The 487,587-nt window shown below is 34.0% G+C and overlaps 2 protein-coding genes, 2 long non-coding RNA genes and 1 pseudogene across 8 annotated transcripts; 3 read left to right on the forward strand and 2 right to left on the reverse strand.

Moving 5' to 3' along the window:
- Positions 1-3,787: 3,787 nt before the first annotated feature.
- LOC141455397 (limbic system-associated membrane protein-like) lies at positions 3,788-486,486 on the forward strand. Of its 5 annotated transcripts, XM_074130441.1 has the most exons (12): positions 3,788-3,997; positions 5,179-5,450; positions 470,697-470,873; positions 471,847-472,211; positions 473,702-473,840; positions 473,957-474,054; positions 475,072-475,246; positions 476,019-476,149; positions 476,607-476,784; positions 478,099-478,134; positions 482,135-482,245; positions 483,470-486,486. In XM_074130441.1, exons 3-11 carry the CDS (start codon positions 470,744-470,746, stop codon positions 482,233-482,235), a joined length of 1,353 nt encoding a protein of 450 aa, XP_073986542.1. In that variant the 5' UTR covers positions 3,788-3,997; positions 5,179-5,450; positions 470,697-470,743; the 3' UTR covers positions 482,236-482,245; positions 483,470-486,486. The 5 variants fall into 5 exon arrangements, with proteins under 5 accessions (XP_073986542.1, XP_073986540.1, XP_073986538.1 ...); XM_074130437.1 differs by lacking the exons at positions 3,788-3,997; positions 5,179-5,450 and adding an exon at positions 14,458-14,730; XM_074130440.1 differs by lacking the exons at positions 3,788-3,997; positions 5,179-5,450 and adding an exon at positions 120,426-120,453.
- Positions 314,775-331,052, reverse strand: LOC141455381 (glucose dehydrogenase [FAD, quinone]-like; annotated as a pseudogene).
- Positions 357,597-359,371, forward strand: LOC141455769 (uncharacterized). The gene has a single exon (XM_074131130.1). The coding sequence runs from the start codon at positions 357,994-357,996 to the stop codon at positions 359,296-359,298; it is 1,305 nt and encodes a 434-aa protein (XP_073987231.1). The 5' UTR covers positions 357,597-357,993; the 3' UTR covers positions 359,299-359,371.
- On the forward strand, positions 392,494-397,566 carry LOC141455670 (uncharacterized). Its single transcript, XR_012459391.1, has 2 exons — positions 392,494-397,071; positions 397,161-397,566. It is a non-coding gene; the product is annotated as an uncharacterized lncRNA (long non-coding RNA).
- LOC141455407 (uncharacterized) lies at positions 473,957-482,028 on the reverse strand. The gene is made up of 2 exons (XR_012459255.1): positions 481,877-482,028; positions 473,957-474,916 (listed from the first exon to the last, which is right to left on the reverse strand). It is a non-coding gene; the product is annotated as an uncharacterized lncRNA (long non-coding RNA).
- Positions 486,487-487,587: the final 1,101 nt, after the last annotated feature.

Genomic DNA, 487,587 nt, shown 5'->3' on the forward strand with positions numbered 1-487,587 from the left:
AACGATTTCTGTCTCTTTAATCAAAGAAAAGAGCTAAGTCTTGTTGAATGTTTCAATTAAATTTTTACTACAAGGGCATGCATGAAAGTGCAATAAAATGAATTGGTTGATATGAATTTGAAAACAAAAATGGTATCAAATTGTGTCATAGAAGTGGATGAAAGGGTTGTATATGTTTTTTCACTTCCCAGTTTTAAGAACTAACTTTTCCAAGGTAATAATGAAAACAAATTAGATTAATATTGTTAATTTAGAAATATTTAATACGCCCAACAGGGTACATGAAGTAAAATGAATATTATTTAAATTGAGATTTTTCATGAATTGATGACTAACTTAGGATGAATTTTAAAATCTAACTGGATCGATAATAAATTATGAATTAAGGCCGCTTTGCGGATTTTTTAAAACTCTTCTATAAATTAACTTCTATAAATTATGATGTATATTTTACATTCAGAATAATTATGATGAAATATTCTTTCATGAGTATATTAGCTGAAGTAAATTTTTTTCAAATAACTTAATTGAAATTTACAAATGAAATGCTCCTGAAACAATTAAATCTGGTAACTAATACAACTTGTGGGGAGAATAATTAAAAGTTCTTATATTTAATACAATACAAGGGGTCACAATTAGTTACAATGCTTCCCATTAGAATGCGCTAATATGCTTTTCTGTAAATCGTTTGAATTAAGGTTAGTGGCGGACATATGTATAAACTAGCTTCCCCTAGCTCTCACTAGATAGCTCTAGCATTCATTTTTATTAGAATTACATCCAATTCCCGAGGGCTTTATTAGTGACTTGAACCATTTAGGGTTGTATTCAGATTGATTCAATTTATTCTATATTCAAATGTTATTAGTTTAAAATCACACGTCAGATTTTTCTTCAGGGCCTTGAATTCTATAGCAAAATAATAAATCCTAAAAAAATATACTATTACCGTATCCTACTAAGCTATGAGTTTCCTGAAAAGAAATAATTATTAGAGATTTCTCAATGTAACGATGTTAACAAGACATATAATTAATCACAATATATATTTATTAGAAAATTATTATTAACAAAGAATATATATTCAGATTTTTCGCAGAAGGCTACTTTTATTATATCCTCGAACCAAAATATTTTTTACGCGATTCTTGAAGTCAATGCTTTCTGTCTAGTGATTTGTTTGCAAAAAAGTTTATCTATCTCAACAAAATCAAAGGAGGGATTGATAGAGAATGAAATTTTATTGGCAACTACTCTGAGATCATAAAGTTCCTATGGCATCAAATCAGAAAAAAAAACAAACAAAACAAAAACAGCACGACCAATATATATCTTAACTACCACGTTGTGTTATCCTGATGTGGCTGTGCAGATGAAATGGAATCAATTTTTTTTACAAATAAATCATCAAAACATATTTTCTCCAGCATTTTTCTTTACTTTTGAAATGTGAGAAAAGAATAAACAAATGATTCTTTAGGTGTGACGCAGGGCAGTAGATCCCCTTCGTTGATTTGGTTTACCCTTCTGATTATCATTCCTCATAACAACCTTACATCCTATAATATGCATGCTCTTTACGAAGAGAATTCAAAGAGCTTTATTTTAAATATTTCTTAGGATTGAAACCCATCCATCATATATCAAAAGCTTCTAATGCAAATGACACAAATATTGTTCAGTCTAAATACCCAAGAATTTTGTGAGGCCTCTTTTGTCTTCCAGTTGCTAACTCATCTACACTTTCTACGAATTTAGTTCTTATTCTACCGGCTGTTGATTCATAAACTCTCTTAGCAGAATACTATTTTCGTTATCTAAAACTCAGCAGATAATTTAATAAAAAATTAAAGCGTAGACAAAGTACAACTCTATATCAATGTACTGTGACTTAATAAAATCTAAATATTGTTTCCATAACTATTCTGGAATGACCGCCGAATGGGTCTCTATTGGATTAACTACAAGAATGGCCAATTTACTTCTTTCTGCGAGAGGACTAATCCTTGTTTAGATATCTATACATGCTTGCTTAAAAAAATTGATAAATCACGTAGGTAGGTTATGGGAAACTTGGGAATAAGACTACACAAGGCATTCACCAAAAGGAGATTAGATTGGAAGAGATGATAGCAGCTGGCTTCGGATAGGAATCTTCGGAAGGCACCTCATATTGCATAGGACTCTAAAATCTCTCTCTCTTTTCTAAAAGAGAAAGAGTATGATAAGAAAAGGGCTAGCAAGAATTTCAACATACATTCTAGTTAGCAAAAATTTAAGAAAAAACTATTTAAAAAGTGTAGAATTTTCTATATTTATATTTTGCACTCATTTCTCAGTTTCGTAGAGAATATTTTTAGTAATAGAGCAAGATTGTCAAAATTTGATAAACCTTGCCGTTAATTTCTTTTTATGCTAACCATGTCATCTGGTTACTTTTGATATTTTATTTCTTAATGTGATTAGTCTCTTCTAGTGGGCAAAAGTGCAGGGAAATTATTGTTAAGATTATTAATGACACTGTCATCAGTAGATTCTTGTTTACTGTTCAATAGTTTTTCTTTCTTATAAATAATTAATTTTTTCTACAAGTGAAGAATAAATAACTTAGTCCCAACCTCGCCTAGCTTGCAGTGTACAGTTTTTTTTTTGTAATCTGTTTGATTTCGGAGATGTGGGGGATTGGCCCACAGTCCCCTAGTGCAGAGGTCGCCAAAGTTTTGCTCAGTGGGCCGGATAACTGACAAAATGACAAGCGCGAGCCAGAACGAAAGCTTTGAGAAAAAGACGAAAAACCAAGTTCAGCATTCCGTGTTAAACATGGATGGTGAGATCCAACATATTTATTTACTAAGAAAAGTTATCTCCTAGTATTCTCAACTTTAAATTAAAACTGTATCACAAGTACTCGTATTCCATTCATTTTATCAAGCAAATTCAAGTACCGCCGACGGATCTGATAAACTAGCGACCCCTAACCTAGTGTTATGGAGGGATTGCCTCCTTTAGGCCTCTATACTTGCCCTGAGCAACTTCACCTTTGTATGCGGTTAAACTCCTACTCCCTGAGACGGTCTGATGGCCTGACCCATTCAGGGTGGTGCATTGTTGACTGTTTAGATTACGCAGGGGTACCACGAGCAGGCGATCAACTTCACCCCCCCCCCCCAATAATAAATCAACAAAATATTGTTACAATGTTTTTTGGTAGTCCCTTCTTCTTAAAACAATGACTCACCGAGAGAAAGTAAGTCTCTTTTTCTCCAGACTCTGAAATTTATTTAGTAATCTTGATTTAAATATAAGGGTATATCAATTAAAAATTATTTGACTGATTTTATTTATTAATGTTACTTAATTAATAATAATTTAAAACAATTAATACACTACAATAATAAATGCAGCGCCATGTGATTTTGCACTGCAGAGTAGGTGAGTAGAATCACCATTAGTGGCGCCATTACTGGTTAAATCTTGACTCAAAAACAAATAAATAAATATAACTTTAAAATTGAAACTTTTATTAAAATATATTAAATACTTTAAATTACTTTTAAATTTATTTTTTTAAACTAATTTTATTATAACAAATTTAAATAATACGAAAAGTAAATAAAAAAAAAGAAGAAAGATAACGCCCTTATACAATTTTGTGATTTAAAAAACTTTCTATTTACTTTCAGTAATTATGTAATATTTCAATTGAAAATTTACAATAAAATTAAATAAATAATTTTGTTTTTTTAAATAAAATACTTCGTTCCTCTTCTGGCCTTTCCAGGAAGGCCAGTCTAAGTCGGGTCCCGCGTTCAACCATGAATTGGTGCTTAAAGTACTTTAATTTTTTTTAAAGAAATGTAAGAAATTTAAACTAGTTATATGCCAAAGATTACTTACCAATTGCCGGGGATTGTAACTAACCAAGTAACTATGTGTGTATTTTGTCTTGATGAATAAAAAGTTTCGGGACATGGTTTCAGTTCATAACTATAAGGTGAGAACTTGGTTTGAGATATGTTAAATCTATAAAATGATTAATTTAACTTATAATTATTCTTGATTAATTCTTCATTGCTTAATAACGAAACTGAAACAGATTTGAATAGATTTTTATAATGATTTTGTGCCTAAAAAGAAAAAAATAGTTTGGAGCAGGCAGCTAGGAAATTTTTCATAATTGGTGTTCATTGCATTTTTATTTTTTTTAAGTACACTTATTTATTGTTTGTTTGTATAATAATAGGTATTTAAAAAGATTATCATTCATTTCAATTCTATTAATTAAACAAATAGACATCACACTTTAATTACGTCATTTCTGCTATTTGGGTAAATTTATACAGACCAATTTCTGAAATATTTTTAAAATAAGAGTGTACCTATTGCTACATTAGAGTACTATTCAGTAATACATACATGTCTCATGGTTTAACAACATTTAACAGCTACGCATGAGAATCACAAAATCATATAAACTCATTGATTAATCTGGTGAAATCTTCACTTTTTATTTAAATCAAAATTAATGTATTTACAAGACCCACTATTACTTATGTTCGGAAACAATGAAATACTGCAATATCTAAGATGAGGGAACTTTGTCTCCCAATTTTAGTCTTAATATTTTTTGTTCAATGCAAAGCTTTCGACCTGGTAACTAGGTCATCTTCAGGGTTATGAATATATTTTTTACTGAAACAGATTACAATATATGTACATAGACTTGATGATATAAACAATAGTTTCCATAATTACTTACCTTTAACTTATTACAATTTTGTATTCAAAATTGTGGGTGTTCATTTTGAAGGGTGGTGCGTCTTCTGTCCTGACTTTATTGAGTACTAAATGATCTGTTTTAAAAACTTTAATGGTACTGAATGCCATGGCTTTAGTGTAACGTTCTTATTCATTTGTAACGTTCTGGTATTTTGAATTTCTCAACTTTTTAATAGCACTTAGTATGCAATTGTTAACAACGTAAATGCTTGAATGTTCCAACAGAAAATCATTTGAGACAAATTACTTACTACTGAAGGATTATATTGCAAATTTCAGTTAAATTTTTGCAGAAGTATCTTATTAAAGCTGTAATGAAAATTCAGAGCGTTTTTTATTTTTGTTCATTATGAAGTTTTCTTTTTCTCTAAAGAAAATTTTTTTCTTAAATTACAGGTGTGCAAGTGCTGTTCGTGAGTGACTTTCTGTGCTTGTGAAAGTGTATTTTTCTTAAGCTCATTGGAGACGCCGATCCATTTCTCCAAGAGCATCAAGTAAGCAAATTTTTCACATTCAAGAAGTACATTTTCAAGGTAATTCTTAATAGTAAAACGTATAACTTTTAAGTACAGATGTGAGTGATAAAAAGTGTTGTGTCCTGTGTTATTTTGGTTCATATTCTTCTAAAATAAGTTGGCGTGTACAGTCACCACCTCCAGAACCTTAAGGTAATTCAATTTATTCTTGATTTCTAGGATTGAAATTATGCAAAATCACTATTTACCTTATAGAAGGCATTAGAATTTCATGTTGATCGTATATTTTTCTTTAAAGTCAACATCTAACGGGTCCTTTTCCTTCGAATGTTGTAAAGGTATAAAAGTAAAAAAAAAAAACGAAAGTTTTGACAAACTTTACTAATATGTAAGCACTTTCCATATTTTTACTGCCTGCAAACAGCGCATGTTAACCATGTTAAGCACTTGATAAGAGTTATCTAAAATGAAATTATTTATAATCTGAAAACTGTATTTCAAAATGAAGAATCACAAGTTCACATTATTTCCACAACTTTACAGAATAGTGAGAGCACTGAGTTATGTTTGGTATGTGCAGATGAACTAGCCACATGCATGCTTATTACATCATTTTACGTATTTGTAAAAAAACTGAGAGATTTCCACTTTTTACGCGGATTTTAAATTCAATTATTAATCAATAGTCACTGGCAGTAATTTATTTATTGTACAGAAGCAACTTATTTTGGAAGTAGTACAATATTTTTTACCGCTTATAAATAATAGATATTTAATTGTTTGAAAATGTGGTTAGGTCCACAGTGCTGGATTATATCCCCGATTATATCCAAATTGACACCAATTTTGGACTTAATAAGAGATCAATAAATTAGGTTTAAAGCACTTAATCTTCATTATGTAATCGTCTCACACTAGATAACAATAAATAACTACAAGAAGGGCAGACTATAAAATGATAACTGGTTGGAAGGTTACATTGTGTGTATGTACATATACATACATGATATTAAAAATGTTACAGAATCTCTTCTTTTTTTTGTAAAAATATTGAAACGAATGAATACAACCTAGTATATGTATTAAAGGATCTGTATGTTTTGTACATGGTTAATGTTTTACAGTTGTTAAGTGGGAGTTGTATTTTAAACGAGGGGCGCGCAAATTTAAGCAACAAATTACCAAGTTCATTTATACTGGGAAATAATTATTGTTAAATTAAATATTGATGAAACCATTATTCCAATCACCGTCAAATAATGAATGAGTCTTAAAAGAAAGCTTTAAATAGTAGAGAACATGCAATATGCTCGCATTTTCATGCTTTATTCTTACTTATGAAATCAGGAGAATCCTTATCAAGCCATGTGTACAAATTTTAAAATTTAGTACACACTCAATGGTATAACTGGGAAAAAGACCTGAGACTAAGTGAGTTTATCCTTCAGAATGACCTCTAAACCAATAAATAATTAAAAAATACTTATTTAATTTTTTTTTTAATTGCCGAATGTTAGAATAAATTTAATTTGTCGATCCTAAATGCAGTCTTGAGGTCTAGTTTCTTGAAAAAGTTACGTAAGTCTCCTTTCCGATTTTACTAAAAGAAGTGAATATGTTGGATTGATTATTGTATCGGTCTTGGTCCTGGTAGTTTGTACACAGTGATTTATTTATATTGTTGGTATTTTGGTACAGTTATTTTGAGGCTATTGAGCGAATAATGTTGAATTCTCGTTTATAGTTAGGCGGTGCAAGTGATATGGTTTTTTTAATTTGATTGACATGTGTCTGAAAGCGACTAATTTATTTTAGGGTAGGTTGTTGGAAACTGTTGCGTTAGTAGCACCAAAATGAACGTGGTATTTGTATATTATTCCTCATAATTTTGGGAGAGCTGTGAATTTAAGTTTTCCTCTAAATCGCTATTTCATATTTTCACGTTCGTTACGTTTGACCAAATATCAGTAGAAAATATTTGACCGGTCGTTTGAAAAGTCCGTGCAAAAATAAAAACTACTTAATTTTTTGGGGTAAACCTTTTTTATTTTTCAACATAGTCTCCTTTTAGGCTTATACACTTCGTCCAACGCTGCTCTAGTTTGTTGATCCCTTCTGAATAATAGGATTTGTCCAAGTCTGAAAAATAGCCATTCGTTTCTGATATCACCTCCTCGTTTGAATAAAATCATTTTCCCGCCATCCATTTCTTCATATTGGGGAACAAATAGTAGTCCGAGGGAGCCAAGTCTGGAGAATAGGGGGGATGTGAAACGAGTTGGAACCCTATTTCCATTAATTTTGCGACCACAACTGCTGAGGTGTGAGCTGGTGCGTTGTCGTGATGGAAAAGGACTTTTTTGTGGGCCAATCGTGGGCGTTTTTCTTGCAGCTCGGTTTTCAAACGGTCCAATAACGATGAATAATATGCACCTGTAATAGTTTTACCCTTTTCCAGATAGTCGATGAGGATTATTCCTTGCGAATCCCAAAAGACAGTCGCCATAATCTTTCCGGCCGATGGAACGGTCTTCGCCTTTTTTGGCGCAGATTCCCTCTTGGTAACCCATTGTTTAGATTGTTCTTTGGTCTCAGGAGTGTAGTGATGTATCCATGTTTCATCCACAGTGACGAAACGACGCTTAAAGTCCTGCGGATTCTTCTGGAACAGCTGCAAACCGTCCTTGTAACACTTCACACGATTTCGTTTTTGGTCAAGCGTGAGCAATCGCGGCACCCATCTTGCGGATAGCTTTGTCATGTCCAAATGGCCACTCCGAAAATTTTGAAACCACTTATAAACTGTTCTAATCGAAGGTGCAGAGTCACCATAATGTTTATCAAGCTTCTCTTTAGTCTCCTGAGGCGTTTTGCCCTTCATAAAGTAGTGTTTAATCAACACAAGAAATTCTTTTTCGTCCATTTTTTGAAAATCACTCGACTTCCTCGATTCAAACGAATGCCAAACACAAAGAAATAGACCGATCTGGCTGAAACTTGGTGTGTGTTCTTCCAAGAGATGCTACTAACTAAACATATCCTCGATACGCGCCAGTAGTGCTATCTCTCTGAATTTGCACGGACTTTTCAAACGACCCTCGTACTTACTATCTCATCCTCAAATCCTACCTAAAAGATCGATATACCAAGTTGAAAAGTCAACTGTGGAGCAGCAGACTCTGATATCCGTCTGGCTCGAGCTGGTGTTCCTCAGGGCAGTGCCCTAGGGCCTCTTCTTTACTCCTTATATACAGGAGACATACTTCAACATCAAAATACCATTCTTTCTACCTTTGCTGACGATACTGCAATCTTATCTCCTTATTCCGATCCTCTTATCGCTACACGAACTCTACTAACACACATCAACCACTTACAGGACTGGCTTTTCAAATGGAGAATCAAAACCAACGTTACGAAGTCAAAGTTTATAGTATTTACTCTCAGACGGAAAATCCTACCTCCTGTCATCTTGAACCAAACTCCTATACCAACTGTGGACAAAGTGCGCTACCTTGGACTGCACCTAGACAAACGGTTGACATGGAATCCCCATACTAGACTGAAAAGACAAGAAACTAACCAACGCTACAAACTTCTCGCCAGACTACTTGACAAACGTTTGAAAGTTAACCTACATAACAAAAGACTCTAATATCTACTGTTATTGCGACCTATTTGGTCATATGGCATCGAAATATGGGGATCGACTAAGCGTTCCAACTCACTACGCCTCCAGGCATTACAGTCAAAAATACTTCGAAAACTTCTTAACGCTGCGTTCTATGTATCTAACCTCACTATCCATAATGACCTCCAAATCCCTTTCATTACAGATCTTGCTAACACTCGTTTTCTCAAATTTCATTCCACTCTACAGCAGCTCATCCTAACCCTCTCATAGAACACCTATCTTCCTCCACATTACCAGGTAATCCTCTAAGGAGATTGAAGAGAAGATGGCCTCGTGATCTTCTTTTATCGTGAGAGCAGAGCACGTTACTGGAGTGGCACCACTGGGTGCCTTCTCCACTCAAGATTTTCTTTTATTTCTTTTTTTTTTTAACCATATTTGCTTGCTGCAACAACTGTTGCAGTGGTAAATTACAATAAAAGATTAAAAAAAAAGAAAAAGTTGTTTGCAATTTTTCCGAAAATGGTACCCTAAAATAATTAAAACTTTTCTGGAAAATTCGATTTAAGGGTATTTAAGGTGAGAGGTTGGTTAGATTCCCTCTAAAGAACGATTTTGTTTGTAAGGCACGGTTCTATCTTTTGTGTATCGATATGGGAGCGGGTTAAATGTTTTGTTAAAATCGATATCCAAGAAATTCCTCAACAGGAAGTAACGGAAGTAATATAATGGATAATTCACCTTCTCGAAAATGGCTCTCAGCATTTTCTTTGTATTGTACATTTTCATTTGTAGACTTCTCGAAGTAAACTATGGTTCTTTTATAAAGTTGTCCAGATTTAATATAGGTCAAATATTCCGAGTTGGAAGAATATTAATTTGTTTAAACCTGAGTATAAGATATACCGTGAGAGTGTCTATATCCTTACTCTCTGATCATCACAGTCCATGAAGGGCCTGAGCCTCATCCACCACAGTTTTCCAACCATCACGGTCCCTAGCCCGCCGTTCTTCAACTAAGCAAGCCGATGCCAACAGTCCCGCTACTGCATTCGGCTACTGCCGAAACCCACTGTACCTGCTGTATTACCCAACTCATTAATTTGGGCGTTTGCTAGCGGAGTAACACTAGGCGTTACACATCTATCGGATTTTGCCCATATAGAAGAATGGCCTGTGTTAATTAGTGGAAAAATGATAGCTACTTATTCAGTATCTAAAAATGGAGATGCATTTTTGTCATGACTTATTCTAATTACATATTGACCAATATAAGAAAATAAGTCCATTGTCACGTATCACGTACGAATCGTGGACAGTTGCAGTTAATATTTATTTTAAACTATGAGTGAGAGGCAGTGTCATAGGAAATGCCGTATCTAAAATGGAATTCATTACTACCTCATCTTGCATAAAGAGTCTTATCTTTCTATGCAAAACAGTTTTTATATTCTTTATGTTAATTATATCACCTAAGAACAATTTAATAGAGAAGACCTTATTTCCTTTTGTTGAATCATTGATGTTGTAATCTTTCTTTGTGGGGTGATATTAATATCCCTAGAAGTATAATTCATTTCTTTCATTTTTGGAAATTTAAAACTTTATTTTGTTTAACAGGAGATACATCAGTTCGAAATATGAAGGAAATGTAAAGCTCCTAAACTTTAACACCTTGAATCTCCTTTAAATGTACAGTTAGGAAGTGGGAATTGTGCACAATTGAAGAGGTAGATGAGTACTATAATTGTCCATATTTTTGGAAAGTTTAAACACGTAACTTCATGTTTATTAAATTTTATTTTCAAAAAAATCGAAAAATGAATTTTTCAAATTTCTCATTTTTTTTTGTGACGGGTGTGATAATTTTTTGTTTTGTTTCTGATGTTCCAAAAATATTTGTTATTCATTTTACATTGCGTGTCAATCAGGTCTATTTGAAGTGAAACTAATTTTATAGTATTTCTATGAATATCGCGGGCCACATGCGGTTACATGAATCTGAAACTTTTACGGGAAATATTTTTTCTGGTACTTCGATTAAGAGTATTGCGATGTGAGCGAGATGGTAGAGAAGGCCTCTACAAATAAGATGGAAGAATAGATGAAGATAATAATTAAATAATACTCAAACAATTGGAAGCAATGTTTTGAAGAATGTTTGTGAGTGGAATGATGAGACTAATATTAAGAGATAGTCGTGTGAGTTTAAGGGAGTCCATTGTATTTCTTAATTATTTGATTCAAGTACTCTTACTGTCAGAACATTGTAACTGGGAACCAGTGGAAGTAGTTAGTGTAACAGATCGCAATATGTTGTCGTAACATAGATTAACCAAAAGAATTATAAAAACGAATCTTTCTGCCAATGCTATATCCGCAGTTTTACCCATCAAAAAGCAGCTGACAATGTCTGAAATTCATTTATTCTTCTATTTTTTTATTTCCTCGTAGTACTGGCAGGGCCGGATTTAGGTGAAAAGAGGCCCTAGGCTATTCCCACTTATGAGGCCCTTTCACCTACCAATTTTAAGTTTGTAAATTACATGAGAGATAATAAAATACATCACTACTGTGATATACTCGTACAGGGTGTTCATTTTAAGACGGCTCAAATGCATTTCATACTTGAACGGTTGTTCTGAGCGAAAAATGGTAGAGGAAAAATTTGTTGCCCGTCACCTCTAGTTTCAGAATATGTGACTTGGTTTTAGATTTCTGCCCGCATACGCGACTGACGCGCGACCAAAAGTGAGGGTTCGCAGTTGACCCCCATTTTCATATACTCAGATTTAAAGAGTATAATAAAGTATGATAGAAACCGGAAACCGCAATTCGATATCTTCAAAATTAAAGGTGCTAGGCCATTTCAAAATCTGGTATTTATTAATCATATTTCAATTTTTTAACTTGTTATCAAAGAGAAAGAAGAGCGCGCGATAGGTCATTTTTATGTATTTTTTCATCCCCTTTCTACTGAAAATATTGCTAATATTTCTACTGAAAATTATTTCCCGATATTAAGAAAAGTACTAGTTTTATTGCCATGGCAATATTTTTAGTACAAAGGGGATGAAAAAATACATAAAAATGACTTATCGCGTGCTCTTCTTTCTCTTTGATAACATGTTAAAAAATTGAAATATGATTAATAAATGCCAGATTTTGAAATGGCCTAGTACCTTTAATTTTGAAGATATCGAATTGCGGTTTCCGGTTTCTTTCATAACTTATTATACTCTTTAAAACGGTGTATATGAAAATGGGGGTCAACTGCAAACCCTCACTTTTGGTCGCGCGTCAGTCGCGTATGCGGGCAGAAATCTAAAATCAAGTCACATATTCTGAAACTAGAGGTGATGGGCAACAAATTATTCCTCTACCATTTTTCGCTCAGATTAACCGTTTAAGCATGAAATGCATTTGAGCCGTCTTAAAATGAACACCCTGTATATCAATACGTTAAATGAAACATGTTGTTATTGGTACTGTTTTTAGAATAGTGTAATTTTAATTTTGCTAACAATTTGAATGTAGGCCCCTCTTGATCTTGAGGCCCTAGGCTGAAGCCTAGTTAGCCTATAGGAAAATCCGGCCCTGAGTACTGGTAAAATTCATTTCTACCAAAAGTTTAATTATTAGTTAGAATTTAACAAGACGCCATTTCTTGTAAATGAAGATACGTAGTTTGGGGAACATTAAAAACTAGGCGTGAAACTCTAATCTACCTTCTATTTGTAAATGAATGATATTTTTTATTTAGTGCAATTCTTTACACGTAAAAGGATTCTGCGCTTATAGTATCTATTTAGAAAATTCATATCGACTTGTTTTCCGTCGGCCCGGGACTAAAGCTTAGAAATATGTGGTGCTTTTGGGTATGGCCTCGGTATTATTTAGGTTGCGATAACAGAAATTAAACAGTGTTACTGCCTTTTGTAGGGGAAGCAGGATAATCGGTCACGTTTTAAGTTTTGAGCAAACCATGTTGGACTTCCAAATTTGTGGGAGAAGACTCAATGGCCGCACCCAGAAGTATAGTGTGAAACACTTATATTGGAATACCGGAAATAAGAGAGCGTTCTGTTGTCAGGTACCTGACACAATTTGGTGACAAAAAAAAATTAAAAGTTGTAGATCAAGGGTTACCGAAGCACTTAGTGGGCCCCAGATTGCCTCCAAAAGGTATGAGGCAGGAAAACATGAAGTTGGGTTTAATTAAGAGTTTTGGTTTGTAGGGTTTACTGGGCACGCTATCTTACGCTACTCGTTTCGTACGAAATAAGAAGTGCTAAATATGGATATGCAATGATATAGTATGAGAAACGGTTTTTCAGTATTAGTTCAGTATGTCCGTATTGTGAATACTGTTCGAAAGAGGTTGTACCCAATGATACCTTACCTCTTGGGCTAGACCCTCGGGTTTAATTGAAAGGAAAGAGTAAAGGGAGAATCATAATATCCGCATTATGTACAGGTGCTCTCCCATTAGGCAGAATTAATACTCATTATGTATAATCAAGTATAATCAAAATCTTGAGTATAATCAAGGGGATGGATTATCTGAATTCCTGCATAGATCCCGGGTACAAATGTCACATGCCTAACCTTCTAGTTTTCTCTTCCTAGGAGCTTCGTATAGCCAAGTGCATTGAATTCACTAATGTTCCAGGTACCAATGGCCTATACTATTGACCCGCTTTAAATAAATAAAAAAAATAAAAAAGTATTTTAATATAAAACGTATTAAGTAAATTCTTAAGCCGTGTGGAACGAGAAATCACTGTCCGGTGACCAGCAGTGCACTGAAACAACCTCTGGGCGCCAATAAAGTTAGATGTTGATGCTCCTTAAATTTAAAAAATGAAAATAATAATACTAAATAAAATAATAGAAAGGAGAGAGATTAACAGTAGAGATCAGTTATTAGCCCTAGATTTTCTGTTTGGTAATATTCAGTGTTCTTTGTAACGAGAGAACATTAATGGAAGGCCGGCATTGCGCTAAAATACACTCCGGTCGCCAGTGACCTCAGATACTGTCGCACCTTAATTTAATTAAAACTGTTCAGTAGTTAATCGTCAAAAAGTTCACGAAAAAGAGTAACCCAACTTCGACAATTTTTTTCTCTTTTTCTATAAAACATAAAATTCCCAAATTTTCTTTATAATATAGTACAAATCCTCCTTTATGACTGTAATTGTTTTGCAAGAAACCGGAATTCTGCAAAATAATCATAATAGGAAATTTTAGTTTTAATATTGTCCTCTAGAATCCGCACTTTATGACTCAAAAAACCTGAAACTTGTTCCCAATTCCCTAAAAAAACAAAATTTTGCAACTTGAATGCGACCGAAGTAATATAACATATAAGCGGCTGCGAAAAATACAAAAAAATAAAAATAAATTAATAACACAAAAAAAAATCTTTATAAAAAAAAACATGATAAATACGATGATGTGGGTAATAAGTTTTCTTAAAACGGAAATAATTATGGGATATTTAGCTAGCTGAGCGCAATGGGTTATACATGGTTGGTAGGTTGGTAGACCTGTTCCTACTTTGAGCGCTCATTTCAGTTCTAACACTGAAGGTAGTTTTACAGCAGTGCTGCCTGACTGTTCTGTCTTCGTTGTAGACAAAACGTTACGCGTAAATGTATTATTTTCTTTCGTTTAAGATTTTGATTTTGTAAACGAAATTTATTTTTACGCGAGTGTTAAATTAATTAATTAATTATTTTTTTTAAATATTTGAAGTTATATTTCTCTACATAAAAATGAAACAAAGTGTCCTTTTGATATTCCTGCTTTGCTTAGAAAGTTTCTGTGAAAAAGGTACGTTTGAATTTTAAATTTTTTGAACAAGTTTATTCTCAGCTCTTCCCTTTTGATTAGTTTTTAAAATTTTATTCAACTGAAATAAGAAATTTTATCAAAATAGTATTACTTACAGCGAACAATTTCATATAATAAATCTAAATTTAGGAAATTCAACCGACGACTATTTGTGAATTAATTTTTGTTATTAAATGTAGGGATATTCCTAAATTAAACCATGATCTTCTTAATAATAATAATATTAATTTAAAGACAATGCCAGATTCCATGCTTTTTGAAAAGTTTAAGTATTTCCGTTGTAAGAGAAACTTTCTCTTTTAACATTTATTCTACGAAACGTTCAACTTTTTTGTCTACAAATTTCATTAAAAAATTGATTTCGGTTAACCAAAGCTTCTTTTTTTTTATTCTTTCTTTAAAATATCCAAGCTTAAAATATTTTAAAAAAATTGATGTTTTTGTAAAGTTTATGAATGAATCTTTAACATAAATATCATTACTGAAACGTAAAATTGGTAAAACATGAATTTTTTTTAATAGAGTAGCGGTTGATTTATAAAAATAGTAAATTCGACTGTTTTATGAGCTCTTTTTTAAAAAAAATTGAAGTTTGAAGGAAGGAACACACAACCGGAAATCAGTTAGGGTATTTGGAAATGTACTTATAAAATTAACCACTTTTAGAATCTTCAGAGTATTTTTGGGCCCTTTTTATTGGACTACTTTAGAATCCCCATTGTATTTCAATACTTTAATATTCTAGTAGCGATAACTGTGACTGTTGAATGAGATTGTCGGACGTATTACTGTAGGCCCATTCTTTATCTCTAGCTAGTGTCGTCATTTTTGGCCATATCTCATTAAGGTTGGTCCTATTACGAAAAACCTTAGAGGTGGCTATGTAGGCTCTTTTTTCTTTTCTTTTTTTATAGAATACTTCGCGTAAATAAATATTTGGTTAAGATAGAGAGTACAGCTGGCTTGTAAGTAGATACTTTGTTAGAGAAGAGGAGGTCTGTGTATGGGAGCAAAAAACTTTGAACTGTTGTCGGTCTGAAAAAGCACAGTGAAACTCTTTCAAAAAATTAGGTTCACTTCATTAATTTTCTCGTGCCGTCAAGTTTGACAAATAAAAAAAAGGGTTGTTCGAGTTATTTTAGAGTGTGTTTTGCAAGACCTTACGGTTTTCTAGCCCTTCCATGGTAACAGCATCGTTGGTCCCTTGCTATTCTGGGTGCACTACCTGGTGAGATACCTATGTACCTTCTCTTCTCGACTCTCATCTCAGTAATGTTACTCTTCTAATACACTCACCACCAGCAGTTCCTAAATTAAAAAAACCTATTTCGAACTCCTTTTTATTTCTCTCGTACTCTTAACTAGAAAGATTACTTACTCATGTAGATTTTCGATTTTGAATTATCAGTAATATCCATCTTAGATCATGAGATTATTTTTTTAACACATCACGTATCCACCGTAATTCAGAAACGAAAAATCGCAGATAATTGAAATTGGATTTTTCGCTGATAGAAAAGAATGTACCACAATAAAGGCATTGGTTAAAATCGATCTTCTAAAGTGCTAAAATAATGTAAATAAAGTAACCAAAAATACTACTTAAAATACTAAAAGTACTGCGTGTACTAAGTAAATTTTTTAGTTTATATCTGTGGAATTAGAGAATCTTTTAGACAGGTTCGCGAGAAACTTCTAAACCAGTTTTGGAAATCCACTTCCGTTTCGCCATAACTTTGAATTATATCAGTTTTTTCTCATATTTTTGATATCAATTCTGCATTTATTATTATTATTTTTTAATTGCATTAATTTTTTTTTTAAACAATAAAGTTACTCGTTCTTTCCTGTTATTGCTAAACCGTAATTCTTTAAGGACAAAATTAATCTAAGAGAGAAGAGGAATTATTGACAACATCAGTCTTATTTTTTTAGTAAATATCTTAAGCAAGCTTCTTCTGGGCTTACTTATTGATTACTTACTTAGCAAGTACCCTATTAACCTCAAAGTTTAACTGTTTTTTTAAATAGTTGTGACTGTTATGGTAATTATCACTTTTGGCCGCTGGACAGCGTTCTATCGTTACAGACAATACTGAAAATTACCGGACAGTGAGCTGTGAGAAGCTCTTAAGAACAGAAAATCTAGCCGGTAGTAGGATTTGAACCTGCGATCTCCATCTGAGCTAATCACTTTCTCTGTTAAATTCTTTTCCTTCTGCAGTCTTTCTATGTGCACAGCTTGAAATTACTTTTGAAGGTATCATTCCTTTCACTGCTTATTTTAATATAAACATTACAACGATTTAAAGAGCTTTGTTTTCGCTAGCAACCAATGGTATTCTTACCTAAATTATTTAAAACTAAACTTTTAATAAAAATTTTATGTTAAAAATTGAAAGTCATGCATAGTAATGAGGAGGCAGATGTTTTCCACAATGAATTCGTTGTAAAAGGTTTTAACTTTATACGATTTTTAGTGCCGCAAAGTCTGCTTTACACATCGCTGTTTGTCCAAAAATGTTTCGGCAATAACTGGAAAGCGAATATCTGTTCGATCGCAACATAACAAGGGAAACTACAGTTAAAGTAGTTTAGTACAGTTATTGTACATGGAGCTTTCATTTTTTAAAATAGTATAATATATTCTAAGATCTAGACCTAGACAAACAAAATATTTAAATAGGGTGGAAACATCCCTGCAGGGATATTTTCAGTTTGGCCCCTTCCTCCTCTCACCCTACGTTGAGCTAGCCCCCTCTTATTACTTCTATTCCACAAATACTTCACACCCTTGTGCGTTGCTTTATTGCATGTAACACGGGTCTTTTGAATTCGAGAAGAAATAAGTTCCCACCTGCATGCATTTAGTAGAACGTCCTGTGTCCTTATTGTGGTTGCAAGGTATCTTGGGTTGTTTAAACAATTGCATAATTCAAATTCAGTTATACAGTAAGGTGAACATTGTACTATTTACTATTGTTAAACGATGTTACCTAGTGACCTACTTTTTTGTTTGAAGACGTTGGAAATGATTTTCTAGCTAATATTTATGCTTACATCTCATATTTTAAGGGTAAACTCTCTTGTTTTTAACGTTTTTGCTGAATCTTCGCAATTCCCTTATAATTGCGATCATTAATTAATATTCTCATGTAAGACCCATTGAAGATTCACAGAAAACTTCATCGCTCCATTTTTATGGGTTCCTAAGCTTATTTTTCTGCATAAAGCTCCCTAACATCGTTAATAAAAAAGTATTCAAGCCAATTGCAAGAGCGTGAATTCCAACATTGTTCAGATAGAATTGTGACTAAAAGAAAGACTACTGTAACAGATTTTTTTTTTTGGCTTTTACTCTGTAAATTATAAAAGTGTAATAACAATTTAGAAACGAAACTTTTTAAATTGAACCGAAATTTAAAAACACTTCTCATAACTAAATTATTTTGACCTAAAACATTCATTGTTAAATAATAAATGTTGTGGATTATTGTTAAGCCTTCAAGTAGAAGTCGCCACATTTTTATGATCATAGATCCCTATATAATTTTTCGAAATCTCCATCGACCAACCCCATAAAAGTAATTTTCAGTTAATTAAAATAAAACTATCTATTAGGCACTGTGTTTGTACATTTGTTTTATGATTTTAAACATTTATTAAAGTAATTTTACATTGTGTAACAATTAGTTTTATAAAAAATATCTTAATATTGAGATTTAAATACCTCATTATTTATTAAAATAATAAGTAATTATAAATAAGTAAAAATAATAAGTAAAGTAACTGCAGTATTGCTTCTTAATTAATGAGATGGGTGTGCCTGATGTTTCTTTGCAAAGTTCGCTATATTGGGTTCGAAATTTTTTTTACTTCGACCTCCTGGCTTAGATCGACCCCTACTTTTGCTAAATAGACCCCTGGGGGATCTATATAGACTACTTTGGCGACCAATGCCTTAAAGCAACGTCATCGACTGAATTGAGAAATCGTAAAAAAAAGATCCATTCCTTAGGAATTTTTTCTTTAAGGTCACTCCAAAATTTACATACTCGTAGTTAAGTATAGAAGTTTAAGTTTCCACCAAGTCTATTTCTCGAGTAAAATTTTATTCTGCCTAATTAATTAAGGAAAAATAATTAAACAAAACTATAAATAATTTACCAACATTTTATAGAAATAAATATAAAGAAGTTATTTAAATAAAACCTTCGGTTATAACCCTTCAAGTTGGGCGTTTTATAGGAAAGACGTAGAAATAGAAAAATGTGAAGAATGCAATAAGTCGCACCATTTAATTCCCGCATTCTTAAACGAACGTCATTAATTCCCTCGGAATTTTTATGCATATCCCAACCTTCGTAGAAACTTTTTTAATTAGTTTTTTTGTTTAAATAATCTTTTTTTTTTTCTCTTAATTTGAAAACTATTTGTACTTCAAGGTACAAGATAATTAACAAAAAGCAACTTATGTTACTTGAACTTCGGTTAAATCTAGGATCGTGGTCATAACTTTAATAATTCTTAAATCTAAAACTTCAATTTAAATGATTCTATTCCGATTACCTCTTCATTTTGATTTAATATATTATTGGATAAATTACCGTAGAATGTATTTATTGTTAAAGCAGAGCCAGTAGTGGCGCGAAGAACGAGTGCAGTAAACTTCGCTCCGCTATAGTCATTCTACTCGGGAAAGTGTCACAAATAAAAGTGAAAGGATAACGGTTAATATTTAGAAAATCTCACAGAAAATACAAAAATAAACTAACAAAAAACTGTCTAAAAATATAGTTTTAATGACTTAAGATATTCTCGCCCAACTTTGCCTTTCCATTATTGTTGCAAATATTGTTTTATAGAATTTGAATACATTTTTAGTCATTGTTAAGGTTGTATTGTATAATCGATAAAATCAATCGTGATACTGAAAATACAATTGAAATAAAATAAGTACTTAATAATGAACGAGAAAACGAATGAACTAGTAATTATACTGCGAATATAGCTGCATTTACTGTTTGGACATTAGGATTTAATTTATTTTTTATAAAATTGACACTGAAAAAACTAAATTAAATCCAATGAGCGATTTCGCACTTTTTTTTTCTCGCGATTTCATTGAAAAGATCATTTAAGATTTTTTTAAAAATGTTGAACATTAATTCTTGCCCGATGGACCATTATTTTTTATTTGAAATTTAATTGGCGGATGATGAAATGATGATGAATTCTAAAAGGAATTAAAACTTTAGTTTTCCTATATTTTTCTTTTTTCAATCAGTCATTAACACTGCATTGCCAATGCTCAAACTTAGTCAGTTATTGCCAATGTGAAGTCATATTGACTCCATAATTTATTTTTATCTTTTTTTATATTGATTTCAATTTTAATAATAAAATTTGCAATAAAGGATGAGAAAGAATAGGAATTAAGGACGAAAAAACAAATTTTGACCACAAATCGGCTTTAACATTTCACGCAGAAGGAATTAACTTCAACTTAGGATCGCAGTAATTTCAGTATTTTCTAGAATCCTGATTGGCTGCCCTCTGATCAGGGACATTTTCATTTTTTTAATCACATTCACTATTTTTTCAATTACTGTGCGCTGTTGATACGGATCGGAAATTACCTAATTCGCTACAAGTTTTTGGTACAATTCGGACAGTAAATCAATTCTAGGAAAAGGCTTTATTTTTGCGCCTTGATACTTTCTATGAAAATTATGTAAATTTATACAAATAAGCATTTAGGCAATAATCTGGAGTCAGGATAATAACAGAAAATCTACTTATATTGCCAATCAGGAGTCGAAATGACTCCTGATATATTTACGTGTAATGCCAATCTGGAGTCAAAATGACTCTTATGATTCAAGTAAACTAATCTGCAAAAAAGAAACTAAGAATTCCACGGTCTTCAGCTCGTGACTATCAAATGGTGAGAGAGTGGGGGATAGCATAGCAAAGAGTATTTCGGGATAGCTATGAGATGTGGGGAAACAGAGACCATTCCTATTTTTTTTGGAGTCAAATTGACTCCGGATTGGCAATGCAGTGTTAAGGTACACTCAACATTAGCTCATTGGCACCCGGCGCTTTTCTCAGTGCTGGCTCTCGTTACAGACTGCAAATACTGTTCATTGAACTCTTACTTCACTATTAAGTTCTCATATTAACCGTTAATTAAAATAAAATGCCAAGATCAGAAATTGAACCCTGGTACTATAATATAGTACCACTATTATTAGGTCGCCGAAGAGATTAAATTTTTGAGTAATGATTAATGGATACCTAACGGAGTCGCCTCTTCAGTTTTATTGTCACTTTCTCCCATCAGTGATGACAGAATTATCTGTTAAAGAGACTTTCAGATAATTCATCTCACACAAATTAGATTCTATAAAAAAAAAAAAAAAAAATCCAGAAAGCAACTTTTATAAATTCATAATGAATTTTTCGTATTTTATATAAAATTCCTGGATAAGAAAGTTTAAAATGCTAAAAGTACGCTTATACCTTATATTAAAGCAAAAATTTATTCTTTAAGTTAACAAAAATCCTTTTAAATTAATAAGACAAAGTTTAGGAAATTCTTTTCCACCTCCTTTGTGAAGTTTTAGCCGTCATACTTTCCACTTTTAACAGGACTTTGCCGCAGATAGATGTTTTCTGTTTTCGTATTCTTCAAAAAAATGTTTTAATATTTTAACTTTCTTCTAAGTTCAGTTTAATATTTATTTTTCTTGTTGAATATTTTCATTTTGTGGATTACAATTTTTGATTTTCTATCTATAAAGTTTTTAATAGAAGCTCTTTACAAATTAGATCACTAAGCAGTTAAATGTTTTCGCCATTACTGACAAACCATTTTATGCTTCTTAAATTATTGATAGTTACATCTCTAGTTTTTAATTTCTTGAAAAATAACGAAGTGAAAGATTCTCTTAATTCTAAATTAATTAATTGGTTTTGTGTGTACTTAAGATTTTGACATCTAATGAGATCATCAAAATTTGAGAACAACGCTTGGGTAATTGTTGAATAATTTTTTGTTGGTTTATTTGTAGAATGGGAAGGGAATTAGACGAAATTTGCATTGAAATAATTGCAGGATTTTAAAATTCATTTACCGGAGCAAGTGAACGAACATTGAAGAGTGCTCGTAATTAAACTGCTGACAGGGTTTTATATCTTTTCATGCAACTCTCTGATTACGTTAAGGCAATAAAAGTGTAAGAAATCAATTAACTAATTAATTTAAAACAAAATAAAGAAATTTATCATTAATAAACAAATTGATAATAACGGAAGGATGGGCGCCAATAACCACAGACGTTGATGCGCCTAAAATAATTAAAAATAAATAAATAAATGAAATAAAATAACAGAAGAGATTAGCTCAGTATTCGCGCGCTGGATTTCCAGTGAACGAATCCCGGATTCAAATCCAGTTTCTGGTCCTTAGATATATTTTTTTTTTAATTCTTAAGAGCTTCTTACAGCTCACTCACTTTACAATGATAGACAGTGTTGTCTGTAACGAGAGAACATTGTCTGGAGGCCAGTAGTGCACTAAAGAAAGGTAATGACCTTAGAAAGTGTCGCGTTTAAATAAAAAAAGTAGCAAAAATAATGACTGATTATAAATAATAATGAAATTTCTTTGAGCAAGATTTCAGTTTCATTTCATTAGAGATCTTGTGATCAGCGTCTTAATCTTTGATGTAATTTACTCAACATTCATTCGAGTAATTTTTTTACATTCCCAACATTGCGCGAAATCTAATGTTTGTTTAGCGTGCATGGAGTAGGAATGGCATTGGAATACAAAAATAGATCTCTTCAAGCTTTATTCACGTGCCTACAGAGTCTTGCTGTTCCTGACAAACACTAATATTCCACCTACAGCACTCGTATAATGCTTGCTTGGTATCTCTTCAGCTGGTCTGACCACTTTCACTTCCTGTTTTAAAGTGGTAGGTCTTCAAATTGCCACCAGATTTAGTTGTCACCAAAAAAATCCTGTTTGTTGATTATTTGTGTTAGAAAACTTATGATTTTAACTAAAATATCTTGCAAGATGTAGAAGTACCAGGTGTTTACGTCAAAATGTCCACCTCTCTAAACTTTCTTATTTTCTGGAATTTTGAGGTTTTGTTGGTATTTTGGTTTTAAGATCATTTAAAAAAAAAATAAATAAAAGATAGGTACGTGTGTTGCAGCTTAGAATGATTAGCCTTATATCTGTTAGTTTTTTTTGCGATATCCATTGATTTCTAGCGAACTTTTAGAAGGAAAAAACTGTATTTTTTTGGTTTGCATTTGCGGATAATGGATTAGGTCGGTCCATTGATAGTGGGCTCAACAAAAATAATCAAAAGTTGTCTACTATTTCTGTGAACTATTTTGATTAAATAAAATTTTTTTTACAATTTATATATTTGCCCGCTTTGAAATACTCTTTTTTTGGGAATCGTAAAGCGCGCCGTTTTTCTGTTAAAAATCGATTTCGAAAATTAGGCATGTTGAAAATATAATATGAAAATTACGTTCGCTCTGAGGATTACCGACATTAATTGGAAGGTTTAAAATTTAATTAGAGAAAATACTAAAAAAGTATTTTGTTTTTCTATTTTAGAGGTCTAAGGAAGACATTCTACATTTGAACAATTTCATTCTGACAGAACTTGTTCATAGAAATCAAGGTTCTTGTTCGTAATTTTCTTTTATTATCCGTATAGAGTCTATGAGGTTAAATTGAGATCCTTCTAATTTGAGGGTCAGCCCCAAAGCCTATTTCTGGCATAATCATGTTGAGTCACTAACTAAGCTCCTATTGTTGCTCATGTATTGTGCAGGCCCCTTTAGGATCTGCACCAGTAATCCATTTCTAGGCTAAAAACCCTGTATCTACTTCTTTTTTTTTTTGTTGTACATCATCTGTAACAAAAACGAAAATTATTATTTTTAAAAAAGTTGTAAAATAGCCTAAGAAAGCCTTTTACTAGTTTTTGCAAAAGCCACTGTTCATATTGATGAAAGAAACTTGACGCAATTATTACCGTTGGTAACACCAGTTTCTCACTCTGTTAATGTTCCTTTCCTTGGAAATGCCATTCATTAAGTATTGATAATGAGCCATAAATATCTCTCCCTTAATGTCAGCAGTAATTACTACGTAGTACTGTTTACGAGAACTCAAGGTAAATGTCTGGTCTAGAGAGCAGTTAGATTCTTTTATAAATTTTTTATTACTTCTGAGAAGATAACATACACGGCCGTGTTCATACATTTTTAATCTACTATTTCAATTCCCTCCTTGCGTTAGAAGCCATTTGGATCAAGCAATCGATGCTCTAAATAAGAGAAATTCCTTTTCTTTTTCTTTTAACGTTTCATAAAACTTTTATTTTTTAAGATGAATATGGGAACAATTATCAATTCGCGCACTTCAATGAGGCTGCAGACGTTAGTTAATAAAATATATTTGTTCGACTAAAGAAAGAAGAGAATTAACTGATTCACTTTGTGAAGCTATATTAAAGTATAACTGATATAATCGAACATAGTGACATGACACTTTGACATGGTTCCGTTACACTTACAGAGAACTCTTTAAAAATATGATTTTTTCCTGGAAAATGTCTAAAAGAAAAGAAGAAAGCTTCCATATGTACCATGATGCACGAATTTTAAAGAAATTCATTCAAGCCATATTTGTCCAAGTTTGACCCTTCTATGGGGTTTTCGTTTTTGAGATACCCAGTTCACGATGTGTTCACATTCCGTTGCTTACCCACAAGTAATGTGTTAAAAACAATTCTTCGCGATCAGTGATCCGCAAATCTTATTAATTCTTTTTATTAGCAGTAAGAGATGTGAATTAGTTGTTTTCATTAACTTCATTATTAGAAATAGAACAATATGTGGATGGTAAAACTACATTACATCCAAGTGACTCTTGCAGACCATTTTTTGGCACTTATAAGACTCGAAAGTCGATCAAGAAATTTTACTGAAGGTCTTTTTGACAGATAATTAGTAATATATATATTTTTTCATTTAATTACCATTCACAATCTATAGAAAATATAATCAGTGAATCTGATTACTAAGCAGTTTTCTCGGCTAGATTAACTGGTGCAGAGAAGCTGCCCATTGGCAACACTCTCGCTGCAGTTTGTCACTTAAAACAGTTGTAAGTGGTCACGAGGCCATCACCTCCTCAATAGACTGGGCAGAATTTTCCTTTACCTTTAACGATCCATTTGCAACTGCGTAATACATAGAAGCAACAAGCAAATATGACGAACAGCTTAGATATGACATAGAAACAAAAATAAAATGAAGTAAAAAGTAAAGTGAACACAAAATAAAATGATAAATAAGTAAATAAGGTTAATCACTGGAAGAGCATGAACGAAGGCCATCAAACGATGACCATCATAAGTCGGTTAAAGTAAAATACCGAATGAATTGAATACGAAGGATGCTTTTTTATCTCTCGACCAGGTTTATCGACGCCTCAGAGGCAGAATTAGTAGCGATTTTTTTTTTGAGATTGGGACATGTAAGATTGCTGATCAATCTAACAAGAAAAGTGGGGAGCAACCCACTGTTGGAGTTTAGGAGTTCGGAGGGAGTAGCGTCTGAGACAGAAAAGATCAGAAAGCAGTTGGTCGCTGTAAAAGCATTGCTTTCATTTAATCTTACCCACACATTAATCTCAAGAGACATTGTGTATAAACAAAGGGCACATTAAGCAATGGGGCGTACTATGCGGTTCTGCAGATTCTGTTGGGGAGTTAATCAAATTGAATGAGAGACAAAATCTCAAAGCGTCTCCTTTATTATCTTCGACGCATCACTTTGTCACCAGTTGTCCTCATTCTGCATCCCTTACGAGTAGTCAATTTGTATGTTGAAAAGATTTACTTGGAATACTACCTCTTTAACTCACCAGGCGCGTCCGACACCTTAAACACTAACACTGCACGTCTCTTCTCCTTGGACAGAAAAAGTTTTTTTTATTTTTTTATATAATTTTATTAACGCTCGACTGAGCAGAAGGCACTGAACTATGGTTACCAACAGAAACCTCAAAACCTCCAAGGAACAATCCCTGCAACTTCAAATGCTTCGCACGTAGTTAGTGTTCCTTTCTAGTTTTGTTATCACGTAGACATTAAAATCTCCTAATGTTAGCAAAAGTCGCCCAACACTATTAACGCAGTTAAGCGAGGAATTTAGTTTTAAAAATCCCCCCCCCCCCACACTGTGCAGAATTAAAATCAGACAATGACGTGTATACACGTCGAATGCAGGGCAAACAACCAAAAGTTTACAACGTCGTAATAGTCATTGCAAGCACTTTTTCTGCAATTTCTGGGGCTTGAGATTACAGAGTATTCTGTGTGCATTTCAAAATCTTGCACCGCTTCACGTATGCATTGCCTAGTTAACTAGGGAAGCAAGAGCTTTTACAAGGAAGAAAAGAGCTTTGAATTCTGTGCAAAATGAAATCATGCTCGTACTGGGGCTGAACCTCTAACTAAGGTAAAAACGGCATTGCACAAGGGTTGAGAGCTTCTATTTGTGTGCGTAATTCCCAATCTCTAATGCGGAGACCAAACATGTACCAACCACTTATCATTTGGCTGACTCCCACCACCTCCCTCTGTGTAAAATACTTTGCATTGTCTTTCCTTTTATATTTTTAAGTCAAGCCGTTAGCATCTACTAAACCATTGGGTTTTTACTGCCCAATAAAGCAATAGAGGCGTTCATGTTTTGCACTAACGCTCCTGTCGACATCGTCAAATAGGTCTCAATTCAGTTTACCTTTGCTACCTCTTACTACAGTGCAATAGAAAGATCTAAGTAGAAGTCAAATTCTCTATATTAAGAACTCTCTGATTTTTCTGGTAGAAGAATTCTCTGATAACGAATGGAAATCTGAAACCGATCAGAAATAGACAAAACATGCGTTTTACGTTGGATATAATCGACAATTAGAGGGTCTGATATGTTCACGTACACCAGGGGTGCCAAACTCGCGGCCCAGTCAATATATCCGACTCAAAGTAAAAATAAAATAGAAATGTGAATTAGAAACGAAACCAGCATGTAAAATTATAATATACTTTATTTATAAACTATACGGATCATTTTAAATTGTACGCGCGAAAATGTAAAATTCTAATTGACTGAAATGGAGTCCGTTTCACACTAAGCTATCAACGGCAAACTGCTACGCATCAGCTGATACACCTAACCTAATAAGACGTAATTATACATATGTACGTTTAAATTAAAAATAATTGTTTCTATAACGTTGATTTATTTTTTTTTTTTTTTGCGGCCCACGTTAGATTTGTTTATTTGGCCCAAGTTAGCTTTTGAGTTTGACACCCCTGACGTACACCTTTATATTGATGTCCTTAATGGACGGAAACTTGAAACTCTGTGGTATTCATTTATACTTCTTGGGAAGCAAAAACTAGGCGCCACGGTAGCCGAGCGGTTAGAGGCGAGGCCTGCAAAGCTAATATGTATCGTGGTACTGGGTTCGATTCCCGGTCTAGGCCTTGGATTTTATTTGATGGTTAACAAAAAGAAATTTACAATAAAGTATGTTTGCTAGTCACCTCCGTCCACGACTCCTAATTTGGTAGTTGGACGTTAAGCACCGCCTGAAAAAATAGGCGATTACTTTACTACTTACTACTTACTAATCAACGATTAGTAAGAAATTTCTCCTCATCTTTGACGTCCCATTTTATTCCTTCTTTCAGGAAACTTTCAGACAAGCCTCTTTTGCAACATCGTTAACAACAAGATTAAGTATTATTATTAAATATGCTGTGGATATTCCATTTTTACTTCGATGCTTGTCCCATATCGTTGCGCTGACTCTACAAAATCTTCTGAGATGAAGACGTTTCCTTAAATACCAAAGGCAGCAGCCCTCTCAATAGCAGATCGTCTGCAAACGTTTAAATCTTTTTTATCGCTTTGTCACACAAAATAATTCTGGGCAATTTCTAGTTTCTTAAAATTTTTTTTTAAATAATTATAACAAAAGTTGGATACAAAAAATTATGATCTTCGAGAACACGTGTACGGTTTTACTTTTTATAAAACGTAAACATAACGACGATCTAACCTTGACCTTTAAAAAATATTGTATCATCATTTACTGTTAATTAATTAAATTAATTAGTATGATAAAACGTTCAATTTAGTTTGGAATGTTATAGGTGTCTGTCAGTTGATAATTACATTTTTAATTCTTTTAAGAAAGCACGTGTTTATTGACTTTTTAACCGATACGACCAAACAATGTTCAAGTAAATAATTGATGGGGAGATATGTGTTTGTGTTTGGATGACAGCATCACGCCTTCTCTGTAGACTTCCAGTTTTACGTCTTCCTGCCTCACCTGGGGCTACATTTTAATAGCCTCTCGATTCTTTACTTAACGGAATATTGACTAGCCACTTTACTTGAATATCTTTTGTTTGCAAAAAAGGTTTTCGTCTAAACAAACAAATTAGCGGCGTGTAATATTTGAACTCTGATAACTGGATATTGTTTATATTTAAAGAATTTAATTAAAAAATATTAAGTAGCATTTTGCATTCTCGGATATTTAGATATTAAAACGTTTCAGGTGATAATTGTAGTCGTACACATCTCGATATACCATCAAGCCGGTTATCTATTATATATGATCAAGCCATACTCCGAAGAGTTCCCTAGAGTAGCTCTAATTATCGCCAAAGAGGATGTAGCAATTAGCCTATATTCTATATATTCAGTATTGCAAGATATCTCGTACTGGATGCAATAAATAAACTTTAATTAGACGAAATATTTAGATTTAAAGATGAGATTTTCTATAACTGAAAATAACAATTATTATTGAAAAGCACAATAAATTAATGCAAATCCTTGTACAGCGACTAATGGTCCAACCTAATTCTACATTTGGGATAACCGTCCAACTACCAATTAGGTGTCGTGGAAGGAGGCGGAGGCTCATACTTTACTATAAACAATTTTTTCTAACAAATAAAAAGTAGTCATACGCTGGATTCGAACTGGGAATCTCCCACTTACAAAGCCACGCTCTTGACCATTAGACTGATAATATATCTACCAAAACTAGAAGAATAAACTAAATAAAAACAAAAAACTAACCAGGGCAATCAATTTAAACCTATTTAATTAATAATAGTTTATTTTTCAATTGAATTTTAGTTTATTCTACTTCCCTAGATAATGTCTGCTGTATAGAGTCTAGACTTTTTCCGACACGGTTAAAAAAAACAAAAAAAAACATGTCATTTATATTCTTTCAGATCTAATAAAAGATTTGGTTTCTTTATAAAGATGTTCTTTACGTCGAAGAAGACTGGTGTCTTCACATGTGTCTACATCTATGTATTTTATTAGTTGTGTTCTTTTAAGAGATCTCTTTAACACTATCTTTTTATTTGTATTTTTTACTTTCACAAACTATTCAGACACTAAGAGGAATTTACATAAAATATTTGTGACAAAAACTATGTGGAATTCCCTATTTTTTAAAACAAATCTTACACTATTATTAAAGAAAACTGGGAGTAAAATATCTCGGTTTATTTCAATAAAATATTAAGTCCCAGTCAAATGATGACGGTACCTGAGATTAACGACAGAAACTTTGTTGCTTGTTAACAGCATTGAACCATTGAACCGACCCTTAAGTGGAGCGGAACAATTTATTTACACTTCAGTTATTCTTTGATAACCGAACGGGCAGCTTCTGTACATTAAAAAAGTAAACACCTCATACTTAGTGTGTTTGCATTGCAAATAAATTGTAGCTAAGATTTATGATTGGTTTTATATTTGTCAGTTAGCGTGCGCTCCTCAAGTTGTTCTTCGTAGATTTGTGTCTCTATCGAGTTGGAGGGGGAATAAACACTCAGATACCACCGAACTACTACTCCAAAATGAATTCTGAATTGGCTCATACACATCTTTTCTCGTAAAATCAAAAAAAGATAATAAAGTTTCTATAAGAACTGTTTGCAAACATAATTTTTGTATAACACTAATTTTTATTTCATTTGGCTTTACAGTACTACCAACCTCTTCATGTTCACTTCATGTTCTTTGCTTTCATTGTTGGCAATACTTTATTTCTACTTACTCGTACTTACTATCTTCTTTACTTCCACTTCGTGTTCTTTGCTTTCATTATTGGCAATACTTTACTTCTACTTACTTACTGCCTTCTTTACTTCCACTTCGTGTTCTTTGCTTTCATTGTTGGCAATACTTTACTTCTACTTACTTACTGCCTTCTTTACTTCCACTTCGTGTTCTTTGCTTTCATTGTTGGCAATACTTTACCTCTACTTACTACTACCTTCTTTACTTCCACTTCATGTTCTTTGCTTTCATTGTTGGCAATACTTTATTTCTACTTACTCGTACTTACTATCTTCTTTACTTCCACTTCGTGTTCTTTGCTTTCATTATTGGCAATACTTTACTTCTACTTACTTACTGCCTTCTTTACTTCCACTTCGTGTTCTTTGCTTTCATTGTTGGCAATACTTTACCTCTACTTACTACTACCTTCTTTACTTCCACTTCATGTTCTTTGCTTTCATTGTTGGCAATACTTTATTTCTACTTACTCGTACTTACTATCTTCTTTACTTCCACTTCGTGTTCTTTGCTTTCATTATTGGCAATACTTTACTTCTACTTACTTACTGCCTTCTTTTCTTCCACTTCGTGTTCTTTGCTTTCATTGTTGGCAATACTTTACCTCTACTTACTACTACCTTCTTTACTTCCACTTCATGTTCTTTGCTTTCATTATTGGCAATACTTTACTTCTACTTACTTACTGCCTTCTTTACTTCCACTTCGTGTTCTTTGCTTTCATTGTTGGCAATACTTTACCTCTACTTACTACTACCTTCTTTACTTCCACTTCATGTTCTTTGCTTTCATTGTTGGCAATACTTTATTTCTACTTACTCGTACTTACTATCTTCTTTACTTCCACTTCGTGTTCTTTGCTTTCATTATTGGCAATACTTTACTTCTACTTACTTACTGCCTTCTTTACTTCCACTTCGTGTTCTTTGCTTTCATTGTTGGCAATACTTTACCTCTACTTACTACTACCTTCTTTACTTCCACTTCATGTTCTTTGCTTTCATTGTTGGCAATACTTTATTTCTACTTACTCGTACTTACTATCTTCTTTACTTCCACTTCGTGTTCTTTGCTTTCATTATTGGCAATACTTTACTTCTACTTACTTACTGCCTTCTTTACTTCCACTTCGTGTTCTTTGCTTTCATTGTTGGCAATACTTTACCTCTACTTACTACTACCTTCTTTACTTCCACTTCATGTTCTTTGCTTTCATTGTTGGCAATACTTTACTTCTACTTACTTACTGCCTTCTTTACTTCCACTTCGTGTTCTTTGCTTTCATTGTTGGCAATACTTTACTTCTACTTACTACTATCTTCTGTACTTCTACTTCGAGTTCTTTGCTTTCATTGTTGGCAATACTTTACTTCTACTTACTACTATCTTCTGTACTTCTTCACTTCTTGTACAATATTTTAGTTTTCATAGCAAGTTTTTTCTTCTTCTTTTTTTTTTTTTTGAAAATGACTTTTGTTATTAAATCAGTTTGACTGTTGCTGAAAATAAAATGAAAATCTATACGCGAAACCTAGTTCTGTCCATTATAATTCTATCTTATCGCAAATAATAAGGGGCGTGAGATAATATACGATCCATTTTCCAATATACAATTATTACCATCATTATTAAAAATCACGCCAACCATGTTTTGCCGTGAGTTTAGCTAGTTTTAAACTTCTATTCACCTCTTTTTAAACTAGCATATAGTTAGTTGTTCAAAATCAGTTTTGGAACTACTATAGTTTGTAATAATGATTATAAGAGAGAGTGAAGTACTCGTTAAGGTGAACTGGATATCTTCTCGCCAACTAGAAGGTAAAATTCGTCCAGGTAAAAATTGAGGTATGAATGCTAGGTGGACTTGGTGGGGCTGCAATTTGTCACGGATCTCTCATTCCATTCACCCCGAGTGAAAATAGTCCTCCGTTACAGTCCCCATTCTCCAACTTAGGAAATATAAGAGATGAATGAGTTGGCTTTTCAGATGCATATTTCAGACTGTAATATCACTAATGGAAAACTGAAATGGAGGTGCAACTATTTTCTTTTTTCTGTTGATGCTACGGGTTTTAATTTTTTTGAGGTTCTCTGTGTCAAAAAAGTGTAATTTTTTTTTTTTAATCGGCTGTCGTAAAAAAAAATCGAGAAAGTCGCAAAAAGTTGCAGATAATTATTTGCTTCAAAAGAACTAACAGAAGTTGCTATAATAAGGTTTTGTTAAAATCAGCTATTCAGAAGTACCACTTTACTGAATGAATTTTTAAAGTTTTTTAAAAAAATTTTCTATCCGAGTATCTCTCTTGCAATGAACCGTAAGCACTTTGCTCTCAAGCATTGCAAAAGTAAAGAGAAGGAAAGCGTTAAGAGATCTTGGAAAATTTCGGTTAGAATTGCATCAAACTATACATACATTCATATCTAATCACCTTCATTTGATACATTTTCTAATAAAAGTAATTTTAATAAAAGTTGATGCAATAAAATTTGCTAGATTCTTGGTAAATCCTATAACTTTGCTTTCTAACTTTGTAGGGCCCTGACCCTACTAGAATATAGTGTGTTTCTACAGTCCAGACCTTTTTTTATAGCCACGCTAGATGCAACTTTAACCCACTTCCATCTAATTTATTGAAGGAAACTAAAGAATATATTTGTCAATTATTATAGCAAACAAGATAAAGTGGTATGCTTGTTTTACTTCAGGTTTTTTCCTTCTATTTTGAAAAGCTTTCAAGTTAATAAGTTTTAGTTTATCTTTAAGTGTCTAATGTAACTTATGCTCAGTCTATACCATATGTAGAGAAGTATTTTTAAAAAAATCTTTATTATTTGAGTTTCTCCATTTTCTGAAAATCGCTAAACAACTTATTAAAGAAAATCTGAGGGTAATATTCTAGATTTAAAAGATTCCTAATTTTCGAGATATTCAGTTTCAAGTAAATTGCTGTAATTTGAGCAGATTTAAAATCTATCTTCAAAAATTTTGTCTTGATCAGTGTTAACACTTGTAACAGCTTTCCTTATAAGAAAGAAAACCTTAAATTAACATTCTCCATTTATCTACAGCACTGGATAATTGTACAAGGAATAAATCTAAGAGATCTTCTTTAACTAATTAATACCAGCAAGCCAGAATAAAGACTAGAAAGAAATATCGGTTCATAAAAATGAAAGTACGATGGATTAAAGCTGGTGTAATGAGGGAAAACAGTCTAGAAAAGGCTCTCAAGCAACAAAGAATAATTAAAAGAGTTCTCAAGAGAAGGCTGCTCTAATTAAAAAAAAAAAAAAAAATATCAGTTGAAAAGCTCGAGTAACTTTCCTCCGCTGCAGTTCTCTTCGAAAACTTTGTTGTACCAACTTTTCTACGGAAAAGAAAAATAAAGGAAATCACACAAAATGTTAGCAGTCTTATTAAACTCAATGAAGTAGAAGTTTATGATGGCCAAGCTCCTCTAAAAACCCTTGGAATAAATTTCAGAGGAGAAAGTTGAAAAACAAAACTTTAGAGATTCAATAATTTTTTTAGTTGAATTACTAAGTTTAAATAAGGAACCATTAGATGCGTTTTTGTCTTCTTCTTTTTTATTGGAATTTACAACTGCAACGGTTGTTGCAACAAGCAACTGTGGTACCTGATAAAAAAAAAATAAAAGAAAATTATGAGTGGAGAAGGCACCCAGTGATGTCACTGCAGTAACGTGCTTTGCTATACTGCTCTCACAATTAGAGTAGATCACGAAGCCATCTTCTCTTCAATCTCCTTAGAGGATTACCTGGTAATGTGGAGGAAGATAGGTGTTCTATGAGAGGGTTAGAATGAGCTGCTGTAGAGGAATGAAATTTGAGAAAACGAGTGTTAGCAAGATCTGTAATGAAAGGGATTTTTAGGTCATTATGGATAGTGAGGTTAGATTCTTAGAACGGAGCGTTTTCGTAGTATTTTTGACTGTAATGTCTGGAGGCGTAGTGAGTTGGAACGCTTAGTCGATCCCCATACTTCGATGCCGTATGACCAAATAGGTCGCAGTAACAGTAGGTATAAGAGTCTTTTGTTATGTAGATTAAGTTTCGAATGTTTGTCAAGAAGTCTGGCCAGAATTTTTGTAGCGCTGGTTAGTTTCTTGTTTTTTCAGTCTAGTATGGGGATTCCATGTCAACCGTTTGTCTAGGTGCAGTCCAAGGTAGCGTACTTTGTCCACAGTTGGTATAGGAGTTTGGTTCAAGATGATGGGAGATAGGATTTTCCGTCTAAGAGTAAATGCTATAAATTTTGATTTCGTAACGTTGGTTTTGATTCTCCATTTGAAAAGTCAGTCCGTTTTTTACAACTTTTTTTTTTATAAATAATGAAACAAAAATTTAATCTTAAGGGTCTGCAGTTTCGGTCAATTAATTTGAATTCCGAAAATTGCCCACTCAAAAAAGCCCTAGTTAAGCAATCTGCTTTAATCTAAATTGTTGATGGCTGGACACTAATCAAAACTTACGAGTAATTCGTCATCATCTTTTTCAGATAATAATAATAGAGCGACTCTTCGCTCAACTTTAATGACAACTTTTTACACTTCACTAATGAATATTGTATGTTATTTGAAGCGCTTTGCTATTGGTATTCTTAACAAGAATTTATTTTAGCCCTTTCACGAACTATTGAAGCATGGTGAAGCGTCATTTCCCAATCATTTAGGTTTTGTTCATGTCCAATTGTCGTACTATTTGAAGTTTTGCTTATTTGGTATTTGCTATGACAGCTGTAATGACCTTTTGTATTAGAATGTTGTATTATGACCAGGTGATCAGTATTAACCTCTCTACAATACCCACCCTAATCATTTGTATCCCAGCTCGTTTGTATTTTTATTTTTTTAAAGGCACAGCCTGAACATAACTAAGGACCGAAAATTGTAAAACTTCAATGGGATTGTATCTATTCAATCTCACTTTATGGAGGGTTGACTTTTCTAGTTTGCACTTACTTTTGCTCCTGAAATTTTGGATTTCGAAGCCAATTTTTTGATGTTTTGGTTGACTAAGTCGAATGACTCAGAAAGCATTAACTAACTTAGAGATCTGAAATCAATATTCATGAATTTATTTAGAATTTTTAGTTTTCCAAATACTCTCTGTCAACTCTCATAATTTCTTGCGTAAAAGCGACTGATTCCTCATATTGCTCTTAAGTACATGGTGGTTGGAGCGATTGACCTATTACCGTGGATTTAGTGGCGTCAGATAATTGACACCAATCATGCTGCATTGATCTTATCTCTTGCACGAACCTTACTGAGATTTTTCATTGTTTTGTTCACTCTCACGTGAACTACTAGTTCTTGCAATTTAATTGGCTTGGAAGGATGATATTGATTTTTACATCCTATATAGGATACGAAAAAAATGGTTCTAAAACAACCATTCTGAAGCTTTTTAAAATGCGAAACTTTAACTTGATTGTGCGCTAAATATTAATGATTTCATCAATCATAAATAGGCCCCCAACATTTAACGTGAGAAAAACAAACAGCTGCAAGGATTTAGAATGAAAAAGAAAGAAGCTATTGGGTAAAACCTAGAGGAGGGGAAAACTCCTTCTAGGGCCCCTTGTTCGCCGTCAATAGGCCAGTCTTTGTCTCATTAAACTCAACTCAATCAGACTCTTATTCAGAAAAAAACCCATTCAGTTACCCAAAATTAGCTCAATGAGCAACACAACTTCTAGAATGAACAACCAACCTTCAAGTTGTATCTTCAGACATTTGCCATCATCGCCACAGCTCCGTTGTTGCTCATTATTCTCGCAGATTACCATTAATTAGTACTAAACCAATTATAATAATTCATTCTATTTATTCACCTAATTAGCTCGGTTTATTGTAGTGTTATGAATTTGGTATAGGGTCGTGTAAATTGGGTTATTTATTTAGTTTACCTTAGCTTTACTTTCTCTTCTCTTTGGATCTACTATCTCTCTTACCCTCTTACTCCGTTTATATTTTTGCACACATATTCTCACCCTCTTCACCCCCATTTCATCAAGTTTGTAGTCACAAAATGGTGTTAGAAGTGATAGGCCCAAATAGCTTTATCAAATCTGAGTAGATTGTATATCTAAACAAGACTAAATATAGAATCCTACAGTTTATAAATACGTACATTCTATATCTTCTCTAAAAGATTGATAAAAAGAGTTGATCAAACATTGCCTCCAGGCAGCTGATCTGACAAATATTTCTTTCACAATATTTCTTAAATTATCACTTTGAATATTGCAATTTTAACAGATTTCTGTGTTTCATATTAACTAGATTTGATAATGCAAATATTTTATAAATTTTCATTTTTACTTTCCCTGTATCCAAGTAAGAATTTTGCCATTTTTTTTTTAATTCGAGTTTTACCGGAAGTATCCGTTTTTAGAAAATGGATAGTATTCTGTGTGTGTGTGTGTGTGTGTCTGTGTAAGGACAAATTACGTCAAAAACAGGAAGTTGAACATTTTAGATCGAACCTTTCAGAAGACCAAACCATAACTTTGCTCATTAAAACTTCTTCATCAGTAGTACCTCTGTATTGAGCGTATTTTTCGAGATTATTTCGAAATTGGCTCCGATTTTTCTTTAAAAAAAGTTATAATTATTGCACACTTGCTTTTCTATAACTTTTAATTCGATTAAAAGCACTTCTAGGAGTATGCTGTGTAAAAACTGTTTCTGTGAAATGGTCCGCCTTGCTTCTTATATGGGTAGCTTAGCTGATAGAGGCGAGACCTGTAAAGCTAAGATGTATTGTGGTACTGGGTTCGATTCCCTGGTTTTAGGCCTTAGATTTTATTTAATGGTTAATAAAAGAAATTTACAGTAAAGTATGTTTGCTAGTCGCCTGCGTCCACGACACCAATTTGGTAGTTGGACGTAAAGCTCGCCTGAAAAAATAGGCATTACTTTACTTCCTTTACTATATAAAATTAAAGAGAAATTATGAAGTGTTGAAATTTCGAGTTAGAATAAAACCCTCTGACGGAAGTAAAATTTTGCATAATGTATTTTTTACTTAATTTGAATTTTTTTTCGAAAAATACTTCCTATGATGGTCTTCCAACTTCTTGGTACGTTGTATACCCATTTCATTATTATAATTTTTTTAAAAATATTAGTTTTAAGCATAGATTTGCAAAGTAATGTTCGTAAGGATTACAATTTGTTTACCAAACTCGGGATGGAAATATATATATTTATAGTGATTTAAGGCGCGTCAATATCTGTGGTTATTGTCCGGACAGTGTTCTCTCGTTACAGACAACACTGTCCATCTGATAGCTGCAAGAAGTTTCTAGAAAGAGAAAATCTAAGGGCCAGCAGCTGGATTCGAACCAGGAATCTTCGCGTGCTAATCTAATACGTTAACCTCATAGCTAATCCCTTTCCTTTCTTACTTTAGTAAAAAATCTTACTTTAGTTTTTGTAGTAAGATAAAGTCATGTGAGTGTCTGACCAGATTTTTTTTTTATAATCATAAGAAAAGAAAATCTAGAGTTATATACGAGTAATTTTAGATCGTCATACTTAATTTTTAGATTAGAACACTGCTGATATTGGTGAAAGATGTAGAGCGGCCATGATGGATCACACATCACTCTTGATTAACCCAAGAATTAGTTGCCAGTTACGATTAATTTGTTGGAAGAGCAGAAGGCGCCCTTGCTACGGGTCTCCCTAGGAGACGCAGACACTGTTTCCCTTCTCTCCTCCCGCAGCCTGTTTACAGACTCTAAAACAAGTTCATAACAAGAGGGATGTTATTAGTGCTTCGTCAAGATATAGGAGGCAGTGGTGGACAAAGGTCTCTCCTCCTTCCACGGTTCACGGACCATTGACTATATGCCTGACCCGTCTTTGTTCTTCCAACTGTATACTTACAGTTTCTGTGAACATGGCCGATATTCCTCCCTCCCACTTTATCGAAACTGGAACTGAGGAGGTCATCAAAGAGGAGAACTTAGTTTTAGTTGGTTAGATGTCGCTTTAACTATAAAGGATGGTTACAAACTTTCAACATCTTCAAAACTCCTTTTTACTTTGAACACTAAAATTTCTTATTCACGGTTATGTAAATCTTATTTTTTTTAAAGTATTTTTATTTAATTTAATTTTTTCACGTCTTTTCCTGATGTTCACTGTGATGACTTTAATAGACATAATTTCTCAATTTTTGAATAGTTTTTGTGTTTGGTAATTTTAGGCGCGTCTACTATATCTGAGGTTAAGCCCAGAGCTTTTTACAATGCTCTACCGGCAAACTAAAAGTGTTATTTATTCTCTTAGATATACTTTTTGCTAATTCAAGTGTATTTATTTTGCCTTCATAAAAATAAATATCATTAAATTGAACAATCCGGCCGAAGGAACGGTCTTCGCCTTTTTTGGCGCAGATTCCCCCTTGGTAACCCATTGTTCAGCTTTCAGATTTTAAAGTTTCTATTGCGAAAATTCTCTTATTAGCATATTAAGGTTTCAAATTCATTAGCTTAGTGGTTAACACGGAGATCCCGGGATCGAATCCAGCTACTGGTTTTTAGAATTTCCCTTCCTAGGAGCTTCTGGTGTTGTATGTAACGAGAGAGCACTGTTCTCCGGCCGCCATTGGTCCAAAAAATTAGCAAATATTTGTAGCCACTTAACTGAATCAATTCATTTTTTTTTTAACATAATGATTTACCAAGATATTATTTAAAATTGATGCAGTTATTGCTCATAGTTAGTTTTATTCCTATTATTGGTAACATTTTTTTGTAAAACTTGGTTTAAGGGTTACTTACGGACGAGAGGATCTTATAAAGTGCAATTTCACTGTAATTAATGAATTTACCATCTATTAAATGATAACGATAAATCAGATTTACAAATTTGAAGAATAATACCTCACCAGAAATGCCATTTCACTAAATAATTGTTAGTCAACTATTGTATAAGTTTCAAGAAAGGGTTAATTACAAACTATTGTAAGAAAAAGACTTATAAGAGAAGGTTCATACTAGATTTAGATTTTGTATTGTCGGTCTAGAGTCTAGAGTGTTGTACTGCTTTGAAGGAAGTTTTTATTAGATATTAATCATAATTTTGCTGATAAAAATGAGATAAAATCTTTGAAAAAAAAGCCATTAACTCTAATTTAGACAAGTGTGGAAAAATAAATTTTATTCTGAACAACCTTGTTCGCACATATAATTTGAATAAACATCTTTCAAGGGTATATTTAACATAATTTAACTTGCTGAACAGAATCTTAATAAAACTGGACTTGTTGAGTGCGTTTATGTTTTCTAACATATTCTCAACAGTTACACAATGGTAAACATGCGTATCTTCTGTAAGCACAGTATTATAGAAAATATGAAAGAAAGTAGTTTAGAACTAATTTTAATGTTATAATAATTGTGGCTAATTGTGGCTATTGAATTTGAATTGAACACATTGTTAGACTTTACGAGGGTCGTTTGAAAAGTCCGTGCAAAAATAAAAACTATTTAATTTTTTGGGGTAAACCTTTTTTATTTTTCAACATAGTCTCCTTTTAGGCTTATACACTTCGTCCAACGCTACTCTAGTTTGTTGATCCCTTCCGAATAATAGGATTTGTCCAAGTCTGAAAAATAGCCATTCGTTTCTGCAATCACCTCCTCGTTTGAATAAAATCTTTTTCCCGCCAGCCATTTCTTCATATTGGGGAACAAATAGTAGTCCGAGGGAGCCAAGTCTGGAGAATAGGGGGGATGTGAAACGAGTTGGAACCCTATTTCCATTAATTTTGCGACCACAACTGTTGAGGTGTGAGCTGGTGCGTTGTCGTGATGGAAAAGGACTTTTTTGTGGGCCAATCGTGGGCGTTTTTCTTGCAGCTCGGTTTTCAAACGGTCCAATAACGATGAATAATATGCACCTGTAATAGTTTTACCCTATTCCAGATAGTCGATGAGGATTATTCCTTTCGAATCCCAAAAGACAGTCGCCATAATCTTTCCGGCCGAAGGAACGGTCTTCGCCTTTTTTGGCGCAGATTCCCCCTTGGTAACCCATTGTTTAGCTTGTTCTTTGGTCTCAGGAGTGTAGTGATGTATCCATGTTTCATCCACAGTGACGAAACGACGCTTAAAGTCCTGCGGATTCTTCTGGAACAGCTGCAAACCGTCCTTGCAACACTTCACACGATTTCGTTTTCGGTCAAGCGTGAGCAATCGCGGCACCCATCTTGCGGATAGCTTTGTCATGTCCAAATGTTGATGCAAAATATTATGTACCCGTTCATTCGAGATGCCCACAGCACTAGCAATCTCACGCACCTTCACTCTTCTGTCATCTATCACCATATCATGGATTTTATCAATGATTTCTGGAGTAGTAACCTCAACAGGGCGTCCAGTACGTTCAGCGTCACTTGTGCCCATATGGCCACTCCGAAATTTTTGAAACCACTTATAAACTGTTCTAATCGAAGGTGAGAGTCACCATAATGTTTATCAAGCTTCTCTTTAGTCTCCTGAGGCGTTTTGCCTTTCATAAAGTAGTGTTTAATCAACACACGAAATTCTTTTTCGTCCATTTTTTGAAAATCACTCGACTTCCTCGATTCAAACGAATGCCAAACACAAAGAAATAGACCGATCTGGCTGAAACTTGGTGTGTGTTCTTCCAAGAGATGCTACTAACTAAACATAACCTCGATACGCGCCAGTGGTGCTATCTCTCTGACTTTGCACGGACTTTTCAAACGACCCTCGTACATAGACGAAGGGCTTATTTCTCCTCATACTCCGAGTCCAGAACTGAACTGTCGCTTCCGATAGTTTTGAAAGCAAATCGAAACATTTCCGGGACAACAAAATACTTAAAAATATAGGTTAGGTCCGCTATGCTGGATAATATTGTTGATTTTATACGTCATCGCACTCATGTTCCTTATATTCTCGACTGAATAATAAATACCAGGCTAGTTTTCGGATTTTTATCCATTATAATAGAGTTTGATTAATGAGTTTGTTGTAGAGAATTTGACTCTGACTGAAATTCTGTCTCACAACACCCTTTCTGACTGAGTTGGGGGGAGGTTACTGCTTTGAGAAGAATTGAGATTAAAGGCAAATCTTTGTTTACCAGAAGATTCAGCCTCTGTGGCAACAGTGGCTTTTGGAATCTCTTTGACAGTCTTTTCTTTGTGAATAGCAAAATGATGGATGACTTGGCCGTGAAAAGTTTTCTGGCCGAACGAACCAATATTATACATGTTTCCAGAGATCTTTCCTACTTCCCCTGACGAAAGATAATACGGTAGGGATGCCCATAGGTATGCGTTTAGTCACCCACCTCTGTTCTTTTTTCTTTGTTTTGCTTCAAAGGCAGGTTAAAATTTTAAAACCTTTTTTTACCATTGAAGAACTAGGCTGATGTTCACCTTTAAGTGAAAACCCTTTTTTTCTTTTTGAAGATTTTTTTTTGGTTTTTTAAATTAACTAGCAGAAATTTTTGTCTTGGTCTGTTTGTTCTTCTGATTTAACTACCAGAGACTTTGAGCAGAAAACTTTCCTCTAGGAGCAAAAAATTTTATTATTTTTCTTTTAATCAATATCAATTTTTTTCCTTCATTGAAAACATTCGCCTTTTATCTTTCCGCGAATAAACTGCGCTAACTGCAAAAAATGAGACAGTAGCTGATTGGTTATAAAGGTTTTTCTTTCCTTCTATCCCTCTCTGAATGTCACAATAGTCCTTGTTCTTCTTGTTTGGCACTACAGCATCAATAATCTTGCGCCATTCGTCTCTCTTTTGGGCCACTCTTCTACATCTTCTCATGCCCAAATCTCCTAAATCCTGCTCAACACTGTCCAGCCATCTCACCCTCCTTCTCCTAGCCCTTCCTGGATGTCCAAGAAAGAGTTTCTTGGCTATTCTTTCCTCCCCCATTCTTTCCAAGTGAGCTAACCATCTAATTCTTCCTTGTTTAATAAGGCCAATTAAGTCCTGACAGCATAAAGATCTCTGACTTCCCTGATGGTCCTTAACCTCCATTTGTTCCCTTCCAGAATGGGGCCTCATGTTTTTCTTAAAATTTTCTTCTCCCAGACATTAAGAAAACGTTTATCCTCTTTAGTAAGAGTCCACGTTTCGCTCCCGTACATCACTATAGGTCGCAAAACTGTCTTGTAAGCATGCAATTTGGCTTCTCTCGATTGGGTTCTAAAGCGCAAAACTTTCTGTACGGCCCAGAAGCTCCTATTGCCTGCCTTAATTTTCGCTTATATTTCCTTGCTATCATTATTAGCCCGTAACGAGCGTCCCTAAGTATTTGAAACTGTCCACACGTTCGTATTCATGTGAACTGAAACTCACTTGACCCACTACGCTGTCTCCAGTACTGTGCCCCGTTCGCAGCTAAGCATAGTTTTTTCTTTATTGTCTTCCGGTCCCTGCTTATTTACTGCTCTCTCAAACTCCTCAATAGTTACCGCCAGTGCAGATTTACTTCGTACCGTGACGACAATGTCATCAGCGTATGCCAAGTGTTGGCTCAACCTATTGTCAAAATACGTGTAGTGCCACCGATAAAACTTGAGAGTTTTTTGTTTTTTTATAAATAATACTTGGCCTCATGAGGTTCTTGAATGGTACTTGCCCTAATGACCTAACATGGCAAGGAAGGAAAAGGTTAAGTGCACTTCGCCTCCTGCTTCATCGATCTTGGATGTAGCAGAGTGTGGGACATTTTTGTCCTCCTCTTATCTTTCAAGAATTTGTTCTTGTAGATCAGAAAAAACCCAAAGTATCTTGGGTCCTTGTTCTACAATAAATTTCATATATTTCTAAAGATGCTTGACTAATACTCCATTCTGGGAGCTACTTACTGCATATTAAATACCAGGTAACTTCCTGGATGGATGGTTCTCTCGCACGACCTTCTTGTTTAAAGAAATGTATTATTTTTTTTAGTTTCCCTTTCTTCTTTCTAATTTTTGCACTAATTTTTCGTCCTGCACTTTCTCGAGTACTTCTAATAATTTTATTTTTACTAGAGCATGTTAAACACAGGCTCTTGTTAGCGTAAATATATTTATAATTTTCTGTTCCTCACTTCTTTCTTTAATCTAGAAGACATTGAGTTGCTAAATGTTTGTTGGCTGCATATATTAGTAATTTTATTATGTATAAAAATGGTTTGATGACACTTTCACTTTTGAAGGTGATGACTAATAGCGTCCAGCGCTGTTAGGGTTTGTGCTCAATCACTATTAGCTGGCTAAGTGATATTAACATATGTTTACTTCCGTTTATCATAAATTCCAAACGGCAACCATGTGTAGATAGATAGATATAAGAATAGAGAAAGGCAAACTAATGTTGACATCGTAGCCATCCTTTTCCAGAAAAGCGTAAATTGTAAAATCAATTTATCCAATGTTTGTTAAATGGCTGATAAATATTTTATTTAAATGGAATTCAGTAATGCGGTTTGATTTAGTTATTCGTGGATTTTTTTTGAAATAGTTTTTTTGTTATCGATAGATAGATTTTAAATGTACTGCAATGAATTTATTGCTAAAATCTTTTCTTTTGAACTAAGGTGCGGTAAAATCGCTAGTCGCCGGTAAAGAATTTAGAGAAAGTAAAATTAATTTGAATCTCAAAAATGATTTATTATTTTAATTTCAGGCTTTATTTTAGTTTTATTTTTTGGCGCATCAACTAGGCTACTAGCGCCGCCCTGTATCTAAACTCAATGTAGCTGGGATGGCGTCTACCTAGTTTCATTATTATTAGTTTGTTCGATCTTTTTAGTGATTTGGCTTATAGTTGAAACCATGGTTTAACTCTAAAAGTCTTAAATAGGGCGTAGAATAAATCTGATAACTTTGGCGTTTGCTTATAACGGTTATCCGTTATTTGAATTCTGAATGTTCGGTTATACTTCGAGGCGAAAGCAATATTATTATTTTTAAAAAATTTATATTTAGTGGAAAATAAATGGGTTAAAGCAAATTTGAAGAAGTTTAAATCAGGAGATATACATACATTTCAATCTTCAGTTCTGAAAATATTTTAGATAATCTTTTCAGAAACTGGCAGAATTAGTTAGTAATATTATAACTGAAATCTAAATTTAAAGAGTTCCATGTAAGTGATCTGTCTGGGTACCTTACAAGAGCGGACTTAGAGCTGCTCCCAGATGGAAAGGACATGATTAGCTCAGTGATACTGCATGAAGCGCATCCCCAATTAAAAAAGTTCATTTCAACTAACTAAAAACTTTAAACGTCTTCCACATCTATCTGTCAGTCGAATTCAGTTATAGCGGACCTCTGACATGTTGCAGAATTAAATTAATTTAAGCGAAAAGACATTTCTGAAAGGAAAAATGAGGTTTCATATTTACTGTATCTTAGCCCTTTCGAGAAGAAGTATCAGCAATCGCGTGCGTATGTTCAATTTCATGTTTTCACAAGCTGTGAACCTCTGATTATGAAAATGTGTTACTTTAGGAATGTATTGTGAGCTCAAAAATCAATAACAAATAACGCCAAGTTGTGGAAATTTAATATTTGGTTAGGTCCACAAACAAAGGTAGTTAGACAATAAAGCTTTTGTGCGAAATCGATCCATATGGCACTTGAGTGGATTCAGTTTTCGGTTGTTTTGTTCGAGAATGCTTCTAAGTCTCAATAATGTAACTTAATGTAGTGATCAAGTTGTTCTATAACTTCTGTTTGTAATATTTGTCTGTAAAAATTCGATTCTGGGCGCTTTTTAGGGAGGAGGTGTTGTTGGGCTTCAATTTAAAATGCTATTTCAGAGTAACTTAAGGTCCTTAACACTTCTATTAAACGTTAAGGAGCAGTTAATGTGTAACCAAAAAATCCACATTTGAAGAAAATCGGCCAGAAGTTCCTTATTTCTGAAAATATTTGTATTTTTTATTCATTATTCTTCTTCTTAAACGGCGCTACAACTCATGAAGAGTCTTGGCCTCCTCAAGACGTGCCCACCAGGTGTCTCTTTCCTGCGCAGCCGCCCTCCAGTTTCGGAATCCAAGCATTGCCAAAGCATCTCTTGCCACACAATCCTGCCATCGCGTCCTTGGTCTGGCTACCCTCCTGGGACTTTGTTCGCTGCACTCCATAATTTTTTGGGCATTTCTTCATCCCCCATCCTTGTCCATGTGCCCTGCCCACCGCAGTCTGCCGAGTTAATTTTGGCGATATCCTGTTCCTTGAACAAAGCATATACTTCCCGGGTATCCTGATTCTCCAACTCTGTCCATCACGTACAGAGCCACAAATTCTACGGAACACCTTCCGCTCAAATACCGCCAAGGACCACTCATGTCCATGCTTCGGAGCCGTATGTAAGCACTGCCCTTGTAAGCAAGGACCCTCTGCACATTTGAATTTTCGTGCTGTATAATCATTATTACTGCTTCCATTACAGTTAAAATGTATAATGTTGAAGTGAATTATCTGTTCAGAGCGAATTCTAAGTTTTTAGGAAATTTTATTACGTAATTAGCAGTAAGAGCAAGAGTCGTGAGAGTGCTTGCAATCGACTTTTCACTTAACCTGTAAGGAAAACCGCGTCCAGTTTTACATCGGTTTTACAAATGACTGATTTTGTGCAGCTGATAGTGCAGGAGTTAAAAATAGACCAGTAAAGGTCTTAGATTAGCTAGTTCCTTTAAATAGAATCGTAACAAATTTTAGAATAGATATTTTAAATTTAGCAGGACGTAAACTCTCTTATTCTAATAGATCAATCTCTATGCATGGGAGTAGAAAATAGAAAGCAAATTTAGTGCATATAGTAGTTTTCTCCTAATGTCTCCTAATTTTATTCTTCTTTCTAATCGCCTATTTTTTCAGGCGGGGCTTAACGTCCAACTACCAATTAGGTGTCGTGGACGGAGACGACTAGCAAACATACTTTACTGTAAATTTCTTTTATTAACCATTAAATAAATTCCAAGGCCTAAGACCGGGGAATCGAACCCTACCACAATGCATATTAGCTTCGCAGGTCTCATCTCTAATCGCTCGGCTACCTAATTTCCTTCCTAATTTTATTGTTTGATTTTATTTATTTGTTTGTTTATGGCGCGTCAACGTGTGGGTTATTGGCGCCCAGATCTTTTTTTTAGTGCACTGAATAGTCTGTCGTTACAGGCAAACCTGTCCATCATCGGACAGGCAGAGTGTCCAAGCAAAAGAAAGTCTAAGAGCCGAGAGCTGGATTCGAACCCGGTGGAATTTTAATACACTAACTTCTTAGTTAATTTCTTCTCTACCTAATGACTTTTCATTTTTGGTTTAGCGCACCACCTTCTAAGTTATTTGCGTCTCTTACTACTGCAGCTAATGCAAAAGCTTGCAGTAGCGTTCGCCTTACATGTTGCTGACATACCAGATGGCATTGTTTAAAAATTGGTATACTTTTATACTTTGTAAACAATTTTCAACGAAATATAGATAAAGGAACAAAGAATAATTTTTTTTATGAATAAGGTATTATTCAAAAAAAAATAGATGCATATATTTTACCTAGACAGGCCATTTCCTTATCCGCCCACACCCTGGCGTCAGTAATGGTCTATCAGCGGAAGTGTCACAACATTAGTCGCACACGATTCGTAGATATCTTCTGGCAAATATGCGCCATTTTTCAAGGACTGTCAGTTTTAGTTCTATTGCTGCTATTTGCGTATCCAGTGAATTCCTAATTTTACGGAAGAAAGAAATAACCGTAAATATTTCTATTTCTACTGTCGCTTGTCTGTTTGGAAGACAGGACACGGGCCGGTGAGACTTTGTACAATCCTCAGGACCCCCATAATACGTGCTCTCATTACCATAAACTCCATTGTTCTCGCTGCTAAAAAGGACCAGTTCTTCACTGATCTCAACTTTGAATTCGATTTCTTATCTAGTTAGTTAATCTGCGACGTGATATTGGCCGAATGTCCCACGGTCCCTTCTCAATATTTCAGAGGTGCCTTCGTCTACTCCTTCTTTGACTTCATTCGGCTGCTTAATTTATAATCAGTTGTTTATAAAGGTTTTTTTAAATATGTGTGTTGTTTGATGGTGCAATATGAATCCGGTAACTAAAGTGGTTACTGTTATATAAATCGATTCATACTAATGCTAATGAGTGTTATTCATCAGGATATGACGCAGTTTGTTTTCATAGAGAGAGTAAAGACACGCTTTCATGTTTATTCATAATGTAGTTCTATTGAGCGCTTTTTTATTTTTTATTTTTGGTTTTGCGACTTAATTGATTTTTCCAGCATGATTCTTCAGAAATTCTTTTCGGATACTTTCGGAAATCCGTTACTTTAACCTTCTTTTATATTTCTGTCTAGTTATTGCAATTATTCCAAATTTGCTTGGTTAAGAATAAATATCAGTTTTGAAGTACCTGGGTTCCAAAATAAATTTTGATTTTAAAAAATGATGTGTTTTTGTCAGCGTTTTCTCGAAATATCACAAAAACAATAAATCTCAGAAAGATGAAACTTTAATTTTGATTTGGTTAGACCAGTGTACATGACTGTAACTTAGCAATCAAAATACCTAAATCGGAGTACCGCTTACAGAATTTTTTTTTTGAGATTTGTTCGACATTGGCTTAACGTTTTCCTTTAAACTTCTTACATCGTGGTCAATCTGCGCATTTAGCTGAAACTTTTTAGATTAAGGGCACATTTGGGCTGGTGGTTAGGCCTCTCTCTAAATTACCAGTTTGTCTTTGAGTTCAGACTTCGAAGAAGGTTCCAAACCGAAAGTACCATGTTTTGTATGGATTTTTAATTTTTTTTAAAGATATTCCAGAAATTAAATTAAATAATTGTCTCCATACCTTGTTGTGTGGATTACCTTCACATTAATGTGCATGTTTTATGCCATTAATTCTTCAAGATAATGTTTACCGCATTTCTAGAGGAATAGATGGAAATTTCGACTAATGGACCAATCTTTCTGGTCTAAGGCAGGCGAAGACTGGTGCATGCCTTCAGCCTGAATAAAGCGAATACCCGCAAACTGTTTTCTCAGAGCGTAATCCAAAGTTGGGTCCAGAACGCGATGGTATTTGCAGATTCTGTGGGGAAATAGAGCAAATTTCAATTTACTTTCTAACTGATTGCGATTCAGTTGTTCAAGGAAGATTCAGACACCTGGGTAAATTACTAAGTGCTGGTGGAGGAAATATACTTCTTAAAATCCTCTGAGATGCTAGGTTTTATTCATCATCTGGGATTGGAGAATGTTCAATAGGGAGTCGTCTGGCCCCTATAGGCCAATAGATCCTTCAGATCGCAGTTAACAGTGTACACTTTATAACTGTAATCTTTCGCTTTTCTTGGATGGATCTTATTTTGTATGTTAACAGTTTTATTTTATTTTTTTTAAATGAATTTAATTTTTAGAGCTAGAATATTAAAAGTTTGTGGTAATTATTATTTTTTATTAAGGGTTTTCCACAACTCGTGGTTCCCTTCAGCCATGTGTAAATGCTTTCATCCAAGTAGCACGATCTTCTTTCTGATCCTCCGTCAGACCATATCGTGCCATCATCTCTTTCACCTGGTCCCTCCACACACTTCTGGGTCTTCCTCTCTTCCTTCGACCATCCACCTAGCTGACCATCCATTCGAAGTGAATAGGTGCTCCTTCGTATCAAAATGTATACTCAGTCCCCATTTAGCATAACTCCCCCTCAACTTCCTCAGCATATAGCACGCATCATCTACATCTTACGCAATAATGATCTGGTCGTCCTCGAAGAGAAGGTTAAAAATGTACAGATTATCTGTAATCTTCATTTCCATTCTTCTTCTCCGCTTATTCCATCCTCTGAGAGTAACGTCGAAATATATTTTAAGAAGGGTGACATATAGCATCCTTGGATTAGTCCCTTAGATGTTGTGAATGGCTGGGAGTGGTTTGAGGCAATTTTGACTTGGTGTCTGAAATTGTCGTATATCTCTTTGACCACCTTTATGGTAATTATATGGATTAAAAAGACAAACAAACAAAGCACAATTTATGAATGACTTTCAAACATTATTCAGCAAGTTTGAATTTGTTTTTAAATTCCATTTTGATTTATAATTTATAATTTTTTGTTTTGTTTTGTTTCAGGTGAGTTTGGTGATGACTTTTGGTGACTTAGCAGCCAATATCTGTAAGGTACTTTGAGATTATAAACTCATACAACTTTCTCTTTCTCTAACTCATAAATTTTCTTCGAGCGAACATTTGAGACATTTTTAATTCTTACTACCATTACACAGTTTGTAAAAAAGCATACATTACCTTGAAATGTAGGTAATATTACCAGAACTGTATCCTAACATCTTGAAAACTGCCCAAAGAATGATTTTTTATTCTACAAAAATTTGAAAATATAAAATAGTCCAATTGTAACAATCTTTTTCTCTTACATTAGAGTGAGAGAGAAAAGGATTCAGAATAATAATATAATTAATTTAAAAAAACAAAGTAGTAATTTTATGACAATTATAATATTGTAATGTATGCTAATACAAAACGAAGTTTATTATGATTTTGTTTTTGTGCTTTTGATAAACACTTTTGAGATAATATTTCTTTAAGTACGCAGTTCTTTTCTCCTTTTATTTCGCCGCCTCTAAATATTTAAACACCCTTCTAGGGGGCGCGCTACTAGTTTAGAATGCAAGCAGTAATATTTTATTGTTGATTCAAACTGAACATGATCAACACAAATTAACAAAACTCTTAATCATTATGTGCCCATAGGCATCGCATATAAATTGCATATAAAATTGTCAAAGTAAGAGGGTCGTTTGAAAAGTCCGTGCAAAAATAAAAACTACTTAATTTTTTGGGGTAAACCTTTTTTATTTTTCAACATAGTCTCCTTTTAGGCTTATACACTTCGTCCAACGCTGCTCTAGTTTGTTGATCCCTTCCGAATAATAGGATTTGTCCAAGTCTGAAAAATAGCCATTCGTTTCTGCAATCACCTCCTCGTTTGAATAAAATCTTTTTCCCGCCAGCTATTTCTTCATATTGGGGAACAAATAGTAGTCCGAGGGAGCCAAGTCTGGAGAATAGGGGGGATGTGAAACGAGTTGGAACCCTATTTCCATTAATTTTGCGACCACAACTGCTGAGGTGTGAGCTGGTGTGTTGTCGTGATGGAAAAGGACTTTTTTGTGGGCCAATCGTGGGCGTTTTTCTTGCAGCTCGGTTTTCAAACGGTCCAATAACGATGAATAATATGCACCTGTAATAGTTTTACCCTTTTCCAGATAGTCGATGAGGATTATTCCTTGCGAATCCCAAAAGACAGTCGCCATAATCTTTCCGGCCGAAGGAACGGTCTTCGCCTTTTTTGGCGCAGATTCCCCCTTGGTAACCCATTGTTTAGATTGTTCTTTGGTCACAGGAGTGTAGTGATGTATCCATGTTTCATCCACAGTGACAAAACGACGCTTAAAGTCCTGCGGATTCTTCTGGAACAGCTGCAAACCGTCCTTGGAACACTTCACACGATTTCGTTTTTGGTCAAGCGTGAGCATTCGCGGCACCCATCTTGCGGATAGCTTTGTCATGTCCAAATGTTGATGCAAAATATTATGTACCCGTTCATTCTAGATGCCCACAGCACTAGCAATCTCACGCACCTTCACTCTTCTGTCATCCATCACCATATCATGGATTTTATCAATGATTTCTGGAGTAGTAACCTCAACAGGGCGACCAGAACGTTCAGCGTCACTTGTGCCCATATGGCCACTCCGAAAATTTTCAAACCACTTATAAACTGTTCTAATCGAAGGTGCAGAGTCACCATAATGTTTATCAAGCTTCTCTTTAGTCTCCTGAGGCGTTTTGCCTTTCATAAAGTAGTGTTTAATCAACACACGAAATTCTTTTTCGTCCATTTTTTGAAAATCACTCGACTTCCTCGATTCAAACGAATGCCAAACACAAAGAAATAGACCGATCTGGCTGAATCTTGGTGTGTGTTCTTCCAAGAGATGCTACTAACTAAACATAACCTCGATACGCGCCAGTGGTGCTATCTCTCTGACTTTGCACGGACTTTTCAAACGACCCTCGTACTCTTAAACAGCCGCCGCCTACTATTTCCGTCTAGAATTACAAGTCATCATGATTTTTAATCAAATGCTGGTTTAATTCTCGAAAATTAGAAAGGATACATTAGTTGTCGCCTTTTTGTTTTATTCGTATTAAATAGGATGGAAAAGAAATTAACAGACTTTACAGGACATTGCCAATCCTATTTAGTTAGGAAACTCAATTAATAATAAACTAGAAGTGTGTCCTGCTGTGGATCCTTTGCAACCTGTTTCTGCGAGCGCTGCTGGTAACTGGTGTTGGATTTAATTTGCTACAATTTCAAACTCTTCATGCTGCTCTTTCCTTCAGGTCAACTTATAATTGTTTTATATAGTAACAACAAAATCTCCCACATCGTAAAATGAATTTTAATTAAAAATTAAAAAGTTTCCTCACAACTTTATTATTTTGAAATCATAGTTTTTTGTTGTTTTTTTTAAACCTGAAGTGTTCGATTATTTATCATAATTTCGGTCCTAAAACTGGCAAAATATGTTGAGCCTAGATTATTCAGAAGTTACTCCGAATTTGAACATTTTTAAGAATTCTGCTTTTTCTCTTCTGCTTTTTTTGGGCATAATTTGTCCATCCTGACTCTACAGTATTATCAAACGATCCAAACTGTGGGAATTGATTCTTGGCTTAAAAAGAATATAGAAATTTGTGGAAATGACTTGAGACTGCGAGATAAATTCGCCATTTTACCTAATTGTTCATAGAATATTTTTAATTTTTGTATAAAAATTGATCTACATGTTTGGGGTCACTTTAAAAAAAGAAGTTAGAAGTCCTATTTTGTTATCTGGTTTAGTTGCCACCTTCGGATACGACCAGAACGCTCTTGGTCACAAATTATCTACCAAAAGTGCCACTTTACCTGAATCGAGTTTTCAGTTTTTTTTTTGAGATTTTGCTTGGCTACTTAACTTTCTGTATTGATTGGTTGAATGGAAGTAGTTTTTTTCTATTTTTTACCAATTTTTTTTTTTTTTTTTTTTGAAAATTGAACCATTAAAGTGAATATCGAAGTTAACCATATTCTTAAACACGTTTTTAAGAAAATTTAATGCGTTAAATGTTCATTTAATTCATGTATGATCATAAATAAAGATTCTAGTGTTCCTAGATTGAAATTGACCAACTCTCTATTACTAAAGCATTTTAGTAGTTTGTAAACAATTCTTGAACATCCTTGATTTTGAAATTCTTCTCCATACTCCAACAGCTTTAACTGTTAGTCATCATTATGTCTGTCCTTTATTAATGCCTCAGTAGTCAGCAACCTTGCGTTAAAGGCCTGCTATACAAGATAAGCCTCGTATGTATTTTAATTTTTTTTGTTTTTAGCGTCATCAAATACATTACCTTCTACTAATTTCATCCATTTTTTTTTTAGTGATTTGTGTTTTTGTTTTAGTGTTTTTTGCCTAAGAAATGTAGGAATTCCTTCTTTGTGGATATAATATGGTTCGGAGCCATGGTCGATTGTAGAACTCGTGTTTGCAGTAAGGTTTCTGCCGGTGTCCTGACTGCTCAACAATGCAAGAAGAGTGCTTTAATGAGTTAATGGAGTGCTTCATTTTGATTTTTATCGTAGGTTTTTCGACAATGAGGTATCCCTCGCCCAAACGTTTGTTCTATCTATTGTCTAGCCTAGTGGTTTCGTGATAATAAAATTTCAGACTGGGCCATTCATCCCTCCGTGCCCTAATCTTATGGATTGGGCTGCCATCTCAGAGACTTAGTACATGTTTTTTTTTCCATCTGGAGGAATCACTTTATTAGCTTAGGCTCCGAAACTTGCACTGAAATAATTCGCATGCTACACCTTTTACTGGGCATATTGATGACATTTTCATTTTCATCATTAGTGGTCGATTCTTCAACGCCATCATCAGTTTCAGATGCTTCACTTTGAATGTAAACCGTTTCATCTTCAGATGATAGTTCAGAACTTATTGCATTTGATTCTGTATCAGAGCACTCTTCTAGAGAGGCCAGAATTCACCTATGTTCGTTAGTTTTCTCATAAATAAATCACTTTTATTCGACTTTTCTTTTATGAATTTAGGGCGCAAATGATATAACATAAACAATTGTAGATACCTTGGTAGAACAAAAATCACTGCATAGAGATAAGAATAACAACTACTTTTGGCCTACAGAGCAACTGAAACTTATGTAGTGCAAGTTGAAATCTACAATTTATCATGTACCTCTATGTTATGATGTAACGGGTATTGAAAAATAACGGGTATTGAAATGAAAAATATTATTTCAATACAGGGCCGGACTGGTCATATAAGAAATTTACTGAATTCAATAATAAAAGTAATTTAATTATGTCAAATTTCCTAAGCAGTCAAAATGAATGCTTTTGGACAATCTAGGTATAACACAACATATATCAGAAATAAAGAGAGGGGGGGAGGTAAATGCAACTTTTAATAAATGCATTTATATCATCTATAAAAAGTCAGAAAATTCTAAGAAATTTTATCATTTCAAATATATATATTTTTTAAACTGAAATTAAAAAGCAGTCAAAATGACTTCTTTGGGCAATCTAGTGTTAAAGGCATAAGAGAAAGAAACCTCCAGATTTTCGAAATAAAGATTCTGCGTCAAATTTATGGCCCAGTAGGTGTTGGGGAGAAATGGAGACGACTCTATTGAACTATGAGTTATATGAGCTAAAATGTAATAATAAAATTTGGTACCCTGAGAAGATGTCGATAGTTCGGGCATGTGGTAGGGGCCCAAAATATGTCCAAAGCGCTGTTACACAGAAAAAGATGTATGGGGTAGACCAAAGTTGCCATGGCTTCATAGTGTTATACAAGATACCGCAATCTGTAGAGTAGTCGTAATAAACGAAAATTGTAGGCTCAGACTAACTGATGACGTCAAGACTCAGAACTAAGTTTGGAAAGCCATGATGAGATGATTGATCATAATTCGCTTCCAAAATGGACAAAGCCGAAGCTCTCTCAACACTCATACTTCACGCATTCATCTTAGATGAAAATGAATTAAGACTGAAATAGCACTATAAAAATAGACAAACTGCAAGCTAATCTATTTTAGAATTCTTCCTCTGTAAGATATCCTCTCTCTTCTAACCTTAACTGAACCAATGAGAATAAATTGCTAGTTTCTTGGATAAAACGAATGGGCGTGATTATGGAAATGACCGTAACTTTTAGTGAATCGTGAATGGTTAAATACAAAGTCCAGGCTAGAAACTGTTTATAAATCGATAAAAACAATAAGATAAACTGCCTGGCTAATCGTTAGTCCAATTGATGGGTAGAAAACATCACGCCACAGGAAGTGTTATCCTATCTCCGTTATTAAAGCCTTTGTTTGGCGCTTATTTTATCTGAGAGGGCAGAAAATACGGAACAGTTGTTTACTGGTTAGGGCAGGAAGGGTTTTCATTTTGGCGCGGATCTAACATGATGTAAATAATGATTTCCTCAGCAATCATTATCACGTAATCATGTTAACAGTGTGAAACAATCAAATAGGCATTAATTCGTTGTGGCCAATTACGATATTTCTCTACCAATACCATTTCCCTTCTAAAACCTCTTCGGTTTTATACAGCTCTTCTGATACCCCTATTCACTGCACTTATCTCTAGGCAATTAGCACTCTCTCTCCAATTCTCTCTGTCTATCTCTCTCTCTATGCCAAGCAAATTACTAATTAAACAAGCCAGAAGGGCTTCTATTGTTCCATGTTCAAGCCAGCCGCGCCCTCTTCCAAAACAATTACACCCTAATGATCCTCAAATTATTAGAGCAATAAACTACCGGAAAAAATTATTTCATACTCATTATTGTCCCAGGTTATAGAGATGAGTATCTGTTCGAGTGGAACACACTGGACATTTCAATATGTCCGTACTTTTTACTATGTTAACGCTCTACCATAATTTGTCTGACAAGTTCTCGAGTAAGGTTAATCGTAATTTTTTTATTGCTGCATCAGAAGTAATAAAAATTGTTGTAGTGATAATTAAAGAAGTACTTTCTGAATTTATAGTTAAAGAACATATTTAATTACTTTTCTCTTTCTTTTTGCAAAATAATGGAAATTTACAACTTTAGGTGCGATTTCTCTGCAACAAGTTTAATGTAGTAACTGACACAATAATACAGAGAAGTTACCACCTAATAGTTTTAATTATTTAAGATAGGAAGTACGCTGTTATTTCATTGCTTTAATTTTTGTAAGAGTCCTTATTTCATCGAAGACTTCCGGTAAACAAATGGTTGTGTACCATTCAAAATTGACCGTTCTACGTTCCTCTAAAGGCACTGTTGCCACATGACCAGTTTTTCCGAAAAAAACAGGCGACCATTTGTTTGAAGTGTTTCGAGCGCGAACAACTTTTGTTCATCTTGAAACACCCATACAGTCGACTGCTGTTTAGTTTCCGGCTCATACGCATATATCCATGATTCGTTACCTGTTACAATCTTATACAAGTCTTTTGAAGCACCGCCATTGAATTTCTTAAGCATTTGTTTACACCAATCGACACGAGCATCTTTTTGTCAGATTATGTGGGATCCAACGAGAACAAACCTTTTTCACGGCTAAATGATTATGCAATATTTTATATATACTGGTAGAACTAATGCCTATCTCAATCTCACAGTATGTCACATGACGATCTTGCATTATTAGTTTTTGCTCAGCATCAATGTTTTCTGACACAACTTCTGATTTTGGACGACTTTCGTCGGTGAGCGAACGACGACCACGATTGAATTCGTTATACCAGCGTTTCATAGTGGCAAAGGATGGGGCTTTATCGCCAAAAGTGGAAGTAAGTTGATCGATGCACTCCTGTCTTGATAATCCACGTCGAAAGTCGTAATAAATCATTGCACGAAAATTTTCACGAGTTAATTCCATTTTTTCGTTGAGACACAATTTTCAAGTGACTGTAAACAACACAAATCGCGCTCGAATAACAAAACGTTCTGAAGAAGGTTATGGTCAAAAATGTCAAACTTTCAAGTGGAAACGTCAGATAGCACCTGACCACACTCAGTGTTGCCAAGGCTCAAAATATAAGTAGTGCCCCTCATATATGAATTAATAAAGAATTTAAATAAATTAAATTCTTTATATTCACTCCAAAGTTATTGAAATTTGAGTTTTTTATTTTCTCAAAAAGTAATTTTTCTAATTTTCGGCAAAAAATCCACTAACCACTTGTTTACTACCTCAGTTAGAGATCACGGTTTTCAAATTTCATTCTCATTTCATTATTTACCCATTAATACTTTGAAGTTCTGTAACATTACAGGTTACATTATAATCTAGTTGTGTTGCTAATCACTTTTTTAATGATTCATAAAGATAAGATTAGGTTAAAAAAGGGGGAACCTATGCCCCACGGCACCGCAGCCTCAAGAGACTTATTGTGCCTTCCATTTTTCTGGATGATTCGCCAAAGTTTATTTTCATTATTTCCTAAATACGAGTATCTCTCACTTCTCAGTCCTAAACATTCTAACCAGCTTTTCCACCATGTTTAGAAGTAAATTACATTACTTTGTAAAGAAAATTTTTTTGCTGCGCTAAATATTTTAACGCCATTAAAAATTTAACTTAAGCAGTGAAATCTCTGAGCAGTCAAACAGACAAAAATGTTGTGTAAGAAATATTTAAAGTTTGTCTTTGTTCGAATAACCAGTTGGCTCTTCCATTTGATTCCTTTCACTCAGTTTAAATGTTTATTTATGCTGCTTTTTTTTCCTCCATGAGATATGTAACAATTTGTTTGTGTCTGTCAGAATAGTATTTATTCTCAGGTTATCACCCAGAAAACTTGGATAAAACATAGAAAAGGGAATTGAATTTTTCTGTTTGATTTAATGTGTTCCAACTTAGAGTAACGTTTTATATTTACTATTTTCATTGAAAATCTATCGTTTCTATGAAATGATATTTTTCTTAATAGCTAAAAAAAAAAAAGAAAAGTAAAAATTTGCTATAAATACTGTAACAGATTTTGTTTTTTCTCAGTTTGCGTAATTAACTTCTTTTAAAAATTTGCACTTAATGTAGCTAAAACAATAAGTAAGTGAACAGTTGAAAAGTAGACTCTGTTAGACGTGAATAGCAGCAGAGAAACTAGCCATTGGTTGCTCTCTCGAAGTGAAAACCCATTTTGTAGGAGATCTCGAACGCTGCGCTTCATTCTGCGTGTAGGATTGCCAGGATTGGTATGAGAGGCGAGAGGACTGTACGCAAGAATTACAACAAATGAGAGAGTCTAGTGTGGTACTTCTGACATTTTTTCTTGGCCAGCTGCTTTGACGAAGGGAATATCAAGATCAGGGTGTAGTGTCAGATTTTTGACGTAGTGGCACCAACTATTAGTCCGTTGTATTACATTACTGTATTGTCCGTAGGTTTTGTCTGTTTAGCTGAGCCTCACAGAACTAGTCCGTAGTTCAACATAGGTTTGATTACCGAGTTGTATATTGAGACTACTTAGTTCTCCATAGTTTAGATTTTCTTCCAAGCAGTCGATAAAAAAGTTTGGCAAGATGATTTTTGATGGATTGTATTTCAAGTCTAGTGTTTGTGGGTTCTACGTTAGTGATCTGTATGAACGTCCCAAATTAGCGTACCAGCTGCGAGAAAGAAGAGATAAGTGACAGTATCTCGACAATCGTAGTGAGTAATCACATAAGACATTTCTCTTTGGATTTTAGTAATAGCACATGTATTCATAATTTAATTTAATGATTTAAGGCGCGTCAACATCTAAGGTTATTGGCGCCCAGAGCTTTTTTCAGTGCCCTGTCGGCCTCCGGGCAGTGTTCTCTCGTTTCAGACAACACTGTCCATCAACTGACAGTGAGTTGTAATAAGCTCCTAGGAAGAGAAAATCTAAGGGTCAGCAGCTGGATTCGAACCCGGGACCTCCGCTTGGGAATCCAATACGCTATTTTTTGTGGCAATATCGTTGATTACGGTTTAATTCCGAACCGGATTTCACTAACTAATAATTGCCAACAATAATTTTATTCTGAGCAGAGTTTAAATTAGATTGTACCCCATTTTCTGCTTAACACATTTCTGAAAGGTGTACTTGCTAAGCATGAAAAATGGAAGATTAATATGGCTTTGTAGGAGAGGACAATGGACCTTATGGAATATTAATTCCAATTGATTTATTGTCCATTATTTTTCCGGATATTTAAAAAAGGAGAGAAGACATTAAACAATGTGAAAGATCGTCTGATCGGAACATCAATAAATCTGGCCACCATTCCAGATTCACATTATTTGTTCACATCAATTCGACATGGATTTATGGCAGTAATTTGATTTCAAATCCCTATCCCCCCCTCTTTGCAATTCCAATCCCCAGATTGCCCCCTCCATTCTCTGAGAGGCTCCCTCGCGATTTATGACTACATTAAAATGCTACTAGCGGCTCTTCTTCTTGTTGTTATTATTGTATTTGCTATTTTAAATATTGTATAACCCTTTATTTTCTATTTTTCTTCTTCTTTATGGTAGAGAGAAAACAATTTCATTCTGACAAAACCTATTAACTTTAGTTTGAATACGGTGCAATGGCTGTAAAGTGTGCGAGTTATTGGAGGGTCTTCACAACCCGCATCCCTTATAATCGCCTTTACTATTACCACATTGTAGTTATTATTTATTGGCCGCTATTATATACGGAAAGCAAATGGGTTGCATTATGTGTGAAATATATCTAGATATTATTCAATTTTATACAGATATAAATATACAGAAACATACTTTATTGTGTGGCTTTAGAGTCTAGACAATTGTTTTAGAATTAAACTGTAAAATTCGGCCATTTTCCTTCGCCATTTAGTCCATCATCTCTGACTACGAAAAAAAGGTAGGCGACCTTTTTCATGTCCAGCGAGTGAATTTCTTATCTCAGGATTTCTTTGATGTTTTGATGAGGGTAGCATACAAAATTATTTGGAGACTAAATAGTATGATATTGGCTGCACAAAGTAATTACTTTAAAAAACCAATTGAATATAAATGCAAGGCTTTTTTTTACACATAAATATGTGAGGCGTGGAGAAGCTGCCCCAATCACAGCCCTTCCGTTGATATGTATCCCGTGCCATCCTTCTCATCCCCGCAAGAGATTCTCCTCTAGCTCGGCCGAGACTTTCAGTATTACTAGGTCTGCCTCTTGCTCTCTTGCCAATAGGTCCGGCATCCTGCATTAGCTTGGCCTTCCTTCCATCCTCCATTCTCAGAACTTGGCCAAACCATTCCAACTGTCGGACCTCCAAAATTTGCCGCGATGGTTGTACTTTCAAATCTTCTCTTATCCGCGCATTCCTGATGCAATCTCTCCTAGTTTTACCCAGGATTTTAGCAGCCGATAACTTACAGGCATCCCTATCCAGTACCGTCCAGCTTTCAGAGCCATAGAGGAGCACAGGCAGAAATACCGTTTTATATAGCACCAATTTAGCATCAAGACTCAACTTCTGCTTTCCAATCAGTGTGGTACTTATTTGGTAGAATACGCCGTTAGCTTTATTTATCCTGTTTAATACCTCCTGATCAATTCTGCCATCCCGACTGATCACTGACTCTAGAACCTAAAATTCCTTGCGTTTAATATTAAGATTCTTCTTAGAAAGTACCGCTTTGCTTAATCCATTTTTTTTTTAGTATTTAAGATTGTCCCCAAAAACGGCTTAAACAACATTCTTGAATCTACCACATTATGAAGATCTGTAACTTCTTTCAAAACCTTTTTCCAGGGTAATCCAATAAGAGCAGTTCTGGAAGTGGGCTTGCATTTAGAATACCATTTCTGAATATAGATCTGTCTTGCCACCAATACAGTTAAAAACCATATGTGCAAATTTCCAAATCTGAAGAAAATAAACTGACTGTCAGTATCAATTAACTGAATAGTTTTTTTTAAAATATTTTGGGATTCAAAAACTCAAAAACAGGTTCTACGGGTAGATTCCTTGCTAAAGTGCCATTTTCTTGAGATCTACGTTCCTGCTAAGGATAAGGGGAGCTAAGTGTATTGCTCAAATCAATTTTCAAGCAAATTCTTCAAGCGGAAGCTCCTCCTTTTTTTAATGAATACTCAATTACTCGAATATGGCTCCAAGGCTCTTTGTAAACTTCCTACATTTATATTACATACACACAGATTTTTAACTTTTATTATTTTTCTTGAAAAATTCTTTCCGAGTTTTTATAAAGTTATTTTAAAAGTTTAATAATAAGTAGAAGCAAGCTAGAAATATCTTTTATTTAAAAGAAAATTAAAACTTTAAAAAACCCAAACATTTTCAGGTCAGTGAAAAGAAAGATTTCGTTCAATTATGGTAGTTGAACTGCAGAATGTTTTACCTGTTCGTCAGACATTTATTAGAAATGAAAAGGGTCAGTTTGTATAAGATGATCAAGCGTTCTTTAAGTTGTTAGCAACTAGCCAAACTACATTACCCCCCAACTAACCAATTTTTTGGGGTTATAATTTTTCTTAGAATTTTAGAACTTAAAAATATTTTAAATATTGTTCAGGTATAAGAAGTTAAAGGACACAGAGCTGGTTTCCAAATCTTCTTTGTCCCAGTTTTAAGATCAAATAAGTCTTAACTAAATCCAAGTTTAATCCTTCAATTTCAATTTTATATATTTTAGGGTTAAAGGTTATAAAATATACAGAAAGATATTCTCGTCTACAAATTTTAAATTAAAAACTTGCTCACCATTTTGACGTATCTTAAACGTTCTAATATTTCTATTCAATATTTTTAAAAATTCAAAATATTCTCAGACTCAAGTATCATACATTTTGTAGTCTTTAAACTTCTTTAGCAGACTACTTCTTTAGTAGTAAAGAAATGTATTATTATTATTATTTTTTATTTTTTTTTTAAAGATTATATCCAGATGATTTTGTTGGTGTATAGAAATAGTTTTGTTCTTTTACTGCCTTCTGTGTATCACAATCCTTACAAATTACAGCCAAATTTCCATGTTAGGTGTACAAACTTAGGTGAACCAAGTGTTACTAAACAACTGTAAGGTTCTTGATGTTTAAAAAGTATCTAATTCATGATAATAACTGCAACATCAGCTTGTAGGATAGAGCCTGTATTAATTATAATATAAATTTATTTAAAATATTTATTTATTTAAAGCCTGTCAACATCTGGGGTCATTGGCGCCTGGAGATTTTTTCAATTCACTTCCGGTCTACTAAGTTCTCTCCTTGCTTATAGTGTTCTATCGTTAAAGACAATACCTTCCATCTCCGTACACTGAAATCTAAGGGCCAGCAGCTGGATTCGAACCCGGGATCTCCGTGGCGGAGCCCAGTGTAGAGCTAATCCCTTCACTCATTTGTTTAAATCAACATCAATATAGAAGCAACTAGCTCTGAAAATGGATGGCGCTGTAGCGTCGGGCTTTAAATTTCTGGGTTTGGTTCATCCCAAGGCGCGAGTTCTGCTCCCCAAAATTGGCCCACTTGGCACTCACTTCTTCGTGAGTTACGGCTTCCGGTGAAATTTCAAAGTAGGAATACAGCTTTTGATAAATATTTGGATCCAGTAAATATTATCAAAGTAAAATGCAAATAAGAATTTTTTTGGTCTGAGTCTTTTATCAAATTTGCGAGAAGAACTTTAAAAATTCATGTAATTCGTAAAAAACTTCTAGAAATATTGCAAGAGTAACTCAAAATGAAAAGCACTCATGTAATGTACATGACCGTTAATGGAGTAAAAGGGAAACCACATTAGGGTTTAACCGTTGAAAACCCAGTTAACCTCACGTATAACAAAACACACAAGAAGAGCAAACGTGAGCAAGTGTGTAGTGTGCAAACTGGCGAAGAGAGTCACAACGTTGTAAGAGAATTAGACCACAAAGTCGTGCATAATATAAGTCTGGATGTACACAAGTACATCCGGTAGATACACTAGAGGAACTTGTTTAGTTGGCCGTGATGTTTGTAGGATAAACAAGGATCGAGAAGAGATTAAGTACGTGTAAAGTCAGTATTAAATTTTAATCCATAGAAAGAAGAATTCAAGTTATTCTTTTTCAAGAAATATTTGTACTTCTTGTCCTACTTAAAGTACACCACTAAGAAACTACATCGCTACGAACAGAACATTCTGTGCGTGAGACTGTTTTCTGCTTGTATTCTATCGATGGATTGTTTGTAATTTATTGAACTTAAGATTGAATAGAATATTTCCCTTAACTTTATAAAATGCTTTAAATTCGCTCGTTCTTAAAACGAAATCATCAAAACCAATTACTACTGTAATAGAACATCGTTCTGGTGAACTTTGAATTATTTCTTCTTGAAATTCTATCTATCTATTATTGTACTTATTTTTCTTCAGTAAAAAACAAATAGCTTAAGCTTTGCGGCCTTCTTTTTGACCTCTCGTCAGCTTTAACTCAGTGGCACTCTCATTGCGAACATAGTACCGTACTTTGGAATGTGTACTGATAAGTGACTAACATGGAACCCACAATTTAGACTAAAACGCATGAACGAGACTAACAGAACTACTGACTATTAGCTAACTCTATACTCAGACGAATTTGAACTTGACGTGGAGAGATGGGTTCAGTCTAACGTTCTAATATTCAGAACGCGAAATATTCTAAGCGTTCCAATTTGAAATTGCCGTCAGCTAGCAGACAATGTGTCTCACTGTTCTTCCCACAAAGAAGACATCTCCCAGATAGCCATAGCAGCAAAACAACTCTATCTTCTCTGAGGCTAGAAACATAGTCGAGCGGCGAGCAAAGCGGCGAAATCAAACACAAGTTAACATATGGGACCGCGCATAGTGGGGAGCAAAGCGAAGATAGAGCAACTCTATCTAGGCTTACCATGATTACGAAGAGCCAAACCGGGACGCAGAGGAGGAAGAGGCTCATTTTCGTTTTGCTTTTCGCTTAATTTGTGTTTTTCATATTTGAAATGCAATCAAAATTATTAAGAACTGAAAACATATTAATAAATGGGCGCGGGGGAACGATCGGCCGCGGTGACGGTGTTGTTCAAGTTTGACCGGGACACCGGGACAGGGATCTCAAACCGGGACCTTCCCGGTCAAACCGGAACGTATGGTAAGCCTAACTATAGAGAGTGTTTGTTTTCGCCGCTTTGCTCTTCGCTATCATCGCCGCTTTGCTCGCCGCTCCACTATGTTTCCAGCCTTACAAAACCCGCATCTAGTACTCTTTCAAGTAACCATCCACGACCACTGAGACGCTGTTCAGCTTCGCTTCCTTCTTCTAAGTCTAACCACAGAGACTGGTATGGAACGAGGCAGTGTTACCTTTCCTCTCTCCTACTGATATCCACGCCACAATGAACTTCATCGTATTTAATGATCTCATCGAATTTTAGTATTAGAGATTTTCAAATAAACTTAACAAAAAAGTAATGCTTCGCCTACGGTGACCATATCGTCAGTATTTTACTTTCTTTTTTTCAAATAATTAAATTGTAACACAAAAGAGTAATAGAATTGGTAAAATGACCGCAGATGTTGATGCGTCTTGAATTAAAAAAAATAAATTAATTAAAATCATGGTCTCTTAATTACAATAAGAGTGACAATTTTAAATTTTAGGCCATTATTTTACGAATGCCTAAAACACCCAGAGCCGCCCCTTCAATCTACCACCTAAAATACATTTCTGAGTAGTATTTAAAATTTTGTCGATGTCGCTCCATACGCGATTTTTTTTAAAAGTACAAAATGTTTACTCCACTAGCACAAACCTATGTTTTGTTCAGGATATTTTTATGGAAATATCGTTCTCAAGGGGGCAGGATTTCTTGTAATTGGTTGGATTTATGTTTCAATGGCCTTCCTACAAATAAATAAATAAATAAAAATAAATTAAATAAAGCGCCTCATCTACGCATTCTATAAACAAAACAAGAAACGCTCCGGAAATCGAAGTGAGATTAAAAGCCACGCTAAAGTTAGTACAGTGTATGGAGCACTTTCACCAATTAAAACAGAAGTTTTATCTGAAGAATTAGATAGCTGGAAGTATATTTAAATAAACAAATATTAACTTAACCAATTAGTGTTGTGTTCAGATAAGTTACGACTTTGTTAAAAGTACTTTACGATTTTGACCTCCATTTTTTTAAAATTGTGAGACTATTTCTTTCTTCTCTGTAACTTCACAACTTCCCGTAAATTATGTCAGTTTACGATGAAACTTTTTATTTATTCAAATTATAAACTAAATGCTGAATCATTTCTTTGGGAGTTGATTCTTATTAATTGAATCACTTTGAAGAACGGTTTGGCCCAAACTGTTCATGGAGTGGTAGCATCACATTTCATCCTACTATTTATTAAATTAATTTGGACATTAATGGATGTTATCACAATTATTTGAGTGACCTAAGGGATGCATTCTACAAACTACTAATCGACAGCATCCTTTTAGGAATATTAACCTAAGATTTTCGGGATAATATTGTTTGACTAAGGTAACATTTTTTTCCAAATTCATCTACAAGTATTTCTCTAAGATAATAGCGAATTCTTATTTCTCTTAAACAGAAAATTTGAATAAAAAAATATTTTTCAACTTTTATTACAACAATGAGTACTTACATATTGGAAATTGTGAAATCTCGCGTACATTCACCCACTCTCAGCCATAAGGCAACAAACTTTTGAATTCTTGCCGTCCTAACACCGCCGTCTCACCAATCTGCGTCTTTCATAAAATTTCCTCGCATGTTGGTTTTGCTTGTCGAAGTTTTCTCGTGCCGTCGCTAGATGTCGAACCAACTTTATGTGATTAATATTACTCAAACTGCCTTTCGAGAAAAGGAAAGTTTTTTAAAAGTTTAAAACTTATTTTAATATTACTCATTTTGAATTGTATTGATAATTTTTTGTACTTTTTTAACGATTTTTTACGTAATTGTGAGGAATTTTAATTCAGCATTATTGGCATAGGAATACATATAATGTTGTGCACAATAATCAGATAATGGCAGGAAATAGGTGATGATAATTTTCCGCTCTGTCTCACATAGAAGGGGTACTTTAATCTAAGATTATATTTGCATTAGCGTGGTGTCATTAAAATTACGCAACTATGTATTATCTGATATTATTAATAAGGTTATAATAGCAGATCAAATTGTTTCTCGCTTCTTAGTGAGGTTGAACTTACTAACGACGTCTTACAATAGATAACAATTTCTCAGAAACGTGTTATATATTGCGAAAAAATGAGTTGTATTTGGCTCAAATTATAATTATTTTTAATTCGTTATGTTTTAAGTTTTTCAACCCATATATCTAAGTACTACTGGAAAGAAATGCTAATTTTTTAAGTTGCAGTTATTGTTTGAACATCAGGCATTCTTCTCGGCGTGTTGGTATTTTTCAATAAATAAAATTATAAAAATGAAAACCAAGTAATTTTGCTAAATAGACAATTTCTAGCGAATAATGAGCTATATACTGCTCATAGGCGAATTTCGGACAGGAATTCCGAAGTCAAATAAGAAATCTGGAAGAAATTTCTCTTCTAGGTGTGAACCAATCATTAAGAATATATAAAATTTTCAAATATTTATTTATAGTAAAAAGTAAAGTAAAGTAATCGCCTATTTTTTTCAGGCGGGGCCTAACGTCCAACTACCATTTACTAGGCGTCGTGGACGGAGGCGAATAGCAAACGTACTTTACTGTAAATCTCTTTTATTAACCATTAAATAAAATCCAAGGCCCAAGACTGGGAATCGAACCCAGTACCACCAATACATATTAGCTTCGCAGGTCTTGCCTCTAACCGCTCGGCTACCCCTACCCTGGCGCTCATAAAAGTTTTCAAGTAGCAATCGCAGTGACAATATCGTAACCAATGAAGGCCTCCTGCTTAGTTGAAATATTTATTTATATAAATAAATACATTTAAAATATTTATTTATACGTAAAGAGTTATTTCATTTTGGAACTATCTGAACCAGTAAATCTGCTAGAAATTATAAAATTTCTTCATGAACATTTAAAATTTTACTCATCATTGAAAAGCCATCAAGTTGAATAAATTGCAAAGTTTAAAAAGGTTAAATTTCAACAAAAGTTATTAATTATTTGTTTATTTAAATTTTTAACAGCTTTTCGTAAAAAATAAGAGTTGGCAAATCAAATTTAATTAAAAAAAAAAAAAACTCGCAAAATGTTATATGTCCCCCCCCCATTGTTGGTTGGTGGCTAGCGTGAAATGAAGGTTTGTCGTTTGTAATTGTATTTGTTGCTCGCTTTCCATTTAATAATGGAAAATGAAATTTATTTTTACTCCAAATCACTTTAATCAACAATTGAATAATATTTTATTAAATGTTTTGTTATCAACAATTTTTGAACTTTTTTAAAGTTGGTATTTGGTTTAGTGGCGCAATTTAACAAATTTATGACACCAAAAACTTTCAGTGGCTATCAAGTTGTGCTTGGTATTTATTTTTGGAATAATCTGCTATGAAATACTTCCTCTTGCTGCAATATTTTATGAGTGGAAGTCTCTCTCTCGGACTTCTTCTCAAAGAAATTGGCAGAGGTTCACAGTTGGCTTTTTTCAACTAGAAGGTTTAGATGGTACTTACTGTAATCCAGTTGATAGAAATGCCATTCGGCTCTTGAAAACCAAGTTATAGATTTTTTTGTTGTCCAGAAACCATTTTAAATTATATTTTTGGTGAACTGTTCCAAATAAAAACGATAAGCATTATGGTGCAACTATCAGTTAGCAACCAAATTAATATCAAATTGATGCAACCAATACCGGAAAAATTCCTTAAATCTTTCCAGAAAATCCATTTCGAGTAAACAGATTTCCCTTTAAATTAGATTTATTGAACAATCTTTGGTTTTTCTTAAGGATATAAGTGGTGAGATAAATTGTTCTGAACGTGAGCATTTCTACAAAATTCAGGGAAAAAACAAATTTCTTGAAAATGCAAATGAAAATTTTGGGAAAATTAGAAAAGGAGTTTTTAGCAACTCATTAGAGGCGTTTTGGAGAAAACAGCACAGAGCGGAAAATCGCATCAGTGACGCATTTTTCGTTCATGGATTTCAACCAAAATCTTTTGTGTCTTAAGCGATATTTGTTTTGAAGATGGAATACTAAGCTTAAGCTTTCCAAGACTTTTTCCCTCTCCATCCACTTACTCACCCACTCCCTCGTCCCTTTCTCTCTCACACATACAGACACAAACCTTGTACTTGCACTTGCAATTTAGGCGCAAAACACATTTATTTAATTTTTACACAAGACTTCAAAAAAGAATTTTTACATAAAAGCTCTTCGTTTGCTAAACCGCAATTACTGTGAATAAGTCATGTTACTATAATAAAAAACAGAAATTAGTGAATCCGATATTTACTATTATTAGATATCTTGTTATGTTTGGTTTTATTAGGTACTCCTTATTCACAACAAGCTGGTTTCAAAAAAATAAATGTTTTCTTCTATGTCAGTTTTAAACATAAATCAATCCTAGGGAGACTGTTTCGGAAGTAAAAGAAGCTATAGAAATTGTTTTGGAATCCCCACAAGAATTTTATTCTTTCGATCGTAAAATTTTAATGAAATTTATGTAATACAGTCGAACCTCGCTTAACGAGCATAATTCGTTCCAGAACCTTACTCGTTACGCGAAATACTCGTTAAGCGAAACAATTTTTTTATATAAATTAAAATAAAAGGGGATAATTGCTAGATCAGCCACACTTACACCATTTTCTCGTTTCTCAATGATTTTACGTTTCAATTCTAACGTTATTTCAATTATTTTCGAAGCCATTTTGTTAGAGGGATAACAAAATAAACACAATAATATTTAAACACAAATGTCACTATATGGATTTCCCCTATACACCACTCATTCGGTGAAGTTCGGTTTCGACTGTATCAATGCATTAGATACGTGGAGAATATGAAACGCATATGCGTAAACAGGAAAGACTAATCGAAGAATGCGCAGTTTTCGATGTGTCAGCGAAAACTGCGCAGTCAGCGAAATGTCATTAGAAAACTATCGTTATGCGAAACATCGCTCGCTATAAGAATCAATTTGTTTTACTCGTTATGCGAATTACTCGTTAAGAGAGGTGCTCGTTATGCGAGGTTCCACTGTATTTAGAAGGTCTGGAAAATCCTGGAATATATTGCCCGGAATTAAGCAAATTGTCAGCCATTTTAAAGATACGAGCTACAGATTTAGAAAAAAACCGTTCGGAAGCTAGCATTTTTCCGATTTACATATTGATCTAGTAGATTAAAATGTACTTCTTAGGGTGCGTTCCACTAAGCGACCACAACGACCAAAACATACCTTCAGGCGTTCCACTTGGCGACCGCGGTCGTTGTGGTCATGGCGAAAACGTCACTAATGACGTCACTATTTTCGCTCACGCGAAGCCCACAACGCCCCATCTATAGAGCTGGGTCGAAGTGGGCGTTCAGAAATATGGCGCAATTTTTAAAACAAAATATGGTGACCGAAAAAATTATCTCATGTAAATGAAAGTGTTATTTCATGTAAATAATAGAATGTGTTTCTCTAAAGTCTACAAAAAATAAATAAATAAATAATTACTTATCCCTTTACACACTAAATCACTGAGTAACACAAAATCATTTACCTGAAATAACTTTTAAATTCTTCATCTGAATAAAGATCAATTACACCAATAGCTAATAATACGTGGCCTAAGTTTTCGCTTTTCATCATTGCGATTTTGTAAAATTGCATTCCACTCTTCATCGGAACTAGATAAAGAACTTTCTAAAGCATTATTAATAAATATCCAACTGTTGCCACAAAAGACATTTTAATTTTATTTAAACGTAAATTTTATAAATACTCCACTAAAATGTAATATAAAAAATTGAATTATATATATATTTTTAATATGTCAACTTTACCAATAATTAATAAAGTTTATCATAACTGCCTATAAACGGGGTTAAAATTATAAAAACAACCTCTTCAAGCTTCTAACTTATTTTCGAGGCCGCCATTTGTAATGTTTACATGAACGGTTAAAACGCCCACAGTCCATTCCACTTGGATTTTCGATCGCAACGCTAGCAAGCAAGTGGAACGGGCAAAACCGCGGTCGTGAGCGTGGTCGTTGTGATCGCTTAGTGGAACGCACCCTTAATGTGTTGAGTGTTGGGCAATTACCTTGAGGATTCGCTCATATCTACCCAGATACTTACCGAGAATGATTCAAAACCCGGAAGGCTGATATTACAAGAAAAGGAACTGGCAAGGATTAGAATGGCCGGTACTTGGGAGTTGTAAATCCCCCTTTGATGTTAAAGCCAAGAAGTTAGGAGTTAGTTTCACCAAAATCTGGCATTGAACTCTCGTACATCTAGCACAGAACGGAGGTCCTACCGATAGTTGAACAGGAAGGAACAATGGATGAACACGGTATATTACTCAAAAAAAAATGTCAGGCCACTTTACCTAAACCACTGAGTGACTCCCTAACTTAGTAAAGTCAGCGTTATTAATTATTAAATACAATACTCTTTGTTTAGCCATTGTTAGGTGGCTCCATGGAGAGGTTTAATATTACACTCTGGGTTTAACAGTTTTCTGCGCCATGATAGAATATATGTGGTAGATTGCATTTGAACGTAAGGTTTACTGTAATTTGTTTTCATATTTTCTTTTTTTAAAGTTCTCTAATTTATTTTATATAAAGTAATAGCTACTTGTATATTTTCTGAAATGAATTTATGGCAGTTCTACAGTTTTAAGATTGTCAGAATTTGGGTCTTAATTTGATCAAATTCCAATTGCTGCAGAGTAACCAAGATGTGCGTAGAAAAGGACCGCTCAGAAATTTAAATCATCTCTTTCTTGTGTCTCAATGGCCAATCGTTTTGCCTTATAACCTGTGGCTAGCCTTACCAAGTTTCCCGAGATATCCAATATTGGATCAGCCAGATGATCTTCCAGAACCTCATTCGTACTTGATCATTACTCTTCTCCAGTATGGTGTTGAATACATCGTTTCAAAGTCTTTTAAGACCTGTACCGTCCGAACAACCATTTTCACCTTATTTACAAATTTTGAAGTTGTGTTGTGTGAAATGTATGAGAGAGAATTCAATGCCAGATTTTAGCGAGACTAACTAATTGTAACCAAGAAATTGAAACCACTTGTACCTAAACGTTTGCCCCAAGAGATAGAGATAACTATTACTTTATTGTTAATTCTACCAAGGAGCCGTCCAATGTTCTAGATAAACAACCTCGATTAACCGGGCTGACCTCCGGCTATACCCACCCCGGAAAACTAAAATCCCGGTTAAACCGAATACACAGTATTACATAGTAATACATTACTGTTTCGTCCTAGAGATCAACTCCTATCTTAGACGGCAATCCTTTTATTTTTTCTTACATACATATTTATTTTTTTGTCATCCCATGGTCTTTTGTAAGATCTATTGTAAGACCTTGGTAAATCCCAAGAAATTCAGTACTAATTGCACCATATTTTGGGTTTTCACATACGTACATATACATAATGACCCTTCAAGAAAATCAGGTATAAAAGAGTTGCTGCCACGCCTACAATTTTGTTACAACGGAAGACAAAAAATTTTCCTGTAGCCACCAAAAATTAACTTTTGTTTCGGCGCCGCCAGGTGTTCTTATGATGACTCAACATGATCCCCGGTTAATCCGAATCCCGGTTAACCGAGGGCCGGTTAATCGAGGTTGTACTGTATTGATAAAAGCGTTAGGATTATTGATGGATTAAAATATTTATATATTGAAGAGAAAAAGATTAAAACCAAATATTGTAATGTACACTTTATTTGTTTTATATTAAGATTTGGGAACAGTTCCAAGTGAAATCAATTTTATTCTTGTTTTCATAAGAACAGAAGACAAACTTACAGACACGCCTTACTGTTGAGAAACTGTTAAAAAAATGTTTTAGAAGTTTTAAATGTTTTCAAAGCTATTCTAGCGAGCTCAGCGTAAATATATTATTCTTTTCTAATAATAAAAATTAGTTGGCTCTAAAGTATTTTCTCTCTGCCTATTTTATTTTTTAATACTTTTTATGGTTAACATTGCCGTTAATATTATTCTGACGTTTCAGCATTAAGCCTTGGCTTTTAAGTTCTCTTTAATTCAATCTTAAGCAAGAGAAGGCATTGTTTTTGCGCATATTTTTAGATTTTATGTTTTTAACGGAAAAAATGCGTTTTTAATTGACCCCATAGTCTGAAAGTTTTACCAATTGGTCGGCGAGTTTGTGTTTGTGAGTGAGTCTGTATCACCCATAATTCAAAAGAAAAAAAAATATATCTCATAAAGTTCAAAGATATCAAAGAAGTTGAAAGAAAGTTAAGAAATATTAAAGAAATTCGATATTTTGGTTATTTGCCAATAGAGGTCGCCATAATGAGGGTTTGGTCTAAATTTAATCGAAATACAACCGGAAATACCTATTTTACTAATTATAGTTTTCAGTTTTTTAAATTTTTTTTCCAATTTGACGCCCACGATTTTAGTTAGCTTGGTGATCTAGGAACTAGTTGCATTAAATGTAGATCTATAACTGCTTTTCATACCTTTCTCTAGGAAAATACGATTAAGAACACTTTTTTGAGGAGGCATTGCCACACATTCCTCAAATGTGACAATACTGTTAACCAGTTAAGCGTGGAATTTAGTTTTTTAAAAAAAACCCACAGTGTGCGGAATTAAAATCAGACAATGACGTGAATGCACGTCGAACGCAGGGCAAAACAACCAAAAGTTTACAACGTCGTAATAGTCACTGCTCGCGACTTTTTCTGCAATTTCTGGGGCTTGAGATTAAAGAGCATTCTGTGCTCTTTCAAAATCTTGCACCGCTTCACGCATGCATTGCTCCAGTTAACTAGGGACGCAAGAGCTTTTGCAAGGAAGAAAAGAGCTTTGAATTCTGTGCAAAATGAAATCTTGCTTGTACTGAGGTCTGAACCACTATCTAAGGTAAAAACGGCATTGCACAAGGGTTGAGAGCTTCTATTTGGTGTGCGTAATTCCCAATCTCTAATGCGGAGACCAAACATGTACCAACCACTTATCATTTGGGCTGACTCCCACCACCTCCCTCTGTATAAAATACTTTGCAGTTCTATTGGTAAGATAGAGGAAACATTCCATCAAATAATATTCTTATTGTATTTTATTAAAATTTCGAGTTTTTATCGTTAATGGCAATTTTATATTTTTCACAACGAGTATACACGTCGAACGCACCGTAATAGAGATTTGGTTTGACACATCAAACACACTTAACAGGTTAATTGCATTGTCTCCTTTTATATTTTTAAGTCAAGCCGTTAGCATCTACTAAACCATTCGTTTTTCACTGCCCAATAAAGTAATAGAGACGTTCATGTTTTGTACTAACGCTCCTGTCGACAACGTCAAATAGGTCTCAATTTAGTTTACCTTTGCTTCCTCTTACCACAGTGCAATAGAAAGATAAGTGGAAGTCAAATTCTCTACATTAAGAACTCTGATTTTTCTGGTAGAAGAATTCTCTGATAACGAATGTAAATCTGAAACCGGTCAGAAATAGACAGAACAAGCGTTTTACGATGGATATAATTGACGATTGTCTAGCAGCACACTGGACCCAGCTATATTAGTAATTATTTATTGCCATCGACTATTATATTGTAAGTGACAATCTAAGGTTTCTCTGGAGATAGAATAGAATTCATTCCGAAGACATGTCCTAGTGATTGGAGCGGCAAATTTAATATTAACATATGCAGATCTTGTTTGATTGTTACAATCTTCTGATTGGTTTCAGAGAGAGATTATGCGTCAAAATGACTTTTTGTTTTACATAAATCTCATCCTAACCAACTTTCCACTATTCTATGCAAATCTACAACCCTGCTGGGAACGATTGGGATCTTTAAATAATTTATTGTATAAAGTGGACAAACGTTAATTCTATTACATTGTCTAGTTATAATCTCCTGCTTTGAACATTTTTTTATTTTTTAGATTTTTTTTTTTCTAAATGTGTTTATTGTTCGGAATATTGTTTATTGTGTAAATCAAGTTGTAGAATGAGGAGGGGGTGTTAAAGAATGGTGAATGGATATAAGGAGATGAAGTTGTTTGAATATGATCTGTGAGTGAATGGGTTTGACTGAGTGACAGCGTGAGTGAATATGTTGGTATTCTCTGAGCGATAAAGGAGTTATGGTAAAGAATCCTTAAGGAGGCACCAGAAGGAGCAGGGCTAAAGACGAAGAAGAAGTGCCAGAGGAACAAACCTTCTAGTGGTTTCACATCACGTAATTTTCCTTAAATAGAATCTGAATGACTGAATACCCCTCCTCCTCCTTCTCTACACCCTTTATCCAACACTCTTTCAATAGCCCACGTGACCTAAGGAACGATGGTTCTAACACATGCATACCACTGAGAGAGCGCTATCTAGCTGTTCGCTTGACCTCTTCACCGGTTTAATTAACATTTCTAAATGATGATCTAGCCTTTTAAGAACATCTTGTTTATGTGTAAACAATAAAATTTTATCGATTTAAAAATTATTAATTTACGCCTAAATATGAACCTTTTCTATGGAGGGAGAAGCAAAAGAAATTTTGAACCTCACCAAATAAAATTAAACAACTGCAAATATTTGGTTATTTTAGAGGAATCTTGAGTTATAAATACAAAATCTTTACTCCCAGGTTTCGAACTATATTTAGAACATCTTCAGGCTTAGATATTGGATTATTTACTGAATATTCATGTTATGCTAGAATTATTGCCCTCTAAACAAAAATAGAATAGATTTTGATTTTTTGCCCTTACCAGTTTATAAATATAATCTGATAATTCATCATTACAAACCGGACTGTAATTATGAACTTACAAATTAATTTTTAAAAAATAAAATAATAATTTAATAATGAAAATCTTAATTTCACTCCAGACTGATAATTTTTTTTTAATTTTTAAAGTAAAGGTGAATTTTAACTTTGGACATGACAAAGCTATCCGCAAGATGGGTGCCGCGATTGCTCACGCTTGACCAAAAACGAAATCGTGTGAAGTGTTGCAAGGACGGTTTGCAGCTGTTCCAGAAGAATCCGCAGGACTTTAAGCGTCGTTTCGTCACTGTGGATGAAACATGGATACATCACTACACTCCTGAGACCAAAGAACAATCTAAACAATGGGTTACCAAGGGGGAATCTGCGCCAAAAAAGGCGAAGACCGTTCCTTCGGCCGGAAAGATTATGGCGACTGTCTTTTGGGATTCGCAAGGAATAATCCTCATCGACTATCTGGAAAAGGGTAAAACTATTACAGGTGCATATTATTCATCGTTATTGGACCGTTTGAAAACCGAGTTGCAAGAAAAACGCCCACGATTGGCCCACAAAAAAGTCCTTTTCCATCACGACAACGCACCAGCTCACACCTCAGCAGTTGTGGTCGCAAAATTAATGGAAATATGGTTCCAACTCGTTTCACATCCCCCCTATTCTCCAGACTTGGCTCTCTCGGACTACTATTTGTTCCCCAATATGAAGAAATGGCTGGCGGGAAAAAATATTTTATTCAAACGAGGAGGTGATTGCAGAAACGAATGGCTATTTTTCAGACTTGGACAAATCCTATTATTCGGAAGGGATCAACAAACTAGAGCAGCGTTGGACGAAGTGTATAAGCCTAAAAGGAGACTATGTTGAAAAATAAAAAAGGTTTACCTCAAAAAATTAAGTAGTTTTTATTTTTGCACGGACTTTTCAAACGACCCTCGTATTATTAGAAGGGAGTTATTATTTTCTTTGAAAACTAGTTACTTTAAATGTATACTTTCGGAAATCTGGACAAAAGTAGTGGAAAAAAGATAATCGTTCTGATTACAGTGAAGAAGTGTCCGCATACACCCAATATTGTAGTTAGGAAGTCAGTTTAAGAAAGTGTTTTGAAAAATAGCAAATTCACAGAGGTGCTGCTATGTACGCAATACAGACAAGTATTGCTGACTAGTCTACCTCTTTTGCCGAGTCGTCACTAAAACGTTTCTTTACATAATAAAGGATTATTTAATGTGACCCAAATAATAGAAAATCTAAATAATAATAATGTTTTATTTTAAGTAAATACATTTTCATTTAAAATAATCAACATTGTACGGCGTGGATATTCCGTCAGCCGGAGGGTTATCGCAGAATAAACACTTCAGTAACACACAGTACACAACAAGAAAAAAATACAAGAAAAAGTTACTGGTCATTCGTTAAATTTATTTAGTTTTCATTTATCGATTACAATATATTTAAATTGGATTTGCAAACAGCAAATCATGCAGCATGTATTTTATTCGCAAACTATAGTTTGAACAAAAAACATTATCCAGCAATGAACGGAACAGTCCATATTTCCACCAAGAGCATCTATATCGACATATTGGCCTTTAAAAAGAATACATCAATGACAATGAACTTCCCACGCAGCTACTTTCTAAACGTTTCCGTTCCTCAGGTCTTGTAATTTTCAACTCTTTCAATTGATAGTAACATTTACATTTGTAATTGAATAAATTATTTGTTATTTATTTCAATAACTGTAGCTATTCTTTTTAAAATAATATATAATATATCCTTTCTGATGATTCAGTTTTTTTATTTTTTATCCAAATTATAATTGAAAACAACCTTGTTAAGCTATAAATCTAATACTGAAGTAATAACTCCTAAATCTAAAATCTTCTGTAGCTTACAGCTGCAATAAGATTGTAAACTCTTTGTAAAAACATAGAACTATCGATCCTTGAATTAGTTACATGGTTACAATAAACGTTGATGAGTCATATTTAATAATTAGAAATTATTTAATGACAGTATATTCATTAAGTGGGAATGACATAAAGGCTGATTGACGTTTAAATATTTACTGATTTCATACATTATCTGAAGATATTGTTAATTTCTGTTTCGGTATTTGGGGTGTTAATCTGTATTTCCATTAATTCTCCAAGATAATAGTGTTTGATCATTAATACTAGATATTTTTAGAGAGAAATCACAAAAACTTGTCTATCGATTTATTATAAATAAGCCATAACTCGTGGGAATTTTTTTTTTAAATAAGTGAAGTAGCTGACACCAAATTTCCTAAAGAAATTTATTTTTTTAATTTTATTCAGTTTGAGAAATGTTGTTCGACTGGGGGAATGTTTAGTGTTCAGCCAATATAAATACTTCTATCCGAGTAGATAAGCTCAGCTTTACTCGAGCACTCCATTTTAGCATACACTCAATATTCCATTATAAATAAATCTTTAACCAAATACTAAATATTTTACCTACAATTTTGTAGAAACAATGATATCCTTTAGTAACTTTTATAACCCCTAATTATTTAGCCAATTCTTCTTTTAAAGTTCGTGAGTTGGGTAATTTATTTAAATGCATATTTTAAATACTCGATTAACAATAATTGTAGATTTCATTAATAAAAAAATTGCAATATAGCATTGTTAAATTTTCTTGACTTCTCAAAAATGATTTGATTCAGTTGGACATTCATATTTTGTAATCAAATGGTACTGTCATGAAACGCTACAAGAACATCATTAAAATGAATCATTAGTAGAATGAACTGTCGCAAAACGAGGCCCATTTTGAGAGCGCAGAAACTCTGTTCAAACCTATTTTATTTCTTTATTATTGCCCTAAAATACCTGTCGATGAGATTGTCTTGTGATAAGCCCATACTCCTCAGATTATTCCATTCAAACCTGCGGCCAGTCACACTGAAAAGCCAACAAACCCACTTAAAAGTTTTATCTCACGTTGCTGAAGAAGTTTTTACTTGAAATTGATCTAAAAAAATTGAATAGTCTTCTAATAAAATGATATTCTTAGAATAATAGGAAAGAAATAACTACATGAACGTATATAATATTTTAAAAAAGAGATAATGGTGAATTGTTTGAATCAATTGTCTTTAATGGATAAATGTTATCGTTAAAAGTTTTTTAATAAATCTTCAAATTTCTTATCTTTACAAAAAATGATATCTGTCGTATTTTATATATACGAGGTGTGTTCAAAAAGTAACGGGAATTTTTAAATTTCGCGGGTTTGGAGAGTCTGATTGTAAAATTTTTTTTTTTATTATGTTGGTACACATGCCCCTGAAGTAAGATAAAATTTTCAGTAATATTCATTGTTTACTTCTTAAGTGGCAGCCGTTAAGGTTAGACGTGTTTTTCGAGCTTGGCGATTTTTGTTTGTTAAAAAAAATGGATCAAAGAATTTGTATTAAATTTTGCGTAAAAAATGAAATAAAGTGTAATAAAGTGTGTGAAATGTTAATAAAGGCATATGGTGAGTCTGCTATGAGTAAAACAAGGATTTACGAGTGGTATAAGCGTTTCCAAGATGGCCGCGAAAACGTTGAAGATGACGAACGACCTGGACGTCCAAGCACATCAACAACCGATGAAAACGTGAAAAAAGTGAAAGAAATGGTTATGAACGATCGCCGAATCACAATCAGAGAAGTCGCTGATGATGTTGCCATATCAATTGGCTCATGCCATGAAATTTTTTCGGATGTTTTGGGTATGAAACGTGTGGCAGCAAAATTTGTTCCAAAATTGTTGAATTTCGAACAAAAACAGCGGAGAATGGAAGTTGCTCAAGAGTCACTCAATGAAGTCGACAACGATGCGGATCTACTGAAACGTGTTATAACAGGTGACGAAACATGGGTTTACGGATATGATGTCGAAACTAAGGCTCAATCGTCCCAGTGGAGGCATTCTGGATCGCCAAGACCGAAAAAGGCTCGACAAGTGCGGTCGAATGTGAAGGTTATGCTCACTGTGTTCTTCGATTTTAATGGCATAGTGCATCATGAATTCTTGCCACAAGGTCAAACAATCAATAAGGAGTACTACCTACAAGTTCAACGCCGTTTGCGTGAAGCAATCCAAAAAAAACGCCCGGATTTGTGGCAAAACAATTCATGGATTTTGCACCACGATAATGCACCTGCTCACACTTCATTGCTTGTTCGTGAATTTTTGGCCAAAAACAAAACTTTAACGATGCCCCAGCCTCCATATTCGCCAGACATGGCTCCATGTGACTTTTTTCTATTTCCAAACATAAAGAAAACATTAAAAGGCCGTCGTTTTACAAGCATAGTTGACATTAAAAGCGAATCGCTGAAAGAGCTGAAAGCTATCACAAAGATCGAGTTTCAGAAGTGTTTCGAGGATTGGAAAAAGCGCTGGCACAAGTGTATTGTATGCGAAGGGGACTACTTTGAAGGCGACAATATTAATGTAGATGAATAAATAAATATTTTTTTCAAAAAACGAAAATTCCCGTTACTTTTTGAACACACCTCGTATATATTGCACATATTTTTCTTTATTTATTAAAATTCCAACGTTTCAAGTGTACTATTATATTTAAAGGCTCTATTAACTAAGGGCGCATTCTCAATAATGAAGACTCAATAATGAACGTTTTCTTAGAATCCAAAATAGTGAAATTTTTTTTTAGATTCATCTAATATGCTATTTATTATTTATGTTTTTTTTCTCTCTCTACGTTTATAGTTTCAAAAAACCATTACACTTAAGGCGCCACGGTAGCCGAGCGGGTTAAGAGGCGAGACCTGCAAAGCTAATATGCATTGTGGTACTGGGTTCGATTCCCGGTCTTGGCCTTGGATTTTATTTAATGGTTAAATGAGAAATAGTAAAGTACGTTTGCTATTCGCCTCCGTCCACGACACCTATTAAATGGTAGTTGGACGTTGAGCCCCGCCTGAAAAAATAGGCGATTTCTTTACCTTACTTTTACTCTTTAAAACCATTACACTTAAAGGGAAGTCTAACTCTTTCTCATAACTACCGAAAAAACTAATTTTCTCAATAATAATAATTATAACAAAATTAGATCTAAGAGTATTTTCTCATAACTACCGAAAAAACTAATTTTCCCAATAATAATAATTATAATAAATTAGATCTAAGAGTATTTTATATACCTTCGATGTTCTGAGAAAGTTGAGGAGCCATCTTAGTACAATAATACATTAATAATCCATTCAGGAAGTGCTACTTGGACGAAGAAGTTTTCTTCAACTAGGACTTAAGTGATAGGTCAGTACGATACCTCACACTTGAGCGGCAAAAATGTACTCTAAACGGAAAGTATACCAACTCTTTCTCCCAGAACAACATCCCTTTGACACGAAATTCGGAGTGAAAGTGTTAAATATGCAAGTTAAGATCTAAAACTGTGCGCGATGAGTTCAAATTAGATGTGGGATAGGGTAAAGGAAGGGCTTTTAAAGGAGGAATCACATACCTTTAGTGCACCCTAACAGGTAGATAGATATCACATCGCGTCTGAATTCCATTCACTCTTCTATTTTGCTGGTTATATTAACCTTACACGTATTATAGAGTAAATTAATGAACGTGTTGTCAGATTGCCTAAAGATTTCATCTGAAAGGTGGAAACCGTTCACTATATTTGAAGAAAATAAACTCTCTTTTACTTAGATCTGTATGGGGTTGATAAAAAATTCTATACAGATTGCTCTGGAAAAGTTAAAGAGCACAATTACAAGTTATATTTGGTGGCTCTCTGACTGCAATACTCTTCGTTGTTCGGCTCGAACAGAATGATTCGCGTTGTGAACATGCAGTACAGTGGGGATGGTCCAAAAAACCAAGAGCCAAGATTGTCCTGACAACGAAAAGGGCTAATCGCCTGACATGTGATGCGAGTAGACCACTTTCTATTCACGGATGCCGCTAAAAATGATTAAAAGTTCAACAAAAATAGATACTAGACCAGAGAAAGGGAATCCCCCTTCCTAAAAAAAGGTTTGCCGAAAAGTGCTAATTTTGCTTTTGGGCTCACTTTGCTTCAAGCTTGTAAGATTGCTGGCAGGTTATTTGTTACAGCACCTGTACAGAATTGGATTGGTGAATCCTATAATTGTACTTTCTGCTAGATCAGGGCAACAATGACTGCTGCACATCTTGACAGCTGCCTGACCTGACAGATGTTTTAGACAATGTCGAATGGACTTATGGCCCAAACTTTCAGACTAGACTGCATTGTCTCGGGGTAACCAACGCATAGGAGTAGGGAAGAAAATGTTCTTCTCAATCAAAAGTATGGTAAATGAATAGGAAGTTAAGTTCTCACTCACTGAATCTGGGTGTTGACCATACAACCGTAGCGACTGGACGAGGGAATGAAAACACTTCTCTCAATACTGCAATATAAACTATTTTCTGTAATAGTTGCAAACTGTAAATATTTACGATAGTCGTAGAGGCTGTCCGATGAAGGTTAGCAATATTAATGAATTTATCGTAGAATATTGGGTTAGCTTTAGAAGTATGTATACTTTCACTTATAAAAAAAAATTATTATTTTTATATCGATGTTTAGGCGTTATCGACTAATTAAAGACTGCTAGACCAACGATCTAATCTTTCACTTAATAACAAACGTCTGATTTACACTTCTATACTAAAACCAACCTGGACGTACGGTATTGAACTGTGGGGTTCAACGAAAAGCTCCAATCTTCAAAGAATTCAGTCACATAAATCGAAAATTCTCTGCACTGTTGTGCATTTTAAGTTTTCAAATCAGTAATGGGCTCATTATTTAGCGATTGCGTAAAAAATGTATTTCGGCAGAGCAAAATACAAATATCGAAAACGTTGCTGTTACAGCTGAATGCAGTTATAGCACTCTGCATTGAAGTGGAGTTAACTTAAAATAATTGTACTTGTACTACGTCTGTATATCCTGCATTGATCATTCCAGCAAAGAGAGCAATCGTCTCTTACATATTTCTCTTAAAATACATACATGTTGTAAATTACATTGGAACCACCTAGTGTTCTCTCAAGTTATCTGTGCAGTTATCTGATTGGATTCGTTGTTTTGCATTTGCCGAGATTTTATGTTTTGTTAACACACACGGATTCGCGTTTATCTTCCAAAAACCATTTGGTTTTAGTTCCCAAAGAAATCATTTTACAAAATATACTCGTAACACTTAATCCATTTCATGTTTCATGTTTTAACCATATAACAATCTTTATTCCATCTATAATGTGTTATATGTATATATGACTGAGGTAAATAGTGGGTCGGCTCCCGCTGGGAAGCGCACACTACAATATGTGGAGATAATGAGTCATAAACCTAATTCGGATCCCTCACGCCATATGCCGGTCGATGGCTCTAACTCCTATAGTCTATCTATCTCTGTTTCCATATGGTCACCAGCATTATAGCTAGAAATCTAGCCTTCATGTTCACTCCCTTTAAATATTTGACTATTAAAAGATTAACCCGTTGATAAGTTCCTTTCTCATTTAGGTAATTAAAAGAAAACTAAAACATAAAACTAGAATTTGTTGTTTTCTTTTTCTACGTTTTTTCTCGATAGTTCTTCATTGTGTATTTTAATTAAAAATGAAGTGTATCTGTGAAGTATTGTATTTCAACATTCAAAGATAACTTTATTAATCTGAAAGTTAATTACATTCTTTTATTTTATTAACGTACACTCAAAAATTTTTAAAATATAGCATCATAAACAACTTATTCATTATAAGTTTAATTACCATCAACAAAATTCTTACCATCTTAGCGTAATGTTTTTTCTAAGTTTTGATTTTAACTATAAAAGACTAGTTTATTATTATTGTTATTTTGAACATAATTTATAATTCGCAGTATTTTGACAAATTTGAGGCCTCTGTCGCGGTAAAATAAAAATAATAATATTTTCTTAACGGAAGTGATTAGCTAATCTGAATACTGGATTCCAACGCGGAGTTCCTGGATTATATTTTCTCTTCCTAGGAGCTTCTTACAGCTCACTATCCGGTAATGGACAGTGTTACCTATAATTGAGAACACTGTCTGGAGACCTGCAGTGCACTGAATAAAGCTCCGGGTTGCAATTGCCCTCGGATATTAAAGCGCCTGAAATAAAATTTAAAAAAAAAGTATCATTGAAGTAGCAAAGAAAATTGATATTTTGACTAAAGGAGGATGAAAATGTTTATGTACTTAAGGCGCGTCAACATCTGAGGTTATTGGCGCCCTACAACGATTAGTTATTATTTTTTTGTGCTAATTAATTTTTTTTTTTACAAGTTATTACAATGGCAGTTATTCAGTTAAGTAATTAATTTGTGCATTATTCTCCGGCGGGGCTCCTGTCCTCTTCAACAGCAATCCTCTTTCTAGTACAGATCTGGTGCGCTACCTTGGGCTCTTTATAGACAAAAGACTCACGTGGAACCCTCACACTAGACTTAAAAGACAAGCAATGACAAAACATGCGAAACTGCTTTACAGACTACTTGGACGACGCTCCAAATTGCCCAATCAACTCAGGTTGATATACAATACTTCCCTCAAACTCACAAACATACGGACTGTACAGACATTTCTGTCAAAACTGAGACAGAAATTCCTTTCTACGTGACTAACCTTAATCTTCATAACGACCTCAACATCCCATCCGTACTACAACTCGCCAAGACAAAATATCACAAGTTCCATACTGCTCTTTCTGATTGTTCTAATCCATTTGTACAATCTCTTGTCTCCTCTGATAATCCACCATGCCGACTGAATCGCCAGTGATCCTGATACTTCCTTGAAGTTTGAAGAACATCGACATCATCTATATTCTGCAGAAAGTGCTACCGCTGGGTAGTTTCTCTCCTGCTGCTCTTCATGCACCATTATTGTGTATATTTATATACAGATTGCAAATTTTCTTACTTTAAGATTGGTATCAATAGAGCCTGTTCCAACCTCTGTCTAGCTCAATCTTGGGCAGTGTTCACCTGTTCAACCATCTAATCCTGAACTCTTTCAATGCTGGTTGGCAATTTATTGAAATTCAATGGCACCTAAATTACAAAGTGTAAAAAACCATTGTTCTTCATTGCGAGATCTACTCTGAAATTCAGTTATAACATCATTGCCTTTTAAGTTTTGTCGTTATTTATTGAGTTATTGAGTACAAAATTATTGTTATTATTCATGTATCGATTTGGTGCTAAATCGAAAACTAAACCTTTGTTCAAAACATTGAAGGGTTGCTATAGTGGTCTTTTGGGAGGTGAGATTAGATAATTGTGAGCCGAATTTATACCAGTCTGTAAAGGAAACTAATAAAGCTGAAATATACTAAAGGAACATCATAATAAATTTCTAATAAGTTGTCTATTTAAAATAGAAAATACATCTAATATGCAAAATGCAACCTTATTTTAATATGAAAAACAATAAATGTCACTTTATTAGAGACATATTTATTTCTGAGCCTGGATAAGACGTTAATTACGTTCATTACAGAGATAGCGACAGTATCGTCGTCTACATTCATTCATCATTAAATACTAAGACGTTTTACAGATAGTAACCTAAGGATGTGTTAAATTACTCTTTTTATAGTTGTTTACAGTGGGCCTCCATTAAGGATAGTTATCTGTTTTCCCACTGTACTAGCAATTTAGAAACCTAACCAATGCCTAAAAATGCTCTGCTTTACTCCTTTAGTTCCGCAACAGTTCTATTCAAAGTAAGCAAAAGTTTTAGGCATTATCATAGGTATTTCTTATTTCAAGAAAGAAGCCGGTAAAATCAGGTTTATTTTATACGATTTCTTTACTTTTTTATTTTAGTTTCAGGCTTTTAGTAGTTTCTGATTTTGCTTTTAAAGACACAAATATATTTCTAACTAAGACCATAAAAGTCAACCAAAGTTTTAGCTCTACTTGGTTGAATTTTCGCTATCCGTGTGCAACAATTTACTGCAGTTCAGAAATTCTTTTCTTTTTATTTCTTACTTTAATTTTCAAGTTGAAAATATGTTTTTTATTTCAATCTTTCTAATTTATTGCTTTAGTATTATATAGAATGAAAAAAAATAGGGAAATTTATATAATTTTTATTTGTAAATTCTTAAATGAGAAATGTTTATTTGATAATACGGTTCAAACTAGTCATTTATTTGCCAAACTAAAATAACCCGTATAGAAATAATTAGCACGTTTGGATTATAATTAATATAGAGAGTAGCCAGTTGAAGGTTGCGACTCGTTTTTGGCACGATCAATGTCGGCTCTTCTAACATTAGTATTAATTTGATTTAATATTATTTCATACTGAAATTTCTTTGTTTTAGAAGTTCCTTATAAACAGAACAAAACGTACGCAGGAACAAATATAGTTTTGCCTTAGCTAGGAAAATAAGGATCTGGGATTACTAGGTCGGGCATCTCTTTCATTAGGCTGCTACGTGTTGGCCAATTGGGACAATTGTCTAGACACGCCTCAGACTTGCGTCATCAAACTGATTTCTAAGTTTACTTTGAATAAACTTCATTCATGGATATGTGCGAATTCAGTCATTTTAGTAATGATTAAAGAGCCCTTATAAGAAACTTTGTGTATCTATTCAGATTATTGTATTAAAATAAAAAAATGCATATTATATTTGTTAGATTAATTTTAGGCTTTGCTAATTTTTAATACTAGTAAGAGAAAGAATTGGTTATCGATTTTGAGAGATTTTAAATAATCTACCAATTAAGAAAATCTTCTGATTTATTTTCTAGTTTAGAGTGAAAATTGTGCCCAGGGGCGTTTGATGTTCTAGTGGTAAAGAGCGAGGCTTTGTAAGTGGGAGATCTCCAGTTCGAATCCCGCGTGTAGCTACTTTTCTGTTAGTAATAATGTTAATAGTTAAGTAAGAGCTTCGGCCCCGACCACGACACCTAATTGGTATTAGGTCCGCCTGAAAAAATTGAATTGTTAAGTACTACCTGAAAAAATAGGTGATTACTCTTCTTTTTTCTTACTTAGTAATCCAATAAGCCTCTTCCTGTGTTAATCAGCTGTCTTTAACTTGGCTAAAAATGTTCAAAAAATGAATTCTAAAAAAAGAGTTGAACTTTATGTGTATCTTTATGTATTTTTTAGGAAATATTTCCATCTGGTGACAGATTTTGGTTGAAATATTTGTCAGAAGCTATACCAGTATCAGTAAAGGGTACCAAGATTGAGAATTCTGCGTTTTCCAGTAGTTTTAGATGTCCTATAATACTGCTTAGACACACACCGTAAAAAAACCTTTATTTAAGGTATTTCAAATCGTATCACCGTTGTACACATAAATTCGAATATTTAATTTGTCCCAATATTTCCTTTTAGAATAAGTAAAAGTAAGATACTGCAAGTTTTTTGTATTAAGTTTAGATGATAAACGTTTTCATCTAAAGTACGTATTGTTTTACTGATATAAAGCCGAGTGAAACAATTACGATCGTGTTAAAGAAAGCAAAAGATTGAAACTTTTTTAAATGATCTTTTCCCAAGTGGAAAAATGTACAAAAAAGAAAGAATTCTATTCCTCGTTTAACCAAATGAATTTTTTTTTTCCTGTTTAATTTGGAGTTTGCATTGAATTCAATACTTGGTGTTCTAAATTAAATCTTTGGGTTAATTTAACTCAGATAAGGTTCTTTTTTTCACAATATTATTCTAATCTCCAAGAGATAACTTGTTTTCTTAAGGAAAATATAAATTTTTGATAAATTTATTGAACGACTTGACCTTTTTTCACAATTTAGAAAAACAAAAATAAAAAATTCCTCCACTCTTCTATTTTAAATTTTCTTTTTATTTATTTTATTTTAAATTTTGGCCTCTGCCATTTCTCTAATACTTTATGCGTTCTTCTGATGATCTTCAAGTGAACTTGTAATTCATTTTTGAATTACGAAGTGAACGTAATTGATTTTTGAAGTATACGTACGAGTAATTTACTATAAATCGCTAAAAGTTTTTTGAACTTAACTATGTATAGTGTACTTCGAAAAACTATAAGCCTAAAGTTTTTTAAAAATTATTTTATCACGAAGATCGGAATCTGAGTTTACGATGAAAGTAAAAGAATAATCTTGAATGGTAATGCCTGACTTGAGATTGCTCTCGAATTAATAAATTAACTAGAACGTAGTTGAAAAATCCACTAATATTCTTTAGCAGAAGGTATGCATGCATTCTGTCAGCTTTTGCCGTTGAGCCAGGTGGGTTGCCAGTTCCAGGAACGCTGGCAACGTGAGACTGTTAGTGTGTCCTGGCCAGGTAAACACTACAGGATACTCTATTACCTGAATGGTATGCAGCAGCAGCAGCAGCTTACATACTGCAGGCGACCATATGGGCTAAGAAAGGTCCAGCTGACCACTGAACAATTATTTACTAAAGTGGCATCCGTTTCACTTATTGATTGTTTAGGAAGAACAAATCCTTTCAATGGTTGAAAATATTTTAGCAAGGTTGTAGTTCTATTTTCGAAACTTTATTAGTTCGTCGTTTCGAAAACCTTCGGTTTCTTCTGCAGTAACTAAGATGAATGCTTTATTTGAAAGTATTAATTTAATAAATACATAAATAATAATAATAATGATGATAATAAAAGTGCTTTCAAAAACTGGCGCACCCTGTCTTTGCATTGCAATTAAGCAAGAATTTGGAATTTATTTTTTATAAATATCAATTTTCCTTTTAATCCACCTTAACTAACACATCCGAAAGGTTCACTAATAATTTTTTTCTACGTATTCATTATCATTTGATTTAGTATTTTCAAATGACTCCTTGTTTTCTCAACCAATTTCTGAACAGTGACAAACCCAGCTAGCTAAAAAAATCTCAAAATAATATACATTTAATAATATGGAAAAAATACATCTCTTTCATTTCTAGTGCTTTTCCATTTTTGTGTGTTGGTTTCTGATTTAAGTATCTTTGTGTTTGGGAAATCGAATTTATGATGATTTTCTGGCTATTTAAGGAAAGTGCTGTGGTGTTCTAGGTTAATGTACCAACGAATGTAAATACTGGGATGGTTCTCCAATAAATTTTTTGTAACGTTTTTACATTCTATTCAAGATGAGGTAGGTAAGGTTTGATTCTTGGTCTTTTTTTGTCCGGTCCTTCAGTTTTGAGAAAAATTGCCCTTTTCATGTTGTTAAAGGTTTTTTTTGTAGCGATTATTGTGTTCGTTGAGTTTGGTAGTAATATTTTCAATTTGATGGTAACTGGTTGTACAGATGGTAAAGAGGTGTACTTTTTTGGTTCTGTTGGTAGTTTGGTATCATGCGATTCCTTGTATTGGATTGTTGTTCTTGACGAGTTGATCTGATTAACTTATTCGAATTATGATTGTTTGGGCGGAGAGCGGCAGCACTAGCGTTCACCCCCACCCTTTGAAGAAGCAAGCGGGTGCCACAGGTAGATTTTTTCGAGATTGAGGTGGGTAAGCAAGGTGTTCAGTTTGTGTTGAACGTAATTTTTTCTCTGTAAACGTACCTTTGATTCTTAATAAATTAGACTATTTTTTTAGTGTGTTAAACGGAACTATTGAATTCTGATTATAGTTAGGATTATAGTTAGTGCCTAAACTGATATTACCTAAACGAACTCTTTTTCTACTTTGTATTTCCATGTATGCTTATTTAATAAACAATAAATATTTTGTATATTAACATATTACGATTTTATATTTGACACCATTGTGACCATGCAATCTTTCTATCAACAGTGATTTTATGTCATAGTTGATGTGTTTGAGAGGATAGTTGTTAAGTTGGATTATGGTTTCACTTTCGATTTAGTCTTGCTTCGTCTTTCTGTAAAAAACCATAATATTTCTGCTTAAACTGCCTAAACTGTAACACCAAATATTAATTTTTTTTAATTTATTTTTCAGGTGAGTACCCAATAATACCTTTGGAGTGGATTTTGGGTTATCTTGGTGGAAAATAACAAGTAGGTAGATTTGCAGATAAGTTATTATTATGTTCTTGTAGTATAATGTTCCCTTTCCCCATATTTGACCTCATTAAACCAAAAGTTAATCCAATCTCAAAGTGACTTAAGTCAAACAAATTGAGGAACTCTAGAGAGTTGTTTTTATCTTGGAAACTGTGACTGATCTAGAAGGGATATCGTTTAAAACTAGTGCATTTTTTTTTATAACTATTTATTTACGGCCTATACTATATAATCCTCTAGTAAATGTAATGAGAGTGATGCTCGTTGATTCCTCTTAGACTCGGCGCTACAATCAGTGAGGAGCCTGTTAAACCGAGAATTTAAGAGTGACGATTTAAACGATTTGGAGGAATTTTTGGGGATCGGTGGATGTAGAAAGAACTTGTGCAACCTTATTAGAATGGGCTGACTGCTAGGTTGTGGTGTTCATGAAGTGTGAATGAATAGTTTCGAAATATTGAAGTGGAAAATTAAATTGGAGATATAGTCGATATATGGGCGAAGAACTTTGTATTGGAAGGATTGGATTCTCTGGGTGATGGATGGTTTCGCGGAGCTCTCAGTTGGGGGTTCATAAGTCCAGATTGAACTCACAAATGTTTCTTAAGAAGTTAGTTTCTCGGTTATCTCCGTCACAACAGTGTCGTAGCTGAATGAAGCGTTTAGAACAAAAATAAGATTAAGTCTAAAATGTGTAGAACACTAATAAATACATAATGAAGCACGTAATAAGATTTAACATTTGAAGTCAACGTCACAATTGGATGTGATCTATCACAAATGATTAAGAAACAATTGCCATTCACCTTGATACTAGTTTTATGTTTACTGAAACGGAAATTTCAAAGGAGAGAGGCTTTACTTATAAGACTAGTAGATGTGTACAGTAGGTATGCTGTGTGACCAGCTAGGCAGACAGCTCACTATAATGGTAGGAGTTGGCAACTTGTCCTTGATAACTACCTCCTTGCAGACAGGAGATTCCAAGCACAAACAACTGGGTACTCTGACCGGAAAATCACCAGCATTAATCTGGTAACCTTGTTAAGGTACTCCAAGAAATAAATTGTTTTAAACCTTTTAATTTTACTCTATTTATATAACAACCGCCTACTGGCAAAAAGTAAATATGATTTATACAATACGTATACAAAATAATTTGAAGGAATTTAACGAAAGCTATCCAACGATTACCATCAACTCAGGATACCGATGAAGTGAAGCCTGCCTTTTCCATCATGCGATCAGGTGATCGCAAAGCCAACGAGGCTTTAGCTTTCGGGAAGATTCGAGCGTAAGGTAGTTTGGAACACTTGCTTATGAGTGGGTTTAAAGTTTTTGTTACAGTTTGGAATGAAATTTGATGTAATGTGATTTGGTTTGGTCTAGAGCAGTGGTTCCCAAACTTTTTTGACCCATGGACCCCTTTTTATAGTCAAAACTTGCCCATGGACCCCCAAGTGAAAAAGGTACATAAATGCATAGTATAAAAATTACAAATTTAAAAAAACATTTTGTTGAAGAAGTATTTATTGAAATTATAACTTTTGTTTAAAATAAAATTAAAAAAATTAATAATTTGGATGAACGTGATGAGATGTTATGAGTGTATTTATATCCGGCTCAATTTTTGTGAGTAGCTACCGCAAATCCCCACGAGTAATCTTTGGTTCAGGTCTGCATGAAGAAACTGTTGACAGTGAGCAAGCAAATCTTCATCTCTATTTTGCAATTTTGAAAGATTTGGAAACTGAGAACATTCTCCACTTCCCAAGTTTTGTATTTACAGAAAAAGTTTTGCAACAAACGCAGATATAACGCTTTTAGTTTTGATTAAATTTAATTGGTCACCTTGTTAGTTTATAATTTCCATAATAATAAAAATGGATCACAGTTTTATTATTTTATATTGAACCTTGCGCGGACCCCCTGATGTTGTTCAGGGACCCCCAAATCAATTTTAATTTTCCACTGACCCCCTGAATGATACCGGGGACCCCTGGGGGTCCGTAGGGACCACTTTGGGAACCACTGGTCTAGAGGGTAAAACGGATTTTTAGGCCAGTATAAATAGTGTGACTGCTAACGTAGAAAGATGCTGTAAAGAGATAGAAAGTCTTAGAAGAAGGATTAATCTAATCAGACATGAAAAGAACATGACATCAGAGAGGATATTGTGTTTGAACATGTACTAGAGAGTATTAACTACAACTTTTAAGACTTTGCAGTCTGTTGAGACTTTGTATTGTTTTGCGGTTCCGTAAAGTTGTGTCCCTGTCTAAATTCAAACTAGGTCAGACCTAAAGTATCTCGTGATCCTTTCTATCATATTGAACGTTAGTAGACTTTTGCGTCACATATGATTGAGGGATGTGGAAATACGTACTTCTAAAGCTAACCCAATATGCTACGATAAATTCATTAATATTGCTAATTTTCATCGGACAGCCTCTACGACTATCGTAAATATTTACAGTTTGCAACTATTGCAGAAAATAGTTTATATTGCAGTATTGAGAGAAGTGTTATCATTCCCTCGTCCAGTCGCTACGGTTGTATGGTCAACACACAGATTCAGTGAGTGAGAACTTAACTTCCTATTCATTTACCATACTTTTGATTGAGAAGAACATTTTCTTCCCTACTCCTATGCGTTGGTTACCCCGAGACAATGCAGTCTAGTCTGAAAGTTTGGGCCATAAGTCCATTCGACATTGTCTAAAACATCTGTCGATCTGATTTTCAAAAAATTTATTGTAGTAGTAGAAGGGTTATGCTAAATGTAAATAATGTTTTGACTGATTGTGATAAAAAATACGAGGTAGTTTAAGTATTAGTATTGGTTTAGGTGAAATGTTGGATAGGTTAGAGGATTAGATAAGTGCAGTGTGTTATTGGAACGAATGTAACTTCGCTGAAATAAAAATTAATAGGTTTAGTTTCAGCATTATTGGGGGTTTATTATAGTTTTAGTAAGGTTAATTAGGGAATTGTGGGAAACGTATGTAATGTATATGATTGAGGTTTGAATGAAAATGAACTTCAATTCGTTGGTTTTTTCACCCCTCGTTTGAGCACAGTTTTTAAGTAATAATGATTCTTCCAGAGTTGTCGAGTACTATGAAGGGAGGTTGGTTAAGCTGGCCAATCACTACTTTAGACGAAACACAATGGTGGGATTATCCTTGGTTATTGCCAATTTTAGGTACAGCAAGTCCAGTTTTTGTACGCAGACAAAGTATCTGCCAGGTTTTACCATTTAGGCTTCATTCTTATGGGCAGGTATGAACCTAAGCTCAGGTACTGCCCTTGTTCTGTACCAATACAAGAAAAAAAAGAAGAAGAACTAGATTTGCGTTTTGAATTGTGAATGTAATATTTTTGTGCTTATTATCGAGGTGGTTCTCTTGTCCATTCCGTATTCTGGCTTCATCGAAGGAGCGAATACAAAGTTGAAGGAATCAATTAGGAGCGTACAATGTTCTTAGTGATTGGTGTACCGACCTTGGTACTCCACTTCCAAATAGCTTTAACAAAGGGATGAGAATTGTAGATCTCATAACAATAATGGAATGTAAGAGTTATTCTTAGGAAAGCGATTGGTGTTTGTATTGATCAGATAGTAGTGAATATTTTTATTTTATTAAAATAATATCAAATGAAAAATTGAAACCGAAGATTTAATTTGAATATATATCTTCTAAATGCATTTAGGATTGAGTCTATATCTTACAATACAATTCACTTATCTCAATAATAACTAACTGACCTATTAAATCCATTCTTTAATTTATTACTGCCTTACCGCTTCTCTAAATTAAGTTAAACGCTGCCTTTTAACTGAACCATTAGCTTCTTTTGTCTCAGTTAAGATGCTATTCCTTTAATAATATGAGCACTATATTACATTCATGTTTTCCAATCTCTATATCTTTGTTACCAGACTCTTTCGAAACTTAAACCATTTTAGTTTCTAAGTGTATTTATATTGAGACAACATAACCTTTATTAATAAGACATATTATTTTTTATCTAATTTGCGTTTTTAATAAATATACCTACATGCATAAATAAATTAAACGATGTGGAAAATGCTATATTTCCGAATGAGCTGCGGAAAATACAAAACAATTATTTTGTTAAGGTGATCCTGACCGCTTTTACATGTTCATCCGCCATCCCGCTTACTATTCCTGTTGACCCGTCCACAACACCTAATTTGGTAGTTGGACATAAAGCGCGCCTGATAAAATAGGCATTACTTGACTTTAACAATGTCTAGTTAGGCACCTGATGTACAGATATTACTAGAATCCAAAACTGGTCAAGTATAGAAAAGGAAACAGCATGCAATGCGGTTGAAATCAACGATAATATCCAGCTCTTCATCCACATTTCTTATCAACGGTACTTCGTAACTAATGATTAGGTCTTTCAATCATCTTCCTTCTTTCTTAAAACCTTGGGAACATTCCCAATTCAACAAGATTCAGATTTTGAGTAAAAAGCTTATTAAAATTTTCCTAAGAGTAATTAATTTAATCTTAAAAACATTTCAGTTAAGATCTATACATTAAAAATGTACATTTCTATTCACTAATGCTGGGACTTGAACAAGTAAAAAATATATCATCGGTACATTGGCATTTTTATGCTTGTTTCATTTGTTTTGCTGAAACTCACAAAATTAATAAAATTATCATCAACTTGGCAGATTATTCTTTTCATCTTTACAATTGGTAGTTATGTCAGCATTGATTACGTACTGGCTCTAGATTTTTATTGCGTGTGTTAAAATGAAAAATAGATGGACTATCTTCCGGTACTTCGATTCTTAAATCAGTAGTAGAAAGTTAAGCCCGCCGGGAAAAATGGACTTCTTTTTATTAAATAATAATAATAATAATAATAATAATAGTGTTTTATTTATTTACATCAAATAATACAAAGATTTAAATGAAGTGAAAAAAAAATAAATAAAAGAAATAACACTTTTTAGCATGGATAAAAATCCGTCTGCCGAGTTGCTACAACAAAATAATTCATCCTCGGTACTAAGTTACAGTAAAGTAATTTATAAACATAACCAAAAAATAAATTAACAATTCATTGGAATTCCTCCATAATCAGTCTTCTATATAGTAAAGCTGCCTTTAAATATTTAACTAAGTGGTCCCAATTTTTTCCATTAAGAAAAAGAATAACGTCTTCCTGTGTTAACTTCTTCCCTCCCAGATATTGTAATCTATAAGGAGCCAGGATGGGGCATATCCCAATAAAGTGGAAAATGTCTTCCATCCCATACAAATTGCACAGGGTACACTCTTGCCCAGACTCTGTACTAAAAGGCCTGTAGTTAAGGTACAGCGATTCAGATCTGGCCTGCATGAGAAGTTGTGCCTCAGAAAATGTCCTGTTACGGACATAATCTACCTCGTATAGCAGTCTGGGATACAGTTTATGAAATTGTCCCATTCTAGCACGCGACACCATGTTCTCTTTCTCTTGTTGTTGTACTACCGAAATAAAAGTATCCAACGAGGTTTCCCCAGTTGGCAACTTTTCCATTTGGGAGTACGGTGTCTGCAATTGGGAGCCTATTTTTACACATTCTTCCCACCATAGAACTTTATTGGCAATTACTTGTTTGGCTATTATTTTGGGAAGTCTGTGATCCGGGAGTTTGAGAACTTTCAAAATATATTTCAGATGTAATTTTAGCGTGAAAATAAACATTGTATGTAAACCTGACTCTAAGTTAATGATGTAATTTGATGTATTACCAGGTAGTCTGAATAACTTTTTTATAAAAAACCTCTGTAACTTCTCCAACGTGTCATATCGTTTATATCCCCAAATCTGAGCAGCATAGCACATTACTGTGCGCGCCGTCGCATAAAACACTTTTAATTTTGACTGGAAGGAGATTTTTGAGTTATTAAACAACTTATTCCAGTTGCAATTGATCGCAAATTTCGCCGTACTCAATTTTTCTTTTAAATGCAAATCAAACGCCAGGGATGGTGTTAAGTTGACACCCAGATATTTATAGCTACCAACAATTTCAATATCCACCCCCTCATAATTCCACTTTTCCAACTTGGAATGTCTACCACCCCTTCCCCTACAAATCATTATTTAAATAATTATAGTAAAAAGTACTCGCCTATTATTTAAGGTGGGACTTAACATTAACATCCAACTACCGATTAGGTATCTGGACAGGGGCGAGAACACTTAATTTACTACTAAATTTTTTTTCTAACAAATAAAAAGAAGCCAAAGACGGGATTCGAACTGGGGATCTCTCACTTATAAATCCACGATCGTGACCACTACTCCAACATCCGCCCGAATTAATTATAGATAAAAAAAAAACTATAACAATTATTGTAGTAAATAAAAAAAAGTTTTTTTTTTTAATAAGAAATTTTGTTAATTCAATGTGCAAGGTTCTATTGCAGCATTTGAATTCACAATTCCGAAAGTGGACACGATGCAACATGCTCCACTTGGAGGTGGCTTAATTTGGACTATTAATTTGAAATTTACTCAAAACATATTCGTAATGGGATGCGGTTGAGAGAGTAAATGTGAATTTATTGTGTTTATTATTTAATGTTTAAATTGTATTAACGTCGTTAGCCAGTGGTGCACACACAGAGTCGCCAATTTAATAACTGCCACTTCTGTTTTATAGTCACCTAAATGAACTTCTAATTAAAATAGAAAGTGGGTTATTACATCTACTCGACAGCTAACATCGCCATTATTAAAACTAAAGACTTGTTAATTGTTAACGTTGTTTATTATTAAGATTATTTAAATATTTTATATGTAAATTTTACGTTATAATACAATTTTAATTACTATCCCAACAAATATACTTTTTATGCGAAAATGTAATTTATTTTAGCATTAAATCGATGGAGAATAGAAAAAATTGTTGCTATTGGTTGGTCTGTTATTATCCAATTTGGCCTCACCGTGAATCTGAAACGGGTTGAAAATGTTTTGGATAAAGTATATCCCTTAGTTGCCTTGGGGATAGGCTTAGTCTGAATAGAGATCTAGGATACACAAATAGTAAAAGAAAAATGGCAGAATTCTTAAAGCACTCTAGAGGAAGTCCTAAAAGGAATTTTTTATCAAGATTTTCTGCTTTTTTTTAATAATATTTTTTTAATTTAAAGTAGATAGTATATTTGAGTGATATATTAAAATGTGTATTGTAACATATTTAGTGATAGAAAGAAGTTAAATGTCTAATTTCGACTCTCGGCGATTTTTCGTTTCTGAGTTCGGTGGATGTATATTCACGCAAATACTCCCTCACAAAGGCAAATTTGTGAAAACCACTATTTTGATTCAATAATTCAAAATGGGTAATTCCGGCGAGTACTCAAAATAAAAACAATCTTTTCGGTTAGAAAAAGTTTTCTCACTCTAGTAGAATAAGTGCAAGCAAAGAAAAAAAGTTGTTAAAATATGAATTAATACAGCTAGGAGTACAGGCCGGGTTTAGAGAAGGTTACTCCACAGTAGATAATATTTTCATCCTTATAAATTTAATTGAATTGAAGTGGCATGAAGGTGTAAAGAAAATCTACTGCTTTTTTGTTGACTTTAAATCCGCTTTTGATTCCGTCGATAGAAGTGCATTAATGTTTAAACTCGCGCAGTTAGGCGTTTCTACAAAATTTATTTATGCGATATCCGGCCTCTACACAAACACCAAATTATCGGTTTGGAGTAAACAGGGACGGTCTGCGCCATTTGAAACGTTCTCTGGGGTTCAGCAGGGTTGCAATCTCAGCCCACTCTTATTTATTCTATTTATAAATGACCTTAAGGAAAGCCTACATGGAGGAATGTGGATTAAGGGTTATAGAATAAAGCTGTTATTATTCGCAGACGACATAGTATTATTGGCAGATAGCCCGATGGCTCTGCAAATTATGATGAATGAACTTGAAAATTATGTTAAAAGGTGGAACTTGACCGTAAACCTTTCTAAGTCAAACATCATGGTGTTTAGGAAGAGCGGAGGGAGACTTAGTAAAAATGAGTCCTGGAGGTTTGATGGCCAGCTGGTTAAAGTAGTCAATCGTTATAAATATCTAGGGATTATGCTGGCCCCTTCACTGTCTCTCGCTTCGCATTTTTCGGACTGTGCTCGCCATGCCTTGTTGGGTCTTAACACTGTCTGGTCAAATCTATTTTCAAATGATAGCATCTCTCTTTCGGCCAAGTTCGATATTTTCAGATCTGTGTCACGATCTGTCCTCACTTATGGTTGCCAGGCCTGGGGGTATCAGCAAATTATTAAGACTTCCAAAAAATACTCCTAACTATATGATCTACCTAGAGACCAAATGTTTGCCTATCCACGTCTTCACTTTCTCTCTTCATTTTAACTACGTGTTAAAGACCTTAAATTTTGAAGATTTCCGACTTACCAAATTAATAGCTCAGGAAGTAATCCAAAAGAAAATTTTGTGGTTTAATGATTGGATCAATTGGTATAAGCAAAGAAATTGTGAATTTGGGCAAGTTTTCGTGTCCATAGAGCAATGGAGGAAGGAGCTGAATACCCTGAAAAGTAATCTAACCGTTGGTTATCTGTCGGATTACCGAGATAAAGCTTTGAAAGGGGTATTTCATAATATTTACAAGCAACTTTCCCTGGATGTAGACTATATAAATTTGGGTATGCGTGTCTCCAATATCAGTAATATATTCAAAATAAGAGGAGAACTTATTAATTTAAATTATAAACCTTTCATCCAGGGAAAAGACTACTCCTGCTCTATGTGTAACCTTCGTGAGGACGAGGATGTGTACCATTTCTTAGGCCGCTGTAGGGTTCTTGCGGGAATAAGGAAAAAGTGTTTGGGTAGCCTCACCTTAACGAGAGACGAAATGATAGCATGGTTGAATGGTGCAGATTGGGCAGCTCTGACCAGATACCTAAACGAAGCTACACTTTACCGGTCATATTTAGTTGGAAATTTCAATTTCTAATTATACAACCTAAAATAAAAAATGTAAAATAAACAAAAAATGTATTTGTTAATTATTTTTCCTTTTATATAGAATTTATTCACAGTTTTCCTTCTTTGCGTTAATGTAAAGTTTTATTTTCTTAGGTAAACTTTCTTTTTCTTTTTCTTTTCTTATTTGTTGTATTAACAGCACTCCTGACAGACAGCCGTTGCTATGTCAGTACAAATATTTTTATGTAGAGTTCTTTTTTCTTTCATAAATGAATTGTAAATATTTTCAATAAATAATAAATAAAAAAATAAATACAGCTAGGAGTGCACGATGCAGATCAGATCTTTGTTTTTAATGCAAGTAGAATTCAACTGGTTTTATAGAAGAGGCTTAAGTAAGCATTTTGTAAAATAAGTAAACACATCTATTCGATGTATTTATTGTACTCGTATTTTATAAAATTATCATCCGTCAGGGTTCAGTCGCTTTACATAAGAAATGTGTTTAGGATATAGAACAGCCTTTGACATCTTATTCCGCAAGATTTTTAGCGATTAGAGATATTAGGAAAACATAAAGAAAACTCATTGGCATAAAAAGAAGCTTTACTCCCTCAGCTGGTTGTTCCTACATCTTTGAAGCTTAGCGTGGGTGAAGAATGTGATGTTACCATTCATAGATCTGCCCAAGTCAGACTGGTTTACTCCTTCTTTCTGTAAGATTTGTTTGGAGAAGTTTAAGGTGATGCAGTGGCATCACTATCAAACTAGTGAGTTTGATAATGTATTCAGCCTTCCAACCTCCTTCTGACATTGAGTACCCAGAACGTAAAGCGACATTGAAGCTTTTCCTAAGGATTTTAATTTGGCCCTAGCTTAAATACTTCTAAATGCTAAAAAAAAATCTTCTCCATTTGCACTTTAGAGAATTGATTTAATTATTGAATTCATCATGCAATATGGGGCGGGTGTTGGTCTAGTGGTCAATAGGGTGGCTTTGTAAGTGGGAGATCTCCCAGGTTGAATCCCGCGACTAATTTTTATTTTTTTAGAAAAAATTGTTTAAAGAACATTATGAAAGGCGCCACAGTAGCCGTGCGGTTAGAGGCCAGACCTGTAAAGCTATTATGTATTGTTGTACTGGGTTCGATTCCTGGCCTTAGACCTTGGATTTTATTTTAATAATTAATATGAGAAGTTTACAGTAAAGTATGTTTGCTAGTCGCCTCAGTCCACGACATCTAATTGGTAGTTGGACGTAAAGCCCCGCCTGAAAAAAATAGGAATTACTTTACTTTTTTTTTAGTAAATTATGAGCTTCCGCCCCCGTCCACGATATCTAATTGGTAGTTGGTCATTAAGCCCCGCCTGAAAAAAATAGGCGATTACTTTACTTCACGTTTACTCATCATGCAATAAACGTATTTCTTGCATTTATCTGTATTTAACTTTTATCTAAACTAATCTAAAGTGGGCTAATCTGTCGTGCAATAAGGCAACTTTCAGTTATTATGTCACCTCTTAAGATGTCTTTTTCCGTTAATCCTAAAAGCGCCTTAATTCTTGAAAGGAAATTAATACAATAAATACAGCGATAAATGCAATAAATGTAGCCTTTTTAAAAAAAATAAATAAAAAGAAAAAAGATCTTCACTTAAACATCAGATAATGTTGAATCAAAGTTCTAAAACCTGAGTTTCCACCAAGCACTGAACAGTCACTGCCTCATCTATCTCCTGCTGGAGATTTACTCTCAGGTCGTCCTGATGAATACACACGATATGTTCAGAGATACATAGCCCTCTTCCTTTTTCGGCGCCTTTCCCACTTTTTATAGCATACTTCCACAACGTGTGACGGCGAAGAAGGGAAATAGGGAGGAGGTAGGTTTCATTTTGTGTTGAAGCGGCCCACAATCCAGGCATGATGTTTAAAAGAGTGGTACTCATTTCTCAGTGCCTCTTCCAAGCTGATAAGAACTATTTTATTATGCAGGAATTTTTATGGTTGAAACTTAACTGATAAGTTCGTAAATTTAGCTGCATGAAGAGTGATTACCTTAATTAAACAAATTTATTATTTCTTTAGACGTTATTCCATGTTTTTTTTTTGTTCGTTTTTAATGTAGCGTTTTCTTGTAAAGATATTCTAAACGTTGAGTTTAAATTTATTTCTTCTGCTTCAGGATGACTTTCAACAAAGATTGGTTGAGAGATCAATTTAATTTTTGATCCATCTATTGCACTTTTGGGAGACTACCGACAAAGTCATGCATACATAAGTTCAGTGTAATTTTGTATTTCTTTTACTTTTGGGAGTCGTAAAACACGATCAATTTAGGGCAGAAACTATAGAATTAAAGGGCAACAAAAAGGTACAAAAATTTTGTGCAGTCGTTTGTAATGAAGGAAAATGAAGTAGAGATCCGTACTGTTTATTATGAAGTGCAATGTTACAAGCGGTATAACAGCTATGGATGCTGTAATTGTAGTTATCCGTTTAAGGAAGTAGTGACCATTTATCCTGTACTTAGAGAGGAAGGTTGTTGGCCACGAAGAACAGCCAGTGGTCTCAAGTGCATGACAAGGTCTACCTTGACAACTTCTTTTGCTCATTCCTTCTGACTTCTTCGTTCTCTGTAAACCATTAACAGGTTCATTTTTTTTTTTTTTTTTTTGTGCAACTGTCGTCTTTCTGCCTATCAATGTGATAATTTTCAGTAAATTCTGTGTCATTTAACATATATATTACTTTTGTTTTCTCTTACTAAGTGAGGAAAATATTGGGCAGATTTTTCATTTGGAGTTTTCACGAGAAATTATCCTTTTTGAGGGGTCCTCTTTGTGCAAAAAAGCGGTATTTCAAAATTTTGTGTATGTGGGACTGAATCTACTGCAACCAAAAAGAAGAAATCGCCCAAAATGCGAGTCTTCAGAAAACGTTTCAACAAGATTTCGATCAAATTCAGAAGAACCACTTTACTTCATAGATTCTTCAGTTTTTGAAACTTCTAAAATCTATTGTTGTGTCCTTTTACTATTGCCAGCCAATCCCTTGCACTTTCGTGATCTTTTAAATTTTAATATTGAAGTTGTCTGCCAAATTGGATAGGTGATTATCACTAAAAGAGTGCGGCTGCTGAGTGATGAAAATACTTCTTTTTAAGAGGAAACTACTTGGACGTAAGCATCTATTGTGCCAAGAATTTAGGCTACTCTAGATATCTCGCCGGCCATATCATACAACCAAATCTTGCAGATTAAAAGTGCAATAAATTCTCTGTCGTCCACCAAATGTCTTTTAAATTTGATTTAAATTTAAATTAGTAACTTGGAAAACCTCCTTTAACTTATTTCACTTTTAAAATAAACTTTTTCACTTCGATGTTGTAGCTGCCATAGTTGGATATTTAAAAAAATAAAATAAAATAAATTAAAACATAAATGAACTGATCTCCCGAGCTTTGTTTACTATTTTGGCAGCAAAAGTTGGTACTAGAGCTGCACGAGACCACAACGCTAAAGTCTCGCCTCGGTCTCGTATGACAAGTTTCTTGTCTCGATCTCGGTCTCGGTCGCTCAAATCTCGTCTCGGTCTCGGTCTCGTCGAGATATCTCGGTTTTTGATTTTTTGATAAAAAAAAAAAAGAACCCCAATATCTGAGGCAATCAAAATTAATAACAAAAATTGGTTTGTTATTAATAATATTTTCAAAAAATGTTATCATTTTCTAAAAATAAAGTGTAAAGTATCCTTCGAAAGTGTAAAGTCGATGATCTGAAACGTCGAATAACTCTAGCCTGCCTAGATCTTGACTTCGCCACCATAAGTCCTGCTACAAGCAAAGCGTGGGAGTCTAGAGTTTTAGCTTGCCTATCCGTTGATTTTGTCAGATTCTTTAAAAAAAATAACGTAATTTTGACAATAAACTGAAATTTGTTTTTCATATTTTAAATTACCATAACTATTGAAAAACCTAACCGATTTCAAAAAATGTTTTTTTGTTTTATTTAGGAGCTCAAATACTATAAAAATATGCAAAAAAATATAACTTCCCATTTGAAAAACAAAAGTTTGATGCTGTATCTCGAGATTCAGGGGTTTAAAAAAAAAATAGGTCAATCACTGAAAATAAACTAGACTAAAAATGATTTAATACGTGTTTTTTATTTTTTCGAAATTTCCCGCCGTTAAAAAAAAAAGTGGGTGGAGCATATAACTCTGGTCACCCTGTATAATAAAATCGTATCTTTTAATAATTAATTCGGTACCCGTAATGATTATTTATTAATAAAGAACACAATTTTATAATTTTGTAGCTAAAAATAAATATTTGAAAAACATAGACGAGGCCGAGATTTCTCGAATAAATCTCGACGAGATATGTATAATGTCTCGATCTCGGTCGCTCAAATCTCGTCTCGGTCTCGGTCTCGGTCTTGGAACAAACATTTTATGAAGCCAAACAAAACAGTTGATGCTACAAAATTATAAAATACTGTTCTTTATTAATAAATAATCATTACGGGTACCGAATTAATTATTAAAAGATACGATTTTATTATACAGGGTGACCAGAGTTATAAAATTGAATAAGACAAACAGTTATAGATAGATTATACAAGAGTTCAACTACTAAGTTTATTCACAGGTTCGCTGCCTAAATAATATCTGTTTATATGAATCTCAACTATAAACTAGATCTTTGAAGCTTCTCCTAATTACTAGTTACAGCATCGCCTGTAGGACCATCACCATAATGGTAGGCCGCCTCAGTACCTCCTTGTGTCTGTCCGGCGTTAGTGGCTCATAGACCTCCCTGGTTGAAAGTTCTTATTATAATCATTCTTTAGATAACGTAGCACACGAGTTTTGATAAGCATCTTTTCTATCAATTTAAACGCTTCCCACTTTATTATAGTTCTTTAAAGATGCTTCTTTAAGAGAAAGTATTTATTTATTTTAACTGTTTTTTAGGATTAGTGATTGTTCGCTTAAAACGCGGTACTGGTACCTTATCTAAAGCACTAATACAATGAACAAATTTTAAGTTCCAGTTTAGATCTTATTTCTTAAAAGGCTTAAAAAGATTTAAAAAAATTAGATTGCGCGCTTGTATAATGTATGATCACTCACTCGTCCAAATTTTCCGCAAGCTGGACTCACGGAGTGAAAATTTAACTTGTACGAAAAAAATAACTAGTGGAGAGGGGGCACATTTGAACAGAGTTTACATTTTCTGTTACAGAGCGCACAGAATCGTATTATTGAACCTTTTTATTTTGTTTTCTACAACTTTCAAGTCTTCTTAACAGATCTATATCAATAAACAGTTATTACTTTACATACATATCAATATTTTTTTAATTTAAAAATTGTGTGTCAAATGTTAATATCTGCCCCACTGGTGGGGTAGCTTTGAACACAATATAAAATAGAAAGAAATGATATTACTTTACTCTGAATCTACCATCTATCAGTTATTTCTCTCACTACTACATTACTTTCTCTTTTAAACCACTGAAATATAGTTCAAAAATCAAGAATGACTCAGTTCGGAATGTTGTACCCGAAGTGATGGGTTTAGGAAGTTTGTACGATATATTCGGTTTGTTGCGCTTCTTAATGTAGGTTCGAACCACTGCAAATCTCTGCGATTAAACCAAAAAAAGTCACAAACTTGCAGATGTCGGTAGGGCACATTCTAACTGAGATGTTGAAATGTGCCCCCACTCCTTCCATAAAAGAAAATATAATATTCAACACTTTTTGCAAGCAAATAGACTTTTGTAAATACTAGGTTAAAAAATACGAATTCCAAATGTTAATATGGACTAACAATACTTACACCTTGTCCATTACAATCTTCACAATACACTTCCAAAGCTGCAACAAAAATTTTACTTCCACCTTACAAAATATAATATTCCTCAATTCTGACTTTACAAACAATGAAAACTAACGGAAACTCTGTCAATTATACAACAGGTCTACCACAACATATGGAGAAAATTATCAATCATAAATGTTTTAAACATTTGGCGATAAATTAAAACTGTTCAAAGGTGCCCCCTCTCCGCTATTTTACATCAGTTTAATGGATTGAATTTTGCTTTTGTTTACGGATGTTTATCAAAATAAAGTAATTTACAGTCTAAATCCATTTTAATGTTCAAAAAACGTTTTATTAAAGCAATTTCTTTTAAAGTAATTAGATGATTTAGCAGATGTGTGTCAATACAATATAGATGCTCATGCAGAAAGGTTAATTTTCATATATTGTTCATTTTTTTTTTAAATGTAGTTCGAGTAAATTTTTGGCAGACCAGTGGTCCACTCGTTGTATTGGTGTGAGAAAAATCTGTACTCCTTAAGTACGAGTCGTAATTTTACTCAATTTTCTCCAGTTGTTCAATAAAATGACTATTTTGCATCAAGTTTAGTTTAAAGAATTAAATTCTTTCAAAGGAAGTCTAGGAGCGTGTCTATTTGGATTAATATCTGCAATATCTTGCTAAAGGATGCTGTTTGCTGGTAAAATGGAAGAACAAAAGGAGGTCATAATTCAAGTTTATCTAGGCCAGCAATATAGCGTTTAATTTTCTCCCTTCCTTTTTCTCCTGCAATCTACATGAAGAGATGAGAATGTTCTCTATGGCGACAAAACTGTCTGAGAATGTCGAATATAATGAAATAGAGTGTTTTGCCATAAGATAGAATTGACCACATGACCTAGATTAGTAGAGACAGGCTAAAGAATATATCTAAAACTTCATTCTCTTCCTAAAAAACACTTGCTAAACACTTAGTTGTAACATGATCTACCCAAGCTAATGGAGTTTGTCCAGCAATTACTCTAATTAGTGAATGTTTTCTACCACATCATCTTAGACACGTTTTATGGAAAAACATATTAATATCCATGTTGCAGCCACAAATTTGGTTGCAAATTATTTAGTTTTTTACGCAGTTGCATTTCGTAGGGTACTATATTTTACTAGCTACCTACTAAATTCTAGAATGTTCGTTCAGAATAATTTACGGTTCTGTCACGTATACAATTCAAGGAAGATTATAAGTGCCGCTGGAATTCTAAATTGAAGAAAAACACAGATTTTATCTCTGTGTTTTTTTTATATATTTCCGGTGGCATTGATTTTGTCTTAACTTGAAGTGCAAATAGAATGTATATTTGTATTAATTTAAACATTGTTTTCACCAAAAAAAAGGGATCAAGTTTTCTTAAAACAACGAACATCCTTACAACAATTTTCCTTAAAAAGGAGTTATGTAGAAGTGCTAAAGAAAAACCTTTAGAAACAGCCTATCTGTAATTATTTAAGGGAAACCAAAATTTTTACGAAAAATCTATAAAAGTATTTCTTCAGAAGCCAGATAATAACAATTAGGTGTAGGGAAGAGGGGGCACTTCTGAACAGTTTCAATTTCTCGCCAAATGTTTAAAACATTTATGATTGGTAATTTTCTCCATATTTTGTGGTAGACCTGTTGTATAATTGGGCAGAGTTTCCCTTCGTTTTCATTGTTTGTAAAGTCAGAATTGAGGAATGTTATACGTAGTTTGTAAGGTGGAAGTAAAATTTTTGTTGCAGCTTTGGAAGTGTATTGTGAAGATTGTAGTGGACAAGGTGTAAGTATTGTTAGTCCATATTAACATTTGGAATTCGTATTTTTAAAGCCAGTATTTACAAAAGTCTATTTGCTTGCAAAAAGTGTTGGATATTATATTTTCTCTTATGGAAGGAGAGGGGGCACATTTCAACATCTCAGTTAGAATGTGCCCTACCAACATCTGCAAGTTTGTGACTTTTTTTTTGTTTAATCGCAGAGAAGGGGAAAGTGGTCCGAACCTGCATTAAGAAGCGCAACTAACCGAATATTTTGTCCAAACTTCCTAAACCCATCACTTCGGGTATCCCGAACTGAGTCATTCTTGATTTTTGAACTATATTTCAGTGGTTTAAAAGAGAAAGTAATGTAGTAGTGAGAGAAATAACTGCCAGAAGGTAGATTCAGAGTAAAGAAATATCATTTCTTTCTATTTTATATTGTGTTCACAGCTACCCCACCAGTGGGGCAGATATTAACATTTGACACAAAATGTTTAAATTAAAAAAATATAGATATGTATGTAAAGTACCAACTGTTTATTGATATAGATCTGTTAAGAAGACGTGAAAGTTGTAGAAAACAAAATAAAAAGGTTCAATAATACGATTCTGCGCACTCTGTGACAGAAAATGTAAATTCTGTTCAAATGTGCTCCCCTCACCCCTATACCTAATATAATTTCAGTAACTATTCCATTAAATAAGACCAAGGCGAACACAAGGAGTCCGATCCGCCATACATGTTAGCTTTGCGGTCCGTGCCTATCTTGACGCCTGGAATATCTATATTCCAACTTTGCAATGTGAGAAAGTTAGAATATTTCACATCAGATTTGTGAATAGAGATGTCTCCAAACTGTACTTTCTTTCACCCAAACTGTCACATTGTTATATTGCTATATGCCATTTCACTCCTTCTATTTCTGAGCTGGGGAAAAAATATATTTTGGAGTGTACGTTGCCACATGATAAGACCAAGTCCTATTCACACTCAAAAGTAGAAAAAGTAGTATGTAAAATAAATTATTTTCATAACATGGTGAGAGATAATAAAGGGATGCTTTATTTATTTATTTTTTATTCACACATTGCAAACACTCTGATAACGTTTTTAGAAAATGTTATTTTTATCTTATTCACTTTTCTTATTGAAGTAGAAGATTTTTCATAATTTTTTTCAGGATAATTACAATCATTATTCTGTTTCACAATTACCATTTCCTGTTTTATTCAAATATAATGAGTTGTATGAGAAAAGTTAGATTCTCTCGCCAACAGCATTCAGTTATATTCCTCTGGCATTGGAAATCGTCAAAATTGAGATGACCATTGGATCATGTATTTTTTTATAATATATGTAAAGTCCTGATCTAGAAGAAAATCTAAAATTATGTTTGAGTTGATTGGCTGAGATCCTTCTTTAAAGAAGTTGAAGAAGGGACTATGATTTTGTATTCGTTCTTATTTTTAACAAAATGGAAGATTATTTTTAGATGAAATATATGAAATATTTTATTTGTATCTTCCCACTTAATAGTTAAAACAATACTTATTTTGATAAGATCCCCCAATCAGAGAAATCTTGGGTTTGAATTCAGCTACCGGCCTTTAGATTTTCTCCTCGTAGGAGTTTTTTACAGCTCACTATCCAATGATGGACGGTGTTATCTAACTAGAGGGTTGGAATGCACTGGCGCCAATGACCGCCAATGTTGACGAAAAAAGATCTCCAGGGCAATTCAAGCTAACGTTCAGCGATTAGGGCACTTGACTCACAATCGAAGATTCTGGATTCAAGTATACTAACTGCCCTTAGATTTTTTTCTTTTCCTAGAAACCTTTCCAGCTCAATGTCCGGAGACCACGGGTTCAGGAGCTAGTGAGTCATGCATTAATTTTAAATTGAAATAATTTCGAACATTCAAATTTTTCCTCACCTAGGTCTTGATAAAAAAAGAAGATTTTATTAAAAGGTTAATTCAGTGTTTCGCTGTTTAGGCAAAACATTAAAACAGTTCAGTAGGGGAGTTGTATACGGATTGATCGTCAAAACATCTATTAGGATTCGTGCGCTAACTATACCCGAGCATTTTTGATAAGTGATATAAATAAAAATAACCGTGTAATTATTATAATAACCAGGTTCTTTTTTTGGTCATTTTCTCGAAAACGACTGCATAATAGTAATTATCTTTATGTAAATTTGTCGATTATATTTTTAAAAAATCATTTCCGCATAAATTTATTTTAAAATTACTTAATATCTTGATTTTTATCTTTGTAAAGGTTAAAGGTTTTATGAGGCATCCCTTAGTAGCCTTCAATTCGTTTAGGTACTTACTAAACCGTCAAATGAAATAGCGGATCCACATTATATTTTGATTAATATATTTAACACGACACGATTTTAAATTTGATAAATAAATAAAAAACTAAACTGCGTTACCAAGCAAGAAAAACGTGGTCGTGCCGTATATTATTTAATGAAATGCACTGAGAGACATCTTACAAGATAAGTAATGAAAATGAGCAACGATTAAAATTGCTACGTCAGCCATTCTTTTAGAGCAGTAATAAAATAAATAAATATGTATTAGTTTCTGTGCCCAGTAAAATAATTAACGTAATTTTGACGTAATGAAGGCTCTCTTTTTTAACCCAATCATTAAAGTGTAGGTAAGAGCTTAGATAAGGAGTACTAGCACTAGCCCAATATTTTACTCGACCTTATTCACTGATTAGAACTGTCACTTAGCCCAAAAATAGTTTGGTTCCATTTACCTTTCAGCTCTGTGAACTAAAACTCTGAATTAAATTGAAACAAAATAACTATCAATCTAATATTAAAACGTTTAATTTTGTTCTGCTTCAAAGTAAATTTTAGGGAAGGGATTAGCTATGAGGTTAGCATACTGGACTCCCACGCGGAGGTCCCGGGTTCGAATCCAGCAGCTGACCCTTAGATTTTCTCTTCCTAGGAGCTTCTTACAGCTCACTGTCCGGTGATGGACAGTGTTGTCTGTAACGAGAGAACACTGTCCGGAGGCCGGCAGTGCACTGAAAAAAGCTCCGGGCGCTAATAACCTCAGATGTTGATGCGCCAAAAAAAAAAAAAATTTCAATTAATGTTTTTAATTTTCTTTTAGGAAAGGAAGAAGTTTAAGTTTCTACGAGGTTTTTCCAGAATGTAGATGATTATGTTCGATTTTTTGAATTGGAACAGTTTGTTGTAAGATGTGGACCGAAGTTGTTATATTATACATTAGCTGGTTGAGTTAAAAATTGATGTTTTTTTTTGGTGTCCAAGTTTATGAGTTGAATAGAAATTTCTGGTTTAATTAACCCATGTCAGATTTTACTGAATACTTGGAATGAGTGCAATTTTACTAGTTTAGAAGGAACCCCACTAGAGGTGGGCTTGTCTGTGAGTGCAAATGATAAAAAATACATTACTTCCAATAATCCCTCTCTAGGAATACGTGCGTGATTACATTCCTTCAAAAAATGGAAGAGGGTTGGTGAGGATGGACAAGAAAATGGCAGCGAAGAAATTAGGCAGACAGTAACAACGGCTAATACTAAGGGTTAGAAAGGCACACATCTCGTGGTAAACAAATTCGATCATCCCTTATCCATGTACCGAAACAAAAACCCAAAAGCGGAAGGCCCCATTTTTCCAGAGAAAAGATCCTTAGTTCGATCTGTGGACCAATGTGCGAAGTTGAATATTATTAGAGCGTCTAAACGAAGAATTGCAAGAGATATACAAGAAATCGGATGTGATGAAGGTAGTTATGATTTAAAGTAAAATGGAGGAAAACGTCCGCATCTTAACGCATCCTTAAAGCCGGATGATCTCTGAGAGTGGGAAGACCGAGGATTAGATGAAAGATAATGTGAATAGCGATAATATATAGTTTTTTTAAGAAGACTAAGCCGCGGTAATGGGTGATAGAGCCATGGATATTGTAGTAAATCTGTTCAGTATGCTTACTACAACTTTCTAGTTTAGTATGCTTAGTGAAAACACAAAATGGTTCCAGAAAATATAAGTTAGTTACTAAATGAAAAGGAGTTTTAAAACTCAGCAAATGAAATCAGTCTTTCTAAAATGGTATTCTTAAGGCCCACAAACATTTATTTAACAATTTGAAAGAAAATCGTCTTACAGTTTGTTAATTTAAAAAATTTGGATTCCTGAGTGCTCTTTCTTCAAAGACTTCTTAGATTTATGTCTGAATTAAACATAATTAATCTTTGTTCGTAAAATGACTTTAGTGCTACTGACTTTAAGTTAAAGCTTTAGATTTATCGCTAGCTAAAAAAATGTTATTTTAGTCTCAAAAACAAACAACTATGGTCACTAGTTACGCCGTGGTAACCTGTACAAAAGTAAAGTAGCTACAAATATTTACATATTTTCTAAATAAAACACTTACTTCATTAAAAATCTTTTTAAGCCATGTCTTCTTATTGGAGTAACTAGTACTATAGTGCAGTAAGATTTTGAGGAGACATAAACCGCACTTACAGCTAATCACATACTAGCTGGATATAAACCGTTACCTTCCTTTATAAATATTGCTTTCTGTCAGAGTTCATATGGGCCGACATGGATTTAAATTTTTTGTTGCTTATAATGTGACATTAGACTACATAAATTCACTGTCAAATACTATAATTTCCTTTGAACAGACAATAGTAGTTTTATTAATATTATTATAGTCATGTAGCGGCCAGACAGCGTGATTATTTTATTTCATTTTTTGTTCTGTAGGCGTCTGTGAAAATTCTGCATTTTTTATTTATTTATTAACGGCTAATATTATTAGGTAAATATAATTTATATTATTTAATATGTACCTATGTCCAGTTTTTTTTTTCTTGATCTTTTTAAATACTTCTTTTGAATCCTTCTCTTTGCGAACAATAGTTTTCGATTATCATCAAGAGTGCGTGCAAAATTCACTGAAAATTTCAAATTCTTAAAACTGACATTCCGTTCTTGGTTTAACCACTGCAACTGACAATTGATTCTGGTTAATTTGTAAAAACAAAAAGTGCATGTTTTCTTATTGAAACTTGGGGATTCAACTTACAGGACGGTTATCAATTTTATTACAAATATTAAGTATGTATGTACATACTCTCAAGTCTGACTTAATTTAAAGAATTCAGGTAAATAAGTCACTTGTTACCGATTATTGATTTATATTCTGGGCGAATCCAAAGTTAATCTTACTTATTGTCTTTTTGATTCTTTTCTTTCGTCTAAGACTGCTTAAAACAGATGTACTAGCCTCAATTACGTTGTGATATGGTTTTAAGGAGGTCCGATTTCACTTAACGTTGCTTTATCTAGTTTAAGAAGTATATCATAACAAGTAGCCGCATGTTTTTGCAACTGGGAGTCTAAACTTTTGAAAAGAGAATGCAAAAACCAATTTCATTTATTTTGTGTAGCGAAATAAGATTCTACCCAGCTACGAAATCAACATATCCAATTGAACGTACGAGTTTTTGCTATAACTGAAATTACAATACATTCACAAGTTCGTACAATATTAAATTTACCACGACTTTCTATTATTATAATTTCTTAAGTTAGTGGAATTATTAAATTTAAAGAAAGAATATTAAAATACTATAATTTAAAGTACAATGAAAATGTCAGATTATAAAGATATAAAAACTCAGACGACTTAAGATTTGATAGAATTTTGTTTATGAAGCACCGGAACTTGACTAAGCAGTGAACGAACTGACCGGTTCGAGAATGGCGGAAGGAAACACATTGCTAGGGTAAGGCTTTCTTAAATATCTTTTTCTTTCACGGTAGCTTGCTAGCAGCTTAGCTTGTAAAACCTAGAGCATTATTGACGTCACTTCCTTTCAACACTTCCTTTAAATCTGCCTCCAAGTCCATCTTTCTGTAATTTATAAAAGAATATTTTTTACATTTACTATTTCTGCTAGTTTTCTTTTTAAATGATTCTTTAGTTGATATGCTTGTGTAACACTATAAAAAAAAGGAGCTAGAAAAAAGTTACACGATTAAATAGCAGAACAATCTTAGCCCTGGGCATGTATTTCATTAGTAAATAACCCATGAACCCAGGCTGACTGCAGAATTAATCCGTCAAGGCCGTGGGGCTATAAGGATGATTGTAGGCCTATTAACTGGCTACTGCAGACTCAGAGAACACATGCATCACATGGGCCTGGCAGATGATAGCCTCTGTAGGTTCTGTCAGGAAGAGGAGGAAACGGCACTGCACGTGTTGTGCCAGTGTGAGGGGCTCGTGTGGCTAAGGATGTTACTTCTCAGGGAGGAAAAACCAAGGCCTGTGAGCTTTACCCAAGAGTCGCTCTCCAGCATTAAGAGTCTGATTAAAAGGACAGGTCTGGAGGGCGAGCTTTAAAGTGAGGGGAGCCACAATAGATCCAAAGGGGTCGCAGTGGCGTAGGCCTTGAGGCCGCCCTAGTCTAGTCTAATCTAATCTAACCCATGAACACCCACTTGTTCTCTTGGACTTTTTTTTTAATGTAATTATGTCCTGGGTTCTACAGATTCATGTAGTCCAATTATATCCTCTCTTTTTCAGCATTATGTCAGTGCTCTGAATCCATTAAAATCTATTGTGGCCTCCTTAATAGTGTCAGGCAAAACCCTATGGCACTCTAGCTCCAGATGTTGGAGAAATCTCAGGATCTGAGAAGGTTTTAGAAAGAGTTTCCTCTAGCTTCTGGTAATTTTCCAAGTGATTGACTGTTCCTTGAGTAATGACATCGTAGTGGGTTAGGAGATGCATTGGAGAAACCTATAACTTCCTACGAAATCCACAAGTTCCTTTCTAGACCGTTAGCGACTCAGCTTCTTCAGGTGTCTTCTGAAAAAGCTATCCAGGTTGAGATGACCACTCCCTAAATCTTAAGACTGTTCCAAAGACAGGGTTGTCCCTTTCAATTACCCTATTATTCTTGTAGATTTTTTGAGGGGGACAAATGTTTTTTGGAAAGGGAGGTTTTCAATACATTTTCAAAATCGAGATTGACGAAATTGTTTGATCAGAAATACCCATTTATTCAATGAAAAGTTCACTTTTTCCAAAATGGCTTCTAGGATTTTCTTAAAACCTTCGTATTGGTTGGGTTAGGCTACTCTGCAAGGTTACACTTCACAATGCATTGCACGATTTTATGTTGAGCAGAATTATGGGACAATAATCAGAGTTTTGGGTTCGAACCAAGAGAACTGTATTAAGGGAAACTCGTGTGTAGGTTCACTCCAGACTTATATTTAACAGTTGGACATCTTGCAAAGACCTGTATTGTATCGTATATGCTATTAATTTGTAGATAAAGAAGTTAACTAGGGAAGGGATTAGCTATGTGTTTAGCGTATTAGACTCCCACGCGGAGATCCCGGGTTCGAATCCAGGAGCTGGCCCTTCGATTTTCTCCTCCTAGGAGCTTCTTACAGCTCACTGTCCGGTGATGGAAAAATGAGAAAAAAAAAGAAGAAAAAATCTCATGTGAAATCTGTGGCAATTTACTTTTAAGATCAAACGAAGTTCATGATATTTCCTTAGTTCATAAGGTTCGCTAGCCAGGACAGAGTGCTGCGAACTCAATCTTTGACGGGATGAAAGACATAAGGTTTTCATTGTGTGAATAATGTGAAATAATAGTTTGCTTAGCTCAGACTATTGGTTATGCTATTGATATTGGTAACAATAACCTCAATGATGTAGGTATAGTAAACATAAGGCCAAGAACAGCAATCGGATCCAACCGAAACGCCCAACGTTAAAGATAATTGTGGTTTGAATGGCTATATTAAATGTATATAATTTTGCACTTAGTGCATTATGCATGAACGATTCCTTTATAAATATTTAAATTAGTTACTATTTTATAATTTTCAGCATTATTCAAAATTAAATTCTGGACTAATTAGATGTTTTTAATACTTTCAATATTTTATTAACTGCAAATAGATATTTTTTAATAGAAATTACGTATAAAGCACTCTACTTTGCTTGTGCATACTTAATTCATTAATGAAGTTAGCTTGACAAGTTAACCATGGAAATTCATTAGTTATTTATCCATTAAAAATAACAAGCTTGTTTGATCGAGTTGTACTGTTAAGTAAATTATTGATTAGCTAGCCCTCAGGTGCGTGTGCTTTATGTGGTGTAGAACTCTTTGCTATTGTGTTAAAGTGTAGGGGAAATATGGGACTTTAACAAACAACTTTACCTACATTTCCTCAGCTATAGTTGGTTTTAATAATGAAGAAAACTTGAATGAACAGACCACCGGGTTTCCTTAATTACTTACTGATATAACCATCATCTGTATTGTTTTGATTATATATATATATACACATATACTCGCCACGGAGCCTTAACTATGTTTTATCTTTGTTAATTTATTTTAGATACAACTATAATGAACTTTACAGAATCTTCTACTGTATTTCTGGATCTATAAAGGGCATTCAACCACGGTAACTTTTACCAAAGTTTCTAAAAAATACTCGTGATGAAATCTTTAGGTCACAAATTATATTTAATTAATGTTAGTAATCAAATTCAAACAGAATGCTTAAATTTTTATATTATAATTCAAATGTGAATTCTTTCCTTTAAATTTGGTGATTTTGGCTTGATTAGTCAAAATTATTAAAGGCATTGATATTCAAAATTTTGATATTTCCTCCTTGGCCTTCTGTATAGCAACTATTATATTTTATTACCATCCAAAACAATATTGTTCTAATTTATACTTTATGTAACATAAAATGTCTGGCACAATCACAATCTTCTTTTGCTATTGTTTTCATTTTTTTTTTTCCGGCGCATCGACTTCTACGGTCATTAGCGCTCATTATCAAGCTTTGCTATTGTTCTCGAGGTTTCTAACCGAAAGTTCTCTTTAAACTCTGAACAGGAATCATATTCAATTCTTACAAATGTTACACAGTTTGTAACCGTACATCGCACTGAAATGTAACCTTACAGGGAAGGTTAGCCCAATATCTTGTCTAGGACTGCCCTGATAACGATATTTCCTATAACAAAGATTATTATTAAAACTGTCCGGTAGGACAGTTGTATAAGGGTTGATCGTCAAAAACTGCACGAAAAAGCGTAACGTTGAAAAACACCCAACTTTGACAATTTTTTTCTCTTTTTCTATAAAAGATAAAATTCCCAAATTTTCTTTAAAATAAAGGGCAAACCCTCCTTTATAACTGTAATTTTTTTGCAACCAAAAAGGAAGTACTGAAATCGCAGTTTAATTTTGCTATTTACGTACAAATACCTTCCTATGTTATTCAAAACGCTTTTTCAAAAAAATTGTTATTGAGGATGGTTTGGGGGAACGCAACTATAATCATTCTTTAAAAAGATCTCTCCAGTGGTAGTTACGGTTCCGACTTAACACCTTATCAGATTATAATGATAGAATTGCTTATTCCAAATTTTAAAAAAATCTGTAAAGAAGATATGTAACTTTGTAAAATAGACAAAAAGGAAAATCTATCCAAAAGGTACAAAAATCTCCTTAACAAAAACTTACAGTTTCAAATGTTAAGTATAAGGGTTGATTAATCGCCAAAAGGTACACAAATCAGCGTGTACCCAACATTTCATTAATACTTCATTAATAGTCAAGTAATTCTACTGCATTAATTTTCATTAATAAGTTATTTTTTAGAATTTATTAGATGTCACAGACCCTTATGCTGGCTACTTCATTTATAATATTTTTTGTTATAATTATGATAAATCACATATATATGTACATGCATGTTAAAGTAGAACAAGACAAAGTTAGAGTAGGCTACTGTCTTGAATTCGTCTTACCGATATTACATTTATACAACATTGTGGGATGAATACCTAGATTGAGAATGTAATTGAAACTATATTATTTGCGATAAAGCCAGATAATTATTATCTATTATTATAAACGTTTGACTACTTCATAAAATAACAATTGCTTTAATCAAAGAATGAACTTAAACCGACGATTTTTATTTAAAAATAAAAATATATAAATGAAATAAACAAAATCATTGATGTAAGTTTTTATAAAAAAAAGTTTTGAATTTTTTAGCCTCATAATTTTTTTTTTATTTTTTGTAACGTTTTTCTTTTTAACCTGTAATTAATAGTTTGATTATTATAAATAACTAGATATTACAGTCAATCTACAGTGCTACTTGAACATATTATATTTTGTAGACGAAAATGGCCAGCATAAGGGTCTGTGACATCTAATAAATTCTAAAAAATAACTTATTAATGAAAATTAATGCAGTAGAATTACTTGACTATTAATGAAGTATTAATGAAATGTTGGGTACACGCTGATTTGTGTACCTTTTGGCGATTAATCAACCCTTATACTTAACATTTGAAACTGTAAGTTTTTGTTAAGTTATCATTATAATCTTGTGTGTTATGTAAATTAAGAAGTTTATAGAAAAACCTAGAAGCCATTTACAAGAAATGGAAAATTCCATTGAGTAAAGAGAACTCAGTGCTTTGTGATATTGTGGGAAATGCGATCTGCTTTGGAATATTCCTTTAATCAAGCGGAGTGAGTTGCGCCACGGGAAAAGGCTATTTTCAGCCATCAGCCTTAACTTTTGATGTTAGAGCAGCTTCCAATCAGGCATACATATGCAGGGTGTACAAGGAGGAATGGTCGAAACTTCGGGAGGTGATTCTGGCCTTCATTTGCAACAAAAAAATTCTATATAAACTATTGCTCGATTCTGCTTCGTTTTATAAGATATTTAACCTTCTTTCTAATGATCTTATTCAAATCGCTTTAGCTTTGGTAGTTTGAAAGTATTTTTTTTTTTTAGTAGTAGTTTGAAAAAACATAAAATTAAAAATATCTATAAAACGGAGCAGAATCGAACCATAGTTTATATAGAATTTTTTGTTGCACAGAAATGCCCAGAATCGCCTCCCGAAGTTTTGTCCACTCCTCCGTGTATGGAGTTCGTGCATATACTCGATCCTCCAGAGTTCGGCTCTCTAATCTTGCTCTTGCTTAATCTAAATCGTCCGTAATTGTGCAATGACCCCAGGTGAAGGCAACTGGACAAAGATGTCATCGAAGTCATGATTTTTGTAGAATTTTTTAAGACGAAAAATCGTCTTTTTTACCCATAATATCTCTGATCCTATCTGATCACATTCAATTGCATCGTCAGTAATTTTCCGTTAGAGAGTAAACTCCACGTCCAAACTACCTAACCACCACTTATTCGCAGACTCTCCTCGCTTACACTCGCAAAAAAATCCTCCTAGGGCAGGGGTCGGCAAGCTATTTCAAGTAGAGAGCCATTTCTCCTTAAATAATTTTAATAAATCTTACCAAGAGCCGCAAGGATGATAGTGTAAACAACTCTGTAGATCATTTGTATTCACAAATTATTATTTTATGATATTCAATAACATTTAGATGTTTTATATATTTATTTTCACATATTGCAAAGTAAATAAACAAATAAATATTAACTAAACCTGTGTTTGAATGAAAATGGCGGCAGTCCTATATATTACGTACTGTATTTTAATATAATTCTATTCAATTTCAATCCTATCACATTTAAAATTCTTTTTGAAAAAATACCTTTAATAAATGAAATTTTCATTTATTTTAATAAAATTGAAATACCCAATTTATTTTGTACAGGCTGAAGAGCCACAAAATTTGGATAAAAGAGCCGCATGCGGCTCGCGAGCCGCGGGTTGCCGACCCCTGTCCTAGGGGACTCATGTCCGCTGATCCCGCGATCATCTTTCTTTAAGGAACTCCTACAATCAGTGAACTGAAGTTTTAGTGGAGTTTCTACGCTGGAAACTGTCTCTCCTCAGACTCTCATGACATATACTTCTTTTGAACATCAAAAATACTTGTAATACTTCTTATATGTTTTTGACGTCTACATAAAAATTATAAAAAATAATTAAATGCTGTAAACCTTAAAAAATTTGTAATAAATACCGTGACAACTTGTGTCTTTTACCTTTTAAAGTACTCCGGTCTTTGAGAAGGGAAGAATTAAAAATAGACGACGGTCTAGTGAGGAACAATACAGGTGTGAGACGGAAATAGTGTTTAGAGGAGATGTACATAACGTCTCTCTACTGTCACAATAGTCAATGTTATAATGTACGCTCTAAATGTTGTTTCTGGTTTTGTCGAGTTGTAGCCGTTGTTGTTTTTTCGGTAGTTTGTTAACCGACTATGAAAGTGTCTGTATGAAGGGCAATAACCTTCATTTCCTGTGTCGTAACTTTTGTCTAGAAACAAGGACCAGCATTGTAACCTCTTTGCTAAGATAATCAATTAAGGATCAATGGGCAAGGTTGTCTATAAAATTTTAAAGGAGAAAAAAATATATTAAAAGTAAAATAAAAAATAAAATCATTCGCTTTCCGGGAACTAACGATAACTAATTAATCCGTATATCTTTTGTTTATGTGATAGCGTTATAAAATATTTTATTAATTCATTTTTTCCTGATTATTATATCTACTATTTATGGATGGAATATGTTAAGAAACGTAATTTACTACTAATATAAGCGAACCAATAAACTGAACGTTCTATAATATAAATATATTAAATTATGAGTTCATAAATCCTGTTATTATTATTGCATTTTATGCACTTGGAGGAAGTTGGTTTATCCATAGAATTAAGACCACCGTGAGCGTTTAGTTTTTATATTTTTATAAAAATATCATATTTGGCATCATTTGAATGGAAATTTTTTTTTTCTTTTGCGTTTTTTCTCATTTTCTGGATGACTGGATGGACAGAGTGTAATTCAATGTGTCAGGGCACCTTTTATATAAATATATATATTGCTACTGTTGCTGTACAAAACACAAATACCAGGTCTGCAAATTAAGTAATAAGACTGATTTTTTAAAATTTTTGTATTCAAAAAGAATTACAATTCTATATTGTCACCTTCAAAATAACTTTCTTCTGAAGCCACACAGCGCTGGAGACGTTTCTTCCACTCCTCATAGCAGTGCTCGAACTCCGATACTGGAATAGCCTTCAGCTGGTCGGTTACAGCCGTTTGAATGTTTTCGACTGTCCCAAAATGAGTTCCCTTGAGGTGATTTTTCAACTTCGAAAAGAGAAAAAAAGTCATAAGGACTCAAGTCAGGCGAATAAGGAGGCTGAGGAGCCACAGGAATGTTTTTACTGGCCAAAAACTCGTTTATTGAAATTGCTGTGTGACAAGGAGCATTATCGTGATGCAACACCCACTTGTTCTTGATGTTTGGTCTCACACGAATGACCATTTTTTGAAGTTTTTCAAGAACCTCTCGGTAAAAGTGTTGATTGACCGTTTGACCTTGAGGTAGAAACTCTGTGTGGACGATTCCGTGGATATCGAAAAAAACAATCAGCGTGTTACAATATAAAATTACAATTACAATTACAAATACAATTACAATATAGAATTGTAATTCTTTTTGAATGAAAAAATTTAAAAAAATCAGTCTCATTACTTAATTTTACAGACCTCGTACATCAGGTAAAGTGTTGACAGAGAGTAAACTACAATACATGATGGGAAAGCTGCCCGGCATAATGCAACGTAAGAGCACAGAAAGAGAGAAATCAGCCAGTACACTCTTGGGAATTATGGTCAAAGGATCTCCTATCTAGGATAGGAGATCACGAGGCCAACTTCATTTTAGACGTCCTACTGGAATAACAGAATGGATTAAAGAGGAAAGAGCTCGAACTGTTGGATTAGAATGACACAATAGGCTTCTATGGAACATTGAGGAATCGTGAATGGCTAGATTAGGTAACAAAAAAGGGATATTGAGGTATTTGTGAAGGATGAGGTTAGAGACATAATAGATTTTTTATTAAAGGATTGGATGCAAGAGATATTGAAAGGTTTAGTAGAGAACTCCACAGCTCTGATCCCTAAGTCCAGATACCCATCTTAACGCTTAAGAGAAGACATAAAGAGTGTTGGTTTGTTAGGTGTGCTTAGTTTTGATTTAGGTCCGATCATGCGTCTTAGTTGTCCGTATCTTTTGTTTAATCTTTTAAGTTGAGGGCACTTTTTAGCAGTTTAAGTAGACCATCTAATTGTGCCGCAAAGTTTGTACATCCTAATGAAGAAAATTAAGCAGATTGATAATGGACATGATTTAATGTTCCCTAGTCGGAAGCCAAAAACACAAAAGATAAAAGATTAATTTAAGTCCTGGTTTTGATGGAATAAATGCCGAAATATTGAAATATTGAGAAGATGGTCCGCAGAAAGGTACGAGTATCTCGTATGTACTAAATATTTTAGAGTAAAAATAAGATGCCAAAAGATTGGATAGTGGCCGTGTTGTATGAACACTATTTTGTGAAAAGACTTAGAGAATAGTATAATGCATGTTAATTATATATTCTGCTATATTTATTGACAATTTGTTTGTGAATGAAATATTTTAAATTTATCATCTCTCCTTATTCTTTTTATCTTTTTCATTTAATTTATGTATCACATTTAACCTCTGCCCTAAACCTTGAAATACTGAAATTATTTATAGACATTAACATTCTACCACTGGAATCTGTTATTGGTTACGATAAAACAGTGGTAATAATTTGAGAGCTCTTAAATTTAATTCGTAGTCCCATAGAGATTCAAAATTCAGCAGTTCGATTTAAAGGAATGTGTATCATAAGAATTCTAGTTTTTTTTAAAAATATTTTTATAATTTTTTTACATCAATAATTCAATCTTTTCTACTTTATTTTACTGTAAGCATTGTTTTTGTTATATTATTGAATTTAGACCTAGATATAGTCTTCTAGTTTCCCTTAAGCATAAAAAACTGGATTTCAAATAAGTTTGTGAGTCTGTCTGACTATCAAACAGAATATCTCAATAACAGAATGTCGCAGAAAGCTCAAATTTGGCATTTCATTTAGATCTTATCTGTTGGGGAAGATTTGACATTTTACCGATTTCTATTTTTATCAGGATTTTTCACTTTTTTGAATAGTTTTCAGTTTTTCCTCAATTTTTTTTCTAAAATATTCAAAACGATGTTTTTTATGTTTCTCATGTACACTTGTAAATTTCCTCATTTATTGGATATTTTTTTTTTTTTGGAGAATTTATATCTTTTTTGCAAGAAAAGCGCTGATAGACCTTTATTTGTATGTTAGAATTAGCGAGTTGTTAGTGTATAATTGTTGAGTTCGCTAAAGTTTTTTTCTGTTTTGTCTATGTAATTATTCAAATAATTTTACGTCAATTATTAACAGTTCCTTAAGAAGTGAGTTTTGATTTTTTTTGCCTCGAAGCACTGCCTCTCAAAGAGCCTACTTTTGCAATTCACTTTTTATATGAATAAAAAAAAAGAACCTATTTCATTGTTAGAGGCAGTGTAGTAGTGTAGAAGTTAACTTGGCAGGCTGTGAGAGAGCAATAACAATGGTGGTGTGAATCGCTGAGTCGGCATTATGAATATCTGAGGGCACCTGTCTAGCCACGAACAGTTGAGTGTCTGCTGTTACCACGGAGATATGTCCTAGCTGGCAGCGTACAGTATGATGATATCCGGTGAGTAGTTGTAGCCCAGTTTACTATGTTGGATAGCGGAAAAGTGTCCAGTACTTGTATTACGGAGGTACGGAGGTCCACTGAGCAGTTCCAGACTGTGGTGTCAGATGTAGGTAGTTTGACGGTAGTGTGTTGTCGCAGAGTTGGATTGTTTGTATATTTTTCTTATATTTTAAATATGGATTAAAATCTAATTAAAGTTAGCTGTTACTACCCGCTTAATTGTGTGATAAAGATTTTGGGGTTATTAATTATTGGAAAATTGAATGGTAATAAACATTTATAGCAGTTTTTATTTATTTATTTTCATTTTTTGCATTTAAGGCGCGTCAATATCTGAGGTTATTCCCGGAGCTTTTTTCAGGGCACTGTTGACCTCCGAACTGTGTTCTATCTTATCAGATAACACTGTCGATCATCTGTAAGTGAGCTGTAAGAAGCTCCTAGGAAGAGAAAATTTAAAAGCCAGTAGCTGGATTCGATTCCGGGATCTCCTCGTAGAGTCTAGTTTGCTAACCACTTCTTCATCCTTTCCCTGAGTATTTCTTTTGAAATATTGCTGTTAGAATTTTGTTATAAATGTAGCTGTAGGAATTTTTTTTTTTTAATTTATTTGTTATTCACCATCTACAAAAAGAATAAAATGTAATCAGTGAATACGATAAACGAACACTTCATGACAGGATCAGCTTGAGGAGAGAAGCTGCCCACCGGCAACACTCTCGCTGGAGTTTCTTTTACTATTGAAGCTGGTCACGAGGCCAACAGCGTTTCAATCGTCGTGGAGGACGATCTGGAATTGTATTGGAGGCAAGATTTTGAACAAGAGGATTTGTACAGAATGGAAGAGAGTCAAAGAATTTTCTATATTTAGATTTAGATTCGTCAGTTACGTATGAGATTTTGAGGTCTTTATGGGGGGGGGGGTGGAATTAGAGACATAAAATGGAGAATTCGTAATCTGACGGAGTATTTTGGATTGGAAGGAATGGATCTTTTGTAAATTGGAAAGTTTGGCTGAACTCCACAGCTCAAGTCCGTAAGTCCAGATCGGTTTGAGTACGCAGTTGTATATTAGTCTTTTATGTTCCAGTGGCAGCTTAGATTGTCTGCCAATTAGTCGCAGTAGTAATTTGTTTCGTCGGTTGAGTTCAAGTCTTTTCAGTTTAGTGTGCGGATTCCACGTTATCGATCCCAAGGTATCGAACTAAATTAGCAGAAGGAAGAGGAATTGAGTTGAAACTTATAGCGGGACAAGAATTACGACGCAGAGTAAAAGTTATTTGTTCGCACTTTTGAGTATTGAATTTGACTCTCCACTTTTTGGCCCAGGGTTCTAGTTTGTGTAGATGAGATAGGAAATATTTAAACTTTTTTTTTATTACAATATATTTTTTCTGCAACCATGTGGGGAAGTTCTCATTACTCAATTAAAATCAGCTGTGTAATGCCCAACTTCCCACACTAGTGGGGAAATATTCCCATTAGAGTCACTTTCCTCACTAGTGAGTGGAAAAACTTTATTGTGCTTCCTTGATATAAGAAGTTTTGTTATTTACATAAATATTTTCTGTAAAACTTTAATAAGCTTATTTAACGTAACTAAATAATTAAAAAACGAATATTAAAAAATAAAATAAAAATTGAAAGGAATATAGAAATAAAAATAATACTTTAATAAATAATTAGATATTTTTAATTATAACAGTTAAAAGGGTTATAGTGTTACCTTATAGAAATTTAAAATGGATTCTAGTGATTCCTGTTTAGAAAACACTCCTCCATCAATAAAAGAAACAGCAGAAAATGTAATAAGTAATGTAAATACGTAAGTAATGTAAATAATTGTAATATAACAATAAATGTTTATAATAAATAAATTACTTTTTGTAGACTGTAAAAATGAAATTTTTAATTTTTTCAGTTAATAAATCTAATGGTTGCAGAAAAAATGTAATATTTAACTCGAGTGTCAAGTATTTTCCCCACACTCGGCAATTTGCACTTGCACTCGCCTCGCTAATGCTCGCTCGTGCGTGCAAACCCTGCCTCGCGTGAGGAAAAGTACTACTTTCCACACTTGTTAAATAAATAACTATTATACCTTAGAATTACTGCTTGCTATTCTTTCGGCCAACCTTCAAAAATTTCTATTGTTTTGAATTTTTTAGTGACAATTTGTTGATGCATAGTTTCATTGCTCATCAAATACTTAGGAGGGAACTGTTAGTATCTACAATTAGAATATTTTGCAATTCCTATTTTCAAAAAACAAAGTAATAGCACACGAAAATTACCAGCTCAGGTATAAGAGGCGCCAAGAAGGAAAAATGTTAATAAGAAATAAATTTGTAACCCCAATGCCAAATTTAAAAAAATAAAATCAGCAAACTAGAAGTGGTTTCTATTAGGTTTTTAGTTTTAGGAGATTATTAGTTTCAAATGTTTCTTAAAGTGGATAGTTGATCGCGGAACACGAGATTACGTTTGGGCATCCTTTTAAGTAACGGAAGAAAATTAAGATCCACCTCAACAATAACATCATAAAACTAGTTTTGAAATAGTTTCCACCAAAGTTATTGCATTTTAATGCACACACAAACACCCACCTATATATTTATAAATTTGAAAAAGAGATTAAACTCCAATCGGCACAATAAGTTCTAATTTTAGTTGTCAATCTTTTGAGTTCAGATGTTTTTTTTTTCTTTTCTGCTGTAATGCGGTCTAGAAGACCATTTGCTACTTTACGGGCTTCAGTCTAATAATACTGCAGTTAGCATAATAGACCCATTAAGCGTTGTTATGTACTACGCAGGTCATTTCTGCACGTACTCAGTATGTTAACTGTGAAGTATATTATTTCTTCGTTATTTCCAACAACCTTCACATCTTTGGGTTCAAGGATTTGGTCAATAGTTTGATCTTACTATTATTATCCTTCATTTCCAACTGTATTTGTATGGAGTTATATTGAAATATCTTTCTTAGTTTACTACATTGAAATTCTTTGAAGAAATTGTGTTCAGTAGTTATTTAAAAACATTCTTATATCAACATTATTATTTATAATTGTGATTTTTTTCCCCCTCAATGCCAAAACCCCACTTATTAGTGATATACTAATTCTATTTTAAATTTTCAACAACAGCAGATATACCTCAACATCCAAATACCATTCTTTTCACCTTTGCTGACTATACGAGTACTGCAATCTTATCTCCTCATTCCGATTCTCTTATCGCTACGCGAGCTCTACAAACATACATCAACCAATTACAGGACTGGCTTTTCAAATGGCGAATCAAAATTTATAGTATTTACTATTCATGAACCAAACTCCTGTACCAACTGTGGACAAAGTACGCTACCTTGGACAGTACCAATACAAACGGTTGAAATGGAATTCCCATACTAGTCTGAAAAGACAAGAAACTAACTAACGCTACAAACTTCTAGCCAGACTGCTTAACAACGATCCAAACTTAACCTACATAACAAAAGACTCTTATATCTGCTGTTACTGCGACCTTTGGTCATAGGTCATCGAAGTATGGGGTTCGCGTTCCATCTCTCTACGCCTCCAGATACTACAGTCAAAAATACTTCGAAAACTTTTTAACGCTCCGTTCTATATGTATCTAACCTCACTATCCATAATGTCCTCAAAATCCCTTTCATTATAGATCTTGCTAACACTCGTTTTCTCAAATTTCATTCCACTCTACAGAAGCTCATCCTAACCCTATCATAGAACACCTATCTTCCTCCACATTACCAGGTAATCCTCTAAGGAGATTGAAGAGAAGATTGCCTCGTGATCTACTCTTATCGTGAGAGCAGTATAGCAAGAGCACTGGAGTGACACCACTGGGTGCCTTCTCTACTCAAGATTTTCACGTACTTTTTTTTATCAGGTACCACATTTGCTTGTTGCAACAATCGTTGCAGTGGTAAATTCCAAAAAAAGATTAAAAAAAAAAATTAACAAAGTTCGTCTATTCCAACTGTTTAGATTTCTTTAAAATTGAATCTGATAGAAATTTGAACTCCTTTTAAGTTAGTAACATCTCAATAATTATTGCTTTTACTAAATAATAATAAAATCTAATACTGTACAAATAATCTGGTGCAGACCTTATTCTCTGCTACTTCTATACTATAATACTTCTTGTTTTCAGTTACGATTTGGTAAAATGAGTAAATTAATTTTTCATACTTCTCAATTTAGTCCGATCATCGTTCATTGAAGTATAATAAATAGAATTTACCATGTCGTCACGGCGTGTTCACATTGTGCTGGTCAATGACATCATGTAGTTCATTGAAATTACGGTTAATTTACATAGTAATCATTGATAACTGCCTAACTACAATTACGGTATTAATGCTTTGTTGTGTCAGTTATGGGCGTCTGTCACTTGTGATGCTGGTATGTACATGAACGAGAGTTCTGCTTGGTGAGATCGTATCTATTGAGTGGGTTCCTTAGACTGTTGCACTATTTTACGATTAATGAGATCCTTACATAAATTTAAAGAACATGCTGTTCATATTTTTCTAGAAATTACAAGTTTACTACTCTTTCTCTTTTCTGTTACCCTCTATTTTATAATTTTTTTTAATGTTGATTAACTTGTTGTTAAAAAAATTTAATAACAAGCTGAAGTTTAAGATTATTTAAGAACAAAGTGATTTGAACACTCCTAAGATTTACTCTTATTAACTGCGTAATTCAATTTTCTTTAGCTTATATTCAGTCAACTGAAGTTGACTACAATATTATAATATTATATGCTGTTCAGTTTAAAGATGCTATTGAAGGTACACGTGAATCCCCACCATTTTGCCATTCGTGCAGTGTCGCCCTCACTGTTAAACACATTTTTACTGACTGCCTGAAGTACGATTCACTTAGAACTTATTCAGACTGCTCTTCTAAAATGACCGAACTACTGCGCGGAACACTAGCCATGTTAGAAGTAATATTTGATTTACTTAAAACCACCAACCTCTTATAGGCTGATATATTTTACACAGTTCATACAGACCACACAGATCTAAGGCGATATGATCCTGGTGTTTGAAGCCCTCTCCCCAAAAAAATAAAATAAAAATAATTAAGTAAGATAAAATAAATAAAAAGAGCTATTTTTTTAATTAATCGATAAAACTATAAAAATCGATTCCAGAAAAGTGGCATTTCCGGCCAGCTAATTAGCTTCAAATTGGAATTTTGGGTACTTATTTAATCCTTATTAATATTTTTATTAAGTGGAGGAGTCCATGCAATTCTTTGACTATGAACTTTAGAGCAAATACGAGTACCAACCACGTAGCAGTGCCCTTAACCGAATTTGCCACGTGAAATAAAAAATTCCTTAATCTATTTCACTCAGGAGAGGTTTCATTTTTTTTTTTTAAATTTTATTCATTTTATAAATCTTCAATTGAATTAAAAAGTAAATTTAATTTTTGTGTTACATTTTATGACATCTTATCTAGACATTTTGGAGGTATCATTTCTGATAGATATTGTGCAATAACTTATTTCAATTGTATTCTTTCTTTTATAAAAGGGCTGATTAAATGAACTCTTCTACTTCAAAACCCCATTTGGAATATATGTTTATATGTGTACAGCTCTTAGTGAACTGATCCAAATTTCATTATAAATAAAAAGATAAATCTTAAATTAGAATTGCGTTAAAAAGAAGTTGTGTGAAGTGTTCTCTTTCTCTTCCTAAACTGCGTAAGTAGTTGTAAAATAGTTTCAAATTTCCTTATCGAGTTTTTACTAGAAATATTCTTTTTGAACTCTCCTATGCCCAAAAAAGAAAAGCGTTACTTACAAATTTGATCTGATGGGCGCGTGTGTCTGTGAAGTTCTTGGTCAGCATAATTTATTTATTTTATTTATTAATTAAATTAATTTATTCATTTCCCCTAAAAACTTTGAATCAGGACATCTCTGGGCGAGGGAGGTATTGGGGCTTTGAACCAGAAAGCCATCAGTGCAATGTCCGGACTTGCCTACTGAATGTTAATAAAGATTAAATATGCATCCAAACTTCCAAATTTTAAGAAAATTGGATGATTGGAAGTGCCATTTTACTTAATAGATAAATACAGTTCATGGAGAATTTCCGTTTTTGAAAATAGTACATTTTAAGTAATTGTGTTCAACGCCGGGTGGTTTTTATTTCGCTTTAGTTTTAACCAAAATCTCGACATAACAATTATGATAGCGCTACATTTCTATTAAAAAGAAATACTTCCCTATTTATGGAAATTCCGCTGACACGAAGATAAAGATTTGGAGAAAGAGACACTGATAACATAATACAAAGAGAACATCTTGAACAAGCATTTGCCTACTTCACCCTTAATGGATACAGCAAGGAAGAAGGTACAGAGTTGTTTACTTTACCGGTAAATATTCTAAATAACAGGAAGCCGTTAGATAAGTTAAAAGTTGGCCAGGTGTTTAGATTGTAAGACCTAGATAACACAAGTTCCTAAAAGCTTCCTCCTTTAGATCAAGTATCCTTAAACAATGGGGGAGTAGCTTGTGTGTTATGTTCAGGATGTACTCTGGTATTATTCCTACTAGAGCTTCGGGCGCAATTTCTTTACATTTTACAGCTTTCATTCTTTACAGGGCATTAAATATTTATTATCATAAATTCTCATTAACCGCCTTGTTATTTAAGAATACATAGGATACATTTTGGATAGACTGTAATTATCAAATAAAAGTAAAGTTATTATTACTGGATTGAAACATGATTGCTCTACAATGCGTGTACAACCTTCAGGCTGAATTCAGCTGATTCTCGAGCTTGTACTGTCAGCATGCTCTTGCTCTAGTTCTTGTTTTTAACTCTCTGTTATTTTTAAATGCGTTTTATTTTCAAGTTAAATTTGATTAGATACTTTAATTACAATTTTTTAAGCCTTTAAAACACATAATTACTTACTTCCCCGGTGCTACAGCCCGGGTCGTGCCTTGACCTCCAAAAGAAATTGACCCCAATCGTCCCTATATTCAAAGCCTTAGACCGCCAATTCCGCGCGCCCAGCATGGTTGCATCCCTTCCAACCTGGTCCATCCATCGAGCCCTCGGGCGTCCAACCTTTCTGGTACCGATAATACGGTAATTAAAATCTTTCTTCAGCATACTGCCGTCTTCCATCCTCAGAACCTATTAATGCGGATTACTTGCACTGCCGTAGTATCTTCAAATTTATCGTAGAGCTCTTGATTAAGTCTTCTTCTCCATCCACCATTAACTTGAACTGGTCCGTAAATCCGCCTTAAAATTTTTCTTTCAAAAATGGCAATTTTTTTGCTCGTCCACATTATTACGCCCCAAACTTTTTTTATTTTATTTCCTAAGAGGAAGTATTGTGACGAGTTACATCCTCTCTTTCTCTCCCCCACCCCTCTCTCTAATACACATACGTACATCTGACTGTCTGTGTGATCAGCATAACTGAAAAACGACAAATCGCTTAATGTCCAAATTTCATATCCTGGAAGCGACAGTAAGCTTTTAGATATACATTAACCCATGGATGTACCACTTTGCTGAATCTATTTTCCAGTTTTTTTAAAAATTGACCATGATTTTCTTTAAACATGGTGCCTTTGTTGCCCATGAATAGTTTTAGAAATTTTATTTTAAATTTTTTTTTGAGGAAAATCCGATCAAGGGTAGTACTAAGCGAGGGTTTAGTTTGGCTTTTCTTAAAAACGCTTTTTCAGTGTATTTGGATTAGATATTTATAATAAAGGAAATATATCAACGAATTCCCAAATTCGAAAAGAGGCAGTAAAAAAGACTGAACATAAGTTAGAAGGAGTATTGGAGTTCTCTCTAACTCTACACACAATCTACAAGGTACCATCGTGTTTCAAACCAAGCGGAGCCCTCAGAGTCGACATTATAGGAAACGTCAGCCTGCATTACCTATCCAGTCTATCAGTTCCAAAACTTTATCTAATTGGTCAACCATCAATCCGAAATTGCCATAGATACTGTTAAACAAAGTGGCTCTCCAAAAAAAAGGGAAGAAAATATTTTATAGTTTTCAGCAAAGAAAAGTAAACTAAAGCACCAAATGTTTACTGTTTAATGAGCTTTATAAATACAAAACAAATATTAATTCGAAATACTTTATTGGTTTCTATGTATTTTAGCATTTTTATTATCGATTGAAATAAATAAATTTTCGATTTTTCTCGATTTCCCTTAGAAAAGGAAACAATACTTCGATTTCCACGCGGAGGTCCCGGGTTCGAATCCAGCTGCTAATCCTTAGATTTTCTCTTCCTAGGAGCTTCTTACAGCTCACTGTCCGGTGATGGACAGTGTTGTCTGTAACGAGAGAACACTGTCCGGAGGCCGGCAGTGCACTGGAAAAAGCTCCGAGCGCTAATAACCTCAGCTGTTGATGCGCTAAAAAAAAAAAAAAAAAAATCGATTTGCACACTGTTCTGAAAACTTGCGGTTTAAATCGTAAGTAGGTGTATCAGCAAAATGCTAAACTCCTCTGCAATCTCATGCTTGGATATTACACATTCAGATCAACGAAAGGGTTAATTATTTGTGTTTTTGTTGTTTCAGGTATGTAATCGTTTGATATCTTTTCTAAAACATTGAGAAGTCTAGTCTGAGAGATACACAGGTACGATAATATTCAATTTATAATTATTTACAGCCAATAAATGAATTCTATTGCAAATAGATGTGTTCATACATTCAAGTTACTATCCTCTTTCTTAACCTGTAGGCGAACAAGTTAATTCTTTCACCGTAACTGGTTTCTATTATTTATATTTTAAGCAGTCTGGATTAAGTCTGAAAATGAATTAATAATAGTATTTTTATTATAATATTTCATTAAATAGGGCAGCATAGTTATTTTTTTTGGTAACAATTTTGTGATGTACAGTTGTAGCTAGATCTTCCATTTATAAATACGAGTCCATGCCATATGGTGGCGATGTGTGTACATCCCTATCCGGTGGCTTCTTCAAACTGTCTGCCTCGTGGTTCAACAAACTTTTGTTCCTGCTTTAAACTAACATGTTCATGCAACGCATTTCTAATTTCCTATGTTTATCTTAATATATTTACATTTTGTTGTAAGTTTTTTTTTTTTTTCTGAAGTGATTGTGAGATATTGAAATGTGTTACATATTAAATCTGTATCAGTAAAATATTTCCTAAAACTTATTTTACTAAATTTGGAACGCTCAAAATTATTATTCTTTGGATTGTACGAGTATAGTAAGAATCGCTTATAAATTGGAAGTATAAACTTCTCATATTGGAGAAGCTTACAAACTTTTCTCTCAGTTGGCAATACAACAAAACGTTATTTGGTCGATTTCTCAAGTTACTTGGAAATGGAATACAATTTCTGCTTTTCTTGCTATTTTTTTTAGCTTCTTTTCCATTTTCTCTTACTTAGTGAGGAAATCCTGTAGCCGGAAATACCATTTTACAGAGCTTTTATTCTGTACTTTCTACAGTTTTTCTTTAAAACGGTTCTAAAGATTTTTTAAAAAATTGTTATACTTATTGCTCGCCTGTAGCTCGGCAACGTTTATTTTATAAAATTTTAGGCACATTTGATCAGGCCTGACCTGCCAGTTTGGTATAAATTCAGCTAGGTATTAGCAGATAAAACAAAAAAAAAAGCCTTGCACATATTGCCTGTTTCAATTGAATTTTATAGGCTTAAAAAGGATTGCCTACTTATTTCTTTGCAGAGAAAGAAGTAATCGTACTGTACATCAGTTTGTACAAAATGATTTTTTCTATACAATGACGCCTTCATCGCTCCGCCAATCCCCATTATTAAATAAATAGAAGATAAGTTGAAGAGAGGAGCGAGAAAGTGAGCGGGAGAGAATGAGCTAGTGTGAGAAAGAGGAGCGAAGCCGATTGGAAACTTAGTGCTGCCCCAATATTGGCAAAGATTTAAACTCCTTTTCTGGTACATCAATTCCCTTTTTACCCACAGTCTTTTAACTTCGGTCCACAAATATCTTGCCAATACTTGTTACAAGAAAGGGCTGCCTTACAAGGAATTCACTGAAAGGAAACCATCAAATTCTACTTTACACTCGGAATTTCTCAGTCTTTCTATTTTATTATTGTTATACAACATATAAAGTGTAGATTTCAAAAAAAGGAAATTTATTTAAGTATTTATTTATTTATTATTAATGCGTAAAACTCTAAATTGGTTTCGAAAATGGCTCCTACGATTTTCTCTAAACTTCGTTCAGCTTTAACTTTATTTCGATAAAAATTCTTGACAGGGCATTTTGAGTGGGGGGAAGATTTAAATATGATGCAAAATTTGGAGTGTTTAAAAATTTACATGAATTTAGAACTTCAAAAAAATTAGTAAGAGTGTTTTCACCATATTTATTTACATAAATTTATTTCTGTCCTCAATCTCTAATTTTTTAGAGATATAAATAAGTTAAGTAAAGTAATCGCCTGTTTTTTTTCAGACGGGGCTTAACGTCCAACTACCAATTAGGTGTCGAGAACGGAAGCGACTTGCCAAACATACTTTACTGTAATTTCTTTTATTAACCATTAAATAAAATCCAAGGCCTAAAGACCGGGAATCGAACCCAGTACCACAATACATACTAGCTTTATAGGTCTCACCTTTAACCGCTCCGCTACCGTGGCGCTTTTTTAGAGATATATTTAGTAACTAATACATTTTTTTTTGAATAAAGTGAAGTAATCGCCTATTTTTTCAGGCAGGGCTTAACGTCCAATTACCAATTAGTTGTGAACAGGGGGCGGAAGCTCATACTTTACTATAAACAATTTTTTATAACAAATAAAAAGTAGCCCATACGAGGGATTCGAACTGGGGATCTTCAATTTACAAAGCCAGGCTCTTGACCATTACGCCTGCAGTGCTGGATAATAACTTTTGGTTTTATTCGTCGTAGCAGGCGTATTTGTTATATCCTAGACTGGTTCGGGGTTTCATCTCCATCATTTGATGTACAATTATCTAGCAAGTGTAGTTCGAAACGGAAACATAAGTAAAGTGGAAAACTCTACACCAAACTGAGTGTTCTACCTGTGATGGTTCATGGAAATTCGAAACCGGCTAGGTATTACAATAAATATACGTGTTTTGACGCATAAAATCTAAGATATTTAATTGTGTCCTTGCTTAGAAATTAAAAAAGTGCCCCAGTGACTCAAGCCTACAACTGTATAACTTTACTCAAGCATTTAGATCTACTTTTTAATACTTTTAGTTGATCACATTAAGTTCTTTTGATTGAATGCGAATGAAACAAATCGACAAAGCTGACATCGACAGCTGACCTTCGTTCCAGCATTTGGCCTTGCTGATTTAACTATTTAGTTAGTCCTGCTATTTATGATTTATGAGTAACGTTATGTCGTCATCTGAGAAGTAGCCAGCTGGTTAAAGGAGGCATGTTTTATTTTTCTATCGATAGGAATTGTTTTAAAAATTATTGTTATTGTATAGCAATAAAACAGCACCAGCTTTCAGAACACTTAAAGTTAACTGTTTTATTACGGGATGTATTTGTTACCAGTCTTATTGTACATTAAGCAATTCTATTTTCATTCTGGGTTAGTTTGTCTATATTTAAACACGTTTAAGCCTTACTTTTAATTTTTGGGTTGGAAATTTTAACTATAATAATTTCCATTGTTTCTTATTTAATGTGAACCGTAATTCTTTGCCTAAGTACAATAATTGATGTAGCCGTGTCAAAATTTCCGATTTCGAGTTTTTAACCGAAAATATCGGCTTTGAGGTCCTCTGAATCCGAAAAAGCGATTTTTAGAAAATGGTCTGTGTGTGGATACAAATATTCCTCCAAAAAACCAAAATCTTAGCGATCAGAAAATGCTTGAACCGGTAATAATACTCTATTAAATGGATTTTGAATTTGTCTCCCCAACCTGAGCGAAGAGTATAAGTAGGGAACGGATTCGTATGTATTTACATATTTTTTTCTAGGCAATTTACAGACGTTTTTCAACTAGAAGTATTCATACTGACACTTTTTAAGCCGTTTGAGTCTACTTTTATTTCACATATTTCCACATATTTGAATGTTATCGCATATTTATACATATTTGATTAAAATAAATAAATATTTCTACATATTTAATCAAAATATGTACATATTTTTTCATATATTTCATTTTGGGCATATTTTCGTAATTGGGAGGTGGTTGACAGGAACTGTGAACCACAGACTGTAGGGCTGTGAATCACAGTGGGTACAATGGTTATTGTAATTTATACAGAATGCTGCTAAACAGTGACGGGCACTTGTTAGTTCTTTGAAGTTGTCTGACGTTGTCTGTTCTTTCAGCTCGTTCGTTGAAGTGTCCAATTCATTTCGTTCGGTCACTTAGTGTATTCTTTTTTGGGTGAAATGCCACGAACATCGGCCTCAAACAAACAACTGGTTGCTAAATATCTTCGCGAGTTTCCAGCAGAACTTTTTCGAAGTGATGGAGACATTTTGTACTGTACAGCTTGTGACAAGCGCGTTTCTTGCTCTCAACGTTCCCAAGTCACCCAACATATTGCCACCGGATCGCACATAGAGAATAAAAACAGAAAGAAAGAGAGGACGTCCTATCAAGCCTTCCTTACATCTCCAACATCAAGTAAGTCTACTCTGAGTACAGATCTGTGACGGGCTTTGGTTAGAGCAGATATCCCTTTCCACAAACTTAAAAAATCCTCATTTCAAAGGATTCTTAGAGACCTACTCGTATATTGGGAAAAAAATGCCTGACGAGAGCGCTCTGAGGAAAAACTACCTGGAAGATATCTATAAAGATACACTAACCAAAATTCGAGAACATATCAAAGATGGACCGATTTGGGTGTCAATTGATGAAACCACTGACGTTGAGGGCAGGTATATTGCCAATGCAGTTATTGGAAAACTTGACAGTGATGCTGATGTGGATTCAAAGCCATTCCTTTTGAACTGTGAGGTTCTCGAAAAATGCAATCATTCCACCATTTCACGATTTTCATAAAAAAAATGCCCATTTTACTTAAATATTCCAGAAAATATTTTAAGAAAATCACATATTTTCCACATAATTGACGAAAATAAATGCATATTTTAATTAAATATTTGGCATTTTTAAATACATAAAAATCCGTTCCCTAATAATAAGTATGCTCCTTTAATATGCTCAGTATAATGAAGGATCCTGTCCGCTGTTATTGCAAAAGGCGTTACTGCAAGATATTCAAAGCAATCACGTACCACCAAACATAATGAAAGACAAATATTTCTAATTACCTTCGAACTTTTGACCTAGTTAGCTGAACGGAAAATCACATGTAACGTGTTTTTGCCGAAGTAATTATTTATAAACAACATGAAGTACCCTGTGACACAATCGATTTTTATAAATTTTTAGATTAACAAAATTTCTGCTTCATTTTTTAAATGACATCATTTTTATTAATTGAAATATTGTTACCATTTTAAACTTATCGTTTTACTAGATTCGGTTTTTATGACAAAAGTAATATGGCGAATATATTGACATAAAGGAGATATAAGCCAAATAATAATAAGTGTTAATCTTCACTCTGTTGAATCTACATTAATTTTAGAAAAACCTACTGCGTATTCCATGTTAATCTTTTAAATGTACATAAAGGTCTTTTAAAGGTACATAATGTTGGTTGAAGTCCATTGAAGGCGGAGTTCGGCTGTAAATGGAAGAACTTTTCATGGTACCCTGCTGTATTTACTTCCGTTTTCAGGAATTTTCCGGCTTTATTTTGTGGTTAATTTACTCAAACTCAATCGCCAATCAGATTTCACCAACTGAATGATTAGTTACAACCAATCAGTAGCGTATTACAAGAACAATACTCGTATACCACCTTCGATATTATCAAGTCAGCGTGAACCTTACTATTAATCAGTTGGTAGCCATGTTAGGCTATACTACCAGGTCTACTCTTATTTCTGATATTTACAATAATTTAGAATTGATTTAATTAGTCCAAAAAAAGTAGATTAATAAATAAATGCTTTATGTTACGGTTGAGCAAATATTTACCAATTTAATAGGTAATTACTCCAATAAGTTTAGGTGAAATTATCAACGTTAATATAACGAGGAGTGATAATTTTTTCTGTAACTTTGAATATATTGAACGACGGCCTTATTCCTAAAATAATTTTTCGAATTTGGACTATGCGATTGTCTAATGGTTAGAAGGTGAATCTACACTAAATTAACGAAGTAAAGTTATAACATGGGTGGTATTTAACTGAAAAATCTCTAAAACACTCGCATGCTTGGAGTAAGGAAATTACTTAATAATGATTAACAAATCGTATTTTCTTCATGTATTTAGTTCAGTAATTAAAACATTCATAATTAAAATATTATTTATTACTAATAAAGTGGAAATATTATAGCATGACGTTACTGTCACCTGATAGGTGAACATTCTGAGCGATGTACGAGGTGTGGTTATTAAATAACGAGAGTGATGCTGCTACAGAAGAACTATGCATGCGCCAAATCCTAACGACCGACAGCTGTGCAGCGTAAAGCCATCTCTTTCGATTGCAGCGTCTCACGTGTTTGTAGAGAAATCTGTCTGACGACCGGTACCGTCGTTTGTGTAAGAGGTGTTAGTTACTACACATGTAGTAGAGCAACGAATTGTCGTGAAATTTCACATGAAACTTTTCTTTTATTAAAAGAAGTTTATGGCGATGAATGAATAGTTGATTTGTGGAAGAACAAGTCACGGGTTCTCCATCAAGACAACGCGCCAGCTCACACTGCATTGTCTGTCAAAGACGTTTCTAGCCAAGTACAACATCCCAATTTTAGGCCATCCGCCTTATTCGCCTGACCTGGCCCCATGTGACTTTTATCTGTTTCCCAAAGTCAAATCTACATTAAAAGGAGCAAGATTTCAGTCCGTTGAAGTTGTGAAAGAAAAAGCGGCAAGCGTCATGCAGGAGCTCACAGAAAAACACTTCCAGCACTGTTTCGAACCATGGTAAATTTGCATGGAGCGTTGTAGTGATAGGCGAGGGGTTTATATTGAAGGTGATAATAACAAAATATGTATAAATTTAAAATAAAATGTTTTATAGCAATAGTCTAGTTATTTAATAGCCCACACCTCGTATGCACATCTGATTGGTTGAAATAATTGAAAGCTTCAAATTGATTGGCGGTTATGTTTTTGAGTTAAATCATCCTATCAATTGTGCTGATTTTTTTGATTGGTAATTTTGTGTAGATCATTAACTTGTGCTTTAATTTCACTAGACAATAGTATTAATGAGCTTCATTCACTCGGAGAAAAAAAGTATTCGTTTAATTTTTCTCTAAATTATTTGACAAATCGTCAGATTGATATTACTGTTGAAAATAGTTGAACACTAATTGGACGAGGTCATTGCACTACCGTACTCTTGTCAACAGGGATGGAACTAAGTCTTGATAGTCATGATTAGAGAACAAGGTAGTGATGATCAGCAGGATACGGAGACAAATACGTATTCAGATTAAGAGAACTACAACGAGAGAAAGAAACGTTAGATAACTTCAATCTTTGAACCAATTATATTCCTTTTAATTATTCGTTTAAACCTTTAAGCCAGTCCAGAACGCTGTTCAGTTAATTTTGATGGTTTTAAAATTAACTGGTAAAATCTGTTTATTTAAATTACGAACATTTAAATTTTCCAGCATCAAAACAGCATTAATTAGGTTTTTAATCAATTTTACAGGCATCAGATTATATGTTAATCTTTTAAACCGAGAACAAAGAAATATAGTATAATTTTTGTTTTTAAATAAATATTCATTATTAAATTTATGTTTACTAGCATGTAAAGATAAAAATAAATTTACCTGTTTTTAAGATTGAAAAACCATATTTATTTAGAAAAGATTTTAAAACAAAACTTATAAAGTATGCAATTTTTTGTTTTATCGACGATTATTATCGCTAGTTAGCGATTTGTCTTGCACTTTAGTAAAGGAAAGAGGACTGGTCAGTGCTGGCCTTACAATCATCAACCAACTCTCCCAGCATGGACTTACCATTGGACTTAAAACACGATTCTTAGCGACCTCACCTCCATTGTTGGAGAACCGGTTTCTCCGGTCACCAGGCGGAAGTTCTTCAATAAGTCGTACGCCTTCAACTTCACGTAGTCATTTGTAAATACTTACATTTCTATCGTTGGTTAGCAAAACGTAAAAAAAATAATAATTACCCTGTTTACGGTTAAACTTAATGTGCTTTTTATTGTTTGGCATAATTCATCTTTGTTTTTTCGGTAGATTTCTTCATATTAGTCTTAAAAAAAGGCCATTGGGATCTTTAATAGAAAAGTAACCTTAAGTATTAAGTATTTGATAGCGTATGAATGATAATTATAATAATAAAATTTATTTTATTTTACAGTACTTTTTGCTCATAAGAGTACTAAATTTCATCATTCCTCCTCAATTGGATTTTTAATGACCGTTAAGGTTTTGGTAGAGGCTGCAGAATTAATCCGTCAAGGCCGTGGGGCTATAAGGATAATTGTAGGACGATTAACTGGCCACTGCAGGCACAGAAAACACATGCATTGCATGGGTCAGGTAGATGATAGCCTTTGTAGGTTCTGTCAGGAAGAGGCACGTATTGTGTCAGTGTGAGGGACTTGTCTGGGCTAAGGATCTTACTTCTCGGGGAGGAAAAACCAAGGCCTGTGAGCTATATTCAGGAGTCGCTCTCCCAGCATTAAGAGTCTGATTAAACGGACGGGTCTGGAGGGCGAGCTCTAAAGTTTGGGAGCCACAATAGATCCATAGGGGGGGGTCGCGGTGGCGTAGGCCTTGCTAATCTAATCTAAGGTTCTGGTGTGCTGCTGGTGAAAATAAATAAAACGTCAAACAAAACTCGCGCATTTTAGTTAAAAAACCAGATCAAAATGAAGCTCTTAACAAGAAGGAGTGGTTTTATTTCCTCTGATATAGATTTCTATTTTAAAGAGTGACCGTGAATCCAAGCAGGCGATTTTGGAAAAGACTTTGGTAATTCATGCCTAACTAGATAAGCATTACTTATGCTGACATCACCTACACATCATACAATAGGCACAGGGCTTGCAGAGAAGTTTTATCTGCTACTTACTGTTTGGGTCCGGCAAATCACAGGCAAACTGTTAAGTATCTCTGTAGGGTTTGTTAAGGCTTTGTAGGGCGAAAAGCTTGGAAACCTAACCATTTCGAGTAAAATTTAGTAATAATCCAAAAGGAAGAATTTCTATTTTTAGTTATAATTTTTAAAATTATTTTTTGCCAAGCTTTCGATGTAGAAGTCCAAATTTTTTTTTTCCCCTCTTTTGGATAAATAATTCAGTCACCAAAAACTATGAACAACATTCTACATTGTCGGTTAAAGTTCTTTGATTTAATCTGTTATAGCAGTCTTCTTCTGTTTTTTAAATTTTTGCCTGTTTCCGGATTTTAACCCATCATTATCAAGTGTAGCGTTTTGTGGAAACATTAATAGTGGGAGTAAGATTAGTTTTAACCAAGAAAAGTTTAATCAACGCTTTCTAAAGATAGTTGATGTAAGAAATTCTTGAGAACACTTTTAGATATATCTTTGATTTTCTCGATTGTTCCTTTTCAGAAAGTTAATTTAAATTTAATTTGAAAACTTAATTTAATGCGATGTAAAAATGCAATCTCCTACAAAATGGGTTCAATTGAAAGGAGTGAGTGCAACGAACAATATTTATACCTTCTCGTCAGTTTTTTCCTGCAAAAGAAAAATTAGCATTTTCCAATCAACAAACAAATAGGCAGTAAAATACACAATACAAAGTACAAATACCAGTAGCTAAAAGAACAAACAAAACTGTTAGGTTGTGATGAACTGCGTAATTCTATTTTCAAAAAGTTGGTTCTTTAATAGTGTTGCCCAATATGTTGACTAGTTCCCGTTATTTTCCGGCAGTCAAAGTTGTTGAATTTCTGGTTTGATAAAAATATCTACTCGCTGCGCCTAAAATGTGGTGAGCTTTAAAATTTATTTAATCGCTGTAGGTAACTTCCAATTGATATAATTTAAATCAACTCTAGAGCTACTGTCTTTTAGATAAGTATTTGTATTTATTTAGTGGAGAAGGAGACAAACTTAAATTCGCTGGTAGTTCACAAAACTCCGTGTATGTTAACTCGCGAGAACTCAAAAAGAAAAATAATTTAAGAATCATTGAATTCATTTTATAAAATAAATTAAATCGCTCAGAATTTAACTCATGCTGATAAATCGAAGTATTTTTTTTAACTATCCTGCAGAGCGATTCTGGTACCAATATCCGTAGAAGTATTTTTCACTTCCGTACTAGTCACAGAAATAAATGTTTCCACAATATCTTATTACGTAAGCAGCTGTAAGAGAAATTTTGCACTAGATTTTTCTCTTACCCAATTGGATTTCAAAACGCCCAATTACTAGGAGAGAAAACACCTCTACCGTAATTGTTACAGGAGCTCCCATTCGTAATGACGTGTTTAAGAGTTCAAAGTTTATAGTATTTCGTTAAGCTTTGGAATACTGGAAATCATACGCAATTATTAACATCATATTAATCATAGTTCACCCAGACTATTGATTTTTATAACATTTATAGGTCAATTTGAGTCAATTATAGAACCTGTTATTTTGTTGCCGAGGCCTTTTTAAGAAAGCAATACACTTTTATCACTACCTATTTCAAAAACAAAAAAAAAATAACACAAGTACACAGCAATAAGTAAACATATTATTAGAGATTATTACGTGGAATAAAAAACGCAAATGTAAACTTAGTTTTTTCTTTTAAAGCGGATTTCGTGTTTCAAGTCACGAAACCTTTTTAATAAATTGAATTCTTTATATACGTATACTTAGAGACTTAAAACGTAAAGGGGGATTTTAGTGCAATTGTTAGTATGGTATCTATACGTTATTTGAATAATACATTAGATCTGTTTCGCTCTTATTACTTTCTTACTTTTCTCATTTCCAATTAGAGAAAGCGTGTTTAACACATTTTGGGGGGTAGTACTTTTTTTGAAAGATTTACCTTCATTTTCTTTTCACCCACCTTCCAACTCGAAACTTAATTGTGATGTAGTTATGCTTTTATTATTTTTTTTTTTGGCGCATTAACAGCTGAGGTTATTAGCGCCCGGAGCTTTTTCCAGTGCACTGCCGGCCTCCGGACAGAGTTCTCTCGTTACAGACAACACTGTCCATCACCGGACAGTGAACTGTAAGAAGCTCCTAGGAAGAGAAAATCTAAGGGTCAGCTGCTGGATTCGAACCCGGGACCTCCGCGTGGGAGTCGAGTATGCTAACTTCATAGCTAATCCCTTCCCTGCTTTTATTATTATTTATAACTATGCTTTTGGCGTGTTTATCGCGAATAATGTTTTCAAGTATTAATAGTATTAATTAAAATCTTGCGTGGGTAACTTAATGACTTATCCTTGCTACTTTGCTCTCGATTATAAGTGAAAAATTTTTAAGTAGCAGCTTAAAATTTTGTTATAGTTTATTGATTTGTAGGTTACATAATTATAGAGACTTCAGTAACTGTAAGGGCAATAATAACCTTGCTGCAGTCACAAAAACAATTACGTAGTCTCGCACCAATGAAAAGCAGATCTCATGAGAAGAGAAAGAGGAAATCTGCTTTGGGCAAAATGGCGTATTAGTGGCTCTTTGTCGTTATTGAAAATAGCATAATAACAAGTCAATGAACCTGTAACGGCATCAGAATAAGAAAAAAGATGAAAATTTGAATTAAAAATTAAAAAATTTAATATAATATAATTATATTATATATAGTATATATCGCATTTTCCCTCGTCGGCTAGACCGATGATGTAAGAGGGAAGCGCGGTCTGCATCCGATAGCCTAGGCTCCACCCTGCCTTGCTGAGCAAGATATGTGTGTGACAGCCCGATAGGCCTATAGGTGCCATCCCAGCTCTGGTGGCCTTTGTATGAGGAAGGAAAATGAGTAGTAGGCGCTAATGGCCACAGACGTCGATGAAAAAAAAAAGAAAAAATAATAATATAATTATAAAAAGAAATCAAGTCATATGGACTTAAGTACTGATAAAGTTAACGAGACGATAGTTATTGGTTGACTATTGCGAAAAATGATTCTCTTCTTGCCAATGTGGAACATTGATGTCATTGTTGAAAGACTTTTCTTCCTCAGCATTTAATTGGTAAACACCAGCTCTTTGCACGAACCTAGAAAAAAAGGTTTTACCAGGTCCATCTGCATAATTCTATGACCACGAAGCGGCTTGTATAAATACTAGGACTTCTCCTGCACAAGTTTTCTGTGTTCAACTCTGTATCTATGCCAATTTGTCTAGCTGTCATTAATTATTGTCTACCTAATGTTATTCTTTCATTTTTGAGAGTTGTACGTAAATTTTATTTATTCTATTCTTTATGGGGCGGGTATTGGTCTAAGCTTGGCTTTGTAAGTGGGAGATCCCCAGTTCGAATCCCGCGTATGTCTAGTTTTTATTTGTTAGAAAAACTAATTTATAGTATAGCTTCCGCCTCCGTCCACGACACCTAATTGGTAGTTGGACGATAAACCATGCCTGAAAAAATAGGCAATTACTTTACTTTACTTTATTCAATTCTTCGAGTATAATAAATTAGCCTAGGCACAGACCACTTGGCTAATACAAAATGCATCAACCAATCATATTGTACAATCATACCACTATAAGCCACTTTATTCTGTCTGGCCATTTTGAAGGTAATTTATACTGTGCAAGCCTCTAACTTCAAGTACCTTGAGTGGAACAAGTTGTGAAATGGACAGCACTACAAAGACTGGTCGATAAGTTAATATGGAAATTTAATGCTTAGTCCAAGTCAATACCGGAGTGTGTGCATAGTGGTTGATTGTCGACTTACTTTGATTGGCAGCAAGTTTGAGAAGCGGATGGTGTAGTATGCCCATTGTTGTTTAGGTAATTAAATAGATGTAGTGATTTTCATAACGTATTTTGGTACTGATTCACCACTAGCAGAGCTCCTAAAATAATATTTACCAAAGAAGAAATCAGTCGTTCTTAAACATTCGTCTAAATACCAAAATAATTTATTATTTATTAAAATACTAAGATTTATTTATAAAGCAATAGCTAATATAAAATATTATATCAAACTTAATTTAAATTAGTTGGTCGAGCCATTAATGATAAAAAATAAGGTGGATATCAATGATCTCTGCTGTTGACGCGCCTAAAATTAATAAATTCGGTGAAGAATCTTCATTATCATTATCACAAAAAAACACGGTTTATATTTTGGACTCAATTAATCATTTTCCAACACCTCTAACAGAAAAAAATAAAGATGATAGATTATATTTGATTATTAAAACAAAGTCCAGGGCCGAGGCCAAACAAACGGTTTGCGTGCAAGTATTACAGTATTTTACTATTGGGCGGTGTTGTTAAAGCTTGACTATTAAGTTGAACTTTACAGTACTGGTTGGCATGTATGCGCTGGTTTGTACGGCTATAGCCAATGGATTGTTGGAACGTTTTTCACGCTTCCAGCTTTTAATTAATGTGTTCAGTAAAAAAAAAAAAGCTTTTACAATTGCATTGTAGATTCAGGGACAAAACCGGATTTCATCCCGTTTACAAAATTTATGGATTTGTTTTCGCTTGACATAACACATACACCTTTTTAAATACTTTTAATTACACCCTTATTGGCTAGATTATTCAACTTTTTCACATAATTTTTGCTCTGTATGTTAAAGCTTCTTTTTCTGAAGTCACTGGACATATTTATAGAAAAACCCTAATTTATCTACTCTCGTACAATTCTATCTATTTTATTACACATGGCATTTGCTAATACTTTTTTTTTTGAAGGTAATCGGAATACTTTTGTCCAAGAGTACGGACATTCTATGGAAATACTTTCATATTCTCGGCCAGAATTCTTTAATATGCTGCCGCTAGCTTGGCCATTGATTCCATCCACAGTACCGTACCTGAAAATATTGTAAGCAAATTCTATTGAATTGAATATTACTAAACAGATCTGAAATTGAAATAATACAATAGTAATGGCCGTTTATTAAACATTATATACCCGAGAGACATAGTGCATACAATATCTAAATCAACCGCAGCTGTGGCCACAATATTTTTATGAGTTAATTGAAAATTATCTTACCATTGAGATGTATCTGGACTTGCGAGTCGGCCAGTTTTCAATTATTGTTAACTATTATTTTTTTAGGTTGCTATACATATGATAACAAGAGTAATATGTGAGCCGTTCAATGTAAAACTCGATAAACTCAAACAAAAAGTGGAAAAATGCGACGAAAAAATGTACTTTTTTTTAAAAAAAATTCCGTTTACGAGGGGGTACCCAAAAAAAACCGGAATTATTTTTTAAAAGCTATTTATTTACAAATTTTTTACAGAACAACCTTATCCCCTTCAAAATACTCTCCATTACAACTAATACATTTGTCCCACCGGTGCTTCCACTGTTCGAAACATTTTTTGTAGTCATCTTTAGAAATGGCTGACAGCTCCTTCTTCGTTTTTTTCTTGACCTCTTCAATGTTGTCAAATCGGTGACCTTTCATGCCCTTTTTCATGCGTGGAAATAAGAAAAAGTCGCACGGAGCCAGGTCAGGCGAGTAAGGTGCGTGGGGCAGTGGAACCATGCCATTTTTAGCCAAAAACTGTGTAACAGAGATGGCTGTGTGTGCAGGTGCATTGTCGTGGTGGAAGAACCAGTCTCCTGTTTGCCACAAAAAATCGGGTCTTTTTTGGCGAACACTATTGCGCAATCTTTTCAAAACTTCCAAATACAAGGTTTGATTGACGGTCTGACCTGGGGGGACAAACTCTGAATGGACTACGCCTTTGGCATCAAAAAAGCAAATCAGCATTGTTTTGATGTTTGACTTGACTTGACTTGACTTGACGACATTTTTTTGGTCGGGGTGAAGATGACGTCTTCCATTGGCTCGACTGTTGCTTTGTTTCTGGGTCATAACCATAGCACCATGACTCATCACCTTTGACAGAAAGTCTGGATCAGTTTCAAGCTGTTGTTTCAAAGCACGACATGTTTCAACTCGATGTTCTTTTTGATTGTCAGTCAGAACTCGAGGAACAAACTTGGCAGCAACCCTTTTCATCCCCAAATCTTCCGTTAAAATTCGCTGAACCGAGCTCCAAGATAACCCACTACTCTCTGACAGTTGATCAATTGTCTGTCGACGGTCTGTGAACACCAGCTCTCGAATTTTTTCAACATTTTCGTCGATTCGGGCAGTTGATGGACGTCCAGAACGACGTTTGTCATCAATCGACATGTCGCCATTTTTATACCGAGTAAACCACTCGTATACTTGAGTTTTTCCCATAGCGTCATCTTTGTAAGCTGTTTTCAACATTAAAACACTTTCAGCAGCATTTTTGCCGAGTAGAAAACAAAATTTCAGAGCTGCACGTTGTTCACTTAAACTTGCCATCATAAAAAACGAAAAAAGAACAAAACAGCGCTGGTAAAAACAATCACTGCAGATGAACAGAACAAGCCAGGCAGACAACACAGGCAGGACTGAACTGGCAAGGAATTGCGCTATACACGTCTAGCGGCAGAAATGCGTACTACATAAGCTCCATGCGCGGCAACGCAATTCCGGTTATTTTTGGGTACCCCCTCGTATAATATAAATGCAAATAAATTTACCGTTTTCATGCATTGACTTCTACTGAATTTGAGTTGAATCATTTTAACGAGCAATGAGTTAATCAAAGTGGCTTCTGAAATAAATGATTTATTATTCAATGACCAAAAACGATTGGCTGTTTATTGGTGTCAGTCTTTATTATTTGGGAAATGTATTATAAATATAAAAAGCTATGACTGAATTAAGTACTTTTGATTCTTAAATTTAAGATACATATTTAAAAAAATGGAGTTAATCGAGTTGTGCAGTGAACGGCTCTTATGACCATAGCCAAGCGGTTAGAGGCGAGGTCCGCTTTTGCTAAGACTTATTGTGGTACTGGCCTCCGGACAGTGTTCTCTCGTTACAGACAACACTGTCCATCACCGGACAATGAGCTGTAAGAAGCTTCTAGGAAGAGAAAATCTAAGGGTCAGCTACTGGATTCGAACCCGGGACCTCCGCGTGGGAGTCCAGTATGCTAACCTCATAGCTAATCCCTTCCCTGGTTCTGGGTTCGATTTCCTGCCTAGGTCTTGAATTTTATTTTTTGCTTTATACAAAAAAAAAAGAAAAAAGAATATTATGTATAAAAATATTAAATATAAGTTTAAATTATGTTTATATTTAAACGGCTCCATAAATGTTTAAATCCATAATTATTTTTGTGTATTGATCCGTAAAATTGAAGCATATTGTAAACGGGGATGTCTGTGGACTAGTTTGCTAAATAAATTCTTCTGCGGGAAAATTCAGCGATACAGATGAGACTTGTAAGTGAACACTAAAGCATCCTTTGGCCATTGTCTCTAAAAATCGCAAAATATTATTATTTTATGAAGGTGTTTGAAAGCTAGGAGGACAGTACAATATTCAGCTAAATTTCCAAAATTGGGTAGATGAATGTTTGTTGACACATTGAGTTTAAAAAAATAAATAAAAGATCATCGTTACGATGTGTATAACTCCGCGAAAGATAATTCCTAACACTTTGACGCAATTGTCATACTTTTTTTACCAGATAAGAGTGAAAGTGAAGAAATCATACCAATTATGACTTTAAAAAAAATAGAAAATGATATTAAACCAGGGCCAGTGTGATCGTAGAAGATAAGGCAAGTTGGTCAGTTAAAGAATGTGGCTGACGTTGTAGAATCCTTTCGATAGGGGCCACTCAAAGGTTCTTTGAACTCTATTTTTTTTTCTTTTATATGTGCTATAGCTGTAGACTAGCCTAAAATCAGTATCGTGTGTTTTTCTTTAATTTTAGATAGACTCTCAGTTACAGTTATTACTGATCGAATTATGTACGTACATTAAGTTTTAAGTAACCATTGCAACTCGTGACTTTAGTGAGTTAATAATCTAGCTCGGCCATTGGAGAATACTTGATGATTTCTGCTTCTTAACGAAACATGAAATACGTCAGCTTTCTTTCGACGCCTACATTTCTACTCGGCTACACATCTCTCATTGTAAAACTCGCGTAAGTAATTTATCCTTTCTCTTGTCTCCCTATGTGAGAGTTCATGATCGATTTGTTGGGATAATCTAAATTGTTTCCTTTCTAGATTCTAAAATCATCATCATCTTGTACTAAACTTTGTATTTAAATCTAATCAATAGTAAGGAGTATCCATAATTGTTCGACCTCTAATAAATCATTTGTGCTAACCTAAAGTTCCACAATCTTTCTCCGATTCTGCATTGAACGATGCAGTTCTTCAAATAGAATTGTTCGTTAAAGATATTATCCTCAGTTTGAACAGAGTTTTTTTTCTTCTTTTCAAACTTTCCTAGGATCGTGAGCAAAATTATTTTTTGAGCCTATACTTTCTAAGAAGATTGTACCTTGTGATCGAAACTGATAGTAATCCTAGTGACCCAATTTTACTAGTAATTCTGCGTATTTTGAGCTAGGTTAGTCATCATTATAGTAAGTTTTTAAATAATTATAAATTCACAGTTTTTAATTAATGGTTTGTTTGCATGTCTAACAGTAGAATTATTTAGAGTAGAAATGCTTAAATTCTTACTTGACATTTCTTTTGCATACTTTTTTTCTGGTCAAATATAATATTCTGCCACTAACTTTAGAAATGACTTTGTTTGTTATTTAATATTCGAGATGAGTGGAAAACAAGTAGCAAAATAGCTATAGAGTGGATTGTATATATACCAAGTCATTCATCTTAAACCCGATATAGATATAAACTATTTTTAGGAGGAAAATATTGCTGTAACAAACATGGAAAAAAAATGTGTTTGATAACATATTTATATTTATATAAGTCCTTAAAATGTGTTTTGAATTCTGAAAGTGGTGCTGGTACTTGCCAAATCTGGTCTTGGGCTTATCAAAGCCGTATTCATCCTAGAGTTGTCCATTGTGCGAGATATCCACAAATATAACCTTAAGAGAACATTGTAGGGTAACTGAAATTAAAAATAAGAAAGCAAATAAGAATTATTTTAAAATCATTTTTTATAAAAATTTGTACTTACAATTAGTTTAATTAAGATTATTTTTATTCAAGTAAAAGCATTTAAAGCAATTTCTGTAATTAGGTGTTCTATTTTTTATTCTTGCATATTACATTCTCTCAATGTTCTGGTAGTTGCCAAGTATTATTTCCGCTTTTAAATTGGTTTAAAACAGAAATCTGATAGCTATACTCCAATTCACTTAAATTTTCTTTAAACTCACACATTATTCTAAAAAGTAGTTTACATCGATATTTACATGGTCACTATTTTAAGTTACTGCAGTTCTTGCCAAGAGAAAACGTACTGTTCCATACTGTTCTCTCTAATTGCTCTAATCCATTTGTACAGTCTCTCGTCTCTACTGTCATTCCTAACAATCCATCCGCCGACTAAATAGCCTCAATATACGAGGGTCGTTTGAAAAGTCCGTGCAAAAATAAAAACTACTTAATTTTTTGGGGTAAACCTTTTTCATTTTTCAACATAGTCTCCTTTTAGGCTTATACACTTCGTCCAACGCTGCTCTAGTTTGTCGATCCCCTCCGAATAATAGGATTTGTCCAAGTCTGAAAAATAGCCATTCGTTTCTGCAATCACCTCCTCGTTTGAATAAAATCTTCTTCCCGCCAGCCATTTCTTCATATTGGGGAACAAACAGTAGTCCGAGGGAGCCAAGTCTGGAGAATAGGGGGGATGTGAAACGAGTTGGAACCCTATTTCCATTAATTTTGCGACCACAACTGCTGAGGTGTGAGCTGGTGCGTTGTCGTGATGGAAAAGAACTTTTTTGTGGGCCAATCGTGGGCGTTTTTCTTGCAGCTCGGTTTTCAAACGGTCCAATAACGATGAATAATATGCACCTGTAATAGTTTTACCCTTTTCCAGATAGTCGATGAGGATTATTCCTTGCGAATCCCAAAAGACAGTCGCCATAATCTTTCCGGCCGAAGGAACGGTCTTCGCCTTTTTTGGCGTAGATTCCCCCTTGGTAACCCATTGTTTAGATTGTTCTTTGGTCTCAGGAGTGTAGTGATTTATCCATGTTTCATCCACAGTAACGAAACGACGCTTAAAGTCCTGCGGATTCTTCTGGAACAGCTGCAAACCGTCCTTGCAACACTTCACACGATTTCGTTTTTGGTCAAGCGTGAGCAATCGCGGCACCCATCTTGCGGATAGCTTTGTCATGTCCAAATGTTGATGCAAAATATTATGTACCCATTCATTCGAGATGCCCACAGCACTAGCAATCTCACGCACCTTCACTCTTCTGTCATCCATCACCATATCCATGGATTTTATCAATGATTTCTGGAGTAGTAACCTCAACAGGGCGTCTAGAACGTTCAGCGTCACTTGTGCACATATGGCCACTCCGAAAATTTTGAAACCACTTATAAACTGTTCTAATCGAAGGTGCAGAGTCACCATAATGTTTATCAAGCTTCTCTTTAGTCTCCTGAGGCGTTTTGCCTTTCATAAAGTAGTGTTTAATCAACACACGAAATTCTTTTTCGTCCATTTTTTGAAAATCACTCGACTTCCTCGATTCAAACGAATGCCAAACACAAAGAAATAGACCGATCTGGCTGAAACTTGGTGTGCGTTCTTCCAAGAGATGCTACTAACTAAACATAACCTCGATACGCGCCAGTGGTGCTATCTCTCTGACTTTGCACTCAAACGACCCTCGTATATATTTTTTCAATTGTTTGTTTCGTTTCAATCAACGCATTGATTGCGTTATAAGCAACTATACAATATCAACATACTCAGAATTATGACTTAGTAAGTAATGAAAAAGACCAAGTTTCATAAATTTCTTTTTCATTAACTTCACACATTACCCGGAAATGGTACTTCAAAGTGCTGCACAACCATCTTCCTTTCACTTTTTCAAGTGCATTTCCTACCTTCGGACTGTGTTTTTCTCGTTACAGAATTACCTCTTGACAGTACAAGGACACGGATTCTCTGCATAGATGTCTAGTGATCTAATAACTCAGTTAATCTTGGAAAACTTTTCAATTAACTGACCTCTAGCAGTTAATTTTCTCTAGTTAAGTTAACTAGTACACCCTAAATTAACAAATACGTTTACTTAAATAAGTTCTAAATCTCTGTTACAAACTACTTAACTTAAATTAAGCAGTATAACTTTGTTGCCTTGCTAACTTCTTGATTTATTGTCAAACGTTAATGTTTATTAGAACTTTGTTAGAAGTACAATAGCTGGGACTTAAGTCATATTTATTTTTTTTTTTAAATAATTTTTAAATTTTTATGAAAAGCTCATCATGCGCTGAAGACAATTAACATTGTTTTCATTCAGCATCAAAATTGGTTCGACTAAAATTCATAAAATATGTGAAATTTGCATTTTGTATAAAACTAATCTGCAACGAAATGAGTCAGGTTAGCTTGTTTTTGTAAATGTATTCCATTATTTTTTAATTTATTTATTTTTAAAGAACTTTTCCTCTTAAATGAAACATCAATTTTGGACTTGTCGTTTGCCATTTTGTATTGTAGCATTTAACCTGTACTGCTTAAGTACATAACTGCACTTAACTTCTGACTATTTCCTGAAACTATTATTGTTCAGGATAGATTGATATTTTCTTTTATTCTTAACCCTAAAACAAAATTGGTACAGAATGATGTCGCCAGCAATTTTAAACGATGTAAAATACATTAAATTCTTACTATAATTTTACCAGTCTCTTTTGAGATACTCATCAGTTGAATAGAACTTTTAAAGCAATACTACTACTTGATTTATTATTTCTTGAATTTATGTTTTTTGAGATTGAAATTTAAGCAGAGATTTAAGCTTTATAAATGTAAATAATTTTTGTTTTTTACACAAACCTGATGATTCAGTTTCTGAAAATGGAATGAATGAATGAATAAATATTTATTACTATTAATATATACATGAAATAAATACAGAAGTATAAATGTATTATACATTTTAACCTTCTTAGCTAGTGAAGAAGAGAAAAGTTAGGTGAGTAAGATAGGAATGCAGGGAAAAAAAAGGAGAGGAAAAACCTGCAGCTATCTGAAAATGGTTGAAACTCCGTATGAATGAAAATGCTAGAAGCTAGAAGTTACTAAAATGAAGCATTTTGGTAAAATGTTCTCTTTTTTACTTTTACTTGTATTTTGACTTAGTTTAACTTTTACTATAAACAATAAATATATTTGTGATCGCGGCCACATTGATTATATTATAAGGATAACACTGAAGAAAGACAAATGTAAGAAGACAAAGTATTGTAACCGTGCAGGTTTTCAATTTTAAATTCGCCGGAAATATTCTTTTTTAAAAAAATTCGCATTCAATTTTAGGTTCCGTGAGTCCAAAGTTGTTTATAGAAGTTGGTCTTTCAATTTTTTATTTCAATTAAATAAAATTTTCAACACTAATCCGAATAATTAAATTATTGTGCGTTTGAAAAAAAATAGTTTTTTAGGATAAAGTGGTTTTGTATTTTGTTGCTATTTTTTTCGTTATTTTCATGGCTTCTTATAAACTTAGGTCCTGAATTATACGCATACCTTATACATTTAAAATAATTAAGACTTGGTTGTTACGAATTGTGGAGAAGCTTTGGGTATGAGAGTGAAACTATTACTATTTATACGATTAGAAGTGTTAGAAATCGGTAAATATTTATCACTACTGACTTTTCAATTTCAGTCATACTGCTATTTCCATTATGTAGTTAGGATTGTTAAAAGCTGTTAGAAGATATATATTTTAATAGATTTTACAGTAAATTAATTTTAAAATTAAGCGCACATTAGTTTCGAACTAATCTGTTACATATAAGTTCTTATTGTACAATAAATAAGGTTTACAAAATGGTAGTAGTCTCGTTTAGAAGTACAGAGTTCAAACTCCTCTACTACACTCTACACCTGCTACAAAAGTTGCGTAACTCTCTGTTCCTAGTTTGGTGTAGCTTGTTATTAAAGGGATTCTAGCCGTCCAGATTATGATACATTGGAACGTATCATCTCTTTGTTTGAAATTGGTTTGAACTATTATCTTGTCCGGATATTTCCTCACTCGGTTTATTTCAGCGTTTTCTTTTCTGGTAAATAAGAAGTTGTTATTCTTACAAACAAGACTAAAATTCTACAGAGAAATGTTGATGAAAATTGAAGTGATTCTTTTTTTTTTTTGGTTTAGTTTGCCTCCTGTTTGTGACCATCAAAGTTAAGATACATTGTGTTGGTAGTATTACCGGTCTTGGCCTTGGATTTTATTTATGGTTAATATGAAAAATTTATAGGGAAATGAATGTAAAGAAAAACAGCTTCCGTCTACGACAATTAATTTGGCAGTTGGACGTAAAGCTAGCCTGAAACCCATAATGGGTTGCTAAAACGAGGAATTGAGACACTTAGTACTGAAATACTGGTTGTAATACATCTTTGGTAATTGCCTTCTTCTCGCTTCTTTCTCTTTCACAGAGTTTGTATTGTTCGAGATGATATGTTGGTCATATTTTCTAATTTAATTGAAAATTTGTTGTTTAATGTACGTTGAAAATTATGATTTAAGAACTCCATTTATTTACTTTCAAATTTGTGGAAAGTTTGGATTCAATATTGGCGAGGAATCGGTCAAATAAAACAACTCGTCTTTTTACCAACGTTTCGACAAATATATTGTCTCCTTCAGGGCCCGGATAGAATAGAATAGAAAAGAAATTTATTTTTCTGGGACAACTGTCTCCTAAGAATAAATACAGGTACAAATAGAGGCCTTAACAGTTTGGCCTGAGATTAAACAGAAATTAAATAAATAAATAAGTATTTACAAAAAGTGAAAATAAAAATAACAGCAGAAATTAAGGAAATAAATTAAAACAATTAGAATTTCGGTGGAAGCTGGATAGAAAGGAGATAACTGAATAGACGGGATTTAAAGATAGATAGGGTAGGAGCATGGCGGACAGATGATGGCAAGGAGTTCCAGAGAGAGGTAGCACGTATCAGAAGTCAAAGGATGTGGTACGGCGAGAGGGAATATAGAGATCAGATGAGCGCGATCTAGTGTTACGGGAATGGATGGAGGATTTAAACTTAAGAAGTTGAAAAATATAGGAAGGCCTTTGAGACTGGATGACTTGAAAAAGGAAAGAAGCCAAAAAATATTGGCGGCGATAGACAGGAAAAAGCCACTTCAACTCATCGTAGCGGTGCGAAATACGAGAGTCTCTGGAAATGCTGAAAATAAATCTTATGAAGCAGTTCATGAAGCGCTTGAGCTTAGCTTCAATATCACCAGAAAGATCGCCATACACTAAAAACAACCATAGTCGAAATGGGGGAATATTACAAATACAAAACAATTAACAGAGTCAGTAACATAGAAAATCAGTAAAAATCAGTAATACAAAAATAAACAGTAAAATATGCTGACATAGCGGCAGATATATATACACCCGCTTATCCAGTTCTGGCTCTTAGTTTCTGTAACTCAACCAACCCGCATAGCCAAGTAAGTTTTAATAATTATAAAGAATTTATTGTATTTTACTGTTTATTTTTGTATTACTGATTTTTACTGATTTTCTATGTTACTGACTCTGTAAATTGTTTTGTATTTGTAATATCCAAGCCCTGAAGAAGACAATATATTTGTCGAAACGTTGGCAAAAAGACGAGTTATTTTATTTGACCGATTCCTCGCCAATCTTGAATTCTAAGCTTAACAATTTACGGTCACGAAACCTATATGTTCATATTTGTGGAAAGCCTTTTTTTTTAGCAGTGGACATTTTTTCGTGAGTTATTTAATAAGATAGAAGCTGTGAAGTTGAGCAAAAGCGTGCCAGCCATAGTCGCATTCGAGAAATAAAGAAATATACTTGCTTAGCTAGGTACAGATAATAAAATCAACATTTTTCATTTATTTATTTAATGCTTTTAATATTGAATAAATAATAGATTAATTTTCTTGTATTAAAATTTCAACATTTACCATTACAACTTGTGAATGTACTTTACTGAAAAGAGTCGGAATGGATATCTGTTAAATTATTAGGCTGAAAGATTTACAACACAGAAGTTCGAGAAAAATTACTTTTGAAGAAAACGCGAAGACGTAATAGCGGGAAAACGACCTGCTCCACAACTATTGTTATTGTCACAAAAGAATAGAGGGCTTTTACGCTTCAGGAAAATGAAGAGACAGGAAATTCCATTCAACTTCTCCTGCTTCTTTATTTTTTATTTTTTTCACTAATAACGTTCTATTATTAGGTGCACACAATGGTAGGTAAAATGTAGGTTAGTTTTGATGCTGTAAAACTTGATCTTCTTCGCGATGGTGTGTTTAAGGTGATCTCATAGAAAGAATTGTTAGTTTGGAGACAGTACGTACTTAAATATTGAGTACGAGTATAAATATTAAATATGGAGTATAAAAGTAAGAACAGGGAAATCTAAGATCTCAAAGAAATACTCAAATTCTTTTAGATATATTTTTATTTGCGATTTTCATGAAAATATCCGAGGTATACTTCTGATACAACATCGCTGATTTTACTGACAACATCTCTGAATGAGAGATGTAGGAACTACAACTCTTTTTATTGTTTCACTCTCTGTACAGATTATGTTTTTAGTGGGATTCAGTTGGTGGGATTTACTATCAAAGATCTAATGGTTTTATTTAAAACAAGAACCTGTACTGACTAATATACAGCTCCAAGTCAGAATAAAACATGCGAGACTAACTTGAAGAAATTGCTAAGCGTGTAAAACAAGTTGTTGAGGTTCGCAATTGATGTTCCAAATTACACACCTTATAGCTAACTTGCATGAAATTACAGGCGTGCAATTTGTGGGAGACTTATTTGTCTCAATTTTTATCAAAATGTCATATTTAGTATAATAATAAATATGACTGATTCTGAAATAAATGAACTTCAAAATGTAAAAGAAACAATTTGCCACCAATATAATTTGGTACAAGTAGAGCTGGGATATTTGCTTTCCCCAGCAGCGTATGTAGTAACTTAAAAAGGATTAAAAGAATCAAATTTAAGAGGCTTAGATTAAATAATCCGATACCTACTCTTACGAGCAACAAGTATGTATATAAGTACAATACTCGACATCGAATCGGTAGTTACACATTAAGCCTCGGCTAGAAAAATAGGCATTTACTTTGGTATACATGTACAATATTTTGTCATCAAATAAATTCTATTATTAATTTATTTTTTGTTATGTTAATCTTTTGTGTTATGTTTTAAAAAATGTATTTATATATATTTTTGGGTGTATGCTTTAATGATTTTAATTCTAGAAGAATTGGAAGATTAGGGATGACTTTATTATATTATTATTATTATTATTATGGTGCTATAATCCTATAATAGCACCAGAATCTCATTCAATAAAGAGTGGAGAGACTGCCATTCTTCCTTATCTTCGGCTTTTTGCCACCAACTTGATCCCTGCCTTCCGAAGATCGCTTTCTGCGTCAATCACCTCATTCTGGGACGATCAAACACATAATAATGATATATCCACGTTATGTGGTAGAAAGGAAACGAATGTTTGACGACATATACAGGTATTTAGATGCACCATTTCGCTACGAAGACACATAATATTCTCCACCAACATCTACGATATGTGCTTAAATCTATAGCAGAGCTAGCAATGAAATATGAATGTATTTAAAAGTTATAGAATGAATGGAAGAAAATGATTAGAGAAAGATTACGTGATTTTAATTTCTGGTAAGTTATAAGGATGGCAGGAGCACAGACTACTGATCCATCCATTAGCTGCAGTTTATGTAAATAGTTGTATATAGCAGAGGGATGAATGTGTGAAGCGAATGTATTTAGAAGTAAGAATGGAGAGTGAGTGATATTCTCGTGATAAGCATCTAGACGATGCTGGCTGTATGGCGAAAGCCAAAGCCAAAAAAAGGCAAAAAAAAAATCTCTACGTTTAGCAGGGATTACTTTTAACCTATTATTAGCTTTCAGATAATATTTCGATGTCTCCACATGAACTAAACGTATTAATATTCGTACTCTCAAATAAAAGATACCAAAAAAATAAAAACAAATTAACGTATTCCTTGAAAAAATGTCGTAATCTATAACAGTATTAATTACAGAAGACTAACAAAACCTGCAGTTAATAGTTATTTATTGAACAAGAGGGAGAAATTGAGTTTTTTTCCATACGAGCGTATGGAGTCAGCAACTGAACGGCACTTTCAGCGTTCAATATTAAACTTTGCAATCGTTTCAATAATTTAGAAGATAAACGATTACGGTTAAACGTAAAGGCTATCCGCTAAAGGTTAGACTAGATTGCAATTAGAGTATTGAATAATAAACTCGAGTAATAGTAAAGTCTAAATTTTAGTGAATCACTTAAGTACATTCAATTCAGCCACTGCAGAGCTACGGTATTTAAAATGCCTCCTCCAATTAAGAATGCCGCCATCTGTAAAATAAGCGCTGTGATTCGTATTTTTTTTAGTGAAAGCGGCAGAAATTCATGGTGATATCAATGAAGAGAGGAATGGTACAGGAATTGGTTTAGAGCTTTTAAAGATGGCCGCATGAATGATCTTTAATGAAATAAATTAATTGGGCGACCTTCAGTGATTACTGAAGATTACAGACTACAGTCACAAGTCCATCACCGGACAGTGAGCTGTAAGAAGCTCTTAGGAAGAGAAAATCTAAGGGCCCCTAGCTGGATTCGAACCCAAATCTCCGCGTGGGAAGCGCTAACCACTAAGCTAATCTTTCCCCCTAGTTTCCCTATTATTTTATGTTGTTTTCAGTAAATTCTTTCTAATGTTCTCACTTCTTTTTGTTTACCTACTGGGTTACTCAAAAAGTCATTATCCATTTCCATGGATACAAAAAATTTAAACCGATTTCTTAGATTATTAAGTTTTCGTCCTTCCACCGATTATAGTTATACTTATAAATAAAATCATTCATGAAAATCGGTTCACGCGTTTAGGCGCTACGGCTTTACAAAAAAAAAGGTAACAAGAAGAACAACAACATTTTCTGAAAACGCCATTTTTGATCATTTTCAGCAATTTTTTTCTCGAAATCTATAAGATCTGGGTTGTTGCAAAAAAAAATACTGTTGTAGAGAGGATTTGCTCTATATTATAGAAAAAAATTTGGGAATTTTATCTTTTATAGAAAAAGAGAAAAAAATTGTCAAAGTTGGGTGTTTTTCAACGTTACACTTTTTCGTGCAGTTTTTGACGATCAACCCTTCTACAACTGTCCTACCGGACAGTTTTAACCTACCGGACAGTTTTATTATACTAAATAAAAGAGTTAAATTTTTAGTTTTGAAAGAAATAAATTATTGCAAAGCGTAGAAGTAAATGGTGTGATATTACTTACATATGGTGATTTAGTTAATGTGTGTGATTACTTTTTAATTTATTAGCAAATTTCCAGTTGTGTGCAGAAATGTTATTTGCATAATTATCAATAATAACTGCTATTAAGTGGTAGCGCAATCTGTCGGCCGTTGTAAAAATAATCGCTGCGATTAAATCGCCAAACTTCCTAACATTTTCAGCGTTCAAAACATGCTGTAGTATGTTATAGTTTAACAGGTTTTTTGTTTTTATTTCTATTTTTCTTCTTGTTCACCCTAAGGATATAATTCAAAACGGATTCTTCTACAAAACAAGTGTGTTAATAATTAATGTGGTTATAAAAAAAAAATAAAAAACGTTGAATGGTTTCCGTTTCAGTATATAATGGAGAGCAGGGACTGTAAGCAAGTAAATAACTTATCTCATTCATAAGTCGGCCTAATTGACGGCTGGAACTTGTTACTAATACTGCGGCCACTTTCTACAAGTCCGCATTAACACTACTGTGTTGTCTTTTTCAACACTTTTGAGCCTTTTAAGTTCGACCAGTGTTTTACTTCATGTTTTAAGTTAATAAATATTAATTCCTTTGTCTCAAATTATATGAAGAATGTTCGGAATATAAGGCGAAAGAGTAGTGGAGTTAAAAAAATTAATTTTATGCTTGATAAACAGAACTTACTCACGCTTATTTACTTCAAATTGATCCAAATAAAAGAGAGCCGAAGCAATAAATGTTAACAGTTAATAAAGCAAGAAAAGGGGTATTTCTAGCGATAATTGGCTTGGATAATAATTAGGGCTTCTTCTTTCATCTACCTTGACCCATAATCCTAGCCCATACGAGGTGTGTTCAAAAAGTAACGGGAATTTTTAAATTTCGCGGGTTTGAAGAGTCTGATTGTAAAATTTTTTTTTTTATTATGTTGGTACACATGCCCCTGAAGTACGATAAAATTTTCAGTAATATTCATTGTTTACTTCTTAAGTGGCAGCCGTTAAGGTTAGACGTGTTTTTCGAGCTTGGCGATTTTTGTTTGTTAAAAAAAATGGATCAAAGAATTTGTATTAAATTTTGCGTAAAAAATGAAATAAAGTGTAATAAAGTGTGTGAAATGTTAATAAAGGCATATGGTGAGTCTGCTATGAGTAAAACAAGGATTTACGAGTGGTATAAGGGTTTCCAAGATGGCCGCGAAAACGTTGAAGATGACGAACGACCTGGACGTCCAAGCACATCAACAACCGATGAAAACGTGAAAAAAGTGAAAGAAATGGTTATGAACGATCGCCGAATCACAATCAGAGAAGTCGCTGATGATGTTGTCATATCAATTGGCTCATGCCATGAAATTTTTTCGGATGTTTTGGGTATGAAACGTGTGGCAGCAAAATTTGTTCCAAAATTGTTGAATTTCGAACAAAAACAGCGGAGAATGGAAGTTGCTCAAGAGTCACTCAATGAAGTCGACAACGATGCGGATCTACTGAAATGTGTTATAACAGGTGACGAAACATGGGTTTACGGATATGATGTCGAAACTAAGGCTCAATCGTCCCAGTGGAGGCATTCTGGATCGCCAAGATCGAAAAAGGCTCGACAAGTGCGGTCGAATGTGAAGGTTATGCTCACTGTGTTCTTCGATTTTAATGGCATAGTGCATCATGAATTCTTGCCACAAGGTCAAACAATCAATAAGGAGTACTACCTACAAGTTCAACGCCGTTTGCGTGAAGCAATCCGAAAAAAACGCCCGGATTTGTGGCAAAACAATTCATGGATTTTGCACCACGATAATGCACCTGCTCACACTTCATTGCTTGTTCGTGAATTTTTGGCCAAAAACAAAACTTTAACGATGCCCCAGCCTCCATATTCGCCAGACATGGCTCCATGTGACTTTTTTCTATTTCCAAACATAAAGAGAACATTAAAAGGCCGTCGTTTTACAAGCATAGATGACATTAAAAGCGAATCGCTGAAAGAGCTGAAAGCTATCACAAAGATCGAGTTTCAGAAGTGTTTCGAGGATTGGAAAAAGCGCTGGCACAAGTGTATTGTATGCGAAGGGGACTACTTTGAAGGCGACAATATTAATGTAGATGAATAAATAAATATTTTTTTCAAAAAACGAAAATTCCCGTTACTTTTTGAACACACCTCGTATGTTCTGATGTTATCTGAATTATGATTGATGGTAAATTGATGGCTTCAGCTCTATCCGGAAAAGCGCTTTAACTGAAAGCCCCAAACCTGACTTAAGCAAAGGATGTTAAACTACCTTACCGAATAATTAAAAGACTGACAAACGATCCAAGTTGTCTCCACTGGACTAAACTCCATAATAATCTACAACAGCCCTTATCTGGACATTTGGACTTGAACTTCACGAAACAATTAAGTGCTCATATCTTCACCTTATTCAATCCTTCCAATCTGAAGCAACAGTGTTAACGCACCTTTCAATGTTAACAATCAAACTATCCATAATGACCTAAAAAAACAAAACATTTGCATTGACTAAACTTAATCCCGTTACAACAATTTAACATTCCAGACTGTTCCATCTCCTCGACCGGTTCATACGCATTTGTTCTAAACTCCTCTTCCCTCGAATCCGTTTTGGAGGCTGAATCCGTTGATGGCCTTGCGTTTACATGATCGTACAAGGACAATAGAACAAGACTTCCTTCGAATTCACTTCATCAGCTTCCAGTGTTCATAACTCATTCAAATCTTTCAAGTGTATTTCGAAGTTCATCTTTGTGTAGGTAAATTCTTTGTCTTATATATTTCTGTGCGTGTGCTCTGGTAATGGTGAAGTTAAGATTAAAGAGAAGAGGAAGGCATAATAAGTCTCTTGTGGGCCCCGTACCTGGGTTTCTAATGCTAATTACTAATTCTAAGATTAAAAAGAGCGACTCACGAAACTATGGCCTTGAAAAACTGAAGAGACAGTACTTTATGGACTGAGATATTCTACGACTTCAGAAATTCGCTTAAACTTCTCTCTAAGTTCGAGTCACTTCATGAAGAAGATTTGTAACTGAGAGATGCCCAGTTCGAATTCCACGTGTACTTTTCTACTTTTTATTTGTTAGAAAAAATTTTAATAGTAAATTATGTATTTCTGCACTCGTTTACTATATAACTAACTTGGTAGTAAGTTGAACGTTAAGCCCCGCCTGAAAAATAGGCGATTACTTTACTTTTTGAAGATCTTATATTATTTGTTGCAGTCTCACGAATTGATTTTAAAACCTTTGATAATTGTTTAGTGTTGCTTCAACGGCGGCCTCTCCCATTAGTGTTCCTCTTGCGTATTATTCGATAGTTTCAAGCAGTAGTAGTCTCAGGTCCAAGTAAGTGCGCTGTAAGTAGCTCGGGGTTCATTATATGCAGATATCTGCTTTACTTCCTTCTCATAGATAGCATATCCGCTGTACATCCAATTTCGTGCCTCTGCAAGTTCTCTGAATCAAAATGTTTACTAATCCGAAAGCATTATACCTTAGTGCGTGAGCAAGGAACATTTATCTGGTAAATAAACCTGAAGTAATGAATTAAGGTAATCTATTTGTTTTGTAAGATTAAAGAAATTTGAATTTATTTTAGAATCTATCTCAGCATTTGGACAAATGATCGCCATAAATTTTTAGATTTGTAACCTCAAATCTTCACAGTCAAAATTTGTTTTACCTACAATGCTAGTTTTTTTTATTTTGCTCGTCGACTAGTGGCACCACCAGATTAGTTAATATATTGTTATTTTAATTGGTTTTTAAGTGAATCAAATTGTGTACGTACAGTGTATACGCTCATGATTTAATAATTTCGCTTTATCGTGCACTTATAAAAATACTTGGTCAATAACTATAACCTAAGTTCAATTGACCAGAAAAATTGTCAATACCAGGTTGTGCAAAAGAGAGTTAAAAGGAAAACTTTTATGGCTTTGCATTGCAGATTTACCAAACAGTTGAATTATAAGTTTATATGAAACCCTATAAATGACAGAGGGCAAGGAAATACATTTGTTTTAAGGATTCGGAAGTATTAAATGAGGTGGCTAGAAAAAGCATTCAGCCAGAAATAGCAAACTTGTAAATAAAACGGAACGGAAAGGAATTCCTTTATAGTAATTTTTGGCGTTTTGATTGATTAGCATTTTACTTTCTGTTTTTTATCAACACTATTTTTGAAGCTTTCGTCATTCCAGTATATTTATCCAAAAATGTAAGTTCACAGACAGAAATAATTATATGTAAAATTGATTATTACATTTGTAATTTCATTCTCTTTGTTTCGGATTTTGCAATTTTAATGTTTCATGGAAATTAATTTTGAATTAAAAGTTTTTAGCGAATGGTCTGTACTACTGGGTAAATGGCGTTTTAACGAAATATTTAGTTTTCATTTAAATTGCAGTCGCACTATCAGTTTTCCCTGTATATAGAAACAAAATACGGAAATGATAATTGAAACGGTGATAAAACGACAAGAATTGTAGATATACATATTTCATTCAGACTTTGTCTTACATTTCCTATTTGTAAAACATGACGACATGCAGGCTTTTTCCCGCACACTTGCGTCGTTTCTCTTGAATCTCGTAAGTCTCACATAGCCTTTCATGTTTCCCCCTTGTTGGATTGTACTTATTTACAACAAGAATCGTTTCGAGACGTCTTCTTGTTCATCTGCTAGTCTCTTGCAAGCTATAGCTCTTGCAATGAGAACATCGTCATCCGTGATTTCATCTCCACTGAATATAAGTCAACTCCATTACACTCACTTATCAAACAACTAAACTTTGAACCAATAGCAGCTGACTACAAGAGGTGACCAGTAGAGCTTTCAGATTAAACAGAGAACTGAAAAGATCGTGTACCAAAAAAGAGCAAACCTCCTCCGGATTGTTATTAAACTAAAACTGAACTAAAAACTGAAATGGTCGTGTAAAGCACACTTAAGTTAAACAAAAAAAGTCACACTTAGCCCAAACTATATATTCCACTTAGTTAATTTCTTTTAATGTGAGGTTTAGCACAATTAAGGAAACTCTAAGATGAATAATTTTGTTCTTTGTTACAGGTATGTGGAGATTGATTACAGTATTAGAGCTTTAATTTGCAGCCTTGTTCAAGTCTACGCTGGTATGATCAATTTTTATTAAGTGCTTATTGCGAATATTTAAACAAATTGTAATCCACGAAAATATTCTATACATACAATTTTAACAGATCTCAAGAACGAAGCATTTCTTATAAAGTCAAAATAAAATTACAATTAAAATGAAAGTATTCAGTAAATAAACTAAATAATCTTCAACTTCTTTAAAGTTTAAAAAAAATTAATTTAATTTAATTGAAACCGTTAAAGTTGGGCAAGATGATAATTAATCTAAAATTACACCACATTTTCAATATTAATTGACCCATCTTAGTGTAATTATTAATCTTTTAAATGTTACGAATATATAAAATATGAACTAGATCGGATTCTTGGCGTTGATTCAAAGTTTGTTGAATACTGGAGATTCTGGAATTCTCAAATTAGGCAGTAATATTGAAGTAGCACTATTTTAGATGTCGGAGAGTATCAAATTCTCTAAAAGGTTATTAATGCCAAAGATTTCATCCCGTAAAAGAAAAAATCATGATTTAATTAAAAAAATTTAAGCAACGTTGTGCACAATTCCATTACTCTTTTTTTTAATTAAATAATTAAACATTTTAAATTTCACTACTGCATAGCTAAAAATGGTAAATTACGACACCATAATAACGGGGAACGCTGGAACCTTTTTAAAATTCTGTCCCAATTTCCAAAACAGGTGTTACTTCTTAGGTGGTAATGAATTTATAATGGCTTTTTGGAATGGTGGATTTTTATTTATTTACCTACTAATTTTGTTTTTTTTTTAAATAAATGTTTGCTTGTCCTTGGGTACCAATTGTAGTGACCAAATATTTATCTAAGGTGTGGCTGTTGATTGAATAAATGCTAGCGTTGACACAGGAACACTTTGTTAACAGATTTCATGTAAAAAAGAGAATTAGAATTGCAATAACAGTCCAGGAGTATATTGCCATCTACCCTTCTCAGCATTTTGGTTTAATATTTAATTATTTTGGGTCATTCCGGTTCTTATTGATGCTTGTTGGTGAACTGTAATTACTGTTCCACCCTAACCTGTTAAGCGTGGAATTTAGTTTTTAAAAAACCCCCTACAGTGTGCGGAATTAAAATCAGACAATGACGTGTATATACGGGGGTCGTTTGAAAAGTCCGTGCAAAAATAAAAACTACTTAATTTTTTGGGGTAAACCTTTTTTATTTTTCAACATAGTCTCCTTTTAGGCTTATACACTTCGTCCAACACTGCTTTAGTTTGTTGATCCCTTCCGAATAATAGGATTTGTCCAAGTCTGAAAAATAGCCATTCGTTTCTGCAATCACCTCCTCATTTGAATAAAATCTTTTTCCCGCCGGCTGGCTATTTCTTCATATTGGGGAACAAATAGTAGTCCGAGGGTGATCCACAGTGACGAAACGACGCCTAAAGTCCTGCGGATTCTTCTGGAACAGCTGCAAACCGTCCTTGCAACACTTCACACGATTTCGTTTTTGGTCAAGCGTGAGCAATCGCGGCACCCATCTTGCGGATAGCTTTGTCATGTCCAAATGTTGATGCAAAATATTATGTACCCGTTCATTCGAGATGCCCACAGCACTAGCAATCTCACGCACCTTCACTCTTCTGTCATCCATCACCATATCATGGATTTTATCAATGATTTCTGGAGTAGTAACCTCAACAGGGCGTCCAGAACGTTCAGCGTCACTTGTGCCCATATGGCCACTCCGAAAATTTTGAAACCACTTATAAACTGTTCTAATGGAAGGTGCAGAGTCAACATAATGTTTATCAAGCTTCTCTTTAGTCTCCTGAGGTGTTTTGACTTTCATAAAGTAGTGTTTAATCAACACACGAAATTCTTTTTCGTCCATTTTTTTGAAAATCACTCGACTTCCTCGATTCAAACGAATGCCAAACACAAAGAAATAGACCGATCTGGCTGAAACTTGGTGTGTGTTCTTCCAAGAGATGCTACTAACTAAACATAACCTCGATACGCGCCAGTGGTGCTATCTCTTTGACTTTGCACGGACTTTTCAAACGCCCCTCGTAAGTCGAATGCAGGGCAAAACAACCAAAAGTTTACAACGTCATAATAGTCACTGCTGTGCACTTTTTCTGGGGCAATTTCTGGGGCTTAAGATTACAGAGCATTCTGTGCACCATTCAAAATCTTGCACCGCTTCACATATGCATTGCCTAGAGACGCAAGAGCTTTTACAAGGTAGAAAAGAGCTTTGAATTCTGTGCAAAATGAAATCATGCTCGTACTGAGGTCTGAACCTGTATCTAAGGTAAAAAAGGGCATTGCACAATGGGTTGAGAGCTTTTATTTGTGTACGTACTCGTAATTCCCAATCTCTAATGCGGAGACAAACATGTACCAACCACTTATCATTTGGCTGGCTCCCTCCAACCCTCTCCAAATAAAATACTTGGCAGTTCTATTGGTGAGATAAAGGAAACATCCCACCAAATAATATTCTTATTGTTTTTTTTTATAAAAATTTCGAGTTTTTATAGTTAATGGCAATTTTATATTTTTCACCACGAGTATACACGTCAAACGCGCTTAACTGGTTAAAAAAAACATCTGTAAAACTGCTTGTGGTTGGTACAAATCGTGGGGAAGGCTCATCTAAGATATTTTCTTTAATCATCAATGTCATGTGCTACTTCATACGTTTTGATTGGATTTCCAGCCGTCTTTTAGAAGAGCCTAAGATGGGGTGACGCGAAATTAATAAGTCTAGAATCCAATTTCAAGGAAGTTTCTTTAGGCCCGAAGATTTATCATGATTGCGGTTTCTATTCGGGACGCACTCCTATTATACCGCTTAACAAACCCTCTATTTCTAAAAATAATGCCCTAAATCAATATGCGTCAGAAGTAACAAAATAAAAAGGGATAAATTCAAAGATATACAAAAGTTAAGTGAGTGAAAAGTGGTTCTGAGTTAATGAAGAAGAATTATGGTGAATAGAAAAGTTTATTTCATTGAAATAAAGGTTTAATTTCGTCAATTTTTTTATTAAACTTTTTGTTCTTTCAATATTGAAAGTGCCAATTTATTTAATTAGTTGAAAACTTAAAAATGAGTCACGATTGCAGTACTTCCGTATGTGGCAGTAACTAAAATTAAAAGACATTTTTTATTGTGAAAATTCAACGTACTTTACTTAAGATTTTCATTGGTTTCAGCAGTGTTAATTTAAACTTGAATACTTTGTAATAAAATAGATTAACTCATCTTATTAAGACACGCAAATAGGCTGCTGTGAGCAAACTTGGCGACGGTTAGTCATGTAAACATTAACAGACAATCTGCCTAGAGAGAGAGAGAGAGAGAGAGCTATTAATATAAACAACTTGATCTGTGTAACACCTGGTGGAACTTGCCTCTTACAAGTTAGTCGCTGATCTTGGTTGTCTGAAGTGAGTTCGAATTAGGAGAAGTAAATTACTAAGAGAAAGAGTTTATGTGCGTGTCATGGTGCCTTGCGTGCGCGGGGCTCCATTAGAGCTCATTAAAGGAGCAGGAGATTTTTGAACTATTAAGTTATTTTAAACTGCTTAGTGTTAAAAAATTGTTATGGTAAAATAGATATTTTTTGGGAAAAATATTTTCCATAACAGGGATTTGTTAGATTGATTTCCAGAGTAGAAACTTGGTAGTCGGCCTAATACCAACATCAATGTCATCAATATATTAAGGAAGGAAGTATGGTGATGTAAGTGGGTCTAGGTCGGCCTCGTTGTATTCATCCTCATGGATGAGCTCAGTGTCTGATGATAGTCAAAAATGAGTATATAGGTTTCGTGACCGTAAACTAAGGATTCAAGATTGGCCAGGAATCGGTCAAATAAAAAACAACTCGTCTTTTTGCCAACGTTTCGACAAATATAATGTCTTCTTCAGGGCGTGGCTATGCGGGTTGGTTGAGTTAGACAGTTGGTTGATATGGACAGTTTTAGTTTCTGTATCTCAACCAACCCGCATAGCCACGCCCTGAAGAAGACAATATATTTGTCGAAACGTTGGCAAAAAGACGAGTTTGTTTTTTATTTGACCGATTTCTCGCCAATCTTGAATCCTTAGTTTAATAATTTACGGCCACGAAGCCTATATATATTCAATTTCTTTGGTTAAACATTGCAATAAAATCCACTGGATTCTTGGCCATTCAGTAGTCGATTGTGAGGTGCTGTGAGGTATCTCACGCGCTCTCTCTAAAGAGACACGGTCTCTTGGTCATTGTGTTTTAAGCAGACATCGCAACAAAATGGAACTCATGCTGAATTTTTTTTTTTTTTTGGTAGGATTCGTGAGATGTAGGAAGAACAGCCATCCATCTCATGACAGATCGTTTTGGTTAAGTTTAGGATCTTTGATAGAAATAGGTCCACCACGTTGTAAGAGGCTTGTTTCCTCTGAAGTTTGTTGCTAGGTTAGTACGGACAGCGGTGGCTAAATCCAGGGACTCTGGCCTATTGTTGTAATTGTTCTTGCAGTGTATGGGTCCAGAGAGGCTTTGGTGGCTATTCCTTCCTAATGACCAGTAATAACAATATTGAGTGGTTTTTTTTAAAGTGCTAATGAAGGAATCTGAAAAGAAATAACCGAGTTTTCTTCTATAAAATCAAATTGGAGTTTGAAAACCCTTTGTTTTTTACGAAAGGCAATCTCTGTTTTTCTTTCGAACAGTTATAACCGCCAGGAATGGTTAATTTATATGTTTACATTATAGTATGCAGATTTTATAAAGCATACAAACATAGAGAAAATCGCAAATAAAATGAGAAAAATAAGATTAGGGAATTTCGTCAAAAACTTAACGCAGGAAGCCCGACAGTATCTAAATCAAATACCGCAATCGATCCCCGTTATATTTTTCTACCATTTGCATCATAAAACCCCTGGGAGAGAAAAACAAGTGTCATAGGAACCCAAAAGCATACAACATAACTGACGACACCTAAAATTTTGAAAAACTAAGCGAGATAGCAGAATTTAGAAGAAATTGAAAACTAAAGTATGACACTACTAATTGCTTAATATCATGACTTTTTAAAATATTTCGTTTTCCACCGCATTATTCCAAATTATCGATTTCCTTTTCTTTTAAGGCACTTTTTAATCACTCTATCTGCAATGGGGTCCTATTAAGATTGTACCAGTTTTTCATAATCTTCACTTAAATATTTATTATGAGGTCCGAAATCTGAAAAATTGGTTTTTAGAAAATTATTTTCTTTTTAATTAAAACTTTTCTCCAGCTAAGGAACTGAAAGGCGCAGGAAGCTTTAAATTCAAATTTCCTTTGCGGGCCTTCATGAAAACCGACCGTATTTATTTATTTTTTGGACATTTTTCTCCAAGTTTAGCCGTACGTACCCAATCTCAGTTGTCACACAGCCCTCCTGAAAATCTGCAACACTTGTCTCACAAATTTTATAATAAATGGCACCCTGAGGGAAACGTTAAGTAATTTCTTTTTCTAACATGCCAGTTCGGTATAATGTATTGTAATACCATTTACATACTGTTATGGCGAGAAAAATTAGTAGCAAAAATTTGAGTTTAAGAAAAATTCATTAACACTCAAATTCTTTCTATAATATAATAGATTTTCCAGCTTTTTTTTGGAATTTTCTTGAAAACAGCACCAACGATGTTGCTTTAAACTTAATCCGCTCATTTAACTCATATAAAACTTTTATTTTTAAAATTTCCCCAGTAAAGTACTTGAGTCAGTTCGGAGCTAATTGGTAAAGCCTCCCTAGAAATTGTTATTTCAGTATAATGGGCGGTGTTACGTGTGAAAAATTAATATTAATTAAATATGTTTCTAAAATTTCAAATTTTAAGGTTATCGGTCGAGCGGAACTGCCTCTTTACTGAATAAATTATTTTTTTCGGACAAAATAATTTCAACAAAAATGATTTTAAGCCCAGTCTTGTGATGGTTTCACATCAAATCATCTAATTTTTATTAATTTTGTTATTTTTAACACAGTTGCTTATAAATATTAATATAAATTTTATTGACTTTAGTGTTATTTATGAAAGTTAGATTACATTCATATTATTCATAGCCAAATGAACGAAATGGGAAGAGACCTAATGGCCGCTCTTTCATTAACACAAGTCTAGAGGAAACAATTAATTAAATGGGCCATGTTTAATAGAGGGAGTTTTCGTTTTCCAGAGCGCATACTAATACCAGCTAGAAAACATAGTTCAATTTATTTAGTTAGTTACAACTTTCTTAACATCTATTAGTATAATATAGAATGATGTAATGTTAGAAATATGTTCTTTCTAATGCTAAATTAGTTATAATTGTGATTAGTTTTTCTAAAACATTGATTAAAATTAATGAGTAGATTATATATCTATTTCTGGCGATTTAGTAATTTATTTATTCTATTTCGTCGTACATTATTGGTAAATTCATTGAAATCTTATCTTGTAAAATATAAAAATGAAATTTTTGCTGACGTAGATTAATTTAAATCCATAAGTTTTTTTTTTTTTTTTGTGATTTAAGGCGCGTCAACATCTAAGGTTATTGGCGCCCGGAGCTTTTTCCAGTGCACTGCCGGCCTCCGGACAGTGTTCTCTCGTTACAGACAACACTGTCCATCACCGGACAGTGAGCTGTAAGAAGCTCCTAGGAAGAGAAAATCTAAGGGTCAGCAGCTGGATTCGAACCCGGGACCTCCGCGTGGGAGTCCAATATGCTAACCTCATAGCTAATCCCTTCCCTAAGTTAAAGGTGGAAAATTCTGTAAACATATTGTAAGTAGATATTTGGATGAAAAGATAAAGATCAATACAAATTAATTACCGGAGTCTGACATGATATTTCGCTATACGAGGTATGGCTATTAAATAACGAGACTATTGCTGTAAAACATTTTATTTTAAATTTATACATATTTAGTTATTATCACCTTCAATATACACCCCTCCCCTATCCCTACAACGCTCCATGCGAATTTACCATTGTTCGAAACAGTGCTGGAAGTGTTTTTCTGTGAGCTCCTGCATGACGCGTGCCGCTTTTTCTTTCACAGCTTCAACGGACTGAAATCGTGCCCCTTTTCATGCAGATTTGACTTTGAGGAACAGATAAAAGTCACATGGGGCCAGGTCAGGCGCACAAAGCGGATGGCCAAAAACTGGAATGTAGTACTTGGCTAGAAACGTCTTTGACAGACAATGCAGTGTAAGCTGGCGCGTTGTCTTGATGGAGAACCCGTGACATTTTTCTTCCAAAAATCGGGTCGTTTTTTCCTTACTCTTTCACGGGGTTGAGGAAGCACCTCACGGCGGTAATGTTGATTAATTATAATCGACATTTTCATCCGTTTTGGACGTGGAAGTGCGACCCGGCGGTCATCATCTCCGACGCCGTTAATGAGAAAATGAAAAGAAATTAAAAAAAAAAACGTTTTTGCAGTTGCAAACTAAACGCTAAATGATTTTGTTCACCAGCCTTTCCGTACAACATCGAGTGCTGTCCTTCCTGATAGATCGTCAGCTTTATGCTTCTCTATTAGTTGATCTCACTAGTGGAGACGAGCAAGAAGCTACGATTTTATTCATCCTTTTGTTAGTAGACTAATTGTTTGGGCTTCATCTGTTCATCATAACGCAAACAAATTTGCTGCATCTAATGTTAAAGATTACTTATTTAATAAATAGTTAAAAAAACACGAACAAATAAGCATTTTTTATCGAAAAATATTTTGGGGTAAGCTCTGTCTTGGAGTCTATTAGGACTGTCTTGGAGCCTCACACCAGATTTTTTTTTGTATTAAATATACTGATTTTATCAAAAGGAAAGTTCTTTTTTCATACCAACTTAAACTTTGAAGCCTAGCCAAAAAAAATGACTAATCTCTTGTCAGCCTGATTGATTAGCACCCACTTCCTGCAATGACGTGAGAAGGCGTGTTAGTAACTTTTATTAGATTGAAACGATATATAAAATGTTTTGATGTTTTGATTAATATTTTTTAAGGTGCTGAATAAATGATAACCAGTTTTAAAATGATCTTATTTCTAATCAAAAACGAACGAAAGCTGTTAAAAATAGTTTTTTGTTTTTTAAATCCCAAATATTGGATTGTGAAATGCGCCCTACCCTTAAGGTTTCTAATATTTCGATATTGTAAATGTTAAAAATAATTAATTAGGCAATAATTCTGATGTTTCTAATGGCGATAGTTATGGTTTATGCATTGCTTTTATTAGAAGCTTCTGCTGCGTTCTTGTGTGTCGTCCCTTTTCTGTCTTTGGCTGATTAACCTTATCCCTTCGATTAAAGTAATATTTTCTTTAAAATGATTAAAAAAACCATTAAGAAAAAAATTTCTGTTTGAAGTTCACCCCTTTTAACCCTGCAAAGTCACTGTGCACTGTTTATACTCGGGATATCGATATACCGCAGGATGATGAACGTTTTATTTCAATAAAAACAGATCTGTTATGAACACTCACTTGACTTTATTTTCAACGTTTTAAGTCATTAATATTCTTCAGTCTAGGAATAAGTAATCGCCTATTTTTTCAGGCATGGCATAACGTCCATCTACCAATTAGTTGTCGTCTTTGTATTGGGTTTTTTGTCCTTTTTCCCAAAATATAAAAAGAAAAATTTTTTTAAGTATGAAGAAGTTTAACTTATTTTTGTCAGAGGAAAAGAACTGGTTCTGGTACTCCAATGTTTATATAAAGTAAAAACTATTGTATTATTTGGACAATAAAAACATTTTATTATTATTTATTATTAGTTGTCGTGGATGGGGGGGCGGAACCTCATACTTTACTACAAACAATTGTTTTCTAACAAATAAAAAGTAGCCATAAGCGGGATTCGAACTGGGGATCCTCCACTTATAAAGACAAGCTCTTGACCATTAGACCAACACCCGCCTCTAATCTTTAACCATTATTAATTCTTACCATCATTACAGTTTGTAAAACCGTACGATACGCTAAAATGGAACTCTACCTTGTAATCTACCACAGCAGCCTACTTTTGGTAAAGGGATCTATAGAATAAACGGGTCCTTGTTGTTTTGTATATTTCTCAAAAAAGGTAAATATTCACTTAACAAAACATACACCTTTTCATTTTTCTACTGACTACATAACCCTCCTGTCAACTCCTTTCCTGCTCAATCGATCTCTATAAAACATCGATATAAAATATGAGGGTCGTTTGAAAAGTCCGTGCAAAGTAAGAGAGATAGCACCACTGGCGCGTATCGAGGTTATGCTTAGTTAGTAGCATCTCTCGGAAAAACACACACCAAGTTTCAGCCATTTCGGTCTATTTCTTTGTGTTTGGCATTCGTTTGAATCGAGGAAGTCGAGTGATTTTCAAAAAATGGACGAAAAAGAATTTCGTGTGTTAATTAAACACTACTTTATGAAAGGCAAAACGCCTCAGGAGACTAAAGAGAAGCTTGATAAACATTATGGTGACTCTGCACCTTCGATTAGAACAGTTTATAAGTGGTTTCAAAATTTTCGGAGTGGCCATATGGGCACAAGTGACGCTGAACGTTCTGGACGCCCTGTTGAGGTTACTACTCCAGAAATCATTGATAAAATCCATGATATGGTGATGGATGACAGAAGAGTGAAGGTGCGTGAGATTGCTAGTGCTGTGGGCATCTCGAATGAACGGGTACATAATATTTTGCATCAACATTTGGACATGACAAAGCTATCCGCAAGATGGGTGCCGCGATTGCTCACGCTTGACCAAAAACGAAATCGTGTGAAGTGTTGCAAGGACGGTTTGCAGCTGTTCCAGAAAAATCCGCAGGACTTTAAGCGTCGTTTCGTCTGTGGATGAAACATGGATACATCACTACACTCCTGAGACCAAAGAACAATCTAAACAATGGGTTACCAAGGGGGAATCTGCGCCAAAAAAGGCGAAGACCGTTCCTTCGGCCGGAAAGATTATGGCGACTGTCTTTTAGGATTCGCAAGGAATAATCCTCATCGACTATCTGGAAAAGGGTAAAACTATTACAGGTGCATATTATTCATCGTTATTGGACCGTTTGAAAACCGAGCTGCAAGAAAAACGCCCACGATTGGCCCACAAAAAAGTCCTTTTCCATCACGACAACGCACCAGCTCACACCTCAGCAGTTGTGGTCGCAAAATTAATGGAAATAGGGTTCCACCTCGTTTCACATCCCCCCTATTCTCCAGACTTGGCTCCCTCGGACTACTATTTGTTCCCCAATATGAAGAAATGGCTGGCGGGAAAAAGATTTTATTCAAACGAGGAGGTGATTGCAGAAACGAATGGCTATTTTTCAGACTTGGACAAATCCTATTATTCGGAAGGGATCAACAAACTAGAGCAGCGTTGGACGAAGTGTATAAGCCTAAAAGGAGACTATGTTGAAAAATAAAAAAGGTTTACCCCAAAAAATTAAGTAGTTTTTATTTTTGCACGGACTGTTCAAACGACCCTCGTATACCACATGTCGAAGAATTTTCTTTTAACCTAATTTTAACAATACATTTAACAGCCCTTAACAGTTAGTTCACAAGAGGTAGGATCGTCTTATTTTTTTTTTTTAATGAATAAATAGCCTTTAGTTGTTAATTTTACTTTTATTTGTTAGAAAAAATGTTTATAGTAAAATATGTACTTAAGCCCTTTCCAACACACTTAGTTATGTTAAGCCCCCCCCACAAAAAAATATGTGAATTCTTTACTTAATTAATTTTTATTTTAATTGTATCGTGATTTTAGATTTTGTGGTCGCATGAAGCTCGCTAAAAGACTAGTCAAATTGTCGAAAAGTTGTCAAATATTCTGTTTAATTTCATTAATTTTCAAGTTTCGATAAACTAAACCTAAGTTTAACTAATAACCAGACTGGCTGATGAATTATTTAGTAACTGTTACTTAATTAACCGCATATCAAATTGATATAACCACCCAGAATATATATATTATAAATCTTTAAACACTTTAAAAATACTTTGAGTAATAGTATAAAATTGTACATGCTTGAATTAATCTTGAAACGGTTGGCTAGATTAATACATAAAGTAACGTGCTTGCGAAATGAATAAATTTTTTATTTATAATATAAAAAAGGAAAGTTAAAAAACATAAAATAAATTTATAAATTATGCTAATGGGAATTCTATTAGTGCGGGGCGTGTGAGGCGAAGCCCCTTGCCATGCAGTTATTCTTTATGCATGCTACATTTAATGTAATAATTCATGCGCTCGGACGGGGCGATGTGCTAAAAAATATTCATTATTTTCGAGAATATTTTAACTATAATTTAACAAACTTTTTTTTTTTTTTTTTTAAATAATATATAAATATACAGGGTGACCAAAGTTATATGCTAAACCAACTTTTTTTTAACGGCGGGAAATTTCGAAAAAATAAAAAACACGTATTTTATCATTTTTAGTCTAGTTTATTTTCAGTGATTGACCCATTTTTTTAAACCCCTGTATCTCGAGATACAGCATCCAACTTTGTTTTTTCAAATGGAACGTTATATTTTTTTTTTTGCATATTTTTATAGTATTTGAGCTCCTAAAAAAAAACAAAAAAAGAATTTTTGAAATCGCTTAGGTTTTTCAAAAGTTATGGTAATTCAAAATATGAGAAACAAATTTCAGTTTACTGTCAAAATTACGTTATTTTTTTTAAAGAATCTATTCAAACTGGGCACAACCAACGGATAGGCAAGCCAAAACTCTGGACTCCCACGCTTTGCTTGTAGCAGCACTTATCGTGGCGAAGTCAAGATCTAGGCGGGCTAGAAGTATTCGACGTTCAGGTTGTTTTTTCTACAAACGTTTAGGTGGAGTTATAGGAAATCGGCCCATACTTCTACAGAGAGAACTTAACTTTTTTAAGAGACATTTTGCCAGTTCTGCTTGAAGATGTTCCTCTACAATGTCGGCTAGATATGTATTTTCAACAAGATGGTTGCCCGGCGAGAGTGGTTCGAGGTTACCTGGACAGAAATTTCCATTAAAAGTGCGTAAAGGACTCATTGTCCCATCCAATGGCCACCTCGATCTCCGGACTTGACCCAAATGGACTATATTTTGTGGGGATACCTAAAAAAATAAAGTGTAAAGTATCCTTAATCCCGTGGCTTCAGTCGATGATCAGATACGTCGAATTACTCTAGCCTGCCTAGATCTTGACTTCGCTACCATAAGTGCTGCTACAAGCAAAGCGTGGGAGTCCAGAGTTTTGGCTTGCCTATCCGTTGACTGTGCCCAGTTTGAACAGATTCTTTAAAAAAAATAACGTAATTTTGACAATAAACTGAAATTTGTTTTTCATATTTTAAATTACCATAACTTTTGAAGAACCTAACCGATTTCAAAAAAATCTTTTTTGTTGTTTTTAGGAGCTCAAATACTACAAAAATATGCAACAAAAAATATAACGTTCCATTTGAAAAACAAAAGTTGGATGCTGTATCTCGAGATACAGGGGTTTAAAAAATGGGTCAATCACTGAAAATAAACTAGACTAAAAATGATTAAATACGTATTTTTTAATTTTTCGAAATTTCCCGCCGTTAAAAAAAAAGTGGGTGGAGCACATAACTCTGGTCACCCTGTATATTATCATTATTGCAGCTCTTAGAAATTTACATGCGGCCATATTAAAGTAATTGCACTTCTGCATTAGAAAAGAAAGGGATGCTTCTGCTAAAGAAAAGATTTTTCAAGTTAAAATGTCTCAAAAAGTTACCGAGGAAAACTTTCCTCCCTGTGGTTTTGATTTTCTTAAAATAATTAGGAATTTCCAACCTTTACAGCGCCTATATACGTAACCGCAGCTGTTTGTGTAATAGACTAAACATAGAAAGGTTTGCTGATTACAGCGCTGTTGTCTAGGCCTAAATAACAGAACGTCTGTTTCAAGTTAATATCGGTAAAGTTTTGTATTACAATCAAAAAAATTTTAATATCTATCAAATATAAAATTTGATTGAGCTACTTATGAAAAAAGTTGAAGTCAAATAATAATAATAATTACACAACTTTATTTAGAGTCCATCCACTATAGTTTTTTTTTTCTTTTTAAATGAGTATGCCAACAAAATACAGAAATTGCAATTGTGGATAAATCTCTTTGATCTCAATTATCTGATAACAACATAAAACTCTAATTAGAGTTGTTTTTTTTCACAATTTTAAAATTATTTTCGATTTCTGATTTCCTGTTTCAAATACTTTGCTTGTCTCTGATTCTCCTGGCATTATACGAGGGTCGTTTGAAAAGTCCGTGCAAAAATAAAAAATAATTTTTGGGGGTAAACCTTTTTTATTTTTCAACATAGTCTCCTTTTAGGCTTATACACTTCGTCCAACGCTGCTCTAGTTTGTTGATCCCTTCCGAATAATAGGATTTGTCCAAGTCTGAAAAATAGCCATACGTTTCTGCAATCACCTCCTCGTTTGAATAAAATCTTTTTCCCGCCAGCCATTTCTTCATATTGGGGAACAAATAGTAGTCCGAGGGAGCCAAGTCTGGAGAATAGGGGGGATGTGAAACGAGTTGGAACCCTATTTCCATTAATTTTGCGACCACAACTGCTGAGGTGTGAGCTGGTGCGTTGTCGTGATGGAAAAGGACTTTTTTGTGGGCCAATCGTGGGCGTTTTTCTTGCAGCTCGGTTTTCAAACGGTCCAATAACGATGAATAATATGCACCTGTAATAGTTTTACCCTTTTCCAGATAGTCGATGAGGATTATTCCTTGCGAATCCCAAAAGACAGTCGCCATAATCTTTCCGGCCGAAGGAACGGTCTTCGCCTTTTTTGGCGCAGATTCCCCCTTGGTAACCCATTGTTTAGATTGTTCTTTGGTCTCAGGAGTGTAGTGATGTATCCATGTTTCATCCACAGTGACGAAACGGTGCTTAAAGTCCTGCGGATTCTTCTGGAACAGCTGCAAACCGTCCTTGCAACACTTCACACGATTTCGTTTTTGGTCAAGCGTGAGCAATCGCGGCACCCATCTTGCGGATAGCTTTGTCATGTCCAAATGTTGATGCAAAATATTATGTACCCGTTCATTCGAGATGCCCACAGCACTAGCAATCTCACGCACCTTCACTCTTCTGTCATCCATCACCATATCATGGATTTTATCAATGATTTCTGGAGTAGTAACCTCAACAGGGCGCCCAGAACGTTCAGCGTCACTTGTGCCCATATGGCCACTCCGAAAATTTTGAAACCATTTATAAACTGTTCTAATCGAAGGTGCAGAGTCACCATAATGTTTATCAAGCTTCTCTTTAGTCTCCTGAGGCGTTTTGCCTTTCATAAAGTAGTGTTTAATCAACACACGAAATTCTTTTTCGTCCATTTTTTGAAAATCACTCGACTTCCTCGATTCAAACGAATGCCAAACACAAAGAAATAGACCGATCTGGCTGAAACTTGGTGTGTGTTCTTCCAAGAGATGCTACTAACTAAACATAACCTCGATATGCGCCAGTAGTAGTATCTCTCTGACTTTGCACGGACTTTTCAAACGACCCTCGTATGTGTAAGAAGAATTACAAATTTAGCTTAGAGACTTCATGTTTGGAAATTTCTTTACAAATTTAAAATAATTTTTATTTCTAAATTTTCTGCCAAATTCAATAAAAAGCATTTAACAGTGCTCTCTATCACTTAAATGATTAATTATACATGTAAATCTCCCTCGTTCTGTAATTGAATCCCAAATTGTTGTCTATTAAAACAGAATAGAAAAAAAAAAAGAAGCGTCTATTAAATCCTCTTTTTCCCCGCTGAAAAGTCAGTATTTATTAAATTGTTACGAGTGTGGAAAATCAATAACATGAACTCACTTTCAGCACTATTATTAAATAAAGCAGTGGAGACACCGTAATAATGTACTAAGCATTAGATGGCTTTATTGTATTTTTCGCAAATCTATTTAGGGCAGTTTAATTGGTTCAAAAAAAAAGAAGCTCATAAATTGTAGCTAACCTAGCCTTTATTAAGTATTAGATTACTGCGCAATTAATACGAGAATTTGGACAAATTAATATTATTTAAACTTAAGGAATTTCGTTTCTTAATATTTAGTCCTGAATTATTCCTAACGTATTAAGTCTGGAGTTTTTTATTTTTTATTTTTATTAGGCCATGTTTCAATTTGAGAGTATACATTTTATTAAAAAATTGTTTTACCGTTGTTACAACAGCAAACGTTGTTTACTTTGTTTCAGGGTATGTTTTTATTTTAAATAAATGAATTTACTTCTATTCTGTATCATTTTTTAACCTCAGAAAAAATATTATTTGTGACCACTGCGGAGAGTGATTCATCCCTAAGGGTGTGGAACATTGTGATTTGAACCGAGGTTGAGGGTTGTAACTTCACAAATGATTTTTGCTAAATTAAAACTTTTTTTTTATTTTTAAATGTTACATAATTAGATACTTACCTAATTATGTCTTCTTAGATTTGTTTTTCTGATTCTGTGAAGTAAAAAACTTAAAATGATTACATGTTACTTATTATAGATTTATTAGAGTTATTCTCCTGAATCTTCACTTCCAAACAATTAATAATAATTATATTAAGGTTCAATGACTTAGCTAACATTCTGTTAGTTAGGCTATTTGGAACACAGTTATAAATCTAAACTCTTTCAGCATAGCAACACTGTATCTACAAATAAACTGTCTGTAGACGTGTATGTATATATTTCTTACCAAACACTTATAAGTTCACTGACATATGTAGACGTTTCTTTGCGGAAATGTGCGGTTTTCTTCACTTAGTTCGGAAAATAGAAGAATTACGTATTTTTTATTTTCTATTTAAAATAATTTCCTCGATTTATCTGGAAGAGTATTGAGAAAAGCAGTACACATACCGATGGCATTGATATCGACGACATTTTTTGTTTTTTGTTATGTAACACACGTCATGTTCAACTTCTTTATACAATTTCTTTTAGAATGAAGTTTTGTTTATACGTATTTCTTTGAAATGGATGAATTGGAATATCGTACATCATAAAATTCCTGTTTAAGAAAGGTTTATTGCTAACGGAATTTCTCAAAAGTGAGTGAAAGTGTACGGACTCCTTGTACAATGAAAAATCAGGTGGCTGGATTTAAGCAGGGTCGTATTTCTCTAGAAGATATTTTACGCAAAAGGCAACCCCAAAATTGCAATCACAGATGAAAACATTAAGCGGCTGCAACAATAGGATCAATTGTGGATGATATCATGAGCTTATCGCGTAAAAAGAACGTTAATTTAACTTTAGACATTAAATATTAGAATGCTTAATGCGATTTTGTACTGCATTTATTAAATTAGTCAAAAATAATAAATCGCGAGGATTCCGATTTGATATCTCCTTTATGTACCGCCATCGGACTTAATATTAAACTTTTGGGACGAAACTATTGAATTTTCACTTTTTTTTTGAGATTTTAACCTATTACAAGGATTAAATGCGTAATCAAAATTTCAAATTAGACGAAAATTGGCTGAATAAATTACCATTTTCACTAAATAGATGCTTTGTAGTTTTTAAAGATTTGTTTTTTCCTTAGTTCAAATAAGGTTCCTTTTTAAAACGAAAATTTGTTACAAAGGAAATCAAATCTTTTTTAGATCACTTTAGGAGTTTCAAGTAAATTTTGTTACGCAAAAAACTACGGTAAGAGATTTTCATTTTTTCTATTTAAAATAACAATCTTTGTTAGAACTTATCTATTTAATTGATCAGAACGAACAGCTTTCTTCATTTAAACAAACACTTTCATGTGATAAAGCAAAATAGATAAGTACCTAGGTCTAATAAAATTAAAAAAGACAAGTATTACTCCAAAAAAATGTAATTAAATTGACATAAGACTAGCAAAAACACTTCATTTACAATAAAGTAATAAAAATGTAAGCAATATGCGTCAATCATGGTATAATCCCAAATTCATTTAAAGCAAATTATGTTGCATAAAAAATAATAATAATTTACTAGAAAATTGAATATAAGTATTTGCTTAATTAAAAATGTAGATATGATTTTATTTGCATTTCAGAGTTTAAGGGCCCACCTTGTATTTATTGAGTATCGAAGTAGGAGCCATCTAGAATTGAAAAAGTTAAGTGTGCTTAAAAAATAAACTGAAAGACAACATTATTTATGTAGCCGCGCATAACCATTTCTGGAGTGAATAAGACAACCCTGGTTCGTTCAATAAAGTAGTCAAGATTAGAAGTGGAATGTGACAGAAAAGACCGTTTAGTTCTTTCTATTAGAAATCCTATATTGAATTCTGTTTGAATATGCGAGCTACAAAATAGCAGAATAATGAACTAGCATTACTAGAATATATCCACTTACAATCCATGTATTTATGCATACAATAAAACGTAAATATATGGTATATAGAAGTGAAGGGACATGGCCACCTCCCACGCAATGGACATATTTACTTTGCTGTGACCTCGTCGCCAAAGTGAATATTTTCATGTTGACTGATGACGTCATTTCTTTACTAACATCCCGTTAAGTCCATCACTTTCATTCAGCTCTAAAGGAAATCATTAATCACGGTTAGCGGTACCTTTACTATAATAAAAAAAAGTAATTCAGTGTTTGACAACAATGTAACATTGTGAGATGACTTTTAATTTACCACAAGAAATATTGTCGGCACCATTTTTAGAATAAAGACTTCTGCGTTCGTATTAAATTTGGTTCCTTATTTATAGGTTAAAACAAAAAAAAACTTTGAAATGGCTTGAGTTCCTGTAACTTCGTTTCTTGTTACAAGAAATTTGTAATTACAAATACAATTACAAATGCATAAAAAAAAGTGAAGCAGAGCCCTTCGATGGATTTTGTATGTCTCCTGTAATACTAAATAAGATTTTAATCGTCCGGATTTTTGATTTTTTACTGGAAATACCCATTTCGAGGGTTCCTGGGTCCGAAAAATTGGTTTTTGCAAATGGGGTCAATGTGTGTGTTAGTTTGAGGATTACGTTGTAACTACAAAACCAAAAAATTGCAGAAAGTTCATATTTAATTTTTTTTTTTGTTAGGTTTCCAAAAAAAAGACGCCTCAAAAAGATTTTGGCTAAAAATGGTACCAAATTACCACTTTACTGAATCAGTTGATTAAAATTTTCCGCAAAATGGTTTCTACGATTTTCTTTAAAGAACAAAATACGATAATTTGTGTCCATTTTTCAAACTATGATGCTCAGACTTCTCATGTTTTTCACTTTTCCATTGCACTTTAAATTCACTGTGGCTAATGGTCGTTGCACCGAGTATCTTCAAACTGTTCTTGAGAGTCAGCTTTCATGGTTATCCGTCCTTAAAGAGTCATATCTTGTAGAAGACTACCGGGTTATCTTCGATGTAAATTTTCTTCGTTTCTAGTGGTAAAAGAAATTAGTACAAAATTACTTCCTGCCTTTGTCGTTCAGTAAAAATGTCTCTGACAATAATGGTTAACAAAAAAAATCATAGCGTGTTCATAAAAAGAAGAAAATTCGCAATAAGATAGTCTTCCAAAAGCATGGACTTTAGTAAATCTTTTTTAGAATAACTTTTTGTAAAGGACTCAAGCGAAAACACTGCTAACCTCCGTCTAATACGTACTCTCTCTCACCAATATTTGCTTGCTTTGTTTTTGAGGTTACTTTTGCTCTTGTCCAAATAAAACGTTTGGTTTACTTCAGAATGGTGAGTTTTATTTTCTATTTTACCTGGTTTTTTACGGTAGGACAGAATATTTTAATGATCCCCTGAAGAACTTGCATTTTAATCGCATAAGTCAATGTAGTTATGTTATAAATATTTATAGTAGATTTTGTGCAATGTTTTACATGTAAGATAATGTTACATTTCTTACTGATAAATCTATGTTCACTGTGAGAGTAACTAAAGTAACCTTTCAAGGCGGCCTGCTTGCACTTTTTGCTAAAGAATGAGAAAATAATAAAATTTCCCTCAAGCGTTGAAAAGTTTGGAATAAAGTCCACAAAAGAGCGCACTATTTGTTATTCTCTTAATTCCTGTCAACGCCCTTTGTGCAGTTTTACCCTTTTTTTTAAAAAAAAATAATTGTAAAGCAAAATGAAATTAATTAGTAAAACTTTTATCTCAGATATTTAATTATAAGATTGTTATTTTATTTTAAGTAGAAAGAGATATAGCGGTGTCTTAACTCTTAATAATACCTGTTTCTACAAAGCGAAACCAAGTAATACAACTTTATCAGTTTTATAAGTATACCGCTGCAAAACTTGGTAAGGTTGACTGGCGTCTCTCATTGTATTCTTTGTAACTGTTGAATCTCCTTTCTTGGACGACAGGTACATGGAGACAATCTTAACTGATCACCATGAAACGTTCTTCATTTATTGTTCAAGTTGTTGAACGCCTATTAATAATTATGAATGCTATTCAACTACTATTGAATTAACAATTTTTTAATAATCCTTCTTGCATATCTTAGAATTGATTCAAAAATTCTGATGGGAAGCTTCGAGAATGATTGTTTTATCCTAATAAGTGTGATAATTTCGTCTATGATACTTCCAATGTTACAATGTTTATTTAGTAGGGTACTTTGCTAACATGAGATTGTTTAAGACCTCCTATCTGTCCAGAACCTCGAAGACAAGGCTTTATAGAACCTTAATCAGGCCGGTTCTAACATACGGTGCTGAAACATGGACGTTCACATCTTCCATGATAAATAGTCTCAATGTTTTTGATCTTAAGGAGAATTTATGGTCCAGTTTTCGACATTACTTCTCGCACATGGAGACTCAGAAAGAACCGTGAGCTTTATACTCTCTGCATGGGGATGAGAATGAGGTCCGATTCATCAAGGCTCGACGATTGGAATGGTTAGGCCACATTGCAAGAATGCCAGAAGACAGGATGCCGAGCAGACTGCTGCGTGGTACCGTCATAGGCATGAAGGAGAGAGTTGGCCGACCGCGAAGACGTTGGTGATGTTGAGGAGGACTTGAGAGTCCTAGGAGTATCGGGATGGAAAACAAAAACAGCCAATAGAGATGTCTGGAGTCGAATTGTTAAGGAAGCTAAGGCCCACCCCGGGATGTAGAGCTACGTAGTAGTAGTAGTATTTAGTTGGGTCTGAAAATAAGAAACTCCTTAAAATTATTAGGTTCGTTCGCTTAAATTCTTAAAATTTTGTTATAACTTGCTAGAGCAGATTAAATACCGAGAGGATGTTGTTATTTAATAAGAATTAGATGGTTGTAATACTAATATAGGTTACTATGGAATGGATTAGCTATGGAGGTTAGATTATTGGATTTCCACGCGGATATCCCGGGTTCAAATCCAGCTGCTGGCCCTTAGATTTTCTCTTCCTTCCACGAACTTCTTACAGCTCACTGTCCGGTAATGGACAGAGTTGTCTACAACGAGAGTACATTGTCCGGAGGTCGTCTGGCAATAACCTCATATTGATTGGCCAGCCCTGTATATCAAATCCCTCTCTATGCTTCCTCCACATCTTAATCCCTTAAATGAAATCAATTAATTTGTTTGGTACTTAGAATTAACAGCTTGTGATGGACATCATTTCATGCCCAAGAGCTAAATATAAATTTAATCCCTAATGTGATTAATTTATTAAATGTGCAACCTTACAGCATCCATGATCTCATGAACACATATTTATCTAATTATAAAATTTAAGTTTTTTTTTTACTTCATTTTTGCATCAGTGCACTGATTGCGCATGATTTATATCATTTATGCTCACATCATTTGTTTTTTTTGTGATTTTTGTTTTTTTAAATCATGTGTACAGAATTGCACAGACGTTGTGTTGTAGTTGCAATGTGAAACACGTTGTGTACAGATGGACGCTCTCAATTTGAGACTAACCTTGCAACAAGGCATCAAAGAATGCAATGAATATTATTATTAATGAATTATTCACCAAGATAGTACTGACTGGAGAGAAAATCACCACTAACTTGCTTTCAAAACCAAATCAAACTTCATCGTAGCTGCCTGCACATGGTGGAAATAGTTGCGAATTCTACAAAATATTCATTATCTAATCTTAACACCTTCATTGAAACATGCAATAATTCTGATGTTGGAAATTGTTCAGAATAACTAGTTTTTTATGTCAATGGAATGAAATATTTAAAGTGATTAATTAATTCTTGCAGTGGAATACTTCGATCCGTTTTGTATTATTAACAGCAGTACATTCTAACCACTAGAAATCCTATAAAGTGTACTGCATGTTTTTGATAAATGTTGAACTGGATTTATCTACTTTTCATTCTTACTAACTAGGCGACAAATTGTCCAAAAATGTATGATGGTTGCGTAATATGGCGGTTGTTGTGGTTTACCACGTGTACATTATTCTAAAATCGGGCATTTCAAACGGTAAAGTTGACTGTTTACTTGAATTATTCAGCTCGTGTAGAATGTAAACTAGAACGAACAGGACAATGATGACAAGCCAGAGTTACAGTTGAATTGTTGACAATTCATTACCATTGTCGAGAGGAACATGAATTGGTAATATTGTACTGATATGCATGTGGTACTGTATACGCGTTCCCTTTATATTTATAACTGCTGCGGCCTGGGGGATAGGCACAGCGCTAGTTTAACACTAGGATTGGCTTTCCTTATCTCTAACATTTATATGAATTACCAACAATAAACAGTGTCCTGTGTCATTTACGAGAATAAACACCTTCTCGTGATGTATGTATAAGTTGCAGCCAGTAAGCTGTTAATAAATGTGTGACATTTATTGTATAATTCTGCATGTTTTCCCTTGGAAACGGTGGTAATTATGAAGAGGTATCAGCCTCTCCCTGACCCTAATCTGGATGATTAAAGATTAGACTGTGACCTTGCAGTTAACAAGGCCATATATCGTACTAATTTCTTTATTACCGAGTAACATTAGCGAAGTACTTCGTTATACTATAACTAGCTGAATTATCAATGAATAATAAAAATTAATGTATCGCTTCGAGACATGTTTCATGAACTTAGCAATCCTCAACTATCTTATTAGCCGATGTGTTTAACTAAAAACTCAACCGGCTAGTTGAAAGATGGGATGGTATTAGGGCGCCTTTCCCAAGAATGACTCTGGTTTGCAGCTCTGACGACATGCTCAGAGTGGTAAACATAAATTTATCTTTTGATGTCTCACGATCAAATTTTAAAATTATTATTAAAATCAACTATAAAAATCATGGCAGAAGGAAGGGTCTTTGAATAGACTTGCAGATTGGCCACAAATGCACATCCAAAGATCTATCTTTAGGGGATGATTGATAACTCAAACAATGGTCTACTAATTGGATTGCTCCAATAACGAAAATTAACCTTCTGATTCTATAACCAATGTAGCTGACCTTGAACACCAATATTATAAGTATAAATTGTATCAATTAATTATTTATTAAATTTCTCAATTAAAAAGTTACAATCAAAAGCCCCTTTTTCAAAATAAAAAAGCACTGGTAGGTATTCTAAAACTTGATTCAATGAGATTCTGAAACTAAGGTTTCGGACAAAAAGAACCAGTTATTTCAATTTTGTTGCAGTTGACCGAAATCGTTAATACATTTTTTCCAAATTTACAGGTCTAATTTTCCTGTACAGAATGGTGGAAGTGCCACTTCTGTACTTAATAGTTCCTCAGTTTAAAACACTAAGTTTGGAATTGTAGGAAAGTATTTCTTCAAATTCTTTCTTCATATTTTAGAAGTCTTTAGTCGAGTGATCCTCTTTTTTGACAAATTTTGTACATTATGGAGTACAAAATGTTTAACCTAAATTTCTAGTTTGTAGAATTTCAGTCCAATGGATGTGCGACTGAACAGAATTGCTTTCTAGATAATTAAAAGGAGTTCGATTGACCTTGGACGTAGCCAGTTATAGGCCTATCGCTTTAATTTGAAACAATATTCTTTTATAATTGTTAACGTGCATAATACTAGAGCTATCTATTTATTACAATAGAAGTTTAAGAATATAGAAAATTTAATTACGCAAGATGTGGTTAGAGAAAATCGTGAAAATGAGTGACAATATTATTATTTTTGTAATTATTAGGGCTATAAAAATAGTTTGCAAATAGTTGTCAGTCCTTACAGCAGTTTAAGAATTTGGATGATGTTCACTTAATTTAAATTAAGTTTATTGAGGTTAAGAAATTAAATTTATTTAGGTATTTTTCTTATTTTTACTAAAATTGGTCGTTAATTAGTTATTTCTTGACGTTTTGTTGTTTCATTATCATTCTGACATTCAAGATAATTTAGGATTAGTCGCAGAATACCGTTTGTCTTAAGCAGATCAATCTCCTAATCCTAATATCAGGCATTACTTAAATCATTCTTCGAAGTGGAAATTAGTTTAAATTAAACAGCTAGAAAGTCTGGATAATTGTTGTAAATTTTCGCCTATTCGGGATTAATCAATCAAAATTCTATGGTAGGACTTAGTGTAAAGTTAATAATTATATCAATTAAGTAGTTTGATGTACTTGTGACAGCTTGCTGTTTTTTAATTTTGTGTAGCTGTTTAATTAAAAGCGCTTTAATTAGTATAATACAGCGTTATAATCGGTTACTTAATTGCTAGACTATTATCCAATCTGTTCGAAGGATGTATTTGATCTTTCAGTATTAGGCCAGGCACTCATTTTTGCTGGCAGCATTATTATCCATTGCGACAACGTTCGCTTTAAAGTTGGAACTGCTTATTCAAGAAGAGTGTTAATTTCTTTTTCTTAGGCTAGGGTGCTTTCAACCTGCAAGGAATTAGCTCTTCGAGTGAGACAGGTATCTTTTTGCTTAAATTTAATTTCCTAAATTATAATATGGGGAATGCAAATTTAGTTCTCTGATTTTTCGGACGCTGTACCCAAATTGGCATATTCAATTATTTCCTACTCTAGTAGATAATGTTTTCTCGTGATGTTTCTCTGGGCTCTTATGGTGAGTAGGAATGTGAGAAACAGTTGATGTGAGAAACGTGATGTATTTATGAATATGAAGGAATAAGTAATGAACGCTTATAAGTAAATTTTTCGCCATTTTGGCCTCAAAATCTATTGAATCTGTGTTGCAAAAATTTTCACTTATAATCAAAAATATGGTCTTTACTTATAAGGAAATTTGACAATTTTATCTTTTATAGGAAAAGAGAAAAGAAATTGCCAAAGTTGGGTGTTTTTCAACATTTTAGCTTTTTTAATAGTTTTTGACGAACAACCCCTATTACAGCTGTAAGTTGTAGGAAACTGTTAGGAAGAGAAACTCAAAGGCCATTTAGTAGTTGGATTCGAACCCTGGATCTCCGCGTTGGGATCTAAGTCCACGCTAACCACTGGGCTAATCTCTTTTAACGAACTTATTATTCTTGTAGTTTTGAATACTTTATCCATGATGCTAGTGTTGATATTTTGATTCCTCATAACCATAATACTATTTCTTGGCATTACGAATTCCAAATGAACTCCATGACAAATGTTAATGGATGTTGCAGATATGGACTTTTTTTTAAAGAAGCATTACAAAAATGTTTAGAAAATCTCTTTGAAAACGACATTATCATTTCGCTTTCTGCACGAAATATTGTGTAACACAGTGTTTGCAAATGAGCTAGTCACTCTGTCTTCGTGAATTGAATATTTATTTAAAAAAAACTAAATTACATTTATTACTAGACCAACAGCACAAAATAAACAAGAATAATAACGCTTTAAATATTCATTATTGCCCCTATTGTTTGCGATGTCTGGGTGTGTAGTTAGTTGTGTGGGTATTGTGAAATGTACCAGGATTGTGCAAAACTTCCGTCAAATACATTTTATTTTGGCACCAACTGTAAGTGTGTTAGTAGTGTGTGTTTACGTCAGTCAGTGTTTAAAAAAAAGAGAGCACCCCACCTTCAATTGTTTATTTCTAGAGGTGGCCAACAGTGTTTGGGTATGTGACACATATCTGAGTTAGAGATAAATTTGGATTAGTAGGTGCCCAGTGTCAGTACATCCTTTTTGTCCGTAATGGTGCTATGGCATCATCCATCTAGACGGAGTTGACCAATCGCCAAGTACTTTACTCCTTTCCAACTCTGTTCTCACCATGTTTTTATAGAATATAGTCCATTCTCCTGATATACATTTCATCTGGTAATTTTTATTTAGTGCAAATTGTCAAAAATAAAAGACAAAATCTTTTTTTTTTTTTCACTTTATTAGCCATATTAACAACTGCAACAAATGTTGCATCAAGTAAATTTGATGAAACAGGTTAAGTTCTCATGAATGTCATGTAAGAGCAACCACCCATTGATGGAACTCTTTTTCAATGGATTACACTCTCATCAGTTGGTCCCTAGGCCAATTCCGCTTCAAACGACGTGGAGGATTGTCTGGAAGGTGAGGAGAGGAGAGTTGTTGTGCAAGAGGATTAGAATGGAGAGCTAGGAGGCTGTGAAATTTGCGGTAGCGAGACTTTATTAGGTCGGCGACAAAAGGGATGTGAAGGTCAGTGTGAATGGTAAGGTTAGAAATGTAATATGGTGCATTCAGGATTTTTCGTAGGATTTTAAACTGTAGTGTCTATAGGGGTTTGGTTGAGCCCACACTTCTGCTCCGTATGCCCATATGGGTCTTAACAGTGTCTTGTAGATTGTCAGTTTGTGATTCAAGTCGAGTTTGTATCTGCGGTCAAGTAGTCTAGTAAGTAGCTTGTAGCGTCTGTTCACGTCTTGTCGTTTCAGTCGAGTATGTGGGTTCCACGTGAGTCTCTTGTCAATGTACAGTCCTAAGTATCGTACCACGTCAGCTGGAGGGATAGTAACAGGGATAGTTGAACTGGTGGACTTGCAGATTTTCGTAAAGTGATAGTAATGTGCACTGATTTTTGCTCATTAATTTTTATTTTCCATTTTTGGAACCAGGTTTCGAGAAGATTTAAATGTATTTGAATGTTCTGACTGGCTTGGACCGGATCGGAGTGGGATGAAAGAATAGAAGTATCGTCAGCGATTGAAAAAATGAGTTTTTAGTTAATTCTCTCCTTCGAAGTGTTTATATTTATTTCAAACTATAATAATATATTTTATTTGAAAGAGTTCTGCTCTGCTCCATCTGGTGTTATGTCCGAACAAATATTTGTAAACACTTTTCTCAAACATTTTGAAAAATGTCCTTTTAACTACTTTAAAGGAGGTAAACAGTCGGAAATGCAGTTTTTGTGAAATGTGGTTATACTGTTTGGTCTTTTTTCCATTTGTAAGATAAATAAAAGTATGTTTCCCGATGGTAAGAGTATTTTTCCATCTTTAAAAACTTGTTCCCTATGTCTTTAGCGAACTTTGTTGTTGTCTTGATCACTTCCGTTTTAAACTCAAAGAAGAGAGGATAGGTATTGCCTCCAGAGGATTCGATTGAAGTAACGGCGTCTCATTCACTGGAAGGGTAAATAAGTGGTTGTAATTAATTGCGTTGGAAAATTATTTAGGATTCAGGATTTCCTGGGCAAAGAAGTGGCGGATTAAAATGAACCCACAGAAATGCCAGCATGCCACGTTTACTCTCCGGCGGGGCTCCTGTCCACCTGTCTTCTTCAACAGCAATCCTCTTCTTTGTACAGATCTGGTGCGCTACCTTGGGTTCTACATAGACAAACAATTCACGTGGAACCCATACACTAGACTTAAAAGACAAGCAATGACAAAACGGGCGAAACTGCTTTACAGACTACTTGGACGACGCTCCAAATTGCCCATAGAACTCGAAACGCTTAATATACAACACTATCCTCAAACCTATGTGGACTTACGGACTAGAGCTGTGGGGTTCAGCCAAACCTACGAACATACGGACTGTACAAACATTTCAGTCAAAACTCCTCCGACAGATAGCTGACGCTGCTTTCTACGTGACTAACCTCACTCTTCACTAAGACCTCAACATTCCATCCGTACACCAACTCGCCAAGACTAAATACCAAAAATTCCATACTTCTCTCTCGACTAGCTCTAATCCTCTAGTACAGTCTCTCGCCTCCTCTGACATTTCTGACAATCCTCCTCGCCTATTGAATCGCCAAGTGGCCCCGCGAATTCCTCGCAGTCTAAAGACCTAAACGTCATCATTCTCCTTTAGAGAGTGTTACGCTGGGTAATTTCTCTCCTCCTACTCTCCTCCCGCGCCAGTTCATCATATTCATCATATTTACTGATTGTAGACATGTATACGGATTGTAAATTACAAAATAAATTAAAAAAAGAAAAAGATTTAGGATTTAAGTGTGAAAAGCACATTTAGGATTTTTCATAATATTTTGGAATTGCCGTGTTCGTACGCGTTTCAAATATGTATGCTTGTTCAAGCTCTACACTACTGCTCCGTATGTTCAAGTTGGACTTAAAGATGGTTAATTTGTGAGTCGATAAAAGATTTTGCGGATTAGTAACCTAGGAAGAATCTAATTTTAAAGGTCTGTTAACATCCTGTCATTTCCGGCAGTGTATACGTAGGAAATTTTTTTATTGAAAGCTCCCAAATACTTACCATGTCACCTAACAAGTAGTAATTCAATTTAGGTGAATTTAGGCTGCAGATCTTATATCTTGGACTAAATTATCTTATTTTCCAAACTGTGAAATCAAATATTGAGAAGGTTTAAATATTTAACTTCGATAAGATCTAAGTGTGGAGAAATGATAGTGGTATCCAGGAGAGTTTCGCAAGCAGTTTGGAGGTTTGTTAAGGGAGTTCAGCAAGAAAGTTTTAGAAAGAAGAACAAGATAACGAACTTGAAATTAGGTTAGAATAGGAAGTCTGAGCGATCGTTGTTGGAGTTGCAGGGGATATAAGATAACTTGAGAATAGTTAAGTTAATTATTGCAGTTAGATCAGTAGAAATATTAAAAATATTTAGTTAGTTTTGTGCGACATTGATAGCTTTGAAAGTAAGAATATTTATTTACGATATACTTTTTTATAATTGCATTTTCGACTTTATTTTATTTTGTTTATTCTAGTTTGATTACTTGAATCTGAGTGTTTGAGAAGCTGAAGTTTGTCGGTTTGTATGTTTAGCTTTAAAGGGATAAACAAGCTGCTTATGGAGTCTGCAGCAGGGCGATACTTGCTGGTCTTCTGTAATTAAGTTTGTTTTTGTTTCAATTCTCTACTCCGTTGGTGTCCTCCTAGAACACTTTATCGTCGCTCGCTCTCTCTCTATTCGTAAGTGCTGCTCTATTTACTTTTTACCCCCTTAGATTGCAAGTTGAGGAAGACAGTACAATCCTTAAGGTAAGATTCACTTACCTATCCTCTTAAGTTAATTGGCAGACATTTCTAGCCAAGTTTCTTGCTAAATTAATACTATATATTTTTATTCATTGTCTTTTGATACATTTTGTGTAGCGTCTCTCTAAGATGTTGTAAGTGATGTTAAAATCGCTTTGACATGCACTCTTATCTAAATGAATTCCTTTCTGAGTAATCATTGCATACTCAAGTTTATTTGATTAGTGAGGAAGTGAACAGGAGTGCAAACATCAAGTTCATTTCATTTTTTACACCAGTTATTTTCCGCATTTGAAAAGAAGGTCCATTTTAGAAGTTGTTGATTAGTCAGTCCTTTTTGTGCGACATTGATAGGCATACCGTCAATGTAAAAAGTAAAGTAATGTCTATTTTATCAGGCGGAGCTTTACGTCCAACGACCAATTAGGTGTCGTGGACGGAGGCGACTAGCAAACATACTTTACTGTAAATTTCTTTTATTAACCAATAAATAAAATCCCAGCCCTAGACCAGGAATCGAACCTAGTAGCACACAATACGTATTAGCTTTAAAGGTCTCGGCTACTGTGACGTCAATGTATGTTCGAAATCTCTTTGAAATCCTCTCTTTTCGTTTAACAGGAAGGGCCCTGTACTTAATATGTCAATGTATAAACTTCATTAGTGAGTAGAGACAAGCTCAATAGATAGCTCATTGGATTCTAAAGTAGAGATATTGAGTTCGAATCCAGCTGTTTGCTTTTAAATTTCCTCTTACTACTACAGCTCACTAATCGGTGATGAGCATGTTATCTGCAACGAGAGAACAATCAATGCGCTAAAAAAACCTCCGGGCGCCAAACAACTCAATTGTTGAAGTGCATTATAGTAAAAAAAAACAAAGTTACATTTGATACTCTTCCAGGAAAATTCGCATAAGGGCCCTTAAGGGCAGGATTCCCACCAAAGGGCCATTTCCGTGTAATATGCAATCTCATCACCCATACCATTACAATGTTTATGGGAATTGTATATGTAGAACTCCAAATTTGAAAAACATCGTCTGAAATTCCATATTAGGAGTTCTTTTTTTTTAAAAAAGCACACACACATACACAGTATGTATGAATACTCATACGCATGCGTGCAAGCCCGAACAGTAACCACCCTTTTAGCCATCATAGCTGTATAACAGCCATCCTAGTGGGGGATGACGTTCAGCAATTAAATGATCGTGGGTCTAAAAGTCTTCTTTTAGTGTGCTTTTAGGCAGCTCTGGCATGCTTTTTCCAACCCAAACATATTATCACTCTGCAGCAAGCATTATGTTGAAGCCAAAAACATTTTAATGCAAAATTTTAAAACAAATTTAATAGCTAAGAAAAGTCTTGTGAGTTTCACGCCTATTATTTCCCTCATAAAATTGTTAAAAATGTGATCATATTTTGTCTTAACAATGTGAATAGTGCAAGGTATAAATTTATAACATCCGCATTAAAATAAAATACAATGATGGATTTTTGTGTAGTTTTAATGATGATGGAGAAGCAAGGGGCTTCAGGCTAAGAACTTACAAATATTTCTTATTATAAATCAAATGAAATAAATAATATTTATCGTGTGTAAAGAAATAAAGCCTGAAAGATCGTATTTGATTCGTGTTATTTTCACAAAGTTTTTTAATAATTATCTTCATTCTTCTAGCCATCAATTACACTATTGGCAGTTATATTTTGTAACCCAGGTCAATGCTAATAGGTCCAGTTGCTATGATCGAATATCAAAATAGATTTATTCAGTGCAATATAAACACATGTGCTTTCGCTCAATGCTGTTTCAAAAACAAATCTACGCTAAATTGCTTCGAACTCCTAACGTTTGAGTTACCACTCAGGAAGAATCTACCCACTTGATTTCTCAGAATTGTCCTTAATCGAGTTTTTGGGAAAATTTGCCAGTGGAAATTGTAGAAATATATTATGGAAATCAATAAATAAAGTTAGCCATTTTTGACTTTTTTTATACAAAAAAAAATGAAACAAATAGCTTTATATTGCACCCGATTGGAGATTGAATTTTAGGTTGAGCCCCACACTTCTGCTCTGTATGTCCGTCTTAACAGTGTCTTGTAGATGGTTAGTTTGAGATTCAAGTCAAGATCTAAGATCTGCGGTCAAGTAGTCTAGGAAGTACTTTGAAACGTCTGTTTATATCCTGTTGTTTCAATAGAGTATGTGGGTTCCAGGATAGTCTTGTCCAATCCTAAGTATTGTACTACGTGAGCTGGACGAATGGTTACACCGTTCAGTTGAACTAGTGGACCCACAAATTTCCGTAATGTAAATGTAATGAGCACTGAATGTTTGCTCATTTATTTTTATTTTCCATTTACGGAACCACGTTTCTGGAAGGTTTAAATAAATTTGAATATTCTGACTAGCTTGGGTTGGAGATAAAATTATATTTAAATTCCTGACCTGTTTAAAATGTACTTCAGATAGTAACACAACAGATGGTTTCTCCGACTATACTTTTAATGTAAAATTGTTTCATTCAAAGTCTATTTAGAATATTGCATGAGTAATTACTGTTTTACATAAATACAGAATTTAAACTATTTGAATTTGTCTTCCATTAAGTTTTAATAATACATTCTCTATTTAAATTCTGTAGATTGTGAAAATAAAATGAAATTCTTTATTAACTTGTAAACTTTTTACTTTTGAGTGAGCTTACTTAGTTAATACCGACATTTTAATAACCTTAACCACAGTCCATTTAAATAATGGAGTTCTCTTTAATTAATTTATATATAATCAATTTAATATAGGAGATTTCTTTTTCGATTTTTTTCAAACTTCCCTCCATATTCTTAAACTTTTACAGCTGCAAGCCATAAAAATTCCCTAAAACATTATTTCGAAAAATTCACTTTTGTACCTTTCAGAGAGACGGTAAACGGCGTTAACCTTTTCTCTAGCCTGTCATTTCATTGTAGCTAATATGTCAATTTTAAAATGTAAGGGCAACAAAAATTGTCTTTGGCAGGATGTCTTCTGAGTGAAAGAGTGGTAACTTAGGTGTCTTTAGTTTTTTTTTTTTTTGTTTTCTTTTTTTGGCATTGGCTTCCGCCATACAGCCAGCATCGTCTAGGTGCTTATCACTAGAATATCACTCACTCTCCATTCTTACCTACAAATACATTCGCTTCACACATTCATCATTCTACTATATACCGCTATTTACATAAACTACTGCTAATGGATGGAGCAGCACTCTGTGCTCCTGCCATCCTTCTCGCTTAACCAAAATTAAAATCAGGTAATCCTTCTCTAAGCATTTTGTTCCATTCATTCTAATTCGGCTATAGCTTCTAAATACATTCATATTTCATTGCTAGCTCTGCTATCGACTTAAGCACATAACTGTTGGTGGGAATATAATGTCTTCGTAGCGAAATGGTGCATCTAAATACCTGTATATATCGTCAAACATTCGTTTCCTTTCTACCACATAACGTGGACATATCATTATTACATGTTTGAAATCTTCCTCCTCATTGCAATCTACGCAAAGAGGAGAGGACCTTTTGTTGATCCTGTGTAGATACGATCCGCACACCGCGTGGTTCGCTCTCAGCCTGCTTATTGTCGTAACAACCCATTTATTAGTGCCAGTTCCCTTAAACCATGGTTGTCTAGGTAACTGATCTGCCATAGTTTTATAGAATCTACCTTTATCACCATTATTGTAATCTGTCTGCCATTTTTGTAGTGCTGCTTTTGCCATTATACCCTTGATATCGGTGTGTGGTAATTTATAATTAGCCATTTCCCCACTATTGGTGGCTTCCTTTGCAAGTGTATCAACAATTTCATTCTCTTTTATACCACAATGACCTCTTACCCACAAAAAATTAATGCAGACTCCCTTCTCTTTAAAAATGGCAATAGTTTCTACAATCTCTGCGATAATGTGATTCATTCCTGCAGACTGGTTGTGTATATGTGATAATTTACACAACGCACTCTGGCTGTCACTAATAATGGTATATTTTTTCTCCGACAACGAATAAATATATTTTAAAGCCGTTAAAATAGCAATTAGCTCCGCTGTATAGATGGACGCCTCATCTTCTAATTTAATTATCGTAAAATAGTTCCGAACCGGATCATACACAGCACTTCCGACTTTATTATTGATTTTGGACCCATCTGTAAATAAACGATATGAGCCCGGATAATGGGAAGAAATGTAATCTTCGAAGGCCGCAGTTCTCATCTTTTCCGGTACCTTTATCAAGTCGAAGGAAGTGTTAACACTTAATTCGCTCAATAAATGTTCGTATTTTAAGTTGTACACATCTAATTTATTATTCGAATATACCTTATCTCTAAAGGTAGAGATTCTAATAAAACTTTCTGTGTAAATGGGGCCTTTCTTTTTTGTCCAATATTTGTGAGTGAGGACTTCGGTATTTAATTGGCTTATTTTGTCTTTAGTTTACTTTACCTCTCTCTGGTCTAGATTTTCGACCCTCTATTTCTGCGACTTGTTTTGTAGATAAATGATAAAAATTTTATTTAATGTATGAAAATATATACAGATATAAATATATACACATTGGAGTGCTAGTATAACTATTATAACCTCCAACAATAATAAATTACAGAAGTTGTTAAAAAAATATAAAAGTAAATAATGACGGGAAAAAAAATAAATGAAAAACCCTTAGCCTCTAAGGAAAGTTTTACTTCAGCGAGTAGGTGCCTGTGCAACATGTCCAAACTATAGTCCCCTATTTGTCTGCATAGGTGGTTGTGACTTAATACGCACTTACTGAAGAAACCAGTAGCGAGGTACTTGATGTAGTGTTCTACATAGTCCATGTTGGTGTTGGCGTGTAGGTCTGTAATACGGGTGTAACGGGGGGGAAGTTGTGGTCAGTCTGAGGAATTTACTTTGCATGATCTGCAGCGAGGCGATATTGGTTCGACATGTCAAAACTCCAGGAGGGACAAGCATAAAGTAACATGGGCCTAACCACTACCTTGTATAGGAGGAGTTTATTCTCTGGAGACAGTTTAGAGTCCCGGCAGAACAGCGGGAATAGTACTCGAATGGCTGCCTTACCTTTAGTGACTCTATCCTCTATGTGAAGTGGTAAAAGTCAGCCCGCGATCCAGTAATACCCCAAGATACCTGACAGTAGTAGCCCACGGCCCAATCCGTCCCCCGAAGTACTTGTTTTGTACCCACTCTGTGACTGCATCACTAAATGATGTATTTTTCATTGACACTAAGAGTTCGGCTCTCTTGGAGACTAGCCAGTCTTTTCTTGGGCCAGATGGTTTGCCGCTACATTTCCTTAGTATCCTGAAGAACTGAGAACCCAGACGGGAAAAAAATACCTTGTTTTTAGCTAGTAATTCTGGCCAGGATCACCATACAATGCTATACTAGCCTTGCAAGGACCACATAGTTGTGGAAGACAAAAAATTAGAAATAAAAATCCAGAAAGAAATTCAAAACTATATAAGCTCAAATTTGACGAAATTTGGGTACAGTTGGCAGACTATTCAAGGCCAAAATACAAAAGGGATTTACTAAACATCTCAAAGGTTTTTTCCCTTTCAAAGGTTTATCGCACACTAAGAGGGCAGTAAAAGCCAGTATTTAAATTGCTCGTTTTATTCTAAACGTTAAATTAGTCATTTTGTAGTGTTCTTAACTTTAAATCACAAAGAACCTAAGTGATAAATATATTATATTTCTTTAAATAAATTATCCGCTCGTGCCTACTAGCTATGGGAGGAGGCTGTTTTAAAATACATCCATCAAACACCATCACCACAACCACAATTGACAGCCTGGATGTCGGTGAAGATGACTATTCTGAATTAATATTCTACCGCCTAAGATCTCAGCAGCGCTATTGCAATTATCTCTGCCTAAGTACTGCGCGCTACCGATCTGTCCAACTTTGGACTAGATCTTATTTATTTGTTTTTTTAAAAAGTGATTTGCTTTATATTAAACAATGTTATCTAAAAGAGCCAGATTATTAATTGAGATCAATGAAAAACATTTGATGAAATTAAAGAAGAAAAATAATTTATTCTTAATATTATCACCACCGTAATACTAAAAACAAAAAATTATATTTACGGCACAAATAAATACAACCGATGTTATATCATGTGAACAAGTACTTAGTTGTTCTTGTCCTAGGGCTTCCACATTCCAGAGATCAGTTCCACGAAGGAGGGTCCCAGCTAATGGTTAGTGGACGATGGCACGTCACCATCAATAATTCATGGTCCACGTCTGCAATGTTGACAGCTCTCTAGAACTGTTTAAGGTGAAGTAAAGGATGCACTATGCACGTACGGGAATGCAATTCATAAGCAATATGATGTTATTGGTGTGTTTTCGCTGTAACCTCTCTCACATCTTTCTTAATTTTAGTTTATCAAAAAAATCTTTTAATTACTTTTAATTTCTACTGTTATTTAAAGGAACAATTATTAGGTTGGCGTTTCCGAAATTGGGTTCTTCCTATTCTACTCTGAGTCCTCATGAGTTCTTAAAGTGATTTTTAGGAGGGGTACTATACTACTAATAAGATTGATTTGGTTTTTATTATAAAGTTCACAAAATCCTGGAATAATGGGTTTTGGAAGCAAGTAGCGAGATTATTAAGAGGGTGATGTATTACTTCTGAATCAGTACTTGGTACACAGTTATATATGTAGTTACCTCATTCATGTTAACCGGTAGTTAGCCGCTAGCTCTTCAGAAAGCTCTTGGAAGAAAGGGAAGCGGTAAATTGGGTTAAGCAATCCTAAAGCCGTAACAGCCTCCTCCCCTAAGAGAGGATACATTCTTTCTCGCAAGCCCGCAGTACCTCCGCTGTTCCATTTTCGCCACATTTACTTCTGGGTCATTCATCCTTCAGCATGGTTTGCATGACGCCTTGGAATTGGCCAGTGAAGTGTTGGAAGGAGTCTGGGATATCTTGCTTCCTAGCACCACATGTTCCTCTCCCCTTAGAACGTCTCCAAATGTACTGGGGATGATTTCCTTCGTCCTCGCAGTCGGATGATTACTACCTCAATCTCGATTATGTTCTCATGCTCACCTTGTTGCCCTTGATGGAGATAAGATTTTGTCTCTATAGTGAAATGATTTAGCTTAGGTAGGTCGATAGTACTTGAATTTTGTACGAGTACTGAAGCGTGTTGATATGGCAAGTAATCTAAACCTATTGGTGACTAATGAATTCTTTCTTTAACTGTCTGAAAGCAAAGAAACTCACTTAGCCAGATCCAATAGCTGGAGTTGGCAGGTAGCGATCCTCGCCTTCACGGAGAAGTTGGTGTAAGTGATGAGCAGAGTGGCTTCACACTTAGGTCCGATTCTCTTGCGTTTTTGACTTTTTCTGCCATTATACAAAATCAACTTCCATAAAAAATTGTTAGAATTATTTTGCCAGAAAACCAGTTATTTAAGACTTCAATAGTTTTGGGTAGTTTGAGAAAGAATAACTGTGTGGCATAATTTTATTATTATTTTTTTCCAGGTCTTGTGAAAACCAATTACCTACTTATTAGTTTCATTTATAGAATTAAAATTCTAATCTTGAATTAATGAACAAGAACGGAAATTTTATGCTAGCTCAGTAAGGTTACAATTTAATAAGACTCTGTAACTGTTCCTATTGATGAAAGAGTATAATGTTAATCAATTTAATTGCTAGTCAAATTAAAATGCAGAAACAGCACTGGATTTTACTACAGCATTCTGCAGCAATATAATTATAAAAAAAAAAAATTAAATAATCTTTTTTTTTAAGTAAGTTGAAAGTAGTAAAATGAATACAGAAGGACTTTTATTGAATAATGACGTCAATGCAATTGAGAATGCAGTAGAGAATGCACGCTTACACTCCCCCACATTGCAATATCCAAACGCCCTTTATGCAGAGACTCTCCATGTAGGTCGAACATGCTCATATAAATAACATAAAACACATTTCACAACTCTGAATATTTATATATTTTCCACTACCGTGATTTATCATCGTTTGAATGCATAAAATCATTTCAAATATGGGAATAATAATAAAAGAATTATTACTTCTACCTTCTAAATGCAATAAACCTTAATTTACTTGCTTTCCCATTTACATATAGAGTGCCTCCATTATTTTAATCGAATTAAAATTATTATTAAGCAGATTGGAGTTATTCATTGTGTTTAAAGAGCGTAAAGTTTATTGCTTAGATTTTAAAACATCATTTGAATATGAATTAAGGGATGCAATGGCAATAAAAACTTAAAACGGTGACATCATTACTTTTTTTGTATCTATGGAACGCCAAACTAGGACAACTTAGTGCAGAAGAAGGAAGTACAGTAACTGGGTCATACTTAGGAGGAACCAACGGAAATCCAGATTCTTCCTCACCATAGAAAATAACAATTTTGTGCCCAAGATTTATTGAACTTAACAATCAGCCAATCGGCTTAGTCTTGTTAGAACTATTTGCCTTCCAAGGTTGAGTTTGCCTAAAACATCTTTAAAAATAAGTAAATAAAGACAACTTTGATGCTGTTTATTTACTTACATTTTGTTCATTTTGGTTTTGCTTTTTCTAATAAACGATGCCTGAACTTCAAGAATTATACTAAAAGGATGCCGTTTTTTGCAGCCTCCAGCATTTGCGCAGTTCGCCACTCCAGATATGATAACTGCTTGATAATCTTTATGGTCTCAAGACCAGTCTTTTGAAGTTGCCTTAAGACGAGGTATTCATCAAGTTTAACCGCTCTGACACTTTGAACTAGAAAACCTTAATGAATGGTCGGTTATGTACTCTGGACAAAACTATGTTCCTCACTTCGTCTCAGTCGCTGCTTTCTTGTAACACTTTTTTTTTAAAAATGGTATGTTTATTTAATACTTCATATAGCTTCTCTGAGTAAGACCAAAAGTGAATGAATTAATTGCAAAACACTGTCCAAAATCTTAACTCATTCAGACGATGCTAAGCTAATCATTGCCACGCCCATGGCACCTAATTAGTAGTTTAATGAATACACTTTACTGTTTATAGAAATTATAATATTTAAAATCTAAAAATTGAGACCCCCCCCCGTTTAAAATAAACAGACAAAACTCCAGCTAATTCTCAGAATCTAATCTGGTGAGAGTAGAGAAATTAATGTTTTAAAGTCCACTAAGTTCAGCTAGTGGTCCATAAAAATTGTTTGACATGAGTGTTTTCGGATGCTTAAAAAAGAAAATCCCCAAGACAATCAAACATAGAATTTCGATTAGGTTGTTTCAGTGGGCCCAGCTAGTGGTTATTGCAGTTATATTTATTTATTTTTGATCATTTGTCCACTTGGCAAAACCCCTTCAAATGAAATTTAGTGTAAAATATAAAAAAACGCAAAAAACGTTAGGTCGAAATTGTTAATAACGTTATAAAAGCCGTTGTGATTCATGCCTTGCAAATGAATCTCAAAATGCCCAAAATTTTTCGACATACGTATATATTCTGGCTAAATACCCTATATTCTAATCGCAGCGTTTCCCAACCTTTTTTTGGCTCGCGTACCACATGGTAGTACATCATGCTAAATTGTAAGTACCACTTCGTAAAAATGATCGTATTTCGTGAATTCCGAATGTGTTATTTCATTATTATTATCTTTATTTGTATAGAGATACAATGTATCTGTCACAAATGAGTTCAAGTTCATGTTCTCTTTATAAACTATGTAAAGTGTAAGATCTCTTAGTTTTAAAACTTTTTTTAAATTAAATTTAATGTTGCTTGGATAGAGCTTACTCATTACAATCCAGTCTCTTTAAGCAAATTTTTTACACAGTTATCATTTAAGTTCTGTCACATGATAATTCCGTTAAATTTTCTTTATTTTTTATCGATAATGATGTAGCTTTTCCTAAATTTTCTTTACAGAAAGGGTTTGAAATTCTATTATCATCTGTTTTTTCGGGTTTTGGAAAATATTCCATGAAAGACAATTTTAATCCTGTTAAATGTGCTATTATATTTTCTCGTACATCTTTAGACAGACTTACTTTATTCTGTACATATTAACTTTACTGTATTAATATTTAATTAAAATAATTTTTATTAATTATAGGAAAAAAACGTATCTATGATATTTTTATGATTTAATTTTTTAAATTTTTAATGTCCATTATTGATTATTTTTCGCGTACAACCAGTGGTACGCGTACCACAGGTTGGGAAACGCTGTTCTAATGTATTAATTATTTGATCTCTCTGTTGCAGGTAAGTCCCCGCACTCTTCCAGACATATTACAATCAACATCAAGGTTTGTTACTTTATTGTAAGATTGAATTTCATATTATTTTGCAATAAACCGTGTGAAGATCAGGTCTTAAAATTATGCCATAAAAGTCTACACTCAGTGGAACACAGGCTATCACCTCTATAGTTCCGGTAAGGTAGAAGAACTCGCGCAGTTGTCTAATTTACAGGTTATCTTTAGTGGGGTATTTTGTGAATAACTTTAAATGGTTTACTAACGGTTTCTCATGATATTGAATTCTTTATTCGTTAACCAAAAAAACAACCGCCAGCTGTACGTACATTGCCTTGGTTGTTCATGACTGGTAAAAAACGTAACTAATACATTGTTTACATATCACTCGTTATAAACTTCACTAGGAGTCTATTGTGTTGGGCTATTTGCTTACTCAGGGCCGACAGTTAACTATTGTACCTATTTCTATTTTATTTTCGATCGCATATTTTCATTTTCTCCTACTTTATTAAAGGAAAAGGAAGTATGTAGATTTTCGATTAGGAATTTTCATTGGAAATATTCTTTTTGAGATTTCCTCTAAAAGTGAGTTCGAATCAAGTGTTTTTTTTTTTACAAATTTCTGTGAGGCTGTCTGACAGTCTGTCCATCATGCAACATTAGAACATACAAATTTGATATCTAAATACTCACTAAGGATGCCACAATTGGTTAAACAGAAATCTTATTTTACTAAATAGACTTCTCCGGTTAACAACTCCTACTACTTGCATAGATCTACAACGTTTATTAAAATAATTTTTTGAGACCGGAAGAGGATAGATTTATTCGAAGGTTATAAAAATTTAATTTGACGCAAACAATCGGAATTTGTAGATAATTTGTGAAAGTTGTGTGAGTCTTCACCCCATATTTGAAATTAGGGGTTTTAACCTTCAAATTTAGCGGGACTGAAATTATTAGGTTATGTTAGGCCATAAGTAAATTCCCTTACTGTCGAGTTAGTTCCCTTGGGAATTCTGACTTCTTCACACCTTTAAGTACTTTAGCTAGGTATAAATTCTTCGTCCTTCTCTCTTAAGCAGTAGATTAAATAGATTGAGTTTTCATTTGGTTTAATTCGCTTTTTAATTTGACCAATCGTTTTTCGTTGCTTTAGAATCGTTGTTTTAGAAAACATTAAAAACAACTTAAAATTTTTGTTATAGATTACTAGCAGAACCCGTACGATCGAATCGGCATAATGTACAAGCGTATCCAATGCTTGTTAATCATTAAATTTCTCTTCAATACCTTGTAAATCGCTCTGCAATTCGTAAATCATAGAATTCTTATAATATTATTTATAAAAATAAGTGTGTCTACTTATCATTTAAAAAATGATTTGTACGCGTCAAAATATTCACCAAATCGAGCTTGATGCGCAAAAGGCTTTTTTTTTCATTAAATTCAAATTTTCTAAACGCGATTGGTTATTTCAAAATGAGGAAAGAGAAATTCATAGTGATACATGATAAAATTATTTGAGTTACGGTTAAAAACAACCAGGTTTCTGGGACATTTGCGAAATTTATTAAAACTGTCCGGTAGGACAGTTGTATAAGGGTTGATCGTCAAAAACTGCACGAAAAAGCGTAACGTTGGAAAACACCCAACTTTGACAATTTTTTTCTCTTTTTCTATAAAAGATAAATTTTCTTTAAAATATAGGGCAAACCCTCCTTTATAACTGTAATTTTTTTGCAACCACCCAGACCTAATAGATTTCGTGAAAAAAGTTGCCGAAAATGAGCAAAAACGGCTTTTTCAGAAATTGTTGTTGTTGTTCTTCTTCTTCTTGTTGTTGTTGTTACCTTTTTTGTAAACTGCGTAGCGCCTAAACGCGTGAACCGATTTTCATGAATGAGGTGTCATCCGATTCGGAATTTTATGTAGATGTGCCTTTTGGGGGTCTCGACGCGGTACATCAAACGGGAGAGGAGTTAGCCCCCTTTACGTAAGGGTCTGTGACATCTAATAAATTCTAAAAAATGTGAAGGAAAAGTTAATGCAGCAAAATTATTTAAATTATATCAACTAAGCTTGAATGAAATGTTTGGTACTAGCTGATTTGTGTACCTTTTGGCGTTTAATCAACCCTTATACTTAACATTTTAAACTGTAAGTTTTTGTTAAGGTATTAAGGTATGTGATATCTTTACTAAAATGAAGGTAGTGGTTAAAATTCGCCTACTTAATTGTTTAGTGCGGAGCAGATATGTTGATGAGCCTCTTACAAAGAAGAATGTGTACAAGACGGCAGATGTTATAGAAACCAATTATAAGATGTTACCATTGACTGCCACCTCTCTGATTTCTCAGCTCGTCCCCCTCTTGTACTTCGCCACTTGTTCCATCCTGCTCTTCTTGCCAGCATGTCCTTCTCTTCCTCTTCTTTTTCAATGTTAGGCACCAAATGGAAGTTGACTTCTAGGGGACACTATATCTCCACTTCTCCACTGTTCCCTTGGGACAAACCCAACTGGATAGGAATGAGACACATGTTTAATTCAAATAGAACCTCCCTTTTTCTTGAATCGAATTAATAAGACATTGTAGTTGGCCTTGTTTTTATTTTCTCCTACACTTTATGCCCTTGGTTTTTATGTTACCGAATACTCTGCACAGTTTTTATTCTTTCTTCATTACTTTATTTGGAAATTTTGTCTTGTTGAAAATTGGGTAGGTATTGCGATGCTAGAGGGTATCGTTGATTTTATCCAGATGATCTGTGATTGACTAATAACTTTTACTTAAACAATCTTTCATTTTGCTTCATTCTGAGGAAGGAAGTATATTCTCCCTGAAGTGCCGTATCACTGTACAGCTTTACAATATGTTAAGTGACATTAAACATTAATTAAACATAAGGCTATGTTTTAAAATTCGAATTGGACAAAATGTATAAGCTAGAACCTGAGAATCGTAGTGAGAAAAACTAGAATCGTGTGGTGTTAACACCAGGTATATCTTTCAATATACCATACATTATTATATTATATTTTTGAAAACTACCATACATATAATAGCAATAGAGCCACTGAAGAAGGTACACATCCATTTGGTGTAATTTACAATCGATTTTCTGAAGTCGCACATCCAACCATCAGTTCAAGCATGAAAAAAATTAGCGATCTCTAAAATGCTATATAAGAATTTCAGTTTTGTATAAACTTTTGTCATTTTATAGCAACTGATTAAACTGAAAATATTTAAAACAAAGCTGTTTTCTCTAAACACAGTATAAGGAATTTAGAAAGTAATTTGGTGGTGGTTATAAGATAAGCCCGTTCGATAATATAAAGGCATTACTTTTTCTTTAACAAAAAAGAAACAAATCTGTCTGCATATTTGATCAGTTGTTTGAATATATACACACGCAATCGCTGCTTTAAAAGTATTCACTTAGCTATCTGAGTAAGGTTTAAAAGACCACCGCGAGAGTGGGTTAAGAGCAGGATGAGGAAGTCAGTGTCACAGACAGATGGAGTATTTTTGTCCTTTTCGTTTAATAAATAATGTATATAGTGTCTACTGCTCTTAGCTTCTTGCAGCATCCTTTGCATTCCCAGTCTTGTCCTTTATAATCTCTTTTTACCACTTGAACTCTTCTTCCTTCCTAGATATTTACAATTTATTTATTTATCAGTAACCTTTTACAAATTTTGCTTCTCTTAATTTTGTACGGGCAGAAAATAAGATTATTTGGATAAAAGTATTATGAAGATAAAACATTTTAATCATTAAGGATTTGTTTTATATTTTTCAAAAACCATTTTAAAAATTTATGCTTAGGATTCAGGTGACTTATAGTTTTGTCTTAGGAAAAGAGAAAAGCCTACCTCCAAAAATTGGTCCAGGGTGATGTAAAAATCTTAGTAAACTTACGAGGGTCGTTTGAAAAGTCCGTGCAAAGTCAGAGAGATAGCACTACTGGCGCGTATCGAGGTTATGTTTAGTTAGTAGCATCTCTTGGAAGAACACACACCAAGTTTCAACCAGATCGGTCTATTTCTTTGTGTTTGGCATTCGTTTGAATCGAGGAAGTCGAGTGATTTTCAAAAAATGGACGAAAAAGAATTTCGTGTGTTGATTAAACACTACTTTATGAAAGGCGAAACGCCTCAGGAGACTAAAGAGAAGCTTGATAAACATTATGGTGACTCTGCACCTTCGATTAGAACAGTTTATAAGTGGTTTCAAAATTTTCGGAGTGGCCATATGGGCACAAGTGACGCTGAACGTTCTGGACGCCCTGTTGAGGTTACTACTCCAGAAATCAGTGATAAAATCCATGATATGGTGATGGATGACAGAAGAGTGAAGGTGCGTGAGATTGCTAGTGCTGTGGGCATCTCGAATGAACGGGTACATAATATTTTGCATCAACATTTGGACATGACAAAGCTATCCGCAAGATGGGTGCCGCGATTGCTCACGCTTGACCAAAAACGAAATCGTGTGAAGTGTTGCAAGGACGGTTTGCAGCTGTTCCAGAAGAATCCGCAGGACTTTAAGCGTCGTTTCGTCACTGAGGATGAAACATGGATACATCACTACACTCCTGAGACCAAAGAACAATCTAAACAATGGGTTACCATAATGGAAATAGGGTTCCAACTCGTTTCACATCCCCCCTATTCTCCAGACTTGGCTCCCTCGGACTACTATTTGTTCCCCAATATGAAGAAATGGCTGGCGGGAAAAAGATTTTATTCAAACGAGGAGGTGATTGCAGAAACGAATGGCTATTTTTCAGACTTGGACAAATCCTATTATTCGGAAGGGATCAACAAACTAGAGCAGCGTTGGACGAAGTGTATAAGCCTAAAAGGAGACTATGTTGAAAAATAAAAAAGGTTTACCCCAAAAAATTAAGTAGTTTTTATTTTTGCACGGACTTTTCAAACGACCCTCGCATTGTTGAAGTAATTTTAAGTAAAAAGAAAATTGTTTAATGAACATAGATCCTATTTTAATCATTGACAGAAGAATAACAGATAAATGATTTAGTGTTCATAACGGTTTAGGAGACTTTTTGGCTAGTGTGGAGGCTTAGTTTTCGAAAAGTGGTACTAATAATTATCATCCATGGTCTCTGCAAATCCAAAAGCTGTGCAACTGTTTCAAGTAAAACTTTAAAAAGATATTACAGTTTATTTTATAGGTTTGAACTGTTTGTACATATGAGCAAATAAGCATATTTGTTTGATTATCTCATTTATGCTAAAGGGAAATAGAAAATTAAGAAATTTGTGTGATTTTTGAGAAAAAGAAAGAAAATTAAAATCTTCTTAGAGGTGGGTAAGTCCGCCATGTTGTGACGTAAACATGGCCGAGTACCTTTTAATGAAAGAAAACTGGCTGAAGATATGATGGTAGCTTATTGCTGGATAATTACGTATACAATCCTAGCATGAACGATTTATATAGTAACATCATGGGAAACAGCCTATATTCTTCAACCAAAGATCTTGCCAAAACCAGAGAGATAAGGCCTTGAATCTGATCTACGTAGTCACATGCGAAACAATTGAGAGAGCCATGGGATTAGCCTCTTTCTTCTCACTAACACTACAACAACAAAAAATCTGGTTGGAGCTCCATTATGTAGAGATATCTTGTAAAAATCACAAAGCCTGGCTAGGAATTCTGCCAGGAATCTGAGGAATCTTGAAAGGCAAAGCGACCTTCTAAATCTCTCTCTCTCTAAATAATGACGTCTACGGCGATTGCTTTTCACAAATTTAAAAAAATTGCAATACTTTTCACGTACGTCAAATATTTTTTTTTTTTTTAATTTATTTGCTATTCACAATCTACAAAAAGAATAAAATGTAATAAGTGAATACGATAGAAGAAGACTTCATGACTGGATCAGCTTGAGGAGAGAAGCTGCCCACTGGCAACACTCTCGCTGGAGTTTCTTGCACTAATGAAGCTGGTCACGAGGCCAACAGCGTTTCAATCGTCGTGGAGGACGATCTGGAATCGTATTGGAGGCAAGATTTTGAACAAGAGGATTTGTACAGAATGGAAGAGAATCAAAGAATTTTTTAAATTTAGATTTAGATTCGTCAGTTACGTAAGAGATTTTGAGGTCGTTGTGGAGGGTGGAGTTAGAGACATAAAATGGAGAATTTGTTATCTGACGGGGTATTTTTGATTGGAAGGACTGTATTTTTTGTAAATTGGAAAGTTTGGCTGAACCCCACAGTTCAAGTCCGTAAGTCCAGATCGGTTTAAGTTCGCTGTTGTAGATTAGTCGTTTATATTCCAGTGGCAGCTTAGATTGTCTGCCAATTAGTCGCAGTAGTAATTTGTTTCGTCGGTTGAGTTCAAGTCTTTTCAGTTTAGTGTGCGGATTCCACGTTAGTCTTTTGTCGATGTACATCCCAAGGTAGCGAACTAAATTAGCAGAAGGAAGAGGAATTGAGTTAAAACTTATAGAGGGACAAGAATTACGATGCAGAGTAAAAATTATCTATTCGCACTTTTGAGTATTGAATTTAACAAATAAAAAATTAAAAAAAAATTACATTATCTCTGGACGGAAATCTGGTTTACTCCTATGTTGCGTTTGACAATATCGGATTCGGCAGAAGAAGCGTTTTGGCAGCTGTTTCATGTAAAAGTTGTAGACCAACATTAGGACAATCGTTCTTACTTACTTAAGTCCTTGACTCCTAATTTGGTAGTTGAACATAAAGCTTTCCTGGAAAAAGTAGGCATTACTTTACTTACGTTGTACTTACTATAATGTTTAAACGAATATGTGAGAATATGTGGGAGCTATGAGAAAATATGTGAAAAATTCGCTAAATTGTATCTTTTAATTGAGAAATTTCGGTTGTTAATTAACAAAAGCTTCCTATCTTGGGACCAAATCTTAATATAAAGCTGCGATTCACCGTTTTTAAGATATTTCGTAAGCACGCATAGTCTAATTTCTAAACACTACCATATTTTCTATTCCAAAAATTAGGCAAGCGATTACGTTTTTTTTGTTTATCCCTAGTAGGAGAAGGAAAAAGTAGTCTTAATAATTCTTTAATTCAAAAACATCCGTGGCATTTAATTAATTTGCTTTATTAATCTGCTTAAAAAAAATTGCACCTTGAATTAATGAATATTTTAAATGTTAAGGTTTAAAAGTTACTTTATTAATGAATCAACTTCTCATTGGGATTGCCTTTTATAGTATATAAAGCAACTGTTCAAAAAAAATTAATAAATAAATAATGTTAAAAGAAATAAATAACAATAATCATTTATAATTGTATGGACATATTTGTATTTAATTTAGACCCTTTGAAATAAAATATGGCATGCGCATTGGCAATATTTTAAATAAATTATGCTTTAATTGGTGCTAAAAGGAATTAGTATTATTACTAGTATACATGTTCAATTCGTAAAATATATAATGCACAAATTGTGCTGGACCCTCATGAATGTAGGTAGGTAGGTAGGTAAAGTCTTTTATTCAGATTCAAAACTCAAATACATATTCAAAAATAAAAATACACTAACTAACCAATTTAGAAAAACTAAAAATACATCTTATATAATTTTATTACAAATCCGAATAGAAGACATACGCAAGGTCAAGGACCATCAGCGGAGGCTATGTTGTGAGTTATACATATTTATAGCAAGAATCTATTAAAATAAATAAACATGGACTTAAATACATAGAACAAAATAAACTGTAAAAACAGCTGTTAGTTCAACTTTTTAACGTTAAATAAAAATTATTCAAAATTTATGAATTAGCAATTTTTACGCTTCTAAAGTACCACGCTGCTTTACAATATTTCAGTAGAACATCCCAGCAGTTTCCATTTAAATATGTTATTAAATCATCTTCTGAAATACAATTTTTTTTAAAATGTTTTACTCTAATTTCCTTGTATGCTGGGCAGCGCGCAATAAAATGCATTACATTTTCTACTTCTATCATATCGCATAAAGTACACAGCTGTGCAGTTAAATCATTATTATACCTTTTGTAATTTAAATTAATTAAATCACCTCTTAGCTTAATAATCCAACTAATATTATCTGTTTTAAAGTTGTCGTTAATGCTACATTCGAATCTAAATTATAATTTAGCTTTTTATATATAACTGTAAATTGCGAATTTTGGGCTCTAGTTATGCATTGAACATTGTGTTTATTACTTATTTGGGCTCTGAGTATACTTAGTTCACTTTTCCAATTGGCAAAATTGTCGTAATTAACATTAACTATTGCACCGTGTTCGTTATTGATATTACATAATTCTTTATACCAGTAAGCTTTTCTCTTAATAGCCTCCATCGCTAGTATCTTTGGGTATCTAGTGTCCGGCATTTCAAGAACTTTAATCAAATAATTGTGATGCAACTGTAAGGTGTACGTAAACATTGGGGCCACTTTCGTTTCCAAGCTAATAATATAGTTCGGGGTATTTCGCGGCAATCTCAATAGCTTCTTAATAAAGAAAGTTAGCAATTGTTCTACTTGTTTATACGATTTACCCCCCCAAACTTGTGCCCCGTAGCACATAATGGCTCGACTGACTGCATAAAACATTTCCATTTTTGCCGTAAAAGGAACTTCATTATTAGCTATAAAAAACTTCCAGACAGAATTTAACCCCGTTTTCGCATTTAGTAATCTACCATCCAAAAATTTACCTAGACTTAGTTGCGGAGTCAGATTAACGCCGAGATATTTATACGAATTCACTATATCTATCTTTTCATCGCCAAATAGCCATTTCTCTCTCCTGGACGGTTTACCGCCATTTCTACACACCATTATTTTGGATTTTGTCAAGTTAATTTTAAGGTTCCAATTCTGACAGTATTTTTTAAGAACATTAATGTTATATTGTAATTCAGTCGGATCTGAACTAATCAGTGCCAAGTCATCCGCAAAAGCCAGTAACTTAATTCTTGTTCCATTTATATTAATTCCACCTAATAGATCTTCATCAATATCGTTTATAAAAAGAGTAAATAATAATGGACTTAATAATGCACCCTGTTTTACACCCATAGTTGTTTGAAATACATCAGAATAAGCATTTTTACACCACACTGTCGCCTCAGTATTTTCATGCAGCTCCCTTATTAACTGTATTATCTTAGTTGAGATTCCAATTTCATGTAATTTATAGATCAAAGCGTGCCTGTCTATCCGATCAAATGCCATGGACAAATCTACAAAAAAGATATAAACTTTCTGTCTTTTCTGCATCAGCTTTATACTAATTATACTAGAAAGGGTAAAAATGTGGTCTAAAGTAGAATATCCATGCCGGAAACCTGCTTGAAATTCCTTCAAAATCTTATTCTGCTCTATCCAGCATGACAGCCGTTTTAAAAGCAAGCCTGAAAAAATTTTCCCCACAGTATTCTCAAATGCAATACCCCTATAATTTGAGACAGCGTTAATATCTCCGCTTTTGTGTAGGGGGAATATAATTGATTTTTTGAAATCAACCGGCACATAACCAACTTCGAAAATATCGTTATAAAACTCTAAAAGAATTTCATAGAAATTCTCTGAAGCAAATTTGTAAAATTCGCAACTGTTCAAAAAAAATTAATAAATAAATAATGTTAAAAGAAATAAATAACAATAATCATTTATAATTGTATGGACATATTTGTATTTAATTTAGACCCTTTGAAATAAAATATGGCATGCGCATTGGCAATATTTTAAATAAATTATGCTTTAATTGGTGCTAAAAGGAATTAGTATTATTACTAGTATACATGTTCAATTCGTAAAATATATAATGCACAAATTGTGCTGGACCCTCATGAATGTGTAATTAATAATATCTTATTTGAAAATTGACAAACCTACTTTATAAATACTAGATTGGAGCTTAACGATTTATTTATTTTAATCCAAAAAAGGAGTTTGAAAGTAATACTTACTATTAATGGTTATTGGTATAATTTAATTTTTTTCTAGACTGCGATAAAAAAAAAGTCGGATGTTGTAAAATAACAGTTACCTAGTAACCTAGAAATATTGTTCTTAAGAGAACCTGTAGAATTAGTGGGAGGGTTCGTATGTTAAAATCTGTTAATTATATAAACACCGGTAATTTTCTTAACCAGAGCTGTTATTAATTACAATGTTAGCTGTAAATTAAATGTTATAAATTAAATGCTATGTGACATCACTCATACTTTTCCCAATTTGACAATTTTTACAAAAATCATGAGCAGTTCACTGTACAAATCAATTAACTCCACTTTTTCGAAATAAATTTAAGTGTCATAGCACTTAGCGGTTAGCTTTTATTAATAAATTTCCCAAGTAATAAAGATTAACACCATTAAACGACAAAAAGTTTTGGGCCATTTGAAACAGTGTTTAAGATAACTAAATATTTGAACTTGTTGCTTTTTGCTACCTGGAATTTAGCGTAGGAGGTATAACTTTCTTCTTTTTTTTTTGAGATAAAATTAGGTTAGTCTACCCTTAAGGTTATCTTCTCAAGACAATAAAGGACAAATCTCTAATTCTATCTCATTATTAAGTCCTTTCCAAATAGCCACTTAGCACAAACCCCGAGCAATCTCCATTGTTGCTCTCTTATTCCTTCAAATTGCGGAAAGTCCAACAGTTCTCTTGATGACAATGGCCCGCAACTATGGCCTGCCCGGTAATCATTTGTTCCTCAAATTAGTTCTGCTTCATTTCATTAGCTCTAAAGAATCCAGTGGTTTGACTTTATCTATAAATCTTATATAATGGGACGAAATTCTGTGGATATCATGTAAACTCCCTTTCCTTCTTAATCTTTGAGGTTCTTATGTTTATTATGTTTATAAGGGTACTTTTTAAAATCTCCTAACAATGTAATAGACTGTATCACATGTTAGTTCAGTTAGTAGCACTGCTGACTGGACTGTTAACACAGATTCATTGGTTTAAATCCAGCTAATTGCTCTCAGTTTTCTCTACTTAGTGATCTGTAGTACGTCTACTTCAGATAAATTAAGTTGGTACTGCATATGGAGGGCCTGACCAACTTAGACGTAAACCGACCTAAATAATTGTCCTTTGAATCAATGATGCTAAATAATGGACCCATTTTAGAAAATTTGGAGAAGGAAGTTCAGTTTTCTATCATTGTAAACATGAAAATTGAAGAAGAGTAAGCGTGCGCTCTATATTTCATTAGGATAAGTAAGTCAATGGATTATACCGCTAACAGGTGGTCTGAAATGACTGATACTTCTCATCATCTAGCAATCAATGAAATTTCTCAATTATTTACTAATATAAACCCAAAACTTTCCCATTAATTTAGCAGATGTTTGTTCAAACTAAATTCCATTCTAATCAGAATTGTACGTGATTTATTCACAATGATTTTGACAAAATGATATATTATTCAGTCTGCGGTAAGTTTTTTTTTAAACACTAATGCCCACACAGAGGTCATCACCATTTTAATGTATACATAGATGGGTTTATGTACAACCAGTCATCATATGCTATGTGTCCAAGATTATGATCACATCTTCCGCTTTTTCTTGAGATGACGTAATGATTCGAGTTTTGCATTTTAATAGCAACATATGTACTTTAATTTCCGGCAATATTAAAATATTATAAATAAAAGTTCATAAAGGAAATTGCATTCATTAAGATAATTAGTAAATCTTGAGTGCTCTTAAATGACTGGCTCTCAGCGTGGTAAAGGAAGTGTAATCGTGTCTTCAAATTTTCTGAAAAGAAAGCTACTATTAACGTTTTTCGGTTTATTAAATCGAAATAATTTATTTATTTGTTTATTTTTTACAGAAATTAGTTTTTTTTTATTTTTGGGTTTACTAGGAAGAGAAGGTATTTTTCGGATCATGAAGGTTATCGATTTTAAGAATATATTCACTTCGACGTTCTCTGATTCACAGAAGAAGTGGATGTGTTACAAATTGATGTTTATTTCTGTGTGTGTGGCTAGTATAACTTAAGAAAGGAACATCGCAGAAATTTAAAATTTGATAGTTTCTATCGATATATCATTTGGCTTTAAGGAATATAATACAGTAGAACCTCGATTAACCGGGCTGACCTCCGGCTATACCCACCCCGGAAAACTAAAATCCCGGTTAAACCGAATACTCCTATCTTAGACGGCAATCCTTTGTATTATTTTTTACATACATATATAAATAATGACCCTTCAAGAAAATCAGGTATAAAAGAGTTGCTGCCACCCATAGAATTATGTTACATCGGAAGACAAAAAATTTTCCTGTCGCCACCGAAAATTAACTTTTGTTTCGGCGCCGATCCAGGTGTTCTTATGATGACTCAACATGATCCCGGTTAATCGAGGTTGTACTATATATTGAAATGTTACATTTAAGCTGATTGCTCATCTGATATGCTTTTTCGGCAGTGATTCGATGGAACACCTCATAGCAAAAGATCCTGCCAGTCTCATTCTCTTATGCGAAGAGGTTTTTAGCAACTTTGAAGAATCTTTACACAGTCATTGAGTGTTAAAGCTATCAAGGAGCGTTAAGGAAGTAGTTTAAATTTGTTTAAACATCAAGATAATGTTTAATTAGATATCTCAGTCGGTTAATAGAAAATTGGCGGCAACATCAAAAGGTTTACTTTTGCAAGTGCTTCGCTGATACCCTTCCAACCTCAGGTCTTTGCTTTTAAATTTCCCTATTAAATGCAAAGACAGAGTTGCAAATGCTCAATAAGAATCTTGCACAATCTGGGCGTCTTAAAAAGTCTCGTCTCCAATCCAACACCATCGCAAATCGACTGTTAGATTTCTGTTTCATTCTTATGATTTGATTCTTTCCTAGATAAGCAAACTTTTTAGTACAAAATAATTGTTCAGTAAGTAATTGTTTAGAAACAAAGAGGAATCTGGGCAATTCTGTCAAGAGTATTGCTTGCTCTTTGAGTTACCATCAATGCAGTTGCTTCGGTTTTATCATTAAAAAAAAGAAAAAAATATTGAATTAACTCAATAAAAATAATTACATTTCTTTATCAATATTGTTAATAGGAAAAGCCAATGACCGAACTGTATTGACTGATCATTATTTACTGTAAGCTCCCAAGGACACTCAATTGGAATGCTCCTCTATGATTATCTCAATTAAATATTTCCGAGTTCACTCCATTGCTTTTATATTTTAATGAATACAAAAAAAACATTCTGTTATTCTGGTTTAGACAACTATTTCTTATAAATACTTTTATAATGACAAAAATGTTTTTTTTATGCATACATCAATCAATCAAATAGCTAGTTCCGGTATCATGGACAACAGACTAGTTTTCTGATTTCCCTTAATAAAGTGGCAACCATGTTCTAAGTGGTTGTTAAAATTTGTTTTTATTTTTCTCAAATTATAATTCAATTTAACGTAAAATAAAATAAATAAATAATAATAAAATTTAGGAAATAGATGAAAAAATATATTATATACTCGTTTTGAGATTCTGTGAGTCCAAAAAAGTGTATTTTTTACGAATAGATCCGTGTGTGTGTGTGTGTGAGTCCAGCGAAACTCAAAAGTGAAAAATTACGGAAAATTAAATGTTTTTATTTATTTTGCTTATTTGTCAACAGATGGCGCCACAATAAGGTTTTAGTCAAAATTGCTTGACCAAAAGAACCTCTTTTAATAATTGATTGTTGAGTGATGAAGGTGTAAGAAAGGAATTAACTATTAATCCATGGCCATTAGGTATTTGTGTCAAGTTACTTCTAACAGACTTTGAACGTATTATATGTTGGTAAGCAGTCACTTAAGGGCTGTTCTGGTACCAAGGGAGTAGAAAGATACCATACAATATTAGTCCTTAAATAGGATGAAAAATTAATGCCAGTTTCAGTCATGATAAACTTTATTATGCCGAGCTTTCAACCTAGGGATTAGGTAATCTTCAGGGCTAATTTACATTGTACTGTTTTACATCATTAGAGGGTTGGTGTGTTTTCTGTCTTGTCTGTTCATGGACTGATGTAAAACTACATTGTATATTAGCCCTGAAGATGACCTAGTCCGTAGGTCGAAAGCTTGGCATAATAAAGTTTATCACGACTGAAACGGGCATTAATTTTTCATCTTGTTGAAACTATGATTCAGTCCAAAAATAATGAACAGTAATTAATCCTTAAAGTATGTTTAGTATGGAACTCCAGTCAAGAATGTGTTGTGATTTACTAACTTCATCAACTATTGAAGTATTAACCAAAGTATGGCTTATCTTTCGGACGCGCTGTACCCAACTATCGATCAGGTGATGCGGTTAGAACTAGGTGTGTACATAACATCATCAAAATTTCACATAACTTAAGACATTAGCTTTAAGACTGGGTATCCAGCCTAGAACAATAGTTTGGCAAGTTAGACTTAGTTGTTCACTATCGTAGAGCTGTTTACGTGTAAATGACAAACTTATTCATAATTTCAGTCACCACTAGTGACTTCTTGCTAGCAGTTTGGTAAATAGCTTATCAGCAGTTAAGAAGCTATATTTATTAGTAGCTCCTCTTTTCACAACCACTTCTTTTTCAAGGCGCTTGTAGTTATTTTTTAGTCACTTTAAATTTTCAAGCTTATTCATAGCTTGTCAGAATAATCAAAATTTTCAGGAAATCGTTTATTTTTTGGGGGTACTCAGGCCAAAATGTTGTTTATCTTGTCTAAATAGAACTAAAGATTAAGGTGAATGGGAACTGGGTAGGTTCGAACACTCACTCAAATTTGTGACACAATAAGTCTTTTTCATTTTTTCTGAGTTGAGATTTATGAAAATAAAGAACAATAAATCGAGACACTCAGTTTCAGTTGTGACTGAAAATTTCAACAAATTTATTTTTTCTGCAACCATGTAGGAATGTTCTCATTACTCAATTAAAATCAGCTGTGTAATGCCCAACTTCCCACACTAGTGGGGAATAATTCCCATTAGTGTCACTTTCCGCACTAGTGTGTGGAAAAACTTTATTATGCTTCCTTGATATAAGAAGTTTTGTTATTAACATAAATATTTTCTGTAAAACTTTAATAAGCTTATTTAACGTAACTAAATAATTAAAAAACGAATAATAAAAAATAAAATAAAAATTGTAAGGAATATAGAAATAAAAATAATACTTTAATAAATAATTAGATATTTTTAATTATAACAGTTAAAAAGGTTATAGTGTTACCTTATAGAAATTTAAAATGGATTCTAGTGATTCCTGTTTAGAAAACACTCCTCCATCAATAAAAGAAACAGCAGAAAATGTAATAAGTAATGTAAATACGTAAGTAATGTAAATAATTGTAATATAACAATAAATGTTTATAATAAATAAATTACTTTTTGTAGACTGTAAAAATGAATTTTTTAATTTTTTTAGTTAATAAATCTAATGGTTGCAGAAAAAATATATTTAACTCAAGTGTAAAGTATTTTCCTCACACTCGGCAATTTGCACTTGCCCTCGCCTCGCTTCGCTCGCTCGTGCGTGCAAACCCTGCCTCGCGTGAGGAAAAGTACTACTTTCCACACTTGTTAAATAAATAACTATTAAATTTTGTATCATGAAACAGGACAGAAGACACACCAATCTTTGATGTTAATAATGTAAAAAAAACAATAGATAATTATGAATGAAATTGGCAATATTCTTTCTTCCTTTTGATATCAATTCACTCACTGTAGCCTAAAGTAGATTCATTAATGCGGTACAAGAACTCCAGATGGTACTTTAGACGGAAATTTGGAATCCTTTTTCGGATCCCCTAAAATAAATTTTTTCAGAATAAAGATTCAAAACAACGGTATAACATTCTTTTCTTTATATTCTCCAAAATTAAACCACTAGAGTAGTTTTCTCGAGTGATTATCGAGAAAATAGCGGAAAACGGATAATCCTTGAAGAAATTTGCACTTTTAGACATATTGCAAAGTACTAGTAATTTTAACTTATTAATTAATCCGTGATCATATTACGTAGATGGTTCTATCGTGTTCTATGGATCGTATTACATAGATGGATGACTTTAAAATGACTTAAAAGGAAACGTTAAACATCCTCCTTACTGAAAAGGGACTTAAAAATAATTATCCTGGCAGCCATTTTTGAAGAAAATTACAAAAAGTTGAAGTAGCGGTTATGAAGCAAGGAGTGAAATAAAACATATCCAGCCCTGCGTACCCAACAATATTTTCAAAAGTTTTCATTGATTTAATTATTTATTAAATATTTTAAAATTTGTTCCTGTAAGCTCCAAATAAGTTCCTGTTAAGAACTAGTCTCTTTTTTTATTATTATCACTTTTATTGCGCATGTGCAAGTCTGATTTTGAAATTATCTTTAAACCATAAGTTCTGAATATTTTAGTTTATCTAATTCTGTTTTTTTTATGTAAATTATTTGCTAGCTCTATAAATAAATGACGCCCCCCTATGAATACGATGCATGCTGAGTACAGTAACTTGCTTTGTAGATATGATATTTTAATATTATCTCTATAAAGCCATTAGCTGTTAGGCAGTACACTGTTCGGCTAGATCATAATGCTAGTATTTAAGAGTATTGCCTGCTATATTTGGCAGTGTTTGAAATTTTATCTGCTGACCATATGCTCGAATCTTTTCCCACCAGGGAACAATTTTTTTTTGTCTTGCTTTATGTGTGCCTTATTTGATTTAATAACGTACTTTTTTTCTTTTTGGCTGCCAAAAATGTTAATAGCGGTGAACATGTGACGTTTGAAATTTAGCTTTCACAACAAATTTTCATTTTTTAAGAAAAAGTGTTAGAAATATACAAAATGTCCAACTTACAAATCTACTCCTATTCAAGGGACGTTTCTCCCGGAAGCTTGTGACTTATAAACTTCATATTCGCTACTTTCGTAAATCTCTTTTCCAAATCTTACAAATTTGGTCTTACAAATCTTATTTGTAATAGAATTACTAATTGTAAAACAGAGATTTTCAACAATTAATATTAATATTTTAGTTAAATCGTCGTATTTGGAATTCTAAATTTTTTACATAAATGCTTCCTCGCAAGCGAGCAGCTAATTTTTTAGAATTGTTCAAAAGTCAATAAAAAATAAATTAATTTTGCTGTGTGACAGTTAATTTTTAAAGTGTAACAGCAGTTTAATATTAATATTTGTGTTTTATTTTGGACTTTAAAAGGACGTGAGGAAAGCACATTAAAACATTGTGGTAGAAGACTCCCTGGAACTATTGAAGTTATGGGGCTATGCCCATGGGACCGCTAAATATCCCTGTTCGTCATATTAGATTAGATTAAACTAGGGCGGCCTCAAGGCCTACGCCTTTGGATTTATTGTGGCTCCCCTCACTCTAAAGCTCACCCTTCAGACCTGTTCTTTTAATCAGACTCTTAGATGCTGTAGAGCGGCTCTTGGGTAAAGCTCACTGGTCAATGGTTTTTCCTCCCCGAGAAGTAACAACCTTAGCCATAAGAGCCCCTCGCACTGACACAACACGTACAGTGCCGTTTCCTTCTCTTCCTGACAGAACCTGCAAAGGCTATCATCTGCCAGGCCCATGCGATGCATGTGTTTCCTGAGCCTGCAGTGGCCAGTTAATAGGCCTACAATCATCCTTACAGCCCTATGGCCTCGGCGAATAGCCTCTAATGAACTCCTTCGCCTGTCTCTGCCCCGTGATGGCAAGCCACCACCCTTGAGACCTACTCTGCACCCATAAGTTAATGGCCGCAGTCTTCACACACACTTCGGAACCCCAAAACAGGGCTCCGGGCCAACGAAGTGTCCCGCAGAGCCTTCCCAGTCTGCCGCATCGTTTCCCTTAGAACCAGAATGCCCAGGTACCCAAACCAGAAAGACCTTATTATGGTCTCTACGTTCGTCTTTACCTCTAGATCTTAATAATTATTCACAAATTGAAAATAAATAAATACATACAAGCTATAATTAATTAGACAATTATTATTCAGCCTTCTATTGTTTATCTATTAGAGCTCAACAACCATCTACCAGATATGTAGGCTTATACCAGGAAGTAACAACCAACCTTTGTTTATATTTGGTCAGAACAGACTGATGAGTGGTTGTAACGTGTCAATTTAGAGTTGTACACGTGGCCATTTCATTCTGTCTGTTGCAATTATTCCGTTTGGATAACCTCCATTAATGTTCGATCTCCTGTTGTATTTTTGCTCCAATAGTTGGAAATAATTGCTCACTACTTGCTAACACTTACAATACGAATATTTATTTTTAAAATAAATACATATGAATATATTGTTATGTTTTTTACTCATTGTTAAACAATTTTAAAATTTTTGGAGATTCAAATTTGATGAAACGAATTAATCAAGGCCTGGAGCTATCAATTAATAGAAATGGCTTCAATTTAATAATTAAAATGTTCGTTTATTATGCCCATATAAATAACAGCAGGTACTTTTAACAATAACAATTCAAATTTGAATTTCGAAACACAACTGAGGCGGGTTGACTTTTCACAAACCTTCTGGCGGATTCAGTGACCACTTGACCACGCACCATAGTATTCTGTTGATTCCTTCTTATTAATGTCACCATCTACAGTGCTGAATGGTAAAGAAAGTGAATAGAAAATGGACAATTTGACAGTGATATTTTCATACTCAAGCCCAGATGAATACCATGTTCAAATACTTCCATTTTTATTACAGCCTCATTATATAGAAATATCTTGAAATTATTATTTATCATTATTTAGAAAATAAGTCATAACTCAATCAATTGGTGAGGAAAAGTGAACAGGTTCACACTTATTGTTTTTTTCGTAAAGTAGCTGTAGGCGCGCGAAGACGCCTACACCTAAAAGCGGTAGGCGCGAGAGTTTTAGAGAGGGATAACCTCTAGTGCCCCACCACCTCGACAAGGTTGGACACCTAGTGGGGTCAAGGCCGGAAGGGCCAGGGCCATAAAGAGGGCAAACAAAAGACACCGAGACATCCCCTGCAGATGAAGATGTAGAAAAACTGATGCTGAAGAGAAGAGTATGTAATGTAAAGGATACAGGAAGGCGGTTGTTGCTCCTTCTACTTGCCGATGAACAAGGTGCACTGTAGCCTGGAAAGAAGAGAAATGAAAACACAGCCAAGGTTATAAAGATGCGAGGCTACAGAAGTTTGGCGGGAACTAGAAGCGCGGGAAAAGGCACGGCAGGAAAGTTAAAAGGGCCACCAAGAAAAGCAGTAGATACATTTTTGTTACAGCCTCACTATTCAAAATCACAGAATTTTTGGTGGTTGAACCCTCTTGTTTAGGACATTTCGGTGGTAAACATTAATTCAATCACCTTGAGAGCAGCTAAATATTTTTGTGGTTAGTTAACATAAATACTTGTTGGTCAGGATGTCAAGAATATTAACAGAAATAGGATTGTTCAAAGTAATGGAGGGAAAGTAGACGTGGGTTTTCAAGGTTTTGCACAAAATAACCAACTCGCCTAACCAAAACTAAAAAGATAATAGTTAACGAAGACATTGCCATAACGCCTCCATATTTAAAAATGACATGTCTTAGATAAAAATTTAAATATAGAAGTACTTTTTGCCAGCAACTTTGAACATGTATTTTTACACAATCATTTAGAATATGTTCGCCACGATTATTAGTAGCCCACTCTTTTAACATCATTACTTCTATCCTGTTGCAGTTTTTAATGAATTGGAATGCATTTGTATTTATAACATTAATGCCTCCCCATTTGTAGGCATATTTGCCCTGTGGAACTCGATAGGTTACTGCAAGCAGTGCTTAACGTACCTCTTTGCCCACTACCGTTTCCTGTCCGCTACGAGCATTAATGGTTATAATAAAATTCTCTCTTCTATATATATTATATATATAATGAAAACGATATTTTGTTTCCAACTGTATGAAGAGTTTAAATTTTTTCATTTTTATTTTTGTCGCCATAAAAACGTATTTTAATATCACTTGTCATTTTGACGGTATACTCCGAGCTTTTAAATGAAACTAATGACATTTCAAGAGTTGAAAATTATTTAGGTATTTAATTTTATTTTATTAATTTTAATTTAATAATTTATTATTTATTTAAATTATTTGTTTAAAATTATCTCTTATCTATTGTTTGATTTTTTGGCAGAATAATTATGACGTAGAATAATGTCACCAATGGCTATCGAAAATGGAGTACTTAGTGTTCCAGCGGACAGACTTTCTGTTGAATTTCTTGAACAAATCGAGCTAAGCTAGTGTAATTTGTTAAGAAATAAGTGGAATGAATAGTGTAAGGAAAATTAAAAATAATATGCATTTACGAGTATAAATCATTTTTAAGAAAATCTAAACATATATCTGTGAAATTGGCTAATTTTGGGGCGCTTTTAAAAAATATCAAATTATTAGGATCTAAATAGGAATAAAATAATCTAAATGTAAAAAAAGATCGTGAAGCGGAGGAGAATTAAATTAATACCTCATGAAATAAGCTCAAAAAGACAATTGGAAAAATTGTGAAGCATTTTTTAGGCTTTTCATAAAAGCTATTTTAGCTCTAGGCTAATCACTTCCAAGGCTTTCTCCTGCTTCCGCTATAAAATGAAATTAAAAACTCTTGATCAGAAAAACTCTCTAAGTACGGCAAAACTATAAGAGATTGAATTTCTCATATCCTTTATCCGCTTGTTGTCTTCAAATTCGTACAGATACCATTTTGTTAAAAATATGGTTAGATCCACAGTGCTTGCTGGATAAAATCAAAACATGTTTTTGTGGTTATGGATACCTGCAAATGCATTTCTCTAGTTTCCAAAAAGAATTGAACACAAATAAATGTAACTTTTTGCCTGAAAAAAGAAATATTTGGCCCTTCTTAAAAAAACAGAAGTTTTAAACATTATAACGTCCATAGTCTATTATATCCGTTGATATAGGACAAACAAACAATTGCCCAACTAACTGCTTGCACTAATCATTACTCGCGGTGCGGGTAAACAAGCCCTTTGTGGACAAACTGACGAAGAAGGGCTGCATTACTCCTAATTCAGTCCCTAATGACTCTGGTCACCTTCAGTTATTGATTTTTCTTTATTCCAGCCCCACTCTACTATTTAGTCACCATTTCTCTGAGTGGACTGCTTTTTTTAATTTGTTTTCTCCCCTTCTGGTAATGACGTACTTTATTAATAGCATCCACTAAACACCACCTTTAGCATGAGTCATTGCCGTAGGTTAAATCTTGCCGTTGAATAAATTGGAATTTAGATCGTACTTTTTTTTTCATTTTTATAACTCATATTTTTATTTTAAAGTGTGAACTAGGGTTATAGTAACTTAACTTATATACATTAGTTAATGAACAAGTATTTTGTGGAAGTAGAAGGTGAACGTTCATTATAATCTAAACGATTTTCTTGTATCTTTAACGCTGCCATTGCGCTAACTTTTTAACTTTTCTTCGCTACTTATCACACTCTACCTAGATTCCATTATACCTGGTTTTATAAATTCCATAATATGTAGCTTTCTACTTCTGACAGAGTACGCCAACTTGGGTTAAACTTTTAAATCTAAACATATATCTGTGAAATTGGCTAATTTTGGGGCGCTTTTAAAAAATATCAAACCAATTTGAAATCATACACTAAATAAAAGATTGGAGTCTAACACAGGATTCGCTAGCTGTTGAGACTACTACACTACAAACGATCTTAACTTACATTACAAAACACACGTAATTTTTACAGAACTATAATTGTTCAATAATTTTCAGGCGTACAGTTACGTGGGAGACTTATTGAAGGAAATTTGTCTCTATTTCTTTCAAAATACCACTCAGCATAAAACAACTAATTAGTAATATAATATAGCTAATTATGATGTAAATGAGTTCCAAAAAAACTTAAAAGTATTAAACACTTCATTTGTTTACCAACATAATGTAGCACAATTAGTCTTTACAATCCAAAAACCTTCGAAAATCACAATGCTCCTTATTATGTCTCCAATAAAATCCTACATAATGATCTAACCATTTCCATCGAGTCCAATCTGACAAAATTCCTCTATCATAGATACTACAACTCGCTATCCTAGCATGACAATTATCTGGTACAACAACGTTTAAGCCTAACCTTACCCTAAATTTTCGTCAGGCAACTGAAGTTCCAATGGCCTCCTGATTGTCTAAACTAGTTTCAGTGCCATCAAGAGATACCACTAGAAGTAATCCCGACAGAAAGGTGGTATTGTGCTAGAATGTAATTCTTGAAAAATCTAATATGAACAATCACTTGACTTCCTTTTATCGAAGTTTTGCGAACTTAAGCTGCGCACTACTCGGTACCTAAACTGGTCAGGACCAAAAGACGTCAACCTATGAGGCGAACACCTGTAATGTAAAATGAATTACAGTGGTTCATTAGTATAAAGTAAATAATTATTATAATCTATTTTTTTTATCACCTGGTCAATGTAAGTGGTAATTGTTGTTCATTATTTTTGGTGACTGATTCATAGTTCCAATAGGATGAAAAAATAATTGCCATTTCAGTCGAGTAAAATTTATTTTGCCGAGCTTTCGACCTAGGGACTAGGTCATCTTCAGGGCTAGTTTATAAAGTAATATTTTTACATTACAGACAAGACAAGTTCATGAACAGACAAGGCAGAAGGCACACCAACCTTGTAATGTAAACGTATTACTTTCTAAACTAGCCCTGAAGATGACCTAGTCCCTAGGTCGAAAGCTCGGCAAAATAAATTTTACTCGACTGAAATGGCAATTATTTTTTCATCCTGTTGTAAGTGGTAATCTTTTTTCTGTTAAGCCCTTAGGTCAAAAGCTTGGCATTAAATCAATAAAAATGTTGTGACAAATTATCAATATTCTTTCTTCCTCTTAAAATATAGTTTATAAATGCTTTAAAATACAAAATTAGCAATAGGAAGCGAACAAATTATTTTAATTAAATTTTGTTTAGAATTTGAAAAGCAAAAACATTCGTGTGGATTCACTATTTTAACTCCTAAAATTTGAGATATCTGTAATACGTTTTTAGCCAGTTATAATTCTTAAATAGAAGTGGTCTTCTGACCAAGATATTTTCATTGAGATGCCCTGATTCGTATTTCTTAAGACCTTCGACAGGAATATTGCTGTAATATTTTCTTCAGTTTAATTACTGAAAAAAAAAAGTTTTAAAAATTTGTCCAAAAAAACAAATGCATAAAGGAAATCAGAAGACAAAAAAATGCTCAGCACCAACAATAATTAGAAAAAGTAATTACTGTGGATTCATTAGTGAGATAAAGCAGTAGTTATTAGGAATGAAGAATTAGAAATATGGAGGGTACTGAGTATGGAGAATGTTCTCTCGGAGAAACATCGTGAGCTATTCAAACTGCTTTTAATCTACATCCAGGAAGAACTATTATCGACAATTACATAGCGGCTTTACTACGATTAACAATTAACAAATACCTGTTGTTGCTTGCATTCATTATTTAGAATACTTCGGTGTATTAGAAGCCATTTTTAATTTCTCTTATTCTTATTGGAGATTTTTATTGAATTTTTAATTATTGACGAAAATATTTGTTTTGAAAGTAACTAAAAACAAGTTCTAAAAATAAAGTTTTTAAAAATTGGTATTGCTGTGAATCTGTGGGTAGTTTGACCCCAAAAAATCGCGTACAGCGGAAATTTTAAATTTCAATTCGGTAGCATTTTGGGGCACAACAATAAGGTTTTGGAGAATATCCATCTACTGAAAATAAAACAACTTTTTCTGTTCTAGTTTGACTGTTTTTTAGAATATTTCTAAAACTTCGGGTCCATATAGCACACATTTTAGTCTTGAATATATTTTTTTTTTTTTGAAAGATTTTCATTGTCATTTTTATTCCGAGCGTTAGATAATCATCTATTCATCTCAAAGTTCAATAAATGTTACATTTCAGAAGAATGTTCAGCCTTATTACCGGAATATTACTTGTCAATAGGAATTAAACAAATTAAAATTCCAAATTTGATGAAATTTAGGCGACTGGCAGTGAACCTTATTACTTACTAGCGAATATAAGGTGCTTCGCTAGATGCTACAACACATAATACAGTCATAGCCTTAGTTTTTAGCAGCTATAAATGTTTTGACTGCAGCTAGGACGTTTTCACTAGTAGGAAATGAAAATTGAGGTGAATTTAACCCTTTCTTTGCATAGCATAGGCGTTTGCTTACATAGCATTTCTCTTTGAATTATTTTGTATTGGAATAGCCATTTTGTTACTTTTTGCATTCAAACCTTTAAAACAACATGTTTCTGTTGTCACAGTATAAAGAGAAATCAACAGAGAGCAATGTAAAGCCCACTAACACTAATATTTAGGATGAAATCCATGTTTTTCGGATTTTTTTGTTTAGCAAACTTGTCCCTTGTCGTTAGAATTCGAAAACTTCTCGACGGAATCAAAGCAATATTATAGTCACTGTCGATATATTTCGCTCAAAGGTCATTTCGCACGCTACGACTTAGTGTACGTTTAATCTGGAACAACTAATTCGAATAAAGTAAAAAGGAGCATTTAAATTGCAAATCGCAGGTTTTCAGAAATTTGAATGAAGTCTAGCATTGGATCAAAGTTAGAATTGAACGGTATCATTTTCTGAAAATTTGTCCGTCAAGATTCATATCTTATCTTATCATATTCATATCAGGGGGTTTTTAAAATTATTTTTTTGCTAGAGTTTGAACAAAAATGTGAAGGGTAAACATCCTTCAAGTGAAAAACCATGGTTTTTAACGTGACTTAATCTTAACATAGATTTTATTGTTAAATTTTCTTAAAATTTAGAAAATAATGCACCTTATGATTTACCAATGTCACTTAAATTAAATGTACTTAAAATACTATAAAAGACACTTATTTTATTTAAATTAATTCTAAATTGCCACTTATAATATTTTATAAGTTGGCATTTTTAGAATAATATATTAAATGATCTTTTAAGGCTTCGATCTGAGGATGGTTAGGTTTTGAAAATTCGTTTTCTCTGTTTGCAAAATATTTTGTATGAGATGTGTGGTCTCATATGTGGTATGAAGAAGAGTACATATGGAACATATCCGTGGCAAACAAAAGTTTGATAAACAGAAATAGAACCTACATCCAACCAATTAGAATATTAGAATTTATATAAAAGACGTCCCGGTCTCATCGTAAACCATCACTCATTCGATTCGATTTCATTGGTCACTAGGATACTGGGACATAATCATAAAAATCAGGTCATTTCCTTTTTACCGGGACATAAAATAACTTAAAATATCTATCGAGTAATTTGCAAATACTTGGTGTAAATTCTTACAATTTTGTAATTCTGCTGCATAAGACGCGTTAATAAATATTTGGTGCTGTTGGTCCAGTCTTCCATGAGTGTACGTTCATCACCCGTCGCAGATAATTCTGACCCTGGCTATTGGCGGTCAGATACAAGCTCTTTGGAAGAGAAAGTCTAAGGGGTGCCATCTGAACTTGAACCCGAAGCTGTCGCGACCTGAGTGCATTCTTTACCATTTAGCTCATGCATTCCCTTAATTACTGAATGTATCTTTAACTTACAGCGGTTTCTTCTTTTTTATTTTATTTTTTGCTAGAAAAAATACCAATTTTTTTTAGTTGTTTGTTTATTGAAATACGTGTATATCAGATTACATCTAAATAAATATCAATGAAATAAAAAGTAAACTACAGATTAACGACATGCGGTGTTCATGAATAATACATTACACGTAAGTATTCGTAGCAAATAGATTTAGAAGATTTAAATATTAGCATAACAAGGAGATATTTTGAAGGAATAAGTAAAGAAATGAACAAAGCAAAGGATGTCTTCAATTTGGAAAAGAGAAATTGCTAATGATGATTAAAAAATGTTTTTAGCAAAATATACATTCATTATTTATGTGTATATTTGTAGTTAAGCATATGTATACTTATACACGAGAGAGAGAAGTCTAGTTTCCTTATAAAGAAGAAGTTTGTGTAGGTCTAAAAAGAAAGAATTCAGAGCGCCCAAATAAGAAAAAGTAACTAAAACAGAACTTGTAAAAATGGACTAAAGCAATTGTTAACTTTGTTCTACAAATTGTGTTGAAAGGAGAAGAAAAAGCCTGCTAATGTTGTTGATGGTTTTTAACGGCCGAAACTTTGTGATTAATAGTGGAGTTGTAATGGTGGTTTGTTCAGGGGAGATTGTGATTTATATTGTGAGCCTTTCGCTCTCTACCCGAATCAACAGCATCCAAGCTTCCATTGCTGACCATCTTGAAGAAGCTACAAAAAGTAGAATTTCTTTTATTAACCAATTAAATAAAATCCGTGGCCTAGTACAGGGAATCGAACCTACTAAACCTGCAATACATCTTAGCTTTGCGGGTCTAGCTTCTAACCGCTCGGCTAAAAGTGGCGCTTCTTTTGCGTTAGTAATTATTATTTAATTATTTTACTTTTTAGGACTAGTATTTTTATTAATCTAGTAATCGTCACTATTGTGTGAAATTCGTCACAACATCGCGGAGTTAGGCGTTAGATATAAAAGTTTTTTTCTAAGGGTAACAGAACAGAGTTGTCTAAAAGTGTACATATAATATTTAGAAGCATTGCTAACTTATAATATTATTTATTTAAATTTATTTAGTAATTTACGATCTGTATAAAAGTATATTTAAAGTTAGTAAATAAGCGTGAAAATGTAAATGGTGCGTGATGAGCAGGAGGATAGCGGTAGCATTAAACGATATCGATTATGTTTATTTACAATCCCCAAGGAAGTCTCGAGGGCAATGGCGATTAGGTTGACGTGCTAGATAGCCCGGAATGGTAGAGGAGACGAGAGACTGTACAAATGGATTAGAGCAATTAGAGAGAGCAGTATGGAACTTGCGATATTTTGCCTTGACGAGTTGTTGTAAGAATGAGATATTGAGGTCTTTATGAAGTAGAAAGGAGAGTCAACTCCTTTGATTGGATTGTCTATACATTCCTTATATTTGTCTGAACCCTCGGGTTTAAATTTGCATTTTTTTTTTTTAATATCCCTTAATTGAAATTTACACCTGTAACTACTGGATACAATAAGTAAATGTGATGAATGTATATAAATAGGGTGGCAGACGTGAATGACGGTCATCCAGTGATGGCCGCCATTAGTCACCTAGTTGGTCACGGGGCCAACGGCGACTCAACCTTCTTCGAGGATTGGAGGGTAGCGCAGTTGAAGACAAGTTTGCAGCTAAAGGGTTGGGATGAAATGAGAGTTTTTGATTAAAATTTTTATATCGGATTTTGGCAAGTTTGGAGATGAGTGGAGATCTGTCTCGTATGTATTGTGTGGTTGCTAACGTATAGAATGGAGCGTCTACTATGCGGCGGAGTATTTTGGATTGGAGTGTTTGCAGTCTATTGATGTTTGATTTTTTAGCTGTTCCGTAAAGCTCGAATCCTTAAGTCCATATTGGTGTGAGAAGAGCTGTATAGAGTCGTCGTTTGTTCTGTAGTGAGAGTTTTGAGCGTTTGTCAAGTAGTCTGGCTAAAAGTTTGAATCGTTTGTTTAGTTCGGTACGTTTAAGTCTCGTATGGGTGTTCCAGGTAAGTCTCTTGTCTAGGTACATTCCAAGGTACCGCACATGGTCGGCTGGTGGGATAGGTGTGTGACGTAAGAAGACAACTTGATGGAACCGTCAAATTGAAATTTAAAAAATTTATTTGTAAATATGAATTTCAAAATCTATTTAATTTACGTCCTTTTGTTTGTTTTTATACTTAATGTAAAACTGAAAACTTTTTAATTAAGCAGACATAGCAATAGGGCACTAACTAGTGATGGAACTTCTTCGCTACTTCTTGTGTAATAATGGACCCATTCATAGTTGGGGGCAGCGAACTCCTCTTACAGCTCGGGATAAATTAATAATAATAAAAAATAAAATAAATATGTCCAACTTACACCAAAACTAAAAATCTCATCTCAATTTTTAGAATATGCGCTATTTAATTCTCTCACGGTTATAAGATTTATAATACATACCTCGCACTCATCTAACACAACCAGTGCCTCTTACATATCTAACTTGACTGCCCCCTAAAAAAGTTAAGACTTGAAATTTTTACAGTTCACTTACATTAACCTAACTTGGTAAATAACCAAGTTGTCATTTTTTGAGGAAAAATTAAAGATGAAATTAACCGTGCAGAGCTATGAAAAAACATTGAGTCAATTCATAGTTTGAAACCACAACTACTTGGTTCTAACTTCCTTGAACTAGAAATTGTTCTTGACTTTTCAATGAATATTATCAAGTATTTCCTGTCTGCTTTCCTTCCTATAATCTCTTTAAAGATTTAAGTGGCCTTCTTCCATAGGTTGAAAGCTAGCGACCCTTTGGCCTATTATTGAGCGATTTCAGAAAACAATTTTTATGAAGAACGAGCGCTCAGCTCGTAACAAAATAACTAGTCATTCCAATTACTATTGTTATTTCTGCTTTGATTCTCTCCTGGGCCGAAACATTAAATATTCTTCTTTTTCTTTTTTTGGTGCTAGATTTTTGTAATTGTAATTTTGTATATTAAAATGTTTGTAACCCATCGAAATAGACATGTGTAATCAAATTACTGGGCTACATGTTAATAAAGTATGACGCCAAAGAATTTATGCCCCGCCTTTAGGTGTGACGTACTCGGTGTTTCTATGCCTCGACATGTTATTATATCTCATTAGGTACTACTATGTATGCGTCATCCCTTCTACCTAATCATGAACACTCTCTCATCTTATACCGCGTAGGGCAAAAAAAAACAATAACAATGCAACCCTTTCTTCTTAATGGATTAAAAAAAAGAGGCCTCATCCTGGTCCACTTCATGTTAAGGATATCTACTTTTATCCCAAATTATATGATAAAAAACAAACCCCAAAAAAGACAGAGAATAAATCATAAGGAACATAAGTGGACCACACATTCACTTGAGCATAGAGACAAAAAAACTTATTAACATAAGTAAATACTTGTATTTGTTGATATCTTCCTTTTTCGGTAGAAAGATGTCCTGAAGGGGTGTTTTATTGACCACTAGTAAATAATGAATTAGGGGGGCTGGTGTTTCTCCCCTTTCAGCCTCCACTGCCCCCAGGCTGACCAGTGTTTCCTCTTCACTTGGATCTAGAGTGTATTGCTGGATGTTACATGGAATATCATTAGGCTATGATTTTATTCCTTAGCCGACCTTCCTGTTTAAGTTGTTTTATTTGTAGCGTCACTTACCGCTCTCAAAGGTGTGGTTTGATTCGTGCAGACCTTTAAAATTGTGTTGGAAATATACTGTATTGTGGTGCCTTGAACAAGAAAGCTCTCTTTCGGATATGCGTGGGTTGGCTGAAAAGTAATGCACACTTGCTTGCCGAGCGCGAACGAAGAGCTTCAAAAAGCACGCGAGGTAGCATTTGGAAGTCACATTTCCCCTTATTACGTATTCGCAGTTTGAACTCGCTGCGTTCAGCCAGTGTATTTTTAGACGCCGAAGTATGGACACGTTTACTGGTGCTTTATCGACTTTTTTTTGAGGCGATGACAGGTCCATCATGGGTCCATCATTACGACACTCAGTACAGAAAAAGCAGAGCACTGAATATCGACATGCGTCTTCTCCTCGGCCGAAAAAGTTCAAAACACAACCGTCCGCAAAAAAAAAAAAAAAAAAAAACTATCTTCTGACTGTGTTTTGGGATGCTCACCAAGTTTATGTGACCGATTTTCCTGCATCCAGGGGCAACGGTAAATTCTTCTCGGTACGTACAGACTCTAAGAAACCTCTGACGTAGAGTTTGTCGTGTTAGAGGCAGCTTGGCACCAATAATCTTGCAATATGACAACGCTCGTTCTCACACCTCGCGCGGCGAAACTGCAGAGGCTCTGGGAAAACTGAAGTTTGAACCAATTCCACACCCTCCTTATTCCTCGGATCTTGCCCTCTGCGATTTTTATTTGTTTCCTCTACTCAAGAGAGACCTTAAGGGTAACTACTACTCCTCAGACGATGTGGTGAAGGCAGCTGTCAATTCCTGGATTCAAGAAAAGTCAAAAGAATTCTTCAGTGACGGAATGGAAAAACTTGTATCACGTTGGGATAAATATACTAGCGTTAATGGTGCCTACATTGAAAAGAAATACATAATTGTGAAGCTTAAGAATTGCACTTTAATATACTTTCTGTCCGAACTTAATAACACTTTTCTTTCCCCCTCTCCTAGTATGTGTGCATTACTTTTCTGCCAACCCTCATACATAATAGAATTCACAATTAACATTTTATAAATAAATCGCTTGAAGCTTGTGCTGGATTATATTATACTTGAAGGAATATAATCCTTTAGAAATCCGCAGGACAAGAGAATCAACCAGTAAGAGTTATTTTCGAAGCGGGAATTGCAGGAGTAGAGAAACAGATTCAGTTTGATACTGTTACTGTTTGGTTCTTCACAAAGATAATTCAGATTTAATTAAAAATATCTTAAAGGGAGCATCATCCCACATGTTTAGTTTTTGGATGATAGTTAAATCCCATTTATAATATTTTTATGATTAAATGATGCGTAATTAAAAGAAATTTTTATGAAATTCATCTTTTTTTTTTTCTTTTTTTTTAAAGTAGTTTAATTTTAATTTTTATATTTTTTGTAGCACAAAGAGGGTTTTATTTAAAATGGATGGCGTTTAGGATGAAATGAAGTTAATCTGATAGATTATAGATTTGTATGATGTAAATCCTACGTACTGACAAAATGCGAAATTCTCAGTGAGAATAATGTATTTAGAAATGTATGTATGACTGCATATCAATTTTTCCCCGAATGAAAATGCTTTTAACATATTCCAAGGGTTTTTTTTTGTTTTTTTTAATTATGGTGATTTGTATTTCTGGATCCTGTCAGCTGCCATTACCGCGTTAGAATTTGAATATAATTCAATAGATTTACTGTATAAGTGCTGGGATTTGGAATCTAGATTGGTTTATTACAGCTTCGCTTGTGATAATGGAGCATTGGATCATTTCAATGGGCGGAATTTGAGAGTTTTCTAAAACAAAATTTTGCTCTCTTCCTAATTTTAATGTTTTATGCGGCCATATGAATGCACAAACTGCAACAATTTCATCCTGGTTTTGGTTCGTTTTGTAAATTCATTGTTGAAAATGCGCTACTTGACGAATTTGATTTTTTTGATTGATTTTTCAATTTTATTTTAGTTTTTGCGCTTTAAAATTGTTTTATTCTCCCCCAAAATACCTATCTACGTAAATGATTTCAGAAGTATGTACCATATTTTCTAATGGGAACTTGGTACATTCTTATATATCTGGTATCGCACAGAATTGAACACAAATATTTCATAATTACTCCCACCAATATAGGATAAATTTTTGTTATTTAAGAAACATCAAATTAGGCTAAAAAAAAAGCTACAAAATTTTTAAATTTACTGTACCAAAATATCTGCAGGAAAGATTGTTTAAAACCAACGGCCACGCTGTTAGCTCTATGTTCCGCCGCAGTCTGCACTAATAATAAAGCAGTGATTACACTTGGTAATTCTGTGCGTTATGACCTTTTAAGGTTTAACTTTTGGTAAAATGGCTTATACGATGTTTATAAAGTACCGCCTCCAATGTAGGTTTACCTTAACCACCTGTATCCTACACACCGAGTAATGAAGAAGGGATTTAGGAGTGTGAGGAGGGGTGGTCTTTTTAATTGCAGCCTCTAAATCTGACACCGCTACCCTCTTCCTCCTCTTCGGAGATTTACGCTCTGTACGTTGGACCTTTGCCTAGTAAGTCTCTTTCTGCAATACGTTACAATAGCTTACACAATAACGGCAATGTTCTATGTTCAACCCTCTCCAATCGGTTAACATATCACTATTGTGTAGTAATACTGAGGCTACTAGCCTCCTATAGCCAACCTGTACGGGACACACCACCGCTGGGCTTACCACTCTACCTTGATATATTACTAATGCTGTTCATTACTTACTACTACCTTCATTTTCTTTCATTGATTTTTTGCTCCAAAAGGTTTATATTGAACATTAATTTTCGAAAGATCTCTATTAGAAAGTATACTTTATGCCATTAATAAAGCGTTTCAGAGGAAAATTCCAGTAATTAATTAGGTCCAAAAAAATTAAAGCATAAGAAGTTCTTTACTCGAGAAAATTGCGGAAAACTGTGAAAAACCCTTCATGAAATACGCACATCCGCTATTGATAATTTGTTTAAAGTTGAATGTTTTGTTGTACAATTAATTCTTTCTTTGTTATATATGTATATATATATGAATTTATACAAGTAATAGGACAGCACAATATCCTTAAATGGAACTGTAGTTGGTGGTAAACCACATTCGTGCAAAGAACTGCACTTCCGGAGGAAATGAAACTTATAAATCTACTTCAGTGCTCTACCGGCAACCGGCTATTGCACACATTTTGGCAGAAATTATGTTTTTTCAGTTCAAATTAACACAAAAATACAAAGTTCCTTAAGTAGCCTACAGCTGTATGGAATACTCCGTCTGCAGAATTGAACTTGAAACCTAAATTACAAATTAAAATGTAACAAGTTAGTTATTACGTGAATATTAGATATTCACTTTTTTAAAAAAGAACTATTTTAAATTATTATAAAAATAAAGTAGAATCAAGCTTCATGACTTTAAAGTGTATTGTGTGGGTGAGCGTGGGAGTTTTATTAAAATCCAAGAAAAATCACGAAAAACCTGAAAAAGGCCTGCTTATGTGGTGCCTACGGCTGTCCATTCTATCCAAATGCATATTGTTGCTTTATTTAATGGCGGCTAGCTGAAATATCAAATTAAATATCTAATTTTTCCACTTTTGACTTCACAAAACCAACTACAATTACTTAATCTCCCTCAGGATCATTACAACGTGTACTACCAGTGAAAGGTCAAAAAATCCGAACTCTACATACTCTTGGACTTCTAAGTATGAGGGGTAAGAGGATGTGAATATACTAGTAATAGCCGTTTTTCTCGGTTTGTAGTCAGGTCTCACAACTGCAGTTTATTGAGAACTGATTTCAGCCTTGTAAACCAGAATGTTAGCCCACGTTGCTTAAAGGAGAAGTTGTCCCTTTTTTCAGCAGCGATTCAGGCTGTTTTATTTCCTCGTCCACCTCATTCCTGGCACTAACAATAATGTCTAAAGATCATGGTGTACCGCGCTGAAAGAATGTTCGTCTAAATATAGATTCCATCTAATCTAGGCACCTTCATAAACAAGATTTGGTTTTAAATTGGTATTAATTTGCAGTCCGAATCCTGGAAGGGTCCAGCTAGTGCCACTCTACATCTTGGAGCAGCATAATCCGCGTTGGCTAAACGATAAGTTTACTTGTTCTGAATCTTGTCATGGATTTGTACGAATGAAAAGTAAAAATACATATTTTATTTAAACCAATTTCCCAAAATAAAAATTCTTTTCAGTGAATGTAGATCCCCAAGGGATTAGTTTTTCATTCTTTTTGGAGAGGGAAAATAAAATTGTTTTTCTCAGTTTTCAACTTTATTTTTGTACAAATGTTTTGTTATCCTTAGGAATTAGAAGTTGAAATATTTTTTAACGGCGAAACATTTTTGTTATTCTGAATTAAAATTCAAGTCATTTAGTTGCCTTAGCAATCTGGCTGCTGGCACATACCCCACTGAATATTCTGATTAAGTAGTTCAAATTCAGTTCCAATATGAGTTAATGCAATTGTGTTATGGCATCTTTAAAAACTGACATTCCTTTGGTCATTCTGTAAGGAAATAATAAACCAAATCTCTTAAAACTGGACTACAGTGAATATTTATTAAACAAGAGGAGGGAATGTTAGGTTTCACTCAGGAGACTAGGTTTTACCCACACGAGTGTAGCGAGTAAATCTCTTTAAACAAATTTTCTGCAAGGTTATTAGTTTATTGCAAATGAAACTCTAGGGTTAATCAGCTGCAGGAGACCTAATATAAGGTCCGTTCCATCAGAACGTTTTAATAATTTGTTAGAGCATAAAAAAGAGAATGTTTGATGTCTTATTAGCGTTCTTACAGAAACCAAACCAATTCTAAACTGATTTGCGATCGATCAGTGCGGTCAGAGGAACCAAAACATTAACGGTTATGAACAGGCTGCTCCAAATAACTCGATAAAAGTTGGCGGGATTGCGCAAGATAATTTAAAAGTTCCATTAGAACCAAAATTCAGTTTCGATTTTTAACCAGTAAATAGGTTGCACTTGCATACTAAATAAGAGATTCCATTTTCTTGAATAAGATATCTGCAACTCGTTATCAAAGAACAAACAGTGCATTCTTTACTCTATTTCGTAGAATTGCTTTCAGAGTTTTTTAATAAGTTCGATTAGATCATATGGTATCTCTAAAAAGGTTCTACCTCCGGAGCTCCGACTTTGATCTAATTTTTTCTTGGCATTACCTTTTTATTTTGTAACAGATTGGAGCATGCCACTGTCGCATTTCAAACGATCTTACGAAATTAAAGTAAAAAAGTTATTCAGTTTCTTGTATTGTCATCAAACGGCGGAAATCTAAATTTGGTAAACTATAATTAAAACTATGAACACTAGATATAAAACCATGCTAAAGGGAGGTCAACTAAGCACAAATATACTAAACTGGACGTACGAGTATATTTTACGCTAACAGAACAAACTGACTCTATACAAGACACTACTAAGAGCTGAGCTTTGGGGCTCTGCGGAACCATCCAGCATCCAAAGAATCCAATCCTTTCAATCTAAAGTCCTTCGGCATATCCTCAACGCTCCTTATTATGTATCCAATTTAATCCTCCATACAAACCTCAATATCCCTTTTGTCAATGACCTAATACATCCTCAGCTTCCTTAATTTCCATAATAGCCTAACCATACATCCTAATCCCACAGCACAAGCCTTTTCCACAACAACCCACACCGACGCCTGAAACTACGTGGGTCTGGCGACCTTTTATCAATATACTAAACTTCCTTATAACCTCTAGAGAGTTCCAGCATTGGGTGGTCCCTCTCATCATGCCTTCTTGATTGTGGCGCTGGATCCACCAGGATTCAGCTGCCAGTCTGTGCCTAACTTGAGATAGACCACATTTACATGATGTATATAAACTGCTGCACAAAAAAAGTGGCGCACTTTGAAAAAAGCGTTTATTTTTTGTTTTATCACATTTTAGGCAAAGATTATTAGTTTTAATTATTTTCATAAACTGTCAGGGAACAATTAATCGAATCAAGGTCTTAAGTTTCACGTAAATAGAGAAGCAATTCCTCGTTTAATCCCCTTCAGTCTTTTTGTGTAAACAACAACGTGAACTTCACCTCAACAGTAAATAAATTTATTGACCTCTGCAGTTGCGTTTCGACTTTTTTCAAGCTGAAAGCATTGCAAATTCTCAGAAAATGGTGATTACTGCAGAGCAAGTGGCCCGTATTATTGCATTAGTTGAGGATGGACGGAGTCAGCGGTACGCAGCTCGAACGTTAGGGTTGCCTGAGACCACCGTCCGTAGAGCCATCCATTGTTACCAGGAGACAGGCCTCTGCACTCGCAGACAAGGTTCGGGTCGACCAAGAGCCACAGAAGCAATTGATGACCGATTTATCAGAATTCACACTCTAAGAAATCGTACATCAACTGCTTCTGAAACAGCTCAAACACTGCTTACTGTTCGTGGAGTTTCACTCAGTGCCGAAACCGTATGAAGAAGGTTTGCTGAAATGAATTTACGCTCTAGGAAGCAAGCCACGGAACCATTGCTCACCGTAGACCATCGGAGAGCCCGTCTAGAGTTCGCTAGGGAACATCGCAACAGGTCTGAGAACGATTGGAGAAACGTTCTCACTTCAGACGAGTCTCGTTTTGCTCTCTATGCACCTGATAGGTTTACCCAGTTTACCGAAGGCCTGGGGAGCGCTACGCTCCGTGCAATATTTCTGGTAGACTACCATTCGGAGGTGGTTCAGTGCTGGTGATGGCTGGGATTTCTATGGAGGCTAAGACTGAGCTCCACGTGTTCAACAGGGCAATCGTGAATGCAGATTTGTATGTGAGGGAAATTTTGCAGCAATATGTGATACCCTATGCATCATTTATTGGGGAGAATTTTATTTTTATGCAAGATAATGCCCGACCACACACTGCCGCCTGTGTTGTTCAATATCTCCACGATACTGGCATTCGTGTTCTGAGATGGCCAGCACGCAGCCCGGATTTAAATCCAATCGAACATCTTTGGGATGAGCTGGGTAGGCGATTAAGATGGAGAAATAATCCTCCCAGGAGCTCAGAAGAGTTGCGAGGTGCTCTGGTGGAGATATGAGAGGAATTAACACAAGATTTCGTGGGAAATTTAATAAGGAGTATCCCGAGGAGATAGGATGCAGTAATGCGAGCAATACACGTCACTAAAATTCTCTTTCTCTTTTTTAATCGGAAGAAATACATTTTTTTTCTAAACTCATATTTTGCCGAGAAGTACTTTTTTGTTAAATTAAAGGTTTTCATTTCTTTTAGATCATTTTTTATTTTATTTTTGCCTTCCCGTAGCTTTATACTTCTTATATTTGCTAACTAAAATAAAATGTAGAACAAAAAAGTTACAGAGAAAAAAAAATAACGCATTTTTAAAGTGCGCCACTTTTTTTGTGGAGCAGTGTATGTACAGGTTGTAAATAAACAAAAAATATATTTACACTACATATTAGTAGCGAGCTAAATGAACGGTAACTAAGTGAATTAAAGTATGTGGGATGATAGAGCGAATAAAGGAATAGTTGTTAACAGATTAAAGTTTTATATTTGGCTTCGTGAGATCGATCTGCTGGAATTTCCTTTTTTCGTTCAATCCTCTGTCTCCAGCCTGGTTTTTCATCCTTACCACTGCGATAGAGTAAACTCATGCCCCAGACACTGACTGAAGACATTACAATGTGAGCCGTCCTCATTGCAGTAATATTATTGGGGCACTCCAAAACTTTTGTCTTCTGCATATTAAAGCACTACCATAATCAACCAAAAAAATACTTTATTTAAAACTGAATTTTAAAATTTAAAAAAAAGTTATTTTCCTATTGATCCAAGGCAAAGAGATCTTCAGCTTTTACAGAGAACTTATAAAATTCTTCTTTAGATATCTTTTACTTTCAAATTTTATTTTAAAATCTCTTGCATATACTTCCTTTGAAATTCCTTTGAACCATTTCTAACCTTTCTCACAGTTCCTCACTAGGGATGTCAGAAAAATAAAGCCTATCAGTTTATGAGAACTGAGAAACGAACAAGATAATGAAAAACACGACTTCATTCATATAAACGGAAGTCTATATTGAAAGACTTCATTTGGGCGCAAGTTTCTTAATTTCTAATTCATCCTTTGGTTTAGAATGCCAGAAAACTATAATATATTAATAAATTTAACTCCTTAACAATAGCTGTCTAAACATTAACATTTGGCTCTGTATTAGTCAGTTTTCATGACACATGCTCCAGTGCATCATGTTTACTGCTGAGACATGTTTTCTCGCCTCTATATTTAGATGCTGCACAGAAACAAAAGCGTAATCAACGCGCTTTATTATTCAAAATAGAGTTTTTACGACTCATGTCCAGTTAACTGTTCTCTCGTTTGCACAATCATGAACCCTGAGTAAATAAATGAGTCACTTTTGGTATTTCTGTTAAATAAATAACTAATTTCACTGAGTGTTAACTCCTTTAATGGTGCTTGGAATTGAAGAGATTTGTTGAATCTCAAAATTATTCAATCTTATTCAATATTTATTTGCGTTTATAATGGTTTTAGCATTTAGCCTTTTTGAGAAGAAGTATTTTTAGGAACCTGAGACATTTTTTATGTTTTTCTGAGTGATATTAAAACTGTTCGGTAGGACAGTTGTGTAAGGGTTGATCGTCAAAAACTGCTCGAAAAAGCGTAACGTTGAAAAACACCCAACTTTGACCATTTGTTTCTCCTATAATTAGTTTTGGGTATGAAAAACTTTATTTTTCTGCTATTAGTTAGAAAATGTTAATATCTGGATAATCTCTTGATGGTTGAACCTAGCCATTGAGGACCACGCCTAAATGGCATTCTTCGAATTCCTTGAATATCGGGGACCCAATTTTTATAGTGTTAAGCTATACAATTATTCCTTCTAAAACCGCAGAGCTTTCCTTCCAACTGAATATCAAGCTTTAGCTCCCGTTTTTGAATAAATTAAATATATTTTATCTACCAGTAACTATAACAAAAGAAAAAAGTTTTCTTGGTCGTTACATACATACAGATACATGGTTCTTTTGTTGTTTGTTTTAGTCTTAATAACTCTTCTTCTTCTTCTTCTTCTGTAAGGAGTGCGCTGTATAGTTTGAATTCCAAGCAATTAACAACGATGTACACAATAATGCAACACGCTTGAGAACCCACAGTAATTGTTCCATTGTGAACGTTATTGTAACTACGTCATGCTTCATGTAGTGTCATCATTCATCGTACTGAGGTCTGATTGGACCAAAAGGATGTAATACATCTTTCTTCTTACATATGTCATATGTAACTCACATCATCTCCAGAGTATAGGGAAATGGGACTTGTATCTTTTATGCGTATATCCAAGATTCTTCTTCTAAGTAGTTGCTCTCGAATTATCCTTCATATATATTCGTTTGTAGCAGTAAAGTGACATAATACGTCTAGCTGCTGGTTTACATTTGTTACTTAGAAGGCTGAAAACATAAAATTGTGGTATTTTCTTTTAATTCTATATATTATAATAAATGATTTTTACTTCTTTATTACCAAATGTGGTTCTGCCAAAGCTTCTGTATTAAACTGCTAAGGCGCTCTAAATCAGATACTTTGAAAATCAAATGCATTTTATTTGATACACTTGTAGGGTCCATATTGCTTTGGCCTTGCCCATTCAGACTTATTAGAAAAATGTTAATTATCTTATTTCAAACAATTGCTTAATTTACCAAATAACATATCGATTTAAGTACATACTGTAAAAACGTCCAGGAGTTAAATGCTAATTATGTTTCTATTTTTTGTTAAGTGAGTACCTAATTATTTGGACATCAAAGATAGATGCTGGATTTGGTTGCAAAACTGTGAAACTAAACCAGTGGACTATTTTTTTGAATCCTTGAACCCCTTTTCTGCGATTAAAGATAGGTTTATTCAACCGTAGGGATGAAAAAATAGTGTATTAACCATCAATCATTCTTATTCTCTCTTACTAAGAGGCGTGAAGGTCAAATGATGCACCTGAGACTTGAGGAAAGTCTCGGCAGGACAGTATTAGTAGTACCATAATGAGAAAGAACTTGAATATCAAAACTGCTGAGACGACTCTTGAAGAGATCTCCGAAGATATACAGATGAAGATACAAATTGGAAGACCCAGTCATAATGGATTAAGAGAAGCCTCCCGAAAAAAAGAACATGTTGTGGAACATAAGGGTGAATTTGGCCTCGGACAAGAGGGAGTGAAACAAGAAGTAAACCTTGCACTACTTAGGAGATGAGCAGCCTATTGTAAAGAAGAATAGTGTCTTTACCGTCGGGAAGATAAGTAACAGGCTACGTATCTCCAGGTTCCTTAAAAGTTAAAAAAGTTGATATGCCCTTATAATTCAGGAAATGTTTATTGCACTTTATTGTGTGTAGTTTATAAAATGTAAATGCATGAATTGATTATAAATGTTTATTTATAAATACTTATAAATATCCGTAGTATAATTCTGTTTCTGAATGAACAGTTGTTTTCCTTGAGAATTTCGTGACAACGCCTGATTTTTATTGTTTAGATTGAACAAAGCTGGGAGTGTTACAGCTGAAAATGCTCAGCACGAGTTAACGATTTGAGTGGCTACCAAGAAACGTTTGCTAGTGTAACATTTGATTTAGTTTTAATCATTGGTTTGCAGAATACAAATTTGGTTTCAAAAATATATATGTAACTGATTAAATAAAAACTATTGTAGATAAAAGAATTATATATTTCTTCGCGAATTATCTTAGAAACCAAGTAGTCATTTAAATTAATCAAAATTATCTGTATTAGTGATTACCCACAGTAATTTTAATAATTGGCTGACGATTCTCAATTTTAAGTTTTTAGATTCTCTTCTATTCTGTCTCTTTACAGCTTATTGGGTGGTAAAGTACAGTGTTCATAACGAAAGAAGAAGTCTGGAATTTGGCAATGTACTGATAACAGTTTATTGTTTTAATAGCAGTAATTATGTTTTGGAGCCAAAGTTTTAATTTCAATAAAAACCATTTAAATTAACCTGAGAGACCAACTGAACTTCAAACAGTTTAACTTTCTCTGGAAAGTTATAGATAAGCTTAAAGGGAATCGATGGTTAAATCGGCGTAAGTAAGCTTAAATTTGGAAAACTGATTTGGTTCTTGCTTAGGTTATAAATTAATATTTGAACTTGGGTAATTAATTACTTGAATTTGAATTACTGAACTTTTGTTGAACACTAAAATTTTGCTGTATTTGGCTGTATTACAAACTTTTCCTAAAACATTTTTTTAAATTTAAGTCAGCTCGGATCCAAAACACAATTTAAATAGTACTTCTTGATTGTAAAGTCTTTGTATGGTCAAACCAAGAAGATAACTGATAACTTTATATTTTGCTTAACAAATATACAGAGAGAAATCGCCTTTTTTGATGAAAAATTCTTGTAAAGAAATTTGCATATTCTTGAAACACCGCCGAACCGGTTCTTTTTATTCTTATACCAAATTGGTTATATTAGACTTGGTGCCTTATAAATTTAGATAGTCAATCTTTCGGATCTTCAACTAATGTCAGCCAAATAAGGAATGATATTTCCATAATTCCACTTACGGCCAAGCTCAAAATTTATCCACGTTCCCCTCGAGTACTTAGCCGGAGAGAGAGGGAGGCCAAAAACCCTACATTTTATGAATATGTCTCCCATGTGGGCTGTTTATAATAGCCCCAAAACCTTCCGATTGACTTTTTCTATTGACCCTATCAACACTACTTTCCCAACTGGTTACCCGCATGCCTAAGATTGATTTATACCATATATAAATGTCGTTTTAGTTTCTTTGTTTCTGTTCCATTCACAGAATAAAACTATAAACTATAGAATTTAACGTATTTTGTTTTTATATTTTTTTGTTCTTACGCCCACTCTTTGTAGCTAGCAATAACTTCCTACTATGAGGAGGTGGCCAAGTACATTTCCTCATTAATTATTAAAACGTTGAAGGCCGATTGTGCTGTACTTTTGACTTTACTACATTTTAATTCTTCAATATTTTACACTTTTAAAGTTTTGTATTAACCATGTACTTTGCAGTAGAGTTCTCGTTTGAAAAGAGCTTTAAGCCCAATTCCCGTAGGAATTTGAATTCTTGGTGTAGGACTTAGTAAAGTAGCCTTCCTAACTGACATCTTCAACCCATGTGCTTTCGAATTGCATATTTTCGAAAAAAATGGAAGATAATGGAGTGTAATAGAGTTTCACAATGCTGGTAACTACAATATTAATTTCGATAGTTTTTATCCAATCAGCTGTTATTAAGTCACATAAAGTACCGAGCTAAATTTCAAGATGTAGCTGCCGCATTTGACACCTTTAGTTGAACTACTTTACAAACTTAGGAAGACTTATGCATCTAATTTCATCGTTCAAATATGCGTCATTTTTTTAGAGGACAGAAAGTCTCATGTAAGGCTCAATAATATTTGTAGTTTATAGACTAATTCTGAACACAGAGCAACCATGAGTCGTATTCCCTCAAGCTCTATTTTACTTCTGGACCAACTACAGCGGCACTACATAGACATTCAGTAACTTACAGGCTTTAATTGACCTTTAATTAAACTAGTTCCAAAAATAGAAACTGAATATAAACCCATAGGAGAAGGAAGCAAAAATCGGATGTGACGGAGTAATGATCTAACCAAAGAATTCCTTAGCATCATCAGAGAGTGCGCTATTTCGGTGTAACTTTGAAGTGTAACCATAGATTGCTCTTGGAGACTGGACATCAACTTTGCAACAAGCTGCACCCGACTGAGACGTTTATACCCAATTATTAGAACACTTCTGATCTTCTTCGATCAAAGCCCGTCAACAAAGACCCTGATAGAGTCTGGTTTCAATGATCTTGTAACGAAAAACTCGACATTTAAGACATTCAATCACACAAGACTAAACTAACACTCAGCTTCCTCTTATTCCCTGCACTTTTCTCAAACATAAAGCATCACATAGGCGAGCCCACGTCTACAAGGTAATTGACACCAGACTCTATCAGGGTCTTTGTTCCATTTCTCTCTATATTCTTTGTCTGTACTTCATTGATAAATCTTGTTGAACTTTTATAATTTAGAAAAACGCCCTCATTTCTCATTAAATCTTTAATTTGCCGTTAAATCTGTTACTTCTTCTTTTTGCTAATGGTACCAACTCTCCTGTTATTGAAATTACTTTTGTAAATAGAAAGAGAATATTGATTAGCGCTGTTCCGTTTTTATTTTGATCCGAATGCCATCGCCGACATGTAAATAAAATTATCACAACATCCCTGAAGAGAAAAGCCTGTACTCTCTTACCACTTAGAGGAATTTGGAGCAGAAGGCAACAAAGAGGAAGTCAAAGTAAGGGAAGCATCCCAAATGCCCCTCGCTCTAGGTCTATTGCAGAGCTAATCCCCCCACAAGTGAGGGATTAGTGGTTACCGTATACTGGATTCCGATGCAGAAATCCTGGGTCTGAATCCAGCTGCTGGTCCTTAGATTTCCTCTTCCTTAGAGTTCGTTACAGATCACTGTCCAGTAAGTCACTGTGTCCGGAGATAGATAGTGCACTGAAAAAAAGCTTCGGTCGCTAATGACCTCCGATGTTGATGCACCTTAAAAAGCGAATAAATAGAAGGGCAGCAAGTCTCCAACAGCACGTGCTTACCTTATACTTTTAGATGAAATGAGCGGGGCTCGACAGAAATGTAGGCTCCAGATTCCATAAGAAACTTAAGACCAGACGATCTATCGAACCATAAAAAATAAAAAAAATACTTGAAATATGGCCCGTCTCTTATTCAGCCGTTCTTAGATATAGGCCTAGTGCTTTACCTAACATTGATTTAATACCAGCATTTCTACACTGAACTGTAAACTGATACTAGCACAGGTTGTGTTTGTCGTTCTTCCTAGAACTGCATTAACATTATGGAAGTTAGTTCCATAATGGCCACTTAATCATCAGGGTGTCCATCGTCGAAAAACGGGTCTTCAATGCCATGTACATATTTTCGTGCATTTTTGACGATCAAACCTTATATAACCGTTCTAACGTACAGTTTTAAGATGTAGCCGGCAAAGAGTTTTCTATTATTAGAGAAATAATGTTTTTTTTCCGGGCCTTAATAAAAAAAAAGGTAAAAAGAAAATTAAATGAGCCTTGATAACTTTATATGCTATTCCATAAACTCATTTCGAAATTCTCATAGTTTTTCATCAAATTTCGAATTACATTGTCAATTCGTATCGCGTGGCTCGAGTAAAAGAATAATAGAATCTAAGAGCCGCTAAATAAATGTGTAGAAATTCTTTACAAAAAAAATATATGTAGGAAGAATGTAGTTTATGTCTTTTATACTCCCCTCCTGCGAATCAACTCAAGAAATGGATGCTACAGATGACATATATGACCTGTAGAATACTCTTAAGCCAGATAACGGTTCACTGTATTCTGATATGGTACTATGTGGTGAGAATGATGTACAGATAAGAGTCAACGAGGTATATAGAGAGAAAGAGATTCATTCTTACCGATAACTGCACATTTCCTTTCTCGATTCGCAATGACCACATCCGCCGTTTTCTCAATTGCCTTTTATTGATTTACTGGTGGCTGCATATATTCCTCCTCCATGGTCAAACACCTCGTACTGTCTGAATGACTAGACAACACATTCTATATTGTAAATGTTGTCCAAACTATTTTATAAAGCTTTATTATTATTTTTAATTATTTATTTTTCAAATTGTAGATTTTGGGAATGTAATCATTCAATACGAATGATTTATAATTTAATAGATTTTTTAAAATAAATAATTCAAGTAATTGCTTCAAAGAGCTTTTTCAAATCGGCAAAAGTTTAGTAGGTTACTTTAAAAAAGAAAAAAATTCTCTAGCTCCTCCCCTCATTTCCCTAATGAACTATATTCATCAATCCACAAAAACTATACATATAATTAATCGCCATCATATGTCCTTTCCGGCCAAACCAAGTAGGGGAACTAGCTTCCTAATATAGCTTTCAAAGTAGTTATTTAAATCTGGGTGGTACCAAACCGTAAAGAAATATAAGTGGTAAAAATTGTATCTGTTTCAAATATGCAGTAAGAATTTTATGCAGATGTTTCTTCAGATGATTACTGTGAACAGATGGCGTTGTTTATTGACGTCTTTCACATGATGATGTGCCGTTAGACATTACATCAAATCAGTTTTCCATTTTTGGACTAATCTTTTCGTACTTCGTAACCACCTTTCTTTCTCTTTCCTAGGTTTTTTCTATTTTATAAAATTACTTCCGCAATTATACTATTAGATAAGAGTTACCTTTTTATATTTAGTGAAAGTTTTGAACTTATTAATGAAATAAAACATGCAAGACCAGTGGCTGCAATTAAAATTAAAAACGAATAAATGCACTCAAATTACAATTACACTGAAACGACAAAACTTCCCGACTGTACAGATAAACGACCAAGACATTACAGACATTCATCAAAGTCTCCACTATCTTGGATTTTATCGGGATGTTAGACTAAATTGGAACTCACATATCCTACACAATAGAGAAGAACTGAAAAGAAGGTACAATCAACTGAGATAGCTACTTGGGCCGAACTACACAGTGAAAAAACATCCAAAACTGACTATACAAATCGCTTGAAAGAAAGGGCGGACTTGAGGGGATCTGGCAAACCATCCGGGGAATACAGTCCTTCCAATCCAAATTATTCAGGGCAATAGTCAGCGTTCCTATTTCCGTTTCCATTGATATCCTCCAAGAAGATCTCAATATAACTTTTATTTCCAAATCAATTCCCTCTCAATTCTCTCAATTAGCATCCTAGGTCATCCTAATACTCTGGCTCAATCCTTCTCCGACAACCCACCACGTTGCTTCAAACAGCGATAGCCACGTTATTATATTAATGAGTTCAAGCCATATACGAGGTGTGGCTGTTAAATAACGAGACTGATGCGGCTACAGAAGAACTATGCATGCGCCAAATCCTAACGACCGACAGCCGTGCAGCGTAAAGCCTTCTCTTTCGATTGCAGCGTCTCGCGTGTTTGTAGAGAAATCAGTCTGTCTGGAACCGTCGTTTGTGTAAGAGGTGTTAGTTTCGTTTTGCCGAAAACATGATACTACGCATGTAGTCGAACAACGAGTTGTGAAATTTCAAGTGAAACTGGATAAAACCGCTACTGAAACTTATCTTTTATTAAAAGAAGTTTATGGCGATGAATATTAATCACGTGCGCGAGTTTTTGAGTGGTTCAAGCGTTTCCAAGATGGCCGAGAAGGCGTCGGAGATGATGACCGCCCGGGTCGCCTTTCCACGTTCAAAACGGATGAAAATATCGATTATAATTAATCAACATTACTACCGTGAGGTGCTTGCTTAACTCCGTGAAAAAGTAAGGAAAAAACGACCCGATTTATGGAAGAACAAGTCATGGGTTCTCCATCAAGACAGCGCGCCGGCTCACACTGCATTGTCTGTCAAGACGTTTCTAACCAAGTACAACATCCCAGTTTTAGGCCATCCGCCTTATTCGCCTCATATGGCCCTATGTGACTTTTATCTGTTCCCCAAAATCAAATCTACATTAAAAGGAACTCGATTTCAGTCCGTTGAAGCTGTGAAAGAAAAAGCGGCACGCGTCATGCAGGAGCTCACAGAAAAAGACTTCCAGCACTGTTTCGAACAATGGTAAATTTGCATGGAGCGTTGTAGGGATAGGGGAGGGGTGTATATTGAAGGTGATAATAACTAAATATGCATAAATTTAAAATAAAATGTTTTACAGCATCAGTCTCGTTGTTTAATAGCCACACCTCGTACTTACTCATGGAGAGTTCCAGCACTGCCTGGCATCTTTCATCATGCAACAGCGTATGCGGTATTTTATTCTATTTATTGCTAACAATTTCCAAGATATATGCTGCATTTTGCATTGCAGGATGCAATAAATAAATGAAAAATCAAGAAGTATTATTAGATAAAGCAAGTGATCTTCATTTTAAGAGTTAAAAGTTTACTTGAAATAATTCTTACAATTTAACTGTCATTCCTCAGGCGATTATATTTGATTAATGGTCAATTTACTAATAACTAGCTAATTTAGTTCTCAAGGTCAAGTTCATTGGCTAGAAATAAGTCTCAAGAGACTTTCTTGGTTAACTCACTAGCTTTTAGAGATTTTTTAAAAACAATTATTCAAAATTTTTACTATCAGGCAAAGATGTTTTTGCTTTATTTGAATCTAAATTTATCAGAACCGCGTTCTTTTTTTTCATGTTTTTCGGAGATGCTTGTATTAAAAATGAAAAAGATTACAGCAGCAGTCATGTGATTATTTCTAGAATAATCATTTAAAAATATTACTAATTTTAGTGTGCCTAATATCAAGTGAGCTATTTCTCTTTTAAGTAGTGTGATGGCTGAATATACCAAGAATATTGAGCTGCAGTTTGGACCAAACAAATATTTAACAAAATCAATGAAGTTTTTATTGAAATCTACTACTGCAACAGTTGTTAATTCCAGAATATTTGTGTGGAGATGGCACCCCATTGGTGTCACTCCATTAGCGTGAACGTTCATTATACTACTCTCACGATAAGAGTAAGATCGCGTGGTCATCTTCTCTCCAATCTCCTTGGAGTAGAATTGGTATTTTGAAAAACATAATTCAATAAAATAATGGTTTTATAACAGGTGTTTTACTTGAAATGTAAGTAGTTATTTACTTGAATATATTAAAAAAAATAATCTGATTTTGTAGCATTAAAAATTCGAATTTTTCAAGCCGGAAATATCTTTTCAATGAATGGTATGACTTTGTTGAGGTTTTCTTAGTAACCGTTTAACATTTTGTTTTTTCCCTGATGAACCCATGCTAAACAAGAAAATTTATTTAAAAAAAATTTCTTGGAAAACTCTATTAATTAATAGCCGGAAGCGGATAATTCTATTATATAAAACTTTTTAATTTAAAATATTCATAATTAAGACATCAAGTAAAAACTACATGGCCATGGATGGGAATAGAACAATCATGCTATTACCTCACCTTGGCTATCCGCACCTCGTAGCAAACTCAGTCTTTGCATTTAGTTCGCATGATGCTATAGTTTATTTACATTCATTGCGCAAAAAAAAAGAAAATTATTAAAATAGCTTGGCTTATTAAGAAATCAAATACTTTCACTGGGTTTCAGGTTAATTCAAATGGAGCTTTATAAAAGTTCAAAAAAGCGAACGTTCTCGGTAATTACTTGTAAACATTTCTTTAGAATAAAAGAATTGGTGTGAACACCCAGACGATTTTGTCATACTTAAATTCTCGAGACCCCCACACTAGACTTAAAAGAACAGAACTGAACAGACGCTATCGATTACTTAAAAGACTCTTAGACGATAGATCAAAACTCTCTCTGGACAACAAAAGACTAATTTATACTTCTATTCTGAAACCCATCTGGGCGTATGGAATAGAGCTGTGGGGTTCAACCAAACGCTCCAATCTCCAAAGGATTCAATCGCTACAATCTAAAATATTTCGAACTATTGTAAACGCTCCATTTTATGTCTCCAACCTGACTATACACACTGACCTTAACTTCCTTTTGTCACACAAGTTGCTAAAACAAGATACAGAAAACTCCACTTCAACCTTCAATCTCATATAAATCCTCTAGCTCAAAATCTTTCTTCTAGAACTCTTCCTGACAACCCGAAAAGACGCCTTAAAAGACAGTGGCCTCGTGATCTCCTCTCCAGTGAAGAGAGTGACTAGCCGTCTAATGTTTTGGAGTGTTACCACTGGGTAACTTCTACACTCGTTACCTTATCATTTATTGCTCATTGTATCATTGTTACTTATAGCGCTAATGCGCTGATTGTAGCTTGAATAAACGAAAAAAAAAAATCTTCGAGGTTCCAATAAACTTTGTCTGACTGGCAGATAGTTGTACGATAAGTCTGCCCTGAAAAAAATTAAGAGGTCAACACATTTATATGTTAAAAGATGCATTTCTTTACTTTTGCATTAACACGTGCTAATTATTTTTTATTTCTTTGTTACAGGTAAGTTGAATAAATCGTTGGAATTTTCTGAATGCTGTGGTATCTGCGTTCAGGTTTGTTAAATTATTAGTTTTTTTTCATAAATATGATTTAATTTTTGAACTCTTTAAAGAGAAAAAATGGTAAACTTAGTGGTGATAGGTTATAAAAAATAAAAAAATAAAAAGAAGTCCAATGCGACCAATTTAGGCTCCATTCAGAATCAAGTGCAGGATGACTGTATGGATGGGATGGTAAAGTGAGCAGTGAGTAGAAGCGATTGTGTTTCCGCATGCTCTATGGTGATGAGTAACAGTTGTGAACACGCCAAGCAGTTATTTATTTATTATTTTTTAACACAAGGTTACCAAAAGTTACTTTTAGTAATAACATTAGGCTTGAAATTAAAACTTAAAAAATGATTAAGTTAACAAGTAATTGATTTATTTCATTTTTTAAAAAAAGGAGTTAATGGAAAAATTAAAGTGGCTTTAAAAGAATCCCTGATGTAGGTGATAACGAGGTAATGTATCCAAACAGCTGCTGTGTATTTGGGAATGTAATGTTTAATGAAAAAAAAAGAAGCGTGGCAGCTGAAAGAAGAGGGAGTGAAGCAGGCGTAAAATTAGACCCGGTGTATTACCAGCTGCAGACCCTGGGTAACTAATACTTTCTGGGTGTATATTGAAACGTACATACTGGCTACCGGTGTACACGATATTGAATAAATAATACTGATTTATTTATAAACTTCTAATTAAAGTAAAGCTGTAATGTTGAATTTAACTTAAACTGCCGGTGTTTCGGGAACAGAAAATAGTTTGTAGAAAATTTGCTTGTAGAAATAAAATTCGTAATATTTATGATTTAGTTAAATTTAAATTAAATGGATTTATAAATAAACAAGAAATAATTTTTTTAAATTATTATTTACCCTTTTATTGAAATTTACATCTGTACCTACAGGGTACAATAAGTATATAAATGTATATAAATACATTCAGTCATCCAGTGATGGCCGCCTTTAGTCACCCAGTTGGTCACGGGGCCAACGGCGCCTCAGCCATCTTCGAGGATTGGAGGGTAGCGTAGTTGAAGACAAGTTTGCAGCTAAAGGGTTGGGATGAAATGAGAGTTTTTGATTAAAATTTTTATATCGGATTTTGGCAAGTTTGGAGATGAGTGGAGATCTGTATGTATTGTGTGGCTGCTAACGTATAGAATGGAGCGTCTACTATGCGGCGGAGTATTTTGGATTAGTGTGTTTGCAGTCTATTGATGTTTGATTTTTTACCTGTTCCGTAAAGCTCGAATCCTTAAGTCCATATTGGTGTGAGAAGAGCTGTATAGAGTCGTCGTTTGTTCTGTAGTGAGAGTTTTGAGCGTTTGTCGAGTAGTCTGGCTAGAAGTTTGTATCGTTTGTTTAGTTCGGTACGTTTAAGTCTTGTATGGGGGTTCCAGATAAGTCTCTTGTCTAGGTGCATTCCAAGGTACCGCACATGGTCGGCTGGTTTTTTAAGGAACTTTTATTCTTCTACGCGATGACTATTGCGAAACAGCTCAAAATGTTTTGGGAATGTAGAGGTTTTGTTTTCATTGTTTTGAGTTTGATAAGAGTTCTAATAGGGCGTTCCAAGGCCTACGCCACTGCGACCCCTTTGGATCTATTGTGGCTCAAATAAGGGTTTCAATTTTGATTTTATGGTAAAGTATCAGATTGGGAATGGAATATTGCCTTTTACAACAATTCGTTGTCACTCAAACTATCTTTATGAAGTAGCAATAGTGTTCGAAGACAGACCAAATAATGATGATGTTAAATGATGGGAAAGTTGAGTAGTAGCGTGTTAGCTAGTAGAGGTTAGTGTTCAAACTGCAATAATTTCGAAAGTCACTGTACACTAAAACAATGAAATGGTTTTTAATGTCTTTTGGTAACTTCTTAAAGTGGATTTAGCTTGATTGCACAACTCGTGTTGGGTGAAGTAAGACAATCTTTGAAAAGAAATAAAAAACTACTTCAAAGTAGAGGTTGCACCCATATTGCACTCAGATACTTAATTTTCGTCCACCCACAAACCTCCATAATTGTAATTTGTAGCAGAGCATGCACTGATCTTATAAAGAGGAGTTTTAGAAGCGAAAACCAGATTTTCTGTTCTCATTTAAAAGTGGATCCATGTCGTATTTCACTGGATTGCAAGCTTCTCCGTTTGGGATAAGCAAACCCGAAGATGATCTTCAAAACAGTCTTTCCGAAACCACACTATCCTTTAGTGCTGCCTAAAACAATCATAAAATTTTCTCAGAAGTAGGAAAGGCGTTAAAGGACGCTTATAGAAAATCCTGTTCCGCATACGATAATGGGAAAGTGGTTGCAGCATGTTTCCGTTCGGCTTCAGGACATGACTAACTTCAACGGCAACTGCAAAGAATAGTCTCTTATGTCCTCTATCTATCCAAAGTGAAATAGGTACGCAGCATTTTACATAAGTCCTACTTTCTCGGCTGATACCGCCGTGATGACCAAACTTTATTGGGTTGCTAGGAGTGCAATGGCTTAAAAATAACAGCTTGCCATCCAGAAAAGAAATTGATTTACCGAAAATTGTGTATCGTAATTTTGTTAAATTTACTCGCGTATGACTCTCCACGACGCACTAGAATTGACTCACTCTACGAGACTGCATCCATTATCCCCGTACACTCCTATATCCAAGATCGTCTGCTCAAACTCCTTTCCATCCTAGACTGTCATCCTAATCCAATCTGCCGCGACATAGTCTCCTACGATCCTTCTATTCCCTACAGACACAAAAGAATAAAAGAGATACTTCTCTTAACTTTTTACACTAGCTGCAGTTTTTTCCTTCCTTTTCCCCTGCATTCTTATCTTTCACCTTAACCTTTCTTGCTTGAAGGTTACAATGTTTTGTATATTGTTACATCGTATATTTATTTTATTTTTTGTACATATTTAGGTAATAAAGATTTATTCTATTCTATTCTAGAATCTTCTTGAACAAGATGTTCTTTTCAAACGTCTCTAAATCTTTCTGTCAAAATTGACAACTTTTAACCGCTAATTGCATATTTTGATCCTAATTTCACTAATAAAGCAGCTTTAGTATTGGTAAATTCCTCTGTAAGATCTGGAGATCCTTTTTTTCCCTTGGAGAAGTAATTTTTTTAGGACTTGGCGGGAATCTTGACCATCCCACACAACTCAGGAACTACTGGGTTAAAGGAACGTTGAGAACTGATGAAAACAATTAGTCGTGTGAGTATTTAAACCAGATTTTTAATCATTTTCTTAATTATTTTCAAAACTAAACTACCGGTGAATTTCAAAAAACTGGTTGTCAATAAATCATTGAGATTTTTCAAAAATTACTTAGGATAAATCTTAAAAAACAAAGTTGAAACCAAAAAAAAAGCAGCATTTGGTAAAGGAAAAATAAATAAATAAATAAAATGGAATTAGCTTAGATAGAGGATGCTGAAAATCTGCACAATGGGACTACAATAACTGTAATGGTGGATATAAACTCTACAGCTAGGAAACGCGCGGTTCTGAGGCATGAATTTTTGGCTGGCTCTGTGTAGCTCAGGCCAGTTTCTTTCTAACTTGGACTGACTCCAAGTTCTCCAATAAATATGCTTTATCTAAAACAGTAAGTGTATGCCAGAATTTCAGTATTGATCATATATAATTCTGTACTAAATAAATAAGTCACATGGCTTTCCCTTGCTACAGTTCTCAAATTTCTAACGCTTGCTTATTTTCTTTAAATCCCGAAGTTTTTAAAATTTTAGAACCCTAGATTACTCTAAAATGGCACCTTAATAGGTAACCTTACTCCATCTTCTTTTGATGAAAACGTTCTCAAAACATTTTACTAAAAAAATTATTATTACAACTAAATTCAATAGTTGAATTTCAAATATAATGCTTCCTGTTCATCTCAAATCGCACCAGGCGTACCAACTTAAATATTCCCTTCGTTTCCGTCAAAGCCAAACTGCGTTACCTAAAATCTCAATCCTAACCACCTCCCCATTCAACTTCACTTATCCACAAGCCCTCTCAACCTCAATTCTTCTCATGAACCCTCCTAGACGTTTGAGGCGCCGCTGGCTGGTGACGAGAGAGGGCAATACTACTTCAATAGTTTCGAAAGTCACTGTAAACTGTGACTCCTTCTTAAAGTGAATTTAGCTTTGCACACAACTTGAATGCACAACTCGTGTTGGGTGAAGTAAGACAAACTTTGTGAGAGAATAGGATGAAAAATTAATGACAGTTTCAGTCATGATAAACTTTATTATGCCGAGTTTTCGACCTAGGGACTAGGTCATCTTCAGGGCTAATTTACAATATACTGTTTTTTACATCATTAGAGGATTGTTGTGTCTTCTGTCTTGTCTGTTCATGGACTGAATGCGAACGATGTGAGAGAAATCAAAAAACTATTTCAAAGTAGAGTATTGGTTGTAAGGGCCTATTATGTCGGCTATAATAGGTAACTGGATGGCCGCTGTTAACGAAAACGCTTAGCCGACCCACATGCTTTATGTACAGTTCATTTTTTTGTACTTGTATTAACTATACAAGTAGCCAGATTCTTAAATAAAATAAAATTTTCGAAATTGAGTAAAGTGCGTGTGTTTACGAAATAACCCCACTAGAGGGACACCCGACTGTAACTCAACTATCAAAATTACTCAACCTAAAATTTATTGAAAAGATTTCTTCCTTTTTTGAGATTTTCTCAACGATTTTCCTTTTCAACTTCATCAAAAAATTGTTCTCTTAGTGGTTTTTAAATATGAACATCAAGTTTACGAGCGGTTATAATAGTGAGAGAGATTTCTTACAAACAAATTTTCGTACTAACAATATATTTCCGGACCTCGGAAATAAATCATTCGGCTTATCGCCCAATTCAAGTAATTGCGAATTATTATTATTTTGTACATTTCACATGGAACAATTACACTATCAAACCTTTTAGATAGATTCTATTACAGTACATTCCCCCAGTCATTAACCGCCCAGCTATCTATGTGGCCACATATGAATTATTGCCTCATAAATTTCAAGAGTGACACCTGCTGGAAATTCAAGTCCCGATTACATTTGTACCGGCCAATTAGGAGTTATCAATAAATAAAAATATTATACTCGTATCTTAAATTTATGCATCAACCAATAATTATTTCCTCGTTTATTGAGATCAAATAATTAGAAATTAATCATCAATTTAACATTAATTGATTTACTAATGAAACGTTTAATTATTAATAACTAGGGTTGCTTGGCTATTGCATTATTGCTCTCAATATAATACAAATTTATATTATTTATTGACCAATTTAGATTATTCGCAAAATTAACAGTACACAATGCACTTATTGGGAGCGGACTTAATGGTGTTGTGGTTACAAAGCGTGTATCTCAAAATGGGAGATCTCTAGTTCGAATGCCGCATTGTAGTTCCTTTTTATTGCGAGGAAATGGCGAGCCAAGGCGAAAGACAGAGACAAGTCTTCCATTGTTACATACATTGCATCTACGAGACCTGTAAATTAAGTAATGAGACTGATTTTTTAAAATTTTTGTATTCAAAAAGAATTACAATTCTATATTGTCACCTTCAAAATAACTTCCTTCTGAAGCCACACAGCGCTGGAGACGTTTCTTCCACTCCTCATAGCAGTGCTCGAACTCCGATACTGGAATAGCCTTCAGCTGGTCGGTTACAGCCGTTTGAATGTTTTCGACTGTCCCAAAATGAGTTCCCTTGAGGTGATTTTTCAACTTCGGGAAGAGAAAAAAAGTCATAAGGACTCAAGTCAGGCGAATAAGGAGACTGAGGAGCCACAGGAATGTTTTTACTGGCCAAAAACTCGTTTATTGAAATTGCTGTGTGACAAGGAGCATTATGGTGATGCAACACCCACTTGTTCTTGATGTTTGGTCTCACACGAATGACCCTTTTTCGAAGTTTTTCAAGAACCTCTCGGTAAAAGTGTTGATTGACCCGTTTGACCTTGAGGTAGAAACTCTTTGTGGACGATTCCGTGGATATCGAAAAAACAAATCAGCATGCATTTGATCTTCGACTTCGCCATCCTAGCTTTTTTGGGCCTTCGAGAGGTTGAAGTGTGCCACTCCATGCTCTGGCGCTTGGTTTCTGGGTCGTACTGAAACACCCAAGACTCGTCACCAGTAATGACACGAGTGAAAAAATCACCTCAAGGGAACTCATTTTGAGACAGTCGAAAACATACAAACGTCTGTAACCGACCAGCTGAAGGTTATTCCAGTATCGGTGTTCGAGCACTGCTATGAGGAGTGGAAGAAACGTCTCCAGCGCTGTGTGGCTTCAGAAGGAAGTTGTTTTGAAGGCGGCAATATAGAATTGTAATTCTTTTTGAATAAATTTTTTTTAAAAAATCAGTCTCATTACTTAATTTACAGACCTCGTATTTTAGATCTTTATCGGGAGGAAGTCTAGGTTCTTGATGACCGGTTAAAAAAATCTATAACCACGATCAATTAAGGATAGCGGCAAGGTGGTTTCTGCTTATTTTAGTAGGGAAATTGGAGAAGAAGTTGATTTTGTCCTATTTGTAAAGCTACAAAAACGAAAGTCATCAAGAATTTGTTCCTGATGGAACTACCATGAATCTTGACCTTTACTAGCAACAACTATAATAATAAGATTGTGGCTCGCAAATACTTAGAGCCTCGAACCTATAAAAAAGTTGAAGGACTTGATGTCATTGCAGTTCTTCTTCTACAATGATCTTAAGCTCGACTTCTCCGTGTGGAGGAAGTTTGTCGCTAAGTATTGTATGGTAATTAATTAAGGACAAACCAAGTATACTTTTTTAATAATACTTTTTTAAAATAAGGATTGAGATTTCCCTTCAAAGCTTTCAGGGCGTTTTATTTTAAAAAAATTTTAGGTCACTCAAATATTTTGATATTTAACCCATATTAGTATGCGATCCAAATAATCTCTCTTCAATGTTCTATAGCAGTTACATTTAAATAAGGACATAGCCAATTTTCTAATTTACTGGCAGATATGCTGTATGCTAATCTCCACGAATCTGTTAAGATATTATACAAGACTATCCCAATCTAGTTTAAATTGGTATAAATATATAGTTCATAAGACTTGTCCGCATCTTATAGTGTTTTCAATGAAATAAATAAGCACAATACAGTAGATGTTGTTGTGTATGTTATTTGGAATGTTTGCTTGAACAAGTGCATGTGTTTGTTGTGTTAATATTTACCACAGAACAGATGTGTGGATCTGTGTGTTTTTTTGTGTGTTCTTCTGTAGGAACGATTTGTCTGATGTCCTTGGTCCGATTTTTAAGGCAGCCAGTGCCAACATTAAAATTTGTCATTATTTCTATTTCATTTTCAATTGGCCTAGTATACTCCAAATAAACCTAAATTTTCAACTAATATTATATAAAATTGAATTCTATTTCAATCGAATTCATTTTAACTTATTCATCACCTCTCTTGTAAAAGCAAAACATCGTGATCAACTACTTGCGATGTCAGAAGGAGGTCGACTTAAATGGTAGGTTACTCGCCTCGTATTTCAAGTTCTAAACCGGTTTGTATTCATTGTACGTTCATTGTATTTATGCAGTTTAACATCCTCTTGATAGCTGTCGTCATGTTTGCAAAGCTACTTTTTAGAGATACATTGTAAATGTATGCCGGTCCGCCTTTAATCGGGTCTAGAGTATCTTTTGTTAAAAGATATATTGTGCTGATGCCAAGACCAGAGTACGTCATCCTTCTGAATCTATTTCCTTGAGAATTCTATGGCTCTAGAAAGGAATTTGATCCTCCAATATCAGTGATTAAATCAATAAATCTCCGTCAAAAAACACGTCACTGCAGTTTTGTGGATTTATTGGTAACTGCCACCTACTTGCTGTATCATTACTATCCAACCGTTTCTCAGGCCGAGCTTCTTCTATCTCATCCAAGTAGAAGAAATCTGCTTCCAAAAATAGCTAGTTGTGTTTAGACTAAGCAGCCTAAAACATTTTCAAGTTGTATTGCCCAAATTATGCTAGACTGTCTTAGACTTAGACTTGGATGGGTTTGTAAAGCTATATTCTCGGCCAGTTTCTGGGTTCTTAGTGTACGGCTTGACTTCCTAAAAAGTAGTTTGGGCCCATAAGGGTGGATTTACTGCACATTTCATACCCACCGCTTACCCTATTAACCTTTGATGCCAACATGAACAATCCTAAAATAGAGTAATTGTATTATTTATTTACCCAAATTGTAGTCATGCATCACCGAATGGATATTTCACATTTTTGTGAGTTCCTAAAAATGGGCCTTAACTATTTACTTCAAACCATGTATACTTATTGTACTAAAGTTAATATACAACATTAGCCCTGAGAAATCCTTTCATGGGCATATACCTGGAAGTGGGAGTTGGTAGCTTTGCTCTAAAGTAATATTTCATTGTAATGCACGATCCAGGGTCTTTTATGGTATCAAAAAGTTATAACTTTCTTGCTACATTTGTGAGTTTGGAGAGAATCTCACTACCAGAAGTATCTCTTTTCTGTAATCATTATCTCCTGCGATATCTCGTGATCATCAAATTTTATTTAAATAATTTTTGAGCTAACTCTATTCTAACTCTAAGGTATTCTCGAAATAGATGGGGTAGATTCTCTCTAAAGTGTCATTCAGCTGTTTTATACAATTTTATAACACAGAAACGGACAATAAAATTTAAATATGTTTTAAAATTTGGAATTCTAAAAAAATTTAAGTTAGAATCTCCAAAATTGTCGGTATAAAAAGTCGGGTGGGTGTTTAACCAGATAATTTTTACCTCTTTATGGTTGTGAGACACTAAATAAATAGACAGTCGAAAAAAGAAACGTTAAAATCAAGCAATGACTAAATACAATAGTTAGAGCAGCCTGCTGCAAGTTCATATATTAACTACTTTGGATATAATTTTATAAATTATAGTTTTCAAACTTTAATACACGCTCATTGTAGTTACTTTAATAGAAGTTAATTAAATAGCTTGATTTAATTAAACATGTAACATCTGTTCATCATTTTTAGTGAAACCTCAACCTAACCTCTGCCCAAACATATAATATAAACATTAGTTTAAGTTCTGTAATAACATTATTTAGGTTTCGTTGTAAAGTTGTTTCGGACATTTATTCTAAACTTGTGCCTGCTTTTGATTTAATGATTAAAATACTTATCACTTACCCATTTTAGCGGCATGAACTAATGCTGAACGGCACAAGTCATTAAGGAGGCAGTATTACTACCAGACAATATCGTTTCACCATACATGTGGCAGGTCGTGAAAATAAAAATTAACATAGACTAAGATCTCCTTATCTCGGACAGTAAACAGAGAGGATAAGTTTTTACCCTCTTTTCACTTAATTTAGGTAGGAGTAAGGCGGAGCTTACGATATGAACAAATTGCCGGCCAATTTAGAGCTATAGGTAAGTGTTGCTTTACAAGTCACGCTAGAAGTCTCGTCAGGAATATCCCTTTAATATCACAAGAAAGAAAAGGAATTAGAACAATGGTTGGTGCCACCAACTAGTCAATTAGTGCTAACTAATCTACGAGTCAAGTCAACTCTTTCGCTCAAGTCAAATGTTGTGCAAAATATAACCAGTTTTTAGTAAGCTTTGATTCTATTCAAAATACTATAAACCGTTATAAGTATTCCATGCGCAGTTCTAAACTTTGGCCTTATCTAAACTTCTTGAAGAAATATTTGTATGGACAGAAGCAATAATAGTAAAAATTCTAGTTTAAACTTTCATACGAGCACACGACTCGCAATCATACCAACTTTTCTTGAATCAAAGGATTTATACAAAATATATCCCAGTAGTAGATCCCAACGTGTGTCCCAATGTTTACTAAAATTAGTAAAATTTCAAATTTGCTAGATTCCAAATACATTCTTTTTTCCAAAATAAATTTTTTTGTTTGCTATAGACATTAAATTTGTATTTAAATAACTGTATATCAAAGTGAATGTGCTGTAAGTGAATAAAATGGCGTAAGGAGAGATTTCACCCAGTGGATACTTCCTAGCATTATTTACATCTGGCTTCTGAGCACTCAGTCTAAACTCTGAGATGATCGCGAGACTAACGGTGATTCAATCTTCTTGGAGGAGGGTTGTCTGTCGATAATCGCTGGGCAAAGAGATTTGAATGGGCGGACTTAGACTAGTCGAATTCAACGTTAACGTTATTTGATTTGGCCAAAGGAATTTCCGGGTCAATATGTATTTCATCTGCGTTGTTACGATAAATTGCTCTTATAAACCAGATACGCCCTTATTTTTTAAAGGAAATTTGGAAATGTTATCTTTTCTAGAAAAAGAGGAATAAAAATGTCAAAATTGGATGTCTTTTAAACTAAATTACTTTTCGTGCAGTTTTGGACGGTCACCTCTCTTCAAAGAAGAAAGGAAGAAGTATGCGAAGAGAAACCTTTGCAAAAACTTGACCTTAAATTATTAGCAAAGTGAATCAACATGCAGCGAAAATGTTGCACCACAGTAATCACCACCTGTTGCATTGACAAAGTTTTATATATAGTTAAAAATAAAATATTCTTATATATCTATATAATACAGGGTTAACATAAATACCATGATGGACGAAGTTATATAAACTGTCGTGTCCAGAAGAAGGGTTGGTTAGACGATATAGGTCTATTTAGAGTGACAATTCCATTTTATCAACAATAAAGTTATTTTGATAGGTATAGAGTGGGGCGATTATATTGTTGACTGCGAGGGATGCTGTGCGAGTCGATATTGTAGGCGCCTGACCAGTTTGTGGGGCGGCCGACTACTGACGACAATACAGAGGCGGTAACATCCATTGTACACGTGCCGCCTCTCTCACACTGCTAACAAATATATAAACAAGCTTACCATCTGTTTCAATTATTATTCTCAACATTTACAATAAATATTTTGAAACTTTAATTTTTGGTTTTATCCTCGTCAAGAGCTATTTTTGCTTCATTTTTTTTTTTCAGGCCTCCAGAGAATGCAAAATTATTTTTGGCGCGTTGTGTATATGTAGAACAACTCAAAACAAAATGTTGCATCAAGTTCTAATTGATATTCAATTTTATTCTGCTTTCTTTCCTAAGGATTTGATTGCGGATGCAGTTTTCAGTATTTCAAAAATTATTTTGACTTTCTTTGAACTGTATTACCCACCTAAATGCTTTACAATTACTTTTGAATTTTTTTTGGGAAGATTTCATGGAACTAAACCACTTAAATATAATCTTCAGCTTGTGAACTTTGTTAAGTTAGCGATATTTTTTTCGGCAGGGCTTAAGTTCAAAATACCAAATTAAGTTTGTTAGTCATATTTTGTTCTGACACTAAAGGATAAAGTCTTTTAAGAAGTAGCTTTTCGAGGATTTTGGAAAGAAGTGGTAGTAAGCAGATTGGTCGGTAGGAAGTAATACTAGAGATGGGTTTCGTCGGTTTTGGTACCATTTTGATGATTGAGAATTTCCACAGTGTGGGAAAGTGCGTCGTTCTGAGAACAGAGTTGTAAAGCAGTGAATAGTATGGCTTTTCTTGGAAGTTCGTTTAAGATGGTTGAGGTTATGAGATCGTAGCCAGGTGATTTTTTAGTAGTCGGCGAATTTCGTTCATTACGTATGCAGGTTTAAAGGGTTTTGGTGGTAGACTGAGTTGAAGGGGGACGTCCAGTCTGTTGTTAACGTCTGTGGGAAGCTCATACTTCACTTTGAATAGTTAGTCAATAAATAAATGAAAAACATAAGAAACCACTGCTGGATCTAACCAAACTGAAAAAACTATCTATCCATGGCGCAACAGTCCTAAATCACCCGGGCCTCGTCCGCAAGGTTCTGCCAGACATCCCTTGTCTTTGGCCTTCATTCTCCACTGTCTAACACCCATTGAGGTGAGGTCATCTTGGAGATCGTCCAGCCAGTGCAAGCGAGGACTTACTCTTTGGAGAGAAAGTCATTTTTCTCGCCTATGTCGCAATCTTGAATCCATCCGGTTATTTGCTCGTTTTCAATTCTTAACGGGAGAGTTTTTCCAGGGAGGTGGTGTTTAACCCCACGCCCAACCACTAAGGCGCTGGAGAACCATGGATTTTTTAAAGAGCTATACTCTCCTTGGCTGAAAAGCCAGTAATCTAGGGAAAGGTAGCCTGTAATCTGCTTTGCTTGTTTGTAATCTGCTTTTTTTGTTTGACGTGTGCTTTGATGTTAACTGTTTTGGCGAATGGGTAAGGTGTGTTGAGCTGGTATCCGTGGGATTGCTAACTCTAAGATGATTGCTTGCCTCAATCACCTGCTGCGGAGAAACTGAAACACTTTTTCACGAAATTATTGGTTTTTACCTTTTCACGATTTTAAACAATTTTACTGCAGCGGTTAAACTTTATCCTAGTTTAAACTCTAAACTAAAAAAAATATAGGAAAATTGTTTCCTTTTCCCAAAAACAAAAGTATGTTCAAGAATAATTTTATATTTGTCTAAATTTAGACAATTTAGCTAAATTGAAGTGTAACTGTTTCTACAAATAGAAATTTATTGTTAGAAATCATTGTGACTCGATTTGGACAAAGTTAATGAACTGTTAAACAACAGTTTCATCATAGAACCTAATTCTGACCTTCCTCTGGTAATATTTCTTTAATTCATAAATGCTAATGAGATAAATCCCGGCTTATTACCATATTTATGTGAATGGTACATCCTCTTTCTAGATAAGTCGAACGTATTAGTCAGAGAAATGGGGAATGTAACCACTAGTTAGCTTTAGGATTCTGCGATTAGAATTGTAATAAGCGCACTGAGTCATGGATGTAATTCACATCTGCCATATCCGCAATTCACAGATTCTCTTGAATTTTATTGCTTACGGTTAATTACACTTTTTTTTTTCTTTTAAAGATTACTAATATAACGGCTGCTAATGTCTTTACTTCCTTAAAGTTATAACTTTCCTTTAACGGACAGCTTTGTAACGCTGCCGTGGCACTTAATGTTCGAGTATTTTTGAAGGGAGGAAAGCAATAAATTCTATCTTCCCCTCGTTTTATATCGTCTTAACTTCATTTGTTATGAATTCTTTGACAAAAATACACTCATTTCTAAAAGGAATTAAGGTCTGCTACTTTTTTGTAATATTCAAACTTTAAATATAACTTTAAATGTATAACTTTAAAACTAACTTAAAAGGAAATTACTTTGATTTTATCTGCCGTAACACGACCCCATGTTTATTGGATATTCCTGACCAGTTTCAGACTTATTCTCATCGTCAGAGGTAGATTTGGTGTGTAAATTTCGACGTTACTTATGTCTCTGACTGGTTCAACACTTGATGACGCCTTTCTTTCCCAGATTTCGAGCATGTTATTACGCAAAATAACATTATTCTTGTTGTTCTTTTCTAAAATTTGCCTTTATTAAAATAGTCCGGTAGGACACTTGTGTAAGGGTTGATTGTCAAAAAGTGCACGAAAAAGAGTAACTAAAAACACCTAACTTTGACATATGATCCGGCCTTTGTCAAATTTCTGTAGATCTTTGAAATTGTGTACACTATTGAAATCTTTGCCTCTATAGTTATCACTCTTCAGTTTGTCTCCCGTTTTTTGTATTATGCTCGAAATTGCTTTTCTCCTCTCTTCAGGCATTTTCTTGGACCACTAGATATCTCAAATAAGTTTATTCACAAGTACAACCAACGGATCGCCTCTACATTTGAGAAGTTCTGCTCGAAACCCAGTGGTTCCTAGAGTTTAATGGTTTCAGGAAGAATTGCAGATTCAACTTTTACTTATATTTAAACTTGCTTTATATTTATATGAACTGTTAACTATTTCATCAAAATTCAATTTCATCGCGCTCTAATTCTAATTTTTATTGCCCTCAATGTCTTCCTTAAGATGGCGGAAGTTCCAAATGCAACACCATCCAATTCCTTTAAATACTCTTCGTAGTATATGAACTTTTTGTATCTTTCAAGCTTTTTTTATTTTATTGCTTTCATTTATTGGGAATCAGATTGATCTTGAAGTTACCTTATTGGTTCTATTGAGCCTAGTAGTTCGAATCAAAAGCTGTGAATAAATTGAATGGAATAACCTATCATAGCGGAATCACTACTTACGACTAGAATGCCTTAAGTTGTAGCTCTTACAAAATCAATGTCTTGTCAGAGTTTCAGTTTAATTTTAATAACGGGTAAAGGAAGTTACGGAAAAGCGATATTGTTTGGCTTCCTTTTAAACTGCATTTTCATTGTAGAGTCCAATTTCATCAGATCTGAACAACCTAAGGGCAACTAACTATATAATTTTAAACCTTGGAAAATGTTGAAGCAAATCTTTACAGTATGAAATGAAAATAGTTTTACCCCGATAAGTTCTCTATTCAACAGAATTCTTTCTGAAGTTTCATTCAAGATTGCCATACACTTCTAATTAGAACAAAATAATTGAATAATAATTAAAATGTACAAAATTATTTTGTCCGATTATCAAATAATAGACGGTATTCTGATTCTTCTTTCCGCTAAGTGTAATCACTTTACCAAACTATTTCACTGATTTATATCAAGATTTTATCGAGTCGTGGAGTATTTTAATCAATGAAATGTATATTTGTGTTGTTTTCCTGTTTAGATATAGTTTTTTTTTTTTTTTATCATTTAAGAATCTTTCTCTGCTCATGATCTCCTCCACTCAATCTCCTGTGCTAGATATCTCTAAAAGAATCAATCACTCTGATTGTTCTAATTGATTAAATCCATCGATTGCTCCTACTTCATCAATCTTCTTAATAATAACAATACCGCAGTTTTACTGCAGAGAACAACTTGTATTCTCTATCAGGCAGTTTCTTACATAGTTTATTCATGAGTCATAACTTGTCATTACTTGAAGGTTAAAATGTATTTCTTAATGTTTTGATATCATGTTATTATTATTATTATTCTTCTTTTTTTTTAAATTCTATCTTACACATACTTTATTATAAACTGCTCCACAAAAAAAGTGGCGCACTTTGAAAAAAGCGTTTATTTTTTGTTTTATCACATTTTGGAGAAAGATTATTAGTTTTAATTATTTTCATAAACTGTCAGGGAACAATTAATCGAATCAAGGCCCAAAGTTTCTTGTAAATAGAGAAGCAATTCCTTGTTTAATCCCCTTCGGTCTTTTTGTGTAAACAACAACGTGAACTTTACCTCAACAGTAAATAAATTTATTGACCTCTACAGTTGCGTTTCGACTTTTTTCAAGCTGAAAGCATTGCAAATTCTCAGAAAATGGTGATTACTGCAGAGCAAGTGGCCTTTAGTTAAGGATGGACGGAGTCAGCGGTACGCAGCACGAACGTTAGGGTTGCCTGAGACCACCGTCCGTAGAGCCATCCATCGTTACCGGGAGACAGGCCTCTGCACTCGCAGACAAGGTTCGACAGCTCGGAGGGCCACAGAAGCACTTGATGACCGATTTATTAGAATTCACACTCTGAGAAATCGTACATCAACTGCTTCTGAAACAGCTCAAACACTGCTTACTGTTCGTGGAGTTACAGTCAGTGCCGCAAATGTACGAAGAAGGCTCGCTGAAATGAATTTACGCTCTAGGAAGCAAGCCACAGGACCATTGCTCACCGTAGACCATCGGAGAGCCCGTCTAGAGTCGCTAGGGAACATCGCAACTGGTCTGAGAAATATTGGAAAAACGTTCTCTTCTCAGACGAGTCCCGTTTTTCTCTCTACGCACCTGATGGGAGGCGACGAGTTTACCGAAGGCCTGGGGAGCGCTTCGCTCCGTGCAATATTTCTGGTAGACTACCATTCGGAGGTGGTTCAGTGATGGTGTGGGCTGGGATTTCTATGGGGGCTTAGACTGAGCTCCACGTGTTCAACAGGGCAATCTTGAGTGCAGATTTGTATGTGAGGGAAATTTTGCAGCAATATGTGATACCCTATGCACCATTTATTGGGGAAAATTTTATTTTTATGCAAGATAATGCCCGACCACACACTGCCGCCTGTGTTGTTCAATATCTACAGGATACTAGCATTCGTGTTTTGAGGTGGCCAGCACGCAGCCCGGATTTAAATCCAATTGAACATCTTTGGGATGAGCTGTGTAGGCGATTAAGATGGAGAAATAATCCTCCCAGGAGCTTAGAAGAGTTGCGAGGTGCTCTGGTGGAGATATGGGAGGAATTAACACAAGATTTCGTGGGAAATTTAATAAGGAGTATGCCGAGGAGATTGGATGCAGTAATGCGAGCAATACACGTTACTAAAATTCTTTTTTTCTTCTCTTTTTTTAATCGGAAGAAATACTTTTTTTTTAAAACTCATTTTTTGCCGAGAAGTACTTTTTTGTTAAATTAAAGGTTTTCATTTCTTTTAGATCATTTTTTATTTTATTTTAGCCCTCCCGTAACTTTATACTTCCTATATTTGCTAACTAAAATAAAATGTAGAACAAAAAAGTTACAGAAAAAAAAAAAAAATTCAGCATTTTTAAAGTGCGCCACTTTTTTTGTGGAGCAGTGTATATGTATATACAAAAAAAAATATATGTTTAAAATTTTTTTATCTTAAACGAAAGTTACATGTTAAAACTGTCCAGAAATTAGAAAAAATCAAATGAGCATACTCATATGACGACTACAACCAATAAAAGATAAGATACAACATTCGAAAACTTCAATACAGAGATAGAAGTTCTCTATATTTCAGCTAAATTTCATGAAATCTGAACATTGAGAGGGGGGAAATTGAGGATTAAAATTTCAGAAAGGTAACAATACCTTTTATTACAAACTATCTAAGTTAAATGGGTGCGACATTTATTATGAACAATAAATGCATATAATATGTGCAGTTCTGGAACCAATCTTTAATTGCAATTTTTCTTTAAACAAGCAGATGTAACTTTTATTAGAATATATTATATATATATTTTTTTGGCATTTCTAAATTCTTTTTGGGTGTAAGTTTCCCAATGGTGACGTTTCGTTGTATTGTACCGTTGTATAATGTTGATACTGTTACAATTAAGAATGCTTTACAATTCAAGGTCTTGAAAACTCGATCCTCCTGATTGGTAGCCACAAAAAACAAACGTGAAACTTTTCACTCCAATTTTTAATAATGTGATTTTAGCGGTTTCAATTGTTTTTTTTTTTTTAAATGATTAAAGTAATAAATGAAACTTTTATGTATTTGTAATGGCACTATTAACTGGAATGTTAAATGTAAATATTTGGGACGTTGGACGCACTACATGTGGTGTATCTAAATCTAGTCTGAGCTATTTGGCACAGTCTACCTTTCCTAATAGGGTCAATGACATCATTTTCATCAAGTAGCTATACAAATTCCAAATTTTACTGAAGTAATTCATTCGTAGTTTTTTAAAAAATACCTTGATTACTATTCAATAATTATGCTGAATTAATATTTTTCAAATTTTCGTCAGTTACCTTTATTATTATTATTTTTACTCGTAAATACAAAATTATTTTTACATTTCATTGGTACATATTTTTAGGTTATTAAATCTTTGTAATTTTCTGCTATTTATGACACTGTTAGTAAGAGTATGAGGCTAAGAAAAACTGTTGCTGGTTAGGTACTTTGTATGGTCGACGAACAAATGATTTTTTGTATTGAATCAGTTAGAGGGTGCCGTTAATGTCTAATTATTCAGTTGATTTGAAGTGCGCGATTAAGTCTAGAATCTGTTCAAGAGTATTTATCTAAAAAAGTCCAAGGCAACAGGCCCGGAAACAATAGTGAATTTCAAAGATTTGCTTTTAGTAGAATGATCTGATGCTAAGAACGAGAAAAAAGATCAATTTGAGTGTTCCTAAAGTGCCAGGAAAACCTCCAGCAGCAACCCCGTTGATGAAACGAACTCATCCAGGTACTGTAGGGAAATTGGAAATTGAAAACAAGCTGTCCGTCCAGAAGGAAAAAGAGCCGTTAGTCAGATAAAATCTCCCTTGGACACCTTGAATCTCTCTCTCCACAAAGCCCTCCTGAGATATTCCAAAAATCCGATCTACGTTTAAAAAAAACCGCTCTAACACTGTTAGCTGCCCTGGCTTTCTACAGAAATTCTCAGTGGTTGGAGAAACCGCACGGTTTGGGATAATCATAATCTGGCTACAGAATTTGCCTGTAATTTCCTCACGAAGTGCCACACCGCTTCCAAAATGCCTGATAACCAGTCAGGTTTTCCACGAACACCATGAAAGAAGAGGATCCGGCAGATGACCACTCCGTAAATTCTCAACTCCCCTACCGGAGTGATATTCTCCTCTGTAACCCGACATTTAGGATGGCTTTCCCTAAAGTCCATTTTATCTGGGAAATACTACCTTTTAGAGGGCGGCTGGTACCTAAAAGGCTACATTTTCGACTAGTCAATATCCATCATTTTGAGCGCATATAGCTTTAACTTGGACTATAGAAGTGAGACGAGCAGAAGTTTATAATATCTTGCAAATAAGGAAGTAAAGTAGGATAGACAAGGACTTCTAGATAAGGAAGAGTATATTTGGTTGGATGTGATGAAAAACAAAATATGTAGTTTTTTTTAAGACGAACATCATGTAAACGATGGTTGGAAACGCAACCGCACCCTAAGGCTGGAAACATAGTGGAGCGGCGAGCAAAGCGGCGCTGATAGCGAAGAGCGAAGCGGCGAAATCAAACACAAGTTAACATATGGGACCGCGCATAGTGGCGAGCAAAGCGAAGATAGAGCAACTCTATCTATTTCTAGTTTTTGTTTTTGCCGCTTTGCTCTTCGCTATCATCGCCGCTTTGCGCGCCGCTCCACTATGTTTCCAGCCTAATAGGGATATTTAGCGTTAATATAATCGCTACACTTGAAGTCACAATTGCAAGAATATATTAAATTTAAGTATGACTAACCAACCGTCAGGTTTAGAGGTTTAGTTTAAGCTGCTAAATTTTAATGAAATGTATGACTCTGCAAAGAAATTGCAATAAAGGTCCACATTATAGTCAGTAAATAATAAAAATTTTTTACATTCAACTTTAAATTCGAATGCCCAATAAAAAGCGCTTCAGCCACTTCTATTTTGTAAATAAGATTCTGATTAGGCGACAGTGTAAGCATGAGGAAGTAATAATTCGGTACCTATTGCGTGGTAAAACACCCTTTCCCTTACAAGGAAGTAAAGGTTAACTCATGGAAAATATTTATTAATTAATTTCTTTATATTAATTCTCTTTTTAAATTTACTATGTTTTAAAAAGTCCTGGTTAGAAGGATAACGATTACTAGATAACCTCGAATACCAGTCACCTTGGTAAAATAGGCAATAAATAAGTCTTTAACATTTTTCAAATGTAATGACATTAATATTGATGTAAATTAATCTTTAGAATATATATCTCTACTCTACGTAACTAGTCAATGGTGACATTTAATAAATTATAAGAAAAACGATAATATTCAGCTGATGTCATATCTTGGAATGAATCTATTACTTCAGTTTAGTTACATCTGTTTCAATCTTTAGTAGAAACGCCATAAATCTGAGGTTAGACAGAGCGGAGGTTTGTTTCAAGTTCATGACATTAGACATGGCCACCACCAATGTCTCGCCCGTCCCCTAGTTTTGTGAGTTTCACTGTTAGCAGGAGGGTTTCCAGTAGATAAGCCGTGTATGGCATTTACCCTTCTTACTACTGCTGAAGAGGTAGTGCATTCTCTGCAGTAGCATATATACTTGACTTTCCCCCTAGTTCGATGTGAGCTTTAGCTCCCCACTGAAGGCACACACTATCTACTGCCTTGACATTTCTACAGCTCTCACACTGCTCTATTAGACAATATAATCTAACTGAAACACTTACATATATTATATACATACACTGAAACAAATTATACACATTTATACATGAACATAGTTAAAGAAAGAATCCAACCATTAATTGAGATCAATGGAAGTTTTGTGTTTTGGATGTAGACCAAAAATCTTGGCGATTCTCTTCGCCGAGTTAATTTGTCTCAAGGTTATAGGTCAATTTAAGGTCAAATAAAAGGTCAGAAGATAAATTGGCATTTATAGTCTTATTATTTTTTTTTTTATACGAATTTGACTACTATGGTGGCGTTTGTTAATTTTGTTAAAAAACAAATTTACCAGCTTAACTATCAAGAATTCGCTAGTGTTGAGTTCGATATTTACACTTAATTACTGAATATATTAATTCTGTTTCCATTATTGGAAAGCTACAGAATGAATATTTTGTGCGAAACGTTATTTTACATCAGGTTTTTTTTTCTATCATATTAATTAATTTTAATAAATACTTATTCAATGAATTTTGTTTTTCGCAATGCTCTACTTTAAATTTAAATTTTTAAAATTGGGTTCACATGGTCAAATTAAGGAAATGATGAAACTAGGTTACTCCCACTTGCGTAGTTCGTGCAACTGAAATGGGTGTTGTTTAGCAGACTGCTTTGAGTTGCGGTGTTTTGTTTTTCTGGTCAACCATCCTAAAACTGTATTCCTGAAAGGGAATCTGCCTAAAATTTAAAAAAATCTGTCAAGTCCACCCGTTGCATTTCTCTTACTACACTTAATGTGAAAAAAAGTTTTCTTAAAACACGATTTGTGTAAAGAGTTGCTCTTTTCTGTAAAAAAATCAATTTGGAATATTTAGCGAGATCGCAATATTTGATATTGAGTAGTGAATGTTACTGATGAAACAATGTCTTCTCTTCAGTTAGTTGACTTCTCCAATTCGTTATCTCAGTTAGACGAAGAAAGTTGATGATTGGCTTATGGTTACCATAACCGTACGAGTGGACTGTTTCATGCCTACAAACAAAACATCTGAAAGTACTTGACTTTGCACTAACATATATCAATACGCCAATGCATTAATATAATCACTGATTCTATTTTTAATCAACAATGTACAACTATTCCTTACACTTCGAATATTTATTTCTTTGCCTTGCATTTCACAAATTTTCCTCCATCTACTTTTATTTTGTCTTAAGTTCTATTTCTGAATGGGAAACTGCACTTCTTCAACACTGTGGCGTCCATGTAGTTTTCCATCCTCTCAAGACTATCGAAACTAGACTCAGGCCTATTGAAACTGTCACACTAAAAACTCAAAAATTCCTGCTATAAAAAAAAATCTATTGTGAAGACTCAAACGACTTTTATCCATCTACTATTCTAAGTTCGAACCCGCAAATTTTCTCCAAACTCAGAACATTTAAGTCGTACTTAGTTCTTATCACTGTAGGAGGATTCTATCCACCCCTTTTCACAGATCTACCTTTAATCGAGTTACCAGGAAGAAATATTTTTAGACATTTGGCTGTTGTTGTTTGTAATTACTATACAAAGTCAAGGTTAAATTGTAGAAGCTTTTTGCGAGAATATCTTGAAATTCGAAAAATTCTGTATCACTTCTAGTCAACAGAGTGTCATCAAATTTGTGAAATTCAGTCTCAAATTTAATTCTTATTCCACTCCAAACTTTCCCTACATCAAAAGTCCCTAAATCCGCAACTTGTCTCGCAATATCCTCCCGTCAAATCCTACTCGTGACCATCTGGTCGAACGATAAACCGGGTATTCTTCGTTTTCAATTCATTCGGTAAATTGCATTAACCAACTTACGATGGCCATCGTTGGATGGCCTTTAATCAAGCCCTTCGTGTGATTTTTCTTTAAATTAGTTATTTATTATTTGGTTTTGTCTTTGTTCGACTTTGATCCATAATGTTCGTCATATTTAGAGTAAATGGCTTGCTATTATCTTGAGTTGCTACTATCTTCGGATAATCAACTTTAAACAAAAGAAAGACAATTAATAGCTAATATAAATTAAAAACCTAAAAAAAAATAAATAAATAAATAAACAAAAATGAAGTGAAATGGTGTAATATGTGCTTCTTTGGTAAAAGAGTGCGTTTCTTACTTAGCGTAATACTTATTTGAAGCGTAGATAGATAGATGCACCTGAATAATGTGCTTAACAGAAAACATACAACAAAGTTAAAGTTAGACTTACGAGACAAATGAAATACAAAAACTCCTGGAGGTGGTTTTAGCTGTAAGGACAAGGCCGCTGAATGTTTTTAAGGACAGGGAAGCCGCAGGAGGGGAAAAGTTGGCTCCTTAAAGGCATAGAGATGCGTCCAACATTAAGTAATAGATAAAGCATGAAACAGAGGTGCATTACCGTGGTCGTATGACGATTCTAATGCAATAATGACTTTCTCACGTGGTTCATAACAGCTGGGTGCAAGAGCCTAGCAGTTAAATGAATGCCGCCAAAAACACAGGCCGCCCGAACTATCGCCGCGGGGGCGTACTTAAGTCTGAAGTGTGGTTTGTAACGCCTCTTTACCCATATTACAAATAATAGAAATTTATCAATTCACTCTTCGTTATATACCCACTTTACAAATTTTTCAGATTTTTAATGGATTTTAATTTGGCAAAAACGGTTTCTTATAAATTTCTCGTAAAGTGAAATATTTTGCTGTTACTTGCGTAATGTTGGAGATGTGGGATTAATGTATTTCAAAACATCGTACGTTTAAGCTGCTCTGATGTCGCTCTGTCCAATCAGCGTAAATGATAATAGATTTGGCTGATTGATTGGATCTAGTTAAAACTAGAGTTCATCAGTAAAAAGCTAAATATTTCATTAGACTTGCGTAACTCTTCAAATGTCCTAGCTTGACGTAAGACATAATAATTGTTTGGTGACCACTTTAGTAAAAAACAATTAGAACATATTTTAATGTTATCGTTTTTAAGACAAAAAATTGCACAATCAATCTTGAAGTATTTACAAAATTTCTTAATAAATAATTAATAAGTTTCCTATTTTAAAAATATTTGGAATATGTAAATATGTTTGAAACCCTACTAGAGGTAATACCTAGAAGGTTATGTTTCTGAAACAAAGAAAAACTAATTTTAGACCCTACTAAATCTTTTTTTTGTGCAGTTTAGCAAACATTCTCCCTATTTATTCGAGTAGTTGCTAAAAAAGTAATATTTGCACCCTTGGACTTTTAAAGAGCGTTCTATTTCATTCTTGGATGAATTTTTTTCAATTAATTCCATTTCTTGAGGTCTAGTTTTGATGTAAAAGAAGACATCAAAAATCTAGATAAACTTAACTAAATGCAGAAGTACTACATTTTAGAAAAAAAAAAAATCGTTTAAAATCTAACACGTTTGAATTGTCCTAAATAAATTTATCCTAAATAAATAAATAAATTATTAATGAAAATAATGAATGGCGGTCTCTAAAAGTGCATGAATATATGCGCATATAAGGCATTGTAAAATAGGGGCATTGACTTAACAACAAAACTGTTGTAAGAAAATAATTCTGCAGACGCAATTGGTACTTAGAAGAATATTATTTATTCTGAAGATAAATAGAATAGTGTGAATGATCGTTTTGAAGTTGTTTTTAAATGGGAAAATAGTAAATGAAAACACCTGCTGAAACTTCTTTTTCCTCTTAATACTGTTTTAATGTGCAAAACTTACCGGAAAGGATAATTATCCTTAAATAATCTAGTTTCCTCCTCTCTAGTTAAGATTTAGCTGTACGAGGGTCGTTTGAAACGTCCGTGCAAAGTCAGAGAGATAGCACTACTGGCGCGTATCGAGGTTATGTTTAGTTAGTAGCATCTCTTGGAAGAACACACACCAAGTTTCAGCCAGATCGGTCTATTTCTTTGTGTTTGGCATTCGTTTGAATCGAGGAAGTCGAGTGATTTTCAAAAAATGGACGAAAAAGAATTTCGTGTGTTGATTAAACACTACTTTATGAAAGGCAAAACGCCTCAGGAGACTAAAGAGAAGCTAGATAAACATTATGGTGACTCTGCACCTTCGATTAGAACAGTTTATAAGTGGTTTCAAAATTTTCGGAGTGGCCATATGGGCACAAGTGACGCTGAACGTTCTGGACGCCCTGTTGAGGTTACTACTCCAGAAATCATTGATAAAATCCATGATATGGTGATGGATGACAGAAGAGTGAAGGTGCGTGAGATTGCTAGTGCTGTGGGCATCTCGAATGAACGGGTACATAATATTTTGCATCAACATTTGGACATGACAAAGCTACCCGCAAGATGGGTGCCGCGATTGCTCACGCTTGACCAAAAACGAAATCGTGTGAAGTGTTGCAAGGACGGTTTGCAGCTGTTCGAGAAGAATCCGCAGGACTTTAAGCGTCGTTTCGTCACTGTGGATGAAACATGGATACATCACTACACTCCTGAGACCAAAGAAGAATCTAAACAATGGGTTACCAAGGGGGAATCTGTGCCAAAAAAGGCGAAGACTGTTCCTTCGGCCGGAAAGATTATGGCGACTGTCTTTTGGGATTCGCAAGGAATAATCCTCATCGACTATCTGGAAAAGGGTAAAACTATTACAGGTGCATATTATTCATCGTTATTGGACCGTTTGAAAACCGAGCTGCAAGACCTCGATTGGCCCACAAAAAAGTCCTTTTCCATCACGACAACGCACCAGCTCACACCTCAGCAGTTGTGGTCGCAAAATTAATGGAAATAAGGTTCTAACTCGTTTCACATCCCCCCTATTCTCCAGACTTGGCTCCCTCGGACTACTATTTGTTCCCCAATATGAAGAAATGGCTGGCGGGAAAAAGATTTTATTCAAACGAGGAGGTGATTGCAGAAACGAATGGCTATTTTTCAGACTTGGACAAATCCTATTATTCGGAAGGGATCAACAAACTAGAGCAGCGTTGGACGAAGTGTATAAGCCTAAAAGGAGACTATGTTGAAAAATAAAAAAGGTTTACCCCAAAAAATTAAGTGGTTTTTATTTTTGCACGGACTTTTCAAACGACCCTCGTATGAACTCCAATTTACCTTCATTTCTCTATCTATCCTCCTCTTTGTACAGCTTAATAATAAGTAACCCTAACTTAGTAGATTCTTACAATTCAGTCTTCATCCAAACTATGAACCCTGTTGAAGTCGCCTGCAAATTGAGCGTTTGTGAAATTAAGAGCGCTAAAATTGGATGGCCTGTGTTGTAAATCGAGTACCATTTAAAGCTTTTAGATACCTGAATATGAAAAAGGGGCTGTAGCAAAAAAGTTCTAGTGGTTAGCGCCGATGATTCCAATGCGGAGATCCCAGGTTCAAATCCCAGCCCTCAGATTTCCTCTTCATCTTAAGAGCATTTTATAGCTCACTCTTTGGTGATGGACACTGTTCCATCTAACGCAGAACATTGTCCGAAAGCCGTTAGTGGACTGAAGTTCAGGACATCTGATGTTTATGCGCCTTAAATTAAAACAAAATAATTAATAAATTAAATAAATATATAATTAGTTTACAAAATTGAAACGGGAAGTGCAACCTTGTTGAACTATGCAAGTATTTTTACAAAGCACAATGCACTTTAACGGGTTCCTGGCTGAAGGAAGATGTAGGGATGAAGGGAGAAGGGAGAGTCGTAAAAAATCGTGTGACTGCTCACGCACTTTGTCTATCGGACTAACCTAGGAAATGCGTTCTCTATAAAGATGATCTGAGAATTTATGAAACTTCTACGAGACAAAATCTTCATCTCGTCAGGCCTTTATTTTATTTTATGAAAGAAACATGGCCAACTTATTTAGGATCTCGTAAATCATTGCAACTTTCTTAAAGAATCTCAAACAGAATTAAGTTTTTAAGCAAAGATAAACGTTTTAGTGTTCAAAAATAGGCTATCACTGATTTGTGAACGATAATAAACTTAAAGGAGTTCAATATTTTATAAAATTCACATCGTGGAGAATAGATTGCGGAATGAGGGGCCTAACACAAAAATGCCGCGAGAGTTCCAACTATAAATTATGTCTCTCCCTTGTGGCCATACATCAAAACTTCTTTTCATTATATTTAATTCACTTTTATGGGCTTTTAATGGAAATTGATACCCAACGAGTTGGTAGAAATGTGTATACCAACAGCACTTAAGTTTATTAACCAAAAAGACTGTAAATTACCTTATCTATGTCCTCTAAAGGAAGTATTCCAGCTTGTGTTATGAATCCAACTTCCCATTAAATTCCTTTATTAATCATAAATAACTTATTTACTCCTTTTATTTATTTGCCATATGGGTTCTTACAAATGTAAATATTTCTTATAAATTTCGTTTATATTATTGTTGTTATTTGTTTTCTTGAATTGCAATTGACATGTTTTACCCTTAATGGCACTTATTTGAACAGCTCACTTTTCCAATATAGTGGCAATTTCCAGGGTTGGGTGAAAATTCATCAAAAATTCACTTTCAGTCCAGAGAAAATTATATAAAACTTTATTTTCTCTTATTTAGTTTTATGGCAATCCAGAGCCAGTAGAGCCTGTCGATGACTCATCTACTTAGTCTTTCAGGCGTTCCGCAGTCACGTACGATAATCCGCATAAGGGACAGATAGGGAATCACAGATTCCCAACCGTTGTATATGCTTTTTTGCATGAAGTCGTGGCTGATTACCATCTAAGTTAGTAAGTTACCTTCCTTAGCAAGTTTGGAGATATCTTTGTGTCTTATTGTTCCCACTTTTTTTCTTTTTTTTTTTGCCTGAAGACACCTTCAGGTGCTTCTTTTTGACCAGTTTAATGACTGCGAAGTTTATTACTACTTACAGATCGAATTGAATGAGCCATGTAAAGGTACCTGTAATGCCATGTAATGACTATCCTGAATTTTTTTACTTGATTTGATGGCACTCATTTCCATGGTAGAGTCTGACAACAGTACTTCTTCCTTCAAGAACGTCTGAGAAGCTAGGCTGTTTTCATCCACTTCCGCGTCAACATTGCTGCCCAGTCTTCGCTTGATATGCTTCCTTCCATATTTTTTCAATACGCCTTTGAGATTGAATAACGGTTTGACAATAACAGAGACCTACAGGAGATCCCGTTAAAAACAATTTTCCAACATAAGCTTCTAAAGTCGCTAATACGATCATAATTGCTAATCGTAACATTTCTGTTGAAGATTTTTTGTGACTATAAAGTGCACTTTATACAATAGTTCAAGAAAGAGCTAATTAATAACGTGTCCTAACGATTCTATATTTTGATGACGTTTTCACAAAAAAATTTGCAATCAAATAAAACAAATCTTGCTCAGACGATCTCTAAATCCGGATTAAAACGATTCGGAAGACTTGAATGGGTATAACATTTTTTTACCGAATTTTACCGAATTCTGTTTTTCCAAGTGAAAACAAACACATCAATGTGAAAACACATTGCAGTCAATGTAAATAAAAGAATGACACAATCTATCGGGGCTCCATCATACGATATTAGAAATTATTTCAAGGTTATGTAGTTGAGCAAGATTAATTGATGTTATTTTCATTTTTTCCAAGCGATTTATGAACTCCTTTTAAAGTATAATTTTGCTGAATAAGTTTTATTTCATATATAAATAAATAATAGAAAAATGATTGAGAAATAGGTATTTTTTTAGTTTTATTATAGTAATATGAGGTTGAATCAAAGTTTCGAAACAATTTTACATTTTAATTACTTGCTCTATACATTCCAATGAATAATTCTAAATTGATTTTCTTGAAGCTGTATTCTACTTATTATCATTGTACTTGTGGAAATATCGGTTATTAGTCTTTGAGATTTAATAAGTTCTTTTTTGTTTCAGGTAAGTTTATTGCTTTGGAAAACGTTCAGATTGTTGTGTCTATGACATCATCTTGATGGCGTGTCATCAGGTAAAATTACTTTTCATTGTTGGTAAACAATTTTATTCAAATGAAATATAGTCGTTACTAATCCTGTATGCTGCAAGACATAGGATTTCAGCTACAAGTATAATGTGCCATTAATGGTGACTAATAATATTAAGAGAAAATTCATTGTAATATCGCATTAGATAATTTTAATTGTTTTAATTTTAAATTTAGGTCTGTCTCTAATTTCCCCTTCCAAATATTTAAACAAAAATCTTCTTTATTCCTCGTCCTGAATTAAATACGAGAGGTTACTAATTCAGTCGATAGAGTCACCCTGAAGAAACTTTTAGTGGCGGATAATTGTCAAGGACAATTGCGCTGTGTACTATTGACGAAATAAACTACTAAGCCTGTGGGATCCCTTACCCTAAACCTTGATGGATTATCATCATTTCGTTGTGTGAATGTTGAGAGGTTTATCCTCAATATTTAGTTATAACCTTTTGGACTCGAAACATTAAATCTCAATTAGACGTTTTTCCAATTTCTTTAAGAGTCTTTGGGCGTAACATAAGAATATTTTTGCCAGAATAATGAATATAATAAAGGTTGTGAGTTCTCTAATTTGGTTTTGACCTAGAACTTTGTTCAAGCTCTCGTGTAAATTTGAAATAGAATGTTTTATTTACAAAATTTTTGAGAAAACTAAAAAATAAATAAAAAAAGTCGTCGTTTTTATATGTAACCTTTAATTTGGTATAATTTAGGTAAATAAAATGATAGGTACCTTAAATTGAATGTCTCTATCTCTTGTTGATATCTACTAAACTTCATCATCATATCATCACGTGTTGATTCATCGTGGACCTAATAATAAAGCTTGAATACTATTAGCTACATTTAGTTAACACTTATTCATCAATCGTGATCTCATCACGTTTTAACACTTTTTTTCACCTTCAAGCGATATTCAATTGCAGCTGTAAACACTGTCTTCTCTAACAGATCGTTCCTTTTGATCTTCTGCGCACATGCTTGTTTGTAATTTAAATAAAATTTTGATGTTTAAATTTAAATCTTGTTAGGATTTGAGGTCCATCTACTAATCCTACCTTTGTGTACCCTTTTTTTTTTATTTTTAATTTTTATGTTTTTATACCTTCGTCCACCAAAGGATATACCCTTAATGACCCAAGCTTCTTTGTTCCTGTGATTTACGCGTAGTTTCTTCTAGCGATTGTATTACTATGGCATGATGTTTACAGTAATGAAGAAAATGAAAAATCATAATGGATTATTGTCTTAAAAGCTCCAAAAATTAGTTGTACCTCTGGTACAAAATTTTGTTTGTAAGGAGTTGTTGCTAATTTATAATAGCGTTAAAGTATTTTATTAATTTCCCTTATTATAATTATGCAATTTTTTACTGGCAGTCGATAGTGCAATAAATAAACAATCTAATTTAGACAATATGAAGGGTCTAAGCCATCTTTGTGAAAATTAGTTGAGTTGTTGGCCATCTTAAACGAAAGGGGCCTAACTTTTAGATTGGATTAAGAGGTATACTGTCGACATAACTGCCAAAGAGGTAACAAGCAGCAGGGACATTTTTTTTTTTTTTTATAAATTACTAGAAATTGGTATTATAATATTTATCAATATAGCATTGATTTTCTTTATTAAAAATCTCTGTTTTATATTTGTGTCAAAAAATTAGAGCCCGATTCCGTTTATTACAAATTGAGTTTGCAATGCAATACATTTTTAATATCAACTGAGCCATTCTATCTCTTTTTTTAGACTACATGTTATTCAATATTGATGTATGTATTGATGTACATGCATGGTTGAAAATGAATAAATAAATATTCTCTAATTGGGTGAGACAGACACGTCTGAAAATGTATTCTATAATTTATATTTGATCCGTTTTGCTTCACCAGATTATATAATTGACTTTTTCCATCATATAAACGGGATAAAAAGATTTATTGGCCAGAACGACGGGACCATACCTTCAAAACGGGGCAATCTTGGTCAAATGAATCGCGTTGTAAGGCTATGCAAACCTAGTTCTCCTAATTACTGTGTTGTTCGGTTAGAAATAAGTTGAAGTCGATAAACAAATTAGATGAAGTACTAAATAGGAGTCTTTATTTTATGTTGCTAGCTTTTTAAACTGTAACGTCGCACTCTGCTTTTTATTGGTAATTATCATTTTTCACATAATACGGTAGTTTAAAGTACCAACGTGCACATCAAAATGTCTTTCTCCTATAAATTCACGACTCATTTCACCTTTTTATTATTTTTGTGCCCGTTGATGTTTTATATGTCTTGATAAATTGTAGTCAGAAAAATTTCCCACATAGCGTGTAGTGTGAAAAAGTATAAAAATGGTGTGTAAAAAAAAAGTGGCGAATGGAAAGGAAAATATGAGCTGAGAAGTTTGTGGCGGAGGTTACATTGTGTCGCAGTGGGTTAGTCCCGACATTGTCGAGCCTCTCTTCCTAGTCTTGATATACTGCCTTCAGAAGGTAGGGGCACAAGCACTCCGCATCGAGAATGGGGGAAAAAAAGAGAAGGCGATATACTAGAGTATGTACGTATGTATGACTGGTTGTGTGGCCAGAGTAAAGTGTTTGTAGAAATATGAAAGGAGCAAAAAGCTGGGCGTTACTGTTGAAACAGCAACTTGGCGGTCTATATATGAGGCGGGGTGTACTGTCTGCCAACCCCCCACTACAGACAGTACTTGCCACACACATGTTACCGCACCCCAGTACTTTTATTTTATTTTATTTTTTATTTTTTTTGTGCTCATTCTGTCTGTCTCCATTTCTCTCCCTAGCCCTCTTCCGCTGTTTCCCTCTGACTTGCTCGGCAAACACCAGCGTCCTAAGCGAACCAGAGCGATTCTTTCCCAGCCACAGGCATGGGCCCACAGTTAATTAACTTTCAACAAACAAGTTTAACACCACTTTCTAAAACATCTGTCACTTTTCTTGGCGAAAAATTTTTCAACAAAAATATTAATCATTATTTTAAGAATAAGCTCTTTGTTAGTGATCAGCTGTATGGAGTAATTAGGACTCTCTAAGCACAAATTTCTTCCTCTATTTCCTTCGCATGGGTTTTTCTTATAGAGCGGCCTGTGTTTTTGGGCCGATAAGGCTGGAAACATAGTGGAGCGGCGAGTAAAGTGGCGATGATAGCGAAGAGCAAAGCGGCGAAAACAAATACTAGTTATCATATGGGACCGCGCATAGTGAGGACCAAAGCGAAGATAGAGCAACGATACCAAGAGAGAGAGCAGAGCAACGCGTTGTGACATGTTCGATTACTTCGCTCTCATTGCGCTCAATTTTCTAGGTTAAACTGGATATTGCTGCACTTATTGGTGTAGTTTTTTTTAAAGAAACCTCTGTGGGACTAAAAGGATCTTCTACATCACAACCGATTTGTGTTGGATAAGAAATGGGACAGGATTAATGGGGTTAACATTGAAATTCGTCCTATTCTTATTAATATACCTTTAACACTGGTTAGTATGTAAACTGTTGAAATAGGCATTCGAAAATACGAATGAAACTTGCCAGGATGCTCCCGAAGTTGTTGGTACAAATGATGAATTCACCGTGTTTATTTCCAGTCTTGTTTATATCATGAACACTGCAGCTCCTACTATTAAGCTGCTGTAAATACCAAATTTTCAAGGAAGAATTTTCATATAGAAATAATTCCTCCATCATGTCTCGTCGAAAAGAGAACGTGACTAAACTCGTCACTTTGCTCGCTGCTCGTTGCTCTCTCTGCTTTCAAGCAACCATCATCGCCGCTCCACTATGTTTCCAGCCTAAGGGAGAGCCTCTCGGGTGGTTGTTGTACATAATCTGGGTGGACTTAGAGACGAGTTAGTTGGATGCAGTATCAAAGATGTACCTGCCGTCAACAGCCCTTAGAGCTTTCTTTTGGTCTGATGAGGCAAATTACATATACAGCCTTCATGCGACATATAAGTCTTACCCATTAGCCTGTGCTGGTCTAGGCAAATTACATGGTAGGGACAGTAACGGATCTCGACCAGAACTAGTTACTCAACAAGGATGAGTACCCATTCCTCCGACACAGGCCTTGCCTTAATACAGGGAACAAAACGCCCAAAAGTATGTACATAAGATGGGAATAATTTAACACAGCCAGGAATAGCATAAATTTGTTTTGATTTGTAGAAACAGGCCCATTTTTACGCAGGAACCTCAAAAAATCTTCTCGAAAAATGGGCTATTACCACTTTTGCCCAAAAAAATAGTTGAACATAGACGGATAACACAGACAAGCACGAGTAAAGCTTACAACCGTACAATTACGCGAATGCAATTTTCCTTTTTAGAAAAAAATAAAAAATTGAAAATAAGGTAACAACTCTGCCAGAAACATCTAAAATTGCTTTTCAAAAATGCCTCTAACACATGTGATAGAGACATATGCTATTCGTTGGAGCTATTTCAGAACAAATTTCGGAAAATAATGAAATTTTAAAAGCGTCTATGAAGATTGCTTCGACAGCCTCTGGTCACATTTCGAAAACTAACAATGAAACGCAGTCAGAAAGAAAAAAAAAAGGCTGATTGCCCCTTGCCACAATCTGCTGAAAGACGTTTTTTCAGCACCATCTTCGAAGCACTTCTACTTCACCTGCGTAAAGCCACTTTTACAGCAGTATCCTGCAGCACTTGGAACGGTCATTATCTCTTTATTAAAACAAAGTAACATTTAAGATACAAGCATTATTATTTAACACATTTTTAAAAGACAAATGCTTATTTATTAATGACTCACAGAACCTTGTCATTAAGTTAAATTTTCTCAGAGAGAAACTTGTATCCTTATAAGTTTACAACTTGAGAAACTATTGTTAACTGTAATATTAATGGTAGTTCCATTTGTTATTGTGTGGTAATTTTAGCTTGTGGGTGTTTAATCACTCTTGCTCAGTGTTTCTGTGAGCGGTATGCCCAGTCTGTTAATTTATTAAATACTCTTTCTGCTGTCGTTATGTTCGTCTTATCTCCATTTTATCTTCTCAGTCTTTACACCGCTGCAGGAAATACACTTACTGTTGCGCTTAGCAGTAATGAGCAAAGTAACGAGGGAACATTTCATATTGCACATGAAACATGGATGGGATAAATATTATTCCCCTTTCTATTCAATTCAATTTCTATTCAGTTTTTCGTGCCACACTGGCAATGTGCGAGATTTGATGAGGTGATATTTGTTTTTGTAAATGTTATCTTTAGAATAAGCAAGCGTAGCAATTTCTGTGATGCCTAATAACTTGATAAAATGTCTTTCAGATTTAGGCAGTGAGAATAATTCTATTAATGCGAATCTGTGGCACTACAGTCCACATAGGACCTTGGTCTTCTCTTTGATTTCTTTCTCCACTGCCTCATTCTCAACTGCTGGAGGTCTTCCACTTCATTTTGCAGCCATCTCATTCCTCGCTGTCCCACGCGGTCTCTTACCACCCGCATGTTCTTCATGAGATAAAGGTGGAGTTCTATCCTTCTCTAACCGGTTTAGATGACCCAGCTAATGCAATCTTGCATTTCTTACAAGCGCCACAAGGTATGCTTCCTTTTAGAGCTCAGTCAGTTCTTGATTTTCTTTCTGTCAATATTACAGAATATAATATTCTGTATTGGACAATAGTATGGAATAATTTAATGTGTGATTAATGTTATAGTAGTTATTGTAATTTTTAGCGTTTTGTGAATGGTTGAACAGTTGAGTAAAAAAGTAAAGTAATTGCCTATTTTATCACTACCAATTAGGTGTCGTGGACGGAGGCGACTAGCAAACATACTTTACTGTAAATTTCTTTTATTAATCATTAAATAAAATCCAAGGCCTAAGACCGGGAATCGAACCCAGTACCACAATGCATATTAGCTTCGCAGGTCTCGCCTCTAACCGCTCGGCTACCGTGGCGCCTTGGTTGAACAGTTGATGAAAAAGCGCAACCAGGTCATCACTATGTATGCATAAAACAAAATCTAACACTAATCAAAATAAAAAAGAAATAGATTTTTTTGAAGATGGTATGAAAATGCGTAGTAGTGTGAACTTGTATTCATCCGGATTCTTTTGACAGATTTGTTTAAGAAACAGTGGACACCAATATGGTTAATTTTTCCAGTGGTTAAGATTTCAGTACTTAACTTCCTTCTTAATTTTCAAAATCGACAAACGCTCAAAACTCTCACTACAGAACAAACGACGACTCTAGAAAAACGACAGCTCCTCTCACACCAATATGGACTTACGGACTCGAACTTTAAGGAACAGCTAAAAACTCAAACATCAATAGACTGCAAACACTCCATTCCAAAATACTCCGCCGCATAGTAGACGCTCCATTCTAAGTTAGCAACCACACAATACATACAGATCTCCAAATCCCACTCATCTCCGAACTTGCCAAAATCCGATATAAACATTTTCATCCAAAACTCTCATTTCATCCCAACCCTTTAGCTGCAAACTTGTCTTCAACTGCGCTACCCTCCAATCCTCGAAGATGGCTGAGGCGCCGTTGGCCCCGTGACCAACTGGGTGACTAATGGCGGCCATCACTGGATGACCATCATTCACGTCTGCCGCGTTACTATATACACTTATCTCATTTACCTATTGTACCCTGTAGGTACAGGTGGAAATTTCAATAAAAGGATAAATTAAAAAAAAATTCAAAATAAACTGAAAACTTGATGCAAATGTAAAGGGCATAGGCGCCCAATTCAAGTTTACCACAGTGAAAGCAAAATATGAAAGAAATATTTCTCAGCAGCGCAGGCTTATTTCGGTTTCTTGATGAACCCTCTCTATGTTTTCAATAACAGGAACCCTTGGTGAAGAAATTAATTAATAAAAAGGAAAGGAATATATATATATATATATAGGAATATAAACTTTATTGCTTATAAGGGAATTCCTTGTAGCAAGGAGTAGGGTACAATTTCAAATAACATATAACATAATTTGTTTAAAACAAAATACAAAATTAATTGAACTCAAAATTAGTTATACAAAGCCAATTAAATATCACCAGACGAAACTAGATTGAACATAATTTTAATATTTTAAATAACAATACAAATACTTTAATTAAATAATATTTAAATCAAATATTTCAATGTTTTAAATTTAGTAGCAATTCAATAAACCCAACATAACCTGTAGTCAGTTAAAAGGTACAGTGAAAAATAGTCTGCCTCAGTCAACCCCCAAACGGAAAATCTAGCCAGAGGGCAGCTCCCAAAGTCAAAAGACACTCCACAACAGCGGCGCCAAGAAAGCAAGATCGTTCGCACCCAACGAATAACCAAAAATTAAAAAATATAGAACATAAAAATAACTTCATTCGTCGAGCGCGAAGGACCCCAGCCTCACGACGCTCGCAATGCAACAGAAGATGTCATTCAACTTCCGAAGACTGTCCACCTGCAAAACATCAATTAGTGTATTACAATCAACTTCGCCTTGGATGTATTTGGATAGGTAATGGCTCCTGACAGGTGCATAAATAGGATGTGTTCTAACGTCTCCAGCTCATGTAGGTTACAGACAGTGCACAATAATGTGGCATCGATGAAGTAAGAATGACCATTTATATAAAAATGTATTCTCTCAGTCCCGCTTAGTCGTAACTGCAAGATCACCCTAATTTTTTGAATGGGGCCATTTAATTTAAGATAATATTCCCCGGCACCCAGGTTACTAACGTGTCTGAAGACCGGATTAAAATTAGAATTGCACACTTTCTCAATGTCACTTGAGATGCTATTCGCAGCCCATCGCTCTACCAAAGCCTCCGACTCGGCATGAGATACTTTTTGTCTCTCCCAGACATCATCCGCTCCTATTCTACTAAACATGAAGTGTAATTGTGTAACCCAATTAAAGTCCACCTTATTATCTTTTAACGACTCCATATCTTTCAGTTTTAGGTACGCCTTCTTTGGCAGACGTTCAGAGCCCATATCAAGCAATTTTTTCCACCAAGCAAGCGCTCTCTTGAATATTGAGGTACTCAGCGAGTGCATCCCAAATTCCACTCTAAGGTAGTGGTTAGGAGTATTGCGAGGGAGATAAAACAGATTTTTTAAAAACTGAGTTAAAATAATTTCTAGTTTGTCAAGATAGCGAAGGGCCCAAATTTCAGCTGCATAGAAGAGGGTAGCTGACACCATAGTTTGAAAAAGTCGATAAATTGTATCCCATGACCTGCATTTAGATCTGCAGATAATATTCCTAACATTGCCTGAAGATAACTGAGCTCTACCAATGAAATATTCTGCAGCTTTAATATATTTAACGGAGGCGGCAAAGGGTACTCCTAAGTAAATATACTCTTTGCAGAGGGTCCGATATGTTCACGTACACCTAAATGTGCTTCAATACGAGTACGTCTTCCTGAAAAATAGACGATAGTTATGAAAAAAATAAGTGTTCAAATGATGCAGACCTTACATGATCGTTAATTAATAAAAAATAATAATTAGTGATAGTATAATAAAAAAGATACTTAATTCAAAGCCACAAATTACTTTAAACCAACACACAGCTACCGGAAACGAAACAGAATCAAGAAGGCTACTCTGTTATAGCAGCGCTTGAGGTTCAATGATTCACCTGGCGAGTGAAAAAGGCAAATATTTAGTAACAATTTCAGTTTAAAGAAAAATATTCATAGTTAATAGCGAAGCAGAAAGTAAAAATAACGTGAGAACTGAGCGTGAGTGTAATCATCGCTCTTTGTTATTACATCTAAAATTTATAGCACAGCTTATCACCGCTGGATATAAAAGTAATGAAATATAATTGATTACTACGCCAATATGTTATTGACTTACAGAAAGACTTTTTAAATATAAGAAAACTATACAACTATTTGTGATGACTCAGTAATCAATTTAAACGAAAAATAAATTAACAAAAGTTGTAATTTAAGGAACTTGCAGGACACATGTTTTATTGAAGAAGTGGCTGTAGTTTATTTAGCAATTTCTAAAAGTACTGTACTTAAAGAGAATTACCTTTTGCACTTTTGAACTCTATTAGGTACAGCGTGAATTTATGTATCAATCAGATATTTCATCTTTGATCACCGTAATTGACCCCCTTCCTTGCCACAGTGTCTAGTTTCTTCAGTTTATATTTTATTAAAAGTTTTGTAATATTTATGTAATGAACATTGTTTTTTGTAAATTTCTAAAATCTTCTTATTTTTTCTTATTACAGTTTAATAGCGCTTTTTAGGATTACTAATACTAATAATACTTTCATATATAATTATTGTCAAATATCAAAATTCTTACATATGAACGATTTGACTGTGAAATTGATTTATGTTGATTATGTTCATATTCAAATTCTGTGCACAAAAGTGGCCCGCATTTCTCTTAACAGTTCTCTAACACCTAAATAACAGATATTGTTATTTAGGTGTTTATTTATTTTCCATTTACCACCATTTGTAATATTTAAAATATTAGTAAGTAAAGTGGGAATTATAGTCATGCTGTTGCATTTATGAACTTGTATTGCCAATTTAGATGTAGACGGCCTACGAGCATATCATTTGCCCTTTTAGTTAAACCTCTAAAAATGAGATATTTATTTTAACGATAATCTCGATATTCCCACAATTTTTTTATTGTTGGGATGATTTTTTATTGAATCTTTGTATCCATTGAAAAGTCAATTTTGAAAATTTTTCTTGTTAATACATGTTTTTAAGCATATATGACCGAATTAATGAAATATTTGTTGATTTAGGCTATAAAATTCATTATTTAAAGTTGATTTAAATAATATAAATTCCAAGTTTATCTCATCTAAAATTAGGACTTCTTTATATAATCTGAATAGTAAGTGTATTGCTGGTCTAGTAGACTTCGAGAAGTTTGTTGGCGTTGGTGATAACTGCAGCTAAATATAGTGATCATCTCCAGTCAGTTGACTACAACAATCCACATTGTGTAAATATATAAAGTGCAATGTCCTCAGCTTATATTATAAATTATTATAGCTTAAAAAATATATTAATACTTTCCATCTGATGGCCACCAATTAGGTTTGGCAAATAAATGTTATAATTGTTTGATTATTGCTTTAGGTTTTTAAGTGATGTTAAAACTTTTTAAGTATTGCAATATGCTAAATAAGAATTGATTCAAAACTAATTTATATCGACTAGTAAATTATAATGTAATTAATGCTAAATTAATATAATTTGAAAGAACAATTAATAAAAATCTTATTGGAACTGAAAGGTTCCTTGCTCCAAAAAAAATAATGATAAACAAATAATTAAAAAAAAAAAATGGAGAGGTTAGCGATTTCGTACAAATCAAATATTGTTTCTATCTCGATGGAGTTATCGTGCAGAATTTTGGTTATACTGTAAGGTAGTAACTATGTATGAAGTCATAAATGATTCCTAAGTCAGACAGTCAGTCAAATTGTGTTAGCTGGAAAGTGTGACACCGCATGATTGGCAAGTTGGTGGGATGTCTCACTTGTGTCACAAATTTGTCCATACGTCAGTCATGTATGTCCAATTCGGGGTGAGGCAGTTCAGTATCACCTCTTCTCTAGGTCTACGTCAGAAAGGGCAGCTCCATCCGGTAGACACCGCTTATGATTTCACTTAACTTATTGACAGTGATGACATGCCATCTCTGACTCCATTTCTTCTTCTTCACCGATTGGTTCTTTTATTGAAAAGTTGTCTGTTAAACTTTTTCGGTTTCAATAGATGATCCAAGAAAACTTTTTTTTAAAAAAAACATTTAGTTGATTATTACAACGGCCAATTTTTGCTATAAGTTTTACAGATGTTCTGAACAATAAATAATTAATGAGAAGAGAAAGTACCCAAGTGTGGTTAACTCTCTGCTTAAGAGAGTTGATAGCTTTAGTCTCATAAATTTACTCGAGCAAATCATGAAGACTTTTGGAGAATCGTCAGGAATTGGTTGGGAAAAGAGGTGACGGATGTGCAGATAAGAAACTGTAAGTTAAGAAGTTAGACCGCTTTGCAGTACTGTTACTTTGCTGTAACTTCAAATCTCATATCTTGACTATACAAGTTAAACTGCCTCGAAACGGTATAATTAAAGATGAATTATTATAAAAGCAATATATTTTGTACATTGAAATTTGCAATTACCTTGAGCAGTCATTTTGTTCATTAAGCGAATATCACTTACCTCTTACTGGTACATTTAACACTGCGTTAGCTTTACGTGTGTTATTAGAACTTTTTAATCAATGAAGAGCTGTAAGAGACTCTGCGACAGCCGTTCTTGTTCAAGAAGTAAAGGTTTGTTTTCTGTGTTCACCAGAAAAAAGAGTGGAGTTGCAACCAGTAGCCAATGACATTGGATACCACGCCATGTTGCACTAGCCTCCTAAATCAAAACATAGAACTTCTACGGCCATCTCGCTGTTTTTTTTCATCTTTTTTTTAAGTCTTAATCGATAACCAGCCAGGAGCATTAGCCTGGAAAGGGTAAAATTAAAAGTATTGCAAGTTGAGAAATATTATTTTTCTGCAACCATGTAGGAATGTTCTCATTACTCAATTAAAATCAGCTGTGTAATGCCCAACTTTACCTCACTAGTGGGGAAAAATTGCCATTAGTGTCACTTTCCTCACCAGTGAGTGGAAAAACTTTATTGTGCTTCCTTGATATAAGAAGTTTTGTTATTAACATAAATATTTTCTGTAAAACTTTAATAAGCTTATTTAACGTAACTAAATAATTAAAAAACGAATATTAAAAAATAAAATAAAAATTGAAAGGAATATAGAAATAAAAATAATACTTTAATAAATAATTAGATATTTTTAATTATAACAGTTAAAAAGGTTATAGTGTTACCTTATAGAATTTTAAAATGGATTCTAGTGATTCCTGTTTAGTTTTTTCTTTTAGGGAATGGTTGCAGAAAAAATATATACCTAACTCGAGTGTAAAGTATTTTCCTCACACTCGGCAATTAGCACTTGCACTCGCCTCGCTTCGATCGCTCGTGCGTGCAAACCCTACCTCGTGTGAGGAAAAGTACTACTTTCCACACTTGTTAAATAAATAACAATCTCATGAATGGTAATTTGCTAAATAGATTTCCCTTTACTCTCATTGAACTGTACTCCAATCCTTTATATTTACTCGATACTCAAGGTAATTTTTATTATCATTTTTGAGGAGGCGAATCGTGTGTTTCGGTCAGATTTCTAGCGCCTCGATTTTTTTTAGTTTACCTCAAATATTAGAAAAAATATTTTTAAACTGAAACCTTGCCCACCTTTATTAAAGAAATTAATTCAGTCACTAATTACCTCTAATAGGCTAATTACCACCTAGAAAGTAACATTTGCCTTGATACCACACCCACCTTATTCCATTGTTAAGTTTTTGACGTCATTAGTTTCATAGAATATAGTATCTATATTATTTTGTAAAATTACTTAATAACACCAACTGGGGAAGAAAATTTTAAAAAAACAAATGATAAAGAAACTAGTGGACAAAAAATTTTTATAAAATTTATTATGCATTAGTTTGGTTATTGTCGGCATGTCTTTGATTTTGTCGTTACTCGCTGCCGGCATACCAAGTGAATTAGGACGCTAAAGCATTATAAAGAATCTTTGATAGAAATGTAAAACATATGTTAATGTTGGGTACAACAGTTTCTTTCATCATTCCTGTTTCATTCACTTATATGATTCTCTTTTTTAACGTTTATAAAGAATTAATATCATTAACTCTTTTTTTGTTTAAAAATAATTTATGGGTTCCCAGAATTATTTTAGTAATTTTAATAAATCTCCATGTTTTTTAATTTATAGATAAAAACTTTTTATGGATCATTTAAAATATGATAAAAGCAATTCAGTGTTATCAATTGAAAGGAATTGTGATAAGGCAGCATGTCATCAATTCTCTTTATTTTCATTTAGTATTCAATATTTCTAGTTTGCAGAATTAGGAAATATATGAATCAACTAATCATTGTACCCTGAAGAGTACAGCCTGAGGTGAACGACACTTTTTGGTTCCTTGTTATGGGACAAACATTCCATTGGGGAAAAAAAATTATACAAAAATAGAATTGGAGACAAAAATAGTCCTAATAGATAGTAGTCCCAACGACATCCACGCATCCAAAGGCGCGCGTCCCTAAATAGTCGGGGACATACCATTATCGATTTTAGCTACTGTCTTTCGGCACAAGCTTGGGACTACTCATGAGCTCGAAGCCGTCAGAGCTGTAGCTAAGGAGGTCTCTTGGTACACTTAACACAATACTCATGGTAGCTGCATAGATGTGTTCAACTATTTAGAGGAACTATCAGGTAGAATCTAATCTCATTCTACGTAGACGCCACGGTAGCCGAGCGGTTATAGAGGCGAGACATGAAAAGCTAATATGTATTGTGGTACTGGGTTCGATTCCTTGTCGAGGCCTTGGATTTTATTTAATAGTTAATATGAGAAATTTAATAATAAAGTATGTTTGTTAGTCGCCTCCATCCACGAGACCTAATTTGGTAGTTGGATGTAAAGCTGGCCTGAAAAAATAGGCATTACTTTACTTTACTAATCTCATTCTCACTAACACACCCAAACTTGTACGCATGAAACACCTACACTATCAACAAAGCAATCTGGTTTACACCATCTAAAGCTTATGCTGTTACAAACCTTTTTTTTTTTTTTTTTTACAGAAAACTAAGTTGGCATTTACAATTTTGGGACAAAAGCGAAGACTAGGTTATAAATGGCATTGGCATTATTTAAGATGGGACATTGCAAGTTTCGAAATCTTACTAACTGATCCCAAACTGCTTATATAAAATAAACGCAAGCATTTGTGATATTAATCTCTTTAACAAAAACTTACAGTTTAAAATGTTAAGTATAAGGGTTGATTAAACGCCAAAAGGTACACAAATCAGCAAGTACCCAACATTTCATTAATACTTCATTGATATTATTTTAAGTAATTTTACTACATTAATTTTCATTAATATTTTTTTGAATTTATTAGATGTTTCACAGACCCTTATGCTGGCCATTTTAATCTACAAAATATTTGTTCAAGTAGAACACCATTTAACTTAGATTGACTGTAATAAGATAAATAAGATATGCATATTTTTATGACAGCTAACATAATTATTCCAGTATTTTACTACAAGTAAAATTAGAGGGACTACATTAAATTACAATTGAGAAATGAATAACTATTGTTGAATAATTTACTTGATATTACCTACGCGTTATTTGTGCTCACAAATACTTCGGAAAGACGAATTCTAGACTGAAATATTATTTTAAATCCGTGATTCAAATTTAAATAGTAGCCGACTCTGCCTTTGTCTTTTTTTACTTTAACGTGCATATACATACATACGATATATGTGACTATTCAGAATAAAGAGCATAATAAAGATAAATCAGAAGAATAATTTGGAATAAAGCTAAAATAAAGTACCTATTTAATTACGAAAATATAATGTACATTTTATCATAATTATAACAAAAAAATAAAATATTATGAATGAACAAAGGGAAGGGATTAGCTATGCGGTTAGCATATTGGATTCCCACGTGGAGGTTCCGGGTTCGAATCCAGCTGCTGACCCTTAGATTTTCTCTTTCTAAGAGCTTCTTACAGCTCACTGTCCGGGTGATGGACAGAGTTGTCTGTAACGAGAGAACACTGTCCGGAGGCCGGCAGTGCACTGAAAAAAGCTCCGGGCGCCAATAACCTTGATGTTGACGCGACTTAAATCATAAAAGAAAAGAAAAAGAAAATGAATGAAGTGGCCAGCATAAGGGTCTGTGAAACATCTAATAAATTCAAAAAAATATTAATGAAAATTAATGTAGTAAAATTACTTAAAATAATATCAATGAAGTATTAATGAAATGTTGGGTACTTGCTGATTTGTGTACCTTTTGGCGTTTAATCAACCCTTATACTTAACATTTTAAACTGTAAGTTTTTGTTAAAGAGATTTTTGTACCTTTTAGATAGATTTTCCTTTTTGTATGTTTTGCAAAGTTACATATCTGCTTTTCAGATTTTATTAAAATTGGGAATAATAAATTTAATTTTATCATTATAACCTGAAAAGGTGTTAAGTCGGAGTTACTACCACTGGACAGATCTTTTTAAAGAATGATTATAGTTGCGGTCCCCAAACCATCCTCAATAACAATTTTTTTGAGAAAGCGTTTTGAATAAAATAGGAATGTAATTTGTACGTAAATAGCAAAATTAAACTGCGATTTCAGTACTTCCCTTTAAGAGGAGTAAGAAAAATAAACTGCGATTACAGTACTTCTCCCTAAAAGGCAAAGAGGCAAAGATTTTGAATCGAACTACAATTCATTGATGAAAATCGGTTCACTCATTGAAAATGTTAACGATTGCAATACTTCCTCTTAGTAGGTGTAAGAGCATGATGGCACTTCACAGCCACGTAGAGGAGCTTTAACCACTTCTTCTTACTAAATTTTATCAAAATCGGACTAACCGTTATAGAAATATTGGTAATAATAGTTTTAGAAAGGGCCTTACTTGGGTGGGGCAAACTCCCCTCCTTATGAGGCACAGCGTCGAGACTTTTAAAGTGCAAATCTGTACAAAATTTCGATTCGAATGACACTTTATTCATGAAAATCGGTTCACGTTTCGATAATTTGAAACGATTGCTATACTTCCCCTTAACAAGTGTAAGAGCAGATCGTCGCTTTAATGTTACGTAGGGGAGCCCTAACCCTGTCATCCTACCAAATTTTATCAAAATCGGGCTAAGATTTACAGTGTAATTAGTAATAATAATTTTGGAGGGGGCCTTACATAAAGGGGGCTAACTCCTCTCCCATTCGATGTACAGGGTCGAGACCCCCAAAAGGCACATCTACATAAAATTCCGAATCGAACGATACCTCATTCATGAAAATCGGTTCGCGCGTTTAGGCGCTACGTTGTTTACAAAAAAGGTAACAACAACAACAAGAAGAAGAAGAAGAAGAAGAAGAACAACAACAACAAGAACAAGAACATTTTTTGAAAATGCCGTTTTTGCTCATTTTCAGCATCTTTTTTCTCAATATCTATCAAATCTAGGTTGTTGCAAAAAAATTACAGTCATAAAGGAGGATTTGCCCTATATTATAAAGAAAATTTGGGAATTTTATCTTTTATAGAAAAAGAGAAAAAAATTGTCAAAGTTGGGTGTTTTTCAACGTTATGCTTTTTCGTGCAGTTTTTGATGATCAACCCTTATACAACTGTCCTACCGGACAGTTTTAATGAGCGCCTAGTAAAAGTTTGCAAAGATCTCGGCTAAAGAATCCAAAGTCTCTAGAATTGTGAACCGAGAGTGAGAGTAAAGTCATGTTAAACTTTTAGAAGAACCCAAAAACTACCAATCAATAAAAGAATAGATCCGAAGCTGTTTCATTTTTGCCGGAAATAATAATCAAATAATAGTATAATAATCAAAAAACAATGTTTAAAATAATTGCAGTCATATCAAATTTTCTATTGTAGGACACAATCTTTTGATGCCATCAAGTTGGAAAATTTGGCTAGAATACCTAACTTCAAGTAACAGACAGTAGAATATTGGTGTAATTTAAATCGACAGAGAATCCATTTGCTGGAATGGTATAACCTAGGTTACATTTAGCCAATAAACTGTTTTTAATATTTTAGACGATTCCAGAACACATCTACCATTCCTTGTATCTTGCATTAACGCCCTTAAAGTATAAATTAATGCCCTTAAGTATAAATTCTGAATTCGGTCCCTACTATTATATTTTCAGATATTTATTCTTTTCTCATCACAAATATAAAGTATTGCGACCATAACAAATTTTTTGAGGTCTTCTAACTCAGAAAAAGTAGTACTTTGGAAAAGGTCCCTGGATAAACCACCTTAAACTATTTTAAAAAAATAAAAATTGCCCAAAACTGATACTGTTTATTTCGAATACGCCTTCCAGGAGACCTGGCCAAAACCTCTAATTATATATTTATTTTATTGTCTCAAAAGCTAGATTGATTCTATTTATACATTGTATCCTCATTTCACTTATGTTGATTTATAACTTTATTCCATAATTTTGTCCAGGATAATTCTAAAGTACTTCCTTGGATAAAGGGACTGATGATTGTCCCCTAAATAGTACCATTCAATGTTGTTATATTTTATTATTTTATAGGAACGTTAAATTTGTCGGTAAAATTCCGAGCTTGTAAAATATTCCCAACTGGAATGAAAAACCATTTCCTCTGTGGATTTTTCCATTTGGTGCTTTTTTTGAATAATTAATTGAATTAATTTAATTGTTATTTACTTATATATTTTATCTGAGAAAATTCTTTTAGGCCATTTTGAGTTTTTTTCATTTTATTTGGAAATAACTGCGGCTTCACTAGGGGAACTAGTAACGAGCAAGCAGTATGAAATACAATGATAGCTAAGGAGAAATCAGTAACACTCAACCCTATTTCAGAAAACATTAGTCACCGACTGTACTGTTTCACTGTAGACACTTAATGAGAAATGACGAGGCCACTGTCGCCTCAGTTTGTCCAGCGATATTATCTGAAATGTAAGTTTGTGGAAAGTAGATGGATTAAAGAAAAAATGGAATTGGCAATATGGATTGGTTCGAATTAGTTTATTGATGAATGAAGAATCGGAATGGATTAACATGTTGGTTATATAAAAAAGATTATTAGTTATTAGTTTGTTCCATGGCTGACCTATAAGTTAGATTGTGAGTAAGCTCCTTCAGGATTGTAGAAGGAGAGAACAGTTTTAATGTTCGCACCAGTTTTATTAATAGTTAAAGTCGACGTTCCATACAAATCGACATTTACATTCTGATTAGATTAAATTCTTTACCACATTGTTCCTAATAATCAGGAAGATTTGCGTCCATGTCAAGTTTTCGAAATTAAAGTTTCAGAATACATTTTTTCCATCACAGAACATTGAAAGGTGAAAACAAAGTAAAAATAAAGTTCTGCCTGTGTACTTGACTGTAATTGTAATACTTGATAAAACGTGATTTTATCCGCCAGCTTAAGCTTCATAAAAGTTTCAGTCAAACACTAGTTCTTTATTTCTTTTATTCTGTGGACATTGTAGCTGAGGGGTAAAAAGTGTATCGCCTGATAAAACTGTGAAGTTTGTAATTCCTATTCTGCTCTTGAACATGTTCTATTGTTTGTAATTTGGTTTATTTCTTTTTATTTGAACACCTCCTGTCTCCGCAATATTTTGACACTAATTTGTATTCAGCTTCAGATTTCTTTATTTTTTATTTTATTTTGTTTTAGTCATCATTTAACATGATGTTGTGATTACATTTTAGCTGATCGCTTTGTATTAGTCATAGAAGAGGCATGCAATTGTTATTGTTACTCTTTGCTAACAGTTATTTCAGATTGATTTTTTTTTTATCTAGAAACTATGTGACGATGATGGCATTAGTAAGGAATCGATAACATCATGTAAATTTCCGTTAAGTGTGACGCGAATATTAATATGTTTGACTAAAAGACTCTTCAGATGGATAAACTTTTGTAATATGGTTGTGTTTTGCTTGAAGATTTTTAGAACAGCTACATCGTTTAGCTCGAGCAGATATGTATATATTTATATTTTTTCTCTCTAATTTACGAGGGTCGTTTGAAAAGTCCGTGCAAAGTCAGAGAGATAGCACTACTGGCGCGTATCGAGGTTATGTTTAGTTAGTAGCATCTCTTGGAAGAACACACACCAAGTTTCAGCCAGATCGGTCTATTTCTTTGTGTTTGGCATTCGTTTGAATCGAGGAAGTCGAGTGATTTTTAAAAAATGGACGAAAAAGAATTTCGTGTGTTGATTAAACACTACTTTATGAAAGGCAAAACGCCTCAGGAGACTAAAGAGAAGCTTGATAAACATTATGGTGACTCTGCACCTTCGATTAGAACAGTTTATAAGTGGTTTCAAAATTTTCGGAGTGGCCATATGGGCACAAGTGACGCTGAACGTTCTGGACGCCCTTTTGAGGTTACTACTCCAGAAATCATTGATAAAATCCATGATATGGTGATGGATGACAGAAGAGTGAAGGTGCGTGAGATTGCTAGTGCTGTGGGCATCTCGAATGAACGGGTACATAATATTTTGCATCAACATTTGGACATGACAAAGCTATCCGCAAGATGGGTGCCGCGATTGCTCACGCTTGACCAAAAACGAAATCGTGTGAAGTGTTGCAAGGACGGTTTGCAGCTGTTCCAGAAGAATCCGCAGGACTTTAAGCGTCGTTTCGTCACTGTGGATGAAACATGGATACATCACTACACTCCTGAGACCAAAGAACAATCTAAACAATGGGTTACCAAGGGGGAATCTGCGCCAAAAAAAGGCGAAGACCGTTCCTTCGGCCGGAAAGATTATGGCGACTGTCTTTTGGGATTCGCAAGGAATAATCCTCATCGACTATCTGGAAAAGGGTAAAACTATTACAGGTGCTTATTATTCATCGTTATTGGACCGTTTGACCACGAGTGGCCCACAAAAAAGTCCTTTTCCATCACGACAACGCACCAGCTCACACCTCAGCAGTTGTGGTCGCAAAATTAATGGAAATAGGGTTCCAACTCATTTCACATCCCCCCCTATTCTCCAGACTTGGCTCCCTCGGACTACTATTTGTTCCCCAATATGAAGAAATGGCTGGCGGGAAAAAGATTTTATTCAAACGAGGAGGTGATTGCAGAAACGAATGGCTATTTTTCAGACTTAGACAAATCCTATTATTCGGAAGGGATCAACAAACTAGAGCAGCGTTGGGCGAAGTGTATAAGCCTAAAAGGAGACTATGTTGAAAAACAAAAAAGGTTTACCCCAAAAAATTAAGTAGTTTTTATTTTTGCACGGACTTTTCAAACGACCCTCGTACAACTATTGGCTACAAGTATATATGATTGCTTATAATATGTTTGCGAATATGTTAACAAAATAAATTGAAAGAATTAAATATAGGCAATCCAACGATGACCATCAACTATGTCAGGATACCGATATAGGAAATTCGAAGGGTGCTGTTTTCTATCATGCGATCAGCTAGGCCATCGACGCTTTAGCTGTCGGGGATGATTTGAGAGCTAAAGTAGTTTGGGACAGATTGTGTATGAGCGGGTTGAAGTGTTGGGAAAGTTTGGAATGAAAGATGTGTCCGGTTTTGGTTCGGAGAGGATATTAGCCACATATGGGATGGAGAATAGGGATGCAAGAATATTCCTTTGTGAAGATGCGAGGTGTGGAAGGATACAAAGTGCCTCGAAAGGTGTAAGAACATTAGATAACTTGGAAGAAGTGAATTTATAGGTGTATGTTTAGTACAAGGGTAGACTTATTAGGGAAGGGTAGATTTGAACTTCATAGTAAAGACTTGATACTTCTCATTTTGTCGAATGCATGGGAGGCATTCACAGAAACTGCCAAGCAGTATTACTTCAGCTTAAGGAAGGTAGCGATGGGTCAACATGGTAATAGTGTTCGAATTTTAAGGATTAGTTTTTAAAAAGTGTAATTTGCAAATATCGTTCTCGTTTTTTTAAAAATTTTAATTCACTGCGAAGTCCCAAATAGATTCTGATTTATCCTCCAGTAGCCTAGGTATAAGGTAACAATGAACTTAGATAGCTGAACAGTGAGTTTTAATGTCTAAAAAAAATCATTTGCTTGTTTCCTTCAATTTATTTTTATAAACGAAAACTCTGAGCGGCGGGTCACTTGGCTCGTGAGTGGATGAAAGACAGAACAAACGTCGCGTCGTCAAGTGTACTGCTGGAAACATGAACATCAACATTTTGAACGAAAACATGGTTTTGTTGCTTCTAGAAAGCAACTGTCATACAGTTCTTCTCCAAAATATTGGATCTTTCATCCGAAATTAACGAGTGTACTGCTGGAAACATGAACATCAACATTTTGAACGAAAACATGGTTTTGTTGCTTCTAGAAAGCAACTGTCATACAGTTCTTCTCCAAAATATTGGATCTTTCATCCGAAATTAACGAGTGTACTGCTGGAAACATGAACATCAACATTTTGAACGAAAACATGGTTTTGTTGCTTCTAGAAAGCAACTGTCATACAGTTCTTCTCCAAAATATTGGATCTTTCATCCGAAATTAACGAGTGTACTGCTGGAAACATGAACATCAACATTTTGAACGAAAACATGGTTTTGTTGCTTCTAGAAAGCAACTGTCATACAGTTCTTCTCCAAAATATTGGATCTTTCATCCGAAATTAACGAGTGTACTGCTGGAAACATGAACATCAACATTTTGAACGAAAACATGGTTTTGTTGCTTCTAGAAAGCAACTGTCATACAGTTCTTCTCCAAAATATTGGATCTTTCATCCGAAATTAACGATTAAGAGGAGACCTGAAAAACTCAATATATAATTTTTAAATTTAAAATGTGCTTCCAATTATTTTGCGCTTACTAATTAATAATCTTGGAGCTTATTGCTGTTGGCCAGCAATAACTTGGCTAAATGGAAGAAATTCTTACTTTATACGCCATAAAATAAAGAAATGAAATTGGACAGAAACAGAAGATTGTATTGTCAATCAAGAATAAGCTGTTGCAATTTTCTTTTCAACAGTTTTAATCAGACTGATATTAAGAGATATTGTTGCGCGGTTCTTCTCTGGTACCCTAGAGAAAGGAGATATCTGGAGAAGAAAAAACAAATTACTTGTTGTCTGTAATTTTGCAGGGTAATAAAAGAGAGCCGAGATTTTGTGGAAGGAACCTAAATGAATTTCATTACAAGGCAGAGCGTGCAAGAGTCAAAATAACCAGACTCCTCCAGTGTGCTAGAGCCGCACGGTGATGATGGGTTAAGAAGGGAGCCAAGGGGAAAGCTTTTGCCCTTTGACCAGCAGAGAGAAAGATGTGCTTTTGGTTGAGTGTACAAAAGGGCCGGTGGGGATAACATCCCTCTTCATATGAGTCATCGCCGAACTCAGATATATGTATGTCTGCAGTAAATAAAGTAGTTCGCTTTAGGTCATTCTCCCCATACATTGAAATAGGTGATCATTAAATAGGATAGAAAATAATTGCCAGTTTCAGTCATTATAAACTATATTTTGCCGAGCTTTCGACCTAGGACTAGGTCATCTTCAGGGCCAATTAACAATATACTGTTTTTTTACATCATTAGAGGGTTGCTGTTTCTTCTGTCTTGTCTTTTCATGGACTGAAGACACACCAACCCTCTAATGATGTAAACAGTATATTGCAAATTAGCCCTGAAAATGACCTAGTGCCCAGGTCGAAAGCTCGGCGTAATAAAATTTATAATGACTGAAACTGGCATTAATTTTTCATCCTATTGAAACTATGATTCAGCCACCAAAATTAATGAACGGTGATAATTAAACTTGTCGTTTATGAAAGTGAGAGATTGGGTTAAAACAAGAAAGATTCAAATTATCCTGAAAGGTTTTAAGATATATTATTTGATCGTACAAAAAAATGGTAGTTGAAGAATTCGCAATAATGCACCGCTTCCCAAGTTATTCGGGGAGCTAGCTTAGTGGCTCTATTGCACTAAGGATAGGAAAGTGATTAAGGAGAAGAGAGAAACTAAGGTGGTTGGATGACGTTGACGTTGGATGATGACCTCAGGGGGATTAGTATGATAGGCTGGAGATGAATAGCCGATGATAGGCGAGAACGGCAACTACAGCTGAAGCGCCATTTTGTAATGATGCTGATGCGAAGCATCACAGAGCTTCGCCTAATTATTCGAAAGTGTCTTACTATAAATAATTTAGTGTAGTGATTCCCATTTCGATTCCCGCGTATAAAATTTTATTTATTGCAAAATTATTAATACTGAAGAATGAGCTTTTGTCCCTAAATGGACAAGTTGGACGTTAAGCCTTCTCTTGATGATATAGTCGAAGTATGTCAAACTGGTGGCCTTGATAGTGATAGTAAAAATTGTTATGAAGCAAAATAGCGCTCAGGGGAGATCCAGGCAATACACTATTCCCTCATTAACTCTTTAACTATTGAAGACGAGTAATATACGTGGCCCAGTGGACCTGCATGAACGCGATGACTCAGTTCTAGCGACGTCTGGAAGCGATATGTCTGCCACTCTCAGTGTCACGTAATGTAAACAGATTCCAATAGTGCAAAGGTTAAAAAAGCATTCTGGGTTGTGATGTTATGAATCATACCTATCAAATCATGTGTAGTTACCCCGTGAATCTTGCCTGCTGCACCAACTGGCCCGTGTTTTAATTGAGTTTCACGCCCCTCATGTAGGCGTTTACTTCACTGTTACTTATTTTTCTTTAGTGCAACAAAATGAAAGCTTTGTGGTAGTATCCAATTTTTTTTTAGTGGAAAATTTAATTTAGAATGATGAGATAGAGTTTTCTCGTTAATCTTTTTAAAACATCTACATAATTTATCGTTTCCAAAGTTTTCTTTCTGAATAAAGATAGTGTCAATTGGTAATAGTGAAGTCTATTGATAAAAGATTTCTTGTTCTTCTTATTGTCACTCTTTATGTAGTTTCATTTATGCCTAAGTGAATTAATTTTCGACTTCAAACATGGCCTCCATACGGAAGTTTTCTAACTTTCATAGTTTTCTGGAAGTAAGCATATCCTCGAATTTTTGCTCTCCTTATTCTTAAAAAGTGAAATTAATATTGCTGAAAAATGGTTCGACTTTCGGCTGTGCTGATTAAATTAATTTGTAACCATTATGCATCAACTTTCGGAATTGATGTTGCACTATCTTATTGCTATTTTTTAAATAATTATTTCTTATTTGACCGAGTTATTATTATTACTTATTTATTATTTTAGGGAAGTTGAATATAATCATTTATTTTCACCGCTCATTAATTTTTTTTATAAATATACGTATTAGTGTAGGATAATTTATATTTTTTAAAATAATTTAGAACAGTTTTTGAGTTAAAAAGCACTAATTATTTACAAAAATGCTTTGAACCGACTTCCGGCTGGAAGTGGTAGGGTTTGAATTAATTTCTTAATTGACGTCTTGAACGTGACCCACTACCCAGTCTTCACAATTGGACAAATCTGAAACCGGCCTGCCTGAAGCGCTTCCACAAACTTGTATTTAAAGCTGTGTAATTAAACTCTATAAAAGGCGATTTTTAGACATAATTTTAGTTGTATTAAACTCTGCAATTTTGTAGACGATTCGTGTGTTCTCATAAGAAACTAAATTTTATTGCATTGGATATGATATTGCTATAAAAATGCATGTGCCGTTGGTATTGTTCTTATAATTTTACGAAAAAAATTCTAAAATATGTTATTTTTGTACAAATATTTCTAAATTTAAATTAGATTTGGAATTGGCTATTTAGTAAGGTTGAGTCACATGGGCGCGACTCATGCGCTCTCATGTTTCTCTTAATCTTTTAAATACAAATATTTTAGGCTTTAATCACTGGTATCATTTAATGACTTTTTAATCATAAAGCTTGAAATACTTCATCTTGAAATTAAAGTTATATTGTTAGAGATAAGATAAAACTTGTATACGGATAAGCTCTAGTTTAGAGTGTTGAGTTAATTTCATAAAATTGTACCAGGAATTCACTGAGTATAAGATAAATATTTTTATAGGGCTTTCATATGTTTCGCGGAAAACAAAATTAATATAATATTTATTTATATACACTGAAATTGCATGTACTACATTTAAAAAATAATTGGACAAGACCTTGCCGCAAAATGGTATATCAACTTTTACACCACGGGTAGATGAGGTGGTCTAAAAAAGTTCCGATTTTATAAAACATCTGTAGGGGACAGAATTGTGGTTTTGTGAATTGTAGTTATATTTTTTTTTGAAAATTAAATTGTTATACATGGAGAATGTAACACTATACGTAGACTTGGAGTGCATAGTCATGAAATTGCTAGGAGCATTGTTCGCGCTGCCGGCAGAATGGTGGGAGCCTGGAGAGTGGTGTGTGTGTAGGTGTGTGTCTATGTGGAGCTGTGTGAGATGTGGTATGAGAGAAAAAGAGAGCGGAACGCTAGACAGTGTGTGACCGAAAAGACAGTGGCTGGTGCTGATTGTGAAGAACCCTGACGGAGACTTGTTTTGGCGAGGAATGGTCGAGCTGCAGGTGTTGGCGGCGGGTAAGCCAAATCAGTCTATGGTCTTTGGGGTTACCACTCTCTGGCACCGGTCGGCACGGTGACGGGCGGCAAGGAGCCTGGGAGGACTTTGATTTTAGTAGTTATTTTCATGATTATTACTTAAGGGTATGATTATCGATAGAAGTAGTATTTTCTTTATTCTTTAGTTAAGGATGTATACGATTATCCATAGAAGTAGTTAATTGCGTTATTATTTAGTTAAGGGATTATATGATTATCTAATAAAGTGTTCAAGTGTCGACCAGGTTTTTTTCTTTTTAAATTGAAACCCCTACAGTCTAGGAGGGCGAAGCATTACACATCATAAAATAAAACTCCATAAAACAAAATGAGGAGAAATGCGATGAAATAATGAACATTCTTTTTTAAAATTCAGTTTATAATATAAATTCAAATAAATTTACCGTTATCATTCAGCGCCTGATACTGAATTTGAGTTGAATTATTGCAACGATTTACATTAGAGCACGGGAGTTAATCAAACTGGCTTCTGGAATAAATTATTTATTATTCAATAGCTAAAAACTTTTTATCGTTTAATGGGTAACCTTAATTATTTGGGACATTTATTAAGAATATAAAAAGCTATGTGACTGAACCAAGTGCTTTGGCACTTAAATTTAAGATATTTCAAAAAATGGAGTCAATCAATTTGTGCACTAGGGCGCTATAGAAATTGTAATCTCACATTGAAGAAAACTTCGTTAAAACTTGAAGGAAATTCTAAGTGAAAAATCAAATGAATTGTTTCCATCACCATTTTACTTACTTTTTCTTCCCCAAAATAAGGAAAATATTCTTTAATTGGTTAAGATCCTGCAGTAGAACCCAGAGTGTAAACTTACTATAAATTACAAAAAGGGGAGCACTGAGGGGAAGGTGAGTGAGTAGAGACATGATGACTGCCCCCCTCTCCCGTGACTAAGTAATGAAGCGGCCAGTAATTAGAGCCACTAAGTCATCAATCAGTTTGACTTCTATTTTAAGTCCTCATGTTTACTACCTGAACTTAACTCACGTTTTGTTCGCCTCAACCTCAACCATCAAAACCATCAAGTTATAATATTAGAATTATTTATTATGGGCTTAACATTTTTTTTTTAAATTTACTGATCTATTTTCACTAATAAGCAATAAGTGATTGGTTTGATGAATAATTAGTTTCAGCTTGGTTTTTTTTTAACGCGCATAATGTACTTGTTTGCGTTCAGCCAAGTGTGTCGGTACATTTCGCATATATTGGAACGATTTACACGAATAACTACGTAGCACTCTTAATTTAGAGACAATCTTAGGAACCGTTTTCGTGTAACTCTTAAGAACTAAAAATAGATTTAGTAAAGTGGTACATCCGGCTGACCGTTTTTTACCAAAACCATATCGTGAAATTTTCTTTTGGCATCTATGCAAAATAGCAAATTAGAACTTTTGCTTTTTTCGTGGCTTTTCGATTTTTGAGTTGCTATGGTTACAAAACCACTTTGAGTGCCCTGAAGGAAATTAGTGACCAAAATAAGGTCTTTCTGGTTTGGGTACCTAGTCATTCAGGACATAAGGGAAACGAAGCGGCAGATTTATTGGCCCGGGAAGGCTCTGCGGGACACTTCGTTGACCCGGAGCCCTGTTTTGGGGTTCCGAAGTGTGTTAAGACTGCGACCATTAACTTATGGGTGCAGTGTAGGTCTCAGGAGTGGTGGCTTGCCACCACTGGGCAGAGACAAGCGAAGGAGTTTATTAAAGGCTATATTCGCCGAGGCTGACTGCAGAATTAATCCGTCAAGGCCGTGGGGCTATAAGGATGATTGTAGGCCTATTAACTGGCCACTGTAGGCTCAGAAAACACATGCATCGCATGGACCTGGCGGATGATAGCTCCTGTAGGTTCTGTCAGGAAGAAGAGGAGGAGCGGCACTGCACGTGTTGTGTCAGTGTGAGGGGCTCGTGTGGCTAAGGATGTTACTTCTCGGGAAGGAAAAACCAAGGCCTGTCATCTTTACTCAGGAGTCGCTCTCCAGAATTAAGAATCTGATTAAACGGACGGGTCTGAAGGGCGAGCTCTAGAGTGGGGAAGCCAATCCACAAAACCACTTTTGGGATTTGGTAGCCTCAAAATGGATCTCACCAGAGAAAACTTTAAATTCGAAAATCTGCACTTTAAATTCGAAAATCACCTTGAGAAATAGTAAAAATAATTATTTGAGAAACTGAAATAGGTCCTCATCAAAAATACCCAAATAAAGTATAAACATCTTCAAGTAAAGCTCGTTAATTAAAAGCTGGTTTAAAGATTTAACAAGAGGGGCAAAAAACCCATAATCCCAAGTAATAAATTACACTTCCGCATTTCTATGTTACAAAGAAACTAGAAGTCTGCCTTTCTTCCGCCCGTATATCATCGTTATCAAACAGTTCTCTAGTTCGGCAGACCAAACTCTATTGATGATATAAGTATCATATGGCAATAAATTCTCTCACTAAAGCATCATCCAGTTATATTGCTCTTTAAGCAATAAAAAATATAAATAAATATAAAAAACTATTTATCTTGATAAGTATTGGTTTGATAGAGGTAAAAAAATAAAGTTTATATTTTTATCCACTTGCCATACGTATTGGGATTTTAATATTACGTCTAGTGCCGCCCATAAATCATATCAACTCAATACTAATCAATTTAGTTTTGATAAAATTTCATTCAACAGATAACTAACTTCAGATAGTAGTTTAAATAAATGTTTAATTCAATTAATTTAAAATTATTCTTCGTTGCCCGCTACTTAGACCGAAGACTTTTTTGGAACCCTTACACTAGAATTAAAGAACAGAACTAAACAGACGCTATCGACTACTTAAAAGACTCTTAGACGACAGATCAAAACTCTCTCTGGACAACAAAAGACTGATTTATACTTCTACATTGAAACCCATCTGGGCGTATGGAATAGAGCTGTGGGTTCAACCAAACGCTCCAATCTCCAAAGGATTCAATCTCTTCAATCTAAAATACTTCGAACTATTATAAACGCTCCATTTTATGTCTCCAACCTGACTATACACACTGACCTTAACATTCCTTTTGTCACACAAGTTGCTAAAACAAGGTACAGAAAACTCCATTTCAGCCTGCAATCTCATATAAATCCTCTAGCTCAACATCTTTTTTCAAGAACTCTTCCTGATTACCCGACAATAGGCTTTAACAGTGGCCTCGTGATCTCCTCTCAAATGGAGAGAGTGACTAACAGCCTAATGTTTTGGTGTATTACCACTGGGTAACTTCTCCAGTCGTAAACCTCTGTTATTCATTGTTTCTGTTATCCAAAGCGCTGATTGTAGCAAAAATAAACGCAAAAAAAAATTATTCTTAGAATATTTCTCATTGGAAAAGTTACAATTTCCATTCTTATGCTATTTTTTAATAAATCCAAAAAATATAAATTAAAATGATCACTAATACAATTAGTTTGCGTTGTTTATTGTGTGGTCGTACAACGAAATCCTTAAGTATTCAATTTTCAACGAAATCGTTCAGGTATTAGACCTATCCCTTTATTTCATAGTCTAGTACAGTGGTTCCCAACCTTTTTTTCGCCACGCAACCCTAAAGAAAGAACCCAGGGGGTGCTATCACCCCAGGTTGGGAACCCGTGGTCTAGGACAAAATGCAGATTCGTAGAGGACCTCTATCGTTCAATGACTTGTTAAGGTTTTATATTCAAGTTAAAGAAATCAAACTGATAGAGACGTTTATAATATAATATTGAAAACATATTCATCTTTACTCAATTATTCTTCAAGGAACCCCACGTTAATCTTGGACTGTACCTAGTCAATACCTGGAACCCCATGACCTAACAAGAAAACGATGAACGTAAATACAGAATGTTCTGTCTAGAATCCAAAAGTTAGTGACCCAATTATTCATTAAGATCACAACAGTCTTATTGAGAATTCTTTTATTATATGAACTGTACAATTCTCCTCTCACCGATTTCTACCAATACTAATTTTAACTGTTATTTTATAAAGTTATTAATCCTCTTGCAGCAGATTTCTTAACAATTACTCTACCATACAATTCTTGATGACGGCTGGGTTGGCCTGTTGGTATTGTGACCAACTGGTTAACTAATGGAATTCGTGACTGGATGTTCGCCACTCACGATTCTCAAATTGTGCGCTAATTCTAATAAATTTGCTCGTTGTGCAATACTTTGCAACCTTTACTCTTGCCCTTGGCACAGCACTTTGCCCAGCAATATCGCGGCGCAACAAAAAATTCATTTACGTATCATCTCTCCGTGAATTCTAATGTTCAATATAAAAACTTTTCCAATTTTAAAAGTGGTTTAGTTATAAATCACAACTTAAAAAACATGAAAGTTTACTTTACACAATTCAGCGATATGACCAGCGGCAGTGGTCAACTACAGTCCAAATGATGAGGCTGTGCGATAGCGGAGTGGGCGAGTTGCCTGAAAGTATAATGGTTGATTAATGGGTTCTATTTCATTAATTGCACTGTAGCAATAAAAATGAACGTTTTATCTTTTTTCAAGCTGGAAAATGTGTACCTTAGTGCTATTATTGGGAAATGATGTACATTGGCAAATTGTATTTGGGAATGTTTTAAAGCGGCAACACACACTTTTAATCTTTCATTTTATTGCATTTTTGTTTGTTTGTTTCTTTGTTTGAGGTTATCGGCGCCCGGTGCTTTTCTCAATGGACTGCGGACAGTGTTCTCTAAGAGCCAGCAGATGGATTCGAACCCGGAATCTCCGCGTGGGATTCCATTGTACGCTCAATACAGAGTTAATCCCCTACCGCGAATATGATTAGATTTTTTGCCCATTGATATAATATATATTTGTATTATTTATTTATCATACAACACAAACCATATACAACCCGGGTGATGACCACCTCTGCGTTGTGCCTACTATTGTGCTACTGACGTGGTGGTGCTCACAGCTTGCTTGTTGCGATGTACTGCTTTACAATATTTAATACAAATCGAAAAAGAAAAAAAATTGTTTCTCCACAATTCAAATACATTAGATTAGGCAATTACATATGTACTGAATGTCTTTAGTTTAGTATTTTATTTAATGCATTATTATTTTGTTCCAGGTAAGCAATCTGAATGCATTTGCAGTTTGGTTAGCCTAAATTCATGTAACATAGGCAGAGGTTTACTAGGAATCATTGAGGCTAATACTTCACTAACTTTAAAGGTATTTATAGATTTCTAACTATGCGCGAGGTCCTAATTTTTTTGAACCCTAATGCTGAGATTTTAAGCGCATTTTTAAAAGATAAACTATTTTCTCCGAAAAATGTGTGTTTTGACCACCTTCTAATTCTGAATTTGTCTCCGAAGGCTTTTTATCGCTTTCAAAAGAAAACAGAAATTGCAATTTATCCTTATTTAAAATAAATATAATATGATTAAATTAATGCATGGATTAATATTTAGTATTTTCTTCTTGAAAATATCTTCTCTGGCATGTTGTGAGAAGATAAGACGAAGTTTGGGGTTAAAAAAAAAATGGGCGTCTGTGAGGCAACATGAGACCTTGACACGCCAATTCTTCCAGCTGCCACCAAAGTAATGTGTTTTGCACTTCTTCTCGGGCGTTACATTGTCCACTTGTTTAGAAAGACAATCATACGCTCTTCTCTCTAACTGCAGTGATGGTGGTTTTTTTGTCTTATGTGATATATCTCGATATTGCTAATCGATTGAAACTTCTTAATAATGCAAGTTTTCTGGAACCTGCTAAAATATTTCGAATAGCTAGAGGCATCTCTAAATCTAATCATTTAGTAAGTGGCAATCAGTAGTTCTCACTCTTATTATAAAATTTATAATGAGAATTTAGTTTTATCCAATTACAGTTTTATTTGTCCTAAAACGTTTTAAATCAAATAAGTTTTGACTGAAATAGTATAAAATAAAAAATAAATGCTTTCTGATGGCAAAAAAAAATAGAAATAATAATGAACCCGTCAAGACGAGAGAGCGGCTCATATCGGGATTTCTCAATGGTACATTGCCAGGAAAGTTAGTCCAACAAAAACTAACCTGATTCTACTACATGTTCCTCTCCTAGCTACTCTTTCACTATTCACTTCCTATTTGTCTTGGAAGGTGACAAACTATGGAGTTCTTTTCTAACCCATTCCATCTTGTTTTTTTTTTGTAAATGCAACATAGGGCAAGTTAAATTTCGTAGGAAAGTCAAACATACTTTGAGAGAACAAATGACGCCACATTGTGTTCGGCAAATGTGGCTCATCAATACGTTAGGACAGTGGTTCTTAACCGGTGTCCCGCGAATATGGTCCAAGTGTTTCGCGAAATTTCAATTTTAAATGTAATGAAATTTAGAAACTTAGGAAAGATACAAAAACAAAAAATTGTTCCTTTTTTTTTAATTTGAATTTAATTTTAAGTTCTTGCTAAATACCGAATTGCAAATTATTTAATGTTAGTGTTCCGCGAGAAAAATATATACATATAATTGGGTTCCGCGTCTATGAAAAGGTTAAGAACCACTGATATAAAGGGTTGAAAATTTTTTGGGTCATTAAATTCTATAAAATTATGGCCGTTCTATATCTCCCACTGTGAACCACGTATGGTATGGAATTTTGTTCTCTTATACACTTTGTTTTTCTCAATTATAAACTAAAGTTATTTTGTGCACATATCTATAAATGTAGAAGATATAAAGGGTGAAAATTTTTTGGGTCATGAAATTCTGTAAAATTATGGCCGTTCTATATCTCCTACTGTGAACTAAGTATTGGTATGGAATTTTGTTCTCTTATACACTTTGTTTTTCTCAATTATGAACTATAGTTAGGGGCCGTACTTAAATTACGTAACGCAATTTAAAGAGCTTTTTAATCCCTCCCCCCCCGATGTAACAGATCGTAACAAAATGTCAACCTCCCCTCCCCCCCTAGCCAAATGTACGTAATTTTTTGTTATGGAATATCGTCATTGCATAGTATTTAATTAAAATCAAACATATATTTTTTATTTATTACTTATTTAATTACATTATCACTTAGTATGAAGGTTGGCTATAGTAGAATTTGGCGCGAAAAATATCGTTAGTATTTTTCCATTAATGACCAAAAAATTATTGATTCAATTGGAAAAATTACGTACAAGCATTAAAAAACCCCCTCCCCCGAACCATAACGAATGGTAACAATCGAGCCTTACCCCCTCCCCCCTTGCGTTCGTTACGTAATTTAAGTACGGCCCCTTATTTTGTGCACATATCTATAAATGTAGAAGATATAAAGGGTGAAAATTTTTTGGGTCATGAAATTCTGTAAAATTATGGCCGTTCTATATCTCCCACTGTTAACCACATATTGATATGGAATTTTTTTCTCTTGTACACTTTGTTTTTCTCAATTATGAACTATAGTTATTTTCTGCACAGATCTAAAAAAGTAGAAGATATAAAGGGTTGAAAATTTTTTGGGTCATGAAATTCTGTAAAATTATGGCCGTTCTATATCTCCCACTGTGAACCACGTATTGGTATGGAATTTTGTTCTCTTATACACTTTGTTTTTCTCAATTATAAACTATAGTTATTTTGTGCATATATCTAAAAAGGTAGAAGATATAACTGGTTGAAAATTTTTTGGGCCATGAAATTCTGTAAAATTATGGCCGTTCTATATCTCCCACTGTGAACCACGTATTGGTATGGAATTTTGGAACTGCGACCAATGAAAGAAATGCGAGCTAAAATGCAGCCAATGAAATTGGAAGTAGTTTTTTTTTCTTTTTACTTCTATTATACAGGGTGTATACGGAGGAGTGGTCGAAACTTGGGGAGGTGATTCAGAAGCTCAAATGCAACAAAAAAATATTCTATTCACTTTGGCTCAATTCTTAATAGTGTCCCAAGATATTTGCATTCTTAACTTTTCCGTCGATATTCGCGTTTTTCACCATAAAAACGGCCGTAACTTTTCTATCCTTTATCTTACAACAAATCTGCTTATTCCAAACGAATGAGCATTAAATTTCCTATAAATCTGTTCAGCACAGAGCCTCAAAACGTTTTTTATAACAATGAAATTTTTACTTTAATGTCTAAAAAATTCGTTCTCGATGATATTTGTTAAAATTTTCAACTGCATTTTTTCAGTGATTAATGAATCAAGGAGTCACATAATTTCAGAAAAAGTTGTGCATTTATTGAGTTTCAAGATCATATGGATTTTTTTGGTTTTTAATAAAACCCTACCCGGAACAGAGGGGTGTAAATGCAGAAAACTGGGATTTTTAGTAACCGACTTTTCACTACTAATTTACTCAAATGTCAATTTTTTGAGAAAGAACAAAAAGAAAAGTAACCATTTTAGTTTTTAACAATTATAATTTTATAAAACGGAAGTAAAGATTAAGTAGCAAAAAAAAACGCAGTGAAGTGAATATTTTTTGTTGCATTTGAGCTGCTGAATCACCTCCCGAAGTTTCGACTACTCCTCCGCATAAACCCTTTATAACAAAAGGAAGAAAGAATAATGCCAAATTTGGTTATTATTTTTGTATATTTTGCTAACCCTTCGACCTGTGGACGACGTCATTTTCAGAGTTTATGCTATTAACAATTATAATAGTACAAAATCTGGCCTTCATTCTTCAAAACTTGTGCATTCACTATTCTGTCGGTTTTAAAAGTTTACCAATCTTTACAGAGTCCTGATGTATTGTATAATATTATGGCCAGTGTAAACTCAGTCGTACATAGTTCACATACACTATATTAAATATTTGGGTTTATCAGATAATCCTTTGAAACCAGACGATAACCAAAAATGCAGTTATGTAGAACAAACTTTGTGTACATTATTTTTTGTTTAGTACAAATTTAAAAAATGAAAGGTAACTTTTCCGGAATATTTGCTCGAAATCCAACAAATACAGTTGGCTTTTTTAAAAACAGTTTAAAAGCCGAATTGATCTACTGGTACGATCATAAAAACTACATTTATAATCACTTAATTGTTAGTCATGGATTAACTAATTTGGCATTCATTTATAATTAAAATTGTTAGCTTAATATCTATTTAGAATTAAATTATGCTATAAATATTCATGTATTTCAATAAGTGGAAGGTTATCTCGTAACATGGCCGCCTAAAAAGTTGTTGTCTGTATTAGACATCCTTAACTACAGTCTCTCTAGGTACTCCCCTGAGAAATTAGTTACAGTTCCGTTTAGTGCGGTAGTCAGTCAAGGAGCCGGCAGGTACTACATAAACGATCTGTCCTTATCCATCCATTATGAATAAGTAGGTCGTACGATCTCATCTGGTTAGTGTATTCTGTGATGATGTAGAGGCCGTAAAATGAATTCTAACTAGAAAGTTAGTTGAACATGGTTACTTCTTGTATTCTAAATTGTGAACAACTTCTTGTCAAACTTTGTACACTTAAAACCAAGTTAGTTATTGTTAGTAATATTTCTTAATTAAAATATTGGACCCTGTCAAGCTTAGTTTGAATGAACTTACGCATTAATTTTGAAGTGCTTAAAACAATCAAGTAATGGTTTAGATTTAATTTTACATATTGGTTCCATTTATTATATAAAGTTCGTTTAGATTACCCACATTATATTTAATTTCAAAAATTATAGAATAAAATTTAACGCAAAATATTTGACATTACGCCTTTAAGAAAGCTTGTCTTGTTGCAGTTCTCAGCTTGCAGAAGAAAGAACATTCTTCTGTTTATTAAAATAATAATAAAATTGCATAGAAAAAAAGGGGTTCGCGTATACTGGATTCCACCGCAGAGATCCTGGGTTCGAATCCAGCTGCTGGCCCTTAGATTTTCTCTTACAACGAAGACCAGCAGTGCATTGAATAAAGCTCCAGGCTCCAATAGCCTCAGTTATTGGCGTTACATGTTGTAACGATTGGTAGTAACCAGGACACACGTTTTTTAGACAGAAATTTATGGGTTTGACGTTTTGGTGTCGTTTAAACTTTTATTCTACAAAAATTGTAAACTACAACTATGTGTTTGTTAGATGTTTCTTCTCAAACCTATCAATCCACTGAAGATGATTAGGCTCTCCTAGCCGAAAGCTTTGAAACAATAACATTCAACCTCAGAAATGTTAACAATTTTGGCATAATATGAAGAATAATGCGAACTTTTAAGGCCTACAAATTAATTAATCCAGAATAATTTGTATAAATTGGATTAATGTGTAAAGCATTGAAAAAGAGTAACTTTATTTTATATCACTATGAGTTTGCCCCACCCAAATCAGGCCCTTTCTAAAACTATTATTACCAATATTTCTATAACGCTTAGTCCGATTTTGATAAAATTCAGCCCGAATAAGTGGTTAAAGCTCCTCTACGTGGCTGTGAAGTGCCATCTTGCTCTTACACCTACTAAGAGGAAGTACTGCAATCGTTTAAATTATCAATGAGTGAACCAATTTAAATCAATGAATTGTCGTTCAATTAAAAAATCTTTCCTCTTTGCCTTTTAGGGAGAAGTACTGCAATCGTAGTTTATTTTTCTTACTCCTCTTAAAAGGAAGTACTGAAATCGCAGTTTAATTTTGCTATTTACGTACAAATACCTTCCTATGTTATTCAAAACGCTTTTTCAAAAAAATTGTTATTGAGGATGGTTTGGGGGAATGCAACTATAATCATTCTATAAAAAGATCTCTCCAGTGGTAGTTACGGTTCCGACTTAACACCTTATCAGATTATAATGATAGAATTGCTTATTCCAAATTTTAAAAAAATCTGTAAAGAAGATATGTAACTTTGTATAATAGACAAAAAGGAAAATCTATCCAAAAGGTACAAAAATCTCTTTAACAAAAACTTACAGTTTAAAATGTTAAGTATAAGGGTTGATTAAACGCCAAAAGGTACACAAATCAGCGAGTACCCAACATTTCATTAATACTTCATTAATAGTTGAGTAATTCTACTGCATTAATTTTCATTAATAAGTTATTTTTTAGAATTTATTAGATGTCACAGACCCTTATGCTGGCCATTTTCGTCTACAAAATATATGTTCAAGTAGCACTGTAGATTGACTGTAATATCTAGTTATTTATAATAATCAAACTATTAATTACAGGTTAAAAAGAAAAAAAAATATGAGACTAAAAAATTCAAAACTTTTTTTTATAAAAAACTTACATTAATGATTCTATTTTATTTATTTATTTTTATTTTTAAATAAAAATCGTCGGTTTAAGTTCATTCTTCGATTAAAGTAATTGTTATTTTATGTAGTAGTCAAACGTTTGTAATAATAAGTAATAAATAATCTGGCTTTATCGCAAATAATATAGTTTTCTTCAATTACACTCTCAATCTAGGTATTCATCCCACAATGTTGTATATATGTAATATAAAGTAAATAAGATATGCATATTTTTAGGACAGCTAATTATTCCAGGATTTTACTATAAGTAAAATTAGGGGGACTAAATTAAATTACAATTGAGAAATGAATAATTGTTGTTGAATAATCTACTTGTTATTATCTGTGTATTATTTGTGCTCACGAATATTTCGGTAAGACGAATTCAAGACAGTAGCCTACTCTAACTTTGTCTATTTCTACTTTAACATGCATGTACGTATATATGTGATTTATCATAATTATAACAAAAAAATATTATAAATGAAGTGGCCAGCATAAGGGTCTGTGACATCTAATAAATTCTAAAAAATAACTTATTAATGAAAATTAATGCAGTAGAATTACTTGACTAAATCGGGCCAAGATTTACAGAGTAATTAGTAATAATAATTTTGGAGGGGGCCTTACATAAAGGGGGCTAACTCCTTTCCCATTCGATGTACAGCGTCGAGACCCCCAAAAGGCACATCTACATTAAATTCCGAATCGAATGACACCTCATTCATGAATATCGGTTCACGCGTTTAGGCGCTACGTTGTTTACAAAAAAGGTAACAACAAGAAGAAGAACAAGAAGAACAAGAACAAGAACATTTTTTGAAAAAGGGGTTTTTGCTCATTTTCAGCAACTTTTTTCTCGAAACCTATTAGATCTGGGTGGTTGCAAAAAAAAATTACAGTTATAAAGGAGGGTTTGGAGTAAGATTTAAAGAAAATTTGGGAATTTTATCTTTTATAGAAAAAGAGAAAAAAATTGTCAAAGTTGGGTGTTTTTCAACGTTACGCTTTTTCGTGCAGTTTTTGATGGTCAACCCTTATACAACTGTCCTACCGGACAGTTTTAATTTTGACCAACGAGAATTGTAGACCAGATGACTAGGGAAAATATTGTTTTTACTTATTTGAAAATATAAATAGATAGTGAAAGGGAAAAACCGGCTTTAATCACTCCTTCTTTATCAGAGAGAAAGGAAAGAAGTATGGAGCTTGACTGATGGTGGAAATTCCACCAGAGATTGTGGAGATATCCAGAGTGTAAACCATCATCTTTAGATATCTGAAGATTTGAAGATAGGAAGATAAATGAACAGCTAAAGACATATATAAAAGTCAGGGTATGAAAAAAGCATGAGGACATATCTGCAATGTCTTTGAGAGAAGATAAAATAAAAGATTTTTCATCTATCAAATATTTTTCGTTATCAATCAAGACCAAACTTTTAGAGAACTATCATTTTTCTTCCTTAGATATAATAGAGGATGAATAAATTACAGCGTTTCTGCTCTGGTTCTTTGCTCTCCGTTCTTTGGCAGTTTTGTGATTAAGTTGAAGATGTTGTCGGTACCATCATGTCGATACTGTTACTGCTAGCATCCATTAATTCTTACGCCTTAAAAATATTTTTATTTTTTTAATTCTTAAAGCTAGAACTAAATTGGGCACTTGGAAAAGTAAACATTTTTTCTGGTCTTCAGCTCTGTATATTTGCATATGTTATATACATGCATATTTTATTAAAAGGATATTCTGCAATACGTATATTGACTTCGAAACCTAGATGAACCTATTTTTTTTTATACTCATTGCAACTGCATCTTAATTAAATTCAGATAGTATTGCTGTTAACAATAGACTTTCCTGCATTTTAGCGTAAGAAATATTTCATAGGAAGTTTTATTGTTACAAATTATTTAAATCTATTTGTCGAGCCTAATGACTGGAGAACACTGACTATCAAGTGGGCGGGCAATAACAAAGTTTTAATCGGCTCTTTAAAATAAGTTTAAATTTTTGCAAAACAAAACCACATTGCTTAAGCATAATAATTCAAATTTGTTTTCTTCTTTGCTTGAACTTTTAATACTGTATCCATAGAATCTTCATGTGTCACCAGTGATCTGTTACGCTCTAAGCCTTTCACACAGATAGCTAAAGTCATCCGTTTTACTACGAATGAATCTGCATGTTTCGTGCTCGGGCGTCCTCTTTAGTATGTGGGAACTCATTCTTACGATCTAATCGCCCAGATCGCCGCAAAACTTGAACCGAAATATCTACACGATTCGTAGCGACGATAACTTTAATATCGGCAGTACTGGAATACTTTCAGGACTTTTGGAAAATGAATTTAATTTAGGCGCCACGGTAGCCGAGCGGTTAGAGGCGAGACCTTCGAAGCTAATATGTATTGCGGTACTGGGTTCGATTACCCGGTCTTAGGCCTTGGATTTTATTTAATGTTTAATCAAAGAAATTCACAGTAAAGTATGTTTGCAAATAACCTCCGTCCTCGACACCTGATTGGTAGTTGGGCGTAAAACCCGCTTGAAAAAGTAGGCAAGTTACTTAATTTAATTATAAAAGTTTAGGATTCAATATTCAATTTTTTTAAAATGCAGTTATAGGTGAAAATAAATATAATTTTGATAGACACAATTTGAACATCATAAAAGTAGTTAATAAAATAGAGTTCAATTATTAAAGCTCAATATATACATCACGCGGCCAGTAGAAATTCTCTCTGCACAGACAGCTGTTTGTTTGAGGATACAATATATATGGGTGCATGCTCGTCGTTGAAAGAATTTTGAATGAGATGGTTCGGCAAAGATGAGTTGAAAGAATTAACAACCAAAACTGGGCAGAACTTTTAAAATTTTCATTTGACCGATCGGAATTACAGAAAGTTTTTAATTGGAGAATTCAACGCGTAATATTAAATTTTTTTTTAGCTCCTACTGCAATTCTATTCCATCATTTTACATCGTTGTTATACTGGGAAAATATTTTATTTTATTAATTCATTTTGATTCATATTATTCAGGTTTTTTTACTCATTTTTTTTCATAATTTTGAATTGTATTTCAAATAAAGTATTATATAATAAATAAGTGCGCAGAAGTGGATTTTATGTTAATTAAATGAAACTCTGTACATGGACTGTTCCCATGGCCCCCAAATCTCCGCTTAGGGATCCTCTGGGCTTATCGTGTAGCTAATAATTATCTGTGTATTTTTTCATGAAGTGTAAGTAGATGTACACATTTAGCAAATGAAGCTCTGTGCTTATATTATTATTATTATTTTTTTCCAGCGTATCGACGACTATGGCCATTAGCACCCATTATTATCATTATTATTATTTTTAATGATTTAAGGCGCGTCAACATTTCAGGGCATTTGCGCCTGGAGCTTTTTCCAGTGCACTGCCAGCCTCCGGACAGTGTTCTCTCGTTACAGACAACACTGTCCATCACCGGACAGTGAGCTGTAAGAAGCTCCTAGGAAGAGAAAATCTAAGGGTCAGCTGCTGGATTCGAACCCGGGACCTCCGCGTGGGAGTCCAGTATGCTAACCTCATAGCTAATCCCTTCCCTTATTATTATTATTATTATTGATGTGAGGGCCTTTACATTATCAAACTCAACGACGAAGGATAAATCTAAATTTTCATGTCGGATCCCTCCGACTCTAGACAGCATTCATTTTAATTATGGCTCCTGCAATCTTAAGTCTGATACCTCTGACGTCTTCCAAGGAAGAAGAAGACGAAGATGATGATGGTGGTTGCTCTAAGTGGGCATGAAAGAAAGAGTTGTGTTATTAGTGAGAGCTGTGATGACGCTATGAATGTGAGATGAATATGAAAGGATAAATACCGAGTCAACTTAATTCATGACATAATTGTGAGTACGTATGAATTAAATATGAATTAATGTTTATAATGCAAGTGGTCTACGTGGGCTTAATTGTTCGAACGGATACTGACCGTAGTCGCTAAGTGAATTGTTTTGAATTGGTAAAATTGTTAACGCCTAGAATTGGTAATTGGCAATACTGCTTTCAACTTCGAAGTCTTAGTTCGTTTTCCCCTCTTATTTCTCTCCCTTTGAACTTTATTTTCTCTTACCGATGTAAGTATTTCTTATTGTGGTAAGAACTCCGGTTGTCTACCACTAGAGTGACTAATACAAATATATTTTACGTCCTTGCAGTTTCAAAGTGTTAACAGAATTTTTAAAACTTTAGTTTTAATTAACAATTTCATTGGTGTACTTAAGCATAAGTTTATATCGTCAACGTTGTCGTTCTTAGATTTTCTTGCCTCTTGGGAAATTTGCCTACTTCCAACAAAATGACTTTTGTCAGAGCTTGGCCTGACTTTGAGGAAGAGTCAGTTTTACAATGCTCTGTTTACGCTTGTGACAGCTAGTTATCCAAGGTGTCATCGCCAAACTGAATTCGTATTCAACGGTCTTCCTCCTAGTCCAATGTGACGGCGAATAATCTCAAAAATTTTAATTTGTTTTAAAGGCTGTAACCGTACAAAATTTTTGTAGGCTCTCAGTCGCTGACTAAATGCAAACTTTATGCAAATAATGCTTCAATGATCTTATAATAACAAAAAAGGAACTAATTGCTCTTGCAGTTAATTTTATTATGTTCTAATTTTAAAATAACTTCTTTGTTCATTAAATAATAATAATAATGAGATGATAATGATAACAATAATAATAGAGGCAAGTTGTTTGTATTTCTACCTACTCCCACAGGAGAACAGAACATTACATTGCGAGAACGGAGCTGAGGGGCTGCAGACTGTTCTCGACATGCGGGCACACGAGCTCTTGGCTTTCGCTCCGCCCCAGACACTTGCACAACTTTTATTACCTCCAGGATAATAGAGATATCTCTCTCATACAGACACACTGATAGAAGAAAAGCTATGGGCTGGAAAAGATTTAAAAGATACAAGAAACATTAATACTCTGTGTTTGAATAGAAGGGGAAAACTTTTCTATTATACATCCTGCGATTATGTTTATGTTTATTGTAATGGTTACTTTTCTTTTTCTTTTTTTACAAGACTTACCAATTTTGTCTTCAATATTTTATCAAAGAACAATCCCCCCCCAACAATCACACAAAAAACCTGGTCGATTTTTACGCTAGAGCTAATTTTCCAACTTTTCTGAACAATATCAAGTAACAAATCCTCGAAATTTGAACCAAAATAAATAGATTTAAATCTCGTTTTATGTAAGTAGAAATTTAAAATACAATAACCGATACAGCTGTCCCTGGGGGGAGTAGTTCAGCTAAATATAAACTGTTTTTTTTTAATTTCGTTCTTAGCCATTCCTAGACTAGAATAGAACTAACATATGAATGAAGTTTAGATTTTAAAACATAAGTTTATAGAGTGGGTAATGGTTTGGTTAAGTTATTTTCTTGTATACTTTTAAGTTTGATGATTAATGAGCGAGCTGGGAGTTAAGTTTTTTGATAGAGTAGGTCAGAAGCAGGTGGACAAGAAGGGGTTTTTCGTAGTTGGTTGCTTTTTTTTAAACTGATAACTACTTTTGACAAACGAAGTGTTAATTTGGAATTTTTTGCTACAGAAGAATACGAGAGCACAAATTACGCAAAATGAATAACTACTTCTGGAATTCATTTCTTATAATTAAGTGTTAGTCCCTTTAATTGAGTACTTGTAAAAAAGTTTTATAATCAAATAATTAGTATTTTAACAATAACTCAAAGGAGTGCTACACTTCACTGAACAAATATTTTGTGCCTGAAAATGGCCAGCATAAAAGGGACTGTGATATCTATTAAATTCTAAACTATATTAAGGAAAATTTAACGCAGTAAAATTACTTAATTGAGACTATCGTTATAAAAATTTGTTCAAAAAACTTAAGCTTTTTTGTACGCTTCTAAATGGCTGAAAATGCGAGCTGAAGTATCAATGAAATGTTGGGTACTAGCTGATTTTGTGTACCTTTTTGCGTTTAATCTACATACTTTACTTTTTAAACTGTAAGTTTTTGTTAAGAAGATACATTATATAGTAGGTAGATCAATAATTTTTTAGCTGAGTAGTTTTGTAACAAAATTCTTTTTAGGATATTTTAAAAACGGACAGGGGTAGTTCCCCAAAATTTGGGGAAGTAAACAAATTATCATGGAGCGACTTTAAAAATCAAACCTACAGAATTTTAGAAATTTATTCTATAAATCTGTGCTAAAATCTAAAATATATATATATAACCTACAAAGGTGCCTCTTCTGGCTCGCAAGCCAGGTTAGCCAGGAGGTTATCAACTGCTCTCTGTATCTGAGGAGGCACCTTTGAAGGCACAGTACATGCTACACAAGTTGCGTAAAGTGCATTATTTGATAAATTAAGGAATAAGTTTGATCCTTTACATGAAAGATATTGATCACTTAAATATGTGGCAGGTGGTTTCCAATTTTTTTGGTAATTAAACGCAACTCTCCCAAAATTACCAAATAATTATTAAACCTTCTTGTTTGTAACAGATGTAAAATTATTTTTTAGTCATTCCGTGTATGCTTGTGAACATCTAAAGCTCTTAACATTTGATTTTTCTTAGAGAAATCACTCGGAAAACGACTTATTTCCCGATATTAAGAAAAAAAAACTAGCTTTACTGCCTTCGCAATATTCTCAGAAGAAAGGGGATGAAAAATACATAAAAATGGCCCATCGCGTGCTCTTCTTACTCTTTGATAACAAGTTAAAAAGTTGAAATATGATTAATAAATACCAGATTTTGAAATGGCCTAGCACCTTTAATTATGAAGATATCGAATTGCGGTTTCCGGTTTCTTTAATAACTTTTTATACTCTTTAAAACTGTGTATATGAAAATGGGTATCAACTGCGAACCCTCACTTTTGGTCGCGCGTCAGCCGCGTATGCGGGCAGGAATCTAAAATCAAGTCTCATATTCTGAAACTAGAGATGATGGGCAACAAATTTTTCCTCTACCATTTTTTGCTCAGATTAACCGTTTAAGCATGAAATGCTATTTTCATGAAAACTATTTACCGAATCATTTCTGCCTTTTCCTTTAGAATTTCGCGCCAGAGTCCTGACGTTCCTACCAATCGCCTCTGTTCATCAACCAGATTATTCCATTTAAGCTTTATAAGTAAGTGATCGATCGGTTCAGCTAAGTGTCGGCCAAATCACATATTCCTTAACTACGGTTTCTTTATTTTGCAATAGCTTCTTAAAAGAGATGCAATAGGCAGCAATGAATGGGTAGTTGGGTTAGAAAAATTAGGTAAAATATCAGTTTATTAAAATTAACTCGCATACAATCAACTAATAAACAAATAAACTTTATATTTGACTCCATCATGTCTTGTTTTTTAAAGAGTGATTGCTGATAATAAGATCAGCCCCTTTTTCTCCAATCATTATAGTTGGAGCGTTAGTATTGCCTTTGGTTATTTTGGGCATTACGGACGCATCCACAACTCTGAGATTTGCAATACCATGCACTCTAAGCTGAGAATCAACCACGGAACTGTAACTGTCATTACCCATTCTCGCTGTTCCTACAGGATGATAAGAGGCGTACCACCTTTATATTTTAAATAACATTCAAGAAATTGATCGGTAACAGGTTCACTAAAGTAATTTTTACATTCTGATACGTCGAACACATCCCAGACAGGTGAATATTTAGCCAAGGCAGCAGCTGACATGTATTTCGCTAGTTCTCTTAATGCCCACATCAGTCCAACCATATCCGATCTGATGGAATAATATTTTGGATCTATAAGTGGATAATCCTTGTAACTATTACTTTTTAGTCGTATCTCTCCCACCGATTTTGGATCCAATAACATAATTAAAATTTGAGCTTTTGGTCCATGGTGTAACGAATGGTTGAAGCCGTTTACACCCATAGACAACGAAAACGAAGCATTGAAAGGCATCGTTTTTCCTTGTATGAAAGCTTGTACTTGCCAACTATGTGAAGTCAACTCACCATCCTTATACCGTACATATTCTTCTATAGTTTGGTTTGTGAACTCATGGCAACAATTAATGACGCTTGTATTTATTTTATATGACACTATTACTCCAGCATGATCGACTAAATGTTTTCCTACGGGCAAGTCAACCACTATCGGAATATTCAATTCTTGCAAATGATCCTTAGGACCAACTCCAGAAAGCATTAACAGTTTAGGGGTCTCAACAGCTCCAGCCGACAATATAACTTCCTTGGTTGCTCTAATGTCATATTGTACACCGTCAGTCATACAGTAGACACCAATAGCACGTTTTGTTCGAGCCCACTGAACAGAACTTTAGTAACTAAACTGTTCATAAATATGAATAAATTTGGTCTGTTTCTTATTGGATCTAGATACGCTTTGGATGAACTACTCCTCGTCGCTCCGTCTCGCATTGTGAATTGCGTGTAGCCTATTCCATTTTGCGTTTTTCCATTGTAATCTATGACATCCAAGCCGTATTCTCTGCCGGCTTGAATGTAATCTTCATTAATAGGAAGTCTATAATTACCATAACTTACACTGAGAGGCCTTTTGTCGAGTGATATGGTGAATCAATTAATTCCTTTATTGTAGTGTTTTCAGATTTGAGGAAATATGGCAAAACACTGTTATAACTCCATCCAGGATTACCCATTTCTTCCCATTCATCGAAATCTCGCGGGTTCCCTCTGACATACAACATACCGTTTGTAGTGCTGCAACCGCCAATGACCCGTCCCCTTCGGTAATTACAATATCCGTCGGTACCTAGATTTAGAATTCACTAAGTTACATTATTGAAAATCAATAAATAGTACAATATCAATGTCAAACTATAAAAAGCGAAAACATCCAAGAGGATATTCTAAAAACTTACCTAAGCAACAAAACTGTTGTTTGGACGTTCTATAATTCCAATTATACTTGGTTCCACTACGCGCTCTTGTTAGAGCAGGTACATCAGTGGTGTAATTTTCTGCTCCTCCAGCTTCAATCAAAAGCACCTTCCAGTTCGGATTTTCTGAAAGTCTGTTTGCTAGAACGCAACCTGTAACAATTCAACATGCATCTTAACCAATTTAGCACTCCATTAGGTACATTGTGAAGTAAAAAAAAAAAAAACAAATTTAACTACCTGCAGACCCAGCACCCACTATAATGAAGTCAAAATGAAGTTGTTTGCCTTGCAATAATAAATATGAAGAATCTTTTGGTTTTAGCGAGGGATCCAATTCTTCCGGCCAATAAAGTGCCAGCATTGCGGCCAAAACTGCCAATAAAGTCTCTAAATCCATTTCGGCAACTTTTTCTAAATTTAAATAAAACCAAAACTGATCAATAAATAAAAAATGTTGTCCAAAATAAAATTAAGTCACACAAAACTGCCTTGGTCCCTTGCGTTCAAATCAATAAATAATCAAGTTTGCATGTACCATGAAATTCCACTAAACAATTATTACAGTACTGTTACTTACACTACTTTTGTATATCAACTATTCAGCATTGTCTGGCTCATTGGTACCTAATAAGCAGACAGAATTATCAACAAACTTTCCTGTTATACTTTCCGTTTTATCTACTGTCTTTAAATATTTTTACTGTTTATTACCATATTTATAATTAACATATAATATATGTTGATTTTCAAAGTTACATTATGCCTACCATTTTACTTTTTGTCTTATTTATTTAGTAGAACGGTTTACTTTTACTTTGCGACTGCTCACTTAGCAAATACGAGGTGTGTTCAAAAAGTAACGGGAATTTTTAAATTTCGCGGGTTTGGAGAGTCTGATTGTAAAATTTTTTTTATTATGTTGGTACACATGCCCCTGAAGTACGATAAAATTTTCAGTAATATTCATTGTTTACTTCTTAAGTGGCAGCCGTTAAGGTTAGACGTGTTTTTCGAGCTTGGCGATTTTTGTTTGTTAAAAAAAATGGATCAAAGAATTTGTATTAAATTTTGCGTAAAAAATGAAATAAAGTGTGTGAAATGTTAATAAAGGCATATGGTGAGTCTGCTATGAGTAAAACAAGGATTTACGAGTGGTATAAGCGTTTCCAAGATGGCCGCGAAAACGTTGAAGATGATGAACGACCTGGACGTCCAAGCACATCAACAACCGATGAAAACGTGAAAAAAGTGAAAGAAATGGTTATGAACGATCGCCGAATCACAATCAGAGAAGTCGCTGATGATGTTGCCATATCAATTGGCTCATGCCATGAAATTTTTTCGGATGTTTTGGGTATGAAACGTGTGGCAGCAAAATTTGTTCCAAAATTGTTGAATTTCGAACAAAAACAGCGGAGAATGGAAGTTGCTCAAGAGTCACTCAATGAAGTCGACAACGATGCGGATCTACTGAAACGTGTTATAACAGGTGACGAAACATGGGTTTACGGATATGATGTCGAAACTAAGGCTCAATCGTCCCAGTGGAGGCATTCTGGATCGCCAAGACCGAAAAAGGCTCGACAAGTGCGGTCGAATGTGAAGGTTATGCTCACTGTGTTCTTCGATTTTAATGGCATAGTGCATCATGAATTCTTGCCACAAGGTCAAACAATCAATAAGGAGTACTACTTACAAGTTCAACGCCGTTTGCGTGAAGCAATCCGAAAAAAACGCCCGGATTTGTGGCAAAACAATTCATGGATTTTGCACCACGATAATGCACCTGCTCACACTTCATTGCTTGTTCGTGAATTTTTGGCCAAAAACAAAACTTTAACGATGCCCCAGCCTCCATATTCGCCAGACATGGCTCCATGTGACTTTTTTCTATTTCCAAACATAAAGAGAACATTAAAAGGCCGTCGTTTTACAAGCATAGATGACATTAAAAGCGAATCGCTGAAAGAGCTGAAAGCTATCACAAAGATCGAGTTTCAGAAGTGTTTCGAGGATTGGAAAAAGCGCTGGCACAAGTGTATTGTATGCGAAGGGGACTACTTTGAAGGCGACAATATTAATGTAGAAGAATAAATAAATATTTTTTTCAAAAAACGAAAATTCCCGTTACTTTTTGAACATACCTCGTAGATATGGTTTTTATAATCTCTAGAAACTATTAGTAATTTCATTTGTTTTAAAGTTGGTAGTTTAAAAAAATTAAGAACTTCGAGAATTGTAGCGAGAAGTCGTGCGAGTTATAAGCACCCGGTTCATTTTACTTTGAATTAGATGTCTCTAATGAGGGAATATTCTGATAATTTGATATTAAGGACTGCCTCTTAATAAAGTCTTTATAATTAACCTAATACTCTGTTCAAACAAATAAGATATAATTAAACATAAACTGGAATAAATGATTATATTGTTGAATAACAATTGAAGTTTACGTTTGATATATAATACGACCTTAAATCTTCTCGTGAGTTCGACAATACGTGTAATTTGTGTGTCATGGAAACAATCTTTTCAAGCGTGAACTGACTAAGTGGGATTGTCAGTCATATTTTCAAAAGTAATTTGTAAGATGATGGCCGACATAATAGTTTCTGAACTTTCTGACATGATATTTATCATAAACATTAAATTGTTATGGGATTTAGTCTGGAATTACTCGCTTAAATTTATAAATTACTTTTGAGTTGTTTTTTTGCTAATCTTATGTACTCTTTTTTTTTATTATTATTAAAATATTTATTAATTTAGGCGCCATGGTAGCCGAGCGGTTAGAGGCGAGTCCTGCAAAGCTAATATGCATTGTGGTACTGGGTTCGATTCCCGGTTTTAGGCCTTGGATTTTATTTAATGGTTAAATGAGAAATAGTAAAGTACATTTGCTAGTCGCCTCCGTCCACGACACCTAATTGGTAGTTGGACGTTAAGCCCCGCCTGAAAAAAATAGGCGATTACTTTACTTTTTTATTTATTAATTTGCAACTGAAAAATTTAGAATAACATGAATGTCATTTGAAGAAAATACTTTATGGCTTGGGATACTTCATGGTGAAGATGATCAGGAGGCCCTGGCGCTTCAGCCGTCTAACAAGAGGATAGAATATAAGGTTGGTCTGTTGTACTAGAGGTTAATGATGATAGAATAAGAAGTTGTAGTTATGATAGAGGAATTTCGTCAGATCGGACACGATGGGAATGCGTAGATCATTACGTAGAGGTATTATCATTTGGAGACATAATAAGGAGCATTGTAATTTTTCGAAGGATTTCGGATTATTCAGGAAAGATTGGAATGCTTAGCGGAACCCCAAACTTCAAAACTGGAGGCCCATAAATAAGTAAGGAGGTCCCAGGGAAGTAAGTTCTCCGATAATTTTGTACAAAGTAAGTTTGTTTTGTAATGTAAGTTTTGGTCGTTTGACGAATAGTCTCAATAGCTTGCGCATTCTTCTGATAATCTCTATTCTGTGCAGTGTGACGCGAAAATACCAAGTTGTTCATATGTAACCCAAAATTGTGTACTCACTAAGAAGCAGAAAGTATTGCTGAATTTAACAACACGACAATAAGAAAAACCGTAGAGGATACTTTTTTGTTCATTCTACGTAATCTTTTATTTTTCGCGTCACTTTCTTTCGTTAAGGATGGATGTTCTGGGAGGTGACTGGAGGCTGAGGTCACTTCGGAATGCGAAGAGAGGGTAGCAGTACCAAAGGCCCTTTTTGTATAAATTATTAGGCATCGGATCGGAATAAATTTTATCTCAAGATACATTTAATAATTGCATTTTAGAGCAAATAAGAAACATTTATACTATTTCTACATTCAGTAGAGTGGATGCTAATGAAGGTAAATCTTGAAGGAAGGTTGCTAATGTAGGAAACAAAAAACAAGAATAAGCAAGGGAGGAAGCTGGAAGTAGGAGGGGTGTGACTCCCAGGTTTAATGGTCTGACGAAGAGATCAACTCGGTGAGTAATGAGGCTGGAATAAAAACTTTTAACTTTTTTATTATTCCTCTTTAAAAAGATCCATACTTATGTTGCTAGGGGGAATAAAAAGTTTTATCCCTGATTTACTTAAAATAGAAAATTGCAGCTCCATTTTTGTGGAAAATCTGGGTGTCTTTTATTGTTTTATTCTGTGATAATGAACTAGGGGGATGTTCGTTATTGTCAAATTTGATGTACATTCTCTGTTGATTTCGCTTTGGTCCTTATTATCCCTTCTTAGAATTACTTATTTTGCCTTTGTCTGTGGCTATACGAGTACTACTGCTAACATTTATCTCACCTCAAAGAAGACTTCTTGGTTTCACTTTTGAGACTGGACCAATTCTTTGGTTTAAACCGGAAAGTTTGCATTTAAGATAAGATCTGCAACACTTGATGGCAGTCTGCATTTACATTTGTCTGTTCCGATTTATCGTGTGAATGATATTTGCCTTTACTATTAGCCTGAACTGAGCTAACATTCCTATAACTTTTTTATTAATTAAATAGAGTGCCCAGCGTTAGACTATTGACTCAAGTATTACTGAAAAATGCCCTTCGTAGATTGCTTCTTTTTTTTGTAATGTTTATTGGAGATGAACGTCTCCATATGCTCTCTGTTTTGGATCTAAGAAGGTAGTGTAGAAACATCTAAATTCCTCTTATTATATGCTTCCTATTGAAACGTCCACAACTCTTATTAAGGTTTTTACTTTTTCTTTACATTTTAGCTACTGTCTAAGAGTTCTTAACTTGCCCGATTATCGCCTTCCCAAAATATTGGCTTTGGAGATTATTAAAAATAAAATTTCTTGGTTTAAGCACTGGTCTTCTTTAGCTCAGCGCTACTCTTGTGCATTTGATTCATCCATTGCAAATATGTCTAATTGGCGGACGCAACTAACGGCCATCGTACAAAGAATAGGGGTTCACCATCTTGAGGAGTGTGTGGGGTTGGCTCGTTGCTCTACGAGGTTTTTATTGTATAAAGAGTTGGATTATTCTGTCAAGCCTTGTAGCTTGGTGTCCAACTCAATGAAACTAACGCTTAGTCAACTTGGTTGGCTATTCAGACTTCGTGGTGAGCTACTCTATTTAAATTATACCCCTTGGGTTGAGAGAAGTAACTCCTTGTGCTCTCTGTGTAACTCTCGAGCGAGGGAGGATGTCTGTCATTTTTTGGCAGACTGCTCCATTCTCTCGGAGATACGTAGGCTTTATGTTGGTTGTGGCAAATTATCTAGATCGGAGTTAATATTGATGCTCAATGGCGAAAACTGCATTGGGATTATTAATTTTGCGAGACACGCCTGGCAATATAGATACAATTTGATCATGGAATTTAATTTTGATTAAGCTTTCTTTGTATTACACTATACAGGTTCTTTTTGCTTTAACTAAGTGTACTTAGTTTAGTAGTTCATATATTTAGTATATTATTGTTATTATTATTTTTTTTTTTTTTTTTTTTTTATTATATTTAGTTTATTTTTTTATTATTATTTTTTTTTTCTTTCTTTTTATTATTTATTTTTTTTTTTTTTATATTTAGTTTATTTCATGTATTTTTACTTAAAAAGAAAAAGAAGAAGAAAAAAATAGAAAATAATAATTTATTTTAAGAGAATAACTTTCTTTTCTTTTTTCTGCTTATTATTACTATTTTATTTGTATTATTATTTATTTGTTTTTTTTTTTTTCTCATCTTTTGTATTCTCTTTTAGCAGTTTTTGTTTTTAATTACTTAGTCAATTTATAAAGCAATTTGTAATTGTTATTTTATATATGTATATCAACCTCCGGCAGACGGTTTTCCATTGCCGTAGAATACTTTTCTTTTCATTTTTTATGTTTGTATTAGAATTTCTTTTCAAATAAAGTATTATTATTATTAAAAATTCCTCTTCGAAACTTCAGTCCCATACTCGTATTACAACTGTTGTTTCAATCAAAACTTAGCTGACTTCTTCCAGTCTCCAACTAATTTTAATAAAAAATAACAGACCTTCAGTGCGGTTTACGGTTTAGTGCAAGTTATGGTTGTAGTGTGCAGAAATTGAAAGGCTGATATGGAAATGTGATTTGTTGATTAGGATGAAAGAATAAGTATTAAAATTTATAAGAAAACATCACTAGATTATTTTCAAATAAATAAATGCAACTACCAAGCTAACTTGATTTATGTCTTAATTATGAATATTAATGATTAAATATCAGTGATTCCAAAACAAGAGGTAGCCGTGGCATGATTGTTGGTGGTTTTCGCGAGGTGATGATTGAGTTTTTGAACTGCTGTCGCACTGAATTGGTAATTTGTAATGATTATTGATCTGTCTGACTGCTTCCAGGACTATTTCCTTAAAAGTAGGGAGGTTCCTTTCATTTCTGCCCGCTATAGACTGTGCATTTGTCACTCACAGCCGTAACTATCTCAGAAAGTGGTAAGAGTTGTTCAGTACTATCTTTGTAGAGTACTATTAATGTTTTTTAGTAAATGGTAAATTCATTCATAGGAACAGGAAATTATTGTCAATTTTGGTTTATTTTTTTGCCAAGCTTTCGTTCCAGATCACGGGAATCTTTAGGGGTTAAGCTGCGGGATTAACTGTGCTCATTGATTTTGATGGCATATTAACTTATACTTGTACTTTGACAAGTCTTTAAGAAAATGAAGTTGGCAATACTTTTTCTTCCCTTTTAGGAGTTTTAATATTTTAATAATTTTCTATTGTTTAACAAAAGATGTAAGAAGATAAAAAGGTACGAATATTAACATTTTATTCTGTAATTAATCCAAATGTATTTATTATATTTAAAGGAAATTTATAATTTTGTATTATATTATATAATGCATTGTAGAATAGTGTTGGTTGTTGCGGTAAGAATAAACCCCTGATGTATATAACATGGCTGATATAGAATTACCCATTATTTTCTGATCATTATTCATAAATTAATGAACTAACGTAATTATCAGTTCGTCGAATCATTATCTATTCCATGTGCTTATAAAATTAGGTAGACTATTGATTCTTGGCGAATGAGATCCATGATATTAACTGTATGTTATTGCGCTTTACTTCTTTACTAAGGTAATGCAGTCGTAAAGATTTCTTCAATTTCCGTTTTAAGATTTTCTGAAGCTGAAAAGGTGATAGTTACTGCTGGTCTATGTGTGTGTGTGTGTTTTTGTGGTTAGCGTAATTCCAAAAAGATAAAATCAAACACTGTTTAAGTTTGATGACTCGAATTGGTGCTACCATTTCGAGATTCGGTAGTTAGCTTTTGAACAACCGAAAGAGCTATTTTACTAGATAGCTTTTTCATTTTGGGGGGGGGGGATTCTCTCCAAAATGGTTCCACATAACACTAGTATTTTGAAACATAAGTACTGGCTTTGAAATTAACCGTGATTTTTTAAGGATAAAAAATTGGAAGATGCAAGTTTTGGTTCTCTCTGGTATAAAATTTTGTTTACCACCTTTTGTAAAAGAGTTTTTAGTCCAAGTAAATTTTTGGGTACACCATCTATAATATGTTTGGGCGAAACGACATTAAGTACCTGGTAGTTTTTTGTTTTTTAATTTAAGGGCTTCAACATCTGAGGTTATTGGCGCCCACAGCTTTTTTTACTGTACACTGTCGGCTTCTTTGCACTGTTCTCTCGTTGCAGATAAAACTGACATTGAGCCGTTAGTAGCTTCTTGAGAGAGAAAATCTCTGGTAGTGTAAGCGCGTAAGGCTTACACCCAGATGCGGCGAGGGGAAGGTGACGTAAACGCAATTTAAGATGGGTGTGTGCCCAAGGGGGCACTGCAATCGATTATAATAAGTAATAAGAAAACAAAGAAAATATAATAACAATAAAAATCGGTAGAAAGGAAACACTTACCTACGGAGTACCGGAAGCGAGCGCACACAGCATCCGCCAGGCGGTGAAGGATCTCTAAATAAGCGGTAGAAGGGAATAGGAACTATTAAGGAGCTTAGGTAAACAATTGTGTAGAGATGTGTGTGTGTAATGTGTAGTTGAGCTCCTAGAAGCGTAAGAAATATTTGGGTTTAGGCCCAAAGAGGCGTATTAGAATTGGATATCGGGTTAAGCGGAAGAGTTAAGGGTAATAGTGCACCAAGTGCACTAGATGCGGATGTGGAAGGCGTAAATAGTACAATCAATGCACTAGATGCGGATGAAGCGAAGTGCCAGCTATCAGCGGAAGTGAATCGTACGTAGTAGGCTGAGATGCGGTAAGAAGTACACCAACAGCCAGACTCGAGTGACGGAAGTACACAACGATGAAGCGTTGTGGAAGTACACGAAGCGGTGCTTGAAGCGTACAGCTGGCCAGGTGTAGACTCACGAACTGGTAGCTGCGTTGACTCTCAGATGCGTTATTGGCCAGGGTACACCTTAAGGTTTCCTTGGCAGAGCGAGAAGTAGTCGCGTGATGAAGCGGTGCGCTATGATGCGGGGATGCAGCGTTCGCGAACTAGATGTGATGTACAGCACAGCCGGACGTCAACAACTATGAAGCGGTATATACAGCGGATACTTATTAGATGTGAAGCAGAGCAGGGCTGGACGGATATATAAACTCCGTTTAGAGGGAATCGAGAAGGGGAAGGGTTTGATAGCGTGGGAGCTGATAAAGAAACAACGACATAAGAGTAGAAAAATAAAATATTTAGCGGCGACAAGAAAGGAAAGGATTTTCGCGAAATAACGCGTATTGCGAGAAAGGGAAAAATGAGAATGAGACAGAAACAGAAAAAGGGTGTGAGGGAAAACCATCAAACGGTACCGCCAAGAAAGTCACGCCAAGAAGGTCACGCCAAGAAAGGGCGGCACATGCCTTAACAGGTAGTAATAGTAATTGACTAGCAACGTGCTTTTTTTCACTGGCTAGGCACTAGGTTCACGTTACTCTCCTTGAATATCTCTTTCTCTGAAGGCGCTTTTTAAAGAACTTCGTTAAAATCTTTCACAAGTAATTAGCTTTGGATATGGAGATGGGGCATTGAAGTGGAGGCATCAGGTCCAGGCTAAGCTGGGGTATTCTTAATGAATTCCTCGCCTTTCTAATAGAAAATTGCAGATAGAGCGTGTTGTAGTTAAAGAAAGAATATTAACGCCGTAATTTCTACCCTTAAATAAGTATATGTGAAATCTTTCTGCGGCTAAATGTGCAATGTAAAACTTGCCCAACTAAGGTAAAGAAATCGATAGACGTCGATAAGTCTAGATTAGTGTATTAATTATTTTCCTTCCTGTTTAGTTTAGTGAAGTGTAAGGTTAGAGGAACAATTTAGTGATGCGGAAGAAATTTAATTATGTTTAACCCGTTTAGAGTATTAAAATCGATAAATTAAGACACCAAATCTGTTTTAAGTGTAAGTAGGAAATGCTTAACTTCTAGATCTAATATAGTATCGATTGGCGATGTCTAACTTTGCGACAGACTACTAACTTGTTATTACTTGATCATGTCTCCATGTTTATGCTAAAGGAGTCAAATAGCAACAAGTAATTTCACTCAATCCATTAGTTTAGAGCTTTACCTTACTTTGTGTAGCTCTGTATGTCCATTATTTGTGATTAGTAAGACGGCTTATTGCTTTTGTATAAATTAAAATTCAACTATCACTTATCCGGTTGTCTTCTTGTTCGAGCTTAATCTTCAGAACGCCACTCTGCGAAATTTTAAGGGTCTCTGTCCTGGAACTTATTGATTTTAAGTTTATGCCTCATCTGTCTTAATTCTCTGTGAATATTTTTGGCCATTTTCCTATTTCTCCAATCTTAATTGCAGAATATGTTTATAGAGTTCTATTTGGAACTATTGTTGAAAACGTTTAAACCATAAATTAATAGATGTGATGTGATCTACGTTACGTTAACATGTGTTAGCTATATAAAACACTAAGCCACGTGAGATAGGTTAAAACGTGAGACTTACATCTCTAGTTCTGATTAAGTGGTTATTTGGTAGCAAAAGGATAAAAAAGTGGTGCTTGGCTTAAAGGGAAGGCAGAAGGGTTGTAGGGCTAATACTAGGTATAGCGAGGAACATCCTCTAAGGAAGTACCTATTACTGGGCTACCCTAGCTTTCTCCTTTGAGTACTAGAACACAAACCCCTCCCACAGACCAAAGCTCACCACACAGTCACGGTGGTGGGTCCCAGTAGCCTACAGTCACTGTTATCTCAGTCATTTGTCCTCAAGTTACCCCTCTATCTGGACTGCTCCAGATCTATCACTTTACTCTTCCATTTGTAGATTTAATAGTGCTCACCCTCCTATTCTTTTTCTTCTAGAAGATCATCTGTTTTCAATTAATAATCTAAAGGTATTTACTGCAACTACTTGGCTCCCACCAAGGAAATACTTCGCTTTTGGTTCATAAAGGAAGCAGTTATAATAGAGAGCATACAACCGTAATCTCCTTAACAAAAACTTACAGTTTAAAAAGTTAAGTATAAGGGTTGATTAAACGCCAAAAGGTACACAAATCAGCAAGTACCCAACATTTCATTCAAGCTTAGTTGATATAATTTAAGTAATTTTGCTGCATTAACTTTTCCTTCACATTTTTTAGAATTTATTAGATGTCACAGACCCTTATGCTGGCCAGTTCGTTCATAATATTATTTGGTTATAATTATGATAAAATGTATATTATATCTTCGTTTTTAAATAGGTACTTTATTTTAACTCTATTCCAAAATATTCTTCTGATTTATCTTTAATATGCCCTTTATTCTGAAGTTGTCACATCTTATACATGCATGTTAAAGTAGAAAAAGACAAAGTTAGAGTCGGCTACTGTTTAATTTTGAATCACGGAGGATTTAAAACAATATTTCAGACTTGAATTCGTCTTACCGAAATATTCGTGAGCACAAATAACACACAGTTAATACCAAGTAGATTATTCAACAACAATTATTCATTTCTCAATTGTAATTTAATTTTACTTACAGTAAAATACTGGAATAATTAGCTGTCCTAAAAGTATGCAATACTTATTTATTTTATATTACATAACATATATATAACATTGTGAGAAGAACAGCTACATTGAGAGTGTGATTGAAGAAAACTATATTATTTGCGATAAAGCCAGATAATTATTACCTATTATTATAAACGTTTGACTACTACATAAAATAACAATTACTTTAATCGAAGAATAAACTTAAACAGACGATTTTTATTAAAAATAAAATAATCGAAATCATTGATGTATGTTGGTATAAGCATTTTTTTAAAAAAGTTTTTAAATTTTGTAGCCTCGTATTTTTTTTTATTTTTTATAACGTTTTCTTTTTAACCTGTAATTAATAGTTTGATTATTATAGATTAATAGATATTACAGTCAATCTACAGTGCTACTTGAACAAATTTTTTGTAGATGAAAATGGCCAGCATAAGGGTCTGTGACATCTAATAAATTCTAAAAAATGTGAAGGAAAAGTTAATGCAGCAAAATTACTTAAATTATATCAACTAAGCTTGAATGAAATGTTGGGTACTTGCTGATTTGTGTACCTTTTGGCGTTTAATCAACCCTTATACTTAACTTTTTAAACTGTAAGTTTTTGTTAAGGAGATTTTTGTACCTTTTGGATAGATTTTCATTTTTGTCTATTTTGCTAAGTTACATATCTGCTTTACTGTTTTTTTTAAATTTGGAATAAGCAATTCTATCATTATAACCTGATAAGGTGTTAAGTAGGAACCGTAACTACCACTGGAGAGATCTTTTTAAAGAATGATTATAGTTGCGGTCCCCAAACCATCCTCAATAACAATTTTTTTGAGAAAGCCTTTTTATATAAAATAGGAAGGTATTTGTACGTAAAAAGCAAATTTAAACTGCGATTTCAGACCTTCCTTTTAAGAGGAGTAAGAAAAATAAACGGGCGATTACAGTACTTCTCCCTAAAAGGCAAAGAGGCAAAGACTTTGAATCGAACGACAATTCATTAATGTAAATAGTTTCACCCATTGATAATTTTAACGATTTCAGTACTTCCTCTTAGTAGGTGTAAGAGCATGATGGCACTTCACAGCCACGTAGAGGAGCTTTAATCACTTCTTCGTGCTAAATTTTATCAAAATCGGACAAAGCGTTATAGAAATATTGGTAATAATAGTTTTAGAAACGGCCTTACTTGGGTGGGGCAAACTCCCCTCCATATAAGGCGTAGCGACGAGACTTTTAAAGTGCAAATCTGTACAAAATTTCGATTCGAATGACACTTCATTCATGAAAATCAGTTCACTTGTCGATAATTTGAAACGATTGCTATACTTCCCCTTAACTAGTGTAAGAGCAGATCGCCGCTTTAATGTTACGTAGGGGAGCCCTAACTCTATCATCCTACCAAATTTTATCAAAATCGGGCTAAGATTTACAGAGTAATTAGTAATAATAATTTTGAAGGGGGCCTTACATACAGGGGGCTAACTCCTCTCTAATTCGGTGTACAGCGTCGAGACCCCCAAAAGGCACATCTACATAAAATTCCGAATCGAATGTCACCTCATTCATGAAAATCGGTTCTTGCGTTTAGGCGCTACGTAGTTTACAAAAAAGGTAACAACAACAAGAAGAAGAAGAAGAAGAAGAAGAACAAGAACAAGAACAACAACAATTTCTGAAAAAGCCGTTTTTGCTCATTTTCGGCAACTTTTTTCTCGAAACCTATTAGATCTGGGTGGTTGCAAAAAAATTACAGTTATAAAGGAGGGTTTGCCCTATATTTTAAAGAAAATTTGGGAATTTTATCTTTTATAGAAAAAGAGAAAAAAATTGTCAAAGTTGGGTGTTTTTTAACGTTACGCTTTTTCGTGCACTTTTTGACGATCAATCCTTATACAACTGTCCTACCGGACAGTTTTAATTACTGATAATAATGTATTCAATTTTATTCACCATTTAGATTAGACCTTTACTGGCTTCCACTTTTCCCAAATGGATAAGGGGTTGTAATGGTTATTGCTCTTACTGGATTCACTCGAACTCCTTCAACTTTGTCCAACCAATACTTCATACTGCAGAGTACTGTGTAGACCTTTTTACATACTTTTATTCTACTAGTAAGAGAAGACATTGCGATCGTGACTCTCGAGTTTTCGAGAGTAATTAAGGGATGTAGCTCTGAGATAAGAAAACTGTTGCGCTGTTTGTGGCAAGTCGTAAGAATTTGTTTTTGTAACTCTATGGATTTTATTGGATACTACACAAAATAAAAAATTTAATTATGTTGTTAATGATAACTATGCAACTTAGGGACTTGATCTGTGAGGTTCAGCCAAACTTTCAAATTTACAAAAAATCCACTCCTTACTATCAAAAATTCTCCGTCAGCTTACGAACTCCTCCATTTTTGTTTCTAACTCCACCCTCCATAACGACCTCAAAATCTCATACGTAACTGACGAATCTAAATCTAAATATAGAAAATTCTTTGACTTTCTTCCATTCTGTACAAATCCTCTTGTTCTTGCCTCCTAAACGATTCCACATCGTCCTACACGACGATTGAAACGCTGTTGGCCTCGCGACCAGCTTCAGTAGTTAAGAAACTCCAGCGAGAGTGTTGCCGGTGGGCAGCTTCTCCTCCTCAAGCTGATCCTGTCATGAAGTGTTCGTTTATCGTATTCACTTATTACATTTTATTATTTTTGTAGATTGTGAATAGCAAATAGATTAAAAAAAAGGTAACTAAGCGTATCACAAGCGATATTAAATGAATTGAAATTCCAAAAAAAAGGTAGAGGAAAAGGTGTTGTTCCGCGCTGGCGACTCCCAATAAGAACTTGGAGAGTTGAAGTGACAATATCTATTGATAAGCCTAATTAATACTGATGATATTTTTGTAAATAAAACTGTTGAGATTAAAAAAAATCCATGTTAAGAAGATATAATCTCGAAATATTATTCTTAGAGCCATTATTATCAGACATGCACTTAACAATTATTCAATGCAATTTCCTTGAATAAAATTTCTCGGTTGACATATTTGATAATTGATGAAGGAGAAAGCTATTCAATTTAGTTCCTGTCAGATTGCTTATTTTATTTACTTCCCTCACTAAGATATTAATTGATTCCCAGTTATAGTTTGAGGATAAATCTGATTGGAAGATTATTAGAAAAAGATATTCTAAAAAAGAACTTAAAAACAGAGTATAAAAATAACAGAGGAAAGAGCCGTAATGTTAACAAAGAGTTTAAATACAATTATATCCATGTTCAGTAAGTTCTGTTTACATACACTTAGTGGAACATCTTTTGCACTCTCTAACGATCTCCTCTCTAGTTAGAGTAAACAGTCTCCCTCTATCCTATCCATCTTCCATTTTCCTACCCATCCGCCGCCTCTCTCTTTATATCTTTTTCTTGGCTGTATCTTTATTACAGGAACAAACATTAATCTACCAACTTTCCTTCCTTCCTCTTATCAAAGAGAACTCGAATTATTATCCTTTCGTTCTACATTATTCTCAAGATGACGCTAACATACTTACAACTAATACGTTTGTTATCTTCATTATGTAAATGAACATTAATATAATTATTGATATCGGAAGAAGCCCGAAAAGTTCTGTCATCCTTACTAGTTAACGGATAGACAATAGCTTTCAAATGGACCAGGTTTCATCTGGGTAAAGAGGGAATGACAGAGCTGATTCTGTAGTCGAAGAAGCTGTGATTAGTTCCTGTAAGAGACCTAAAGAAACCTGCGAAAATTGCTATCCGTTTAGGCATATTTTAGGAATTCCTTTTCGTTTCTGAGTGGTATTATCATGGTTTAATTTATAAGGCTTTTCTTTTTTGGGTACCTGGTCATTCAGGACATAAAAGAAACGAGGTGGCAGATTTATTGGCCTGGGAAGGGTCTGCGGTACACTTCATTGCGGGAGCCCTGTTTTGGGGTTTAGAAGTGCGTTAAGTCTGCGGCCATTAACCTATGGGTGCAGAGTAGGTCTCAAGAGTGGTGGCTTGCCACACCACTGGGCAGAGACAGGCAAAGGAGTTCATTAGAGGCTATTCGCCGAGGCTGACTGCAGAATTAATCCGTCAAGGCCGTGGGACTATAAGGACTAGGAATTGTAGGACTATTAACTGGCCACTGCAGGCTCAGAAAACACATGCATCGCATGGGCCTGGCAGATGATAGCCTTTTGTAGGTTCTGTCAGGAAGAGGAGGAAACGGCTCTGCATATGTTGTGGTCAGTGTGGCTAAGGATGTTACTTCTCAGGGAGTTAAAACCAAGGCCTATGAGCTTTACTCAGGAGCCGATCTCCAGAATTAAGAGTCTGATTAAACGGGCGGGTCTGGAGGGCGAGCTCTAGAGTGAGGGAAGCCACAATAGATCCAAGGGGTCGCAGTGGCGTAGACCTTGAGGCCACCCTAGTTTAATCTAATCTAATGGTTTAATTTGTTTTTAAAAGTGAGGGTTTAAGGGAAGAGGTGCTTCACAGTCGTAATAGTTTTATTTTAATTGTTGGTATAGTTGATCCTCAGGGTTGAAACTAATCTAATCAACGAAAGGTGAGTTTAAGTTCTGAAGCTATTGGTCGAATCTTACCTTCTCCAGTGGAAGAAGCAGCGGATATGGTTCAGTCAATGCGAATAATAATAATCGATTATTTTAAGGGACTTGCATACAGCCCCTTGTCTGACTCATCACTTGGGCACTCCACAATCATATTTTCTTTTACTTCTAATTTACTCTCTTCACGAACTTGCATCCATTCATATTTCATAATGCATCAGAGCTTACTACTTTTACTAACTTAATCTTTGCAATCTCTTATTGTTTTGGGAATACAAGAAATTTACGAAGTTTAGTTGAAGGGGTAAAAATATTGATATTTGGATAAGTGTGATTTTAATTTGTATTTATTGTTGTATTCTTCTTTATTTATTTGATTTTGCATTTGATTTATCTGTACCAGACTCACAATGTTCTACAAGATTTTTTCTTAAAGTATAAAGTATGTCTGTCTGTTTATGAAAAAAAATATTGTCACGTTTAATGTTTTACATACAATAAACTCATTCTACAGGTCTTTTGTACAGATTCCTTCACGTAGATGTTTGAACTACTAGAATTATTCAGAAAGTAATGTTGTCACTTAATAACTTGGTATTAACCATTCAATGTGAACAAGTTTACTTCGAAATAATACTTCACAGAAATTAAAAGTAAAAAAAACAAAACTAAAAGACATTTAATCTGTACAAACAGCGGGCATTACTTAGTTAAACATTTCATTTTTGTAAAGGTTGTTCACTTTTTTTCTTGCACAATATTTTGTTCAAATAATAGAACTTACTTTCTTTACACATATTTACACAAGTTATTTACTTTATGTATTCCACTATTCTCGTCTCCATTACTTTACACTCTTACTGTATTTAATACCTACGTTTTAAACATCTTTTACATTGAAGATAAGTAGGTGTTGAAATTCTCTGTTATACCAGCATCAATATTAATACTCATGAAGTGATATTTGTATCGTTCGTGTAAAACCAAACGATCAGTTGTTTTAAGGTAACATAGTTTCACATTCATCTGTCTTTGCGGAAATTTAATCAAACCGCAATTTTCTGGATATATTTTAAGGGAAGTTGAGTTGTCAATGTCACAATCAGGAAACAGAAAATTAAAAATTGTAAAATTCTCTTTGATATCATGAGTGCTTTCTATCAAACTCGTATAGAAAGAGCCCATCCCTTAGGATCATAAAAAACATCAAAAAATTGTTTCCATTTTTAGAGAAAGCTACTAGAAGTAACAAACAGATCAATTTCACGAACATTAAATGAAAATGTCTTCATTAAAGAAAATTTTATCTAATATATTCATTTTTCGGATAAATACCAAAAGATAATTAGGGCATCCCCACCTCCACCGTTCAATTATCCAGTTAAGCGCGGAATTTAATTTTAAAAAAACCCTCACAGTGTACGGAATTAAAATCAGACAATGACGTGTATACACATCGAACGCAGCGCAAAAGTTTACAACGTCATAATAGTCACTGCAAGAACTTTTTCTGCAATCTCTGGGACTTGAGATTACAGAGCATTCTGTGCTCATTCAAAATATTGCACCGCTTCACGCATGCATTGCTCTAGTTAACTAGAGACGCAAGAGCTTTTACAAGGAAGAAAAGAGCTTTGAATTCTGTGCAAAATGAAATCGTGCTCGTACTGAGGTCTGAGCCTCTATCTAAGGTAAAATCGGCATTGCACAAGGGTTGAGAGCTTCTATTTGTGTGCGTAATTCCCAATCTCTAATGCGGAGACCAAACATGTACCAACCACTTATCATTTGGCTAGCTCCCACCACCCCCTCCGTATAAAATACTTGGCAGTTCTATTGGTAAGATAAAGGAAACATCCCACCAAATAATATTCTTATTGTATTTTATTAAAATTTTGAGTTTTTATAGTTAATGGCAATTTTATATTTTTCACAACGAGTATACACGTCGAACGCACCGTAATAGAGATTTGGTTTGGCGTGTGTACACAAAAGAAACGTATCATTTAAGTCCCATTTTATTCAAAATTGAAATTTGAATGTATAATATAAGTTATTGAACATCTCCTCTCCTCTCCTGTTCTCTAACATTCCCTTAACTTGGTAGCTTTTTGGAGAAAACTCCCTGATAAGTAAACTGCAGAACTGGACTTATCGCCATAGTTTTTAGCCTCTTTACCTGAACGTTGTCAATAAACTGGAACTTATTCTTGCCCTTGATCCTGAGAAGTTCATCTGAAGCAAATATAGAGAGTCTTCTAAGAAGTTATGGGTGAAAGATAAACAAGACAGAAACCGGTTTATGTACAAACAAATTGCCATATTGAACTTGCGTAGAACCTGTTACTAGTGCGATTTACAAGTTTTTTCTTGCTCCACTGATATTAATGAATTAAAGTTTAATGGAATCAAAGAAAGAAGTTTTGAATTGAATTCTGAAGGGAGAAATAAGTTGAATATTGGAAAGTTCCGGTAGTAGAAAACGTACGTGATTTCTTTTTTTAAATGATTTAAGGCGCGTCGACATCTGAAGTTATTGGCGCCCGGAGCTTTTTACAGCACACTGTCAGTCCCTGGACAGTGTTCTCTCGTTGAAGCTCCTAGAAACAGGAAATACAAGGGTCAGCAGCTGGATTCAAACCTGGGTCCTCTGCGTGGAAATCAAATACGCTAACAGATAAATAATACCTTCCCTAAAAAACGTGTTTTTCGTTTTATTCCGATAGAAAGGCTCTTTTGCATATAATATATGTAATGTGTTTTGTGGCGGACATTTTACAGTGAAAAGTAGTGGAGGGGGGTGTGGCTGGCCAGACCGGACGGCACGACCTCTGACCTGGAGCGGGCGCCTTATTTGGATCTGAAAAGGTATTTTATCTTAGTCAAACACCAGACGACATTTCCACAATATATCACCTTCTACCTTTGCAAACAGACAATAGGAGAAAAGAACCAGAAGGCGGAGAAGAGAGCAGAAAGAAGCGAGAACAAACCAAGAACATTAGGGTCATCTACTAATTTCATTATTTTATCATTGAATTAAGAAATCAATAACGGTAGGACATTATATAGGGCACACCCAACTCCAGACTCTATTCATAAATTGTATTAAATCATGCAATGACATTGAATGGACACGCTTTAATAACGTTTCCTCTCTGTAACAGACTCACTGGCCTTGTCATCCTAATTCTATTTGTATGATAAATTTTTTAAAAGACCCACTTCCATTCTCTTGTACATTATCCATCAATCTATACATCTTCTTGCTAGCTACCCACAGTTATTCTTGTCCAAATATAATTTTTGTTCCCTGTTATCGTCTTGCTAAACTCAGGGACGAACAATCACTCGATTTCCTCTTGCCGGAATTTACGTAACCAAATTTTCGTAAAATTTATATTTAAGTTCAGCAAATCGCATTTACGCTCTACCCATCTCCTTTAAATGTGAAATTCATTTGCACAATGAATTCACCTTAGGGTGCATTTTCTTGGGATCGAATTTAACTTTTAGTAGGCATAAAGTATTATGAATATATTGGTTTCGTGACCGTAAATTATTAAACTAAGGATTCAAGGTTGGCGAGGAATCGGTCAAATAAAAACAACTCATCTTTGTGCCAACGTTTCGACAAATATATTGTCTTCTTCAGGGCCTGGATATTACAAATACAAAAATACAAAACAATTTAGAGAATCAGTAACATAGACAATCAGTAAAAATCTGTAATATAAAGGCGAGTTGTTTTTATTTGACCGATTCCTAGCCAATCTTGAATCCTTAGTTTAGATGTAACGTAATACAACAGAGTAGTACGTTTAAGGAAAAATCTTTTAGTTTGAATTTTAAGCGCATTAACTTCTTAGTTATTGAAGCCAGGTCCTTTTGTCAAACCACTGCCAGCATTCGGACGATTCTCTCGTTACAGACAACACTGTCCAATGATGGACAGTGAACTGTAAGAGAATGAACAATATTTTAAAGAAATCGTGTCATTTTCAAGAAAAAAAAATTAATTAAAAATCCATTCATTGAAGTGGTATTTTTGGATGAAGGATTTGATCGGTTTCCTTGGTTAAACCAATCGAAATGAAGAGTATTAGCTTTCTGCAATTGAGTGTACTCGCATTACTTAAAACTGATCATTAACAATGTCTGAACGATTCGGCTTACTCAAGTAAGGCAAGCTTCTTTTTTTTAAATCGTTACTGATGATTTATTAAAAATGATCAAAACCAAAAACCCTGCAACAAAAACAACCAAAACATCTAAAAAATAAAACCTAAAAGACAAAACTAAGTCACCACCCACACAGACTGCCCAAAGTCATGATTACTCCTTCAGTTGTGGGACGTTGCTTAAGTCGTCGAATGAGAGTGTCGGAAATAGTCAAAGATGAGAACTGATGATTTAATGAATTAGGATGATCAGATTGATGAGAATATATTTTGATTTTATTTTTATAGCGAGATGGAATGAAATCTTGAATAAATGGAATGTTCAGATCATTTTAGATATTTCGGTTGTGGACGTAATATGGGGAAATTAGTTATTCGGCGAAGAAATTTTCGACTGCCATCTAAATATAAGAACGCTTGGCTGACTCCTCCACAAACTTCTAGTCCAAATTGGTTTCAGTAGTACATTTATCCGTTCCTCTTTGGATCAACGTTTATTTTGATCGACTGTCAAGTAGTAGATCTAGCGTTTCTCTAGATATTGTTGTTGAAATCTAGTGCGCGTATTCTATTGGATTTCAGACATTTGTCATAAACACTAATTATCAGATGACAAGAAGTTGTTACGCTTGAAAGTGAAAGTTATATTCTGGCATTTTGCCGAACCAGATCTACAATTTTTAAGAATTAAGTTAAGGTGGGCCGTTTTTACGACAAGAATTCCCATATTATAAACAACCAAGAATGAATTTGTTACTACCATAAACAGTTTGCATAGTCTCCGGCTAACTCCGGAGAATTTCGTAGAGCTCAATGAGAATCTAGAAACGAACAGATAGGATCTTCGTACAGATTATTCCGCGGTTACCGGTTAGTGAGTTACTTGTCTTTGCTACTGGTTACTAATACAATTTTTGTTTTTTCTTAAAAGGACTTTTTTACTTAAACATTTTTTATGTTTAGGTTTTTTTTTTTCTATTATGAAATGTTTTAGGAGTTCCATCAGGGTAATATAACTGAAATAAAGTTAAAAGTTTTGCGACATAAACTTTAACCATCTGTGGTTTCAAATTTTCTCCTATTTTATTAAGGAAAACTCTTTTCTTATTTTTGAATTTATAATAATGTAAAAATATTAAGTTCATTTTTGATAGAGATATTTTTCTGTTAAGTTTAAAGCATTAAGCATTAAAACGGAAATTATAGAAGTAATATTAAAGTTCCTTAAGAAACACTGTGACATACTGGAAGAAGTTGAATGCCACACAGTCATTGCCTTGACTTTTGCCCTTATCTCAAACCTTATCAACAAATAATTTGTATTACCATAATAAAGATTTTGTGACACGTGTAACACACATTTGTTCGATACAAAACCACTCCCTGTACACGATTATACAGATCGATTACGGCTCCTATTGCTGCTCATTTCTCAATTTAATGCCTTTAAAAAAATATTGATTTTTTTTTTAAATTAAATAAAAATATTCCCCTTACTAGAACTATTCCTTTGGCAAACATTACCATTGAGTTACTATTATAAATTATATAAATATGGAATTAGATGTATGCTAAGGTTATAGTTATTCTCTTTGTAATATGGAAGTTGCGATTTGAGGTTTCTACTTCAGCGTTTTACGACCTATTAGAGCTTGGTAGACCAGAATTTCGTTTTATTTGAATACTTGATTCATTTTGCTGACATGATCAGGCTTAGTCCTCACTTATTCGTGTTCAGCGTTCACTTACATCATTACCATGAAAACAGTCGTGGCTGCAAACATTCTTCTACTTAACTCAAAAACATTTGGTTCGATTCTTTTCAAAATTTAACTCCAGAAACTATATTTTTGCCTTGAATTTAAGTAGATATTTACTCCTGGCTCCTGACATGAAAATTTTTCTTGTAGTATTTGGTGGAAACAATTATTTTGAAAAATATTTAAAATTATTGTAGATATGAAACAAAGTATCTGATTATTGATTTGTTTCGCCATTATTTAAATTGCTTTTTTACATTTACATTCTGAATAAATTATGTACATAATTAATTTTTAAAAAATCTTAATTTATTTAAAAGGTTTTACTCAGGGAAGATTGGCGAGCAGCATCCTCCAGGGCGTTCTGTGTAATCACTCGTAACTCAGTCGGTAAGCAGTTACACAGAGACTCCCAAGCTAATAGAATATTCATCGAGGGATATCAAATGTTTTTTTTTTCTTTTTATTCAACAGCCCTAATCCTGAAATGCAGCAACATTTTATGAAAGTAACGAACCTCTATAACTGTTCTGGAGGTCACAACATATTTTTCCTGCTTGACAAAAAATGAAACCTCAGATCTTCAATTGCCTAAATTTTCGTCTGATGTCTGCTATCATAAATAATTAATAAATTAATCTCTTTTTTCGTAATATACTGCGCTGTGACCTTTGATGAGATACTGAGAGATTTGGCTCTCTCAGCAGTGCCAAGTTCCTTCTTGGCAGTCCAAGTCCTCCCTGCAATACCCACTGAGGGAGTAAACACTCCAGTACTCTTGGATTTCCTATCTACTCGTATAATATTATTTATTTATTGCAAGAAGATTCCTCGACAGTCGACAGATAGATAGATAGTTAAACTTTTATTTACACCTAGATAGTTTACAAAGATAGAATTTTACAAAAGTAATAGCTGACATAGCCATTGGCTGTCTGTCAGGAGTGCTATTTTCAAATAAGGGTGTATATTTGTTACATTGAACTGAAAACTGTACAATAAAAATTTAAATAATTAAACAACGAAATTAAAATAATAAAAAAGTAAAGAATTTTTCTCTTTAAAATTATATTTTTATTTTACATCATCATTTATCCAACCACCAATTAGTAATTGAAGTGGCTAACCATAAAGGAACGATAGGCTAGAGCGTCTCTTATAAAGCCAGCCAACACCGCCCAATTTGCACCATTCAAATACCTCAACATTTCATCTTCCGTTAAGGACTGTGCACCAAAGAACCTCACTCTTATCATTTTAAGAGTTCTACAACGGCCCAAGAAGTGGAAAACATCCTCGGCTTCCCTAAGGTCACACATCGAGCAATTGTAATTTCCTCCAACAATATATCAGCCCTCACTTTAATCAAACTACTGATTTGCGACCTCTCCAGTCCCAGATTCAAATTAACCACTTCCAGGGATAGCCTCTTATATATGTTGTGGTAAATACCATTGGAGGCTCGTTGTTTATAAGACAAATGTTAATAGGGCACTAATCCTTCCTTTATAATGTTCATTTCCGTTTACTAGCTATTCCACTGAGACAAACATTTCGCTAAAAACACATCCCAATTTATTAGCCAAATTCATGCAGTCCTTGTACCACAGTATTTTCTTTCGTAACTACGTATTTCTTTGGCTATTAAAGAGGTCAGGCGGAAATCTTTGATTCCTCGACAGTTAAGCCTCCGACAAACGTGTTCTCATGACTGCTATTTCAGGTAAGTGCGATATTCCAAAGAACTTGTTAGATATAAAGTTATAGATTCATTTCGGGTTCAGCCTGGCCTGCTAGAATAACCCTTCTGCACTTCCGGTGACGTTAACTAAGTTCTAACTGTAAAACTCAACGAGAGAAATTTTAAAAAAAAGAAGAGAGAATATTTCAAAAGCTGCCTTTATCCCTAATACCTTCTTAGTAAAAATAAAAATATTAACAATAATAAAAGAACCAACTGTAATATCACTTTCAAAGTGACGGCCTGAGATTTATTCTTCTAAACTCCTATTCAAAGAGAGTTGGAAGTTTAGAAATAAAGAAAAAAAGTAATAAGTGGATTAGAGTAAGACTTGGTAAAGTGACTTTATAATAAGATGAAGCGAGGAGAAACTGTATCTGGGATTTGAGATGCATTTTGGGTTAAGGCGCGCCACCTCTTTGGTTAGAAATGATCTCTTTATCTTTTTTACCCTTTTTTATTTGTGTGCTTGAGTGTAAATCATAAGCTCATAAACGATATTACAGACCACTAAACTGCAGTAAACTATAAAATTTAATTATAGCGAAGGAATAAAGATAACTTATATTTCTAAAATTAGAATTTTTAGGAGTCACTGAACTTAACTATTATTTCATTAACGTTTTCATGACTTGTTTTACATATTTCATTGATTATTATTATTAATAACCAACTCTAGCCGTCATGAGAGACAAATATTTGAATTATAAAATTTTTTATCTTTAAAGATGCGTGTCACCAAAAATGAGCTCGCGTGTCAGCACTGAAACGCGTGTCATAGGTTCGCAATCACTGGCCTAAAGAGTGTCCAGATATCTTTGTTTTCATCCGTTGTAAGTCGCTAGTTTATTTTACAGCTGTCCGGTATCGAGCTTTAAACCATTTAATCAGAGGTTGATTTTCAATTATGTGTAGATATTTCGACTTCATTTAAGTTACAGTCACGCACTATACTAGCTGACTCCAAGTCAGTCAATTCGAATATCAAAAGATAGTTAGTTACTAATTGTTTTTTACGAGCTGTGTCAAGTAATTTCGAACAAAGTTATCAAAAGTGTTAAAAATGTGGAGTTAGGTCAAACAGTGTAATCAACAAAGCAGCGCGATTTGAAAAGATAAATGAAGTCAAAAAATCTACACTAAACTGATTAATGATGCTGATAGAGCCGAAGCCAATCAGATAAAATTTAAGATGAATATCCTATATTTTTAGGCGGAGCTTAACGTCCGACTGCCATTATAGCAAGCTCATACTTCACTATTAACATTTTTTCCTAACAAATAAAAAGTAGCCACAAGCGGGATTCGATCTGGGGATCTCCCACTTACAAAACCCATGCTTAATACCACAACACCAATACCCCTCTCTACGACATATACGAGGGTCGTTTGAAAAGTCCGTGCAAAAATAAAAACTACTTAATTTTTTGGGGTAAACCTTTTTTTATTTTTCAACATAGTCTCCTTTTAGGCTTATACACTTCGTCCAACGCTGCTCTAGTTTGTTGATCCCTTCCGAATAATAGGATTTGTCCAAGTCTGAAAAATAGCCATTCGTTTCTGCAATCACCTCCTCATTTGAATAAAATATTTTTCCCGCCAGCCATTTCTTCATATTGGGGAACAAATAGTTGTCCGAGGGTGATCCACAGTGACGAAACGACGCTTAAAGTCCTGCGGATTTTTCTGGAACAGCTGCAAACCGTCCTTGCAACACTTCACACGATTTCGTTTTTGGTCAAGCGTGAGCAATCGCGGCACCCATCTTGCGGATAGCTTTGTCATGTCCAAATGTTGATGCAAAATATTATGTACCCGTTCATTCGAGATGCCCACAGCACTAGCAATCTCACGCACCTTCACTCTTCTGTCATCCATCACCATATCATGGATTTTATCAATGATTTCTGGAGTAGTAACCTCAACAGGGCGTCCAGAACGTTCAGCGTCACTTGTGCCCATATGGCCACTCCCGAAAATTTTGAAACCACTTATAAACTGTTCTAATCGAAGGTGCAGAGTCACCATAATGTTTATCAAGCTTCTCTTTAGTCTCCTGAGGCGTTTTGCCTTTCATAAAGTAGTGTTTAATCAACACACGAAATTCTTTTTCGTCCATTTTTTGAAAATCACTCGACTTCCTCGATTCAAACGAATGCCAAACACAAAGAAATAGACCGATCTGGCTGAAACTTGGTGTGTGTTCTTCCAAGAGATGCTACTAACTAAACATAACCTCGATACGCGCCAGTAGTGCTATCTCTCTGACATTGCACGGACTTTTCAAACGACCCTCGTATATTTTACAAAGATTATATTTAAACTGAGCAAACATGAATAATCGCGATAAAAGTTTACCTATTTAAAAGTGCTTGTCTTTATGATAAAAGAGGATTGTTAGAATCTTTTTTTGCTTCAGTCTTGTTTTTATTTCATTCTCGGCCGCATTCGTCACCAGTGATTAATGTTTTTGTCTGTTGTGGAGGGTCGGTTAAGTTTACTTTGAAGTGGTCCAGCAGTGTTAAGATGGAATGGCATGGCATGGTTCTATAAGAGATACTCCTCAGCATACTAATGCATATCTTTCTTTTAAACTGCATTTACCCTCTCGCTTCTCTTTCAGGAGACATGATCTTGGTTGAGAGAAAAGATTTAAATCAAAACTTTTTATTTACCCCAGCTTCTTGCTTTACTAAAAATACAAGCAACATAAATACATTTTAATAATGGAATGTACGAGAATAAAATGTACATGGAAAAGAATGGCTATAGATAGATTTAATTTACCAGGTTGGTAGCCAGGACAAAGTAACAGCACCAGTTATCGGACATTCTGACAGACATGGTGATGCATTAATATTGTCGACTCGTTGGAACTGTCATGACGACAACCCATGTTAGATTTGATACTATGATATAAATACATTTATGTTGCAGTAACAAATTTAAATATCAATATTCGGTTTGCTTGTTTGTGAGCGTATTTCCCTCTCACTCTCTGATGCTTGGGTTCGCGCTTTAGTAAGTCTTTGCGACACTGAGATCTGTGCCGGATATCTGGCCATGAAGGGGTTGCCCATTATTCCCAACCAATGCTACCAACTTTATTATATTTATATATAGCTTCCATATATCTGTATTCATTGACGCACATTTCCCCTATTTACCTTCTCTGACAACGTTAGTGGAATGTTCTTTCGCTTCACTACCCATTACCGGAAGTGTGCAGTGCGAATTTGTTGGGCTTTGTAAAGAAAAACGGTGTTTAGATCGATAAACGCTGCATTTCAGCGTCCTACTATCCTTTGCTAGTCCCTCTCTTAACCGCCATTTCCTCTTTTTATTTTTAGTTTATACGGTTTTCTCGAAAACCTCGAATACTCCCCGAAGGCTGAAGCGTCGATTGCCTCGTGATCACCGGATCGCATGATGGAACTTCGAATTTACTTCAACGGTACCCTGCGTTAGCCGATTCATGATGGTCACCGTTCGATGGTCCTCATGCATTTCTTTCAATTTATTTTGTTTATACATTATTTGCGCAATCAAATTCACTTGTTGCCAATAGCCAGTTGTAAATTAAATAGAGTTAACAAAAATATTGTTTTAAGAATTGTGAGACAATTTAAAATTGCCGTTAAGAACACAAAGAGATTCTGATTTTTTTAAAATAATTAAATTATTACATTTATTTATTAAATAGATAACTGTTTCCATAATAAATAAAAAAGTTAAAAATAAAATCAACAAACCAGGAACACTTTATTACTTCTACTTGTGAATAGTGAATTGTTAAAATAGGTCATGAATCATGAAGTACGTGACCATTCCTTCTGAACGGTTCGCCAGCTATTGTCATTTTTTTTTGCTTGAACAGAAATATAACAAGGTTTCTTCCTTTACCGAACTATAACAAGAATTTCAGCTTATACCATCTTCTAGGACTGGATTTATTGTCTCCTACTGTTGTTAAATGGGAATTGTGTTATTTTTTAAGAAAATGAGTTTACATCCAATATCTATTTTTTTGAGTTATGAAAAATTAAATGTACTACCGTTTAGTGAACAAAAATGACAGGACAAAATGAATTCCGGTAAACTGACTACCAGACTTCTTTTCGCTCCAGTGATCAGCAGGCCGATGTTACTCCATCCTAGTCCGCCTCGAGCCTGTCCTGCAGTATTTAGTAACTGCAAGAAACTCCAGACAACTTTTAGAACGAATTTCTCAGAGCGCGAACTCTCAACGACACAGCTAATATCGACAGACACCGTCCGTGAAAAATACTTCCATAATCCTAGTATTTTCCTTTACTGAAATTCCTTTCTGCTCTTGATGACCATCCTAACCAAATCTGCCACGAAAAAGCCTTTCATTCCCACAACTAAAAGATATCTACGAATCCTCCTTTAACCTTTTTCTCTAGTTGCTAGTTTCCGATCATCATACCTAAATTTTGGCCTATCCTTAGTTAACCTCAACACACTCGCTCAAAGCTCTTGGTTGCAACTACTGCTACTGAGAGACAAGATCTGAGTGCAACATGAACAACTATTCCCGCCACTCTCCAAATGCTTTTCCTATTTCCACTTATGCCTGTTATGATGTCAAGCAGATCCTCCTTATCACAGAATTATATCCCAGTAAATCCAGTTAACCATAAGAGCTTTACGTTCTTACCCCGTGCGAAGATATTAAGTCTTCTGCTACAATCTCCCTCTAAATTGGTAGCTCTGAACAGAGACTGGGTTTGTGCGCAATGCGTCACAGAAAATGCACAACTTTTCATTTTCACTCTGTCACTGCCCCACCTCCTAGCTGTACTTCTCAATTATTCTAATTATCTCTGCTTGAACCTTGGTGGTGTTCTTAAGGGTAACAGATCCTCCAATGTTCAATTCCTCACGCCAAGTTCGTAAGATGTCTATTAGCAACTAATAAAACCCGTCATTACTTAAATGCTACTTTCTGAGGCCCAAGGGAATCACTGTTGTGTATGCTGTCTACCTAAATACACTATTCTCAGATACTTCAGAATATCTACTGGCGGCATCATTGGCGCTTTTGTAAAACTGATTCTCCGGAGTTCAGGACTTTCTTTTTAGTTTTTGCTTTCACAACAAAAACTCATGACCAAATATTTGATAAAAATTGAAATACTGGGAATCAATATTCATTTCTAGGTATTATTCTGAGTGAACGCAAATCAGTCTCTTGGTAATAAATTCAACCTTAAGGAATGTCAGCTAACTTCCTGCCCTAGGTAAATAGTTTTATCATAAGATCCACATCATGTAAAAGATAAGGTTGTTTCCCTTATTCTGATGTGGCATTTTAACTAGTAAACACAGATATGCTGCTGTGTAAAAGTTACTTTTATCATAAAGAATAATTTTTTAAATAAAGTACTAGATAGTTAGATTTTTGTTAAACTATTTAATATTGTTGACTTAAACGAATGAAACAGAAGTTCAAAGATGTTCGAGTACATTTCTCATGCTTAAATTATCCCTTTATGATTTTATTTTAAAGACTTACATATTTCTAAAAATCAACATCTGAATGTATCACACAAGTGTTTAAGAATTAATTAGAAATGAATTAAAAACGAACATCGCAGTTTAATTTCACTAGCACACGCTATATTTCTATTTTCAGCTGTAGATCGCTTGTTTTTACGCTATCCAGATCTTACTAGTGCATTCATTGAAAGCTAAGTGTTGTGCAATTTAAACCAACCTCACTATCTCTGAGTAGCTAAGAGGTGTGCCCAAGATTCTAGATGCCCCCTGTAGTGCACTTTGGGTGAAAATTGCTTCAAATTAATAAGCAAACAACGTACAGAACTAGTACTCGTTTGGGTAGACCAGCGCTGTTTCCTGTAGACCGCAATTTCGAAGATGTAACCGTTCTATCGCTAGCCGCAAAAAATAGTTAGTATATACTAAATTAAATATTGATTATATGGAAATATGTATTATTTTTCTTTTGAGCCGCCATGTCATGTGTCTCGTAAAACTTTTTTAAGTGATTAATAATTCTTTTTTTTTATTTCTTTTAATTTTGGACCGTTGATAAATTAATAGAAAGTTATAGATAAAAGGGACGCTTATCCCAGTTAAAAGGGCAATACACTCTCTTATTATTACATAATTTAGAAATGTTCAAAGAAATTGAACTTTTTTCCCATTTTTTTCGCCATTTTAATTTGCAAATTGTTCTTTTAAGAAAACTTGAATGACTTAAGTGGATTAATTGAGGCGATTCGTTAATTGAATGTGAACTATGCGTTATTAATGTTGGCTAATTTTATTAGCTATATGTATTTTACAGCATTTTTTTCCCTTGCTTCGTGACGTATTGCAATCATGCTAAATTGAATGTTTGTTTACCAAATACTTTCAAAATAGAAAATCGCAAATAACTGAAAAAATTTTGTGGCGATTTGGTACCATTAGGAGAGCGGACTGTAACTTTGCGAGTTTCTTTAAAACTTTGTCCCCAGATTGTGTGACTTATGCTGGTCTACATCATTTGTTTGTAATATAAAGTAAAGTAATTTGCCTATTTTTTCAGGGGGGCTTTACGTCCAACTACCAATTAGGAGTCGTGGACGGAAGCGACTAGTAAACATACTTTACTGTAAATTTCTTTAATAACTATTAAATAAAATTTAACGCCTAAGACCGGGAATTGAACCCAGTATCACAATACATATTAGCTTTACAGGTCTCGCCTCTAACCGCTCGGCTAATCTGTAACATTGCTTTTGGAAAAAATCGCTTAAGGACACTTCTTTCTGTCTGGATTGGTACGCTTCTTCCTAAAATAGCACTTCAGTATAATTTATAGCTCTTTATGCCATTTATCATAAATAAAAGGAAACATATTTGCTTAAGTTCCGAGTTAAAAGAAAATTCCACAAATGAAAATATCACTTTACTTAAGCATTTTCTGTGTGGCAAATGCCTTCTATTCGAATAATGTGTATACACACGTCTATTATCAATAACTTTTATTTGGATCCTATTTGTGCAAACTTTTTAAGCCATTATAAAAGTCTCATTTCGGCGTAATTTGCTATTTTATAATTTAGAGTTTAGATGGTGATAATGACAGTTAAAAAAATGTATATTTTAGATCCCCGAGAATTGTGAAAGTTTTGTGAGTGTTCACACAAGATCGGTTCTTATAGTACAAAACTGTTTTTAAGATAAAGAACCGGTTTCCATTTCATTTTTTTGGTGGATTTCGTACATTAGTTCAAAATTTTATTTCTATTCAATTATCTGCATATATGCAACATAATGCAAACCAGTGAACAACGTTGTTTACAGATTCAAAACAAAGGTTTCGCCAAAATACTTTTTTGAATAACTGATTCTTTACACTTTCCACTTATGTTTGTAACGATTTTGTTTAAAATTGCACTAAAAGTACGAGTAAGTAGTATAAAGATAAACATGCTTAAATAGATTATATTCCAATATAAGATTTTTTTATGTTGAAAAATTTGAGTTACTGTAGATTAGGAGAAAACAAGAGTATGGATATCGTACTATGTTTTCTTGTCATATAAACTGATATCCTTATCTCTATCGCAGGGAACGATTGATTTATCCAATATATCATTTTCTATGACAATGCGTCGGAAAAATAACTGGAAATTTTCGTGCAGAGATAAACTTTATCTCTTAAAAGAAAACCTAATAATAGTTTGCTACTTCATAACAGGAAAAATGTTATCTGCTTTTTTTAGTGAGTTTTCTTCAAAAAAAAATTATTTATCGTGGACTGTTGATTAAAACAGGAAAATGGATTTCCAGAATTTGATCTCACACGAATATAATATATGTTTCATTAGAATATTGGCGCAGTTGCATCTCAATGGGAAATACATCTTTTATTGTACATGTAATAATTTTGCACTACCAGTTGAATGATGAATCGGTATTTAAAGAAACCTGAGAACTTTATCTCTTTTAAACTGGTTTCCTCATGGACCACTCTAGAACGATCTTCTTCCACTCGATGTTCTCGAATTTTCCCTATTTTTTTGGTGGCAGGTCTGAAGAAAAAAATATTGATCAGCAACTTTTTTGTTTTTCATGATTTGTTGTTTCCTTTCTTATTTACATTTTTTATTTTTCATTTTGTCATAAATTTAATTTATTAATTTAGAATATTAATACTTGAGTACAACTAGATGTATTCTTACTGGACCTCCCAGTAATGGTCTTTTTTTGATTAATAAAAGTTAAATTTCATTTGTTTGAATCAATTTTTTAGTTCAGCAAATTGTCCGATTCACTTTTATTTGTAACATTTTTCAGTAAAATATATTTTAGTGTCGTGTTTGGGAGGGCCCTTAGATTACCACCTACATTGCTCCTTCTAATAGAGTTTTCTCGTATTTCACAATAATTCTTCATTTTGTTTTAACGACTCGCAAAATGGCGTAGGTATTGACAAAGATTTGCTCCAAGTTGTCGCTTCAAAGAACTTAATTAACAATGATCAGTTTATAAACTAAGAAATTTCCTCGAGAGGAACTAAAGTTTTATCCAACAGCTATTAAAATGTGTCTTCAAAGTTTTACAAGAAAGTAACATAATTAGCAAAAGATATCTAGTTACATGTTTGGTATTAATTGGCTTAACAGAAGTGGCACTTCAACAAGAACTTCGAGTTGAGCTTTGAACTAGCTAGCGTTCACATCGTGTCTGCTCAGTGTATTCATATAACAACTATATTAAAAAGTGAAAGTTTTTTCTCTTTAATTTTGTTTTTTCAATTTATTTATTGATTTGGTTCTTATTAAATATTTATTTTCCAATATAAGTGGTTATTATTTTCAAATTTTTTCTTATTTTTGAAGTTTGATCTAGCAGTTTTAATTTTAGTTTTGAAAATGAGTGTTGAAAGTGGAGGTCCGGGACCTCCTGAAATGGAAGTAATGGAAGCTGGGGTTTCTTTTGAGGAGAAAAGGGATAAAAACGAAGGTGAAATTGAAGGTGATTTAAGTAAGGATGATAAAGTTAAAGAATTGTATCTACCTACAGATGTTGGCCCGTTTGAAATATATATGGAAAGTAAGGGTCAAGGACAAGGTATTGGTCAATTACATGCAATGTCAGTAGGTAAATTAATTAATAAATATCATCCAATGATTCAGAAAGACGTGGTGGAAATTACAAAAATGGGGAAAAACCGATTGAGGTTAAAGTTTAGAAATGGTAGTGCTGCCAATACATTAGTACTTTCTGATGAGTTGAAAAAAGATAAATTTGAATGTTTTATACCCAGTTATTTATTGAAAAGAAAAGGGGTAATTAAAAATGTGGATTTAACTCTTTCTGATGAGGAAATAGTAAATGAGAGTTTGTTTAATCATGGCAGAAATATTAAATTAATCGCTGCTAAAAGATTTATAAGGAAATATAAAAATGAGAAAGGGGAATATGAAACCAAACCCACATTTTCGGTACTCTTAACTTTTAGGGGACAAGTGATGCCAGAATATGTGTTTATTCATCATGTACGATGTCTAGTTGAGCCGTACATATCTAGAGTTGTACAGTGCTACAATTGCTTACGGTTTGGTCACATGAGTAATCAATGTCGAAGTAAAATTAGGTGTAGTCTGTGTGGTGAGCAGCATGATAGGAAAGACTGTGAAAAAAAAGAGGATTTAAAATGTATTCATTGCAATGGAAATCACTCAGCTACAGACAAAAAATGCACTGAGCAATTAAGGCAAACTAAAATAAAAACTATTATGGCACTAGAAAACTTATCATATTCTGACGCTAAAATGCGTTTTAAAAATTCGTACGCTAAAATAACTGATGCTCCTCCAGTGATATATTCTAAGCGTGAATTTCCACCATTAACATTAAATCCGAATTTAAATAGTATTACACCACAAACTGAGCCAGCTAAACCAATCAAAAGAGCAAGACAAATTTCCCCTCCTAAACCACAGTTTTCACAAAAAGAAATAGAATCCTTTTTAATTAGGTCCACCCCGTCTAAAAATACACCCGGGGGACTGGTAAATTTTAACCCATACCGACCGGAAGAAAGTTATATAGAAACTATACGTACTAAAGATTGGGTATGTGAGATAATTATGTCTGTGTTGGACTCTATATATCCCCTTATAACGTCACAGGTAAGGGAAGAAGAATTGATAAAAATAATACAAGAAAGAGTTTCACATTTTCCATTTAAGTAAATTTATTCATTCAATTATTATATTTTTTATAAATCAATATTCTTATAAATGACAATTCAACAGTTAAGATACTTCAATGGAATGCACGATCAGCATTGGCTAATAAAGGTAGTTTGGAAAAGTGTCTGGAAAATGAAAAAATAAATATTGCATTAATTTCTGAGACATGGTTTAAACCGAATAGTAATGTTAAATTTAGAGGTTTCAATTTAATACATAAAACTAGAAGTGATGGTAAAGCTGGTGTAGCTATACTGTTGCAAAGTTCAATTCCTTATGTAGAAATAAACAACTTACATACAATAGACGGATTAATGTCCGTGGCGGTGAGTATACCTTTACAAGTAAACAAAAATATTACGATCGTGTCTGTTTATAATTCCCCTTTAAATAAAATTAATTATAATAACTGGGATAATTTTATTAAAATTTTACCTCATCCACTGATTGTAGGGGGAGATTTCAACATACATCATAAAGAAGTAGGCTCTAGTTTTACGGATAATAAGGGTAGAAGTCTTTTAGAGGCGGCAGAAAGTAATAATTTAATTTATTTAAACGATGGAACTGCCACACTTGTCTCAAATATTCGCCAAAAAAATAAATCAGCATTAGATATAAGCTTTTGTTCAGCCAGTATTAGCCCGTCTTTTAAATGGGAAGTTCTAAATGATCCTATGGGATCAAATCACCTACCAATACTGATAACGTCAGAGAAAGAGAGTATACCTCATGTTCCTCGCCGACCATTTAGTAAATGGAAAATTACTAAAGCAGACTGGTCTCTTTATAATACAACATTTTCAGATTTAATAAACAATTCTTGCTTGGATCTAGACTACTCACAATTAATAAATATCATAAACAAAGCTGCCGAGTGTTCAATACCACAATTCCAATACAACTCAAATTCCGTTGTTTTAACTAAGTCATGGTGGACAACCGAATGTGCGGAAGCTATACAGCGGCGTAAGGATGCTTTTAATAAATACAAAGCTAATCCATGCTTAGATAATTACATTGAATGTAAAAAATTGACTTCTTTGGCCACTCGAATTGTTAAACAAGCAAAAAGGAAAAGTTGGGCAAAATTTTGTGAAAATTTAAATAAAAGTACTCCTATTAAAGACATCTGGAAAAAAATAAAAAATATCTCTAATAAACAAAATAGTTATACTCCTTTGGTTAATGGAGAGTGGGTTCAACATTTTATTAACACACTAACTCCTGAGTTAGCCCAAAATGAAATTAAAATCGAAGAAAACGAGCACATTGATGTTAATGCTAAATATTTAATAGATACTTTTACATTAGCTGAACTTAATAGAGTGCTGAAATCTAGCCCGAACTCTGCTCCTGGTTTGGACCAGATGCACTATTTAATGTTATATCATATGCCGATTAGGGGTAAGAAAATATTATTGCAAATTTATAACAGAATGTGGTCCACAGGGCAGTTTCCGGATGAATGGAAGCACTACATTGTTATTCCTTTTTTAAAGCCTAATAAGCCCCCAAATGAAAGTAGTTCATATAGGCCAATATCGCTATCATCATGCGTTTTAAAAACATTAGAAAGAATGATAAAATATAGATTAGAGTGGTGGTGTGAACACTGCAATATTCTGCCAATAACTCAGTTTGGGTTTCGCAAAGGAAAAACAATACAGGATTGCTTGTCAGAATTAACCACAGACATTCAGATAGCTCTGTCGTCTAATAAAAGTACACTTGGCCTTTTCTTAGACATTACTGCTGCCTTTGATAATGTACAGTTGCCTATTTTGGCAACTAAATTAAATAGTTTAGGACTTCCTGCTACATTCATTAGAAATATCATTAATCTTTTATCGGGTAGAAAACTCTATATAAAAATTAATAATAAATTATGTGAGCCACGTATAGCTCAGACTGGCCTGCCGCAGGGCGAGGTCTTGAGCCCACTATTATATGCATTGTACGTGAGTAATATCGAAAGGATGGTAGGATCTCAAGTGAAAATCCTGCAATATGCGGACGACATCTGTTTATACACCAGTGATGTAACAATTGATGGTTGCATAAATCATTTAAACGAGACAGTTGGTCGCTTAGAAGAGTGGTCAACTAATCATGGCTTGACGATATCTGCAACTAAAACAGTGGTTTGCCCCTTCACCAGAAAACGAAGGTTACCTTTAGGAGATACAATTTCGTTAGGTGGTTTCTCCTTTCAAGTTGTCAGACAAGTAAAATATCTGGGAATTACATTTGATAAGGTTCTATCATGGAAGCAACACGTACAATCTATTGAAACGAGAGTTGGTAAATATTTTAATGTTTTAAGGGCGATCTCCCATCAAAAATGGGGTTCGGACCCAAATATTTCTCTTCTATTTTATAGGACAACTGTACGCAGCATTATAGATTTTGGATCCTTTCTCTATGGTCAAGCAAAAATGTCAACCCTTAAACCTTTACAATTGCTACAAAATAAAAGTTTAAGATTATGTTTAGGATACACTAAAACTACACCACTTGATGTTATGCATTCTGAAGCTGGCGAGCTGCCGGTTAATCTCAGAAGAGAACAGTTATGTCATCGATATGTTCTGAAAACTATGAGCAGGAATGAAAAATTATATAAACAAATTTGTTTATTGAGTATTAAAGATTTACAGATGCGTTATTGGAGATATAAGAACTCACCCGTGTTGTCAGTTAGTTTCACAGAAGTTTCGCATTTGAAACCTCTGATATATATCGCAGACAAATTGCCATATTTCAATGCCAATTCAGAAATAATTTCACAAAATCAGCCGCATGTTAAATTCTTACAAGACTATTCTAATATTCCTCAGTCAATAGTAAATGAGGTGTTTCTGGATGATATTTCTGAACTATTTCCCTCCACATACACACTGTTTACCGACGGCTCCAAATTAAATAATGAAGTGGGATGTGCCTATTTTGATCCCAATAGCAATAAAAGAAAAATGTTTAAACTACCTGCCTATTCTACCGTTTATACAGCCGAACTGATCGCCATACATCAGGCTATGGTATACTCTTATACTTTGGATGCCACAGATATCACCATATTTAGTGATAGTAGAAGCGCCTTAGATGCCCTGTATCATTGGAAGTTGGCATCAGCCAATCATTTAATAATTAACATTGCCGAGGCTCTTTTAAATTTGAAAAATCAAGGAAAGAATATTAAGTTTGGTTGGTGCAAAGCTCACTGTGGTATTAGTAATAACGAAACAGTAGATTTACTTGCTAAGGAGGCCTGTAGTTCTGGTGAGTACTTAGCGATCCCTCTTCCGCCATCAGATTTAAAGGGCTGGGTCAAAAGAAAAATCATGGAAAAATGGCAGTGTAAATTTGAAAATTCGGATAAGGGCTTATTTTATAAAACAATGGTACCACAGGTTAACCATAAAGTATGGTTTAAAGATGGTTATTTTGGTAAAAGAATTGTTACCATAATAAATAGAATGCGAGCAAACCATGGTATTTGTAGGTCATATTTGTTTAGAATAGGTAAATTGGCCTCTCCTCTGTGTAGGAGATGTGATGAAACGGAGGATTTTGAACACGTAGTTATGGTTTGCCCTAATTATAGTAAAGAAAGGGAAAAGTTTTTTAACGAAATCTCAAGATATTGCGCTGCTCCCCTCTATTTTAAGGAAATAATATTCTCAAATAATATCTACGTGTATTCGTCTTTGGCAGAATTTATTAAACAATACAATATTTAAAAACCTACCAGCCAGTTATTGCTAAACACACATACAGTTAGTTGTTGATTGGTTAATAGTGTAAGCACTGATACCATTAAAAAAAAAAAAAAAAAAAAAAAAAAAAAAAAAAACAAGAACTTTATGCACGAATATGTTTTATGTATTTATGCATATTCAGATCACATCTAAAGATATGCTGTATTAAATGTATCTTGTTTTTTAGTCTCTCTTCTCTCTCTGTTATTATTTATTACTAAATGTATTCTCTTGTGGAATTTACTAGGTTCATGCATTTGATAAACATCTTGTATTTGTATTTTATTTTTCGATTAAGTAGCACTTGGCCATCTCCTTTCCTAGCTTGAGATTTATATGAATTCAAGAAAGTGTTCGTTTTGTCGGTTTATTCAGTTACACCTTCAGATTATCAAAATTGATTTATTAAAGAATGTAGATTTGGATATTGCGGAAAGTTAAAAACTATGTGAATAGAGCTGAGTCCAGAAAAAGAGTTTTAACTGGAACATTTGAAAAATAAAGATTTAAATTGCTTAATCAATAAGAACTGCAGTTCAGTTTGTGCGTGTGTTAATTGAATAATTCTCAAATGAAAAATAAAGATCCATTTGTATCTGTATATGCAAAGTATAGAGAAAATTTAAGGAGATATTTTCAATAATAAATATTTCCAGAAAAGTGAAAAATCCAACAATTTAAGTTGTATTTCGGAATTTCATTCAGCTCGTTATTTTATCAAACCATATCCCTTCTTTATATTATATAAGACACAAAGTCGTACATTATACTGAAATGGAACTTTAGAGCGAAACCTACCTCCCATCCCACGCACTTTAATGGAAGGAAATTTGTATGGGTTTTACTCAAATTAGTATGCAATGTTTAAAGGAAATAGATGGTAAAGCGAAAATCTCAAATACGGAAAAAATCCATTCTGAAAAATGGACTTCCGGTGGAAGGATTTGGATCACTAAGGTTCAGTCGGATCTCCTGCTGCGATCCAATCGAAACATAATGTTTCAGCTTTCTGCGATTTTTGGTTTTTTAGGGTTCAATCACAAAAGAAAAAGAGTTTCTCTTTTTCAAAAACTCTTTCTTGCCGTACAGAAAACTTTTTTTTCAAATTCAGGGAACAAAAAAAACGGATATTTCTGATGCAAACTCTAAATTGAACATCCAATTTGATCCCATTAGTTTCCTTACCTGGTTAGAGATAGTAAAAAAGTCTTTTTAGGAAGAAATTACTAGTCAATAAAACGAGCCATGTTTGTTTCAGTTAAGAGACAAGTTCACATACATTTCCAACTAGTTAGTAAGTAGTTCAGTTAGGTCAGTAACTGCTCAGACAGAAAAGAAAAAGGAAGTCCAGCCTGATTGTAGAATTATGGTCTTACATAGCTCCCAGGTGGTACATTTTCTATTCAGATGTAAATCTCCCATCCTACACCCTCAGGGTTCGCACCGTCCTAGCTACCCCTTAGACGGCTCTTTCACTTCCCCTTCTCTGTTTACATAATATTCCCACCTCTTCATCCCTTACTTTGAGCAAGGTCAGTTCTGTTACAACTTCACTCTACCAAAATTAGGTCAATGTTTTGTTACGCTCACATAATCTGTCCTTGAAATTAGCATATCCTTTGAGCGACAGAATTCATTAAGCTGTGATAACTTAATTAAATTTCTTTAATAAATCTTTCTTGCAAAATGTCTGATCTGATTTATACACACACACAAAAGTTTAGTTTGGTTCAGTATCCCACATTCAGTTGACATATTTTCCCTTGAAGCGGAATTTATATTCATATATTTATTTTGAGTAAAAAATCTTTTTCTTTTTTTAAATTAGCTTTGAAAGTTACGCCTACAGTAGCTGCAATGATAACAATACGGTCATGTATCTTCTCCCTTCATCGGAAACAAGAGAATCGCTAGGAGTTTCAATCCCGTAGGTAGATGACCTGAAATGTGACGTGATGATTAACAGAGGACCAGTAGATTGGAATGAGAATGTACTTTTTGCTATAGTTAGAGCTATCGAGAGTTGCAAATGCTATTTCCAAGTCCAAGTTTTGTGTGGATTTTTAGATTTTAAACTAAAAGTGGAGAATGAACGATACTGCGGAGTATTTTAGAATGAAGATATTGAATTCGTTAACGATTAGAACGTTACGAACTACAGCACTGAACCTCTTCAGTGGATTTTAGTATAAGGAGAGTATTTAACCCCTTTCTTATTAAGTGAGGGATTATATGTTTTGTCTAGTGTTCCTTTAAGTAACCGACAGCATGTCTTAGTTAACTTCAGTTCCTTTAAGTGGAAAATACGAAGGCGAATCTAATAATAACTTTTTATTGTATTGTTAGAATTAATTATTAATTAACTTTTTTGTTTCAGGTAAGATGACTTTGGGGCTTTTGACAAATCTTTAATAAACTTTTTTTTTGGTAAGTTTAACTTTCATGGTAAAACATTTACAAATACGAGGGCATTTTAAATCCTTCTTCATTGGATATTCCTTAACTCACGGAAGAAACCTGCGCTTATCCATGGTAACAAAGATCCATGTTCAAGTACCGGCATCTGGAGCTCTTCCTATCCAAACTATCCAATTTCTACTGACAATAGTGAACTTCTCATACATCCATTTCTTGCCGAATGTTTGTGGGTAAATATTATTGGCTGTTTGCTCAACGTTGGTCATGTTACTGTCATGTTGAGCTAGTTTATTAGGGCATGGAACGTCTTTTCTGTGTCAATGGCCGAACAATTCCACGAAACATCATTTTTACAGTCAATAATCCAATTCGTTAAACATTTCAGACAAAACCATTTTGTCTAACCTGTGATAGCAAAATCAAATTCTAAATATGCAGCTTATCAAAAGCGCCCATTTCCTTCAGACTTAAGCTAAGTATTCTACACTATATTGGGTAAATAGAATTTTATTATGCTAAACACGAGTTGGATACACTTGGCGTTTGGTGTGAACTAATTTGTATTCAAAAAAAAAAAAAAGCAAAAAAAAATCGTTACTTGAACAGGGACCTCTTGCCATTGAATCGATTGATTCAGTCGTTTAGTTTCGAATAGAAATCAAATTGTCATTCATTGCAAGCAATTTTGAAGAGTAATGCATTATTCAAAAAAAAGTTAATATACATCTAAGTGCGTTAAAAAAATACAAGAATCATTTGTTGAATTTTAAATATAAAAAATATTTGAATTTTTTTTAAGCAATTAATAATCGGTTCACACATAGTTATAGATCAATTTAAATTGTCTTGTAACCTTCTTCTATATTTATATTCAGACAATATCAAAGTAAAGATCCTAATTATTACTAAAATTAAAAATTCACTAGTTTGTTAATTTCCGGTTTCAATTGAAAGTTTTGTGCGTGTAATTATACTAATAATAAACGGGGCGTGGTAATTTTAGAGTATATTCTTGTAATGATATGTTACGAGTTTCTTCATTTTTCTTTTCTTTTGATCATCAAAACGACGTTTTATTCTGTGCACTACGAGTAGTACAATTAGAGGGAATATGTGTGAACTTTGTGGGGTAAGGGCAACATGAGTCAGTCAGGGTGCGTAAATTTGGAATTTAGTAGATTTACTAAATTATTTACTTACAATTGTGAATAGTATTTCAAATTAACCATTTTATTGTTAGTAAGACATTCATTTTCTTAAAAATCTGCGTTGACTCACGTAGAGTGAGTAACAAACATAGCATTATAGATAGCCGAGCCTTCTTTCCCTCCAACATAATATCCCTTAGAATCCTTAAGCAAATTAAGAGCTTAAATCTTCGAGCTAGTATCTACGAAAAAGCTGAAATAACTGGGTATAATCGAACTTCTCACTCGTCATGGGATTTGCTTTAAATTCAGAAATTTAAATTTACCTCGTTAATAGATTGCGGTTTGATGAATGATTTCAATCAATCGTGCAATAAATCATCTTTACGTTAATGACACTACAATCTTTGAACGCAAGACAAACCGTTAACATCTTTCATTTTTTGTTTCTTGTTTCATTTAAAAGAAATTAGTAATCATTGATTTTTTTCTTACAGAATTCATTTTACATCATTCATATTTTAAAAATACTCTCATCTTTCGATTAAAATATTTATTAATTTAACTAAAAATCCCAAGTTAATAAAAAAGTCTACTTTTAGCGCCATAGTATATCGTACTCAATAGTTATGCAAACATCAATTGATCAGGCTACATCCAATGTGAACGAAAGCTGAAGGCGCTGGAAAATTTACTGAATGCATGCAGTTTTTAAAACTGCATACGAGGTATGTTCAAAAAATAAGGTGAATTTTCAAATTTCGCGGGCTACGTACATTCGAATTTCGATTGTCTTTTTTTTTTTATGTTGGTACACTTGTCTCGAACATATTTTCAAAGTTGTAGCTATATAGCATGTTTAGTTTGTATGTTAGAGGCATAAATAAGACAAGTATTTTGCGAGTTCGGCGATTTTCTTCTGTCGAAAAAAATGGATCAACGAATTTGCATCAAATTTTGTGTAAAAAATGGAATTAAGTGATAAAAAACACTTGAAATGTTGAGAGTGGCGTACGGTGAGAGTACTCTGTGTCAAAAAAATGTTTACAAGTGGTACAAGCTTTTCACAGAAGGTCGAGAAGATGTGAATGACGACGCTCGCCCTGGACGCCCCAGCACATTAACAACCGATGAAAATGTTGAGAAGAATCGTCGAATCACAATTAGAGAAGTTGCTGAGGTTGTCGGCATATCGGTTGGCACATGTCCTGCAATTTTTTTCGGAAATTTTGGGCATGAAGCGTGTAGTAGCGAAGTTCGTTCCAAAATTGCTGAATTTTGATCAAAAAAACCGTCGCATGAGCATCGCTCAGGAATTGTTGAATGACATTATCATGTCTCAGTCACCGTATTCACCAGATTTGGCGCCCTGCGACTTTTTCCTGTTCCCATGATTGAAGAGACCCATGAAAGGACGGAAGATTTGCGACGATTGAGGAGATAAAAACCGAATCGCTGAGAGAGCTCAAGGACATACCAAAAAGTGCATATCAGAACTGTTCCGAGGATTGGAAAAAATGCTGGCACAATGTATTATATCTGAGGGGGACTACTTTGAAGGAGACAAAATAAAAATCGATGAATAAATAAATATTTTTTAAGAAAAATGAAAATTCACCTTATTTTTTGAACACACCTCGTATATGACAATGTTTCTAAGCTTCTCTCTAACTATCTTACTTGTTTTCTATGTGTGACATTGTGTGCTTGGTGCTTGATTTTTCTGTATTGAAAAGTTCTTAATTTACAGTAAATAATTGAGAAGTCGCAAATTGAAGAATTATTTGAGAAACTGTTCCAAATCCGCTCGATGTGAAAAATAAGTAGTTTTCTTTTCTTTTTAAATTAAATTCACTTTTTTCTCATTAAATTAATTTACCCTTTCTTCATGAAGTAGTTTTTGATTTCAAGAACAGAACTTGGGTATTAATTGTCAATGAATGCACAATTAAATCCAATTAAATTTACATTTAAAAAATACTATTGACGAGCTAACACTTTTTGCTAAGTGATTGCTTGCTTTCGGTTAAAATTTATGATGCGCCACTGATATTAACGAACATTTAACAAGATCATCTAAAATCTGTCGCACATTACTATGTCCTTTGAAAACTCAGTCCGCCCGATCGAGCTTGCTTGGGACATTATTAAGGGTTTCAGTTAACATTCTACGAATCTCAATGTTCTCTTATTTTATAAGTGTCATATACGTTCAATTAGAATGTTTTACACCGATAGTAGATGATGCAAGCGCTGAGATAAGGTGGTAAACATGTACGAGTATGTCCGACTCTCAACCTAACCTAGTACAACTTAGTGAGAAGAAATAATTGAGGGATGAATTGTTTGGTATTATTATTTAAAGTTGAAAAGTCAGAGCATTCGTGTGAATCTTTCACAGCCAACTTACAATCATCAGTTACCAACTGGAGTATTGAATTTGGGCAGAGCATTCGCGCTGACTACCTGTGGCGTCTATTTGCATAATGCTTTTAAGTATTCCCTTAGCGTAGTCATCTTCCCTCTGTTCACCACTTGTTACTTCAGGAATTATTAAGAACTCCCAAATGGATTACCTCTTTATTGTACTTTCTAAGTTTTTATTCTTAATTCAGAAATCTTCAGAATTTAGTTGATAATATAAAAAAAAAAAATTGTGCGTCTGTCTCCCTTTACATTATCGAGCTGAACGCTCTGTTCACTCTTTTATTTCTACTAAAATTGCTGCTTACTTGTGGCTGACATAAAATGTTATTTTCATTTTACGTAGGAAACTATAAAATATTTTTTTATCTTGTAATTGCTGATCCCAACTTTAGTTTAAGCTGTGTAATCCAAATTGTCTGGCAGCAATCTTTTCCTTGTTCACTGACTAGAACTACTAGAAGTAAAGTTCTTGAAATTGACTGTAGAAGATTCTGTCAGACAAATACAAAAAAAAAGTGGGAGACTTACTTCAATGGCTCCAGAACATTGTAACGTGTATGTAAAAGAAGGGAAATGTTCCCAACTCGGTCCAGTTCTGATGATATAAGCAAATAGCTCTTAGGGTTATGTTTTAAGTGAGAAAAGCGAAACGGTAGATTGTTTTTTATGTATTTTGCAAAGAATAAAAAATCAATTCACATCAATAAAGGACCGAGAAGAATACATAAAAAAAGAATACATAAACAAGGCTTAGAAGTCTTCTTGAATAATTTTTGTAGTATTCAAAATTATTGGATTAACCAACACTGAACGTAGTCAACATTTGCCTTGATAATAATTTGGAAGTAATAATTAAGTGATAACATGCTATTTTCATGCAAGAATAGTGAAATATAATTTAAATAATTGATAAAAAAAGTCTCACCTTGTTTAAGGAATATAAAAGTTCATCAGCATCTCAGTAGATCACCAGTCCAATAGTACTTGACACTTGACACTTTTTAAAATAATTCACAAGGCTATTTGCACTAAAACTGCATATCACGCACTAAGTATAACTTAATCACAATTTATAAAACCTAACTTCACTTTATCGCGCACTAATATTCACTTAAAAATCAGGTTAATAAAGAGACACCACTAACGAGTTAAAGATGGTCGCCGGTAACTGGCCAGGCAGATCAGCTGGTAAATTTAGATTATCTAAATAGAGTGACTACCTTTTTTTGTTTTTAAGATAGGTTCGGTTTGGGTTAGATCTATTAGATGGCCAGTCTACTGAACTTTGTTTTCATCATTTAGTTTCTGTTTTATAATATTTAAAGAGTCGCTGACAGGATAGAAGTGTAAAGGTTGGTAATGTCAAGGGATATGAGATGTGATGAGATTGTTAGTTCTGTCTTTCAGCAAGTAGATAATGTATTGTCTACTTTTTCTATGTAAACTTTGGGAACTGTTCTCAGGTTAGGTGCTGTGGGATACATGGATACGTATTTGAGTACTCCATTTTTAGGTTCGATAAAGATGGTTTACAACTGTCTTGATTTAATTTTGGACTCGTGTTGTCGGGTTGTTCTTAAGTTTGGTTTATCCGTTTTTAGTTATAAGTCGTTTTGTCTTTGTCCGCATAAGTTAATATTAGATTATTCTTTTTTAGTTTCTGTTTTAGGCTATTTGCTGTGCGTAGTTCCTGATTATTGGTTTTGTTCTGTGTTTTCAAGTTTTTTTTATGTATATCTTTGATAATGTCAGTTCCTTGCGTTTACTTCTTCAACAGGTGATAATAATGTTACTGCCATTTCTGCGTCGGTCGTTATTTATTCAATATCTGGGCCTCAAAACCGCATTTAGGTAACAGAATGAGTTGAACAATCCTAAACTAAAAGTAAAGTAAAGTAATCGCCTATTATTTCAGGCGGGGCTTAACGTCCAACTACCATTTACTAGGTGTCGTGGACGGAGGCGAATAGCAAACGTACTTTACTATTTCTCATTTAACCATTAAATAAAATCCAAGGCCAAGACCGGGAATCGAACCCAGTACCAAAATGCATATTAGCTTTGCAGGTCTCGCCTCTTAACCCGCTCGGCTACCGTGGCGCCTAAACTAACTAATCCTTATGGCAACTGGGACTGACTTTAAAAACTACTCTGTCCTGAATGCGGTTGTAATTACATTAAAGCGGGAGAAAAATCAAAGACAAATACAACAAAACAGACACAACTTACGCAAACCACCTTATCAAACACAGTCACCAACCGGAAAGACGCAATGACGCTGTTACAGGAAGGAAAGTAAGACGTATGGACGTCATACAAAGAATAGAAATATACAAATAGTGAATATACAAAGACTGAAATTGGCAATATTCTTATTTTTCTGCTTTTCTGTAAAAGATAAAATTCCCACAATTTTTCTAAAATATAGGGCAAATCCTCGTTTATAAGACTAATTTTTTTTGCAAATTTATAAGTTCTTGTTTCTTCTCTTCTTCTTGGCGTTACCTTTTTGGTTAACATCGTAGCGCCAAAACGCGTTAAGAGATTTTAACCGAATATTAAACTTGTAATATCGCTCTCATCCACCTACACTCACAAGAGATAGATTAACTAAAAAACTTGTTTTTTGGTTTTGTTTCATAAATCTCAGCACACGATTATTAATGGTAAAAACTAACGCTGTTTGATGGCCATAGGAAGTAGAAGTTTATTAATTACTACACAGAATCTGAAAGTTTCAAATTGTTTAATTGCTCAGTTAGGAAAAACCAACATAGTGTTTGTGTTGCGTGAATGGTTAGTTCTGTAGAGCGTGAAAGGCAAGAAAGACAAATGATTAAGTCTGACAGAACACTGCTCTTTCTCGTTCTTTCTGCAGTTGAAGAACCTAGAAATTTGAGGTTAAATGTTTGGTACACACGCAAACCTCCCTCTAAATTTGACAAAGGGTTTCGCCTACCCAGGAAATGGAAGAAGGCTCTCTGAGGGATTAGCATCATTAATAATATTAACACATTTGTCTCTTTTCTATCTCTTTTTCTTTCTTTTAATTTAATTAACTTACTCTAATTGGTTTTTCTATTTTCTTTGGCCACCATGTTGTACTCCGACTATGGTAGTTTAGATGGTATCATGCCATGTAAGTGTTATGTTCTATTATTAGAGTTTAAGAAAGGTGATCTATTTAGAGATTCGAAAGTGAGATTGTTCTAGGTTTTATTTTGAAAATTATATTTTTCTCGCACAATGTTTTGAAGCTTATAATTATCTCTGAATATGGGTTAAAGAGATCATTAAACTAAAAAGTTGTAATACTCGCAAGGGTTAGCTCGTTGATGGAATACGAGGGTCGTTTGAAAAGTCCGTGCAAAAATAAAAACTACTTAATTTTTTGGGGTAAACCTTTTTTATTTTTCAACATAGTCTCCTTTTAGGCTTATACACTTCGTCCAACGCTGCTCTAGTTTGTTGATCCCTTCCGAATAATAGGATTTGTCCAAGTCTGAAAAATAGCCATTCGTTTCTGCAATCACCTGCTCGTTTGAATAAAATCTTTTTCCCGCCAGCCATTTCTTCATATTGGGGAACAAATAGTAGTCCGAGGGAGCCAAGTCTGGAGAATAGGGGGGGATGTGAAACGAGTTGGAACCCTATTTCCATTAATTTTGCGACCTTAACTGCTGAGGTGTGAGCTGGTGCGTTGTCGTGATGGAAAAGGACTTTTTTTTGTGGGCCAATCGTGGGCGTTTTTCTTGCAGCTCGGTTTTCAAACGGTCCAATAACGATGAATAATATGCACCTGTAATAGTTTTACCCTTTTCCAGATAGTCGATGAGGATTATTCCTTGCGAATCCCAAAAGACAGTCGCCAAAATCTTTCCGGCCGAAGGAACGGTCTTCGCCTTTTTTGGCGCAGATTCCCCCTTGGTAACCCATTGTTTAGATTGTTCTTTGGTCTCAGGAGTGTAGTGATGTATCCATGTTTCATCCACAGTGACGAAACGACGCTTAAAGTCCTGCGGATTTTTCTGGAACAGCTGCAAACCGTCCTTGCAACACTTCACACGATTTTGTTTTTGGTCAAGCGTGAGCAATCGCGGCACCCATCTTGCGGATAGCTTTGTCATGTCCAAATATTGATGCAAAATATTATGTACCCGTTCATTCGAGATGCCCACAGCACTAGCAATCTCACGCACCTTCACTCTTCTGTCATCCATCACCATATCATGGATTTTATCAATGATTTCTGGAGCAGTAACCTCAACAGGGCGTCCAGAACGTTCAGCGTCACTTGTGCCCATATGGCCACTCCGAAAATTTTGAAACTACTTATAAACTGTTCTAATTGAAGGTGCAGAGTCACCATAATGTTTATCAAGCTTCTCTTTAGTCTCCTGAGGCGTTTTGCCTTTCATAAAGTAGTGTTTAATCAACACACGAAATTCTTTTTCGTCCATTTTTTGAAAATCACTCGACTTCCTCGATTCAAACGAATGCCAAACACAAAGAAATAGACCGATCTGGTTGAAACTTGGTGTGTGTTCTTCCAAGAGATGCTACTAACTAAACATAACCTCGATACGCGCCAGTAGTGCTATCTCTCTGACTTTGCACGGACTTTTCAAACGACCCTCGTAGATATAATAGTCTGGTGGAGCCTTCTTGAAGTTCTTAAGTAGAAATGACTGCTGTGATAGTGAAAGACTTCCGCCGAGACGATTTTAAATAGTACCGTTCTATTTGCTTACCTACTTGTGGAACGAATGGTCCTCAACAACAGTTAGTGAATAAATAAAGAATAAGTTGAAAGAACCAAGATATACTTAGATACAACATAACTGTTACATGTTTCTGTCACAATGTTTTCAAGTTACTGAAGTTAACAAAAATTTATTGCCGACATAGTCGAGTAGGCTACAATTGAAAGAGGAGTATAGGTAATCGTGATTTTCCGCTGAAGGGATTGCCTAAAAGATTTAATCCGTAGAAGAAGCAACTCCATATTAATCCCATATGAAAATCTGGAAGCCGATGCTTAGTAATTGAGACGGCTACTAGAATAATGCAATTTGTTTGGTGGATTGTCAAAAGCTGAAGGAAAAAGATTTCTTGGAGTATTTACCTGAAGAATAGGATCCTCAGATGGTTATTTACGTCGTTGGTCATAATTCTGGAGAAGAATGAGAATTAAAGATATTCCGTGAAAATCACCATTTACAATTCAACTGAATAACAAAATATCAACAATTAGCGAACAATCACGCAAGAAGGTAACAACTGTACCACCGATTGACGAACACCTTGGGTCGGAACCTTATGTTATTTCTGGCCCAGTTTAGAGTTTTTCCAAATTTCACAGTACACTCGCGGGTGCACCTTGTTGTTAGCAGTTAGTGCCAAATCCCGAAATAGGAGTTTTGCATTCTTTGTGTATGAAAGACGTGGTAGTCAATACGACTAATTGAACGTCTAATTTAAGGTGGCCCCTAGAATTACATAATTAATGAACAAGAATAATGAAGCTTGTAAGAATTTTCAAGCGGCGTGAAATTTCGGGTGATCTGATTCCAGTGGTATGATTTTTAAAGTTAAGAGAATCGCTTTGATCAGTACAGTTAGGCAGATAAAGCTATAACTATATTTGCGCGAGTTAATTCGAGTTGAAAGAACATCGTTCCTTGAGATGGTACCTTAATTAGTTCCTTTAAGCATATGGCATAAATTAAGGTGACTGTAAGTAATAAAGTTGTTGTCTTGGAAGGGAATAATGGAGAAGTTGTTGCACTGCCTACTGCCAGACGAACATAAGGGCTCTTCTGCACTGAGAAAGGAAAGCTTAAATAGAAGACACGCTTACAAAGAAGAAGATTTTTCATAAATATGGGTTGAGGTTGCGTTAACCCTCCAGAAAAGTTGATCTACTTAAGGGCGGTATTACTCTGGAAATGATCAAAAGCGTTTAGTTCTCTTCTCTGCCTCTTTAATGAAGAGATATAATACTGTCTCAAAGAAGTGTGTTTCTCCGACTGATGTAAATCTGCTTAGTCCTAGTCCCTCTTAGTGTAGAAAAGCAAAGACTTCCGCCTTGACAATTTTAAATAGTACCGTTCTATTTGCTTACCTACTTGTTTTAGGCTTTTATACTTAAAACATTCTGGTTCAATTAAATGGAATGTAGTTAGCTAGGAAAATGAAGAGGAATGGTACTTTAGAGAGAGCCTAACCAATCCTAACCCGCAGGATTCTTGCAAAACTGTATCAAACCGAAGTTATAGATCCAAACTATTAGTGGACTTTGTTTAAGCAAAAGCGTGGAAGCCGCTTTTGAGAAAAAATATTCTAAAAACCTTTGACGTAAGTGGTACATCCGAATGAATGTTTTTATCCAAAACTTATTATGGTATCCTCTATTGGCACCTACGAGGTGTGGCTATTAAATAACGAGACTGATGCTGCTACAGAAGAACTACGAGTATGCATGCGCCAAATCCTAGCGACCGACAACTGTGCAGTGTAAAGCCTTCTCTTTCGATTGCAGCGTCTCACTGTGATTGTAGAGAAATCTGTCTGACCGGAACCGTCGTTTGTGTAAGAGCTGTTAGTTTCGTTTAGCCAGAAACATGATAGACATGTAGTAGAGCAAGGAATTGTCGTGAAATTTCACATCGAAACTTGGTAAAACCGCTACTGAAACTTATCTTTTATTAAAAGAAGTTTATGGCGATGAATGTTAATCACGTGCGCTAGTTTTTGAGTGGTTCAAGCGTTTCCAAGATAGCTGAGAAGACGTCGGAGATGATGACCGCCCAGTCGCCCTTCCTCGTTATTTAATAGCCACACCTCGTAATCGAAATATTAAACTTAAATTTCCTTTTTCCTTTGGTTTTTGAAGGCCGTGTCTCCGAATAGGACATTATTTAATGCCTAAAACTGAACAGAAAGCAGAAAGATAACTATGTCCATCTCCACGAAACCTGAATCAGTAGAAAGACATAAGCCCTTCATAGGTATTCATTTACTCTTATGTTTGGTTAGTTCAGTTTGTGGGAAACTGTATTGAACAAAAAAACGAATCCAAAATACAAAGCCCAATTAAAACAGATACCACACCAAAATTTTGTCTCATTAAAAAAAGCAAAACATAATACTCCATTCAGGTTGTATTAATTGAGTCTGAGGCCATTACGTACTTCTTTTAGTTAGTTTCAAAGCATTTCAAGAATGCCAAACAGTTATAACAAACAATATCAAATACTATAGTGTTTTCTTATTTGTGTATTGTCTTTCCATTTAAGGGACTAACAATTTAATTAATTATTTCTTAGAAAGGTTATTGTACCAACTGTAATCAAATTAAAAGGGACAATTAATTGAAGATGTTTAGAGCAAGAGTTTCAATTAATTTTTTTCTTCATTCACTGTTTAGAATTTGGTCTCAATTGTGATTAAAAGAATAGTTATTTTTATTGACTATTATAGCTACAAAGCACTAGTTCATTATTCACTTATATTAGGAAAAATTTTATTCAAATATGTATATATTTATAATAAATAAATTGTATCGTTTTTGATAGGCAGGGCAATACATTCTCTTGAAGATTATGCAACTAATTCCAGTACAGTGGAGTCTCGGTTATCCGTCACCCTTTTATCCGTCTATTCCAATTAACCGTCACTGTCCTCAGTATTTAAAAATTTAAAAACAACTTGAAAAATTATTTTAAAAAGAAAACTTTTTAAAAATTTATTTTAAGTGTACAGAAATTTTAAAGAGTCCTTAAGCCTTAAAAAAAGAGTCCTTTTATCTTTAAAAAAAAAATCTGGGGTTTACGGCACATAAAAGCAAATACATACGAGGGTCGTTTGAAAAGTCCGTGCAAAGTCAGAGAGATAGCACTACTGGCGCGTATCGAGGTTATGTTTAGTTAGTAGCATCTCTTGGAAGAACACACACCAAGTTTCAGCCAGATCGGTCTATTTCTTTGTGTTTGGCATTCGTTTGAATCGAGGAAGTCGAATGATTTTCAAAAAATGGACGAAAAAGAATTTCGTGTGTTGATTAAACACTACTTTATGAAAGGCAAAACGCCTCAGGAGACTAAAGAGAAGCTTGATAAACATTATGGTGACTCTGCACCTTCGATTAGAACAGTTTATAAGTGGTTTCAAAATTTTCGGAGTGGCCATATGGGCACAAGTGACGCTGAACGTTCTGGACGCCCTGTTGAGGTTACTACTCCAGAAATCATTGATAAAATCCATGATATGGTGATGTATGATAGAAGAGTGAAGGTGCGTGAGATTGCTAGTGCTGTGGGCATCTCGAATGAACGGGTACAAAATATTTTGCATCAACATTTGGACATGACAAAGCTATCCGCAAGATGGGTGCCGCGATTGCTCACGCTTGACCAAAAACGAAATCGTGTGAAGTGTTGCAAGGACGGTTTGCAGCTGTTCGAGAAGAATCCGCAGGACTTTAAGCGTCGTTTCGACACTGTGGATGAAACGTGGATACATCACTACACTCCTGAGACCAAAGAACAATCTAAAAAATGGGTTACCAAGGGGGGATCTGCGCCAAAAAAGGCGAAGACCGTTCCTTCGGCCGGAAAGATTATGGCGACTGTCTTTTGGGATTTGCAAGGAATAATCCTCTGGAAAAGGGTAAAACTATTACAGGTGCATATTATTCATCGTTATTGGACCGTTTGAAAACCGAGCTGCAAGAAAAACGCCCACGATTGGCCCACAAAAAAGTCCTTTTCCATCACGACAACGCACCAGCTCACACCTCAGCAGTTGTGGTCGCAAAATTAATGGAAATAAGGTTCCAACTCGTTTCACATCCCCCCTATTCTCCAGACTTGGCTCCCTCGGACTACTATTTGTTCCCCAATATGAAGAAATGGCTGGCGGGAAAAAGATTTTATTCAAACGAGGAGGTGATTGCAGAAACGAATGGCTATTTTTCAGACTTGGACAAATCCTATTATTCGGAAGGGATCAACAAACTAGAGCAGCGTTGGTCGAAGTGTATAAGCCTAAAAGGAGACTATGTTGAAAAATAAAAAAGGTTTACCCCAAAAAATTAAGTAGTTTTTATTTTTGCACGGACTTTTCAAACGACCCTCGTATACAAATAGAAACAATTAATTTTAATACCCAATAGAATGAATTGAATAATGAAAGATACCTGACCTTTAAGGCTTAAGCGTATAAACGTATAAAATATGTATACCAGTTAATACAAAGTTTTATACACGTTAAACAAAAGAATCTGGTAAATTTTCCTGTTTTTTTCCATTATCCGTCTATTCGACTATCCGTCACGTGTCCGGTCCCGGTCATGACGGATAACCGAGACTCCAATCGTACATCGAATTTATGAGCAGATTGGTGCGCACATTTTTAATATTTCTTACTGGTTTCGGATTTTTATTCACTATGTGACGTGTACACCAAACATCGCTCTTTAAACTTGCTGACAACTTAGTTTGAAGGTAACATAAAACGGAAGTCAGTCAGAAATTCAGAAAATACAGTCAACGATATTATCCCAGCAACGTTTCCTAATTATATGTAGCAGCTGCTTAAACATTAAAAGAAATGTAAGATAAAATTCAAACTCTTGAAATATAAATAAGTTCTGGTGAAACTTCGAAAATAACTTTTACCTGATTCAGAATGTCTGGCCTAGTTGCGAGGAAGTTTATTTCCACGTGATTTCTTCTTTCTGAGTGATATATTGCGATTGGCCAAATATTTGAAATCGACTGCTCTTCAAATATAGAAATACGAGTATTTGGTTATATATCTGAGAAAAATAATACAAGATATAACATTCGGCGAGAATGTGTGACTTCTATTTCTATTATTAGTGACTTCAAACTAAATGAATTACGTTAAAATTCTTGCAAACATTTTGGCTGAACTTATTAGGCTTGAATTTATAATTCAGTATATTTAAATCGATATGATATTGCTACGAACGTCTTGAAACAAGAAGAACATACCTCAAACTGCAAATATTTACTTCCGATTGAGTACGTAGGGTTGCTATCTAGTCTTCTTTCAATCCGGATTATCGTCTTCCCAAAATATCACTAATTATTAGAATTATTGTTAATTATACACTTTATCTGGACGCAGGAAATTAGTTAATGTTTATTTAAAATTGGCGCAGATGATGTGTAGCTTGCTCAGGATGCCAACTTGATAAATAATAAATAATCAATTTTGTTAGATTCTATTTTAAATGTATTTTTTATACCTGGATATTATTTCCGTTTTTTTATCCCCTATGTAAATTTAAATTTTTGTTTAATTTGTTTTCTATCATATTTATCAATTTATGCTTCTTAAAATTGGGACGAAGCATTCTAATTAATATTTATCAGATGTTCTATTAGTTTTTGTGCCAGCTGATGTTATCAGTTTATCATTATTATTTCTTTGATTAAACTTGGAAATTATGATGAGTTATGTATTGCATTTGATTTTTCTTTACCACTATATTATGCATATAATGCGTTCTAATCCTTAAAAGCAAATAAATAACTGATGATTTCAAATTATTGATAGGAATTAAATAAACTGACATTATTGTAGGTACGTAGTTGTGTAGTCATTGGAATGCAATGCAAAATTCTCAAATAATCTGAAATAATAAACATTTATTTATCTATTTTTAAAAATTCTAATAGAGTTTAAAATGAAGCCACGGAACTTGGAAAGCAGAATAAAAAAGAATAATAATCGCGATCTCCCTTCAGTGAAGTAGTTCTACTTCCAATCTGAGACAGACTCCAATTTTGTGCTCCCCTAATTAGAGCCAACTCTTTCAACGGTCAGATTCTTGAGTTTTAATAGATATCGCTCTTTATTTTTTATTCTCCTATTCTGTCTCGTTTTATTATTTCAGTAATAATCCTTTTTCTAAAGGAGTTTGCAATTTAAAAGTAATTGTGATCGGAGTAATTTCATTAAATGTTAATAAAATTGTCTAACGCACAGTTTATACGCTATAATAACTTTAAAGAGTGACGGTATTAGCTCAATGGTTAGCGCGATGGATTTCTAAGCGCAGGATCTTGAGTTCAAATCCAGCTAACGGCACTTAGATATGTTATGACTTTTATTAAGCCACTTCTCCGTCAGACCTTAATCTACAAGGCTGAAGGGTTAGGTTGATTAAATATCGTTTTAGTGAATTCAGTTCTTGCCCAAGTCTGATGTTCGCTGCATCCCCTAAACGGCTATAGAAGAGTCCTTAGAGTTTAATTAGTTTTACTATTGTATTGCTTGTTAAATTAATGCGTTTTTGTACAGCTCAATAAATTGCTTATTTATTCATCTTATAGTAAAGACTGCAGTAAGTGTTGGTGGCTAGAGTTGAAACATTTTAGCAACAGTATATTGGATTCAATTTCCATGCAAGCTCAAGAGGTATTTACCTAGTGTATCCTGAATAAAAGTATGGTTATTGGTTGCCGCTGGGTAGAAGGAGGCTAGAATAAACACTATTGGAAAGCGCCAGCGAGCCTTTGCAAGCGCCAGCATACCTAGCCAATTTGCCTCCTAGGGGGCCTTTACTCTCTTCTAGTGAAGTTTCCTTTATTACACTTTTTCTCTTCTTGCACTAGCAAGAGGAAGTATTGCGATTGAGCGGACCGGAAGTGCCATTTCAATGGGTAGTTATTCTCTGGTTTTTGGGGATTTTCACCAAAATGGCTTCTATAATTTTGTTTCAATTTAATTACGGTCATTGTGCACATGTGTTGTTCTGGGAATGAGGTGGGTTTAGCTCAGAACTATCACTCTAAGTCTCATAATTAGCCTCATTATCCTCTCCCAATCCAGACTTAACATACTTGAACAAAATATCTGAAAAACGAAAAATCACAGCAAGCTGAAATTGTATATTTCTATTAGATATGACCAGGATACCCGATTGTACATTAGCTATAGTTTTTCTCGAAAACAGCTTTAACGGTTTTCTGTAAACATTGAATATTCTTATCTAAAGCTTTTATTTAAAACATTTTTCTTGTGAAATTCGAAAAGTCTTCTTTCTAAAGTTCTATTTCCGTATAATGAACTATTTACTTGCATTTATTATAAGAGAAGGATGCTAAATTTTTCGAGTTGGTGGGAACCCTACAAAGCGAAAACTTTACTCGATTGATTTTTCATTTTTTTGAAATGTTTTCCCCGTAAAAGTGCCATTTGGCTAATGGGTATCTTTATAATCTAAATAATGTTAGTAATGAATAGGCTTTAGAAATTGCTATTTGAAGAATTTAACTATAAGTAAGACCATCGAGGGAAGGGATTAGCTATGAGGTTAGCATACTGGACTCCCACGCGGAGGTCCCGGGTTCGAATCCAGCAGCTGACCCTTAGATTTTCTCTTCCTAGAAGCTTCTTACAGCTCACTGTCCGGTGATGGACAGTGTTGTCTGTAACGAGAGTGCACTGAAAAAAGCTCCGGGCGCCAATAACCTTAGATGTTGACGCGCCTTAAATAATGAAAAAAAAAAAAAAAAAAAAGATCATCGAGAATTATGGTAAAAGATATTCGTGTCAGTATTCTCATCAGTATCTAATTATTAACATTAAAGACAGATTGAAAATACAATAAAATTTGAGTGTGTATGACAATGTAAAAAAAGAAACGTTTAAGTTCAAATTTAGCATTACAGTTGATTATCATAAGATGTTGGATTGATCTGCAAGAAAGAATACCTACAACTTTGTCTTTTCCTTACAGTTTAACAGCAAATCTGTTGTTAGAAATTAGAACTTAACAGCTGGTAAATTTTACCTCAACTTTGGAAACTTAGCAAAGCTTTTAATCACTTCACGTTAACAACGCTTAGAAGTTTACAGAAAATAACACGGTAAGAAGAACTTAAAGAATCATTTGCAATAAATAGAATTCATCTAATACCTTAGAATCGTAATTAAAACTGTCCGGTAGGAGAGTTGTATGAGGGTTGATCGTCAAAAACTGCACGAAAAAGCGTAACGTTGAAAAACACTTCTTTAAAATAAAGGGCAAACCCTCCTTTATAACTGTAATTTTTTTGCAACCACCAAGATCTAATAGGTTTCGAGAAAAAAGTTGCCGAAAATGAGCAAAAACCGCTTTTTCAAAAAATGTTCTTGTTGTTCTTCTTGTTTTATTTATCTACAGTAACTGAATGAAATACACAGGTTAGGATTTCTCTGATTTTCCGTTCGTGAGATAATTTAGTCATCCACATTCACACGATTCGATAAGTTTTTACCGAATTAGTGAGCCCTAAAATCTTTCTGATGCTAACACAATTTTGAAAACTTGATCTTAACGTTAAATACTCCTCATTCGACAAGTAAAGATCGAAGTCAAACTGAAGTTGTACTTTCACCCTCCGTTTGTAGAAAACTAGATTGAAATAGTCAATTATTTATAATAGCCTCCAATGTATTTGTTATCTTCACGATGCGAAGAAGTAAATCTATGTGGCATATATTTTGCAAAGATTAAAAAAATATATGTATTCATTAATTTTAAAACTTGGATACCAAACTTTTGTAATCATTTTAAAAAAGAACAGCATGTTAAAAGAACTGATAACATTATCTGTACTTGCATTAAACATATCATTTTCACTGCCACGTAATAGCAACTTTTTATTTTGTTAGCGCTGATAACCTTTATAACCTTATCAGACAAATTACAAGTTTCTGTAATCATAACATTTGCTATTTATAATGTTGGTAAACAATTATTTCTTCGTATTATTCTTAAATTGTTGGATTTCCTGAAGAGATAAGATCAAAAGTTTTTTGTTAAAGGATTTTTGAAGGTTTATTTTGGGGTTGCATGCAATTCTCTTGGCCTCTAATGAATCCAAGTGCGAATTGTACCGCTTAGACTAAACATCTTGGAAGAAGACCAATTACTATATCAAGTTTTTGGGAGGATACTGAAGAAGTAGAAAAACAGGTTTAGTATTCGTGGTGAAAATATTAGAAATTTTAAGGAAACCTATGCTCCTAGAATTGTACAGAAGTGATAATATAAACCACCATTTTATTTACTGGCTCCATGTTTTCATTGGCTTTTGCATTGGCCTATTTGAAAGTGTAACTAACCAATAATATGGCTTTTACTGACCAAATAAACTGCCATTTTAAACTTACAATATGCCTCTCTAATTAGTTAAATGTTTACTGATAATTATATTTTAAAAAAATACAATTTCTTATTTTTCCTTCATTGGAATTATATTAATTAACGAATTACGCAATAAAAAAATAATAATAATAATGCAAAAAACATGAAAAATTAATGTTTTCTTCATTTTTTGTTAAAGATAAGAGTAGCAGATAAGTTAAAAATATTGTTATTTTATTGAAAAATGAGAAAAAGGAAATCATGTAAGTTTTCCTGTTACAGATCGGCCATTTTATAAGTTTATTTCAATATGGCTGTCCATTGATTAATCTTATACTAATTACATCCGTGTTAAGCTAGTTATCAGAAATTTGCTGGAAGCTTTTTTTTTTTTAAAAAAAATAAGGATTTTGGTCATGGATTTTGACATTGGTCACTTTGCCTGGTTGTAAAGCCAAGGACCAGGTCTATTGTAGCGATCGTTAGGTGTCAATGTATTTAGTAGATGGAGAGGATTCTTTAAAGTGAATATATGAATAATTGAACAAATATTAATTTCTATAAATATATACATATAATAAATAGAGAAGTATGATGTATAATACATTTTAACCTTCATAACAAGTGAGAGACGAGAAAGGTTAAGTGAGCAGGATAGGAATGCAGGGTAAAAAGGAGAGGAAAAACCTGCAGCTAGTGTAGAGAGTTAGAGGAGTATCTGTTTTATTCTTTTGTGTCTGTATATTATAGAAGGATCTGTAGGAGGCTATGTCGCGGCTTAGTGGATTAGAATGGAAGTCTAGGATGGAAAGGAGTTTGAGCAGACGATTTTGGATGTAGAAGTGTACCTGGGGATAATGGATGCAGTCTCCGTGGAGTGAGTCAATTCTAGTGAGTCGTGGAGAGACTGTTGCAAGTCTCAGAAATTTGTTTTGCGTTGTCCTGGAGTTTCTTGATGTTGCTACTACAAAAAATGAACATATGTAATTATGCTGTGTGTGAGAGAGAAGTAATATTGATGGTTTTGCTAAATTCAGACAAAATTCCAAATATCAACTTCTCTGCAGATCTCTGAATTGTGTTATGTTTACATGCGAGTAAGTTGTTGTTAGGTAAGATATAACCCGCAGGAAGCAAGAAAAAAATCCGTAAAGAAGTTGTTACTCCAATTTCCGAGGGACAGAAAATAGCTGCTCAGTACATAGTAATGCATTTAAAGGTTCTGTTTTACTCGAAGAATTCGTACTTGCACATGCCATTTAGTCGACATCTATCCATCCATGGAATGTTAATGTATTATGTAGCAAGCTTCATATTTATCTTAAAAATTAATTTGAATCATTAGCTTTCAGCAATTATTTATAATATATTAATTTGACAGGGCGCAATCTAATCTTCAAGACACACTTGTTTAAACAGATAACGGACGGCCTATACTAAATTTCCTACTTTATGGCCTGACTTAACATTTCTTCTTGCCATACAGATTTATGGTGTTAGCTTAGCTCTCAGTTTGTCTTCTTTATTTTCCCTTAGTTTTTAATTTCTAAACCACATGGCACGTGCTTGAACTGAAGTAGGTCGACTTAAGTAGGTCCTCTGGTTAAATATATATTTATTTCAATCAATTAGTATTTGGTTCAGCTTTTTCTGAAAAAAATAAATATATTTCTTATATTCAGTTCCTCTCCCGCTGTTTTAGATCCAGTTTTTACCATTCATTATTCTTATTGCTTATCACGGCAGAACGTTCTTTACCGAGCACAAAACTGTTTACAAGAAATTCTACAAACCAACTCCTGCTGCAGTTATTATTGTTACATAGTGTTATTTCTTCAACAGAAACTGTTTCACAAAATAAACTTAAGGTTTACGAGATGTATTAAGAAGTGCAAATAAAATACTTGAATTCATTATAAGTGACAGGACTCTTTAGAACTAATGGCATTCTTACAGAAAGTTATGTGCTATCTTTTGTTTAACGTTTATTGGCCTCAGCATTTATTGGAAATATAAAGAAGTTGGGTTTCTCTTGTTTCTCTTAGGCGTGTCCTTTGAGTCTATGTTGTGACAATCATTTATAGAAGTAGCAACTCGCTACTTAAACCCGGGAGAGTTGTCGCGTACTTTCCATACCTCATCCGGTATCCCATGAGCATTCCATCACGTACTGATTTTCATTCTTTTTTGAGTTCCTTCTTTTTATTTCCAGCAAAACATTACTGGATTCATAGTTTTAGTCTTTTGACGTTTATTTTGTTAAAATAGTTATAATAAAAACATTTACCATTCTCCATTTCCGACTTTCTAATTTCCTTGTCGATATTGTTGTCACTGTTGAATGTAATTACACGTTTTTATTCTTGAGCTTGTCAGAAAGAAGGACACTGTATCTTTTGAAAACCTAAACTTGTCACTCCCAACTATTTGTCCTGTCACAATCAAAAAAGAAATGGTATCTTGTATTGCTCTTGAGAAAACCAATTGTAATTGTTCTAATTTCACAAAAATTAACAAAATAAGCAAATACAGATTTCTCTTTACAGCAAAATTCAAAATAATAATCAATATTGATTGGCTTCCTTTGTGTGTACAGTAGACTTTTATTATAGGCTAAGTTTTTACCAACACAATACCACTAACAGTTCTCAAGTTATTTCTAATAGTTGTGGAGTATATCTGCCAATTTATTGGGAGCTTTGAATACTGTTTCGGTTGCTTGGTCCCCTGGTCACTCCGGGTAACGAACTACGATGATAACAATGACTCCTCAGCCCATTATCCCTGTATCCTATCGACGTTGTAGAACAGTGGTGGAGCATCGGTGGAGATCCCGAGCTGACTGAAATTATTGGCCTGTCAAAAACGGCTATTGTTGGTTTTAGCAGGTCTCGGATCCGCCAGTTGGTTCAGGTATTGAGTGGACATGCGAATTTAGCGTACCAACTTTTCAAATGCGGCCTTACCCAGTCGCCAAATTGTGCCGGCTGTGGTGAGTCCAATGAGACTGCGCGGCACTTTGTAGAGGTGTGCCCCGTTTATTCTAAAACTAGATTTCTCGTCTTCGGGAGATTAAATGTTTCCCTACCGGAGATTGTAGCATCTGGTAATCTTAACGAACTTTCTAGGTTTATTCAGTGCACTGGGCGATTGAGTCGCCATGCTCCCTAGAGACCTGTCACTACTTTATTAGTTTATTGTATTGGCATCTGACAAACTTTAGCCGGATTTGTTGTTTTAAAGCCCCGGTATCTCTCATGAGATGAGGGGTGGGCGGGGAACAATGGGCATATTGGATTGCCTGCGTTCTTTCTCCTTTTCGGTGGAACCGCCCTTCTAATACAATCTACAATATCTATGGAGCAGTGGAAGTCGCAAATTTCTTTAACATAATTCACGTCAGTCCAATTCAATGTATTCAGATAAGCAATTCTTTTTTCAGATAAGAATTGCTAAAATTAGGTGATTATGCTCAGTTAGATTCTGTGTTTAAACGTTTTGTTTTATGTTCACCTAATTTTGGACGAAATCAATTTCATAACTCGGTAGTTTTATCTTTTGCTACAATGCAATATTCCCTAGCTATGAGTTGTATTGAAGGGCTACCAGAGTTTTGATTCAGAACTTGGGTTGATTGTACTTTTCAATTGACCTTTTCCACCTCTCCAACTGGCTTCCTCTTTACCCAATATTATTATCGCACCCAATCGCAATTTGCTCCTAATTCACTCTCGTATCTTTTGTATTTGTTTACACGGTGGAAATGAAAGTCATTATTCCTGTTATCATTTAATCAATCAAAGAAATGTCCAACAGGACGAATAATTACTTTAGAGAAGTTTATTTTCTGTTTTGTTTTTTACCGCTGGATTGTTTAGTTTTTTTGGTTGGTCGTTCATTGTATTTTCCCCTAACAATAACATTCTATAGATAGAAACAGCATGCTCCTTTCTTTAGAGTGATATTAGCGAAACAATTTGAAGCAAGAAAGTAAATGATAACTGCACAGTATTGTTTGTCAGAAATTTAATATTGGCAGAAAGAAAATGTGGCGGAGAGGTTTCCAGTTAACAGGAGGAAAAAAGAAAGGCAGTTCGCATGTTGAAAGAAAGCAATATGAGACCACTGTTCTCCTCCTTTTCAATATTAGAAATTCTAGTCTCCTTTACATCCGCATATTGCCGAGTCTAAATTTTGTATGTAACGCTATTGGGAATATGAAAGCGGCCACCTGTTTGTAATGATGATAACGCAGGATAGCAATTGTGTTTTCAATATTCTTCTATCTAATATCCGCTTTAAACGCTAATAAACACTTGAACATTTCTTTAACTTAAAATATTTTTAAACTCTACTTCTTTAGAAAAAGGGATAATTCTCTCAGAAAGATGTTAGACGATTAGTGTGACATTATTGTGATAAAGGTAGAAGAAAGTTCAATTAATTTACTGTTTGCCTTGAAAATTATTTATTGAATTAACATTAATAGCAGGAGGTATGGAAATAGAAATATTGATCTGCTTACTTTAACACAAATTGTTTCCTAGTGAATTCGCCATATTGTTTATCAAAACAAATGGAAGATGATGGGGTTTAAAAAACCATCCATTAATGGACCAACTAGTGAGATTAACTTAGTTACTCAAGTTCTCTACGGATCTTTGAGGACTTGACCCTCCTCAGAAACCTTCTTCTCCATTGGTCGCAGTGTAACGCAGTAGATCGCTTATTCTTCTAAGTTCATCCTCTCAAGCTAATATAATCTTGGCCTGCCTGTCCTTCTTTATTTCTTAGTTTCCTGGTTCCATTCTTTTCGCATCCCAAAATCAATTACTTAATTGCAATTCCTCTTCCTGTTACACCAAAATTGCAATTGTTCTCGGACAGTTGTGGATACTACTTGCCATGCTGACTTTTCAGAAGTAGTTTTTAAACTTAACTACTTTTTGGCAACAAGTAAGTTAATTTTAGGTTGTCCTTACCTTGTTCACAGCCATTTTCTGCTGTTTATCTTCCATTTTGCAACTATTCTAATAGTCAGTTTCTCTATTTAGGAATAACTGTATGAATGAATATACTTTTTGACTTTTGCGATACCCACGTGACGAATTGGATAGTATTCCCCCTCCCTTGAGAGTTGCTATTTTCAGGAACAGTCAAAAACCAGCTCACGCATTTATTCTATATATAATCTACCTTTACAATATAAACTACCTTTATAATATAATCTACTTTTATAATATAATCTACTTTTATAATATAATCTATTTTTATAATATAATCTACTTTTATAATATAATCTACTTTTACAATATTATAATTTACTACCTTTATAATATAATCTATCTTTACAATATAATCTACTACCTTTATAATATAATCTACCTTTACAATATAAACTACCTTTATAATATAATCTACTTTTATAATATAATCTACTTTTATAATATAATCTACTTTTATAATATAATATACTTTTACAATATAATCTACCTTTAATTTTTTCGTCATACTCTTTAAGCCAATTTCAAGTCAATGACAAGCATCTAACCGTCCGATTGGAAAGTGTCCCATTTAACCTAACATTATTCGTCGTAAGTTAGATGTTGCATTGGGCTTTTTACTATAAAATTCTAATTGAAAATAAAACTTAACGAGCAACTTTTAATAAACGAGTATACATATTTTAAGCATATTTTATTTGTGTACATATTTTAATAATGGACAAATGAGAAAAATTAAGCAAGAAAGTATTTTCAAAACAATAATTCTTAGATTTGTTTATTGATCGTTTTAATTCTTAAGAGAAAGAAACATCATCGGACAGGCTTGATTGTTGAAATGGAAGTGTAGCTAAATTGGGCCTGCCAACTAGCTCTAAAAATAGTCGTAACAAACTGACCAAGTAAATAGAATGACGTGTTTTAATGTGATTTGTTTTACAAGTGCCACAAGTTCTTTCAGGGGCAGTGATAGGAAGAGAGAAGTATTGATATTTTAGCCTTGGAGAGGGCGCTCGTCCATTGTGATACTATAGTATGAAAGTGTGGCGCTACCCTGGTGAATGCCCAGGAATCTTTATTTCCCTTAAAATAGACTTGCTGGAAATACACAATGACGGTATTACAAGTTCCCCAAGCCAATTATATCCTTCATATATGGATTATATTGAATAGTTACCCTCTTGTCGTTATTGATCTGGATTCTTTGTTGTTTCCTTTGCTGTTCGTTGTTCCAATTTAGCTTATGTTCTTCTTGAGGTTTCTTAAATTATATTCTAAATAAAACTTTCAATTGGATTTATAATCTGCGGAGTACATTATTTTTAATAAATCCGATTTTATTTCCTAATTTTGCTCTTTCTAAACATGGAAGTGTAAATAAATACTTTATTACGTGATAAATACATGCTCTTCTAAGAGATTAAGTGAGAGATTTGATCAAGATGCTGCATACGGAAGATTAAAGAAATAAAAGACAATTTCCACTGGTATAAGACAAAATCTGGTACAAACACCAACCAACTTTCTATTCCTAGACAGTGACGATATGGGTATCCTGAATGGAGATTGCAGGCTTAGAAGATACGCGAGCCTGTTTGGTGAGGTGATGGGTGGACTTTGTAGTTTTTGTTTGATTTAGGAAAATACACTGTTCTTCTGTCCTCTGTCAATTGTAAGGGCGTAGCTGGAGCGAAACTGGGCGTTGTAAAGCTTACGTTGTTGAGAAATGCGGAGGCGTCTATCAGGCGGCTTTAGAGGTAGGCTGCGTGCATTGCCCTGGTTATTGAGCATTGGGCGGATGATCCCTTTGGGTTGCGTTGATTGTGGGTCGTTTAGCTCATTTCTCTTTGAATTTTCAATTCTATTCCTTTCCTATTAGAGATATTTGTAAATCCATTTTATAAATACTTTTTTTTTTATCTCAGCCTCAAAAAAGATATTTTCGGAGAAATATCAATTTGGAAAGTGTGGCATGATCGGCAACTCTTTCTAAAAAGAGAAATTAATAGAGTTAAGATGGCCAAAATGACAAAGAGTAATTCGGTTGGGTGTGGCTCTTATATTAAGGGTGGGTCACTTAATAACGTAACATAGTTAAAATTAGATAAATTACTTTAAATAGCACAATGTAGGCTTAGATATTATCTTTAACTAAAACAAGTAGGGGAGAGAATAGTACCCTAATAATAGTTGTAGAGGGAAATAAAACTAGTACACCAGCGAGAGCTTCGTTCAGTGTGCCAGTCATAAAAACCTACTGTCCACATACAATGCCATGTTTAATGACCGAACATAAAGTACGAGTAATGGATAAAGAGAAGACATATACTACCATCCCGTTTGCTGTAAAAAAATAAATAAATAAAAAAAATACATAAATGAGAAATTTTTAGCTTTGATGATGTAATGTTTAAATAAATAATAATTACAAAACGTTATCCATATATTTAAATAACCTTCCGTCCATTTTAGTATGCACACAAGCTCTTTTTTTAAAAAAAAGAAATGTGACATCATTAGGAAATTTAAACTCTTAAGATTATTCAGCAGTAATAATGTTCATCTAGCAAAAGCTTTCGGCTGAGTCATGTCCGCCACTTTAAGCTAGTGTTTTCGGACATTCAGATTGCCTAACAGTCGATGATCTAAGCTGTCGTGATGTGACTCTCATAAGCTACGCAAACAGATCGCATTGCTTTAAAAACTGCCATCTTCTCTTACACAAATTTGTAAAATCAGTAAAACTATTTTAGAAACCGCTGGAATTTGATGAGGAATTAAATAGAATCCTTCAAAACTGTCATCCTACCTTCTAGTATATTTATTTTATTTAAACGTTTATTGTACAACAGAACAAAAATACTTTAAATAATCTAAAAAACGTAAATGCCTTGGTCAAAGACCGTCAGGCGAGCTCCGTACAATAACAATACAATAGATAAAATATTTTAACCAAAGTTCTTTTTACAAATTGAACAATAATATTTTTTACACTAAATTTAAAATATATGATTAATGGATTTTAAGGTATTGTATTGTAAATATATTATATTGTGATTGGAGAGAGAGTTGCAATTAAATTATTCATTTCTCAAAATATAGTTTTATTTATTTATTTATTTTTCTTATTTTATTTTTATTTTTTATTTTATTATTTTTTTATTTTATTTTATTTTTTAAATTTCTATAGCCATAAGCGTGATGTACAAATTTACTAAGTGCAACCCAGTTGCAACCGTTTAACAGTTCTAAACATTTAACGGAAGTTAAATATGCGGAACCAAAAAAACGCATTCTGAACTCCGCCAAAGTAGGGCACTCCGCCATGAAATGATGAAGGTCCTCAGCTATAAGCAGATTACAAAGCGGACAGAAGAGCGTGCTATCGTTTAACCACGGTTTATGTGTCAAGTTGAGCATATCTGATCTTACTTTTATAATTAATTTGCAATCTTGAAATGTCTGTGTACACAGATAATGGTTAGCCAGTGAAAAGTTTAAAAAGGGGTAAACTGAATGAGTGGAACTATTTTTTGCTGCTTCTAGCAATTTACACTTTTCATGATCAACAATAGCCTTCAGTAATGTACTAGATAGCTCGCTCCACTGTTCCGCCAAAGGCCTATTAGCTTCCATACATAGATTATGCTTATTTAACAATGAGTGCCACTGCTCAACCCAACACACCCGCCTATTAATTGCCATCATAGCCAGCTTTTTCGGCAACCTATCATCACTCATTACGCGCAACACTTTATTCACATAGCTCAGATGGAGTCGATAAGTATAGGAGAACATACTGTTCAAATTGCATTCTAACAGCAAAAAATAATTAGCAGTGTTTTGAGGGAGACCAAAGATTTTTTTAAGGAAAAATCTCTGGAGCTTTTCCACATCACCGTATTCCCTCCAGTATATTCCTTCTAGTATATTACTATTGTCTCAAATTTTTGATATATATTTCTTACCAGAAATGTTCTATTTGAAGTCCCTTTGTACTCAGGTACAATTTAGCTAGTTGTTGTGATGTTGGCCAGAACGCCCTACGACACTAGGGAGTCTATTGTGGCATCCACCAATTAGGGGCGCCCTTGCCAGTCCTATCTGCTCATCTAGTCTTTAAGAGCCTGATAACGAACTGCTTGGGTAAAATATAAAGGCGTGGAATATCTTTGTGGAGTAGAAGCCTGAGCGAAACCAGACCTTCATCCTGACAATAAGTGCAGTACCGTGTGTGAACGAACATACGAGGGTCGTTTGAAAAGTCCGTGCAAAAATAAAAACTACTTAATTTTCTGGGGTAAACCTTTTTTATTTTTCAACATAGTCTCCTTTTAGGCTTATACACTTCGTCCAACGCTGCTCTAGTTTGTTGATCCCTTCCGAATAATAGGATTTGTCCAAGTCTGAAAAATAGCCATTCGTTTCTGCAATCACCTCCTCGTTTGAATAAAATCTTTTTCCCGCCAGCCATTTCTTCATATTGGGGAACAAATAGTAGTCCGAGGGAGCCAAGTCTGGAGAATAGGGGGGATGTGAAACGAGTTGGAACCCTATTTCCATTAAATTTGCGACCACAACTGCTGAGGTGTGAGCTGGTGCGTTGTCGTGATGGAAAAGGACTTTTTTGTGGGCCAATCGTGGGCGTTTTTCTTGCAGCTCGGTTTTCAAACGGTCCAATAACGATGAATAATATGCACCTGTAATAGTTTTACCCTTTTCCAGATAGTCGATGAGGATTATTCCTTGCGAATCCCAAAAGACAGTCGCCATAATCTTTCCGGCCGAAGGAATGGTCTTCGTCTTTTTTGGCGCAGATTCCCTCTTGGTAACCCATTGTTTAGATTGTTCTTTGGTCTCAGGAGTGTAGTGATGTATCCATGTTTCATCCACAGTGACGAAACGACGCCTAAAGTCCTGCGGATTCTTCTGGAACAGCTGCAAACCGTCCTTGCAACACTTCACGCGATTTCGTTTTTGGTCAAGCGTGAGAAAATCACTCGACTTCCTCGATTCAAACGAATGCCAAACACAAAGAAATAGACCGATCTGGCTGAAACTTGGTGTGTGTTCTTCCAAGAGATGCTACTAACTAAACATAACCTCGATACGCGCCAGTAGTGCTATCTCTCTGACTTTGCACGGACTTTTCAAACGACCCTCGTACATCTTAATACGAGTATTTAGTTCCTACTTTGAAGTTCCTGTTTCCTGCTTAATTTTGGGACTTTTTCCAGAAATCTTGTCTTTTTTTTTTCTAATTTGAGTACTGATTGCACATAGGTGGTTTTTTTTTGTTTTTTAATCTTTTATTGAAATTTGCAACTGCAACGATTGTTGCAACAAGCAAATGTACAATAATATAATAATGTCGTGAATGAAGATAGGAGAAGGCACCCAGTGGCGACACTCCATTAACGTGCTCTTGCTATAATGCTCTTCTGAGGAGAGTAGGTCGCGGGGTCATCTTCTCTTCAATCTCCTTAGAGGATTGCCTGGTAAAGAAGACAGTTGTTCTATTAGAGGGTTAGGATGAGCTGCTGTTGAGAAATGAAATTTGAGGAAATGAATTTTAGCAAAAAATTTAATAAAAAAGAGATTTTGAGGTCATTATGGATAGTGAGGTGAGATACATTAGAACGGAGCGTTAAGTAGTTTTCGAAGAATTTTTGTCTGTAAAGTCTGGAGGCGTTGAGAGTTGGAACGTTTAGTCGATCCCCATACTTCGATGCCGTATGACCAATTAGGTCGCAGTAACAGAACGTGCAGTTTTTTGTTGTGTAGGTTAAGTTTCGAACGTTTGTCAAGAAGTCTGGCCAGAAGTTTGTAGCGTTAGTTAGTTTCTTGTCTTTTCAGTCTAAAACTTTTTTTTTGAAAATTATTTTCCCAAAAGATTCGCTTAAAGGGGAGCCTTAAGCTCCTTTATTTTAGTTTATTTAGTTTTTTAACCCTTTATTTTAGTGTTATGTAAGGCCTGCAGGAAATTTGGGTCGTTAGCAATTCGTCTTCACTAAGTAACACTTCGCTTCATTCATTTTTAACATTTTTGTAATTTTTTCGTTAAGTCACTCACTATTATTTTCATATCTATTTCATATTTATGTTACAAACAATACACACAGACTGTAACTTTTGTAAATAATAATAATAATTAAAAAAACAACTGGTATACTTTTTTTATATAACTTAAAACTTCAATATTAACTGAAATTTATTCAGGAACTACCTTTTTTTGGAATACAAAAAACTATAATAGGTACTAAAGAGAATTTTAAACAAAACATTTTGAAACAAAACCGAATTTAGTTAGTTTCTTTTTTAAAGTACAGTTAGTGAGGCGGTATGTCATCAATGTTAAACAGGCTGGCAAGGCGATGGAGAAGATTAGGTAGGACGGAAATACGGCATTGACATCATCTGATAAGAACGGAAGGGCACGTCTCAAATTATGCCCCACCATATACAGGATCTAGTCGGTTGTAATGAGTGTACATATTTATATATGTATATGTATGATAATAAAATACGTGTTTTTATTTACTTAAAGTATTTTTATATTTGATATTCTGTGAATCCCATCCGTGTAAAATAAAAAATGAAGTTTTATTATGTAAAAACTTGCCCAAATTTGAAAAACCTCTAAGGCAACTATCATATTCTACAGGGTGTTCAGCATAAGACTACGGTAACTTCGTGAGGCGATTCTGGGCATCATTTGCAACAAAAAATTCTATTAAGTATTTTACTTTGTGGCCCAAACATAAGAAATAGCAAGTTTCTAATTTTTTCCAAAAACTTTGACTTCATTTTTCTCAAAAACATTTTCTATGAAAAAACCGTGCACTATTCAGGAAAAACATCTACATACGATCACCTTTCGAACGGTATACAATAATTGGGGTTATGTTAAAAATTGATGCAGAAATCTGTGATTAATTGCAAAAAAGTGGGCCTCAAAACAGTGTCGGCATTATGAAAGGAACTTACTTATCGCTCTAATCGCCAAGTTAAAAACTGATATGTTTTATCCTAATACGGCTTATAAAAACAAATAAATACAAGAAGAAGAAAAGATAGTTTAAAGTCTACATTTTCATTAGATATTTAGTTGTCATTTTGCTATCATTATGCCAGCGTATTCGAATGTTGAATATCGCGATATGTTATACATCTACGGTTTCGTAGATCGGAATAGTGGAGAAGCTAGGCGGGAGTAATCTAGATGTTTTCCAGATAGCCTGTTCCGAACGCTAAGACGATCGTGGAGGTGTACTGGCGGTTCGGTGAAGTATTCCATCCACTATTATTTAATTTGGGGATCAGAGCGAGTAATAAGTTCTTGGCTTATTCATTAGTTCTCCACAATCTCCTGTGTTCGGCTTATTCATTAGCACTTCACAACCTGTTAATTCCAAAAGTTTATTGAGTAGTTCAAAATGATGATTTATTCACATTATTTAGTATATTTCTTTAATTAACCAAAGAATAACACACAGATCTAAACTCAAACGAAAATCCTTTCTTTCGAAATTGGTACCTTACACTCATTTAACATCATATTCATTTTTCTTCTTTTTATGTTATTTTATTATTTATAATGTAAATTTTATATTTTTGAATATAGTTCTTAAATTAATTAATTATTAAATTACACGTTTGCAAAAAATCGTACTGGATTTGATGATTTTGATCAGTTATATTCTTATGGTAGGTGAATTCCTTTCATAATGCCGACGCTGTTTTGAGGCCTACTTTTTTGCAATTAAACACAGATTTCTGCATCAATTTTTAACATAACCCCAATTATTGTATACCGTTCGAAAGGTGATCGTATGTAGATGTTTTTCCTGAATAGTGCACGGTTTTTTCATATAAAACGTTTTTGAGAAAAATGAAGTCAAAGTTTTTGGAAAAAATTAGAAACTTGCTATTTCCTATGTTTGGGCCACAAAGTAAAATACTTAATTTTTTTTTTTTTTTTTTTTTTTTTTTTTTTTTTTTGCGCATCGACTGCCTTGGCCATTAGCGCCTAAAATACTTAATATTATTATTTTGGAATACAAATTAGCTTATTTAAAAGGAAATTTAACCTTCTTTGTAATGAGCTTATTAAAATAGCTGTAGCTTTAATAGTTTGAGAAATATAGGCAACCTTTTGCTAAAAAGTAGTAACACCTTGAAAAAACATAAAATTAAAAATATCTACAAAACGGAGCCGAATCGAGCCATAGTTTATATGGAATTTTTTTGTTGCAAATGTAGCCCAGAATCGCCTCCCGAAGTTACCGTAGTCTTATGCTGAACACCCTGTATATCATTAATAGATACCTTGGCTATTTTACTCATTTTCTATTAGCACACACAGCGTAAATAACCACGTTAAAAAAAAATCTTCCAATTTTATGAGTTCTAAGAGAAGAAAGAGATTGTGAAAAAGTTTACTGGTACCAAGAAAATTTTATGACATTATTCAGCAAGGGTAGTAGTTCGAGACGGTAACGTAAGTGAAGTCAAAATCTTTACACCATACTGAGTAATCTAACCCTGACGATGGATGTAAATCCTAAACCATTCAGGGATACAATAAACATGCGAGCTACGACATATAAAAAGCAAACAATAAGTCTTATTTTGGTTTTTGAAAACAATTTAGTAAAATAGCCGATAAGATCGGACGTACAATTGAATCTTTTGGTTTTGTTATTTCAAATCTGCTTCAACACTTTTCAAGGAGATACTCTTTTTATAAAAAGGGGCTTTTGCGCGATCCTATTAGGTTACGGTGAAAGAAACACTTGTCCACCTTATGACGGATTGTTTAGGGTTTAAAGAGGTTAGATGATTTATGACAGGGGTGTGAAACTTAATTAAACCAAAGGCCACTTGGTGCAACAGGCAAGATTCACGCGAGTCACATTTACAAATTTTTCCTTAGTTTTCCGTTATCTGGATTCTCAGAGACTGAGAACAGACAATCTGAATTATGGCAGATAGATGTTTATCAGTCAATCTTGATCTGTATCCCGTTTTATTTAATTTCATAGACGGAAATATTGTAGTTGCTCACACAAGGACGTACACCAGAAATAACACAAATTTGTACAGCAAACATTTTTGGATATTTCTCACCTAAATAAGAGTAAAGTAAAGTAATTGCCTATTTTTTCAGGCCGGCTTTACGTTCAACTACCTTTTAGGTGTCGTGGACGGAAGTTCCTAGCAAACATACTTTACTGTAAATTTCTTTTATTAACCATTAAATAAAATCCAAGGCCTAAGACCGGGAATCGAACTCTGTACCACAATACATATTAGCTTTACAGGTCTCGCCTCTAACCGCTCGGCTACTGTGGCGCTTTAAATAAGAATATATTTTGGGAAATTACTACTTAGACTTTCAAAACCGGATCATTCTGGAATTCCACTGATGCTGGCAGACATATGGCTTCCAAACGACTCTGGAACTAAGTCAGCGCGTTTATACTATTCAGTAGTTAACGGAAACTGGGATTTGTGAGTACGATATTACTTCGATCCTCCCCTAAGCGCTATTTCCTGCATACAAACTTTTTTCTATTTTCATTTTATTTCAGTACATCGTAGACCACAAGAAATTACCTCGGGGGCCGCATGGAACCCCCAGGCCTCCAGTTTGACACCCCTGATTTAGGATCTTTGATCGGAATATGTTGGTGGTGGAGGAGCATAGACTGTTTACCCTTAAGGTTGTTGCTGGACACGTACGGAATACTATGAACCCAGTCAGAGTCTTCACAATTTTGGGGTTACTATATAGGCTCAGATTAGCTTTGGGTGTCTTAGAGTAACTCTTTAGACTTGGTCTGTTGCTATTATTTAACTTTGGGGTTACTATACAGGCTCAGATTAGCTTTGGGTGGCTTACGGTAACTCTTTAGACTTGGGTTGTTGGTGCATCTCCTAGATTATTGAATTAGTTTCGCCCTAATTCTGTTGGGCATATTGCTTAAATTATTGTGAACGATACGAGAGTAATAGTTTTTCCTTAAAAACAATAGAGTTGTGTTAATCCTGCTGCAGCGATTGATTTATGTCCAGCTAGTTTTTATTCTCACAATGGGAATCATTGCGCTTACATTAGAATCGTGTCCATTTACAATGGTTTGTTACAATGAACTGAGATTGTTATGAACTGGAGAGAGTATAAAATAAAAATAGAACGGTTACACGATTATTCCATTCCAACACCCATGTTCTACCTAATGTAACTCCACTTAAGAGTTAACTTATCGAACACATTACCGATACGATACTTTTTATTTATAGACACTTTTTTTTTTAGGTTATTCAGCAGTATTAAGGGTTTCAATTTAATAATAGTTAATTGTATTTATTTTAGAAAATGGCGATTAAGATATTGTTGAAACCTCTTCTCTATTGATGTTTCACCGCAGATCAAACATAAAAAATTCTTTATCGGTTTATTGTTAAACTGTTATCTACTTTTGTTTTCTTTCTGGGGTTTTTGAAGTACCTGTACGCAATTTTGAAAGCTTGCTTTATTTTCTTATTTACAATTTCTTAAAAACGAAATCCTTTGCATTTAATAGATTGGCTAGTAGGCTAAAATTCGTATTGTATTATCAAAGATAGCATTCTTAGCGTTTATTTAAAAACAAAAACACTTTCGTTGCCAAAGAAAACAGAGATGTACTTATTAAAACATGAATATAACAATTAACAACTTTTCTGTAATTATTTGACTTTAAGCGACTGTTCGTAGTTTTAATTAAGAGAAGTTGGATAGTTTTCGTTTGGTAGGTGCTTCGAATAATGGGGTTGAATGTGTGTCGTATATCTAGGGAACACTTGAAATAACTCCGACCGCAGTTTCCTGCACTTACACATGCAGAAAATTGCAAACTACCTGAGTGTACACTCCGTTTTTAATGGAAACCTTTACACTAGTATTAGATTACTGTCACAATTATTACTCCATAATCAACTGCATTAAAACCTGACCTTGTTTAAATTCTACAAACTTCCAAAGTTCCAACATATTTCGAAAGCCATGGAGATCAGGTCACATTTAATATATTTAAAAACGTTTTATGAACACTAGTGATTTCCTGAAAGTAAAGAAATTTAAGTACAAAAATTTCATTTTGAGTACATTAACAAACGTTTCTTGGTTAAAATTCATGTTCTACTGCATAAGCATGATCAAGTAACAAAACTTTTATGCTGTTCAAATTTCTTGCTCAAGTTTTCAACATTTAAATCTAAACACATTAAATCCTCGCAAAGAGGATAATTTTCATTACCATTTCTATGATTTGGCGGAATCTTGGGTAGGATAAATTGTACCAGTATTTTTCTATTATTTGAAATACTATTAAAAGTTGCAGTAAAGAAATGCAATCTTCATAATGAATGCAGTATTATTTAGTTTAATATTTCAGTTTCATAGTTTTATAGGTTTTTAATTTTTTAGTTTATTATGCTAAATCATCCTCTTAGACAATTAAAACACCAGTGCTACGTTGCCCTCGTGAATTTCACTCTTCTGAAGAGTTTAGGTTAATCAAAGAGTTTAGAAGAGCTAGTTAATCAAAGAAATTAGAGAGTGTTGCCCTGGTAACTTCTCCCCTCAGTTAGACTGTGTTATAGTATAACTACGGAAAAAAAGAATACATATTTTATATTTTAATTAAAATTAATAACAAATTTAATTATTTATTAAAAACACATTTTGATTCATATTAATTACTTCATTATTTATCGTGTATGCTTTTATTTGACAGTTATTCTATAGTAAATACTAACTAAATGTTTATCTGCGATTGTAATGGAGCCCATGAACTTAGATAAATAGTTATTTATTTAACAAGTGTGGAAAGTAGTACTTTTCCTCACGCGAGGTAGGGTTTGCACGCACGAGCGAGCGAAGCGATGCGAGTGCAAGTGCAAATTGCCGAGTGTGAGGAAAATACTTTACACTAGAGTTAAATATTATATTTTTTCTGCAACCATTAGATTTATTAACTAAAAAAATTAAAAATTTCATTTTTACAGTCTACAAAAAGTAATTTATTTATTATAAATATTTATTGTTATATTACAATTATTGGCATTAGTAATAAAAGGTTGGTTTGAAGACTTATTTAATGTAAGATTTGAATTTGAACTGGTGGAAGTACTAGGGAGTGACTGATTAGCTGAGAAGTGGGGTTGCCCTTGTAGAATCAGCTGTGCAGTGTTCTGTTTGGCGGCCATGGATCTTTCTATATAACCTTCTGCTACTGTTGAACTTTTCCAACCTCCATGTTTTTTAACTTGTATCAAGTCGCCTCCTTCGTTGGCTAACAGTGATGCTGAAGTTCGACGGAAAGCATGTCCAGTGTATCTTTGAAAATTGTCTTTTTTTAAATATTTTGCTATTCTTGATGGAATTTTAGAAATGGTATTTATACCTACTGGCTGTATATTACATTTACCATGGTTGTACCCAACAAGTAGCCGAGGATGTTTAGTGTGCTTGGGTCTGAGGTTAATATATTGTTGAAAGATCTGTTTAAAATTATAGAGACCTACTTCATTTGAAATAAAGAAGGTACGTTGTACGTTATTTTTTGTGTTAGGAATATTTATTGTTATAAAGTCTTCTAAAAATTTAATTTGACTGAGTTCTAATTGCACTAGCTCACAACTCCTACAAGCCCCAGATATTCCAATAACAAAAACTACTTTCATCATTAAAAACATGTCATTTGGTGCATCATGTAAGAATTTGTTAATTTCTTCTCTAGTAAATATTTCTGATTTTTTTGGTATGTAATATTCAGATTTTCTTTTAATATAAGTTTTAAGCTTTTTATATTGACTTATGTCTAAATTATCATTAATGTTTAAGGTAGTTTTTAACATGGAATATACAGACCACAATGTAGATGAATTCAATGTTGATGAAATTTCATCAAAGTAAGCTATAAGTATATTTTCTGATGTGTTTTTAACTTTTTTGTCAGTGCACCATTTCTTAAAATTATTGTAACAACTTGTATAACGATCTTTCGATTTTTTTGGTAATAAATTACTTATTACATTTTCTGCTTTTTCTTTTATTGATGGAGGAGTGTTTTCTAAACAGGAATCACCAGAATCCATTTTAAATTTCTATAAGGTAACACTTTAACCTTTTTAACTGTTATAATTAAAAATATCTAATTATTTATTAAAGTATTATTTTTATTTCTATATTCCTTTCAATTTTTATTTTATTTTTTAATATTCGTTTTTTAATTATTTAAATAAAATAAATTTAAATAAGCTTATTAGAGTTTTACAGAAAATATTTATGTTAATAACAAAACTTCTTATATCAAGGAAGCACAATAAAGTTTTTCCACTCACTAGTGCGGAAAGTGACCCTAATGGGAATTTCCCCCCACTAGTGTGGGAAGTTGGGCATTACACAGCTGATTTTAATTGAGTAATGAGAACTTCCCTACATGGTTGCAGAAAAAAAGAATAATTTATTTTATACGGATTTTTCAGATTTATTAGGATTTAATAATGAATCGTGAATTTAAATTTATCAGTATTCATGTATTGGACTTATATATGTCGGTAAATTCAAAATAATTCAATAAGTAGAAAGCTAAAATATTTCGGCAAATGATTTCACTATATCGGTTAGTAGTTTCGTGGAAACTGAATTCCTAAGGATTTAGAGGGAACTCAAATTTGTTTGACAAGTGTTTAGTGTGCCTCTAGGTTTCTTTCTTGGGACTCTATTTTTCTTCATTCACATGAAATCGCTTAAGATCCATTGGCAGATCCATCATCGGACAGTGAGCTGTAAGAGATGCCCGTAGAAAGGAAATCTAAAGGCGGACAGCTCCGAATAGAGATCCGTAGTCTTATCTACTGAGCTATTCTCTTCCATTTATTACGTTTTGCTATATGGATTACATGGATCATACTTTTTTTTTTTTATTAATTTGGATTGGTTAATAAACTTTTACGTATATATTTTATCTAAATTCTTTTTTTTTCTTCTTTTGTTTTTACTTCAGCACATTCTGTCCTTTATTCAGCCATTCTCACGGGTTTTAAATTTTAATTTATTTATTTTTTTTATATATTATACTTTTTGTTTTAATCAAAATTCACATTTTTTTAATAATTATATTTTATTGGGTAGTATTTCCCTCATTTCAATTAATTTTGCTATTAATCTCTTCTATTTTAATTCCATGGAGTAGCCTTGTGTCCATATCATTTAGATTCCTAATTTTTGGAGTAATTTAGATCCAATTCCTAAATGGTAAGAACATATGGCTCTACTCTATGGAATTAAAGTAAAAAAACAAAATAATAATAAAATAAATTAAAAAGTGGGAAATAGAAAAAGATTGCCAATAAATAATAAATTATGTCTGAAATTGGCAATAATCTTTGTTCGCTCTAGCTTTTGAAAGATACACCAAAAAAAAGATGGACGTTACAAAGATTGGAAATATTATTGCCTAATAAAATATAAGAATTAACCTATAAAAAATGTGGATTATGGGGAAAACAAAAAATATGAACTAAAAAAGAAAAATCAACTTAATAAGATTTGAAGACGAAGCGTTCTAAAAAAATAATAATAATAAAAATAAAGAAACGGACCACAGTAAAGGTTTATTAAATAACCGAACCAAATTTTATTATGAGATTTAAAAATATATAATATATTTAAGCATAAATCGTAATTACACATTTTTTGTTCATTGGAATGTTTAACTTTATATTTAGTTCCATCAAATATTATTACAGAGTAGAACAGAAAGATCGATCCCTCCAGTGAAGTAGAAGGTTTAGTGAGATCTGGAAACTACGCAGAGTGAAGTTCAATTTTTGACAGACGATACAAAATTCATTCTATTCACTTATCTGCGAGAACGTAAATAAAATAAACTTTAGTTTGTTAACACTCAGAAACATTTTAATGTGGTAATTTCCTTCGCAGATGTTTCTTGTCAGTTATATTAGTTATACTTTATATGATTGACTAGTGTATTAACTGGAAACAAGTTTAGTGTATCTCAAAACTTCCTGTTCTAGAACGGTCTGGTAGTAAACCATATTTCTGACGGATAAAAGTGGTTGTAAAAATGCCAAAACCACACGTTCTTAGGTTTGATATGCAGTGTCACATTATTTATATATAAACACTTGAAACGAGATACTGTTTCTTGTGACTTCTTTCAGTAGCAACTTGAATTTCACTGTGAAATAATGATTTCTAGTTTTACAATTCTGTTAAATTACAATTACTGTTAAGTTACAATCCTGTTATTGCCTATTTCTGTTATTAGTTTATTTTATTTTCTCGTACTGGGAAGGAAAGTATTGCGAAAAGTGTCAAATTTTCCATTTTGAGTGTTCATTGGGAAAATATACCTTCTTTGGTCCAAAAAAAATTTCTTTTTAGAAAATGGTCTGTGTTGTGTATGTTTAAACAAAATGTCTCAAAAACTAAAAACTACTGGAAACTAGAACTTAATATTTAAATTAGGTCCTACCAGCAAACCTGATTGCAACCTAGTCTCAAAACATCTCAAATGAAAGGAGCAAGTGGTGACGGTGAACAAATCTTTCTATTCATTTCGAAGATTCTTTGGTCTTAAGCAGTCCCTTCAATTTGGTAAACATGCCCTGTTCCATTAATATATTGCATTCGAAATTCTGTTTTCATCCATCTTTATCTTTAACTGCCTAACTTGCAGGATTTTACTGTTTAATCCCAGCTCATTTCTAAATGTTCACGTTCCTTATTATCTGTTATCTGTTCGCAGCCGATGTTCTCCAGTAGTTCACTTCGGTAGACATCAACCTATTTCTTTTTGTTTTAATAAGGATCCAGATTTCGGCACTGAACTGTCAATGACGGCGCTTTGAGCTCTTTGAAATATTTTTGCTTCTGAGCATTGTTTTGAGAAAGTCTATAACTCGTTTACGTTCCATTTTGTTATAGATATTTATAGAGACAAAATTAATGTTTTGAAATTTCCTTAAGAAAAGGATCACGGGAGATAGTCTACAATCTGTAAAGAGAGAATAATATTTATACTATCTACCAATTAGTGACCTTTAGCAGAGTTGAATGTTCGGGACAGAACCTTTCAGTCAATTTTAGTTATTCACCAATTACATTATGGACTGGTTTGTTCTAGCGGACATAACTTGACTCCTATTCGATACCCGCGGATAGGTACTAAAAGTTAAGAGGAATGTAAATAATACCTAGTCAATTATTCTGTCCTCGACTATGGATGGCCATAGACACAACCTAAAAAAGTAGGCTTATCACTTTCATGAGCTGCTCGAACACACGTTCTAAATTTAAAAAGAAACCAAAATGAGCACTTTTCCTAAAAATCGTGTAAATCTCCTCTCAGTTCAATTTGTAATGGCAATTTAGATTTATTAACTTAGAGTTGAGCATTGCCCATTATTTTTCAACAAGAAAGGTGTTAACGCGAATATTACTTTGCAGTGGTGCATAAAAGTGTAACTTCCAGTTCAAATCTTGCAATCCTCAGTAAAAATAAAGTTCACAGTTTCAGTGAAATATGTGAAAATATGATTGAAGAAGCTTACCGATAATTGTTGGGACTGTGAAAACTGAAAAGAAAAAGATACTTTTGAGTTTCAACAGTAAACCATCGCCTCTCTTACCAATGTACCAGTGATGTCTGTCTGGGTAGTCCTTCTGCTAAAGATATTTTGTTCTTAACACACTTATACAAGTTTATATTTTTTTTCATCTTTAGATCTAAAGAGATAAAACTTAATTTCAAAACTGTTCAGCAACTTCTCTTACAGCGGTAAGATAAGCTTCAAAAGAAGCAAAGTTGCTTTTCAATTATCAATTATTACTTAATAAATACAAGAGTTTATATCTTTACAGGAATTAAATTATCATTTGTAAAGAGCCGGTAAAAGTAGAAAATATGGCCTCTGAAAGTTTGTGTATTACTGCATTCTAGTAAAAGTTCTGGTATAGCCACAATAGAATGTGGTAATAAATCGTATTTATTACTTTATTACTTTTGTAAGAAATACAAGGCTAGAAGAGGCTAGTTGATATTTATTGCTGGAAAGATTCTGAGTAACTGAATTTCCCACTATTACTTCTAGAAAGTTTAATAGACCTTTTTCTTCATTTTCGTTCAAGCAATTACCAAAAGGAAATAATGTTTCAAATAGATTATCCTGATAATTTATTTATTAAGCGCTTTACGTCATTTCCTACCGTCTCGGAGATCCTTTTCAAGCAATTAAAATTGTATTTTTAAATATTCTAATGGTTTACACTTGTATCGAAAATATAAGATTCCAAAAATTTATTTTCTGTTAGTTTAATTGGCTGATATTACCTTTACATTGGACGAAATTGTTTTCAAAACGTTTTTATTTGGCAATCAGTTGATGTCATAGGGTACATACGAGGGTCGTTTGAAAAGTCCATGCAAAAATAAAAACTACTTAATTTTTTGGGGTAAACCTTTTTTATTTTTCAACATAGTCTCCTTTTAGGCTTATACACTTCGTCCAACGCTGCTCTAGTTTGTTGATCCCTTCCGAATAATAGGATTTGTCCAAGTCTGAAAAATAGCCATTCGTTTCTGCAATCACCTCCTCGTTTGAATAAAATCTTTTTCCCGCCAGCCATTTCTTCATATTGGGGAACAAATAGTAGTCCGAGGGAGCCAAGTCTGGAGAATAGGGGGGATGTGAAACGAGTTGGAACCTTATTTCCATTAATTTTGCGACCACAACTGCTGAGGTGTGAGCTGGCGCGTTGTCGTGATGGAAAAGGACTTTTTTGTGGGCCAATCGTGGGCGTTTTTCTTGCAGCTCGGTTTTCAAACGGTCCAATAACGATTAATAATATGCACCTGTAATAGTTTTACCATTTTCCAGGTAGTCGATGAGGATTATTCCTTGCGAATCCTAAAAGACAGTCGCCAACATCTTTCCGGCCGAAGGAACGGTCTTCGCCTTTTTTGGCGCAGATTCCCCCTTGGTAACCCATTGTTTAGATTGTTCTTTGGTCTCAGGAGTGTAGTGATGTATCCATGTTTCATCCACAGTGACGAAACGACGCTTAAAGTCCTGCGGATTCTTCTGAAACAGCTGCAAACCGTCCTTGCAACACTTCACACGATTTCGTTTTTGGTCAAGCGTGAGCAATCGCGGCACCCTGTTCGTGTGTCTGTTCACGTCTTGTCGTTTCAGTCGAGTATGTGGGTTCCACGTGAGTCTCTTGTCAATGTACAGTCCTAAGTATTGTACTACGTCAGCTGGAGGAATCGTTAAACCGTTCAGTTGAACTGGTGGACTCGCAGATTTTCGTAAAGTAAACGAAATGTGCAATGATTTTTGCTCATTAATTTTTATTTTCCATTTTCGGAACCAGGTTTCTAGAAAATTTAAATGGATTTGAATGTTCTGACTGGCTTGTATCGGATCGTAGTGGGATGAAAGAATAGCAGTATCGTCAGCAAATGTTGAAACTGTTGTATTTTGGGATTATTGGTATTATAATTAAGTTGATTTTATACTAAATAAATCTGTAGTGTTATTTTTTTAAAAACGGTGCAGACAAAGCTGTAAAATTTGCTTTTGTTTGTTTTTGATCAGTATTTAACAAATGTGACCCATGATTGTAAAATCTTGCGCGCTCTTCTGGTTCGACTATGTTTTGACTAAGCGTCTCATTCACCTTCAATTGCCCATCATCCAAAACTGTGCTATGCTTCTCCTCGTAAATTCATCTTCGTGTTGCTGTTTTGGATAATTCGCGATAGATGTTTCAATTCAGCCGCCCATCTTGTAAAGCTTTACTACGTTTGTATGATTGTCAAAACGAAGAATTTTATGACGACAAGATATTTGAATTTATCGAGTTTAGCGAGTTTCACATGAAACGTCCAATTTTCAAAGATGTGTACGGATAACTATTCGATATATCAAAAACAAAATTTCATTGGTAGCAGTGCCAAGATGACGAGAAATTGAATTAACATCCATGGAGAGTTTAAGAGCTACTAACGAACCTCTTTTCCTATTCTAAATATTTAATTTAACTTTGTGCTTCACTGTAACCAAAACTTCAAAATACTTTATCTGGATTTTAGAAATTTTAATTAGGGTGCTTTATATTTATAGTGCAATGCATAGAAATTTCTAGATTAGCTGTACAGGGCAATAGTGGGCCACTTAATGTAAGGGTTATATTTTTGGATTATAGGTCGCGGGTATTGCTCTAAATATAAGTGCTGTTTATTTACACTACGGCAACGCCCTCCCAGCAGAGTACCCATAATCCTCTCTGCCTTAGCTTATGTAATAAAAAAACTCGCAGTATTTGTACTCAGGTTTATATGTCTTTCTTAATGGCTGAATGTGCAAGTTTAGCATCTTATTCTACAAACAAATTGCTTAATATGCTACGACTATTAGTTTTAATATTTAACATTAAGTGGGTTTTTATTTAGGATAAGTATGAACGACTCGCTAGATAAATGCCAGGAATAATATGATATTTCGCTTATTAATATTTAATGAGGAAAATTGCTGTAGAACAGGGGTCGGCAACCCGCGGTTCGCTAAATCCAAATTGTGTGACTGTTCAGCCTGTCCAAAATAAATTGTATATTTCAATTTTTTTGAAACTAATGAAAATTTCATTTACTGAAGTAAAGATATTTTTTCAAAAAGAATTTTAAATGTAATAGGTTTGAAATTGAATAGAATTATATTAAATTACAGTACGTAATATATAGGACTGCCGCCATTTTCAGTCAAATACAGGTTTAGTTATTATTTATTTGTCTATTTACTTTGCAATATGTGAAAATAAATATATAAAACAATTAAATGTTATTGAATATCATAAAATAATAATTTGTGAACACAAATGAACTACAGAGTTTATTTACTCTATCATCCTTGCGGCTCTTGGTAAGATTTATTAAAATTATTTAAGGAGAAATGGCTCTCTACTTAAAATAGGTTGCCGACCCCTGCTGTAGAATATTGTTCATAGTATTTGGTGACTCAATCATTGATTCAAATGGGGAAAAAAAGTTTAAAGCAATAGGATGAATAAATAAATGCCAGTTTCAGTCATTATAAACTTTATTATGCCGAGCTTTCGACGTAGTTGAAGATGACCTAGTCCCTAGGTCGAAAGCTCGGCATAATAAAGTTTATCATGACTGAAACTGGTTATCCTATTGAAACTATGAATCAGTCACCAAAAATAATGAATAGTAATTTACAGATAATATTATTCATAATTTTTTATTATTTTTAGCCAAGCTTTGAAGTGAATATATAAACATTCTAAACAGAAGACACACCGACCTTTGATGTTAAAAATGTAAAAAATATTATATTTGTCTACAAGTATTAGTCCTGAAGATGACCTAGTCTCTAAGTCGAAAGACTTGCAAATACAACTAGCGCAACCAGTTTAGGGAATATCGTAGGAGCCGTTTTTGAGTTAATTCTAAAAACTTGAAAAATTAATTCAGTAAAATATTCGATTTAAACTTTTTTAAGGTACTTTCTAGGAGTGTAAAAAACTAAATGTCTAATTTCAACTTTCTGCGATTATTTGTTCTTGAGTTAGTAATATAGATGTACTCGTATATACAGAGGGACAGACCAAAATTTAAAAACCACTCTTTTTTTGGACTGAAGTGTCCTTAAAAGGGACATTTCTGGTGTAATTTCAAATTAGAAAAATCTGCGTTGCAAAAGCTTTGCTTAATTAAAGAAAATTAAAAACAAAATCTACAAAAGTGTAAAACTATGGGAACTGACATTTCTAGTTATAGATTCTGTATATTCTGAAAAAGAAGTGTCTATATTAATAAGAGTTGTAAAGCGTTGATGGCCACGTGAAATGAAAATATTGCTTAATTTGAACGCTTTTTTTGAGAGAAAAAGCAGTAAAAATCTTTTCAAAAGCGGTTCATAATAATTTGTTTTCCAGAACAGAGAATGTTAAAGCTTTGAACTAGTTTGTTAGGAATGTTTAAGATACTTTTAGTTTTCGTAATTTATTGTGAGCTTATGGAATAATTTTTTCTGTATGAGAATATGAGTGATTTCTTAGTTTGTGTTGTAAAACACGTTGGTACAAAGTGAGCCCCTCGAGGCTAGAAGACCCTCTTACACTTGTATGGCTAAGAGGTAAAGTAAAAAATGGACACAATCTAGGGGTTTAGTTCACACAAGTGGTCCACTTATCTTTTAAACTTGATATATAAGTCTAGCGACCTTGGGAATCGGGCGCCTCCAAACTTCTTGTTTGTTTTTTACCATCCTTTAAAAGTTCCTTCGATGCATGTTTTAACAGTAATAGTGCGTGATCATATGATTTTACGCACTTTGCTGTTAGCCATTGGTTGACTAAGTGTTGTTTATTACTATTGCTATAGCTAATTATAGACAGATTCTGCACTAGCTCTGCTAGGTTACACTGATTGGGTGAAGTGTTTATTTACGGAGGATTTTGCTTCTTGAAATTAAGTGTTTGCATGCAGCGTTTGCATCAATAATTGTTGGATTAATTAAAAAGAATCCAACTTTTATGTCGCTTATTTTTCTAATCATTTATCAGAATAAATAATTTTTAATCACCCAGAACTCCTTCTCAATGACTTTCTTGTTAGTTTCTGTCAATCCAGTAATAGTCATTTTCACGGTGGTACTGCAGTGAGTGGAATATCAAATATAGAGATCGTATACGGTTGGAAAGGGCTTCTCAAGAACAATCGAATGGTAAAAGTCGCAAAGCCGGTGGAGTTGCCATATATCGCAACATCAATAGCTTCACTGATTGTAATACGAGGGTCGTTTGAAAAGTCCGTGCAAAAATAAAAACTACTTAATTTTTTGGGGTAAACCTTTTTTATTTTTCAACATAGTCTCCTTTTAGGCTTATACACCTCGTCCAACGCTGCTCTAGTTTGTTGATCCCTTCCGAATAATAGGATTTGTCCAAGTCTGAAAAATAGCCATTCGTTTCTGCAATCACCTCCTCGTTTGAATAAAATCTTTTTCCCGCCAGCCATTTCTTCATATTGGGGAACAAATAGTAGTCCGAGAGAGCCAAGTATGGAGAATAGGGGGGATGTGAAACGAGTTGGAACCCTATTTCCATTAATTTTGCGACCACAACTGCTGAGGTGTGAGCTGGTACTTTGTCGTGATGGAAAAGGACTTTTTTGTGGGCCAATCGTGGGCGTTTTTCTTGCAGCTCGGTTTTCAATAACGATGAATAATATGCACCTGTAATAGTTTTACCCTTTTCCAGATAGTCGATGAGGATTATTCCTTGCGAATCCCAAAAGACAGTCGCCAAAATCTTTCCGGCCGAAGGAACGGTCTTCGCCTTTTTTGGCGCAGATTCCCCCTTGGTAACCCATTGTTTAGATTGTTCTTTGGTCTCAGGAGTGTAGTAATGTATCCATGTTTCATCCACAATGACGAAACGACGCTTAAAGTCCTGCGGATTCTTCTGGCACAGCTGCAAACCGTCCTTGCAACACTTCACACGATTTCGTTTTTGGTCAAGCGTGAGCAATCGCGGCACCCATCTTGCGGATAGCTTTGTCATGTCCAAATGTTGATGCAAAATATTATGTACCCGTTCATTCGAGATGACCACAGCACTAGCAATCTCACGCACCTTCACTCTTCTGTCATCCATCACCATATCATGGATTTTATCAATGATTTCTGGAGTAGTAACCTCAACAGGGCTTCCAGAACGTTCAGCGTCACTTGTGCCCATATGGCCACTCCGAAAATTTTGAAACCACTTATAAACTGTTCTAATCGAAGGTGCAGAGTCACCATATTGTTTATCAAGCCTCTCTTTAGTCTCCTGAGGCGTTTTGCCTTTCATAAAGTAGTGTTTAATCAACACACGAAATTCTTTTTCGTCCATTTTTTGAAAATCACTCGACTTCCTCGATTCAAACGAATGCCAAACACAAAGAAATAGACCGATCTGGCTGAAACTTGGTGTGTGTTCTTCCAAGAGATGCTACTAACTAAACATAACCTCGATACGCGCCAGTAGTGCTATCTCTCTGACTTTGCACGGACTTTTCAAACGACCCTCGTAGAGTTAACATTGACATTTCGGAAATTTATTTGGAAATGAAAGACGCAAAAGCTGGTGATGTCTGTCTAGTAAACGAAAAAGGCCAATGGCATCTTCAAATTCGAACTCGGATGTGTGTATATCCATCCGGGCACAGCGTTAGCAGAAAATTAACTCTTTATGTTACGATCGTTGTTAAAATATTCCAAAATCATCTCTAAAATTATACCCGATTACGAGCCTGATCTTACTACACCAAATATGATAGTTGGAGACTTTAATGTTGATGTCTCACAAAACCGCTCATTGCCCGACATCATGCTCAACGAGTTCAATTTGTCTTATATTGAAACTTCTCCAACAACGTTAGGTAATAGGTAATACCTATATTGATTTAACGTTTACCAGAAATCTCGATGTATCTTGTATGCCATTTGTGTCGTACTTTTCGTATCACAGACCTATAATTAATAGTTATATTGTAAAACAGTAATTATTTGTTTCCTTGATTTCATCCTAAATACATAAATAAAAATATTTTATATAAAAAATATAACCCCTTACGTAAACGTATTCACGTACAACACACGGCTGTGTCCATGACACAACCACAGTAGAGCTTTTTTTTAACCACGCGAACAACTGATGATCACAAAACGAGGTATGTCGTCTCAGATAAATCTTCGTTCATACGTTCAGAAAAAAGCTACTTTTTTTCTACATTGCTAGTTAAAACTGTCCAATGGAAAGTTATATAAGGGTTAATCGTTAAAAACTGCACGAAAAAGCATAACGTATAAATAATGGAAAAATACCCAACTTTGACTATTACTTTCACTTTTTTATAAAAGTTTTAAATTTGGATCTGAAGTAGACTTCAATTTCATAAAAATTAATTAATAGATGAATAATAGAATAAAATCTATTAATAATAGATGTATATATTTATTTCGTTTATTACTATTCGAGATGGGTGTCCTAAGGCTTACAACCTAGGCCAAGAACCCCCTACCTGTAGAAAACCCAAAGTCTCTCTCGTTCTCACGTTCAATCCACTGGTTTACCTTTAAACCCACCTGGTTCGTTATTATAACTTCTCAAAAGCGTGGGTACAGATAGTTTGTCATGGCCGACTGTGTAAACTCTTCAACTCAGCTCTGTTGACATTGCATTGAGTCCGCTGTATAAGCTTTATGTTGAACGAAAAGCTAGCCACTGGGCGCGTGGCACCAGTCTACAGCGCTATAAAGTTCCTGCTCTGTTTGATTTCGAAAGAATGCTCGCAAGCTTAACGTTATTTATAAATATTTTTCAGAAATTGGCAAGCATGAGTTCTGCAGCTTCGAAGGATAGAGAACAGCCCACTTTCTCCAACTCAATGCCCAGGATTCTTCGGCGTTCCTGGAGCACTCACTACTCTCTTTCGATCTAGTTCATTGAGTATTCTTCTACCAGATTTGATGAGCACTCTAATTTATCCAGGATCTTAAAAGCAGAATGATTATCTGAGAAAATTCTTACTTCACTAATCTGTTATTCTCTAGTTACCTCCAGCGAGCAATACTCTACGATCGCTATTACATCTGCCTAACTTATTTTCCCTAGGCGTTGCATATAAAGCCTAAATAATAACCCGCTATATGATTAATTTTAAACAAATAATAGCCTTGTATTTTTAACTTATGAAATGACTAGGATTAAATAAAATAGTGTTTCTTGCTCTTCACCCACCTAAATGTGCACTATTTACTAGGGTTCAGTTTGCTTAGCTTTGCTTTCCAAACTCGTTACTTAAATCTACAGAAAATAATCATTTTGAGCTAGGGGAAAATTATGAAAAAGAACAAACGGGACAAGCAGTATATTTTATTTTAGTTGAGTAAACAAGTTAAACTGTGCTTATTTTAATTCTTTCATGTTTAAAATTCTGGTCACAAAAAATCACGCGCCTACTTGCAAGTGGTTGGTAATCATGAGAAAATAATGCTCTTTAAGAAATTATGCCAAAACGTGCCTTTGTTTTATTAACCTACCTGTATAATTCAACACTTGGGACCACAGTAGAATACTTTGCAACCCTGCCCAATGTAAATTCCCCAAAATAATTATTATTACTAAACCTAAAGAGCCAGTAATCAGCGTTTTATCTTATTAGACATCCTTCACTTTAGAGCAAACCTGAGAAACTTTTCCTAAAACGGTTTTAACCTTTCACAATCCCATCAATTTGGTGTTCATCACCCTACAATGGCAACAAAGCCATCGCTTTACAGAGTTTGTAATTTCGAATTCTCTTGGGGTTAAGCAATATTGCGTGCAAATTTTCCTAGCTGTTGCTGAGGCTTACGATCGCGTGTGGCACCCGGGATTGCTTGCTTAACATCAAGAGTATCCTACCTGTCTTATTCTTAAATCGTATCACTCCAAATGCTTTTTTCAAGTGTCATTTTGTGGAAATACCTACAATCCTTCCAAGTTTACACAGGTGTTTCTCAGGTGGCGTGCAATACGAAGATTCTTCCCCCTCACAAAGACTCAGTTCTAGCCTATTGCTTTCTGTAGAATCAAAAGTAAATGAAAATAAATAGAATTGGAATATGTTACGTTCCTTCAAAAGCGAACTATCTTACCAGCCGTTTACCTCAAAACACTAATCAAATCTCAAAACAGATAGAATTCTTATGGGATAACTTATAAACTGGAATCCATGTACCAGACTTAAACTGAAAGAACTAAACTGACGATACAAAATTCTTTCTCTACTTATCGACAAATGATCGAAACTTTGTTTGATGAACAAACGACTAATCTATACCATGACAGTTAAACCAGTCCGTACATTAGAAATTAGACTCAGCCAAAGCTTCTAATATCTACAAAAAAATCAATATTTTCAATTTAAAAAATACCGTCGAATCGCTAATTGTCCTTACTTTGTTTCCAACACTACCTTGCACCGAGATCTTCTCGTACCTTTTTAATCAGATGGTGAATCAGCTGTATCCTTATTTTTATCCCTAAGAGTTACCCAACTCTTTTCATTGCCTGTAAATCCTCCAGGTGGTAAATTGCTGGCCAGCACGCGATTTGATGTAAGTATCAGGAACACAGTGAGGGTAATACTCTTCTTTGGCAGTCTCCAGCTACGAATTTGTGGGATAGGATTCTTCATTTACACTGTATGTATCATGTAACAGTTTAGTAAACTGTTTACTTGTTACAGAAATGAAAAAATTGAAAATGCAGTTTTGTCCGCAGAGCTGAATAACACGTGCGTCGGAGAAAATCAACGCAGTTAAGAAATTACTTTAATGGTTTCAAACAGATAATGTTATCTTATTAGTATAACATTTTAAACTTTAGTTAATTAAAAATCAATTTCCAAATAGAAACTATAATGAATTCCTGATAATGTACATGATGGATTTCTTTCCAACAGAACTCTGTTGTTTTAAACTAACAGATTGGAGATCTTGCTGACAACGGTGATTTATGATGGCTCCAGCCAGTAATTATTAACGGGGCTGCTCTTTAACAAAATTTATTCATATTGAACTCCTAAATATCTACCTGAATGGTGTTTGTGATTAAACATTAATGTGTTTGGCATGCGCATAGTACAGTTATTAGTGAGTTATTTGCTGAATTAAATATTAGCATAATTTATACAACAGCGTATAAATTTAGATTAGGTTTTGTCACCTGATTTGCAGATTACAACCGTTACAATGGATACGTGCTTGAATTATCTATTAATTTAGAGTTGTAATTAATTCAGTGTTAATAATTACTTTCGAAATATCTACTTATCAACTTTTCAATACTTTTGAAATTAAAATTCTCAATTTGACCCTTTTATAATTAACATAATTATTAATAAATTATATTGTTAATTAGTGGTTAAAGTGTAAACTGAAGTTCCAGAAGAAAAGCTGTACATATGTATATTTTTGAAAAAAAAAGTGTCTTTTTGTCTTGTCTCAGGATCGTAGAGAGTCCAATTGGTCCTTTAGGTGGACTACAACACATTCAGGTGGCCGCTGCCTTCTGAATAATTAGTGCATACTGTAAACCTTCGACCAGTTTGTATTTAATCAAGACAAGTGCTTGGCCGAAGAAAATTTACAGTTTGTTACTGCGAGTAAATATAATTGATTAAAATGATGCACATTAGGTTTTTCCATTTAGGCTTTACGCAATAGTGGGCAATTTTTATATAAAAATTGGCCAGGATTCGTGTAAGGAGGTGATTATAGCCCATGCAAAGCGTTGTTTACTGTTACTGTAAAAGCAACATTATTCACTAATAAAATGTGGCAATTATTCTTTATTCTATGTGATATCGCTTTCTAAACACATTTATATGCTAATTTCCAAATTAAATACGATCTTTTTTTTCTGGTCAATGGTTAATCTAGGCCATTTATTTAAATATATATTACATGATTGGTTATAGTTCACTTTGGGTTATATTTTTTTAAGCCCTTATTATTTTGCCAGTTATTTTACACAATTAGTATAAAATAGAAAATTACTAGGTAAGTTTTTTAGTTTAACTGGTCTAATTAAAGTCGCATACAAATTTAATTCAAATTATGTTTTTCAAACAAATTTGATACAGTGCAGTTTATTAGTAATCTTTAATAAATTTCAAAGCATCCGTTATTCTCTAACAAAATTAACAATTTTTTAACTGGTAGCTTCTTTGCCAAGAATTAGTATTGTCTGGTAGTACTGCGGAATAACTTAATTACTTCCTGTTACGCCCTACTGTAAGCAAGAGAAGGTTCCGCAATCGTGTGGATTTCTAATTTTGTCCCGAAATATACGCTTTGAGTCCCCTCATTTAGAAAAAGTGATTTTTACAAAATATTCCAAGAGTTCGTGAGGGTCCGCCTCACTGTAACCACCAGAACTGAAAAATGGAAAAAATTGAAAATAAATATTTCGCTTAGATGCCAACAGTAGAAGAAATCAAAACTAGGTTTTTGCTAGAACGATTTTCTTTAAATTTGGTGCATAAATTGTACCAATAACTTCTATGGAAGGAAAACTCGATAAAAGAGCATTTCTGTTTTACAATAATTTCAGTTTTACTTGAAAACAGCCCCTACGATTTATTTAAACTTTGTATAGTATAAACAGTTTATCTATTGTGGCTCCCCAACTTTAGAGCTCGATCTCCAGACCCGCCCGTTTAATCACTCTTAATTCTGGAGAGCGATTCCTGGGTACAGCTCATAGCCTTGGTTTTTTCCTCCCCGAGAAGTAACATCTTTAGCCATACAAGCCCTTCGCACTGACACAACACGTGCAGTGCCGTTTCCTCCTCTTCCTGACAGAACCTACAAAGGTCCATGCGATGCATGTGGTTTCTGAGCATGCAGTGGCCGGTTAATAGGCCTACAATTATCCTTATAGCCCTACGGCCTTGACGGACTTTGTATATTTATTACAAACGTATAAATCTATAAATTATATTCTAAACATTATTTTCCAAAAATTCGATTAACGTTACTGCTGGTACCGTACTAATTTCCTATCATGTGCCATTTTTTGCTTGATGTACAATCGTATCTCTTACTGTACAGTTAAGGAGGGTTAAATTTATAGTTCAAAAATCGAAAAATCCCGCTCTCAATTTCCATTTCTTAAATTTCCCCCGCCTTCGCTCTAAGCTTTTCCTCATTTCTCTTCAAAAATATTACTAATTTTCTTTTCAAATGTTATAAATCGCTAACTGAAACCATTTTCTTCATTTCACAAATATTATTACTACTCACATTTGGATTGAGAATTAAATTTATGTATAATAAAAGATTGGAATATAAAAAAATGTTACTTGTTTTTTTCAGGTGAGTTGGCTAGTGAGTGATGAGGAGATAATAGTGACCGTAATTTGCAATGGCAAACAGGTAACATAGAGCATAGATCATATAAAGCATGCATCTCCTATTAATGAAAAATTAATATTCTTAACATAATTCTGAGTCTTTCTCTGAATATTGGAAATATAAAAAAGTAATGGAATAGTTAATTATTGTATACGTGCGGGAAGTTGAGTTTCCACTTACTGAATCCAGAGTATGGGCTAGTGGACAAGGAAGTAAGATCATTTCTCTTAAGGGTACAATAAGCTCCTAGGAAGAGAAAATCTAAGAGGAGCCAGCTACTGGTTTCGATCCTGGGACCACCGATTTGGAATCCAATATACGTTATTTAAAATGGTTTCCAAAACTGGCTGTGGTACCTAATCTTGCTGTTGATTATTTGCTGCCATTTTATTTGTACATTCTAAATAAGTTATCTATAAGTTTTTTTACAATTTATCTAATTTAAATAGATTTTAGAAAGAATGTTTATTGATATCTCTTGAAATGACATTCAAGCATCTTGATTTTAGATGTTAGAACAGTTTGTAAAAAGATTTCTCTTAGATTACAGAACCGGGGAGTCTAAAATTTCTTATAATATTTAAAAGGCGTTGCTAACTTATGTTGATTTTATTTTTTTAATCTTTTATTGCAATTCACAACTGTTCCAACAAGCAAATGCGATATAATATAACGATATGATATAATCATGAGTAGGAGAAAGCAACCAGTGGCGATGCTCCATTAATATGCTCTTACAAAACTGTTCTCATGATTAGAGTAGATCGCGAGGCCATCTTCTCTTCAATCTCCTTGGAGGATTAGCTGGTATTGCAGAAGAAGATAGGTGTTCTATTAGAGGGTTGGGATGAGCTGACTTATTTAAATTTAAATTTGCGTTTATTAAACTAAATGTAGGAATAAATTTAAAATGTTACAATACATTATTATTATTATTATTATTATTATTTGTATGATTAAAATGAAAAACGAAAGTAACCCAAGAAACACATGGTCTTCATCTCCATGCTCTCAGAGCAAGTAAAAGCACTCTTGCGGTACCCATCTACTCCGGTTAGTGGTAGGGCCGGTATTCTTGTTGGCTTCATCGACCTTGATTTATCCTTGTTAATCCGAAGACCCAACATTTTTACCTCCGGTTCAAGCTCCTGTGAGACCAGGGGACTCCAGTTCTGTGGTGCGAGGTCCGCATACTCCAGTGGTTGGGGTCATCCTATGGTAAATTTTGCCCTATTCCACAGTACAATGCAGTAATTCACTACTTTCAATCGTTAGCGACTTCTTGCACTAAATTTATGACAAAACTGAGCCCTTTATGTAACGATTGCAGAAAAATGTAATTCAAAAGTTTAATGTTAGTTGAGGAGACAAAATATATGCGTTGGCTACAGGATACGAACCTTCAACACATTATGATCCGTTATACTAATACATAGGAAACATTACACGCATGTGTGTTACAAGCTTGTGGGTGGCACATTGGTTTATTATTAAATTAGAGTGTTTATTGGTGGTCTAAGAAGGTGTTAAGTGTGCAAGCATCTTGTAGCGTTATGTCTGGCAGACACATGTACAAAGAGAACTATTCACTAATTTATCTTAAGACCAGATCTTGCCGTTTGTTGCTTGTTAGCCATCCTTCATTCAGCAAATACTCTTATGTTCTGTACATGTGCGCTTGTGTTCAAATAAATAGCTACATGTTTAGAGTAACCACTGATTAAATAATCTAGCTGGTCCAATGTCACTTTCAACTCTTAGCACTTGTCATCGTCTTATTATTAAACAAAACTTTGATAATAATCACCATGCTGATGTTGTGTTCAGTTTCCTTCTATTAATTCTTTGACTAGAATTGTAAATGTGTGTTAAATGCTACTTTCTATTTGGATATTCATTTTAACAAATTATCTTAAATGACTTACAATGCAATTATGCCACTGTTATTATGTCGAAACTCGAAGAGTTGATGGTCTTATTTGATTTCGATTTGTGCCGGTTGTGACATCACCCTAGTTGTCAAAACTTCCTGAAGGTGGGCGAGCGTCCTATGTTAGTTGATCTTTTCTCACAACAGCTGCAGTACTATCGTCTCAAAAAAAATCTCTGCTTTATTCTGCGCCCAGAAACAAATTATTTTTTCTTATTATATTTTATATGAACCATGTGGATTTAAGGCGTATTCACAGACACCTTGCAGTAATCAGCCAATCGAGAGTGTCTCTTTTCTAAACTGATTTGTCAGTTGCTTGGAGGAGCCGTTGCTCCATTGGCACTACAGGCTTTAAAGGAAATGGGCCTCTGAATGAGGAAGTTGACACTCATCCATTTTTCATGTCTGTGCTTTCCATTATCCTTCTCAGAACCTTTTCCTCGTCATCTATCCTCCTCAAGCAAGGTCTTTCTCATTCATTAGTTTCTTCTATAAATTCAGCTTGCACCTGAGACTTATCTTTTTTTTATGCAGGATGTTGTGTAATCTATAAGATTACCTCAGTTCGAACCGTAAATTTTCAATTGTATTCAATTATTTTATATCCCTAGCATTGTTCGTATTCTTATATCATAACCCAAGTTTAGCTAGCATAGATAACCACTGGTCTTATTACCTTCCTCAACGCAATGAGCTGTTCCTAGACAATACTGTAAAGTCGAGAACTGGTTGTACAGTGACAGGCAATAGGTGGCTATTACCTCCATGTGTTTTACATTCTGGGCTGCCACAACTGCTCCCAGGAATATTGAAGCATTGGCATGAAGCTAATTCTCGTTGCCTCAGCCACCTCCGGCAGAGTCAAAGTGGAACCCTAAACTTCAGCCTAATTGTCCCAAACTTGACTTCATCATCTTTACTAAATATATCATAAGTATTAAAATTATGTTTACTCAATACGTCCATAATTCAATTGTGATAGAAAGGGCATTTATTTATCCAATTTCGTGGGAATAGAGGGAAGAGGTAGCTTTTAAACTCCCTCAGACCTGAGTGAAATAGTGATCCACTGAACTTGGCAGATGCCTAAGCGTGCTAATACTAGTTGGACAGTCGCCGACAAAACGTTCTCTCTGATTGCGTGCAGACAAAATGCCAGAGAACTAAATATGAACTTGTGTGAAATTCCAGGAACTGTCAGTTTTTTTGAAGTAGGACTATAGCAGGTGTGTGTCAGAATATATTTATACTTTTCGGTAACTATCTTAGTTTTAATAATTATTTCCTTAAGATTTTCTAGGAAGATGATGGAGGGATTTAGGAAGATCCTGAACAAATACATTTATTAAAGGGGCAAACAAAAATAGAAGTTTTACTGTATTAAAAATTATTTTTGTTTATAGTTTTATGTAGGTAAAGGTATTTAGGCCCGCAGGAGGTCGCTGTTGCATGCAGCTTGCAACCCCACGGGTTCCTAGCACCGTGTTCTCGACGCTCTTGCAGTATACAGCAAACACACAATACACTTACACTACATTCACGTAAACAAGCACACCACGGCACATACATTACCCACTCAAGGGCTACCATCTTTTGGTGATTACTTCAACAAAGGGAGTAAACTCTTTAAATCCAAGGTTCTCCATTGTTTCGGGAGTTAAATGTAGGACCGACTGCACTATCCTAAGTACGTCTCGAAAAGGGCCCTTCCTGAGTTGTAATGCCAAGAAAGAAGAAAGGTATTTTGAAGTATTCCTAAACTGTTTGAGTATTTAGTATGAGATCATTTAAAGCAAAAATAAAGTAGAGTAATTGCTAGTTATTTTTAGGTGTCGTGGTCGAGGGTGTAAGCACAGACTCTACTTAAACACTCTTACTAACAAGTAAAACTTCAATATAAGCAGATATTTCACTTACAAGTCTAATCTCTCACCAGTAGACCAAACCAGATGCATCTGAGATTTTATTATCTGCGATAATGTTTACAAAAATCAGTAAAAATTGAAAGTTTGATCAGTAAAAATTGAAATTTTCAAAATTGTATTCTTCTTTACTTTCTCGAACCGCTATTTATGCTCTTATAATCAAAAAAACTTTTCTTTTATTAGTGAAAAGGAAATTTTATTTAAAATTTTCGGGAGAGATTATTAGATCATGATGGCGATGTTGTCTGTAATGAGAGAACTTTGCCCAGTAATATACTGAAAAAAGCAACACGCTTTTATTTGCAGATGACATAGTTTTAATAACAGATGAACCATTTAAAATGAAAAATATGATAAGGAAGCTAGAAGAGTTTACAGAAATGTGGAACTTGACCGTAAATCTGGAAAAGTCGAAAATAGTGGTTTTTCGAAAAAATAGGGGACGACTAAAAAGAAGTGAAAGATGGTATTATAAGGGACATCCCGTAGAAATTGTGAATAATTACAAATATTTGGGTGTGACCCTAACCGCTCACTTGCAGTTTAACACTCATTTAGATGAAAGATGCAGGGTTGCTAAGAAAAGTATAAACAGTATTTGGTCTAAAGTATTTATGAATGAGCATATCCCTATTTCGTCTAAGTGTCAAATTTTTAATACAATAGTATTGACCTCTTTGTGTTATGGTTGTGAGGTTTGGGGATACAAGTTGTACGAACAGCTAGGAAAGATACAGAGATTTTTTCTAAAGAAGATGCTCCGTATCCCAAAGGTGACGCCAAATTATATACTTTATTTGGAAACCGAGCAGAGTCTGAATTTTTATAGAACTTTAAAGTTACATAGCAATTATATCAGAAAAATTTGTAATTATGACGATAATAGATTTCCAAAAATACTGGCGAAAATAGTAATTGAAAATAAAATTGCTTGGTTTAGAGAGTGGCAGAGATTGGCAAGCACATATAACTGTGAAACTATCAGCGCATTTGATTTATCAGATAGGTGTAGTGAACAGGTAGCAAATTTAATTAGAATAATGGAATACTATCATAAAAACGAGTTAATAAGAAAAGCACAGCAATCACAATATCACAGGTTGTACAAAGAACTGTTACCGCTTAATTATAGTTATATTAATGATGACCATAAAATAGATTTCATCAGGACAGTGTTTAAGGTAAGGGGAGAATTATTAGATTTGAACTACAAGCCCTGGATACCCAATCGAATTTACTATTGTGCACTTTGTAATATGAGGGAGGAAGAAGATACTTTGCATTTCATAACCAGATGCCCTGTTTTAGGTTTTATTAGAAAATTATACTTGGGTGAAAAGGTAATCTCAAAAGAGCACTTTATAGAAATATTAGATAGTAGACGGGACGGGACCTATGCCCCAAGGCACCGCAGCCACAGAAGACTTATTGTGCCAGTATAGAAATATTAAAATCTGGCAATTTACATAATTTATATAAATACGCTAAGCAAGCAGAAGAATACAGGAAATTTTTAGTAGAGCAATTTAATTATAATTAATCTTTTATTGTACATATAAACCCATCAATGATATTAACTGTTTACAATCTTATAATCTTATTACATTAATATTATGTGTCCCGGTATATCTAAATACTTTCTTTTGTACTTTGGTCATTAATAGTTCTGTTTTTCAATGTAGTTAACTCTAGTAACATAACTTTGTTTTATATATTGTATATGTATATATATTTATATTTTTGTGATACATTTATTTATTTTTAGTTAATGAATAAAAAAAAAAAAAAAAATAGAGAAAAAGAATTTGTGTTTGCCCTAAAGTAAAGGAACTTTTTTCTGTTTAAGTTAGTTAATTATTATTATTGTTTATTTCTATTTTTACTTGATTAAGACAGACTCCTGGCAGACGGCTGGTAAGCCATTGCCAATTTATGCTTAAGGATAAATTTTCTTTTGTAAACATAATTTGTATAAATAAAGCAATTTTCTATTCTATTCTATTCTACTGAAAAAAGCTCCGTTCAATGCGCTTAAATATAAATAAAATACCTTAAAATATTGTTCTTGATTAAGCTCCCATAAAAGGTTATTTTAAGATCAGCAATGGAGACCAATAGTAATCATTAATTCAAGAAATAAAGTAAGAGAAAAATTGTTTTAATTGACCATTTTAGGCGCCTATTTGTAATCAGTGAGGAAGCGACCAGATAAGTTGCAACTAATGAATGATAGAAAAAATAAATAAATACAAACTGAGGCTATCATTAATGGAGCTATTTAAACATATTTCATTATAAGTATTCATTAAATTCAAATAATTAGAATCAATTATATAATATTTTATCGTTTATCCTTTCACAGATTACATTTTAATTTTTTTTTTCACATTAATAAATCGAAATAACGAACGACTGTACAATCACTTCACTGATCTATGTAATTTGAATTATTTTTCAACGCTCGCAAATTTAAAAAAGTAAATAAATAAAAAAAAAAGCCTTGACAATAAGTCGCTGGCTCAATATTACAAGGTTGTACGTTACATTTTTTTCGATTTTCCGTTAGCGGAGTTACTGGGTTGTGTGGTTCAAATTACAACTTTTAGTATGTGGCAACAGATTGCAGCACGAGCGTAGTGCTCTTAAACAACAATGTTTCATGGTTCTATGTTATGAGAACGGCTATAGTTCAGCATCAATGTTGTATGTAACACATAGAACTCCGATACTCAACTGACTTCAAGAGCTGCCATCACCTAGTGGTCCATACAACTTTGATTCACCGCTGGTTTAGTGATTGATGGAGGTTATCTTACTGTTGTTTGTTATAAACTTTGCGAACAAGTTCAGTTTATTTAATAGAGAAAATTATTTTAATTTTTATACCTACTATATCTTTGTGCAAGTTCTACTTTATTTGGAGTTGATATTTTGTTATTGGGAATGGCAATGAACGAGGAGGAAGAGTTTTCAGTTATTATGGACTTTAGTAGTAACGGTGATTCAGACTATGAAGCCCCACGGTTTAGAGATAGTAGAGGAGGGGAAGGTTCGATACCGTGGGAACTGAGGAAAAATAAAATAATTGGCGGCGACAAGAAAGGAAAAGTTATAGCGCGAGATAACGCGTAATGCGAGAAAGGACAAAATGCGAGGTTGACGGAAACACAAAAAAGTGAGAGGGAAAAGCGTCAAAAGTACCGCTGAGAGAGAGTTCTATAGGATGTAACATTGGGCGCATTCAGCAGGCAAGAGCGCTACCAGATCGCTCCCAAAGGGAGCGCTTTATTTCTCTGAACGCTCTGCTACTAATACAACCTAAACATAACCTTTTTTTGAATTAAGTTTGGCGAGGAATCGGTCAAATAAAAAACAACTCGTCTTTTAAATTAAAAGGTACTAGGCCATTTCAAAATCTAGTATTTATTAATCATATTTCAACTTTTTAACTTGTTATCAAAGAGAAAGAAGAGCACGCGATAGGTCATTTTTATATATTTTTTCATCCCCTTTCTACTGAAAATATTGCCAAGGCAGTAAAGCTAGTATTTTTCTTAATATCGGGAAATAAGTCGTTTTCCGAGTGATTTTTCTAAGAAAAATCAAATGTTAAGAGTATTAGATGTTCTCAAGCATACACAAAATGGCTAAAAATTAATTTTACATCTGTTACAAACAAAAAGGCTTAATAATTATTTGGTAATTTTGGAAGAGTTGCGTTTAATTACCAAAAAAATTGGAAAAATTTCAAACTTGTTTTTATAAATACACGTACTTTGCTAGTAGCGATCACCGCTCCGTCGAAGTAGCATAGAAAATTTCCGCTCCCAACATGTTGTGGAGAGCGATGCTAAAAGTGCGCCATTCAACAGATAGTTCCGTAGCGCTCTTGTCTGCTGAATGCGCCCATTATTGTTCTTCCTTTATTTTAATAACCCGCTTAAATTCAGAAAATCCAAGTTCTATGTAACATTTAAAAATTTTTAAACAAAAATTTTCAGTATCAAAGTTGTATGATGAAACATATTTAATTAAATCTAATCTAAATAAGGCGAAATGGGGATTATTCAGTTTTGTTTTTTAGTTTACACATTAGTAAGTAACAGTTAGACTCAATTTTGCGGCGCTAACTTATCTAAAAATAGTAGAATAAAAATTACAAATTTGAAATTTAATTTTCTCTAAACCTGCCTCTGGTCACATAGAACCTTGTAATATTGAGCCAGCGAAGTGACCCCAGATTTTGCAAATGGAAAGTAGATTATCTTAAAAACGCGAGTTAATAAAAATATAAGGCCAGAGTTCTTTGACATCGGTTCTGTTTAGTTGATAGAATGATAACAGCACTTAGCAAAGAATACTAACAGATGATTTCAACAGTTGCAACTCTCCTCCCTTCCTTCAGCGCACACAATAATCCATTCAGAAGGGCATGCTGAAGGGTCGCATAGAAGTTCTATCTTACCAAGCAAACGTTACCATTATTTGAAAGTTACACATTAAATGTAGAATAGATTTAACTTTTAAGAAAAATACAAAATTAAAAAACACTGAATTTTGATTGTAACGAAGTCAGTGATGGACTTAAATTAAGTTTTCAACGGCGATTCAATTTTTGAAGTTCCTAGAACGAGTTTTTCATTCATTTTTCCATAAGAAAAAAGACCCAACCATTTTTATTATTTTTTTTTGCTTTCACAATTATTTGATTGTAAATTCAATTTGCATTAGATCATTAAAACTTAATTTTTCGGCGATTCTCTCTCATTAAACTTATATGCACCCTTTTCATGTACCAAGCTTTAAGAATTTTTTTTCCATCCTCCTCAACGCACCTGTGAAAGAAAATTAAAGCCCGGGTGGAAGACCTTATTTTGACTTCTAATTGTACTAATGATTTCTAAACAGTCTTATACTAGCTTCGAATCGACTTCATAGGACTGAATGGCTTGTAAGACCTCCTGGTTGTCTGAAAATGATATCGATTTTAGAATAAATTACTTTCCGTCTTAACATATGATCTCGGCAGCACGCATTTATAAAGTGACTACCTCCGCTTAAACGATTATAGCCTTCTTACCTAGGTCAAGCGAAATATCAAACCTTGTTTTGCCCTCTAAGCCTCATTAAAGTGCCCTCACTGCATAGCCTGACACTGGCTGTCCATGCTTCAAGCCTCTCCAAATCGGAATAAGAATTCGAAAGGCTTGCTGATGCTGCTTCTTTCCCGTCAGAAGTAAGACCCAAAACCGGGTCCGTATCCAGCTTCTTGCGTTCAACTTTTGATATGCGTGGAGCGAACGGGAGCTTATTCCTTCACCAGCCCTTAATTCAATCATCCCAGGGTTACAACAATTTTTAAGTAAAAAATTTGAAACTTACTACTGGAAATTGGATGGATTTTAATTTGATATTTGCACCTATCTTCGAGATTTAAATCGTGCCATTAAGGCTTGAGGTAGCCCATTTTGAATATTATAAATACTAATCACATCAACTGGCTCTTTGCTATTAGCCAATAATTGAGCCCTTTTATACATAGAACGAGTCTACTACTGTTGTTAATTATTTAGAATTACATATAATTGAAAGCTTTGTGTGGTCCTATGCTCGCTCACAATCGAGAATCCCTGTCCTAGACTAATTTAAAGCAGAGGGCGGCGCTCACTTCAACAGACATGTGTACGTCAAACCCACATTTTCGTGAGCAACTTTTTAAAGAATCATAAAAAGAGAAGTGTCCAACAGAACAAAACAAAAAACCAACCAGTTGGACGTCTTACCTGGGTCGGATTGTTTGTATGAATGTCTGTGTTACCTTCCTCCTATAACATTATATCTTACTTTACATGTCACTCTTTACTTTATTATTTTGTTTGTATACATAATGGTTACAATAGAGTATTTTGAAGAGCTGTTATAAAACTCTATATTACAAGAGCATACTGATAAATTTACATAATGTCCTAAAAAATAGAGGTGCCCTGTAAAAGTATTGAGTTGATTAAGTTTTATTTCTTTACCAAAATACACCATAATTGAGACTTCAAAATCCATGTCTATGAAACCTTGTACATCAGTTTCTGAAATTTTTGGATTAATTTGAACATTATTTTAAACTTGCAATGTTACAGAAAATTCAGAACTGTAAAAATATTTAAATTTCATGACAGAAAAGTAATTTAAGTTACAACTTTACTGTTATTTACAATTCGGGTCTGCCCAGTTGGGGCTTTGCACTTATTAACATTTTTCACAGAAAAGAAAGTAGATAGAAACGTTGATTTCAACTTCCTTGAAGAACTAGGTTCGTCTATGTATCCTGGATAGCTGAAGAAAGAGTAGGAAGAGATAAGAAGTTGTCGGTAAGTTAAGTCATGTGTGTATATATAACTTGAATGTCGAGGTCTATATGAATGTTGGTATTTCTGGTTTCTTGCAATTGATAATGTGTACTTTGTTTTGAAATGTCTGAATTCGTTTCGTCAGTGGGTTTGCTAGAAGTTATCCAAACTGGTCAGGCGTACGGTCAGACCGACCGTTAGGAGAGGTTTGAGAAGTGTCTTGTCTAGTATGGTACAGGAATATTCGAGTGTAGTGTTTCTGTTCATAAGCGGATATAACTGTCTCTGTCGATTTTTACGCTTGTTGCAATGTATTATCTCCAGTTGAGTCTTTAGTACAGATTTACGCCAAGATAGCGTCATTCTTGATCTTTCTGATTCTAAGGAAATTCTTGGTTGGAAACAGTGTTCTTAGATCATCATTCTGAAATATTCGTAAAGCGATTATTATTTTTCGCTTCTGTTTTCAATGGGTTTAAATTCAGTGTTTCCAATTTAGGAACATGTTTCATTTTGGGTCGATTCATTTCTGTTAGGCAGTGATTTTTTTTTTGCCTTTATTGAAAAAGGCCATCGAAAGTTAAGATGCGTAAGTCTTCCTTAGTTTGCAATGTAGTGTGCCAAAGGCTATCAAACGCGTCAGCTACACCAATAAGTACAGATGTCGGGGGGTTCTTTCTGTTAGATAATACCTACTCTAACAGAGGGTGACCTCAACACTTGACCATCTTTTAAAATGATTTTTTTTTTCGTTACATTGAAACTAAGATCTGTTTTCCATCTGGAACCTGAAAAATATGTCCATAAAATGAAATAATGTATGTTTAAATTCGATATTTCCTTAAACATCTGACATCCAGCACGTCAGCAGGCTTTAAACGAGATTGATTATTACTTCATTGAATGATGCTGAATGACGAAGTGTCTCAATCTGTAACATCATTGGATGTTCACATCTAAGATTTATTCTTCTAAATGGTTAAATTACATTACTAGTTCTTTTTTGAAAATAAATTATTAAAATTGGCAAAGTAATAATTGTTTAACATTAATTATTTAAAATTAAAGCATTGTACGATTGGGCGTTTTAAATTAAATTGATAAAGTGGGGCTTTTATAGTATAATGCTAGCCATATGGTACATTGTAGAAAGATTCCATTGATCAGATTAATATGGCACAATGTTACCATGGTTTCAAGATACAGATCTTATTAGGCATTCCGATAGCCAAATGTTACCCTTCCTTAACTAGAGAACAATCTGATTGTTATACGAGGAGTTCAGTAAGCAATGCAATAAAAAGCAACTAGTACAATGGAGTCTTTATCCAACCGTGTGCCCACTATAGCAGACAATGGATGTATGCGTCCATTTTAATCCATCAATCCATATGTTGGTAACGCACATAATGGATACATGAAGAGTTGCTCACTTAGTTGGTACAGAACTATCATCTTCTGTCTGCCTCCATGTCTACTCACAGCTACTTCACAACAAAACTTCAGCACTTCTCGACGCTTTTGATAGCAATCTATTTTTACAAAAACAATATAAACTATAAATATAATAATTTTAATTGTAAGTACCAGTAACTTTATTCTTTTATAAATAATTAGAAAAGTTAAAATCCATTATACAGCCTCTTAGGACGTGATGATTCATGAATACAAGCAATATGAAGGATAACTGAGGAGTTATTCTTAAACACGAATAAAAATGTCTCAATGCTGACGTCATTCTTAAGCATAGAATTCTCTGCGCTAAAATTACTTGGATATTTACAGCTTGACAGATTGGTTTTTAAAGTATAGTAATGACCTTAAAAAGTAATTGTGGTTTTCTATTGCAACAGAGGTAAAAATATAAAGTGAATGGTTATTCTTCATATGTAAGTAAAAAATGAAACGAGTATTTTTGCCGACGTTTCGATTACATTGAAATTCTTGTTTAATTCTTTACTCCAATAATAATAATAATTCTTTACTCCATTACCAGTAAAATCAAAATAAGAAGGATATTGAATCGTTGTGGTCGATAAATTAGTAGTGTCTGGTTCATACACATACCACATTCTCTTACAATGCTCAAGGCTCTAATTCTTAAATTTTCTTTTTTCTAATTAGAAATTTCAAAACATATGTATGTCAGTGTTACTAAGATTAGTACTGAACTAGGTTATGCAGTTTTTAGAACCGAAATCACGCTAAAACAAATCTTTAGAGTTAAGCTCTTACTCCAACTCTTACCCCTCCTCAGTGGTGCCCTTAACTCTCTGCAAACATTATTGTAATAAAAGTTATAGTTTTATGTGTAATAAAAGAAAATAGGAGATAGAGCAAAATCCTAAAAACCATTTTGCGAGAATATTTAAAAGAAAAAATTGAATTGTACAAGTTGCAAAATCTACAGTTAATACAATATCTTCAAAACTGTAATTTTAGTTAATTTAACCTTTCTTATAAGTGGTAGGACTATACTTTTACACTTAGATGGCACTTTACAAGAAAACTTACTAACCTGTCTCTCTCTCACAAGTGTCCTTAATCGAATTTCCCTAGTAAAACCTTAGAAATAAATGTTATGGATCTATTTGGGTAAAACCATGGTACATAGTTTGAAGAAATTCGTTAGTGACATTTTCGTGATGGTTACACTGGAAACTGTTAAAGTGAATTCGAAGGATGCTCTATTCTTTTATGTGATCAGGTGATCGAGAGGCCATCGATGCTTCATCTTTCGGGGAGTGATTTAAGGGAGAGTAGTTCGGGATAGATTGCGACTCAAGGGGTTGCAGTGTTGGGACAATTTGTAATGAAATTTGAAAGGACAATTTCAAGTCAGTGTGGGTAGGTTAGAAAGGAGCGTTAATGATGGTGCGTAGGATTTTCGATTGAAGGTATTGGATAAGTTTGAGATTGGAAAGCTTTGCAGTACCGTGAACCGAAGTTCAAGTCCATATGTCCAGATTGGGGCTAGTAGAGCTGTTTTTTGTTCATAAACGCTAATTTGGAGCGTTTATCGAGCAGTCTTTTGATCGATCAGCAACATAATTTCATGACGTTTGAGTCGGGTATGGGGGTTCCAAGCAAGGCGTTTGTCAAGGTAAAGTTTGAAATAAATAAATGCGAAACTGCTTTCGGAGATGACGTGTGAACTTCCCAAAAAATTTCCTTTGATTACTTGTAGATCTTTCAGTTACATTTTTCATTGTGAGTGAAGAAGACCGACTCTAATAAAAATCAACACCGTAACCTCTGTCACCACAAATTTGCAATAATTCATTAACGACTGGTTTTTATTTTTAACTTGACTATGGGATTTAAATTTGAATCACACATAACCGAAAACATAAAGATACTAATGCAGCATGGAGGCATGTTTTCCTATTTCGAAAAATATTTTGGGGGCTCAGCCTTATACTCTAGTAGGAAGCTGGCACAGTGGCAATCACCAAAAATCTATCAATTTAGCAAATATTCAAAAATCAATTACGGGACTAGTTAGTCTCCGCCAGAGCGTTAGTAATCATTTTTCAATTTTAAAGGATCGCCAGTTTCCGTTCGTTTAGTCATGGATTTCATCACATTGCATCCCTTTGTGCAGGCTACTGTAATCTACTCGTACCTCCGCAATGAGTAAATGATTTTAGTAAAACTGAGCGAAATAACAGTCATAGAAGTGACATAAATAATAGTAGAGGAAGTGGTGGTAATATGAAACCCAATAATATTTTGGCGGCTAATGTTCTTGTGTGAACAGTATCCGGCTCAAATTGTAGCTAGATAGCGGTAGTGTGCGAAGGAGGTGGTTGGTTCAGTTGCTACTGTAGCGTTGATTTTGAAATTTCCAATTTTGTCTCTATCGATTCTCGAAAACTTTAAGAAGGCAAGTTCAAACTGTTATTTTTGTTTTGTTATCAAAATAGTAGTAGTTATCCGCTCTGTATATTGGTTCAAAGGGATGTATTGCAGCGATTGTCATTTGTGAATCAGTTCTTGTGTCTCCCAATCTTTTTTTGGTGACATATCAAATCCAAGGTAGCGATGCTTGCAATACGGAACACCATGGGTACTGGTAATATGGAACCCTGTTCCTACACTCGCAGTATAAAAATTTAATGGGGTTCCATATTGCAAGCATTACAAGCAAATCATTTATATTTCTGGGGAAAAAAGGAGAAGAATCTAAAATGAGGCTTATAAAAGCTGCAAAAATATTCATTGTACCAAAAACCACACTACGGCGACTTGGAATAAAAATACTAAGGCGTTCCATATTACCTGCACCTCAAGTCAGAGGCACCACTTTCAGTTTTTCCATAAAATTGAAGGTTGCTCATCTGGTGGTTGGAGGAGAGTAAATTTGAAAACAATAGTGCAAGACTAATGTATAAAGCTAATAATTACCAGAGAAAGCAATACATTTCTTTGGAATGTCTAGCATAGGTAACTCAAAAACAAAGAAGGGTTCCATATTACCACCACTTCATCTAACAAAGCAGGCAAGGAAACATTTTTCGTTTTAAATCCAAAAATATCCCCCAAAATAGTTGATATAAAATAAATTTATAATTATTGTTGAATTCGAAAGATGATAATATTCCATTATTATTAAATTAAATCGGAACCGTAAACAGAGATACATTGTTAATGATATTAGAAAAGGGTTTGTATTTTGATATAAATTCAAAGGGAAAATGTTGAATAGACAAAGATGTTGAGGGTGCGGTGAGTTGTTTGACTCGTGAGTGAATGTTCCGTGTAATTGGGTTGAGTAGAGTTGGATGTTACTGAAGGCTGTTCCTAGCACGCAAACCAAACATTGCTTCTGCTCCAACTAATCAACTTAACTTCATATCTACTTTACCACTGCTTCCTAGATTGGTTCTTCTTTTGTCATTTATTCTTATAGTTTGCAGTTTCTTTATTTTTAAAATTTCCAACTGTTTAGATGTAAATATTATATGCACAGAGCGATGAAGTTGTGTATTGTTTATTGGCAGGAATGAGTTGGGAAGTTTCATATTTTAAGGGAACGACGACTATAGAGTAAACGCATAGTGGAGAGGGGGCCCCTTTGAACAGGGGGCACCTTTGAACAGTTTTAATTTCTCGCCAAATATTTAAAGCATTTATGATTGGTAATTTTCTCCATATTTTGTGGTAGCCCTGTTGTATAATTGACAGAGTTTCCCTTCGTTTTCATTGTTTGAAAAGTCAGAATTTAGGAATGTTATATTTTGTAAGGTGGAAGTAAAATTTTTGTTGCAGCTTTGGAAGTGTATTGTGAAGATTGTAGTGGACAAGGTATAAGTATTGTTAGTCCATATTATCATTTGGAATTCGTATTTTTTTATTTAGTATTTACAAAAGTCTGCTTGCAAAAAGTGTTGGATATTATATTTTCTTTAATGGAATGAGTGGGGGCACATTTCAACATCTCAGTTAAAATGTGCCCTACCGACCTGCAAGTTTGTGACTTTTTTTTTGTTTAATCGCAGAGAAGGGGAAAGTGGTCTGAACCTACATTAAGAAGCGCAACAAACCGAATATTTTGTTCAAACTTCCTAAACCCATCATACTTCGGGTACAACATCCCGAACTGAGTCATTCTTGATTTTTGAACTAGATTTCAGTGGTTTAAAAGAGAAAGTAATGTAGTAGTGAGAGAAACAACTGATAGAAGGTAGTTTCAGAGTAAAGTAATATCATTTCTTTCAATTCTATATTGTGTTCAAAGCTACCCCACCATTGGGGCAGATATTAACATTTGACTCAAAATTTTTAAATTAAAAAAATATAGATATGTATGTAGAGTACCAACTGTTTATTGATATATAGATCTGTTAAGAAGACTTGAAAGTTGTAGAAAACAAAATAAAAAGGTTCAATAATACGATTCAGTGCACACTGTAACAGAAAATGTAAATTCTGTTCAAATGTGTCCCCATCTCCTCTACTTATCGTGTATTCAGCTGAAAAGACAGTTACTGTTACGGTTTTAAGGAAGCTTTTAAATTAACCACTCATCAGCATCATGCCCTAGGCCATCCAAATAGGAGAAGCAAAAAGAAGTAGCCATCCTGAACCGTCCTAGCTAAGGTTTACTTGCAAATTAACCTTTTTAGTAACTTTCTTAATATTTCTTTGCTATTTTCAAACATGAATGCGTATCACTTTTATTCGAGAATCACTCGCTAGGGGGGCATCATTAAGCTTCTCTCTAAAGTGTTCTTTTAAAAAAAATTTACCTGAATATAATGCCAAAGAACATTCATTCTAAGTGTTACTGGAATTCCAAAATTTTTGGATTTTGAGATGATTGAAATTTCGTTGATTTTATCTGTGGTAGCAGCATGTGTACAGATCTCTGACCGGTGTCAGACTTGCATCCTCCATCAGTGGTAGATTAATCTGTTTGGTGTAGAGATTTCGTCTTCACTTAAGTTACCATCTTACCGTGCTGACGGAGTGAGTGAGATTGCATTATGTGCGGTTAGGTGTAATTTAAAATGTTAATGAATATTTTGTAAAAATAGTGAAATAAAAATTAATGGATCTTAGAAATTGTTTAAGGGGTCAGTACACTTAGTGCGCATGTGTAATGTTTTAGAATTGTAAAGTTGATGTTATATTTTATGACAGGGAAACGTAAATTTAAGCAGAAAACACGAAATTATACAAATTTACTGGCAAACAGCTGCAAAAATGTATTGGCGGCTTACTGATAGCTAGACTTCTGTTAAATCACTTTAGCTCTTTATTTACCCTGCAAAAGAACCAATATATTCTTTACCACATTCACATTTGAGGAAAACAAAAGTTTGTACAACAGATATACATTGGATTAAGAGAAAGACGATTGGCGGCTGAGTGTACTTTTCAGATTTTTTAAAATTTGCGATTCATTTAAAAACTTGCCACAATTTCCATATTGTTCTCTACAGTCAATTTAGACAGAAAGAGAATTGGTGAATATTTTAGCTTTTAAATAAAGACAGTTGAAAGGAGTACATGAACAAATCCAACTATCAAATCTCATAAAAACAGATGATCGGATGACCTGAATATAAAAAGAACGTTAATTCAGAAGGCTGTGGATGAAAATTTGTCATAAAAAAAATCATTCAGGTTTTTTTTTTCTCTTTGTACTCTAAAGAATGGAGGTTGGAAAATTAGAACTTTCTTTCTCCCAATAAAAGTTCATCTTGCCAAAGTTTAGCCACGCCCAGGGTGAACAGAAATTGACAGTCATGGGTAATCTGTTATTTAATGTCAGTATCGACTGGAGGTATATTGACCTTCTAATACTCCCAGGAAAGCACAGAAAAGTTTAGGGTTCCTCAAAATCATTTCCATTCACCTTTTCAAGATCCTGCAATTGAATCTATTTGTGATATTTCCCACCAAACCGTATCATTTTTTTTTTAACTATTCAACTACCAATTTTAATACAAAATCAATTAAAATATTTGAAATATATTATTTTCATTTAAAAATGCCTTCATCCAAAAATCTGGGAATAGATTTCTTTAAAGAATAGCGTGAATTTCTCTTTTTTGCAAGGAAACAGAGATATTTTATTTAATCAAAAATTATTCTGCTTTATATTATATGGTTTACAAAAGTTACGATGATAGAAATGGAATCTCCATGATAGTGACTGACAGTGTCGCTAACCAAGAACGCTTCTAAAATAAAGAAAAAAGATAAATGAAAGCGATAACTTAATAAGTACAGAATTATAGAAACTCTTAGAAAATAATAATAATAATTTTTCAGTTGAAAAGCTCATTCATAAAATCTGTTAGATCTGTGTGGCCGCAAAAAATTACAGTCATAAAGGAGGAATTGCCTTATATTTTAAAGAAAATTTGGGAATTTTATCTTTTATAGAAAAAGAGAAAAAAATTGTCAAAGTTGGGTGTTTTACAACATTACGCTTTTTCGTGCAGTTTTTGACGATCAACCCTTATACAACTGTCCTACCGGACAGTTTTAATTCGATTTCTTAAAGCTTTATTCTTTAGAAGTCTTTTTCTTTTTAACTTCTTTTAGAGGTCTTCCTCTACAATTAAACTTTTACTAATCCCAAATGTGTCTTTATTTTCTTTTTCGATACTTTTCTTGCATTTGGCAGACGTTCCCACAGTTAGCTGGTCATCTTCATATCCTAAACAAATCATACAATTTTTTTATCTCTCGATCATACTTAAAAATTTATATTTAACTAGTATTTGAATAATTTCTTGTAATTTTGTTAAGAATTTGTTATATATCTTGAGTAATTTATATTAAATTGTAATTCCTCTGAAATTTCTGTTCAGATATTCAGGCTACTCTGAATTCATGTGTTTCACTTCCAGACTGTTATTAGAATGGTCTAGGAAGATGGTAGCATGTATTTTTGGTCATTAGAGGATTTCCGTTGCGATCTGGAAGGTGGACGGACTAAACAAATCTGGAGCCTCATAGTTCCCAAACTGTTGGATGTTGGATTTCCGGGCATGGTCGGCCTCGCAGCAATCATTCTTATAGAATAAATAATAATTTCCGTGGTTTGTCGTTGGTCTTAAATTGTTGAATCGAGCCTCGTCCGGAGTTGATGTGAAGTGCTACCAGGACTTTCACGAACTCCCTCGTACATATCTGGTTGGTCCCTCTCTGAGCATTGTGGTTTAAGTATCTCGTTCCCTTCTGTAGAGTTAGTGAGATGAAGGAGAATGCATTTATCTTATCACGGATTGCTTGAGGTGTGAGTAGGCTTGGTTTAGAATCTATGGTAGGATCAGGAGCAAAGGCCGTTTCTCCTTAAGGTTACTGTCCTTATTTATTCGAACAGCTTTGAATCTTTGACCGAATCAGCTGCTATTATAGTTTTACTTTGGGCCCAGAGTGGCTTTGGAAAACTTAAGGTTTCTCCAATTATAATAATAAATTATACTCTAAATTGACATTTAATAGAGATTAATTTAAATTTTATTCCTTCTATAATACTTCCTCTTCTATCAAAATTACAAAAATATAATCAGAATTTGAGAACAAATTGAAACTGAAGTAGACAAAATGTAATAAAGATGAGAAGTCAATGATTTTTCTTTTTTTAACAAAAAAGTAGACTTTTAACGGCAACATTTTAAAGAGGACTAGTGAAATTGACTTTTATATCCTTTTTATTAGCGCTCTGAGAGAGTTTGCTTAACCATCTCTCCGCGGAGCCATAAAATTCATCCAATCAAACGCTCTGACAATAAACTCTCTTAAAACAGCAAAACGTAGATAGCAATAATATTATTTTACGTAGAAGTTGACCCCAAAATATACCAATTTAAATTCTCTCAAAATATTGATTTTACTGGCATTCCTTATTTAGCTGTGGCGCCACAATTTTTTGACGCGACAATTTTATTATAATAAAGAAATTGAACAATTATAATATTGAATTGTACTTGGTCCACACTATAGTACTTCTTTTTCGTACAAATCTAAGATTCAAGAATATTCAGTTACGTTAATTGCATTAAGTGTCTGTCGTGTGTGTTCCAGGTTTTTCTAATTCATTATTTGCACAATCAGCGATCATTTATCATTCTTTGTACGCTGAACAGGACTTGCATTTAAATCTAAATAATGCCAAATGGTTGCATTAATGTTCTGAACGGACTGAATATATTCTCCTTTGTGTATAGCTCATACTAAATAAATAATCACAATACAATTACTTAAGCACGTATTTCAAATTAAATGATTTATAAAACAATGGTGAACTTTATTAGATGCATCTATGATAAAATTGCACATTCTTTTTGCCTAATTAATTATTTGTTACTGCCATTTTATTTTCTTGTCCTTAGGATCACTTTGTTATGATTTCGGCGCGAAATGTTGATTGGATTAAACTGAATTCTTGCTCTATTGGTAAATTGCTTCTGCGCCAGAGACGCAATGTTATAATCGACGTCAAGTTATGAACAAATTGGCGTGCGAATTGCCATTATTGGGCTAATGGATATTATTATTGCTAATAACTGCAATAAGGAGCTAATTCGCCTTGGTCACAATATAATCCTTCGTTCGGTGTTTTTTTTTCTTTTTAATTAATAAAAATATTTGTTTATTACAAATTATTTATGACTTGTTATTAAATGATCTAAAAGGCGATTCTTAGCTTACGAGTTATAGCTGCCTAAAAGTTGTACGAGTAACATACTTTTCATTCCATTTCCAGTTATTTCAGCCATTCCAGATACAATTCCCAAGCCTACTACACTGAGTGGTAAAAAAAGTGGCCACCCTTCGGTATGTGTACTGATTTCCAATAAATTTCTTATTAACGTCTCCACATTCTTTTAGAATAAATAACAGGCCACTTGTAACATAGGAACATAAAAAGTAAATAATAACAGGTGATATTATAAAAAAAGAAAAATTATTAAGTAATTTTCCAATTAATAGGGTGTGTTTCCGCCTCTCGCGTTTATTAGGGCTTGCATTCTACGGCGCTTTGACCTAATAGGATTTTGAATAATTTCCTGAGGGATATTTTCATATTCTACCGTTAGTGCAACCCTTAACTCCTGAAGCGAATCTGCTAATGTTGGACGTCTCTTAATTCGTCTTGACAACTCATCCCATAGATTTTCAATAATGTTTAGATCTGGATTGTATGCTGGCCAGTCTAAACATCGGATTGAAGCGTTTTCAGGTAGCGGGAAACAATCTTTGCTGTATGGGGCCGTGCATTATCCTGTTTAAACGAACATTCCTCGCTAACTTATGGTACGAATGGTACAACAGCCTCCGAAAGAATGTCGTCCATGTAGCCAGCAGCTGTTATAGAGAGCCCCTCTCTAAAAATTAATTCAGTCCGAGCTTCAAATTAATCCTGGCCCAAACCACATCACAATGAATTTTAAGGATTAGAGATCAAAGTTTACACAAACAAACGGTGCACTAGTGATTTGTTTGTGTTATTTTTGTTTTTGGTTTTCCATATTTCTTTATTTCCTTATTTTGAATTTCCTTATCATTTCTTTAAGCTACCACACGTTTATCAACAATGCATGCTAAAAATATTTTATTTTTGCAATAACGAATGGTTAAATACATATTTTTAAGGGTGGCCACCTTTTTTGGCCTCTCAGTGTAGTCGCCTTGTGAATATTATTTTGAGACGATTCTGAGGTTCTGACCTATTCATTGTTCAATTTACGAATGTTAAAACTATATTTAATTATTTCAAACCTTAACGAGATTGTAAAACTGAACATTATAATACTTTAGGGCGAAACTACTTCCACCCCTCCTCAAAATGCTCTCATAAAATTTTGCTAAAACATATATAAAGTTTTTGATCTTCACTTATACGAGGTGTGTTCAAAAAGTAACGGGAATTTTTAAATTTCGCGGGTTTGGAGAGTCTGATTGTAAAATTTTTTTTTTATTATGTTGGTACACATGCCCCTGAAGTACGATAAAATTTTCAGTAATATTCATTGTTTACTTCTTAAGTGGCAGCCGTTAAGGTTAGACGTGTTTTTCGAGCTTGGCGATTTTTGTTTGTTAAAAAAATGGATCAAAGAATTTGTATTAAATTTTGCGTAAAAAATGAAATAAAGTGTAATAAAGTGTGTGAAATGTTAATAAAGGCATATGGTGAGTCTGCTATGAGTAAAACAAGGATTTACGAGTGGTATAAGCGTTTCCAAGATGGCCGCGAAAACGTTGAAGATGACGAACGACCTGGACGTCCAAGCACATCAACAACCGATGAAAACGTGAAAAAAGTGAAAGAAATGGTTATGAACGATCGCCGAATCACAATCAGAGAAGTCGCTGATGATGTTGTCATATCAATTGGCTCATGCCATGAAATTTTTTCGGATGTTTTGGGTATGAAACGTGTGGCAGCAAAATTTGTTCCAAAATTGTTGAATTTCGAACAAAAACAGCGGAGAATGGAAGTTGCTCAAGAGTCACTCAATGAAGTCGACAACGATGCGGATCTACTGAAACGTGTTATAACAGGTGACGAAACATGGGTTTACGGATATGATGTCGAAACTAAGGCTCAATCGTCCCAGTGGAGGCATTCTGGATCGCCAAGACCGAAAAAGGCTCGACAAGAGCGGTCGAATGTGAAGGTTATGCTCACTGTGTTCTTCGATTTTAATGGCATAGTGCATCATGAATTCTTGCCACAAGGTCAAACAATCAATAAGGAGTACTACCTACAAGTTCAACGCCGTTTGCGTGAAGCAATCCGAAAAAAACGCCCGGATTTGTGGCAAAACAATTCATGGATTTTGCACCACGATAATGCACCTGCTCACACTTCATTGCTTGTTCGTGAATTTTTGGCCAAAAACAAAACTTTAACGATGCCCCAGCCTCCATATTCGCCAGACATGGCTCCATGTGACTTTTTTCTATTTCCAAACATAAAGAGAACATTAAAAGGCCGTCGTTTTACAAGCATAGATGACATTAAAAGCGAATCGCTGAAAGAGCTGAAAGCTATCACAAAGATCGAGTTTCAGAAGTGTTTCGAGGATTGGAAAAAGCGCTGGCACAAGTGTATTGTATGCGAAGGGGACTACTTTGAAGGCGACAATATTAATGTAGATGAATAAATAAATATTTTTTTCAAAAAACGAAAATTCCCGTTACCTTTTGAACATACCTCGTATAATGTAAATGTTATCGCCAGAATATGAGAGTGACATTTTGTCTGTTGCCAAGTCATTTTATAAAATTCAACAAATATTAATTACTATTTTTATATTATTCGTTTTTAGTTAATCACAAACCAGATTATTATTTAGGTTTCATGTGTAAATGCCTAGCTGCAGGGCCGGATTTAGATAAAATGCTATTCCACTTATAAGGCCCTTTCATGAGAGATAATGAAATACATCGCTACTGTGATACATCACTAATACAGTGTTTTAGTGTTCACTGTTTTTAGAATAGTGTAAGTTTAATTTTGCTAACAATTTGATTGTAGGCCCCTCTTGATCTTGAGGCCCTAGGCTGAAGCCTAGTTATCCTGTAGGAAAATCCGGCCCAGCCTAGCTGTCTTAAGTCGGGAAAGAAAATGATCAAATATGAATAGTTTACGAAACATTTTAACGTTACACCTTTTCGTGTAGCGTTTGCCGATCAACCCATATTATATAACTGACATATCGGGCAGATTTAATTTTATAATTGCAGCTCCATTCAGCGGTTTTCTTCAAAGTGAAATCAGAATCATTAGTTGCAGTTATGCTCACTAAATAATAAAAAAATTAATTAAATTGTTTGAAAACAATTTGAAATCTCCAACAAAGAAGTTTCTTCAGCATCTGAGCAAAGCTGTTTTATCTTTTTATACAAGATAAAAGAATGAACATTTCATATCTAAAGATGTAACATTAATTATTAGCAACTTACTATTCCTAGATTTGTCTATTTCTAGCGATGTCAGTGTCCTTTGCTATCGCCACCCTTCTGGCTGGCCTCCAGCAGCACGTTTAGTTCCTCTTCTAGATTATTCGCAATAACTTCCAGGTTTTTTTTAATCATCTTAAATAAGGGAAGTCCTTTACAGAAATCTATAAATATATTAATTACAACATTATTAAGCTAGATTAACTTTAACATTTCATGTTTTAGATAGTGTGAAATATTTACGTATTTTAGATGAACTTACCTAGATAAAACTTTTCATTACCAAGTACTGAGAAATCAAGCGATAGTAAACTTTAAAGTAAAAATAGAGGTGTGAACGAAAATATTTTTAAAGTTGTAAAATGTTGGTATATTGGTTACATTTCTCGACAATACTTTATGTAAAAACTGTTCGATTAATTCCAGCATGACTTCCTCTTTTGCCACAATAGGAACTTTAAACGATTGATTCAAATAGTTGAAATGGTTATCTCACGCTAAGCTCAGTAGAAGGATAGAATGTTGAAGTAGAAGTACACAGTAGAATTTAGGGCACAGAAATTAAGAAATTATATACAAATTTTTCGTACTAAGATCATCCAAAGTACAAAATCTTCAAAAGAATTATAACTTGTCTTTTTTATGGTACATTAACTGAAAAAATGCATTAATTTCAAATGCACCAATAACTGGAAGTCATCAGAATTGTTGACTTCCTCCTTGAACTTATGCAGATTTTTTATTTTTAATCTGTGTGCCAAAAAACAGAAATTTTTGAGTAACTGATCAGCATAACTAAAACGACCGGAAAAACGCATAAAGTTCAACTTTGATATTTCATTTATTAAAATGCATAATTTTTTGAGTTTTACTAAACTTCCTTTTTACATTTCTTGCAAGTAGATTTCTAATTTTTATTAGAATAAATTTTCCAGGATTATTGGTTTTGGGGTAGTTCTAGTTTAGGATGTAAACTCCCAAATTTGACTTGAGATAAATTTAATATTTATATTTTTAACCCACACATCAACCACTTACAGGACTGGCTTTTCAAATGGTGAATCAAAACTAACGTTACGAAATCAAAGTTTATAGTTTTTACTCTTAGACGGAAAATCCTACCTCCCATCTTCATGTGGACAAAGTACGTTACCTTGGACTGTACCTAGACAAACAGTTGACATGGAATCCCCATACTAGACTGAAAAGACAAGAAACTAACCAACGCTACAAACTTCTCGCCAGACTACTTGACAAACGTTCGAAACTTAACCTACATAACAAAAGACTCTTATATCTACTGTTACTGCGACCTATTTGGTCATACGACATCGAAGTATGGGGATCGACTAAGCGTTCCAACTCACTACGCCTCCAGACATTACAGTCAAAAATACTTCGAAAACTTCTTAACGCTCCGTTCTATGTATCTAACCTCACTCTATCCATAATGACCTCAAAATCCCTTTCATTACAGATCTTACTAACACTCGTTTTCTCAAATTTCATTTCTCTACTGCAGCTTATCCTAACCCTCTCATAGAACACCTATCTTCCTCCACATTACCAGGTAATCCTCTAAGGAGATTGAAGAGAAGATGACCTCGTGATCTACTCTTATCGTGAGAGCAAAGAACGTTACTGGAGTGACACCACTGGGTGCCTTCACCACTCATGATTTTCTTTTATTTCTTTATTTTTACCATATTTGCTTGTTGCAACAACTGTTGCAGTGGTAAATTCCAATAAAAGATATATAAAAAAAAATTATTTACTCAACACTTTTTTAAAAAAAATTCAAGTACTATATCTTTAAGTAATATATTACGGAGTGATATAAATTATTGGAGAAAGTTATAAATTAATAATAAATAAATATTAATACAGAGATAGTGGTTAAGATTATATTGCGATAGAAGGTCATTCACCTTGGAACAGCATCTCTATCCACCCTGCATGACAACACAATGAATAGTTACTAGATGATGTGGTACTGAAACAACAATCTTCCTCTAATTATATCTACAATAATAAAGGAAATAAAACAAAGACTCCCGTCGGAGTAGGTGTCGGACATTAGATGTCATTTCTATTATACAGCCAATGAACATTGAATACTCATCATCAACAAAGGCATTCTTTGTTTATTAGAAATAAAATCTTTAGATACATGTGTTAAGTTTTGATTCTGTTTCAGACGGTTTTATCAGGGGATGTTATAAATCAAGTGCTCTGAGACTTACTGTTGAGTGAGAAAAAGATTTGCAATTGTACCAAATTTTGGGCATTTCTTCGAAGAACCTGAAGTAAAAGAAAAAGTTGTTATCGCTCACATGAATTTTCTCTTACAAAATTCATATTGTCCAAATTCTTAAATTTTATTGCAGTTTCAAATTTTTGAATCATATTTATTTTTTTAGTAATTTGATTCCAAACATTATATTAGCGCTAGATCTCTGCGACAAACAAGGAAATAATGGGTGTGAGGATCTGTATGTAGTTATTTTCCAGCTGTAGTTCTTGGTAGGAGAAGTTAGAGTTGAAGTGTTATAAGATGAATTCTAATCGAAGACTAAAGCGAGATTACGATGGACTTCGAAGTCTTTTATCAATGAAGAAAAAACAGCAATGTTAAGTCTTCTTGTTGAGCGCAAATATCCAAATATTGGATGGCAAGTACTAACAATTCTTTTGCGTAAACCATGAATCTTGAAGAATAATTTGTATTTTTATAGTTATTTATAAATGTTATATGTTAAATAGAGCAAACATGTTGCACCTAAAAACTAAAAATATATATAAATAAGTGTTGGAATAGGAGGAAAGGAAACCTGCAGCTGACGAAATAACTCATTCGCTGTTCAGTTTCTCAATTTTTTTTTATTTTCAACGCATGACCCACATACGGCCTGAGAAATAGTACGCATGTTCTCACTAAAACAGTGTACAGCTCTCTTTTTTTGTGTTTGTATTTTATAACTTATTACTGACAATTACTAACTTTCGAACCAGATGACGAGAAACTTTGGGGATTGAGAGGTTCTATCGCTGTCTTGTTGTAGCTGGATATAGAGTGAGACAAACTATAGCAATCATGTTAAATTTTAGATATCCAGTTTTCTACAGAAATATCTCTTTTGGAGACCACTTCCAAAAAAACAGTTTTTTTAAAAAAAATAAATTAGTCATATGTTAGTGTTGTCTGTTCTTATTAAATTCTTCAAAATTTTTTTTGAAACTAAATATTTATTATGCTAAAGTCATCTAGCTTTATAATAACGAACTGTAAGTCCAAAAAAAACTCAAATTGCCTAAAAAAAAACTGCGGTTAGTAAAACTCAAGCTAGTATTGGTGCCAGAATATTTTATTAACTTTTGTGGTAGGGCAAATCCAGAGCTTTCTTATCAGAGGAGGGATTACACTGATCTGAGTCATTACGTAGCATCTAAATTTGGAAAAAATGACAAGTTGTTTTCTTTAAAATTCTCACAATATTCATTTGCTATATTTTGAACAATTATTGGAAACATTCAGACAAAGCTTCACAACACCTTAGCTTGTAAGAGAAAATCAAGCTTCATGCTAAGATAAATTATGCGGAATTGCCAATTTAATATTTTAAAATAAATACAAATAACTAATATGATAAATTTAAGCAATGTTAATATCTTCAAAATTTATAAGGCATAGGTTTAATTTTCATTCATATGAAGTGACGTTTAAAACGTAAATTCACTAGAGTTCAGAGAAAACAATATTTGTGGGTTTGCTATAATATACAAGATATGACGTTGAGTGCTGTGTACAATGCTCTCCTCAAGCATGCTGACGCATACAATAGAATCCAATCGAAGGCAAACATATGTGGAATTGTTCGGAGAGAACTGATACAGTGGCTGGATCACAAGAATCAAGGGGAGAAGTACAAATACAGTTTTTTTTTTATGTTTGTTCTCAAGAACTTGAATTTTAGTCACCGACTAAATTGAATCTAATTATTTAATTCTAAATTAGATCTTGAAACTTCATTACTTGCTATTACTATAAAGATCACTCACACAAAATTCTTGTATTTCGCTAGGACCATATTTTTTCTCTAAAATTCTGAAGAATAAACAGTGAAGTAATTCCTCTGCAGTTTTCACATTTGAATCTATCCTGCGGTTCATGTGACACAACTTAGGCTGGAAACATAGTGGAGCGGCGAGCGAAGCGGCGAAAACAAACACAAGTTAACATGTGACACCGCACATATTGGAGAACAAAGCAAAGATAGAGCAACGCTACCAACAGAAAGTAGAGCAACGCGTTATGATATGTTTGATTTCTTCGCTCTCATCGCGCTAAATTTTCAAGTATAAAATGGATATTGCTGCATTTATTGGTGTAGTTTTTTTAAATAAACCTCTCTGGGACCAAAAGGATCCTCTATATTGCAACCGATTTGTGTTGGATAAGGAATGGGACAGGATTAATGGGGTTAACATTGAAATTCGTCCTTTTTTTGATTAACATGCCTTCATTTATGGTTAGTGTGAAATCAAATGTTGAAATAGTCATTCGAAAATACGAATGAAACTTGCCAGGATGCTCCCGAAGTTGTTGGTACAAGTGATGGAATTCACCAAGCTCATGTCTAGTCCTGTTTATATGATGAACACTGCAGCTCCTGCTTTCAAGCTGCAGTAAATACCAAATTTTCAAGGAAGAATTTTCTTATAGAAATTATTTCTCCATCTTGTCTCGTCGAAAGGAGAACGCGAATAAACTCGTCACTATGTGCATGCGACTCTTTGCTCGCTGCTCGTCAGTCTCTTTGATCTGAAGCAACTATCAACGCCGCTCCACTATGTTTCCAGCCTTAGACATCTCTTCTTTAGCTAAACTTATAGAATTAACTTATAGAGCTCTTCTGCAGGTTTTTCAAGGATCATTTCTACAGAAATGCCATCTATTGCTAAATGCTTTATGCTTAAATATTATACGCCTAAAATTAAGAGTGACTGTCCCAAAATGTTGCAATTATCTGAACAGAGCGCTAAAGCTAAATAACGTGGAGTTATCATAAAATAAAGAGAGAAACGGCAAATGTTTTGAGAATGTGCAAATGTCTGTTTGTATATATGTTAGGTTAGAAAAAGTCGATTTGTAAATCTAGAGTTTTTTTAGGTTCATTTAATAATAGTACGTGTGGTAATCTTCTGCAATAATAGCAAACAATATTTATGCCTTATATTTACATGTAAATCACAAATTCCTTTAGTACGCCATTAAAATTACTTGTTTTCTTCGAAACCATCTTTATCCGTCCAATCTTTGGACAATAAATTAATGAAATATTTCATTTAAGCAACAGAGTTTAAGTAACATGAAATCTATAGACGGTTTGGTATGAAGCCAAACAGGGCTTAGCAGGCTCATTAATATTCCGGCAGTGTTCCAAGAAATTAAGGACTTAGCAATCTCTTCTGTCTATTGAACAATAATTAGAGATGTATTTATAAATTCTGTTTGCCTAAAAGACGTGTCTGTGAGCTCATTGTTGATGAGGAATAATTATTAATAAATTAACGGGTTCCCTAATTCAATAGATGATTTTTTCGGGTATGAATTTAAGACATCAATGCCCTAAACCTTTTCTTTAAATTATTGTTTTTAGACTGGTTAAAAGACTGTCTATGCTTCCTAAACGTTCTCAAATTACAACGGCAACAAAGTTCTGGGCAATCGTAGATTTAATTTCCTAGATACTCTTTGCGGTTTCTTAGTGGGCAAAAAAAATAGCTTATTGGACCTCGATATGTTAATTTTAGATAAAGAGTACCCGTACAACTTGTAGATCTCAGTTAACCGAGTGCATTTGAAACTTGTTCTACATCTGATGCTTCTGTTAAAATCGCTGATACAGATTTAGATACTAATTAAAAGAAGCATGGGATTACCTTATAACTTCGATATAATTGGCAACCCAAATCTTAGACTGAAATTAATACAAATGAGAGAAGAGGGAAAACTTCTCACCTATTACAATGTCTGTTCCTCACTTCCTTCTGTACAATGCGTCAAAAATAAGGTGCGGAAGTACACGTTGATGTTCGCCAGGAAGATGTAATGGAAATTATAAGTATCTTGCAATATTTAAGCGTGAGAAATCACTTTGGGTAAGTATGGTACAATTCATGTATTATATTATAATAAATAACCTTTTGCCAGCAACGTTAACATAGAAAGAATGTTAAAATGGCAGATAATAAATTAAATAGCATTATTATCTATGAAAATTATTCTGTGCCTTTGATTTAGATCAAATACAATTCCATTGATTTCCTTATCTCAGTTTATCGTGGAAATCCTTAGCAACAGCGAAGTATTTTGGCAAAAGTTCAGAAGAGGAGAAGTTGGTTTTTGGTGCTTGATTTGATGCCCAAATTATAAGAAATGCCTTAAAACGTTATAAATTGGATTTTTTTTTTAACCGTTTTTATTCAAATTTTGATTCAAGTTTTGTCTCCTTCTCGGTATTATTACAACCCTGATTTCAAAATGAAGAGAACATTTTGTTTTAGAAAACCGGCCCATTGGCACATCCTCTCTCCAAGAATCTGCCCATCCTCTCTGTGTTTTTTTTGATACTACTTCTCCAATAATGTTACTTTTATCCCAAAATAATAAGGGTATTAATTTCGGTCGATATTAAAGCAACGGTGGCTGAACCCATAAGGTACGTCCGTAAATTGACTTTTATAAAGAGAGACGCTTTTCAAACTTAGTAAGTTTATATTTATCAAGAAAATTTATCGATTAGAATGAATCATCACGCATAATGTATGCGTAAAACGTACTATTTGTTGGTATTCTTTCATATATTGACATGACGTAACCTGACGGCGGCTTTTTATTTTTTAATTACTTATTATGTAATTTTTTAAAGTAAATAAATATTGACTTAAAACGTAAAACATTTAAAAAATAAATTTTCGAATGTTTTGTAAAAATAAAACTTTCAATTCGTCTGATGATGCTAGAAATAAAACGATTATTAAATATGACTAGGATTGGTCACTACTCAGTGATGATATATCCACGCGAAATATTTCGTAAAAATATTTGTTTTTACATAGTTAGGGCATCTTAAATCCTAAAACTCAATTCCAATTTACTATTTCCTCTTATAGCCAGAATAAGTGAACTAGTAAAACTAACGAATGAGAAATAATTGATCACCATTTGCGTGTAAAGTGTTCTCCCAATCTGTTCTAATTATCAAACTAGAGGACTCTATGTGTGCAAACTAATTTGCATGCAAACTAGGGAATTAAACTAATCTATTACCAAGTTTTGTTTATTCTGAATGTTTTCGGTACACTGAACCTTTTTTCAGCAACAGTATTTTTAATACTAAATATTTATTACAAAAATTTTAAATTTCAATGTAAAACCCTATTACCTACCTACATTTTGCTTTTTTTTTAAATTATTTTGAACGTTTTATATGATCTTATAATCCTTCATCACAAAAAAAAAGTTTTGTTTTTACATCCTGATTAGATTAGAGATTCAAAATAAACTTCTGAAATTAAGCATGCGAGAGAAAGTGCTAAAACATTGCAGTTTATTCCAGTTATAGACCAAACTTTTCCCTATAATTCGGTAAAGATTTTATTAAAGTCTAAACAAGAGAGCTACAAAGGTTTGAAATGAACGAATTTGAAATTGAAATTTTGAAAACCTTCAAGACATAACCTTCTTTATCTCATTAACTACTACAACTAGAACATTGTAATTTAAAGCAGTTATAGACTTAACGTTTCTCTACGATTCGGTAAATAGTTCATTTAAATCTGAACAATACAAAGAGAGATATAGAGGTTTGAAATTTGATCTAACACTTAGAAATTAACTGTGTTAGAAACTTCAATTAGTTCTATCAAAAATTGTATTATAACTATTCCAGAGCAATATAAAGTAAAGGAAGCACAATATAAAGTTAAAGTAAGTAAAGTAAAGTAACGAAGGCAACTAACTAACATTAAATATAAACCAAGACCAAGAGGACTTGGAATCGGACCCAGTATCTTAGTTTTGCAGGCCTCGCCTCTAACCGCTCGGCTATCTTGGCGCCTAATATTCCAGGGGATTTACCAGTATTGGCATGAATCAAGAATATATTTCCTTGCTAATGATTTAATATATTGTATAGATCCTTATATTCAGTAAACATTTACTATCTTTCTCTTAAAGCCTCACTATAAGCTAATTATTATTATTTAAATATTAGGAAGTATCTACCGATATTAGGAAGATTTAAGATTAGAGAGAGTGAGAGATAATGAAGTGGCACAATCTAGAAAGTTCAAACTTTGAAAAAAATGTCTTTTTGTTTTTTTCTTAAGCGTTTATTTTATTAATTACTCAGATAAAATGCAATATATACTCTATGTACAATATTACAAGCCTATGTTGTTCACTAAGTTGGTTAAAACGCTGACTGGAGAGTTTAAACAAATCTTGGTCGTATTTTGAAGCAAAAAACTACACAGAGAATTACATTTCTATCTTTCAAAAGACTTAGAACCCTACTTCATCGGGTATTGCTGACTTAAACCAGCAGTTTATCTCTTTGTAAAGGGTTTCTACCTCAGCTAAGAAATATTTCATCGATCAGCCATTCAGCTGGTACGTAAAGAGCCTTTTTAGGCTGTGTAGGTTACTTTCAGTCTTCTTGCTCTTTTTACATAAAATATTTTTAAGGATCCAGGTTTGAAATAAAAAACAGCCTTTTACAAATTTTCCCACTTATACCTATTGTCACACTGACACCATTTTTTCTCCTATTGCGTTCAGTGTTTTCTCCAATTGCATTTTATTCTCGTTCGATCTTGACATTTTGGAGGGCATGTAGGAATCTTGTAAGAAATATACATGATGAATAGTCTTAATTTGATCCATCTCTTTATTTGACTGTTGGGTACACCGAATAGGGCCATTGGCAACGCATTCAACAATCTACCAACACTTTTAACCGCGGTGGTACGACAATATTTAACTAGATAACAAAAGCGCAAGCTAGTGGACTGAAGTTAACAAACCTCCTTCTGTAGGACCCACAGTACTCTTAGAGAAGACTTTAGACCACTTCTGCACTGGTGCGCCGGTCGAATTGTGGAACTGTGATGGTTGCAATTTTGGTGCAAAGTAACACTCTCTAGCGGCCAAATAGTAACAAACATTAAGTATACAATAAGTAAACGCATTTTGTTTAAAAGCAAAGTGAAGCTAATTTCACGTTCACCTTATTTCGTCAATATGAAATATTGTTTTATCAATGGAAGACTCGGAGTAGGTGAAAGTCGCCTAAGTCGTACCGGTGCTTAAATCGTACCTCAATGATTACAAAACTACTTTTCTCGTCATACAAATGGTAACAGTGTATAGTTATACTCATGCACAGTGGTATCTGCGTTTCAATGAATTAAGACTGTTTTTGGTAACCAGATTCATTTATAGCCATTTGAGAGTAATTTCCATTAGATGTGTGGAAGTTCCTAAGGCCCTAAGGCAAGAAAACACTAGTTAAATACATTTTTACCTTTTTTAGTAGAAGTTACATACATATCTATTAGTGATTTGTTTGCCTCTTGCAGTTTTGTGAAAGATTTTCTCAGAATAGTTTTGGGGCTTCATTAACTGACATGCACGCTGTGACTTATCTCGTACCCATTTACGCTTCCTAAGTCGTACCAGTTTTTTTATTAAACCTGGATTTTTTAAATTATTTTTTCTTTTCTTTATACTTGCATCTTTTAGTTGTTACAATAGAATTGATTAAATTAGGGCGGCCTCAAGGCCTACGCCACTGCGACCCCTTTGGATTTATTGTGGCTCCCCAGCTTTAGAGCTCGCCCTCCAGACCCGTCCGTTTTATCAGACTCTTAATACTGGAGAGCGGCTCTTGGGTAAAGCTCACAGGCCTTGGTTTTTCCTCCCCGAGAAATAACATCCTTAGCTATACAAGCCCCTCACACTGACACAACACGTGCAGTGCCGTTTCCTCTTCTTCCTGACAGAACCTACAAAGGCTATCATCTGCCAGGCCCATGCGGTGCATGTGTTTTCTGAGCCTGCAGTGGCCAGTTAATAAGCCTACAATTATCCTTATAGCCTCACGGCCTTGACGGATTAATTCTGCAGTCAGCCTCGGCGAATAGCCTTTAAAGAACTCCTTCGCCTGACTCTGCCCAGTGGTGTTGAGCAACCACTCCTGAGACCTAGTCTGCACCTAAAGGTTAATGGCCGCAGACTTAACACACTTTCTTTTAATCGTGAGTGTTTTAGAACACTCCCACGACTTTTTAGCTTACTCCAAGGGTTCGAGGGCATGAAAATTAATATTCAAATATAGCACGTTAAAAATAAATGATAAATATCACGAAAAAATAAATTTTATACATTATTTCATTACTAATTGCAATCAAATTCAGTAAGGGTAGCTTGGTTTGCATATGTAATGTACACTGTTTAAGAAGTATTTGGAATTATACATATATAATTAATTACATACAAAATACATATAAATATTATTTATTTTATTTTATTTTTGGGTGAAGGAGGTTCCTTAATTTTTCTATTTCATTTTGTAAATGTTCATTTTCGCTTTACCCTCCGGCCTATGCTTATAATATAAAAATTATTCTTAAATATAAGTTGTATGTGAACAGTGTACGTGCATTTAATTTAAATTTAGCATCAAACGTAAGAGAATCGAATTAACTCACCAAATGTTGGTAATTACCAGAAACAGTTAACTGCTCATCCACATACCTGTATATTGCGTCGTTCGATCGAATTACCTATTCAACTGTCTGCAAGTGTACTTCCAATGTGATGGTTAATTGACAGCACCAACTGTCTTGTTAGCATCCAACATTCCCGTAAATGTTTTATTATTGTTAGTAAAAATTGTAGATTGTATTTGCGAGGATTCGGTCAATAAATCAACTCTAGTTTTTCGCCAACGATCAGACTAAATTTTTGTTTTTTCCGAGGTTTCTTTTTTTGCGTGAGTTACAATCCTGTAATTCACAGCCAACTCATACTCGTACATTACTATTATAGTTATTATTGAGACGAGTTCTCTATAAGACATAGGACCTAGGTCACGAGTTGGCCTCTAACCTATCCGATAGAAAACCTTACCTCTCACATTCAGTTTACCCACTGGTTACCATACCATTCTCGTTACAGTACCTTCTCAATTCCTCAGAGTCACATTCATAAATTGGCTCCTTTGAATTACCTCTACTCTAGATACTATCTTCAGTCTGCATTGCGCCATAGCTTGTCGAGAGTGGCTGGTGTGTTGGTCGTGATAGACTGTATTACACGCCCAAATCCAAAAGCCAATAATGAACTGAGCAGCTCTGCAGACATAAATTTGTCTCATAAAGAAATAATATGGTCAATCAGAAAAGTTATGTGTCTCTTAAGTTATAATTTAGCTGTGAATTCATTTTAGGCCACACCATAAAGATGTATATAACATTAAAGAAAAGGAATATTGAGGAGGCTTTGCAATTAAATACCAAAATATCCACAAATACACTGGCAATAACAACATCAAGTAAATAGTAATATAATTATTTTCAGATACTAATGTTACAACTATTACTTACCATCACATAGTATATAAATAAAGTAGAATTTAATAAAGCTGAGTACGTGCTATGAGTGGAAGAATAGTATTTGGAATATAAAGGGCCGAGCAATGGGATAGAATGAGTCCTTATCTACTCGGAGCTGGCTCTCCTCTATTTCTAGCTTAGGGTCAGCTATGCTTATTTTTAAATAAAATCCGCACATGTATACCAATAAATGCCACTTCAAAACACTAAATATAATATTTTTATATTCACTAAAAATGAATACTTGTTCGATGCGTTACCTAATTTTGTTTAATTTTTATTTTTTAATGTTAATTAATTATTGTTTCAATTTAATAAACAAGTGGCCAATAAATGAGTCATTTTTCTCTTATTGTTACATTATTGTTGGACCTTTCTTAGTGAAGTTTCTTTTGCACCATGAATTTTAAAAGAACTTGCTGATTAAAAAAAAAGAACAATCAGTTGACTAAAAAAGTCATTTGATAAAAGAACCACTTAATTAACAAATCATTCATTAAAGAATGAATGATTAATAATTTAACCATTTGATTAAAATAACCAGTTCATTAAAAGTACCAGTTGATTAAAAGAACCATTTGATTGTAAGAACCAGCTAATCAACAAAATCATTCATTTGTAGAACAATTTAATGAAAAATACTAGATCATTAAAAGACCAGTTGATTAAAAGAACCAGTTGATAACAGATCAGTTGTTTAAAAGAATCACTGTTCAACAAAATTGTATTTTGAAACGCTCATTGACTTTTTCTTATCCAAATATTGTGATAGTAAGTTTGCAACAAGAAAAAATTGTAAATTTCTTGTAAGTTAAGAATCTATAATTATATATAGAAATTATATAATTATATAGTTAGCGGAAGGCTAATTTGGCTATTTTTCCCTAAATTGCCTTCTTTGTTTTTGGCGTAGTGCTACCATTGGGTAATACCTATCCTCCTATTCTTTACTTATTTACGAAATACTTCGTATTTCTCTTCTAACTTATACTTTTTTATACAGATTATAATTTGTTTAATTAAAGGAAAAATAAGAAAAGAATAATTGTGCTAGGAGAACGTTAAGTGAGTTATTTTTTTTATTTATTTTTTTTTTTCGGCGCATCAACTGCAAGGTTATTAGCGCCTCACGCTCTTTCCTTTCCACTCGATCTAGAATGGCGCTTGCCCAAAGTACCCAGCATCCAAAACAACGCCTTTGGATGGTCAAAGGCGGAGGGAGCTAAGGAGGTATAGTATGATGGTCTTGACTTACTAAGTGAGTTATTCACAACATAATTATGCTTTAGAAGGCGACGCTTAGGCTAAGTACATCAAAGTCTTTAGTAGGTTAGAGAACATTTTCTTAAAACGCAATCACTAAAAAATGCTCCCTTGAGTATTAGAATCGTTTCCTAAAATCTGAATTCAAGGAAATGTGTGAGAAACGAACTACATTGTATGAGTATTAATTTTTTGCTAAATGCACTTTTTAGAAGTTTGCTCTGATGTTTTAGCTTATCAAAAAAAAAAAATCATTCTAGATAAGTCTCCTATATTTAGCAAATAAACAAAGAAAATATGTGGAACGCTGATAAAAATTAATAGGTATTTTGTTCATATCTGTGGAAGATAAAGCGCAAAATAATGCCCATATCGATAACACTAGCTTCCATGTTAGAAGGATATCGTTAAAAGTAATAATAATGTAGAAATATAACAGAGCTAATCTGAAGAATCAATATTCCTTAGTCTTGACGTCTACTGGTTAGAACGACTGGTGTTTGTTTCATCCATTCAGAAATTTTTTTACTAATCCAATCATTTATCATGATCTCAGACTTCTGTTAACGTAGAGATTTATTGCTCAATCTCAATCCATTCGTGTTAAAATGGTTGTTACAGCGGAAATACATCAATTATGGCCTCTGATAACAAAAAACAAATTTGTCCATGGATTTTTGTTGTTCCTACCTAATATCTCCCTCTCTTTTTATAAGTTTGTTTTTTGTGTGTAAGTTTATCTTTCTATTTTTGAAGTCATCGTTAGTCGCATGCAGTTCAAACGATATTTCTACTTTTACTCACTAGATAAGAGAAAATGTCTGAAACTGAATTTATTACCTAATTTTCTTGATCTTGAAGAATTTCTTGGTACCTTGCATGACTCAATGTCTCTTTGCAGTAGAAGATAAGCAATATTTACTTGCACAAGAAAGGTCTGTTCTCTCTTCAGTCTGTTTGCATCATCTATTCAAGAAGGTGCAGGGCGTTTTATTAACTAGGAGAAAAGGGACAGCTCTCACCTTACCGTAATAGCTGTAGACGAGTTAATGGTGGCGATATTAAAAGTGGTCTCCATTTTTTCCGACCGGCTTTACGTCCAACTACTAATCATGTATTGTGGACGGAGGCGTGTAGCTTCGCACCTTAGTTAATATTCTCATTTAATACATTAAATAAAGCCCAAATTCTAGAATGAGAATCGAAAACAGTTCCAAAATACTTCTTAGCTTAAAGGGTCTCGCCTCTACTTAAAGCTACTTAAGTTGCTAGTCCATTAAGCCTATATTCTATAGCAGGGGCCCCCAAACTTTTTACACAGGGGTCCAGTTCACTGCCCATCAGACCGTTGGTGGGCCGGACTATAAAAAAATCAATGAACTAATCTCTAGGCGCGCTGCACATATCTCATTTTAAAGTAAAATAACAAAACGGGAACAAATAGAGTATTTAAAATAAAGAACAAGTAAATTTAAATCACCAAACTGCCCAGTATTTCTGTGGGCCTGCTTTTGGCTAATGAGATGGTCAATGTCCGGTTTAGTTATAGGGCTTTGCCTTTCTTCCTACTTCTGCTGTTATTTCGTACTGCGTCCCGCGTCACCGGAAGTAGTACTGTACGTGAACGACACCGCCACATACCACCAATGAAAAAGGTACCCTTCCGGAAATGTGGCGGGGGCCGGATAAGTGGCCTCAAGGGGCCGCAAGTGGCCTGCGGGCCGTAGTTTGGGGGACCCCAGGTCTTTAGTATATTCTTCAATATATGTTATTCCAAAAACAGCAACACTCTAGTAGTCTATTGATGTACTTAGAGAATCATATCTTCAACTACAACCGACAAGTGTCTGAAACTTTTTCCAGCCTTTACAGGTAAAAAAAACTACCGGAACTGATTTATAATTTTTTTTCCCATCTCTAAAATTCACATTTTATAGGCACCACAGTAGCCGAGCGGTTAGAGGCGAGGCCTGTAAAGCTAAGAAGTATTGTTGAACTGGATTCGATTCCGGGTCTAGGCCTTGGATTTTATTTAATGGTTAATAAAAGAAATTTACAGTGAAGTGATTTACACCTAAAGTAAAGTGAATTGTTTTTCAGTAAACGACAACTAATCGATAGTTGGATGTAAAGCCTGGGCCTGAAAGAGATAGGCATTACTTCACTTCACTTTTTACTTCACATTTTATGGAGGGATTTTGATGTTAGAGGTCATGACCAAGTATACATACACTCCTGCTGAACTTCAGCTGCTATCGGTGGCGCCAGTATATCCTGAAAGATAGAATTGATTTATAAAGAGAATGTATGTTGAATGAAGATTCTTTTTTTAACTTGAATAATCCATGATGTCAAATGCGGTCAAAAACCTGGGCTACATCTAAAATATATATCGCTAATTGGTTCTAATAATTTGCTTAGATGACTACGCAAAACTCCGGACTGACTACAAATTTTATAAAACCTAATATTCATAAAACAAGAAATGAAAGAAGTTTGTAAAAACAGTTACAAAGTATGGCCATTATATTGTATATAGATGGATTTTGGGGGACAATATCTAAAAGTTATATCAGCGTATCTTTTGTACCCACGGCTTTTTCCCTCATCTCAAGAATATCCCTACTGTGAGTCAAAATTAATCTGTCAGAAATGTCGCAGTGTATGACTAAGGGTTACTCTTCAAATCACATCCCAGATCAACATCACAGTCACAAGTAGCCTTCCGGGCAATTTAGCACATCGCTTCCACCCCTGCCAATCATTCCCCAACTTTAATGTTCTGCACAACTAGTGAGAAGGCTACTACTGAAAAGAACATCCATTGCTTTATAAGTGGATTTGTTATTGAAGTTATTATCAGTTGAACAAAATTTAGACCTAAATTTATTTTTTTAGTTTTTAAGTCAGACTGATAACATCGTCAAGGGAATATAAAAACTTCTTCATCCTGCTAACATCAGGCCTTCTGATGCTGGCATTTGAAAACTTCTTTTTTTTTTAATTTTTACGACTGATTAAATATAGAACGAAAGCTTAACATATCTTCTTGTAGGCTGAACATCATAAAAGTTATTTCTGCACCAATAGGGAAGTTATTGTACAAAGCCTTTGATCTGCAAAACAGACTAAAAACTTCAAGTTTATATTGATAAATATTAATCATTAGGCGAGGTTCAAAGAAAGCTTTCAGTTTTATTAAAAAATTACCACAGACAAAAAAAAAATTGTATAAACAAATATTTGTGATGATTCCTCAAATAGAATATCTGTCTCGATCGCATGTATCCTGTTTAGTCAGGAGAAAAGCTAGACATAACTTCCTGCAGTTATAGTGACCAATATTATAATTATATCGTTTAAAAACAAAATGTTCATCATTTGTTAGAAAAATTTATGCAATCAAAGAAAAAATCTAACAAATAAATGTGACAAACCGAAACTTGCAATATTTGGATACTTTATTGGTTCATAGGCGAAAGGGATATACGTAGATCACTGTGGATGCGGTTAGAAACTAGTACAGAGTTTCGAGATTATTCGTAATATTTCGGTTGTAATTATTGTTTCAGCTTGTTAGAGTAGACTTTAGTGAATACTTTCGCGGTAAATAAATTCGTTCATATGAGTAGGTCTCTTAAGCCATGTTCGCTTCAAATAACCAGGAGGATTACCTGGTAGATGAGGATGCTCGCGTAAGTAAAAACCAGGACTTGGTGAATGAAAACTCGAGCTTCTCATACTTGTAAAATAATTAAATATTTTTGGTAAAGTTACGTGTAAGAAATTACGTAGATGTTAGAGATGATATCCAGGTGCCTAGGGATGCAATACGCAGGGTATTCCTGTCTGTTCTGACGAGATGTATTAAAACTGTCCGGTAGGACAGTTGTATAAGGGTTGACCATCAAAAACTACACGAAAAAGCGTAACGTTGAAAAACACCCAACTTTGACAATTTTTTTCTCTTTTTCTATAAAAGATAAAATTCCCAAATTTTCTTTAAATTGTAGGACAAACCCTCCTTTATATTTTGTTTGAACTACTTACGTCACTTTGTTTATCAAGACGTCAGCCCGAAGTAGCTCAATGTCCCAAATTATAATGCAAGAAGAGATTATAGTACGTTCTCCCGCACTATGGACTAAAGCAACAGAAAATGTATTTCTAGTAGACAATTTATTCATATTTTTAATGCATTCTTTCGTTTTGGGCTTTAATACTTCATAATTTTTAGTATTTATTATCCATCAATCAATAATTATTGAATACATTTGTAATTCTTTTTTTGCTTAATGATGTGCTTTGCATGAGCAAAAAGTGTTCATTTCTCAAAGATGCACTATGAGCTGCAATAAATGACATTGTTATTTGAAGTGAATCTGCATTATATGACAGATCTATAATGTGTATAACCTTACAATTGTACTGTTTGGACTAGTCCTGTGGCTGGCTGATGAGTCATGGTACGGTTCAGTTTGCTCACATATCAACACTATTGACTTACCATCGCCCCAGTGCTGGCACTTTATTAACACACGCGCCCAGAGAGGCAGTTATAAAATAATTATATAATTGACGTTTGTAAATTAATTTTACAACCCACTAGCCTGTTTCAATTATTTAATGGCGGCAACTAGATATATATATGAGATAGAAAATATTTTCCACCAATTAGGAACCTCCGTTAAATGGAAACTGTAATTCTTAATACAATTACTGATGCTATACTCTAGATATTACTTCTTCATTATCATAAATTCTAACCCTATACTAATCAAACTAATGATATTTGTAAAGTGGATTATTAATCAAGGCATAATTGATTCAGTATTGTAGAATTATGTTTCCCACTTAGGTTTAAAATTTGTTGGTAGCAGACACGATTTCTTGGATCATGAGTACCATACGACAACATGAGATACTGTTAATATTGTTATCCGTCTTTGAGGGGGTTAGCAGATACCTCCCTAGACCAAGATAGATAGATAGATTCTAGTAGGGTGACCTAAAAGGCCTACACCACCGCGACCTCAAAAGATCTATTGTGGTCTCTAGAACTCGCCCTCCAGACCCGTCCGTTAATTCAGACTCTTGATTATGGAGAGCCGCACCTGACCCTAGACCGCAATAGCACTCTAGAGGAAACAAATCTGATATTAACACTAACACGACCGTGTCTTAAGGAGAGCTTACTCTCTCCGCCCTAAAAACCTCGCTAAGGTTCATACAAAATGGTGGGTAGTTTTTTTACTCGGAATTTTAGCTGTACATCTATATTGTACAAGACACAGGACTGAACATTATCCTGAAATTCTTTAAAGGAAGCTCTACCAATCCTTATTTCACAGAAGTCTCCTTTATAAATTTGCTTAGAAAAATATTTCAGTTAAAAGTTTGAGAACAATATGTGTGCAAGAAATAGTCCAGGTTCAAAGAAGATCGGAGTTATTGTCGAGAAAAAAAATGAAACCAAGATTCATTGAAGTGGTACTTCAGGCACCACGGTAGCCGAGCGGTTAGAGGCAAGGCCCGCAAAGCTACGAATATTTGTAGTACTGTGTTCGATTCCCGGTCTCAGGTCTTGGATTTTTATTTAATGGTTAATAGAAATTAACATTAAAGTATGTTTGCTAGTCGCCTCTGTCCGCGACACCTAATTTGGTAGTTGAACGTAAAGCCTGCCTGAAAAAATAGGCATTACTTTACTTTAAGTTGCCCTAGAGTCGTTTGGTGGCACCCAATCGAAGTCTCAAGGTTCAGTTCCCGGGTATTTTTCGTTTTTAAGATATTTTATTCACACATATTTTGAAAAAAAAAAAACGCTTTTTTTCCCAGTCTCAGAAGACCTGAAAAAGAATATTTTCGTCTGGTGCAGTTTTCGATAAAATTTGATATTATCACAAACATTTTCCTTCCCTTATTAGAGGAAGTCAAGATCTATTGATAATTAATTTAGATTATTTAAATAACAGACAAGATGGTGGATGTATTATTTACTAGCCTATTTCGCAAACAATCATGATTGGCGAGATTCATTGGAAGCGAGATGATTGGAATGTAGTCAATGTTAAATGAATCCGTGAGTATTCTTTATTGATTTACTCTGCTGATTAATTGCGTTCAACATTTTCAATTTGCACTTGTTGTTTGCAATGTAATCCATAGCTGATTGGAAGTGAATGGTAGGATTTCTGTGTTCCTCAAAATAACTAAACGTAGATAATGCTGTCTTCGCTTTTTTTTTTTTAATCGCACCATTGTAAAATTCTGATTCTAAAAAATTCTGTGTGAAACGCACAAATTATTAGCTGTGATTGGCACAACTTATTTATACTATGAATATTTACTAAATAGTCTCTATAAGGTTCGACATGGATTGTTTCGTAATCTACAGTCGGGAGGCGTTTGAAGAGGATTTACAGATGGACACGATTTTCGCTTGCCATTTGATGCAATCTCCGTTAGCTTGTTGTACCAAGAAACTGGAATGATTAGGAATCCACAATTCGCTACTCTCTGGTTTTCTTTGTATTTGAAACGAAGAACTTCATCCGTCAAATACAATTTCTATTTCTTCAACTGGATTATATTTTACTTCGGGAGTTCCACAACGAGCTAAGTTGGGTCCTTGCAGATATCGGTTTACATGAACGAGACTCTCATTTTACTGATTCGAAACTCTTTTTATTTTTATTATAACGTCGTTAGAGGATGAAACTCAATTGTTACAAAAAAAATACCTGGGTTACCTGCGTGAGTGTTCGATAAAGAACAGCTTGGACTTGAACATTAAGAAATGCTCGACAATTACCTTCACTGGCGAGAAAAATCCGCATTTGGCCTCTTACACTCTTTGAGGAACCTTGGTGTGTTCATGGACGAAAGACACCAGTTCAAAGAGCACATTGATGAAGAGTTCAAGAAGGCGAAACAATGTAGTGGGTTTATGTTTAGGCATTGCAAGGACATCAAGGATTCCAATGGCGTGAAATTCATATACTACTGCCTCCATTATTTGGAATCTGCTCAAAGTGGTAAAATAAAGGTGTTAGAAAAACTGCAAAAGAAAATTTGCCAGCTTCCTCAAATGTTCAAGGAAGTATAATGAAGACGAGACTTAATTTTGATTCCATAGTGAATATATGGCGGAGATATGATCTGCATTTTGTTTCCAGGATTCTAAATGGTGGCTTCAATCTTAACCAGCGTGAGATTCCATGTTGCTTCGTTCAGATGAGACGCAATAATTAACATTCTTCATTTCTCCAGTGCACATTCAGCGTTTAGGAAAGTGGTAGAAAGTGCTGTAGAAGCTGGAATATTTCAGTACCCAATGAGCTGGACATGTTTGCATCAGATGAGAAGATCGGAATTTTTATCTAAAAATAAAAGAAAAAAAAAGCGAAACGTTCTTGAATATTCTGATTGCTTGTAACGGTACAGTCTCTCGTTTTTATTTTGTAATTGTTAGCTATCCGCCTTAAGTATTTTAATTACTAAATTAAAGAACAAAAATTTAAAAAACGAAACTTATGCCATTAAAAATCAAATTTGGTTGATTTCTCCCTGGATAAGTCGTAAAGGTACTGAGTGAGGATTTGTAATCGTGCATTGCAACAGTGTGAGCATAAAAATTGGGGCAGATTTTGCAGACCTAATCTGCCAAATGTTAATCTGCATTTTATACATAATAATCAGATTAACCTTAATATTTTGATGAAATGGATGCATATTATGCTGTAGAAGGAAAATGTAACTGCCGAACTATTTAGTAGGCACTGCCTTTCTTGCCTATCTAGATGGCAGTTGCATAAATATTCGGCCGAGATCATAGAAAGCTGTGTATTACTCACTTAACAAAATTTAATATGACCATAATATTTACTTATACTAGTAAGAGTAAAATTTAATTTAAAGGTATTATTTTTAATTACTACTTCATTATTAGAGGCTTGAATGGAATTGAACAAAATCAATTGTAGAAGTGACAGGAACAATAAATGAACAAATTGCTGTTGTGGAACAAACATGCATTAACATGCAGCGCATCATTGAAGTGTGCTCTCAAATTACCCGGTAGTTCGCATTACTGGGTATCAGTTAAACATTTGAATAATTTCTTTTCTTGCAAATCATTTGAATAATACATGAGTTTGATCCAGCTAGGACATCAGTTACACTTGTATGAGTGTAATGTGTGAATGGATATGTCAAAAAGGGTGTGTTACGGAACTAAATTACGATATACGGAACTATGCATTCTTAAACGTTTTGTTATTTCATTTAGTAAAAATTCATTAATTTTTTGTTCTAATTTTAAAACATTACAATTATTATTGTCGAATAAAACAACTATTCCCTCCTAATTACCATAATCAGTTTTCAATAAAAATAATTCCATAAATAATTAATTAGTTTTCTAAATAAATTATTTCTTAAATCTCCATTTATTTCAAGAATACTCGTATATATTGAGTGTAAAAACGAGTACAGATGATTGGAGAATGTATTGATTAAAATAAGGTACGAAATATTTGCCTAGAGGTTGAAATAAATAATTAGAATGAAGCGCCACGGTAGCCGAGCGGATAGAGGCAAGACAAAAAGCTAGTATGTATTTTGGTACTAGGTTCGATTCCCGGTCTTAGGCCTTGGATGGTTAATAAAAGAAATTTACAGTAAAGTATGTTTGTTAGTCTCCTCCGTCCACGACACCTAATTGATAGTTGAACGTAAAGCCTGTCTGAAAAAGTAGGCAATTACTTTACTTTTAAATAATTAGAATGCAATTGAGCATTGAAAAAATGGGAGCTCCTCAATGCGATTAACGAACTATATGGACCCAACAAGGCCTTCTTTGAATCTCAGTAGAAATAAGGCGAGTGGTTAATGCGCAACAGATCTCGTAGTATTTTTTATGAGAATTTTCGTCCCGTTTATCGTTGCATTTTAAATGCGGCTTTGAGAAGTTTCTTGTTAGTGACTTTTTTTTCCTATGGTCCAATCAAATTGATTGATTGAGCAAAAAGACTTCTTCCGTTTGGGAGATGCTTCCCCTTGCTCCCATCTAGTCCAGCTTCAAAAAGGAAGATATCAGATTATCCAGCTAAAAGATGCTGCTACATTTTACAATATAGGACAGTGAAGCTAAAAACAAAGGAGATCACACGTGGCAATCTATTCTTTCAGGTTCTAAGTTGGTTAACTTAGTATGGGCAACGACCTCAGGAAAGGAAATCTTTACCACCCTGAATTCAAGCAATCAGGTTCTAGAATAAGCGCCACAACCTCTTCAAATTGGCGCGCCTAGTCATTTGTCCCACCTCAGGCAGCAAAAAAATTGTAAAACCACTGGGCTAGATCGGGTACTGAGTGGAAATATCCATTTTCTGTTACTTCTGCAATTGATTTTGTTTCATTTTGATTCATACCGCTATTAATAACGGAAAATTTTAGTGAGATGATGAATGTGAAAGCTAAATAAATTGGTAATAACAGTTGTCTGACATATTCTAATACAAAATTACACAAACCCAGCATCTAAAAACTAATTACTAATTCATAATTTATTCTGAATTCATGTATTCAATCATTCATCTTAAGCCCATTCTCAACTGATCATGATAGGACCTTCGGTTAGAACCTTGCGCGATCTTCTGACAAGTATGTCGGGGCCAACATTATCAAACGCTGGACATACTCCTAGGTATTCTGCTCTATCTCCTGTTTCCTGTTAGATTAGATTAGATTTGGCTAGGGCGGCCTCAAGGCCTACGCCACTGCGTTCCCCTTTGGATCTATTGTGGCTCCCCTCACTTTAAAGCTCACCCTCCAGACCTGTTCTTTTAATCAGACTCTTAATGCTGGAGAGCGACTCTTGGGTAAAGCTCACAGGCTCTGGTTTTTCCTCCCCGAGAAGTAACATCCTTAGCCACACGAGCCCCTCACACTGACACAACACGTTTCCTGTTAGGGAATAAAAGAGTAGAATTCGCAATCTGCGACGTTGAAGATATTTCTGCAGGAAATGATGGCCTGTTAAAGTCCAGAAGATGGCTACAGCATCAGCCCGTGTGGCAAAGAAGTAGGGATTAGGCTGCTATTCTTAACCATACTGTCCTTTCTATCCTCTTGCTGATCACGATGGGTAGTAACCTGTTGTTGAAGAGATCACCCTTCTTTCGCCAGCACGTCTGCCTTCTCATTGCCGTTGATGACAAACATTGACAGAGTCAAAGCATTCTCTGCTGAACGACTGATGTTCTTTTATTCTTTTATTTATTTATTTTTGGAGCTCTGTCAGCCGATGTTTGCGAAGGAGTAACTTCTCTCTCTCTGAATCACTGTATCTGTAGGAAGCTACTACTTAGTTTCCCGAATCAGTTAGCTATCAGACCCTTGTCGACAACAGTTTCCATAGGAATGAAAAGGGAAGAACCCACATATAACAAACTTTGTTCAATGTTTGTGTTTGTTAGTATGCTTTTGTGTCCGAACCTGGAAACACGCCTTAAACCAGTTTATCTTCGCTGTGTTCGAGTAGAGGTTTCGTTTATATGTAAGTGTTGCCTTTCTGTGTGTATGCTATCTCTGCAGTTGTACCCAACATTACAATAACCTGTGTGTTATCAGCGGACTGTCAAACCAAATTGTAGATCTAACTATAGCACAACAGTACTTACCCAGGCTCCTTTCAAACTGTTCTACTCGGTATTGCATTCAGTTTAAACAATATTTGAATACATCAACAAACTCACATTGCACTTAACTAATTGAATGTGATGATGGTACTCCAACTCCTTAATAAAATAAATAAAGTCTTGAAGTTTTGTAGAAAATAATAGAAATATGAAAGATCAATAGCAAACAAACTTTTTCGAATGAACTCTAGTGTGAACCAGTTTCATAACTTTCATTAGCTACAATTTAGTAAGTACCAAGAATCCTTGATATCTTTATCTACAAATACACCGGAAACTGGAAAAACCGTTCATTCAATGTCAAGACCAGTTAATCGATATTTCAAACTCGAAAAATTGGACTTTAAATCTGATATTAATTGCTAGCGGTATTACCAAACACCGAATGCAGATCATTCTTCCAATAATTTCGAATAGATTAATCTGTTTAGACTGTCCGAATACTATTTGATAATTTTACAATTACGGGAAGACAAAAGTTACTCAAAACTATGGAAGGATAATTTTTTCAATTATTATTGCTGTGACAAGTATAATACGTATCCCAAATCATGGGAGCAATGCTCTACGATGAACAGATCCTACATAGAAGGGTAACCGTTGATACTTTTGTTATTAAATTATTTTATTTTATTTACATATAAAAGCGGATGTTAAATTCTTTAACATAGTTATTGTTCTTACTTTAAAATAATAATTAAAAATAGTAATATGCATAAAACACTTCATTACAGTCGAGCCTCCCATAAAGGACACTCTCACTAACGACCACCTCCATTTACGGACAGTTTTTGGATTTCCCCGTTTTACCCATATATTCGACAAGCCGTTCAAAGTCTGTATTGGAGACCGGGAGGCTTGGAGACGTGGACCCCCAGTGGTGGGAGATTCAATGTGGTACACTGATGGCTCCAAGATGGAGAAGGGTGTGTGAGCGGGAGTGTACGGGGTGAAGCCGAAATGTAGCTTTTCGGTTAGCCTAGGGAAACTAGCTACAGTTTTTCAGGCTGAGCTAGCTGCAATTAGGTTCTGTGCTACCGAGATTGAAGGGCGAGGAATTATTAATTCTAAGGTCGTAATTTTCTCGGATAGTCAGGCTGCTCTACGGGCAATTAGTTCCTATCAGGTTAACTCAAAACTGGTTTGGGACTGTCTGGGTGCCCTGAAGGAAATTAGTGACCAAAATAAGGTCTTTCTGGTCTGGGTACCTGGTCATTCAGGACATAAGGGTAACGAAGCGGCAGATTTATTGGCCCGGGAAGGCTCTGCGGGATACTTCGTTGGCCCGGAGCCCTGTTTTGGGGTTCCGGAGTGTGTTAAGACTGCGACCATTAACTTATGGGTGCAGAGTAGGTCTCAGGAGTGGTGGCTTGCCACCACTGGGCAGAGACAGGCGAAGGAGTTTATTAAAGGCTATTCGCCGAGGCTGACTGCAGAATTAATCCGTCAAGGCCGGGGGGCTATCAGGATAATTGTAGGCCTATTGACTGGCCACTGCAGACTCAGAAAACACATGCATCGCATGGGCCTGGCAGATGATAGCCTTTGTAGGTTCTGTCAGGAAGAGAAGGAAACGGCACTACACGTGTTGTGTCAGTGTGAGGGGCTCGTGTGGCTAAGGATGTTACTTCTCGCGGAGGAAAAACCAAGGCGTGTGAGTTTTACCCAAAAGTCACTCTCCAGCATTAAGAGTCTAATTAAAAGGACAGGTCTGGAGGGTGAGCTTTAAAGTTAGGGGAGCCACAATAGACCCAAAGGGGTCGCAGTGGCGTAGGCCCTGAGGCCGCCCTAGTCTAATCTAATCGAATCTACCCATATACTCTTTCTATATAAAAGAACCTTCGCCTAACGGTCACTCTAAATAGTGACCGCGGACATTGATTTTGGGCAACGGATTATATGTTACCTTATTCTTAAAAGTTCGTTTGACGCGGTGATAAAAATAATTATCCCCTCTCAAGTTTTTGTATTTTTTTCTGGTTTTTCCTTAAGTTTTCTATATAAGCTCATACATCTTGTACCATTTTAATCATTTTTCAATATTACTTTGGACGAACAATATTTTTTCCGATATGTCTCCCAAACGAAAGTGGTTAACTCTAGAAGAGAAAATAAATGTGTTAGAAGATTTTGCAAAAACCAAATCGAGCCATCGTCAACTTGCCGAAAGGTTTGTTCTATTTTTCTAATAATAGATGATAGTATGATGATAATTTTACCATAAATTATTATTGTTATGAATAAATGTGATGATTATTATAAAAATTATTAAATAAGTCAATAATAAGTAGTTTTTTGATAAATTTTTTGGATAATTAAGAAAAACTTGATGCATATCATATAGCTAAATAATTATGCAATTATGCACGTTTTTAAATCTATTAATAATAAACAATTTTTAAATAGATGTTTGGAAAAAAAAACCCATATTTTTTCATTATGAACCTTGCCTACCTCCTTCTAACGACCACCTCCAGTGTCCGTTATTGAGAGGTTCGACTGTATTCTGTTAGAATTCAGAATTTGGGAATTAATTCGTTCATACCTTTCTCAAATGGCCATGAAGAATGTCATAGAGAGCAAAGCATCAAATCATTATCTATAAAAATGAATCTATATGGAGGACCTGACTTGAATAGCATCTTCTAAATAGGATATGATCATTACAGTATCCTTAGCACGCTAATGTTGTTTAGATAGTCTACGCAGATATTATTAATCATTAGCGGAAGAGATTCTATATTTTGCTTCAGATGTTGGATCTTGAAAGAGTTGTGATTGAGTGCGTTCACCCAACTGGAGCAATAAGCCACCACGTGGTAGTATCCGACCAACGCGCATACCACAGCTTCCTTTCAATTAAGAGGTCATTAATTGAGCTAGTCATTAGATGTCTAACTTGAAATTATATGGTCATTAAATATACTGCAACCATTATATATATATAATTATTAGTAATGTTCACTGGGTGCTTTTAAAACGGAAGTTAAGTTTTCAGATATATTCACAATATTTTGTCAACTTGACAATATTAACAGCTTAATTCAGAATGTAAAAAAAAACAATGTTTTAACAGGCGTTTAAAATTTAGTTTTCAATTGTAACAATTTTAGGCTATTCCTCAAGTAAACATAATTCAGTTGACAATGAAACCCCATGCAGCTGATAATTGAAAAATTTTCAGAATTTAAATGTTACTTTAATTTTGTTTGTGTCCTGTCAAGAATTAGAAAGGGGATAAGACAGAACTCGTTTTTACTTGTTTATACAAACATGGGATTAATTTTAAAAAATATAATTTAAGTAGAGTTAAATAATGAGGTCAACTGCAGTTGAAATATGGTATGATAACGTGAATTTTTCAGTCTATTGCAACTGCATTTATTTTAATTTTTTCGTATAAAGTGTTTGCTCCGATTGGAGAACATACCAAGTATGGGGTACTCACAAAGTTACGGCTGCATTCGGACATTCCTTTGCACTGCTTTTGATAAATGGCTTCCTTGGCCTCAGAGATTGAAATTGCCTCAGCTCTTCTTGTTTAGACTTGCTAAACTAACTATATTTAAAAAAAATAATAGCTTTTAAAGATCTAACAAGCATTTCATTTTTGGAATACGCCATGTTCATTCAAGAGATCGGTTTAAGAGTTATTACTGATTTCTGAATTTCTTGATTTTTCTATTAAACACAATTTTGACAAACTTTGATTCTGCGAGAAGAAGGCAATAAAATTCTAGAAAATAGCATAAATTCCAAATCATGATCTTTATTGAATTACAAATCATAATTTGACCTTAATCTTTTTGACTCCTTCAAAAACATTTTTTATTTTATTTACGCGTTTTACGACTGGATAGCTGATCCATAAATATCTAAGATGTATGACTTTAAGATTCTTCAAATCGTTGGTAATGTCAAAGAAACTTCTAATTGAACTAACTTCAGCAAAAATTCAAATTAGAATTAGTAGAATTATCAATTATAATTGTGGAAAAAAAAATCCATAATATCTTTTAAAATGTCTCTGTTACATTTTTGTTAAAAAACGCTAAGTTACTGCTTACTAGATAGTGTCAAAGAAAAAGTGAATTAGTAAGGATTGCAAAGTTATAAATAGTAACTACGTAGGAGCAATAAATTTTAATTAGTACATGTTTTGCAATTAGTATCGAATGATATTCTAAATCATGCAGGCGCTTAGTACAAGCTGTGATCGATCTAGCATAAATACCACACCACCTGGAGATTATTGTGTACTGACTAACCAGAGTTTGCTTAATACACATATTGTAAATTAAAGAACGAAGTCGAAGGTGATTATAATTTGTAGCGCACTAGTAGACATAACATTCATAAAATGGAAGCACAGTTTTAATAACAGTTATTGGAGGTCAACGTGTTAAGCAGTTATATTTGTATTTTTCATTACTCTTTGAAATGAAAAAAGTATAAAGAGCTAGTATTTGATTTGAGTTAGATTACTGAACACAAACTGCTGCTTGTTGTACAGAAATATTCGAGATATTTCCGGAGAACTTCATATCTATAAAATGGAGGCTAAGTGACCGAAAATCGATTTTACTATCGTCTTGTTATCTTTTTTGTTTTCAATGAATATATTTTGAAACAATTGATTAAATTCTTAACAATAAACTAAAAAATTATCTCCTGTTGTTCAACAGAAAGTATGTCTAAATAACTCATTGAGTTTTCCTTATAATTCGACTAGTTATATTATATTTTTCAATAATTGAAAGTGATACTAACATAAGAGGTAGAAAGTGAGAATTTTATTAACATTTTTTGTAGTCAGAAAGAAATTTACTACGGTGTATGCTCACACAGGTACTGTCTCACTGACCACTGGGCTCTGAGACAAATCTCTGAGGGTAGTCTCAGTGCTGTCGTCTTGGAGGGATATCTGGGACAGTGAGTGTGGATTAGCTCTGAATGAACGAATTAGGATCAGCGGAGGTCCCGAAGCGTGGGATTAGTGGTAACGGTATTTGATTAATTGGGATACAAAAGGGATTTGTAGGTCTGTGCAATGTGGATTAGAGCTTTGGGGATTTGGCCAAAAGACTTGGATTGGAATTATTGGAAGAGGTAGCTTAGTTGAACTCCAACCTAGCTTCCGTTTGTCTTTGAGGTTTTAAGACTGAGTTAGACTGGCGTCTTGAGCCACAATAGATCCAAAGGCCTACTAGAAGACTGAGTAAGACCGAGTCTTTTGATATTTAGAGAATGTTTCTGGCAATTAGTCTTGATGGAATTTTCTAGTGTCGATTGAGGTCTAGTCTTTTCAGTCTTGTATGGGGGTTCCTTGTTAAATGTTCGTTCATTTTCAGTCTTTAAGTATTGGGCTTCGTCCAAAATAGGTATTTTGTTACTTAAGAAGAAACATACTCCTTAAATGTGTTGTTCTTGCTTTCGTTAGGGTAAAGTTTTAATCGTCATTTCTAAAGCCAGTCTTCTAAGAAGTTCATGAGGGTGTTAAAGACTCAGACTAGGACAGCATCGGTTTTCGGAGCTATGACACCAGTGGAAAAAAAAACTAGGAGCTCCAATAAAAGGCAGCAAAGAAGTATCATTCATATTAGAACTGTTTAGTAGAAGGCGCTTTGGATATTGAAGAACGGAAACTTTCTCAGTACCGCCAAAAGACAGATAATTCAAACTCAACTCTAGAAACATCATCGTATATATGTAAATGATGAGCGAATCCTAATCTAATGTGCCACAAGATGCCTCATGAATAAAAAATATAACGAAAAATGTAAAGAGAAGGAGGCCACCTAGCTTAAAAAGCTTCAAGAAATTTTGGTTAACAGATTTCTGAATCAATTATTCAGAAGCCTAAACTAGTAAAGTTTGAAAGTTCCCATTGGAAAAGAAGTTTCACCTTATAAAACTCCAGCATCTGCTAGGATAATCCTGAAAAAAAGAATAAAAGATAAAAGATAGCAAAAAACTTGAAAAAAAAAGTACCTTTAATAAGACAATATTTTTGTTGTTAATTCTTTTAGAGAGACTATATTTGCAGTTTGTCAACATGATGTCATGGACGGGCAGTAATAATTGTTCTGATGAAGATTAATAGACCTCAGTTCTTATCATTGCGACCTTGGTAGAACCTCACCTTCTACATTCACGTTCTGCCACAACTTGGCCGTCATTACTTCGCCTTTCCGAGTTTCATTTTTTTTTTTGTCCAATAAATCATCATCTGTTCCAATATAGCCATTTTTCTTCTAATGTTTAAATTGTACCTGAATTATTTTCTTTATTATCCGGTTAATTTCTTTATTCCAAAATGAAGTGCATTGGTGTTTGTGGACCGCCTGAGATGAGTCATTATTGCTCTCACCTGCAACATAATGAAATATCCCTTCCTTTTGTGACCAATCTTGTAGTTTCCATTTTAAAAGATTCTCCAATTTTTTTTCTCCCATATCCTAATTACACTAATCTAGAGAAATAATGCTGGCCGAATTAGCTGCGAAATAATTAATATTCCACACAGAAACTTTGTAGTTGTAATGTCGCAAAATTACTAGCCCTTTTCATTAGATTTTACAGGCAACATAAAATTAATTTAGCGTGGCTAATTTAGAAAACACTTAATGCAAAATTAAAAGTGCAAGTTGTGACCTTAGAAATGTTGCTGGCCTGATAACCTCTAAATGTCCCACCGACCTAGTGGTAAATTGTTTATTGTAGCATTTAAAGGTCTTAAATACTTCCTTTAGAAATTTAGTTGGTTTTTAATAATTTTAAAGTAGAATTATAGTCAAAGAAGTGATTTAAAAATGTTAATTAACAGACTGTGATTCAATGCAGGAAGGGAGACAATATGGTGGCCCAATTTCCAACGTTAGGACCCTCACTTGATTTACTTCTTTTTCAAATAGAATATCAAAATTATTTAACTATTTTTAATAAAATTAAAATACATATTCTCTTAAAATTGTTTTGTTTAAAAGTGACTTATAGTAATTAGAGCTATATTTTGGAAACGTGTCAACAAAACCTTCAGTGCTGCCAAACAGTCACATATACATATGTTATGTTTAGATGCACTCTGGGAGGTTTATAGAAATTAAGCTTCCCCAAAAACAAATGAAAGGATAAATAAATATATCTTAATAATAAGCCGTAAAAAATGTAAATGTAACGAACACTATATGAATTATTCATGAAATTTCCAGACAATATCTGTATGAAAACATTAAATGGCTTAATTTACTAGATCTATAAAGAAATCTGAATCTATCTTTTTGCTCACACTCCTTGGAGGTTGGCTGGGCAGCCAATCCATCTATGACCCGGGATTCTCGTTGCATCTTCCAGATGAAGCATCTCTCCAGTTCAGTCTGTTTGATTAGATGTAAGAGTCTGTAGAGGGTCTCCTGCGTAAATCTTAGTATCACGAATTTTTAGTGCCGAACTCTCAGCCAGATACTTCATACTCGCGAAAAGTTCTCTTTATACGTGCAATGCCTCGTCTTCTTTCTGTCAAACCTTCAAACGCTATCCATTGACAGGCCTATATGATGATGATGCATCTTTACTTAATCTCCAGTGGCCATTCAAGAGGTCTATAATTGGTTTAACAACCTTCAGTCTTGTTGGAGTAATGCCATAAAAACTTATTAATAGCCGTGTAGCTAATAGTGCATTTTTTCTCCTCTGGCCTTATCCTTCAAAAGCTGCAACTATTTGTTCTATTCCAACGCTTTGTTGGATACATTAAAGCTGCAATTTTCTTTTGCTGTAAATAACTCAAGCCCTTCAAAGGTACGTAGGGGAGGGGTACGTAGGGTGTCCCCTGGTCGAGAAAACTATCTTCTCTCATTATGCTTTTGTGCTGAATGATCGGACAACCCAAATACCGATGTTTTCAGAAGTTCGGGTCAGGTAGTCTCATACTTCTTGAATTAACTTGATAGCCATAGAGAGAATTACGACTCTAGAATAGATTATTCTTGCTTATAATTCCAGCAAGTACTGAAATAGTGCTGACTTAAAAGCCGGTTTTCCTTGGTTTACCGAGATATCATCGGTCGTAGGTTTAGCGCTATCCCATCTGCTGTCTTGGAGCCGTCCAAGCTTTATTTTTAATTTTTATTTCATTTCCTAAAGAGATCTTGTTACATGTATTATTTTTTTAAATATATTATCAGAAACAATCTTATTGAGATAGTGATTAAGATGTATCCTAAATGAAAGTATAGTTTTCAATTGAAGTAGCAATGGATTAATTGTTGTCAATGTCCTCAAAAATCCATAACTAAATATTCTCTAACTAAATCAAAAGAAAAAAAAAATGGCGTAGAAAAAATTCTCCTTTTGCCCACTTTATTAAAGGATTTACCAGGTGGACCTTCTAAATTTCTTCCACGTCGTATAACATTGTGCGTGAAATCTAGCGTGAATCATGTACACCAACCCCTGTGGTGGTCCACCAATAAACTCTGTTAATATGAACCTCGCATCTCTCTCCCAGCGTAATGTAAAGGCGGTTGAAGGGCAAAAACCTCAGACTAGATTAAACGATACCAGCTGCGGAAGAGGATTCCCGCTTAAATTGGGATCCAAAGGTGGCATAACGATCTGAATATAAATTCTACGAATCGTAACTTTCAAATTCATATAATTTGTTCACAGCTCAGATGGGTGCTAATTGTTTTTTATAAACCAGTTCCAATCAATCAATTGTAATTGATTGGTAAAACACTCAAGATAGTGAATAATGTAATGAAACAACCCGAAAATACTTTATTTTCTCTGTTTTTCTATTATTTACCAACTATCTAAGCTAATTTGCTAGCGTCTGTGGTAATCGTTCGTTTTACTAAAGGATGCAAATTTTGTGAGAGCACAAACCAGTTCCTCAGCCTACGAACAGTAACTGGTTAGGCCAGGGGTTTTGTGGAAGGTTCCACTTCTCAATCACAGCTATTGTTATTTCTTTTTTATAGATATCTTCGTGTCAGTGACCAAAAAGACTGCTACTGTATAAAATACTGATAACTGGTTTCTAAAGAAAAATAACTATTTGAGATTTCAATAAGAGTCCTCGAACCCCACTAGATCCTATTACTGTGGTAGAATCCTCCGTTTTCTTCTCACTTGCCAACACTATTCAAGATATTCATAGAATTAATTAAATAACAAAAACCATCTCGCCATTTTTTAACTGGAATTCCTCTAAAATCAATAATACTTTTCTAAAATTAAAGACTAATGGGTTATACTTATTGGCAAACTCTCTGAACTACCCTTCCAACCTAACCATTCAAAACGTCCCCTTTACGGATTCCCGCAAGCCGAACATCACTCACAATAACCAGTAATGGTAGTAACCTCTCCGACAACTTGAGATGATCTCATCTTCCTCAATTGATGGCTCTAGGAAATGTTGTTTTAGCACTTACTTTGTTTCACCATTTTGTTAGTTCATCAGTTTGCCCCCTAATAAGAGAAAGCTAGCGGCCCTAGAACCTTAAGGCTACTGCACTAAGCATAACCACTCTCTTCTCTTTCATCAAAAGTGTATTCGGTTCGTATCCGTGTAAGTATATGAACTATTAATATTATTTTGATGTATGTTACAGCTAAGGTCAGTCATAACATGGAGAATGGCAGTAATAATGTTATTCGCAACAAAAAATATTCCAAGACTTTTTTGTCCATTGATGAGAATAGAAAATGTTTAAAATCTCCACACAATTTCCTTTATCATGATATGGTTCACTTCCTGTATTTTGCTGTTCTGAACAGCCCATCACTTTACATGGAACGTTGTAATTAGATTTAAATAGATGTACAGCAATAAGTTGTTGTTTATAATTATAATAATAAATATTGTTTGTTCGCAGCCTGGGCCCGACCTTCGTTCGAAGGTGATCCAGACGAAGATGATCTAATGATCAACGATGCTGACGACGATACTGATGACGATTTGGGTGGTGCGCCAGTAATTCTATCGAAAGGACAAAATTTCACGGTGACCGCTGGAGAGACAATTCGCTTACCTTGCGATATCGAAAATATTGGTGAGAATTGAATTTTAAATTAAACTGCGGTTAAAGAGATTCATTTATTGCATAATTGTAAGAATAAGTTGTTCATTCTTTTTGGTAACTGATTCATAGTTTCAATGGGATTGAAAAAATAACTGCCATTTCAGTCTAGAAAAATTTATTTTGCCGAGCAGAGTCCATGAACAGACAAGACAGAAGACACACCAACCCTGAAATGTAATAGTATTACTTTCTAAACTAGCCCTGAAGATGACCTAGTCCAGTGGTGGGCAAACTTTTTTAATGGGGGGCCACAAAGTTTAAGAAATTCTAGAGGAGGGCCAGAATTATAGAAAAAATGCATTTTGTGTTAAAGCTTTTAATCATAATATTATAAAAACATTACAGCATTACACACTTGTGTAACTACGCGGCTAGTTTAGCTTCACCTATAGGTTATGCATCTATTATTCTACTAAGTAGAATCTACTTTATACTTCTCGACCGTCAAAACGTAATTATAGCGGGCCATATACTATCCATGTCGATGGACCCTCGGCGGGCCGGATTAAATACTTTCGCGGGCCGGAGTTGGCCCGCGGGCCGTACTTTGCCCATCACTGACCTAGTCCCTAGGTCGAAAGCTCGGCAAAATAAATTTTTCTAGACTGAAATGGCAGTTATTTTTTCAATCCCATTATAAGAATAAGATTTAAGCGGGCCGATTGCTAGAAGGCATGTTTTTCGTGGCAACCTGTTGCATCTTGAGACTTTAGATGATGCTGAACCCTCTCGATGCTCAGCAATTTAAGCAAGCACTCCTCTTTGACTAAATTATTTTTATTTTCTATTAATTCAATTAATATAAAATTTGTAGTCCTAAATCTTATTGATATTTCCTATCGCTTTAAATTGTAAAATGTATAATTTTTTATTTTTATGTTAAATGATTAATTTTTATTTTCTTAATTTCATTTTGTTCAATTGCTTATTAACTAATTTCCAGATAATGCTGTTGTCCAATGGCGACGCAATTTCTCAGACGCCTTGTTCTTTGATGAAACAAAACAATTGCAAGAACCGCGTTACACATTGTCCAAAGCACAAACACTGACCATAGAAAACGTATCAAGTGTGGACGATACATCCTTCTCATGTCAGCTGTTAGACGAAAATGAACAAATAATCACACACTGGGTTTCTGTAAAGGAAAATGAAGTTAATAGCCAGATTGAACAACGTGGGCAAGGTATGCCCAGAGTAATTAGGGTTTTCCCGGAAGAGCCTAAAATTTTTAAGAAGAACGAACCATTTACAATTATGTGCGAAGTTGGTGGTTATCCAAAGCCTACAATCTCTTGGAGTCACAAGGTAAATAACATATCAAAGTTATTTTTTGATACTTTTAAGAATTGTTTTCTACCAATGTTTTCATCTTCCAATCTACGTCTTAAATCGATGATTGCATAATTTGGAGACAGTCTCTGTTATACTAAATTGTAGGTTCCTTTAGAAGTAATATGATTACCTTTAGATAGCAGAATTGGATCTCTCTCGCATCAAAGCACCAATCAGTGTCTTAAATAATCTGCATTTTATCTGTGAATAAGAAGATATTCTGAACTGAACAGGCATTGCCGTCGTGTTTTTGACTATAGTAGGAAGGCGGAAACGTTTAAATTAAGATTTAAACAATTTACACCTAGATAAATATTCATCTTTTAATAAAAGATAGTAATCTTCATTCTTAAATAAAAAATAAAAGAGTTAAAAGTAAATTACAGTCGATTTTTCTTGCGGCTTTTAAATTAGTGATACACGTTACTCTAATTTGGGAAGTTCGCGTTTCTAAATGCGCATTTACTCCAGCTATACTAACTGGAGTCTCTATCAAGTGTTATTAACTAATAGAAAAATCAAAAGCTACCACACGATGCGCTAACTAAAGTTGCTGGACTAAAATGACTCGAAGACAAAGTCTCTGATGCAACCCAAGGAATAGGTAGCCATGACTGATTAACGTGAACTTGAAAGGTAGACATGACTACCTCGAAAAGGCTTATTTAGTGACCAGGTGGAAGAATAAGTTATACACGTTCTTGAGAAGAGGGGGGTATTAGTTAACAAGAAGTGGTTATCCCTTTATCCCTGCCTCCTTTATCTTCTTTCTGGTCCCTGGGACTATCCTCAGAACATTTGAATATCATTAAGGAATGAAGTTTGTTACACCAGAGAGTGGTTATCCCTGAATGTCAATTTCTCACCCTACCCAGGGCTTCCCTAGAGATTCTAGGTAGTTGCCCAGTTTCGCTTGACTATAAAGCAATAAACTCAAAATAGATATTTAAGCTAATCTAGTATTTCTAAGAAAAATTTTAAATTATTCCAACGCGGAGATCCCGGGTTCGAATCCAACTGCTGGCCCTTAGATTTTCTCTTCCTAGGTGCTTCTTACAACTCACAGACGTGTTGTTTGTAACGAGCATTGAAGCGGGCGCCAATAACCTCACTTGTTGACGTGCCTTAAATACAAAACAAATATTTCACTTTAAATTACAATGCCTGGATTAATCAATTTTCCTTTATTTACATTAATATTAATAATATTAATATATTCGGAGGTCCCGGGTTCGAATCCAGCAGCTGACCCTTAGATTTTCTCTTCCTAGGAGCTTCTTACAGCTCACTGTCCGGTGATGGACAGTGTTGTCTGTAACGAGAGAACACTGTCCGGAGGCCGGCAGTGCACTGGAAAAAGCTCCGGGCGCTAATGACCTCAGCTGTTGATGCGCAAAAAAAAAAAAAAAAAAAAAAAATATTAATATATTAAATATTTTTATTAATATATACTTTACTTTTAGGGTAAACCATTGAAAGAAAGTGAAGGCAAGGACGCCATTCACATTGATTTTGCCACTAGAAAGCATACTGGAAAGTATGTTTGTACAGCAACCAATCAAAATGGACAAGATTCTCGTTCTGCAGAAATACAAGTTGTTTGTGAGTTTAAATAATAGAAATTTATCAAAATTTACTCCGAATGTAGCCAAGCTATTAATGATAGATTTAAGCTGATGTTATTGCCTGCATTTTCAGAACGTTTACTTGTGTTACAGATTCTCCTGAAATTGAAATGTCAAATGAACCAATTATTGCTGGAGAGGGTTACGAATCGGAAATTATCTGCAATGTACATTCCAATCCTCCAGCTGAGGTAAACAAGTGGAAATATTATTAGCGTTAATGTTTTGCTATAAATTCAGTGCTTGTAAGCAAATGTTGGTTATCGTATGTGCTTACAATAATTAAACGGGTTACCAAAATTCCAGATTTTAAGGAAATCGATTAATTGATTGGTGCGCCACCATACAGGTTTTTTTTTCTCAGCAATGTTTCTGAAAATCAATTTGAGCTGAATACTTTAAATAAACTGGGTTCTATAGAAGGGGAAGTCCTCTGAAGTGCCAATTCAGTCATTGTACAATTCTAAACTCTGTAATTTTGTTGAGTACGAAATGTCTAAATAAATACTGAATTACAAGAATTCAGTACACAGCATTTGTTAGTATTAGGTTTTTCCGAGTTTTCTGAAATTTTCTAAGCTGTAGCCAAAGGGTTTTACTTGAACTTGGGCGCGATGTATGTAGTGATGAACTAGATAGTCGGAAGATAATTACTCGACATCTTAAACATTTTATCAAAAATTACCGCGTATGGTTGTGCCATCAGTTTTCTAAATGCATCAGTTAGAGTTGTAACAAGAAATTGCTGGAATTAAAGTCGTAAAAAATGTGCATACCTTCCTTCTCAGTATGGACGCCATACGAGAAATACAGGCACCTCAAAGATAGAACGAAAATCTTCCTCATTTGTTTCATTGATGTTAAAAATTATTCTTTTTTTTCTTCATCAATTAAGTTTACAACTTTGCGATTCATATTTTCCGTACAACCATTTTTCAGTTTTGTTTTATTTATTTGCTTTTCATTGTCTACTACTTTAACAACTGTGAGGGAAGTCGTCACGTTTCGTAGATACTAGTTGTGGACTTCAAGTCAGCTCTTTGCAATGAATTACTGAAACCGACAAATGACTATTAAACTCATGTATAGACAAATCAGAATTAAGCATACGATCGTATGTATTTTTGCAGAAGGTTATATTGAACAGGTTTGAATCATTTATCTTGAAATTTTGTGGTTAGTAGATTGAATAATTTGAAACTCCATAGGTTTGGTGGTACAAAGGAAGTGAGAAATTGAATTCAACCCATCACATTAATATACTTCAAGAAGGCCACAAAAAAATACTCCGTATTTCCGGAACGAGAAAGAGTGATTATGGGACTTACACTTGCTTTGCGATAAACAGCATAGGAAATTCTACTGGAACTGTAGAATTAACAGGTAATTTTATTTTTTATTCGTCATAAAACAGAATCATTATGCTTTTCTAAATTATTAGGGAAGGGATTAGCTATGCGGTTAGCGTGTTGAATTCCCACGCGGAGGTCCTGGGTTCGAATCCAGCTACTTACCCTTAGATTTTCTCTTCCTAGGAGCTTCTTACAGCTCACTGTCCGCTGGCCGGCATTGCACTGAAAATACTCCGGGCGCCAATAACCTTAGATGTTGAAGCGCCTTAAATAAAATATAAAATAAGAAATACAAAATTTTAACGAAATTCGTCGTTGAAAATTGAAGTGTCCGCCTTTAATATTAGGTATAGAAAACTATAGCTTTTTCGCTTTTTTTTCCTTTAAAATTATTTATATTGCATAAGTCGGCTGTCTTTTCAATCTTTTTGTAGATATTGTTAAAATTAAATTAATCTTATTTTAGTTTTGTTCTAAAAGATGTCAGCATTAACCTCTGTTTTCTTTCATTTAATTATTTATATTAGTTTTTTATTAAGTAGATGGCATACATAGATTAGCTTTCAACAGTTTGCGCACCGCAAGTGAGATGTGTTACGAAATTTGGTAATTTTCGAATGAAGACATTAAATTGATTTACCTAATTGGGAAGCAAAAACTAATTAACTATGTACACTAAGAAATATCTTTTTTATTTCCCTTAACCTAATCCTTTTTTTGAACGAGGAACCCATGTCATTTACGAATATTTTTTAAATCACGTATTCTTAAAATCTTAAATTGATGATATATTGAAATTATAGGTAAGCCAGGCAAACCAGTATTCGAGAATTCAAGCTATAGTGAAGACAGCATCAGCAGCCCCGTTTTAAGTTGGATTGTCAGAAGTTATAAGGCTATTGACGAATTTGAAGTACTTTACAAGAAACAGCACGTAAGTTATATTTCTTACAATTAAATAAGTAAAAATTGTAATATTTATTCTGACAGTTAATCTGAGAAATAGTAAAGATAATGTTTTATTTTTTGTTTTGGTTATATTTTCATCCTTGAATAAACTACAAATAAATAATAATCATTATAATAAATGTAAATATATCATGCATATGGATGTATCAAATATGGATTTCAGTTGATCCTCGAAATCTTAAGCCTTCAGAGCTTTAAATCAATCTTAAAATGTTCGTAGAAAATTCAGTGGCAGTTACCTTCCACTGGCCTTTTTTTAGTAACATAAATCAAGCTCAACTCATACATGAAATAATGCTTAAAAAGTGACTTTAAATTTTTTACCAAGCCAAAAGAATGACGTATATTCTGAGATTTACAACAGTCTCACTCTGCAGATTAATTAAAAGTAGTTACTAATTAGTTTCTGTACGTTCCTTTAGGTAGACGATTGGATCACCGTAACGTTAGATGAAAGTTCAAGAAGTGTTACCCCACCGTTAGATTTCGTTTACAGTCATACATTCAAGGATCTAGAGCCAGGTACTTACGAAGCTAAAGTTCGAGCTAAGAATATTTATGGATGGTCAGACTACTCTGATAAACATACTTTTGCTGGAAGTAAGTAAATAACATTCCATTTTATGTTGGGCATGATTTACTAAATTTTTCTTGTTTCATTTTCGTTGCAATGGATTGATTATTTTATTTTATTTTTTAATTTAGTAAATAAAAATTATGTACATACAGTATATATTCTGTGTCTTTACATATAAACTGTATAGAACCCTAATATAACTGTCTAAGCGGACAGTTTTAACTTGAACAATATTCAAAAAATTTGTATAGATTAAATTTAATTCAATTTATATACATTAGTCAATTTAAAAAACAATTTGACAAGCTTAATCTTTTTCTACGGTGAAGTTAATTTAATGTGGATTAGTATTATTAATTTTGCTTCTGTCCGACAGAGTTCTCTCGTGGTTTTATTAAAAATATTCTACTTTAGCCCAAAAATAAGCTATATTATATTTATCTCCTCATATTTTCTTTTAAATCTAAATACGAACCCAGTAACTTATCATAAACTTTCAAGAACATTAGTCCATTTAAGATTTAATCAATTATTTTCTTTGATTACTTTGATAAGATCAAAGTTCTTTGAAATCCTCAAAAACCTTTCAGGGGTCATTTTCTTTTTCATTTTTATTTTGTAAGGAGTTAATTTAAGAGAAATTGGTTTATATTAAAATGTATGTTAAAAGAGCATTCGTTTGACTCTTTTTTTCTCATATCTCTAAAAAACAACGAGATTTACTTTGGTATGATTTTGGGAAAAAAAGCATTTATTTATAAAGGCCACATAAAAAGGCCTAACAGTATTGGTTAAGATGTGGGTAGATAAGCAGCTAGTTTAGCTTCTTAAATTGATTTTTGAAGCGTAAACATGTGAATAATTAAAGATTACCAGCTAACTTCTATGCAAAAAATTTAAAGGATTAACCAACCATTTACTAATCCACATTAAAAACATAACCATATTTTTTACCTTTTTTTTATGGAATAAGTTAACGAAAAATGATACTATTCTATCATCAAAAATAATCTAAATAGGCAAAACTAATCATAAAAATGAAGGGCGGCACAAAAAAATTATTATTGTTTTATTAATTAAATTTTGCACTGATAACAATATTCTGGACAAATTCATTGCTTTCATTTAAACTTTATTAAAACCAAACTTGGCAGATAAATTAATTTATATGTGCCAACAGAAAGGGAAATTGACTCTGGCAATGTTCAATTTTTTTTATGCATATTTTTTATTTTTTTAAAAATATTTTTGCACTTTTTGTAACATGCTTTTTTTTTATATACTTTCACGCTTTTGACTTGATTTATTTGCATATCCTTTTAACTTTACAATTACAGATGATATTGGCCGTGCAATGCAGTCTAAACTTTTAGGTAAGTGAAACATACGTTTGGGTAAAAATTTGAATTATCTTTTACTTCCATAATTTATTCTAGTAGAAATTTAAGAAAAACAGTAATGCTAATTTTGGTTTCTTGTAAATAACAATTTTATTTAATGTTTTCTGGTAGTTTTAATTAATTCTAGTAGAAATTCTCCAAATTAAAAAAAAAATGCTTTTATTAGTTGATAATTCCTTGTTTTGTTAATTTTTCTCTAAATACTTTTAAATTCCAGTTATATTTCAGTTCGTGTAATGCGTAGATTCGATTATTATTATTTATTCATTTTTATTTTATTTTACTTGACATCTGAGATCAAGGCGCCCGAAGTATTTTTCGCTGCTCTACTGGCCTCCAGGCTGTGTTTTCTCTTTACATACATAACATTACCCATCGCCGGATAGTGCTGTAGGAGCTGTTAGAAAGTGGAAATCTTTGAAAAAGAAACATACGTATATATTTCCAAAGCTTATGAAAGACCTTCAGTCTTGTGGACCAACTGTCCAGCACCGTTGGTTTCCATTTATTATTATTATATTCCGGAAAAGTTATTCTGAGAATAACAGGTCGATGCATTTATATATCGGACATCGAGTCCACGAGTTCTGAGCTGAGCGACTTCAGCCTTAAACCTTCATCAGACCATCACTAGCCGAATGATTATTACATTACTACCGCTCCTTGAATCGGTTATCTCGGCTGCCCATATAGTGACAGTTTCTCTTTTTGCGTTCTGACAAGATTAGCGGAATCTGAATTGCCGAGATCTGTTGTGTAAATTTATATTTGTTCCTTAGCTAACCAAAGTAAGGTCTAGTATTATGATAAGTGAAGACAACTCTATCCTAATACATCTAGGTAGGTTATACTGTGTGGCCGCATGTTTGATCAGCACCAATCTCTAATAAATCTTCGTTTATTCCATCGCCATCAATAAATCGAGGGTTATTGACTTTTTTAGGGCTTTGCCTCTCCAAATAGCGCTCGAAACCATCTCATTTTATAATAATTATTATTAGGCGCGTCAATATCTAAGGCCATTGGCGCTCGGAGCTTTCACACTGCCTTGCGCCGCCCTCTAAACAGTGTTCTCTCACTACGACAACTTATCGGACAATGACGTGTTGAAGCTTCAAAGAAAAGAAAATATAATAATAACGCGTCTGAATTTCAACCCAGATCAACTTACTAGTCTACCGCGCTACCAACTAAGCTGAGTTCTTCTAAAATTTATCATTAATATTTCATTTAACACAGTTAATATTTTTTGAAATAATTTACAATCTTCGCATTCAATTGTCCTCTTTTAATTTTCTCTGCTTGAATTACTCAAATCCCTTGTATAACACAATTTATTTTATAAAATTTAAATTTTAAAATAGCAAAGTAGCCGCCATTCAATGTAGTTTATTTTACGAAATAAATTTTTAAATATTTAATCTAGAAAGAAATCCAATCTGCTTGAATATTAGCATGCTTCTTTTTAAAAAATTCAATTTAATTCCAGTAACTTGGTTTATTGTCTGAGATTGTTCATCTGTTCAGGAAAAATTAAAAATAACTTCAAAACAATTTCTTAATACTTTATTGCAACACTTTAATCTCATCGTAAACTTCACTTAAGTTTCAAATATTTGAGGTTTGATTTTCAATTAAAATACTTCTGATATACACTGACTCAGTAAATGTTCTAGTTTTGAAATTTGGTTTGTTACACTAAATCGGGTAGGCTATATTTAAATAAAAGAATGTAAATACAGTTATTTTTAAAATTTCTTATTAAAACGATTTAGGCAAGATGATAATGTAGTTAAGGAGCAAAATTAGTTTTTTGAAATACTTAAAAACTGAAAATATTTATAGAGTTTTTCATTTCATAATTTTTTATCGACAATTATTTTTTAAATCTACGAACATGATACAGGAACAATATAGATGCAATTTAAAACATACATAACATTCTGAAAGCCAGAGAGAAACGAACTGTTCGCAGAAAATTTATTGTTTCTTTTACCCTTTAAAAATTTACTTTAGGTTGGATGATTACGAGTTATTAGCCTTTCGAATAGATACACTCATTGTTTCTAAGTTCCGTCCTAGGAGACAAACCAAAAGAATTTACGCGATTCCATAATTTTGTTATGCATTTCTTTTAAAGTCCAAAACTATATTGAATTATGTAATTGTATAATTGGGCACTGTATTATGTCATGTACTCTGTATAGTTGATTTGTGGTATCAATATTAAAAATAATCACCAGATATTTTACGTTCACAATTAAAATTACTAACCAAACAATTCGAAACGTTATTTTTTTTTTTTTTTTTTTTTTTTTTTTTTTTTTTGGCGCATCAACAGCTGAGGTCATTAGCGCCCGGAGCTTTTTTCAGTGCACTGCCGGCCTCCGGACAGTGTTCTCTCGTTACAGACAACACTGTCCATCACCGGACAGTGAGCTGTAAGAAGCTTCTAGGAAGAGAAAATCTAAGGGTCAGCTGCTGGATTCGAACCCGGGACCTCCGCGTGGGAGTCCAGTATGCTAACCTCATAGCTAATCCCTTCCCTCGAAACGTTATTGAAAATTATTTTATGTAAATATTGGTGGCTATTCATTCTTTGCAATCCTCACAAACCCAAGTTATTTTTGAACATTTTGAAATTAATTACATGAGCTAAACATTTAATTGATTTCATTGGAAAATACAAAAATTTACTTTTTTTCACATATGAGGATTTTTTTGACCCCTAACATATTAGAGTTTGCCTTATTCCCATTATGTAAAATTAAGGGGCAATTTGTTGGCAAATATACTTTTTTTTTTCAAGATCCTCTGCAACTATTTGCATGGAAATATTATTACACATAATTCTGATATTGATAGAGGAATGCTGCAAGCAATTATTTGCTTTGCATTGTTTTAAAGAATTTACAATAAAGTAAATGTTTATTGCAAACTGAAAATTGATGCCTGCCAATTAGTGGTGCTAATGTTTTAGACTTATTTATCATTTTAACATACTGTTTTACTTGCTAGTTTATTTCTTTTCTAGCCAAATTTTGTAGATTTGGGTTTTTAACAAAATATCAAACCGAGAAATAAATAGATTTTGATATCATTTGTGGTAAATATGAATGCTTTTCTAATTGAATCAATACTCTGCTAATGTTATACAGTAGTTACATTTCAAGCTTCTGTAATTGTTAAACAACTGAAGCATCAATCACCATTTCATATTCACTGATTTATATTGCAGGATTAATTTTCTTGAAAAAAAAGTTAAAGTTTAACAAGAAGAGTTTTTCAGTTTTTAAATCTGTGCTAACATTTGAAAAGACTGTTGTATCTAGGCTTATTTCTTTTTTTTTCCTTGTTCATTTACCACTTTTATGGATAATCATCTTTCTTTATTATTAAATTAAAAAACAGGAACAGTGATTGGTAAGGATTATATTGTCTAAAGAGAGGCGCCGCGATAGCCTAGCGGTTGGAGGTAAGCCCGCAAAGCCAAGACACCAAGTATGTGGGTTCCACACTAGGATCTAAGCCTTTTTTTTTACAAATATTTGAAAATACAACATGAAGAGGCGTTTAAGGCCAACTGTCTACAAAAACTGATAGAATTTGCATTAAGTTAAATATTTAGCACATTTACAAGTTAAAGAAAAAAAAAAGTAATTTAAACCAAAAACAAAATCTTTAGATAAAAATTATTAAGACAGTATTCACGTACATCAGTATCACAATCAACAGTATTGTTGTATTTATTTTGCATGGTGGTTTATGTGCTTGTTGTTAAATTGTTTAGAAACAGACAATCTTGTTATCTATTTACAATATTTGATTGCATTTCTCTTGAATTAGCATTAATTCAAAATTTTTAAATCATTCATATTCCACATGATTAAAATTCAAATTCATGTTGTTTAGGTGCATTAAATGATTGTTATTATTTCAATTAAAATAAAAATTATTGATATATTTGTTTCAGAAGCAACAATGAATGAGGGTAGCGGTGTATCTTGTTTAGAATTAAGTAGGATAGCCCTAGTCTTTCTGTTATCTCTAATAATTGGAAACTACCTTCAGTAATCGAGAAAAGGTTAGTAAATTAATAAATTTGGTTATAATGTACATTCTGAAATTATGACAACATGGCCTACTATTTATTGTTTGATCATAGAGGAAATTTCAACGAAAACTTAAAATCAATGACTTTTATAGATTTTTAAATTGAATTCTCTTTACATTTGTTTGTAATAACGGATTATAAATCTTTATACAAAATACCGAGTAAACAATATAATTAACTAAGTCAGTACAGAATATGATTTTTATAACATTCGAAATATAAAGTTTTATTAAAAGTTATATTTAATCAATAATTCTAATTATTAAATTCTATGTATATTAAGGATTAAGGATTAAAATAGCGGGGCAGGATCTGTGCCCCATGGAACCGCAGCCAAAAGAAGCTAATCCATGAACATAAGAACTAAGATCTAACAGAACATAATTTTGTGTTTATATTCTGATTATAGACAAATTCTAATCGGAATAGAAAATTAAAATGAATAATTTCCTTTATAAACTTTAAATGAATTAAATAAATAAACTATATATTTAAACTTTATTTATTTAAAGTTTAAATATATTTCAACTTTAAATAAATTTTTACTTCTTTTTTTTTTGAAAATTAAAGGCGTGTCAAAGCTGAGGTCTGAGATTACCTGGAGCTTTTTTTCAGTGTACTGTTGGTCTCCGGATAGTGTTCTCTCGTTATAGATAATCGGACAGTGAGCTATTAAAAGCCCCTAGGGGGAAAAAAACCTAAAAGGGCCAGCAGCTGGATTATAACCCGGAATCCAGAATAAGCTTATCCACTGTGCTGATCCTTTTCCAGATATTTGAAGATAGAATGTCAACATATATGAAACAGGTCTATAGCCATATAGTCTATCTAAATGGCCATTTGTTATTTCTTAAAAAAGAAGCATCAAATTAAAATCTCCGGTAGTGACAGAAATTCAAATATATATATTTTTTTTAATTATTCTAAACTATTCAATTAGGCGTATTATTTATTTATTTTTTTTTAATGCGATGTGTTAAACTTGTTTTGAGTTCTTTCTAATTAATGAATTGAATTGGAAGGTGATCAGGAAAAGCAAATTCTAAGTGGGAACTTAACAGACTGATGTTTTTATTTTACTGTGTAATAGGACATATTATCTAATTAGTACGGCTCATTATAATGTTTTCTATTACATGCTCAGCTTTAACTATAGATTTTTCTGACTTATATAAATTGGATTTTATTTTACAGATTTGACGACTACCAAATTACCTTAATTTAAAAAAGTAAGAGGATTGGAGGATGTCCTATTTACAAAGCAGACAGTTGAACTGCACCATAATGTTCTCATCGAGCTTGTTAGGCTATTGTTATTAATTAATATTTTGTTTCTGTTGATTTCTTAAATTTTTGCTTTAATCAAATACACAATTTTCTTTTCATTTTGTAGCCGAAGGATATTTATTTATAGTCAATGAATTAATTTAGGTTTTTCCCCTCTTATTTGTTAAATTACTTAAACATTTTTAATTATGGACAAAGCTTGACAAGCTTATCTTTCTTTTTAAATCGTGGCGGAATAAAATTAATTAAACACTTTGAAAATAAATAATTTGTTTTTATGTTAAAACAAAATCTTAAAAGTGGGTCATCGGAAATTGACCTCTTCTTCCACATTTTGTATAAATTATTATATGTTGGCAATTTGCATTTAGCATGCGCACTAATATGAATTTTAAAGTAAAATAAGTTACACAATGATTCCATATGTATGAAATGTTTTCTTCTAAAAACATTACAATACTTGTTGTAAAGGATTTGCCTATTATCAATGTGGGTTTATCAATGAATAGTAATTTATGTCAATAATTTATTAATTTTTTTTTCTTTTCCATTTTATTTTTATTTATTTTATTTTTTTTAAGTGAATTTTTTTTCATTTACAAATAAAAAGAAAGAATTAAAAACCAAAGTATTTGATTTGTATAGAATTTGTTGTGAATATCAAAAATATAAGCCTCTTCTATTTATAGAAATAATTGTAAGAATGAATTTGATAAGTTTAAGAATTATCGATAGGATTAAGTTAAGGAAAACAAATGTATGAATGTTTCTTGTTAAATCGGGATTAAAAAAGAAAAAGTAAAATTTGCGGTCATTTTTTTTTAAGTTCAATGTTATTTCAAAAAATTATTTTCAGTTATTTAATTATTATAATGCAATCATCCTGCCAGGTTCATCGCAACCTCTATTATAATTTAGAAAAAAGAAATATTCAAGTGCCATCTCTTGTTAAAAATTTCGAATATTTTTCTTCCTTTATTTTTTACTATTATTTTAATAAATATATTTTTCAAATGAATAATTCATTTGTGAAGGAATAAAATTGGTAACATGTCAGCAAAGGTAGCCAAAATTTTTAGTAGATCTTTATAAAAACTCTTGTACGATTAATTTAGCCAAGCAACATCAAAGTTAATCCAGCTATGAGGTTAGCATACTGGACTCCCACGCGGAGGTCCCGGGTTCGAATCCAGCAGCTAACCCTTAGATTTTCTCTTCCTAGGAGCTTCTTACAGCTCACTGTCCGGTGATGGACAGTGTTGTCTGTAACGAGAGAACACTGTCCGTGCACTGAAAAAAGCTCCGGGCGCTAATAACCTCAGCTGTTGGTGCGCCAAAAAAAAAAAAGAAAAGTTAATCCAGTATTTTTATATATCAAGCAATTATTTGAGTGAAGTATTACAAATATTTTCTTTAATAAAGAATTCCCTCAAGCTCTTCACTCATTGCACATTGTATATTCTTACAACCAATAAAGGAGTTTGATATTCCTAATGATTAAATTTCAGATAACGCTAACATTTTGGCTCTAACTGGTTCACCCATTTGTTTTGTTTGTTTAACTTTTCTGTCATAAAATTGTTCTATAAATATCTCAGTCATTTGTTCTTTTTTTGATGAAAAAATAGAAACAATTGCGCTTTATTGGAGATCTGGAACGCGAACAAAGCGTTCACTGACTAATCTAAAGCTTCCCGGGACTGAGATCAATCATTAAAAAAAAACCCTGAGCTATGAATCCAAATCCAGAAAGGTTCCATTTCATGCCCACACTCACTTCAACATTATTCTACTGGCAAGCTTCGCCTTGCATCTGATTTTATAAATATTTAAGAAGTTCTTGATCAGGAATGTGAGGCTCACGTCGAGTGTGCCTCGAGTAGCTTCTTTTAGTACTACTTTTCCTGCTCTCTCGTCAAAAAAGATTTCACAGTCCATCATATTTGCCTTTTCTCTACTTCTTACACTGATTACAAATTTCTAAATTTATTATTTCAATTTAATTTAAATATCTTAGACCCTAAAATGTGCTCTCTGGGACTGGGACTAGCATCAAGATTAAAAACTTAAAAGTAAAGTTGATTATCACTATTATTATTTATTTAAACAAACTTCGGCTAAGTCGCGCCTGATAAGATTACTATTTATTTGGCTATCTCTGCAATGTTAGAAATAATAAATAAAAACAAATTTTAAATAATCTAAAAATAAAAAAATACCTTCCAATTTATTTACAACAGTATTTTGAAATCATTATTTTGTGTCCTATGGTTTGAAATTATATGGCAAGCAAAATTCTGTCCTATATAATAATGTTTTATGTGAATTTTAAAATAAAAATTTAACGCAGCTTAATCAGTTGGCAATGCTTTGTGCCTTTATAGTTTTTAAATAATAAAACTCCTCTTACAATTAAAAAGAAGAATGCAACTGACCCGATAGTTGTAATTTTAGATAATTAAAATACAAAAATATGATACCTCCATTTTTAAGTAATATATTTATATTATTCAATGTTTATTAATAAATTGCTTGTCATAATAGTCATAATAATCATATTTAATTAAAACAAATTAACTAAAAAAAAAATATTAATGTGACCTTAAACATATTGGTGAAAAATTGGTATTCAAAGAAGCCTTAATGTATAAAATAGGTATAAAATCATTTAAAAAAATAAATAAATAAATTGTCTTTTGTACTTTTTTTTTAAATTTTATAGTTTTGTTTTCTTTCCATTTAATTTGCTAAATCCAATAACATTTTGTGTAAATATAAAATATTTTATCAATTAATTTTCGCGAATTGTTTGAAAGTACAATGTGTATAGGATGGAATTGTGTGCAAGTTAAAAATATTGTATTAAATATAGTGTAATACATAATATTTAGTAAATAAAGTCTAATAGAGATGTAAATAATTTATTTCCGCTTTCTAGTTTTGTTTTGTTTTTTGTTTGCAATTTACTAACTTTTGGATATAAAACAGAAAATATAAAACAAAAATCTCTACTTAAATTTTTAAGATTACATTTTTTGTGTGATCTCAAATCAAGAGTTTCTTGGTGTGATATCTTTGATTGGAACTGGCTCCAAGATGGAACTGGAAAGATGTAGTTTGGGTACATAAAAATATTATGAAAACACAAAAGGAGAAGAGAAGAAATTGATGCGTTTGGATTGTGGATTGATAGATAAATGGGCATGCATATATTGTTCGAAGTTTACAATCACTAGCTATTTTCGAGTAAATCTCAAAAAACGTGAGGTACCCACTGAGTATGGACGAATTTTCGGTAATTTTTTCCCCAAATTTTCTAATTTTAAGCATTGTTTTTGGTGACTGATTCATTAGTCCAGTAGGAAGAAAAAAATTATGCCAATTTCAGTTCATAAGCAGTTAGGACAGAAGATTCACCAACCTTATAATAATGTAAAAATATTATGTCAATAAGACCTGAGGATGACCTGTCCCTAGATCGAAAGCTCGGCAAAATAATAAAATCATTACTGAAATTGGCATTATATTCCTTTCTTCCTATGTGGATTTTAAGGTATATATGTATTTATCCCTCCTGAATAGTACGCAAGATGTAGCACCGTACATTTCACAACAAGGAAGATTTAGAGAAACTTTACCAACTCCTGTCTAAGCGATGCTCTTAATCGAATGGTAAACAGATACCCTTCTGTTTTGGTCTAGTGGTTAAGAACGTGGCTTTGTAAGTGAAAGATCTCCAGTTCGAATCCTGCGTATGACTACTTTTTATTTGTTAGAAAAAAAAGTGTTTATAGCAAAGTATGATGAGCTTACGCCCTCGTCCACGTCACCTAACAATTGGACGTTAAGCCCGCCTGAAAAAAATAGGCCATTACTTTACTAAGTTAAGTGGCAGTAAAAAAAGATCAGTGAATGCCAGACTATTCTCAATCGTTTGTGACTAACATCAGAAATTAATTTATTTGAATAAATAATCCGTTGAGTTTACAGAAGCATCAGTTTATTGCAATGACCAATGTAGAGGA

This window comes from Rhodnius prolixus, unplaced genomic scaffold (genome assembly GCF_049639745.1).
Source record: "Rhodnius prolixus isolate KJV_2025 unplaced genomic scaffold, Rpr scaffold_4, whole genome shotgun sequence".
NCBI lineage: Eukaryota > Metazoa > Arthropoda > Insecta > Hemiptera > Reduviidae > Rhodnius > Rhodnius prolixus.

What these genes read in the sequence shown, in the direction of transcription:
- LOC141455397 (XM_074130437.1), top strand. Translation starts at nt 14,673, where the DNA reads ATGAAACAAAGTGTCCTTTTGATATTCCTGCTTTGCTTAGAAAGTTTC. An exon ending in ATTCCAATCCTCCAGCTGAG is followed by an intron (nt 474,055 to 475,071) that starts GTAAACAAGTGG and finishes GAAACTCCATAG; the next exon opens with GTTTGGTGGTACAAAGGAAG. An exon ending in TACTTTACAAGAAACAGCAC is followed by an intron (nt 476,150 to 476,606) that starts GTAAGTTATATT and finishes ACGTTCCTTTAG; the next exon opens with GTAGACGATTGGATCACCGT.
- LOC141455769 (XM_074131130.1), top strand. Translation starts at nt 357,994, where the DNA reads ATGTCAACCCTTAAACCTTTACAATTGCTACAAAATAAAAGTTTAAGA.